The 576,716-nt window shown below is 38.4% G+C and overlaps 7 protein-coding genes, 1 non-coding gene and 1 pseudogene across 23 annotated transcripts; 3 read left to right on the forward strand and 6 right to left on the reverse strand.

Moving 5' to 3' along the window:
• The first annotated feature begins 1,568 nt into the window (after window positions 1–1,568).
• Window positions 1,569–10,403, forward strand: MRPL19 (mitochondrial ribosomal protein L19). Its single transcript, XM_061155371.1, has 6 exons — window positions 1,569–1,695; window positions 1,886–2,003; window positions 5,215–5,333; window positions 5,545–5,679; window positions 9,582–9,763; window positions 9,855–10,403. The coding sequence occupies exons 1-6, from the start codon at window positions 1,593–1,595 to the stop codon at window positions 10,074–10,076; spliced, it is 879 nt and encodes a 292-aa protein (XP_061011354.1). The 5' UTR covers window positions 1,569–1,592; the 3' UTR covers window positions 10,077–10,403.
• A 180-nt stretch (window positions 10,404–10,583) lies between these two features.
• LOC133064867 (anaphase-promoting complex subunit 13-like) lies at window positions 10,584–12,337 on the forward strand (annotated as a pseudogene).
• A 12,098-nt stretch (window positions 12,338–24,435) lies between these two features.
• On the reverse strand, window positions 24,436–105,516 carry GCFC2 (GC-rich sequence DNA-binding factor 2). Of its 7 annotated transcripts, XR_009694754.1 has the most exons (20): window positions 105,198–105,304; window positions 104,151–104,692; window positions 101,363–101,488; window positions 100,073–100,129; window positions 85,035–85,256; window positions 83,808–83,905; window positions 71,908–72,023; window positions 62,858–63,044; window positions 58,222–58,345; window positions 57,157–57,238; window positions 56,556–56,668; window positions 55,330–55,529; window positions 53,483–53,633; window positions 47,739–47,860; window positions 40,545–40,621; window positions 38,596–38,662; window positions 36,700–36,846; window positions 32,426–32,550; window positions 31,084–31,532; window positions 24,436–24,713 (listed from the first exon to the last, which is right to left on the reverse strand). XR_009694754.1 is itself a non-coding variant. In XM_061155372.1 (18 exons), exons 1-18 carry the CDS (start codon window positions 105,466–105,468, stop codon window positions 31,412–31,414), a joined length of 2,406 nt encoding a protein of 801 aa, XP_061011355.1. In that variant the 5' UTR covers window positions 105,469–105,516; the 3' UTR covers window positions 30,158–31,411. The 7 variants fall into 7 exon arrangements, 2 of the variants coding, with proteins under 2 accessions (XP_061011355.1, XP_061011356.1); XR_009694750.1 differs by lacking the exon at window positions 104,151–104,692 and having other exon boundaries at window positions 105,198–105,516; XR_009694752.1 differs by lacking the exons at window positions 100,073–100,129; window positions 104,151–104,692 and having other exon boundaries at window positions 85,035–85,253; window positions 105,198–105,515.
• A 19,853-nt stretch (window positions 105,517–125,369) lies between these two features.
• Window positions 125,370–125,471, reverse strand: LOC133065689 (U6 spliceosomal RNA). Its single transcript, XR_009694954.1, has one exon. It is a non-coding gene; the product is annotated as a U6 spliceosomal RNA (small nuclear RNA).
• A 21,948-nt stretch (window positions 125,472–147,419) lies between these two features.
• On the reverse strand, window positions 147,420–224,722 carry SANBR (SANT and BTB domain regulator of CSR). 3 transcript variants are annotated; one of them, XM_061155374.1, is made up of 21 exons: window positions 224,627–224,722; window positions 193,964–194,122; window positions 190,844–191,030; window positions 189,936–190,029; window positions 187,641–187,879; window positions 184,765–184,823; window positions 183,237–183,397; window positions 180,393–180,479; window positions 179,298–179,408; window positions 176,357–176,480; window positions 173,763–173,915; window positions 167,676–167,821; window positions 166,724–166,820; window positions 165,734–165,766; window positions 164,157–164,256; window positions 156,795–156,886; window positions 155,406–155,434; window positions 155,254–155,327; window positions 154,688–154,776; window positions 150,813–150,904; window positions 147,420–149,781 (listed from the first exon to the last, which is right to left on the reverse strand). In XM_061155374.1, exons 2-21 carry the CDS (start codon window positions 194,111–194,113, stop codon window positions 149,745–149,747), a joined length of 2,154 nt encoding a protein of 717 aa, XP_061011357.1. In that variant the 5' UTR covers window positions 194,114–194,122; window positions 224,627–224,722; the 3' UTR covers window positions 147,420–149,744. The 3 variants fall into 3 exon arrangements, with proteins under 3 accessions (XP_061011357.1, XP_061011358.1, XP_061011359.1); XM_061155375.1 differs by lacking the exon at window positions 224,627–224,722 and adding an exon at window positions 204,506–204,617; XM_061155376.1 differs by lacking the exons at window positions 189,936–190,029; window positions 193,964–194,122; window positions 224,627–224,722 and having other exon boundaries at window positions 190,844–190,974.
• On the reverse strand, window positions 224,507–257,549 carry PEX13 (peroxisomal biogenesis factor 13). Its single transcript, XM_061155382.1, has 4 exons — window positions 257,392–257,549; window positions 234,612–235,306; window positions 229,651–229,776; window positions 224,507–227,241 (listed from the first exon to the last, which is right to left on the reverse strand). The coding sequence occupies exons 1-4, from the start codon at window positions 257,481–257,483 to the stop codon at window positions 226,943–226,945; spliced, it is 1,212 nt and encodes a 403-aa protein (XP_061011365.1). The 5' UTR covers window positions 257,484–257,549; the 3' UTR covers window positions 224,507–226,942.
• Window positions 257,550–257,657: 108 nt separating this feature from the next.
• Window positions 257,658–332,638, forward strand: PUS10 (pseudouridine synthase 10). Of its 5 annotated transcripts, none has more exons than XM_061155380.1 (18): window positions 257,658–257,861; window positions 261,074–261,214; window positions 263,773–264,036; window positions 264,653–264,739; window positions 303,648–303,682; window positions 306,941–307,052; window positions 309,212–309,273; window positions 309,566–309,611; window positions 311,701–311,765; window positions 313,302–313,387; window positions 314,442–314,567; window positions 318,297–318,353; window positions 319,203–319,279; window positions 319,373–319,428; window positions 320,457–320,574; window positions 325,099–325,241; window positions 328,107–328,206; window positions 330,293–332,638. In XM_061155380.1, the coding sequence occupies exons 2-18, from the start codon at window positions 261,089–261,091 to the stop codon at window positions 330,329–330,331; spliced, it is 1,599 nt and encodes a 532-aa protein (XP_061011363.1). In that variant the 5' UTR covers window positions 257,658–257,861; window positions 261,074–261,088; the 3' UTR covers window positions 330,332–332,638. The 5 variants fall into 5 exon arrangements, with proteins under 5 accessions (XP_061011363.1, XP_061011360.1, XP_061011361.1 ...); XM_061155377.1 differs by lacking the exon at window positions 257,658–257,861 and adding an exon at window positions 257,888–258,008; XM_061155378.1 differs by lacking the exon at window positions 257,658–257,861 and adding an exon at window positions 258,010–258,087.
• Window positions 332,639–337,784: 5,146 nt separating this feature from the next.
• Window positions 337,785–380,501, reverse strand: REL (REL proto-oncogene, NF-kB subunit). The gene is made up of 10 exons (XM_061155383.1): window positions 380,188–380,501; window positions 369,624–369,766; window positions 367,380–367,528; window positions 362,755–362,846; window positions 352,197–352,337; window positions 347,685–347,789; window positions 347,367–347,579; window positions 346,724–346,792; window positions 346,507–346,578; window positions 337,785–345,452 (listed from the first exon to the last, which is right to left on the reverse strand). Exons 1-10 carry the CDS (start codon window positions 380,195–380,197, stop codon window positions 344,671–344,673), a joined length of 1,776 nt encoding a protein of 591 aa, XP_061011366.1. The 5' UTR covers window positions 380,198–380,501; the 3' UTR covers window positions 337,785–344,670.
• Window positions 380,502–452,615: 72,114 nt separating this feature from the next.
• On the reverse strand, window positions 452,616–484,795 carry PAPOLG (poly(A) polymerase gamma). Of its 4 annotated transcripts, none has more exons than XM_061155387.1 (23): window positions 484,588–484,795; window positions 482,423–482,584; window positions 480,895–480,961; window positions 474,940–475,021; window positions 474,598–474,707; window positions 472,735–472,788; window positions 470,799–470,910; window positions 468,540–468,629; window positions 467,763–467,901; window positions 467,154–467,226; window positions 466,280–466,400; window positions 465,857–465,941; window positions 465,407–465,460; window positions 463,521–463,640; window positions 462,880–462,989; window positions 460,649–460,770; window positions 460,237–460,412; window positions 459,739–459,827; window positions 459,441–459,658; window positions 458,808–458,873; window positions 458,578–458,634; window positions 456,834–456,928; window positions 452,616–454,456 (listed from the first exon to the last, which is right to left on the reverse strand). In XM_061155387.1, exons 2-23 carry the CDS (start codon window positions 482,467–482,469, stop codon window positions 454,426–454,428), a joined length of 2,118 nt encoding a protein of 705 aa, XP_061011370.1. In that variant the 5' UTR covers window positions 482,470–482,584; window positions 484,588–484,795; the 3' UTR covers window positions 452,616–454,425. The 4 variants fall into 4 exon arrangements, with proteins under 4 accessions (XP_061011370.1, XP_061011368.1, XP_061011367.1 ...); XM_061155385.1 differs by having other exon boundaries at window positions 480,910–480,961; window positions 484,550–484,795; XM_061155384.1 differs by having other exon boundaries at window positions 484,550–484,795.
• Between the last annotated feature and the right edge of the window lie 91,921 nt (window positions 484,796–576,716).

Genomic DNA, 576,716 nt, shown 5'->3' on the forward strand with positions numbered 1-576,716 from the left:
ACCATTTTGATTTGCCTGGTTCGCAGTTCATATTTGGTATGTCTCAGGATCCTCCCATGAGTATGCACGCATCTCTTAGCAAAGATGGATTTTACCAAAAATGCGTCTCTGTAGGGAACATCCCTTGACATAACACCCTCGTGGCCTCCAAGGAGGCTTTTCTGTGAGTGTGTGGTTGGAAGAGAGAATTCTCTACTGGCTGAGAATGAGAAATATGTGGTCCAGGCAGGGCCCAGCCTTCTCCCTTGCTGTTGCTGCTAAATCGCTTCAGTCGTGTCCGACTCTGTGCGACCCCATACATGGCAGCCCACCAGGATCCTCTGTCCCTGGGATTCTCCAGACAAGAATAATGGAGTGGGTTGCCCTTTCCTTCTCCAATGCATACACGCATGCTAAGTAGCTTCAGTCATGTCCGACTCTGTGAAACCCTATGGACAGCAGACCACCAGGCTCCTCTGTCCACGGGATTCTTTAGGCAAGAACACTGGACTGGGTTGCCATTTCCTTCTCCCCTTCTCCCTTGATTGTCCTGTTATTCTTAGAGTTTCAGGCTAAGGGGAATGAATCTCTAATTGCTTTACCCTGGGGGGAACCACCTACCTCCTGACTCAAGGTGCACCCAGTTTTCAGGGTAATATTATGACTACCTACAGTTGTCCAGTGCAAACTCAAGTTTAGCTCCTTAGAGAAGTAATGCTCTCTGTAGTCTCAGACTCGAGTCACTCCTTCTGTCAAGAACTATTTTCTTTTCCTTGCATTCAACAAAGAGTGAGGACCAGCTAGATGCTGAGAGAAAATGGTGAGCAAAAGACAAACTCCACACCCTCAGGAGCCTGTAGTATAAGGTTGGAGTTAGAATCTAATCCAATAAATATACAAGTAATTAAAAATTAAATTAATAATTAAAATTGCAAATGACATCAGAGCTGCTAATGGAAGGATGAGAGTCTATAATGAGAATTTTAACAAGCTGAAGTCTTGCCTGAGAAATTGAAGATAAATAGTGAGGATTCAAAGAGGAAGGAATGCTCAGGCTGAGAGAACACCCCAGTGGACCGACATAACCTGGCACATTATGGGAACTAGAGAAATACAGTTCAGTTCAGTTTAGTCGCTCAGTCGTGTCCGACTCTTTGCGGCCCCATGGACTTCAGCACGCCAGGCCTCCCTGTTCATCACCAACTCCCGGAGTTTATTTCAACTCATGTCCATTGAGTCGGTGATGCCATCCAACCATCTCATCCTCTGTCTCCCCCTTCTCCTTCTGCCTTCAATCTTTCCCAGCATCAGGATCTTTTCAAATGAGTCAGCTCTTCGCATCAGGTGGCCAAAGTATTGGAGTTTCAGCTTCAACATCAGTCCTTCCAATGAATATTCAGGACTGATTTCCTTTAGCAAGGACCGGTTAGATCTCCTTGCAGGGAAATACAGTGCACTTTCCCTAAGACAGTCAGGCCTTTGTGGGGAGCGGGGCTCGGGGGTAGAGAAAAACTTGACTATTTTGTCCCATGGAAGCTGCCATCTGGCCTTGGGCGGCCGCTTCCTTGTCGCACTGATCACTGGGAGTTGTAGTCTCAACAGAGAGCACAAGCATGGCGGCCTCTATCGCAAGGGGCTACCAGGCTGCAAAGGGTCTGGGCCCGAGCTTTCGATCCACCAGGGCTCTCCTCCCTGTGTCAACCTCTGTCGCCAGCCGTAAGTGCAGCGGAGCTTGCTAGCTGGGGGCAGAAGGAGCTTCGGGTCAGGCTAGGGGAGAAGCGAGTCTGGAAGTCACGGGCGACCTGGGAGGAGCCTCTGGTGGGACCGGGAGCTGGGGGAGAGTGCGAGGTTTCAGGGGCTCTGGGCTGTGAGAAGCAGTCTTGACCTCTGTGGTGTGCCCCTGCAGGGGTCCTGGCGGGGCCGGGCCGGCGGCAGATCACTGGACCTTCTGAGCCTGGCGTGTTCCAGCCACCGCCGAAACCAGTTATAGTGGACAAGCGCAGTCCTCAACGCCGGGAAAGCAGGTGAGGCCCCGCCACCTGGAAGCGATTCTTGCGTTTTTGGGTCTGTGCGTTCTCGAACCTATAGTTGCTTCCGAAGTCTGAAGCGGGTCTTATCCTAGGATCTGGAACTCACAGGATAAGAGCTTGTGTGCAGAATTCATGAAGCTGGGAAGCACACCGAGCTCAGGTTTGTCTTCCTGGCTCTCCCAAACCAGCATTTTCTGCAGTCATACTAGATCAGAACTTCAAGTAGAGATTGCCCAGATTGGAAGCTCTTTGGCCTGTACCAAGAATTTTTCTGTGAAGTACCTCGTATTTTACCTGTTGATGTTAAGATCTTACTTCCCTACGTGGAAATGGATTGGACCAAACAGCCTGTTGTAGTTTCCCAACTCATCGTATTTTAGTGTCCCTGCAAAAGCGATACAGTGGTAGAAATTTCCACTAATTTGTGCCTGAAATTTGCTCTTCAAAACAGTGTGCTTAAAATCCTGGTTAAGGGACTTCCCTGGTGGTCCAGTGGCTAAGACTGGGTGCTCCCAATGTAGAGGGCCTGGTTTGGATCCCTGGTGGGGGAACCAGATCCCACATGTGGAAACTAAAGATCCACATGCTGCAAGATGGAAGATCCCGCCTGCAGTGATTAAGACCCAGCAAAGCCAAACAATTAACTAAAAATAAATATTTTCTAAAAACCTGGTTCATTTAAGTGTACAGTGGTAACTTTGAAGTACATGTAAATTTAGATGATCTAAGATTTGCAGAAAGTGTTTCTGTAAACTTGTACAACAACTTTATTAAAAAGCAAATATTAGGGGGGAAAATTGGTGTGATTTAGGCTATATAAAGGGCCCCCCTAGTAGCTCAGATGGTAAAGCGTCTGCCTGCAATGCAGGAGATCTGGGTTCAGTCCCTGGGTTGGGAAGATCCCCTGGAGAAGGAAATGGCAACCCACTCCAGTATTCTTGCCTGGAGAATGCCATGGACAGAGGAGCATGGTGGGTTACAGTCCATGGGGTCACAAAGACAGGACTGAGCGACCAACACACACAGGCTATATGAGAGTTCTATATTGTCGATTGGATTATCTCTGTATGTGTATTTGTGTTTAATATTTAAAGTATCCTGTGATTCTAAGTTGAAATAAACTTGAATTTATGGAACCAAGAGACTTAGAAAATATTTCTCTGTACTTTTTTTAAGCTGGAAAAGGAATATTTCTCTTAAATGGCAACACTTAATATAATTCAGTTAAATGGGAATAACTACTTTGATAAATAATTTGACAAAATTTAGTAAGTTTGAGGTTGTACCTTTCCATCCAGAGAGTATGCAAGTTAAGGAAAGTAATATGAACTGAGAGACATGTAATATGTACAAGGAGATATGTACAAAAATGAACACAAAAGTAAAGTTTGTATTAAAAATTTAGAAGTAGCCTAGATATCCTTCAGGAGGTGAATGGGCAAGTACATTCACATAATACACTATTGTACAGCAGTGAAACAGAAATGAACTAGAGTTAACATGGATGAACTTCACAAATATGATGTGTGAAAAAGCAACCTGCAGAAGAATTGACAAGTATTGTAGCATTTTCATATTGCCCATACATTCATACATATGTAAAGTTTAAAGAATGTAGAGGGGAAATTCTCTGCTTTTACAGAGCAATCAAATCTGGTTTTCCAAATAATGGTACAAGCTGACATTTTGTGTCTCCCGACGTGACAGAATAAGAAGATCACATCATCACCTCAGTAATATTTTTACCAAAATGTTTAACCTCAGTCTAGGCATGTGGAAACAATAAATCCAGAATCCAGCAGTGGTCTATAGTGTGATAGGCTTTGACTCTTCGAAGAAAAAAATCATTACAAATTGCAGATAAGGGAAGAGTACTAGTTTAAGACAATAAAAACCAGATATAATGTGTGAAGCTTGATTATAGTTTGAAATGGGCAACAGAATCTATAAAAGACCTTTTTCAGAAAAAAAAAAAAAAAAGACCTTTTTCAGGACCAATTAGGCACATTTAAATATGAACTATGTTAGATTATTGAATTAATGCTGAAGTTATTAGGTGTCATAAAGGTATTGTGATAAATGTAAGAAAATTCTTATCTTAGTGGAAGCCTTCTAAAGTATTGAAGGATGAAATGCCTTGCTATTTGACATTTTCAAATGGTTCAGGAAAAAATTATATATAAAGCAAATCTGGCAAAATGTTGGTAGTTGGTGAAATTACATGAAGTATATATGAGTGTTCATTGTATTTCTATTTCATCTGTTTGGTAAGTTTGAAGCATTTTAAAGTAGGACATTGAGGAAAAGGAAGAAATTCTTAGGAATAATCATCACCAAATTAATTATCCCATAGTAATTAGCTGTGGAGCTTCCCTGGTGGCTCAGTGGTAAAGAATCCACCTGCCAATGCAGGAGACACAGTTTTGATCCCTGGGTCAGGAAGGTCCCCTGGAGAAGGAAATGGCAACCTGCTCCAGTATTCTTGCCTGGGAAATCCCATGGACAGAGGAGCCTGGTGGGCTACAGTCCATGGGGTCACTGAAGAGTCAGACACAGCTTAGCAACTAACACACAACAACAACAAAATTAACTGTGGTGGTAGGGAGGGGTACACTGGAGCTTCAACTATATTGATATTTTATTTCTTGAGATGGGTGACAGGGACAGGTATGCTCATTGTCATTTATACTCTTCTATAGATTTAAATATTTTGTAATAAGTTTAAAATCAGCTTGAGAATAGGGAGATTATTTTTAAAGTTAGTTTGCAGTTGATTTATATGTTTATATCTTTTCCAATATAATTTACTATAACATGTACAACTCAACATGAAGCCTATGGGTTAGACTTTGGAATCTGACAGACATGCCTATATTTAATGATATGTTTATAGATAATGTAATAATAAATCTGTTATTTACTGTCTCCAAGCTTCATTTTCTTCATCTGTGAAAAGGAGATGATGACACCAAACTTATGTTTAATAAAACTTTAAACACAATGCTTAGTGAGTACTCAGGAATTATTAGCTGTTTTTATGAGAATTGACAACAATTATAGAAATAAGGTGGACTTTTCTTATTTAGAGAAGAAAGAATAAAACATGTCAGCATCCTAATCTTTCACTTTTTTTTGGTAAAACAGTGGTTTGTTTTAATGGTCTTTAAGTTTGCTTTTAATTTATTTTACTTTATATTTTTCATAGGTTCTTGAGTCCTGAATTCATTCCTCCAAGGGGAAGAACAAATCCTCTGAAATTTCAAATAGAAAGAAAAGATATGTTAGAAAGGAGAAAGATACTGCACATTCCAGAGTTCTACGTTGGTCAGTAAGAGCTGGATGCTTTTATCACTAGTGGTAGGAGGGTTAGTTTTCATGATACAGAGAAAATTGTTTCTCAAACAGGTTTTTCCCATATGAGGTACTTATTTCTAACATTATATTAATATGTTTTGGAAGTTTTGGAGTTATGTGGAAATACTGTTGTTTGACTCTGCATTTCATGTAAAAGTTCACTTCTCCTTTGAATTTGTAGGAAGCATTCTTCGTGTTACTACTGCTGACCCATATGCCAATGGAAAAACCAGCCAGTTTCTGGGGATTTGCATCCAGAGATCGGGAACAGGACTTGGAGCTACTTTTATCCTTAGGAATACTATTGAAGGACAAGGTAGGTTTCATTTCATTGTTTTCATTTTCTGGAAAATGTTATCTCAGGAGTCTTTTCTGTTTTCTTCATTCTGGAATAAGACATCTGGAACCTGAAAGTGAAAGAGAACTCTGAGGGATGATATGGAGCCTGTGGCCTAGAAACGTATGAGAACTGAGGTTGTTTCCAAAGGCTTCTTTTGTTACAGAAACAACAACCGTTAGAAGTGGACTTTCCAAATCATAGCAACATCAAAAGATGAGACAAGTGACTATAAAACAGTGCAGGGACATTTATTTTTGAACCAAATAACCCTTGAAAACATTAAGATAAACATAATGATATCCTTATAAGTTGCTTTCTCCTGAAATGAATGGCCCCCATTTTGCTTTATATTACAACAGTCACCACAATTAATAAGAACTGGAGGAATTTTTTAAAAGGCAAAATTATTTTTTCTATGCCAATAAGATAGGGGAATATGTGGTAAAATTGTAGAAAAATTATGGATTATGGATCAAAATGGCAGGAACATGGATGGACTTGGAGAGTATTGAAAGTGTGAAAGTGTTGATCCCTCAGTCTTGTCTGACTCTTTGCAACTCTATGAACTGTAGCCCATTAGGCTCCTCTGTCCATGGGATTCTCCAGGCAAGAATACTAGAGTGGGTTCCTGTGCCCCCATCCAAGGGATCTTCCCGACCCAGAGATCAAACCTGGATCTCTTGCATTGCAGGCAGATTATTTACCACTGAGCCATGTAGGAAGCCCTCCTGGACCACCAGGGAAGTCGCAAGTGCTGAGTTTGAAGTCAGCTATTTCACTCTCCTCTTTCATTCTCAAGAGGCTCTTTAGTTCCTCTTCGCTTTCTGCCATGAGGATGGTGTCATCTGCATATCCGAAGTTGTTGCTATTTCTTCCAGCAGTCTTGATTCCAGCTTGTGTTTCATCCAGCCTGGCATTTCACATGATGTACTCTGCATATAAGTTAAATAAGCAGGATAACAGTATATAGCCTTGACATACTCCTTTCCCAATTTGGAACCAGTTCATTGTTCCATGTCTGGTTCTGTTGCTTCTTAACCTGCATACAGGTTTCTTATGAAGCAGGTAAGGTGGTCTGGTATTCCCATCTCTTTAAGAATTTTCCACAGTTTATTGTGATCCACACAATCAAAAGCTTTAGCATAGTCAGTGAAGCAGATGTTTTTCTGGAATTCTCTTGCTTTTTTCTGTGAACCAGTGGATGTTGGCAATTTGATCTCCGTTTCTTCTGCCTTTTCTAAATCCAGCTTGTACATCTGGAGGTTCTCGCTTCAGGTACTGTTGAAGCCTAGCTTGAAGGATTTTGAGCATTACCTTGCTAGCATGTGAAATGAGCACAGTTGTACAGTAGTTTGAACATCCTTTGGCACTGCCTTTCTTTGGAAATGGAATGAAAATTGACCTTTTCCAGTCCTATGTCCATTGCTGAGTTTTCCAAATTTGCTGGCATAGAGTGCAGCACTTTAACAGCATCATCTCATAAGATTTGCAATAGCTTAGCTGGGATTCCATCACCTCCACTAGCTTTGTTCATCATATTGCTTCCTAAGGCCCACTTGGCTTCACACTCCAGGATGTCAGGCTCGAGGTGAGTGACCACACCATCATGGTTATCTGGGTCATGAAGATCTTTTTGTACAGTTATTCTGTGTATTCTTGCCACCTCTTCTTAATCTCTTCTGCTTCTGTTATGGTCCTTGCCATTTCCGTCCTTTATTGTGCCCATTTTTGTATGAAATGTTTCCCCAGTACCTCCAATTTTCTTGAAAAAATTTCTAGTTGTTCCCATCTATTGTTTTCGTCTATTTCTTTGCATTGTTCACTTAAGAAGGCTTTCTTATCTCTCCTTGCTATTCTGTGGAACTCTGGATTGAGTTCCCTTTCTGTTTTGCCTTTTGCTTCTCTTCTTTTCTCAGCTATTTGAAAGGCTTGCTCAGACAACCATTTTGTCTTTTTTATTTATTTTTCTTTGGGATAGTTTTGGTCTCTACCTCCATCCATGTTCTTCAGGCACTCTGTCCATCAGATCTACCTTCCTGGGTTGTGGTCAGTTAATTCTCATGTTGTATGTGAAGTACTTGACACAGAATTCTCACAAGTATTAGCCCTGTCTTGCCATTAACATTTTCTACCATTAACATTTTGACTGTGACCTGCCTGTACCTTCCACACTGATACTTCCTACTTTGATTCTTTCTAGTCCCTTGGCTTTAAATGGTATTTATTCCCAGATTTATGTTGATGACTGACCCCTTCCTTATTCCAGATACTCTAATACAGTTACCGGTTTGACATCTCCATTTGGGTATCTTGTTAAAGCAAGTTCAAAACAGAACTCCATTTCCTTCATAATGTGTTCTTTTCACAGGTTTGTTTTTTGTTTTTTCTTTTCTATTTCCATAAGTTGTATTACTCCATACCCATTTACTTAAACCCAAAACTTAGGAAATATTTTCAGTTATTCATTTTCACACATCCAGGCAGCAAGTTTTCATGGCTTAATCTCCAGAAATTTTATCCCAGCTTTGTCTGTGTCTCCACCTCCATTGCTACCACTCTTGTCCTTGCCTCCATCATCTCCTGCCTGCAGCTGTGCGGTATCCTTGGCTTACCTTCCTGATCCACCAAGTTACTATACTTTAGCCAAATGGACCTTTTTCTGGTTTTTCCAACATGGTAGGTTTGTTAAGACCCCAGAGGCTTTGTGTTTGCTGTTCTTTCTGCCTGGAGCTTTCTTGGCCCTTTGTAGTATCAGTTGAAATGCTGTCTTTTCAAAGAAGCTTGTCCTGATGATACTGTTTAAAGTTGCCCCTGGGAATTCCCTGGTGGTCCAGTGGTTAGTACTTGATGTTTTGCTGTCAATCCCTGGTTGGGGAACTAAGATCCCACAAGCTGCACGGTTCAGGATAAATAAAGTTGCCCCTTTCTCAGTCACAATGTAATCATCCTGTATTGTCTTCACTATTTAAAATTACCTTGCTGGCTTTTTTATTTATTGTTTGCCATCTCTTTATTGTTGTCATCTGCCAACTCAATGGACATGGGTTTGGGTAGACTCCGGCAGTTGGTGATGGATAGGGAGGCCTGGCTTGCTACGGTTCATGGGGTCGTAAAGAGTCGGACATGACTGAGTGACTGAACTAAACTAGAACATAAGCTTTATGAGAAAAGAAGGGTTTTACCTATTTTGATTTTGCTGTAGGCACAGCTCCTAAATCAGTGCCTATAACAGAATATAGAGTGAAACTTGATTAAATCCAGGTATTAATACAAGATGTTAATGTTGATCTGTTTTACTATCTATATTTCTCTTCGGTCAGAATACACTTCCCTTTAAATGTTCATGATACAGATTATATATATTAACCTTTTATATCAGCATCTTGGAAATACTCAAAGCTGTTCCTCCTATAGAGGGCACAGAATATTTACAAAGCTAGGCCATCTTAGGAGCACTTCTAAATCAAAATTAGAACTTATAAACTGCTTACTCTTTTAATCATTAATTCTATTGCTTTAAATGTAGAAGATCCAGTTTTATTAAAGTAATTGGGAAATAAACAAGAATATTAGTGAAGAATTTATTCAAACTTCCAACTAATACTGTCAAAATCAAAGAGATAAATGGTTCATTGTATTTATAGAAGACATTTTTCTTTAGACTTTATCATTCTAACTCAGGTTTTCTCATTTTTTTAATTGAGTGGATTTATTTCTATTTCTTTCAATAATCTTCATTATAAAGGTTACAAATTTATATCACATTTCCTACATGCAAAAACCCTGAGCTAATTCCTTCATGAAATAGTCTTTATTGTAGTATGAGGTTTATGCAGGAATCTGAATTTAGATTGTAAGAATGTGTTTTCTCTTTTTAGGTGTTGAGATTTGCTTTGAACTTTATAATCCTCGAATCCAGGAGATCCAAGTTGTCAAATTAGAGAAACGGCTCGATGATAGTTTGCTATACTTGCGAGATGCCCTTCCTGAATACAGCACTTTTGATATGAACATGAAGCCAGTAGCACAAGAACCTAGCCAAGAAGTTCCTATTAATCAGGTATAAGTTGTACATTTGGAACTGGAAGTTCAAGAATAATTTTTTTGGCAATTATCAGCCTAATTTGTTCCTTTTTTTATATCTTCCTTAGCTAAAAGTAAAAATGAAGCCAAAACCCTGGTCCAAACGCTGGGAACGTCCAAAATTTAATGTTAAAGGGATCAGATTCGACCTTTGTTTAACCGAAGAGCAAATGAAAGAAGCCCAGAAGTGGAGTCAGCCATGGCTTGAGTTTGATATGATGAGGGAATATGACACATCGAAGATTGAAGCTGCAATATGGAATGAAATTGAAGCATCGAAAAATTCCTGATCTGAGAATGGGTTTGGTTACTGGCAGAGGATATACTGACTCTCAGAGGATTTATTTAGAAACCAATTTAATCTCATATATTAGGACATAGTCATTAAATCAGTTAAGTGTTATTTTATGAATTTTATTTAAAAAATCATCACACCCGTTTATTATTTTAAAAAATGTTCATGCCAAGTGGTCTGATGTCCATTCTTTTAATGGAGGCAAAGCTATAATAGCATCAAACTGTTACTGGAATGCTCTTCATTGAGCTTGGGATAGGAACAAGGAAGTCGGTAGGATGATTTTTTGAATTTGTGAAATAAATTATAAATACAAAAAGGTGTATGATTGAAAGGGTAATAATAAAATGAGCATTCATATACCCACCACCAGATTAAGAAGTAAAACATTTGTAATATCGAAGGAGGTTAGGAAATAGAGCATTTAGTAGAATCTAAGAAGACTCTTGTGTGTCTGTAATTGCATCTGTCCCCTCTCCCACATACATGTGGATACTACTTACAGGCAGTATCCCAACTTTGTGTTAATCATTCCCTTGCATTTCTTTTAGTTTATTACATAACATACATTCTTTTTTTTTTTTTCAATTATTTTTATTAGTTGGAGGCTAATTACTTCACAACATTGCAAAATACCTTTTTTTTAGCTAGTGTTTTGATAGGTTTTCTTAAAGTCAGGAGCTAAAACAAACACACCTCTTCCTGTTTTTGCAGGTTGTCACTTTTCTAATATAGTCCCTCAACAATAAACCAGGCTTGCATTAAGCCTAACAATTAGCCTGAGTTGAAAACTTAGGGTCTTTGGAGTCTTTTTAAAGCATGCTTCTTATTCTGGATGTGTGTGCCTTTGTAAATTTCCCTATATATACTTCTGATTATCCTAAGTGCCCAAAGTAACTCCCCACCCTCAGCTTTTTCTCCCAGTCCTTAGATGGTCTATTGTATCATAGATCTTAGATGTATCTCAGTTGTAATCTTTTGACCCAAACACTTGTGGATTGTTGGCTTGCCTTATGCTGTTTTAGGGCAATGCTTTCTGCTTTTCTGGCCTGAGTTTCAAGTTAGGCAAAACAGAAATGAGTGCTTTGCTTCAGTTTTCAAGAAACCCCCTGAGAGGCTAGAGTATAGACATAAATAGTAATTTGTGAATGAGGTCTGCTCTGCACCATCCAGTCCATCCTAAATAAAATCAGTCTTGAATATTCATTGGAAGGACTGATGCTGAAGCTGAAACTCCAATACTTTGGCCACCTGATGCGAAGAACTGACTCATTTGAAAAGACCCTGATGCTGAGAAAGATTGAAGACAGGAGCAGAAGGGGACGGCAGAGGATGAAATGGTTGGATGGCATCACTGACTCAATGGACATGAGTTTGAGTAAACTCTCGGAGTTGGTGATGGACAGGGAGGCCTGGCGTGCTGCAGTCCATGGGTCGCGGGGAGTCGGACAGGACTTAGTGACTGAACTGAGCTGAACTGAACTAACGGCACCATCCAGAGACAGGGAGTGAAGTTTCACACTGAGAACAAAGCTGTATTTTTTTTTTCCAAGACAGCTGCCACATCAAGGAGGGATGAGGACTGGGCAAATAAAAATGCCACAAAAGGTCCAGCAGAGGCCAGCGCCGCGCTGGGCCAGTGCTGGTAAAAATTTTCCCGCGCCCTGGCTTAGGTAGTGTAGAAGAGGAGAGCGTTCAGGTTTCTGCCGATCCTATTGACTGAGGTCGTTCTCCTCACCTCATCCTCATAACTACCTCCCTTACCACACATCGGGAGGGTGGAAAGGGACTTATGTGGCGGTCCTGGACTTCCCCCGCTTCCGCATTTGATATAGGGAAGCCGAGGCTGTGGGGCGGGCTCCCACACCTGTACGGACGGTGGTGGCCCGAGAGGGTCAGTTTTAGCGAGGGAAAAGGTATTCCAGGTTTGCTCTTGTAACTACAAGTTTACGGAGCTCTATACAGAGGTCCGACAAGATCAAAGCTGCAGGAGAATGAACAGTGAAGTACAGAGAGTTGGGAGGATCTTGGATTTGACTGATGATGCTTGGCGAGAAGACAAGCTGCCTCATGAGGATGTTGCAATACCACTGAATGAGCTTCCTGAACCTGAACGGGACAAAGGAGGCACCACGGAAGTGGACTGCCTTGGCCTTCCAGTACCTCCATGAGAATGTTCCCCCCATAGGAAACTGACACCTGGCTCCTTGTTCATCTACAGATTTCTTTTTTTTTAATACAGATATAAAACATTTTCTTTCTGTCTCCCAACTTAAATCTTTTAGTGATAGATCAACACTCAAAAAGGTACAACTAATTTTGTGGCAGCAAAATGCAATGTGAAAATGCTCAACCAGGTTGAGAAGCTGATTGTGGTTTCTTAGGGATGCAGAACATCTGGCCCTTTGAACCTAAAGTTCTTTATAACTAGCTTGTGTTTGAACATGATTCATTAAACATTTGCCTTAAAAAAAAAAAAAGCCACAAAGCTTTACAACCAATTGTTTTTGTTAAAATTTTTTCTAGGATTTTTTGAGATATAATTGAGTACTATGTAAGTTATAGCTTAATAGTTTTACTTTCATATGTTGAAATGATTATCAGCATTTTTAGGTAATATCAATAATCTCATATTTTTACAAAAAAATAATTCTTTCCTTGTGATAAGAAATTAGAAACTATTCTCTTAACAACTTTAAAGTATACTATACAGCAGTGTTAACTATAGTCATCAAATTGTATATTACCTCTCCAATACTTATTTATCTTATAACTGGAAGGCTGTACCTTTTGAACAACTTCATCCAATTCCTCCACCTCCTGCTCCCTGCCTGAACCACCAAGAATCTGATGTTTTTGGGTGTTTGTTTCAGTTTTACATATAAGTAAGTTCATACAGTATTTGTCTTTCTCTGACTCATATCACTTAGCAAAATGCCCCACAAAGTCCATCCATGTTGTAAATGCCAGGATTTCCTTATTTCTTTATGGCAGAATAATATTCTATTGTATGTATATTACAAACCACAACTTCTTAATTTATTTATCTGGTGAGAGATACTTAGGTTGTTACCATGCTTTGGCTATTATAAATAATGCTACTATAAACTTGAGGGTGTAGATAATTCTTTGGCATAGTGTTTTTATTTCTTTGGATATACCCAGGAGTAGAAGTGCTAGATCATATGGCAGTTATATTTTTAATTTTTTGAGAAATCACCATACTATTTTCATAGTTGCTATATTAATTTACATTTCCATGAATACTGCACAAGTGTTCCCTTTTCTCCACATCCTCAAGGTTTGTTCCCACATGTATTTTTGGTGGTAGTCATTATAATAAGTGTGAAGTATTATCTCATTCAGGTTTTGATACACAAAACTATACAAAAAAGGTGATGGAATTCCAGCTGCACTATTAAAATCCTAAAAGATGATGCTGTTAAAGTGCTGCATTAAATATGCTAGCAGATTTGGAAAACTCAGTAGTGGTGATAGGACTCGAAAAGGTCAGTTTTGATTTCAGTCCCAAAGAACGGCAATGCCAAAGAATGTTCAACTGTGTATATGCTCGGTTATTCAGTCATGTCTGAATCTTTGTGACCCCATGGACTGTAGCCAGCCAGGCTCCTTTGTCTGTAGGATTTTCCAGGCAAGAATACTGGACTCGGTTGCCATTTTCTACTCCAGGGGATCTTTCTCACTCAGGAATTAAACCCACATCTCTTGCGTCCCCAGCTTGGCAAGCAGATGCTTTACAACTGGCACAACCTAGGAAGCCTGAGAAAGCTCAAAGATCAAACTACCATACAGTTGCACTCATTTCACTTGCTAGCATGGTGATGCTCAAAAACATCTATATGGCTTTGACTATACGGACTTTGTCAGCAAAGTGATATCTCTGCTTTTAAAAACTCTAGGTTTGTCATAGCTTTTCTTCCAAGGAGCAAGCATCTTAATTTCAAGATTGCAGTAACTGTCGAGAGTGATTCTGGAGCCCAAGAAAATAAAATCTGCCACAGTTTCCACGTTTTCCCCACCTATTTGCCATGATCTTAGTTTTTTGAATGTTGAGTTTAAGCCAACATTTTCACTCTCCTCTTTCACCCTCATCAAGGGGCTCTTTAGTTCCTCTTTACTTTGTGCCATTAGAGTGGTATCATCTGCATCTGAGATTGTTAATGTTTCCTCCAGTAGTCTTGACTCCAGCTTTTGATTCATCCAGCCCAGCATTTCGCATGATGTATTCTGCATATAAGTTAAATAAGCAGGGTGACAGTATACAACCTTGATGTACTCCTTTCCCAATTTTGAACCAGTTCATTGTCCCATGTCTGGTTCTAACTTGCTATTTGACCTCCATACAGATTTCTCAGGAGGCACCTACAGTCGTCTGGTGTTTCCATCTCTTTAAGAATTTCCCACCATTTGTTGTGATCCATACACAGTCAAAGGCTTTAGCATAGTCAATGAAAAAGTAGATGTTTTTCTGGAATTCTCTTACTTTTTCTATGATCCAACTGATGTTGATAATTTGATCTCTGGTTCTTCTGTCTTTTCTAAATCCAGCTTGAATATCTGGAAGTTCTTGGCTCACATACTGTTGAAGCCTCGCTTGGAGGATTTTGAGCATTACTTTGCTAGCATGTGCAATGAGGGTAATTGTGTAGTAGTTTGAACACTCTTTGCTACTGGCTTTCTTTGGGATTGGAATGAGAGCTGACCTTTTCCAGTCCTGTGGCCACTGCCGAGTTTTTTAAATTTGCTGGCATATTCAGTGCAGCACTTTCACAGCATCATCTTTTAGGATTGAAATAGCTCAACTGGAATTCCATCACCTCCACTAGCTTTGTTCATAGTGATGCTCCCTAAGGCCCACTTGACTTCTCTCTCCAAGATGTCTAGCTCTAGGTGAGTGATCATACCAATGTGGTTATCTGGGTCGTTAAGATCTCTTTTGTATAGTTCTTCTGTGTATTCTTGCCACCTCTTAATATCTTCTGTTTCTGTTAGGTACATACCATTTCTGTCCTTTATTGTGTTCATCTTTGCATGAAATGTTCCCTTGGTATCTCTAATTTTCTTGAAGAGATCTCTAGTCTTTCCCATTCTATTTTTTTCCCCTGTATTTCTTAGCATTGTTCACTTAGGAAGGGTTTCTTGTCTCTCCTTACTATTCTTTCGAACTCTGTATTGAGATGGGTATATCTTTCCTTTTCTCCTTTGCCTTTTGCTTCTCTTCTTTTCTCAGCTATTTGTAAGGCCTCCTCAGACAACCATTTTGCCTTTTTGCATTTCTTTTTCTTGGGGATGGTTTTGATCACTGCCTCTTGTACAACGTTACAAACTTCTGTCCATAGTTCTTCAGGCACTCTGTCTATCATATCTAATCCTTTGAATCCATTTGTCCCTTCTACTGTATAATTGTAAGGGATTTGATTTAGGTCATACCTGAATGGCCTAGTGACTTTCCCTACTTTCTTCCTTTTAAGTCAATTTGGCAATAAGGAGTTCATGATCTGACCCACAGTCAGCTCCCAGTCTTGTTTTTGTTGAGTGTATAGAGCTTCTCCATCTTTGGTTGTAAAGAATAGAATCAGTCTGATTTCAATATTGACGATCTGGTGATATCCATGTGTAGAGTCATCTCTTGTGTTGTTGGAAGAAGGTGTTTGCTATGACCAGTGCGTTCACTTAGCAAAATTCTGTTAGCCTTTACCCTGCTTCATTTTGTACTCCAAGGCCAAACTTGCCAGGTATCTCTTTTTTAAAATTTATTTATTTTAATTGGAGGCTAATCACTTTACAATAGTGTAGTGGTTTTTGCCATACATTGACATGAATCAGCCATGGGTGTACCTGTGTTCCCCATCCTGAACCCCTGCCAGGTATCTCTTGACTTCCTACTTATTCCAGGTATCTCTTGAATTCCTACTTTTGCATTCCAGTCCCCTATAATGAAAAGGACATCTTTTTTTGGTGTTAGTTCTAGAAGGTCTTGTAGGTCTTCATAGAACCACTCAACTTCAGCTTCTTCAGCATTAGTGGTTGGGCATAGACTTGGATCACTGTGATATTGAATGGTTTGCCTTGGGAATCAATAGAGATCATCCTGTCATTTTTGAGATTGCACCCAAGAACTGCATTTCAGACTCTATTATTGACTGTGATAGCTACTCCATTTCTTCCAAGGGATTCTTGTCCACAGTAGTAGATATAATAATCATCTGAATTAAATCCACCCATTCCGGTCCTTAGTTCACTGATTCCTAAAATGTCAATGTTCATTCTTACTGTCTCTTATTTGACCACTTCCAATTTACTTTGATTCATGGACCTAACATTCCAGGTTCCTATGCAATATTGTTCTCACAGTGTCAGACTTGACTTCCACCACCAGACACATCCACAACTGGCCTTTGTTTTTGCTTTGATTCAGCCTCTTTATTCCTTCTGGGCTATTTCTCCACTCTTTCCTAGTAGCATGTTTGTACATCTACTGACCCAGGGTGTTCATCATAAGCATAGCACTGCATAGCACTGCATTAATATATATATAATATATATATTAATATATAACATTAACCTGTTATCAGACACGTGGTTTGCTGATATTTTTCCCATTGTGTAGGCTGTTTTTTCATTTTGTTGATTGTTTCTTTTGTTCTGTATACATTTTTAAGTTTGATGCTGTCTCAGTTGTTTATTTTGCATTTTCTTGCTTGAGTTTTAGAAGTCATGTTCAAAAAATCATTTCCAAAACACATGTAAAGAAGCATTTTTCCTATATTTTCCTTTAGGAGTTTTAAGGTTTTCAGTCTTACATTTAAGTCTTCATTCCACTCTAAATTAATTTTTGTGAGTGGTGAAATACAGGGGTCTAGTTTTATTCTTTTATATGTTCAGTTCAGTTCAGTTGCTCAGTTGTGTCTGACTCTTTGTGACTCCATGAACCACAGCACACCAGGCCTCCCTGTCCATCACCAACTCCCAGAGTCCACCCAAACCCATGCCCATTGAGTTAGTGATACCATCCAACCATCTCATCTTCTGTCATCCCCTTCTCCTCCTGCCCTCAATCTTTCCCAGCATCAGGGTCTTTTCAAACGAGTCAGCTCTTTGCATCAGGTGGCCAAAGTATTGGAATTTCAGCTTCAACGTGTAAATATCCAATTTTCCAAGCACCATTTATTGATGATACTATGCTTTCTGCATTGATTATTTTTGGTTGCCTTGTCAAATATTAGTTGCTGTATAAACATGGGTTTATTTATGGGTTTTCAATTCTGTTCCATTGTCTGTGCGTCCATTTCTATGCAAGGACTATACTGTTTTGATTACAATAGCATTTTAATATAACCTTAAATCAGGAAGTGTGATGCCTCTCACTTCTCCTTTTTCAGGATTGCTTTGTCTATTCAATGTCTTTCATAGTTCCCTATATGTTTTAGGATTTTGTTTTCCTCTGGTAAAAAAATGCCATTGGAAGCTTAATAGGGATTGCATGAATTCATAGATGGCTTTGGGTATTATGGACCTTTTAACAGTACTCATTCTTCCATTCCATGAACATGGGATACCTTTCCATTTATTCATGTCTTCTCCAGTTTCTTTCATCAGCACCTTAAGTGAGAGATCTTATACCTACTTAAGTTTATTCTTAACTTTTTCTAATTCTTTTTGATACTATAGTAAATGAAATTGTTTATTTCATTTTCAGATAATAGTTGTTAGTGTATAGAAACTCCACAGATTTTCATATGTTGATTTTGTATCCTACAACTTCACTAAATTTATTGATTAGATCTAATAAGGTTTTTTTTGGGGGGGGAGTTATAGGATTAGAAAATCATGTCATCTGCAAGTAGTCAATTTTACTTCTTTTGTTCCAATTCTGATGCCTTTTATTTCTTTTTCTTGTCTGATTTCTCTGGCTAGGACTTCCAATACTTTATTGAGTAGGAATGATGAGAGTTGGCAACCTTGCCTTGTTCCTAGCCTTAGAGGAAAAACTTTCAATTTTTCACCATTGAGTATGATGTAAACTGTGATCTTGTCCTATGTGGCCTACATTATGTTGAGATTTGGTTCTTCTGTACTTAATTTTTGAAGTGGTTTTTATTAAAAAATATTTATTTGGCTGTGTAGGGTCTTTTTAAAACATTTTATTTATTTATTTGGGTGCATCAGGTCTTAACTGTGGCATGCAAGATGGTTGCAGTGCACAGCCTCTCTAGTTGTGGCACATGGACTCAATCGTTATGGCATACAAGCTTAGTTGCTCTGCAGCATGTAGGATCTTAGTTCCCTGATCGGGCTTGAACATGCAGCCTCTGAATTGAAAGGCAGATTCTTAACTCCTGGACCACCAGGGAAGTCCCTATGTAGGGTCTTGGTTGCAGCATGCAAGATCTTTGCATCATGTGATTTCTTTCATTGCAGCACATGGACTCTCTATTTGTGCTGCATGGACTTGGTAGTTCTGGCCCATGGGCTGCAGATTGTGGAGGCTCAGTAGCTGCAGCATGCAGGCTTAGTTGCTCCTTAGTATGTGGGATGTTAGTTCCCTGACCAGAGATCAAACTCATGCCTCCCTGCATTGCAAGGTGGATTCTTAACCACTGAACCACCAGGGAAATCCCTCTAAGAGTTTTTATCATCAACAAATGTTGACTTTTGTCAAATGCTTTTTCTGTATCTCTTTCTATGATTAGTTTTCTATAGTTGTATTAGTGTGATATATCATGTGTATTCTTCTGTGGATGTTGACCCATCTTTGCAGGGTAAATTCCACTTAGTCATGGTCAATGATCCTTATAATGTGCTACTGAATTCAGTTTGCTAGTATTTTATTAAGAATTTTTGCATCCATATTCATCAGGGATATTGGCCTGTAGATTACTTGCAGTGTCCTTTCCTAAGCTTTCGTATCAGGGTTATGCTGGCCTCATAAAGTTAGTTGGAGAATATTGCCTCCTCTTCAATTTTTGGGAAGAATTTGAGATGTATTAGTATTAATTCTTCCTGGTGTGGCTCAGCAGTAAAGAATCCTGCAATGCAGGAAATGCAGGTTTGATCCCTGGGTTGGGAGGATCCCCTGGAGAAGGAAATGGCAACCCACTCCAGCATTCTTGTCTGGAAAATTTCATGGACAGAGATGTCTGGCAGGCTACAGTCCATGGGTTCCCAAAGAGTTGGACACGACTGAGCAACTGAACACACACTTCTTTAAATCCCTGGGAAAATTCATGAGAGAAGCCATCTGGTCTTGGATTTTTCTTCTTTGGGAGATTTTTGATTATTAATTCAATCTATTAGTGATTGGTCTGTTCAGATTTTCTATTCCAGATTCAGTCTTATATTTCATCTTTCTAAGACTTTTTCCATATCAAGGTTTTCCAATTTGTAGGCATATAATTGTTCATAGTAGTTTATAATCTTTTATATTTCAGTTGTGCCAGTTTTGAATGTCTCCTCTTTCATTTATAATTTTGTTGTCTGAGTCTTCTCTTTTATCATTGGTTGGATAATTAAAGTTTTGACAATTTTGTTTATATTTTCAAAGAACCAATTCTTTTGTTAATACTTTCTATTGTTTTTCTCTTCTCTATTTCATTTATTTCTGCTCTTATCTTCATTATTTTCTTCCTTCCCAGGTAACTTCATGGCCTATTGTTTGGGGACCTGAATCAAATACGACTGTACACTGAATTCCCTGGCCAGGTAGGGCCACTCCTTTTGTTCTACAGACAGGGAAGCCACAGGCTAGCTCTGTGTTCAAGTGCCACTTTAAGCAGAGCTGTTGGATAAAATATGCAACTTCCTATCAAAGTTCCCTGGTAAGTTTCCTGGTAGGGTGGGCAAGACTATAAATTAATTTTCCTGTCAAGCTGAGTAGAATAATCAGATCCAAGGTTGGCGAGGGTCTTTGCAAACTTGACTCAGGCCAACCCATGCACCAAGTTTCCTGGCTAAATGGGGCCACTGGACTTGCAGATGATCACCTGTGTTTGCCAGGCTATTGGTGTTGCTGGGTTAATTTTCTACGTGTTCCAGCCAGGATTTCTGGTTTGGAAGGGCTGAAGTGAGAGAGACTATGAATTAGCTCCTTTGTGTGGGCAGCGAGAGGGAACCAGTTCAGTCTGGAAAAGCTCTGTTTGAGGTCTTGACTCAAGCTAACCCTCACCCCAAATTCCCTGGCTGAGTGGTGTGCTCTGTGGAGGATCAGCTCTGCCTACTGTACTCTCTTGTTCAGTGTCATTGGGTTACACAGCTTATCAGGTTTTCCAACCATGCTTTCCCTGTGAGGTGAGGCCAGAGTAGAATCCCAAGATGCAGCCAATAATCCTGGGGGAGCTGGATGTTTACCCTGGGCTCTTTTTTTCCCACTGGAGGAAATGGAGGGGCAGTGGAACCCTCTTGGTGTATTGCTGCCCTTGCCTGGGGCATAGGCAACATGCTAAGCACGTAGCTGCTCCTCTTACTCTGCTTATGCAGTGTCTCAGTCTCTGTGGCGCAGGGGAGTGCTTCAGCCTCACCTCTGTGTTCTAGGATTTTCTCAACAGTGTCTTGCTTATGAATAGTTGTTGGTTCAACTTGTGAAGGGGAATGAAGCCAGGAACAACGCCTGACCTGATCTATGTTGCTGTCTTGGTGACTTCCTACCATTTAAAATTTGTTTTGCCTCAGTGTTTGGTTGGCTGCTATTAACTTTTTGACCTTTCCAGAGTTCTGGAAAAGTTGGTTGTGAATGTTGGGGTTTTTTCAGTGTTTCTCTGGAACATCAAGATCTTGGAGGTATCTAGTAATCATTTTTCTCAAGTGTGTTGTTTTTAAACCTCCCTTTAGCATTGTGGTGGGACAGTTATTAGCTGAGAAGAAACAACTCCTTGAGTCTTTTGTATAACTCAGAGTTTAAAAAGTAGTGTTTTCCTTTGTTTTCAAGAACAGGCTAGTCTATGTCCTATTAGAAGTCCTCCTGTTATATGACCCAGCAATCCCACTTCTGGGCATACACACTGAGGAAACCAGATCTGAAAGAGACACGTGCACCCCAGTGTTCATCGCAGCACTGTTTATAATAGCCAGGACATGGAAGCAACCTAGATGCCCATCAGCAGATGAATGGATAAGGAAGCTGTGGTACATATACACCATGGAATATTACTCAGCCATTAAAAAGAATTCATTTGAACCAGTCCTAATGAGATGGATGAAGCTGGAGCCCCTTATACAGAGTGAAGTAAGCCAGAAAGATAAAGAACATTACAGCATACTAACACATATATATGGAATTTAGAAAGATGGTAACGATAACCCTATAGGCAAAACAGAAAAAGAGACACAGAAATACAGAACAGACTTTTGAACTCTGTGGGAGAATGTGAGGGTGGGATATTTCAAAAGAACAGCATGTATACTATCTATGGTGAAACAGATCACCAGCCCTGGTGGGATGCATGAGACAAGTGCTCGGGCCTGGTGCACTGGGAAGACCCAGAGGAATCGGGTGGAGAGGGAGGTGGGAGGGGGGATCGGGATGGGGAATACGTGTAAATCCATGGCTGATTCATATCAATGTATGACAAAACCCACTGAAATGTTGTGAAGTAATTAGCCTCCAACTAATAAAAAAAAAAAAGAAGTCGTCCTCCTGTTTCAGACACTGCAAGGCACTTCATGTCTCTTAATATTCACAAAAACCTGGTGAGATCAGTGTCTTTATTTTTACAAATGAAGTAGCTACGGAGAGGAAAGTAGCTTATCTAAAGTGGAGATAGGTGATCAGGCTAATGTTAAAACACAGAAATGTCTGAATTTTCAGAACTGTTTAAAAAAAAAAATACCTCCAAACTATCTCAGATTATGATAGGGAAGGTGAGGGATGGAGATTTGCTGTTTAAAAAGTTCTCATTGTGAGAAAAAAAAAAAAGTTCTCATTGTGACTGTAATGTATAGTTTAGGAACCACTGCACTTAACATCTTGGTCTTACAGGAACAGCAGAATGGAGGTGAAATTCAAGGCAGGTCACTTTGTTCCAAATTAGGCCACTAACCAAAATGTCTACATACTGTGAAGGGAGTAAGTAGAGTGACTAACTTGTCTTGGTTTGCTAGGGATTCCCCAATTTTAGTATTGAAAGTCCTGCATGTTGGGAAATGTTAGTCCCAGAGAACCAAGATGGCTAGTCATCCCTACCAGTCATATATTTACAAAATTTAATTATCTGCAATAGCCCTTATTTTTTTTTTTTTTTTTTTGGTTGTGTTGTACAGCCTAAGGATCTTAGTTCCCCAAAGAGGGATCGAACTCATGCATGTCTTGAGTTCATGGCATTTTTTTTTTTTTTTTTTAATTTTGGCCACACCATCTTCATTACTGAATGGGCTTTTCTCTAGTTGCGGCAAGCAGTGGCTACTCACTAGTTGTGTGGCGCTCAGGCTTCTCATTGTGATGGCGTCTCTGCTGTAGAGCGTGGGATCTAGGGCATGTGGGCTCAGAAATTGCAGCTTGCAGGCTCTAGAGCACAGACTCAATAGTTGTGGCGCATGAGCTTAGTGGCTCTATGGCATACGGGATCTTCCCAGATCATGGATCGAACTTGTGTCTTCTGCACTGGCAGGCAGATTCTTTACCACCGAGCCACCAGGGAAGCCTGGGAGTGTGGAGTCTTAACCAGTGGACCACCAGGAAGTCCCTGCAATAGCCTTTTTATAATTTAAAAGTCCTAGTGCTCCTGAAAACTAAAGCACAATAGGGAGGTGGTATTTCTATGTATTCCAGTATAGCTTTGCTATAAGAAGTCCAAATATATCCAGAAACATGCTTTGCTTTTCAATGAATAAGCTATCAGTAGTTCTCACATTCTTACTTCACAGAGCCTTTAGTTTTGGATAAATTTTACAAGGGTGCCCTATCCTTTATTTATCTCCATACCTGCTGTTAAATGATGGGTGCCACTTTTTAACCATTGAGGTCCTAATAACAAAATTTAAAAAAAACATGTAAATTACTTTTATTGCATCCTTAAATAATTACTAATTGAGGTTGTATTCATCTGCTGGCCTCTATGTAACTTACCAGATCTTGGAATCAGATTGAACACTATCAACTCATATCCATACAGAATTTCATATGGTATTTGCTTTTTATCACAGCAACCTTTGAAAACCCAGCTTCAAAAATACATATCTTCTAAAGTTATGTCACATAATCTAATGTTGAAACTGAACAACCCTGGGGTATTAGTGCCAGTGGTTCTGACAAGGTGTCAAGTACTGCTATTTTCCTTGAAAACTTAAAGTGTCCCACAATGCACCTGCGTTCACAGTGCTGCCACAGGGCATCTATGATCAGTTTGGGAACTGTGGTTCCACAGACATTTAATTCTGTCATGCAACCACTGCATGAAAATATTCAAATGAACAGACAACCTTAATGTTCTTTTGACATTTTGTAAGAAGCCTGTAAAATCTCTCTGGAATAATTCCGTGAAACTTATTCAAGTTTAAAGGTATCATCAACATAAATGTTTTGTTCATGACTGTCTTAAAGAATCTGCCTGTGACATTTCTGGTTAGCAGGTCATACTGAAATATCCAGGGCAGTGATCCTAAAGCACTCTTTAAAAAATAATTAATATAAATTGGAGGATAATTACTTTACCATATTGTGGTGGTTTTTTCCCATACATCAACATGAATCAGCCATAAGTGCACGTGTGCCCTATCCTGAAACCCCTTCCCCACCCCATCCCTCTGGGTTGTCCCAGAGCACTGGCAGTGAGTGCCCTGCTTCATGCATAGAGCTTGCCCTGGTCATCTATTTTACAGATGGTAATATACATGTTTCAATTAAAGCACTAGTCTTGCTGGAAACTTGTTAGGGTCAGGTTTGGGCAGAAAAGAGTAAGAAACCACTGGTCTGGTGGACTGTGTTGTTAAAAATATCTCTGAATATCACCATCAGTTTTCTTCCATTAACATCCACTGATGACTTCTGAAAACTGTCATAGGAAGGGCAATTAATATGGTCTTCAGTGGTGCTCAGTCCATTCATAACACTACCAGAGATAGTTCATTATTCTAGATAGTTGTCTGACTTACAAGGTATTTTTTTAAAAATTGATGCATAATTAATGTACAATAAAATACACAGACCTTTGGCTTTCTCTTTGAATGTATTCCTACCTAACTTCTTTCATTTAATGACGTTTTCAGGTATACTTATTGTTTACAATAGTTTATTTCTAATGTTGAGTAGTTTTCCATTGTATGAATCTAAAACTGTATCCATTTTGGTTACAGTTTGGGGCTATAATCAATAAGGCTCCTATTAACACTCTTACATAAGCTTTTCTTATGAACATATTTTTATTTTCTTAGGTAAATACACCTAAGAGTGACACTGTTGAGTTGTATGGTTAGTAAATGTTTAATAAATTGATGAACAGTTTTCCAACACAGTTTTTCCATTTTACACTTCCATCTGCGACGTAGGAGTGTTCCAATGGCTTCACATTCTTGGCAGCATTTGTTGATATTAGTCTTTTTCAGTCATTCTAGTGAATGTGAACTGGTGTATCATTGTAGTTTTAATTTGTATTTCCCAGCAGACCTAAGATGTAGAATACTTAAAAAAAAAAAATTTATTTATTTTTAAATGAAACAAAGATGAATATTTTTAATGATAAAAGGTACAATTCACAAAGATGATATACATCATAAATCATGAGACACCTAACAAGAAAGAAACAAAGATGCATAAAGCAAAAATCAGAATAAATTTAAGGGAAAAGAAAAAATATATATAATCTAATCATAGTGAGACATATTAACATTTCTCTGAGACTATTTTAGCAGGTGTAGAAAAAATAAGAATGGGAGCATCTTGAATGATGTCATTAATAATTTAAATGTATTTCTATTTATATTAATTTATATTAACCTTATATCCTACACAAATATATTTAAAATTTTGTATCTCATATGTTATCAGATGTCCATAGGACATTTAGAAAAACTGGCAAAAAGATAAATATTACTAATTTCAAAAAGTAGCTGTTTTTTTGTGATTCAGTTATACATATACATATATGTTACTTTTGAAATTATTTTCCATTATAGATTATTATAAGATATTGACTATAGTTCCCTGTGCTATACAGTAAACCTTTGTTGCTTATCTATTTTTTTTAATTAGAAATGTAGCACTCTATTCATATTAAGTCAAACAAATGGAATCAAAATGTCATAAATTTTTTAGTTAGGCAAAAATTAGTAAGTTTTTCTAAAATATATACACTATACATATTATATATATGTATACAAAAGTTTCTCTACTACAATTAATAAAGGCTTGATAAAGAACATCAAAAAAAAAAAGAATAACTGGAAAACTAAATGAAATGGGAGCACTAAATATGAAATAGAAAAAGTGAAACAAACTAGATAAAAGATCCTCATACAGTCCAGCTGTTTTTAAACATGGCTGCTCATCAGAAACATATCTGGAGCTCTGGTGAAAAAATAATAACTGAGTATTTGTATTTTTCAAAAAATTCCAAAATAATTCTGATATGCATATGGATTTTAAAAAGTGATTACAGATTTTCTATTAAACACTTGCTTTGGTGATATAGAATTCTATTCTTCAGTTGACCAATCATGATACAATGGTATTAAGTAACAGTTACATAATCACTACAGTCAAAGATGTTTATCAGTTTTCACAGTCAGTAGCCAGACAAAAAATAAAAAGATAATTACAACTGCAAGTCATAATAGGAATATGATTAACCTAACAATATAAAATAATTAATAAAAATTGGGGGGTCAAGCAGAGTGATGTGGTAAATGGAAGTGCATACATGCACATATTTTCATCTACCTAGTCAGTCTATGTCTTTTGGTTGGTGCATTTAATCCATTTACATTTAAGGTAATTGTCAATATGTATGATCCTACTACCATTTTCTTAATTGTTTTAGGTTTATTTTCTGTAGGTAGGTCTTTTCCTTCTCTTGTTTCCTGCCTAGAGAATTTCCTTTAGCATTTGTTGTTGGTGTTCCTTTAGCCTTTGTTGGTTTGGTGGTTGAATTTGCTTAACTATTGCCTGTCTGGAAAGCTTTTGATTTCTCCATCAAATCTGAAGGAGAGTCTTGCTAGAGTATTCTTTGCTATAGGGTCTTTCCTTTCATCACTTTAAATGTATCATGTTATTCCCTGCTGGCTTGTAGTTTCTGTTGAGAAATCAGCTAATAGCTTGATGGGAGTTCCCTTGTATGTTGTCATTTTCCCCTTGCTGCTTTTAATATTTCATCTCTGCCTTTGTTTTTTGTCAGCTTGATTATTATGTGTCTTGGTGTGTTCTTGGGTTTATCCTTATGGGACTCTCGGTGTTTCCTGGAGTTGGCTATTTCCTTTCCCATGTTATGGAAGTTTTCAGCCATTACCTCTTCAAATATTTTCTCAGGTCCTTTCTCTCCTCTCCTTCTGGGACCCCTATAATGTGAATGCTGGTGCATTTAATGTTGTCCCAGAGGTCTCTTAGGTTGTCTTTTTTTGCCCCCTATATTCTGTTCTGCGGCAGTGATTTCCACCAATCTGTCCTCCAGGTCATTTATCCATTCTTCAGCCTCAGTTATTCTGCTATTGATTCCTTCCAGTCTATCATTCACCTCTGTTTGTTTGTTCTTTAGTTCTTCTAGGTCTTTGGTAAACATTTCTTTGCATTTTCTCAAGCTTTGCCTCCATTCTTTTTCTGAGATCCTAAAACATCTTCACTATCATTATTCTGAATTCTCTTTCTGGAAGGTTACTTATGTCCACTTCATTTAGTTGTTTTTCTGGTGTTTTATCTTATCTCTTCATCCAGGACATAACTTTCTGCTTTTTCGTGCTGATTAACTTTCTGTAATGTGGTTTGTTAGTCACTAGGGGACTGTGATTCTTCTTGCTGCTTCTGTCTGCCCTCTAATGGAGGAGGTTAAGAGGCGTATGTAATCTTTCTGATGGGAGGGACTGATAGTGGGAAAAACTAGGTCTTTCTCTGGTAGGCAGGGTCTTGCTCAGTAAAGCTTTAATAGTTGTCTGCTGACTGGTGGGGCTGCAGTCCCTCTCTGGTAGTTTTTTGGTCTGAGGTGACCCAGCTCCATGGTCGGGTTAATGGTGACCTTGAAGAGGGTTTACACCAGGGAGGGACCTTCCCAGACTGCTGCTGCCAGTGCCCCCATCCTGCGGTGAGCCCCTGCCAACCAACACCCCCACAAGAGACCCCCCAATACCAGCAAGTTGTTTTGGTCCAGTCTCCTGTGAGGTCACTGCTTCTTTCCTCTGAGTCTTGGTGAGTGCAAGGTTTTGTTTGTGCCCGCCAAGACTGGAGGTTCTCTTTTCCCCAGTCCTGTGGAAGTCTTGTAATCAAATCCCTCTGGCCCTCAAAGTCAGATTCCCTGGGGATTCCCAGTCCATTTGTCAGGCCCCCAGGGTGGGAAGCCTGACATGTGGTTCAGAACCTTCAAAACAGTGGGAGAATTTCTTTGATATTACTGGTCTCCAGTTTATGGGTCACCCACCCGGCGAGCATGGGATTTGACTTTTATCATGATTGTGCCCCTCTTTCCGTCTTGCTGTGGCTCTAAGGTGTAGAATACTTTTGAATACATTTTAAATTTTGAAAAAGTCCAACTTATCCTTTTGTTTTTTCCCCAACTTATCCTTTTTTTCTTTTTTGGTTAGTGTCTTCTGTGCCCTACCCCCTGAAATCTTTCATCTATTCCAGTGTCAAAGACAGTCTATGTTTCTCCTTGCAAGCTTTTGTCTCTAGGCTTTACATTTAGATTTGATTCACCTGTGTGGGTGTGTAGAAAATAAGGATTGAGGCTCATTCTGTTTCTTATTCAATTGTTCTACCAATATTGTTATACTCTCCTTTTCTGATGTATTAACATGATACTGTGGTCAAAAATTGATTATTTATATTTAGGTCTGTTCCTGGACTCTTGATTTTGTTCCACTGATGTATTAGTTTATTCTTATCCTAATACCAAAGACTTGATCATTGTAGCTTTATAGTAAGTCCTGAATTCAGAAAGAACAAGTTTTCCAATTTGTTATTCTGTTTCAAGCTTGTTTTGGGTATTTTAAGGTCTCTGTACATCTAGATAAACTTTAATTTTTATGTATTTTAATCAATCACTTTGTTCTTTTTCTTTAAAGTCTGATAGAATTTTGATAGGGACTGCATAACAATCGATATTAATCAATATAAGAAGATACCTGAAACAATACCTGAGTTTTCCAATTCATAAACATGATGTCTATCTTTTTATTTAGGTTTACACATTTTTTTCCCTCAGCAATTTGTGTACTACTCAGTGCACAGTCTTTCTATAGATTTATTCCTAGATATGTGATGTTTTTCAAGGCTACTGAAGTATTACTCCTTTAAAACTTGTTTCCACTTAGATCACGAGTATGTCCTTAGGCTTTGAGTTTTGTAAGATCTTGCTAAATTCAAATTTTTTTTTTTTTTGGTAGAGTGCATAAGGTTTTCTATGTAAACAATCTTGTCACTTGAGAATAATGATTCAACTCTTGTGTTTTAACCCTTATGTCTTTTTGTTGACTGACTGCATGGTTAGGACCTACAGAACAATGCTGAACAGAAAAGGTGAAAGCAGACATCCTTGCATTAATACTTTACCATTAAGTATGATGCTAAATATGGATGTTCTTTTAAAGATGCTCTTTATTAAATAATTTATATTCCTGTTTTTGTACTGGGAGAGGGTGTTGAATTTTGTCCAGTGCTTTTCTGTAATCATTGGATGATCGTATGGTTTTCCTCTTTTATTCTGTTCATAGGTGAATTATACTGATTAAATTTCTAATGTTAAGCTGACCTTCTCTTCCTGGAATAAAACCTATTTGGTCATGATGTATTATTATTTTCCTTTTTATACATTGCTGGGTTCGGTTTGCTAGTATTTGAAGGACTTTTATTTCTATATTCATGAGTAATATTGGTCTATTTTCTTGCAATATCTTTTTCAGATTTCATATCACATATGGTATTTCTTATAAGTTATCTACATAAAATAACCCAACTGTTCTGAGGTATATTTTCATGGCCATTGGAAAGTTCCTGAAAGCCATATCAAAAAGTAAAAACAAAAAGGTAATTTATCTGATTCTGTAAAAATTTTATATTCTTTAAGTGAACAAAAACCTGAAAAAATCCAGAGAAAGAACTGAGATGTCAGTTAAGTTGTTAACTCAAAGGTTTGTTTTTGTTAGCTGGCATTTCTCTTCTTCATTCCATTCCATTTCTTCATCCATTTCACAGTAACAAGAAAAAAAAAAAGAACTCTGCACTGAGGATTAGGCAATCTCCACAAATGTTTTTGAATATCCTTAGTTACTGTATATGATGGATAAAAATCCTGAGATTCAAAACCCAAGCATAATAAAATTTCAAAACTACTGGGAGTTTAAATCAATTTGCAGTTTTAAAAGTAGTTTTAATATTTTCAATTCTACAAAAAGCAAGAGAAATTCTCTACCCAAGTTAAAAATGTAAGGAATCATCTAACACACCTTTAATTACAAAGGCAAAAATCATAGGGAAATTTCAGGTGGTGTACACTTTTAACAATAAAGAAGTACAAATTTAATACACAATAAAATATTTGCCACTTATATAAAAAAAAGCTGTGTATAGACATATGTGTACATACTTTTTAAGTAGAGAAAAGTTCTGAAAGGATAACAAAGTGAAAACAGCAGTTGCCTCTGGGAATAATAATTGTGTAAGAAAACTTGACTTTTTTTAGCAATGGCTTGAATTTTCTAGATGAGATTCTGTTCTGTATAATTTGTGTAACTAAAATAAACTTTAAGAAACTGTTCATACCAGTGAATCATGAATCTTCACTATAGTAGAAATCACATACCACTCTGCGAAAATTTATTACATGCAGCTTCAAAACTAGTGTTGATGATGTTAGAAGCCACACGCTCAAACCCTACATATAGAGTTCAAAGGCTGGTTCTTTATTCATACTATTAAACCGGACATATAACCAACTTTTTCCTGATTTATCTTTTGGGCAACAATTTGCAGGATACATTTAAGACTTCCTGAAAGTTATTTAAACAAATAGATTTAAGAAAAATTATCAGTAAACTCACTGTGAAAAATGTTCTCAATTTCTTTTTGATTCAATGACCTTGCCTCACATTCTTAATCACACACATTTTTAAAAAATGAATCATATGTTCCGAATATTTAAAATACTTGTTTCTTCTCTAAGCCTACTACCAATGACACACACAAAAAAAGCATAACAAAAAATAGTAGTAACTACCGAACAAGCAATAACTTAGTACACCAAAACTCATACACAAATTTAAAGAAAATGGCAAGTGAGAAAAACTGTAACACAGCATGGGCACAACATCAGTTATCTTTTTGTTTTGTTCTCATTTTTGACCATACCACGTGGCTTGTGGGATCTTAATTCCCTGACCAGGGGTCAAACCCATGCCCTCTGCAGTGAAAGTGCAGAGTCCTAACCACTGGACTGCCAAACCATCAGTATCTTTAAAATATAAAGCTCTTACAAATCCATAAGGAAAAAATAGATACTTCAAAAGAATTACAAATGACCAAGAAAACAAGTAGGCACTCTCTAATAGTCAATATAAATAATTAAAATAAGATTTTTTTTTCACCTATTAAGTACAAATGAGTTAAAAAAAATACTGCTGGCAGAGATTCATTGGCTGTTCTCAGACTTGTGTTAGAACAATATACTGGTATAGATTCTGAAGCACAATCTGACAAGCATTAGTAGCTTTAAAATGCCTTAATCAGAATTCTTAATAATTTATTCATTCCAATTAAGATTTTCATTTTAACTCATACAAATGGGTTAAAAACAGAGATTGCTAAAATGAAGAGAACTAAAAGATGTTTTTATGGTTCAGGACAGAAGACTCACCAAAGCCAAAGCAGCTACAATAAGCTTCAAGTCCTTTCTTAAACTGGAAAAGTCATCAGAAGAATCAAATGGAAATACATTAAACTCCTACTGTTCCTGTGTGTTTAATTCCTGCAAACACTCAAAAAGGGGAGGGTCAGTCTTTCATGATACCAGAAGGCAGAATATGGAGGGAATGGAGGGACAGAGTGCTATTCTTTTGGTTTAGGAAATTCTCTCCTCCATTACTGGGAGTAAAGAAAAGGCAACACCTTTTTTTCTTTTTCTACAAGCAAAATAGCTAAGTGTGACTATATTAAAATCTCATTTTAGTACTTTTCTATAAAGTTTACTCAAATTCTTTAATTACTGATCTAAGATGGTCTAGGTGATATTCTTCTATGAACGATTCTGCTTGATTCAAAGCTTTTATTTTCACCAGGATAAGAATTATTTCTTTGACTTCATCCCTGAAAAAAACAACAAAGGGCATTTTCCCTCTTAGAAATGCAATGTATAAGGGCACAGTGAAACATCAGTAGTTGATCTGAAACAAACTTTACCTGATGCCAATATCTAAAATATATAGCATAAAGTATTTAGATGCTACCTTCTTCACATAATCATGAAATTCCACCAGAGACTGTTAGTGGATATATTCCGGAAAATTTTAATGTGAATGACTATAAAAACATAGAAAAAGCACAGAAGAAATCTATCATTAGCAATCTGAGCAGTGGTGTGTTGCTACCAGGAATGACTATAAAAACATAGAAAAAGCACAGAAGAAATCTATCATTAGCAATCTGAGCAGTGGTGTGTTGCTACCAGCAGTTTATATGGACTATCATGGTGGGAGTATTTATCCCACAGATATAATCAAATGCTGCAATTTGAGAGTCATTTTGTTTGTGTTTTGAGGTGGTTTGCCAACACCATTGTATTCAAGTCCTTAAACATCTAGCACTGTGAATGAGATCCAGCTGCTGCTGGGTAAATGCCAGGTTGCAGATCTATACTTAACAAATGTTGAGCTTTTGAAATGGCTAGGAAAATTAGAAAGACATTAAAAACATGCTTAAATAAAAGGCTTTTGACTTACAGTTTTAATTCTAAATTCCCCTGTGATATAGTTTTCTGGAAGTGCTTATTTTGGAAGAGATTTACATTTAAAAATATTAACTAATATGCCTGAGGTGTAAAAGTAAAATACTGAGTGATTCTAAAGTTGCATATGAAAATATCTCCTAATTCTACAGTGACAGTCTCAGATTTTTGAATGTAAAGTACAAATCTTTCTAAAAATTGCCAAGAACAGAAGCCTAAACAATGCTTATGGAGGTACAAATAAAATATGCATTACCTGATTTCATTTCTAGATAATTTACGTGCAGACTGCAGTAAAAACTGGATGAAATTTTCTAGCTGGGGAATGGACGTTCTCATGGCAGAGTTTTGGAACCACTTTTCTGGTAAATATGCTGCTATCTGATAATCAAAACACATGGTTGATTTTTAATGACAGTTATTAACTAAGTACTTTAACATAATCTCATTTAATCCTTATACTACTCATGTTAAGATTCCTTGGAAGATCCCCTGGAGAAGGGAAAGGCTACCCACTTCAGTATTCTGGCCTGGAGAATTCCATGAACTATATAGTCCATGGGGTCACAAAGAGTCAGACATGACTGAGCGACTTTGACATACACACTACTCACATTGGTTGTATTATTCTTCCATTTTATAGTTCATGGTTAAATAACTTTTGAGAATTTCCCCTTTCTTTGTTAAGGTTTTATACTTAAAAAAAAATCATATTTGTATACCAAAAGCTTAAAGGAGACTACTCTTTATAAATACTTACTAGTACTTGTAATACTTTCACTACTCTGTATTCCTGAGTGATTAAATTGCACAAAACATAATCTATAACTAAACACCAGAAATGTGTAGACAGAAATCACTTAGTTAACAAACCTACATTTGGCCCTTTAACAATGCAGGGAGTTAGGGACAGTGACCTATGTGCAGATGAAAATCAGTGTATTAACTTCACAGTCGGTCCTCCATATCTGTGGCTCAGCATCCACAAGTTTAACCAACTGTGGATTGTGAAATACTCTAATACGTACTGATATTTATTGAAAAAAAATCCACATATAAGTGGACCCATGCAGCTTAAATCTGTGCTATTTAAGGGTCAACCGTATAAAATAGGTACGTTTAATGTGATTTCACAATATGAAATTAGATGACTTTGTGTATAACCTATATGAATAGAGTTAAGAAATAAAGGTCATTCTAAGATACACTGTATAAAAAATTTATCATAGCTTTCTTCTAATTTAACACATTGCTTTAAATGTCAATGGCAGCATAAGGAGTCAATGTATGTGCATTCATTTGTTTCTTTTGGGGGGGAAAACCTCTCAAACAACACTTACTGTCATCATGCTAAAGGTAATACATGACTTGGGGAAAAAGTTTTGGGAAAAACCAAAAAATGTAAACAAAAAGGAAAACTTCCTTGTTGGAGAAGAATTTTTTTTTAAAAAGGAGAGAGAATGGGAGCAAGGAAAAATCTGAGATCATACTCTTTAACGAAATTCTTGGTTATGTTAGTTGCTAAGGTCAGGATCAGTATGTACCTCTAGAAAGTAGAAAGTTGTACTGTATATATATAAAATAAAATACATTAAAAGAAAGTTCTGGAATGCATGTTTTCTAAAATAAATCTAGTTGGTCAACACGGAAAACACAGTTGAAAATGATTTATCCTATTTCTTAATCACTTTTTTCAATTATCTAGAAAAAACAGACCCACTAGTTGCCTAAGGCAGAAAGTCCTATAAGTCTTGTTATGCAAACTATATCTTTTTAGTTTTAAAACCAGCCGTAAACTGATCTGGAATTTAATGTCATTTACACTTGATTTCCCCTTGTTTTGTATCACAAAGCTCAATAAAATTCTGAAGGAACTGTCTAGCTTTCCCATAAATGATCCTGGGACTTAAAGCCACACTGTTTTGGTCTGGTTTTCTAGCCACAAACTGTGAAAGAGAATGTCATATATCCTCTATTGCATAGTAGAGCTTTCTGGTCAAGGAGAACGAAACTGAAATCTGAAACACAACAGGATGGATGAAGATTGAAATTTCTGATAAATAATGTAGTTAAAAACTACACGATACAAAACTACATGATACAAAAACCATAGCTGGGAAAATAATGGTTGTCTAGGAACTGCTAGACAGTTCCTAGGAATTGTCTAGGAATCCGCCTGCAATGCAGGAGACCCTGGTTTGAGTCCTGGGTCAGGAAGATCCCCTGGAGAAGGGATAGCCTACCCACTCCAGAATTCCTGGGCTTCTCTTGTGGCTCAGCTGGTAAAGAATCTGCCTTCAATGCGGGAGACCTGGTTTCAATCCCTGGGTTGGGAAGAAGTCTTAGGGCTTCCCTTGTGGCTCAGCTAGTAAAGAATCCGCCTGCAACGCGGGAGACCTGGTACGATCCCTGGGTTAGGGAGATCTCCTAGAAAAGGGAAAGGCTACCCACTCCAGTATTCTGGCCTGGAGAATTCCATGAACTGCACAGTCTATCGGGTTGCAAAGAGTTGGACACGACTGACTTTCACACTTTCAGGAATATATAAGAATATAAATATTTTCCCACATTCTTAGAAGATTATGTCCATTGATTTTTTAACTTAGGATAATTTCCTAGAAGTAAAATTGCTATGTAAAAGTATGTGGACTTTATTTATTTATTTTTTTGGCTGATGGTTCTTTGTTGTGGTGGGACCCTTCTCTCATTGTGGCATGCAGGCCCTCTAGTTGTGGCGCATGGGCTTAGCTGCCCTGTGGCATGTGGGATCTCAGTTCCCTGACAAGGGATTGAACCCATGTCCCCTGCATTGGAAGGTAGATTCTCAATCACTGAACCACTAGGGAAGTTCTCTAAAAGGGTATGAACTTTAAAGGTTTTATATCGATTGTGCCAAAAGAGTCTCCAGAGTTGTATTCCTCTTCCCACAGTGCAGAAACTATTTCTCAGAATTGCCTCTCCACACTTTCTAGATGAATGATGTTCCTGGACAGATGTGGGGCTGTTGTTTCCATGTGCTTATGACAATACTGGGAATTACAATGAAAATAACAGCACACACACACAGAAAAAATCCTTACTGAATTATTTAGAATTCTCTGATTATTAGTACTATTAATATTTTCCACATGTTTAGAGGTTATTTTGGCACCTTCTTTTTCGTGGGGGGGATTGCTTTGCCTTTTGGTCATTTTCAATAAGCACATTCAAATTGTTTAGATTTGTAGAGAGCTTTTAAAAAAATGTGGGTGTTTATCTTCATTATGCACATTATAACTTATTTCTCTGTTTTTCAACTTTCTTTCTATTTAACTTTTTATTATAGAAAATTCCAAATATAAACAACAGGAGAAAGAATAAGTATGTGCTGGGCTTAGTTGCTCAGTTGTGTCCGACTCTTTTGTGATCCCATGGACTATAGGCCACCAGGCTCCTCCTCCATGGGGATTCTCCAGTCAAAAATCTGGAGTGGGTTGCCATGCCCTCCTCCAGGGGATCTTCCCAACCCAGGGACCAAACCCAAGTCTCCCACACTGTAGGCAGCTTCTTTACTGCCTGAGCCACGAGGGAAGCCACGAGGGAAGAACAGGTATAGTGAGCCCAATAAGCCCATCTTCGAGTTTTAACAATAATCAAATAATCCTGATATCTTTATTTATTTAACTGGAGGATAATTACTTTATAATATTGTGATGGTTTTTGCCATACATCAATATGAATTGGCCACGGGTATACACGTGTCCCCTCCATCCTGAACTCCCTACCCACTCCCGCCCAAACCCATCCCATCCCTCCAGGTTGTCACAGGGTACCCTGTGTCATACATTAAATCCGCATTGTTTATCTATTTTACATATGGTAATGTACATTTTTCAATGCTATTTTCTCAAATCATCCCACCCTCTCCTTCTCTCACTAAGTCTAGAAGTCTTTTTATGTTTGTGTCTCCTTTGCTGTCCTACCCATAGGATTATCAGTACCATCTTTCTAGATTCCATATATATGTGTTAATATACAATATTTGTCTTTCTCTTTCTGACTTACTTCACTCTGTATAATAGGCTCTAGGCTGATCCACCTCATTAGAACGGACTCAAACGCAATCCTTTTTATAGTCCTGATACCTTTCTGTTTGATGCTTTTTGGTTGACTGAAGTTTTTTATTTTTGTCAAATCTATTATCTTTTCTCATCATTTTTTTTTTTTTTTGGCATTAAAGTTCAGAAAGGACTCCCTTAACATCAAGTATAGTCATTTATCTTCCTAGTACAATATTTTATAGTTTTATTTTTTCACATTTAATTTTTTACTTTAGCTATAATTTACACTGGTATTTAAGTGAGAGGTGAGCATCTAACAGTCATTTTGTAAATAATTAACCAGTATACTAATTTTTAAATACTGGATTCTCCTGGATTTCTAGTCTGTTAAATTGTTACTAGGTACCACAATTTAAATTATTTTGCTATAAAATTAATTTTAATAACTTTTAAAAATGATAAAATGAGGATCAATTTCTATACAACTTACCTGGCTGCACTTTTTAACAACATCTGGGTCAGGTATGGCATTGAGAAGAGCTATAATAAGGTAACGATTCAGCAGCTTCTCTAGTCCTAGCTCTTGCAAGATGTCTTCTGGGAGGAGTTCATTCCAAAGAAGAATATTGCCAAAGAGCTAAAATACAACACAATTTCAAGTGACTCTGTACCTTTTCTCCAAAGGAAAACTGTAATAGTCTCCAACAAACAAAAAGCTGGTCAGACTGTAAAACTCTCACCACAATTAGCACTGTTGGAACCATCAGTTTTAGAATGGAAAACATTTCTGGATAAACACTCAATTCTTCTCAACCTGCATGTATTTCTTCATCGTATCTTCTTTTTTTTTTTTTTTAGGATAACCACTCAAAATCTATTTCAAATTACCTTGTTGGAACTTTTCCAGATCAACAATCTTCGTTCTCAATCCGTTCTCTCTTGGAGGCTGGGGCCATTGGATATAAGACTGCAGAATCCCAGGATTCATAAAAGCACTGATGTTAAAGCCAGTGGTACTGTTACCAATATGTGACCTTGAGAAATCAATCAAACCTGAGAACCTCACTGCTCTAATATAGAAAATAAGATTAATAATAACCTGTGGGTTTGGAGATGTTTTGGGTAAAATCCTTTTAAGAAATTCTAATAATATTCTAATCAAAATAATACGGGTTGCATTTCTCTCCTCTAAATGCAGACCTTTATGTGAATTTTATGGTAGCTTCCATTTTCTTTCCATTACTAAATTTATTATGTAAGTGCTAAACTACATCCAGTTGTACTAACATGCAATGGTTTTTCACAATGTCATTGTTGATGTTGCTCCCTCTTCCTGAAAAGCCTTTTTCCTGACCCAACCACATGACAAGTATTGACTCACCCTATCAAAGCTATTCCTGCTGAAGTCATTCATGACCTTATAACTATGAAACCCAGTAAACATTTTCAGTCTTCCTTCTAATTCTCTTCAGTGGCATTAATACTTTGCTCTCAAAAGTCCTTCACTTAGTTTCCCTGATGCCACTCTCTTGTGACCATTCTTAGTTTAACAGCTTATTCTTAAGGCCTGTCTGAAGACTTCACTTTGTCTGCCCACTGCTTCTTCTCTTCAGAGGTTGTCATTCATCACCATGCCTCCAAACACTGCCTAAATGTGATTGACTCCCAAATCTCCAGCTCAGATCTGTCTCCTGTAATTCAGACTCACAGATTCAAGTGCCTCCCTTTATCCCATAGATATCTTACACCCACTATGTCCACTTATCTTTCCTCCCAAACCTTTTCTTCCTTCTCTAATGCCCTCAAAGAATGCCACCATTCTTTGTTAATAGGGTGCCAAAGTCAGAAACTTGGCTAGCACCCTACATTCTTCAGGGTAGAATTAATTCTGTAATCAGTCATTGGGTTCTTTCGATGCTTCATCCTAAAGATCTTTTGAACCAATCTTTTCTTTACTGTCCCCATTGCCATTGATTCTGCGCCAATTTCATCCTTTACTGTTTAGACCGGAGGTTAGACAACTATGGCCTGTGAGTTAAATCCAGCTTATGGTCTGTTTTTGTAGAGTTGGTGCACTGAGAATGGTTTTTATAATTTTAAATGATTAAAAAAAAGTATTTTAAGACATGAAAATTATATGACAGTCAAATTTCAGTGTCCATAAAGTAAAGTTTTACTGAAACACAGACATGCTCATTTATTTACATATTGTCTATGACTGCTTGCACTACAGTGACAGAGCTGAACAGTTCAACAGACATTATACGACCTACAAAACCTAAAATACTACTGTCTGGTCCTTTATAGAAGAATTTTTCTGATCTTCACTATACAGTAAACTTTTTTCAAAGAAAATATTTTTTTCTTTTTGCAGTTTTCTGCTTACCTTTAGACCTGACCAGAACTGTCTTTCTTGAAACTTTGAATGTGGTGATGTTCTGTTTTCTACAGCACTAATTTAAAACAAAAGAAAGAAAATGCAAATGACTGTTCATCTTTCAGAAACAGAGTTTAAAGAACTGAATGGTTACTTTTTTTTTTTTTAATCAACCCAACTATATCTTAACAATATAACTGAAGGTGCTCTGGTGATACCTAATAAAATTACTAATATATGTACACTCTTACTCAACAAATCCATGTTTGAAAATGCCTTCTATAGATATATTTGCACATGTACAGGATAATATGTTCATAAAATTATTCACAACATTGTTAGTAATGGTTTACTGCTTACATGTTCATCAATTACAATACAGCCATAAAATGGCATATTGTGCAGCTAAAAAAGCATGAGGAAACAATCTGTGGATGACACAAAAAGATCTCAAAGATGTACTAAGTTAAAGTAAGGTACAAAACAATGGTTATGACAACAATATACTTACTTTGCTATAAAAAAGAAGGGGAAATAAGATTAATTCTAATTGCACTGTAAGTATTAAAATTCTATCTAAAGTATTTAATTCTAACTGCAGAAAGAAATTCCAAAAAAGTAAAAAAAAAAAAAATTACCAACAGTAAGTATTCTTGCATGTCTACGGAAAAGAAGGCAAAAACTGGGTAGATGGAGGTCAGGAGCAGGAGAGAATAAGACTTTTCATTTTAAACATAAGTAAAAATTTTAAATACACATACTTTTTAACTGTGCAGATATATTACTCACCTAAAACACTGAAAGTGAAAGTGAAAGTCGCTCAGTCATGTCTGACTCTTTGCAACCCCATGGACTATACAGTCCATTGAATTATCTAGGCCAGAATACTGGAGTGGGTAGCCTTTCCCTTCTCCAGGGGATCTTCCCAACCGAGGGAATCAAACCCAGGTCTCCCACATTGCAGACGGATTCTTTACCAACTGAGCCATCAGGGAAGCCCTGATGGCTCTAAAACATTACAAATCTTAATTGTTGTTGTTGTTTAGTTGATAAATCATGTCTGACTCTTTTGTGACTCCATGGAAGTTAGTCTGCCAGGTTCCTCTGTCCATGGGATTTCCCAGGCAAGAATACTGGAGTGGGTTGCCATTTCCTCCTCCAGGGACTCTTCCCGACCTAGGGATCAAACCTGCATCTCCTGCATTAGCAGGTGGTTTCTTGACCACTGAGCAATCTGGGAAGCCAACAAACTTTAATTGGGGTGAAATTTTACATGCAGGCATCTCTTCAGGATTCCAATTAACCAGCAAGCTTAGAAGTTCTTTTTTTCTTTCCATAGAACTCTTTGATCATGTGAGTACTCACTGTAGAGTGAGCTTCAGTCCATAATCCATTACTACAACTGATGCTTTCTTAGCAAACCTACCAATATGCATCAAATACTACTTGTCTGATCATTTAAAAGTAAATATATATTGCAAAGATGTAGGTTCTGGCCCCTCAGTGATGTTCCAGGCCTTATTTTGAGCTCTCTGTGTCAGGTATTATTCTGAGCACTCTCTTCATCTTCACAGTGTCCTATGAGATAGGTGTTAATTTAATGCCCATTTTATATACAAAGACACTGAGGCATGGAAAGGCCCAAGGTCAAGTGTCTAGTAATGGTGAATCTGCACTCCAGAAGCTGTGTTTCTAACCACCTGGCTATGCTACTTGTCATGTTCTCAGGAATATCATCACATCATACATGGCATATAAAAGGTGATTAAGAAATATTTGTTGAAATATCAATTTGCATGCTCGCTTCGGCAGCACATATACTGAAATATCAATTTGCATCTTAATAGGTATATGTGTTTTGAAAACAATATATTTAGTTTCTTCTCTATTACACTCTTAAATGAATCTGTATTGCAGGAGTAACTATTTCATAAAATCTAGAAATTAGCAACTCTTACCTCTTTGGATACAGAGGAATAAAAACATCATCTTCTATTGCCTTCTTCATTCTTGAAACAATGGATTTAAGTAAATCCTATTTTTAAAAAATGTAAAAACATCACTGATAGTCATAGATAAAAATGTATGAACCAAAAAAAAGAAAAAGAAATGTATGAATCAAAAGTAGCAATTTTAATAGAATAGTGCAAACTTGTACACACTCAAAGACCTAGGTGTTAAAGTAATTGTAAATTAGGTACAAGAGAACTTCATTTATCCAAGTGGTTGCATACTGTAGTAGCTGGTGCCTTTTCATTGCAGCGTAGTATTCTGCTGCATGATAGACCATTCATTTAGATGGTCTTTGGTTTAGGGGTTATTATGAAGCATGTTACTATATAAATTCCTGTAGAGCATGTCTTTTAGTATGCATGGGCATATATTTCTAATGGGTATATATGTAGAGATGGAATTGCTAGAATCCAGTTCATGTCAACTTTGGACAGAATGCCAAGTTGTTTTCTGAAACAGGGGTATCCCATTTATAGTCCCACTAGTCAGTATGAGAAATCCTGTTCCCCTACACCTTTACTAAGTCATATTTTTAGGGTTTTTAAAAGCTTGCAATTCTGGTGAGTATGTCAGTTAGTCAGTTCAGTCGCTCAGTTGTGTCTGACTCTTTGCAACCCCATGGACTGCAGCAGGCCAGGACCCTGTGTCCATCACCAATCCCCAGAGTTTACTCAAACTCATGTCTATTGAGTTGGTGATCCCATCCAACCATCTCATCCTCTGTCATCCCCTTCTTTCCCACCTTCAATCTTTCCCAGCATCAGGGTCTTTTCCTATGAGTCTGTTCTTCACATCAGGTGGCTAAAGTATTGGGACTTTCAGCTTCAGCATCAGTCCTTCCAATGAATATTCAGGACTGATTTCTTTTAGGATGGACTGGCTGGATCTCCTTGTAGTCCAAGGGATTCTCAAGAGTCTTCTCCAACACCACAGTTCAAAAGCATCAGTTTTTCAGTGCTCAGCTTTCTGTATAGTCCAACTCTCACATCCATACATAACTACTGGAAAAACTATAGCTATGACTAAATGGACCTTTGCTGGCAACATAATGTCTCTGATTTTTAATATGCTGTCTAGGTTGGTCATAACTTTTCTTCCAACGAGCAAGCATCTTTTAATTTAATGGCTGCAGTCACCATCTGTAGTGATTTTGGAGCCCCCCAAAATAAAGTCTGGCAATGCTTCCACTGTTTCCCCATCTATTTGCCATGAAGTGATGGGACCGGATGCCATGAGCTTAGTTTTCTGAATGCTGAGCTTTAACCAAACTATTTCACTCTCCTTTTTCACTTTCATGAAGAGGCTCTTTAGTACTTCGCTTTCTGCCATAGGGTGGTGTCATCTGCATATCTGAGGTTATTGATATTTCTCCTGGCGATCTTGATTCCAGCTTGTGCTTCACCCAGCCTAGCATTTCTCATGATGTACTCTGCATATAAGTTAAATGAGCAGGGTGACAATATATATCCTTGACATACTCCATCCCAATTTGGAACCAGTCTGTTGTTCCATGTCCAATTCTAACTGTTGCTTCCTGACCTGCATACAGGTTTCTCAAGAGGCAGGTCAGGTGATCTGGTATTCCGATCTTTTCTACAGTTTGTGGTGATTCACACAGTCAAAGGCTTTGGCATAGTCAATAAAGCAGAAATAGATGTTTTTCTGGAACTTTCTTGCTTTTTCAATGATCCAGCGGATGTTGGCAATTTGATCTCTGCTTCCTCTGCCTTTTCTAAAGCCAACTTGAACATCTGGAAGTTCTCAGTTCACATACTGTTGAAGCCTGGCTTGGAGAATTTTGAGCATTACTTTGCTAGCATGTGAGATGAGTGCAATTGTGCGGTAGTTTGAGCATTCTTTGGCATTGCCTTTCTTTGGGATTGAAATGAAAACGGACCTTTTCCAGTCCTGTGGCCACTGCTGAGTTTTCCAAATTTGCTGGCATATTCAGTGCAGCACTTTCACAGCATCAACATTTAGGATTTGACATAGCTCAAATGGAATTCCATCACCTCCACTAGCTTTGTTCACAGTGATGCTTCCTAAGGCCCACTTGACTTCACATTCCAGGGTGTCTGGCTCTAGGTGAGTGATCATAGATAGCATTGTGATTATCTGGGTTATGAAGATCTTTTTTGTACAGTTCTTCTGTGTATTCTTGCTACATCTTCTTAATATCTTCTGCTTCTATTAGGTCCATACCATTTCTGTCCTTTATTGAGCCCATCTCTGCATGAAATGTTCCTTTGGTATCTCTAATTTTCTTGAAGAGCTCTCTAGTCTTTCCCATTCTGTTGTTTTCCTCTATTTCTTTGCACTGATAACTGAGGAAGGCTTTCTTATCTCTCCTTGCTATTCTTTGGAACTCTGCATTCAAATAGGTATATCTTTCCTTTTCTCCTTTGCTTTTTGCTTCTCTTCTTTTCACAGCTATTTGTAAGGCCTCCTCAGAGAGCCATTTGCCTTTTTGCATTTCTTTTTCTTGGGGATGGTCTTGATTCCTGTCTCCTGTACAATGTCATGAACCTCTGTCCATAGTTCTTTAGGCATCGGTCTCTTAGATATAGCCCCTTGAATCTATTTCTCACTTCCACTATACAATCGTAAGGGATTTGATTTAGGTCATACTTGAATGGTCTGGTGGTTTTCCCTACTTTCTTCAATTTAAGTCTGAATTTGGCAATAAGGAGTTCATGATCTGAGCCACAGTCAGCTCCCAGTCTTGTTTCTGCTGACTGTATAGGGCTTTCTCTATCTTTGGATGCAAAAATATAATCAATCTGATTTCGGTATTGACCATCTGGTCATGTCCATGTGTAGAGTCTTCTCTTGTGTTGTTGGAAGAGGGTGTTTGCTATGACCAGTGTGTTCTCTTGGCAGAACTCTATTAGCCTTTGCCCTGCTTCATTCTGTACTCCAAGGTCAAATTTGCCTGTTACTCCAGGGGTTTCTTGACTTCCTACTTTTGCATTCCAGTCTCCTATAATGAAAAGGACATCTTTTTTGGGTGTTAGTTCTAGAAGGTCTTGTAGGTCTTCATAGAACTGTTCTACTTTAGCTTCTTCAGCATTACTGGTTGGGGCATAGACTTGGATTACCATGATATTGAATGGTTTGCCTTGGAAATGAACAGAGATCATTCTGTCATTTTTGAGACTGCATCCAAGTAGTGTATTTCAGACTCTTTTGTTGACTATGATGGCTACTCCATTTCTTCTAAGGGATTCTTGTCCACAGTAGTAGATATAATAGTCATCTGAGTTAAATTCACCCATTCCAGTCCATTTTAGTTCGCTGATTCCTAAAATGTTGACATTCACTCTTGCCATCTTCTGTTTGACCACTTCCAATTTGCCTTGATTCATGGATTCATTAGATTTCAGTTAACAATGAGAAACAAACTTCTCTCCTACACCTTCCACAGACTGTTCATAGTATACCTCTCAAGATCATGCAGAACAAATCTAATCATCCTTCCATATGAAAACTCTTCAGATTTTAAGATTGATATCTCACTTTTCTATATTTTCTCTTTCCCATACCATCTTAGACACTCTCCATTTAATATACTTTAACCTAAAATTAAATGCAAATAGCCCAGGGAAATGAGGAAAGCAGCACATATAACAGTTTTACTCAAAAGAGCAGACATCTAGAAGGATGAACTTCCCTTAGTCTTTCTGCCACTCAAGTGACGCTGTCGCCTCATGCTGAGTTTACGGACGATTACAATCCCTCTCCATTTCACCTGTGTTGCTTTAAAGTTGTGCCTCTCCCACCTTTTATTTATGCATAAAATACATATTCTTTTCACATTTTATATTTTGAGAGTCAGTCCTTTTCTCAGTATTTTGAAATTCTTTTGGATTCTAATTCTATTATCCATAGATTTATGATAGAATTCCTAGCTTTCTGCCATTGAGAAATTTCATTAGCATGTATTTTACATACTCATCCAATTTAATAAAAATACTGAACAGGACAAAGCTGAGAGGATTCCAGCCTTATGAATCAGTATTCTTTAGGTATACTTTTACTGGTTTTCTTTGTATCTAACTATACCCTATTTCCCCCCCATTTGATCTGTAAGAAAATTATAACATATTTAAATAATTATTTACTGTACCTGTACAGTACCTTACTTAGTGGAAGTAACTGAGATATTAGTAATATGAAAGAATATGCTTTGACATATATTTGGTTTTAGGAACCCCATCAATGAGAGATTACAGTAACTACTGCTTTCTTATTTTAACTGTTCATAATCCATCTCTGTAATAATCTATTTTAGAACCTTAGAATTAAAAGTATTCTCACCAGGCATTAGCTTACAGAATCATTTACTTTTCACTGAAAATCAGCCACTGTGCTGATTTGTGCCTCTGGGGCCTTTCTCATTCTCTTCAATTCTTTAAACATCACTAAGAAAAACAGAGTGAGCTCACCAGCAAACTGTGTTACTAACCTGGAATCTTACCTAGTACACTGATTCTCAAGTAGGAGTAATTTTGCCATGCCTCAGAATATTCTCTAAGTCTAGAGATATTTTTGGTTGTCAAGACTGGGAGCTTACTGCACAGAACAGCCTCACACAAAGAATTATTGGTTCCAAATGCCAAGAACGCCAAAGCTGAAAAGTCCTGATGTAGTTCTGGTCTCCTACTAAAGCCAAAAACCCATTTCCAACATTCACAGTAGGAGGGTTTCCAGAATTAAGATTACCAGTACAAAAACTTCATGAGTGAATCCATAAACGGTTGAAAGACTTTAGTGGTTACAAAATGCCAGGCCTGCCACTGTTAAAAGTGATCTTTTAAAGTAACTTGGCTCTCTAGGCCCCAGCTTCCTCACCTGTAAAAATGTAATTAAAATCAACATGTTTTACAAGGTTTTGAGGATAAAATGAAAAAGTGTTTAAAAAACTGTAACTGTAAATGCACTATTTACATTTAGGCTATAATTACATAATCCCATGTAGAGAGCAAATACAGAATTATATAGCTGTATGCTTGTCTGCTTGCTCTAACATACTCGTCTTGGTTCTATGCTTTCTAACAACACAAAATAAATTTACTCCTTCATCAAACATAATCTCCAAGCACATCATCTTTAAAGTTGAATCTAATTCTTGCATGATTTTCACATGTTTTTATCCTGTTGGAGGTGAGTGGAAAATGCCCTTTCTCCTTCAGTTGCTACAATGCTCAAATCCTATTCTTTCCTTTAGGTCCTTGCTCAAATGCCACATGTAATAAAAATTCTTTCACTGCTGAAATTTCTCTCTCCTGCCTCTCTTCTTAAGTTTGATAGCACTTTATCTGAGCCACTCATGGAGAGGCAATGTGGTCAGTGAAATGAGCTTGGGTTTTAAAGTAAGACTGAGTGCATTCAGCTGCTTCAGTCATGTCTGCCTCTTTGCAACCCTGTGGACGGTAGCCCGCCAGTCTCCTCTGCCCATGGGATTCTCCGGGCAAGAATACTGGAGTGGGTTGCCACACCCTCCTCCAGGGGATCTTCCCGATCCTGGGATCCAATTTATGTCTCCTGTGTGTTCTGTATCACAGGCAGATTCTTTACCGCTGAGCCTCTGAGGATGCCCAAAGTAAGACTGACCAAGGTACAAATCTTAGTTCTAACTCATGGTATTACTGTGAACAGGTTTCTGCGATTCAGATTCTTCATCTGTAAGATGAAGCTATCATCTTTTTAAAAAAAATTGTTTGTTTATTTTTGGCTATTCTGGGTTTTCGCTTCTGCTCAGGCTTTTCTCCAGTTGCAATGAGCACGGGCTCCTCTCCAGTTGTGGCGCACGGGCGTCCCTCGCTGCAGAGCACAGGTGCACAGGCTTCAGTAATTGCAGCTTCCGGGCTTGAGAGCACAGGCTCAACAGCTGTGGTACACGGGCTCAGTTGCTCCTCTGCCTGTCGGATCTTCCTGGACCAGGGATCGAACCCACGTCTCCTGCACTGGCAGGCGGATTCTATACCACTGAGCTACCAGGGAAGCCCCATCACCCATTTTTAACAGGACTGCTGAGACTAAGTGGGCTGACACAGGAATAAGGCCTAACAAAGTACTGAGTACATAGCAGGAGTTAGACAAGTAAGTCTTGTCATTCCCACTTACTTCCTACTTCAAATAACAGTTTATATGTATCTTGTTTCCTCTAAGATTACATGATTCTTGATGGCAGAATCATGCTGGTATCCTCTTCTCTCTTTTTCTTCTTACAGCTTCCCTCCTTCATTACTTAAAACTTATTGGTGCACAGAATATGAATATGACATGTCTCCTTGCTTTTCAACTACTTCGATTATTCCACTCTGGGTATGCTCCAGTCTGTGAATCTCCCTCTTAATTCTCTTAAAACTCAACATAAAATTATGTTACTCTTTTAACTGCATCAATCTACAATATTATTATCAACAAACAAAATGATTTAAAAAAAGAGTAGTGTAATAAAAGATTCAAGAAACTCTCACCACAGCCTCTGAAAAGTTCCTTCCTCTTTATGTCTTATGTTCAGTAAAACTCAATTCTACATTATGCTGAGAATCTATCCTTTTTTAAACTTTCAATCCTCAAAGAGCTACCTGTTCTTGACTATGCAGATTACAGAATACCAGTTAAAATACTGAATGTTAGTCTAGTTTTAAAATTATTGTTAAAGTAAAGTCATAATATTACTAGATTTTTGCCAAAAGAACAAATGTAATTAGTTTTCTTTTCTTTTAGAAGGAATCAATTTGCACTAATGTATTAATGCCTGTTCATCTCTGCAGGGCCAATGTACATTCACAAACCTGAAAAACAGGTAGTTGGGTCATGAGATCTGTTGAACAAATCAGACCATTGAACAGAGAGAAATACGCTAATAAGAATGAAAGTAATAATCTGGGTCTTACTGCATGTTTGTGTATTCTATTATAATGATTACCATTCCTGTAAGAATGTTTGGAAATATCAAGGTGTATCCTTTAATCTTATTAATTATAAAGAGCAAAAAATGGTCGGTCCTAAATATTTTTCATCAATAGTGTTCTGATAATTACTTCTGCATCGTCTGTAAACAAAGGTTTATAATAAATTATATTGATTTAAAAGTAAATCAAGAAATTCATAATTATAGACATTATTACCTGTTTGCCTTTATTAACTTCATTTTCACAAGTGGAATGTTCTTCAAGAATCATTCTGCACTGCATTATTAAACTTGTTGTCTGTGTGGTTGACAAGGGATCCCAAATGAATTCTACAAAGCCTGAAACAAAAATTTTCAGTGGTGCAGTTTAGTTACTAGACTACTTTGCTTGTCACATATAAACAACTGAGGCCTTTTGCAAATGCTACTTCCCTCCTTAAGTGGTTTAAAAAAATCAATGCCAATCAGTACATTATGTATTTGCATACATACTCAATTTTCTTATCTTTTTTGGGTTTTGCTGAACTTGTATGGCTCAGCTGCAACTCTAGTTAAATCACCTTGTCAGTGTTGGTGGCCACAACCATGCAGTTAAAACATGACTGGAAAAAAGTACACTTTAAATTGATCACCATGGCACTCCAGTGAGACCAAAATGCTGCCCAGCAATCACATTTCGTTTTTCTGGCCCATTCTCTTTCCCTTCTCGTGAGACAGTTATTTCCTGCCTTCTCCTTCCTCCTTGCTCTCAGTTAATGGACTTCACTCTTCCAGATGACGATTTCTTATGATTTCTTTTTTCCACCCTTGCTCTCACTGTCAGTTGATTACTTCCCAACTTGATGAGAAAAACAGAATTAATCAGAAAAGCTCCACAAGCTCCTACCATGGCATCTACCAATCTAGCAGCATCTGCACCCATAAATTCTAACTTGTCTCCCATTTCTATGGATGAAGCACTAGCCTCCTTGCTAATGCCAACCTTTAATTTGTACAAAAGAGTCCAACCCCTTTGCTTACTTGAAAATTCTGCTCCTGGAATTCTAACCCTCTCACTTCAGTATCACCATCACTTCTAATGGATCTTTTCCATCACTGTACAATTTTTTTTCTTGTATTAAAAATAATCCCTCTGTTGACTCTAATTTCCTCTCCAGAGCTGCCCTATTTCTTTCCTTCATTTTACAACAAAATTACTCAACAACTGTTGAAACTTTCTATCTCCAATTCCTCAAACTCCTGAGTTCACTTCAGTTAGGCCTTACTTCAGCAGTTCTCCTAAACTACTCCTATCAAGTAACAGATAACTTTCACATTGCAAAATCTAAAGGCTGATTCTAGTCTCCATCTGATTTAACAGCAACAACTACAACATTTTTTTTTCTTTTTTTTTTTTTTTATTAGTTGGAGGCTAATTACTTCACAACATTTCAGTGGGTTTTGTCATACATTGATATGAATCAGCCATAGAGTTACACGTATTCCCCATCCCGATCCCCCCTCCCACCTCCCTCTCCACCCGATTCCTCTGGGTCTTCCCAGTGCACCAGGCCCGAGCACTTGTCTCATGCATCCCACCTGGGCTGGTGATCTGTTTCACCATAGATAATATACTTGGCTTCCAGGATACTGCTGGTTTCCCACTGACCTCTCTTGTCTCCTTTACTGTCTGCTTGTCATCCTGTTGACTTTCTAAATGCGGGACCTCAGGACTCAGGTCACTTACCTTCTCTTTCCTATTTATATTTATACCCTTAGTATGTCAAGTCAGTTTTGTGGCTTTAAATGCTATCTATGTGCTGATACACTCCAAATTTATATCTCCTCTGTGGATCTGTCCTTTAGACTCATATATTTAACAGCCTAGTTGACAGCTCTATTTGGATGACAGGCATCTCAAACCCAACAGGTGTCAAACTGAGCTCTCGCTATACCTCCTCCCCAAAACTTGCTCCTCTCAGTCTTTTCCATTTGAGAAAATGGCAACTCTGTCCTTCCAGCTGCTCAGGCCAAAAACCACTTAGTCATTCTTGATTCCTCTCTTTCTTGTTCTACAATCCATATCAAATTCTGTTAGTGTTAGTACTTTGGAAATATATACAGAATTTGACCGCTTTCTAGCCACCTCCAATTTTTAACACTCAAGTCAAACCACCATTGCTTGGATTACTGAAAAAGCTTCATAACTGATCTGCATATAGTTCATTCTTAACACAGGAAACAGAATAAGTCTGTTAAAATGATAAGGCAGATCTTGTCACTTCTCTGCTCAAAACTCTCCAACTGCTTCTCACTCACTTACAGTAAAAGTCCTTACAAATGATTATAAGGCCCCATATGACACAGCCACGGTCATCCTGCTAACCTCTTTTTACTGTCCCTATTGCTCACTCTACTAAAGTTACTCTGGCCTATCTGCTGTTTTTCAAGTAAATCAGGCTAGCCCCTGCCTCAGGGCCTTTGCATGTGCTGTTTCTGCTGCCTAAGATGCTGTCACCTCAGACATTCATTTGGCCCACTTCTTTACTTCCTTTTGGAAATCTGCTCATTTGTGACGTTTCCAGGAAGCCTTTCCCTGGACAAAGTATTTTAAATTGCACTCCTCTTTCATAATTTGTATCTCTCCCCCTTACTTTATTTTTCTCCTCGGCCCTTGTAACTAACACACTATAGATTTTACTTGTTTATCATTTGTCTCCTTCACAGAATGAAAGCTCCATAACATCAGGGATTATTATTTTGTTTACTGATGTATACACTGAAGTTAAAAATTGTGCTTGACTCTTGTAAAATACAAGTGAAATAATTTTTTAAAAATTTAAATAGGTTAAAAAAAACACCCCAAATCAAATATAAAACTGATTTCTCAGACATCTAGAAGGTTAGGCTTGTAATAATCTTAGAAATATTTGGCCAACTAATACTGAGAATCTACTATGTGCCTAGCATTAACTATTAGAAATACAGCAATAAGTAAGATTAGGTTTGCCTCAGAACCATTTTGTTTAATGTCAAATACAAATACATTTTATATATATATGTATAGTTGCTTAGGTAAACTATTATAACATGTAGGTACCATCCTAAAGATTAGTTTAGAGTACTTCAGGAACCCTGAAAAGGTATGCCTAACCCAGTTCCTAGAAATGATGTCTATAGAGTGTTCTGAAAGATGAAGAGGAGTTAGTTAGCTAGATGAAAGAGGTATAGGGTTAAGGGATTTGTCAGGTGGATGGAGTGTAGAAGATGTAAAGGCCAAGGAGAAGATAGCTTCAGACCGGTAGAGGTGGAGATGAGGGGAAGAAGGAACTGAGCTTGGCAAAAGATGAGGCTAGAGAACTACTAAACAGAGACAAAATCCTGAAAGGCCTAGAACGCATGTTAAAGAGGTTAGACTTCAACCTAAAGGCAGTTTAGAATAAAGTGTTTTAAGTGAGGTATGACAGAATCAGACTTACATTTTAGACAGATCACCACGGCTGAAGTATAGAAAATGGGTTAGAAAAAGGAAAAAAGTAACGGATGTGGCATTTGCTTATATAAAAGAGGTAAGAAAAAAGCAGGAGTAGATGACTTGGAGGTTCTGGTTTGAACATGTGGGTAGGTGGAGGTACCATTTTCTAGACAAGGAATATAAGAGGAACAAGTCTGCAGCAAAGATGACAAGTGTGATTCTGCATTTGGAATTTGAGTTGCCAAGTAGATATATTCAGAAATTACTCTGATAAGAGATCTGGTGCTCTAAGAAGAGATCTGGACTTGTTCTTTCAGTTCTTTTTGATTGAAAATCAAGCAGAAAAGCACTGTCCAAAAGAACTTTCTGTGATGAAAGGAAAAGACATCTGACACCTGCACTATTTAATGTGATAGTCATGAGTGATATATGGCTATTGAAGAACACAGATATAGATGGCACTAGAGGAGAGTATGCAATTACCCAGGGAGCTCAAAAAGAGCTATTGTAAAGTGAAGTATTTGGAATTTTCAGATGAATACTTAAGTGAGGCATATATATTCTATGCTATCATTAGTAGTGCTTAATAGCTAAAACTAAATGGTTAAAAGCACTATTTTTCCAAGATACTCCATGATTGCACTGTAAATTATTCTGAGGAAAATCTTTAAAGTTTAGTCAAGTTGGCTGAGAAGCAATATAAAGCAGGTTGCTTTAGTTTTTACGAGTTTTCAGACTTTGCAGTCAGAATCCATTTTCAGTGACATGATGGAACAGATCCTTATCAAGTATAATTTCAGATAAAACAAGTTCAGACTGAGGCACAAGCATTAATGCCCAACGGCTCTGAGCGCTAGTAGGAGAAGTAAGGGGAATGCAGTAATGTTTATCTAAAGAAAGAAGAAACTCACCATACACAAAAATAAACTCAAAAGGGATTATAGACCTAAATGTAAGGCCGGACACTAAAAAAACTTATAGAAGAAAACACAGACATGACACTCTTTGATATAAATTGCAGCAAGATCTTTTTTGATCCAACTCCTAGAGCAATGAAAATAAAAACAAAAATTAACAAATGGGATTTAATTTAACTTAAAAGATTTTGCACAGCAAAGGACCATAAGCAAAACAAGAAGATAACCCTCAGAATGAGAAAATATTTGCAAACAAAGCAACTAACAAGGGGGTCAATCTCCAGAATATAGGAATAGCTCACGCAGCTCAATATCAAACAATAAGTAACCCAGAAGGCAGAGGATCTAAACAGACATTTCTCCAAAGAAGACATATAGATGGCTATATGGCATATGAAAAGATGACCAACATCAGAAATGCAAATCAAACTACAATGAAGCATCATCTCACAGAGGTCAGAATGGCCACCATCAAAAAATTTACAAACAATAAATGCTGGAGAGGGTGTGGAGAAAAGGGAACCCTCCTACACTGTTGGTGGAAATGTGAATTGCAACAGCCACTATGGAGAACAGTATGGAGCTTCCTTAAAAAGCTGAAAACAGAACTACCAAATAACCCAGCAATCTCACTCCTGGGCATATAACCCAGAGAAAACTGTAACTGGAAAAGATACACTCACCCCAATGTCCACTGCAGCATTATTTACAATAGCCAGGACATGGAAACAAGCTAAATGTCCATCAACAGAGGCATGGATAAAGAAGATATGGTAATATTCCATTATATACCATGGAATATTATCACCCAGCCATAAAAAAGACCAAAAATACCATCTGCAGCAACATGGATGAACCTAGACTGTCATATTGAGCGAAGTAAGTCAGACAGAGAAAGACAAATATGTGACATGGTTTCTATGTGGAATCCAAAAATCAGGCTACAAACAAACGTATTTACAAAACAGAAGGAGAGTCAAGGCTGTAGAAAACAAACTAATGGTTACCAGGGAATAAAATGTGGGGAGGAATAAATTGGGAGATTCGTATTGACCAGACACACTACTATATATAAAACAGAAAACTAGTAAGAACCTGCAATACAGCACAGGAAAATTTACTCAAGACTCTGTAATGGCCTGTATGGGAAAGGGATCCTTAAAAAAAGGTGGGTATATGTATAACGGATTCACTTTGCTGTACACTTGAAACTAACACAACACTGTAAATCAACCATACGCCAATAAAAATTTTAAAAAAAAGGAGAAGAAATGTAAGGGGAGAAGTTAAGGGAAAGACATACACATAGTAGAGATCAAAATGTGCCACTAATAAATGACTTATAAAAGTAACTAATGAAAGTAATGCGAATGTCACAAATACTAAAGGTCCAAGAGTATCAGGAGTCTGATAGCCAGTCACCTGCACAAACAAGCTGTTTTTAATCAGCTTAAATTATAAATCTGTTGATTTTTACTGCATATTAGAGCTGTGTTCAAAAACAAAAAAAATTTGTGACTGTAACAGGAATTATTTTTCTTATACTTAGCTAAAGAACAATTTAATTTTATCAAGATTACAAAATAGTACCTGTAAGTCGAGGAATAACTGTTTTGTTGATGACAGTAGACAAGATTTTCTTATCAGAACTATCTTCCTTCTTTGAATCTTCCATACTGCAATCTATAAATTCTTTTATAGATTTGAACCATGGCATCTGTTTTAAACCTATGGAATCAAACTTATAAATAAAATTATCCAAGTTATAAATAAATTATTAAACTTTATCTTTAAATAGTTAACTTTTTCAGTAATTACCAGAGCTTTTCTAAGGATCAAGGGAGAATAATTCCATATTTTAACCCAGTGTATACAGTGGGTTACAGTTTACAGGGTCACAAAGAGTTGGACATGCACATACAGTACTAGACCACCAAGGCTAGACAGGATGACAAGACTAACACATGATGTCTAGACGGTGAGACAGGATATTACATTTCATGCATTTATTCATGTCCAGAAATGCCCCCTGTGTATTCAGGATGTACTAAGTGGCAGGTACTGTTAGGAACAAAATATACATTTATAACAATAGTAGTTAAAATACCCATGAAATTTGCTTTTAAAGATATACTTACAAAATTCACTTCTGGCTCTCCCAAGTCTCCCTAGCACAAATGTGTATTTTGCATGTGGCTTATCTTATTATTAAGCAAACAGCAGATGGCCAATTACTATTTGTTGAATGACTGAATGAACAGATCTTTGCTATATGTGACAGAATACTCAATTCAGCTTGAGTGGTTAACAAATAGGCTGCCTTCCAACCAGCTACCTTAGCGATAAGCTTGGTTCCTAAACTAAGAACACTGCATGGCCCTGAACCTAACAGAAAGTCTAAAGGCATGCATGACTAGGGCAGAGGAAGACTTGCCTTAGTCGAACAAAAGGGATTCACCCTTTGTTAAATCTTTATTTTCAGCTCTCCTCTCTTCCTAGAATTTCATTTTCTCAGTTCTGTTTGCTTAGCCACATGGATGCCCCATCATCATTTCACTGTCTATAGTGTAAAACTTCCTTGAAAACCTTTTCCCTCTTTGAAAAGACACCATTTCTATGAACGGAACTACCATTGTCCTAATAACTTAGAATCCAAACCTTGGGGTCACCATTTTGATGTGTTGTGTTAGGGTTATTTGCAGTAGTTTATTGATTCTTCATAAAATCACTTGTAATCAACCCTTTCTTTCCTCTTTGCTTTGTCACTATCACCCTATGTGAGGAATTCATCTCCTTGGACTTGGGCTACAGCAACTGCCTTTCAGTATATCTTCATCTCTTTCTCTCTACCCTCCAAGTTAGCCTATTGCTCAGAGCTTCCTAAATCATTACCTTCATCATGTAGCTCCTCCCATTACCTACCAAAACAAGTTCCTATCTTTTGATTTAGAATCTATGCAGTCTCTACAAAACTACTATTTCTCCCCATGTACCTTTACAAAACACCTTTCCTTCCTCTCTCTCTTCCTGTTTAAATTCTATATATCCTTTAAATCCTCATTTAAATTCCCCATCTTCATTGTAGCTTTCCTAGTCAAGTATACCCATTATGTCATCTCCAACTTCAGAACTCTTGGTACCTATTTTGAATTTCACTCAGATTGCAAAATTCTTATGGTCTAATACTATCTTTATTGTTTTGAGTGATCTTCAACTTACCACAGAAGATTTTTTTTAAAGTGTTTCCTTTACTGATGTGTTAGCCTTAAAACAGAGTGAGAACCAAGAAATGGTAAATGTAGACTACTACTCCAAAGCATGATTATTAATTCCATCTCTAAAGGTGAGATATTTTATATTACAGTTAACCTGATAACAAGAGGATTTAAGTAACTAAATGTGATTAGGATTATTTTTTTCACATTAAGCTCATATACCTTAAGAGGGTTCCAGTCAATCAACTGAAATCGTATTAGGGGATTTAAAAGCTTCGGAATGCATAAACTAATGAAAGCTTCATAGTAGGAATCAGGAAACTTTTCTCGCCATTGTTGAAATTTCAATAAAATATTCTGGATATTACAAAAATCACTGTGTACATCTTCAAAAATCTTCTTATGATCCTGTAAAAGGTCACCTGTGAAGAAAATGAGTCTCTGTATATTATGCATTTTACATTTGTGATCTTTAAGTTTGATTCCTATAAACATAGTTATGTATAACTTATGTAATCAACTGAGTTGAAAGTTATTCCTTGACATTAACATATAAATTAGTTTTTATTAAAAAAAACACACCTTAGTAACAGCTGATACTAATAAAATCTACCATTTACTAAGCCCTTGCTATATGCGAAAACATTATAAACACATTATCTCATGTCATCATCATAACTATCTTCCCTAAAAGGTAAGTGTTTCTAGCCTATCTGTTTACAGACAAAAAAGCAAACAACAATATCAGATACAGTGAAGTCAAGTAATTCGCTTAATGTCACATAGAATAGATTCCCTCTTTGAAATCATCTATTTGACTGTAAAGTCCACATTCTTTCTGTATGTATTTTACCTTCTTACAATGCTAAAAATGGACTTTACTATAAGTTCAATTCAAATTCAAACTCCGGGAGATTGTGAAGGACAGGAAAGCCTGCCATGCTGCAGTCCATGGGATTGTGAAGAGTTGGACATGACTGAGCGAATGAACAACAAATAGGGACTTCTGTGGTGGTGCAGTGGCTAAGACTCCAAGCTCCCAATGCAGCAGGCCTAGGTTCAATCCCTGGTCAGGGAACTAGATCTCACAAGCCACAACTAAGACCTGGCACAGCCAAATAAATAAATATTTTAAAAAATTGAAAAAAATGATAATATAGAAAGCATGTAGCAGAGAAATGAAGCCAAAAATGTTCATAGCTCATTTATAACAGGAGATGAAAAAGGCTGAAGGGAAAAAAACTATAAAGATGCAGGAATACTCCTCCCACTTCTCCACTTTATCCATTCTTTCAGAGGTACAGACAAGTCTAATAAGGAAAAAAAAGTATTATTTTTTCTGAATTTTCCTAACTATTTTGGATAGCTCAATTAAGGGCAATCATGGCAAAGATTTTCCATCATTTCAGTATTTCAAATTAAGCCACATCAGAAACTTGATAACTGACCGTGGCTTTTTTGGAAGTCAATCATGTCTGCTGAAGACAGTTCATCATCACTAGATGTTCCTTCTTCATGAGTACAATTCCCAGAAAGAACCCTTGCTTGTCTTCTTCGTGCCCTGTATTTTGCAAAAAACCAAAAATAAAATGTGAAAATAATTGCTTTAAAACAAAAAGTAAAAGTCATCATTACTTAACATGCCCAGAAATAAACAATCATACTTTCACACAATTTTATGTTAATATTTTTGACATTTTAGCTTCATTAATCTGAACTGATTCTCCCTCTTACTCTTTTTTTTTTTTCCCCTCTTATTCTTGTTAGATACTCCCATGATTTGGAAAAAGGAGTAGCAATGTATTTAGGACTAGCTTCCAGGTACGAGACAGTCCCAACCTGATAAATACCACTTTACACATTCCTTCTAACTGATCCAAATACACAAGTGTGTCTTTAAACCATGGGGTAGAGGACTGTTTAACTAAATTTTGGTTTTACACCATTCTCACAAGTTAATATGCTGGGTTATAGTTATTTATACTGTATGATTAACTATATTAAAGTATGAAAAATACTTGCTCAGTGATGCTTTAAGTCTTTAGTTACCTTCGAGATTCAACCTCTTCTAAAATCCATTGAGTTTTTTCATCTATAGCCAAGCTATTATTTACTGATGTCTCAGGTGTGCCTGTTAATGAATAAAACTGATTTTATACTGTAAATTCTAAAAAGAAATACAGTGAAACATTTTGAAAACAAAAGTTATATTTTAGGTATGTATACATATTTGTATATATAAACATCCATACATAGACTATGCTTAAATTACATATTTCATTATGCAATGAAATTGCAATGTTAACTCTACCACAATATTAATAGGTATTGAGTTTGCTAATCTAAGAAAATGTACCTTGTCTGGTGAATATAGTTCAGCACTTGAGAACAGTAACAAAAATAAAGTTTCTTTCCCTTGTATTCTTTTTCAGCAGTTTTCACCATTTTTTTTTTTCTGTCCCTATGGTCAAATTCTAGAAACACATTACCAATATGTCAATCATATTATCTCCTATTTTAGCATATACTGTAATTTATGACCAACTAAATGTCATATATTTGAGTCATTTTGATTTCACTTTTATCATCTACTTGATGCTGTGGTCTCATTTCTTTCACTATACCCTGACAGCACCTTAATCAAAGGAAGACATCTCTGCAAATACAAAATCAGTGTGAGAATTAAAGGGCTGCATCCAATTCTTTTATTAATATAATGAGATCTTATAGATGATTCTATACTGAAACCCACCAGAATTTCTTTAACTTCCACAATCAATCTATGGAAAATTTATAAAGTTGGACTTCTGACACAGTCTATATGTTTATGTCAACTCATCTCAAAATAATCATTAAATGGTCATATAAATATTTTCTTTCAAACACTAAGTGATTAGAAGTCATAATTTTTATTTTTTTAGATTTGGACTTAATTTAAGACATTTTAAAGCCAAGATTTTAAAATGGTTTGGGAATTTTAGAAGAGGGTAGGTGAAAGGTCAGTGGGAAAATACACAATAAACATTTTTTATACAGAAATAAAAATATTTTTAACTTTTAGCTACAATTTAGCTTAATGAACAAAAAATCACATTGAACATGAAAAACACTAACATGATAACTGTTGTAAATACGCTGATTCATGTTTTAATTCATCTTGCCTGCGTTTCATAAAGATCATGGCTTGTTTTAAAAGGAGTGCATGCATGGCTGATTCTATTTCTTGGATGTTGATAATCTGAAATACATACATAAGTAACATTTTGTGGGTGGTCATTAAATGATTATAAAAAATAATTATATATAAGCACATTATATGCTCAAATTTCATATAACAGAAACATTTTTAACACTATCACATCTCAATTAAATGAACATTGTGAGGAACAGACACAGCTTCCAATACTTATAATACTAATAAAACTAGAAAATAAACTTATTGTACCAAAACAGCTATAAATATCATAAATAATAAACCTAACTTGGCTGGAGTCAGGAACATGGATAAAAGTGAATAGATAAGAAAGGTTCTTTTTTGAGATAGAAGAGAAGAAGGAAATTATGACTGCAGCTATTTTTCACAGGCCGAGCATGTCAGAATGTAGGGGAACATCTGAAGAAACTGGTAAAATTTGAAAAAAATAGAGGACAGAAGACACCTAAACAGACAAGAAAGCAAGCTGTGAAGCAGAATTTAGTGATTAGTTAAAACTGGCATTCATATTATATATTTCTTGGGCAACAATTTCCCCCACTTCAATCATGTTCCTTAGCTAATGCTATGGATTCAAGCCTTTGACAGTGTAATTCTTCAAGGATGAATGAAGAAGGTCACACTGTAATAAATATTTCAGAAAAGTAGCTACCAAATAGTATTAAGGGTAGCTGACTTAAAACCATAGGGGAGAAACTAATTTGGTAATCTTTTAAAAGTAATAAAGAAAGTAGAGTGTATTTTTAAAGTGATTAGTCTACTTTAAGAAAAGGACAACTCAAGGTCCCAATTTAAGGACTTAGTATGTATAAAACAAAAACAGGAATTATAATGGAAAAGAAAGATTCATAAATCTGATTAACATAAAAATTTAAAAACATCTGATGTCATTGCTAATAGAGAAATGTGTATCAAAACCACAGTGAGGTATCATATCACACTGGTTACAAAGGTCAACAACATAAAGTCTACATATAACAAATATTGGAGAGGCTGTGGAGAAAAGCGAGCCCTCCTACACTGTTGCTGGAAATACAAACTGGTGCAGCTACTATGAAAAACAGTATGGCGGTTCCTTAAAAAACGAGAGTTGCCATATGATCCTGAAATTACACTCTTGGGCACATATCTGGAGAAAACTCTAACTCAAATAGATAGATGCATCCCAATGTTCACAGTAACATTATTTACAAGAGCCAAGACATGGAAGCAACCTAAATGTCCCTGAAAGATGCCTGGATAAGGATGATGTGGTGTATATATGCACACACACACACACACACACACATACAACCCAGCCATAAAAAAGAATAATGCCATTTGCAGCAGCAGGGATACACCTAGAGACAATAATACTAAGTGAAGTAAGTCAGAAAGAGAAAGACAAATATATTATGATATTACTTATCTGTGGAATATAAAATATGATAAAAATGAATCTATCGGGAGGAATAAACCAGGAGTCTGGGATTAGCAGATACAAACTACTATATACAAAATAAGCAACCAGATCCTACTGTACACCACAGGGAACTATATTCAATATCCTGAAATAAACCATAATGGAATAGAATATGAAAAGAACATACATATATATAACTGAATCACTTTGCTATACACCAGGAACTAACACAACATTGTAAATCAACTATACTTCAATTAAAAATTGAAAAGAAAAAATCAAAAAGCACACCTAATATCGAAAAAAGGACTTCCTGGGTAGCACAGCAGTAAGAATCTGCCAGCCAAGTAGGAGATGTGGGTTTGATCCCTGAGTCAAGAAGATCCCCTGGAAAATGAAACGGCAGGCCACTCCAGTATTCTTGCCTGGGAAATCCCATGGACAAAGAAGCCTGGCAGGCTACAGTTCATGGGGTCAAAAAAGAGTCGGACACAACTCAGTGACTAAACAACAACAAATATCAAAAAACCACCTCAACAAAATTAAAAGACAAAACAAATTGGAATTTTTACCTACATCAAATAGGATAAAGCACTAAAATTTTTAAGCAATAGAAAGCTGTTCATCATATACGGGGAAAAAGGGAAAAAACCCACAAAAACAAACCCATTGTATGAACAAGAAGACAGCAGGGCAAAGGACACAAATAATTCACTAGAAGAAAACTATATGTGTTAAGAAAACAAATGACTTGTGAGATCAAAATAAATATGTAAAAACTAAATACACTAGAAACTGATAGAATTTTTCTGAAGGATAATTTAGCAATGTTTCATAAGCCTTAATATATTTAGACACTTTGACTTAGTAATTCAACTTCTAGGACTTTTCTTAAACAGACAGAATTTTTAAAATTTATATTGTTATTTTAGTCAGTTCAGTTCAGTTGCTGAGTCGTGTCTGACTCTTTGACCCCATGGACTGCAGCCTGCCAGGCTTCCCTGTACATCACCACCTCCCGGAGCTTGCTCAAACTCTTGTCCATCGAGTTGGTGAGGCCATACAACCATCTCATCCTCTGTCATCCCCGTCTCCTCCTACCTTCAGTCTTATCCAACATCAGGGTCTTTTCTAATGAGTAAGCTCTTTGCATCAGGTGGTCAAAGCATTGGAGCTTCAGCTTCATCATCAGTCCTTCCAGTGAATATTCAGGACTGATTTCCTCTAGGACTGACTGGTTTGATCTCCTTGCAGTCCAAGGGACTCTCAAGAGTCTTCTCCAATGCAATTAAAAAGCATCAATTCTTTGCCACTCAGTTTTCTTTATGGTCCAACTCTCACATCCATACATGACTACTGGAAAAACCACAGCTTTGACTAGACGGTCCTTTGTCAGCAAAGTAATGTCTCTGCTTTTTGATATGCTGTCTAGTTTGTCATAGCTTTTCTTCCAAGGAGCAAGTGTCTTTTAAATTCATGGCTCTGGTCACCATCTGCAGTGATTTCTAAACCCAGGAAAATAAAGTCTATCACTGTTTCCATTGTTTCCCCATCTATTTGCCATGAAGTGATAGGACCAGATACCATGATCTTCATATTTTGAATGTTGAGTTTTAAGCCAGATTTTTCACTCTCCTTTCACTTTCATCAAGAGGCTATTTAGTTCCTCTTTCTGCCATAAGGGTAATATCATCTGCGTATCTGAGGTTATTGATATTTCTCCCAGCAATCTTGATTCCAGCTTGTACTTCTTCCAGCCTGGCATTTTGCATGATATACTCTACATATAAGTTAAATAAACAGGGTGATAATACACAACCTTGATGTACTCCTTTCCCAATTTGGAACCAGTCTGTTGTTCCATGTTCAGTTCTAATTGTTGCTCCTTGACCTGCATACAGATTTCTCAGGAGGCAGGTATGGTGGTCTGGTATTCCCATCTCTTGAAGAATTTTCCACAGTATGCTGTGATCCACATGGTCAAAGGCTTTAGTGTAGACAATGAAGCACAGGTAGATGTTTTTCTGGAACTCTCTTGCTTTTTCTATGACCCAGTGGATGTTGGCAATTTGATCTCTGGTTCCTCTGCCTTTTCTAAATCCAGCTTGAACATCTGGAAGTTCACGGTTCATGTATTGCTGAAGCCTGGTTTGGAGAATTTTGAGCATTACTTTGCTAATGTGTGAGATGAGTGCAATTGTGCGGTAGTTTGAGCATTCTTTGGCACTGCCTTTCTTTGGGATTGGCATGAAAACTGACCTTTTCCAGTCCTGTGCCCATACTGAGTTTTCCAGATTTGCTGGCATATTGAGTGCAACAGTTTCACAGCATCATCTTTCAGGATTTGAAATAGCTTAGCTGGAATTCCATCACCTCCACTAGCTTTGTTCATAGTGATGCTTCCTAAGGCCCACTTGACTTCTCATTCCAGGATGTCTGGCTCTGGGTGAGTGATCACACCACTGTGGTTATCTGGATCATTAAGATCTTTTTCTGTATAGTTCTTCTGTGTATTCTTGCCACCTCTTCTTAATATCTTCTGCTTCTGTTAGGTCCATATCGTTTCTGCCCTTTATTGAGCCCATCTTTGCATGAAATGTTCCTTTGGTATCTCTAATTTTCTTGAATCGATTTCTAGTCTTTCTCATTCTATTGTTTTCCTCTATTTCTTTGCACTGATCACTGAAGAAGGCTTTCTTATCTCTCCTTGCTATTCTTTGAAACTCTGCATTCAGATGGGTATATCTTTCCTTTTCTCCTTTGCCTTTAGTTTCTCTTCTTTTCTCAGCTATTTGTAAGGCCTCTTCAGACAACCATTTTGCCTTTTCGCATTTCTTTTTCCTGGGGATGGTCTTGATCACTGCCTCCTGTACAATGTCACAAACCTCTGTCCATACTTCTTCTATTTGCATGTAAATATTGCTATTTACATGCTGCAAAACGATTACAAAAAACACCTAACTGTCCAATATTAAGGGAATACTTAATATTCCAGTATGTCAAAAATAGGTAGGAAGAATCCTAGATGAAGTACCTAGTTACGGGATTTAAACTAAAAAAAAAAAAAAAAAAAATCACATGGTAAGCGAATTTCTCTATAAAAAGGAAATGATTCAATATTTATAGACACATACCTTTTCATTAAGACAGTCAATTAAATTTTCCACATAAACTTTCATGCTTTTATAGAATTTAAAACTTAGAGCTTGATTTGATGAATTCTCTAGGTTCTGGATGGTACTCTTTGAGCTCTTGATATCTTGTATGTATTTTTCATATTCTCTTAGATGTGAGCGGTGAGTATCCTGTAGTAATGTTAATCTAAATAAATAGAAAATAAACATAAAAATTGCTTTATATTACAAATTTATTTCTATTATAGTAAGTAGCAGTCTAATGAAAATTTTTTCAGAGCTACCTTATAAAGACCACCAAGGAAACTGACAATCATACAAACCTGGGTTTATAAGATGTGTGGAGCAAAGGAAAATTCCACAATAAGAAAGGCTTCAAAGGGAAAGGCAGCATAGGACACGAAGAGATTTTTAGGTGCTACAGCTAATCTCAGGGTAGTCTTAGAGGAGAAATTAGTGTGGATTGATCAGAATATGTAAACTAGGTGACCTTCTAGAAAAATCGTGCAAAGTCTCTTCAGTCATATCCAACTCTGTGACCCTATGGACTGTAGCCCGCCAGGCTCCTCTGTCCATGAGATTCTCCAGGCAACAGTACTGGAGTGGGATGCCATGCCCTCCTCCATATGTGTACTTACTTTATATAGGCAGTAACTGTCTTTCTTTTGCAATGTTTCAAAGGGTGGGGTATGTGCAGGGTCTGAGGTGGTCCAGTCTTCCAATCTTGATGAGCATCTCTTGACCTTTAAGGTTTCACTGCCTTCCATTTTTCTTCAAGCTGTTGTTCGGGACATTGCTCTTTTTTCACACTTTGGGTCTCCTGCTTTGAAGAGATATAAGGGAGCTACACACAACCTAGTCTTGATTAGACAAGGCTATGTGAGTGCAGGATCTTAGTTGGTCCAGTCTTCTAATCTTGATAAGCTTCTCTGGACCTTTAATCTTGCCTTGGGTGGTTTCACTGCTGTTCCTCCTTTGTTTAGCAACTGTTCTGCCATTTGGAACTGAGAGAAGGTCATGGAAGCTAGAGTCTAGCCTATAATAAATGAGGGACAAAAAAAAAAAAAGGCCTCAATACCTAGGAACTCCACAGGGCCCTACTAGGCTCAACACCTCCTTTTCTTTGATACTCCTCCATCTTGAGGACCACTGAATTCTTTCCATTTCTCTTCAAGCTGCTGCTCAGGACACTGCTCTTTTTCACACTTTCAGGAGCATCGGGTCTCCTGCTTTGAAGAGATGTAAGGGAGCTTCCAGGCAAGGTGGAGACCTTGTCCCATTTCAGGTGAGTTTTCCAGCACAGCTTCATAAGTGATGTCTTAATAATGTCCTTGTTGTTATTGTTGTTCAGTCGCTCAGTCGTGTCCAACTCTTTGCGACTCCATGGACTGCAGCACTCCAGACTTCCCTGGCCTTCACCATCTCCTGGAGCTTGTTCAAACTCACGTCTATTGAACTGGTGATGCCATCCAACCATCTTATCCTCTGTCGTCCCCTTCTCCTGCCTTCAATCTTGCCCAGCATCAGGGTCTTTTCCAATGATTTGGATCTTTGCCTCAGGTAGCCAAAGTATTGCAGCTTCAGCTTCAACATCAGACCTTCCAATGAATATTCAGGATTGATTTCCTTTAGGATTGATTGGTTTGATCTCCGTGCAGTCAAAAGAACTCTCAAGAGTCTTCTCCAACATCACAGTTCAAAAGCAATCAATTCTTCAGTGCTCAGCCTTCTCTATGGTCCAACTCCCACATCCACACATGACTACTGGAGAAACCATAGCTTTGACTAGATGGACCTTGGTTGGCAAAGTAATGTCTCTGCTTTTTAATATGCTGTCTAGATTGGTCATAGCTTTTCTTCCAAGGTGCAAATGTCTTTTATTTTCATGGCTGCAGTCACCATCTGCAGTGATTTTGGAGCCCAAGAAAATAAAGTCTCTCACTGTTTCCACTGTTTCCCCATCTATTTGCCATGAAGAGATGGGACCGGATGCCATGATCTTCATTTTTTGAATGTTGAGATTTTTCACTTTCCTCTTTCACTTTCATCAAGAGGCTCTTTAGTTCCTCTTCACTTTCTGCCATAAGGGTGGTGTCATTTGCCTATCAGAAGTTACTGATATTTCTCCCGGCAATTCTGATTCCAGCTTGTGTTTCATCCAGTACAGCATTTTGCATGATGTGCTCTGCATATAAGTTAAATAAACAGGGTGACAGTATACAGCCTTGATGTACTCCTTTCCCAATTCAGAACCAGTCTGTTGTTCCATGTCCAGTTCTAACTGTTGCTTCTTCACTTGCATACAGATTTCTCAGGAAGCAGGTCAGGTGGTCTGGTAATCCCATCTCTTAAAGAATTTTCAAGTTTGTTGTGATCCATACAGTCAAAGGCTTTATTGTAGTCAATGAAGCAGAAGTAGATGTTTTTCTGGAACTCTCTTGCTTTTTCTATGACCCAGTGGATGTTGGCAATTTGATCTCTGGTTCCTCTGCCTTTTCTAAATTCAGCTTGAACATTTGGGAGTTCTCAGTTCATGTACTGTTGAAGCCTCAATTGGAGATATTGACCATTACTTTGATAGCATGTGAGATGAGTGCAATTTGGTGGTAGTTTGAACATTCAACCTTAATCATATCCTTAAGAAGGGTTTTTGTCATTTCTGATGCTTCAGTGGTCTTATATTTGAAACATAAGAGTTCATGTGGAATTACTGTTAGATCAGTCTGTGGTCTTCCTTAGAATATAGGTATCTGTTACTTAGTGTCAGTCACTCAGTTGTGTCCAACTCTTTGGGACCCATGGACTGTGGCCTCTGTCCATGGAATTCTCTAGGCAAGAATACTGGAGTGGGTAGCCACTGCCTTCTCCAGGGGATCTTCCCAACCCAGGAGCTGGTATTAAAGCCATTTGAGCATGCTATGATTTGGTATGAATTTTTTGTTTTGTGACCTATTTTGAAACTGTGAGTACATTAGAATTAGAGAATTAACTACCAATGAAATAAATTCATAGTATTTGGACCTGAATCAAACAATTAAAAAAATTAAACTTTTGCTAATCTCCTTATGGGCTTCCCTGGTGGCTCAGTGGTACAGAACCCGCCTGCCAATACAGGAGATGCAGGTTTGATCTCCAGGCAAGATCCCCTGGAGATGGAAATGGCAGTGCATTCCAGTATTCTTGCCTTGCAAATCCCATGGACAGAGAAGCCTGGCACATCAGGCTTAGCTGCCCTATGACATGTGTAATCTTCCCAGACCAGGGATTGAATCTGTGTCCCTTACATTGGCAAGGTGTACTCTTAACCACTGGACCACCTGGGAACTCCAAGAGATAACTATTAATAGCAATAGATAATGGTTAGCTATGCTTTAGAAATGTATTTGTACCAAGAACCTTAAAAACCACTGGACCACCTGAGAACTCCAAGAGATAACTATTAATAGCAATAGATAATGGTTAGCTATGCTGTAGAAATGTATTTGTACCGAGAACCTTAAAAATATAACCTTTTAACTTTATATTTTTTATAAAAATATAACTTTTGTTGCAGTTAACTTTCCCTGGAAATTTATGTTAAGAAATAATATTACAGTTTAAATAACTTATAGGAACAAAATGTTCATTATCTGTAGCATTATTTATAATAGACACATTTAGAAACCAAAACGTCTAACATAGAAATGCAATATACCAACTATATGGATAAACAAAACATCACTATATGCTTATAATTTTTTACTGTAGTAAAAAGCACGTAACTTACAATCTTAACCATTTTAAAGTACATTACAGTAGTATTAACTATAGGCACACTGCTGTATAACAGATCTTTAGAACTTTTTCATCTTGCAGAACTGAAACTCTATACTCATTGATCAACAACTTTCCATTCGACTCCCCTCCACATGGGGCAACCACCATTCTACTTTTAGTTTCTAAGAGTCTGACTACTTTGCTTGTGTGCTTAGTTGCTGAGTCCTGTCTGACTCTTTGTGAACCCACTGACTATAGCCCGCCAGGCTCCCATGTCCATGGAATTTTCTAGGCAAGAATACTTGAGTGGGTTTCCTACTCTAGGAGATCTTCCTGACCCAGGGATTGAACTGGGGTCTCTTGCACCTCCTGAACTGGCAAGTGGATTCTTCACCACTGCAACACATCATACAGAGCTTCCCAAGTGGCTCAAGTAGTAACAAATCCACCTGCCAATGAAGGAACTGTGGGTTCAGTCCTTGGGTTGAGAAGATCCCCTAGAGTGAGGTTATGTTCTGTAATTCTCTAATGATTAGTGATGTTGAGCATCTCTTCATGTTCCTTCACCACTTGTATGTCTTCGAGAAGGTTTATTCCAATCCTTTGACCATCTTTCTGCTGGGTAGTTTGTTGTTGAATTATATGAGCTACTTATATATTTTGGGTATTAACCACTTATCATATATACGGTTTGCAAATATCTTCTGTTATTCTGTTGGCTGCCTTTTCACTCTGTTTATTATTTCCATGCTGTGCAGAAACTAGTTTCATATAGTTCCAACTGTCTATTTTTGCTTTTATTGCTTGTGATTTTTCTTTCTTGGGTCCTTTGAGATTCCATATATATTGGCATTGGAGAAGACTCTTGAGAGTCCCTAGGACTGCAAGGAGATCCAACCAGTCCATCCTAAAGAAAATCAGTCCTGAATACTCACTGGAAGGACTGATGCTGAAGCTGAAACTCCAATACTCTGGCCACCTCATGCAAAGAACCAACTCACAGGAAAAGACCCTGATGCTGGGAAAGACTGAAGGCAGGAGGAGAAGGGGACAACAGAGGATGAGATGGTTGGATGGCATCACAGACTCAATGGACATGAATTTGAGTAGGCTCTGGGAGTTGGTAATGGACAGGGAAGCCTGGAGTGCTGCAGACCATGGGGTCGCAAAAAGTCAGACACGACTGAGCAGCTGAACTGAACTGAATGTATTTTTAGGATTTTTTTCCCTATTTCTGCAAAAAATGCCATTGGGATTTTGATAGAGAATGCATAACATTTATAGATTGCTTTGGGTAATATGGACATTTTAACTATATTAAATTTTCTAAACCATGATCACGGATACCTTTCCATTAATTTATGTCTTCAATTTCTTTCAGCAATATTTTGTAATTTCTGGTGTATAAAACTTTCACCCCTTGACTAATTCCTAAGTTATATTCTTTTTGATGCTATTGTAAATGTTTTCTAAATATATATTTTTGGACTTTTCATTGTTAGTGCACATAAACAATTGATTTTCATCCTGCAATTTTGCTAGATTTATTAGCTCTAACAAGGTTTGTGTTTGTTTGTTTGCGTTAAAAGCAGTCTTCAGGTTTTCCCATGTGTAAGATCATGTCAACTGTGAACAGAGATTATTTTACTTCTTGCTTTCCTATTTTGATGTCTTTTTATTTTTTTCATTTTTATTCTCACCTGAATTCTCTGGCTAGGGCTTTCAATACTTTGTTGAATACAACAGACAAGAATAGGCATCCTTGCCTTGCTCCTGACTCTACAGGGAAAGCCTTCAGTTTTCCACAACTAAATGTGATATTAGCTGTCCATTACTCCTATATGGTCTTTATTATGTTGAAGTAACAATTTCTCACAAAAGCATGCTTAACATCATCAAAGGCTTTTCCTGTACCAGCTGAAATGATCGTGTGGTTTTCACCATTCATTCTGTTTATATAGTGTATCACACTGATTTTCTTACGAAACACCCTAATAATTCCAGGAATAAATCTCACTTGGTCATGGCGTATAATCCTTTTAACTTACATTTGCAAGTATTTTATTGCGGATTTTTACATCAAAACTCATCAAGGATACTGGTTTACTAATTTCCTTTTCTTACGCTATCTTTGGGATTTTTGGGATCAGGGTAATGCTGACCCCAGAGAATGAGCTTGGGAATGTTAACTCCTCTTCAGTTTTTTGGAAGAGTTTGAGAAGGAATGGTGTTAATTCATTATTAAATGTTTGGTAGAATTAGGCAGTGAGGCCATCTCACACATATATATGTATATAACTGCTATACTGTCCCAATGAATTGATCTTTTTATATTATACAATGGCTTTCATAGTCTCTTGCAGTTTTTAACTTAAAATCCTTTTCTCTAAGTAATGCCACACCTGCTCTCTTTTGTTTACTGTTTGCATGGAATCTTTTTGCAAGACTTTCACTTTCATTCCATATACATCCTTAAGTCTAAGTGAGACTCTTGCAGATGGTATACAGTTGTATCTTGCTTTTTTTTTTTTTTGGCTTGGGTGGCTTTTGGGATATTAATTTCCTGACCAAGGACTGAACCTGGGCCCTAACCACTAGACTGCCAGGGAATTATTGGATCTTGCTTTTCTTTTCAACCCATTCAGCCACTGTACATCTTTTGATTCTAGAATTTAATCCATTTATATTTAAAGTAATTACTGATATGGAAGGACTTATGATTACCATTTTAAAATTGCTTTTTGTCTTATAGTTATTTTGTCCCTCTTCCTCTCTTGTTGCCTTGGGCTTTGTTATTTTATTTTTTTAGGGATATGTTCTGGGTCATTTTCATTTTCCACTGCATATCTTCTACAGGTATTTCTTTTATGTTTACCATGGGGTTTACAAAAAATATTGCAATTCCAGTAATCTCTTTTAAACTGGAAACATCTTAACTTCAATCTCATATGAAAACTCTATTCCTTTACATCTCCCCTGCCACCTCTTGTTATTGATACCACAAATTACATCAAAATTCTTGTATGTATTAACATAATATCATAATTATTTTTGTATTTTTACCTTTTAAATTCAATTTCTGAATTAAAAGTGATTGTCATACCACTCTTACAGTATTACAGGATTCTGCACTTACACATACATTTACCTTTACCAGAGAACTCTGTATTTTTATATGCCTCATGCTACTGTAAAGTGTCCTTTCATTCAACTTGAAGGATATCTTTCATCAGTTTTTGTAAGGCAGGTCTAGTGGTGATGAACTCCCTCAGCTTTGTTTATCTGAGGTCTTTATTTCTCCTTCATGAAGGATAGTTTTGCTAGATACAGTAATCTCTGTTGGCAGTTTCCTTCTTTCAGTGCTTTGAATATATCTTCCTACTCTCTTCTGGCCTGTTAACAGAGAAGACCTTTGTTGAGACGCCTCCTGGTAATGTTATGGGACTCTCTTGGACATGACAAGGTCCTTTTGTTTTGTCACTTAATTCTTTCTTTGTATCTAGAAAGTCTGTCTCAGTGTAAGCCTCCTTGGGTTAATCCTTGTTGGATTCCTATCTTTAGCTTTTGAAATTGAATGCCCATTTCCTTCTTCAGGCTGGTAAGTCTTTGGGCATTATATCTTCAGATAAACTCTCTGTCCCATTCTGCTACTCTTCTCCTTCTTGGATTCCCATAAAGTATATGATATTCTGCTTGATAGCATCATGTAAATCCCTTATTTTTTTTTTTCACTTTTCTTCATTCTTTTTTCCTTTTTGTTACTCTAACTTGGTAATTTCAAATGACTATTCTTTGAGGTCATCACTTGTTTCTTCTGCTTGATAAGAGTCTGCTTTGGATCCCCTTTAGTAAATTTTTCAGTTCAGTTATTGTATTTTCAACTCCAGAACCTCTGGTTCTTTTACAGTTTCCATCTCTGTTGTTATTCCAACCTTGTTCATGTGTCATCTCCCTGATTTCTTTAGTTGTCTGTGTTCTCTTATGGCACATTAAGCTTCTTTAAGAGGATCATTCTGAATTCTCTGTCAGGTAATTCATAGGCCTGTTTCTTTTGGTTGTGGAAATTAATTTTGGTCCTCTTACTGGGCCAGGTTTCCTTGCTTCTTCACATGTCTGGTTATCTTTATGTTGTACTTTTTGTATTTGAAAAATGCATGTAAGGGCAGTTTCTCCCCTTTTTGAAGCTGTATCCCTTAAGTGCATTTCAATTAGCCTGGATAAAGATTCCCAGTGGTAGTAGGGGAAGACTGTCTTCTCAAACCTTTCAGGGAGGATGATTCTCCTCAGGGTTTCTAGAGCTTTCCCAATTAGAGACATTTGTGGGTTTTCCAGGATTTTATGGTCTCTTGGTCCCCCTGGTGTTTGTAGTACTGAAAGCTTTCTGGCTCTGCAACAGGCTGCTTAGTTCATTCTTGTCCTTTGTGGCCCTCAGGCATCTAATGTATGATGGTTCTCCAACAGTGCTCTGAGACAGACAAGAGAGAGACAGAGACAAGTCCTTTGGGCAGTACCTCTAGAATATAGAATATATGTTCCGCTCTTTCCCTTCCAAAGGAAAAGCTAGGAGTCAGGTTTTTTTCTCTTCATTGAAAGCAGTGCTGGCTTGCTAGAGTGGCTAGATGCAGTTGGAATGAAATGGCTTTTCTTACCCATTACAATGTGGCTAATCTGGGCTTTGAGCTTCCCTGGGATACTACAACTTCCTGATTTCTGGGGTACTCATAAATGCTTTTTGGATGGTATGCTGTTGTTCAGTTGATATCTCTGTGGGGCAACGAGGTCTGGGGCTTCTAATTCTGCCATCTTGCTGCCATAAATTCCAGCATACTATTTTTAAAAATTAAGGGCTTTTTAACAATGTAGATAAATGCAGATTAAAAATAGTAAGTTAAAAAAAGCAGGATTTGATATTACTTATTGATTTTAACTACATGATATATCTATTATAAACACTGAAAGACATATACAAAAAAGGATCAGTTATGTTAGTGTAGTAACACAGGTGATGCTAATTTTTCCTATAACTTTAATATTATCATTTAATAATTAATAAAATATATATTTATATTTATGGCTGTGTCAGGTCTTAGCTGTGGCTTGCAGGCTCAGTAGTTGCCCTGCATGTGGGATCTTAGTTCCCTGACCAGGGACTGAACCCAAGTCCCCTGTACTGCAAGGCAGATTTTTAACCACTGGACCACCAAGGGACGTCTCAATTAAAAATATTATAGTGCTAATTTTTTCACTACTAAATGTCTATAACAACTGTAAATTTTAAAATTAATATTACTTACCTAGTATTTAGTTGCTTCTTTATAATTTCTAAACTTACTGGTGGAAATGAAATGGAAGCATCAAACTTCTTCACTGTTTGAGATTCACGGCCATAAGAAAGATCTATGTCTTGTCCCTAAAAATAATATGAAAATTTGTGTTGTTTTCAACATTCATTAGTCCTCCAAATATTAATACCATTAAAGCAGACTGGATACACTAAGGTCTCACCAGCTTAAAATTCCATGCCTCTGACATTTTTTATGGTTGTAATAAAATGTTTTTAAAATTATTACACAGTTTTAAATTTTAGAACTTTAAACTTACATCAAGAGGCAAATTACAAAATCTCATTTTCCATAAAAGCTTGGTTTTCAGTGTTTTTAAAGTTAGTTCTATTTGTGATCTAATATACTCTCAAAAAAACAAATACCAGAGGCTTCAATCAAGATGGTAGAATAGAAATATAGGTAAAATGAAGACACAGAAGAATGACTCTAAATTAAAAGATCAAGAGAATTGCCTTAAAAGAACAATCACTGAAACAGACCTCTCCAGTCTAATGAACACTGATTTCAAAAAGGAGATAATGAAAATACTGAAGGAATTAAGAAAGGAATTAGGAAAGTCTGTATTTCAATTGAAATACAGACTACTCCAAAAAGAAACTAGAAAGAGGAACCGAGAAAAATTAGAAAACTCACTTGCCGAGATGAAAGGTGAGCTAAAGGCAATATAAATAGAAAATGAATAATGCAGAACATATAAGTGTTCTGGAAGATGGAATAATGGAAATCACCCAATCAGAGCAACAGACAGAAAACCAAATGAAGAAAATGAAAGCAATGTGAGAATTATGGGATAATATAAAGAATGCCAATCTATGTATAACTGGAAAAGGGAAGAAATGGAAGAGGGGATAGAAAATGCATTTCAAGAAATTATGGCTGAAAACTTACCAAACTTAAACAAGGAAACAGATATCTAGGTATAGGAAGCACAGCAGTCACTTCAGTCATGTCCGACTCTTTGGAACCCCACAAAATGTAGCCTGCCAGGCTCCTCTGTCCATGGAATTCTCCAGGCAAGAACACTGGAGTGGGTCACCATGTCTTCCTCCAGGGAATCTTCCTAACCCAGGGATCAAACCTGCATCTCCTGCACTGCAGACAGATTCTTTACCCACTGAGCCACCTGGGAAGCCCATAAGAAGCACATGGTCTCAAACAAGATGAACTCAAGCAGACATACACCAAGACATATTATCATTAAAGTGGCAAGAGTTAAAGATAAAGATAGGATTCTAAAGGCTGCATGAGAAAAACAAAGAGCTAATTACAAGGGAACCCTCATAAGGCTATTAACTGATTTCTCTATAGAAAACGTTGCAGGCTAGAAGGGAGTGGCAAAATATATTCAAAATCCAGAAAGGAAAAAAATACGCAACCTAGCATACTCTACACATCAAGATTATCATTGAGAATAGGAGAAAGAGAGAGAATTTCTCAGAAGAGAAAAAGCTAAAAGAATAACAGCAATATTAATATATCCTAGCAAAGAAGCAATAATCTATAGAGAAGAGAAAAACAAGAAAATCCAAAATGGAAAGGAAATCACTTAAATGAGCCAGTATACATATTAAATTAAATTTCACAAAAACATTTTTTTATGAAAGCAATGATAAACAAAATGAACAGCAAAAACATAAACATGAAGATGTAAAAGAGGACATCAAAATCATAAAATGCTAAGTTGGAAAGTAAAAATATGTAGATTTTTAAATTTTAGAATGTGTTTGAGGACATATGACTATCAGCCTAAAGGAAGTAGATATAGCAATGGGTTAATATACTTGAAAACAGTGTGGGTAACCACAAGTTGGGCTTCCCTTGTAGCTCAGCTGGTAAAGAATCCGCCTACAATGCGGGAGACCTTGGTTCAATCCCTGGGTTGGGAAGATCCCTTGGAAAAGGGAAAGGCTATCCACTCCAGTATTCTGGCCTGGAGAATCCCATGGACTGTATAGTCCATGGGGTCACAAAGAGTCGGACATGACTGAGTGTGAAACCACAAATTTAAAACATACAGTCAGTTCAGTCAGCTTAGTTGCTCAGTCGTGTCCGACTCTGCGACCCCATGAATCGCAGCACGCCAGGCCTCCTTGTCCATCACCAACTCCCAGAGTTTACTCAAACCCATGTCCATCGAGTTGGTGATGCCATCCAACCATCTCATCCTCTGTCGTCCTCTTCTCCTCCTGCCCCCAATCCCTCCCAGCATCAGGGTCTTTTCTAATGAGTCAACTCTTCGCATGAGGTGGCCAAAGTACTGGAGTTTCAGCTTCAGCATCAGTCCTTCCAATGAACACCCAGGACTGATCTGCTTTAGGATGGACTGGTTGGATCTCCTTGCTGTCCAAGGGACTCTCAAGAGTCTTCTCCAACACCATAGTTCAAAAGCATCAATTCTTTGGCACTCAGCTTTCTTCACAGTCCAACTCTCACATCCATACATGATCACTGGAAAAACCATAGCCTAGACCAGATGGACCTTTGTTGACAAAGTAATGTCTCTGCTTTTTAATATGCTATCTAGGTTGGCCATAGCTTTCCTTCCAAGGAGTAAGTGTATTTTAATTTCATGGCTGCAGTCACCATCTGCAGTGATTTTGGAGCCCCCAAAATTAAAATCTGACACTGTTTCCACTGTCTCCCCATCTATTTCCCATGAAGTGATGGGACCAGATGCCATGATCTTAGTTTTCTGAACGCTAAGCTTTAAGCCAACTTTTTCACTCTCCTCTTTCACTTTCTTTTTTTCCTCTTTCACTTTCATCAAGAGGCTTTTTAGTTCCTCTTCACTTTCTGCCATAAGGGTGGTGTCATCTGCATATCTGAGGTTATTGATATTTCTCCCGGCAATCTTGATTCCAGCTTGTGCTTCTTCCAGCCCAGCGTTTCTCATGATGTACTCTGCATAGAAGTTAAATAAGCAGGGTGACAATATGCAGCCTTGACATACTCCTTTTCCTATTTGGAACCAGTCTGTTGTTCCATGTCCAGTTCTAACTGTTGCTTCCATACAACAGAGTCACAAAAATCAGTAAGAAGAGAACACAAGCATAATACAAAAGAAATCATTAAACCACAAAAGGAAAAAAATAATAATAAAGAAGAAATAAAAAATCAACTGGAAAATAAGGATAAAAATGGCAATAAATATGTATCTATTAATAATCACCTTAACTGCCAATGGACTAAATGCTGCAATCAAAAGACAATGAGTGGCAGACTGGATTAAAAAACAAGAGTCCACAATATGCTACCTACAAGAGGCCCACTTTAGGGTGAACAACACACAGACTGAAAGTGAGCAGATGGATATAGATATTTCATGCAAACAGAAATGATAATAAGAAAGCATGGGTAGCAGTAATGGACTTGAAAACAAAGGTCATAAGGAAAGATAAAGAAGGACACTATATAATGATGAAAGAATCAACACAAGAAGAGTATATTACATTCAACATATATGCACCCAATATAGGAGCACCCGATTACACAGAACAAATACAGACTAAAGGGAGAAATGGACAGGAATACAATAGTAAGAGATTTTAATAACCTACTCATATCAATGGACAGGTCTTCTAGACAGAAAATCAATAAGGCAACAGAAATCCTAAATGATACACTAGAACATTTAGACTCAATTGATATTTTCAGGACATTATATATATTAAAAAAACCCAATATACATTCAAGTGCACATGGAACATTTTCTGTGGTTGACCACATACTGGGCACAAAAGAAGGCTCAACAAATTTAAGAGTACAGAAATTTCTGAAGCAGCTTTTCTGACCACAACAGCATGAAACTGAAATTAACCACAGAAATAGAAATGACAAAATAAACAAAAAACTCGATTACCTGGAGCCTAAAGAACTTGCCTCAAAAACAAAAAACAAAAAAAACCCAATGGGTCAATGATGAAAGCAAAGAAGAAATTAAAAAATACCTTGAAAAAAATTACAATGAAAAGATAACCATATAAAAATCTATAGGATGCAGTAAAAGCAGTTCTTAGAGGGCAGTTCACAGTGATATAGGCCTTCCTCAAGAAACAAGAAAAATCTCAAATAAAAAATCTAACACCTAAAAGAATTAGAAAAAGGAGAAAAAACAAAACACAGTCAGAAGGAAGAAAATAATAATAATCAGAGAGGAAATAAAGTAGGGATTAAAAATAATAGAAAGAAATCAATAAAAACAAGGGCTGTTTCTTTGAAAGAATAAATAAGATTGACAATCCTCTAGCCAGTCTCACCAAGAAGAGAGAGGAATCACATAAATAAAATGAGATATGAAAGAGGAAAAATCACAACTGATATTGCAGAAATACAAAAAAACTGTAAGAAAACACTATGAACAATTATATACTGACAAACTGAACAACCTGGAAGAAATGGACAAATTTCTACAAACATAACAGGTCACCAGAATTGAATCAAGAAGAAACAACATACTTTGAAAAGACCAATCACTTGAAGTGAAACAGAATGTGCAATTAAAAAAAACACAAAACCTCCCTACAAACAAAAGCCCAGGACCTAATAGCGCCCCAGGCAAATTCTATCAAACATACAAAAAAGAACTCATACTGATCCCTCTCAAAATCTTCCAAAAGACTGTAAAGGAGGGAGCACTCCCAAGAATATTCTATGAAGCCACTATTACCCTGATACCAAAACCAGATAAAGATACTATAAAAAAAGAAAATCACAGGCCACTATCTTTGATGAATATAGATGCAAAAAGTCCTAATAAAATACTAGCAGCCTGAATCTAACAACACATAGAAAAGATCATAAACTATGACCAAGTTGGATTCATCCCAGGATCACAGGGATGGCTCAACATGCATAAATCAATGAATGAATGTGATTAACCACATTTGACACAGAAAAGACAAAACTACATGATCTTCTCAATAGATGTAGGAAAAGCATTTAACAAAATTCAACATTCATGATACAAACTCTTAAGAAACTGGGTACAGAGGGAACATACTACAATGTAATAAAAGCTACAAACCTACAGCCAACATAATACTCAACGGTGAAAAATGGAAAGCCTTCTTGGTAAAATGTAAATCAAGACAAGGATGCCCACTCTCACCTCTTCTATTCAACACAGTACTGGAAGTACTAGCCACGGCAAACAGACAAAAAAAAGAAATAGAAGGTATCCAGACTGGAACTGAAGAGGAAAAATTGCCATTTGAAAATGTAACATGATACATAGAAAACCATAACAACCCACAGAAAAACTATTACAACTGTTAAATTCATGAACTAGCCAGGATACAAGATTAACACACAGAAATTGGTTGCATTTTTTTTACACTAACAAGGAACTCTCAGAAAGTGAAAGAATAAAAATAATCCCTTTTAAAATCACATAAAAAATACTTAGAAATAAACCTCACCAAGGAGGTAAAAGACTTATGTGCTGAGAACTATAAAACATTAGTAAAGGAAACTGAAGATGATTTAAAGAAATGGAAGACATCCCACACTCTTGAGTTGGACGAATTAACATTGTTAAAATGTCCATACTACTCAAAGCAATCTACAGATTTAATGTGATCCCTATCAAATTACCTATAACATTTTTCACAAAACTAGAACAAATAATCCATATGAAATCACAAAATTGCCAAAGCAATCCTGAGGAAAACAAGCAAAGCTATAGGCATGACCCTCCCAAACTTCAGACAATCCTATAAAACTATAGTAATTAAAACAGTGTGATACTGGCACAAAAACAGACATGTGGATCAATGTAAAAAACTAAGAAATAAATCCACACAACTATGGCCAATTGGTCTTTGACAAAGGAGGCAAGAATGCAACAATGGAGGAAAGAATTTCTTCAGCAAGTGGTGTTGGAAAAGTTGGACAGCCACATGTAATTTAACAAAGTAAGAACATACCCTTACTCCATACACAAAAAATAAATTCAAAGTGGGTTAGAGACTTAAATGTAAAGCATGACATCAGAAAACTCTTGGAAGAGAACATAGGCAAAACATTCTCTGACATAAATTATACAGTTTTTTTTTTTAAGATATTTTCTTATGTCAGAGCAAATTAGAAACAGAAGCAAAAATAAATACGGAGCACCCAATCAAGCTTATAAGCTTTTGTACAACAAGGGAAACCATAAACAAAATGAAGACAACCTATGGTGTGGAAGAAAATATTGGGTTGGCTAAATATGAAAAAACCAGAACAAAGTTTTCGAACAACCCAATATTTGCAAATGATCCAACTGACAGGGAGATTCCAAAATCTACAAACAGCTCATACAACTCAACAACAACAAAAACAACCCAATCAAAAAACGGGCAGAAGATCTACATAGACATTTTTCTAAAAAGACACACAGATAGCCAACAGGCACATGAAAAAATGCTCAACACTGCTAACCATTATAAGAATACAAATCAAAACTACAAGGAGGTACTGCCTCACATCAGTCAGCATGTTGCTGTTTTTCAGTCACTAGCAGTGTCCATCTCTTTGTAACCCCATGGACTGCAGCATGCCAGGCTCCTCTGCCAGAACTTGCTCAAATTCATGTCCATTGAGTGGGTGATAGTATCTAACCATCTTACCCTCTGCCGACCCCTTCTCCTTTTGCCTTCAGTCTTTCCCAACATCACGGTCTTTTCCAATGAGTCAGCTCTTCACATCAGGGAGCCAAAGAAATGGAGCTTCAGATTCAGCATCAGTCCTTCCAATGAATATTCAGGATTGATTTCTTTCAGGATTGACTGGTTTGAGCTCTTTGTAGTCCAAGGGACTCTCACAAGTCTTCTCCAGCACGAGAATTCAAAAACATCAATTCTTTGGTGCTCAACCTTCTTTATAGTCCAACTCTCAAATCTGTACATGACTACATGTACATGACTACCAGTCAGAACAGCCATCATTAAAAAGTATACACATAACAAATGCTGGAGAGGGTGTGGAGAAAAGGGAATCCTCCTACACTGTTGTTGGGAATGTAAACTGGTGCAGCTACTGTGGTCAACAGTATATGGAGGTTCCTCAAAAAACAAAAAATAAAGCTGCTATATGAGCTTGCAATCCTACTCCTGGGCATATATCCAAAGATAAATATAATTCAAAAAGATACATGCACCCCAACATTGACCACAACACTATTTACAATAGCCAAGACATGGAAACAATCTAATGTCCATTGACAGATGAATGGATAAAGAGGAAGTGGCACATATGTATTAATACAATAGACTGCTACACAGCCATAAAAAAGAATGAAATAATGCCATTTGCAGCAACATGAATGGACCTAGAGATCATCATACAAAGTGAAGGAAGTCAGAAAGAGAAAGACAAATACCATATGATATCACTTAAACGTTGGGTCTAAAAATGACACAAATGGACTTTTACCTAATGAAACAGAAACAGACTCACAGATATAAAGAACATACTTGTGCTTGCCAAGGCAGGGGAAGTGGGGAAGAGACAGATTGGGACTTTTGAAGTATCAGATGCAGATGAAACTTATGTATAAAGTAGATAATCAAGAAGGTCCTAATCTATAGCCCAGGGAACTATATTCAATATCCTGTGATAAAACATAATGGAGAAGAATATGAAAAAAGAATGTATATATGTAAATATAAAACTGAGTCACTGTGCTGTACAGTAGAAATTACAATATTATAAATAAGCTATACTTCAATAAAGTAAATTAAGAACAGCAACAAACCAAATATTTGTTTTTTCATGATAGAAGTTGCCATCTAACTCCAGTTGAGTGAAAGGATAGCAAATAGAAGTCTGCTGGTGGGTTTGTAGGTAAAGCTTTTAATTTTGTTTAAGCCACCATTATTTGGGTTTTCTGTTACTTGCAAAGGAATGCATTCCTAGGTAATACATGTTGTAACAAGTATATTTCACATTACAAAGAAAGAGAAACAACCAAAAACATCTCTGATCAAAAGAAAGAAAAAAAAAAGGAAGGAAAAAAAACCAAGCAAATATTTCTTTTCTTATTAATAGTAGTGAAAGAAAATAATTCAGATTGCAAATAACTGGAAAATAGAATGGCTCAGAGACTTCTACAACTGAAGGCTTACTTATACTTAGCTTTTTAGTTTTAATAACATGAAGAGTGTAAAAAATTTTCTTGCTTAAAAGAGCAAAACGAATTTCAAAACACTCCTACTAAAAAGATTAAAAATAAAGTTAATAATTTTAAAATTAAAAGAATATAATTTTGAGCCTTATAGCCACCTGCTCAGGTAGGTAACACTATCATTCAAACTTTATAATTTCCATTTTATTGTTGAGAAAATAGATTTAGAAAAATGAAATTATTTTATCAGAGTATACAAGTATTTATTGAGCTCTCACCATATTAGGCACTATGGGATATAACACTGAAAAAAATAGTTAATAATTCTTGACTTCATGGAGAGTGTATTTTAGTGGTAAAGTCAGAACCCAAATCCAGGACATTTGACCCCAAGTGTAACGCTTTCTGTTGTTAGTTTTGTTTTAACCCTATTTATTTGTTTGAATGTCACATTTAGGCATCTACCATACTTTTAACTGTAAAAATAAAAAAGATATAGTTGCCTCAAGGGGCTTACAATATATGGAAAGCATTTATAATCTAGTGGGAAAAGAACATGATGTATATGGTATAATGGGCTGAATGATGGCCTCCCAAAGTTAGGTCTATGTCCTAACCTGTGGAACCTCTGAATATAACCCTGTTTGGAAATAGAGTCTTTGGGGTTGTAATTAAGTGAAGAATATCAAGATGAGATCATCCTGGATTATCCAAGCAGGCCCTAAATCTGATGACACGTATCCTTATAAGAGAGACATTAAGCAGAGGCACAGAGAAAACCGTGTAAAGAAGGAGGTGGAGACAGAAATTATGCGGTCACAAAGCAAGGAATACCTGGAGCTACCAGAACTTAGACAAAGCAAGAACGAATTCTCCACTGAGAGATTCAAGGCAATCCCTACCAAAATGCCAGGCTTCCCAGTGGGTAAAGAATCCACCTTCAATACAGGAGACACAGGACATGGGTTCGATCCCTGGAGGAGGGCATGGCAACCCACTCCAGTACTCATGCCTGGAGACTGCCATGGACATAGGAACCTGGTGGGCTATAGTCCATACAGTTGCAAAGAGTCAGACATGACTAAAGCGACTGAGCACACACACCAAAATACCAAGGAAATTTTTCATGGAATAAGAACAAATAATCCTAACATTTATGTGAAACCACAAAAGACCTTGAAATAGCCAAAGAGATCTTAAGGAAGAGCAAAGCTAGAGATATTAAGGTCCCAGATTTCAAATTATAGTAATCAAAACAACATATTACTGGAACAAAAAGAGACACATAAATCAATGGAACAGAACAGACAGCCCAGAAGTAAACGCATGCTTATATGGTCAGTTAATCCATAACAAAGAAGGCAAGAATATACAACGAGGAAAAGACAGTGGTGGTGCTTTAGTCGCTAAGCTGTTTCCAATTCTGTGACTCCACGAAGTGTAGCCCACCAGGCTCATCTCTCCATGGGATTTCCCAGGCAAGAATACTGGAGTGGGTGGCCATTTCCTTCTCCAGGAAAAGAGATAGCCTCTTCAACAAAATGGTGCTAGGAAAACTGGGCAGCTACATTTTTGCAAAAGAATGAAATTGGACCACCTTCTTATACTATTTACAAAAATCATTTCTGAAACCATAAAACTCCTAGAAGAAAACATAAATGATATGTCTTTGACATCAATCTCAGCAATATTTTTTTTGGATATGCCTTCTCAGGCAAGGGCAATAAAAGCAAAGATAAACAAATGAAACTACAAACTAAAAACATTTTGCACAGTAAAGGAAATCATCAATAAAACAAAAAGGCACCCTATTGAATGGGAGGAGATATCTGCAAATGATATATTTCATAAATAGTTAATATCCAAACTATACTAAGACCTCATACACCTCAATATTAAAAAAAAAAAAACCTGATCAAAAAATCCACAGAAGATTGGAAAAGATATTTCTTCAATGAAGAGTTAAAATGGCCAACAGACACATGAAAAGATGCTGAACATCACTACTCATCAGGGAAATGCGAATCAATACCACAATAAGACACTTCACACCTATTAAAACAGTTATTATCAAAAAGACAACAAATGGGACTTCCCTGGTGGTCCAATGGTTAAGAGTCTGCCTTTCAATACAAGGGAAGTGGGTATGATCCCTGGTTGGGGAACTAAGATCCCACACACTGCAGGGAAACTAGGCCTGTGTGCCACAACTAATGACTCCGCGTGCTCTGGAGCCTGCACACCACGACTAGAGAAAAGTCTGGGCATGCCACAACTAAGACCTGACATAGCCACATAGATAACAAATAAGTTGTGGCAAGGATGTAGAAAAAGGGGATCCCTTGTGCACTGTTCATGGGAATGTACACTGGTACAGCAACCAGGGAAAACAGCATGGAGATTCCTCAACATGTGGAAAAAAAAGAACCACCATATCATCCAGCAATTTCATTCTAGGTAATTACCTGAAGAAAATAAAAACATTAATGTGAAAAGTTCTGTGCAACCCTATGCTCACTGCAGAATTATTCACAGTTTCCAAGATAAGGAAGCAATGTAAGTGTCCACTGATACGCAAACAGATAAAGAATATGTGGTCTGTGTGTACATGCGTGTGTGTGTGCATGAGCGTACTTCGTAGCTCAGTTGTGTCTGACTCTTTGCGACCCTCTGGACTGTAGCCCACCAGCCTATTCTGTCCAGGGGATTTCTTTTCATGCAAGAAATACTGGAGTGGGTTGCCATTTCCTTCTCCAGGGGATCTTCCTGACCCACGGATCAAACCCACATCTACTGTATCTCCTGCACTGCAGGTAGATTCTTTACCCAATGAGCCATTGGATAAGTCTTGTGTGTGTGTGTGTGTGTGTGTGTGTGTGTGTGTGTGTACACAATGGAATATTATTCAGCCATAGAAAAGAATGACATCATGCCATTTGTTACAACATGGATGGACATACAGGGTATTATGCTAAGTGTAACAAGACAAAGACAATCTCTTTGATCTCACTTATATGTGGAATATAATAAACAAAACAAAACAAAACAGACAACTTATGAATAGAAAGAACACACTGGTGGTTGCCCAAGGGTAGGGGGAAATAAGTGAAGCAAATGAAGAGGTTCAAACTTCCAGTTATAAAATAAATAAGTCACAGGGATGTAATACAGTGGTCCCCAATCTTTTTGGCACCATGGACGGCTTTTGTGGAAAACAATTTTTCCACAGATCAGGAGTGTGGGGGATAGTTTCAGGATGATTCAAGCATATTACATTTATTGTGCACTTTATTCCTAATTTAATGCTGCCACTGATCTGATAGAAGGTATTAGTTCATGGCCCAGAGGCTGGGATCCCTGATGTAATATACAGCTTAAGGAACATATTCAATTACGCTGTAATAATTTTGCATGGTGAAAGATGGCTACTAGACTTATCATGGTGATTTATTTCATCATGTATTTAAAAGTCAATCACTGTTTTCTACACCTGAAACTAACAAAATACTATATGTCAATTCTACTTCAATTTAAAAAAGAATAAAAAGAAAAGGGGGGAAAAAAGATTCCTCCCCAGGGGCTTCAAAAGGAGCACATTCCTACCAATACCTTTAATTGAGACATCTAGCCTCAACAACTGTGAGAGAATACATGTCTGTTGTTTTAAGCCATCAAGTTTGTGGTAATTTGTTACCACAAATACATATGGAATGAAACTAATACATATGATATAAAAAATTACTACCTTTGTGATTTTAACAGCTTTCCTCATCTGCTGCTGCTCCCAAATATCTTGATTTTTCTCATCTTGACTATCATCACTTGTTTCTTCATTTCTAGTTTCTAAGAAAAAAAAGTTGATGTATAAATATTCCATATTTTTCCATTCTAATTAAAGTGAAAAGTTGCACAGTTGTGTCCGACTCTTTGCGACCCCGTGGACTGTAACCTGCCAGGCTCCTTTGTCCATGGAATTCTCCAAGCCAGAATACTGGAGTGGGTTCCTTTCTCCAGGGGATCTTCCAACCCAGGGATCGAACCCAAGTCCACTGCATTGCAGGCGGATTCCTTACTGTTTGAGCCATTCTAATAACAGCAGCAATCAGCAATTCAGGAGCTTATAAATGGCTTAGCAGCACTTTTTGTGTGTTAACTTTTTCTTCCCAATACCTAATTCTGGGAGGAAGGCACTATTAGTATCCTCTCTTTACAAACAAAGAAATTTAGATAGCGAGGTTATATAACATAACCCTGTATCAAAGGACTGTGTTGAAACCAGGCCTTGATTTGAGCAATTTGACTTCAAAATCAGTACTTATCACCACACTGTCTCACTGAAAACATGGCAGTCTCACTTATGAAAAAGCTTGGGAAAAAATGAAACATTTGGTTTCATCAGAGATTCTCAATTATGCCTGAGAATCTATATATGTATCAAAAATAATTTCTGGGTTAATAGGAACCAAAATACCATTCAGAAATGGTATTATCTGAAGTGACAAAAATTTGGTAAAATATTCCTCTTAATAAATGAGAAATGTGAAAATATTCTTTGAGACATGATTATTGGTTGAGGAAAACTTTTTACTAGAGCAGGGAAGATTTTAATATATGACACCTGAAATCCCTATAGATGCTTCCATGTTAAAAAATCTTATAAAGGTAACAATGGAAGTCTTCAATATCAAAAATATTTTATCAAAAACTCTAAAAATTTTTTTAACCTGTCAAGAACAATCAAGTGGAGATCAGATAACAGTAAACATTATTGCACCCTTGATAACAGTTTGATACAGACATGTAAGATATTTTAGAAGTCAGGATGTCAGTGATATTGGTATAAAAAAAACAAAACTTAAAACATTTTAGAATAGCAGATACTACATTATGTTTTTATGGATATACTTACCATAATATATTCTACTGAAAAATGCCTTAATATTCATATACCACAAATAAATTAAATACGTACTTGTTTCTTCAGCCATTCTTTGTCTAAGTGTTTGAGGCTTCGGGGTAAATGGCATTATATCTTTAAAATCATCAGGCTCACTTTCAGAATCTTCACTGTTTTTCTTCATACCAGAGTTGGTGAAGGCATGTTTTACATCCAAAGAAATATAGTCCTCTTGGGCCCTGGCTAATTTGCATTTTCCATAGGTTGCTTGAATAAAAGCTGCATCAGGGATATCTACTGAAAGAAACAAAGAGGAGGACATTGAAAACAAAATACCAAAAAAAAGAAATATTCCTCATAATTAAAGGAAAAAAGCACCACTTTTCCAATTTTTTCATTATTTTGATATAACTGATTCAAAATCTGCATCAATAATGGAAGATATTTTGATAGAGGTTAAATATAAAGAAATGAAGCAAACCTAGAAGCATCAGAAAATAAACTGAAACAACTCCAATTAATCTTTTATCTTTCTTATTCATCAGATGTTGTTGCTGACTTTTTGTTGAGGGCTAGCTACTTCTCCTTTCCAAAAGCTCTGTGATTACCCGGGTATGGTTATGGAGAGGACTGAGTATGGAGTTACTCGTGGAGCGTGGAGAGCAGAATGACAATGGGAGAGCAGTCTGACATAAAGTACGAGGGACAGCCTACTGTGACCTGCCCCTAGACACTGGGCATTCAGGCACACAGGGAGTGAGAAACAGACTAAAAGCCAGCACACATTCAGATCAGGCTCAAGGGCCTGCGGTAATTCTCACATAAACAAATATAAGTATAAAAGAAATAATCAGGTTATTTACCAAGATTAAAATATTTAAAGGACAACATCTTTTCATAGAGCCTTGTTTTTATTTTATTCAGTACAAACTTCATTGATATCTACTCTTTCAACTCAAAATAAGTTTCTTCATGCACGATCTAAGTTGAAATTTATCTTTACACTCAGGAAACAAACGGTTTCTTAGGTAAACAAAATGGAAAGGGAAATAATCATTTCTAGCACTTCAAAAATATTAACAGGAATACCAAGTCACTGAGTAAAATTTTCTAACTTCTCTCATAAATTACTCCAAATTCTTTGAGAAATAAAAGGATGTCATATAACTGGAGATATAGAAATACTCTATTTTTTAATAAATTATTTTAATTGGAGGATAATTACTTTACAATATTGTGGTGGTTTTTGCCATGTATCAACATGAATCAACCATGGGTATACATGTGTCCCCCTATCCGGAACCCCCCTCCCACATCTCTCCCTACCCTATCCCTCTGGGTTGTCCCAGATACTGGCTTTGGGTACTCTGTTTCATGTACTGAACTTGCACTGGTCATCTATTTCACATGGGATAATATACATGTTTCAATACCATTCTCTCAAATCATCCCACCCTCACCTTCTCCCACATAGTCCAAAAGTCTGTTCTTTACATCTGTGTCTTTTTTGCTGCCTTGAATGTAGGATTGTTAATACTGTCACTCCAAATCCCATATATATGTATTAATATACAGGATTTGTGTTTCTCCTTCTGAATTACTTCATTTTGTATAACAGGCTCTGGTTTCATCCACCTCATTAGAACTGACTCAAATGTGTTCATTTTTATAGCTGAGAAATATTTCATTGTGTATATGTACCACAACTTCCTTATCCATTCATCTGCCAATGGACATCTAGGTTGCTTCCATGTCCTAGTTATTGTAAACAGTGCTGCAATGAACACTGGGGTACAATGGGTCTCTTTCAATTCTGGTTTCCTCAGTGTGTATGCCCAGCAATGGGACTCCTAGGTTGTATGGGAGTTCTATTCCCAGGTTTTTAAGGAATCTTCACACTGTTCTCCATAGTGGCTCTATGAGTTTGCATTCCCACCAACAGTGTAAGAGAGTTTCCTTTTCTCTACACCCTCTCCAGCATTTACTGTTTGTAGACTTTTTGATGACAGCCATCCTGACTGGCGTGAGATGACACCTCATTGTGGTTTTGATTTGCATTTCTCTAATAATGAGTGATGTTGAACATCTTTTCATATGTTCACCAGCCATCTGTAGAGTCCTTGAACTACAAGGAGATCAAACGAGTCAATCCTAAAGGAAATTAGTGAATATACACTGGAAGGACTGATGCTGAAGCTCCAATACTTTGGCCACCTGATGCAAAGAATTGACTCATTGAAAAAGACCCTGAGGCTGGGAAAGATTGAAGGCAGGAGGAGAAGGGGATGACAGAAGATGAGGTGGTTGGATGGCATCACCAACTCGATGGACATGAGTCTGAGCAAGTTCCAGGAGTTGGTGATGGACAGGAAATCTTGGCGTGCTACAGTCCTTGGGGTCGCAAAGAGTTGGACATGACTGAGCAACTGAACTGAACTGATATCTTCTTTAGAGAAATGTCTGTTTAGTTCTTTTGCTCACTTTTTTGATTGGGTTGCTCGTTTTTCTGGTACTGAGCTTCATGAGCTGCTTGTGTATTTTGAAGATTAATTCTTTGTCAGTTGTTTCATTTGCTATTATTTTCTCCCATTCTGAAGGTTGTCTTTTCACCTTGCTTATAGTTTCCTTCATTGTGCAAAAGCTTTTAAGTTTAATTAGGTCTCATTTATTTTTGTTTTTATTTCCATTACTCTGGGAGGTGGGTCATAGAGTATCTTGCTGTGATTTATGTCAGAAAGTGTTCTGCTTATGTTTTCCTCTAAGAGTTTTATAGTTTCTGGTCTTACATTTAGACCTTTAATCCATTTTAAGTTTATTTTTGTGTATGGTGTTAGAAGGTGTTCTAGTTTCATTCTTTTACAGGCAATTGACCAGTTTTCCCAGCACCACTTGTTAATAAAGAGCTTGTCTTTTCTTCATTGTATATTTTTGTCTCCTTTGTCAAAGATAAGGTGTCCATAAGTGCATGGATTTATCTCTGAGCTTTCTATTTTGTTCCATTGATCTGTATTTTTGTCTTTGTGCCAATACCATACTGTCTTGATGACTGTAGCTTTGTGGTATGTAAGCTTCAAACTTTCCCAATCTTTATAGCTCCCTAGGGGAATTTAACAGAGAATGCAATGGCACCCCACTCCAGTTCCATTCTTCTTTCTCAAGATTGCTTTGGTTATTTGAGGTTTTTTGTGTTTTCATACAAATTGTGAAATTATTTGTTCTGGTTCTGTGAAAAATACCCTTGCTAGTTTGATGGGGATTGCATTGAATCTATAGATTGCTTTGGGTAGTATACTCATTTTCACTATATTGATTCCTCCAATCCATGAACATGGTATGTTTTTCCACCTGTTTGCGTAACCTTTGATTTCTTTCATCAGTGTTTTATAGTTTTCTATATATAGGTCTTTTGTTTCTGTAGGTAAATTTATTCCTAAGTATTTTAGTCTTTACAATGAAATGGTGAATGGGATTGTTTCTTCAATTTCTCTTCCTGATTTCTCATTGTTGGTGTATCGGAATGCAAGGGATTTCTGCATATTAATTTTATATCCTGCAACTTTACTATATTCATTGATTAGTTCTAGTAATTTTCTGGTGGCATCTTTAGGGTTTTCTATGTAGAGGATCATGTGATCTGCAAACAGTGAGAGTTTCACTTCTTTTCCAATCTGGATTCCTTTTATTTCTTTTTCTTCTCTGATTGCTGTGACTAGGCCTTCCAAAACTATGTCAAATAGTAGTGGTGAGAGTGGGCACCATTGTCTTCTTCCTGATTTTAGAGGAAATGCTTTCAATTTTTCACCATTGAGGATAATGTTTGCTGTGGGTTTGTTGTACATGGCTTTTATTACATTGAAGTATGTTCCTTCTATACCTTCCTTCTGCAGAGTTTTCATCATAAATGGATACTGCATTTTGTCAAAGGCTTTTTCTCCATCTATTGACATAATCATATGGTTTTTACCTTTCAATTTGTTAATATGGTGTAACACATTGATTGATTTGTGAATACTGAAGAATCCTTGCATCCCTGGAATAAAACCCACTTGGTCATGATGAAAAACACTCTAATTTTTTAAACAGAATAGAAGAAACAGTTCTTAGAAATTACAGAATATACTTGACACCACAACTAAGAAAATCATGAAGTGGTTGTTTAATTATGAAGCAGTAAGTGGTGAACACTAGAAACCAACATGCTTATTAAAAACAAGGAGAAGCAAATCAAGTGATTTACTTGACTAGAATTTTTTGTAAAATAGTACCAGGAAAATGACACAGGTGTCTCTTCAACTTCTCAAAACACTCAGGATAATGTTAGCATTTCCCGACCTTGGCTACACATTAGAACTACCTGGGAAGGTTGATAATCTGATAACTAGGCTCCTATCCAAAACATGGGATCTAAATTCAGTTGATCTGAGGCAAAGGTGAACAGCGGTATGTTTTATAGCTCCCTCAGTTCAGTCGCTCAGTTGTGTCAATTGTGTTCAGTCAGTCAGTTGTGTCTGACTCTTTGCGATCAGACTCTTTGCAACATGAACTACAGCACGCCAGGCTTCCCTGTCCATCACCAACTTCTGGAGCTTACTCAAACTCATGTTCATCAAGTTGGTGATGCCATCCAAACATCTCATCCTCTGTTATCGCTTCTTCTTCTGCCTTCAAACTTTCCCAATCTTTATAGCTCCCTAGGGGAATTTAACAGAGAAGGCAATTGCACCCCACTCCAGTACTCTTGCCTGGAAAATCCCATGGACGGAGGAGCCTGGTAGGCTGCAGTCCACGGGGTCACAAAGAGTTGGACATGACTGAGCGACTTCACTTTCACTTTTCACTTTTATGCATTGGAGAAGGAAATGGCAACCCACTCTAGTGTTCTTGCCTGGAGAATCCCAGGGACAGGGGAGCCTGGTGGGCTGCAGTCTATGGGTTTGCACAGAGTTGGACACGACTGAAGTGACTTAGCAGTAGCAGCAGTAGCAAGGGAATTTAATGTGCTACCAGGCTTCAGCAATAACTGAACCGTGAACTTCCAGATGTTCAAGCTGGTTTTAGAAAAGGCAGAGGAACCAGAGATCAAATTGCCAACATCCACTGGATCATCAAAAAAGCAAGAGAGTTCCAGAAAAACATCTATTTTCTGCTTTATTGACTATGCCAAAGACTTTGACTGTGTGGATCACAATAAACTGTGGAAAATTCTGAAAGAGATGAGAATACCAGACCACCTGACCGGCCTCCTGAGAAAACTGCATGGAGGTCAGGAAGCAACAGTTAGAACTGGACATGGAACAACAGATTGGTTCCCAATAGGAAAAGGAGTACGTCAAGGCTGTATACTGTCACCCTGTTTATTTAACTTATATGCAGAGTACATCATGAGAAACGCTGGGATGGAAGAAGCACAAGCTGGAATCAAGACTGCCAGGAGAAATTCCAATAACCTCAGATATGCAGATGACACCACCCTTATGGCAGAAAGTGAAGAAGAACTAAAGAGCCTCTTGATGAAAGTGAAAGGAGAGTGAAAAAGTTGGCTTAAAGCTCAACATTCAGAAAACAAAGATCATGGCATCTGGTCCCATCACCTCATGGCAAATAGATGGGGAAACAGTGGAAATAGTGGCTGACTTTATTTTGGGGGGCTCCAAAATCACTGCAGATGGTGATTGCAGCCATGAAATTAAAAGACGCTTACTCCTTGGAAGGAAAGTTATGACCAACCTAGATAACATATTAAAAAGCAAAGACATTACTTTGTCAATAAAGGTCCATCTAGTCAAGGCTATGGTTCTTCCAGTAGTCATGTATGGATGTGAGAGTTGGACTATAAAGAAAGCTGAGCACCGAAGAATTGATGCTTTTGAACTATGGTGTTGGAGAAGACTCTTGAGAGTCCCTTGGACTGCAAGGAGATCCAACCAATCCATCCTAAAGGAAATCAGTCCTGGGTATTCATTGGAAGGACTGATGCTGAAGCTGAAACTCCAATATTTTGGCCACCTGATGCGAAGAGCTGACTCATTTGAAAAGACCCTGATGTTGGGAAAGACTGAAGACAGGAAGAGAAAGGGACGACAGAGGATGAGATGGCTGTATGGCATCACTGACTCAAAGGACACGAATTTGGGTAAACTCCAGGAGTTGGTGATGGACAGGGAGGCCTGGCATGCTATGGTGCAGAGGGTTGCAAAGAGCTGGACACGACTGAGCAACTGAACTGAACTGAACCAGGGTTATGATGATACACTTATGTTCAAACACTCAAGTGCATGAATACAGAAACAAAAATACTTGAACTGGAAGTGATTCACCTATCAGTCTCTCCCCCAGTGGCTCAGATGGTCAAGAATCTGCATGTAATGCAAGAGACCAGGGTTTGATCCCTGGGTTGGGAAGATTCCCCTGGAGAAGGAAATCGCAACCTACTCCAGTATTCTTGCCTGGAGAACTCCATGGACAGAGAAGCCTGGCAGGTTATAGTCCATGGAATTGCAAAGAGGTAAACATGTTTGAGTGACTAACACTTTCACTTTCACCTATCAGTGACTTAATGGGGTTTAATCAGTAAATCACAAGCAGTGGACTAAACAGTCAGTAAACTAGTGTTACATAAAGCTAATCCTCTCTCAAGCTACAATAAAGAAATAAAAGCTCAAGGAAGACTATTCCATCTTGTCCTGTCTATATCTAACACCTAGTTCAAGGGTTCCCACATAGCATATGCTGTTCAGACATAAGAGGAATTAATAATGTTAGCATACTGCTTTATAATAATAAAAACAGCATATTCTTACAGATTTATAACTCATAAATAATTTTCACATATATCATCTGACCTAAAAAGTAGTGGTTAGGAGGGTGATCTAGATGGCAGAGTAGGAGCTCATTTCTCCTCACAAACACATCAAATACACATCTACAAGTGGAACAATTCTCACAGAAAACCAACTGGAAACTAGTAAATCTATACAACCAAAGCTGCAAGAAGGATCCCCATGTAACTGGGTAAGACAGGGAAAAAAGGGGGCATTATGACAAGACCCATGTCCTTGGGAGAGACATGTAAGAGAGAAGGTCCACACTGGCAGACTTGTCGGGGGAGTACCCCTGCCAGCTGAGAAATCTGTTGGGACAGAGAGAGGGGCTGGAGAAGCCTAGACTTTATTTGCGTGCAGGCATGCTGACTTGCTAACAGTAAGGGTGAAAAGAACTAGTGCTGATGGCTGCTCCCCCACTGTTCTTCCCAAGCCTCAACTTACTTCCCAATCAGAAGCATGCTCCAAGTAGGGCCACAAATACAAATACGCTAAGTGCAAAAACCTGGGAGAGAACATCATTTACTTCTGTAGAGACAGTCTTGAGGGTCTGGGCTGTGGTCCTGGCTGAATCACGTAGCCCATTGTCAATGTACACATGGAAGGGGGTGAGTCTGGGGGTGGCACACCAGGTGGTACCACAGAAACGTGTGGTGGCTGGATGCTGAGGCTCAGTGGGAAGGCCCTGGGCAGGAGCATGCAATGGTTCATTTCCCAGCAGGAGTGTTCCAGCCCTGCCCACTCCACACCTCAGCATGGAGCTCAAATTAGAGTAGATAGGTCCTAGGAGAGGTCTGCCACAGAGGCAGCCCAGCCCAACAGCACAACCACCTTGATCCTACAGCCACAGTGCCCCAGCCTCTAGACCCACTCCACAACAGAGCCTACCACTAGGTCTGGAATGAACACAATGGAGAAAGAGATGTGCATTAAACTGTATCTAGCAGATGCCTGCATGGGCAGCACGTGGCTTCACTGTGACCACACAGGCCCCACTTGCATCAACAGTCACCTCTTTTGGGGCAGGGCATGCACTTAAGTCTGATCAAACACAACCTTCAGGGCTTCTACTTCAATACTGTGGGCAGAGCCTGCCCCTAACAGAGCTGTGACAGCCTCAGAGAAAAAAGGAGGCCCTGCCCACCACAGAGCCCAGGTTCTGGACACTATGACACCAATCACACTGCATGTTAAGGGGATAATGGCCAGTAAATGCTGAGGAAAGATGTGCCTGGCACCCACACCAAAAGCAGCCCACACACCAAAAATATCTGACTCACATGGTCTACACAAGGATAGTCCCACATAAAAATACCCCTTGAAGACCACAGTAGATAAATGTTTCTCCTAAATTCAGAGACAGATAAAGTAAAATGAAAAAGCAGAGGAACTACCCTTAATTAAAAGAACAAGAAGAAACCCATGAAAGAACAAATAATGAAACAGACCTCTCAGTCTACAGGCATTGAGTTAAAAAAGAAGGTAAAAAAAATTCTAAAAGAATTAAGAAATATTATCCATAGAAATGCAGATCACTGTAACAATAAACTAGAAACTATGAAGATGAACCAATCAAAATTAGACAACTCAATTACTGATATTAAAATGAATAGCAGGCTAAATAACACAGACCACATAGTGATTTGGAAGACAGAATAATGGAAATCACTCAATCAGAATAGCAGACAGAAAGACAAATGAAAAAAATATGAAAGCAACATATGTGACCTACGGGATAATATAAAGCATGCTCATCTATGAATAATGGGGTTCCACAAGGAGAAGACAGAGAAAAGGGGACTGAAAATATATTTGAAGAAATTATGGGTGAAAACTTCCCAAACCTTGAAGAAGGAACAGATAATCAGGCATAGGAAGCACAGAGGGTCCCAATAAGATGAAAAGAGACCCACACCAAGATACACATCATAATTAAAATGGCAAAAGTTAAAGTGAATTTCTAAAGGCAGCAAGAGAAAAACAAAGAGTTAATTACAAGGGAACCACCATAAGGCTATCAGTTGATTTCTCTGTAGAAACTCTGCATGCCAGAAGGAGTGGCATGATATATTCCAAGTCCTGAAAGGGAAAACCCTGCTACCTTGGATACTCTATGCTGTGCTTTAGTTGCTCAGTCGTGTCCGACTCTTTGTGACCCCATGGGCTATAGCCCTCCAGGCTCCTCTGTCCATGGGGATTCTTCAAGCAAGAATATTAAAGTAGGTTGCCATTTCTTCAACCAAGGGATCTTCCCAAACCAAGGATCAAACCCAGGTCTCCTGCATTGCAGGTGGCTTCTGTACCATCTGAGCCATCAGGAAAGCCCCTGAATACTCTACTCAGCAAGATTACCACTTAGAATAGAAGGAGAGATAAAGAATTTCTCAGACAAATAAAAACTATAAGAATTCAGTATTACTAAACCTACCCTAAAAGAAATGCTGAAAGGTCTCTAAATAAGAGAGAAACAACAATCTATAGGAAAGGGAAAATCACAATGGGATGCCAAATATATAAGAGGATTGAAGATCACTTAAATAATCTATGTACTTCATAGATTAAAAAAAAATTTTTGTAAAAGCAATTATAACTACAATGAAAAGCAAAAGAATAAGCATGAAGATGTAAAATATGAGATCAAAATTTTAAATGTGGAGGAAGGAGCTATAAAAATGTAAATTTTTTTACAACATGTTTGACTTGTATGCCTATCACTTTAAAGCAAGTTGATATAGTTATGGGTCAACATATCAATATTTGAACCCCACAGCAATCACAAATTAAAAACATAGAAGAGATTCATAGAAACCAAAAAAGAAAGGAATTCAAGCAAAATACGAAAGAAAACCATCACACCACAAAACAAAAAACAAAAAGAAGAAACAGAAAACAAGTACAAAAACAACTGGAAAACAAGGTTTAAGATGGCAACAAATACATACTATCAGTAATTTTACTTTCAAAGTCAGTGGACTAAATGCTCCAAATAAAGAGTGGCAGGCTGCATAAAAAAACAAGAACCTACAATACACTATCTATCAGAGACTCACTTCAGTGTGAAAAACACACACAGATAGAAAATGAGGAGATGGAAAAAGATATGCAAATGGAAATGATGAGAAAGTGGTACTAGCACTACGTATATCAAACAAAACAAACTTTAAAACAAAGGCTACAAAGAAAGACAAATGGCACTGTATAATAATAAAGAAATCAATACTAGAAGAGGATTTACACTCATTAACATATATACACCCAATCTAGGATCACCTAAATATATAAAGCAAATACTAAAAGTTAACTGAGCAGTTGCGGATCATGAATTTTAAATCATTATAACTAGGCTCAAACATATCTTTATTAAACAAAATAGGAACCTGTCTTGGTCAACATATTTTTGCCAATAAGAAATAAGTTTATTTATTCCTGTAGCATAGAAATCCATGCATCAGGATTCAGTAAGGCTTTGGAAAGCATTTTCTCCCTCCTGCTGGTTGTGGAAGCATTTTTCCTGCAAAAAAGTTGTCACGATGCTTGAAGAAGTGGTAGTCTTCTTGAAGAAGTGGTGAGAGGTCGGGTGAATATGGCAGATGAGGCAAAATTTCGTAGTCCAATTCATTCAACTTTTGAAGTGTCAGTTATGTGTTGTAGTCAGGTGTTTTCATGGAGAAGAACTGGGTCCATTCTGTTGACCAATGTCAGCTGCAGGCACTGCAGTTTTCAGTACAGCTTACAATTTGCTGAGCACACTTCTCAGATATAATGGTTTCGCTGGGACGCAGAAAGCCATAGTGGTCAAACAGAGAGCAGACCACTAAACAGTGACCATGACCTTTTTCTGATGCAAGTTTGACTTTGGGAAGTGCTTTGGAGCTTCTGAGTCCAACCATTGAGCTAGTCACCACCAGTTTTTGTATAAAATCCACTTTATATTACACATCACTGTCTGAGAAATGGTTTGCTGTTGTTATGAAGAATAAGAGAAGATGACATTTCAAAATGAAGACTTCTTTGATTTTCAGTCAGCTCATGAGGTACCCACTTATTGAGCTTTTTCACCTTTCCAATTTGCTTCAAATGCCAAATGACTATAGAATGATCAACACTGAGTTCTTCTGCAACTTCCTGTGTAGCTGTTAAAAGGATCAGCTTCGATGATTGGTCATTGTCAACTTCTAATGGCTGGGCACTATGCTCCTGATCTTAAAGACTCTTGTCTCTTTTGCAAAACTTCTTGAACCACCACTGCACTGTATGTTTGTTAGCAGTTCCTCAGCCAAATGCACTAGCTGATTTTGCAAGTTGCTTTATGACCCATTTTGAACTCATTTAAAAAAATCACTCAAATTTGTTTTTTGTCTATAAGCATCACTTCTATAGTCTAAAATAAATATAAAATAAACAGCAAGCACTAAATCATTAGCAAAAAAAAAACAGAAAGCAAGAAATGTGCAATAAAATGATATGTAACATAACCACATTTATTTCAGAATGTATTCCAATATCAAATGGCCAAGTTCAACAATGTAAAACCACTATTAATTTTCTGCCAACCTAATAATAGATGTAAAGTTATAACTGACAGGAATACATAACAGTAAGAGACTTTAATACTCCACTAACATCAATGGACAATCCAGTAAGGTGACAGATGAACTAAAAGAAAAGAATTCACATCAAAAAAAATCTCTAGGGAAAAAAAGTAGAAATCAACCACAGAAAGAAAAATGGGAAAAGATCAAACACATGGAGACTAAACTACATGCTACTAAAAATCCAATGGGTCAACAATGAACTAAAAGCAAAAAATACCTTAAAACAAATGACAATGAAAACACAACCATATGCAATTTATGGGATACAGCAAAAGTAGTTTGGGGTGGGGGCGGGCAGGGAAGTTCATAGTGATGTGGTCTTCCCTCAAGAAACAAGAAAAATCTCAAATAAACAACCTAACCTAACACCTAAAAAAATTAGAAAAAGAAAAAACAGAACCCAAAGTCAGCAGATGGAGAAGGAAATGGCAACCCACTCCAGTGTTCTTGCCTGGAGAATCCCATGGACAGAGGAGCCTGATGGGCTACACTCCACAGAGTCACAAAGAGTCAGACATGACAGCAACTAAACAACAAAGTCAGCAGAAAAAAGGAAATAATAAAGATTAGAGAGGATATAGATAAAACAGAAATCAAAAGAACAATAAAAAGATCAATAAAAACCAAGAGTTGGCTTTTTGAAAAGATAAACAAAATTGACAAACCTCTAGCCAGGTTCACCAAGAAGAGAGAGGAACCAAATCAACAAAATAAGAAAGAGAAGAGGAGAAATAACACTGATATCACAGAAATACAAAAAATCATAACAGAATACTAGGAACAATTATATGCCAACAAATTCGACAACCAAGAAGGAATGAACAAGTTTCTAAAACATTACAGCCTGCCAAAACTGAATAAAAAAGATACAGATATTTTGAAAAGACCAATCACTAGAAGTGAAACAGAATCAGTAATTTTAAAAAAACTCCATATAAACGAAAATCCAGGACCTGACAGCTTTACTAGGAAATTCTACCAAACATACAATGAGGAACTTAAACTTATCCTTCTCAAACTCTCCCTAAAGACTGAAGAGAAGGGAACACTCCCAAATTCATTCTATGAAGGCCACCATCACCCTGATACCAAAACCAGACAAAGACACTACCAAAAAAAAGAAAATTCAGTGCAACATCTTTGATAAATATAGATACAAAAGTCCTCAGCAAAATATTAGCAAATCAAACCCAACAATACATAAAAAAGATTATACACCATGATCAGGTTGGATTTATCCTAGAGTGACAAGGATAGTTCAATATACGCAAATAAATTAGTGTCATACACAACACTGACAAAAGGAAAGTAAAAACTCACATGATTATCTCAAAAGATGCATAAAAAGCACTCGACAAACTTCAGTATCCTTCCATGATAAAAAACTCTCACCAAAGTGTGTATGGAGGGAATGTATCTCAATATAATAAAATCTATTTATGACAAACCCATAGTCTACAACATACTCAACGATGAAAAGAACATCTTTCCACTAAGTTCTGAATAAGAAAAGGATGTCCATTCTTACCATCTTTTTTTTCTTAGTCAGTACACATCCAGAATTTATTCTAATACATTGTGAAGAACTTGGGTCAAAGAAGGAAAACATATTATCATTTTATAATCACAGAAGATTTAATCCTGCTTATATTTAAGGAAATGTAATAACTCTACACAGCAGTGTTCTGTGTATTTGCCCGACTCCAAAGACCAAGCTTTTACATTCTATCATCTTGTCTCTAGTAAACAACGTAAAACCACTGCTAAAGGTGGTGACTACGACTATATGTTCTATAGTTCTTGCTCAAATGCTCAGTCATGTCTGACTCCTTGTGACCTATGGACTATAGCTTGACAGGCTCCTCTGTCTGTGAGAGTCTCCCAGCAAGAAAACTGGAGTGGAGTGCCATTTCCTTCTCCAGGGGATCTCCTCAACCCAGGAATCAAACCTGTGTCTCTTACATCTCTGGCACTGGCAGGTGGATTCTTTACCACTAGCACCACCTGGGAAGCCCCCAAAGGAGAAAAACATATTACCATCTCATAAAATAATCATAAGATTTAATCCTGTTTATATTTAAAGAAATGTAATAATTCTACCCAACAGTGCTATGTGTACTTGGTTTTTCTTCAAGGAATGAAACCTAAGAATTGTGCTTCTTATATACTTATTTATTATTTTATATACGAGTATGGGCTTCCCTGGTGGCTCAGATGGTGTAGAATCTGCCTGCAAGGTGGGAGACGTGGGTTCCATCCCTGGGTCAGGAAGATCCCTTGGAGAAGGGAATGGCAATGCACTCCAGTGTTTTTGCCTGGAGAATCCCATGGACAGATGAACCTGGTGGGCTACAGTCCATGGAGTCACAGAGTCAGACATGACAGAGCTACTAACACTTTCACATAGGAGTATAGTTCATTAACAATGTTGTTAGTTTCAGATATACAGTGAAGTGATTCGGTTATACAGATACATGTAGCTATTCTTTTTCAAATTCTTTTCCCATTTAGGTTATTACAGATAGTTGAGCAGAGTTCCCTGTGCTATTCAGTAGGTCCTTGTTGATTATCTATTTTAAATATAGCAGTGTATACACATCAGTCCCAAACTTCCAATCTACCCCCATCACCCTTCCTCCCTGATATCCATAAGTTCATTCTCTGAGTTTGAGAGTCTGTTTCTGTTTTACAAGTGGTTCATTTGAATCATTTTTTCAGTTCTGCATATAAGCAATATCATATGATATTTGTGATATGTATTAAAACAAAGAAATAATACCATTTACAGCAAGCAGCATGGATGGACCTGGAGATTATCATACTAAATGAAGTAAGTTATGCAGAGAAAGACAAATAGCTCACCATTTCTATTCAACATAGTTTTGACAGTCCTAGTTACAGTAATCAGACAAGAAAAAGAAATGAAACATATCCAAATTGGAATTGAAGAGATGAAGTTATCATTTTGCATAGATGACACGATACTCTATAGTAAAACCCCAAACATTCTACATAAAAACCATCAGAATAAATAAATTCAGTAAGATAGCCAGACTACAAGATTAATATACATAAATCTGTTGTATTTTTTCACTCTAACAATGAAATATCAGAAGGGGAAAGTAAACAAATTCATTTAAAATCATATAAAAAAAATCCTAGGAAGAAACCTAACTAAGGAGGTAAAAGACCTAAATGCTAAGAACTATAAAACATTGATAAAGGAAATTGAAGATGATTCAAAGAAAGGGAAAGATATCACATGCTCTTCAGTTGGAAGAATTAATATTATTAAAATGGTGATATTATCCAAGGCAATCTTCAAATTTGATGCCATCTCTATCAAATTACTGATGACATTTTTTCATAGAACTAGAACAAATAATCCTAAAATTTATAAGGAACCACAAAAGAACTGCCAAAGCAATCCTGAGGAGAAAGAAGAAAACTGGAAGCATAACTCTCCCAGACTTCAGATAATACTATAGAGCTACAGTAGAGCCCAGAAATAAAACCATACACCTACTGCCAATTAATCTTGACAAAGGAGACAAGAACAGAACAAAAAAAAGACTCACAGATGTAGGAAAAAAACTTATGTTTACCAGAGGGGAAAGGGTGTCGGGGAGAAATAAATTAGAAGTATGAGACTGATACAAACTACTATATATAAAATAGATAAACAATAAAGACTTACTGTACAGCACAGGGAACTTATGCAATATCTTGCAATAACCTATAATATGAAAATAATCTGAAAAAAATATATATAACTCAATCAGTTTGCTATACACCTGAAACTAATACTGTAAGTCAACTATACTTCAATTAAAAAAATAGAGGCTAATACTATGTCCCACTGGTAAGCAGTCTCTGCAAGAATGAATATCTCAAGGCAGACATTCCAGTACTGGATCATACAGTAGACATATCATCTGAACAGCAACAACAACAAAAATAAATGCACTATATCTTCTATATACTTCCTTAAACTTATCTCATTTCTTCTTTTTCCTCTCCAGAATAAAAGAAAAAATAAAATGTTCCTTGCAGGACAAGTTTTCATCTTTCAATAACACCTTAAGGACTACGATAATCAAAAACTATTCAATACATTTCCAAACTCTGCCTTCTCTCCTTAGGTTCCCAGTGCTACCAACACTTTACAAGTACTGCCTTACCTGTCTAATCTGCCATTTTCTACAGCAGCATGTTAAATACAGTAACCGCCAGCCACATGTGACTATTTAAGCAAACTAAAAATCCAGTTCCTTAGTCACACTAGCCACATTTCAAGAATTTTACAGCCACGTGTAGCTAGTGGGTAATATACTGGATGGTGAAGATACAGACACTGAAAGATGGCATGAATCACTCAGTAGAGCACAATGGTTAAGAATGCAGACTCTGAGGCAGCCAGGGCCCAGAGTAGTTCAATATCCTTTTAGACTAACTCAGCTATTTAGAAGCAGAGCGAGGAGTGGAACTCAGCTCTCTATCATTAATTTTTTCAGCATTTATAGATCATTAACTATGCTCAGGTAAACATTATGCTGAACCTGAGATGTATAAGGCAAGATCCCTTCCCTAGCCCAGTCAAACTGCTCAGCTAATGCCACATGGAACACAGTTAATCTCTGTTAAGCTCTGCCCAAATTCTTGACCCACAATTTTGTGGGTCAGAATAAAACAACTATTATAAAATAAAATAAGTAAATAAATCCGAAACAAAACAACAAAAAAAGGATATAGGCTCTGCGGCAGATTCCCTAGGTTGGAATTCTAGTGCTGCCTCTTATAAGCCCGTCTGACCTTGGGCATGTTATGTAATGGAAATGACAGCAAATTTTGGTCCCTTGACAATCATTAGTAATAACTTACTTGCCCCATACTTCACTACAGTTTTATCAAAAACAAGAATCACTGGTATAGAAAAATACTAATACTAGAAGTAAAATTCTTAACCAAAATTACAAAAATTACTGACCTAATGATGAAAACTCGTCCTCCAGAGTCCTAGAGCTGTTGGGAGATGAACTCTGATCATCTTTACTTTCTGAAGAATGGTGTGCTCCATCCTCTTTGTCGGCTGAAAGATCAACCATTCTGGATTCTAACAGGACATTTTTTGAATATAACAAGAAAGATTCAGGATGTTGGAATCAATAACTGAAATTCTACACAACACATAGCATATGTAAAATACAGTGTTTTAATTTTACTTCACATATTTAAAGTAGATATGCAGACCTTTCTTTAACTTCCTTTCTTTCTGAAATCAACAGTCTATAAATATGCAACAACTAGTGAAATACTTAACTAGAGAAATAACATGAAATACATACTATTTAAAAATGCAACAAAAAGAGGGAAGGGAAAAACAAAAAGAGAAAAAAGTAAATGACAAAAAAATGAAAGAATATTTAAAAGAGAAAAGACTAACAGTGGTAGTAAATAAGAATATAAAGAAAAGAACACTTAATGTATACTTGCTATGTGCTAGGCATACTGAAGTCTGTTTTACAAAATATATTTCATTTAATTCTCACAATTCAATAAAGTAAATGCTATTACTGATGAGGACACTAGGGACTGGAAAGGCTAAATAACATGTCCAGTATCACAAAGTTACTAAACGGAGATATCAAACTCTTGGATTTAGGCTGGTGGTAAGAGGTACTATAATGGGCACTGCAGGCTCAAACTAAATCATGGATCTATTTCCACTGTGTGATTCTGGAAAGGACACAGTCAATTAATCAATAAATAAAGATAGTATTAAGAGAGAACACCCCACAGAAGTGTTATCAGGACTGAATGAGCAAAACGTAAAGGAATTCATGGTATTATTGACAAAAAAGGACTTGTTGGTTCACAGTTATTTTGTAATATTTGTGAACAACCTTAAGATTTAAGATTGCATAAATAACTACTCTATCTTAAAAATGTTCCTTAGGGATTTCCCTGGCAGCCCAGTGGCTAAGACTGAACCTTCCAATGAAGGGAGTGCAGGTTTGAACCCTGCTTAGGGAACGAAGATGCTGCCAATCATGCATGGGTAAAAGATCCACTCAGAGTGCAAAACACACGGGTGGATTTTAACCTAATCGAGCATAACAAAATGATACGGTTTCAGCTTCCACATGTCACGTAGAAATTGGCACTTGCCTTCTGCCTGTACAAGGATTAAATCACAAACTGCTATAGTTACTGATCTTCAACACATCCTGAAAGGAGTTCAGGGTAGAGATCAGGAATGAGGCACTCTGTGCTTTGGGAAAACTGGCAGAACAGGCTTTCAGACAGGTATTTTCAGGAGATTTTATGAGCCCAGTTCTTGCAGCCCCTCACATCTAGAAAAGCACTAAAATCATTAACGGTGACATTTGTTCCTCAAGACTAGCAGCAAGCTTCTGCTAAAATGTGTTTTTGACTGCACAACTCCTCTTCACTAAAATCATATATAATATTGACCTCTTCCCTACATCTCTGGAGCAGTTTCTCAGAGCTATATGAAATGCTGCTCCTGGGCTACAGTTTTCATTTTGCCCCAAACAAAACTTAACTCACAACTCTTACATTGTGTGTTTTTTTCAGTTGACATCCGTTGCAAACTAACCTTTGAAAACCTATTACCTTTTGAGCTTCCTTGTAACACTCAAGTAGAATACTCTCAAAGAACTAAAGAGGAGGCTATTAAATACTCTTAATCACCTATCAGTGGTTTTCTTCACATGTTCAAACAAAACAATATATTTCAACAGATTGACTGCAGAGACAGCTTTCAGAATTCAGCTGTCTTCTGATAAGCCAGACATTAAAGACATTTGCAAACTGAAATCAATGTCATTCTATTTCTTGGAAAACAGTTATTTTTCTTAAAAATGTTTATTACCCTTACATGTAATGAGTTAACTTTAAAAAAGAATAAAAATGTATCTTAATTTCTAATATGGTAAACTTTATAGGGGCTTCCTCTCTGGTGGCTCAGTGATAAAGAATCCTCAGCCAAAGCAGGAGACTCGGGCTCCATCCCTGGGTCGGGAAGATGCCCTGGAGGAAATGGCAACCCACTCCAGCATTCTTGCCTGGAGAGTCCCATGGACAGAGAAGCCTGAAAGGCTATATAGTCCTTGGGATCACAAAAGAGTCAGACATGACTTAGCAACTGAACAACAATAAACATTATAGATACAATCCACAGAAACAAAGGTTCTTTGGGATCTTTAATTATTCTTAAAGAGTATAAAGGGTAAACTTTAAGACCAAAAGGGTAAGAACAAAATGTTTGAGAACCAAAGTTTAACCAGATGACTTACACAAAGCACAAAAATATTTTAAAAAATCATGAAAACTTCAGACAAACAGGTGATTATTAACAATGACTAAGAAATCAACAAAATCACTTGGACTAAAAATACTGGGGTGAAAATAGTCCTACCTCAAGACTATATAACCAAAAACTATATATGTATATATATAGGTTTTTTTTTTACAGATACTTTATTGAAATTATACCATCTTGAAAATAATAAAAAAAAAAAAACCATGTAACATATTAGCAACGTAGGTTTGTTTTCTACATGGTATTTCATCCTGTGACAAATCAGAAAGGTTCAATTATCATTCTACTGGTGACATTATCCACAGGTGACAAACTGGATTTTCTATTCATATTAACAGGGCAGGGATTAACCTCAATTCATTAAACCTGGGTGTTATGTATTCTGGAGTGCCATGGATTGCAGACAAAGTAGGTAAAAATTGCCATTTACCTGGAGAAGTTGATTGCTTCCAGAGACTTTACTACTAAGTTCACGATGGAATATTTTTAGAAGTTCCTTTTAGACTGAAATATAATCTCAAATATTTTTATGTGTGTCTGAGTCTGAAGTTAATGTATTTATACTTCAAGACACCACATAACAAGTTCCTTCCAAGTCTGTTTCTGTGTTTTTATTTCTTTCTCTAACTATATAGCTTTATTTCTAACTATATTCGTATTTAACTCCAATTCAAACTAGAACATATCTCATGTAAACAACTTTATGCTGCCTGAATCCTATTTTCAAGAAGGCAAAGAAGGTACTTCAAAATTGCTGCATTGCATTTAACTTTATTGGTAGGTAGTCTACAGCGTCACCAGTCAGTGAAAGTCGCACAGTCGTGTCCCCTCTTTGCGACCCCATGACTATACAGTCCATGGAATTCTCCAGGCCAGAACAGTGGAGTGGGTAGCCTTTCCCTTCTCCAGGAGACCTTCCCAACCCAGGGCTCTAACTCAGGTCTTCCGCATTGCACACGGATTCCGTACCAGCTGAAACACAAGGGAAGCCCAATCTACTGTTAGTGACACATACTGCTACGCTTATCTTTTCTTTAAATAACCGATTAAAAAAAAAAAAAAAAGTCCCAAAGTCTGTCACCTAAGTTTTCCCAGCGTACCAGTTTGGTTAAGTGTTTTCGAGAAAAAGAAATGGGGACAGAAAGCACTTCCGCCTACCTAAGAGTATTAGGAATTTTTTAACTCTTGGGTGACAATTTAGGTTCTCCGTAAGCAACAAGCACTTAAAGCAGTCACCGGTGAGGGTTCAGTTGACGATGCAAACACAAGCCCAAACCGCGCAGAGTTCTTTCTACGCCCCCAAGCGGCCCAATGTGGACATGCAGGCAGCAGGCCAGTGTTCACAGGCACGCATCTCCGCGATTCAATGCTGCTGCGGTAGGCACCGCGTTACAGAAAGCTTTAGACAGCCCCGCGGACTTCTACCTCACCCTCCCCACTCCGCGCTGCGGGCGCCCACTCTGCTGCCCAGCGTCACCTGGGACGTCCGAGGATCCGTCCAAGCGCGGAGCCGCTGTCGCGGCGCGCCGGGAACTAGCCCAGGCCCGGCCGCGGCGGCGGCCCCGGCCCCGGCGGAGCAGTTCAGCCACCTCCGCATGGCCTCTTCCAGACGGCGGCCCTTTCACCGCAGGGCCCCGGGCCTCCTGCTCCCCAGTCTCCCCGGGTTCAGCAAATGTCTCCTGGGCGCCGTCGCTGTCACTAGAGTCTGCTCGGTGCGGCCGGAACGTTCTTTTCGGCCTGTGAGCCATGGCCGAGGACCCAGCGCCCCGCGCAGCTTCCGTTTCCCGCCGGCTAACCCCGCCCCTCTAGGGCAAGTACCCCGGCAGACGCTCTTGCTTTTCCACTGCTTGCTTGCATGGGACCCGCCCAGCTTAGACGTCAGCTTCGCCCTTCGCATGCGTGCTTTGCTTCTTTCGATCTGCTCAAGAGTTGGGGTTCTAGGGATGAGGTATGGGGGTGTAGAGCGTTCTCTTTGCTTTGCAAGGTGAGCTTGAGAAATTCTCGCAGACTCTGCTGTGGAGAGCAGCGCTCACAGGCTCCCTTGTACACACGCTTTCGAGGAATCAGGCATTATGCCACATCCTGGACTGAGACTGGATCTGCTCTTCTACTTTCTAGGGAGAGTGAAGTTCTCTCTCCAAACAAGAATTAAAACAAAGGAGAAATGAAGCATTTCTTGTCGTATCAATAAACAAGTATGTCACAGTAATCAGTCTCCAGGGCAATTGGGAAGAAAATAATACCTGTGGTCCAACTTTAGCTGCTCATTAGTGAGTCCTCAATATTCAGAAAACTAAGATCATGGCATCTGGCCCCATCACTTCATAGCAAATAGATGGGGAAACAGTGGCATACTTTATTTTGGGGGGCTTCAAAATCACTGCAGATGGTAAGTGCAGCCATGAAATTAAAACACGCTTGCTCCTTGGAAGAAACCCTATGACTAACCTAGACAGCATATTAAAAAGCAGAGATATTACTTTATCAACAAAGGTCCTTCTAGTCAAAGCTGTGGTTTTTCCAGTAGTCATATATGGATGTGAGAGTTGAACTATAAAGAAAGCTGAGAGCCGAAGAATTGATGCTTCTGAACTGTGGTGTTGGAGAAGACTCTTGAGAGACCCTTGAACTGCAACGAGAGCCAACCAGTCCATCCTAAAGGAAATCAGTCCTGAATATTCATTGAAAGGACTAATGCTGAAGCTGAAACTCCAATACTTTGGCCACCTGATGTGAAGAACTGACTCACTGGAAAAGACCCTGATGCTGGGAAAGATTGAAGGCAAGAGGAGAAGGGGACAACAGAGGATGGGATGGTTGGATGGCATGACCAATTTGATGGACATGAGTTTGAGCAAACTCTGGGAGCTGGTGATGGTCAGGGAAGCCTGGTGTGCTGCAGTCCATGGTGTCACAAAGAGTCGGACATGACTGAGAGATTGAACTGAAACTGAAACAGTGAGTACTGAGGAAAGCAGGATACTCACCAGAGATAGCTGAGATGCATATGAAAGGAATTATTTCAGTGAGCCCAAACTCTTGCATTTTCCCACACATAGAAAAATGCTAAATTCCTTAACTTGAGATAACTGGTTTTCTTTAATTCACAAAAATACTTGTGAGGTTAAGACTACCTGCCCTTTGTTGCATTCAGTTCAGTTCAGTTGCTCAGCCGTGTCCAACTCGTTGTGACCCCATGGACCGCAGCATGCCAGGCTTCTCTGTCCATCATCAACTCCCGGAGTGCACTCAAACTCATGTCCATCGAGTCGGTGATGCCATCCAACCATCTCATCCTCTGACGTCACTTTCTCCTCCAGCCTTCAGTCTTTCCCAGCATTAGGGTATTTTCTAATAGGTCAGCTCTTCACATCAGGTGGCCAAGACATTGGAAACTCAAGCATCAGACCTTTCAATGAATATTCAGGACTGATTTCCTTGAGGATTGACTGGTTTGGTCTCCTTGCAGTCCAAGGGACTCTCAAGAGTCTTCTCCAACACCACAGTTGAAAAGCATCAATTTTTCAGCACTCAGCTTTCTTTATGGTCCAACTCTCACATCCATACATGACTACTGGAAAAACCACAGCTTTGACCAGATGGACCTTTGTTGACAAAGTAATGTCTGTTTTTTAATATGCTGTCTAGGTTTGTCATAGCCTTTCTTCTGACAAGCGTCTTGTAATTTCATGGCTGCGGTCACCATCTGCAGTGATTTTTGGAGCCCCCAAAAATAAAGTTCTTGGTTCACATACTGCTGATGCCTAAGCTAGGAGAATTTTGAGCATTACTTTGCTAGCATGTGAGATGAGTGCAATTGTGTGGTAGTTTGAACATTCTTTGGCATTGCTTTTCTTTGGGATTGGAATGAAAATGAAAACTGATCTTTCCCAGTCCTGTGGTCACTGCTGCATTTTCCAAATTTTCTGGCATATTGATTGAAGCACTTTCACAGCATCGTCTTTTAGGATTTGAAATAGCTCAGCTGGAGTTCCATCATCTGTCTATCCCTTCTCCAGTGGATCTTCCTGACCCGGGAGTTGAACCAGGGTCTCCTGCATTGCAGGTGGATTCTTTACCAGCTGAGCTACCAGGGAAGACCCATTTACAATACTAGCTTATTGTTTTTTCTCACGAATTTTATTTGTAACAGCTTTATTGAGGTAGAATTGACACATAAATTTCACATTTTAAAGTGTCCACTTTGATGTTTTGCTATGAAATTGTCACCAAATCAAGAGACTGAACATCTTCAGTACCCTCTGTTCTCTCGCTCTCTCTCTCGTTCTTCCCCACTTCCTCTCCATCCCCAGGCAGCCTCTGATCTGCTGTCACTATAGATTAGTTTGCATTTTCTAGATATTTATGTAAATGCAGTTTTACCATATGAACTCTTTCGTCTTTTTTTCACTCAACATAATTATTTTGAGATTCATCTATGCTTTCGTGCATCAGTTATTCATTCTTTTTCATTGCAAAGTATTTTTCCATTGTGTGTATGTATTGTAGTTGCTAAGTTGTGTTCAACTCTTTGCAACCCCACGGACTGCAGCACACCGAACTTCCCTGTCCTTGACTGTCTCCCAGAGTTTGCTCAGACTCATGTCCATTGAGTCAGTGATGCCATTCAACCATCTCATCCTCTGTCTTCCCCTTATCCTCCTGCCCTCAATCTTTCCCAGCAACAGGGTCTTTTCCAGTAAGTCAGCTCACCTCATCAGGTGGCCAAAGTATTGAAGCTCCAGCTTCAGCATCCATCCTTCTAATGAAGATTCAGGGTTGATTTCCTTTAGGAGTGACTGAGTCCAAGGAACTCTCAAGAGTCTTCTCCAAAAAAAAAAAAAAAAGTCTTCTCCAGCACAACTCAAAACATCAATTCCTCAGTGCTCAGCATTCTTTATGGTCCAACTCTCACATCCTGCCTGACTACTGGAAAAGCCAGTATGTGTGTGTAAAGTGTGTTTATTCATTTATGTGTTGATGAATATCTGGGGGATTCTGTTTGTTTACTGTTACACACGAAACTGCCATGAACACCTGTGCACTAGTCTATGTGCTCAGTTGCTTCAGTCCTGTCTCGCTTCATGTGACCCCACTCCAGTATTCTTGGGCTTCCCTTGTGGCCCAGCTGGTAAAAAATCTGCCTGCAATGTGGGAGACCTGGGTTGAATTCCTGGGTCAGGAAGATACCCTGGAGAAGGGACTAGCTTCTGGTTTAAAGAGCAATAATAAGACAGAGATTCGCTTAGTCATGTCTGACTCTTTGTAACCCCACACACTCTAGCCTGCCAGGCTCCTCTGTTCATGGGATTCTCCACCCAAGAATACTGGAGTGGGTTGCCATTTCCTTCTCCAGGACATTACTAATTTGTTAAATTAATTAAAGGTTATTAGGAAACTTTGCATTATTCATCTCATATAATTTAAAATTGCAGAGATTAATAGTTGAAAGAAAGTTGGCATATGAAATATTCCCAGGTTTTAGAAATTGATGTCATATTTACTCAAACAAATCGTTTATCCCACAGTGAAGTGACATTTTAGTTAGCTTCTCTAGCCATTGACCAGTGGATCCTGAGCTCCCTCTAGTGAGAAACGTGCTACTTACAGAAGGGTGGTGTCAATCTTTTGGAAATTGCCTCCTTTCTCATAATAGTGCTTTTCATTCTCTATTGTTCTAAGTAATAGATATATTTTCAGTTTTAAGCCAAAACTATGTCAGATTTTCTCAGAGAACAATTTTTTTGAGAAATTATATAAATAAATAAGATATCACTCTCTCCTTTGAGAATTAAAAACACTTATTAGTGGTGCTAAAGAACCCACCTGCCAATGCAGGAGCCACAGGAGATCTGGGTTCTATCCCTGGGTCAGGAAGATCCCCTGGAGGAGGGCATGGCAATCCACTCCAGTATTTTTGCCTAGAGAATCCCATGGACAGAGGAACCTGACAGGCTACAATCCATACAGTCACAAAGAGTTGGACACAACTGAAGTGACTTTGCCTATTGTGGAAATGCATCCATAAAATTTGTTTTCATTTGTGCAGTATCTGTCTTTGAGTACCTAGTATGATGGTCCCTTGTCCTGAGATTGAAGGGTCACAATACCCTTGGGGATCATGCTCCTGATGGTAAGCTGCTATTAGCCAAATTAGCTCTACAGATTGACCTGTTAGAAGATACTTTTAAGAAAATGATGCTCAAAATATTTAACATAAGATCTACCCTCTTAATAAATTTTTAAGTGTACGGTACAGTATTGTTAAATATAAACACGATGTTATACAGCAGATCTCTGGAGTTTTTACTTTTTAACTGAAACTTTTTACATGTTGTACTTTAATGCCCAATTTCTCCTCCTCCAAGCCCCTGGCAGTCACCGTTCTTTTTGCTTCTAAGCCTTTGGCTCTTTTACGTACCTCATATAAGTGGAATCATGCAGTATTTATCCTCCTGTGGCTTAGCATAATGTCCTCAGAGTTAATCCATTTTGTCACATATAGCAGAATTTCCTTCTTTTTTTTTAATGCTGAATAATATTCCACTGTCCCTATATACCACATTTTTTTTATCCATTCATTAGACAATAGACATTTAGGTGGTTTCCATACCTTGGCTATTGTGAAAAGTGCTTTAATAAGTGTGAGAATGAAAATATGTCTTCAAGATCCTGATGTGAATTCTTTTGGATAAATATCCAGAAATGGGATTGCTGGATCATATAGTAGTCTCAGGCTCCCCTGGTGGCTCAGTGATAAAGAATCTGCCTGCCAGTGCAGGAGACTTGGGTCAGGGAGATCCCCTGGGGAAGGTAATGGCAACCCACTCCAATATTCCTGCCTGGGAAATCCCATGGACAGAGGAACCTGGTAGGCTACAGTCCATGGATTGGACACAACTTAGTGACTAAATCAAGAACAAAAATGGTAGTCTTATTTTTAACTTTTTAGGAACTTCCATACTATTTTTTTCAACTGCACATTTCACATTCCTGCCCAACAGTGTGCAAATATTGCAGTTTCTCAACAACCTTGCCAACTCTTGTTGACTGTTGAGTGATTGCTTGATACTGACCATCCTAACATGTGTGAGGTGATGTTTCATTGTGGTTTTGATTGGCCTTTCCCTGATTAGTGATGTTGAGCTAATATGGTTTTGTTGTTGGTAGTGGTTTTGTTTTGTCATTGAGTTGCAATAGTACCTTATATTTTTTGGATATTAATCTCTTATCAGATACATGGTTAGTAAATACTTTTCTCCCTTTCTGTATGTTGCCTTTCACTCTGATGATTGTTGCTCTTGCTGGGCAGAAGCTTTTTAGTTTGGTGTAGTCCTACTTGTCTATTTTTTATTTCATTGCCTGTGCTTTTGGCATCATATTCAATAAATCATTGCCAAGACTAGTGTCATGAAGATTTTCCCTTAAGAATTTTAATTTTTAATTTTAACAGCTTAAGATTTTTCCTTTAAGTGTTTAATATATTTTGAAATTCTTTTTGTGTATGGTGTAGGATAAGTGTCCAATTTCATTCTTTTGCATGTGAATATCCTGTTTCCCCAACACCATCTGTTTAAGAGATTATTCTCTTAAAGAGTCCCAAGTGTGTTGTTTTAAGCTGATAAATATTGGAATAAATTGTCACACAACAGAAAATAACTAATGCAGCTCCTAAGTGAAACTGATGCTCCTGGTCTGAGGACCACACTCTGAGTAGCTAGGAAGTAAAGGAAAAGAATAAGATCACTGAAGAAGGCTGAAGTAGTCAACAGAAGGTACTGGATCTGTGGTTTGAGAGTGTCTCAGCCACTGCACATGTTGCTGTTTGTCCCCCTGGTGCAATTACAACCAGCATAAAGAAACCAAATATTTGTGTGCACGTATTTCTTCACCTGATACAGAAATTGCTAATGATTTGCAAGTGCCTTGAAGAAAGAAAATCACTGGGATAGGGAATCAATAAACTTTTCAAGTTCCCTTGAAAATTTTCTTAGGATTGGAAAATTATAATTTTCTGTAAACTGATGATTTCAGTTATCTTCACAGATTTGTAACCCCTCATTTTAGGTATTGGTTTTAAAAAAAAACTGTTACTGAATTTAATAACTTGAAAAAGTCAAGGTCATTTTTTCTCTCTTAGAATGTTTTATTATGTAAGCCATCCAATCAGATCTTCCAAGAGTGTGGTGGGATGTACATCTTTAAATGTACATCTTTAAAAAAAAAAAGATGTACAAAATTGTTCATAACATACCAGCTCTATTCATAATAGTAAAATATAACTGGGGAAAATCAACATCTAACAACTGGAAAATGAATAAAACTGTGGAATATTCATATAATGGAATACTATGTAATAGAAAGAATGTACTACTGATACACAGAGCAACACAGATACATGTTTAAAACATTTTGTTGCGTGAAAGGAGCCAGACACAAAAAGATAGACACTGTATGATTCCATTTATATGAAGTTCAAGAACAGGCAAAACTTTAGTCATAACAGAGATCTTTGAGAAGGGGGTATTGAATGGAAAGGCCACAACGGAACCTTCTGGCATGTAGAAATGCCTCGTGTAGATCTAGGTGGTGGCTACATGGATGTAAAATTCATTGAGCTGTATGCTTAAGATTTGTGCACTTCACTGTGTGCAAGTTATACCTCAAATTTTTAATGGAAAAAAGGAGATAACGGGATAGAAGATATGGTAAGGTATCTGGTGATGTAAATTTGAGATTTTTCTGCCAAGAAAATATTTAACCTCATAGATCTGCATGAGATTAATTGGGAAGAGAATTTAGATAGAGAAGAGACCTCTAGATTAAGCACTAGGGAACCAGAGGTTGGGAAAAGGAAAATAAGTCAGCAAAATAGAAATTAAGAGTGAGAGAGAAAAAGAGCAGAACTAGGTCTCAGAGAAAATGAAGAATAGAGTGGTCACCTGCATGAAACACTACTGAGAGCTAGAGATGACGACAGAGAAGTGTTAGTACAAAAGAGACATGCTGCTATCATAATCAACTTGAAGGTACTCCAACTACTCTCCATTTCCAACTCTTAACTCCACTACCCATGACCCCAACACACAGCACTTAAGTCCTGAGAGCTTCTGGTTTAAAGAGCATTAATAGCTTTTAAAAAATCTGTCTGAAAATCAGCTGTAAAATATTTCAAATTATTTTTTTAATTACCATATCAATAAAGCTCCAAGACCCAGTCTTACTCTCAAAACACAAAAAAGAACATAAAACTAAAGAACTTTTTTCCCTTTAAAGAAGTCTTGAAGCACTTTTTTAAGTTATAAAAAAAAAAAAAGTTCTGCAGAATAGGCAATTTGGACCAATTTTCCTAGAGGACAACTAGAAATGACTATTTTAAAATATATGTTTGAAATCATATGAGAGCAAATAAGGCCATGAAGAATTATGTGTCAAGATTCAGGAGAAAACAGAAAGATGGAAGTCTAGGTAGCTGAGTCCAGTATTTGGGGCTCTGCCAATCTTCCAGTTTCAGAAGATGCAAAACAGATGAGAAGCTAAACAGAGCTTTGTACAGACTCATGGGGTTTGGGAATATGATCTAAAGCAAATCCTCAGGCTTTGGGTTGAGATGCAAAGGGTCACACTCTAGGAATAGGTTGAACAGGCCCTCATAAGCACTAAAGCCCAATTCTGAATTATCTCAGTTTTGGAGTGGATTAAGTAGCTCTGAGATTGGTAGTGTCTGTAGCCACCTGTCAGGAGAAAACATGAATTCTCTATTGAGGAAAAGGGCACTACTTTGAGGCTTCAAATTATCTCTATAACCACATTTCAAAAAAAAAAAAAAAATAGCCAGGCATACAAGGAGACAAATTGATGTATTCAAAAATCAAGGGAAAAAAAAGACCCAAAGGGGAACCAGCGAGTGGAGTTATCAGACATAGATTTTAAAGTAGCAATGCTTAATATGTTCAAAGAGAAAAGACAAATTTGGCAACTAACCCAGAAATTAAGAACTCAATAAATAGGTTTAAAGGCAGATTAAACAGTACCAAAGAAAAAGCACCACTCATTTTTAAAAATTGATAATTGGACCATATTAAATTAATACTTTCTGTTCATTTGTAAAATTAGATAGCCAGTGGAATTTTGCTGTATGACACAGGGAGCTCAGATCTGGTGTTCTGTGACAACCTAGAGGGGTGGGATGGAGTGGGAGGTGAGAGGAGTTCAAGAGGGAGGAGACACACGTGTACCTATGAATGATTCATGTTGCTATATGGCAGAAACCAACACAATATTGTAAAGCAACTATCCTCCAATTAAAAATAAATAAATTTTTATAAAGACCTATTGTTCATCAAAATATATTAAAGTGAAAAAAGAAGCCAAAAGTTTTTATGTACAAAGGAAATATGTTCAGAAAGTATAAAGAACTTTCAGAAAGTATAAAGAATAAGAAAAAGACAACCCAACAGAAAATGGGCAAAAGACTTGAATGGACACTTCACTCAAGAGGATATTCAAATGACTAGCAAATATAAATGGTGGATAAATTTAAAAATATAAAAGACCAAGAGCTTTCAGTTTTAAAATACCCTTTCCTGGGACTTCCCTAGTGGTCCAGAAATCAGGAATCCACGTGCCAATGCAGGGGACACAGGTTTGATCTCTGGTCCAGGAAGATCCCACATGACATGGAGCAACTAAGCCCCTGCACCACAACTACTGGAAGGCATGCTCTAGGGCCCACGCTCTGCAACAAGAGAAGCCATTGCAGTGAGAAGCCCCAGCACCAAAATGAAGAGTAGTCCCCACACTCCAGAACTAGAGAAAGCCTGCGCGCAGCAATGGAGACCCAACACAGCCAAAAAATTTAAAAAACTTCTCCTTAAATAAAAATTTAAAAAGCCCTTTCCTCCATATTTCTGAAGCATGTAAATAACATGCATGATAATTAAAATTTTAAAATACATTTAAGATTAAATCAAGTAAGATAGTGGAAGAAGATAGTTGTGGTACAGGGGCTTAGTTGCTCTGTGGCATGTGGGATCTTCCTGGACCAGAGATCAAACCTGTATCCCCTGCATTGGCAGGTGGATTCCTAACTACTAGACCACCAGGGAAGTCCTGGAAAAGGGTTTTTTAAAACCAAAGCTCTTGGTCTTGTTAATAGTAGTTATCTTTAGAAGGAAGGGGACAGTTTTCATCTTTTATAGTACATATTTCTGAATATTTTAAAAGTGATAATTTTTTACTTCTAATGGATAACATTCACCTGGTTCAAAAGCCAGTAAATTATAACACATGCATCGAGATGTCCCTCACCCCGTCTTTCCCTCCACCCCAAAAGAAATTATGATTGTTTCCTGAGTATCTTCCCAGAATTTATTTATGCGGAAACAAGAAAGGATCATAAAATCTTATTCTCCTCTCCTACACAAAAGGCATATCTTACTTGGTAAGTTAAAAAGCCCAAGTACAAGAGTGTTTTAACTTAGCAAGACATCCTGGAGATCTTTCCATATCAGTACACAGGGAACTTCCTCCTTGTTTCTCACAGCTGCATAATGCTCCACTGTCCATATGTAATTATAGTTTTTAAAATCAGCCCTCTGATGGTTATTTGGGTAATTTTCAACCTAATTACAACCAACAGCCTCATACATCATTTCATATGTAAGCGAGTGTGTCTATAGTAAGAATTCCTCAAAGATGGATTTAGTTGAATCAAAGTGTAAATACACCTACAGTTTGGTAAACACTAAGGGCTGTGACATTCTCCTCCTCCATCTGCACTGAGACAGTGCCTGTTTCCCCATGTCCTCTTACAGAGTATGTCTCCAGACACTCCCTTGTTTGCCAAGCCAGTAAGCAGGTAACAGTGACTCAGTGCAGCTTCCCTGGTATCTACATTGGTAAAGAATCCACCTGCAATGCAGGAAACCTGGGTTCGATCCCTGGGGCTAAAAGATCACCTCGAAAAAGGGAATGGCAACCCACTCCAGTATTCTTGCCTGGAGAATTCCATGGACAGAGGAGCCTGGCTAGCTACCGTCCATGGGGCCGCAAAGAGGACACTGTCATCTTTTCATTACAACTGATGCTAAACATCTTTTTGTATGTTTGAGGCCTATTTATAACCATTTTTTCTGTGAAGTCTTTGTTCCCCGGTTCTTTGCCTATTTTTCTAGTGGGTTTTGAATGTAAATTGTTAGATATTTTACAATGAGTATTCAATATATATTTGTATTTGGGGGGGAAAATTATTCAAGAAGGAAAAACAGATGTTAAAACCCCAGTCATAAAAACAAATATACCAGCTTTTCTTCCAGGAGTCTGGAATCCGGTCAAGAGGGGCCCTGAGCTACACACGATTCTCCTGCCGTGGTTGACAGGCGCTAGGACCCGACAGCGCATGCCCGGAAGAGTCTCCCCAGTCCGGATGTCTGTGCGCATGCTCAGAGGTTTCTTTCTTTCTTTTTTTTTTTCTTTTTCTCAACTTTATTGGGGGTATATTAAGAGTTAACAAATTAAAATTGTAATAGATTTAAAGGGCACAATGTGATGATTTGTTATACATTGTGAAAGGATTACTATCATCAAGCTAATTAACACATCGCTCACATATTTACCTTTTTTTTTGTTTGTTTTTTTGGTGAGAACACTTAAGTTCTATTCTCTTGGCAAATGTCCATTAACCAATACAATATTTTCAAGTGTGTGTGTGTGTGTGTGTGTGTATGAAAGTTGCTCAGTCGTGTCCATCTCTTTGCGACCCCATTTACTATATAATCCATGAAATTCTCTACGCCAGAATACTGGAGTGGGTAGCCTTTCCCTTCTCCAGGGGATCTACTATAGTCACCATGTTATACATTAGATCCTCAGATCTTATTCATCTTATAACTGAAGGTTTATACCCTATTACTCTATTTCCCTACACCCCAGTACTGGCCAATACCATTCTGTACTCTATTTCTGTGAGTTTGACTCTTTTTAAAGTTCCACATATAAGTGATACAATGCTGTATTTGTTTTCCTCTGTTGGTTTACTTTCTTTAGTATAATACGCTCCAAGTTCATACATGTTGCTCCAAATAGCAGTATTTCCTTCCTTTTAAAGGCTAAATAGTATTCCTTTGTGTGTATATAACACATTATTCTTATCCATTCATCTGTCAACGGATACTTGGGTTGTTTTCATACCTTGGCTGTTGTTAATAATGCCACAATGAATATATAAGCAGTATAGCTATCTCCGCTGCTGCTGCTAAGTCGCTTCAGTCGTGTCCGACTCTGTGCAACCCCACAGACAGCAGCCCACCAGGCTCCCCCATCCCTGGGATTCTCCAGGCAAGAACACTGGAGTGGGTTGCCATTTCCTTCTCCAGCTCAGAGGTTTCTTAATGGAACATCTGTTGCGCATGCTCCTAAGCCCGCCCTACTGGGACATTTCCCACAAAAAATTGAAGGCGTTTGTACCTTTGGGTTGCGGATGCTGTGAGCGTCACCTGGTCACCTGCTGTTGGGAAACGTCCCCGACTTGAAGAAAGAAGGAATTCCACTACAAAACCAGACTTCTTCCCATGGCTCTTAAACAAACAAAAAACCCCACTGCATCACATCAGCGGGTAGTCATCACAGCCTCTCTCAACAGGGGCTAAAGCGAGTGTTTCAAGTTGATGCTTTATATTGAGGACGAAATAGATGATAAATGACTTTCAAGCGTGTCAGGAGTTTAATAGTAAACTATATACTTACTAGACAGAGAAAGAGACGCGCAGAAAGAATAGGCTGGGGAGCGGGGTGGCCGGAATCTATTATTCACAGAGAAAAAGATGCTTTTCCAGTTTGGTTGATGCGATGGAGAGTTAACCTTACTGAAAGGCATCATTGACTCCAAAAAGGATGCTGCACCGGTCATGTTTCTGCATTTTGTGAGACTTTTTGAAAGCTCTGGAGACAGTGCCCAAGGTTTTTAAACTAAATCCTTAGTGAGGTGGTTCTGGATACTCAAAGACTGTTTTCCCCGATAAGCTATAACGTTAGCTCCATTCTCCTCACCCTGCAAAGCATCTTGTGTTCAATAGCTGGTTATATATGGCCCGAAGAAGTTTCTTTAGGGACCAGAGAATTTTTTAAATAAGTCCTGCCAAGCATTACCTTAGTATTTTAAATTTCTCTTTCTAAGTAAGTTTGGAATGTCAGATAGTACCTGCTACGAAGCGGGGGAGGTGGTGATGGCTGAGCCAAAGGTTTCTTTGAAGTGCACAGCTTTTCCTACCATTTCAGAAGCTGTTCATTACTAGCCAGATGCTTTATCAAAGCTCTAATAGGACAGCTTATTTCAGAAAATGGACTGAAGCCATGGCTGTGTAAATGCAGCTTTGCACCACCATGGCACTCCTGGTTGGAGCCAGTTGGACCAGGAGACCTGTCCATAAACTAGCGTATCCTGTGTCCTGGTCTTTTTTAATGTTTAGTTATAAAATGCACTTACTGTGTTTGACCACTGTGAGGGTAAATTCTTTAATAGCTACTTTGGGTCAGACTTCTACATTAGAATTTCTTTTTATCTTTTTCCTGAAGCTTTAAGTATTTCTTAGACGATGTTTATTGGAATTTAGCAACGTGGATATTGTTGATGGCCATAAAGCATGTTCAGTGGCATTGTGGGGACAGAGGTGCATTTAGGGTGGATTTTAAGAGAATAGGAGTCAGTAGAAAAAGCATGTGTATACCAGTGGCCTTCAAACTAGGGCACACAAAGACTTTCCAAGGGACCAATTTTCAGGTCCTCTGTTTCATATGAACTCTTTCCTGAAATTGTGTTTTTCTAAAAACACTCTTTCCAAGAGCAGGCCTGTGTTGTGGGTACAGCGTCCCCTTTCCCATGTCAGCTTTCGCAGTCACTCCTTTTCCCTTTCGTACAAAAGAAGGTGTGCATCTCTTTGTATAACAACAGCATGTTGCCCAGGATGTAAAATGTCCAGGGATGACAAGCAGAGGGGACTGCTTGTCACAGTCTGTTTGTCTGTCACTGTTTGACCCTCACAGTGGTCAAACACAGTAAGTGCATTTTATAACTAAACATTAAAAAAGACCAGGACACAGGATATGCTAGTTTATGGACAGGTCTCCTGGTCCAACTGGCTCCAACCAGGAGTGCCATGGTGGTGCAAAGCTGCATTTACACAGCCATGGCTTCAGTCCATTTTCTGAAATAAGCTGTCCTATTAGAGCTTTGATAAAGCATCTGGCTAGTAATGAACAGCTTCTGAAATGGTAGGAAAAGCTGTGCACTTCAAACACTGAACAATGAATTGAAAAAGCAGAAACTGTTGACTGCAGCCAGGACCCAACAGTGCCTGCTTGGAAGAGTCTCCCCAATCCGGACATTCAAAGTTATTTTGAACACTGGGTGTTTTCTTAGTCTTTCCTTTCAACCAAATTGAAGATGACAGATAACAATGTGATGACAGTACACGAGTCATTTGGGGCATTAATTTAAGAGTCCAAAGAAATGACTGATATTGCTGTATCAATTTCTTATACTTCTACTTAGTAATGTGAACAAGTTTCTTATCACATAAAAATGAAAAATTGGAATGTAAACTGATGCTGAGCCCAGCATTCTGAGCAGTAAGCTATGCTTAAAAACATAAGCCAATCAGGAAAATTCCTGGTGATCCAGTGGTTAGGACTCCAAGCTTTCACTGCCGAGGGACCAGGTTTCTTCCCTGGTTATGGAACTAAGATCCCACAAACCATGCAGCCAAAAAAAGACAAAAAATAAAAGAGAGAAAATATGTAAGCCAATACAAAAAAAAATCTACTCGCTTCATTAAGATAGGATTTCCAGGATTTGTCTGGTGGTCTAGTGGCTAAGATTCCCAAAGCAGGGGTTCTGGGTTTGATCCCTGGTCAGGGAACTATATCCAACATGGCCCAACTAAGAGTTTGCATGCCACAACTAAGACCTGGTGCAGCCAAATAAATACTTTTTTAAAAAGATAGCATTTCTAATAAAATTTTACTTCAGTGTGATTTTGCTCTGTTATATTTTAATAATTACAATGAACCCACGAGACACTGTTTAACTTTTAGAGGCTTCTGGTCACAGGAAAACTGTACACATTTTAATTTCATATACTGTTTTTCAAAGAAGTATGATAGGTAATCAATAAAAAACTTTGAAGTAAAAGATATATTACATTAGGGTAAATTTCTATGAGGGAAGCAAATTAGAACTAGGAGTTAAAAAGAATAATGAATAATTATTTTTAAAATTAATAATTTTATTGATTTTAAATAATAAAATTTGTGTGCTAAAGGTGAGCTTTTTAAATTGTTTTTGGTTTTTTTGTGAATGATGAGTATATTTGGATGTACTGAATATATTTTAAAGAATGATGTGGCAGTGTTAAAACACCAATACATACAATATTCTGGAAATTACAGCCTTTCCAACTATATAAAGAGCATGAAAAAATTTAAATGTTAAACTAAAAATGTTTGCCAAGGGGAAACTAAAAACTGAAAAGCTATGTGCCAAACGGGTACATAGCTTTACCCAACCTCCCAGGGCAGGCAAAAAACAAACAAATAAAAACTTTGAAGACCACTGCTAAGGAAAAATTCAAGTTTTGCTGTGAGGGAGAATGGCAAAATGGAATAGTGGCTGAAGGGTAAATGTTGAGTCAAGAGGAATGATTTAAAGTATGAGTTGAGACATGTTTTGAAGCTGATGGGTGTGGACAGAGGGGAAATTCTCTAACCTCTGGGTTCAACCTCAGAATTAAACTGACATTTAGATGAGCAGGAGAAAAGCATACAAGTTTTGTTAAATTTTTACATGCACATGGGCCCTTTACAAGAGACTGAAGATATGAAGAAGTGACCAGATTAGAAAGCTTTTATACCTTTTAGACAAAGACACAATAAACTTGTGAAGAAATGACAAAGAGGTTTGAGCTGGTATAGTAAATTATAGGAAAGTGGCTATGACATGTACGGGGGTAGGTTGAAATAGATGAGTTATTTTATTTGTAGAGATCCATTTCAGCATTGATTCCCAGTCTATGGTGATAAGGGTTTTCTTCTCTTCCTGGTACACGGAGAACACCTTTCTCTTGGGAAATTTTATGGCCTGGTTTTAGGTAGAAAAAAAGGAGGTCAAAGAGCTCTTCCTGCATCTGCTGTTTCTTAAGTGCCTTCGGCTCAAAATAATATACCAAAAAGGTGTATTTGGGGGTGGCATATCCTGATAGAGCTGATGTAGGAGAGGGGAGTGGCATTCTTGCTAAGGTGACAGCCCAAAGGATTCAGGCAGAAACAAAGTCAATTTCGATGCAGGAGGCAAGGAAAAGGTGGCTGCAAGTGTAGGTAAATCATATAAAATAAAAGGATTTTTAAATATAAAATGAAAGGATATATGAAAGGATTTTTTTTTTCAGTAAACAATGGAGTGGGATGGGGGCATTAGTTGAGAGGGGTGGATGTTGTGAGAGTTTAGGAGATGTTGAGAAGTAGGTGATAAATAGGTGATAGAAGTAGGTGATAGATAGATAGATAGATAGATAGGTGATAGAAGTAGGTGATAGATACACTACATGTAAGTATAAGCTTATCTGAAATCTACATAGCCTAGATAAAGGTCCAAACATGTCTGGTGGTCTATGGGAAAACTTATGTTTTTGCTTTATGGAAGGGAACTCTAGTGATCTATCACTCAAGGAATTCTTGCTGAGAGAGAAAACATTAAAATTAAAAATTTTCTTATTATCCAATCCCATATAAATATTATTGCAGTTTTCAGTCATATTTCAACAGTTTGAAACCTCACAAATCTCAAAAAGTCCTTGACATTTGATATATATTGTCACCTCTGACTCTGAAAAACTATGTTGGAATACCAGAGAATCATCACTGATATTTTTTAGATATTTTCACACACATTTTAAGTCAAATTTGGGGGAAAAAATATGATAGTCATATAAATCAAATATTGACAAAGGTCCTTGTTATACCAGAAGTGAATATGGAATTTTTATTATAAAACTCTGCTAAAAGTGTTTTAGTACTAGAATCAAATTGGTTTTGTTTTCTTTATTGAAATCTTACAATGGGTACTGAGTATTTTAAAAATTGTATTGCTTTTTGTAAAGATAATAGATTTTTGTCAAATTGGTCACTTGACAGAAAATATATTTCCTTAGTTCTTAACATGCCAATTATGTGAAACTAAAATACTAAAAAGTAGAGCTACTCATATTTAAAAGTTTAAATTTGTCATAAAAATACATTTAATATACCATACGTCTTGGGAGCTCTCTCCTAAATACCAACTGATTAAAATATAAACTTCGTATCTCATTATATAGAATGTTTTAATCTAAAATATTGAACCTACATGGCAAGGAACAGAATAAAACAAAACTTTCTTTAAAAAGCAGAACCAGGGGATTCCCACAGTGAATAGGAACCAGTGGTACAGTGGATAGGAATCAACTTGCCAATGCAGGGGACATGGGTTTGATCCCTGGTCTGGGAAGATTCTACCTACTGTGGAGCAGCTAAGCCCATGTGCCACAGCTACTGAGCCCGAGCTCTAGAGCCCAGGAGTTACAACTACTGAGCTCACGTGCTGCAATTGCTGAAGCCCATGCACCCTGGAGTCTGTGCTCCACAACAAGAGTGGCCACCAAAATGAGAAGCACATGCACTGCAACAAAGAGTAACCCCCAATCACCAAAACTAGAGAAGGCTGGTGCGCAACAACAAAGACCCAGCACAACTAAATTCAAACAAACGAAAAAACAGAACCCAGGAACACTGCCTTGGCTCGCTAGTAGTTGGGTCTCTGCACTTCCACTACAAGGGGCGTAGGTTTGATCCCTGGCTAGGGAACTAAGATCCCATATGCTGCATGGTACAAGCAGGACAATATTAAAAATAAATAAACAAATATACTTCAAATGCGCTACTATCTATCTGAATTTCCGTTCCTAGATTTAGGTAGGAAATCCAAAGAAATCGCGTTATTCAAATCTATTTGTTCTTGAGTGTCAACTAATAGCAGGAGTTTAGATAGAGGATGAGATGGTTGGATGGCATCACCACCAACTCAATGGACATGAGTTTGAGCAAGCGCCGGGAGTTGGTGATGGACAGGGAAGCCTGGCATGCTGCAGTCCATAGGGTCGCAAAGAGTTGGACATGACTGAGCGACTGAACTGAACTGAGACAAAAGAAATTATCCAACAATTTTCTTGAATATCAAGTTTCTGAGTTTGGATAGCAAGGGTTGCCTTGAGTGTTATTCTCCACATATATGCATAAAAATGTTTTAATTATTATGATGTATCATCTGTCAGAAACTGTGCATCATATAGTACTTCCTTCTCTTCCCTCATCCCTAAAACCCAATCAAGTCCTGAAAAGTTGTATCTCCTAAAGTGAAAGTCACTCAGTTGTGTCCGACTCTTTGCGACCCCTTGGACTATACAGTCCATAGAATTCTCCAGGCCAGAATACTGGAGTGGGTAGTCTTTCCCTTCTGCAGATGATCTTCCCAACCCAGGGATCGAACCAGGGTCTCCCACATTGTGGGTGGATTCTTTACCAGCTGAGCCACAAGGGAAGCCCAAGGATACTGGAGTGGGTAGCCTATCCCTTCTTCAGCAGAGCTTCCTGACCCAGGAATTGAACTGGGGTCTCCTGCATTGCAGGTGGATTCTTTACCAACTGACCTATCAGGGAAGTCCTGTATCTCCTAACTGAAAATCTATTTCCCTCCATCATTCTCACTCAATCCAACAAGTGTCTTAATGGTCACCATGTATAACAAGTCTCTTTGGTCCATTCTTTCCAGAAAAAAAAAAAGAAAAAATATTCTAGACATTGTATTCATGCCACTGTCCCATTTAACACCCTTCAGTGGTTCATCATTGTCCTTAGGATCAAAGCCTATGTCTCCAGGGCTTCATCTCTCATCTTTTCCTGCTACTCTGACTCTATTCCAGGTGCATCAAAGTATTACACTTGCCTTTCCATGAGAGATTCAAATCCTATCTCCAGGCTTTCTTTTTTTTTTTTAATTTATTTTTATTAGTTGGAGGCCTCCACCTTCCTACAACAATGTCATACCTTTCCTATGAATAGCCTCTACTTCACTTCTATACCTCAAATGTTACTTTCTTTGGAGAGGCATCTCCTGATCTCCCCTCCCCTCACCTGAAGGATAGATTTGGGGTCTATTCTCTGAATTTCCATTGGAATTCATGCTCCCCACTGCACAGCAGTCTATTTTGTGAAGTATCTTACCTCTACCCCCTAAACTCTAGGAGTGTAGCCACTATCCCTAATTCTTAGCACAGGACTGACACACAGTAAGTATATGCTCATAAATACTGCTGCATGGATGAATTAACATTTCCAGTAAAATTACTATAACCTGCTTCACAAACTCAAGTACCTATGTATTTGCAATGCTTTTGTTTTTTCCAAACAACTGCTTAATCACCCAAAGCCCTTTTCGCAGGATGCCCTGGCTCCCCCATAGATTGCCCAGATATGACAAGCAATGACTTATGCAGGTTATAGTGGGATCTATTCTCTTCTTAATTATAGCCTGATCAATTGGCTAATGCCATAGTTTCTCATCTCACACTGTCACTTTTGGAAAGCTGCCCCCCTTGATCCAAAAGGCAGTGCCTGTCCACTGCTTGTAGATGAGGCCCTTGTAGGTCTATATTCCTGCTATGAGGCTGAACAAGGAAGACAAGCTTAGTTTGTTTGCAAGGATGTTCCACATTTGGCCTCCCAAGGGCCCACTCTTCACAATCAACCTGAGCAGGTCACACACAGTCACAGGAGGGCAGGGTCAGGATGATTCAACGCGCAGCAGGTCCAGAACCACCATTTCTCCCTTTCTCTACAGCAAGCACCACTTCCCAAAAAATGAGGCAGTTAAAAAAAATTTTTTTATAGTAAAACAGAAAGTCCTGCTATGCCTTTCTCCCAGGACATTCAGAGCTCCTTACTGCTTGCCTATCCTAAGTAAAGCTTCCCTCTGTCATTCTCTACCCTAACCTGTACTGTGAAAGGAAAAAACACAAATTTGATCTTTTGCAGAGTACTTTTCTGGTCAGGCATACTGTTGTGTCAAGAAAGAAGACACAGGCACAGAAAGATACTGAACAAGTTGAAATTTTAAAATTTAAGTCTATCCTCCAACTAGTTGGTCTAATGATTTAGCCTCTTTAGACCTCAATTTTTATCATCTGAAAAAGCAGGAGACACTTAGATCCTTTCCAGCTCTTCAGAATTCTATAATTTCAATATTTTAAAAATCAATTTAGTTGAAATATAATTTACATATAATAAAAAGCATTTAAAGTATGCATTTCAAGTGTTTGAAACATAAATGTTTCAAATTTATACTATAATCAAGTCATTTCTATCACCCCAAAATGGAATTTCCATTTCCATCATAGTCCCCCCTCATGCCCCTCTGCAGCAAATCCCCCTGAATGAGGCAACCACTGATCTGCTATGTGTTACTATAGATTCAATTTTTCCTATTTCCAGATTTCATCTAGATGGAATGTTACAATATATACTCTTTCTAGTTTATTATTTTTTAACATGGTAAGATACGTATAACAAAATAGAGGAATTCTTCATAAATTTGTGTCATCTTTGCACAGAGGTCATGTTAATCTTTCCTGTATAGTTCTAGTATATATAGTGCCAAAGTGGGCACAGTATGTAAAACACAGTATGTAAAGACTTCTTTCATACCTGGGGTTTGTTTTTTGTTTTTGCATGGTATAATATTTTTGTGATTTACCCCTGTTATTGCCTGTTCAAGATATTTTAAATGTATTTTTAAAAGTCAACAGTGTTTTTAGACAGGATACTTTTTTGAATACCACTATTCAAATGTTAAAAAGTTAAACGAGTGATTTCTTGATTTCACAGAGGATCTGTTTATTAGCAAAGAAAAGGTTCCCGTGCTATTTATTTTCAGAATCAATTGCTTTCACAAGTGAAAATGTAATGGTGGCCCATATAAGGATAGGATAAGAGCAGGGCAACAGGGATAACACTATGGCACTAGGTCATCACAACCCATTGTGAGGATAGCATTGGAGAGAGTGGTGGGGGCAGCATGGGGGTGGTTAGGAGATTGGCTCATATGGGCGACTCAATACATGAGAAAATATATTTCAGATAATGGTAGCCAGATTGATCACCAACTGAGAAGGAAGAAACAAAGACAAAAAGGGAAAATGTTAGATGAATCCTGCAGTACTGAAATGGGTTTGGCATTACCAGTGTGAATTAATAGTTTGTAATATAGGTGAATAGTTACAGAAATAAATATGGAAGTAAGGTATATATTTATATTTCCTAGATCTGACCACAGAGTGGGCACAGAAGCAGAAATATCCCAGTAGAAATGAACACATCTAGGACCCAGACGTTGGTTTCTAAATACCACTCGTCACTAAAAGGAACCAGTCTTCCTTGACTCTGGCTCCAGAGTGGAACAGAGAAAACACAAGCTGAGCTTGGAACATCTTATTGTGCTGAGAAGATGGAAGTCCTAAAAATAAATGATGGGGAGATGTCAAGAGGAAACAGGATCCAGCTTGAAGGGGCTCCCGCTGGTCAAGTCTGGGATAATTTGAGCATCAAACTGATATTTATATAACTCATTGAGTTAAATAGGATGCATGCTATAAACAAATGAATCAAATATGTGGATAAGAGACAGTTTTTTCTTATAGTAAGAGAGAAATAGAAAAATACCGTTTGGCAATTATCATAGTAGTAGTTGACTGAAGGAAGAATAATCAGTGGGTTCCAATACTAATTGATAAAAATGTGATGAATAACTAGATATCAGTATAGTTTCAAAGTATTTCCACATAAAATACTTTTAATTACAAAGAAGAAAAATAACTTCATAATGGAGATTAGAAGATATGATCTTACTCAAATGATCAAATTTAATAGCACCAAAAAAGTACAAATTGTCATTGAGCCACTCAATAGGATATGAGGGTTTACAAGACAAATCCAAATCAAGGACAGTCTATAAAATTCCTTTGTCTTATAATCTTCAAAAATGTCAAGGGCATGAAACTCAAAGACTCAGGAACTGTCCCAGATTGAGAGAGTGTGATGAGACATGACAACTAAGTACAAGGCATGAATCTAGACTGGATCCTTTATAGGTAATATAAAAAATATAATTGGGACGATTTACAAAACTTGAATGTGGTCTCTGGGTGTATATGGGAATCCTCTGTGCTAATTTTTTTTTAACTTTTCTATAAGTTCTGAATTATTACAAAATAAACTTTTAAAAAGATTAAATCAATTGGTTTCAGAAATCATTTTTTACATTTACTATCTTCGTCAGAATTCATTAGAACTATTTTTTTCGTTTTTGTGTGTGTGAGTGTGTGTGTGTGTGTGTGTGTGTGTGTGTGTGTGAAGAATGATTTTGGATCTGTTAGGATGTATTTGCTTGCAAGTAACAGGAAATCCAACTCAACTATCTGAAACAAAACAACAACAACAAAAAGCATGTTCTCACAAAATGTCCTGAAGTAGTTTAACCAAAAACTTTCATTAAATTGAAGTCCCTTTTTCAGTGTAGCAACTTTGTCCTCTTTTGGCTTTCTTCATGATTGCAATAAGGTTTCAGCAATTCCAGGCTTCATGTTATGACATTACAAAATCCTGAGGTCTGATAGGGAAGAAGAGTGCATCCCTTACTCACACCTATTTTTAAATAGCAGAGAAAATGTCCCAGAAATGCTACAACAGACTTTCCCTCACCTCTCATTATCCACAATCACATCCTCATTCTTAAATGAATCACTGGCAAGCGAAGTTGAATCACCATTACTAGCCTGGACAAATCAAAATTCATCTTTTGGGGCTAGTGAAGGGTTGGCTTCCCTTATAATCATCTTACCACTTACCACTTGAGAAAATCTGGAATTCTATTAGCAAAGAAGGAAGGGAATGGCTGCTGGGTAAGCAACCCAACATTATCTGCCACACAATGCTTCTTAATTTGATTGAATAACCTTTAAAGATTTCTTTAGTGATCTCTCTTTTCCAGTTTTCTCACCTTCTGAGATGGCCCACAGTCTGTCTGTGGGGTATATATCTCTCTAAATAAACTTTTCACTTTACAATGGCCTGCTCTTGAATTCTTTTCTGCACAAAGTCAAGAACCCTCACTTGGTGGCTGATCCCAGGGACTCACTCAAGACCCCAGGACACAACCATCCTCTCATGTCCCATTTTTTCCTTCAACATAATGATTTACAAATAAAGTGTTTTTTTTTTTTAATCAAAACTGTGTGAAGAGTTATGCTCAGAGAAGCCTAGCTTTTCCTAACCTCTCCACCTTATTCCTGCTCCCCATGGATAATTAGTTTTGTCACTTTTTTGGTTGATGTCTTCTGTTTCTTTTTGCAAAAATAAACGTATTTATTGTTGAACTAATATGGATACATTGTTAAGTAAAACTGAATATATTGTTTACAAATAGTCTATGGATTTCTTATTTCTATTTCCTAAACAAAAGACTCTTACTCTATACATTTCTTGCTTCTCTGCTCAATACACCCACATCAATTCACAGAAATAGGGCTTCCCTGGTAGCTCAGTGGTGAGTAGTCCACCTGACAATGCAGGGGACATGAGTTTGATATCTGATCTGGGAGGATCCTAGATGCCTCAGAGCAACTAAGCCCATGAACCACAACTATTGAGCCTGTGCTCTGGAGCCCAGGAGCTCTACTGAGGCCATGTGCCACAACTGCTGAAGCACTCACAACCTGGAGCTCATGCTCCACAGAGAAGCCATTGCTATGAGATGCCTGTGCATTGCAACTAGAGGGTAGTCCCTGCTCACTGCACTAGAGAAAAAATAAGAAAAAATAAAAGCCTGTATAGCAGTGAAAATCAAGCACAGCCAAAAATAAATAAAAACATTAAAAAATTCATAGAAATAATCTTTGTCCTTGTTCTTGGTAATGGCTAGTCAGTACTCTAATGTGTTGAAAGTGAAAGTCACTCCATGTCCGACTTTTTGTGACCCCAAGGACTATACAGTCCATGGACTTCTCCAGGCCAGAATATTGGCGAGGATAGCTCTAACGTGCTGGTGCCCTATTATTCAACCAGTTTCCTGCTGATGGACATTTGAGTTGTTTTCACATTATGCTATAGTGTATGAATAATGCTATAATGACTAATCTTACTTTTGTATCATTTTACATTTGTCAGGATGTAATTTCATACTAATTTCCTAGAAGTGGCATGGTTGGTTTAGTCACCAAGTCATGTACAACTCTTGAGACCCCATGGACTGTAGCCTGCCAGGCTCCTCTGTCGATGGGATTCTCCAGGCAAAAATACTGGAGTGGGTTGCCATTTCCTTCTCCAGGGGATCTTCCCGACCCAGGAATTGAACCTAGGTCCCTCCCGTTGCGGGCAGATTCTTCACCGACTGAGCTATGAAGGAAGCCCAGACGTGGCATTGCTGGGTAAAAGGACAAATGCCCATGTATATTTGCTAGACATTGCCAAATTCCCCTCCTTAAGGTAGCACCATTTTATTCTTTTCAATTTTGGGGGGGTCATTTTGAAAGTTGAGAATTGGTACTTCAGTGTAGTTTTAATCTGCATTTCTCCTATAATATACTCAGCACCTTTTGTTTGTTTGAAAGCCATTCATATATCATTTTCTGTGAACTGTCTATCCAATATTTTGTTCTTTTTTCATGAGTTCTTGTCTTTTATCTTTTTCATCTTGATTTTTAAATAAGTATTATATATTAGTGTGATTAGCCCTATGTAATAAAATGTTTAATATTTTCTCCAAGTTGCAATCTTTCCTGATTTATTTATTCATTTTCTTTATGCCATGAAGTTATTTTAAAAATAGTTACCAGCCTTTTCTTTATTGCTTTCCCCACTCCCAGATTATAGAGGAATTCATACACATTTTTTCTATTTCTTTTTTTATTTAATTATTTATAGATAGCTCTCTGATATTTTGAGATTCTATTCTAGTATATGATCAGGTACAGTACAAATCTGTCATTTTCAAAATATTCAATTGTCCCAATGCTTAATTTATTAAAAGTCTATCTCTCCCAGTAGGTTTGAGATGCCACCTTTGTTATATACTCAAATTCTTTATTTTCTTGAGTCTATTTCTGGATTCTAATAGATCCACACCCAGTTTTAGTTGTAGAGACTTCATAGAGTGCTTTCACATCTGATAGGGCCAGTCTATTCTGCACACTACATTCCATTTCTTTTTCAAGATTTTCCTAGCGCTTCCTGCATATTTTTTCCATATAAACTTTATTATCAATTCATCTAATTCCATGAAAAACATGGTATTTTTATTGTAATTACACTAAATTTGTATATTATTGGGGGAAAATGAACAACTTTATAATATTGTAAACCTATCCATGAACAAAGGCTGCTTTTGTATTTGTTCAAATAAAACACAAACATTAATGAAATAGAAAACAAAAATACAATAGAACTGTAGTTTAACAGGAAATGACCAGTCCATACTGATGATTATTCTTCAACAGAGCTTTTATAGGTATAGTATTATCACAGGATATAATCAGGTTACATTTACCTCTGTCCAGGCCCTCTCTGTCTCTATAATGCACAGTATAATACAGAAAATATGGGTTTCACTATGTCACATATTATACAAGTTTACGGAATGTTAGTGGTGCAGTGGTAATGAATCCGCCTGCCAATGCAGGAGACACAAGAGACGAGGGTTCCATTCCTGGGTTGGGAAGATCCCCTGGAGGAGAAAATGGCAACCCACTCCAATATCCCTGCCAAGAAAATTCCATGGACAGAGGAACCTGGCAGTTTACAGTCCATTGGGTTGCAAAGAGTCAGACATGACTGAATGACTAAGCACACACCCACAAAGGATTTTGCAGTATCCATCATTTCTCTAAACTAAAAAAAAGTCGGGGGGGGGGGGGGCGCGAAATAGTTTGTCAGCTTGCTAGCTAGCTGAGTTTTGACAAGAATCTTTTATAAACTGCTTTGCAAATTTGGGAAAATTTATATATTTACAAAGTAACTGTATAGTCTTGCCAGCTGGGCTCTTGAAAAATGCTCTCTGTACTAAATTTTTTAAAATTTCCTCATCTAGGAATGAGAAAACTTATTTTCACATTCGTGGTCTATAACTAACCTCATGTATTTCATAAGGGTCAGTATTGATCTTCAAACATTTTGGTTTGTGGGGGTGGGATTGAGGTTGAGAGAGAATGGGTCATAATCTTAAATTTCTCCATCGAATGGCTTTTTTTTTTTTTTTTTTTCTCTAAAAGCTGGTTCTTTGAAAACCTGATAGAATATATTAGCCTCTGACAAGATTAAGGAAGAGAATGACTTCCCTGACAGTCCAGTGGTTAAGACTTCATCTTCCAATTCAGGTGGTGAATTGGAAGATTCTTGGTTGGGGAGCTAAGATCTCACATGCCTCGGGGCCAAAAAACCAAAACTTAAAACAGAATATTGTAACAAATTCAATAAAGACTTTAAAAAATGGTCTTACATCAAAAAAATCTTAAAAAAAAAAAGAGGGTAACAGGAAGTGCTAATTAGAAATGAAATTTATGGGACTTCCCTGGTGGTTCAGAGGTCAAGAATCCACCTTGGAATGCAGAGGACACGGGTTCAATCCCTGGTTCAGGAAGATCCCACAAGCTGTGGGGTAGCTAAGCCCAAGCACCACTGAGCCCACAGTCCTTAGAGCCTGTGCTCTGCAACAAGAGAAGCCACCGCAATGAGGGCCCATGCCTCTCAACTAGAGAATAGCCCCCACTCACTGTCAACTAGAGAAAGCCTGTGAGCACCAATGAAGATCCAGTGTAGCCAAAAACAAATAAATATTTTTAAAAATTAAAAAAAAAGAAATGTATGGAAAAACAGGTGAAGCCATGTGATTGTGCTCAAAGCAACAGAATTTGAGGCAAAGTGATGTATGGATGTGAGAGTTGGACTGTGAAGAAAGCTGAGCACCGAAAAATTGATGCTTTTGAACTGTGGTGTTGGAGAAGACTCTTGAGAGTCCCTTGGACTGCAAGGAGATCCAACCAGTCCATCCTAAAGGAAATCGGTCCTGGGTGTTCATTGGAAGGACTGATGCTGAAGCTGAAACTCCGGTACTTTGGCCACCTCATGCGAAGAGTTGACTCACTGGAAAAGACCCTGATGCCGGGAGGGATTGAGGGCAGGAGGAGAAGGGGACAACAGAGGATGAGATGGCTGGATGGCATCACGGACTTGATGGGCATGAGTTTGAGTAAACTCCGGGAGTTGGTGATGGACAGGGAGGCCTGGCGTGCTGCGATTCATGGGGTCGCAAAGAGTTGGACACGACTGAGTGATTGAACTGAACTGATGTGAGCCACTACCAGGCCTGCCCACATGTAATCATTTCCTCTGTCCCTGTCCTCTGATAAGCATGGCTACTTGGAAGCCTGTTTCGAAAAGTGTGGAGTCAGAAGATAGTAAGAGCCTGGGTCCTCAAATTACCAATTCAGGAAGCTGTCTGCTAATGAAGAATACGTATTTGAAATATACTCAAATGACACGTAAACTTCTATTGTACTTGAGCCCTTTGTGGGGGGTTGCAGTTAGAATTACCTTAAACCAGGATTCAGTGTGTAAAGAATTCAGCATCTCAAATTAGTGGGGGGAAGAATTCTAATATGTGTATTTATCGTCAGCACGGAAACTGGGTGACCATCTGAAAGAAACACAAAGTTGCATCCATACTTCACATATTATACCATGAAAACTTGCAAATGAATCACATACTTAAATGGGAAAAATAAAATCATACATATTCTACAAGGAAACATGGAGAATTTCTTTATAGCCTTTAAATGTGAAAGACCTTTCTACACATGACTCAGAATCTAAAGTCATGAAAGATTAGATGTTAAACTTGAGAAGCTTAATGTAAAAACTCTCTAAAAGACCAAAATACATCATTCACCAAGTAAAAGGAAACACGATAAATAGAAACTTCTTCACTTTGTTTTCTCAGCCCTAAGGGTGGTGGTTGTACCTGCAAATAGTCTCGTACCTCAATGTCCTCTTTTCATTTTTTAAATTCTCCATTGTCTGCTTTCAAGTATTGACACCCATCTATTAAAACACCTGGGCTTCCCTGGAAGCTCTTCTGGTAAAGAATCTGCCTGCAAAGTGGGAGACCCTGGTTCAATTCCTGGACCGGGAAGATCCCTTGGAAAAGGGATAGGCTACCCACTCCAGTATTCTTGGGCTTCCCTGGTGGTTCAGCTGGTAAAGAATCTGCTTAAAATGCAGGAGACCTGGGTTTGATCCCTAGCTTGGGAAGATTATGCTGAAGGAAGGCATGGCAACCCACTCCTGTATTCTTGCCTGAAGAATCCCCATGGACAGAGGAGCCTGGTGGGCTACAGTTTGTGAACTTGCAAAGAGTTGAACATGACTGAGCAACACAGAACAGCACAGCACAGCACAACATTAAAACACCTAATATGGTTTCTATTTGCTGACATACAATTGTTTTATAGCCTTTAATTTTTAAACCATGTAAACTACTTTTAAAAATAAGAAAGAAATAGAACAAGGTGGCTGGACTTAATCAGATACAAAGGTCTTTACAAAGCCATAGTAAATTAAGACAGTGTAGTTCTAGCACAGGATTAGACAAAGACCAATGGAAAAAAGTAGGATCCTGGAAAAGCTTATACATATTCAGAAACATGACACTATATGACAGGCAGCATTATAAATTAAAAATGAGGCTGAAATCATTTTATATTTAAATTTAAGAAACAGATCCTCACTTTATAGCACAGCCAAAGTCAATATAAGGTAGATTAAAGAGCTAACTGTGAAAACACAATACTTTAAAACTTCTGTTAGTAACTATTGCTATAAATTTTGAACAAGAAAGGATTCCTTTTAAAAAAGCAATATTTATTTATTTGGCTGCTTTGGATCTTAGTTGGAGCACTCAGGATCTACAGCTGCAGCATTTAAACCCTTAGTTGTGGCATGTGGGATCTAGTTCCCTGACCAGGGATGCAACCCAGGCCCCTGCACTAGGAGCTTGGAGTCTTAAGCCACTGGACCACCAGGGAAGTCCTAAAGAAAGGATGTCTTAAATAAGATGCAGAAACTACTAACCATAAAGAAAAAAAAATTGGCAAAAATGACTACATTAAAATTAAATTCCATTAACAAAGGATCCTTAAACAAAGTGGAAAGCAATGCCACAGTCTGGAAGATAGAATCAATAAAGGATTAGTAGCCAGACTATAAAGATATGCTATAAAATCACATTTTAAAAACCAATAGAAAAGTGGGCAAGGGATAAAAACAGGCAATTTTCAAAAAAGTAAACACATATGGACAAAAAACATCTGAATATATGCCCAACCTCAATAATAATTAGGGACACAAATAAAAATAACAAGTCACTGTTTCATACTCACTGAACTGATAAAAATTAAAGTCTATCAGTATCTGGTAACCATGCACAAACATTCAGACTCTCAAGTGAGAAACTGGAACTCTGTGGTGATCACATGATTTGTTTTGGCCAATTAAATGTGAGCAGAAATGATGTGTGTCACTTCTGTGCAGAAACTTTCACAGAGTGGAAGCCCTTTAGTTCTCTGTCTCTGCCTCTCAGAAGCATGTGTCAGGATGGATCCTCTCAGCCCAGGTCCCTGAGTGACTGCAATGAATAGCCTTTCACTGCTGACCTGCACTGCAGTTGCAGCACGAAATAAACTTTGGAATTAAGCCACTGGTGGTTCTCGGTTGTGTGCTTGTGTGCTAAGTCACTTCAGTTGTGTCCAAATCTAATGGAGTGGATTGCCATGCCCTCCTCAAGGGGCTCTTCCCCACCCAGGGATCGAACCCAAGTCTCTTGTCTCCTGCATTGGCAGATGGGTTCTTTATCACTAGTTCCATCTGGGAAGCCCAGTTCTTGGTTATTGAGGCTTAATTTAGCCATCTCAATTGATATAACCTTCATTGTTGGTGACAAAGCAGAAATGATGGGGACCTTCACATATATGCTAGCAGGCCAGGCTGGTGGGGCAACTCTGGAAAATAGTTGACTTGTGCAACTCACAGATGCACAAAGACAATGATCAAATGTTTCTACTTCAGTATTATTTTACAAAAAAAAAAAAAAATTAAAATAAACTCAATGCCCATTGATAGGAAATAAACATATTTTTGTAGATTCACAGAATAGATGACTATGGAGTAGCTAAAATAAATAAAGAGAAGTTATCTGTCTCAAAAATGTATAAATCTCAAAAATGCAGAGTATAAAAAATCAAATGAGATACACAGAGTGAGTTCATTATACTAAATTTAATACTAAATTTAAATAGTATTTTATGTTGTGGATACATAGTATATGTAGTAAAATTACAACATGCATGGGCATAATAGACCTATAGAATAAACATACAAAAGCACTGTTATGGGAATAGGCAATTCTGTTGAAAGGATGCGAAATTTAAACTCGATATTTTAAGTGGTGCTCCTTGTTGTTGTTTTTTTTTTACCCTTTTCTTCCTTTTTCTCATTTGCCTTCCAGGATTCCTCCTTATGTATTTTAGCTAAAATTCCTTTTAACAGTTCTTTCCTCAATATTCTATTTCCCTCTACAACCAATATGCATATGTGCACTTGGCAAGGAAGACTAAGCGAGCATCAAGCTTAATGTGACTTAAACTATGGTTTTCTTATACTTTGGCACCACCTTATGGCAGCACTCTGGTGAATGCACTGTACTGTAGCACATATATAGTGCAATATATATGCTTTCATATATTCTGAAAACATCAGAATATATGCTTTCTTTATTTTTTTATGCTCCTGAACACAATGTTGGCTGAGGTTTACAGTGTCAGTCACTTAAAGATGGCATGTCACATAATAAAGTTCTCAACCTCTCTCACAACAGTTACCTGGTGACCTTTAAAAAAATACTAACTTAGCACCTCAATACATAAGGCAAATGCTAACAAGTATAAAAGGGGAAATTAACAGTAACACAATAATAGTGGGTGACTTTAATGCCTTAGTCACACCTATGGATAGATCAACCAAACAGAAAATTAGCAAGGAAACACAAGATTTAAATGATACAATGGACCAGATAGACCCAATTGATATCTATAGGGCATTTCATGCAAAAACAATGGATTTCACCTTTTTCCTCAAAGGAACATGGAACATTCTCCAGGATAGATCACATCCTGGGCCATAAATTTAGCCTTGGTTACATTTTAAAAAATTGAAATCATTTCAGGCGTCTTTTCTGACCACAATGTATCTGTATATCAATGTATCTAATCACAAGTTGATGTACGATTAGACATCAACTACAGGAAAAAAAAAAAAACTATTAAAAATACAAACACATGGAGGCTAAACAACATGCTTCTGAATAACCAACAGATAATGGAAGATATCAAAAAGGAAATCAAAATATACATAGAAACAAATGAAAACACAATAACTCAAAACCTATGGGATTCAGTAAAAGCAATGCTAAGAGGTAGTTTCATAGCAATACAAGCCTACCTCAAGAAACAAGAGAAACATCAAATAAACAACCTAACTTTACACCCAAAGCAACTAGAGAAAGAAGAAAAGAATAACCCCAAAGTTAGTAGAAGGAAATAAATCATAAAAATCAGAGCAGAAATAAATGAGAAAGAAATGAAGGAGACTATAGCAAAAATCAACAAACTAAAAGCTGGTTCTTTGAGAAGATAAATAAAATAGACAAATTGTTAACCAGACTCATCAAGAAAAAAAGAGAGAAGAATCAAATCAATAAAATTAGAAATGAAAATGGAGAAATCACAATAGACAACACAGAAATACAAAAGATCATAGACTACTATGAGCAATTATATGTCAATAAAATGGACCACTTGAAAGAAATGGATAAATTCTTAGAAAAGGATAACCTTCCAAAACTGAACCAGGAAGAAATAGAAAATCTTAACAGACCCATCACAGGCACGGAAATTGAAACTGTAATAAAAAATCTTCCAACAAACAAAAGCCCTGGACCAGATGGCTTCACAGGGGAATTCTACCAAAAATGTAGAGAAGAGCTAACACCTATACTACTCAAACTCTTCCAGAAAACTGAAGAGGAAGGTAAACTCCCAAACTCATTCTGAGGCCACCATTACCCTGATACCAAAACCAAAGATGCCACAAAGAAAGAAAACTACAGGCCAATATCACTGATGAACACAGATGCAAAAATCCTCAACAAAATTCTAGGAAAGAGAATCCAACAACATATTAAAAAGATCATACATCATGACCAAGTGGGCTTTATCCCAGGGATGCAAGGATTCTTCGATATTTGCAAATCAGTCAATGTGATACACCATATTAACAAATTGAAAGATAAAAACCAGATGATTATCTCAAGAGATGCAGAGAAAGCCTTTGACAAAATTCAATACCTATTTATGATCAAAACTCTCCAGAAAGCAGGGACAGAAGGAACATACCTCAATATAATAAAAGCCATATACAACAAACCCACAGCAAACATTATCCTCAATGGTGAAAAATTGAAAGCATTTCCCCTGAAATCAGGAACAAGACAAGGGTGCCCACTCTCACCACTACTATTCAACATAGTTTTGGGAGTCCTAGCCACAGAAATCAGAGAAGAAAAAGAAATAAAAGGAATCCAAACTGGAAAAGAAGAAGTAAAACTCTGTTTGCAGATGACATGATCCTCTACATAGAAAATCCTAAAGACACCACCAGAAACTTACTAGAGCTAATCAAGGAATATAGTAAAGTTGCAGGATATAAAATTAATATGCAGAAATCCCTTGCATTCCTATACACTAACAATGAGAAAACAGAGAAACTAAGGAAACAATCCCATTCACCACTGCAACAAAAAGAATAAAATACATAGGAATAAATTTACCTAAAGAAACAAAAGACTTGTATATAGAAAATGATTATAAAACACTGATGAAAGAAATCAAAGATGACACAAAGAGATGGAGAAATATGCCATGCTCATGGATTGGAAGAATCAATACAGTGAAAATGAGTATACTATCCAAAGCAATCTACAGATTCAATGCAATCCCCATCAAACTAGCAATGGTATTTTTCACAGAACTAGAACAAGTAATTTCACAATTTGTATGAAAACACAAAAAGCCTTGACTAGCCAAAGCAATCTTGAGAAAGAAGAATGGAACTGGAGCAAGCACCCTCCCTGACTTCAGACTATACCACAAAGCTACAGTCATCAAGACAGTATGGTACTGGCACAAAGACAGAAATACAGATCAATGGAACAAAACAGAAAGCCCAGAGATAAATCCATGCACCTATGGACACCTTATGTTTGACAAAGGAGACAAAAATATACAATGGGGAAAAGACAAGCTCTTTATTAACAAGTGGTGCTGGGAAAACTGGTCAATTGCCAGTTTTTAAAAGAATGAAACTAGAACACCATCTAACACCATACATAAAAATAAACTTAAAATGGATTAAAGATCTAAATGTAAGACCAGAAACTATAAAACTCTTAGAGGAAAACATAGGCAGAACACTCTCTGACATAAATCACAGCAAGACCTACTCCATTATCCACCTCCAAGAGTGATGGAAATAAAAGCAAAAATAAACAAATGTGACCTAATTAAACTTAAAAGCTTTTGCACAATGAAGGAAACCATAGGCAAGGTGAAAAGGCAGCCTTCAGAATGGGAGAAAATAATAGCAAATGAAACAACTGACAAAGAATTAATCTCCAAAATATATAAGCAGCTCATGCAGCTCAATACCAGAAAAATGAGCAACCCAATCAAAAAGTGGGTCAAAGAATTAAACAGACATTTCTCCAAAGAAGACATACAGATGGCTAGCAAACACATGAAAAGATGTTCAACATTACTCATCATCAGAGAAATGCAAATCAAAACCACAATGAGGTATCATCTCACGCTGGTCAGAATGGCTGTCATCAAAAAGTCCATAAGCAATAAATGCTGGAGGGGGTGTGGAGAAAAGGGAACCCTCTTACACTGTTAGTAGGAAAGCAAACTGTTACAGCCCCGATGGAGAACAGTGTGGAGATTCCTTAAAAAACTAGAAACAGAACTGCCATACAACCCAGCAATCCCACTGCTGGACAATCACACTGAGGAAACCAGAATTGAAAGAGACACAAGTACCCCAATGTTCATTGCAGCACTGTTACCTAGATATCCATTGGCAGATGAATGGATAAGAAATTGTAGTACATACATACAAGGGAATATTACTCAGTTATAAAAAAGAAAGCATTTGAGTCAGTTCTAATGGGGTGGATGAAACTGGAGCCTATTATACAGAATAAAGTAAGGTAGAAAGAGAAACACCAATACAGTATATTAACCCATACATATGGAATTTAGAAAGATGGTAATGATGACCGTATATGTAAGACAGCAAAAGAGACACAGATGTAAAGAACAGACTTTTGGACTCTGTGGGAGAAGGCAAGGGTGGGATGATTTGAGAGAACATCATTGAAATATGTACATTACCATATGTAAAATAGATGACCAGTGCAAGTTTGATTCATGAAGCAGGGCACCCAAATCTGGTGCTCTGGGACAACTCAGAGGGATGGGGTGGGTAGGGAGGAGGGAGGGGGGGTTCAGTGTGGGGGGACACACACACACACACCTGCGGCTGATTCATGTTGATGTAGGGCAAAAACCACAATATTGTAATTAGCCTCCAATTAAAATAAATAAATTTAAAAAAATACTAACTTAGGACTTCCCTGGTGGTCCAATGGTTAAGAAGCCACCTGCCAATGCAGGGGACGCAGGTTCGATTCCTTGTCTGAGAAGATTCCACATGCCTCAAAGCAACTAAGCCCCTGTGTCACAGCTACTGAGCCCACGTGCCCTTAGAGCCTGTGCTCTGCAATGAGAAGCAACCACAATGAGAAGACTGCACACCACATCTAGAGAGTAGTCCCTGCTCACCAAAACTAGAGACAGCCTGTACACAGCAACAAAGACCCAGCACAGCCAACAAATTAAAAAAACAACGACTGATAAACTCATTAAAAAAAAAATACTAACCTAGACCTACCTACTCCAAAACCACTGTCAGAGAGACTGAAACTGATTTGTTGGACAAAGATAGATGTCACTTAACAAAAATTCAGCTACGCTACTTACTGGGTAAAAGTCATGTTTCTTCCCTGAGTATATGACTCCATACACTTAAACACTATCATATTATCATATCACTACTTACTGTTAGAAATTAATACACTTTAGAGACCCTTCCCCTCAAGTGCTTGTTCCTGATGTAAAATAATTTTGACAGTTGCCTACATTTCTTGCTGAAGCTTCATTTATTCTTAATTTTTTTGAAATTCTCATAATTTCAATGAGCAACAGCTTCTGGTTGCCTCATTTTTTTTTTAATTTGGGAAATATATTATCTATAGATGAGCATAGTCTGAAACAACAACCCACCATTCAAAAAGAACAAACATGAACCCTGTATTGCTTGTTTCATATATAATTTTACCAACAACATCAGAGTTATAGGGAGTCAAGATTAATAACATCAACAAGAGCAGTGAGAACATCTGACTGCTAAACTGTGGCCATGTTGTGAGTTTAACACAATTCAGAGAAGAGAGAGGTCAGCAGGTTCATGGAAGAGGTTATAGAGTTGAGTAGGGACTTGTAGCTAGAGGAAAACTTCGACAGGTAGCAAAAAGCACACGAGCAATCAAGATGGGGGGAATAGCATGCAGTAAGGCAAAAAAATGGCAATGAGCATAATATAGTTATTTCAAAATAATAATGATCTAATAATTAATAATGTTTCACATTTTTTTGAACACTTACATATGCCAGGCACGTTTTAAGTGCTTCACACACATATTACCTGGTTTAACACAGTATTACTGTCACCCAGAGCACACTACTCAGGTCATTCTTTTCTGTTCCTGTTAGACAAATTGCCATGTCTGGGACTCAGTTTCTCTACCTGTTTAAAACAAGGCAGATAATACTGTACTATGCATATATGAGTGTACAGGTAAACACAAGGGACTGCATAGAAAATGATATACTTGTTAGGGTAAATTGGTAGATAAATGGTGGTGATTCTGTTTATTTTTTTTGAGGAACTTCCAGACTTTTGCAAAGTACAAAACAGCTGCGCCATTTTGCATTCTGACCAGGAGTGTGTGAGGATTCCAATTTTGCACATTCTTGGAAACGTTATTAGGTGGCTTTTTGCTCATAAACCATTCTACAGGGTATAAAGTGGTAATTCATTGTGGCTTTCATTTGCCTTTCCTTGATGGCTAATGAGGTTGAGCATCTTTTCAAGCAGTTTTGGCCAGTCATTTTCTTTGGAGAAATGTCTATTCAGATCCTTTACTATTTAAAAAAGTGGGTTGTCTTTTTAATGCTGAGCTTTAAGAGTTCTTTACATATTCTGGATATAAGTTCCTTATCAGATATATGCTTTGTAAATACATTCTGCCATCCTATGGGCAGTCTTTTCACTTTCTCGACTGCATCCAAATCTTTTCAACCTGGTCAAGTCCAATTTATCTACTTTTGTTGCTGTTGCTTGTGCTTTTAGTGTCATGTCTAAGTATCCATGGCCAAATCCAAAGTTGTTAAGATTTACCCCTGAGGCTTCCTCTAAGAGTTTTACATTCCTTTTGTTAAGTTCATTCTTCAGTACTTTATTATTTTTGATGTTATTATAAAAGGATGTTTAAAATGTCATTTTCATATTTTTCTAGTGTATAAAAATGGATTTTTACATATTGATCTTGTGTCCTGATATCTTGAACTTAACTATATGTTCTAATAGTTGGTTTTGGTGGATTTCTTGGGATTTTCTATAAACAAGATAACGTCATCTGTGATTAGATATGGGCTTCCCTCATACTCAGTTGGTAAAGAATCCATCTGCAATGCGGGAGACCCTGGTTTAATTTCTGGGTTGGGAAGATCTGCTGGAGAAGGGATAGGCTACCCTCTCCAGTATTCTTGATTAGGTATATTTACTTTTGCATTTGGATGCATTTCATTTTCTGACATTGGAGACAAATTGCAAACCAACAAATATAGAAAAATAATGAAACAACAATGTCAGATTTGTGATTTGTACGGGAATAAACTGTGATGATGTAATGAGTGACTTGGGTAGCTACCTCAGATTGGGTACATAGAAATGCCTCCTGGGAGGAAATCTAAAATCGGAAGTATAATAAAGAAACTTCTCTTGGCAGTGGGACAGCTAATGCAAAGGAACTAAAAGGTGGGAATGGGTTTACTTACTGGAGGAACAGGTAGACCATGTGACTGGAATGTAATAGCAAGAAGGGAAAGGAAACCTAAGAGGCAGCCAAGGGCTAGGCTGAATGTGACTGTATAAACCTGGGCAATGGAAATTGGGTTTTATTCTCAGTATGAAGAAGTGTTACTATAGTGTTAAGCAGGGAAGTGATGTGATCTGAATCACACGTCAAAATTACTGTAATTGTTTTGTGTATAATAGAGGTTGAAGTGGGAGTTGGAAGCATGTAGGACCCTTGGAGATGTTACTAACCTGGAGTGGTAGGCCACGGCGATGGAGAGAAGCGAATGGATACAGCATACGGATGGGACTTGCTGATGAAATTGGATGTGGGGAGCAAAGGCAAAAGAGGAATGATGAATAATTTCTAGAGACTCAGCTTACGCACTTGAGTGGGCAGTGGTGCCATTTACTGAGCAAGCAGGGAGTTGGTGGTGGGTTGGGGAGCTACATCACAAGTCACGCTTCTATCATGTCAAGTTGGTGACACTTACTGATATTCCAAATACAAACGTCAAGTGGGCAGTTGGATTAAACAAGACTAGAACGACAGAGAGGGAGCTGGGGTCACTTGTTTTCAGTGTGAAGGAGCTGCCAGTGAGCCAGAAGGCACTCCAGGAGAGAATGGTTTAGGCAATCCACAGTGAAACTGTTTCAAATGCTACAGGCCTAGTATGTGAGTTACTTTAGCTGCCTGAAAGTTTTTCTCCACCTGGAAAATGGGGGTAATACCCAGTCTGGGGGTTGCCTGTAAGACTAAAGGCAAGAGGCACTCAGAAAGCCAGTAACATCTCAGCACATACATTTAGCAACTACACTTCTACAACCACCTCTAGTTCATAAGAACTGGTCTTGGCATAGACAAGCATAAAGAGCAAAACTAGCTACATTTTCTGAAGTAAAGATAACCTTGGAGTAAGAGCTACTCTAAAACAACGGCTGCAGCCTCACTCTCCTTCAGTAAACCTCACCAAAAACTGCACAGGTCACTACCACCTATCAGGAAATAGTTTTCCTACCTAACTCTTCCTATAAATCCTGTTTACACTGCTTAAGTAAAGCAAGACTTTCAGTATAACAAAATAACAAATGATGCCACAGCAACTACTTAAGAATTAGGCACCTCTCACCTTTCTTGCATTAAACACACATCAGTCTTAACAACTCAAGTTAGAGGAAGAGGGGTATCCATCTTTCATTTTAAAGACTTTAAGGCCAATTCCCAAATATTAAAATAACAATGCAGCAATAATACTAGCTAACATTTCTATTAGCCAGAAAACATTGTATTTATTTTGGAAATAATATCATTCCCATATCATCCTTCTCAATAGATCAGCCTTATCATTATTATTATTATTGGCTGTGAGTGAGGCATGCAGGATCTTATTCCCTGACCTTAGTTTCCAGGCCAGGGACTGAACCTGTCCCCCCTGCCTTGGAAACTGGAGTCTTAACCACTGGACTGCCGGGGAAGTTTATCTGTGCTCAGTCATGTCCAACTCTGCCACCCCTTGGCTCCTCTGTCCATGGAATTTTCCAGCCAAGAATACTGGAGTGAATTGCCATTTCCTTCCCCAGGGGATCTTCCTGACCCAAGGAAGATCTGTATCTCCTGCACTGCAGGCAGATTCTTTACCACTGTGCCACAGGGGAAGCCCTCAGGGAAGTCTCTAGATCAGTTTTAAATGACAGCATTAGGCCTATTAGTTCGCTGATTCGGAAAATGTCAACATTCACTCTTGCCATCTCCTGTTTGACTACTTCCAATTTGCCTTGATTCGTGGACCTAACATTCCAGGTTCCTATGCAACATTGCTCTTTACAGCACTGGACCTTGGCTCCATCACCAGTCACATCTACAACTGGGTGTTGTTTTTTGTTTTGGCTCTGTCTCTTCATTCTTTCTGGAATTATTCCTCCACTGATCTCCAGTAGCATAGTGGGCACCTACTGACCTGGGGAGTTCATTTTTCAGTGTCATAGCTTTTTGCCTTTTCATACTGTTCATGAGGTTCTCAAGGCAAGAATACTGAAGTGGTTTGCCGTTCCCTCCTCCAGTGGACCACATTTTGTCAGAACTCTCCACCATGACCCATCTGTCTTGGATGGCCCTACATGGCGTGGCTCATAGTTTCATTGAGTTAGACAAGGCTGTGGCCCATGTGATTAGATTGGTTAGTTTTCCGTGATTGTGGTTTTCGGAATATGGAGTACAGAATGAAGCAGGGCAAAGGGTAATAAGAGTTTTGGCAAGAGAATGCACTGGTTATAGCAAACACCTTCTTCCAACAACACAAAAGAAGACTCTACACATGGATATCACCAGATGATCAACACCAAAATCAGATTGATTATATTTTCGCAGCCAAAGATGGAGAAGCTCTATACAGTCAGCAAAAACAAGACCGGGAGCTGACTGTGGCTCAGATCATGAACTCCTTATTGCCAAATTCAGACTTAAATTGAAGAAAGTAGGGAAAACCACTAGACCATTCAGGTACAACCTAAATCAAATCCATAATGATTATACAGTGGAAGTGAGAAATAGATTTAAGGGACTAGATCTGACAGAGTGCCTGAAGAACTATGGATGGAGGTTCATGACATGGTACAGGAGACAGGGAGCAAGATCATCCCCAAGAAAAAGAAATGCAAAAAAGCAAAATGGCTGTCTGAGGAGGCCTTACAAATAGCTGTGAATAGAACAGAAGCCAAAAGCAAAGGAGAAAAGGAAAAATATACCCATCTGAATGCAGAGTTCCAAAGAATAGCAAGGAGAGTTAAGAAAGCCTTCCTCAGTGATCAGTGTCAAGAAATAAAGGAAAATAATAGAATGGGAGAGACTAGAGATCTCTTCAAGAAAATTAGGGATACCAAGGGAACATTTCATGCAAAGAAGGGCACAATAAAGGACAGAAATGGTATGGACCTAACAGAAGCAAAAGATATTAAAGAGGTGGCAAGAATACACAGAAGAACTATACAAAAAAGATCTTTACGACTCAGATAATCATGATGGTGTGATCACTCATCTAGAGCCAGACATCCTGGAATGTGAAGTCAAGTGGGCCTTAGAAAGCATCACAACGAACAAAGCTAGTGGAGGTGATGGAATTCCAGTTGAGCTATTTCAAATCCTAAAAGATGATGCTGTGAAAGTGCTGCACTCAATATGCCAGCAAATTTGGAAAACTCAGCAGTGGCCACAGGACTGGAAAAGGTCAGTTTTCATTCCAATCCCAAAGAAAAGCAATGCCAAAGAATGTACAAACTACTGCACAATTCCACTCATCTCACATACTAGTAAAGTAATCCTCAAAATTCTCCAAGCCAGGCTTCAACGATACATGAACTGTGAACTTCCAGATGTTCAAGCTGGTTTTAAAAAGGCAGAGGAACCAGAGATCAAACTGCCAACATCCGTTGGATTATTGAAAAAGCAAGAGTTCCAGAAAAACATCTATTTCTGCTTTATTGACCATGCCAAAGCCTTTGACTGTGTGGATCACAATAAACTGTGGAAAATTCTGAAAGAGATGGGAATACCAGACCACCTGACCTGCCTCCTGAGAAAACTGCATGGAGGCTCAGAAAGCAACAGTTAGAACTGGACATAGAACAATAGACTGGCTCCAAATAGGAAAAAGGAGTACGTCAAGGCTGTATATTGTCACCGTGTTTATTTAACTTATATGTACAGTACATCACGAGAAACACTGGACTGATGAAGCACAAGTTGGAATCAAGATTGCTGGGAGAAATAGCAATAACCTCACATATGCAGATGACACACCCTTATGGCAGAAAGTGAAGAAGAACTAAAGAGCCTCTTGATGAAAGTGAAAGAGAGTGAAAAAGTTGGCTTAAAGCTCAACATTCAGAAAACTAAGATCAGGGCATCTGGTCTCATCACTTCATGGCAAATAGATGGGGAAACAGTGGAGACAGTGGCTAACTTTATTTTTTGAGGGGCTCTAAAATCACTGCAGGTGACTTCAGCCACGAAATTAAGACGCTTACTCCTTGGAAGAAAAGTTATGACCAGCCTAGACAGCATATTAAAAAGCAGAGACATTACTTTGCCAACAAAGGTCCGTCTAATCAAGGCTATGGTTTTTCCAGTAGTCATGTATGGATGTGAGAGACTATAAAGAAAGCTGAGCACCAAAGAATTGATGTTTTTGAACTGTGATGTTGGAGAAGACTCTTGAGTCCCTTGGACTGCAAGGAGATAAAACCAGTCCACCCTAAAGGAAATCAGTCCTGAATATTCATTGGAAGAACTGATGTTGAACCTGAAACTCCAATACTTTGGCCACCTGCTGCGAAGCTGACTCATTTGAAAAATCCCTGATGTTGGGAAAGATTGAAGGCAGGAGGGGAAGGGGACAACAAAGGATGAGATGGTTGGATGGCATCACTGACTCAATGGGCATGAGTTTGAGAGCTAGTGACGGACAGGGAGGCCTGGCATGCTGCTGTCCATGGGGCCGCAAAGAGTCGAACATGACTGAGTGACTGAACTGAACTGAAGCCTTTTAGAATTGGACTGGCTAGATAGCGCCCATGCCTTTTAACTGGGAGGTGTGAAAATGTGAGGTTTATAATAGAATAGTTGAGGATTGAAGAATTACTTTGAGATGTTGAAGATAAAAGGGTTTTTGTTTGTTTTTATACATTTGCCTTTGGCAGATTAGTGTGGTGGGCTTCCCAGGTGGCTCAGTGGTAAAGAATCTGTCTGCCAAGCAGGAGATGTGGGTTTGATCCCTGGGTCAGTAAGATCTCCTGGAGAAGGAAATGGTAACACACTCCAGTATTCTTGCCTGGGGAATTCCATGGATGGAGGAGCCCGGTGGGTTACAACACAACTGAGTGGGCGTGCGAGCGTGCACGCACACACACACACAATTAGCATGACAGGGCTTCAGCTTCAGCTCTCAAAGCACTCAGCACAGCTCACAATATCTGGCTAAGTGTTCTGAAGAAGGACAATAACAAAACGATGCAACAGTTATCAGTCATCTTTTCTGCAATATTTTATCCCTTAAATGTTTGCTGAAATTTTACCAGGATAATCTAATTTAAACAATCTTAAAGTGTACAAAATTCATTTCTTCCATGAAAACCTATGATCTGGAGCCCATATGATCTGAACTTTTTGAAAAGATGGAATGATTCAGTTCAAGGGACTCTGCAATTAACTTTTGTCATTAATGTTTATTTCAATTAAATAAATGTGAATTCAGAATTAATGTAAGATAAAACCTCAAAGTATTTGGCAAAACAAACGCTATTATGAGTATGGTTAAAATGTTTGTGTTACCTGTGTTATGAACTACAGACATTCACAAATTTAAAGCACATCCTGAAGAAAATAAAATTTTGATAAATTCTGTTTGTAAAAATCAATTCAGTGGTACAGTCCCCCTGGGGGAGAAGCAGTCTGCCTTGTTACCATCAATTAAAAATCAAATGAGATATTTCAATTGTGATCGTCACAGCACTCTATAAAACATACAAACCTAAATCCTTTTGATCAGAGACTACAGTAAACAAGACTGGTATTTAATAGGTCTTATAGATCATGTAGTATAAAACATTTTCTTCTGCAAATAAAAATTTCATAAACTATTTCAAAAATGTCAAACAACTGAATGTTGACTGCAACAAAACTTCCAAACAGAAGTTCAAAAATCTTGGCAAAGCTATGCATGTAACATCAAATAAAATCTAGCTTTATTTACCAACTAAAATATTCATTAAAAACACATAACACTTCAACATTTCAATAGAAATTGCTATTCTATTATCCATTATCAAGTCTGTTTTCTAAATAATTTGAAGAAGATTTCAATTATAAGATAAATGAAGACTAAAAATAAAAACAATGCAAATTGAAGTGTTTTAGAGACCTATATATAAGTAATTTCCAAACACATAATTGTTATATGATTACAGTTTGGAACAAAATTTCCCTGAGCACTCTTTCTGCGTGGTTAGAAAAACTGATTTCTCCTGAATAATTCAATTTTTCATCCATCAAGGGTATCTGGGAATCTTTCCTTCCAGACATCTCTAAAGTAATAACTGATTATAACCATTTTAAGGGGCTATTTGACTGGCTATAGATTAATGGTTGAGTTTTAGTGCCCTGAGAACTGTACAGTGGGTATCTTATACAACTGAAATGATTTACTATCCTAAAACTATCAACAGTTGTTTTAACAAATTCAGAATCCAAATTTGTTTTAACAAATCCAGCTGTTTTAACTAGCCTCACAGAAGAAAGAAGTAATAATCAGTAATTCAGACCAATAAATACATATTAAAAACTGAAAAAAAGAGTTGGATTAACATTGTGATTTCTCTGGAATAACACTGAAAAAAATTAAGCATTCTGCCAACACAGGAAATACTTCACCTTAAAACTTTACTTAATTCAGTTTTGAGATCTGTCACTCCTTAAAAGTCATGCAAACATAAAATTAGCATCACTGGAAATTTCATCACATAAATGGCAGTTCTCAAAGCTATCACAAAATTTACAGCCCAAAGACATACTATAATCAGTGCACATGTACAGTACCACTACTAGATGTGTTCCCCTAATTTTTTAAGATCTTAAAAAACTCTTAGCTATTTGAGAGTTTAGGCCTCTTCTCTTTCAAATAAATAAAGTATAACAAATACCTGGGAGTCTTAACTATGTAAATTTCTAAATACTAATTTTTTATATAGGCTAGCATCACACTGATAGCTAATGGTGAATGATGTTGGATTCGTGATCTCTGAGGACGATTTCAGCTTCAGGACTAGGGACCAAGCTTGATCAACAAGAGCTTTTGTGAAGCAGAGTTCTATTAAAAGTATAAAAAGGGACAGAGAAAGCTTCTGACATAGACATCAGAAAGGGGATAGAGAGTGCCCCCCATCCATAGTCTTATCAAGGCCTTATATACTTTTATCAGGCCCACTCCCACAGCAAACATCTTATCATAACAAGATTAGTCAGAAGGTTCTTGTTAAGAACATAAACATGTCCTAGAGCAAGATACATTGCTGTTACATAATCATTAGTACAGAGCTTAAGGAAAAACATACCCTTGGGTCATTAGCTCTGGGCTTAAAGAAAAACTGTTTTATGTGACTAATGTAGAAAAAGAATGTATGTCCTTTTCTCCTTGAGAGCCCCAGACCCCTTTCTCCTTCTCAAGGGCCCAGACCCCTTCCTCCTCCATGAGAGTCCTGGACCCCTTCCTCCTTGAGGGCCCCAGACTCCTTATCAACCTACCTAAGAATGAATTCTCTCAAAACCAAAGGAAAATCATATTTAAGAAGTTGCATATTTATAATTTCATGAGACTTAACTATGTATTTCCCTTACCACTATGATTTACGTGGCTTGCAAGAATATTTAATAAATAACTTAAAACATTTAGAAGTAATCATTCCGAAGATCTTCAAGTAAGCAATTTCAAGTGTCCAGAGGTATGTCTTCTGTCTTCTTATATTTTAAGGTGCTTTACGCAGGCCGACCTTGACCAAAACGACTTTTAGACCTAGATTTTTTTAAACAGAAAAGAAGGTAAGAGGTGGTTCTAAAACAATAAGAAGTTGCCACTGCTTTACGTTAAGTCTGACTGACACTGTCAAAATTTAATGAAAATTCATGTATCTCCATAATCCACTTTAAAAATCCTTGGAGTGAAATGTATTTTGGAATTCAGGTATTTTTTTAAATTGGTGGAGATAATATGTACATACATTGTATATTATGAACCTGGAGTAGTGCCCCATAACCAAACACATGAATATTTCTTCACTGATACAAAGGAGCCCTTATATTAAATGGGATAAATAAAAACTACAAATAGCACCACAGTAGCTCAGATCAGGTTTGAGTTGCCACAAATGTATGAAAAAAACTTTTTGGCTTTCTGAGTTTTCTGGATTTCGGAATTGCAGATAAGGCATTTGGATCTGTAGTATTAATGATCACATTTCAGTAACTGCTAATCTTTCAAAGAAAGTTTGTGCTGTAAAATGATACAGAACATACAAGTTAGATATTCTTTTTCTTTGGCCCCATTGCACAGTATGAAGGATCTTAGTTCCCGGACCAGGAATTGAACCCTAGCCCCCTGCAGTGGAAGCATGGAGTCTTAACCACTGAACCTCCAGGGAAGTCCCACAGGTAAGATTTTATAAAGAGAGAACAAGAAATTAGAAAATTTCAATGATTTATATAAAGTAGTAATATGTTATCAATAAACAGCATAAAAATTCTGCTAGTTTGCAGTGGCACCACAGCTTACATTTGTCAGCTGTTGGCTCAGAACCGAGCTGACTCAATAAACAGAAAACTGATTTAAAAAAACTATACTTCCATTAAATTTTGCCATCATGACCTTTTAAAGTCTTAACTCTTAAGTTAAAATCTGGTTCTGACTAATGTCTTGATGATCTAATCTCCAAACAAAACAGAAATCAAATTATGTGCTTTAGTGTTCATATGATTTTTCCCTTAAGAAAAAAAAAAAAAAATCATCACTTCAAAGCTGGCATTCTGAATTCACTTCTGCTGATTTACCTTGTGTTTTTTTCCGAGCTGCTCTGCCGAGCACTGACTGGCACTGAGGCCTTGATTTGTGCTTCAAGCCTGGAATAAATCCCTCCTGCAAACTGTAAAGGAGCACAATTAAGTTACTATCTATATGGAACCAACAGAAGCTCAGCTTTATTGAAACAGCATTACTTTTTAATTTAGAAGTAATTTTATTTTGATTTTTTAAATTAAAAAGTTTAGCTCTTTGGAGTTATAATTTATACATACTATTTTACTTTAAAATTCACCCTATTTAGTGTACTGTTTTGAGTTTTGACAAATGCATACAGTTATGTGAACACTTGTAATGGAGACATAACCTAGTTCCACCACCCCAAGAAAATCCCCTAGTGCCCCCTTTTAAGGCCAATGATTTGATGACTTTACAGTACAAATTCTGGCAACCATCAACTTTTGGGTTTTTTTTCTTGGCTGGTCTGTGTAGTTTACAGGATCTTAGTTCCTTGACCAAGGATAGAACTTGTGCCCTTGGCAGTGAAAGAACAGAGTCCTAACCACTGGACAACCAGGGAATTCCCCTACTTATCTGTTTTATGTCCCTATACCTTTGCATTTTCCAGAACCTTATATATATATATACAAAATCATATAGCTTACAGCCTTTTGAATAAGGCTTCTTGCACTTACCATGATGTGTAGGAGATTCATCTATGTTGCAGCATGTATCAGTAGCTCATTCTTTTTTATATATACCACAGTCTTATTCAGTTATCAAGTAAAGGACATTTGGGTTGTTTCTAGTTTTTAACAATTCTAAATAAAGCCCCTGTAAAGATGTGTGAAATGATCTGCATGGTGAGTAAACATTAATATAAGAAAGAACCAAACTGTTTTCCAAAGTAGCCAATCCCTTTTGCGTCCTTACTAGTTATATATGACAGTTCCAGTTGCTCTATATCCTTGTTAGCATATTAAAAAAACTTTTTTAGACATTTTAGTGGGTGTATAGTGGTATCTTGTTGAGGGATTAATTTACATTTCCCTAATGACTAAGAAGGCAAAGAGGCTGTCTCAGGAGGCTTTACTAACAGCTGAGGAAAGAAGTGAAGTGAAAGGCAAAGGAAAAAAGGAAAGATATACCCAACTGAATGTAGAGTTCCAGAGAAAAGAAGGAGAGATAAGAAGGCCTTCTATAAGGAACAATGCAAAGAAACAGAGGAAAACAACAGAATGGGAAAGACTAGACATTTCTTTAAGAAAACTGGAGATGTCAAGGGAATATTGTATGCAAGGATGGGCGTGATAAAGGAAAGAAACGGTATGGACCTAACAGAAGCAGAAGGGATGAAGAAGAGGTGGCAAGAATATACAGAAGAACTATACAAGAAAGGTCTTAATGACTCAGATAACCACCATGGTGGTGTCACTCCCCTAGAGCCAGACATCCTGGAGTATGAAGTCAAGTGGGCCTTAAGAAGCATCACTACAAACAAAGCTAGTGGAGGTGATGGAATTCCAGTTGAGCTATTTCAAATTCTAAAAGATGATGCTGTTAAAGTGCTACACTCAATAGGTCAGCAAATTTGGAAAACTCAGCAGTGGCCACACGACTGGAAAAGGTCAGTTTTCATTCCATTTCAAAGAAGGGCAATGTCAAAGAATGTTCAAACTACCGCACAACTGTACTCATTTCACATGCTAGCATGGTAATGCTCAAAATCCTTCAAGCTAGGCTTCAACCGTATGCGAACTGATAACTTCCAGATGTACACCTGGGTTTACAAAAGGCAGAGGAAACAGAGATCAAACTGTCAACATTTGTTGGATCACGGAAGAAACAACGAAATTCCAGAAAAATGTCTACTTCTGCTTCATTGACTACACTAAAGCCTTTGACTGTGTGGATCATAACAGCTGGAAAATTCTTAAAGAAGTGGGAATACCAGACCACCTTCCCTGTCTCCTGTTTGTGGGTCAAGAAGCAACAGCTAGAACCAGACATGGAACAATGGACTGGTTCAAAACTGGGAAAGGAATACATCAAGGCTAAATACTGTCAACTTGCTTATTTAACTTTTACACAGAGTATATCATGTGAAATGCTGGGCTGGATGAATCACAAGCTGGAATCAAGACTGCTAGGGGAAATATCAACAACCTCAGATATGCAGATGACACCATTCTAATGGCACGAAGTGAAGAGGAACTGAAGAGCCTCTCAATGGGGGGTAGTGAAAAGCTGGCTTGAAACTCAACATCAAAAAACTCAGATCATGGCATCTGGTCCCATCATTTCACGGCAAATAGAAGCAGAAAAAGTAGAAGCAGTGACAGATTTTACCTTCTTGGACTTCAAAATCACTGTGGACACTCCAAAATTTCATGGTGAAATTTTCACTGCAGCCATGAAATTAAAAGATGCTTGCTCCTTAGAAGGAAAACTAAGCCAAACCTAGACAGCATATTCAAAAGTAGAGCTACCACTTTGCTGACAAAGGTTCGTATAGTCAAGGCTATGGTTTTCCCAGTAGTCATGTATGGATATGAGAGCTGGATCATAAAGAAGACTGAGCACTGAAGAACAGATGCTTTCAAATTGTGGTGCTGGAGAAAACTCTTGAGAGTCCACTGGACTGCAAGGAGATCAAACCAGTCAATCCTAAAGGAAATCAACCCTGAATATCCCCTGAAAGGACTGATGCTGAAGCTTCAATACTGTAGCCACCTGATGTGAAGAGGTGACTCACTGGTGACGACTCTGACACTGAAAAAGACTTACGGCAAGAGGAGAAGTGGGCAGCAGAGGATAAGATAGTTAGCATGGCTGATCCAATGGACAAGAGTCTGAGCAAACTCCAGGAGATAGTGGAGGACAGAGGAGCCTTGGTATGCTACATTCCATGGGGTCACAAAGAGTAGGACAAGACTTAGTGACTGAACAACAATAATAATGACTAATGGCATTTTTGGTGGTAGCTCAGCAGTAAAGAATCTGCCTGCACTGCAGGAGACAGGAATTCAATCCCTTGGTCAGGAAGATCCTCTGGAGAAGGAAATGGCAACCTGTTCTAGTATTCTTGCCTGGGAAATACCATGCACAGAGGTCACAAAAGAGTTGGACAAGACTTGGCAAAAATAAACAAAAAAAGATGACTAGTGATGCTGCCATCTTTTCCTGTGCTTCTTTGCTACCTTCTCTCATGAAGTCTATGGTTAATTTTTTGCCTATTTCTTTTTATTGGGCTGTTTATTTTATCAGTTTATGGCTTGTTTTTTCATTCTCTTAATAATGCCTTTCAAAAAGAAGTTTTAAATTTTGATGAAATCCAATTTTTTTCTTTTATGGATCATGCTTTTGGTGTTGTAGCTAAGAAATATTTGTCTCACCCATGGTGATGAAGACTTTTTTTTTCCTGTTTCTTGTAGGGAAGTAAATTTTTCAAGAAAAGCATTAGGGGCAAAAGTTACTGTAAATATATAATACTGATACTAATGATGATATATAATGTTATAACTAATATGTAATTCAGCAAGAGTACAGGTATTTGTTATCATTTTTATCGTAAGACAACATCTTATTTTAAAGATAACATCTAAGCACCGATACAGAGCTGATGAAATTAGCAACTCCAGGAGGTCACCTTCCACGATGAAGTTAATCTGTTCTTGGATACTATACTTTCAGTGACAGTGTACTTTACTATGTGTGTGACACAGGTCTATGGGCCATAAGAGGTGGTGAAAAACTTTTATGTGAATGAATTGGCTAACTGGTACAGAATATAAAAATATATTAAAAATTTACTCTTTTAAAATCATAAAGCATCTTTATACTTATGATGAAAATAAAGTAGGAAAGAGTACTAATCAAGCACCATACGTGAGTACGTAATTCTTACTTCTTTTGCTTCCTTTGACCTGACTCGATCCAGATCACCCAATCTCATCTTTATTAGGTGCCCAGTAATTTCAGACATCCGCCGCTGATCTGAAAGGTCAAAATTAATAAATCTTACTTTTTATGAGGATGTTTAATAATTTTTATTTCTTAAAGAAGACTGCAATTATTAAAAGTCCATGAAAACACCACTGTATATTATTTGCAGACACATACACCTATTTATCTTTGAAGGACTTTAGGCTTCAAGTGGCAAAATGGCTCATATGTATATAACTGGGCTGCTTTTAAGATGACTGTAAGTCAGCTGAAGACATATTCAGCCTTCTTGAAAGTGGAAGCAGTGGATGACAGTCAGGCTGAGAGACCTCAGAATGAGGATGCATGAAACCACACATTATCTATTGGGGTTGTCTAGTAATGAAACTCTGGTTGATGCCTAAGGGAATGTGCTAATTTTGGGCCTTATTCTAGTTGGAACCTTTAAAGCTATTCAGCATACTTCATAAGACTCCTATCATTGCTCTTTATATCCAATTTGTACATTACCCAAGTAATACTACTTACCATCTTCTCTTTGGGCATCTTGGTTGAATCTCAAGGATCTTGTGGCATCCCACTTATTCTTCTGCATACTCACACTATTGAAAAAATTACACAGAAATCAGCATTGATGTTTTTAGAGTGAACATCTGACTGGATTAAGGAGTAATACTCACATGAAAGGAGACACATCTCTAGAAGTTGACTAAAAAAAAGTAGACAACATTAAGGCCCAATTAGAACATATTTACTGATTAGCATTATAGGTAATAACAAAAAAGAGTTTACATTTATTGGGTACAAGATACTGTACCCAGAGCATTACAAGCATTGTTTCACTGAAGCCCTGCAACAACCATGTGAGATGGATGCTATCATTATCTCTATATTAAAATAGTTTCAGAGGAGTTAAGAAACTTATCCAAAGGGAAAGAGACCTAGAATTAGAACCCATTTCATTTATCTGAACTGGAAGCCCCCCACCTCTAATGCAGTCTTTTAGAATTCACTCATTCTGTGCCTGTGGTCCTTAACATGGAGATGAAAGTGCAATCCATCCAACATATTCTGTGTGGAATGTGTCTCTGCCCCAGCTTTTCACACATTTTCAGAATCCACAGTTCCTCTTTTAGCCAACAGTAGTTATACTGTTCTCTTATTCCTACCTGGCTTTTTACTCCTTCCTTTGAAGGCATGAGGAAATAAGAATAATTTCAAATGGTCATAAAATATAATCAATTTTGAAAATTGTTTTATTTTTTGAATAAGTAATACTGGTCCAAAATTCAAGAAGTATAAATAGGACACATAGTAAAAAAGTTTCTGTCCCTCCCCCTAGAGATCCAGTTCCCTTCCTTAGAGGCAGCCAGTTTTATCAATGGCTGGCACAGCTTTCTACAGCTACTTTATGGGTATATAAGAAAATTCATATATATTCCTTTATCCATTCTATATAAATGGTAGCATAATATACCACTATACATACTGCTCTGTACTTTTCCTTTTTTCTTCTTCTCTTATAGTTACTTTGCAATAGTGTATTAGTTTCTGGTATAAAGTGATTCAGCTTTATATATATATGTATATATACTGGAGTGGATAGCCATTCCCTTCTCTAGGGGATCTTCCCAACCTAGGAATCAAACCTGGGTCTCCCACATTGCAGGCAGATTCTTTACTGTCTGAGCTACCAGGGAAGCCCATTATATATATATTTGTATATATTCTTTTTCACACTTTTCCACTGTAGTTTATTGTAAGACTTTGAATATAGTCCCCTGTGCTATAGGATCTTGTTGTCTATTTCATATATAGTAGTAGTTTGTATATGCTAATCCAAAACTTCTAATTTATCTTTCTTATACTTCACTTTCCTTTCTTCATGTGTCAATATACCTTAGAGATCTTTAATCTCAGTCTTTACAGATTCTTCACTCATTTTTACACTGCTAGCATTCCACTATGGTACCGTAGCTCTTCTTTTTCAGATTTTTCCTGGACGTACTTGCTTATTTCTTAATACAACCTAACAATAGTAATAATTAGAATAGACAATTTATAGTTACCTTCTCCAGGGCCTTTTCTTTCTTCTGACCACAGGGTGAAGACATCTGCTTCTTTGGTTGTTTAGTGAACTTCTTTGGCTTCTCCTTTTTCCCTGACAATAGAACGTCAGTGTTATCAGCCCATGCACTTGTCATATCCAAACAATAAAATCACTGAAAAAATAAAACACTGTTTTTAAAAACTAAAAAATTACCTTTGGATAAAAAGTAAATATATGGAGAAATAAAACTAAAAGTGCTTTATAGAGGTTCATTTTACTTTTCTTCTCTCTACTTGGTGAAAATCTTAGGGAAAAAAATGAGGGCAATGAATTCCAAGACCCAATGAAATTAAACGTAGAAAAATGCTGGAGAAATTACACATAGTTATTTCCCTGAATCTAACATGACAGTGGAGTCATCTCCTAATTTCAAATTTTTCAATATAAAAAATAACTGTAACCTAAAAAATCACAAATTGAGAAGGGGAGAAAAGAAGAGTTCACACACACAATCTTTAAAATGCCTTTGTTCACACAGGAGGTTGGGCTATGAGGGTAAAAATGGAGGTAGAATATAAATGATCCTGGGAAGATGCAGATCTGGAATAAACTGTATTCGAAATGAGGGCATTCCTGCAGTGAACATTCGGACCTTACTCTTGGCTGACAGTTTAGTGGAGAAAGGAGACAGGCAAAAAAAGAGGGAGGGGAAAGAAGCATTTATCTAAGAACAAGGTTGGAAGGTTGATAATAATACATTAGATTGCTGTTTCCCAATTATCAATTATTTGTACAACACCTTTACAGTTTTTGCTCTATCCTAAAAAAGAAACTTCATCACTACCATAAATGAAAAACCTGTAAAATGTGCTACATAGAAGACAACTTTGAAGATAACAGAATAAAGACAAAACAACATCTAGAATCTAGATAGATTTATTTCTGTGCTGGCTCTGGGCCCCTGACATGTGTCTCTCTGTTAATGTGGGAGATTAACAAGTGTTATATTGCTAAAAATCCATGATAGGGTGGGCTACATGATAACAGCAGTGTGAAAGGGTGGACAATTCCTGCCCCCCAAATAATGATAAAAACAGAACAAAAATAGTATAAACAATCATCTGCAGGTACTGGAGAATAATCAAAGGAAGAGAGAAAGTTCACTGTTTACATGTGAAAAAAGCTTCCTTATCTGAGGGCACCTTTCCCCCTCCTCCCCAGCTCAGGGAGGAAAATCATAACCTTGAGTTGCAGGGAGAAAATGACAGAGTTCAAAGCAACAGAGAAGCTAGGAATTCAAAGGGGAAAATTTGGAAACAAGAAAGAGATCTGAGGCCTAAAATGTGAACATGAACTATGCCTAAATTCTGAGCTGAATGTTAAACTATGCAAGTACACGGGAAACCCTAGGAAGCTCAGCTAAAAAGGCAAGCAGAAACTAGGGTGGGGTGTTGAGCACTGCAAGACGGAACTGCTCTCTGTGAGAGGAGGCACGTTTCCTGTGCCTTTGAATGACTTTCCCAAACTGTTTTTAGCTTGAGCTTCTGAGAGTCTTGCTGGCTTGAATTATTGCGGGTCAGACCTGGGACTGGAAAAACAAGTAGGAATCTAGGGGGAACCCCAAAGCAGGGAAACCACCAAGCAGGTGCACCCCCCAATAAACTCTTTCCTTGGCTGACCACTAAACTCCCCAAACTGTCATCCTGCAGATGCTGCCACCCTCCATGGTGATTGCTGAGAAGTCGGGGGAATGCAAGAAGCAAGGTGAACAAGGAAACAGGATTGGCCCCAGAGAGCTGAGATACATATGAAAGAAATAAATTCAGTGAGCCCAAAGACTTACATCTTCCTATACACAGAATGTTAAATGCCTTCACTTCATAACTGATCTTGATGTTCAGACTGCCTGCTCTATTTGTTGCAAACTTGACCTGCCTCTTGAGAAACCTGTATGCAGGTCAGGAAGCAACAGTTAGAACTGGACATGGAACAATAGACTGGTTCCAAATAGGAAAAGGAGTACGTCAAGGCTGTATATTGTCACCCTGCTTATTTAACTTATATGCAGAGTACATCATGAGAAACGCTGGGATGGAAGAAGCACAAGCTGGAATCAAGATTGCTGGGAGAAATATCAATAACCTCAGATATGTAGATGACACCACCCTTATGGCAGAAAGTGAAGAGGAACTAAAAAGCCTCTTGATGAAAGTGAAAGAGGAGAGTGAAAAAGTTGGCTTAAAGCTCAACATTCAGAAAACTAAGATCATGGCATCTGGTCCCATCACCTCATGGGAAATAGATGGGGAGACAGTGGAAACAGTGTCAGACTTTATTTTTTGGGGCTCTAAAATCACTGCAGATGGTGACTGCAGCCATGAAATTAAAAGATGCTTACTCCTTGGAAGGAAAGTTATGACCAACCTAGATAGCATATTAAAACGCAGAGACATTACCTTGCCAACAAAGGTCCGTCTGGTCAAGGCTATGGTTTTTCCAGTGGTCATGTATGGATGTGAGAGTTGGACTGTGAAGAAAGCTGAGTGTCGAAAAATTGATGCTTTTGAACTGTGGTGTTGGAGAAGACTCTTGAGAGTCCCTTGGACTGCAAGGAGATCCAACCAGTCCATCCTGAAGGAGCTAAGTCCTGGGTGTTCATTGGAAGGATTGATGCTGAAGCTGCAACTCCAATACTTTGGCTACCTCATGCGAAGAGTTGACTCATTGGAAAAGACCCTGATACTGGGAGGGATTGGGGGCAGGAGGAGAAGGGGACAACAGAGGATGAGATGGCTGGATGGCATCACTGACTTGATGGGCATGAGTTTGAGTAAACTCCGGGAGTTTGTGATGGACAGGGAGGCCTGGCGTGCTGTGATTCATGGGGTTGCAAAGAGTCAGACACGACTGAGCGACTGAACTGAACTGAACTGAACTGTATACAGCCTAATGTCCCCCTGCCTCCACGGAGCAGTTTTCTCAGAGCTACTGAGATGCTGTCTCCTGGGCTCAGTGTCCTAAACATTCTCACCAGATAAAACAGCTCTCTACTTTCAGAATGTGAATATATTTTTTCAGTCAACAGTTTTGGCGACCATGAAGGAAACCAGAGCAGATTTCTTTCCTCCACCTGAACTTTATGAGAAACCAGAGACATAGTACCATAAGAAGCTCACTAAACTACACAGGCTGGTGTGGCCTTTGAGGTGGGGGGCAGGCAAAAGCAGCAGCAGCTAGCAGGCGAAAAAACCTGTGCAGAGACACCAGCAGGGAGACAGATTTTGCATTGTGGCTTAGGCAGGTTAATTGCTTATAAGAACAAAAATCCCAACAATTCTTAGGAGAATAAAAGGTTTCAGAGTTGCACAAAGATAACCTACAGTATTTAGTTTTCACCCAAAAGTCATGAGATAAAGAAAATGAGAAGTATGATCCACTCAGAAGAAACAGTTAATAGAAACTGATGGAGAAGTCCAGCATGTTGGACTTGGGAGACAATAATTTCAAAGCAACTGTTACAGATATGTTCAAAGGAAAAATGGTAGAATCTCAACACATAAAGTATAAAAGAAGAACCAGGGGGGAAATTTTAGAGCTGAAAGGTATAACTGAAATGAAAAAGTGAAAAAATGTACCAGATAGGCTCAAAAGAAAATCTGAATATGAAGTCAAGGATTAGAAACTATCCAATCGGGGGGAGAGATGACTGAAGAAAACACCCAGAGCCTTCGAGACAATATCAAAAGGCCACAGGTATATTGGAGACCCAGACAACAAATGTGAGAAAGGGGCACAAAAAATACTTAAAGAAATAATGATTGTAAGATAACAATTTATAGATTCAAGAAGTTCAACAAATCCTAAATAAAATAAACACAAAGAAAATCACATCTAGGCATGTCTTAGTCAAGCTTCTAAGCCAAAAATAAAAAGATAAATCTCAAAAGCAGCGAGATTAAAAGTGTACATTACATATGTAACGGGAAAATTTTTATCGTAAGGACTAACTTCTCAGAAACAATGGAGGCCAGAAGACATTGAAATCACATATTTAAAGTGCTGAAAGAAGGCGATATATAGATATATAGTTACACAGTTACGGCTGATTAGTGCTGTTGTATGACAGAAACCAACACAACATTATAAAGCAATTATCCTCCAAATTTAAAAAGAAGTGCTAAAAGAAAAAAGTTGTTAATCACGAATTATAAATTGAGAAAACTGTACTTCAAAAACAAAAGCAAAATAAAGACATTTTCAGGTGAATAAAAACAATTTACTAGTGCACTTGCAGTATACTTGCACTACAGGAAATAAGAAGTCCTTCATGCTCAGTTGCTAAAGAATCCATGGGGTCGCAGAGAGTCGGACACACTGAGAGACCTTCACTCATTCATGAATGAATGAATGAAAGAAAATAACATCAGATGGTAACAAAGATATAGAAACAAATGATAAACATGTTGGTAAATACAAAGGACTAAAGGTATATATTTTTCTTTGTTCCCTTCTCTAAAGGTTCTTATGTTAATATTCTACCTGGAGTAATTCATATTACCTTTAAGTAGACTGTGATATATTAAAAAGGCATGTTGAAATCTTTAGAACAATCAAATGCAAAGAAATATAACTAAAAAGCTAATAATTTAAATAATATACTAAAATTATTTTCTTAGCACAAAAAAAGCGGGAAAGGAGAAACAAAGAAACAAAATATTTGAGCCAACTAGAAAATGAATAGCAAAATGGCAAACCTAACACAACCATATCAATAAACACATTAAATATAAATACAATAAATGGTCCAATCAAAATGCAGAGATTGTCAAATTGGACAAGAAAGCAGTTTCCAACAATATGCTATCTACAAGATATATTCTTCAAGTTAAGAACTCCAACATTCAAAATAAAAGGATAGAAGAAAGATATGTCATTCAAATGGTAAACAAAACAAATCTAGAGTGATTATCTTAAAATTAAACAAAACAGACTTTAAGATAAGCAGTTCTACTATAAATAAAGAGGGCTCCAACATGATAAAATAGTCAGCACACTATAAATGCATACATGCCTAGTTACAAAGCTCAAACACATACTATGCCATGCCATGCCTGCTGCTCAGTCATGTCTTTGACTCTTTGAGACCCCATGGACTGTAGTTCATCAGGCTCTTCTCTCTATGGAATTTTCCAGTCAAGAATACTGGAGTCAGTTGCCATTTCCTACTCCAGTGGATCGTCTCAAACCAGGGATTGAACCCATGTCTCTTGAGTCTCCTGCATTGGCAGGCAGATTCTTTACCACTGTGCCACCTGGGAAACTATATCATGATAAAAGAGTCAATACACTGTAATTGTATATGTGCCCAGTTACAAAGCTCTAACCCATACATAAAGCAAAAGCTGACAGACTTGAAAGGAAAAATACATAAATTAACATGATAGCTTGAGATTTCAATACTAATCTCTTACTAATTGATAGAATAAGCAGTCAGAAAATGAGCACTAGAAAATCAAACTGACTTCACTCTACATTTATTTACAGACTACTCCACCAATAACAGAATTCACATTGTTTTCATGCACATCTGGAACATGTGTCAATAAAACTTAGAAGGTGAAAGCACAGACAGTACATTTTTTTATCACAATGGAATTATATGAGAAATCCACAACTGAAAAGTATTCAGAAAATTGGAAAATATTTGGAAATTAAACACATTACTGAGCAATACATGGGTCAAAGACAAAATCATGAGGGAAATTAAAAAATATTTTGTATTAAATATAAATGAAAACAAGATATACCAAAATCTGTGTTAAAAGCAGTGTTTAGAGTGAGTCTTATAGTTTTAAATGCTTATACTAGAAAAGAAAGTAAAAAATCAGTGATTTAAGTTTCCACATTAAGAAGCTAGAAAAAGAGGAAATTAAGTCCAAAGTAATTTCAAGGAAGCAAACAGTAAATTTAAGACTGAAAATCAATGAAATATAAAATAGACAAACTACAGAGAAAGTCTATGAAATCAAAAGCTGGTTCCTGGAAAAGATCAATGAAACTAATAAACCTGTAGCTAAACTGATCAAGAAAAAAGGAATATAAAACACAAGTTAACAATACCAGGAAGGAAAGAGGGACATCACCAGAGATCCTTCAGATAGAAAAGGATAAGAAAATACCAGGAGCAACCTCATGCTAATAAATCTGACACTGACAATTTAGATAAAAAGGACATATTCCTTGAAAGAAGTCGTCAAAACAGATTCAAGAAGAAATAGAAAACTTGAATAGCACTATATTAATAAAAGACACTGAATTCATAGTTAAAAGTCTTCCGATAAAGAAAACTCCAGGCCCAAATGACTTCACTGCTAAATTTTATCATACATTTTAGGGCCAAAGAATACAAATACTACACAGATTCTTTCAGAAAAGGGTAGTGAACATTTTCCAACTCATTTTATGAGGTCAGTTATTAACCTGATAACAAAATTTGAAGACATCATAAAAAAACTACAAATGTCCCTCATGAACACTAATAAAAAATCTTTAACAAAGTACATACAAGCAAGTGAAGTATAGTAATAAAGAGAAAAATGTCTATTGATGAAGGCCTAGATGCTGTGAAGTTTCAAGTTACCATGCAAATTTTTATGTCTAACAGAAAAGCAAATTACTTCTAATTGGAAAGATAACCCCAAAGATTATGGATTTACTGCCCTGTAGAACATTAATCAGTTTTGTATCTAATTTGCAATCTTTTTTTTAACATTCTTTTTTGAAATGCCTATAAATACCTGAGTAGTCAAATGCCTAACCCTAACCCTAACTTTTCTCTGCTATTTCTCTCACTAATGAGTTAAAAATTTTTGATACAAGTTCATTTTGCAGTTGTATAAAATAATGCTTTTAATTGTTTAAAAAAATCATACTCTGATGACTATTATTTAATTATTATTCAAACATTTTTATTAATTTATTATTTATTAATTACTATAATATATTATAAAATTATCATTAATTTTATTAAATTGAATAATTATTTAATTATAATTAATAATTATTAAATGAATTTGAGTGTCATTTCAAATCATCTCAGGTATAGTGATGTAGTTACACATTTTGAGAAACCCATTAAGTTATACCTGAAACAAAAACTCGGAGGATTATTTCTTAGTAATACCTCACTTTTTAAAAATAACTTTATGAGTGTTCTGTGTTAGTGTCAGCGTTAGAGAATCTTGAGGAAGCCTCTATTATTTTTTCCACATTGTAACCTACCATGCAGACTTATAAAGCCCCTTCCTCATCCCTGCATTAAATCCTTCAGGATACAGCCTGCTTATAAAAGTGAGATGAGTTTCAACTTAGAAATCCATACTTTGTTTCTTGGATACTTCTTCTTCATCTCCAACTTCATCTTCAGTGACCTCAGACCCAGTGGTATATTCTTCTTCTTCTGAAAATAATGACTGTTGTTTCTAAAATAAAAAACAAAACATACCATATTAAAATTTTATCTTATCACATCACCAATGAATTCTTCCAAACACATTTATATACTTATTTTGGATGAATGAGCCAAACAAGAACTGATGAAATGACCACTGCCTAGCACAACATTTGGGAAATGGATCTAAGAATGTCTACATTTAAGACAGGATAACATTACATGAAATATTTAGAAAATTTACTATTTTCATAGATTCTAGCAGAGTGATGGGCACATTATAGGTACTTAGTATTTGCTGAACTGCAACTCTATTTCTCAACTGAAAATATTTTCCTTGATTATTAAAATTAAGTTAAAATACGATAATTGTCAATATTAATGTAGTCTCATAAACAAGCAATGGGGAAAGAAATGGCAACCCACTCCAGTATGCTTGCCTGGGAAATCCCATGGACAGAGGAGCCTGGTGGGCTACAGTCCATGGGGTTGAAAAGGAGTCAGACATGACTTAGCAACTAAACAACAAATAGGCACATGTGCAAATTCTCTGGGTGAATGTGGTCCTGGATTAAACATATCCACATCAATTTCCTGCATCTAGCCAGCCTCCTGTCTGTTATCACTGATTCAAATTTCTATTCCATTCTTGTGAATACTGGTGGCAGTTGGCATAGTAATGGCAAACAGGCAGGAATAAACAATAAGTCAATCAACCAACCAAATAAATGGAACTTAACTGATTTGTTGTTTTGTTCAATATTTTAAATGTGACTTCCAAGTGACTTTCTAAAAAGGTCCTTTAAGAAAACTTAAGGGGTGGGGGAAGAAAGCTTATGGGTTATGCAGCCAGATAAAGGAGTATATGTCTGTTTTACAGTCCATGGAATTCTCCAGGCCAAAATACTGGAGTGGGTAGCCTTTCCCTTCTCTAGGGGATCTTCCAAACCCAGGGATCGAACCCAGGTCTCCCACATTGCAGGCGGATTCTTTACCAGCTAAGCCACAAGGGAAGCCCAAGAATACTGGAGTGGGTAGCCTATCCCTTCTCCAACGTACCTTCCCAACTCAGGAATCAAACTGGGGTCTCCTGCATTGCAGGTGGATTCTTTACCAACTGAGCTATGAGGGAAGACAACGATATTTTTAGTAAATATGAAATTACAGATGCTGAAAAGGATGCTACACATTTAACTAACACCTATAAAATAAGGGTTTTCTCCAATAGCTCAGTTGATAAAGAATCTGCCTGCAATGTGGGAGACATAGATTTGATCCCTGGGTTGGGAAGATCCCGTGGAGAAAGGAAAGGCTATCCACTCCAGTATTCTGGCCTAGGGAATTCCATGGACTGTATAGTAGTCCATGGGGTCACAGAGTCAGACACGACTGAGCAACTTTCACTTCACTCACTTCACTATAAAATAAGATATTTATAAGATTCTATTAAACTAAACTTTGATGTAGGGAGAAAGATTTATGAAAGTGAAATATAGTCACTCACTTACCAGCTGCAGAGTCCAGTTTTTCAGTGATAAGAACTATAAAAAAAGCCAAATAAGAGATTAATACATACGCATCTACTTAGATTGCAGCTCCTTATTTTCATGTGTATGGTGTAGAAGAGTTAGAGAAAGTTACAAGTATGGCTCCCTTCTAGGGTGAAATATCTCATCTAAAAATGATATAATACGATCTTTTATATTCCCTGCCTAGAGAAAAATGTGTATGTTTACAAAAAAAAAAGAAAAAAAAAAACAACATTTCCTAGTGTCATTTCTAAAGGACAAATAAATCACATACAGAGATAATATAATTTGTTATTTTGTTAATTATTTCACTTTTTAATGTTTATATTTTATTATAAATTAAAGAACCATATATGTATGGATATTCAAGAAATTTGCTATTTTATATACAATTTATAAATAAATGTCAATAATTAAACACTAATAGCAATCTGAAGCTTATAGCACATTTTACATGGGATATTTCACTTTCTTAGGTAAATGCTACTTCAACTAACACAAAGACAGGATGTTCACAGGCAAATAGAGACTTCCTGGCTGTTAGTCACAGGAATCAAACGCATCAAAGCTTTCCAGTCACCTTAAAAACATCTCAGTTTTGAAACCTTGGAAAAACTAAATGCATTACTGAATACAATTTAAAAAAAGAGAATTTTACACCAAAAAAGTTTATAGGGCTAAGGGGATAAAATATCCCATTCATATTATCTTTATTCTGCAAATCACAATTTTCCATAATAAACCCTGAAGACTATATTTTCCCCCCAAATTTGATTATTAATTCTTTGAGGGCAAGGAAAATATCAGCCTTATAGTCCTGTTAATTCAGCATAACACTTTGTTATGATAGTCAGTAAATGCCTATTAATGAAAATTGCAGTATTAATTTAAACTGATCATATTTCTGTCAAAGATTAGATATCATCAGTTGTTTTTATAAATAAAAAATAAATGAAACAAGCTACTTACAGCATTAAGCTCCCCACTCTTGGGGCCCCATGGTGTATTTGGCTCCAGTAAAATATCACAGTCTAGACCCTTTTCATCACAGGGACCACCAGAATCACTTGAAAGAAAAAGACATTTTAGGAAGAAGTGTCCAATTTCTTAAGCTCTTTCTTTTTTTTGCCTGCATTGTACCCAGGTCCCGGTAATAAAAACGCAGAGTCCTAACCATTGGACCACCAGGGAATGCCACAATTTCTTAAGAATTTAAATGCAAACAATACTGCTTTAACTGCAAATGTTCTATAAATCACTCTTCAGAAATATAGTTCTTAAGTATAAGGTATGCCATTCAACGTTTACATTTCTTAATGCATCTCATGATTCCCCCAGCAGAAGTCACCCCGTATGGGGGGAGCACCACTTACACTCAAGCATCATACCTGCCAGGTGGTAAAATAGGCTACAATGGTGGATACTGCTTTGAGAACAGCTTTTGTTAGAGGGTCCTCCTACCCCCAACCTGATAGCCCATTGTAACTGCAGAATGATGGAAGTGACTGCATTAATTACTGAATCCAAGGAGTTCAAATCTAGGCAAAGATAACTTGTTGCAACCATCAATTTTTTTTTAGTTCAGTCAAGCTAAGATGGTCTCAAATAACTTGGGAACATTTTCTGAAACCCTCAAAAACTGGATTGTGGGCCTCACCCTTTCAGTCATCAGGAACTCCTATTACTAGTTTCTCTTCCTCTTGGACTTCTAATGTTTTGAGTTTGTTCCCCCCGCCCCCATCAAATAAACACATGCTTGCTCTTATTGTAAGCTAACACAATTTCAATTAGGCTTTCTGAAATAACATAAACTACTTAAGGACCACCATTACTGATTTGGGGAAGCACTGGGGGTAGAAGATTCTAGGATGGGAACTAATTGAATAAAGCTACAGTACAGGGCTTCTATCCCTCACCTCACCTAATTGTATCTTTAGCAAAAGGCACAAGGATGACATCTTTGTGTTTGTGCAGATCATCTAGTATTTTGGCAGTTGGACAGGACAGCAAATCTTCACCTTCACCTTGATCACGAAGAGTAACCATATGGTCCTTTACTTTACAACCCTGTTATGTAAAAGACTAAATCTGAGAGGCTGGTTCTTTATAGAAACATTCCTTTAAAGATGATGGTTTCTGTTCCTTTTTGCTCTGTCACACCATCCCATGAACGAATTTACAACTTTTTCTTAAGAAAAAATATTACTCATACAGAAAAGAGCATGAAACATACATGCATACCTTAACTAATATCCATGTAACACAATCCACACTAAAAACAGAATACTGCCAATACTCCAGGATTCCCACAGGGCCATTCCCAACCAAAACCACCTCTTCTTTCTCAAAGAATAACCTCTATCTTGACTTTTTTGGTACTTCCTTCCTTGCTTTTATCCTTTTACCACTTAAGGATACATCTCTAAACACTGCAGTTTAGTTTTGTCTCATTTGTTTTAATGCTATGTTTTTGTGATTCAACCATGTTATTGCATGTAACTATTAATATATGCACAGTATTTCTCTATATGAATAATTATCATTTGCTTATCTATTCCATAGTTGGTGGGTGGGTTGTTTCCAGTTTGGAACTATTCTAGGTAGTAGTATTATGAACATTTTTTAACATGTTTACTGATACACAAGTGCTCATGTGTACCAAATTAAATGACTAACAAGTGTATGAGAGTGCTCTTTACGGTCTTGATAACACTTGGTAATTGTAGTCATTCTGGTGAGCATGTAGTGCTATCTGACTGTGGTTTTAATCTGCATTTCCCCAATTAAAAATGAGGTTGAAATCCTTTCCATGTTTAGTGGACAATGAGGAATGTCCTTGTGTGAAGTTCCTATTGTCTTTTTCTATTAATTTGTACAAGTTTAAAAAAATCTTAATATCAGCCTTTTATGGCTATGTGTTGCTAATATCCGGTCCCACCTGTGAGTTTGCCTCCTCAGTTTCAGTTATTTAATGTAGCTAATGTACTTGAATTTAAAATTTCTTCCTTTATGGTATTATCTTTTAATAGCTTTATCAGCTTTGCCTCATATATAGGCTTTTAAAAAATATTTATTTATTTAAGGCTGTATTGGGTCTTCGTGGCTGTGAGTAGGCTTTCTCTAGCTGCAGCAAGCAGGAACTACTCTCTAGCTGCGGTGCGTGAGCTTCTCATTAGGGTGGCTTCTCTAGTTGCAGAACACAGACTCTAGGGCGCAGGCTCAGTAGTTGTGGCACATGGGCTTAGCTGCCTGGTGGCATGTGGCATCGTCCCAGACCAGGGATCAACCAGGGACTGAACCTGTGTCACCGGCTTTGGCAGGCAGATTCTCAACCTCTGGACTATCAGGTAAGTTCCACATACAGACTTTTGGGGGACTAGTCTGGACCATTTTTTCCCCATTTTGATGTCCCAATGTGCCCGTACCTCTTCCTGCAGAGTCCATCCTGTGCCCACTGCTCTGTAATGTCACCTCTGTCACAGTCAAGTATCCAGGTAGCTTCGAGTACAGAATTCCTCAGTATCTCTGGGGAAATGGTTCCAGGAGTCCCATATATACAAAAATCCATGGACTCAACCAACTGCATATTATATATACAGTACCGTACGTATTTATGTTTAAAAATCCAGGTATAAGTGGACCCACATAGTTCAAATCAGTGTTGTTCAAAGTTCAAATGTATTTCATTCTCTTTTATTGGTCCATCTGTTTAATCTTCATCAATATCACCCTGTCATAATCACCAAGACTTACAATAAATTTTGATATTAAGCAGAGAAAGTATTGGGTTGGCCAAAAAGTTCTTTCAGATCCCTAAGCTGTCATGGAAAAACCTGATAAGTCATTTTGGCCAACCCAGTACTTCTACCTTTACGTTCTTTGAGAGTCTCTTACCTATTCTTGGCCTTTTGTATTCCCACAAATATTTTAGAATCAGCTTAGCAACATTCCTGATTAACGAAAACCTGTTAGGATGTTTATTGAGATCACATGAATCTACACAGGTCAGGCTGGGGAACATTTATTCACTTATTTTGTCTGTGCTGGGTTTTCACTGCAGTGTGTGGCATTTCTCCAGATGCAGTATCGGGGTTTCTCCAGTTGTAGAGCACAGGCTCTAGAGTGTGAGAGTTCCCTAGCTGAGACACACAGGCTCACATGACCTGTGGCATAAGGGATCTTAGTTCCTTGACCAGGGATCAAAACTCTGTCGCTTGCATTGAAAGGCAGATTCTTAACCACCCGATGTCCAGCAAAGTCCCACATCAGTGGATTTTGAGATAGCAGAACAGGAAAAGTTCCTTGATTTTTATTCCCATTGTAACTAACCTTTAAGAAAGACTTCCCACAAGTTCAATGTGGAAACACATCTGAGAATCTAGCTGTTTTCTCTTAATTCAGACATTGAAGAGAGTTATAAAAAATGTCAAACAGTGTTAGTTTCACTTATTCTTTTGCTTTGGAAAATATATTTTTCATAAAAATATGCTAACATGTAATGAGCTTATTATTCTCTTTCAATGAATTAAAATTAACTTTTTCTGTTTTAATTTCCAATGGTAAATAGTGATAGATATAACCCACATAAATAAAAGCTCACTAGGAATCTCAGCTTTTAGGATTTTGTTAGAGATCTTGAGTGCAAAAGTTTGAGAACCAATGTTCTAAGTGATGGAAAGAATAATTACTAAGTAATCTTTTGGGGCACTGACATGTATAGGAAATCACACTGGTGGTTTAATAAAGTCTTTCTGTGCCTTAGAATTGCAATAAATAGTAAATAAATCGATAATTATAGTATAAAAGTCTTCTGAGGAAGTTCATAATTTATTTTTGTGATCAAATTAATAGAAAAAGTTTCTGATGGTTCTTAAAATTACAGAATTGTTAAGTCAGAATTTTCAACCAGTCAGAGCCCAGATATGCCAGACCATGGAGATATATGTGTGAAATAAAAATCAAAATATGTAGAAAGGAAAAAAACACTTGATTCAGCATGTTTATGAATACAGTAAAGGTAAAAAAAAAAAAAAAAAAAGCAAAACTAGTCACTCTGTAATCTTGGACCTTAAATCAGTGGCTACAAATGTAACCTTTATGAAAGCAATCTTTATTCTAACCAAGAAAACTACCAAAATGTTTAATTAAACTGCTAATAATCCAGGGTCTCCACTGCAGTGAGTCATATTATAGCTTCCTGAGGAAATTATTCACCAGCTCCTTCCTCCCTTTGCCATTTCTCTTTGAGAATATTTAATCTAGGATTGTTATTTAAGGAAAGATTGCAAGTACTTATTTTAATAATTGTGTACATAGTCCTTTATTTAGGGGGATTGTCTTAGAAAATGGTAAAAGCCACAGTTTTCTTTTCTTTAAATATAACTCATGGGAGATGACTGTTCAGTTCAGTTCATTTCAGTTGCTCAGTCACGTCTGACTCTTTGTGATCCCATGGCATCCCTGTCAATCACCGACTCCTGGAGCTTGCTCAGACTCATCATGTACATCGAGTTGGTGATGCCATCCAACCATCTCATCCTCTGTCATCGCCTTCTTCTCCTGCCTTCAATCTTTCCCAGCATCAGGGTCTTCTCCAATGAGTCAGTTCTTCACATCAAATGGCCAAAGTACTGGAGTTTGAGCTTCAGCATCAGTCCTTTCAGTGAACATTCGGTCAGGACTGATTTCCTTCAGAATTGACTGGCTCGATCTCCCTATAGTCCAAGAGACTCTCAATGAGTCTTCTTCAACACCACAGTAAAAAAGCATCAATTCTTTGGCATTCAGCTTTCTTTATAGTCCAAATCTCACATCCATACATGACTACTGGAAAAACCGTAGCCTTGACTAGACAGATCTTTGTTGGCAAAGTTATGTCTTTGCTTTTTAATATGCAGTCTAGGTTGGTCATAGCTTTCCTTCCAAGGAGCACGTGTCTTTTAATTTCATGGCTGCAGTCACCATCTGCAGTGATTTTGGAGCCCAGGAAAATAAATCTGCCACTGTTTCCACTGTTTCCCCATCTATTTGCCAAGAAGTGACAGGACCGGATGCCATGATCTTGGTTTTCTGAATGTTGAGTTTTACACCAGCTTCTTCACTCTCCTCTTTCACTTTCATCAAGAGGATCTTTAGTTCCTCTTCACTTTCTGCCATAAGGGTGGTGTCATCTGCATATCTAAGGTTATTCGAATTTCTCCTGGCAATCTTGATTCCAGCCTGTGCATCATCCAGCCTGGCATTTCGCATGATGTATTCTGCATATAAATTAAATAAGCAGGGTGACAATATACAGCCTTGACGTACTCCTTTCCCAATTTGGAACTAGTCTGTTGTTCCAAGTCCGCTCCTAACTGTTGCTTCTTGACCTGCATACAGATTTCTCAGGGGGCAGGTCAGATGGTCTGGTATTCCCATCTTTTTAAGAATTTTCCACAGTTTATTGTGATCCACACAAAGGCTTTAGCATAGTCAATAAAGCAGAAGTAGATGTTTTTCTGGAATTCTCTTGCTTTTTTGATGATCCAACAGATGTTGGCAATTTGATCTCTGGTTCCTCTGCTTTTTCTAAATCCAGCTTGAACAACTGGGAGTTCATGGTTCATGTACTGTTGAAGCCTGGCTTAGAAAATTTTGAGCAGTTCTTTGCTAGTATGTGAGATAAGTGCAATTGTGCAGTAGTTTGAACATTCTTTGGCATTGCCTTTCTTTGGGATTGGCATGAAAACAGACCTTTTCCAGTCCTATGGCCACTGCTGAGTTTTCCAAATTTGCTGGCATATTGAGTGCAGAACTTTCACAGCATCATCCTTTAGGATTCTGAAATAGCTCAGCTGGAATTCCATCACCTCCACTAGCTTTGTTCATAGTGATGCTTCCTAAGGCCCACTTGACTTCGCATTCCAGGACGTCTGGCTCTAGGTGAGTGATCACACCACCACTGTGGTTATCTGGGTCGTGAAGATCTTTTTGGTACAGTTCTTCTGTGTATTCTTGTCACCTCTTCTTAATATCTTCTACTTCTCTTAGTTTCCCAGTCAGTCTCTCCCATCAGGAAGCTTCCATAAGCCTCTTATCTTTATCTGTCAGAGGGCAGACAGAATGAAAACCATAATCACAGAAAACTAATCAAACTGATCAAATGGACCACAGCCTTGTTTAACGCAATGAAACTATGAGCCATGCCATATAGGGCCACCCAAGACAGACGGGTCATGGTGGAGAGTTCTGACAAAACGTGGTCCACTGGAGAAGGGAATGGCAAGCCACTTCAGTATTCTTGCCCCGAGAACCCCATGAACTGTATGAAAAGGCAAAAAGCTATGACACTGAAAGAGGTACTCCCCAGGTTGGTAGGTGCCCAATATGCTACTGGAGAAAAGTGGAAAAATAACTCCAGAAAGAATGAAGAGATGGAGCCAAAGCGAAAACAACACCCAGGTGTGTATGTGACTGGTGATGGAAATAAAGTCCGAAAAACAATATTGCATAGGGAGATGACTGAGGTTTATGAAAATGATAGCATAAGCCAGTTCCCCTTCCCCCATCCCCGTTTTTATGCTCACCTCTATCAGTTGGTTTCAATGATCACTCATTTACAAGAAGACTTACAAATTATTATCTGTAGCCTAACCTCTACACAGTCTACAAAGCAGTTAATATTATACAGAATGATCACCTAGGTACACTGTTAAGTGAAAAAGGCAAATTACAGAATAAGATGAACAGTCTGATTCTATTTCCAATGTGAAAAACAACATTTAGTCTGTGCCTAAAATGTATAAAACAAGGTCTTAAGGGAAGTTGTGAACAGTGGTTATCTTTGAGAAGTAGAATGAGGGAGTGGTATGAAATGAGATTTCTACTTTTTACTATACTTCCCTATGTAGTTAAATCTTTTCTACATGAATGTATATTTACATTTTAAAAATAAAAGAGGAAAATATTTAAATACAAAGTGTTAATTAACAAGTGCTGTAATTACAAAAGGGCAACCTTCAAAATCTACCTTTGTAAGCTGAGTGGGGTCAAATCGAAGAACCTTTTGGTTACAGCAGGGATAAATTCCAGTGCCAACAGTACTCAGCGAACTTCCTGCAGTAGGATAAATCACTGTCTCTGAGTGATACTGACAGTGTGAAAACTCTATGCACAGAAAAGTCTGAATAAAAGAAATACATAAAAACAAGTATTATTCCCACAGTGAAATTATACATCTCAAAAATACTCAAGACCACATACTGTATGTCCCATCACGTAAAATATACAGAAAAGGCACATCTCTAGAGCTAAAACGCAGATTTGTGGATGCCTGGGATTAAAAGTGAGACTAGGTTGGGGAGTGGCTGCAAATGGATGCAAGGGATCTTTTTGGGGTGATGGAAATGTACTAAAGTTGGATGGTGGTGATGGTTGAACAATTCCAAATTTATTAAAGATCAGTAAATTGTACACTTAAAATGAATGTATTTTATGGCGTGTAGTAATACCTCAACAAAGCTGTTAAAAAGCAAAATCAAAAACGCTATTTGAATTTCAGAGGAGTTAAATTGATCTTGATATACACCTAATTTTATAACTGGCCTATCACAAAAGAGGTTTTCCAATGGAAAAAATTAAATAAAATTTTGCCTCCCTTATTCTTGGACATATTTTTTAAGGTAAATACTTAACATCACTCTATCTGTGACAACTACGGAATAACTGAATCACTGGTGAAAAATTTACTAACGTTTAATTATAAGATTAATAGTCATGTCCAGATACGTTTGTAAGTTGGTAAAATAAAGAAAATAAAATGAACAATTTTAAGCACTGATCCTGAAGACAAAAGATAGTCTGTAATTCAGAATTCTTAGCAGTTAGTTCCAATTATGATTTTCAAATAATAGCTTTCAATTAAAATTTTTTGAGTCTGATAAAAGCTATAAGGTGCATACTCATACAAAGTATTTTGCATACAAACTATTTTATGAGTTTATAAACTCTCCATAATAAATATTAAATATTATAAATCAATATTCAATTCGCTTTGAAGAAGGGGAAAAAAATCCTTCAAATTTTCTGCATTCTGACATGCTAAACAAATCAGGATTTAGGAGCCTGATATCTTTGATTATACGTGACACTCCATTGTTGGGAGGACAACTATATACCTATTAAGTAGGAAAAAAAAAAAACCATCCAAACCAACCTGACAATATCAACTGTTAGAAAAGATATGGGGCAACTGGAACTCCTATACATAGCTGGAAAGGATAAAAAGTGGTTCAGGGACTTTGAAAAACTGTTAGGCATGTATAAATGTTAAGTTTACATTTACCATACAACCCAGCAATCCTATTTCTAGGTAAATACTCAAGAGAAACGTTCACGCGAAAGCCTGTATGGGCATGCTTACAGATGCTTTCTTCATAATGGCCTGAAACTAGAAGCACCTGCAGTCCTTCATTGGTAAGGGGATAAACATACTGTAGTATATTCCTATGATGAGCTACTACCTAAGGCTAAAAAGGAACACATGGACAGATACAACAATGTGAATAAATTTCAAATCCATCTTGCTACATAAAATAAACTAGACTCAAAAAGCTAAATACTGTATGATTCTATTTATATGACATTCTGGAAAAGTCAGAATTACAGAGACAGTAAACAGATCAGTGATTGTCAGAGGCTGAGATGGGACAAGGAACTGACTAAAAACAGCCTCAAGGGGATTTTTAAGGATGACAGGAGGAGTCTATGCTTTGATTGTGGTGGTAGCTATACGACTGTATGAGTTTGTCAAACCTCACAAAAAGGATACATTTTACTGTATGGAAATTATACTTCAATAAATCAAGCTTTTAAAAACTGTGAGGACATAGGGAGTCACTGAGAAGAAACTTACACAGTTTGAAAAAATTGTCCCTCTGATGGCTGTAATAAGCTGCTCTCTGTGCTGCCTTACTCTATTGAAAATCAGGGAGCGGGGAGACCTACGGGAGTCATAAAATATTTTATGCAGAACACTCTGAATTTATACATAGGACTAATAGGAATGATTGTGACCAATAAAGATCTAATTATTTTATAAAAGGATTTATTATAAATACCTTCAAATCGTAAGTTTCCTTGTGCTTTTAAGCCTTCCTTTAGAAGAAGTGGACAAAACATTTTTGGTAACATAATTATTTTATTAATAACAAGAAGGGCACATCTCAATAGCATCCTGTCTGCAAAGGTGTTTCTGAATTTCTAAAGAAATTTATGGGCTAACAGAGAAACAGTTTGGCTGGAAATAAATGAAAGGCAACAAGAATTCTGTATCTTTTTTCCATTGAAAAAAATGAATTTGATCACTTAACAACCTGTTGGTTTTATAAAAATTCATCAAATCACTGATTGTTTCAGCAATGGAAATAAAAAAGGAAGAATCATAGTAAGAGAAATGAGGTCAGATGCAAGCAATGTTTAACAGCACCACTATTTCTGCCACTAGTTCCTTAAAAAGATGTCAGATATTGTACAAACACATCCTAACTAATTAAATAGCATATGTCAAAAGAGCCTGCTCTCAGTGGTTACACAACAGGATATTAAAAAAAAAAAACAACTCACCTGATAACATCTTGAACAAGTTAGCCAGTTGACTGTTCCCCATAAGCGCCAATATACATCTCTCCAAGATTTTAATTCTTCAAAAAGACTATTCAAATACTCATGAACATCCCAAGTTTTATCTCTAGGGAAAAGAGCCTCAGTTATTATTTCACAAGTAAGCAATATAAACAGTTTGCTTTAAACAAATAATTTTAAATTTGTGGCTTATTTTCAAGACCATTCCCTAAATGATGGCTATGGAAGGGACTACACTGAATGCTAGATAAAATTTCATTTGGGAATCTTATTCTGTTTTTTTCCTGTGGACAACAGAAAAAAGTGTCACAGACTGAATGCCAAATTATTTTACTACTCAAGATAAAGGGTTATAAATTAAAGATAATTTAAGGACTTCCCCCATAGTCCAGTGGTTAAGAATCTATCTGCCAATGCAGGCGACACTGTTTGATCCATCGTCCAGGAAGATCCCACATGCCACAGAGCAACTAAGCCCATGCACCATGATGATTACTGAGCCCATGGTCTAAGGCCTGCGAGCTGCAGCTACTAAGCCTGTGTGCCATAATAACTGAAGCCTGCCGGTCCTAGACACCACACAGTGCTACTACCGAGCCCACGTGCTGCAATTACTGAAGCCTGTGTGCCTAGAGCCTGTGCTCTGCAACAAGAGAAGTCGCTGCAGTGAGAAGCTAACACACCACAGCAAAGAGTACCCCTGCTCTCCACAACTAGAAAAAGCCTGCGCAAAGCAACAAAGACCTGGCACAGCTGAAGGAAAAAAGAAGTATGGAGTCTCTTAAAAATAAATACAGTTTAAGCAGGCTAACAGTTAGGACTTAAGCATATATCACTAAATGGAACATATTTAATTGTACCTATCATAAATTATTGGTAATTTTAAACACTCCATTAATATATTAGTTCTGTACATTATTTTCAAAATTATTTTCTAGTAATGGAGTAATAAAGTAATATACAATCAGGTCTCAGTAATATATACTTTTAAGTTCAATGATATAAATTTAAATAAACAGACAAGACTTAAAACTCCATTTGCTATCGTTACATGCAACAAGTTCCTATTCTTCTCTAAGTCCTTAATCTTTTTGAATTTTGCTATTTTTGTCTTTAGTTCAAGATACAACAAAATGCCATCATGTTATTACAAATTACATCTGTTTTAAGTTATTTAAAGACATTAAAAAAATGTCATCAATAGCTAACTTGCAGGAAAAATACTTTGAATAAAACAACAAAACAGATGTCAAATTTAGTTTCATACAGTTTTTTCATACAGTAATATTAAGTTATTGCTGTCAAAATAGAAGTAATTTTCAAAAGGTGAGTCAAGTCTCAAGATAAAAAAGTATAAAATCCCAAGTGCTTATATTCCCCTTATTATATGAAGAGAAAAATGAAACATTTTAATGTTGACTGTGCTATTAATACTAGAGTCAAATGTCATGTTTTTCTCTAGATTTCTGTTTTAATGTTTACAATATGAAATTAACATTTGTACATTTTTTTCTTTAATAAAAGTACATCACATTTCTAATATAGGAACAAAAGCAAAAAGCAAATGAAAATCATCCATAATACTGTCATTCTAAGGTAACACCACAGTTAATATTTAATGAACATGTTTCTGGTTTTTTTTTTAAAAAAAGTTTATTTATTTATTTGGCTGTGCTGGGTCTTCCTAGGTGCACAGGCTTTTTCTCTAGTTGTGACGAGCAGGAGGGGTTACTCTCTAGTTGTGGTGCATGGGCTTCTCACTGTGGTGGGCCCTCTTCTTGCAGAGCATAGACTCTAGAGTGTTTGGGCTTCAGTAGTTGTGGCCGGTGGGCTCAGAAGTTGTGGCTCACAGGTTTAGTTGCTCCACAGCAGGTAGGATCTTCCCAGACCAGGTATTGAATCTGTGTCTCCTGCATGGCAGGCGGATTCTGTACCACTGAGCCACCAGGGAAGACCCTTGAGTTTTGTTTTATAACCTTTTTTTTTTTTCCTTATTTAATTTACTATCAATTTTGTATGTAACTATTCATTCTTTTGGGCTTCCCTGGTGGCTCAGATGATAAAGAAACTGCCTGTCATGCAGGAGACCTGGGTTTGATCCCGGGGTCGAGAGGATCCCCTGGAGACGGAAATGGCTACCCACTCCAGTATTCTTGCCTGGAGAATTCCATGGACAGAGAAGCCTGGTGGGCTACAGTCCATGGGGTTGCAAAGAGTTGGACACGACTGAGCAACTAACACACACTACATATTCTTTTACATTCTCAAAGACTGAACATTCAGAATCAATTAGATGTGTTTTATACATATACACTATTATATGGACATATTTTAGTTCATTTAATCATTTGAGTGCTTATTTTTTTATTTATATACAGCAATCAATATCCTTACTAAGTGCTTTCATAAATCAACATTACCTCTCTGAATAAATCACTAGCAGTAGGATACTGTCAGAGTTATTTTAAAGTTTTTGTTTTCCTGAGACATTATTCCTATTTATAACCCTCTTCACCTACTCCCCAACTCAGGATGAGAACTAGTTTTGAACTTAAGGGGAATGCAAAAGAACTATGCATTAATATAATACTGAAGAAGTATGAAGACTAAATACAGAAAATCCAATTTTAAAGACAATTTGCCTCACTGTAAAATTCATCTGAAACTAAATCTGGTTCTCTTGTCAAATTCAATATAACACTTAAAATCTATCAGTGAAAAATCATTTTAATGGCACTGATCAGAACATCTTTCAAGATAAAATATACTTTTACAACAACTTTGCTTTGAAAGTACCATCTTTCTAAATCAAAGTTGAATCACATGAAGAAAAAATGTTGTCCCATTCCTTTTAAAAGTAGTTTTGCTTTATAAATACACCACTAATTCACATTTAAGAAGCTGTATTTTATTTTCACTACACCTTATATGAATGTATATAATATTTCCATGCTGATCCACATTGATTTTTCCAGGAATGCAAGGAATTCTTCTTTCTGTTTCTTTTGTTAAAAGTTTCTTACACAAACAGCATCTATAATAACACAAAGATACAATTTAAAAAAAAACCTTGATTAAAAAATGGCTAGAGGAACCGAACAGACATTTTTCCACAGAGGAAATATAGATGGCCAACACACATGAAAAGATCTTCAACATCTAATCATCAAGGAAATGCAAATGAAGACCACAATGGGATATCACCCCACACCTGTCAGAATGGACATCATCAAAAAGAACACAAATAACAAATGCTGGTGAGGATATGGAGAAAGGGAACACCTGTACACTGTTAATGAGAATGTAAATTGTGGAAAACTGTATGAGGGCTCGCAAAAAACTAAAAATAGAACTACCATATGATCTAGCAATGTCACTCCTGGGTACACATTTAAAAAAAAAACACCTAATTTGAAAAGATACATACACCCCAATATTAACAGATGCATTATTTACAACAGCCAAGATATGTAACAACCCAAGTGTCCATTAACAGAGGAAAGGATAAAGAAGATGTGGTGAGTAAACACACACACACACAATGGAATACTACTTGAACATAAAACCGAAATTTTGTCATCTGCACCAACAAACATGGAGGGCATTATGCTAAGTGAAATAAGTCAGACAAAGAAAGACAAGTGCTGTATGTTATCACTTATATGTGGAATCTAAAAAATACAACAAACTAGTGAATTTAACAAAAAAGCAGCAGACTAATAGCGAACAAACTAGTGGTCATCAGTGGGGAAAGTGTAGGGAAGGGCAAAATAGGAGTAGGGGAGTGGGAAATACAAACTGCTGGGTATAAGATAAGCTCAAGGATGTATTGTACAACGTAAGAAATATAGCCAATATTTTGTAATAACTGTAAATGGAAACTAACCTTTAAAATTGTGTAAAAATTAAAAAACAACACAAAGAAAGATGATACAAAAAACATTCAAGAAGAAAATTTCAAATGTACTAAAATTAAAGAATTTAGCAGCGATATATAGCATACTAAAGAAAAATATACCTGTATAATGTTGCTGCATTATTCCGAGAATCTGGATTCAAGTACTCAGGATCAAACAGTCTCTCAATCTTCTTACAAAAAAGTTTACTAGTAACAACAAATGACCAATAAATTAATTTTCTCTATCCACTTTACCAAAATTACTTGATAGTGATGAAAATAAATGCTGACCTATTTGCACACGTAGAAAATAAGACTAGTCCTTATTTAGAGAGTCCTTCCTTGGGAATTTATAATACATTTTTTGCTGCTCTAAGTAAGTAAACCTACTAATGAGAACTGCTTGATCAAGAACCAATTTTCCCAAGAAAAATGAGACACATGGATATCCACCTCTCTTTCAGTTCTTTGTTAAGGAAAATTCCAGGTTGAGGATTTGGGAAATTTAGCAATCCTGGGTCTACCAATAATTTCATACATGACCTTTGGCAACTTAAAATCTCTAAAACTTATTTCTACTAATTTCAAATGCATAAGATTTTAAGAGGGTTAAATGAGACAGTGTTTTTAAAGAGTGTCAGGCATAGTATTAAACATTCAATAAATATTAATACTTTACTATTATGCATAATATAATAATCTGGATCTCCCAAGTGATGCTACTGGTAAAGAACTCATCTGCCAATGCAAGAGATTTAAGAGATGCAGGCTCAATCCCTGGGTTGGGAAGATCCTCTGGAGGAGGGTATGGCAACCCACTTCAGTATTTTTGCCTAGAAAATCCTATGGACAGAGGAGCCTGGTGGGCTACAATCAATGGTGTTGCAAAACGTCAGACATGACTAAAGTGACTTAGCATGCTCATGATACAATAATGTTAGACATGAACTTAATTTTTCTGTAATCATTCAGAGCAAACATCTGGGAAAAAGTTGTTCAAATCCAACCAACCACATTTCTGTCCTCATCTTACTCTACATGGTAGCAGCATTCCACATATTTGACCACTTAATTGCTTCCTCTTTTTTGAAACCCTCTTTCCTTTTGCCTTCCCTTTGACCCTCTGTCTCTTCCTTCTCAGGCTCCTTAACTCTTCTTTGTTGAATCTTCCAAATGTTGGGCAGTCTTTATCACTATGTTCTTGTTAACAATTAGGAAATAAACAAAAATAGCATTTATAATAGGGCCAAAAAATTCAAATGCCAAGGAATAAATTTAACTTAAAAAAAGGAAAAATGTCTCTATACTAAAAACTATAAAACCCTGTTAAAATAAATAGAGAGTTATACTATGTTCATGAATGGAAAGACTCAATATTATTAAGATGTCTTTTCCCAAATCTACAGGTTCAATACTAACCTTCAAATTTGCAGGTGTGTATGTGTGTGTATATATATATGAGAGAAAAAGAAAGAGAAAATGGGCAGGCTGATTATAAAATTCACATGGAAATGCAAAGGACATAAAATGACTAAGATAGCAATCTTGGAGAACGGCAAAGCTGGAGAATTTTAGACTGGTGGTGGTGGTGGTGGTTTAGTCATTAAGTTGAGTCCGACTCTTGCAACCCCATGGACTGTAGCCTGCCAGGCTCCTCTATCCGTGGGATACTCCAGGCAAGAATACTGGAGTGGGTTGCCATTTCCTTCTCCAGAATTTTAGATTACTAGATACCAAAAACATATTAGAAAGCTACTGTAATTAAGACAGTGTCCTACTGATAAAAGTATAGACAAATCAACAGAACAAAATGGAGAATTCAGAAAGAGACCTCACATATATAGTCTCCTGATTTATGGTAAAGATGTCATTGCAATTCAGCAGAGAACATTGGGTCTATGGCTTTAAACATCATCTACTCATATTTTTATTTTAAGCCCTGAACTCTGACCTAAACTTCAGACTTACATCTACCTGCCATCCTACCTGAATGTCCAAGAAGTATATTAAATATTTTAAATAAACTTAACAAGATCCAAACACATCTTCTGATTCCCCTAACCCCAGTCACTGCTCTATTAATGATACTATCATTCACTTAGTTACTTAACCTTAAAACCTAGTAATTATCCTAAAATATTCTCTTTTCCCATATTATTACATTTGAAAACCTGTCAAATCTCTGTAATAACATACTCTGAATCCACCTACTTCCTTCCAGAGCCCCAGCCTCTACTCTAGTCCAAAGCTTTCTATCTCTCACTAGGCCACTGCACTAGACTTCAAATAGGTCTTGCTTCTTATAGCCTTATAGTCTTTTCTCCACACAGAATAGGCTGATTTCTTAAAAACAAATCAGATCATGCCACTCCTCTGCTTCCATTCCACCTAGAATAAAGTATACACTCTTTGTATGACCTAAACAGCTCCTAATGTTGTTGACCTCATCTCACACAACTCTTCCCCTTTATACTAAGGCCCTGTCTTGATAATTTTTAACATAATTCACCATCATGATCTGCTTATATACGCCTTATACAAAGTAACTAATTTAGTTACTATTTTTCACCTCGAGCCATCCGCTCAGAATATATTTTACTTCAGGCAAGCATGCTCAGTTGCTCGGTCGTGTCGGACTCTTTATGACTCTGTGGACTGTAGCCCACCAGGTTTCTCTGTCTATGGAATTCTTCAGGCAAGAAGACTGGAGTGGGTTGTCAGTTCCTTCTCCAGGGGATCTTCCCAACTCAGGGACTGAACCCACGTCTCCTGCATCTCCTGCATTGGCAGGTGCATTCTTTACCATGAGCCACCTGAGAAGCCCCATATTTTAATTTATTTAAAATAAAATGGAAACAGATTTCTAAATATATTCTAAATATAGAATTTTTACTGAAATAAAAGAAAAATAACACATTCTTTCTAATAGGAGCATTACCTTTAAAATTAAATTTTAAAAATTACCTCCTAAACTTATCTTTCTTGTCCTTTAAATCATCAACTTCATTGTGTGTAAACAGATCAGCTATACGTGTAAGAAGATTTGCATTAATACAGTTCATGTTGCATGGAGTAGCTACAATGGCATTCATATTTTTGTGGCAATACTGTATACACTGTTCAACCTAAACAAAAAACACAGAAAATAAGTGTTGAAGGTGGAAACAGAAAGGATAATGTCATATCAATACTTTTCAAAGATAAAGATTCATTAAAGGCTTAATCCATGTATTGCTAAGCAATAACTTAGCTCTGCCTGTTTGCGTTAAACTATACTGTTTCAAAGTGGTCTAGTACGTCAAATTTATACAAACATAGCTGGAAAAAATTTCAAACTTCTTAGAATATTTTGAACAACAATGTAATGAACATCTTTCAGGATTGTGGCAGATATAAATTTTAAGTCCACAAACTCAAGGGTACAGATATATGACTTTCTATTATAAACTTAGTGACAATTTTACATCTCCATAACAGAAACAATTTCAGTCACTTTAGGGTTTTCTCAGTTCTGTTGTGCTTGCTTTCTGCCTTTCTTCAATGTCAGGTATATTTATTTACTTTTCAGGGTAGATTGTGTTTTGGGGAAAAACAGCACTGGTTAATTATGTATTCTTCTAAATATTTTGCTATGACATAAAAATCATTCTTTAGGTCTTAGATTACAAAAATCAAAACTCATAGACTCTTTTAGTCTCTCTTTTTTTCCTATAACTCTCTCCTGAAGCAATTAATACCAACAACAGAAGAGGGAGGGACTAAGAAGTACAAAAATACAATAAAACCTCATACAAATAAATGAACTTCATATCTGTTAACACAATAAAGGAATATTTTGCTCTGTGTAGTTTTACAAGAGGTTAAAAGCAAATATTCATTTAAAACTACAAAAAACAAAAAAAACATTTGAATGATAAAGAAATTTATTAAATAAAAGGAAAAAGAAGAAAAATATATTCAGTGTTAAGAGTCTGATATGTATATATTGTGCTTTTATGTTTCATCAACTACTTTTAACAACAGACATAAGCATGTGGTTTACACACACAAAATCACATCTTTTAGCAGTTGGGCATTCACTTCTTAGTTTGCTTAACTATAAATGAAAGACACAAATAAACAGTATAAGCTTAAACCAATTATTTAAATAGTAAAACAAATACGTTCCAATTAATTTTCTTTTAATTTGGTTTTATGGCCAAATCCCTTTTGGGGCAAAATTAATTCTGTTTAGTTTCATCTGATGCAACTGCTACCTCCTCCCTTGAGGATGAATTGCTAGCTCTATAGGCATCCTATGCAAATGACACACAGTAGCCTTTAGCCTTTCCCAATAGAACAAAGTACCTCCAAACACCAGCAGCTTATTCTAATGAATCAGTCTTCAATCAACAACGACTTTAGGAAGATGTCTCCAAATTTTCTAGACACTTGAAGAAAACATCACCAAGCATAGGTGAATAGAAGAGTTGGATCTTTTGTTAACACTTACCAGCGAATCCATTTTCAAAAACTCTGAAGAAATAAGAATTGAAATGACATTTCCTGGCTCTAAAAAAGAGAGAGAGAAAAAATTAAATTCTCCTTTTGATTTTCATCTCAGTCTCCTTAGAACAGGCTCCTTCTCACCTTAAAAGACGAGGTTACTTTAATAAGAACAATTTAATAAAATCTTACTATGGCTTATATGCAAGGAAGAAAGAAAATGCAAAGTTAAAATTTAGGGTATAGAGAAAACATATAGCAAATTTGCCCTGGAATTAGATTTACATCAAGTAAAAAGACTCTATTTAAAGATATGACATATACTAATTCCTCCTTAACTAAACCAGGGAAAAGGATAATTAAAATTGAGAATATAACTCATCACACAAAAATCATAGTGAGGTTATTTCAAATGTGGTTCAAATGCTTGTTATGAACAAATGCTTAATTTAAAAGATTCTTAAAGATAATATAAAATTTACTATTGCAGAAATGAAAAATTACTTTCTACAGGCAGACTTCAAAGGCACAACCAGGGAAAGGGGATGCTGGCTGATGCTATCATTTCAGTAAACCTCAGTCATTTTCCATGAGTTATATTTAAGGAAAAAGAAACATTTTGATATTTACTGTTACAGTACCAAGACAGTCCTCCTAAATAAAGGACTATGTACACACTAATTATAATAAGTAATCCCAATCTTTCCTTAAATAACAATTCTAGATGGAAGGTTCTCAAAGAGAAATGGTAAAGAGAGGAAGGACTTGGTGAAAAATTTCAACTATAATATGACCCATTCCAGTTAAGACCCAAGGTCTAGATTATTAGCAATGTAATTAAGCATTTTGCTAGTTTTCCTAGTTAAAGATTGCTTTTATAGAAGCTTAACATTTGTAGCCACTGATTTAAGGTTCAAGATTACAGAAAGACCAAGTTTGCTCCATTTTTTTTACCTTTTGACTAGTTGAAAATTTTGATTTAGCAATTTTGCAATTTTAAGAACCATTAGAAACCTTTTCCCTTAATTTGGTCACAAAAAAGTATTAAATTATGAACTTCCTCAGAAGACTTTTATACTGTCTGTATAAATTTATTTACTAGTAAGAAATTAGAAATATTTTGATATTACTGTAAATTGTAATTCTAGTGCACAGAAATACTTATATTAAATCCCATTAGAGTGATTTCCTATACTAGTCAATGCCCAAAACATATTACTTAGTAATTACTCTTCTTATCATCTAGAACACTGGTTCTCAAACTTCTGCTCTCAAAAACCTATTTTCAAAAAAAAATCTTAAAAGCTGAGATTCCTAGACAGCTTTTCTTTAAGTGGGTTATATCTACTGTATTTACTATACTGGAAAATAAAACAGAAAAAAATTAAAATATTTATTATTCTTTTTCAATGAATTAATAAACTCATTACATATTAACATAATTTTATGAAAATGTATTTTTCAAAACAAAATGAAAATAACAGTTTGACATTTTCTATAAATCCTTTCAGTGTCTGACTTAAAGGCAGATAGTTTGATTCTCACATCTGTTTCCACACTGAATTTGTGGGTAGTCTTTCTTAAAAGTTAGTTGCAATGGGAATCAAAATCATACTAAGAGCATTTCCTATTCTGCTATCTCAAAATTCTCTGATTTGCCTTGCACTTAGAATGGATCTTTAATCTATGCAAGATTTTTTGTTAACATCATGCATCGATCATTTAAAAGACACTGGTTTGTTTACTGAGTTATGCAGATCTTCCAAATGTTGAAACATTTCATTATACATTATATTAAAAAGTCTTATTTGTTAATATTTAAAGAAAAGTCTTTAAATATACAGCAACTATCAAGCACGTGGAAGCAGACACAAGTTTTCCAAAACTCTTAATTCTTACTTGAAAGCATGAATTTTATCACGGGCAACAAATATTGTTAGTTATTTCCCTTTCATTGACTGGCTAACTTAATTCATTTTCAAAAAACTATCTGTCTGGGACATTCCTTGGTCCTAGTGGTCAAGATGCTGAGCTTTCACTGCCGTGACCTGGGTTCAACCTCTGCTTGGGGAACTGAGATCCTGCAAGTTGTGCAGTGCAGCCAAAGGAAAAATTAAAAAATAAAAAAGGAGGAAAGTATCTGCCAGATGCTTAAGTGAGGGTCTGTCAGCCATTCTTCCAAGTAAAAATGGTTTTGTAAGAAAGCAGCTAATTTAGCTTGCAACTCAGGCAACTTGTACAAGTGCTTCTCCTTAGGACAGCCGTCATGCTCCGGTGTACAGCAAGAGTGCACTTCCTGAGTCATCAAGTAGAATGTCAAAAGGATGTACAGTCAAGAGGCAAAAGTTAATAAAATTAGTCATTTTTACTGCCTCATCAAGGGTATTCCTAAGAGAAACTATTTTTTCCTTTTCTTTTTTCCCCGTTTTTACAATGAGCACATGGATTGAAGAACACAGTGACCACTCATACTATGTGATGCTCCTTCCTTGATGTGTGCTAAAGCTCCAACAGTTCTATCCTCTATTACTTCTGCACTTTCTGAACAAATGTCAACATAGAGGGAAAAATGATAAATAACATCCTGGCATTATTAAGCAGATTCCCTTGACCTTGTGGGTCCTCTGAAAGGATCTTTAGGACGCCAGTGGTAGGCCATCGTAACATACAGTGAAAATGGCTAATCTAGAGACCTGTCCATTTGCCATAAATTCACTAAAATTTGCTAAAAAGGAATGCGGTATCAGTTTTCTAAACAGTGATTACTAATCTGAACATAAACACTAAGGTGTGAACAATTTTCCACATTTCCTATTTGGCCTGAAGCAACTATCAACTGACACAAAAATTTCACTACAAAGTAAGTAATAGATTGTCTTTTACCTAAAGAGGGCATCTCACAATCTTTATTCTCCTTAGTGTTCCTTTTAACATATTTTATCAACCAGTTGAAAATGTGAACGTCACAATGAACTGAAATGTCCACCTCTTCCCAGCGCTGGGCATCCACAGATAAATATTCAGCAAAGTACTTCATTTCTGATATCAAAAGATCTCGTGGGCAAATAAAATCTTCTTTCAAGTTTTTTGCTTCATCACATACATGGATCACCATGTTTGGCCTTCATGAAAAATGTTACACAGAAATGAAATTATTAGAGTTTTAGAAGAGGAGCCAATAATATTGACATTTATTGGAAGTATGAGAACCAGATGTTTTTCAAGGTTTTAACCACATATCAGTTTTACAAAACTTGACATTCAGAAGTTTACATTAGCACCTTTCTACCCTGATCAGTATCTGAAAACTATGACTAATTTTAGTTAAGCTACTGACTTAGTAAAACAAAATTTTTTTTACTATAGAACTAATAAAAGGTTTGAAACTTATTATTTTCAAATTATAAGTTAATTATAGTGTTTTTAAAAAATACCAATTCACAAAGAAAAATTAAATTACAATTTCTAGTTCTTATGAGCAACATAAAACGGCACTTTTACATGGTAATGGATACAGAAAGGAGATAAAGATGAAACACGAGAATTTTCTTACTATTAATGAATGGGAAAAAGTTAAAATTATTCATAGAATAGTGAATAATTAGCATAGCTATTTTGTTATTTTTAACAGCTAGAAAGCTTGTTTTTAGGCATTCAATAAATATAAATCAGTAAATGTGGTTTAAAAATTCAACACTACCATGTGCTTATTTACACATTTAAAAAACAATTTAAGAATAGGTTTACATGATATATCAGAAAGACTACTTCAAAAATTGTATACTCTTTGAATGTATATGCCCTTGAAAATTATATTACCTCAAAAAGAAATACTAGTGTGATCCACAACTGCCTTCATGTCATTACAAAAGGAAGAGATTAAATAGGAAGAGATACACTAATCTACAATATGAATTTAATATGTATTTAAATGAACTTCAAAAATTTTTAACACAAAGAAATTACATCTGAAGTAAAACTGGCAACAGAAAAAGGATTAATAATCAGTGCTTTGTCAAAATAAAGGAATTTAAGCAACTTAGCAAACTGTTTTTCCAAAGACATTACGGTCAAAATATAAACAGGTAATGGCTGGTATAATGAAACATGAAAATTCGGTGAATTCTTGGGCCAGAACATGAAATACTAAATAATAATAGTTAAAAAATTAACTTGATAAATTTTTATGCTACACAAACAAACCTATCAGTTAAAAAAATCTATCTGAGGGGACTTCCCTGGTGGTCCAGTTGTTAAGAATCTGCCTTGCAATGCAGGGGACATGGGTTTGATCTCTGATTGAGGAACCAAGATCCCACATGCCATGCAACCAAGAAAAAGTATTTGTTGAAACATTAAGAATATATTGCTTGAATATCTGTCATGGTAAAAATAAAATTTTTAAAAATTTATGTGAGTAAAGTAAATTTCACTAAGCTACAAAAGGGTGAATTTTTTTATTGTGGTAAAATATACATAAAGTAAATGCACTCATATTATTATGCAATTATCTCTAGAATCCATCCCCAGAACTTTTCAAAAGGGTAAATTTTATGATATGTGTTATTAAAAAACTATCAAAACTGAAAATGCCCAAAGGAACCTTTAGAGATAATGAAAATGTTCTTTGTCTTCATTGGTTATATGGCTAACATTCATCAAAAGTGAATACTTAAAATATGTGCAGTTTATTGTATGTAAAATACACAAAACAATACAAAATTATTAAAACTTGCATTACATTGAAATATATACTTTAATTTTTAAATGTTTCTATAATGAGTAATTATATCCAAATAGTTCTAAAATACACATCCAGTTTCTTTAATAAAGTTGCAGAACTAATGGCAGAGATTTTTCTTTGGGTTTTAAAGGTTGCTTTCCAAAATGTTACATTAATGGATGTTATTTCTAATATTTATAAGATGAAAATGAATTTTTAAAGTGGAAAACTGTTGTCTAATTTATAAGTAGTATGAATAAGTCATATGTTCACCTACTAAGCAGTTGTTGATAGTTCAACACATCAACTACCCTGATATCAACTGTTTCAGCAACTGTGTAATGTGAAATTCCTAAATTATGGTAACTGATATATATAATCATCATTCATATATTTTATAATTTGAAGTTGATATTCATATTAAAAGCTTATCTAGCAAAGAGCCAGCCTCCTACCCTTCAGATTCTTCAGTCTTTTCTCCACCATTATGAGTAGTACAATTTTCACTTTCTGAAGAACAATTCCTTGTGGAAGCTATACTATGTCTTCCTTAAATACAGAAACAAACACATACAAAAACAAAGCGGGGAGGTTAGCATTTCTAGCTGAAAGTGGGTTGTTACTTATTGAATGGTTATACTATAAATGCATGGTTTCCAAGAGTAGTTAATGATGGTACTTTGTTAGGTGCCTTAATATTTCTAAAGGTATATGAAAGAAACAGTATGAAAAACAGTCACAAACTGCTAACATTACACTGAAGATTAAAAAAAAATACTAACCTGGTACGTAGGGACAGGGGTCAAATGTTCAAAAACCTACAACAGAATTTCTCTTCCTGAAGCAAATTTTTCTATCAATATTCTGCTACTGCTGAGATTAAAACAATTCACTACACTGAAGATTTCTAAAACCAGCTGTTCTTTTCAATGTAATGTGGAGAACATCTCCCACACCCTGCTTTTGTGTCATCTAAAGCTACTGTTGACTTTCATAGAGGGGAGCTGTAAAAAAGGTATCGTGAGAGACAAGCGAGATTCTCTCAGTTAAAAAAAATTAAGCAAAAGGTACAGGTCAAATTCCTCTAAATTTTATGACACAAATAGGCTACCATAATGGAGTAGTAGATTTTAATATACTGAAAACCTTTTTTTTTTGGTAATACTGTTGGCCCTGTGTGTTAACATCTAAATTTTTTAAAAATATAGCAAAGACAAATTTCTAAAGCTCAGGAAGATACAAATACTAACAGATTTTTCCCATTAAGGTTTCTATTACCCTTTAAATAAAGTTGACTGGAATGCATAATATTTTTCAGAATTATCATAAGGACAAATACTGCCTTTTGCTTTTAAAACCTTACCTGTTTTAGAAACTGTATCCTGACCAACTGGAGTCTCCTGAAATTCTCCTTGTGTGTCAAGAAGCGAGGATTTGATGTATGTGGCTAAAGTTTCAACAGGACTCTCTCCAGCAGCCATGAGGGGACTATACTGGTTGTCCACAGGTGAACTTCCACTGCTCTTCAGCTCATCAAACCTCTTTGCACACTGTAAAGGCATGAAGGAAGGAAATGCAGGTCTGGGGGTTTTAGTCATTTTTTATAAGTGAAAAATTAATCTCTTGGGTAACATCTAGAAAACCAGTGCATATTTCAATACATGAAAACCTCTGACTTACTTTATTTTTTTTTAAATTCAGGGTAGGTCTTTAAAAATATACTTTAACTCAAAGCCATAATATATTTATATACTTGTAGGAAAATGAAGAATGCCTTCACTAACCATATTTCCCAGTGATCTATGTCTATTATCAGTTGACAATTTAAAAACTTTAGTTAAAAACTTGGCTGTTATTTTCACACTGAGTTTTCACCAGGAATAAGACCAAATTCTAACCTTCAACAGAAAACAAATCAAAAAGTATCTGATTTGTGATCCTAAATTTTCTTCATTAAAATAATGAGTCTTTGTTCTTACCAACAGTGAGGTTCACCTTGCACAAAATACTGTAGTAACACTTATTTATGTAGTAACAGTGAGGTTCATCTTGCACAAAACACTGCAGTAACACTTGAAAACACTTATAAATATATGGCCACGTATTTGGGCAGTTTGTTCTAGCACAATGTTCTCCCTTAACTCATTGTCAGTCATACAATTAATTTAGAAAGAACAGATTAGCAGTGAAAAAAAATACAATAGACTGGAAAATATCAAGAATGCATTAAGCATAGTAAGGCTAAGTTGTCCATGAAAATGTCATTTCTGAGTGTACTAGGTCACAACACAAAATGCCTTCCTTAATGTGGGTCTTTGTCAGATAGCACTTCTATAGTATTCATGTTTAAACCTTCGTCAACAGCAATGTGGATGGCAAGTTACACAGCAGACCAAGTAATATGGGAGGTGCAAAAGGAGAAAAATATATACTACATACACACATATATGGTAAGTGAATAATGCATTGGGTATGGCATCATTCATTTACTACGCAGATATTTACCAGGTGCCCAGTAGATATTGAGAACCATTTTAATAAAGATTGTTTACTAATGGTATTATAGTACTATTACTACAAACAAATGCCTACTCAAGGTTTAGTCCTTTGAAAACACATTTAAAAGATATATAAGTAAAGGACTTCCCTGGCAGTCCAGTGGTTAAGACTTTGTGCTTCCACTGCAGGGGGTACAAATTTGACCCCTGCTCCTGCAACTAAGATCCTATAAGCCATGCAGTGTGGCCAAAAAAAAAAAAGAAAAGAAATTTTTTTTCAATTGGGTGAATCTGAATACACAGTGGATATTAGATGATACGATGGAGTTACTATTAATTTTCCTAGGTTTGACCATGATACTGTAGCTAGGTAGTTATATAATAATATTCTCATTTTAAGAGGTATGCTGCAGTCTATGGAGTGATGTCTGAAACTTACTTTTATTTATTTTTTTAGAATATTTATTTATTTGGCTGCATCAGGTCTTATTTGCAGCACATGAGATCTAGTTCTTTGACCAGGAACTGAACCCAGGCCCCCTGCACTGAGAGCTCAGAGTCTCAAGCCACTGGACCACCAGGGAAGTTCCTGAAACTCACTTTTAAATGTCAAAAAAAAAAAGAAAAAAGCTACATAAAGAAATCAAGCAAACATCTAGAATTGCTAACACCAAATAAAGGATATAGGGATGCTATGCTCTTCTTTTAACCTTTCTATATGTTTGAAAATATTCACAATAAAAAGTTGGAAAAATGGTCAAATTCACACTTTTGCCTTGTTTTAAAAGCTAACATGTAAAAATCCAAAAGATGAAAAAGTATAGATTAAGGAATGATAATATACACTAAGTAAGTTCCTTCATCATTTCACAAAGACTTATAATCAAGAGCAAGTAATCTCTGTGGGTATGTTTTCTCAGCTGTAAAAGAAGAGGGTAGAACTTGGTTCATTCACTGATTCTGTAAGTACTGAGAGTGTATCATGGGAAAGGCACTAGTGATAATGCTTAAAATCTACTGGATAAAATCGCTAATGTCCTTTCTACTTCTAGAAACCTGAGATGATTCACTCACTTTAGTGTTCCTTTCAATAGCAAAAATCCTGAGGTCCGTGTGCTTAAACTAGAGTTCAGAGATGAATTACCAGAAAGAGTACCCTATAGGAGTTTTTAGGTTGCAAGTTTTGATTCTGAGGATTACATTAATAAAAACCATTTGAGTCATTAGGATGACAGAATATTTTAAGACAAAGGTAGAAAACAGACTTAGTAGAGAAGAGATGTGTTAATGCCAAGGGAAGGCAAGTAATGTCTTGATGCAACACAAGGCTTCACCACAAGTTAAAGAGAGGAAAGTGGAGAAAGAACACAGGCTTTGAGGGGCTTTCAGCAGTATAGGCTAAACACAAAAAATTTTGTGCCACAAAAGACTATACCATATTTGCATTATAATTGCAATTTAATTTCAGCAAAACACTATTACTGATCACATTAAGTTTATTAGTTTGAATTATGTTGGTTTGAGTTTCCACTTGTGTCTATAAAATGTAAAATTTGGTTTTTGATTATATAGGTGTGTTTATAGCTGGTATTGTTAGTGCACATTTAAATTCCACTGTGATAGTAATTTGGGTCATCATTGCAAGTTTTCAAGTTTTTTCTTTTAAAAAGGTCTGTATATTACTCAATTCTGGGAAGCACAGCATTAGCAATTTAATAATAAAATTGGATTTACAAAAGTCTTACCTACCTATTCAGTTGTAAGTATGTAAAATAAGGCTGAATTTAATCATAGCAGGTGGGTTAATAAATCATAGCTCTACATAGATTTTATATATAGTCAAATCATATTTTATGCATATTTAGTTTTTACATGCATATGAATATGTGAAACTCAAATACTTCTTCTTTCTTAGTAGTTACTCTTTTAAATTGATCACTTTTTCTGATTTCTTTTCACGAGCTATCTGGAAGACTGTTATTTACCTCTTTGGGTGTTAATCCAGGCACAAGCCTTGCCACAGTTTCCCAATTGATGGTCTGGTGGATTCCAATTAATGGGTAAAGGATCATGTCCAATACCATTTGGTTGTTATTGTTTAGGAAATTGTTGTTTTCTGAATATCCACGACTCATCTTTTGGAACTAGAAATAGAGAAGACAAATTTATTTGCATCTGAAATCCAAATGTTTTCAGAACACTATAAGTCAGTTATAATTCATTCCTGAGAATTAACTGCTACTAAAAAATAGAAAAAGAAAACTGAACTAAAAATCAACACAGAATATATAGCTCAAGTCTCTTCAAATATAACAGCACTTGAATATTATGGATTGGCAGATACACGGATAGAAGGATGTGCGCGCTTAGTTGCTCAGTCATGTCCAACTCTTTGCAACTCCATGGACTGCAGCCCACAAGGCTTCTCTGTCCATGGGATTCTCCAGGCAAGAACACTGGAGTGGGCTGCCCTACCCTCCTCCAGGGGATCTTCCCGACCCAGGGGTCAAACCCACATCTCCTATGACTATTGCACTGCAGGTTGATTCCTTACTCACTGAGCCATTGGGGAAGCCTAGAAGGATATACAGCTGGGTAAATATGTGATTTTAAAAATATGATAAAATGTTAAGGATAGAATATAAATGATGGGTATACAAGTGTTCACTATAAAATTCTTTTGATTTTGCTGTATGTTAAAAGCTTTTCATAACAAAACAGAGAAAAAGTTGAATACAATATATCTTCCTTAAAAAACCCCTTATGTGTGGCTGATTTATATTTTGATTAGCAGTTCATGGATGGTAGAGCTAAACGGTGGAAAAAAAAAAAAAGATAGTTACATGATAATTTCATTGCAGTCCCAAGCCATACTTTCTCGCTCTGTGATTGAATGTCCATGCTACAATGAAGGCTGAGTATACTTAATTTGATAGATGTAAAGAGTTGGACACGACTGAGTGACTGAACTGAACTAGATCAAATGAAACTTAGAACCAAGTTAATCTGACATTTTAGGATAAGCATAATAGTTATTGTGCATGTGATTATGAATTACATATGGTGAGGAGATTATATTAACAAATGTAATTAGCACTGTTTTTATATGTTTGAAACATTTTTTGTAAAGTTCTCTTATTCCTTGTCTTCAGAAGCAATGTGGCGACTGGCCTGACAATGTTTAACCCTTACACACACCCCAACACACACTCTCTCATGTATAAAAAGCCACAGGACCTCCACACACATACACACTCACACTCACTCCTGCAGAATGGTAGCTTCCCCTGCTTCTTTACTAGGTTCCCCACCCTGGTCCTACTATCACATTTCCTCTGGTTCAATCCAGGAGACCTTGAATCAAGTGACTAAGGGTGTGTCCAAAATCTTCAGGCAACATGATGACCAAGAAAAAAAGTCTCTAGAAGGCTTTCCAAAGGGGTGTACCTCAATAAACATTCAGTGAGTACCAACTATAAGCCAGGCCAAGCACTGGGGATACCATAAAAAATACGGCATGGTCCCTGTCCTCAAGGAGTTTACTATCAGAGAGCTGAGGATACAGGTAGACAAACAGATGATTTTAATATCATCTGCTGAGAGCCAAGCAGAGGCGAACCATGCAAGGGCAGAGAAGGGACAAATAATAACTGTTGTATTGTGAAGGAGGGGAAGACCGGTATTAAAGAGAAAAAGAATCTATCTCCTTCAACCTTAAGAGAATTTTAAGAACTTATTTATCGGGTGTTTACTAGGAGCCTGGAGCTGTACTAAGGTTTTTATATAACTTATTTCAATTCTCATCACAACTCTATAAGATAGAGTCTTTCCCCAATTTTACAAGATGAAGAAACACATTCAGAAAACTTAAATAATTTGGACAAGGCCACAGAGCTAATAAGAGGCAGAAGAAAGACCCAGGTAAAACTGACTCTCAGATCCATGCTCTTTCCATTATATTCGAGAAGTAGAGTATAGAGGAGATAGCAAATGGGAATGATGGCTTAGGGTAGAGAGAGACACAGTCTAAACATTATGAAGTTAGTAATGATTCAATCAAGCAATTTCCAAAGCTGTTTGTGAGCCAAGGGAGAGAAAAGGCTGTGGTACTGAAGGAAAAAAAGACGCTACTCCCTTCAAGTTTAAAAAATTTTGAGAATTTATGTCAATTATACTTCAATAAAGCTGAAATCGTTAAAAAAAATTAACATTTACTGAGCCTCCACCATGGACCAGGCATTGTATCTGAAGTCAGAATGGAAATTTACAGAAATGGCAACCCACTCCAGTACTCTTGCCTGGAAAATCCCATGGACGGAGGAGTGTGGTAGGCTACAGTCCACGGGGTTGCAAAGAGTTGGACACGACTGAGCGACTTCACTTTCTATGACTTTATTGGGCTCTAAAATCACCGTGGATGGTGACTGCAATCATGAAATCAGAAGACGTTTGCTTCTTGGCAGGAAAGCTATTACAAACCTAGATAGTGTGTTAAAAAGCAGACACACTACTCTGCCAACAAAGGTTCATATAGTCAAGGCTATGGTATTCTCAGTGATCACGTACGGTTGTAAGAGCTCGACCATAAAGAAGGTAGAGCCCCAAAGAATCGATGCCTTTGAACTGTGTTGCTGGAGAAGACTCCTGAGAGTCCCTTGGACAGCAAGGAGATCAAATCAGTCAATCCTATGGGAAATCAACCCTGAACACTCACTGGAAGGACTGATGTTGAAACTGAAACTCCAGTATTTGGTCATCAGATGCGAACAGCTGACTCACTGGAAAAGTCCCTGATGCTGAGGGCAGATTGAGGGCAGAAGAAGAGGGCACCTGAGGATGAGAAGGCTGGATGGCATCTCCAATGCAATGGACATGAACTTAGGGCAAACTTCGGGAGATGGTGAGGGACAGGCATGACTGGCATGATGCAATTCATGGGGTTGCAAAGAATGAGACACGACTGGGTAACTGAACAACAACAACGATGGCTTTATTGATGCTGAATCTGTGCTGGAAATATAATCCCCCAAAACAAAACTGTTCTTATGGAAAAATGTTACCTATTTTAGGAAAAGAAGTATAAAGCAGAGATACACTGACACACTACTACAGTGGAAGAAGCAATGCACAGAGAAATCTGAAACTTAGGTTTGAGGTTTAACTCCACACAAATTAGAGCAGGTCATCTGAACTTCTGCAATGAAAATTAAGTGATAGTAATACCTATGAAAAGTGAAAGTGAAAGTCACTCAGTCATGACAGACTCTTTGTGACCCCATGGACTAAACAGTCCATGGAATTCTCCAGGCCAGAATACTGGAGTGGGTAGCCTTTCGCTTCTCCAAGGGATCTTCCAAACCCAGGGACTGAACCCAGGTCTGCCACATTGCAGGTGGATTCTTTATCAGCTGAGCCACAAGGGAAGCCCAAGAATACTGGAATGGGTTGCCTATCCCTTCTCCAGCATATCTTCCTGACCCAGGAATTGAACCAGGTCTCCTGCATTGCAGGCGGATTCTTAACCAACTGAGCTATCAGGTATACCTCTAACTGACTTTATATAAATAACCAAAGAGATTTTGTGAAAGCACTGTGAAAAAAGCACCTCACAAATGTGATGCAGCATAAAATAACAGTACCTATGGTAAGGACCTAACAGAAGCAGAAGCTATTAAGAAAAGGTGCTAAGAATACACAGAAAGTGAAGTTGCTCAGTCGTGTCCAACTCTTAGTGACCCCATGGACTGCAGCCTACCAGGCTCCTCCGTCCATGGGATTCTCCAGGCAAGAACACTGAAGTGGGTTGCCATTTCCTTCTCCAATAAGAATACACAGAAGAACTGTACAAAAAAGATCTTCATGACCCAGATAATCATGATGGTGTGATCACTCACCTAGAGCCAGACATCCTGGAAAGTGAAGTCAAGTGGGCCTTAGGAAGCATCACTATGAACAAAGCTAGTGGAGGTGATAGAATTCCAGTTGAGCTATTTAAAATCCTAAAGGATGATGCTGTGAAAGTCCTGCACTCAATATGCCAGCAAATTTGGAAAACTCAGCAGTGGCCACAGGACTGGAAATGGTCAGTTTTCATTTCAATTCAAAAGAAAGGCAATATCAAAGAATGCTCAAACTACTGCACAATTGCACTCATCTCACATGCTAGTAAAGTAATGCTCAAAATTCTCCAAGCCACACTTTAACAATATGTGAACCATGAACTTCCAGATGTTCAAGCTGGATTTAGAAAAGGCAGAGGAAGCAGAGATCCAATTGTCAACATCTATTGGATCATTGAAAAAGCAAGAGAGTTCCATAAAAACATCTACATCTGGTTTATTGACTATGTCAAAGCCTTTGACTGTGTGGATCACAATAAACTGTGGAAAATTCTGAAAGAGATGGGAACACCAGACCATCTGACCTGCCTCTTGATAAGTCTGTATGCAGGTCAGGAAGCTACGGTTAGAAGTGGACATGGAACAACAGACTGGTTCCAAATAGGAAAGGTTCCAAATAGGAAAAGGAGTACATCAAGGCTGTATATTGTCACCCTGCTTATTTAATTTATATGCAGAATGCATCATGAGAAACGTTGGGCTGGATGAAACACAAGCTGGAATCAAGCTGATATTTGCCGGGACAAATATCAATAACCTCAGATATGCAGATGACACCGCCCTTGTGGCAGAAAGTGAAGTAGAACTAAAGAGCCTCTTGATGAAAGTCAAAGAGGAGAGTGAAAAAGTTCATTTAATGCTCAACATTGAGAAAACTAAGATCATGGCATCGGGTCCTATCACTTCATGGCAATAGATGGGGAAACAGTGGAAACAGTGGCTGACTTTATTTTTTGGGGCTCCAGAATCACTGCAGATGGTGATTGCAGCCATGAAATTAAAAGACACTTACTCCTTGGAAGGAAAGTTATGACCAAGCTAGTCAGCATATTAAAAAACAGAGACATTACTTTGCCAACAAAGATCCATCTAGTCAAAGTTATGGTTTTTCCAGTAGTTATATATGGATGTGAGAGCTGGACTACAAAGAAAGCTGAACACTGAAGAATTGATGCTTTTGAAGAAGACTCTTGATAGTCCCTTGGACTACAAGGAGATCCATCCAGTCCGTCCTAAAGGAAATCAGTCCTGAACATTGATTGGAAGGACTGATGTTGAAGCTGAAACTCCAATACTCTGGCCACCTGATGGGAAGATCTGACTCATTTGAAAAGACCCTGATGCTGGGAAAGATTGAAGGTGGGGAGGAGAAGGGGATGACAGAGGATGAGATGGTTGGATGGCATCACCAACTCAATGGACATGAGTTTGAGTAAACTCCGGAAGTTGGTGATAGACAGGGAGGCCTCGCGTGCTGCAGTCCATGGGGTTGCAAAGAGTCAGACACGACTGAACGACTGAACTGAACTGATCACGTAGGATTAAGCTAAGGATGAGAGATGTTTAAATGTTGGAATGGGGAACTGGAAAGCAGAAACTCTCAGTGAAGTGTTAACAATGATTAGTACTACATCACTGTATATGTAAAACACTGATGTAGGACATCGGGTGGTAGACATAATAGATTTATCCTACGTGTTTCAGCATGAACATTAGAAAGAAACAAGAAAATTACAGCTTCTTAGCAACCACACAGGTACCTTGCAGAAGGCCCAGAATTGTGTTGCGTACGGAACCTGGAGCTAGACTGCCCAAATTTCTGTCCTGATTCTACCACTTAAGCTATTATCTGGTTCAGATTACGTATCTCTATGCCTCAGTTTTCTCATCTGTAAAACAAATAATAATAGTAGCTAGCCCATATAGTTTTGAAGATACATGGACAGTGTTACCTGGCACTTAGTACTATGTAATGTTTATAATAGTAACACTATCATTCCAAAGAGCCTAGGATTAAACAGATTCACAAAGATAAATGTAACAGATGAAAGGAGAGACAGTGACTTTCCAATGAAGTAAGCTCTCAACAAAATGAGTGGAAAATCATATCTAGATTCTTATCTAGTTACCATTTCCAGCAGTACAACCTATGATTTCAATGGTATCGGCTTTAGCATAGGAAAATGATACCCACCTCTGACATTATTGTAAGGATTAGATAATACATATAACACACTACCTGGCATACAGAAGGTGATCAAATTATTTCTTATTTTGGCCACTTTACTGGCATAAAATTTTTCAAAAACTACTTTAAGAACTGTAAAACACTGCCTTGAGTTCAGCTGAAAATAGATTTTACAGAACTTCATTGTTTTCTACTTGTGTACCTAGGACATCATCACTTTATACCACACAAGTTGAGAACTATGTTGGGGCATGGAGTATTTTATTACAATTCTGTTTGGGCCTCAATAGAAAACAGTCTGAAAACAGAATACAGGGCAAGGATTTGGGTGATGTTTTTTTACTTTATTTCCAAAAAGATTACTTAAAAATTTCTAAAATATTTATTGTGACCTACAATGTGCAGGTACCTGTTAGCTAATCAAAAATACAGTTCATATAAAATATTTTCAAACTTGTATGTGTATTCCATACTTGTATAAATACTCATTTATAATACTTATGTTTAAGAATAATTTACATCATCTAACACTGACATTTTAGGAATCAGCAAACTAAAATGGACTGGAATGGGTGAATTTAACTCAGATGACCATTATATCTACTAGTGTGGGCAGGAATCCCTTAGAAGAAATGGAGTAGCCATCACAGTTAACAAAAGAATCCGAAATGCAGTACTTCGGTGCAATCTCAAAAACGATAGGATGATCTCTGTCCGTTTCCACTGTAAACCATTCAATAACACAGTAATCTAAGTCTATGCCCCGACCAGTAATGCTGAAGAAGCTGAAGTTGAATGGTTCTATGAAGACCTACAAGACCTTCTAGAACTAACACCCAAAAAAGATGTCCTTTTCTTTATAGGAGACTGGAATGCAAAAGTAGGAAATCAAGAAATACCTGGAGTAACAGGCAAATTTGGTCTTGGAGTACAGAATGAAGCAGGGCAAAGGCTAATAGAGTTTTGCCAAGAGAACGCACTGGTCATAGCAAACACCCTCTTCCAACAACACAAGAGACAACGCTACACATGGACATCACCAGATGGTCAATACCGAAATCAGATTGATTATATTCTTTGCAGCCAAAGATGAAGAAGTTCTATACAGTCAGCAAAAACAAGACCATGAGCTGACTGTGGCACAGATCATGAACTCCTTATTGCAAAATCAGACTTAAATTGAAAAAAGTAGGGAAAACCACTAGACCACTCAGGTATGACCTAAATCAAATCCCTTATGACTATACAGTGGAAGTGAGAAATAGATTTAAGGGACTAGATCTGATAGATAGAGTGCCTGATGAACTACGGATGGAGGTTCGTGACATTGCACAGGAGGCAGGGCTCAAGACCATCCCCAAGGAAAGAAATACAAAAAGGCAAAATGGTTATCTGAGGAGGTCTTAAAAATAGCTGCAAATAGAAGAGAAACAAAAGGTAAAGGAGAAAAGGAAAGATATACCCATTTGAATGTAGAGTTCCAAAGAATAGCCAGGAGAGACAAGAAAGCCTTCCTCAGTGATCAATGCAAAGAAATAGAGGAAAACAAGAGAATGGGAAAGACTAGAGAGCTCTTCAAGAAAATTAGAGACACCAAGGGAACATTTCATGCAAAGATGGGCACGATAAAGGACAGAAATGGCATGGACCAGAAGATATTAAGCAGAAGATATTAAGAAGAGGTGGCAAAAAAAAAAAAAAAAAGAAGAGGTGGCAAGAATACACAGAAGAACTATACAAAAAAGATCTTCACGACCCAGATAACCACGATGGTGTGATCACCAACTTAGAGCCAGACATTCTGGAATGGGAAGTCAAGTGGGCCTTAGAAAGCATCACTACAAACAATGCTAGTAGAGGGATGAATTCCAGTTGAGCTATTTCAAATCCTAAAAGATGATGCTGTGAAAGTGCTGCACTCAATATGCCAGCAAATTTGGAAAACTCAGTAGTGGCCACAGGACTGGAAAAGGTCAGTTTTCATTCCAATCCCAAAGAAAGGCAATGCCAAAGAATGCTCAAACTACTGCACAATTGCACTCATCTCACAGGCTAGTAAAGTAATGCTCAAAATTCTCCAAGCCAGGCTTCAGCAATATGTAAACCGTGAACTTCCAGATGTTCAAGCTGGATTTAGAAAAGGCAGAGGAAGCAGAGATCAAACTGCCAACATTCACTGGATCATCGAAAAGCAAGAGAGTTCCAGAAAAACATCTATTTCTGCTTTACTGACTATGCCAAAGCCTTTGACTGTGTGGACCACAACAAACTCTGGAAAATTCTAAAAAAGATGGGAATACCAGACCACCTGACCAGCCTCTTGAGAAACCTGTATGCAGGTCAGGAAGCTACGGTTATAAGTGGACATGGAAAAACAGACTGGTTCCAAATAGGAAAAGGAGTACGTCAAGGCTGTATATTGTCACCCTGCTTATTTAACTTATATGAGGTGTACATCATGAGAAACGCTGGGCTGGGTGAAGCAAAAGCTGGAATCAAGGTTGCTGGGAGAAACATCAATAACCTCAGATATGCACATGACACCACCCTTGTGGCAAAAAGTGCAGAAGAATTAAAGAGCCTCTTGATGAAAGTGAAAGAGGAGAGTGAAAAAGCTGGCTTGAGGCTCAACATTGAGAAAACTAAGACCATGGCATCCAGTCCCATCATTTCATGGCAAATAGATGGGGAGACAATGGAAACAGTGATAGATTTTATTTTTTGGGGGGCTCCAAAATCACTGCAGATGGTGACTGCAGCCATGAAATTAAGACACTTGCCTTTGGTAGAGAAGTTATTACCAACATAGTCAGCATATTAAAAAGCAGAAACATTACTTTGCCAACAAAGATCCATCTAGTCAAAGTTATGGTTTTTCCAGTAGTCATGTATCGATGTGAAAGCTGGACTATAAAGAAAGGTGAGCACCGAAGAATTGATGCTTTTAAACTGTGGTGTTGGAGAAGACTCTTGAGGGTCGCTTGGACTGCAAGGAGATCAAACCAGTCCATGTCAAAGGAAATCAGTCCTGAATATTCATTGGAAGGACTGATGTTAAAACTGAAACTCCAATACTTTGGCCACCTGATGCAAAGAACTGACTCCTTGGAAAAGACCCTGATTCTGGGAAAGATTGAAGGCAGGAGAAGGGGACGACAGAGGATGAGACAGTTGGATGGCATCACTGACTCAATAGACATGAGTTTGAGTAAACTCTGGGAGTTGGCAATGGACAGGGAGGCCTGGTGTGCTGTATTCCATGGGGTCACAAAGAGTCGGACATGACTGAGCGACTGAACTAACTGAATTTCATCTAAATGTGAAAAGCAATTTTTTTCTGTTGATATTTTCCTTACACAACTGAATCACACCAAGCAAGGGAAACTACCCAGTATTAATTCCAGTTAAACAAATGTTCAAGAAAGCATCCCTATAGTCAGAATTCTCTCAGAGTAGCTGCAACTGTGCATCCCCTTCTGGAAAAGAAGTACAGACTTATCAAAAACTGCCAATAAGAAAAAGTTTGAAGCTCAAATTACACTATTACTAGATTTACTTCCATTCATGATAAAATATGAAAAAGGTGCTAATGTTTAGTATGAAACATGTTATTTACCAAAATTAAAAATTGTTTACTACTCTAAATACTCTACACTTTTTACCACATCTCATGCCCTCTCCATTTCCACGATGGGAGTTTAAATGTACTAACAAAACCAAACAGAGGGCCAAGACTGGCATCTGTTTTTTCTATTTTCAAATAGAAAAAGATATGGTAGACACAGACTTTTCCCTTAGGCTGAGAAGGATAAGTGCTAGAGACGCCAGCAGGGCAGGTCAAGGGCCTCTGGCATAACAGAGGATGGGAGACAATACTGAGTCATCACCAGGGTAGAAGCCTTGTGCCCAGGCTTTCTGACCACGACAACGGGCATCTGGCTTTCATAGTGAAGGAGAAAATAAAACCACAACTGAAACCTAGAAAGAACACATCAAAGCCCCGCAACCTTCGGCGCAGAGGCTCGCTGCACTGCACGTCCTCTGGGGCAGCCCGGACCTTGGAGGTCTCCCGCCTCCCCTCGGGGGCAGACACTCCGGGCGCTGAGCGGGTGAGGGGTGGACAAAGGCGCGGGGAAAGCAATGGGCCGAGGCAGGGGAAGATGCAGGGCAGGGACTAGGGGTGCGGCCAGGACGGCAGACGCTGTGCTCCCTCAGCTGCTTCACTGGAGGGACCGGCTTTGGGCATCTAGAGAAGGCTGAGCCGGCGGGCCGCTCGATTCACGTGGGGGCGGTTCGGGGGCACTTTCCACTAGCGAGGCTCTGGCCCGGCCCTAAAGCGGAGGAGGCCGCAGAGGGGGCCGCCAGCCGCCAGCGGCAACGCCTCTCGTCGCACTTTCCGCCCCCGACCAGCCCCCGAGCTCCCTCGGCTCGTCACTCACCTCTAGGCCGCAATGGCCCTCGCTTCGCCCCTGTCACCTGCAGAGCCCGGCACCACCCACGCCATGAAGCGGCCGCGACCAGACCCGCAAACCCAACCGCTGGGGTTCCAGCGCCCCGGGGCGGGGAACGCGGAGATCGACGCCGCCTGGCCAATCGCAGGCCAGCGGCGCAGCGGCGCAGCCAATGAACGACGAGCTCCTTTCGGGCTGCAGGGAGCGGGTGCTGCGAAGAGCGGCTACTCGGCCTCGCCTTTGCCGGTTTCTTCCCCGCCCCCCTCGAATTCTTTCTCAGGCCTGTCGCAGTGCAGCGTTCCCACCCTCCCAGCGTCCTGTCTCTTAGCAACCAGATGCCCTCCAGAGCCAGAGCTCCACTCAGAATGATCGCCTCTGAGTCCAGAAGAAAGGGGAAAATGGGGGAGAAAGAACTCATAAAGAATGAAGTTGTTGGTGGCTTTGATATACCCGCTTAGGTCAGGCAGAATGGGCAAACTGCATGATCTGAGAATGCAAGAAATATCTTGGATGAAGCGTGGTCTTCATCAGGAGGGGTCTCTTGAAAATTGTAAATAGCTTTGGGTTACTCCTTGAGGTTTTGTACATTAATAGGTTCAGGAAGGACGTTACTTAGGTGACTACTACTGGGAACCTAGTCAGATGTATAAGGCCCAATCTTGTAGGGTAAATGCTACACGTCAGTATCTTTTCTCTTTTAAACTTTTTTTTAGTTGATTTACAATGTTGTTAGCTTCTGCTGTACAGCGAAACGATTTAGTTACTTTTTTCCGTGTTATTTTCCATTATAGTTTATTACAAGATGTTGAACATAGTTTCCTATGCTATGCAGTAGGACTTTGTTGTTTATCCATTCTATATACAATAGTTTGCATCTGCTAATCCCAAACTCAGTCTAGCTCTCCTCCACCCTCTTCTACACTTGGCAACCACAAATCTGCTGTGAGACTGTTTCGTTGATAAGTTCATTTACAGTATTTTTTTTTTCAGATTCCACATATAAGTGATAGCATGTAGTGTTTGTCTTTCTCTCTCTGACTTACTTCATTTAGGTTGATAATCTCTAGGTCCATCCATGATGCTCCAAATGGCTTATGGCTAAGTAGTATTTCATCTCTCTCTCTCTCTCTCTCTCTCTCTCTCACACACACACACACACACACACACACACACAAACCACATCTTTATTCATTCATATGTTGATGGACAGGTTATTTCCATGTCTTGTCTATTGTAAATAGCGCTGCTATGAACATAAAAGAAGCCATTTTGGGCCTAAGCCATTTCATAATCCAAGTCTGGCTGCAACGCTTGCCCTTAAACAAGTCTCAGTAATTAATGATCTTAAGGGAACAAAGGGAAAGCAGAAATAGAGAAAAGGTAGTCAAGCAATAGCGCAGTGGTAAAGAAATTTTAGTTCCTCCTCAAGGGATATATATAATAAAATTATATTTTTGAGTTCTGCAGGAATTAAGGCCCCCATCCAGATGAAGGATGGAATGATGATGTTGACCCTCCTGACTTCAATCAAATAAGACTCGAATTCTGTTGACTTTTGCCCCAATTTTATGCTGAATTCTCTCTGCTCAAACCCCCTTCATGAATATGCATATATCCTTAGCTTAATATTTACCTATTTGCTGTTCAGGGAGACATCACCTTGATAAAGATCCCATGTTCTCCTTATGGCAACCCAGTTTTCGAGTAACACTTTCACACAAGCTAAAACTCAGTTATAATGGTGATGAGCCAGCTTAAACTATGAAGACAAGAACCCACACAGGACAGATTGCAGAGCAGTAACAGAAAGAACCTGGGTTTTGAAGTTTACCTTGTGAAGCAAGGCTGCCTAACAGACCCTAGACTGCCTGCCTACCTCTGGACTGTTACATGAGGGAAAGGTTTGTCTTGCTTTAGCTACTGTAGTTTGTTTTTTGGTGTGTTACAGAAGCTTAGTGTATTCCCTAGAAGATGAGGTTCCTGGAAGTAGTGCACTGCAATAACAAAGATTAAGATACATAGGACACTGGTGGGTAGAAACAGATTGCAGGCTGGTGACTTTTCCCAAAGGTATTTTCACCCGCACTAACTTTAGAGACTGATTATGAAGCCCATGGCTCTGAGGGAAGTGGTTTAGAAAAGATTAGAATGTGAGTTTGTTGTCTGCCACTCCTTGGTTTTAGCAACTTTTGACCAAAAGAAATGAAGTCAGTTAAGAATTAACCAATTGCAAGCAGAGATATAAGAGAATAGAGCTCTACCACTGGGCTCCATCCATAACTGCTCCTGCTGCTGATCCACATGCTATTGTGCTTCTCTGAGGGATCAACTTACATACTTATTAATAACGTCTGAAGTTTTTCCTCACGACTCTCCAGTCTTTTCTAAAACAATATACATTTACAGAATGACAGAGCTAGAGAGGATCCTTGAGAGAACTTCTTCAATCTTTTCATTTTAAGATCAAACAGAGAAAGTTTAAGAGACTTGTCCAAAGTCCAGTAGCCACCTCATTAGGTTCAACAATCTTTGCCCAAGGAAGAATCATTGGCACTGTGCAGACGTTTCATCCTGAGCCCTTTTATATGGAACAGGCAGTCTCACTTAAGACTTCGATCCACTTCCTATCCTTCTCCTGTCTAAACCTTTTGTGTTCATAAGATAGCTATCCCTCTATTAGTTTTAGTACAGAGTAAATTGATCTAGGGGCTTCCTAGGTAGCAGAGTAGTAAAGAATCCATCTGCCAATGAAGGAGATTTAGGAGACACGGGTTCTATCTCTGGGTTGAGAAGATCCCCTGGAGTAGGGAATAGCAACCCACTCCAGTATTCTCACCTGGCAAATTCCAAGGACAGAGGAGCCTGATGGGCTACAGTCCATGGGGTTCACAAACAGTCTGATATGATTGAGCATATACACACAAGTTGCTTTAACAAAGAGACCCAAAATACAAAGAGACCCAAAATACAATCACTGAAACAGGCCTCTGAAATGGCTGTTCTTACTTGACTCATTCTTACTTAAACATCCTACAGAAGGAATGAGAGACAGGGTAAAGAATGCATGCCCAGTACTGTTAAAGGCAGGATCTGGAAGTCACATGCATAACTTCCACTTCTATCCCAGTGGCTACAATGTAACCACAAAGGGGGAGACTAGAAAAGGTAGAAACCATTTGATCAGCTACATGACCAACTAAAAGGTGGGAGTTCTATTTTTGAATTACAGGAGAGTAAACACTGGTGGCCAGTGACCAGTCTCCCCAGCAGCCTGGTTTCTAGGATTATATGATACTCAGACTTCTATTACTCACGTCACTAGAATAATTTTTTTTAATTTTTATTTTTTTGCTGTGCTACGCAATTTTCAGGAATCTTAATTCCCTGACCAGGGATCAAACCTGTGCCCTCTGCAGTGGAAGCACTGAGTTCTCACCACTGGATCACCAGGGAATTTTCCCTGAAATATTTTTAACTACAGTGAAATATGAACTGAAAAGGGACTTCATTAGCACTGCAAAAAACATACACATGGAAAAATGTTTATGGATAAAAGGCAATAAAAAATGCAAATACCTTTCAGACTTCAGCTACCATCAAATATTACTGGAGAACAAAATTTAAAATTAAACAGGGACATACCTGGGGGGTCCAGTGGTTAAGAATCCGCCCTGCAATGCAGGCGATGTGGGCTTGATCCCTGGTCGAGGAACTAGGAACCCACACGCTGTAGGGCAACCAAGCCCAAAGGCCACAACGAAGATCCCACATTTTACAACTAAGACCCGATGCAGCCAAATTATGTATTTTTTTTTAAAGAACTACTCTTTTTTTTTTTTTATTAGTTGGAGGCAAATTACTTCACATTTCAGTGGGTTTTGTCATACATTGATATGAATCAGCCATAGAGTTACACGTATTCCCCATCCTGATCCCCCCTCCCACCTCCCTCTCCACCCGATTCCTCTGGGTCTTCCCAGTGCACCAGGCCCGAGCACTTGTCTCATGCATCCCACCTGGGCTGGTGATCTGTTTCACCATAGATAGTATACATGCTGTTAAAGAACTACTCTTAAAAAAAATTAAACATAACTCTCTTTATGACAAGGCAAAGGGTTGTACAAAACAATAAAAACAAAATTAATGTGGTAAAGTGAAAGTTGTCCATAAAAGTACGTTTTCTTCATCTGCTTTAAGGTCTGAAAGAAAAAGGGTGCATTGGGGGCCATATTTACTTCCCCAAAATGTCCCATATCCTAGCGTAGAGCTTTTTTTTTTTTTTTCCCAAAACTACCATGAAGTAGAGGTCCCTGTTCACAATAACCACTTAAATTCATATGCCACATGCTCAGCCTGCAAGCCCTCCATCTGTGTACATATACACACATAGTCCACACATATGTGCTATGTGGGCAGCTCAGTGCTCAACATCGCAGAAATCTTGACTGCTTATTCCTGAACAGTAACTTTTCCGCTTGTCCCTCAGTATCTGTGCTAGTAACAGGTAGAGATAATTTCCCCCTCTTCTAATGGGTAAAGAATCCACCTGCCAATGCAGGAGACCTGGGTCAGGAAGATCCCCTGGAGAAGGGAATGGCTACCCACTCCAGTATTCTTGCCTGGAGAATTCCATGGACAGAGGAGCCTGATCCGCTACAGCCCATGGGGTCGCAAAGAGTTGGACATGACTGAGAAACTACCACTTCCACTTTTTTTCAGAGAACATCTCTGTTCCTATAGGGCACCATTTTACCTGTTCTCCTAACAGATCCTTAGCCCTTAAAGACAGCTCCTGATTCAAAACTGCATTTTGATAACATTGTTATTAATAAGTACTTATCACTTTGGGCTTCCCTTGTAGCTCAGTTGGTAAAGAATCTGCCTGCAATGCAGGAGACCCAGGTTCGATCCCTGGGTTGGGAAGATCACCTGGAGAAGGAAATGGCAACCCACTCCAGTATCCTTGCCTAGAAAATCTCATGGACAGAGGAGCCTGGTGATTGGGCTGCAGTCCATTGGGTCACAAAGAGTCAGGCACGACTGAGAGACTAACACTATCACCTTAGCAAGAGACCTTATTATATGCCAGGTACTTTGCTTAATGCAGAATATCCTTTGGACCTCTCAGCAACTAAGTAGATATTATTTTGAACTTACTATTACTGAGCTTCAGATTGAAAAGTGCATTAACCATTCATACTAAGAAATTAATTTTTGCTGGCTTTAAAAAAATTGTTCTTTCACATACAAATGGAAAATGAGTAAAGGATTAAATGTTTAATCCTTAATACAATGGTTAAGAAGTGGGTTTTTCCAATCAATTTGCCTTATATAGGGATGAACAATTTTCAAAGAATTTCAAAGAATATTGCCATAGACTACAAAAAATACATTTAACTTCACTATTAAAGAGGTATCTGATTTTTCCTTTAATTAGTCAGAAGGCCTTTAAGAATCTTCCTAAATCTTAAACTCTCCAGATGTTTGCTTTTAAAAATTCTTTTTATTTCTGACTGCACTGGGTCTTCATTGCTGCTCAGGCTTTTCTCTAGTTGAAGTGTTCAGGGGCTACTCTCTAGTTGCAGTGCATTGCTTCTTATTGCATTGCCTTCTCATGTGGGGGACCACGGGCTATAGGGAACACCGGCTTCAGTAGTTGTGGCAGGCAGGCTCAGTAGTTGTGTCTTCTCGGCTCTAGAGCACAGGTTCAATAGTTGTAGCACACTATTGAGCTTAGTTGCTCTGCAGCATGTGAGATCTTCCTGGATCAGGGATCAAACCGGTCTCCTATATTGGCAGGCAGATTCTTTACCACTGAGCCACCAGGAATGCCCCTGAATGTTTATCTTAATTTAAGGACCTGTGATGATCTGCAGCACATGAGAAAAATAAGATGAAATATACATGCTTGCTGGTTTATTAAGTTTACAACAGAAATTATGCTTTGTTTACTTTCCAGTATTAATATTTTTTCTTCATTCTGGTCTCTCGTGTTCCACTGGAGATATTGAGTTTCCCAGTTAACTTCAATGTAAGTTTTTATAAAGTAAAATATTAGTTTTATGAAAAAGTCTCAAAGAAAACAAAAACATAGATATATCTGATATTTCACAACGTAACATTTGAAATAACTGTCTACAAGAGTCTGGAAATTGTAGGGGGCTTCTACTTTTGGCACTGTGGTGGACTACACATGAGGTTTTCTTGTTTAACAAGAAAGATTCTGGCTCGGATATGCACATGAAAGCAGTACTGATCTTACATGAAGTAGGGGGAGAGGCAAAATCAATCAAAATGGGCGGGAAACTCCAGGCAGAAGCGAGGGGTATGAGTGCCCCTGCCCAGAGAAACTTAGCTGTGAGGATTCTGAGCTTTGGGCTCAGAAGTAGAGTGAGGGTGAGGGGAAGTGAACTACTCTCACTCAAGACCTTCAAGAAAGGGCTGAAATGGCCCCCAAACAATGATGCCTCTATACCAGCAGAAGCAGAAGTGAATTCTTTACAATTAAGCCTTGACCAGATTTGGCCTGCGGAATTTACAGATTAACAAGGAATGAATTCATAAAGGTTACCATAAATGTGAAGAGGCCAGATACTATGTGTGAGAGTCAGCACAAACAACAAGCATTTTAACTTCGAAGGACTGCCGGATCTGGAGTTCTTGTTAACACTAACAGAGCATACTTGAACATGCAACTACTACATACATGAAAAATTAACCAGATTGCAGCACAAAGACAAAGAGGTGAAAAATATGAAAGACAAAGACATGAAGGGTAGGATGAGGACTAAACATATGTCTAATATGAATTCTACAGAGGACAGAAGATAATTGTTGTAAAATTTCCAGAATTGATTGAAGATGCATCCAAAGATCCACAGATCCTAAAATCAAATGTATGTTGTACAATAAATAAAATGAAGTTGCTGGGGGCAATTACAGTATCAATTCTAATTATGCCATCTAAAAAGCATATGTTATCTAAATGATTTGGAGTCTTTTCTCAGTGGTGTAGTTTCCAGCTGAAGCTTAATAAAGCTGGCTTTAAACTAAGATTTCCTTAAGTATGCTAGGTTATGAATGTATTATTGGTGTTTAAAAATCAACCAAATTTAAACTACACAAAATTTAAATAATAAAGAGCATATAGTTTGATGTTTCTATGTATTTAAATCTTTATTACTGTCTATTAGTAGTGTAAAGAACAAAACACTGATGAACTATAAATATCTAGGGATTGCTAGTAGTTATGAATTTAAGCCATTAATTTATCTTGAACTGATTTTGTTTACTATTAACATTACTGTTAATTTCATAACAGTTATTTATGCTCTTTTTAGAGTGAAACTTTTTGCCATTAATGAGAGTATTAGGAACAGGCAATTACTACTACAATTTATCCACTCACTCTTTCAATATAATTGAGTGCCTAAATTTTCCAGGTACTGTTTTCAAGTATGGGGATGCAGAAGGATACATATCTGCTGCAAAGAAAAAAAAAAAAAAAAAGCAGGAGGATAAGGGAATGCAGAGGGGAACAAAGGGTTGCAGGTTAAAATAGGTGACAAGGATGGGCTCACTGAGAAGACGACTTCTGGGCAATAACCAGAAAGGTGCAGAGGGCCATGAGGATATCCAAGAGAAAAGTGCTCCAGACACAAGAAAAACAATGTTCAAAGCTCCTATGGGAAACATGCCTGAAGTATTCAAATAACTACAAGTGTGGCCAATGTGACTCTTGGGAGGGAAGCAGAAGGCAAAGACTAGAGGGTCAGATAGCACAACACCATGTGAACCAATATAAGAAGTTTTGAGTTTTTACTGAGTCGAATATAAAGCCACTGAAGGGTTTTCAGCAGAGAAGTGTAATGATTAAGATTTTTTTTAAAAAAAGGATCACTCTGTTCCACTCTTGACAACAGACTATAGGTCTGGTGAGGTAAAGGCAGGAGCAGAGCCAAAAGGCAATAATCTAGGCAAGCAATGATGCGGCTTAGACCAGACAGCAGGCAGTGGAGGATGGAGTACCTGAATGCAAAATCTATTTTAAAGTTAATACGAGTGGGATTTCCTGATAAATATGGGGTATTAATGAAAAAGAGAAACATAGGATTCCAAAATTTTTGGCCTAAACAAAAAGAAAGATGGAGTTGTCATTTACGGACACAGAATGGAAGAGAAATAGGTTTTGAAAGAAAAATCAGGATTTTTAAGCATGCTAAACCTAAGATGCCTAGAAAATACCAAGTGGAGATAGTGAAGTGGCAGGTAGATATATGATTTTGGAGTTCAGATAAAAGAAGAGATACAAACTCTAGAATCAAAACATATGGTATCATAAGTCAGTAGACTGGTTAAGCTCATTAGGGAAGTGAGTAAGTTTAGAGTAGTGGTCCAAGATCTAGACCCTGAGGCCATTCAATATTTAGAGGTAGGGGATATGAAGAGACATCAGCAATGAAGACTGAAAAAGAAGAGATTAGTGATATTGCAGGGAAAGCAGAAGAATATGGTGTCCTGGAAGGCAAGGGGGTAAAAAAAAAGGATTTTCAAGCAGGAGGAAATAATCATCTGTGCCCCTGCAAGTCAGGTAGAACAAAGACACAGAACTGGTCACTGGAAAGCAGTGTAATGGTCACTAGTGACTGCAACAAGAGTTTCTTTGATGGGGGTGGTGGTGGTGGGAAAAACCTCTTAATGAATTGAGTTCAACACAGAACAGGGGGAGGTCGGTGGGGTGGGCAGCACTATGGATAAGTCTGTCAAGGGTACATAAAAGATGATTAGAGAAAACTAGTTTGTTTTCTAGTTAAATACAAGAGATTAATTATTTACCTTATTCTCGTCTCCCTTCAAAATCTCCCCCAAAATGACAATAAAAGAATGAGAGGTATTAAATCAAGTCAAAGCATAAAAGAGAAGACAACAATGAAACTTTTAGAAGGAGTAAAAAAGCAAATGAATATGAGGTAACTGACTTAGCAGAGGTGATTATACCAAAGACTGGGATTCTGACAGCCGTTTACACTGCAGAACTCTTGAAAGGCCCAGCATGAAAGCATTAGGCACCACAACTTGTAGCCAGGTACAGTACACAGAAATGAGGCAAATAAAAAAGCAAGGCAATGGCAATACTGGGAAAACCAGAAAGTTATATGTGAAATGAACAACAGGGAAGAAAGAAACAATATTTACACGGTCACAATAATGCAAACATTTTCAGTGACTTGACTAAAAATTAGACCACAAGGAGATCAAAAGGAGATCAAACCAGTCAATCCTAAAGTAAACCAGTCCTGAATATTCATTGGAAGGACTGACACTGAAGCTGAAGCTTCAATACTTTGGTCACCTGATGAGAATAACTGACTCCCTGGAAAAGAACCTGATGCTGGGAAAGATTGAAGGCAAGAGGAGAAGGGGACAAGAGAGAATGTGATGGTTGGATGGCATCACCGACTTGATGGACATGAGTTTGAGCAAGCTCCAGGAGCTGGTGATGGACAGGGAAGTCTAGCGTGCTACATTCCATAGGGTCGCAAAGAGTCGGATATGACTGAGCAACTGAACAGAACTGACTAAAAATTAAAATAATATTAGGAAGAGGGGTGAGAGGAAGTATGGGATAGTAGTATAAGGTAGTTAAATCCTCCATGCAGGGTGGGAAGGAGAGGGTAATAGATAACCTCTTACACTGGTAAGTCCAAATAGCAAGGTGAGCACATTACTTACAAGTAAGAAGGTAAAAACAATAGCATGGAGTTAAACACAATTGATTCTGGGATCTGGACTTTGGAGTGAGGCAAGGAACTGCTCTTATTTCCTTATATGTGTTTTTAAAACCAGGTGATTATACTAGTTTGATGATTAAACACATAAATGAATAGATAAAATGTATACAGGAAATAAAGAGTAACCTCAGACAAGTTATTTGCTCAATTAGCAAATATTCAAAATGAAAAATTAACTGGGATAAACACTCTAAGTGCTATCAACATGGATGAAGAAGAGGAGCAGAGAGACAACAGGTAAAGTGTCTGGGGGAAGGAGGGAGAATGACAATGTGTCAATACTTCTGTGTTACTATAAGACTCCAATGTTGATAACTTTAAATACTGGTAGAGAAAGGTAATCATAAATATGGGTTAGATGTAACCACAATGAGAATAAAAATAGAATGTATAGCTTCCAAACCTTCAGAAGAAAATCTGATCTATTCACTGTTCAATTTACCATAATTCCCTACTCTCTGTTTTCACATAGCAGTATTTCCCTGTAACAACACTGGTGCCTTTCTCCTTCCCTCTCTCTTACCAGCAGCTTCTTAGGTGAGGACTGATTTAGCTGAATGGTGAGTTTGGAAGGAGAAACCATACATGCACAGTTTTCCACTCTCTCATTGGAGCTGCCTACCTACCTAAAGTTGAAGAGCTTTCTGGTCTGTTTCCCTGACCATTCTCTAAGTTTGGTGGGTCACTCTGCCTGAGACTGGATAGAATGCTTAAATCAGGGAAATATTAGCGAATCCTATGTCATGCCCCGTGAACTGGCTTTATCACAAAGTTCACTGACAACATGCCCTGCCTGTTTGCTCAAAGCCTTCAATCAGCTGTTCAGCCTCTTATTCTTAAACATAAGCAGACAACCAAAGTTCAGCAGAAACCTGAGAGAAAATCTTTATTGTGATAGAGATAAAACATAAATACACACACAGTAATACGGGGGGAAAAGACTACGTAGGAAAATAGAAACCTGAAAACAAAGTAACCTACAATTATTAATATCCTCAGATAGATCCTACAAGCTTCTAGAGAGGAAAACAAACAAGAACAAAACAGGGCACATATAAAGGAACAAGAATCAGAACAGCTTCAAGCCTTCTCAGTGATCACAATGGAAGCTGGAGACAACAGAGAAATCCCTTCAAGTTTTTAACGGAAAACAACAGCCAGCTTGGAATTTTATATCATACTATTATTTAAACCAAGAGCAGAATTAAAGACAATTTTCAGACATTCAAGGACCCATACTTCATCTCCCATAGAGCCTTTCTGAGGAAGTTGCTAAATGTGCTTTACGTCAAAGAGAGTAAACCAAGAAAGACATAAGAGTAGGGTATAGAAATAGAAAGATCATAGGACTCTTCAGGAAAATAAAAACAAAATCCAGGGCAATTGTATCAGGCAAATAGAGTAGCCAGTTCAGATTTGTGCAGAATGACTTGAGACTTCAACCTTCTTATATTTTTATATTCTTCAACTTTCTTATATGGTACCGTATTTTTTAAAAAATCTGCGTTCCATATTTTTCTGCTAATTTATGGAATGATACCATTGATTCCAGGTTCTTTAATAAAACTTTGTATCTTTTAAGAAAAAAAAAAAAAATCTGACAATGCCTGGATGAGCCTGACCTAAGTTACTAGCTGTACTTGGCTTGCTGATGGTCTAGCTCTTCCCTTTTGGTCCCTGGATCTTTTAAGAACACACAGATGTTCTGCTTTGACCTACTCCTGAGCGCTGAAGAATAGCCACCAGAAGCTTAAAAATGGAAAAGCCTAAGCAGCCCAATCCCACTGACTGTGTTACAGGCAGGTATCTAGTTCTAGGTGCTGGCACATCTTTCAAAATATTGGGTTGGCCAGGAAGTTGGTTCAGGTTTTTCTGTACTATTGTATGGAAAAATCAAACAATCTTTCCCACCAACCCAGTACATAAAATGTGGATAACCCTAGGTTTCCCAGTATAAACTCAATGACTTTCTCCAGAAAAGGCTTTTGTAAAATATCAGAGAAAATAAAGCCAGACCATGACTCAGAGTTCGTTTTCAGCTTATCTTCTTCCAGGACACGTCATCAAATAGTGGCAATTCTGCTTTCTGAACACACAGTTACATTTCTGTATAATACCCCACTTTTAGTCATCTTCTATACTCATTTATGGGCTTCCCTTGTAGCTCAGTTGGTAAAGAATCTCCTTGCAATGCAGGAGACCGGGTTTGATTCCTGGGTTGGGAAGATCCCCTGGAGAAGGAAATGGCAACCCACTCTAGTATTCTTGCCTGGAGAATCCCATGGACAGAGGAGCCTGGTGGGTTCCCAGGCCATGGAGTTGCAAGAGTCGGACACAACTTAGCAACTAAACCATCATACTCATTTATATTTGTATTTTTGAGAAATCATTTCATTAAAAAATAACATCAAGTAGGAATGCAAGAATAGCTCAATATCAGACAATCAATGTTATTCTCTATGTTACTGTTACTAAAGGTGAAAAATTAAAAAAAAAAAACCTGAACAAAGGCATATATAAATTATCAGTAAACAGGAACTTCCTTTGAAAAAGACTAACTAGAATAAAACTCACAGCAGACATAGCATTTAATAGAGCAAGTTTAGAGTCTGAAGTAGAAATTTGATAAAAATGCCTGTTACCACAGCTCTGTCAAATATAGACTGGCAACCTGGCCAAAACAGTCAAAATGAAAGAAAAGTAAAAGGCCTTTCAGGAAGAAATAAAATTCATTATTTGCATTTCACAGACAACCAAAGAGAATCAATAACTTTAGAACTAAAAAGCATTCATCAAAGCTACAAATACAAGATTAACATACTTTAATTCTAAAGTAATCTGCACGAATAGCCAAAGTAATCTTGAGAAAGAAGAATGGAACTGGAGGACTCAACCTGCCTGACTTCAGGCTCTACTACAAAGCCACAGTCATCAAGACAGTATGGTACTGGCACAAAGACAGAAAAATAGATCAATGGAACAGAATAGAAAGCCCAGAGATAAATCCACGAACCTATGGACACCTTATCTTCGACAAAGGAGGCAAGGATATACAATGGAAAAAAGTCAACCTCTTTAACAAGTGGTGCTGGGAAAACTGGTCAACCACTTGTAAAAGAATGAAACTAAAACACTTTCTAACACCATACACAAAAATAAACTCAAAATGGATTAAAGATCTAAATGTAAGACCAGAAACTATAAAACTCCTAGAGGAGAACATAGGCAAAACACTCTCCGACATAAATCACAGCAAGATCCTCTATGACCCACCTCCCAGAATATTGGAAATAAAAGCAAAAATAAACAAATGGGACCTAATGAAACTTAAAAGCTTTTGCACAACAAAGGAAACTGTAAGCAAGGTGAAAAGACAGCCCTCAGACTGGGAGAAAATAATAGCAAAAGAAGAAGCAGACAAAGAATTAATCTCAAAAATATACAAGCAACTCCTGCAGCTCAATTCCAGAAAAATAAAAGACCCAATCAAAAAATGGGCCAAAGATCTAAACAGATACTTCTCCAAAGAAGACATACAGATGGCTAACAAACACATGAAAAAATGCTCAACATCACTCATTATCAGAGAAATGCAAATCAAAACCACAATGAGGTACCATTACACGCCAGTCAGGATGGCTGCTATCCAAAAGTCTACAAGCAATAAATGCTGGAGAGGGTGTGGAGAAAAGGGAACCATCTTACACTGTTGGTGGGAATGCAAACTAGTACAGCCGCTATGGAGAACAGTGTGGAGGTTTCTTAAAAAACTGGAAATAGAACTGCCATATGACCCAGCAATCCCACTTCTGGGCATACACACCGAGGAAACCAGATCTGAAAGAGACACGTGCACCCCAATGTTCATTGTAGCACTGTTTATAATAGCCAGGACATGGAAGCAACCTAGATGCCCATCAGCAGACGAGTGGATAAGGAAGCTGTGGTACATATACACCATGGAATATTACTCAGCCGTTAAAAAGAATTCATTTGAATCAGTTCTAATGAGATGGATGAAACTGGAGCCCATTATACAGAGTGAAGTAAGCCAGAAAGATAAAGACCATTACAGTATACTAACGCATATATATGGAATTTAGAAAGATGGTAACGATAACCCTATACGCAAAACAGAAAAAGAGACACAGATGTACAGAACAGACTTTTGGACTCTGTGGGAGAAGGCGAGGGTGGGATGTTTTGAGAGAACAGCATAGAAACATGTATATTATCTAGGGTGAAACAGATCACCAGCCCAGGTTGGATGCATGAGATAAGTGCTCAGGGCTGGTGCACTGGGAAGACCCAGAGGGATGGGGTGGGGAGGGAGGTGGGAGGGGGGATCGGGATGGGGAATACATGTAAATCCATGGCTCATTCATGTCAATGTATGGCAAAAACCACTACAATATTGTAAACTAATTAGCCTCCAACTAATAAAAATAAATGGAAAAAAAAAACTCAAAAAAAAAATAAAGTAATCTGCAAATTCAATCAAATTTCAATAAAAATTTTAGCAGCTTGTTTTGGGGAACTTGACTAAAAGGATACTATAAAAATAAAAATTGACAAAAGTTAATTCTATCAAAGTAGAACAAAAAGATTCAGCTATTTAGACATATTACAAAGTTATATTAAGACAATGTTACACTGGGAAAGGAACTGACATCAAAAACAGAACAGAGAGCCCCAAGTTTCACGTTTATGACAAATTGGTATGCAGTGAAACGGGTGAAAAATGGATTTAACAGATGGTATCAGAAAAACTTACAATTCTACTCTGCATGCCCAGCAGATATTCATACTCACAAGACTCAAAAGGATATAATTTGGTACTAAGGTCACTTAGCTTGCTGGAAAGGGCATAGTACAATAAACCTGGCATTACCTTAGGCGAGCCTCACATGCCACAGGAACCACTATGGTATAAAAATTCCTGAGGGTGGGTTCCTCATCTCCCGGAGGAGGAACAAGCTTGGTTATCAGATGTATCTTACTCAGAGAAATTTCAAAGCCTGTGCTTTTTACAACCAAATGTATGCTGCTGGATAAACAGCTGGCATTCCTTATGTATCTTAACCCACAATTTCAAGGAAACAGTGCTAATAAAGTAAATCCAAGATAATTTTCCTCTAGAGAGAGAAAGTGGTTTTGTTAATAACCCTTTTAGTGATTAGCTGGAGAATAAGTTGAATTCATATCTCATACTATATCCAATAGTTTTGGATCCTGGAACGATAAGCCAGGCTGACATCCGCTCCTGAGATATATTATATTACATTCCTTGATTATATTCTTCGCAGCTGAAGATGGAGAAGCTCTATACAGTGAGCAAAAACAAGACCATGAGCTGACTGTGTCTCAAATCATGAACTCCTTATTGCAAAATTCATACTTAAATTGAAGAAAGTAGGGAAAACCACTAGACCATTCAGGTATGACCTAAATCAAATCCCTTATGATTATACAATGGAAGTGACAAATAGATTCAAGGGATTAGATCTGATAGACAAAGTGCCTGAAGAACTATGGACAGAGGTTCATGACACCATACAGGAGGCAGTGATCAAGACCATCCCGAGAGAAAGAAATGCAAAAAGGCAACATGGTTGTCTGAGGAGGCCTTACAAATCGCTGAGAAAAGAAGAGAATTAAAAGGCAAAGGAGAAAAGGAAAGGTATAACTATCTGAATGCAGAGTTCCAAAGAATAGCAAGGAGCGATAAGAAAGTCTTCCTCAGTGATCAATGCAAAGAAATAGAGGAAAACAATAGAAAGGGAAAGAATAGAGATCTCTTCAAGAAAATTAGAAACACCAAGGGAAAACTTCATGCAAAGATGAACACAATAAAGGACTGAAGTGGTATGAACTTAACAGAAGCAGAAGATAATAAGAAGAGGTGGCAAGAATACACAGAAGAACTATACAAAAAAGACCTTCATAACCCAGATAACCACGATGGTCTGATCACTCACCTACAGCCAGACATCCTAGAATGAGAAGTCAAACGGGCCTTAGGAAGCATCACTATGAACAAAGCTAGTGGAGGTGATGGTATTCCAGTTGAGCCATTTCAAATCCTCTAAGATGATGCTGTGAAAGTCCTGCACTCAATATGCCAGCAAATTTGGAAAACTCAGCAGTGGCCACAGGACTGGAAAAGGTCAGTTTTCATTCCAACCCCAAAGAAAGGCAATGCCAAAGAATGCTCAAACTACGACACAACTGCACTCATCTCACATGCTAGCAAAATAATGCTCAAAATTCTCCAAGTCAGGCTTCAACAGTACATGAACCGTGAACTCCCAGATGTTCAAGCTGGATTTAGAAAAGGCAGGGGAAGCAGAGATCAAATTGCCAACATCTGCTGGATCAACAAAAAAGCGAGAGTTCCAGAAGAACATCTACTTCTGCTTTACTGACTATGCCAAAGCCTTTGAGTATGTGGATCACAACAAACTGTGGAAAACTCTGAGAAATGGGAATACCAGACCACCTTACCTGCCTCCTGAGAAATCTCTATGCAGGTCAAGAAGCAACAGTTAGAACCGGACATGGAACAACACACTGGTTCAAAGTTGGGAAACGAGTACGTCAAGGCTGTATATTGTCACCCTGCTTATTTAATTTAAATAGAGTACATCATGCAAAATGCTGGGCTGGATGAAGCACAAGTTGGAATCAAGATTGCTGGGAGAAATATCAATACCCTCAGATACACAGATGACACCACCCTTATGGCAGAAAGCAAAGAACTAAAGAGCCTCTTGATGAAAGTGAAAGAGGAAAGCGGAGAGCTGGCTTAAAACTCAACATTGAGAAAACTTAAGATCATGGCATCCGGCCCCATAACTTCATGGCAAATAGATGAGGAAACAATGAAAATAGTGACACTTTAATTTTTTCGGCTCCAAAATCACTGCAGATGGTGACTGCAGCCATGAAATTAAAAGACGCTTGCTCCTTGGAAGGAAAGTCATGACCAACCTAGACAGCATATTAAAAAGCAGAGACATTACTTTGCCAACAAAAGTCCATCTAGTAAAAGCTGTGGTTTTTCAAGCAGTCAAGTACGGATGCGAGAGTTGGACCGTAAAGAAAGCTGAGCGCCAAAGAATTGATGCTTTTGAACTGTGGTGTTGGAGAAGACTCTTGAAAGTCCCTTGGACTGCAAGGAGATCAAACTAATCAATCCTGAAGGAAATCAGTCCTGAATATTCATTGGAAGGACTGATGCTGAAGCTCCAGTACTTTGGCCACCTGATGTAAGGAGCCAACTCATTGAAAAAGACCCTGATGCTGGGAAAGATTGAAGGCAAGAGGAGATGGGGATGACAGAGGATGTGATGATTGGCTGGCATCACCGACTTGATGGACATGAGTTTTGAGCAAGCTCTGGGAGTTGGTGATGGACAACCCTGGCATGCTGCAGTCCATGGGCTCACAAAGAGTTGGCAACAACTGAGTGACTGAATGGACTGACTGAATGGACAATGGACTGACTGACACTGATTATAACCAAAACTAAACCCCAGTTAAATTAAATGTAAATATAAAACTATAACACTGATAGAACAAGATCTAAAGAATATAACAACTGGAAGCAAAATTTCTATTCCGTCAATGACACCAAAGACAAGAATTAATAAATGATAAGCCCAAGTTATTTCTAACATCTGCAACTAACAAGGAAACATTACCTAGAATATATAAAGAATCTCTTGCACTATAATCAACAAGAAAGAGAAAAATCAATAGAAAAATGGGCATATTATAAGTACAAGCCATCCACTCTCTATAAGTATAGGCAATCCATAGAATAGAAAACCAGAATGACTAAAAAGTATATGCTCAGGGCTTCCCTCATGGCTTAGTGGTAAAGAATCCACTTGTCAACACAGGAGACACATGTTTGATCCCTGGTCCAGGAAGATCCCACATGCCATGGTACAGCTGGGCCCACGCACCACAACTACTGAGCCTGTGCTCTAGAGCCTGTGAGCCACAACTACCGAGTCCACATGCCACAACTACTGAAGCTTGCTTGCCTAGACCCCATGCTTCACAACATGAGAAACCAGCACAATGAGAAGCCAGTGCATCACAACTAGAGAGTAGCCCCCAATTGCCACAACCAGAGAAAGTCTGCACACAGCAATGAAGACCCAGTGCAGTCATTAAAAAAAAAGTGTATGTGTGGGCTTATTAGTAATCAGATAATGCAGATTAAGACAATATACAATTTCATACACAGCAGATTATAAGAAATCAGAAAATATCAAATGCTGCTGAAGATGTAGAGGAAATGATATTCTCGTGTCTTGCTGGTGTAAGTGCAAACTGTACAACTATTCATGAGAACAATCCATCATTACTAACTGAAATTAAATATGTATATACTCAAAACACCAGCCATTCTACTCTAGGACATATATACCAAAGAAATTACAGGTAGAGTCATAAGAAGAAATGTACAAGTTTGTAGAAGTGTGAACAGCTGGAAACAACCTGAGTATCTATGACTAGAGGAAAAGATAAGCTATAGTATGTGACTATAACAGAATAATGTGTGTCAGAAGCATGTTATACACAGTAAGATGAATAGTTCCTAAAATCCTAATGTTTATGAAAGTTAGAAATGAGTTTTATACCATATCACTTATATAAAATTGAAAAGCTATACAAAAGAAATGTTAAAAAAAAAAAAAAAAAAAGAAATGTTATCATACAGTTTTTTAAAGAAATATGTGAAAAATTTAGAAGATGGCTTGGAAGGATAAACATTAAATACAGAAGAGAGTGGAGAATATGGAATTGCAGGCAGCAGATGAAGAAAACTATTAGGGTAAAATGAAGCAGAACAAAACTACAGATTTTCTAGACCAATGATACTGGTGTCATTAATAAAGAGTATAATCAATAACTGAGTCAATTCTGAGCACATGAAATTCTTAAAAAACAAGACAATTTATATGAGGACAGAAACACCGTTAGGTTAGAATACTTAAAACATTACTTCTCTATTCATAGGGCATAATATAGTAAGTACCCCAGAAGATTCAAGACTTAGCTGTCTTAACCTAAAAGAAACAGTTCCTTCTCCCAAATGAGATAACCTACATAAAAACAACATATAATATCAAAGGACACTTCAAGGCAATGCTTAAAAAACAAAATTTCTTTGTGTTGAATAAATATTCCACTTTGTGTTGAATAAATATTTTTCTAGGCTGTTCAGGTATTCAGCAAAATAATTTAAAATTACATTTTGGGCAAAGTTATAAGTACTAGTGAACTAATTTCAATTTTTAATTATGTGTGAATATGAAATTGAGATTGATATAAATACCTTGTGCCATTTTAACAGGATGTGGGAAGTTTAAATAAGCATGGAAGAAATTACAAAATATATAGCTGCCATAATCTCTTTTGATTTATAGTTTTAAAAAAAGCACTCTTATGTGAGGTAGATTATAGCAGCTATCGCCAATGTTATCAATGAGGAAACTGAAAAATAATCTTACAATAAGTATATCTCACAGTAAGTAGTTGTCCAGACTAGAATCTAGGTCTCCCAAAACCTAGATCTGAGGTCTTATTTTAAAACATTATTGACTGGAGATGTATCAATACATTTTTTAGAGAGTGATATAATCAGCTCAGCATCACTGTGCAAAGTTGTTAGAGCTTAAAATTGACCAAGGGCTCATTATACAACTTATGATTGTCATTATCATTCCCATTTTGCCCTGTTGGGTTTTTGTTCCAACCTTGTGTATATTTTAAATGCAAGTTTATTTAATAAAATTTTCAAAAATGATGCATCATGAAATTTTGAGGAAGAAGCATTTTTCAGTGAATTTTACGCAGGTACTTTCTCTGATTGTGTAAGGGACATATAGTGTCTCAGAAGATGATAGTTCTTCAGAATACAGTTCTGCTTCAGATGAAAAAAAAACAACAACAAAAAATAAAAGACGAAAAAACCTTAGTGATGGATTCTGATACGGAAAGTGAAAATGACACTCACTGGGCTGGAGACTTACAGGTGTGTCAGGTATAACTACTGAGCGTAATAACCCAAAGAGTGGTAGTGAAATAACAGAATTAACTTTTGGGTGGCCGAAATAAAAACTGCTAGCCATGGGCGTTAGTTCCTTCAAAAATTCCCCAGTCAATAATGAGTTGACTCATCTTCAAGGTAATTTTTACATAAGTGTAAATTCAATATTTTCTTTAATCACAAGTAAATAGAAAAGACACATGGATCTGCAGTAGCCAATATATACAATGATGTGAAGAAAAACAGACTTACATTAATTGCAATCCTGTAAAAACCGTTAACAGTTTGTCTTCAAAAAATGTCAATCAAGTTTAATATATTTTTATTTGTCCAATAAAATAACTTCACAATCTATTAAAAATAAAATGTTAACAGCATTTAATATTTGTTCTTTTATCTATTAAAGAAAGCACAGATAAAGGACATCAGTATTCAAGTAAATATATGACACACTGATAGACTAAATCAAATACCTAAATAAAATGTTAACACATGAAAATTTATAAAGCTTACCTTTTTCCTTTCTATACTGATAAATTACAATCAGAAAAAAATTTAAATGAAACCTGTTTTATTTTTGTAACTTGTGATTACTGTATTTAAAATGTTTTTTTCAGTTTGTAATTTCTACAAAGCAGCAGTCCTTAAATAAATTTCTAAAAATAACAATATTGAAACCTAAAACTGTCATGATAAGAAAGGTTATAAAATTTTTCTGCTTATTCCTAAATTTCTTTTCTAGATTCTTATTAGAAAAAGAATTTTTAGACACAAATAATATACATAAAATGCATGCTGCAATTTAGCATTCTTAACAAAAAAAAAAAAACCAAAACAAAAATACCATAAGAAAAGTCAAATTGTTTTTGTCATTTATTTTGTGCTATACTCTTCTCCCTATACATCTTTAATAGCAATCATAAAGACCCCTTTTCTAATCTAAATAGCACCAACTCAAAATTTCACCTCTACTTGCATTCAATTTAGATGTCTCAACATCAAATTTAATAATTTGTTTTATAAAAAATTTGTTTCAAGAACAAAATTTCCATAAATGACTTTCTAATTAACAAAGCAAAGCAGAACCTCTAAATGTTGAATACAAATGGAAAATAGTATATAAGTAACTTGAAGATTTGAAGAACTAGGTGTTAGAAAAATATGTCTAGATAACAATTTTACTATTTTGTTACTTTTTTCTGCATGGGGTCAACATTGTATTTTAAATGATACATTACTTACTGTATTATCACAAAAGAGAGGTTCCCAAGAAGTCTTTAGTAAAATTCTATGTTGATTATACATATACTTGGTTCCTAATGTTTTAGTTTGAACTATTTCAGAATTACTTAGTTGTTGAACATAAACTCTATAAGAAGAAAAAGATCAAAGTATTCATCAAATAATTTTAAGTTTTCAACAATATCTGTAATGTATTTCCATACTCTGTATAACTGATATTGTTTTTGTAGTATGATAATAGCAAGTATATGAATTTTCCAATTTTGTGGGGAAATATTCAGTGTACTGAAATTTAACTGTACCTAAAATCATTCCTAAACAAGTCAAATAATATTATCATACTCTAAATGGCAATTCAGCATTTTATTTATAGTCTCAGTAGTAAAAACTGAACCTAAAAGAAATATGTACCCAATGTAATACACTCTCAATGTTTACAGAACAGTCTGAATATGGAATTAAAAAAATAATTTTAATAGGTAGAAGCAGAGAATCTTTGAAAAGATTTAAAATCATTACTGCTAGAATTGAGTTGCAAACTTAAAGAACTTGAGTCTAGGCTGGAGAAAAACAAAGTAAATCTTACAGATTAAGAGTTCTGATTCACCCAGGATGAAAACTAGTCATACATATAAAAAGTCATATGACCCTCTGAAGAAAAGGAAGCAATCTGTAAGAAAGATAAATTATAGCCTTTTTACTAGCAAGGAAAACTATTCGGGCTAACTATCACCCCAGAACCATTTCCTTTACAATGCTTTTAGCAACCTTTCTAAGATAAAATTTTCAAAAATACAATAAAACATAATAGCATTAATTGTTGGGTGAAAATATTTTACTACTGCCTAAAGCAAACCCAATACTGGATGTAATACACATCAGAAAATTTTTACTATTCAGTTTAATTAAAGTTGTAGAAAAATTAGCCTGTTCTCATACACTGTCACTCAATTTCTGAGGATTCCAAGTCAATTAAACTAGAATTTTAAAATGTATTAGTGATCCCTACTGTAGCAAAGTGTGTATTCTACAGTTCATCAATTTTACTCTTTCAAGAGAAACACAGGGTTCCAAATAAGATGAAAATGATAGTCTCCATAATCTTATAACCTAAGCTAAACAAATATCCTCATGGTCCAATAACTCATAAAACGTAACCAGGTCACTAGACCAACATACTAGTGTACAACTTTAATAATTTCTAGCAGCAAAACACCTTAAATAGTCATTAACAAATGTTTTCATTGGATTGTAGATTAATTTCTTTGTAAGAAGAAATTTTTAAGAAGTACTCTATAGTTCAACTTCAGGCAAATATGAAAGTTATCAAAGATCTTGTTTATCTCCATTTTTCCCAGTGGAATCAGATGCAACTGGAACCTTATTAGTTTCAACAAAAACAGATTCAAAGGCAGCTTCCTGTTCATCCAAAGAATCAGCAGCTGTGGCTCCTTTAATTAGTGTTGTATTGGTAAAAGACTGTTGCTGCTTGGAAATTTTACTGGATTCCACTGTTTTTCTACCTCTTCTTTTACCAAGAATTTTGACATAATTAGCAGGTATAAGTCCTGTTGTTTGACCATCAAGACTGGCCAGAAGCCAACCACGCACTCTGGGTTGTTGCTCTGATGGAAGAAAAGACAGCCTTGTAATTATAATACACTTTGAGGGTCCAACAGAATATTGATAGTAAAATGTTAAAATCTTTGTTATACTTACATATTATAGTATACTCATAAATAAATAGTGCACATGAATATTTAAAATCAAGATGAGTAGGCTCAATTCTAGGATCCCTTCTTATAACATTTTTAATTTTGTATTTATGAACATTTTTTTCAGCCTTGAAAAACATAAAGTTTATGTCAGTTGGTGCATTCATAGAGAAAAAAAAAATTCAGTTCTCTCAAAAGCTGAAAATTAACATCAATGTCTTTCATATTTTAAATTGAAATTTAAGGAATGAGTATCTCACTACTTCTTGATAAGTTAGAATGAGTACAGAAAATAGATAGGTTCATTTATGTAAGCCAGCTGTCTTTATATATTTTTGGCTGAAATTAAAAAAAATCCATTCTATGTGATTGCGATTCACAATCCTGAAGGACAATGAATGTTAATTTTAATCCAAGGTGGGCAAAAATTGAAGACCTCAGTTACCTACAGCCATGTAACAAAAAGTTAATACTCTAAGCTTAACGTAGAAAAAATTATTTAAATAATCCCACCTATATAAAAAAAAATTTATTGAAGTATAGTTGCTTTACAGTGTTGTGCTATTTTTATTTACATCTTTAAAAAGCTGTTTAATTGTTAAGTTTTAGTTCAAAACTGTAATTCCGGCACAATATGACATTTTCATGTTTCTCTATAATAAAAAGGAAAAAAAGTTAAATTAACCATGTCTGTGACTGATTTTGTTCTAAATGCCCTAACATGTTAGCAATGAAGAAAGTAAAGAAGCAAAGTCAAAGTGTTAAAAGGCACTATTAGTTGAAGAATAATCTGAGATATAAAATTTTTCTGGAATATTATAATTTAAATGAAAAGAATCCACATTTGATCTTCTTTACTTTTTATTTAATTTATTAAAACTAATTATCTGTACTTCCCTATAACAATAAATCTTAAAAAGAAAGAATTCTTTTGAAATCTAAGTAAATCACTATTTTGACTGGACGAAAAACATGAATATAATACCTAACAGCCAGAATTTTTCTTACATTATTTTTCTTACATAATTTTTCTTTACATTATTTAAAATTTTTTTCTCAGAAGCCTAGGTTTTGTGTGTGAAGAGATGAGACAGAGATTTAGCTAATTTGATCCAAGATTTTCAACTAGTTACCCAATTAAACTAAGGATTGAACACTGAAGATATTTCTCCCTTGTGTAAAGAGTGACTAACACCAATAAAATGGCAGTTTCCATTAATAAAGCACATGGAAAGCAGCCAAAGTGATTAAAATACAGGTTCTGAAGTCAGATAAACCTAGGTTCATAGTCCCATCTCTATTACATCTTAGGTAACACTGGACAACTCACTCATTCTGAGTTTCAGTTTTCTCATATGTAAGCCAGGAACAGAATAATAACAGTACTTATATCCCAGCATTATTATAAGGTTTAAATGAAATATGTACAGTGTCTAGCACATTATATTTTTTTCTTTTTTTGACCGTTCTGCAGTTAGCAGAATCTTAGTTCCTCAACCAGGTGTTGGACCTAGGCTCTAGGCAGTTGAAAGTACTGAGTCCTAACCACTGGACAGCCAGGGAATTTTCCCTAGTACCTACGAAGCAGTCTATAAGTGACCATTCTTATTATTGTTACTAGTATCTTTACCAACAAAATGTGACTTTTCATAGCAAAACTGAATCCCTATAAATACACACAAACAAAAAAATCTTTTTTTTTTTTTTGGTAAATCTACAAAAATTCTGATCGTCGTTACTGGGGAAAAGTGGAGGAAAAGGCCATTTTGTTTGGAGCCATTAAAAACTATTAGCAACATGGTCTGAAAATTAACCTGAATGTCTATAAATTTCTTGCTGAGGTTCTTTAATACTTCATGACAGTAATTCCTAAATATTCATGTTGAAGTCTCTACGGTAAACATGATTCAAGTAAAAAAGTAATACTAGTCTCAGGAACAAAAGACTAACAGGGATGTTTTAGATGATGCCAGGCAATTACTTTGGCTTATTAGACTCATTACATTTAGTGCTCACCTCATGTTTTTGGGTTGGTAATTAACTTGGATTTCAAATGTTTTAAGTTTAGAAGAGATCATATAAACAAAATCTTCCCTTATCTCAGTGAAATATTGGAACAACTTTGCTGGAACATTTCTCTCCCACTCCCCCAGGTTTGAAAGGTTTACACGGACAAAAAGAAATTCTAGTAACTACCTCTGACTTAACTAACAGTGACCGAGATCCTTTTTGTCCCCCACTATCCTTTAATGCAGTTTTCAATACATTTACAAATTCTAAAAGTGCACAGATAATTCCCATTTATTCATGTTTTCTTACCTTTGAGAGCTAAGTTCAGCATATCACCAGCACGGAAAGAAATTTCTTCTTCAGATACAGCAACAAAATCATATTCTGCTCTAGCAACTACATGGTCGTCCTCACCACTTGCCCAGTTGGTATTGTCTATAAACCAAATTAAGATTAGGTTAATAGAACTTAAAAAAAAAAAGATATTCCAGTGGCAATGTTTTGCAAACTATATAAACTTATTTGCCAAAAGAAAAGCTATCCCGCAAAGTAATTTCCATAATTAACACTATGTAAGATCAACAACATGTTTATTATAATAGCTTTTATAAACTTTTTCCTTTTCTTTAAGCTCCAAATTCCAGCTTCCTTATTTTGAGCCAGGGGTCGGCAGTTTTTTTTTATAGAGTAAAATAATTTTGACAGGAAATATTTTAAGCTTTGCAGGCCATGAGGCAAAACTGAATGTGTCGTGTAGTTTCTTATATAATGACAGAAAAAATTTTTCCATAAATTTTATGAAAAATTTAAAATATAGTAACAATTGAGTTTTTTTTTTGTAATATAGGTCTATTGTAAAGAATGGAATCTTTTTGGGGTAGGATAATATTTCACTTAATTTGGGGTTCAAAGAATATTTTCTATCATCTGTTATCAACTGCAAATATACATCCGTTGACACTAAATTGTAATGAGATTTAAGGTATCTCATTTGGAAAATGTTTTTTCGCAAAGACATGTATTGCCAAATTCTAATACCAACCCACTGAACATGTGATTTTACTGAGCATATTCATCCTAAGAGGGTGAATAGCATAGAATTGTTAAATTCTCTTGATATTAACCTTTGAACATGTCATTTCATTAGAAACTAATCACTTTCAAATGAAGATTAAATGGAAGCTCTTCAATGGCAGTTAAATGGGTTCTGAAATATGGACATTTCCTCCACACTTGCATGGAGGTCCAAAAACACTTCTGAATTGTAGAATGACCTAGAAAAGTATAACTGCTGCAAATTTATGTGGGAATGGAAATCTTGTTTCACTAGCTTTTGACAACCTATGAGCTATAAAAGCAGTGTGACATTACTTGTGATTCAAACAATATTAGTTGTTGTCAAAGTAACTTTCAGTTCAGTTCAGTAGCTCAGTCGTGTCTGACTCCTTGCGACTCCATGAAATGCAGCACACCAGGCCTCCCTGTCCATCACCAACTCCCGGAGTTTACTCAAATTCATGCCCATCAAGTCAGTGATGCCATCCAGCCATCTCATCCTCTGTCATCCCCTTCTTCTCCTGCCCCCAATCCCTCCCAGGATCAGGGTCTTTTCCAGTGAGTCAACTCTTTGCGTGAGGTGGCCAAAGTACTGGAGTCAGCATCAGTCCTTCCAATGAACACCCAGGACTGATCTCCTTCAGGATGGACTGGTTGGATCTCCTTGCAGTCCAAGGGACTCTCAAGAGTCTTCTCCAACACCACAGTTCAAAAGCATCAATTTTTCGGTGCTCAGCTTTCTTCACAGTCCAACTCTCACGTCCATACATTACCACTGGAAAAACCATAGCCTTGACCAGACGGACCTTTGTTGGCAAGGTAATGTCTCTGCTTTTTAATATGCTATCTAGGTTGGTCATAACTTTCCTTCTAAGGAGTAAGCATCTTTTAATTTCATGGCTGCAGTCACCATCTGCAGTGATTTTGGAGCCCCCCAAAATAAAGTCTGACACTGTTTCCACTGTCTCCCCATCTATTTCCCACGAGGTGATGAGACCAGATGCCATGATCTTAGTTTTCTGAATGTTAAGCTTTAAGCCAACTTTTTCACTCTCCTCTTTCACTTTCATCAAGAGGCTTTTTAGTTCCTCTTCACTTTCCGCCCGTAAGGGTGGTGTCATCTGCATATCTGAGGTTATTGATATTTCTCCCAGCAATCTTGATTCCAGCTTGTGCTTCTTCCATCCCAGCGTTTCTCATGATGTACTCTGCATATAAGTTAAATAAGCAGAGTGACAATACACAGTCTTGACGTACTCCTTTTCCTATTTGGAACCAGTCTGTTGTTCCATGTCCAGTTCTAACTGTTGCTTCCTGACCTGCATACAGGTTTCTCAAGAGGTGGGTCAGGTGGTCTGGTATTCCCATCTCTTTCAGAATTTTCCACAGTTTATTGTGATCCACACAGTCGAAGGCTTTGGCATAGTCAATAAAGCAGAAATAGATGTTTTTCTGGAACTCTCTTGCTTTTTCGATGATCCAGCGGATATTGGCAATTTGATCTGTGGTTCCTCCTTTACTCCAATGCTATTTTGCCTTACAGTTTTAGGTTGAACTCATTAAGATTACCAAGTCTGCAGCAAAGACTGATTTCCAAAGCCACTTAGTGTTTTCTAACAGTGGCTCATGGTGATTCTTGTTTTTCAGAAAAATTTCAATCTTGGCCTTGATCCTCCCAAAACAGTAATAAAACTTAACCACTGACTGCTCAGTCATCTCACTGCTGTATGGTAGGGCAAGTCAGGATCTTCAGCTTCTTCTCCTGATAAAAATTCACAGAACTGACAACAGTTATGTCCACGAGTGACTGAAGTTCATCTTTGACATTACTAGTTCAATAACATATGATAAATTCAAATATTTTATGCAATGTACCTGCTGATAAAGAATATTATGCATAACTATAGGCTTTAAAAACTATATTTTCAAAATTCTGTAAATTTTGTCCTGCCCAGTCTTCTGTTACACACAAATTTTTACCATTAGTTATAACACATCTCTGTAGATGTAACTTCAAGTTGGGCTGGATTAGCGTGTTTTCCAACTGCTTTGAAAATACTCATCTGTAGTTGTTCCCAGCAGTCTGTTCACAGAGGCAACATCTTCAATCACTTCAAATTCAACAGGACTCTTCCAATAAACTACTGAACAGTATCAACATCTACTGGGTCCTCATGAGCCAAGTAAATCCATTCAAGCCAAGTAAATCCATTTGCCTAGTTTTAAAATGACTATTGCTGTTGTTTTAAACACTCTTTCAGAAACTGTTCTCCCTGAAATGTTAATAGTCTCAAACAAGTTTACTTCTTCTGAACATATTTCCTTGGCTATTGCAATAACCAATAGTAAACAGATTTCCTTGCTGATCTGACAAAGAAGTCTCTCAGAATCTTACTTTGGTTGCAGGCTTATTTTTTTCTTTGTTTGCTCCTTCTCCCCCACCCTGTTTTCAGGTGAGGGAATTCTGCTCTGATGGAATATTTCATTTTCAATTTTCTAATTTTTCTGACTGTTGACTTTCAGTTGGGAATAGCCTGGGAATGGTGATGTATATTGTATCACTTTAACATAGCTATGTTGTCACTGCATAACAAATGCAACGCTTTGCCACCTAATTCAATACTAGAATAATCCAGACAATAGTGCGCCTTCAAAGTGTGACATTCAAAGTATACTTCACTGTTCTTTTCTCATGAGGCATGTCTGCACTCATAATAAAAAATATGTACTGCAGTATAACAACACATGCTGCACTCAATACATTGTCAAGTTATAATACTGAGATATGCAGTGTGTAGAACAAGTGCAAGGCAACACGAGTGCCAACAAAGACAGGGTCTCTGTCATAAACTACTCCACTCTGGTCTTTCAGTACATAAGCAGCCATAATAAAATGCACATGAATGAATGTGGCTGTGTTCTAATAAAACTTTACTAATGAACACATGCTCCCTCTCTGGCCTCAGATTAAAAAATCACCTCTCCCTTCCACCTGTCTTGGATCGTATCCTCTCCTACTCTCTTAGAGGAGGCTTCATCTTTTGACTCCTCTCCATGGAAATTAAGATCTTCCGTTACTAGGTTCCAATATAACTTCTCAGCCTTACTTCACAGTATCCTTTATCCAATATTACAGGACAGTTGATGAACAACTCTTATAGTTCCTGCCTATATACTTTTGTTCAAGCTATTCCATCTGCTTCAGTCTTGTGTTTTTTCTACACAACTGATGGAACATTACTTGTCTTTCCAAAATCTAACTTAGATACTACTACTTTCTAGATTCGAATAATCAAAAAATGTCAGCTTCAATTCTAAACTGAGATAATATTCTGTACCAGTTGACAGAGTAGGAGCTTAACAGTCAAAGATGCCTCATTTTGTTTTTGGTTCTGGCTTATTAAAGATGTGACCCTGAGGAAGTGACTTCTTTGAACTTCAGTTTTATCACTTGTAAAATGAAGATAATTCCTCTTAGGATTGTTGTAAGAATTATTATTATTTTTTAAGAATAGCAAACTTTATTGTTTAAAGAGAAAAGGCAATGCTGTGCATGATGTTGTAAGCATTAAATGAGTAAAATACACAAAATACTTAGCACAGTGTCTTGCATATAAAAAGGCTCAATAAGTCTTATGTTTCTCCCCAACTGTCATACTCCTTACACTCTTTACCCCTCACTACAATTACCTATATGTGTCTCACCTACCTCTCTCTCAGTAAGTTTTAAAAAGGATAAGGGATTTATTCCCTATGTTATCTCTGTATCATCTACAGCATCAAGTTTAGTACTTTGTTTACAGTAGTTAAGTAATGTGTGTGTTAAACTGAACTAACAAAGAATAAATCAACAAGTCTGTTTTTGCTATATGTTCCTCTTCTAGTTTTAAAGTTCTTAACTGAAAAAAATAACTCAATCAAAAGATTAAATACAAATGAATATAAAAAAGCTAATTTAACTAATCTATTATTGAAATTTAAGACTTATATATAGTATTTTTTGTTTGATGTATACCATTTTTTAAAAGTCTTTATTGAATTTAGCATTGCTTCTGTTTGGATGTTTTAGTTTTCTGGCTGTGAGGTATGTGGGATCATAGTTCTCTGACCAGGGATTGAACCCACACCTCCACATTGGAAGGTGAAGTCTTAACTGCTGGACCACCAGGGAAGTCCTTGTTACATGGTTGTTAAACTCATTCTATTACTCTTACCTGTTACATCATCACTGTGAGTAGATAGCAGTTTCCAGATGAGGTAAGGTCCACCAAGGATAACAGCAAAGAATAAGAATATTGGCCAAGATTTTGCTGAGTTAGCAGCTCTGTCCTCAGCACTAAGGCAAGCCACAGTTCCTTCACTTTCTGCCCATAGGTCCTCATTCTCCAAGCCTCTTCTTAAACCTATCATCCACTGTAACCGTCTGTAAAGGTACCTTATAGTCCTAACTAATGCAAAAGCTGAAAAAACCTTTGTAAAGTGTATTTTTAATCGGGAAAAGTGGTTTGCTACATCCAATACAGCCCTGAAACTGTTATAGACAGCTGAAAAAGTGGCATCCATCATCATGCTGACAGAGGCAAATGCATGCACAATACTTTCAATGGACTGAAATGCACCTCTGCTGCTCTCTTCAGCTTGCTGAACAAATCTACTAGGTGGAAGATCATCTAAACGAAGGCGGTTATAGCCCAGCCCATTATATCCATAACTATAAGGGCTATAGCTTCCATAAAATGAATTTCCATAGGCACCATATCCAGAAGAAAATGAACTGTAAGCAGGTCTGAAAGTATTCAAATTACTGCTTCCTGTCTGCTGTGATGGCCTTGGAAGAATGGGTGGTGGCACTCTGGTAAGTGTTGGTTGTCCAGGTCTTGTCAACAAAGTAGGACCCAAATCAGCAGATCTAAAACCGAAAAAGATTCAAAATTGTAATTTAAGCACACAATAAATTAATTCAAACTAACTACTAAACTTTCTATATAAACAACATTATGATTCTATTAAATCTAGTAAATAGGTTCTACTAAAGATTTTTAAGAGTAAGGAATAACCTCTAATATCCAAATGCTTAGAATCTGTGTTAAGAAAAAAATGGGTAAGATAAAGTGGCTGACTAAACTCTTTTTCTTGTTTACTTGCGCTTGCGTTAGTAGTAGTATCTTCAACCTGGGGTTTCTTTTAAAGACATACGTTCATTTTCTCAGAGTTAGTTACAACTTGGTATCTATCCATCCTTACACCTAAAATTAGTTACTGTAGTTTTATAATAGTTCTTAATATCCAATAAAACAAGTCTTCCCACAATATTCTTCATCTTCAGCAGTGTCTTGGCTATCTGACCCATTGAATATACAGATATATTTTAGAATCAGAGCTTGAAGTACTATACTGCTCTCCCTGCAAAAGCCCTATTGAGATTCTGATTTGGGATTACACTAAATTCATAGATTAATTTGAGGTAGTCAACATCTCCAAAATACTGAGTTTCAACTTAAGATTATAACATATGCTCCATTTACTTATCTCTTAAAGATTTTTCTCAACAATTTTTTAAAAAATAACTACCAAGTCTCAGTGTTTTATAGTTTACTATGTGGAGGTCTTTCTTTAAATTTACTTCAATATATTTGGGGGGTTTTGATGTTATTGTAAATGGTGTCTTTCTAAAATTTCACTTTGTTGCTGTTATATAGAAATAATTGATTAAAAAATATAGTCCTTATATCTAGCAACCTTATTTTGGATTCTTTTGTATTTTCTAGAATCTTAAGTATCTGTGGTCATATTGTATGTGAATAACAATAGGTTATTTCTTTCTTTTTTCAATTCTTACAGCTTTGATTGCTAAGATATTGCATCTAGGACTTGCAGCACAATCTTGAATAAACGGAATGACAGAAGGCATCCTAGTCGCATTCTCAGTCTCAAAGGGAAAATTTTCAAGATGGTACTGCCAATGATCATGTTTGCTGTAGGTTATAGATCTAGTAGTTCCTTTTCTAGTTTTAAGGAATGTACAGTGCAGTGGTGGTTCCAAGTGGTGGATAGTCCTGACCCGGCAATCGAACCCACATCTCTTGCATCTCCCTAACTAGCAAGTGGATTCTCTACCACTGGCACCACTTGGGAAGCCTGGTGGTTCCAATATCAAATGGCAAATTTCAACAATGCAAAAACCACAATTACTTTCGCACCAACCTAATATATACAAAATAGGTAACTAATGAGAACCTACTGTATAGCACAGGGAACTCTACTCAGTACCCTGTAATGGCCTATATGGGAAAAGAATCTAAAACAGTAGATACTTGCATATATGTATAATTGATTCACTTGGCTGTACATTTGAAACATGCCATTGTAAATCAATTATACTCCAATAAAATTTTTAAAAAATGCCAGCTGAACTAAATGATGTGTTTAGGGTCAATGTTGTTCTACATACTGGTACAAATTTCCTATCTTGTTGTGTACTGCTACTACATAGTTTGAAAAATAGCATCCAGCCCATAGATTCTCAGTAGCTACAGAACACACCTGTGGTGTCTAATCAGTTTCTAAACCCAACAAGTTCTCAATCTTGATTATTATTTTTATTCTAGAAATTCCTTTCCTTTTTTAATAGTTTCCAATTCTCTGTCAAAATTCTTCTTTTATTGCCCTCAACATATTAAACATAATTTAAAGTCTCTTTGATAACGCCAATATCTAAAGTCCCTATGAATCTTTTTTCCCTAGCTGTTTACTTAGCTAACATTTATGTTATATGATATCCTCCTGGGTCTGGCTGTTTTATTTTTCTGTGCATCAGCAATCATTATTGTAGCAATAATTCGAGATTCTGGATGATGTTCTCTTTCTCCAGATGTGTTTCATTCTAGATATTGTTTTTCTTTTTTAAAATTGAAATGTAGTTGATTTATAGTGTTTTGTTAGTTGCAGGTATACAGCAAAGTGATTCAGATATATATATATATATATATATATGTACAGTCAAAGCTATGGTTTTTCCAGTAGTCATGCATAGATGTGAGAGTTGGGCCATAAAGAAGGCTGAGCACTGAAGAATCGATGCTTTCGAACTGTGGTGCTGGAGAAGACTCTTGAAAGTCCCTTGGATAGCAAGGAGATCAAATCAGCCAATCCTAAAGGAAATCAACTCTGAATATTCATTGGAAGGACTGATGCTGAAAATGAAGCTCCAATACTGTGGCCACCTGATGGGAAGAGCTGACTCATTGGAAAACACCCTGATGCTGGGAAAGATTGAAGGCAAGAGGAGAAGGGGACAACCGAGGATGAGATGATTGGATGGCATCACCAACTCAATGCACATGAGTTTGAGCAAACTCTGGGAGATAATAAGGACAGGGAAGTCTGGCGTGCTGCAGTTCATGGAGTCACAAGAGTCAGACATGACTGAGTGACTGAACAACAACAAAATAAGTGCATATACATACACGTAACTGAACATATATATCACTGTTTCCAGGTTCTTTTCTATTATAGGTTATTACAAGATATTGAATGCAGTTCCCTGTACTATTCATTAGTTCCCTGTGCTATACAGTAGGTACTTGTTGTTGCTTATCTATGTTATATACAGTAGTGTATACCTGGATATCGTTTTCTGAACTATCCTTTAGTTTGGTTCAGACATGCTTCTAAGGCTACTATCAATGCATAATGTCCTTAATTTAATTTCAGGAATTGATGATTTGAAGCTGGGCTTCTGTTCCTATAAGGGCCTGTCTACTTGTTTTATATCCTTATATCTAGATGTATCTTTTCAGGCTGTAACATAAATGCATGGGTAATTTATCAGTATCTCCTCTTGCAGGGCATCTGAACGCCAACCATGCTTCAAAAAAGAGCTATTCAACTAGCTACATTATCTAAGCTGCTTTTTCTGAAATCAGCAGAAGCTTATATGGAAAAACTGCATCCAAAGGTCATGTTCACCTTTATGAATTTTCAGCTTTCCTGAATTTGAGCTCCATAAATATTTTCTTTTTTGCTCTAAAATGTCTTCTAGCAGATGTTTTTATATTCTGCATACCTTTCAACTTGTCAATTACTTTTCCCCCCTAAATTATTCTGCCATCACTAAAAGTTCTTCCTATAATTCTTTATCCATATTTTGTACAGTTGTTCTTGTTTAGTCACTAAGTTGTGTATGACTCTTTTGCGACCCCATGGCCTGTAGCCCACCAGGCTCCTCTGTCCGTGGGATTTCCCAGGCAAGAATATTAGAGTGGATTGCGATTTCCTTTTCCAGGGGATCTTCCCAACCCAGGGATCAAACCTGCATCTTCTGCATTGGCAGGTGGATTCTACAGTATCTTACATTTATTTATGTATCTGACTCTTCCTGTAAACAGCGAGCTCCTCAAAGGCACAGGAGTTCTCCTTGTTTCTCCATTACCTACTATGTGAAAGTGAAGTGGCTCAGTAGTGTCCGACTCTTTGCAACTCCATGGACTGTAGCCTACCAGGCTCCTTTGTCCATAGAATTTTCCAGGCAAGAGTACTGGAGTGGGTTGCCGTTTCCTTTCTCCAGGGGATCTTCCCAATCCAGGGATCAAACCTGGGTCTCTCGCATTGCTTTACTGTCTGAGCCGCCAGGGAAGCATCACCTACTATAGAGCTTAGCATATAAATAGGTACGATACAAACACTATAGGGTTTACCAGGTGGCTCAGTGGTAAAGAATCTGCCTGCATTAAAACCAAACTGAGCACATGTACACACACACACAAACACTATGTGGAGTCTTTCATTAATAAGTATTTAATACACATGTATCACACAGACTATTAATATAGATTTTCTTTATATATCCTTGTATTGTTTCATAAACTGTGATGAATATGGAACTTTAAAAATTATAGGGAATTAAATTTAAACATTTGGTAATAAAAAGATTACATATACTACATATGAAATGTAGTATATTCCTCTTACTCTTCTTTGTCGTTTCTGGCTGCCCTATTTGGTTTGTGGGATTTTAGTTCCCCAATCAGGGACTGAAACTAGGCCCTCGGCAGTGAGCATTTGGAGTCCTGACTGCTGGACCATCAGGGAATTCCCTCTTCTTTGGTTTTTATGGTCTCTGTTTCTGGCATACACAAATACATTCAGTAGGTATATATATAGTTTTGCTCTATGTTACAACAAGCATAACAACTAAAGAAGCCTATGGTTAGAAGAACAAAAGATTTTTCCTTAGTGCTGAAAGTGCAAAAAGTCTCCCCCACCCAGTTTTTTATCTTGAAAAGTTTCAAACAGGAAAGAAAAAAAAAAAAGAGCATGAAAGAAAAGTACAATGAATATCCACATACCTTCCATCTAGATTCAACAACTGCTATCATTTTGCCACACTTGCTTTCCCTTTCTCACTCTACAGTCTTTTAAAAATTCTTGAGCTATTTGAAATTAACTTGCAGACTGAATAAACTACTCCTAAATATTTCTGTGGGCATCTCCTGACAACAAAGATATTTCAGACAAAACAGTGATACTGTTTCCCATCTCTGAAAATTAACAAATCCATATTCTCCATTACTCAACTGATAATTCAAAACATATCCATTACTCTCAGTTATCTTTGTCTAAATAGCTTTATTGAGCTACAATTCATATACCATAAAATTCACCCATTTAAAGTGTAAAAAGATTTTTCATATATTCACAGAAGTGTACAAAAATCCCATATTCATTAGCAGTCACTCCCTGTTTCTTACTCTCCTCTAATCCTGTGTAATCACTAATCTACTAAGCTACTAGCTACTAAGCTACTAATCTACTAAACTACTGTCTGTAGCTATAGGTTTGCTTTCTTTGGACAAATGTCCAATACTTTGGCCACCTGATGGGAAGAGCTGACTCATTGGAAAAGACCCTGATGCTGGGAAAGATTGAGGGCAGGATGAGAAGGGGACGACAGAGGATGAGATGGTTGGATGGCATCATCGACTCAATCGACATGGGTTTGGGTGGACTCCAGAAGCTGGTGATGGACAGGGAGGCCTGGTGTGCTGCGATTCACTGGGTCATAAAGAGTTGGACACGACTGAGTAACTGAACTGAACTGTAAATGAAACATACAATATGTAGCATTTTGTGACTGGCTTCTTTCACTTTAATGTTTTGAAGGTTCATCCATGCTGTAGAATATATTAGTACCTTCAGTTCAGTTCAGTCGCTCAGTTGAGTCCGACTCTTTGCAACCCCATGGACTGCAGCACACCAGGCCTCCCTGTCCATCAGTAACTCCCAGAGTTTACCCAAACTCATGTCCATTGAGTCGGTGATGCCATCCAACCATCTCATCCTGTCGTCCTCTTCTCCTCCTGCCCTCAATCTTTCCCAGAAGCAAGGTCTTTTCAAATGAGTCAGCTCTTAACATCAGGTGGCCAAACTACTGGACTTTCAGCTTCAACATCAGTGCTTCCAGTGAACACCCAGGACTGATCTCCTTTAGGATGGACTGGTTGGATCTCCTTGTAGTCCAAGGGATGCTCAAGAGTCTTCTCCAACACCACAGTTCAAAAGCATTAATTCTTCAGTGCTCAGCTTTCTTTATAGTCCAACTCTCATATCCATACAAGACCACTAGAAAAACCATAGCCTTGACTAGACGGACCTTTGCTGGCAAAGTAATGTCTCTGCTTTTTAATATGTTGTCTAGGTTGGTCATAAGTTTCCTTGCAAGGAGTTAGCGTCTTTTAATTTCATGACTCCTTTTTATCACTGAATAGATAGATACTGAATCCATAGAGCGGTTGTTTCCACCTTGGGGCTATTATGACTAGAATGATATTCCTGAGTCATATGGTAACTTCTGTGTTTAACCTTTCTGAGAACTGCCAAATTGTTTCCCAAGGCAACTGTACCATTTTACATGCTCACCAGCGGTGCATGAGGGTTTCAATTTCTCTACATTCTGTCAATACCTGTCATTATCTGCCATTATTTTTACTAAAGGCATCCTAGTGAGTGTGAAAAGGTATGCCACTGTGTATTTGATTTGCATTTCCCTAATCAGGAGATGGCAAGAGTAAATGTCGACATTCTAGGAATCAGCGAACTAAAATGGACGGGAATGGGTGAATTTAACTCAGATGACCATTATATCTACTACTGTGGGCAGGAATCCCTTAGAAGAAATGAGGTAGCCATCATAGTCAACAAGAGTCCGAAATGCAGTACGTGGATGCAATCTCAAAAACGACAAATGATCTCTGTTCGTTTCCAGGGCAAACCATTCAATATCACGGTAATCCAAGTCTATGCCCCAACCAGTAATGCTGAAGAAGCCAAAGTTGAATGGTTCTATGAAGACCTACAAGACCTTTTAGAACTAACACCCCAAAAAGATGTCCTTTTCATTATAGGTACTGGAATGCAAAAGTAGGAAGTCAAGAAACACCTGGACGAACAGGCAAATTTGGCCTTGGAGTACAGAATGAAGCAGGGCAAAGGCTAATAGAGTTTTGCCAAGAGAACGCACTGGTCATAGCAAACACCCTCTTCCAACAACCCAAGAGACAACGCTACACATGGACATCACCAGATGGTCAACACCGAAATCAGATTGGTTATATTCTTTGCAGCCAAAAATGGAGAAGCTCTATATAGTCAGCAAAAACAAGACCTGGAGCTGACTGTGGCTCAGATCATGAACTTCTTATTGCTAAATTCAGACTTCAACTGAAGAGAGTAGCGATAACCACTAGAGCATTCAGGTATGTCCTAAATCAAATCCCTTATGACTATACAGTGGAAGTGAGAAATAGATTTAAGGGACTAGATCTGATTGACAGACAGCCTGATGAACTATGGATGGAGGTTCGTGACATTGTACAGGAAACAGGGATCAAGACCATCCCCATGGAAAAGAAATGCAAAAAGGCAAAAATGGTTGTCTGAGGAGGCCTTACAAATAGCTGTGAAACGAAGAGAAGCAAAAAGCAAAGGAGAAAAGGGAAGATATTCCCATATGAATGCAGAGTTCCAAAGAATAGCCAGGAGAGATAAGAAAGCCTTCCTCAGCAATCAATGCAAAGAAATAGAGGAAAACAACAGAATGGGAAAGACTAGAGATCTCTTCAAGAAAATTGGAGATACCAAGGGAACATTTCATGCAAAAATGGGCTCAATAAAGGACAGAAATGGTATGGACCTAACAGAAGCACAAGATATTAAGAAGAGGTGGCAAGAATACACAGAAAAACTGTATAAAAAAGATGATCAAGACCCAGATAATCACAATGGTGTGATCACTCACCTAGAGCCAGACATCCTGGAATGTGAAGTCAGGTGGGCCTTAGGAATCATTACCACGAACAAAGCTAGTGGATGTGATGGAATTCCAGTTGAGCTATTTCAAATCCTGAAAGATGATGCTGTGAAAGTGCTTCACTCTAAATATGCCAGCAAATTTGGAAAACTCAGCAGTGGCCACAGGACTGGAAAAGGTCAGTTTTCATTCCAATCCCAAAGAAAGGCAATGCCAAAGAATGCTCAAACTACCGCACAATTGCACTCATCTCACACGCTAGTAAAGTAATGCTCAAAATTCTCCAAGCCAGGCTTCAGCAATACATGAACCGAGAACTTCCAGATGTTCAAGCTGGTTTTAGAAAAGGCAGAGGAACCAGAGATCAAATTGCCAATATCCGCTGGATCATCGAAAAAGCAAGAGAGTTCCAGAAAAACATCTATTTCTGCTTTATTGACTATGCCAAAGCCTTCGACTGTGTGGATCACAATAAACTGTGGAAAGTTCTGAAAGAGATGGGAATACCAGACCACCTGACCCACATCTTCAGAAACCTGTATGCAGGTCAGGAAGCAACAGTTAGAACTGGACATGGAACAAAGATTGCTGGGAGAAATATCAATAACCTCAGATATGCAGATGACACCACCCTTACGGCGGAAAGTGAAGAGGAACTAAAAAGCCTCTTGATGAAAGTGAAAGAGGAGAGTGAAAAAGTTGGCTTAAAGCTTAACATTCAGAAAACTAAGATCATGGCATCTGGTCTCATCACCTCGTGGGAATAGATGGGGAGACAGTGGAAACAGTGTCAGACTTTATTTTGGGGGGCTCCAAAATCACTGCAGATGGTGACTGCAGCCATGAAATTAAAAGATGCTTACTCCTTGGAAGGAAAGTTATGACCAACCTAGATAGTATATTAAAAAGCAGAGACATTACCTTGCCAACAAAGGTCCGTCTGGTCAAGGCTATGGTTTTTCCAGTGGTCATGTATGGATGTGAGAGTTGGACTGTGAAGAAAGCTGAGCGCTGAAAAATTGATGCTTTTGAACTGTGGTGTTGGTCTTGAGAGTCCCTTGGACTGCAAGGAGATCCAGCCAGTCCATCCTGAAGGAGATCAGTCCTGGGTGTTCATTGGAAGGACTGATGCTGAAGCTGAAACTCCAATACTTTGGCCACCTCATGCGAAGAGCTGACTCATTGGAAAAGACCCTGATGCTGGGAGGGATTGGGGGCAGGAGGAGAAGGGGACAACAGATGATGAGATGGCTGGATGGTATCACCGACTCGATGGACATGAGTTTGAGTAAACTCAGGGAGTTGGTGATGGACAGGGAGGCCTAGTGTGCTGCGATTCATGGGGTCGCAAAGAGTCGGACACGACTGAACGACTGAACTGAACTGAATGGTTAATGATAGAGTTTCTTTTCATATGCTTATTGACCAGTTTTATATCTTCCTTGGAGAAATGTCTATTCACATACTGTGCCCATTAAAAAAAAAATAGGTTGTTAGTCTTTATCACTGTGTTGTAAAAGTCAAAATGTCTTATTTATTTTTGGAGGGGGGAGACAAAAATTCAATTATGTCTCACACATTGCATTTGGTTCACTGTGTCTTCATTCTCATCTAAAGAAAACAATAATGTCTTGGACTTTCAGAAGAGCCCAGCCAGTCTCCTTAATGAATGTCTCCCATTCTGGACTCGTGTTTCCCCTAAATGTTGTTTAACTTATACCCCATCCTCTGTATTTCCAGTCAAACTAAAGGATGCATCTAAAGGTCTGATCTAAAGGTTTTGGCAAGCATAAATCATAAGGGAAGTTGTTTACCTCAGACTGACTCACATCATAAAAAAAGAAACAAAACTTTACAAAGGGTCAGTGGACTACCAAATAGTGTAGTACATCCAGGTCTGGATGAAGCAGCTCAGTGTGTAAGTGTTCCACTCAAATGAAACTACTTCATTGAGGCTAGGCACTAGGAAGAAATAAATTGGTTCATAAAAATTTGCTTACAGTGGTGAAAAGGATTATGAAATTTGCTAACAACAGATTATGATTTTTAGAAAGTTATGGAACTAGGAAGGGGGAAACAAAGTGAAAGTCGCTCAGTTGGGTCCGACTCTTTATGACCTATGGAATTCTCTAGGCTAGAACACTGGAGTGGGTGAGCCTTTCCTTTCTCCAGGGGATTTTCCCAACTCAGGGACTGAATCCAGGTCTCCCACATTGCAGGCGGATTCTTTACCAGGTAAGCCACAAGGGAAGCCCAAGAATACTGGAGTGGGTAGCCTATTCCTTCTCCAGCGGAACTTCCCGATCCAGGAACTGAACCAGGGTTTCCTGCATTGCGGATGGAGAGACTCTGATAAAGCATTGCAGGGGGAGACTCTAATAAAGCCTCAAACCCAGGAAATGAAACAAGTTAAGAACTGACTCAGTGATTTAATCTGTGATATCCTTAATCTAAGCTACCATTTTTATACCAGATTCTTACATGGGGAGTGGGTGTTGAGAGGGAGGTAGAAGCAACAAAAAAACCTACCAGGCACAGAGTACTGAATGTAGCAGGGAAAGGTGAGACAACAGAACTCACAAATTCCTACTCAAAATAGACACATTAAAAATATTCAAAACTATACACAAGAACAAATAAAAACACTAGGATGCCAAAGTAACAAAAATCAACAATAAGAATTAAAGGTCATTCAAGGAAAAACTAAGCTTATATAACAAAGATTTTAAATATGTTTATAATGGTCAAAGAGATGAGAATAAGAATTAGAGATTGAATGAGTTGATTAAAAAAGTCAAAAGACATAAATGAAGTCATAACATCTGTAAAATAAAAAGTGAAAAATGCCTATAAGTATGAAAAAATTTTATTAGAACTCTTATACACAATGCCCACAGACACAAGGAATCTTGTAACTATGAGGCAAAAAGAAAATTAGTTGTACAATAAGATACAGAGGAGAAATACAGAACTTGGGGAATTCTACTTCAAGTAATGGTATTCTAAGTAACCAGATCAACCCTTCCACAGAAAACAATTAGAAAAGCTAGAGAGCCCATTTTAGATGTTTCTCAAGGGATGGGGGCTGGTTCCAGAGATGGCTGACGGTATGAGAAACTGAGCAGAGTTTTTTAAAGCTTCTCTGAGCTAAGAAGACAAAAACTAGAGTTCAGAAGCCCAAAGAGGAGGGACAAGGTAATGCCCACACTTCAGACTGGGACCTTAAATGGTCATATGCTAAGAGTAAGGGGGAAATGGTTAACAAGAAATAGACTAGCCCAGGCAGAAACTGAAAACCACAATTTCAAATTAGTTCAAATTTGAAATTATTAAAATGACCCTGGACTGCTAGTGGCCCAAGGTGCCTGTCAAAAGTAAAACCTCTGTGGGAAGAGACCATCCTAGGCCTCCAGTTGCCTTACATTGTCTATATATAATGTCCAGCTCTCACTGAAAAATAATTGAGCCTCTATGATGACAAAACTACATGTACAAAAAAAAAAAGAGCGATGTTAGACAATAAAAATGATATATATTCAGATAATGGAATTATGAGGTAGAGACTTTAAACAGCTATGCCACAAATACTCAAGAAAAAAAAAAGGCAAGATTGGGAATTTCAGCAGGGAACAGAAACTCTAAAGCTGGATCAAATGAAAATTCTAAAACTAAAAAAAAATAAAGTACCTAAAACTATGAACTCAAAGACTGACTCGTTTAACATCAGATTAGACAATTGAAAGAAAAATAGCAGTGAACTAGAAGAGTGCTCAGAAGAAAATACCCAGAATGAAGCATGAGTAACAAAAGGACACATACAGAAAAGAGTGTAAGACATGGAGAGTATAGTGAAAAATAGAGCATGTATATATAATTAGAGCCAGAGAAGTGAAAAGATGATGAGCAGAAGTGATATTTAAAGAGATAATGCTTAAGCCTTTCCTAAAATCAGTGAAAGACATCAAGTCAGATTCAAGTTATCTATGAATCTCACGAAAAATAATGTAATGAAAAATACATTAAATCCCAGCAAAGTATAACTGCTGGAAAAAGAAAAAAAGGAAAGGGGGGTTATCTTTAAAGCAGCCAGAGAAAAAAAAGAGATTCATTTTGAGGGAGCAAGAGTAAGACAGGGATGACTGAGACTGTCAGAAAACTGACAAAAAGGAGGCCAAAAAAAATATATAGGTCCCCTGATAACAATGTTGAGTTAGCATAACTCTAGACTTCCTGTCAACCAAAGAATAACTGTGTCTATAGTCCAAAGCACAGAAAGTCAGATACTGTTACTTGCAGCAGAACTACCCCTGATATGTTTAATAGGAATTCTAGAAGAGATGGGAAAGAACAGTGCTCAAACAGTATTTAAAAACAGGACTGGTGAGAGTTTTCCTGAAATAAAGACATGAATTGTCAGATTGGGCACTACGGGCACCAAGCACAAACGCTGTAGTTGCTGAGCAGGAGAATACATACACAGACGTTGATCTGAACCCAGATCCAGTCCCCAAAAAGGGCAATGACAAGGAATGCTCAAATGACTGCACAAATGCACTCATTTCACATGCTAGTAAGATTACGCTCAAAATCTTTCAAGCCAGGCTTCAGTAGTATGTGAACCGAGAACTTTCAGATGTTCAAGGTGGGTTTAGAAAATTCAGAGGAACCAGAGATCAAATTGCCAACATTTGCCAGATCATGGAGAAAGCAAAGGAATTCCAGAAAAACATCTACTTCTGCTTCAATGACTACACTAAAGCCTTTGGCTGTGTGGATCACAACAAACTCTGGAAAATTTTTAAAGACACTGGAATATCAGACCACATCACCCGTCTCCTGAGAAACCGGTATGCAGGTCAAGAAGTTAGAACTGGACATGGAACAATGGACTGGTTCCAAATTGGGAAAGAAGTATGTCAAGGCTATATATTGTCACCCTGCTTATTTAACTTCTATGCAGAGTACATCATGCAAAATGCCGGGCTGACTGAAGCACAAGCTGGAATCAAGATTGCTGGGAGAAATATCAATAACCTCAGATATGCAGATGACACCACCCTTACGGCGGAAAGTGAAGAGGAACTAAAGAGCTTCTTGATGATAGTGAAAGAGGAGAGTGAAAAAGTTGGCTTAAAACTCAACATTCAGAAAACTAAGATCATGGCATCTGGTCCCATCACTTCATGGCAAATAGATGGGGAAAAAGTGGAAACAGGAATAGATTTTCTCTTTTTGGGCTCCAAAATCACTGTGGATGGTGACTGCACCCATGAAATTAAAAGACGCTCCTTGGAAAGAAAGCTATGAGCAACCTAAACAACATATTAAAAAGCAGAGCCATGACTTTGCTGACAAAGGTCCATACAGTTAAACCTATAGTTTTCCCAGTAGTCATGTACGTAGGTAAGAGCTGGATCGTAAAGAAGGCTGAGCACTGAAGAATACATGCTTTTGCATTGTGGTACTGGAAAAGAACTTTTGAGAGAATCCTGGACTGCAAGGAGATCAAACCAGTCAATCCTAAAGGAAATCAGTCCTGAATATTCATTGGAAGGACTGATGCTGAAGCTGAAGCTCCAATACTTTGGCCAACTGATGCAAAGAGCCAACTCATTGAAAAAGACCCTGATGTCAGGAAAGATTGGAGGCAAGAGGAGAAGAGGGCAGCAGAGGATGAGATGGTCAGATAGCATCACTGACTCAATGAACATGAATCTGAGCAAACTCCAGGAGATAGTGAAGGATAGGGGAGACTGGCGTGCTGTACTTCATAGGGTCGCAAAGAGTCAGACATGACTTAGTGACTGAACAACAAAGAGCCTAATGAAGCTGCAGAGGATGAAGGTGTCAGGTAAAATTTTGAAAAAATGCTAAGGAAAAGACAGTCTAAAGAAATAAAAACTAGACTCCATAGAAAAATTCCTGTAGCTTTAAAACTCTGATACCAAACCAGAAAGATACAAAGAAAGTAAATTAGAAGCCAAATTCACCTAGGAACATATATGCAAATATCTTAAAATATTATACTTCAACATTGTATTTTTTTAAAAAAAAACAAAATTAAGCAGAATTCATCCAGAAATGCAAGGATGATTCAACACTGGACCATTAAGTGATGCAAGAAAACAAACAGTCATAATAAAATAAAAAAACAAAATATCCCAACAGATAAAGAAAAGCAATTTACAAAATTTACCCTTCATAATAAAAATCCAAGTAACATAGTGAGATAGAAGTTTGCTGGCTATCTATCAAAAACAAAAAGCAAACATCATAACTGATAGCAAGACTTGAGAAGAATTCCAGTGAAAGCCTGGACCAATAGAAGTTCAGTTCAGTCGCTCTTTCATGTCCAACTCTTTGCAGCCCCATGGACTGCAGCACGCCAGGCTTCCCTGTCCATCATCAAATCCCAGAGCTTGCTCAAACTCATGTCCACTGAGTTGGTAATGCCATCCAACCATCTTAACCTGTCATCCCCTTCGCCTCCTGCTTTCAATCTTTCCCAGCATCAAAGGTCTTTTCCAATGAGTCAGTTCTTCCCATCAGGTGGCCAAAATACTGGGAGCTTCAGTATTGGTCCTTCCAATGAATATTCAGGACTGATTTCATTTAGGATGAACTGGTTTGATCTCCTTGCAGTCCAAGGGACTCTCAAGAGTCTTCTCCAACACCATAGTTCAAAAGCAGCAATTCTTCGTCGCTCAGCTTTCTGTATGAGCCATCTCACACATCCATACATGACTACTGGAAAAACCAGAGCTTTGACTATACAGACCTTTCTTGGCAAAGTAATGTCTCTGTTTTGTAATATGCTGTGAAGGTTGATCATAGCTTTTCTTTCAAGGGGCAAATGTCTTTTAATTTCATGCAGTCACTATCTGCAGTGATTTTGGAGTCCTAGTAAATAAAGTGTCTCACTGTTTCCATTGTTTCCCCATCTATTTGCCACAAAGTGATGGGACCAGACGCCATGATCTTAATTTTCTGAATGCTGAGTTTTAAGCCAACTTTTTCATTCTCCTCTTTCACTTTCATCAAGAGGCTCTTTGGTTCTTCTTCACGTTCTGCCATAATGGTGGTGTCATCTGCGTATCTGAGGTTATTGGTATTTCTCCTGGCAATCTTGATTCCAGCTTGTGCTTCAGTCAGCCCGGCATGTCACATGATGTATTCTGTATAGAAGTTAAATTAAGCAGCATGACAACATACAGCCTTGACATACTCCTTCCCCAATTTGGAATCAGTTCATTGTTCCATGTCTGGTTCTAGCTGTTGCCTCTTGACCTTCATATGGGTTTCTCAGGAGGCAAGCAAGGTGGTTGTTATTTCCATCTCTTGAGGAATTTTCCAGTTTGTTGTGATCCACACAGTCAACGGCTTTAGCATAGTCAACAAAGCAGAAATATATGTTCTTCTGGAATTCTCTTGCTTTTTCGATGATCCAACGGATGTTGGCAATTTGATCTCTGGTTCCTCTGCCTTTTCTAAATCCAGCTTGAACATACGGAAGTTCTTGGTTCATGTACTGTTGAAAACTAGCTTGGAGAATTTTCAGCATTACTTTGCTAGAGTGTGAGATAAGTGCAATTGTGCGGTAGTTTGACCATTTTTAGGCATTGCCTTTGTTTGGGACTGGGATGAAAACTGACCTTTTCCAGTCTTGTGCCCACTGCTGAGTTTTCCAAATTTGCTGGAATATTGAGTGCAACACTTTCACAGCATCTCCTTTTAGGATTTAAAATAGATTAAGCTGGAATTCCACCACCTCACTAGCTTTGTTCGTAGTGATGTTTTCTAATGCCCACTTGAGATACACTCCAGGATGTCTGACTGTAGGTGAGTGATCACACCATCATGGTTATTTGGGTCATGAAGATCTTTTTTGTATAGTTCTTCTGTGTATTCTTGCCACCTCTTAATATCTTCTGCTTCTGTTAGGTCCATACCGTTTCTGTCCTTTACTGTGCCCATCTTTGCATGAAATGTTCCCTTGCTGTCTCTAATTTTCTTGAAGAGATCTCTAATCTTTCCCATTCTGTTGTTTTCTTCTATTTCTTTGCATTGATCACTGAGGAAGGCTTTCTTATCTCTCCTTGCTATTCTTTTGAACTCTGCATTCAGATGGATATATCCTTTTCTCCTTTGCCTTTCACTTCTCTTCTTTTCTCAGCTATCTGTAAGGCCTCCTCAGACAACCATTTTACCTTTTTGCATTTCTTCTTCCTGGGGATGGTTTTGATCACTGCCTCCTGTACAATTTTACGAACTTCCACCCAGAGTTCTTCAGGCTCTCTGTCTATCAGATAGAATGAAAACCACAATCACAGAAAACTAAACTGGTCACTTGGAGCACAGCCTTGTCTAACTCAATGAAACTATGAGCCATGCCATGCAGGGCCACCCAAAAGAGGTCATGGCAGAGAGTTCTGACAAAACATGGTCCACTGGAGAAGGGAATGGCAAGCCACCTTAGTATTCTTGCCTTGAGAACCCCATGAACAGTATGAAAAGGCAAAAAGATTTAACACTGAAAGAGGAACTCTCCAGATTGACAGTTGCCCAATATGCTACTGGAGAAGAGTGGAGAAATAGCTCAGGAAAGAATGAAGAGGCTGAGCCAAAGCAAAAACAATACCCACTCCTAAATATGACTGGTTGGAAGTTAAGTCCAATGCTGTAAAGAACAACATTGCGTAGGAACCTGGAATGTTAGGTCTATGGACCAATACAAGGATGCTGGCTATTTATGCTGGCTTATTTATAAATGACATTATTGTCAACATGGGATTTAAAACACTTCAACCAAATCATCAGGGCAAATTAAGAGTCTGACATTAAGCTGGATATAGTATCTGTATCTTATAAAGGATAGGGAAGAACTTCATGGAAACTACAATAAAACATTACATAAGGTAAAAAGGATAAAATTTTCACCAATTTCACCTTACACAATACTCATGGATGCAAAGACTTACTTTATATATAAATGAAATTTCCAATAAAATATAAAGTTCCAATAAAAAAAATCCCAATTAGTCTTTTTATAAAGGCTAAATGTAACAAAAGTAATTGTGAAGTACAGCAATGCATGTACTTCAAGGTACATGCAAGCAATGCAAGGATCCTGACAAACCAAATATAAAAACTTACTATAAAGACAGTGTGGTGTTAGCATAAGAATAGATAAACAGCACACATATCACGTGCTGTGTGCTAAGTCCCTTCAGTCGTGTCTGACTGCTTATGACCCCACGGACTATAGTCCAGAAGCCTGCCAGGCTTCTCTGCTCATGGAATTCTCCAGGCAAGAGTACTGGAGTGGGTTGCCCTTTCCTTCTCCAGGGATCTTCCTGACCCAGGGATCGAACTGGGGTCTCCTGCATTGCAGACAGATTCTTTACTGTCTGATCCACTAGAAAAGCCAGAAATATAAAACAGATCCTACATTTTATTATTCATCAGAGAAATGCAAATTAAATATCATTTCACATGCATTAGATTCATAAATATAGTACTATAAAATAACATCAAGTGTTGAAAAAAATATAGAGAAACAGAATACCTTGCTAGTGAAAATGTAAAAATTGGTATACAACAACTTTGAGGAGCACCATGATAATAGTCAATATTTGAAGATAAGCATACCCTTCCAACTAAGTAACTCACCTCTCAGAAAACCTCATGGAAATGTGAACAAGCAGAAAGACACAAGAATGTTTACTGAAAGTAGCAGTAGCTTTAAACTACAAATTCTCTAGTATCTGCGACAGAACAAATATACAGTTTGCTTCTATGTAACAGAATACATGTGTTCAGTCGTGCCTGACTCTCTTGTCACTCCATGGACTGTAGCCCACCAGGTTCCTCTGTCTGTGGAATTTTCTAGGCAAGAATATTGGAGCAGGTTGCCATTTCTTCCTCCAGGGGATCTTCCCAACCCAGGGATCAAACTTGTATCTCCTGCACTAGCAGACCGATTCTTTACCACCGAGTCACCTGGGAAGCCCCTCTATAACAGAATATTCTATGGCAATTAAAACGAACTACAGGTATATCTCATTTTATAACGCCTTGCTTTATCATGCTTTGCATATAGTGTGTTTTACAAATTGAAGATTTGTTGTAATCCTGCGTCAAGACAATCTATCTGCACCATTTCCCCCCCCAAACTTTTAAAAATTTTGTATTGAGGTATAGCCAATTAACAATGTTGTGGTAGTTTCAGGTGAAGAGCAAAGGGACTCAGCCATACATATACATGTATCCATTTTCCCCTAAAAGCCCCTTCTACCCAGGTTGTCTGCGCCAATTTTTTTTTTAAGACAGCATTTGCTCACTTTGTGTCTCTGAGTAACAGCTGGGTAACTCTCACAAAATTTCAAACTTTTTTGTTATTATTATATTTGTTATGGAGATGAGTGATCTTTAATGTTACTACTCTACTTGTTTTAGGACACCAAGAACTGCACTCATAAGACTGCAAACTGCCAAAATATATGCTGTGTGTGTTCTGACTGCTCCACTGACCAGCCTTTCCTCCAAAGTCTCTCTTCGCAGGAGCCTCTTATTCTCTGAGACATAAAAATGTTGAAATCAGGCTAATCAACAATCCTACAATGGCCTCTAAGTGTTCAAGTGAAAAGAAGAGGCACAAATCTCTAACTTTAAATCAAAAGTTAGCAATGAGGACTTCCCTGGTGGTACAGTGGATAAAAATTGGCCTGGCAAGGCAGGGGACATGGGTTCAATCCCTGGCTGGGGAACTAAGATCTCACATGCTGAGAGGCAACTAAGCCCACACATCCATGTGTTACAATGAAGACTCTGTGTGCTGCCACACAACTAAGACCTGATAAGGCTAACATAAATATTTTTCTAGAAAAGAAAAAAGTTAGAAATGAATAAGCTTAGTGAGGAAGGCATGCCAAAAGCAAGACAGGCCAAAGGCTAGGCCTCTTATACCAGTTAGCCAAGTTGTGAATGCAAAGGAAAAGTTCTTGGAGGATATTAAAAGTTCTACTCCAGTGAACATGTGAATAAGAAAGTGAAACAACCTTACTGCTGATATGACAAAAGTTTTAGTAGTCTGGCTACCTCAAATCAGCCATTAATATTCCCTTAAGCCAAAACCTAATTCAAAGCAAGGCCCTAATTCTTCAATGCTGTGAAGGCTGAGAGAGGTGAGGAAGCTGCTGAAGAAACTTCTGAAGCTAGCAGAGGTTGGTTCACAAAGTTTAAGGAAAGAAGCTGTCTCTGTAACAAGGGAGTGCAAGATAAAGCTCCAAGTGCTAATGCAGACACTCCAGCAAGTTATCCAAAGATCTAGCTAAGATAATTAACGAACGTGGCGATGCTAAATAATAGATTTTCAATGCAGACAAAAAACAGCCTTTTATGGGAAGAGGATGCCATTTAGGACTTTCACATCCAGAGGGAAGTCAATGTCAGGCTTCAAAGCCTCAAAGGACAATCTCTTGTTAGGGGCTAATACAGCTGGTGACTTGAAGGTGAAACCAATGCTCATTTATCATTCTGAAAATCCTAAGACCTTTAAGAATTATGCTAAATCTACTCTGCCTATGCTCTATTAGTGGAACATCAAAGTCTGCACAACAGCATAACTGTTAACAATATGGTTTACTAAAAATTTTTAACACCACTGTAGAGACCTCGTGCTCAGAAAAAAAGATTCCTTTCATATTACTGCTCACTGACAATGCAAGTGGTTACCCAAGAGCTGACAGAGGTGTACAACGAGATTAATGTTGTTTTCATGCCTGCTAACAAATATCCATTCTGCAGCCCATGGATCAAAGAGGCATTTCAACTTTTAAGTCTGATTATCTAAGAAATAAATTTCATAAGGCTATAGCTGCCATAGATAGTGATTTCCATGATGGACTTGGGCAAAGTAAATTGAAAAGCTTTCTGAAAGGGTTTCTTAATGGCACCTTTTAGATGCCATTAAAATCATCTGTGAAACCTGGGACAAGTTCAAAGTATAAATTTTAACAGGAGTTTGGAAGCAGATGATTCCAATCGTCACTGATGTCTTTGAGCAGCTTCAAAACTTCAGCGAAAAAAGGAACTGTAGATGTGTTGGAAACAGCAAGAGAACTGAAGTGGAGCCTGAAGATGTAACTTTATTGCTATAACCTCATGATAAGACTTCAATGGGTGAGGAGCTGCTTCTTATGGATAAGCAAACAAAGTGGCTTCTTCAGATGGCATCCACTCCTGGTGAGGACATGAAGATTTTTTAAAAGACAACAAAGGATATAGTCTATTATGTAAATTTAGTTGATAAAGTAGCATCAGAGTTTGAGAGGATTTACTCCAATTTTGAAAGAAGTTCTACTGTGGGTAAGATGCTATCAAATAGGACTGCATGCTACATAGAAATATTTTGAGAAAGGAAGAGTCAACCAATGTGTCAAACTTCGTCATTGTCTTATTTTAAAAAACTGCCACAACCACTCCAGCCTTCAGCAATGGGGACAAGACTCTCCACCAAAAAAAAGATTACAACTGGTTGAAGGCTCAGATGATAGTTTTAAATTTTTTTTTTTTAGTAATAAAGTATCTTTAAGGTATGTACATTATTTCTTTAGACAAATGCTACTGCATAGACTTCAATAGTGTAAACATAACTTTCATAAGCATTGGGAAACCAAAAAACTCATGTGACTTGCTTTATTGCAATATTCCATTTATTGCAGTGGTCTGAGCCCAATCTGCAATATCTCCCAGGTATGCCTGTACAGCTTATATGAATGAAAAAGAAATTTAAAATAATACTTAGTGGAAAAACACTTTGCAAATGATAACATACAGTTTGATAATATTTATTTATAGCTTAAAAATATACTAAATAATAATACATATATACATATGTAATGTACACACAAACCCAAATACTAAAGTATAAAAACACTGGTGGTGGTGGTTTAGTTCCTAAGTTGTGTCTGACTCTCACGACCCCCATGGACTGCAGCCCACCAGGCTTCTCTGTCCATGGGATTTCCTAGGCAAGAATACTGGAGTGGGTTGCCATTTCCTCCTCCAACAAAAACATTATGCAAACTAAACACCAAATAGTGACAGTAGTTACTGTAGGAAGGAAGAATGGGAGGGTTTAACTGTTGCTCTAATTTTTATTTTTTAAATGACCTGTAGCAAATCTGGCAAAATGTTACTAACTGCTTAAAGCTGGGAGTTAATACATGAGTATTTATCATCTTAGTCTCTACCAGTCTTTAGGTGTTTAACATATTACAATTCACATTTTCTTAAAAAGTGGGAAAATGGTTAATTTTACATAAACAGAACTTAACCAGAAGCAAGAATAAAAGTTTGCTCTTCCCAAGAGCACTCCAGATTTTTAAAGAAAGTCAACCACTCATAAAAAGAGGTAGCAGAAAGTGTCACCCAGCTTAACAGCATAATTAAACCTTATTACTTATGTGCCTATCATTATTAAATAAAGTAGCAACTGTGCTCAAACATCTTAATAAAAGATAACAAGATTTCAGAACATAGCAGAAATTCATTCCAGTATGTTCAGGATTTCTACGTAAGGAAATGTACCATAGACATTCCAGTCTCACCATCTGAAGTTAGATGTCCAGATCCACAGACTTAAGAGAATGAACTTATGGTTACCAGGGGTGAAGAGTGTGGGGGAAAAATAGATTGGGAGTTTGGGACTGATATGTACACATATCTGTATTTAGATAATCAACAAGGATTTACTGTATAGCATAGAGAAAGCTGCTTAATATTCTGAAATAACCTAAATGGGAAAAGAATGTGAAAAAGGATACATGTATAATTGAATCACTTTGCTGGACACCTGAAACACAACACTGTTGTTATGTTCCAGTAAAAAATAAAACTATACTCCAATATAAAATTTTTAAATATTAAAAAGAAGTCCAGATCCACCCAACACAAATCACACAGGCTGTGAATGCTCCCCTTTTATTCTATTTTAGCCTTTTTTGAGTTGTAGATTCATTTAACACTGATTAAAATCAAACAAAAAACCACAGGCCTTAGAAGAAAAAAAAAAAATCAGTCGCTCTCTAGCACACAAAGGCCACCCTTAGGCATCAGTTTTGAACTCCCGCTTCCAAGTTGCTTTCACAAATCTCTATCCCAAACAATGCTGGGTTATGCTGGCAAAGAACGCAGGGTACAGGCTTGAGTTGTAGTTGCGTAAAAGTGACCTTTTGGGCTTTCACCAACTTGGAGAGAGATGGGTTAAAGGCTTTAGAGACTTTGCTCCCTAACGAGAGGGGCTGGGCAGATGTCTTTCTCACCTACAACGGACCGAAAGTCTCTTTAAGATGGGGATGGCGGGGGTAAAGAATCAAGCAGTTCAGTGTCCCTCAAGGAAAAGGGACAGATACCGGCCCTTTTCTTCCGAGCACCCGCACCCACACAGGCGCACAGGAACCCCCTGGAGAACGTCGCTTTCGAGAGCTGCCGAATCAGAACAGCTATCTGATACCGAAACTACCCCTGCAGACGCGCCGGCTGCACCTCGACCCCCGAAAGAGTGCGGGTGGGAACTGGTGAAGAGGGGGAGGGGATACCTGACCACCAACAACGGCCTCAACCGCCTCCTGCCAAGTCCGCGCTGCGGCCCACAAAACTCGCGGCCTGAAGAATCGCACACTCACTGGAAAGTGGGGCCGGGTCCTGGTCCCGGCCCGGCCCCCGGAATCCGGCGGGTCTCCCAGGGTTTCGGGGGAGGCGGCGGCTGGGACGCCATCTCCGCCTCCTCTCAGCTCCCGCTCTGAACTGGGACTCTCCAGGCCGACACGGGCCGCTAGAACGCCAGGCACAACTTGCAGAGCGCCGAGCCCTCCACCCGGCCCGCCCCTGACGTCAGGATGTGGCTCGTGGTGCTTTGCTGCTTGGGGTTACATACAGTCTAGGTCTATACCACTAATCCATGGGAAGAAATGCTCTCTTTTTATTTGTCCTAGAAAGAATTTCCATTCTAAACCGAGGATGAGAGTTCATCGATATTTCCGGCAGCGGCTACAGATTCCCCAGACGTCGGAATCCCACGGAGGCTTCCCTGGGACAAGTCCCGCACCCTCCGGAGTAATACCCCACGCACTTCTCTCCCCGCGGAGGAGGCAGGGTGTGTTGCGACTGGCCAGGCATCTTGACTGATTTCCTTGCCAACATGCAGAGGAGAGAGAGTTCTCTCAGTCCTCGCGTGAGGCACCTGGTACTTTCGTTCTAAAGCTCTTGTTTCCTCGGGGAACAGAATTGCTAGACGCAATAGGTGCGTTGTCTTTAGTCTTCCCCGTTCTCTCGGAGGGCTGGAAGGGGTTAAATTCCAGGCTCCGGCGTCTTGGGAGAAGGTGAGGCTAGGAGGTCTGAGGTGAGGGGTTGCGGACTGGGTGCCGGAGAGGTGTGGATGGAGGGGATCGTTGCGTTCCTTCGGGAGAGGCTTTGTTAGCAAGGAGGGGTGCGTGGGAAGTTTTTTTGGATCCGAGTGGAGGGGAGAAGAGCTTGCTTGGTTGGCCAAAGACTCGAGGTTAGACCTGGGGATGAACTTTCCAGAAATTAGATTCCACTGCAGAGTGTATCGGTAGCGCGATGAAGTTACGAGCACCTCCTTATTTAAAAAATCCACACCCCACCCCACGAAATGAATGACCCCCTTCTGTATGAAAATGAGTTTTAAAAGATCCCAGGATGTGAGACTCAACCTGGGTATTTTGCCTGCTCCTTTGCCATAAATAGTTTCTGTAATCGTCGGAGGTGTGAAGAGAAAATTCATCCCCTCCTCTAGTAAACCAGGGACGGGGCGAGTTACCGCTGGTTTGTGGAGAGGAGACTGTAGGGATCCTGACACCTGGGAAGAGGTTCTGTTGCAATACGTTCCAGTTCTTTGTGTACACAAGTAAACTAAAAGCAAATACCTTGAAGGCAACCAACAATGAAATCCTTACAGCACGGGATGTATTTCTCAAGGCTTGCTTTCAAAGATAATAAATCTAATATGCAATAACTGATTTCTCATGTCTTATGAAATCCTAACATTTCAGCGCTGTGCATTTGAAACCAAATTTAAGGCACAGCGTTATTTTCTCCCAATAGTGTTAACGTGCTTGGGAAGTCGCTAGATGGTTGCCAGATGAAAATGATCTTGAAAAGTTTCTAAATTCACTAACATAATTACAGAAGAGGGTTTTGTTCTGCTTCTTAAGACCTCTTCAAATTACTCAAGTCGGGAGGTTTCCTAATTCTGAACAGGTTTGATAATTTTTTAGAGCTATGAGATTATGATCTGTCATTTACTGACTTGCGTGATACTTTGATTCCAGTCAACCCACTGGAGGATCAAACATTGTCTTTAAGCCAAAGGAAAGGTAAAACATACATTTTAACAAAGAGAAAAGTCTCCAGCGAAACCTTCAGTACAAAGTGTCCTTTTTAAAGGTCACTCACGGATTTATTTATTGGTCAGGAGGGTTTATTTGTTTCTCTTTCTAATTAAAGCTTAATTCTCAATTAAATGAAATCCTTAACCTTAGCTAATGGAAAGGAGGAGAAAAGATAAAGGGGCAAGATAGAAACAGTTTCTCTGTGAGGCCAGTGCATCAGGGATACACTTTAAATGCTGACAATCAGCTTCTTAAAGAATGCCAACCCTTCTCAGCACCAAACTACTAGATTAAATGGGCTAGGGGAAGAGATTCAGATCTTTTGTAAATAATGGTCACACAGAGCTTCATTTTGTCAAGAGTGTTCCCCACATATTCTTTACTTCCCAAGCTCCAATTTACTTAGGCAACCCTAAATCAGTGTTACCCAATCTGGGTGTCTGAAAGTTCTCACTGGTGTGTCCAGACAGACCTGATTTCCTTCCCTGCCTCTCCCTCCCAACTGCACATATATAACTGAATTAGAACCTAGCCACAGGCAATCTGTTGTTTGTAGTCTTGCCTGCTCAACTGATTTTTATGGTGAAGAATTCCAAAGAACTACCTACCTGTCTTCATTATTTTCTGTCAAGGATCTGCTCTTGATAAGTGGCCACAAACATTTAGACACTTGAATTTAGTAGTGGGTTTAAAAGGTTAGAAAACATAAACTGATTCTAAGAGTCACATCTTCATAGAAAGCAGTTGGTAAGAACTTCACTCTCCCGCTAATATTAAGCAAGTTCGTTTGAATTATGACTTTGCACAAATTAAAGGTGCCAGTCTTTTGTCAGTACCTCAGTACCATTACCATGCAATTATAGTTTTATAAAACATCACTAGTTCCTCATTTTAAACTAATGTGAGCTGATTCATTAATCAGAAGACCCAGCCCCCCAAAAGAATGATTCCATAATTTAATTTTTATTACCCCCTCCTTCCAGGCAATAAGAGCCCATTCTCTATGCAGTATTTACTTCTAAGTGAGTTTTTTCAAATTGAAAAGTAACAAGTTGTTTTAGACAACAATTACTCTGAAATATTTTGCATTTAATTTGTTTTTGTTGGAGTTTTTACTTGTGTAGGAAAGAATAGATTGTTCTCACTTTGTTAATAGTTGGTTGTTTTTTAGTTATTATTTCATCAAAGTAAAATTGACTTTTTTGAATCTACTGATCATTTTATTTTGAATACTTGTCTACTTAACTGTCATTAAGGTCAGTCGAGTATTATGTAACATAGAATGATCTGATTATTTTTTCTAGCAAAAATATAAAATATTTATTTTCGGCTGTATGGGTCTTCATTGCTGCACCTGCTTTTCTCTGGTTGTGGCAAGTGGGGACTACTCTCTTGTGGCACATGGGCTTAGTTGCTTTGCAGCATGGCGAATCTTCCTGGATCAGGAATCGAAACTGTCTCCTGCATTGGCAGGCAGATTATTTACCACTGAACCACCAGGGAAACCGCTAGTAAACTCATTTTTTATTTCTAACAGGAAAGTTGATCGAATTTACTGCTCTGTGCTCTCAAACAATACTGAATGGTACAAAATAAAAAGCAAAATTGCAGTCTCTATTCTTGTTTTCATTGTCCTCCCCAGAGACAACCATATTTTATTTGCTTTATTTTTATTTCTTTTGATTGATTTAGTTATGTTGATACACTTATCATAATCTAGAATGTTGAGTCCTCGACAACTAGAAACTTTTACCTGATCCATCTAATAAAGTGCCTTCAAGTTTATGTTTCAATATGGATGTAATGAAAGCAACGTTATTGGAGAGTACCAAATAGTGATTTCCAAATATGAACTTTTTGTCCTTAAAGAGGCTTATCCTTAAAGGTGACCATATATTTGTCCATGAAAGTAAAGCACAAAAGATGCTCGTTAGTTTTACTTGCTCTTTTTTTCTAGTTGCAGTTACTGAATATGTTTCCTCTGACTGCGGAAAACAAGCGTGTGGCCCAGCTGTTGCTCAGTACTGGTACCTGTCCAAGATGTATCTTCAGATTCTGTGGTGTGGATTTTCACGCACCATACAAACTTCCCTACAAGGTATTTTCTTTCTTTCTAAAGTTAAGAAAGGGTCTCTCTTTTTAAAGTTAGTACCTGTGTATTTGAGAGCAAGTATCTGTTCATAACTCTTCATTAAAAAACTAATAAAATAATTAATGATAATTTTAGAATTTCCATTACCATATAAATGTAAGTTCCTTCTTAAGTGATTATATGTTGCATTTAATGTAGTAGGATCTTTGTGGAGCAATTCCCTGGGACATTTAATGTTTGCATAGACCTTTCCTAAAGACTGTCTAGACAGGATATCACAAAATAGTGTTTCTCACCAGATTTTAGTAAAATATAACAGACGGGGTTGGAAGCATTATGAGTTTGGTTGCCTTTTCTTCTTTTTCTGTTTTTTATTTTGCCACTTGTATGTACAGATAGGGGGTACTTATAACTTTCTAGAAGTAAATGCTTATCATCTATCATCACTTGTGCTATTCATAACAAAAAAGTAATGTACTGAGGTCTTTGACATTTATGGTAATATACAGAGAGCTTTGACATTTTATAGAATATTTCATATAAGATACATAACATTTTGTGAAATATATTTTACTCTAATAGTGATGTTCATTTCAGAGGCAGATAGTAATTATATATGTATATAAATGTGTACTTATATAAGCAGTACAAATTCACACACATGCATGCCTGCACGCTCAATTTCCTATAATTAAAAAAAAATTTCCCAGGGACTTCCCTGGCTGTCTAGTGGTTAAGAATCTGTGCTTCCATTTCAGGGGGCATGGGTTCAATCCCTGGTTGGGGAACTAAGATCCCACATGCTGCACATGGCACAGACAGAAAAAAAATTTCCCAGGAGTTAGCAACAGCAGTCATTCCTTCTATGTATTAATCGTTTCTATTATCTTGGAAATTAGTAATTATGTCCAGTATTCATATACATTTTTATATGTCAAGTGCTCATAAAACCCTCATAATAACCTATTAGGTAAGTACATACTATGATTGTCTCTATTTTCAGATGACGAAACTGAGGCACAGAGAGGTTAAGCAACCTGCCCAAAGTTACACAGCTATTAAGTGAGCAAGCTAGGATATGAACTGTCTGTCTGAATCCAAAGCCTAGAATTTGGAGCTAGAAGACATGGATTTGAACCCCAGTTCCACCACTTTCCAGCTTCAGTTTTCTCCTCTGTAAATGGAATTGATGATAACATCCACCTCACAGGATTTTAAGGGACAATATCTAATAACGTATGTGAAAACACTTTGAAAACTGAAAATGGTACATATGCTATGAAAACTAATAAATATATCTATATCATTTATATGCATAATAACTACAAAGTAATAAGATTGAGTTTATGTAACTCTCCTCAATTATTTTCAGATACATTGTTTTATACATATGTTGTAAGTTTCGTATAGAGACTTAGTGTTACCAACTAATATATCATTTTATGTAAATAAACATGAAAATATCTGAGGACTTTATTGGGTAAATATACTTATATTTTGGTATTTTCTAATCATGTCATATATGTGCACATACATATTAATATATCTGTACAATGTTTATTGACATTATAGATCTTAGGTAATAATAAACATATTTGTGTGGGCCATAATATACCTGTATGTGTATATATGTATGAGTACATATTTCTCTATTAAAGATTTAATAGGAAAACTAGTGTCTTAATAAAATCAATTAAATTTGTTTGAGTGAAAGATTTTTCCCTTTGGAGTCAGTAAATTGTAATGTGAGTGAATTTCAAAGAGGTATTTATTCAGCAACTGAATAATATCTGCCTAATTTAGACAAAACAGAAGAAAAGTCCTCTGAATATTTAGATGAGTGGTATGTCTGACATATGAGAATGTTTGAAAGCAGTGCCACAATTTACATTCCAATACTAAGAGTGACAGAAATTAGGGAAACCAGAATGTAGTAAAGAGCTTTTTTCAATAATTGCCTATTAGTGGTATGTAATTATGATGCCAAATTTCAGCATTGCCAGCATCTGTTTACCTTTGTGTAGTTAATTGCCTTGAAATTATTTTTACTTAGTAGACTTTAAATTTAATTTTTTAGATTTTATATTAAACATTGAACATATGAGATTTTTGTGGTTGTGAGATTATTAAATAACCTAATATGAATGGAAATTCAGTTTGCATTTCTACTTGTTAATAATTAGAATTGAAGTTTTTTATTTTGTTTATTTGTGTTACTGAAATTAGCAAGTGAATGATCATCAAAACAGAACTACAAATCAAATTAGAAAATTTGTTAATGGAGCTTTTCCATCTCAGATTAAAGAATTTAGCTCCACTGATGTATGAAACCCTTTTGAAAAAGTATTCACACACATATTATAGGAGCTAGGTAAATCTCTTCTAAATTCTCCCGAAAGCCAGTGCTGGTTAATAAAACAAATTCGTTGCTCCAGAATTGATGTAAATCAGCATTGTATAAGTCTATGATACATCATAATTTTCATTCCTGTTTTCATGCTTCATCTTATCTTTAAGGATATTGTCAAAGAGTCATTACTTTTTCTTTTTAATTAACTTTTCAGGAGTTGCTCAGTGAACTACAAAAATTTCTGGAAGCTGAAGAAGATGAATTAGTTTCTGAAGTTCCAAACCCACCTCCCAAGAAAATTCGACTCCAAGAACCAGAAGATCGGATTGATGGAATGGATAGTCTGAGTCAAAATGGAGAGGGAAAGCTCTCAGTGACTGAAGATGGAAGCAGTTCTTCAAAGAATTCGAATTTAAATGTATGCAATGTATGCCTAGGAATTCTTCAAGATTTCTGTGAAAAAGAGTTCATTAAAAAGGTACACTGATTTTTTTTTATTAATGTGTAATATATAAAGATTTTCAGTTCTAAGGCCTATAGTTCCTGTATCCAAAGGAAGAATGCCATTCATTTTAATTTGTTTCACACAAATGGATTATTGGAATATTTTCTTAATTTTTTAAAAACGAAGTCTACTATTCTCAAATTACCTTTTTATCAACATGTCTGAAAAAATCAATGAAGTATGCATCCATGTATTTCTGTTCTGAGTGCTGTTCAATTGAACAAAATATGGCAGTTTCCCCTTTGCTGTTTAACATAGCTAAGGAGTTAGAGAAACAGTTCTTTTTGAGACCTCTCAGTGTCTAGAACTTTGTGAAAGGTACATGATTGAAGGTGAGATTGCTTTTTGTCGCCAGGTGTTAAGAGTGCCTATTTGGCTCTATTTTGTTTAAAATCGTTTCTGAATTATCAGGTGACTTAATAGAAAAGTATTTTGACATTCGATAGATTGTTCTGCAGGTGAGTCCTGGCTCTTTTGGCACCTTGTGACATCAAATATTTGATTTCAGGATTGTTTTGGCAATTCTTAGAAATTTGTGTAACACTTTTTTTATGGAATAAAAAATACTTTCTATGTAATACTTTTTTAGGTGTCCCAAAAGGTTGAGGCCTCTGGGTTTGAATTCACCAACTTGGTATTGTCAATCTCCTTCCCACCACAGCTATCTGTAAGAGAGGTAAGGTCATTTACATTCATAAAACTATATGTGAAGTATGCAATAGAATTCCTAAAAAAATAGGGAAGTATAAATATTCCTTACCATATTATGTTTTCACACTTCGTGTATTTATTGAATGACTGAAAGCATTATATTATAAATGTTTAATAATGTTGAATGAATGAATGAAAAAAGGAATTATTGGTTCAAGTTAATCTATCCCTCATAGGACTGCCATCTTTTTTAAAGGTCCTTATTCAGCAGCAACATTCATTGAGCATTAGCTCTGTGTGAGACATGCTGGTCAGAGAAAGAGATTTAACCAGGACTTCAGAGATCTTTGGGGCTTCCCTGATAGCTCAGTTGGTAAAGAATCTGCCTGTAATGCAGGACACCCCAGTTCAATTCCTGGGTTGGGAAGATCCGCTGGATAAGGGATAGGCTTTTCAAAACTTATTTGTTACTCAACCCAGTTTAAACGAACTATACATCTTCAGAATATTCTTGTATTTTGAACATAAATTTTGTGCATCTTTACTGCCTTATTTCTTCTATGTTGTCAGCTTAGATCTTATAAAACTTAGAACTTGTCTGTATGTAAAATTAACTACTGACCTATGTGCCATTCACTGATGCTGGTTATCTCATAATTCATGTTGGAATATACAATTGAGTCAGTTGAAATCATTCACCTTTTTTCCTACTTCTAAAGAAGAAAATTAAGATCACAGATAAATTTATTTAAAAGCAAATAATTTTTCATTTGCCTGGTAGTATTTATTATATTCCTGTTTACAGAAGAACCTAGGAAAGGGATGAGCTCAAATAAAGAATTTTTTAAAAAATCAAACTGTTAAATTTGTATTCACTCTTCCATATTTCTGGCCCTACCAGTTCCTTTCTGGCTAAGCTATAATTTTAGCTTATCATCATTATAGAAGCACTAACTTAAAAGTGTAGGAAGAAAAACTTGCATTTAGTATAATCACCATCATGTTCACTGAGTTTGGGAGAATATGGAAGGAGGGGTGGAGTACAGTTCCTGTACACGTTTTCCTAGGAACTAGTTGGACTAGTTGGTCTGGTCAGGACAGTTACAGACTAATATTGCTAAAGAGCGGAAAAACAAGTGATGAACTGACAAACACCTGTTAGATAGCAAGTAAAACATGATAAGCAGAATAAATGGAGACCATATCCAGGGATTCACAGAAGATAACAATATGGAAGCTAGTTGGATCTAATACTTAGAGGCTCCAAAGCCTTCATAACAGCATACAAAATTTGGATGATAAAGTTGGTTATAAATATCTCTTAGCTATCATGGTGACTTTCTGAAATTGGCCTTATCACTTGAATGTAACTATGGAAGGATTTTTTTGTTGTTGTTGTTGCAAGATTCAGATTTGTTTAAAGGAGAGATGTAATATTGTGATGTGGCAAGAAATTATGTGTACATGCATTGAGATCTGAGATCCTGCAAGTGGAAGGATGCTGAACACCCAGAGAAGCATAAAAAGAGAAACGGCATCAATGACAGGAGTGGAACTGTGTTGTATGTCCCTTGGTCAAGGGCAGAAGTGATGAGTTGCAGACATAAGAGAGTCATGAAAGTATGCAGTAGTATGAGGGACTTTTGGTGTTAAGGCACTTGATGGAAATCACAGTTTAAAGCACATTGTCTTGACAGCTTTTGAATTGGAACAGTTTACTTTCTTAAAGTAGTTGTTCTCAAACTTTAATGTGCATAGGAATCAATTGGAGAGTCCCCTAGGCCCCATCCCCAGGGATTCTGATACAGTAGGTGAGTGGGACGCATGAATTTGCATTTCTAACAAGCTTCTGGGTGATGTTGGTGCCGCTATAAGGACCACACATTGAGAACCACTGCCCTAAAGGATAATGGGGGAACTAATCTACTCCTAAGTGAACAAATCTTTTAAAATTTGTATTCCTGATAGGATGGGAGAAGTAGGCATAATTAGAATATATACTAGACTTTTGATGTGTAGACTTCAAGCAGTTCAGAGGAAAAGGCAGTCAAAGAAAAAATGGCATAGGAATCTGGCCTGGAAAATAAAAGGATTGGGAAATTCAGAGAAAGTGCAATTCAGACCTTAGTTAAAGCCAGATTATCCATGTGAGTTCCCTGGCAGTCCAGGGATTAGTACTTGTGCTTTCACTACCATGGCCTGGGTTCAGTTCCCGGTTGGGGAACTAAGATTCTGCAAGCCATGCGGCATGACCAAAAAAAAAAGCAAATTACCCCAACCAATAAAATAAAGTTTAGGGAGAAAATTACATCCTGATGAAGAAGAAATGGAGGCTATCTTCTCTCACTTTCTCTGTGTGTGTGTGTAAACATTTGTATTTATATATTTGTTTGACTTTTTCTTTGATAAGTTTCAAAAGTAGTAAGACTAGCCTAATGAACCCTATGTGTATCATCCAACTCCAACAATTAAATTTTTTTTTATTTTACCAACCGGATATCAATTTTTAAAAAATATAGAAAAGGTGAAGTCAAATTAAGGCAAATGTAGAAGGAGGCTTAGATCTATAATAACAGCAAAGGGAAAAATGAGTACAGACTTGCAAGAATTGCAAAGGAAGACTTGGGGTACTTAAAGTTATATTTAGATCAACAAAGAGATGAAAAGGGGATAGATCTGCTTTCTGATACTAAAGGTATACTGCTGATGCATGATATAAAGAAAGCAGAACCCTGAAGACCCTATTTTGTTTGTCAAAGAAAGTGAAAGTGAAGTCGCTCAGTCATGTCTGACTCTTTGCAACCCAGTGGACTGTAGCCTGCCAGGCTCCTCCATCCATGGAAATTTCCAGGCAGGGATACTGGAGTGGGTTGCCATTTCCTTCTCCACGGAAAATGACCTGCAAATGAAAAGGTTCAAATGGTCACTGCTAAGGGAATGAAAGCTCCACATGGTCAGTTCAGTTCAGTTGCTCAGTTGTATCCGACTTTCTGGAACCCCATGGACTGCAGCATGCCAGGCTTCCCTGTCCATCACCAACTTCCAGAGCTTGCGTTTGAGCTTGTCCATCAAGTTGGTGATGCCATCCAACCATCTCATCCTTTGTCATGCATTCTCCTGCCTTCAGTCTTTACCAGCATCAGGGTCTTTTCCAGTGAGTCAGTTCTTTGCATTAGGAGGCCAAAGTATTGGAGTTTTAGCTGCAGTATCAGTTCTCCCAGTGAATATTCAGGACTGATTTCCTTTAGGATTGACTGGTTTGATCTCCTTGCAATCCAAGGGACTCTCAAGACTCTTCTTCAACACCTCAGTTCAAAGCATCAATTCTTCGGTGCTCAACTTTCTTTATGGGCCAACTCTCACTCCATACATGACTACTGGGAAACCCATATCTTTGACCAGATGGACCTTTGTTGGCAAAGTAATATCTCTGCTTTTTAATATGCTGTCTAGGTTGGTCATAGCTTTTCTTCCAAGGGTAAGTGTCTCTTAATTTTTGGCTACAGTCACCATATGCAGTGATTTTGGAGCCCAGGAAAATAGTCTCTCACTGTTTCCATTGATTCGCCATCTATTTGCCATGAAGTGATGGGACTGGATGCCATGATCTTAGTTTTTTGAATGTTGAGTTTTAAGCCAGCTTTTTCACTCTTCTAAAGAGGAGAGCCACTTTCATCAAGAGGCTCTTTAGTTCTTCTTCACTTTCTGCCATAAGGGTGGTGTCATCTGCCTATCTGAGGTTACTGATATTTCTCCCAACAATCTTGGTTCCGACCTGTGCTTCATCAAGCCTGGCATTTCACATGACTCAACCTGCATGTAAGTTAAATAAGCAGGGTGACAATATACAACTTTGATGTACTTCTTTCCCAATTTGGAACCAGTCCGTTGTTCCAAGTCCAGTTCTAACTGTTGCTTCTTGACCTGCATACAGATTTCTCAGGAGGCAGATAAGGTGGTCTGGTATTCCCATCTCTTGAGGAATTTTCCACAGTTTGTGTGATCCACACAGTCAAAGGCTTTGACATCATAGTCGATAAAGCAGAAATAGATGTTTTTCTGGAACTCTCTTGCTTTTTCAATGATCCAGCAGATGTTGGCAGTTTGATCTCTGGTTCCTCTGCTTTTTCTAAATCCACCTTGAACAACTGGAAGTTTGGTTCATGGATGGTTGAAGCCTAAGTTGGAGAATTTTGAGCCATGCTGTGCTAGTGTGTGAGATGAGTGCAGTTGTGTGGTGGTTTGAACATTCTTTGGCATTGCCTTTCCTAGGGATTGGAATGAAAACTGAACTTTTCCAGTCTTGTGGCCACTGCTGAGTTTTCCAAATTTGCTGGCATATTCAGTGCAGCACTTACACAGCAGCATCTTTTAGGATTTGAAATAGCTCCACTAGTTTTGTTCATAGTGATGCTTTCTAAGGCCCATTTGACTTCTTACTCCAGGATGTCTGGCTGTAGGTGAGTGATCACACCATCATGGTTATTTGGGTCATGAAGATCTTTTTTATATAGTTCTTCTGTGTATTCTTGCCATCTCATCTTAATATCTTCTGCTTCTGTTAGGTTCATACCATTTCTGTCCTTTATTGTGCCCATCTTTGCATGAAGTGTTCCCTTGGTATCTCTAATTTTGTTGAAGAGATCTCTAGTCTTTCCCATTCTGTTGTTTTCTTCTATTTCTTTGCACTGATTACTGAGGAAGTCTTTCTTATCTCTCCTTGCTATTCTCTGGAACTCTGCATTCAAATGGGAATACATTTCCTTTTCTCCTTTGCCTTCACTTCTTGTCTTTTCTCAGCTATTTGTAAGGCCTCCTCAGACAACCATTTTGGCCTTTTTGCATTTCTTTTTCTTGGGGATGGTCTTGATCCCTGCCTCCTGTACAATGTCATGAACCTCTGTCCATAGTTCTTCAGGTACTCTGTCTATCAGATCTAGTCCCTTGAGTCTCTTTGTAACTTCCACTGTATAATCATAAGGGATTTGATTTAGGTCATACCTGAATGGTCTCATGGTTTTTCCCTACTTTCTTCAATTTAAGTATGAATTTTGCAATAATGAGTATATGATCTGAGCCACAGTCAGCTCCTGGTCTTGTTTTTGCTGACTGTATAGAGCTTCTCCATCTTTGGCTGCAAATAATATAATCAGTCTGATTTTGGTATTGACCATCTGGTGATGTCCATATATAGAGTCGTTTCTTGTGTTGTTGGAGGAGGATGTTTGCTATGACCAGTGTAGTATGTTTTCTTGGAAAAACTCTGTTAGACTTTGCCCTACTTCATTTTGGTACTCCAAGGCCAAACTTGCCTGTTACTCCAGGTGTTTCTTGATTTCCCACTTTTGCATTCCAGTCCCCCGTGATGAAAAGGACATCTTTTTTGGGTGTTAGTTCTAGAAGGTCTTGTAGGTCATCATAGAACTATTCAACTTGAGCTTCTTTGGCATTATTGGTTGAGACATAGACTTGATTACTGTGATATTGAATGGTTTGCCTTGGAAACGAACAGAGGTCATTCTGTCATTTTTGAGATTGCACCAAAGTACTGCATTTCAGACTCTTTTGTTGACTATGATGGCTACTTCATTTCTTCTAAGGGATTCTTGCCCACAGTAGTAGATATAATGGTCATCTGAATTAAATTCACCCATTCCAGTCCATTTTAGTTCAGTGATTTCTAAAATGTCAACATTCACTCTTGCCATCTCCTGTTTGACTACTTCCAATTTGCCTTGATTCATGGACCTAACATTCCAGGTTCCTATGCAATATTGTTTTTTATAGTATTGGATTTTATTTCCATCACCAGTCACATCTACAACTGGGCATTGTTTTCACTTTGGCTCTGCCTCTTCATTACTTCTGCAGTTATTTCTCCACTCTTCTACAGTAGCATATTGGACACCTAGAGTTTATCTTTCAGTGTCTTATCTTTTTGCCTTTTCATACTGTTTTGGGGGTTCTCATGGCAAGAATACTGAAATGGTTTGCCATTCCCTTCTCCAGTGGACCACGTTTTGTCAGACCTCTCTACCATGACCCATCCGTCTTAGTTGGCCCTACAGGGCATGTCTCATAGTTTCATTGAGTTGGACAAGGCTGTGGTCCATGTGATCAGTTTCTCTCTTCCCTCTGATAGATAAGGATAAGAGATTTACGGAAGCTTCCTGATGAGAGAGACTGACTGTGGGGGAAACTGGGCAGGGCCATGCTCAGTAAATCTTAATCCAGTTTTCTGTTGATGCGTGGGGCTGTGTTCCCTTCCTGTTGATTTGGCCCAGGCCAAACTATGGTAGGGCTTCCCTGGTGGCTCAGAGGTTAAAGTGTCTGCCTGCAATGCGGGAGACTTGGGTTCGATCCCTGGGTCAGGAAGATCCCCTGGAGAAGGAAACGGTAACCCACTCCAGTATTCTTGGCTGGAGAATCCCATGGACGGAGGAGCCGCGTGGGCGACAGTCCATGCGGTCACAAAGAGTCGGACATGACTGAGTGACTTAAACTATGGTAGCTGTGAGGATTACAATGGTGGCCTCCTTCAAAAGGACTTGTGCATGCACTGTTGTTTTCAGTGCCCCTGACCCCGTAGCAGGCCACTGTCGACCCACACCTCTGCCAGAGACTCCTGGACACTCACAGGCAAGTCTCCTGTGGGGACTCTGCTCATTTCTCCTGGCTTCTGGTATACACAAAGTTTTGTCTGTGCCCTCCAAGAGTCTGTTTCCGCAGTCCCCAGTCCAGATTGTTAAGCATTTCCAAATGGGTTCAGGTGTTCAGATCTGGATGAATTACATTCCAGAATAGATTGAAAAGAAACTTGCAGCCTCCATGATCATTGAGAGGTTTTAAAAGCAGATTTTCCAAACGTCTAGAGACAGATGAGAGCAGTTGTAACTTTCCAAAGCAGAGGAAAGTTGGTTTTGTTACCTACCAACTAGTGACCTTGAATCTAAAAGCCTGGCAAGATTCTAGATCAGAAACTAAAGAGTCAATTGTGGACAGTGAGGATAAGGAAAACTTAGTTGAACAAATTCATTAGAGTCGAATTACGTCTGTATTATTTCTTGCATTTACAGTCTAGTAGGACTGGTTCGTCTGAGCGTGCTCAGTCGTGTCCGACTCCTTGCAACCCCCTGGACTGTAGCCTGCCAGGCTTCTCTGTCCATGGGATTTCCCAGACAGGAGTATTGGAGTGGGTTGCCATTCCCTTCTCCAGGGGATCTTCCTGACCCAGGACTGGTAGAACAGGGAAATGCAGTAGCACCTGTATGACTGGGACTCAGCTAGTCGTTTGATCAGGTTTCTTTCCCATGGTAACTTCCTAAAAAGTGGCAGGAAATGTGACCAGGAAGTGAAAACAGTTGGGTGGATTTTGGTCATGCCCAGAAGGAGCTGATTAACGACTGGTATCAGACTGGATGATGTTTTTCCAAAGGTGCTCTGTAGATCAACCACTTGAAACTCACTTTAGGAAAGATGTCGAAAACATTGTAGGCCTTGTCTCAGACCTCCTAAATCGTAATCTCTAGAGAGAGGTCAGAGAAGCCTCTCCACAAGTTAGGTACATATTAGAATTCAAGAATCACCAAACTTCAGGGAGATTTCTGGTGTGCTGCAAGACTCTTTTCATACCTTGTCCTGTTTATGATTTCTATCAGTGATGATGGAACATGTGATCGTGAGGAACACTTACTATAGTTGTGCATGATAGAGACTTGAGAGTATAACAGACAGGTTAACTATTAGAATTGAGGTCCAAAAAGATCTCAAGAATAGGGAAAATCTAACAAGATAAAATTTAATAGAATTAAACATATGTTTTTATACTTGTGTTTAGAAAAACAACTGCCAAGTAAAGGATGAGGCAGGAGTAGCTTCAGAGCTCTGTTTATAGCAAAGCTTAAGGGTTTTAGTTAGTAGCCCAATGTGAATTATGGATGTGATTAGATAAGCTCTTTGGATTTCAGTCCAGATATTAGAAGTATAGCAAGGAGAAATAAGAAGGACTTCTTAAATGAAAAATGGAAAGAAATAGACGGAAACAACAGAATGGGAAAGATTAGAAATTTCTTTAAGAAAATTAGAGTTATCAAGGGAAGATTTCATACAAGGATGGGCATGATAAAGGACAGAAAATGGTAAGGACCTAACAGAAACAGAAGGGATTAAGAAAAGGTGGCAGGAATATACAAAAGACCTCTACAAAAAAAGGTGTTAATGACCCAGATAATTGTGATGGTGTGGTCACTTACGTAGAGCCAGACATCCTGGAGTGTGAAGTCAAGTGGGCCTTAAGAAGCATTACTACTAACAAATCTACAGAATTCCAGTTGAGCTATTTCAAAACCTAAAAGGTGATGCTGTTAAAGTGCTGTACACAATATGTCAGCAAATTTGGAAAACTCAGCAGTGGCCACAGAACTAGAAAAGGTCAGTTTTCATTTTAATTGTAAAGAAGGGCAGTGCCAAAGAATGTTCAAACTACTGCACAATTGCACTCATTTCACATGCTATCAATGTTATGCTCAAATTCCTTCAAGCCAGACTTCAATAGTATGTGACCTGAGAACTTCCAGAGATGTACAGCTGATTTAGAAAAGGTAGAGGAACCAAAATCAAATTGCCAACATTCACTGGATCATGGAGTAAGGGAGTTCCAGAAAAACATCTACTTCTTCATTGACTATGCTAAAGCCTTTGACTGTGTGGACCACAACAAACTGTGGAAAACTCTTAAAGAGAAGGGAATACCAGACCACCTTACCTGTCTCCTGAGCAATCTATATGTGGGTCAAGAAGCAACAGAACTGGATATGTAACAACTGACTTATTCCAAATTGGGAAAGGAGTATGGCACGGTTGTATATTGTCATATTAACTTATATGCAGAGTACATCATGAGAGATGCTGGACTGTTTGAATCATAAGAAGAATCAAGATTGCCAGGAGAAATAGCAACAACCTCAGATATGCAGATGATACCACTCTAATGGTAGAAAGTGAAGAGGAAACTAAAGAGCCTCTTGATGAAAGTGAAAGAGGAGAGTGAAAAAGCTGGGTTGAAACTCAGCATTCAAAAAACTAAGATCATGGCATCTGGTCCCATCACTTCATGGCAAATAGAAGGGGAAAAAGTGGAAATAGTGACAGACTTTATTTTTTGGGGCTCGAAAATCATTGCAAATGGTGACTTCAGCCATAAAATTAAAAGATGCTTGCTCCTTGGAAGGAAAGCTATGACACACCTCGACAGTATATTAAAAAGCAGAGTTATTACTTTGCCAAAGAAGGAGAGTATGGTCAAAGCTGTGGTTTTTTTCCAGTAATGGATGTGAGAGTTGAACCATAAAGAAGACTGAGTGCTGAAGAACCGGTGCTTTTTAATGGTAGTGTTGGAGAAGACTCTTGAGAGTCCCTTGGACTGCAAGGCGAACAAATCAGTCAATCCTAAAGGAAATCAGTCCTGAATATTCATTGGAAAGATTTGCTAAAGCTGAAGCTCTAATACTTTGGTCACCTGTTGAGAAGAGCTGACTCACTGGAAAAGACCTTGATGCTGGGGAAGACTGAGGGAAAAAGGAGAAGGGGGCGGCAGAGGATGACATGGTTAGATAGCATCATTGACTCAATGTGTGTGAATTTGAGCAAACTCTGGGAGATAGTGGAGAACAGAGGAGCCTGGCAGTCTATAGTCCATGGGGTCGAAAAGAGTTGGGCATGACTTAGTGACTGAACAACAACAATCTGAAAAGGTTAAAACAACAGTCCTTTTTCCACTCAGTGCTGGTCATTCCTGGAGTCCTGCATTCAGATGGAATGTTCTACTTAATGAGGAACAAATACAGATGGGAATGCATTTTGTAGTAGTCCATGAACTAATCCCCCAAACTTGTGAATATGTATCCATACCTTAAAAGAAGGGACTTGGCAGATGTCATTAAGATTAAGGATGCAGAGATAACAGAGATTATCCTTAATTATCTAGTTGTATATGTGTGCTCATTCAGTTGTGTCCAACTCCTTGCCACCCTTTGGACTATAGCCCGCCAGGCTCCTCTGCCCATGGTATTATCCAGGCAAGAATGCTGGAATGAGTTGCCGTTTCCTCCTCCGGAGGATATTCGCAACCCAGGGATCAAACCACAGTCTCCTGTATTGGCAGACAGGTTCTTTACTGCTGAGCCATGCAGGAGTTGTCTAACTGGGCTCAAACTAATCATGTGAGTCCTTAAAAGTATCCTTCCTGGCTGAGATGGTGGTAAGAGGAAAAGGTGATTGTGGGAGAATGGTCAGAGAGATGCAATGTTGCTCCCTTTAAAGATAGTGAGAGGGAGTCATGAGCCAAAGAAAATGAGTGGTATCTACAAGTTAGAAAAGGAAAGAAAACAGATCCTCCTAGCTTAGAGCCTCCAGAAAAGCATGTGGCCCTGTTGACACAGTGAGACCAGTGTCAGGCTTCTGACCTAAAGAATATTAAGATACTGAATGTATGTTTTAAATCATGAAATTTGCAGAAATTTGTTATAATAGCAGCAGTGGAAACAAACACACATTTAGATGAGTGTATTTGAAATGGTGGAGACATCTGACCCCTGGTCACAGGAGCTGCTGCCAAAGGAACTTTCGTTACTTAGTTTGGAGAATAGACGATTTAGGGGGATGAATTTGCTCTGTTTAAGTATTTGAGGGGTTTTCTCCTGGAGAGATAGAGTAATTTTCAGCCCTAAGTGGGATTATCCTGTTTTCAGGTACGGTGAGTTTTCTGTCATCAGAATGTGTAAACCAACGCTGGGCAGCTACTTGGCAGAGATGTGCACCATATAGTTGGTTAGACTAGAGACTTTGTTTAGCCTTTTTAAACTATAAGGTCCTATATAGTTTTTAGAATAATATAGTAATTTTTAAGTGTTAGCTTATGTTAGTGATTGATTCCTCTAAACGTCTCCACCACGTTTAATTACTGCCACAATAAAATTACTATAGAATGAATAACCTAGACTTATGCTAATATTAGATTAAACTTGAATTGTAGGAAAAGAGCATTCCAATTAAGTCCTTTTAAAAGTAAACACTTTAAAAAAAAGTAACTAATGTAAAAGTCCTGGTTAGGTTTGTCTTTCTCAGTCTAGTCCAGTAGGGGGCAATATGGTACTATCATTTTGGCATACTGGCCCCACCAGAGGAGCGGCATGTGGGAAACAGTTGTTTGCTATTGACTTTGCTTTGTTTTTCATTTTTATTGGTGTAGAGTTGATTTACAATATTGTGTTAGTTGCTGCTGCGCAGCCAAGTGAGTCAGTTATACATAATGCACTCTTTTTTAGATGCTTTTCTCACATAGGTCATTACAGAGTATTGAGTAGAGTTCCCTGTGCTATGCTATACAGTACGTCCTTATTACTGTTGACTTTGAATGGATTTAGTGTCCCTTAAATGTTACTTTGGTTGTACGAAACAGTTACTTCTCTATATGCAACTTGATATAGTTTGGATTTTTATTTGTCAAATCAAAACCTTTTCCCTTCCCTTTCATTGGTTATACTTTGTAATAGCCCAGGCTTTGCACTAAGTACTATAAATTATACATAGCCCTGGAAAATAGCCAAAATTAAAAGCAGTACAAAATTTTTTTTTCCTTAAATTCTGACAAATGGGTATGCAAAAGACTTTGAATTTTAAATTTGTGGGTTCTTAACCGGTTTGGGATGTTATCTCATTAAGAATCTAAAGAAATCTATGACTTACTTGTCCTAAAAATACACATATTAAAAAATTTGGGTGTATTTATAGGGACTTCTTAAACTCCCAATCATTAACCTAGGATCTTTCTTAACTGGACACTCCAGTAATTTTACCCTCTATAATTGACTCATGTGCTTACTTTGTCTAAAGGACAGTGCTTTTTCTAATTATGTTTAGCTCATAGAACAGAATTTGATGATATCTCTTTGACTCCAGGTACAGAGAGATACACTTTCAAGTTCATGTTGTATGTACAGGCCTAAGCTGGCTCTCTCCACTCATCAACCCAACTCTCTAATTTAACATGCATATTTTCTACTTTTTGTTCATTTTCCATGACTTCTCAATTTTTATTTGTATGACAAACACCCTGCCTAAGTCACTTTTTGTTCTTTCTTACCCACCATTTAGTATAACACCAATTTAAGGTTCACTTCAATTGACAAATTTTCTAGGTTTACTAAGGAGTTTCCAGAATTTGTAGCTTTATTTTATGGTTAGAATAGTTAGGTAGGATGTGCTGCAATCTCTATATGGTCCATTTATCCATGCAATGCATTTTTACAAGGTTGCTGGTTAAGGCACTGAAAAACATGCAAAATTATAGCAATCACTGTCTCTGCCTCTTAAAGATTTTTCAGTACTCTTTATGGATGGTTTGGGGGGAAGTAACCTTGCTACTGTTTTGCATACATAGGCTGCAGCATTTTAAGCCATTCAGAGGACAGGCAGCAACTGAAACCCATCTTCCTTATAAAAGGTAACCCCAATAGCATGCCTCTGTGAGTACATCAGTATATGAAAGTCTGGTCATGCCACCACCCCAGGTGTAAATGCATTAAAATCTCTAGTGGAGAATCGCTAACAGAGAGCCAGCAGTTCCCAACTTTTCAATCTGAAAATTTAACAGATCCCCAGTGTCTGTGAATTGGAAAGAGAGTATGTTTGGGTGATTGGGATTACCTCACTAATCATCTCATCTCATGTGAAGAGGGAAAAACCAAAGCTTGCCCAATGTGTCACATTTATTGGAATTTGGGTGTTTCTCCCTGATTCATGCTCTTTTTTTGTTTTTAATCTATGCTGTCTCTCCATCTTTTATATTTAGGTGTGTTTTATTTACTTAACTACCTTGGCTCTATGGGCATAGCCTTTTCCTAACTACTATCCTTGTTAAATCATGCACTCGAAAAAGGTCAGGGGACACAAGAATGATATAATCCAGGCAGAGGTGTTACACTGGGGGCCATGGGACTGGACGTGGGAGCAGCTTTAGGATTCTGTTACTTGATCTACAAGTGGGACATGTGTTCCCAGGGAGAAAGGATGAGTGACATGTGGTTAGTCAAGATTTGTACAGAACCCAAGTTCTGGTTACGGTGAGCAGTCAGGAGTCTAGCTGTCAGGGAGTAAGAGTAGGTATTGAATGGTTTAATAACTCCCAGTTGGAGGGTAAGGTGCAGGGAGGCCAACAAATAAAGCAAAAACCCTTTCCTAAGGTCACTGAGGCTTGTAGCAAGGAAGAACAAATCACATTCCCTGGAATAAGATGGCACGGTGAAATAGAACTAGGAGTAAGGCTAATTCTAAAAACCACCACAAAGATAGAATGCATGTTGGATTCAGGAATGCCATTGGCAGAGTATTCAGATGTATGTTTAAATACTTGAAGATGCATATGGTTACTTCCAAGCTTTGCTTTTTTTCTTGGCCTGACCCAGCTAAGCACTGGTAGAGGAGGCAATGGGAAAGAAAAGGTTGCTGTGGCCAATCCACCAGTGTGGGTGGTCTAGAGGGAGCGGAGGGTGTTAAGAGCATGAGGCAGCCTTGAAATTTTGAAATTTATTGTTCTAATTTGTATGGTCTTATTCTCATGAATTGTCACATTTTGTATCTTTAAATTTTATAGTGAGAAATGGTTATATAAAAGAATTAATAGGAATACAAGATATAAAACACATCCTTTTCCTATTTCCCCATCAAATGCTGTTGCTACTTAGCACATTGCTACTTACCAACTATTTCCTTGTCAAACGTTTTCTTTTCATTCAGTTTTAGGACTGTGTGGCTGAGTGGACTAAGTTTCAGAAAAAGGGGAACTTCTAAATAGACTCTGCCTTTTTCAGATTGGGGTTTCTCTTGTTACATAGAGAAGTTATCTCAATTACCCTTTTTGCTGAGATCAGCTCTGTGTTTTAGACTTAATACTTCTCAGCTATTAAATTATTATTCCTGAAAAATCATTCATAATAGCTTATATGTATAATATATATGTATATAAAGTGGTAGTTTATTTGTGAAGAGTCACACCACAACGTGTGCTGATGTTTTAGGAGCAGCAAGATACAACCCCTTTCCTGGGAATACAGGGGGCAGTAGCTGCCACCATTTAGTATTGGTAGGATGGTGTGCTGCCTGTGCTGTCTCATTTAATTGTAATAGCCCCTTGAAGTAGGTGGGGTTATTATCTCTATTTTATAGATGATTAAATTGAAACTTAAGGTTACATTGCTAATAAATAACAGAGCTAGGATTTAATACTCATGTATCCAACTCCAAAGTTTATGCTTTTGATTATTGCTATTCCTGGTGGTGCAAGTGGTAAAGAATCCACCTGCTGATGCAGGAGACTCGAGAGACTCTGGTTTGATCCCTGGGTCAGGAAGATCTGCTGGAGAAGGAAATGGAAACCCATTTCATTATTTCTTGCCTGGAAAATTCCATGGACAGAGGAGCCTGGTGAGCTACAGTCCATGAGATTGCAAAGAGTTGGACACTACTGAGCATGCACACTCCATGCTCTGCTTACTGTCTATAATGTGATTCGGTCAGCTAGATATCAGAAGTGGGTTATTGTATATCTATGTTTACAGGAGAGACCTAGTCTAGGTTTTGATCTTCACACTCAAAAGGTCCATTATCTTCAAAGTTAGGGAAAGGATTCTTGATTTAAAAACATATATATATATATATATATATATAATTTAACAAGCATGATGATAAACCAACAGTTTATTTGGTGATTCTCTAAGACTACAACTTTGAAAGTAAAACTAACATTATATTTTTTTAGCATTTCCTCACTATGCTTGTGTTCAAGTTTTGTTATCAGATGACTGTACAGGAGAGGTTTTGAATAAAATACTTTATCACAGCAGATATCTTAAAAATAGAGGAATCTCCAGTCATTTTTGTGAGGAGCTACTTCTGATTTTCCTTTGATCTTAAGATAGTTGTTCGGCCTATGTGATAATGAATTATGATGGTATTCCCTTAATAATCAGTTATTAATTGGACATGTCAGTTAGGCTTTTCAATGATGCTCTTTTGTCATGTGTATATCCAAATGTCCAAGAAGATGGACCTGGTGGCACCCTGAAGTCCAACAAATCCGGCTTCACTATTGACCATGTTCATTCTGTATTATTTACAATAAGCAAGATATGGAAACAACCTAGATGTTCACTGAAGGGTGAATGGATAAAGAAGATGTGGTGTAAATACACAATGGAATATTACTCAGCCATAAAAGGAATGAAATATTGCCACTTACAACAACATGAACAAACCTTGAGGATATTATGATAAATGAAATAAGAGAAAGACAAAACTGAGGCGAGGGTGGGATGATCTGAGAGAATAGCATCAAAACATGTGTATTAAGTGTGAAACAGATCGCCAGTCCAGGTTGGATGCATGAGACAAGTGCTTGGGGCTGGCGCACTGGGATGACCCAGAGGGATGGGATGGGGAGGGAGGCGGGAGGGGGCATCAGGATGGGGAACACATGTAAATCCATGACTGATTCATGTCAATGTATGGCAAAAACCACTACAATATTGTAAAGTAATTAGCCTCCAACTAATAAAAATAAATGAAAAAAAAAAAGAGAAAGACAAAACTGTATGATATCACTCTTGTGGAACTTAAGAAAAACAAATGAACAAATAAAGCAAAACAAAAACACATTCACAGATACAGAGAACAGATAGGTGGTTATCAGAGGCAAAGAGGGTTGCAGGTTGGGTGAAATGAGTGAAGGGGCCAAACTGTGGTGATGGATGGTAACTAGACTTTTGGTAGCGATCACTCTGTGGTGTATACAGATGTCAAGTTATAATGCTGTGCACCTGAAACTTATATAATGTTATATACCAATTTATTGCAATTAAAAAAAGAATCATAAAATAGTTTCCATTTAGATTTCAGTTCCCATCTAGGATTTAAATTTTCTGTGAAGCTGGTGTTATGTGTTTTAATAATATAATATTCATTTGGTATTATCACTATAAATTTATATTAGAAACCATGGGAGAGTGATTTTAGTGAGAATTTGGATCATATTTCTAAAAGCATTACCTATGAAGGTAAAATTCTTTCCTGATGAAGAAAGTAGGCATGTATACTCAAGTCCTAGTGAGTAAATCGGTAACTAAGAATAAATGCTAAATTGGTATTTCAAAAGACTTTTTTAAATGCAGACATATAATCAGGGCACTTCTGTTGGATCACATTTTTATTCATTATGCACCCTGAGTTATTTTGCAAATAAGATTAAGATGCACCACATGTGTCTTCTGAAGAGCTTTTAATCACACTCACTACAGGTATACTGTAATGTGTCAGAGTGAGTGTTCAGATAAACAATATCAATTAGCATAGAGATTTCTTTCCCTGAGCTTGTGATATAGTAGGTATATTGGATAGCTTGTTGGATATCTTAGTCTTTTTCTAGTTTGTTTTATTTTTCATATTTCTCACATTTTAAGTAATTGCCTCATAGAAAACACAGAGGTTAAATATTTTCGTTTTCTTTTTAGTAATTTATTGTTTTTATATTTATCAGCATTTAACCCCTTCCTTCTTCTCACAGGTAACCATTGTCTTTACACCTCAAGCTAGAACTGAAATGGGTGTGATCTTGAACTTTATATAAAATGGAACCATACCATGATAAACCTTTTGTCTGGCTTCTTTCATTTGATGCTATTTTTGAAGAGATTCATTGATACTGCTATGTGGAACTGTACTATGTTTTCATGGCTGTACAGTATTCAGTTACGTGTATATACTACAGTTTATTCATACTACTATTAATGGATATTGAGGGCATTTCTAGTTTCTGGCTACTTTCAACAGTGAAACCATCAGCATTCTCATAGCTTATCTTATATACATGCAGGAGTTCATCTATGATATATGCCTATGACTAAAGTTGCTGAGTCATAAGGAATACATTTCTTTGAGCTTACCAGATGATGCCAAATAATTTTTAAAGAGGTTCTACTTGTTTCCATTCCCATCAATGGTGTATGAGAGTTGCAGTTATGTTGTATCATCATTGACTCTTAGTATTGCGTCTTTTACAAAAATATTTATTTATTTGGCTGCACAATGTCTCAGTTGTCGTACTTGAAATCTTTCATCTTTGTTGTGGCATGTGGGATCTATTTCCCTGAGCCCCAGGATCAATGCCAGGCCTTCTGCATTGACAGCACAGAGTGTTAGCCACTGGACCACCAGGAAAGTCCCAGTATTGAATTTTTTAAATTTTGGTATTTCAGTGAGTGTTATTGGTATCTCCTTGCATGTATATGTTTCAACTTATGAGTTATAACTATGAACAGTAAACCGTACCTAGTTAAAAAGTAATTTACTGCATTTTGACCAATGCATAATGTCCAAGTAACCATCACCAAAATCAAGATATAAAACATTTCCAACACATGCAAAGTTTTCTTGTGCCTGTTGCAGTGCTTCCACTCCCAACTCTAGCCAACTACTGATCTGCTTTCAGATATTATAGATTTAGTTTGCTTTGTGTTTTTTTAGAATTTCATATAAATGGAATAATACATTATTCTTTTCCATCTGGCTTCTTTGGTATAGCATAATGATTTTGAGACCCATCCATGTTGTTTATATATCAGTAATTAATTCCTTTTCTCTGCTTAGCAGGGTTCCAGGTATGAATATAATACCATTTGTTTATCTATTCACCATTTGACAGATATATCAGTTGTCGCAGTATTTGGTTATTTTGTTGTTTTTTTTTTTTAACTTTCAATTCTTTTTTTTTTTTTATTAGTTGGAGGCTAATTACTTCACAACATTTCAGTGGGTTTTGTCATACATTGATATGAATCAGCCATAGAGTTACACGTATTCCCCATCCTGATCCCCCCTCCCACCTCCCTCTCCACTCGATTCCTCTGGGTCTTCCCAGTGCACCAGGCCCAAGCACTTGTCTCATGCATCCCACCTGGGCTGGTGATCTGTTTCACTATAGATAATATACATGCTGTTCTTTCGAAACATCCCACCCTCACCTTCTCCCACAGAGTTCAAAAGTCTGTTCTGTACTTCTGTGTCTCTTTTTCTGTTTTGCATATAGGGTTATCGTTATCATCTTTCTAAATTCCATATATATGTGTTAGTATGCTGTAATGTTCTTTATCTTTCTGGCTTACTTCACTCTGTATAATGGGCTCCAGTTTCATCCATCTCATTAGAACTGATTCAAATGAATTCTTTTTAACGGCTGAGTAATATTCCATGGTGTATATGTACCACAGCTTCCTTATCCATTCATCTGCTGATGGGCATCTAGGTTGCTTCCATGTCCTGGCTATTATAAACAGTGCTGCGATGAACATTGGGGTGCAGGTGTCTCTTTCAGATCTGGTTTCCTCAGTGTGTATGCCCAGAAGTGGGATTGCTGGGTCATATGGCAGTTCTATTTCCAGTTTTTTAAGGAATCTCCACACTGTTTTCCATAGTGGCTGTACTAGTTTGCATTCCCACCAACAGTGTAAGAGGGTTCCCTTTTCTCCAAACCCTCTCCAGCATTTATTGCTTGTAGACTTTTGGATAGCAGCCATCCTGACTGGCGTGTAATGGTACCTCATTGTGGTTTTGATTTGCATTTCTCTGATAATGAGTGATGTGGAGCATCTTTTCATGTGTTTGTTAGCCATCTGTATGTCTTCTTTGGAGAAATGTCTGTTTAGTTCTTTGGCCCATTTTTTGATTGGGTCATTTATTTTTCTGGAATTGAGCTGCAGGAGTTGCTTATATATTTTTGAGATTAATCCTTTGTCTGTTGCTTCGTTTGCTATTATTTTCTCCCAATCTGAGGGCTGTCTTTTCACCTTGCTTATAGTTTCCTTTGTAGTGCAAAAGCTTTTAAGTTTCATTAGGTCCCATTTGTTTAGTTTTGCTTTTATTTCCAATATTCTGGGAGGTGGGCCATAGAGGATCCTGCTGTGATTTCTGTCGGAGAGTGTTTTGCCTATGTTCTCCTCTAGGAGTTTTATAGTTTCTGGTCTTACATTTAGATCTTTAATCCATTTTGAGTCTATTTTTGTGTATGGTGTTAGAAAGTGTTCTAGTTTCATTCTTTTACAAGTGGTTGACCAGTTTTCCCAGTATTTGGTTATTTTGAATAATGCTGTTATGACTTTTGTGGACAATTCTTTGTGTGACTATATGTATTCATTTTTCTACTTTGAAGTGAAATATCTGGATCATAGGGTGGCTTTGTGCTTAACCTTGTGAGAAACTGCCGAATGATTTTCCTAAATGGATTTATCAGTTTAAGTTTATATCCCACCATCAGTGTATAAGCATTCTGCTTGCTTCACATCCTTGTCCATACTTGTTGCCGTCCTTCCCTTTCATTTGAGCCATTCTAGTGATTGTGTAGAGGTTGTGTATTTGTTTTCCTAATGACTAATGATATTGGGCATCTTTTCATGTGCTTACTTGCCAATCATATATCTTTGTAAAGACTCTTCACATTTGGCTTTCTTGACAGATATTTTGTGCCTCTAAAAAAGATGGGTTGTCTTCTTTTTATTGAATTGTAAGAGTTCTTAATATGTTTCATGTACAAATTTGTTTTATAAATATGTTGCCAATATTTTCTCCCACATTGTGGCCTTGCTCTTTAGGTTTCTAAATGGTATCTGTCAAAGAGGAGAAGTTTTTACTTTTGATTAAGTCCAGTTCACCAGCTTTTCGTTCTTCTGGTTCGTGTTATTTGTGTCTTGGCTAACAAATCTTTGTATACTGTAAGGTTGCAATGATTTTTCTCCTGTGTTTTATTCTAAAAGTTTCTTACATTTAGCTTTTATATTTAGATGTATGATCCATTCCAATTTAAATTTTATTATATTGTGAGGTAAATTTTTTTTGATGAGTTTTTTTCCCCCAGTACCATCTGATGTTTCTTTTCGCATTGATTTTCTTCCTACCTTTGTCAAAAATAAACTGACAGTGTGCTTGAATGTGTATATAAATGTATTTGTTCCCTATTCCCTTACATTGACATTGGCCCATTCTTATGTCAGTTCTACACTGTCTTGATTACTATGGCATTATAGTATGTCTTAAAAACATATAGCATAAGTCTTTGAACTTTGTCCATTTAAAATTTGCTTTGCTTTGACTATTTTAGGTACTTTCCATTTCCATACTAATTTTGGAATCAGCTTGTTGATTTCTTTAAAAATAAAAACTTGCTTAAATTTTCACTGGAATTGCTTGGATTTATAGATAAATTTGACAAGAACTGACTTCTTAACAATATTGAATTTTTTAAATCCATAAATGTAGTATATTTTTTCATGTATTTTAATCTTTAATTTCTTTCAACAATGGTATATAGTCTTTAGTTGTGCAGATTTCACACATATTTAAAATAACTTGTCCCTAAGAATTTCATTGTTTTGGGTGCTCCTGTAAGTGGAATTAGAGTTTTATTGCATTTTCCAATTTTTCATTGCTGATCTGTAGAAATATAATTGGCTTTTGCAGACTTGTAACTTGGAATCTTGCTAAACTTGGAAAAATAGCTCTAATAGTTGTGTTGTAGATTCCTTAGGATATTTGACCCATTTTTTAAATTACAAATTCAGTTTCTTTAGTTGATATTGGGTTATTCAAGTTTCCTATTGCATCTTGTGTCAATTTTGTTAATTTGTATCTTTTGAGGAATTTGTTTCATCTAAATTATCAGATTTACTCTCATAAAGTTTTTCATAGTATTCCCTTCTTATCGCTTAATGTTTTATTCCATGACAGTGTAATTTGTGTCTTCCCTTTTTTTCCTCTGTGATCTGTTCAGCTGGAGATTTACCAATGAATGTGATTGATTTGTTCAAAGAACCAGCATTTGATTTCATTGATTTACTCTATATATGTTTATATTTCATTGATTTCTGTTCTCTATTGTTTTCTTCCTTCTACTTATTTTGGCTTTAATTGTTCTTCATTTTTTGTGTCCTAAAATTGGGAGCTTAGATAGTTTATTTTAGACTTTTTTTCTTTTGCGCTATAATAGCAGAGTTGATTGTGGGCTTCACTGGTGGCTTACTGGTAAAGAATCTACCTGCAAATACAGGAGATGCAGGTTCGATCCCTGGGTGGGGAAGATCCCCTAGAGAAAGAAATGGCAACCCACTCTAGTATTCTTGCCTGGGAAATCCCATGGACAGAGGAGTCTGGCGGGCTATAGTCCAGGGGGTTGCAAAGAGTCAGACATGACTGAGCAACTAAACAACAGCCGAGTTGATTAGGTGCTAGATGCTTATGTTCTGCAAAGCCCAAGATAACATGCTTTCTGCTCTTTTATGTAAAAATTTTCCAGCCTTTGCTCTAGGGACTGTAATAAGCATCTTTATCCTAATTCTATCAGGTAAATATTGTAATCTTACATTATATTTCTATTTACTGTTCTTAATGCTATTATTGTATGTTTGTTATGTCCATATACGTTTTAACCCGACGATACTGTGTTATAATTTTTGCCCTGAAAATGTATCTTTCAAAGAAGAGATGAAAACAATGTGCTCAGTTGCTCAGTCATGTCTGACTCTTTGTGACCCCGTGGACTGTAGCCTGCCAGGCTCCTCTGTCCATGGAATTTCTCAGGCAAGAATACTGGAGTGGGTTGCCATTTCCTCCTCCATTCCCAACCCAGGGATCCAGCCTGCATCTCCTGCATTAGCAGGTAGATTCTTTACCACTGAGCCACCTGGGAAGCCTGGCACCTACCTATTATATTTACCACAAATTTACTGTTTTTAGTGCTCCTCATTCTCTGGAGATCCAAGTTGCCATCTGGTGTCATTTCCCTTCATTTGACTCAAACCCCACATTGAAAAGACCCTCATTTTACCTTCTACAGGAAAAATAACTAGCCTTTTACAGGAGTTAGGGAGGGGCATTCACCTGGCTGAATGGAGTGGAATGGGAGATTTGAGGGTCTACGTCTTTTTCAAACAGATTTTTGGTCAATCTTCCTTTTTCCTCCTTCTATCCCAACTTTGAGAATTCCATGGTGGTGTTTACTCCTCAAACTTTGTTAGTCACAGAGTATCAGCTTCTCATTCTGCCAGTTTAGGATTCAGCTTTTTTTGTGTGTATACGTGTCTTTGTCCCTGACCACTCCTCTGCTTTCCAACTTCCAGATTTCCTACTACACTCCCACTGTCCCCATTCTGGATACAAATCTCATTACGTGTTGTTTTACAGAATTAGCAAAAGTATATACCTGAATTTGCTCTTCTTTAATGAGAAATCCAAATATATTTGCTTACTTTTAAAATGTAATTTTTGCATTTGTTTCCTTTTAATTATTATTATGTTACTTTATTTTTATTTATTACATTAAACAAATTACTAAGATCAGAGCGTACTGTCCTGTTTGTTTCATCTGTGAGGTTAGAAATACTTTTTTTTTTTTTCAATAACAACCCTAATGAAAATCTATCAATTAAGTTTAGAGAAAATACACACAAAAAATTATTGGTAAAGTTTGTATTCTTTTTTGAGAGCTAAGGATCATACCCAATAGTGATCCTTACAATGTTTGCATATTTTAAGTTTATATAATGGAGGAGTGGTTGATGGAAGTAAAGGGTAGAAAAAAATTAATTACCAATTAGACTCATGAGTGTATTTAATAATCATTTTTGACAGCTCATGAACTAAAGCCTTTTTAATTTTTTAGTTATTGTAGCTTCTATTTTTATATCATATTGTATAAATTAGTGGTTGTATATGAATAGCTCATCACTGTGCCATATTCTAGAAATGGCACTTGAAATTTCCCAGCCAAATGCCAAAGTGTTGACATAAGATCTTGCCATTAGATAGGCTTCCCCAAATTATTCTTAGGAATCTGTGGTTCCTTTTCCCTCCTTTTTCTCTCATTGTCTCCATCTTTCTCCCTCTTTCCATCTTTCTTACCTTCCTCCCCTCCCTCACTGCCTCCCTCCCTCTTCTTCCAAATACTACACAAGGTCACCTAATAAAGATTTTGACAGGGTTTAAACTGGACAGGATTTAAGGTCCCAGGGCCCCTGCCTTTCTCCTTTCCCCAGGGACTTACTGCATTTTGTTGTTGGGTGTATATTTGATCTGCCTTGGTCATTTGCCTTGATGTTTTGCATACCTGTTAACCAGCATTCATAGCTAGAAACTGGCCCAGTGTGGAAGCTGTTCCATACTCAAATTCGCAACAAACGACCTTCCTTAAACTTTTAGACTAACACTAGAACGAAAGTTTGGAAGGGGCAAGGCTTGAGGAAATCCCCTTTTTTGTTTAATGTGCACTACTAAACTGAGTTAGGAGACCTGCATTATAAAAACAACAATTAACATTTTGGTAGAATATCTCACTTAAATTTTCATTTATACGAGAAACAGCATTCTGACTGTTTTACAGATGAGGAAACAAGCAACTAAAGGGCATATAATTGCCCCAAATGACTTGCTGCTAAGTAGGAAGAGAACTTGAACTCAGTTCTATTTCAGAATCCCATGCTTTTTCTAGGATACTTAAAAAAAATTTTTTTTATTGGAGTATAGTTGCTTTACAGTGTTTTACAGTTAGTTTCTGCTGTACAACAGAGTGAATCAGTTATACGTGTGCGTCTATCTGTTCTTTTACATTTCCTTCCCTTTTAGGTCACTGCAGATCACTGAGTAGAGTTCTCTGTGCTGAACAGTGGGCTCCCATTAATTATGTTTTATGCACAGTAGTGTATCTACGTCAGTCCTATCCTCTAGGATACTTTTTGACCTCTTTCCTATCCTGCTTCTGATACTACTTAGGCAAGTCCCTGGGGAGAAAAAGTGGTAGGCACACTAAACCTTACCAGATCAGAGGAGCTTATCATGTATTTGACAAGATTTTGTTTGGAAGTTTTGGGTACATTGCTTTAACACATTTAGAAAGCCTTCAATATTAATACCTTGACAGATAATCTATTTTTCAAATTATAATAAAATTCATTAACAAAAACAGGATCATGGCATATGGGGTGGGAGGGGGTACATGTGTCATGTGCACATTTTACAATTTACAAAACATTCATTCTGTCATCACAGCACCTCTAAGATGAGCTATTATGTGTATGGGAAATGAGGTTTACATTCAAAATGGGCAGCTCTTGTCTTTGAATTAATTGAAATTTTGATAAGTATTTCTAAGATGCCCTCCCACAAGATGTTACCAGTTTACAACAGTGTCTTACACCCTTGTACCCTCACCCAAACTGGGTATATCATACTCTTTCACATTCTAAACTACATGCAAAAGTTATCTTGTTTTAATTTACACTTATTTGATTTTCAAATGAGGTTTCACATTTCTTTTGCATGTATGTTTAATCATTGGGGTTCCTTTTATCTGGTTATTTGGCTCTTTAAAGCTGACTTGTGAGAGTTCTTTGGACATATGGTTATTGATCCTTTATACAGTTTTTCTTCCAGTCTGTCATTTATTATTTACCTTTGTTTATAGTCATTCAGCAAACTTATGTTTCTAATTTTTATGGAACTTTTCAACAAGGAGCAAATGTCTCTACAGTGTTTCAGTTCTTCATTTGGGCTTACAATTATTTTATCATTTTCATCTCACATTTCATAAATTTATTCCTATATGTTTTGGTTTTTTTAAACATGTTTTCATTTTTTATTTAAAGGCAACCTGAGTAGGGTTTCTTTTTTTCATAACATTTTCTGTTTGGTTACTAGGAAAGCAATATGTGTATGTTTGTATGTCTTGATATTTATCTTGTAATTGCCCAATTTTCTAGTCTCTGTTAAAAATTCTAGTGTTTTTTTTTTTTTTTGGTTGATTATCTAAATATATTGTTACTTTATTTGCAAATAATGATCACTTTTCTACTCTTTTTCACCATTTATGTATATATGATACATATGTCTATGTGTGTTTGTGCGTGTACATAGACTTGATTAGGACCTCCAAACCATGTTACATAATGGTAACACTAGTAGTGACTCTTGTCTTGCTCTTCAATAATAGGAATGTTTATGAAGTTTTAGTAGTAATTACATTGTTAACTCTTTTCTTATACACATTCTTACTCTATTTAAGGAAATTTGCTTCTATTTCAAGTTTAGTAAGTGTTTTAATAAAAAATGAGTATTTACAGTCATTATATTTTTCTTTTTAACTATTATTGTAGTCAAGAAAATGAATTGGTTTTCTTATGTTGAACTTCTGTTTTCCTAAATAACATTTTTTAGCCCGATTTTATTTAAATAAAAATTTGACTTATTAATATTTTATTTAGGATTTTTATATATATGCGCACATGCATGCTCAAGTCACATCAGTCGTGTCTGACTCTTTGTGATGCTATGGAGTATAGCCCAACAGACTCCTCAGTCCGTGGGATTCTCCAGGCAAGAATATTAGAGTAGGATCCTTCCTCCAGAGAATCTTCCCAACCTAGGGATCAAACCCAAGTCTCCTGCATTGTCAGGTGGGTTCTTTACCCCTAGCGCCACCTGGGAAGTCTGTATGTATATATATGTGTATAAAGTAGCCTCTTATCTACTATTTTAATGCTATTGGTTTGGGTATTAAATTATGCAAATATATTACATATTAGATTATGGTTTGGATATTAGATTGTGTAATCCTTGTGGATTTAATTATCAGGCTTTCTTTTGTGCTTGCAAAATTTTAGCAAAAAAGAAGTTTTGTTTCTGTTTCTTGAAGTTCTGATAGACTACATTTAACAAACTGTTTTAGGGAGTACTAAAGGGATAGCTTTATTACTTTTTCAATTTATTCTGTTAAAGGTTATTGGTCTATATGATTTCGTTCATTCATCTTGAGTCAGATTTTAATTATTTGTATGTTCCTTCAAAACTGTCCATTTCAGTCACATCAGTAGTTCTCAGAGTGTGGTGTAGGGACTATTCAGGGTCCTTGTAAGAGTTTCATGAAGTCAAAAGTATTTTCATAGTAACATATAATTATTTGCCATTTTCATTCTCATCCTCTCAAGAGTATACAGTGGAGTCATGCAGAGGCTACATGATGTATACTGTTGCAGCAAACTGAACATAAAAGCAGATATGAAAATCCAGATGTCTTTTATTAAGATGTATACTAAAGAAATTGCAAACATGTATTGCATTGCCACTATTCTCACTGAATTATTTTGTTTAAACAATATAGTATTTTTAAAGTGTTATTTATGTTAGCACATAGTAGATTTATTACTTTCTTATCAATTTTAGATCAGTTCAGTTCAGTCGCTCAGTTGTGTCCAACTCTTTGTGGGATTAATATTTTAAAAATTTATAGTTTTAATTGCTAATATGATAAATATTTGTAGATATAACCAGCATAAACAAAAGCTATCTTGGGTTCTCAAAAAATTTTAATACTGTAAAGAGCTCTGAAACCAAACTATTTGAGAGTCACTGATCTAGATTTAACAATTTTTTTTTAAATGCACGTACTCATCAACTCTTTCTTGAAGTCTTCTTTGAATAGAATATTCTGCTGTATAGGTGTGTGTGTGTTTGTATATATGTTTCCATCTGTATGTACACATACATATGTGCATGCATCTGTTTTTTTATGTATTCGTTGTGTATTTCTTCGTGTGTGCTTGTGAGCAGAACCCCAATGTAGATGGAAGAACTGGCCCCCTTGATATTTTGGGTCTTCTTTGTGGCTGATTTGGTCCATGGGCCAAGTTTACAGAATTGATTTAGGTACGTGAAGTGGCCAACTTCTGAATAGGCCTGGATGAAAGGCATAGAGTTCCAAGCCGTAGCAGGGAGAATGGGAGGCTCCCCCAGGGAAGTTGCTATCATAGGTCAGCCCCATCCTCTGACAGTTGCATTGGACTTCTTGAAACCCGTCTTGTGTCCAAGGTAGGGATTCAGAAAAGCCCCTAGATTGAGGCTGCTATGTACAGTGTCTTGGCCACTATGAATCCCATGATCAGTAGTTTTCTGGGGTCTGCAGTTTATGCTTGTCAACTGTCTGTCCTCACTGTACACTCTCCCCCACTTCCACCAAGCTGGACTATTTCATCATCTTATCCATGATGACCAGAAGCCTCTGGCTCTGAAGGCTGGTGCCTGTGGAGACGTACTGCAGAGCGCAGGTGAGATGCCTGGCTGTGGTACCTCCTGCTTGCCCACTATGCACTGGGAGCTCCTTCTTGGAAGAGAATAATCCAGCACAGTGTGAAGCAGAGGATTACAGGCCAAAACCTAGGACAGGGTTTTAGCTGGTAAAGCCCCAACTTACTCTTCCAGCAAATAGGCCACAGACTGTTGACCTAGTAACAGACTGGTTAATTTGAAGGCATTGAGATCCTAGAAACAACCCTAGTCTTTCTCCTTGTTGTACCTGTCAAGATAATTTCCCTTATCCAGAGGCAGGTTAAGCAATTGCTTGGATTTTTATAGTGGCCTCCTAAAAACTGTCCCTGCTTCCATGCTTGTCCCTTACCATTTTAAAAAGTAAATCAGTTCCTATCCTTCCTTAGTTTACCCTCCATGGCTCCCCATCTGGCTCAGAGTGAAATGAGAGTCCTCTAATTGCCTGCAAGGGCCTATACTGGCCCTGCCCTACCATTGCACCTTAGTTCTTTGACTTCATCACTAGGTACTTGCTCTCTTCCCAGACTGGTCTAGCCACATTGAACACAACAGGCACACTTCTGCCTCCTTCTGCATTGCTGTTCTCTCTGCCGAAAATACTTCTTCTTTAGGTATATGTATGGCTTATTCCCTCACCTTCTTTTTTTTTTTTTTTTTTTTGCTTCTCAGTGAGGCTTTCCCTTACTACCCTATTTAAACTTGCAAATTACTCTTCTTCCATTCCTCTTTCCTGTTTTAGTTTTCTCCACAGTAACTGATAAATATCAACCTCAGATACGCAGATGATACCACCCTTAGGGAAGAAAGTGAAGAGGAACTATAGAGCCTCTTGATGAAAGTGAAAGAGTAGAAAAGCTGGCTTAGAACTCAACATTCAAAAAACTAAGATCATGGAATCCAGTCCCATCACTTCATGGCAAATAGATGGGGAAACAGTGGAAGCTCTGACAGGCTTTATTTTCTTGCACTCCAAAATCACTGCAGATGGTGACCGCACCCATGAAATGAAAAAACACTTGCTCCTTGGAAGAAAAGCTATGACCAACCTAGACAGCATATTAAAAAGCAGAGACATTATTTTGCTGACAAAGGTCCATCTAGTCGAAGCTATGGTTTTTCCAGTAGTCGTGTGTGGATGTGAGAGTTGGACCATAAAGAAAGCTGAGCACTGAAGAATTGATGCTTTTGAACTGTGGTGTTGGAGAAGACTCTTGAGAGTCTCTTGGACTGCAAGGAGATCCAACCAGTCAATCCTAAAAGAAACCAGTCAGTCCTAAAGGAAATCAGTCCTGAATATTCATTGGAAGGACTGATGCTGAAGCTGAAGCTCCAATACTTTGGCCACCTGATGCAAAGAACTGACTAATTGGAAAAGACCCAGATGCTGGGTAAGATTGAAGGCAGAAGGAGAAGGGGATGACAGAGGATGAGAGGATTGGATGGCATCACCGACTCGATAGACATAAGTTTGAGCAAGCTCTGAGAGTTGGTGATGGATGGGGAGGCCTGGCGTGATGCAGTCCATGGGGTTGCAAAAAGTCAGACATGACTGAGCAGCTGAACTGAACTGACCAATAAATGGCTCGTTTCTCATTGCACTTACCACATGAAATATCATGTGATTTACTTATTTATTTTGCTTGTTATCTGTTTCTTGACTATAAATTTTACAAGGGCAGGAATTTGTGTCTATTTTGTCTACAAATATATGCCTACCACACTTGGACACAAGACATTTGTCATTGACTATGGCCACTCTGGACCGTATCCAGCATGTCTTACCTAGGTTCCCAGCAGAACCCATGGGAGTTCATGTCTATTCAGTGATCAGAGTAAGAGGAAGAAATGTGGAAAGGGAGAAAGGAGGTCTTTCTTTCTCCTCCACTAACCAAGGGCCCTCATACTTCTTTGCTGAAAATACAAAAAACCTTTGAGGTTGAGATAATATACACAGAGAAGGTGAGAGAGAAAATTATGTTCCACAATAAATAACAGTATATTTCAGGGACTTCCCTGGTGGTCCAGTGGTTAAGAATCTACCTTCCAATGCAGGGGACATGGGTTTGATCCCTGGTTCTGGAACTTAGCTCTGACATGCCACAGGGCAGCTAAGACCCAACACAGTCAAATAAATAAATAAATATTTTTTTAAACCAGTATATTCTGTACTTTTTACATGTTATCTGAGAGGAAAAACAGAAAATGAGAAAAAAAAAAACCCTTCTCCACATATGTGATTTTAGTCCCTTTTTCATTTCTAATGATGTTTGTCTATGCTAAGGTTCAGTAAATGCTTTCCAAACTTTTTTACTTATGTACCCTTCTCCAGCCCCAAAAGAAGTTTGAGAAACCATGAGCTCCCTTAAGTATGTTTAAATTGACATCTGAAATGTTTCAATATAAGTTTAAATAACAAAGAATATTGCTTTTAAAAATGTTTCCATTGGGAGTTGTTCACAGGTAAAATTATTTGAGATTTTCTTATGGTAACTCCAGCCCACATCCCTCTTAAATGAAAAAGGTAATCAAGATAGGTAAAATATGTTTAGCCAAATGTTGATAACTTGAGGCTGACTTGAAGGGCACATGGAAATTTGTGCACTGTTCTTTCCACTTGTGTTTGTGTTTTGGTTTCTTCCTTTCATGTTAGAGATTTTCTTCGAATGACTTATGGTCTCTGTGCATTCATTTAAGTACAGAACATTAAAAGGTGATTGAAAGTTATGTGTGGGATGGTGGTGCCTGTTGCCTGAGTTTTATTAGACAAGAACAGGTAGTAAGTTGACTTTTTATATGAAAGGACCATATCACATTATCTGAAAAATTTCCCTCAAAAAGCATCCAGTTTGTCCAGAGAAGAATCCTCTAGTCTCCTGTCAAGAAAGGTACAAGCTCAGCAGCCTGAGTGCCAGAGCAGGGTAGGAAAGGGGGCTGCCGTTCTCTCTGCTCAGACTGTAAGCTCTTATGGACCCCTCCTGTTTTCCTTGCAGGGCTTCACTCCAGCTGTCCTCTTGCCAGGGGCTCCTTAGTGTAGACACCTCTAGTTTGGTTTCCCAGAGTATAAGTCTCCTATTGCTTGGTGTCAGGGAGGGACAGGGGGGTCCATCTGTTCTTTATACAGGCCTTCAACTATTCCCCTTCTTTTTAGTCCACATTTCACCCTCTATTGTCTTAGGTTTCCAGTCCTCAGCTTTGCTGGGCTTGGAGGAGCTAGTATCTCTCTTTGCCAAGATTGAGGGATCAGCTTCCTGGGCTCTGCTATTTTCCACTCCTGCATTCCTTTTCTGTTGTACATCAAGAGTTGGGGTGATGAGTATTCTTGTCTCATTGTAGATGGAGTGTCTTTTTCTGTTTCTCATTCTCCTTATTTTGCAGTGATTTTCCAGAGAAGTGAGCACAAAGGGCCTTTTTCCACTATCTGGAAGCCAGAAGTCTGATTATTTTGATAATATTCTTTTAGTATATTTAAAAAGTAGTATCTAAAAGTTAATTTTAAAAATGCAATAAAGAAATCTTTATCCCTAAAAATATTAATACATTTAATGCAAATCAAGTTCAATATATGGAATGATTCCAGTCTTATAATTTTCCTAATTTGAATTTTTTGTTTTTTAACTGTACTGCTCAATTTGTAAGATCTTAGTTCTCTGACCAGGGATTGAACCTAGGCCCTTGGAAGTGAAAGCCTGGTGTCCCAACCACTGAACCACCAGGGAAGACCTTGGAATAATTTTAAAATAATTCTCTTTATAGAGTTCTTGAGTTATTTATTGAAGACCTTTTTCAACAATTAATAGGTGATCAGCAAGTTAATTTATCTCCTTAATATTCCAAAACTTAAAACTTACTTTTAAAAAGCTGTTTTTCTTGGTAGTTGTTTTGAAGTAAAGTTGTATTTATGACGGTTGAAATAGAGCCAGTTGATGAACTGAAGCCTCTTGAATCGGCAGGTCACTTTGCATTAACCAGCATAAGTAGAGCTGGAGAGAAGGAACAGGAAAGACAGAGCAGCTGCAGTGAATGAAGGCTTGGGGACAGATATGAATAAAGACAAGTAAGGTTCGCCTTGTCCCTCAGTGTCATATGCTAACTGGGTGTCAGTCAGTCAGTTCAGTCGCCCAGTCGTGTCCGACTCTTTGCGACCCCATGAATCGCAGCACGCCAGGCCCCCCTGTCCATCACCAGCTCCCGGAATTTACTCAAACGCATGTCCATTGAGTCGATGATGCCATCCAGCCATCTCATCTTCTGTCGTCCCCTTCTCCTCCTGCCCCCAATCCCTCCCAGCATCAGGGTCTTTTCCAGTGAGTCAACTCTTCACATGAGGTGGCCAAAAGTACTGGAGTTTCAACTTCAGCATCAGTCCTTCCAATGAACACCTAAGACTGATCTCCTTCAGGATGGACTGGTTGGATCTCCTTGCAGTCCACGGGACTCTCAAGAGTCTTCTCCAACACCACAGTTCAAAAGCATCAATTTTTCAGCGCTCAGCTTTCTTTATAGTCCAACTCTCACATCCATACATGACCACTGGAAAAACCATAGCCTTGACCAGATGGACCGTGTCAGTGAATGCTAATTCTCTAAAATCAAATTCTAAGAGGAAATACCTTTGCACCCTCAGCCACACCCAGTTACTAACAGATATTTGTTGTTATCTCCATTTGACTGATGTCTTTAACTCTGGAGGTACCTGAAATTCAGTCTCCAGATTGTCTCCTCATTAGCACATGACACCGACGGACAAGACTGAATGCTGTCTGTCTTTGTGTCTGTCCCAGAGCCGTCATTCATTGCAGCTGCTCTGGTTTCCGGGTCCTTCTCCTCCTCTACCTCTATTCCACCTTCCCACCCCCATAGAATTTGTTCTTGTAATTATTTCCAGTCAAATCCTTCAGAGGTAGGCAAAAATTATCTAGAGTATTGGAAAATGCAATGGAAATTCTCCTTTTTCTTCCCCAGTTCCCCTCAGATTCTCCTTAAAACTCACAAAACAGAAGTAGTAATGCTCTTGGGAACTGTATCAGTAGAGCTGTACCGTGGTGGCTCAGATGGTAAAGAATCTGCCTGCAATGCAGGAGACCTGGACTTAGTCCCTGGGTTGGGAAGATCCCCTGGAGGAGGGCATGGCAGCCCTCTCTAGTATTCTGCCTGGAGAATCCCCATGGACAGAGGAGCCTGGAGGGCTACAGTCCATGGGGTCGTAGAGTCAGACACGACTGAGCGACTAAGCACAGCACACAGCACAGAGCTGTATCTAATTTGACTCTGCAGATTCATTCCATCTGCTGATTTGTCCTTGCTTTGTTCCTCTTGCTTTGTCACAAATAAAATGTTCAACGTTTTTAATGCTAGCTAAAGGTTTTTTTGTTTTTTTTGCCAACAGTAGTAGGAAAAGTTGGAATGAGAAGATCATATGTCTGGCTTCATTTTCTTTTTTCTCAACCCTGTAGAGAAAGATAATGTAGAGGATTGGGGTGGGTTTTTAAACATGGCTAAAAACAGATCTTTTATTTATCAAAAGAGACACCCAGGCTTGTGTTAGTCATTACATCACAGGTCTGATATCAGAGATTCTGGGGAACAAAAAAGTGGCAGGGAGGTGATAGTGGTGAGGAGACTTGGAGGTAGGTAAGTGGGGGAGAGAGAGAGAGAGAAAAAGAGAGAGAGAGAGTGTGTGTGTGTGTCTGCGTGCTGGGTGGAGAAGAACAGAGGGTCATGCCTCTAGCTGCCCACACTGCTATTGTTGTTTCCCTGTAGGTACAAGTCTATATTTGTATTATCCTTGCTGTCATAAATGAGCCCAAGAGATGTGTAGGATTCAAAAGACTTTAGAGTTTTAAGGGCATTGATGGTAATTTAGAAACCCCAACATCAGTGTTGATCACCAAGTCCTGCCGGTCTATGTCTTCATTATCTCTTAAAGCTGCCTGCTCCTCTCCAGTCCTACCACCACTGCCATGTATATGATTTCTTATTTGAATTACTGCTTTAGTTTACCAAATGTCTTCATTTCCCTTAGTTACCATCTTCTTTCTCTAACTCACATTGCAACCTGAATGAGAATTTCTGAAGACAAATACGATCATGCTACTCCCTTGCTTAAAATCCTTCTGTGGCTCCATTTTGCCTTAAGTGTAAAATCTAAACCCCTTACCATGGGTTCACTAGTTCTATCATTTTAATCCTGTTTCCTCCTTTGTACTTTGCAGCCACACATCCTCAGCTCTTAGGGACCAATAACCTATAGTTCCCAGGAGTTTCCTGATGCTCTGTGGCCTTTGCACAAGAGTTTTTCCCTGTTCGGATTATATTTTCTCCACTCTTCACCCAGGTAATTCTCAATACCTGATTCTTCAGAACTCAAATTAGATGTTACTTCTTGATAATTTTAACAACAAGACTGAACTGAGGATGCCTTAAGTGTCCCCTCAAAATATTTCCCTGTCACAGCCCCTACCACTCTGTATTTTTATTTTTATTAATCTTATTAATCATTATTATTGTTGTATTACCATTCTGGGGCTTCCCTGATAGCGTATTTGGTAAAGAATGTGAAAGTTGCTCAGTCATGTCCAACTCTTTGCCAACCCCAAAGAGTTGGCTATTGTGAATAGTGATGCTATGAACATAGGGATGCATGTACCCTTTTGAATGATAGTTTTGTCCAGGTATATGCCTGGAAGTGGGATTGCTGGATCATATGGTAATTCTATTCTTAGTCTTCTGAGGAACCTCTATTCTATTCTCCATAGTGACTATACTAATTTATGTTCCCACCAACAGTGTAGGAGAGTTCCCTTTTCTCCACATCCTCTCCAGTGTTTGTTACTTGTAAACAAACAAGTGTGAGTTTGTCTCAAAAAAAGAGTTTCCTTTTTAATGATGGTCATTCTGACCAGTGTGAGGTGGTACCTCATCGTAGTTTTGACTTGCATTTCTTTAATAATTAGTGATGTTGATCATCTTTTCATGTGCCTACTGGCCATCTGTATGTTTTCTTTGGAGAAATGTCTGTTAAGGCCTATTGCCCATTTTTCAATTGAGTTGTTTGGGTTTTTTGTTGTTGTTGTTGAGTTGTATGAGGTGTTTGTATATTTTGGAGATTAAGCTCTCATTGGTTGCATTATTTGCAAATATTTTCTACCAGTCTTTTCATTTTGTTTATGGTTTCCTTTTCTGTGCAAAAGCTTGTAGGTTTGATTGGGTTCCATTTGTTTATTTTTGTTTTTATTTCTGTTGCTTTGGGAGACTGACCTAAGAAAACATTGAATAATTTATGTCAGAGCACATTTTGCCTATTCTTTCTTCTTGGAATTTTATATTGTGATGTCTTATGTTGAAGTCTTTAAGCCATTTTGAGTTTATCTTTATGCATGACGTGAGGGTGTGTTCTAACTTCGTTGATTTACATGCAGCAGTTCAACTTTCTCAGCAACACTTGTTGAAGAAACTATTTCCCATTTTATATTCTTGCCTCCTTTGTTGAAGATTAATTGACTGTAGGTGTGTGGTTTTATTCTAGGCTCTCCATTGATCTGTATGTGACAAGTGCCATTTTTAATGCCTCCCCCGTCTCTCCTTCCTTCCTTCCTGCCTCCTCTGCTTGAACAGCCTCAATACCTGGCCTTACTATAACCCAGTTTCATTGTTTGCTGGTGAATGAACCCCCAGCTCGGAACTCTAGGCTTAAAAACCGTCCCCAGGCATAGAGTTTCCATGACATGTGTATGGGTATATGCTTGTGTATGTATGTGTCTGTCTGTGTGTCTGTGTGTTGCCAGAGCGCACAAGCACTTTAGTTAGCACGTTATTCAACTCCCCCATTTAGCAAAACTGAGTCCAGGATTAAATTCTGTGGGTCCTGAGTTTTCAGGAGGTGACATGCTACCTTTGGTATCAAATTTGATTAAACTTGATAACTTTAAGTGGTTCTGTTGGGGAGGAAGAATAAAATTTCTTACTCCAGAGAATGAATTTTTTCCACTGACTAAGGAATAGAACATTTATTAAAAGTATCTTGGTTACCTGAAGGGGAGCAACCTTTTACCTCAGCAGAAGCAGGTCCATGGCATTATTAGCATGTGGTAAAATTGAATAATTGAGCAACACTGACTACTTTGGGATTCAGCCTTCCAGCCCCTGCTGTGTGATTAGTTCAGTCCATCCTGCTGGCATACTTGAGCAGGGAGCCTGCAGGGGATTAAGAAGGAAAAACCCTTTAACAAATCTCAGGTACTAAAGACATTTGATTTAATTTAACATGTTACACATGGTAATCTGGTTTCCCTTGGCTACCTCCACCATACACTGCTTTATAATCAGAGGATGGCAGGGTAGATTACAGACTAGATGGCATCATCTGGAAGGGACCATAGAGAACAGAGGTCAAAAGAGGAAATGAAAAGTTCACTAAAAAAGGACAGAAGAGTCTGAGTCCTCTGAAAAAAAGGACGGATAGTTCTCTACAGTGCAGATACCCAGGAGGGTTTCATTGACGAGGGAGGTTCCAGGACTGCCTTCAGCAGAGCAGTCTGGAATGTGAAGGAAAAGCATCAAGTCTTGTAAATCTTTAAAGGGATAATAATTTTATTATTTGTGAATTACAGATAAGGTTTTAATTAAAAAATGACAATAATAGGTACCATTTATTAAGTACATGCCAGAAATCTTACTTGGTTCTTTGCATACATAATTTCATTAAATCCTTACAATATCTCTACAAGGGGAATATTAATATCCCTTTAGAGATGAGGAAACAAGTATTTATTGATCTCTTAAAGTATGGAGACTGAAGAAAGGTGGGATAACATTGACTCCAAGGTTTCAACTTTAGGAGACCATTATTTTTTCTATGATCTCAGAGTCCTAGAAGTCTTAATAGCCCCTGTTATAGAGCAGTTTACCCACTAATGTCCATTAATGGTGACCTTTAGCCATCCAGAAAAGTTTAAATTACAGTCATCTTTAGTCTTGTCATTGTTCAGTTGCTTAGTCATGTCTGACTCTTTGCAACCCCATGGACTGCAGCACGCCAGGCTTCCCTATCCTTCACCATGTCCCGGAGCTTGCTCAAACTCATGTCTGTTGAGTGTGCCATCCAACCATTTCATCCTGTGGCATCCCCTTCTCCTGCCTTCTATCTTTCCCAGCATCAGGGTCTTTTCCAGTGAGTCAGTTCTTCACATCAGGTGGCCAAAGTATTGGAGCTTCAGCTTCAGTCCTTCCAATGAATATTCAGGATTTATTTCCTTTAGGATTGACTGGTATTATCTCCTTGCAGTCCAAGGGACCCTCAAGAGTTTTCTCCAACATCACAAGTTCAAATGCATCTTCGGTGCTCAGTCTTCTTTATGGTCCAGCTCTCACATCCACACATGACTACTGGAAAAACCATAGCTTTGACTTGCTGACTTTGTCAGCAAAGTAATGTCTCTGCTTTTTAATATGTTGTCTAGGTTTGTCATAGCTTTTCTTCCAAGGAGCAAGTGTCTTTTAATTTCATGGCTGCAGTCACTGTCTGCAGAGATTTTGGAGCCCAAGAAAATAAGGTCTCTCACTGTTTCCATTGTTTCCCCATCTATATGCCATGAAGTGATGGGACTGGATTCCATGATCTTAGTTTTTTGAATGTTGAGTTCTAAGCCAGCTTTTCACTCTCCTCTTTCACCTTCATCAAAAAGCTCTTTAGTTCCTCTTCACTTTCTGCCACAAGGGTGATGTCATCTGCATATCTGAGGTTGTTGATATTTCTCCTGGCAATCTTGATTCCTTGATTCCAGCTTGTGATTCATCCAGCCCAGCATTTTGCATGATGTACTCTGCATAGAAGTTAAATAAACAGGGTGACAATATACAGCCTTGATGCCCTCCTTTCCCAACTTTGAACCAGTCTGTTGTTCCATGTTCGGTTCTAATTGTTGCTTCTTGACCTGCATACAGGTTTCGTGGGAGGCAGGTAAGGTGGTCTGGTATTTCCATCTCTTGAAGAATTTTCCATAGTTTGTTGTGATCCACACAGTCAAAAGCTTTAGTGTAGTCAATGAAGCAGAAGTAGATGTTTTTCTGGAATTCTCTTGCTTTGTCTATGACCCAGCAGACGTTGGTGATTTGATCTCTGGTTCCTCTGCCTTTTCTAAATCCATCTTGTACATCTGTAAGTTCTCAGTTCATGTATTATTGAAGCCTTGCTTGGAGGATTTTGAGCATGACCTTGCTGGCATGTGAAATGAGTGCAATTGTGCGGTAATTTGAGCATTCTTTGGAATTGCAGTGAAAACTTACCTTTTCAGTCCTGTGGCCACCGCTGAGTTTTCCAAATTTGCTGGCATCTTTGTCTAACTCTCTTATTTTACACACTAGGAAATTGAGTGCCAGACATCTGGTAAAGCCTAAAGCCAGGTCTTCCAACTCCTTAATTTGTGTATTCCACCATGACCATACACTTTCAAGGAAGGCTTGAGTAAATGGAAGGCAGGAGGGAAGGGGTCTTGCAGCACTGTAAATGATACTAGTTTGAGGTAGCAAAGTAAACAAACTAATAGATTGGAAGGTGCTGATGAGACATTTAGGTACTGGGAACAGTTGTAGTTCTTACCTAACTAGTGATTAATTTATTCTGCTTAGCTAATATCTGATCAAATTAATGCACCTAATGTTTCTAAATGATCCTAAGTCTTTAGAAGTCTCTGGTGCCCTACCAGCCATTTGAAGTTTAAAAGGACATATGAACAACAAAAGCTGTCTCTCCAGGTCTTAAAATGAGTATGACTGGCCATTTTTGTGACATGTAGAAGCAGAGACTACATGTGGTATTTTATTGACTTACACATTTATGCTTCTCTCATATTCACAAAATGCCATATATGTGGGGCAGGCCATATGTTACCTTTCTTTAAGTTGAAAGCTGTGGAAGTCTAATGGCACACTGAGACATCTTGGTGTCACACACTTCGTATACAAAGCATTTTACATGAATTTCACTAAGTCCTCATAACAATTGTGATTGTAAATGTTATTGTTTTCATTTTCAGTTTTTTAAATTAATCATTCCCAGAGCATTTCCCATAGCATTTTATTATGAAAAATTTCAAACCTATATTAAAATTGAAAGAATTGTACAGTGAACACTCATATACCCACTTAGATTCTACACTTATTTTTCTATATTTGCTTTTTTTTTAATACACCTATCCATTTATCCACCCACACATCTTAGTTTTTGTTATATTTCAAAGTGAGTTATAGACATTAGTACATTATTCTCCTAAACACTTTTATGTGGATATCATTAATTTGAATTAAAAGTGTTAGCTGTATTAAAAAACAAAAACAGAAAACTGAGTCCTTCAAATCTGTGTTTTGGGGACACAGTATGTACTCATTCAGTTTGGGCTTTCCCCCATGAAACAATAAGATATTTTAAGAGAAAAATGTGAGCCACCCATATTAAAAAACACTTGTAACTTATTAATGAGAAATAGAAATCTGTGGGGAGGAGGGGGATACCCCTGTTGAATTCCTAGGCCACAGCAAGTCAGCACTGCAAATGAGGCATCTTACCTCATTTCTGATTTTAAATGAGATTGAGGTCATTGCCACATTTCTGAACAGTAACTCCTCATCTACGGGGGAGAGTTTGATTAGCAAATTACTTAAGCACTTTAGTAATGATATTGGAACCAAATTTCAATGAACATTTTTCCCTTTTCTCTTCTTTCTGGGTGTGACTAAATTGCCTACAGCATGCTGCTTGGTTGCTGGTAAAACAGGAAATGGGGTAAGTAATTTACATAGGGAATTTTTACTACCATTTAAATATAAGCTACTTGATTCTTAAAGTACTTTTACTACTACTCTTTTTTTAGAGTGAGTTCACTAGCTACTAGAGAAATTGGCACAAAGAAAAATTTTTATTTTATATATTTAGGTGTTAACCTTGTTTAACTGGTTTATTGCACAGCATGTTAGTAGTCTCATTTTTTTGGTAGATTTATCATGAACATAAATGTATATTTTATAATCATTATGCACTTATATAATGTAATTTGGCAGCTTATTTTAAAGGAACACATTTTATGCTGGTCTTAGAAACTAAATTATAAAACTAATTCTGCTGTAAAAGATACGTAGTAAAGTCCTAGTTAAGGCAGACCAACAATAAGTTTATACATAGGTAAGACATGGAAAACATACGTCCACAGTCCTTTATCTGAAACCCTTGGTGGCAAATGTGTCTTGGAAATTAGAGTTTTTTAGACTTTGGAAATGTAATACAGTGTAAATACCATATATGATATACCTCTCTCCTCTGGGGTAGTATTGTATTATCAAGCATTAATATTTCTGCAGTGGAGCATACCAGTATTCACACCAAATTTGATAAAGCTTTACATGTTTAAGTCAGAGTTTGGTTGCCAACTGAGTTAAGGAAAAAGCTCTTTAATTTCCCAGAGCTTTCTGGATTTTGAAACTAAAAATTTTCTACCAGTATGAAAAGGGCCAGGTAACTACTGGAGATTCCTGTGTACTCCTGAAAGAAAACCAGAGAGAATTACGAATTTCTGTATCAGAATCTCATACTTGGTATTTTACAGAAAATTAGTTCATCTGGCATTTTTGTGTGTGTTGTATTTCACATCTGCATTTTTAAAAGGGTAGTAACCACATGTTTATCAAAGGTTTTTGGGTTCTGTTAGGTTATGTTAAATTAGTCTCAAATGCTTGTGATTCTGGCATAATGAAATTTGATCCTGTGTTTGAGAAGTTTTTATTAATAGCATAGTCAGAGCATGCTATTTTTTAAATGTTTCCAGTTTCCATCCTCCTTTCTTATTGTGGTTATTTCTTATTGAACGATTTTAAACCAAGGTTAGCTCTTCCAAAGATCCTGATCAGTATAGGGATACTAAAACAGAAAAAAATGCAGAATACTACTCTTTTCTATTAATATCCCTAGTTCATTCTATAATAATCATGTCAAAAGGCTGTGGAGGGATTACCATTAAAGAATTGATTCAAGGAACTTAGAAAAATAGTGTATTGGGTATTTTGGTTCATCTTTGCTTAAGAATGGTTATCCTGTTGTTCTCTATAGAAAAAGTGATTGTAATTGATATCCTCATCATTAGTTATCTAACAGAGGCGAGGGAAATGCAGTTTCTAAGTATTAAATTGGCACTGAATTTACCTTAATGACTACTGATTCCTCTAAAGGACCATCAATCATAAGCTAAGGACCTCTGTGAAAACATTCACCCTTAATTATATTAGAAAAGCTATTAGCTACATTCAACTTGCAGGATTGAAAATCTGTCATTTTAAGTACTGTATTTTTACCTTAAAGGTGAGGCTAAGGTTTCCAAAATGTCTGTTAACCCTTTCCTATAGTTCATTAAACTGGAAGGAAAAAAATACCTGTAGTTGAAGTTTTTAAACTGGAGTAAGGTGCTTTAAATTTAAATGTATTTCAAAAACTATGAAGGACCTAAAATATTAATTTTCTTAAACACATAATGAGTAATGTTTTAATCTGTTTTTAGGATTGGCTTTGACTACAATCCTTTGTACTTTAGATTCTCTAAACAGTTTTAAAGGGTTTTCCATTCTTGTGTTTTCTGTTTTCACCTTTTTATTCTTTAAAATGTGTGCTCATACCTTAATTATTTACTTTCAACTGTGATGCTGTTTTATGCAAATAATCATTAGTTAAACTGTTGATGCAATATCAAGATAGTCTTTGAAAATTCCTAAAATGTTTCTGATATTCAGAGAACTAGGAACAGCTTATGAAGCTCAAACACTTAGTGTTTGAATAAGTTCATAAGTGTAGAGAAGTAATTTATTTTTTTTGTCAGATGTAAGGCTTATCAGAGTCCTTTATTGTTAAACCACAATCCCAAAGCATATGAAAGCATTCAGTTTAAACAGTTATCTCAGCTGGATTAAAATGGGTAGATCAGCTATTTCTTAATTTACATTTTTAGAGTAACAGTGGTCTTTATATTGTGTGTATATAATTATATTTTTAGATCAATTAAATTTAGCAATCAACAAAATTATTTTTTATTTTCTTCTCATAGTTCATAGTGTCTTTTGGTGTTGAAGAATTAAATATAGTATATTGTTGACTATATATGGTATAGTATAGTATAGTATAGTATATATTGACTATATTGTCTTTTTTATTAGTGAAAATTGGATGTTAAAAGAAATGATTCACAAGTTGGCCTAAACATCTCTTTTGTTAAAAAGAAGTCCTATAAATAGCTATAACTGATTTAAAAATTTAATTATTTGAATGACAGGGGCCTGTTTATTAGTGATATTTCAGAGTAGAGCTGTTTAAATATTACCATATTATGTTTTTCTTTTCTTTCACTTCAGTTCCTTTCTATCTCAATTTTAGGTTACAAACTAAAAGCTAGAGATCATAATTGGGACTTCCCCAAACCTGTTTATTGGCTATGAGTAGATTTGGGGAGAATGTAAAATGTTTATTAAGACACGTATATGTTGTTAAATTAGTGAACATTTTAGAGCACTGATGCTTTAGGATTTAATCTTCTTTACCAGTAAAGAGAAGTACAGCTTTTACATTGATTTCTCAAAAGTAAGTCCCCATTATCAGGAAGAAAGTAGATGTAAACATTTTGGTCTGGGTGAAATTATTGTAATACACAGTTTGTAATTTCTGAGCAATAAACAATCTTCTCTATTCCATCTTTCCATCTTTTGACATATAAATCCTGGAATCTGGCAATTCTATCTCAGAAAAACTCATTTATATGCCTTTGTCTTTGAACCTTCAAAATTTGTCCTATATGCCATTAAAAAAAAAAGGAGTTTCTTGATTCTACTAGAATATAGGTCCACAAACTGAGGAAACTTTGTCTGCTTTGGTCTCTGCTTTCTATCTAATGTGTAAAATAGTGCCTTCACATAGTAGGCACTCAATACATTTTAATGATCGCATAAATTCTTGCCTTCATAAAAATGATGTTTTTCATATCAGTGAATTAATTTTTATGTTATTCAGAAAGCAGAGTCTGTCGCTGGGAAGAAATGATATAGTTCAGCTAAAAGAAGCCTACAAATGGATAACTCACCCCCTGTTTTCAGAGGAACTGGGTGTTCCCATTGATGGAAAGGTATTGGGTCATCAGCATTGTTAATTTTATTCTCTGGTTTTACTAGTTTTACTTCATTATATGGCAGAGTTTTGGTTACCCAAAGGAATCTTCTCTTTCAATAATCCAATAAAAGTTTCTTAAGCTTTTACAGTTCTTAAATTGAGGTTAAAATTGAGATTAAAGTTTTTCTTTTTTAAATTTCTTTGTAATCAAGACACTTATGAGTGTAACAGGTGCTGTGTACCCTAATTGACCTTAAAAGGTTAGAAATGAATTTGTGCCTTTAAGTATATTTATAGTTTAATTAGATAGATTTACTGATATAAAGCTATACATAAATAACAATGAACAAGTGTGGAGTCAACTCTAGACTATTTAATTTTGGTTGTCTGTGGCTAGTCTTGTTTTCAAATATGTAGACAGAACCTGTTCAACTATAGGGAGCATGGGCTCAACCTATCCCGCCTTGTTGGTATCTCAAATCCCTCGTCTTTAATTTTAAGCAGAGTGCCTTTGAAACCAGAACACTTCCCATCCCCTCTATTCCAGGGTAGACCTTGCTTCAGCCTTTGAAATGGACTGAATTTTAGGGAAGAGCTCAGTAGATTTCCAGACGTGGAAACAGGACATATTCCCAGCTCATCTTAAATTAGATTTTAATAGTATGGCCTCATTGCTTCATCATTTTGCTTGAAGGAAATTCCCTGGGTATCAGACACACCCCTATTCAAATAAAATCACAAAACCATCTTTCAAAGCTAAACAATTAAAAAATTTTCCTCATTCTGAATTATATAGCTCTGTTTCCCTCTGTTAGTAAGAATAAACTCTGTCCTTTAAACTGAATACCGAGAGAATAGAGAATAAAACCACTTCACAGATAGTATGAAGAGGAAATGAGGTGATGAAAGTACTTTGGAAATTAGAGAAGTCATTGATGCAAAATATTTTTAACTCAAATTTCAGTTTGAAGTACAGATAATTTTACATGTTGAATCAGTGAGAACAGAAAATAGAAAACAAAAGATGCAGTAATGTTCTAATAGATTCAGGATGAATGAAGTTTTCTTAAGTAAAAGGAATATGTCATAATTTTAATTTTATTTTGTTGATTTGAGTAGAACAAAAAAAATTAGTCTTTCACTATTGTGATTAAGAGTTGCTAATAGGCCTGCTGACGATCCAATGCAATCGATAAATATAAAATTCAATAAAAAGGAAGAATTATTATATGACATTTATATCTTTTTTTCAGTGTGAAATTTTGTATAATCTCCATGGAGGTAAATGTATATAGAGTATGAAATTGTGCTTCTTTGTGTGTACAAGGATATTCATTGTAGCATTTTAAAAAATATTTTTTAAAATTTATTTTTAATTAAAGGATAATTGCTTTACAATGTTGTATTAGTTTGCCATATAGCAACACTGTACCATTTTTTAAAAATGGTAAAACTTAACTACAACTTAAATGTTCAGCAGTCTTACAGGTGAAAAGATGTTCATGACATAATATTAACTGTATTAAGCAGTTTTCTAAATGTCTATTTAATATACCAAGAAGTACATATATTTATGTTTATATTCATAAAAATGGCTAGAAGGGAACATGTCAAACTGTTACTAGTTCTACCTCAGTGGAGTGGGATTGAAAACCCATTATTTTATAATATTATTATGTATTACATTTTTAATGAGACAAAAAATTAAGATCTTTCTTTTAAAAATCACATCTATTAAAAACTTTGAGAACTTAATAAAGAAACCTCAGACAGAGTTTTTAGGCATGTGCATAAATATTAGTTGCTAATTCTAATCATAGTACTGACAGGAGTATATCTTCGTTTGTTTCAGTTACCCCTTTCCAATTCCCTGAGTTCTCATTCATTTTCATACCTAATTTATATACTTTACAAAAAATCATACCAATTTAATTTGTTTTAAGCTTGTTTTCTGTAGGATCACTAGTGATTGAGTTCTGGGAGTTAAAAAAAAAAAAAAAAGACTATTTCCTTTACAGCTGCCCTGTGACCAAGCTGATTTGAAAACAGTAGTATTTCCAGTTTTCCTTGTCACTTTTTCTGAGCCAGTCTTTGAGAGTTATTCTGTTTCCATTGATAAGTTGTTAGATGTTAGTTTCTTTTTGCTTATTTTTAAACTGTCTTTATAATTTTTAGAGCTTGTTTGAAGTGAGTGTGGTCTTTGCTCACCCAGAAACAGTTGAGGATTGCCACTTCCTGTAAGTTACAACTTAACATTGCCAATTGTGCAGCATTGTTAATACCTTTTGATTTTCATGAAAATAGTTTTGTTCTTCTTTCTAAGGGGCATATCAGAACTTGTTATGTCTCTGAAGGTTTAAAGTGTGCTCTCTGATATGAGTCTAGACAAACCAATGTGGCTCATATAGGGATTCATTTTGTCTGCTTCTGATATCCTGAATTTAGCAGTCATGTTGTATAAAATATTTGAATTTTATCCACCCTCAAATAAACTCATTAATCTTTTATATTAACTTGAATTTTGCTTAGACGTGCAATATGCCCAGATTGTTTCAAGCCAGCCAAAAACAAACAGGTAAGGATTCCTGCTTCTTATTCTTTAGTGAATTTTTTCTGAGCTGAATATTCAAATTAACAACAAAAAGGATATGCATTAGAAATATTGGCAAACTGTTATACTAAGAATCAATCTCAAACTATTTCTATTTGCTACATTCATTTTTTTTTTTTTTTAAACTCTCAACACCTTTGTGTGTGGCTCAGAAGTCATAACACACAAACATTCTCATGCTTGTGTCAGTGTCTGAATTGTTTCCCCAAAATTACATCATCTGGGAAAGTATGTTTTCAGTATCATCACCATTCCAAACTTCTAATATTTGTTTTCTAGAAATTGATATTTTGAAAATATAATCCAAAGTAAATTGTTTTATTTAGGACAGTCCTGAATTAATAGAACCTATTTCAGGCTACATTTGCAAAAGAGTATTTTATTTAAACTCTCCTAAAGGAGTCTGATGTGAGTTGACCTTCATGTTAATGAGAAAAAATAGTTAGCTTGTATTTTTAGTTTCTGTCATGCCAGGATGGAATGGCCTGGCATGTTACTGACAGGTTTTCACAGCCCAGTTACTTAGCTGGTTTTGTACAGGCTCAGACATTCTAGTTTTACTGGCTGATGTTATGGTTGTTAAATATAACTGATGGATGTTTTGCTGTTGTGGTTGCTAAAAAGAATGTAAGTTTATCGCCAAAGATACATCTTTTGGTCTTTCCTCTTACTTTGACTAATTGCTGGATCTTTTAGTACCTGGGGGAGATTGGAGGCTTGGTGAGATTGGAGGCTTGGGGAGTTTGTAACATTTGCCAAATGCCCTGTGCAGAAGTAATCAGAAATGCAGATCAAGTCTAAAACCCTGCTTCCCTCCTTTTCTCACATCATGGCACATCTAGAACATTACCATGTTTGGCCAGCACCCTGAGGTTAACAGGTGAAGTTGCTCTAAGTTGTGAGCAGTAGGCCTAGGGTTTCTCATTGTTCCAGGCCTTTTCCCTCAACCCTCATGACCTAGAAGGACCCGGGTACAGCTGTAGCTCACTGCTTTGCCATACCAACTGGGAGGTTCTGCCTAAATGACCTGTGAGCCATGTTTATATAAAGATCTAGTTTTATTTTTTGTTATCTTTGAGCAAGTATGTAAGTACCAGCGTCAAATAATAGAGTAAGGAAATTTTTGTCAAACCATCACAGACATCATGCCATTTGGCCAGTAGGTGTTGTTTAGTCTTAAGTGTAGTTTTCCGGCATGATGGCTGGGAATAAGTTGAATGACCTTTTAAGGTTCTTCCAGGGTTAAGATTTCATATCTTAACAAACAGGCACTTAATTTTTTATTCTAACCCTGTGACAGAGTATGGTTTAGGAAATCATTGCTGAGATGTTTAGAGATCCACATTGTTCCTATTTTCAGTCAAGTGTACTTTCTCACAGCAGAAGAAATAATTGTAACTTATCGCAGTGACCACAAGAATATGCACTAATTAGTTCTGGTATGTCTACCATGAAGTTTGGCTTTCTTGTTTTAAAAAATCCAAAGTGGGACATTTGTAGATGCTCTTCTATTCAGCATAGTGGATTTTGTTTACTTTGTCTGTGATTAGTGAGTGATACTGAATTGCTCGATGTCAAGACATGCTAGTTGGCTCTGTTTTACCCCTTATCCTGGCAGCCAACTCCTAAATTATGTACTGTGACCCCTGAAGGAATGTAGAGAAGAAAAGAGAGATGGGTCCATCTAAATTTCTTTTGAGGTCTTGGAAGAAATATTCAAAGCACATTTCCTGCCATGTCATCATTTTTTTGTATTTGAAAAATACCACATTTTGAGGGCAGTGGGATAGTGCAGTGAAGAAAACATTCTCTAGATCCACCTGATATTATAGACATAGGATAAATTGAAGAGAAGCATCCAGTCACAGAACTGACAGTATGGACACTTGTGCTGTATTTTCTTTATTTTCTTGAAGCTAGTAAGTATTTCTCCCTTTTAAGTATGGTTTAAAATGATTATAATTTCTCCAACCATGTTCTGTTTCAACTTGGATGTTTTCTTATATAGGTAATAAAATGTTTTTTTTTTTTCTTTTCATTTTACCCTATATAGTCAGTATTCACTAGAATGGCAGTTATGAAAGCTTTGAATAAGATAAAAGAAGAGGATTTCCGCAAGTAAGTAGAAGTATAGAAATAAGAAATAATCATGGAATTTAGAATAAAGGGAATGTTAGAAATTATCTGGATTATCTCTGAAACAAGACTGGATGTATTTTCGGGATCAGAATTGTGTCTTAACCCCCATTATATCCCCAGTTCCTGGCTCAGTATCTGGCATGTAGTGGTGTTCAATAAATGTTTCTCAAATTAATATTTGGATTTATGAATCATGTCCAACTTGTCTCTTTTAGAAGAGGATGACTTAGCGACTTTACAACAACAACATTGAGGTCCAAAGTGGACGTTGACTTGCCTAAGATTGAGTGTTGGATGTTGAGCCAGGTTTCCTGATTCTCCAGGCTAGTACTAGCCCCATTACATCCCTCATCCTGGCTTTCCTGTTATTGTACATCTCCAGAAGAGAGAGGAAAAGGCTCATGAGTTTCCTTTCTTGCTAAAGTATGCTGAACTACAATAAATCTTAGATTTTAATACTCAGTGTGTTCATGTCATTTAATAAGATATTACCATAGTTATCCTTCCAGAATAGCCTTGAATAAATTTCAAAAAAGGAAGTTATGAGGAAGATGTCATATATTTTGCTGACTAAACATGTCTCAGAATATAAATATTTTTATTAAGTTTTTTTTGTTGTTTTGACCATGCTGTGCAGGATCTTAGTTCCCTCACCGGGAATCAAACTTGTGCCCCTTGCAGTTGAAATGTGGAGTCCTTACCACTGCACCGACAAGGAAGTCCCTGTTAAATTTTAGAAACAAAAGACAGTTACTCTCTACAAGCAGTAGTGCCTGAGTTTCTAAGTGATTTCTTTGTTAAGACATCTTGGGAAACTGAAAATTTCAACACAAGCATTTTGGATTAAATACACATCTAGTCATTTATAGAGAGACTCCAGTTCTTGGAAGTTCCCAGATGGTGGACAGAGAATAAAGTCATACATTGCTTTCTCCTGTCTGTCCTCAACTGGATTGAAGTTTCTTAGCTAAAGGACAGAATCAGCCACATTTCACTTTTTCTGGGTCTGTGGTCTGATTTCCAAGATCCTAGTTGAAATGAAAAGAGAGAAAAATGGCGGACTACCCTCCCCACAGGTGTGCCATACTCACATGACCAGTCTCTGACTGCACACCAGCTTTACCCAAATGATTAAGGATTTTGTAAGCAGCAGCAAGTGTTCATGGATACTAAAATGAACCCGAAGAGGCTTCTACTATTACATATGTGGGGATTTTTCCCCCCCCAAATCTCAAGGCTGATGTTGAAAACTGTTATCTGGGAACATGAGGCCTCCTGAGTCTGAATGTTATTAGCAGAGCCCTCATTTACTTAGTGCAATTCTCATGTATTAAAAGTGGTCCTCCAGAGGCCCAGAAGACCCTTACAGTCCCAAAATTTAAAAAATGGGAGAGGCTTAGTCCTTGAGAGACTCATGCTCTGTGCATCTCAGGCAATGCTGATTCATCTTAGTTATGTTGTGGTTCAATATCATATCTGGAAAATAGTAGCTATAAAATTTATTTTGTTTTGCAGGCAGTTTCCTTGTCCTCCAGACTCACCAAAGGCTGTATGCACTGTTCTTGAAATTGAATGTGCTCATGGTGCTGTTTTTGTGGCTGGTAAAACACTTAGTCTAGAATATACTTACACTGCCAATTGTCTCTGCTTTCTGAAAAACTCAATTGACTCCTCCTCTGTTTCCTCCTTATTGTTGTTATTAGTTTCTGATTAGTTAACTCTTTTAAGCACTAGACCTGATAGTCAAGTTTATTTTAGATTTTATAAGTATTCTTATGGAACACTAAAGAGATTTGATATTTAAAATGCCATGCCAAAAGGAAATGATACATCCCAGATTTTAACAGTTTTCATCAGAGATGGCCAAGTAGAAATATGGGTAGATGTACAGACCAAAAACTAATCAAGAGAACAGAGAGGATGTTTTACAACATGAAGTCAATCCTGAAAAAAAAATTTATCTGCAAAGTGGCTAAACACTTGGCTTCTGCTTAGAAAAAGAAATAGTTGCATTGACGTTCCCAAGAGGTAAATCTGGTTAGACAGTTTTGTTTTGAAAGCTACAGCTGTTTCATAATAATAGCTGAAATGAAATCGCTCTTTAGTCTTGACTATAATACCCTGCCCTGGGGTAATAAAAGCTACCTACCTCGGCGTAGCTTTATTCATGAAACAGTGAGTCATATTCTGTTAGGGTGTTTTCTTTTTTTTTTTAACTTATAAAAACTTGAAAATTTCCTGTATTTTGAACTCTTTGGAATACATTATCACCAATGACTCTTACACTGAGAGTATTATCAATCAGGCGTAAAAGCAGTAGTTGCTCTTTTTTTAAAGGTCCTTGGTGTGTTCCATAATATTGTAACTTGTTCAGTCAGTCAGGTTAATAAGTATACTGAGCATTCCTTTAGAACTCATTGATGATTCATACTGTGTCTTTAGCCATCTCTTCTATTGCCACCTTAAATTTTTTCATTGAATTATGTGTATGTGCTAAGTCACTAAATTAGATTATAAGTTAGTCGAAGGCTAAGCCTTGTTTTGTATCATAGCACCTAGAATATTGGCACTTAGTGGATAGTTGTTACTTTCTTTTTTATTCTGCTGTGTTAATCACACCATCCCAGCTAGGTAACCTTTATATTTCTTTGTCAGGGAGATATAATAAATACTCCAGGAATCTACCACAGACTCCTTGGATAATTGATGGAGAAAGGAAGCTGGAATCTTCAGTGGAAGAATTAATTTCAGACCATCTTTTGAAAGTGTTCAAAGCAGAAAGTAAGTGTTATGATATTCATATTTTAAATGTTTGTTCACAAATAGACTTCTTGGAGATGGCAGGAAAGATTTCCGTATTTTGTAAACCACCACCAAGTCTGGGCCCCTTGCCTGGCAGCTTCCTGTGAATAGGGATTGCCATGTCCTGGGCTCCTCTGCCCAGGGCTGGATTTGAGCCAAGCTGCTCTAAGATTTCTCTGTTCTCTCCAGACTACTGCCTTTTTCTGGGCAAATTCAAAACAATTGAAACTACTTTCAGTGAATGTACTTAAGCTCTGACCTTGGGACACCTTAGCCTCAGCCTCTTACTGGGAATATGAGGAAATTAAAACACAGCTTCCATATCCATTGTTTATTCAAGAGTAACCACTGGCAAATGCCTGGCTTCTGTCTTAACAGCTAAAATGTCCTAGAATAGAGTTCAGACCTAGAGAAGATAGATCAACAGCAGCTATTTCACAAAGACTTAATAGTAGTGTTGTTGTAATTTCTTAGGTATTAACAAGCCCAGGTTTGTGGGCTGAGTCAGACCCTGTCAGGAATATGCTTTCTTTGTCTCAATAGGCTCTCAGGTCAAAGGAGCAAAAAACCTTCTGATTTCACCCAGGATTAGACTTAGAGGAAAGAGACTAAGATTTCAACCAGAGGAAATCATGTTGTATATCAGGAAAAAACATAGTCAGTGAGTAAGTATATCATACTCTTTGGAGTAGGTCTCCTGGCATAATTAAAACATCTTTTTTGAAAGACCAGCTAGACATCCATCTTTGTCTCTGGCAAACCTTAGACAAATATGCTTTAGTAAAGGCAGACAAGTTATCAAAATGAGATGCCCTATCCCATCCAGCTCTCTGCTTGTCAAAAGGAAAGAGAAGCACTTCAGAGCCATACCCCTTGTATAATTTGTTGCCTATCAGGTAGGTGGGCCCTTTTTAAAAGGCCTTTAAGAACTGTTTACTGAATGGAAAAGAAAGTAACCTAGCAACCTAACATTTTCCAAAATCTTAACAGTAAAGACTCAGGGCAATTGCCATGAACTTTTACCTACTTAATTTAATATTTATATACTGGTTATTTCATAAGACTTAGTCAAGTTACAAAGAAGTGAAAATAAAGCGTTAGCATGAAAAGTCTCTTTCAAACTCTTTTTTGGGGCCATCTTATTTCCCTTCTGTAAGAAGATATAAGATTTAGTTCTGATTTTTTGGGTTCCAAGGAATCCCCCATTAGCAAGAGGGCTATAGAGGGGTTCTGGAACACCTGTATGTTTCCCCCTTGCAGTCTCTCATGAGGTGATTCCTTGTTATAGTCCACTTGAGAAGGAAAAAAAATTGTCCCCAAACTGAGAAGAAAGCAAACTGTAATTGTATGTTTAGGAAATTTATAAAGAGGCACTTGAGAAAAAGCAGACCTCTGGGCCTCTGTGCTAATTGGCTCCTTGTCATGAAATGAAACCCTGTTGTCTGAAATCCCTGATTAGTAGCATCAGTTTGCTAAACTTGTGCTTCTCAGATATATTACTTGTCACTTCTGTGATTCACATCTGACAGCTCTGGGAAGATGGTTATGACTGTTGTACCTCTACACTTTACGCTCTATAAAAATAAACCAGTATTGCATGAAGCAGCCTAACTACTTCTATAAAGGGTCTTTCCCCTCAGTGGGAGATACAAACTTGTTTTTCAGTCACTTCAGACTGGCACGTCATATTCTCTACTTGCCAGTTCTCTAGTTAATAAGTGAAACTTTGATATACTCTCAAAACCAATGTGTCTAAGAAATGTTTTCCCAATATATTTATTACTTCACTTATTGAATAAATATTTGTCATGTCAGTTGCCTGCTGAAAACTGGTCAATGCTTCAGCTACAGGGTGAAGTCCAAACTATATAACTTGATATTCTGAGGCCATCATCATCTGACCTCGGCTCATCCTTCAGTCCCATTGTCTGTCTGTCCCCAAGTATGAGGGTCACTACAGACTTCTGAACCCCTTATCATTCTTGTCCTTGTTTTTCCTGATCACTGTCGTTCCTGATCATTCTTGTCCTTGGTTTTGTTGTTGTTTGAAATATCTGTTCCACTGAGAAGTTGGTAGAACTCACAGGATTTGGGGGATAAGGCAAGGCATAATATGAGTTTTTTTTTTTTTTTTAAACTGGAGGCTAATTATTTTACAATACTGTAGTGGTTTTTGCCATACATTGACATGAGTCAGCCATGGGTGCACATGTGTTCCCCATCCTGAACCCCTCTGCTGCTGCTGCTGCTAAGTCACTTCAGTCGTGTCCAACTCTGTGTGATCCCATAGATGGCAGCCCACCAGGCTCCTCCATTCCTGGGATTCTCCGGGCAAGAACACTGGAGTGGGTTGCCATTTCCTTCTCCAATGCATGAAAGTGAAAAGTGAAAGTGAAGTCGCTCAGTCGTCTCCGACTCTTAGTGACCCCATGGACTGCAGCCTACCAGGCTTCTCCGTCCATGGGATTTTCCAGGCAAGAGTACTGGAGTGGGGTGCCATTGCCTTCTCCGTGAACCCTCCTAAACTTCTGTTATTCATGATTGCATGCAAATAAAGTTCTAAAGTTTGACCCCCAAAGTATTTCTCAGTGTAGGGTCCAAATTTGCAACATTTTTTCTAAAAGATGTAATAAATACCCTTTCTCCCTTAGTCTGGATTTAATATTTCTTTGGGCTTCTCAAGAGCCTATTTTTCTATACTTCTTTCTTGTTGATGGGCTGGAATTTTGGGGAAGCTTTATGGGCTTATTTATGAATTTGAGGTTTCTGATCTGATTGAGGAGTCACGGGGAGATCTACCTCTTTGTGTCCTGTTCATTCCCTCCACCCCATCAGCCACAGGTTATGGCTCAGTCACTGTAGGGCCCTAGTTCCCTGAGGTTGGACTGGGGATGGAGGTGTGCAGGTATAAGACAAACTACAGCCTGCTCATGGTAATGTTTGCTCTGGTAAAATCATCAGCTGGTTCTGCATCTAAGAAAGTTGTCCTGGAACCACTCCCTCCACCCTCTGCTCCACTCCGTATTTCCACTTTCCCACCCCAGTATTTGTAGCTTTTAGTCTGTGATGATCCATCTATCTTAAAATATATACTAGTTTTATTGTGGCCCCAGCTTAAGTTTGCTTATATAATGAATTTGGTTTTAGAGTCAAACACTTTCTTTTCCCTTCCTTTCATGGAGTTTAATTCTCAAATACTGTTTTTATTTTGTTTTCTTTTGTTTTAAGAAAAAGAAGAAAGATAAATTTTTCACCATAAGTTTGTAGCCAGTTTGGTAGCAGGGCCTTTCTCCAAACAGTGCTCTGCCTTTGGCTTTCCCGTGGGATGGTGGCATGGGATGATAAGAAAGATGTGGCTTTGACCTCTGCCCTTTAACTGTGTTACCTTGGGGAAAGTACTTAACCTTTCAGAAGCTGGGTGTTCTTTCATTTAATACTTACCTCATAAGATTACAGTAAGGAATAAATGAAATAATGTATGCAGAATTTTAGCTCAGTGTCTAACATGTAACAAGTACTCAATAAATAGTATTTATTATTATCATTGTTATTTTCAGTAGAGATTAGGACTAGAGTTGTGATGATGACTATTCCTTGGGATTCTTCTGTAGATTAAGACAAATTGGGTTTCTACCAAGGGTGGGAATGAAAGTTTTAGGACTATTATGTCGCTGATTTAATTTTTTTTTCTTTATCTTCTTTCCAAAGGTTTTAATTTTTCTTCCTCTGGAAGAGAAGATGTAGATGTGAGAACATTAGGAAATGGTAAGATTGCGACATCACTTGACTAGAACTAACTTTCAGATTATCACCCTTTTCGGGCAGCAGGTTTTCTGTAGTCACTTAGTCAAAGTTGGCAGAGCCCAGAGCTTCTCCATGAGAGGAAGCCTTGTGGATTTTGGAGCTATCCTTGTAAATTATATGATTATGTTTTAACAGGGATCATTTCTTCAGAGGCCATCTTTATTGCATACCTATAGGTTATAAGGGACTTTTACAATTGTGCATTAACAAACAGGTACTTGATTTTTTCCAAAAGTCTGATTACTCATTGTTCCTTTTAATAACATTTCAGTACCAGTACAGTTTTCAGAGTGCACATCTTCATTGAAAAGGTGTTCTTGCTCTCTTAGCCTTCATTTTTCTCATTTTATATTATTGCATTACAAGAAAGATGATGAGAGGAATCCTGAACTATTCTAGATTTATAGTCCCTTCTTCTCATGGAATCTCAGCTTTTCATTTCACTAGTCTAGGAGAATGTATTTCAACTTGGTATACCTGGGCTTTGCTGCACATGACAATGTTACATTAGTGTAACCAAGTCAATTAGTGGCTGTTTGGACGTGATTTTGTAAATTAACACAGGCTCGTTCATGGACTTTTGGGAAAGCAGTCATTTTCACATATTGCCTGTACTGGGGTTTAGCAGCCCCCCAAAAACCCCTTGATTCTTTTCACACATTCTTCCCTCCCCCAGATGTAGTCATGTCACTGAACTTTCCGTCCCCTAGAGCTCAACTCGTTTTTTCACACCTCCTAACCCTCTTGCATTAGCCCAAATGTTAACTCCATCAACACGTTTCTGTTTCATGACGGGGTGTGTGCTGCCAGGAAGGCCCTTTGCAATTGAGCTGGTGAATCCTCATAGAGTACATTTCACTTCACAAGAAATTAAGGAACTTCAGCAGGTAAACCACTTCATGACATGGAAATTGTCATGTTTCTGCAACTCTGTAACTGAACTAGAGTTGCTAATTGTTTTTCTTTTTCTAATACTACAGAAAATTAATAACTCATCTAACAAAATCCAAGTCCGTGACTTACAGCTTGTCACAAGGTAAGGGTAGGCTCACTGGTGATGTCTCAAGAGGGGAGTTTTGGGTGCACATCATTTATCTGATAAGGGATTTGTATCCAGAATATATAAAGAACTCCTGCAACTCAATAATAAGAAAACAACTCGATTAAAAATGGAGAGAATGTTAAGTGCACATTTCTCCAAAGAGGATATACAAATAGCCAGTGAATACATGAAAAAGTGTTCAGCATCATTAGTCATTAGGGAAATGCAAATCAAAACCACAATGAGATCCCACTTAACAAAAAAGACAGAAAACAGCAAGTATTGGCAAGAATGTGGAGAAATTGGATCTGTTATACATCGCTGTGGGATTGTAACTAGTACCACTTGGGAAAACAGTTTGGCAGTTTCTCAAAAGGTTAAATATAGAGTAACCATATGACCCAGTAGTTCCACTTCTAGCTATATACCCATGAGAAGTGAAAATGTACATCCACACAGAGACTTCTGCATGAATGCTTATGGTCACATTACTCACAATAGCAAAAAAGTAGAAACCACCAAAATGTCTGTGGATAAACAAAATGGTATATCCATACAGTGGAAAATCAGTGGTAAAATATCAGTACTTCACTTTGAAGTACTGATACATGTGGCAACGTGGATGAACCTTAAAAACATTATGAAGAAGCCAGACATCAAATACTATATATTGTACATTTTACAGTATTCACATTTTATATAAAATGTTCAGAGTAGGGATGTCTATAGAGATATAAAGTCAACTAGTGGTTGCCAACGGCTGGGGGAAATGGGGAATAAGTGATTGCAGTTGGGTGTGGAGTTTCTCTTTTGGGGTGATTAAAGTATTCTAAAAATAGATTGTGGTAATTGCTGCACAGCTCTGTAAATATACTAAAAATCACTGAATCGTTCAGTTAAACAGGGGAATTGTATGTAAATTATATCTCACTAAAGCTATTTTTAAAGAAAGAGAAGTTTGGGGCAAGGCTTATCTGTATTTTATAAACTCAGACAAACTTTCTTTTATTGTTTTTGTTTAGAGAGGCAATAGGACATATGAAAGAAGGTGAAGAGGAGAAGACCAAGACCTACAGTGCCTTAATATGGACAAATAAAGCAATACAGAGGAAGGACATTGAATTCCTAGATGACATAAAGGTAGTTCAGTGCTCTAATTCTTTTATTTTTCTACTGACTATAAAAGTCTTTTGTCTTCTCATTTATTACCAAGTCATAGCACACTGGCTTTGGGGACTCTTGAGTTGTTGCTGTTGTTTAGTTGCTAAATCATGTCCAACTCTTTTACAACCCCTTGGCTGTAGCCTGCCAGGCTCCTCTGTCCATTGCGTTTCCCAGGCAAGAATCCTGGAGAGGGTTGCTGTTTCCTTCTCCAGGGGATCTTCCCGACTCAGGGATGGAACCCATGTGTCCTGCATTGGCAGGCGGGTTCTTTACCACTGAGCCACCAGGGGACTGTGAAACCTGGTTCTAAATTCTGACTTTGCCATTTACTCCTTAAATGACTGAGTAATTCATCTAACCTGTCTGAGATGCAGTGTTGCTATTGATTAGGAGTCTTGACCCCGAGAACAGATAACCTGGGTACAAATCTTGGTTCTGCATTTCTTGGTTGTATGACTTTGGATGAGTTGCTTAGCTTCTTTGTGTTTCAGTTTCTTCATCGATAAAATTAGTTAGAAGAATTAAACAGGTTTAGTCATATAAAGCCCTTACAATAGAATCTGGCATATAGAAAACACTCAACAATGCTATTATTATATTTGACCATCTGCAGAAAGGAAACAGAAAACAGAATTTATCTAATAGAATTGGTGCTCAGATTAACTGCACAGATAAAACATATTGTAAATAAATATGTCAGGGTGATATATGTAGGGCACAGATGTTTTGGCACATGCTGGATTTTCCTTCACATGAGGATGTTGCTCTTGAGGATCTACATGTTCAGTTGAGTATTTCTTCCCACCTGCCCCCACCTCTTCCTGTAAAGATAACTGACTTTCACATGCAAGGAATGAGCATAAATGGGCACAAATATGTAGTTATCACAACATTGTTTAGATGGGCAATATTTTGTAAAAATCTAGAGGGGACTGGTTTAATCTTACGACTTATCTGGTATGATGGACTATTACTAGCCAGATGTTAGAAATTTTATGGAAGATGAATATTCATTGACAAAGGGAAATGTTCCTGATGAATACTAAAGCAGAAAAAAAAAAAAAAAAGCTATAAGAATATAAAGGACTTCTGTGGTGGTCCAGTGGTTGGGAATCTGCCTGTCAATGCAGGGGCACGGGTTTTATCCCTGACTTGCGAAGTTTCCATATGCCATGGGCAACTATGCCTGTGTGCTACAACTACTGAGCCCACGCACTCTAGAGCCGTGGTCTAAAACAAGAGAAGCCACAGCAAATAGAAGCCTGCACACCTCAACTAGAGAGTAGCCCCTGCTCGCCACAACTAGAGAAAGCCCGTGTGTGGCAATGAAGACCCAGCACAGCCAAAAATAAATAAATTAAAAAAAATAATAATAATAAAAGAATATATAGAGGATGATACATTGTGATTTAGACACACACATAAGTGTGTGGTTATATATACACATATGTATGACTCTGTACAAAAAAATTGTATGGCAAAAGAAATACCATAAATAGGATTTATACTTAAGAAAAACACAAATACCCAATAGAGAAAACTGGACAAATTATTTGAACAGACAACTGAAAAAATGGCAACTCCAAATGGCCAAGAATCATTTGAAAAGATACTTCACCTCTAGACTGAAGTAACAATAAGACATCGCTTTATTCTTCTGAGGCTAAGAATGCCTGTTGGTTGGAGGGAGAAGGCTAGTTACCTATATTTTCAATAGAAATATAAGTGTTTTAGCCTTCTGGAAAAAAATGTGGCAGTGACTGTGAAAATAAAAAATTTAATGGTCTACCCAGTACCTTCCCTATTGGCAATCTGTCCTGAAGAAATAAAACTTCAGTGTATAAGGATATGTGCACAAGGATGTTTGTTGACTTTGTTCAGAGTGAGAAAATCAACAAAACTGTAAACAAAGTAAATTTCCTTTGATAAGGAAATGGTAGAACATGTTGGAATATTATACAACTGTTTAAAAAAAACTAAAACAACATGTGATCCCATTTAATTTGTGTTGTTGTATGTATATATGTCTAAAACTGTTGGGAAAAAAAAGATTGAGGTAGGTCTACATCTATGACTTGTAACATTTGGGGGAAAAGCAAGGTGCAGAATAGTGTTTATTTTAATAATGAGTGTTTTGGTGAAAACATGCATGTCATTCACCTACTGAGAGAAGTTCATCTATAAAATGACGGGTGGACTAGATGATCCTCAATGGGCCCTCCACTTCTTGGCTTCTGGTGATTTCATATCTAAGGCCCTTTGGCTTTTGGCTCTATTATTGAGAGTCTTTCGAATGATAGTTTTACTAAGACAAATTTCTTTAAGATTGTGAAACAAATTTCTAAGCCTCTACTCCATGACATGTGTACATATCATTTAGAATGCTGTGGGGAAAATAGAAACCCATTTTAACAACAGATTGACAGTTTGGGAGTAGCCATAGAGCTAATTCAGAAACAATGCTGAGAGATGATTGTTATAGGTACACACTAAGTAGTGAAAAGGTCTATTTTAATGGACCACAGCCCTGTGGACTGATGACAACTAACATCTAATCATTTTCTTAAAGTGCTAGGGTTAAAACGTTTTTCAGATATTCCTATTGGCATCAAAAATATAAAAACTGATTACTGCCCCATTCTGAAAAAAGGTCAGTTCAGATTTACTCTTTGTCTCCTCTGTTTTGAAGGGCAATCTAGTTTTGTGTGTGTGTGTGTTTTGGCTGCGCTGGACCTTCATGATGAAAACGGGCTCTCTAGTTGCGGTACACAGATTTCCCATTGTGGTGGCCTCTTCCATTGTGGAACACAGGCTCTTGAGCTTGGGTTCAGTAGTTCTGTCCCAGGCCCAGCTGCCCCGTGGCATGTGGAATCTTCCCAGACCAGGTATCAAACCCATGTCCCGTGCATTGGCAGGCAGATTCTCAACCACTGGACCACCAGGGAAGTCCAGGGCAATCTAGTTGTAAGGAAGAAATCACTTGTGTATATTTATGTGTGTTTCTGAAAAATTCAGCAGTATGGGGAAGCAGAGTACAGTGTTGGAGTAAATGAAGTGGTTTCATTTTGTTCACTAAAAAACCAAGAGTCCAAAAAGATGCACGAGTGTGTGTCAGTCTGAGTGCTGTGTTGGAAGCAGTGGTGCGTCTTCTGGCTCAGTGTTAACTCCATTGCCTGCTTCTGGGTCAGAGTCCCAGGAATGACTCTTTGTAAAGGAAACAGGGGAAGGGCACACCTCACCTAGTCACACCTTTAAAGCCCAGCTGATTCTATGCCCTAAAGTGGAGACCATATCTTTATAGATTCTATAATAATTCAGCCTGGTCCTTTTTTTTTTTTTTTTGGTCTTTTTGACCAGAGTAACATTAGACCTTATGGAGACAACTTATCTCATCTGAACAAAGTGCTTCTAAAATCAAAGAATTATAGAATCATAAAAACCAAAAGTTAGGAGGAGCCATTGACTCACTGCTCTGATAAAAGAAAGCAGTCATACCATTTCAAGTGTAGTCTTTGTCAGAACCTGCTCTTCTTTCTTGGTGGAGAACTTGATAGAGGAGAGGCCAGACAGAAGTCTTTTTTTTCTCAGCATGGCTTCAGGCACTTACTAATCACATAAATCAGGAAGGAGTTGTTCCAACAAGAAATTACAGAGGATTCAAAGTTCTTATGAACCTACATTGCTGGTTATGCCCAGTATTTATTTTTAAAACTGGGAATTAGTTGGCCTTTTACAATATTAACCTGTATTTCTTTATTTATATAATCTTGTGACATAAAAGGACATCTCTAATTGTGAGAAAACCAAGCCTTTGTCCCTAAAAAGCCGAACTATAAAAAAAAGCATGCAATGTAATTCTCAAGTAACTTGAACTGGGCTGACAAATATTGAGAGGTTCTGGTTTACTTGTCATTATTCTGAAACACCACCCTAGACAGTGATGCAGCTGTTAAGTTTCCAGATATTTCCTTTTGTAGAACAAAAAGAAATAACCCTGTGAATAGGTATATTGTTATTCCTACAACACGGGACACTGCCCAGGCACACAAGTGACGCTGATGTCCGTCTTCTATAAATACCATTTCTCACCTCAGTATGAAATTCTATTAGGTCACTCTGCTGGGTTAGGGGGAAAAAAAGTAAGAACATTATCTTCTAGAAGATCTCTGTTTAATGGGCAAGATAACACTCCAGGGTCCAATCAATTTGTCAATATTAGAGCAAAAGAGTGTCATTTACTTCAAATCAGTGATACTTTGTTTGTTTTTAAATAGTGTACTGGGGCCCAGAAGATAAGTAATTGTGGACTAGATTATAGGAAGTCCCACAAAGTTTGAACCTTAGAGAATACAATTTATTACAGTATTAGTTTCTATCCTGATAGTAATAGATGGGATCCTTAAGAAAACATCTATAGTGAGCCATGGATGACAAAGGAGATGCTAAGACAGGCTTCACTGGGCAGGAAAGCTGAAACATGGTTCTCATATCCTTCTCTAGGACTTAAAGATTGACCAGAAGACACCTTTACGGGTCCTTCACCGGAGGCCCCTGGCTGTGAGAACTCGCATCATTCACTCCATGGAGACATGCTATGTGGACGAGCACCATTTCCGCCTCTCCCTGAAGACTCAAGCTGGAACGTATCCTTCCACCCTTGTGTAGCACTAAGCCTGCCAGAATCCTATTGGGAGAATTCATGCCACCCTAGGAAAGGGGTTCAACCTTATCTTGAAACTGTTCAGGAAAGGTTTGGGTTGGAGAAGAATCTTCTTTTTTTCTATCTGAGGTATTTTGACCTATTAAATTTGTTTTTCAAAAAGACGTTGTAAATCACGAGGCAGCAGCCAATTCAATGTGAACCTTAAAATGTGTAGTGTCTTACACAATGCTGAGGTACTGAGGGCATAGTAAGTGCTCAGGGAACACTTTTGATTGATTCATGCCTTTACACATTTTGCAGGCCACATATTCATGACCACATTTAGGTCCTTTCAGCATTCTACCCCAAACTATTAAACAGGGGTGGTGGATGGGAGTGGCCCCACCTCACATGCAGACCTTCACTTATCTGGCCACTGGCCCAGAACAAGAGAATAGTCCCAGTTTAAATCATTTGTTTGTAGCCTACCCTGCTTTGTGTGGTTTTGTATCAGATCTTGAGTGAGTGAGTGGGTGAAGTCACTCAGTCGTGTCCGACTCTTTGCAACCCCATGGATTGTAGCCTGCCAGGCTCCTCCATCCATGGGATTTTCCAGGCAAGAGTACTGGAGTGTGTTGCCATTTCCTTCTCCAGGGGATCTTCCCAACCCAGGGATCAAACCCAGGTCTCCCACATAATAGGCAAACACTTTACCATCTGAGCCACCAGGGAAGTCCTTGTATCGGATCTTAGTTGCTGGGTTAAAGTATATCAGGGAACTGCCTTCATCTTAGTTTTAGTTTATTTTTCAGAAATGCTCCAAGTTTTTATTTGTTTCTTGGTTTGAGGCTGTTTTGTATTGAATATCATGAAATATGAAACCTTCTAATTGGTATAAAACTCATGACATAACTTACTGGATATAATAACAGGGGGGGAATATGTCAAGTTTTAATTACCAAATAGCATTCTTACTGTCTTTCTGTTATTAGTCTGCCTCTCCTTTCCATCAATCTTCTCTCCCCTTCTCCTTCCCTACTCCACCCCAGGACTGACCAAGCTGGGTACAGGTTATTGACCAAATAGGTACAGGTTATTTACTCCAAAAATCTCCTAAATTTTTGTAGTTTCAATCAAGTGATGACCTATTTAGACCAGGGGACATGAAGCACATTTGCTTATTGTAGATGGACTGTGGGTGGAATTTCAGAGAAATCACAGATATAAAAGACATACATTTTCATCTAATTTTAGCATTTGTTTTGATGTGCTAAGAAGAAATGCAGTGGTCTTAGGGAGAAGCCAATCTCTTTTCAATCTAACTAACATACTTTTAGAACCAGTCTAAGGCATTAGCCAAGGAAGACTATTACATGGTAAAACTTTAGATTCCCTAATTCACAGAATTACGTGAATTTTTCTCGTATATTGCTCAGCATACCAAACTAGTTCGTTTGACTTATACTTCATCCCTCTGGCTATGAATAAAAACCATTATGGACCTTTTAGTTGATTATTCTGGGGCTTTTTCTCATCCTCCCTCATCATTGCTACTCAGAAGTAGCACTCTCTAAAGAAGTGAGTGAAAGGGGACAGTTGAGCAATTATGAGTTTAGCAAAGACAGTTAACTAGATAACTATATACCTTATGTTTGAGTCAAAATATTTGGTGAAAGTACAGTGAACAAATTATCAGAAAGTGAGGAAGACTTAATATCATCATATTATGGTTTTAACTTTATATTTATCAGATGAGAATAAACTTTTATATTCAAATTATATTACATTTTTATACTGCTGCTACTACTAAGTCACTTCAGTCGTGTCCAACTCTGTGCAAGCTCATAGACGGCAGCCCACCAGGCTCCCCCGTCCCTGGGATTCTCCAGGCAAGAATACTGGAGTGGGTTGCCATTTCCTTCTCCAATGCATGAAAGTGAAAAATGAAAGTGAAGTCGCTCAGTCATGTCTGACTCTTAGCAACCCCATGGACTGCAGCCTACCAGGCATCTCCGTCCATGGGATTTTCCAGGCAAGAGTACTGGAGTGGGGTGCCATTGTGCTGGTTTATAGATAACATAGGCTAAATGAGTGTTTACTGAATGCTGGCAAAAACATATCTCTCAGGTAAAATACAGTTAAGATTATAGTCGAGTTCTGTGTAAGGAGTATTAAGGTAATCTGAATAATTCTAGGATTAGTCACTGACTTTGAGATTTGAAAATCTATAAGGAAAATACACACACAAAACAATTAGTTCTATTGCTAACCATGCAAGAATTGCAAACAAGTAGAATTTAGAATCCTTCTGAAGGACCTTCATTAAGTCTAAATATGTACATTGTCTCCCATCCTATTGCTATTGTGTCACTGGGTCATGTTACAAGAGAAGCCATCAATAATGTCACTATGAGTGACCCTGTGAAAACCTACCATTTGGCAGGTATCTGCTGTCATTACTAAAAAATGATGAGACCAAAAAGATGACAGAATTTGTGGCAAAAAAGAAAACAGCTGAAGTTCTTTTTTTTAAAGCACTGAACTACAGTTAATTTTAAAAAACCATATTCAAGCTTCAGCGCTTGGAGATGAGCCAAAAGAAAAGTCATGACTCTTGGTAAGTTTGGTGTAAACATAGGCCCTAGGCCCCAGTGTCGGCTCCCAGACTGGTAGGAATCAGTTTGCCATAGCTTATTTATTGCCATAGCTGTATTTTCTAAAATATACGTCCCAATCATGGCTCAGAAATAAACTCCCTTCTGTTGCATTTCTGCCTTTGTTTGTCATTTCCCCTCCAACCTGTCAAATCTCACCTAACAGTTGGTATTACATGACTATCTTCATTTTATCCTTAAACAAACCTCAGCTACATTAAAGAGTTTGTACATGGAGACTTTGGAAGAACCAAGCCAAACATTGGCTCTCTGATGGACGTGACTGCAGACATTCTTGAGCTGGATGTTGAGGTAAACCATTTTATTGTGGAAATGCCTGTTTACACACTGAATTCAGCCAACATTATGCTCTTGAAGCACTAAGCCAAATAGTACTGTTCACTTTAATAGATATTTGAAATTGGTCTCGTTTATGATTCTTACAAATATATAGCCAGTTGACTAACTGTGCTTTACATATGACATGAGACCCTTGAACCATGCAAGAAAAGAAAGTTTTCAGTGCCCTTCACATATCCTTTGGACTCTTTTGTAGAGAATTTAAGACAGCCTACTCAGAAACAAGTAGGGATAGAAAATGGGATGAGTCAATGGTTATAAATAAAAGCAGTCCCATAAGGCTTCTATGATACTGTATAAAAGAAATTTTCCGTTCATATCATCTGAATTGAAATCAGATTACATTCTTAATTAGAAGGATGGAATGAATGGATCTTTCAGGAAATTCTCCATAAATATTTTCCTCACTTGAGCACCAATAGGTATTGAGTCACAAGTTGTGCACTTTGGTAAATATCTGATTAAAAACAGCCCCCCAGCCCACAATAAAACGGAGGGGGGCAATTTTTGCACTTGGGAATCATCTCAGTATAAATGAAAAGAAGTGGGTATAATTACCTGGTGTGAAAATAGCCATGTAATCAAATGATCACTGGAGCATTTTTACCTTACCAGCACTTCCCTTGAGTTCTTTCAGGTTAGATTTTATACACCTCTTGTGGGACAACCAGTGATAGCACCTTGAGGGTTGCAGGGAATCTTCTTAGTAAGACTGTCATTTTCAGGAAGACAATCTTCTCCTAAAGAAAATTCCAAATGCATTCATCTTCTTTGACCTTAATTCTTAGGATAGCTTAGGAGTGTCAAAGAGCCAAAGGCCAGAGTTTCTCAGCCTTGACTGTCCACTGCAATCACATGTAGAACTTTAAAAACCCAATAAATATGCCTACTTTCCCCTGCCCTCAACACATACAAGATATTGTGATCAGTAATGTTTGGTTTTCAGGCTTGAAAAACCACCCATAAATTTATATATAGGTGTTTGGTCTATGGCTACTCTCTGAAATGAAACCAAAGTATTTCTTGGCATTTGTAAAAGATACAGATACACACAATACTTATTTGGGCTTTTCTAATAAAAATTCCCAAGTCTTGTATTGACTTATAGATTAACTTAAAAAAATAATTTTTAGTAAGTAAGTCATTTCAGGTTTTACACTTTAGGTCTTAAAAAACAATGTGGGCATGGTAGTTTTGTTGTTGTTTGCTTTTTGTAGTTTTTGTTTGTTTAACTTCTAAATTAGGCCCTCTAGGTAGTTAAGGCAAAAGGCAATTTCATACTTCTAATGCCTGGGACATGATGTTTTATGTTGAGACTAATAGTCTGCTACTGTAATTCCATTATAACTTAAAAGATCAAGGTTTTGTTCTAGAAGAGCCAAACCAGGATGAGTAGAGATAGATAAATTCAATATTAAAAGAAACAAAAATTCTATTAATGTGAATGCAAAAATTTCTAATCCTTTTCTAGTTTCAGGTGATCTTTCATAATGATTTATTTCACATTTAGTTGCTAAGTTACAAACAACATTGTAAGTATAAAGACTACTTTAAATGTACTACTTTATTAACATTTATTTAACATTATTTAACATTATAAGTATAAAGACTACTTTAAATGTAGTACTGTTAGATGCAGGATGGGAAAATGAAGACTAAAAGTTGCTGAGACTTTTGAGGGAAGGTTGGTATTGCCCCCTGCATTCATTCATTTTCCCATAAATAACATTTAAAAAATTTAAATATACTCTTGACTTGTTTATAAATATACTCTAAACTTGTTTTGATCAAAAAGTATGATTAATAACTGACTGAGTAACCAAATACTCAGTGAATTCAGGAAGAGACCTCAAGTCCAAGAACCCCAAGTCCTAGAGTGGATTTTAGAGTGTTAAATTTTTAGTGATGTTCTATGGCTGTTTTCTTCCAATGCAGTTTCCTCTGTTGCATTATATTAAAACTATTAAATATATACAGCATTACCAGTAAATGCTTACTAGAACAATAATGTGTTAATGACTTGTTTTCTTCCTTCTAGTCTGTAGATGTTGACTGGCCCCCTGCTCTGGATGACTAGCTTTCAGATTTGGAAACAAAGAGTAGGCTTTTCCAGCTCAGCATGGACGTCCATCCAGCATACACTGTAAAATGGCTGTTTTTACCCACCATAACGGTGTCTTGGAAATCATTTGGATCATGTTGATCTATATATTTTTAAATTTGTTGTAACATCTCAGGATCTATCTATGTGTATAATTTGTGTTGAATTATTCTAAGGATGTCTTACGATTTTTCTCCAACCCCCAACAAGCCAAATTATGAATAATGAAACCATTCATTTAGAGTTACAAAAACAGGATACATTCTGATAATCTGAGAAGTTCTAATTTCTTTCAGCAAAATTTCCCTCCACAGGATAGTTAAAATCATGTTTTAAATTTTTTAAATGATCTTGATAAAAGTTACCTCTAGACTTATACAGCACAGTATCCTTATAATATTCTAGGACATCAAATGAAAATCTGACATCATTCATATTTTTCCCAGTAAGCTTCAAGCAAGCTATTACCAATAGAAGTACTGTTTTGGTATGATTTGTCAAAATCTTAATGACTCCAAGTTACTATTCTGACAATCTAGAATTGTCACTATGTTTCCTGGGGGAGAGGAAGTAACACCTTAGGTATTGAGGCATACCATGGCAAGAGACTTTTAAATGAGGAGACACAAGTGCCTTCAATGACTTTAATCCCAGGGATAAGATTCTGAAAAACTGACTTGCTAAACAAAGGTAAGCTGATATTATTCCAGAGTGCTTCAATATATTATCTAATTGCGAACATCTTCATCAGGTAGATAAGAGTATTATCATCTCCACTTTATAAATATGAAAACCAAAGAACAGAAGTTAACTGATTTATCTAAAATTCATCTAAAGTTCCATATCTGGGACTAGGACTGAAGTTTCCTGGTCGCTAGGGTCCTTTCTAAAAAACCTTATTATTGAGCACCTCCTACATGAAGGAGGCACCTAGAATGTCATTTTAATGCACATAACCATGAGAACTGACTTTTGGAATTTAGATACCAAGTCAAGCTTACAAAAAAATAGCCCAAGTAAATTTCATGTGAGCTCATATGATTACCGTTTGTTAATTAGTTAATCATCGGTACTCTGAAAAGGAAAATCCTTAAATAAGCACAACCTAAAGAAAATGGATGGATCATTAAGAAAAAAGTTTCAGAAAGGAGTCTTATTAAAATTTCAGATATAAGTGCAATTTCCATCACCATGATTCAACTTTCTGAACTTATTTTGGAACACGTGTGACTTGGATAGTATGGATTACTCAGTTTCCCATCTCTACATTAAACATGCTTTAGAACTACCCTTGTGGTACAGTGGATGAGAATCCTCTTGCCAATGCAGGGGACATGGGCTCTACCTCTGGTCCAGGAAGATCCCACATGTCACGGAACAACTAGCCCATATACCACAACTGCTGAGCCTGTGAGCCACAACTACTGAAGCCCAGGAGCCTAGAACCTGTGTTCTGCAACAAGAGATGCCACCGCTATGAGAAGCCCATGCACTGCAATGAAGAGTAGCCCCTGCTCACTGCAACTAGAGAGACCATTCACAGCAACAAAGACAAATAAAAAAACAGAAAAACATGCTTCAGATATACTAAGTTGTATCATTAACTTTAGGAATCAGGAAAATGCTTTAACTGACATGAAAAAATTTCATATGTGAATGAAAGTGAAAATCACTGTCATGTCTGACTCTTTATGAACCCATGAACTGTCCGTGGAATTCTCCAGGCCAGAATACTGGAATGGGTAGCTGGCTCCTTCTCCAGGGGATCTTCACAGCCCAGGGAATGAACCCAGGTCCCCTGCGTGGCAGGCAAATTCTTTACCACTGAGCCACCTGGTAACAGCAAATAACTTTTTCATTGTTCTCAATGCCAGAAAATGAGAAAGGGATAATAGAAATAAACTTGTGGTAAAAACGTAAGAACTTTTGTGTGAATGTTTCTCAATTTCTAGGGAAATTTTGCTACGAGAGATTTAAATACTTTGAGAAATAGTCTCTTGTAGGTTTCTTCTTGACTCGGCTTTGAATTTAGTAGATCTGCAAATGGAGGAATTAAGAATCTCCTTAGCAATTATTAGAAGACTTCTTATACTTACTATACTGGGATTATATAAAATTTCAAGAGGAAACAGCTGTATATACTTATTCCAACTATTCATGAGACAGGTTGTTGAAAATTAATGTAGGTCTTTGTTTAATTAGAACTGAAAATATTAAGTAATAAGAGTGCAATATAGTTTTTTGCCTATATAAAAATATTTTAAAATTAGTTTTGTGATCTTATACTATAACTTGTTTAAATGTTTGTTTTTTGTTTTTTTTTTAGTAACACTGAAGAGAAAGGGCCCTTTGTACTTTAAGTATCTCTTTGTCCCAAATACAGTCTTGTTCCCTTTAAGAAAAACACTGAATAGCTGGAAAAGTGAAAAAAAAAATTGATAAAATGAAAAATTTCCTAAGTAAGATAAGTGATTTCATTTACACATCATGTGAAATTAATTTAGAAGTTAAATTTCTATTTCTGTAAAAAGCATCTTATTTAAATAGATCTTTTCTTATGGGGTTCTGTTCTTTGATTTTTAACTCCATATAAGAAAATGAACTTTAAGCTTTCCTGAGTTGATTTTTTTTTAAACGATAGCCTTTATTATTATAGAGAAAATATATTTTATAACATTTTTCAATTTTTTTCATTTTGAAATAATTTCAAACTTGTAAGAAAAGTACAAAGACTGTTTTTTCCTGAAATATATCACCTCAAATACACTAGGTGTGTAATTCCTACAAATAAGGACAAATTCTAACAAACAAGGATATTCTTCTACTTCATCACAATATAACTATCAAAATCAGGAAATTAACACTAATATTACTATTTTTTTTATTATTTATATATTTATTTATTTGCCTGCACTGGGTCTTAGTTGCAGCATGCAGTATCTTTTTAGTTGCCACACGTGAGATCTATAATTCCAAGATGTGGGATCTAGTTGTGGCATGCAAACTTTTAGTTGCGGTATATGGAATCTAGTTCCCTGACCAGGGATTGAAGCCAGGTCTCTGCTTTGGGAGTATGGGAGACTTAGCCCCTGGACCACCAGAGAAGTCCCCCTAATACTACTATAAATTAATCCACCCACCCGGCTCAAGTTTCACCAGTTGTTACAACTATGTCCTTCATAGTCAGGAATGACACTCTGCATTTAATTAAGTTTCTTTAATCTTCACCAACCTGATACAATTTGTCTTTCCTTTTCTTTTTTTTTTTTTCCTTTGTATCACATTTATCTTTTTATTTATTTTTTTTTTTTTTTAGAGTTTTACTCCCCCCCCCCCATTTATTTTTATTAGTTGGAGGCTAATTACTTTACAATATTGTAGTGGTTTTTGCCATACATTGACATGAATCAGCCATGGATTTACATGTGTTCCCCTTCCCGATCCCCCCTCCCGCCTTTCCTTGATTTTCATTACTTTAACGTTTTTGAGGATTTCAGGCTATTTTGTTGACTATTCCTCATTTGGGCTTGCCTGAAAGAAACTGAAAACTTACACTGAAAACTGAGTTTATACCAGTACTTCCAACTCCAACCTTCTTCTAGTTTCTCCCTCATAATTAGGTTTAGCTTGCACCTTTCTAGCAAGAATACCCACAAATGGGAGATTACCGTCTTATATCCTTTCAGATGTCACATGATTTGATACCTGCTGTTACTGGTGACTGGGCTTTGATCAGTTAATGAAGGTGATGTGTGCCAAGCTCTTCCAATTTTTTAGTTAACCCTTTTTTTCCCTTTAATAAGTATCTTGTAGGGAGACCATCAAACTTTTCATTCACTAGTTTTAGTATTTATTGAAGACTTTCACCTGAACCAATCACAATGATTGTCAAATGATTTTCTAATTCCATCATTCCTTTACATGTACTGGTTGGCATTACACTGAATCCACATCCTTCTTGGGGATTCATGGCTTCCTATTTTATTTGATCGTTTATAATTTGTTACTGGCATTTATTTTTAAGTGTTGACTTGGCCAGTGGATACCCCTTCAAGCTGGCTCCTTTGTCCTTCTGACATATCCCCATCATTCCTAAAGCATGTTCTTACTTTCTAATACAAAGACATTCCAGGCTTATCTTGTATTTCATCTGCAGCCCTGAAATGGCCATTTCTCTAAGAACAACTGGTTCCTTTTCATGGAAAATAATGGAAAAAAGATGTGCCCATTGCTACTGTGGCATTGCTGCTCCCAAGCCCTCTCATGGCGTGCATGTGTGCACATACACCTATATGTTTACCTACACATACTATGAGCTCATACCAGTACTTCCACTTCCAACCTTCTTCTAGTTTTCTCCCTTTCCTTATTTGCAGTTCCTTTCTGACAGAAATCTGGCTCCCATTAGCCTTAACATTTTACTTAATAGATCATTCCCCTTGATAAATAACCAATCTTCTATTGCCACACCCTTATACAAGATCGCTGAGATTCCCCTCCCTCCTCCCCTCAAATGTTCCTAGGCTCCACACTGTAATCCCACACTGGGCCGGCACTTTTCTTCCTGTGGCAGATGTAACTCTTACCTTGCGCAGAATAAGCAAATGATTTTTGTTCTGAATTGCTGAAGAAGGGAGAGACACAGGGAAGCAAATAAGGCAGAAAGGCAGAAAATGAAAATCTTTTAAGAAGGCATTTTGGTACTAAACAGAATTATCATTTTAAAGGACAGTTACATATGCAAATATATTCAGCTATAGCATTCCATAAAGATGTCTAATGTTTCTAAGCAACCAAAACTGCCTTCTTCTGTAAGGCGTATGCTATAAATATAAGAAAATCTCAAATGTTTTAAAAGTCAGATAGCAAATTTTTGTAACGGCTTTAGAATTTTTTCCATTTATTATCAAGAAAAAAATCACTGTATACAAGATATTACAAAGGTAATAAAATATTCTGTACAAAAGACATTTTGACATTTTAAAAATGATTTCAGCTTTTAAGTATCAGACTTAACATTAAATAATTAAACACTGAGAACTTTTAAAAATCATTTTTTCAGTGCTTCCAAATTCATTAGTCATTAAGAAGCATATACAAATATTTAGAACACCTAAAAAAATAGAAGTCATCTAGAAAAGGATTCATCCGGTTTGAGCCATGCATTTAAGAATGCCCATTACCCAAAAACTTGGTGGTTTCCTTTCTGTCTCATCTTAAAGCTGTCTGAAGTGTGCACCACGAGCTCAGCTGTGTCTGACTCTTTGCTACCCCATGGACTGTACCTGCCAGGCTACTCTGTCCATGGAATTCTCCAAACACGAATACTGGAGTGGGTTGCCATCTCCTTCTCCAGGGGATGGTCACAATCCAGGGATCAGTGATCAGTATTTTTATCTAATTACCAAATAAAATCAAGTGTGTCACCAACGAAGTCTCCTGAGACTAAATTTCAGAAATAGATCCTCAAACACTCCAACTTATTTTTCACTACATTTTATGCAAAGCTATAATACTTGATTAAAGTTTAAGAAAATAAGCAAGATGAATGTTTGCTACCTTTAACAGAAATTTGTATTTTATTGACCTGTCTGTGACCTGAGAACTTGATTGACTGAAGCACCAACATTTTGCACTACTTACAGTTTATTACTGTTTACACATAGGTGTTTAATGATTTTTTGGTTATTCTTTAAATTTCTGAAGTCCAATAGTAAACTGAAGTTGTAGAAATAAGACATGTAAGAATAAAGAGTATAAATGCTGCTCCCTTTAAATATATAATTACTAGCAGGTGTTTTATTTTTTCTTCTAAAACTATAGACATTTAGAATAGAAAAAATATTTAGAAGAAATAATTGTTTTGTACCTGTGTTTTATTAGTGAAGGTAGTGGGGACATGATTACTATTGAGATTTGACTTTACTCACTGACGTTAAGTTTGTACTTTAAACTCTGCTAAGATGTATTAGTTAAAATATTAATTTGACTGAATCTTAGACAAAGGCATAAAACTGGACAAGGCAACTCATATATTTATCTCTGATTCGCTGCCCACATCTGGGCTTATAATGTAAAAAGCATGAAATTTTCTGTTACATGCAATGCAAAAAGCATATACTCCATCTCCGGAAGCAAAACAGATCAGAAATCTTTCAGTGGCCACTTCACTAACTAAGATGAGACTCCTTTTTTAGGAATACAGTCATAATACTCACAACTTGTAGTCAATTTTGGCAAAGAAATTAAGAGTCCGAATTTGAGAACTGGAAGTCATTAATTGACCTTATCTTCAGTATACAATAGGAAATGTTCTGGAAAGGATATGGCCAAATGAAAGTCCTCCAGACCTGGCCTGGGCAATAGCTAGCCATTCTAAAGAGAAAGTCATCTCAGCGTTCTTACTAAAGAATCTAGCCCACAGTGATTTGTCACTCTGAACTGGAAGAAATGTCTGGATTGGAGATTATCAGGGCCACAGGGTATATGCATATGTTGGTTTACTAACGATACTTGATTTGTACTATACAGTTTACAGTGCTTCTTATGCATTATTTTACTTAATACAACACGCCTTGTGAGGTAAGTAGGCTGGGAACCATGTGAAGAGACAGGCCCATGGGAAGTGCCATCTGCAAAATATTATACAACTTTTAAGTGGCAGAGCTGAAGACTCAAACCCAGATGTCCTGACTGCAAATTACTCTTCCCATTTCTTTTATTTAACACCACACAGTAATTTTTTAAAATCCCTCCCTCAATAAATCAATTTATGATAGAAGAAATTATTTGGGGCTACTAGGCACCCTGGGTCACCAATTTTAAGTCTCTCTTAACACAGACAGCATAGTTCATTTTTCTGAAGCATTAGGTTAGAAATAACCCAGCTATTTGTTGTTCACTAAGGCTCTGAGTAGGGAAGCCCAGCTACCAGTGTTGAAGGCCAGTTAAGACAGTAGGTTCTGATGACAGAAATCAGACAGTGGTTTTGAGGTTCCTTCCTGGCAAGGGGCAGGAAGGAAACTTCTGGGGATGTAGAAATGATTATTTACATATGTAAAAATTTATCAAGCTGTAAATTTAAAGTTAGCCTACTTTATGCACTTGATGTTATCCCTCAAAAGAAAAAGACTGACATCTTTGAGAGCAAGTCGGTTGTCTCATTCACCTCTATGCCCTTTCTAGCCCCTAACATGGTGCTTTGCACATGAGACATTCAAAAATGTGATTGGTTACATGAATACTGGAGTTCTGTGCAAGGGGACGGTGCTGAGGGAATGCCCCAAAGGTGAGATTAAACCTGCCACACAGAGCAGAGAGGAGTTAAGTTCAGAGTTCTTAGGATATTTTACAGTATTCTAAGAACTGTAAAATTTCTACCTAATACTCTTGATACTATAGGAGGCAGAGGGTAAAGTATTTCACAAGCCTGGCAATCACTGCTTTCCCTACCAGATTAAATAATCATTTAAATCATTTATATGATTTAAAAATCATATACTTGTTCACATTTTTTATAATCACATCTATGTCAGTTTCATTCTTTCCCTCTGTTAATACTACCATTTATTTAGCACCAGCCAGGGATTATGCTAAGCAATGGAGTCCCAAAGGTGAATGAGATAAACTATGTAAGTGTATAATTCAGTGCGAGGAGGTCTGCAATGGGGACATGTGCAAAGCTGTGCCTCAGCTAGGGAGGCAGACCAAACATCACACAGCTCTCAAAGGCCATTTGCTGTGGTTGTGAAAAGCAGAGGCAGAGCGGACATGTTAAAGGCACGGAGGCCTAGGGACCTGAGAGAGGTTTTTGTTTGTTTGTTTCTCAAGGAATGCTAACTATGTAATATACTGGATTGGAAGTATGGGGAATTCTTTTTTAACTGGAGCAACATGGAAAAGATTCTTGTGAGGGAAGAAGAATGAAGGCCTAAACTAAGAATGCAGCAGAAGTGAAGCAGGGACAAATGCAAGAGAGTTTTTTAGAAGGCAGATCCAAAAAGACTTGATAACTCTTTCAGTGTGAGGAGAAAAAAGAATAAAATGATTCCGAGGCTTCTATTAAGTATCTTCAGTGGCAGGGTCCATGGTAATGCCATTAATGAAAGTCAAGAATGTGACAGGAGCAGCCAGTTTTTGAGGGAAAGCTGAAGGTTTCTTTTGGGCACTCATGAGTTTAACCAGGGGAAAAAATAGCACCAACCGAGCGCTGGGATCGAGACCCTGGAACAAAAGTCAACATCAGAGAGGAGTACCCTACGAGGGAGTGGTCAAGAGGACAGGTTATGAATCGGTTGAGCAGAGTGAAGGCTGGTAAGAACACACTAGATTTGACAAGGGAGGGTATCTGGTTACTTCCCAGGATATCCTAAGTAAATAGGAGGAGAAAAGAGAAAGCCTGACAGGCTAAAGAATGACTGGGAAGTGAGGAAACAGGCTAAACATACTTCATACAGCTGGACAGCGCTGGACATGAAGGGAGGGAGCATGACAGCAGTGGGATAAGTGTTTATTCTTGCTCTTTTAAGTGAGAGGAAACATTTACTGTGTTTATACAAGAAAAGCACTAAATGTTACATGAGGATACAGAAACAAGATGGGAGAGAAAAGGAGGGAACTGCTATATAAGAAGAGCTTACAAAGCAAGAGGTCCTTTTTTCTTCAGAACTTTAAGTGGGGTGACAGAAGAACAGATGAAAGTATAACCACATTTAGAGAAAAAGAAGAAGTAAGCTGCCAGTTTTTTAAAATTATAAAATAAAATTTATGATCAATAAATAGCACCTGAAAAGTTAAAAAACCTTGGGAAATACTCTGAATACAAATTTAGCAGGACCTTACTTCCACTTAGACAGGAAAAAACCTGCAGAACAAGTTGGTTGTTTAATTTAAAATATCCTAACAGTGTTTAAGCTGATAAGTGCAAGTTAATATATACAAAATTATACAATTCTGTATTTAAAAAGAAGTTCGTCATCTATAAGCCACTGTCTGGAGATATCTGGGGTTCATATTTTGAACAGGAAAGAAATTATGCCTTCAGGTTTTTTCTGGTAAGTTCTACTAAAGTATATTATATGCTTATGATTTTTATAGTTGTATAATAAAAATACGTCACTTTGAAATCATAACTCAGAAATATTAGTGAGTTAGGTATCTTATTGCTTCTCAAACTATCCTGACCCCCAGTCTTATCTTGTTCTCCCTCCTCATTTCCTAGAATCACTCAACTCAGAATTTTAATTTTTATGACAGTCACACACTCCTCATTTTGACAAAATTGACCAGTTTTTAATCATCCCAGTAAATTTATGGTTTGGTTGGATACTGTGCTATGCTTAGTCACTCAGTTGTGTCCCACTTTTTGTGACCCCATGGACTGTAGCCCACTAGGCTCCTCTGTCCATGGGGATTCTCCAGGCAAGAATACTGGAGTGGGTTGCCATGCACTTCTCCAGGGGATCTTCCTGACCAAGGAATCGAACCAGGGTCTCCTGCATTGCAGGCAGATTCTTTACGAGCTGAGCTACCAGGAAAGCCCCTATATAAGTGAAAAGACATTGTTTATAGCTAGGAATATGCTCAACAATTGTGGTAGGGTCTAGTTGTAAAATAAACTAGGTCTTTAATAAATTACTTAGCATCACAATTAAGATTACTGGCCAAATTCTACAGTCATTTTGTCACTGGAATTACTTTGCTTTCAAATAGTTTTGAAGGCAAATAGCTTTGAAAGCAAAGTAGTTAATCATCAACCTGAATGATTGATTCTGATATACATGATTCTGATATAATAAACTGAATGTCACATGAAACAGACTGAAATGTCACATGAACTATAAAAATCATAAACATTTAATAATTAAAGATATTCTTTCTTTCAAAAACCAAAGTTCTATTAGTAATACTCTGAATGTTCAATACTTACTAAGTGTTTAATATGAAGCAGACATGGTTCTACAAATGCAGGGTTCAACAAAAACAGAAAACTTTGCCCTCATGAAGCTTATATTCTAGTATAGGAAAACAAAGACAAACAAACAAGAGTCAGATCATGATAAGTGTTATGGACAAATTTAAAGGAGGGGAGACATGGAGTACCAATGTATATACAGTTAAGGAAGGCCTTGATCAAGTAACAGTTGAGTGAGAGTGAAGGGTGCAAGGTGTGAGCTACATATACAGCTGAGAAAAACATTAAAGGCAGAGGGAACACCAACACCAAAGGGTCTGCAGCAGGAGTCTACTTAGGTTTTTTGGTCAAAATTCATTTTTATTAATAGAAAATACACTTAATTCCAGTTGTTATACTTAAGTGAAAGTGAAAGGCACTCAGTCGTGGCCAACTCTTTGCAACCCCATGGACTATACAATCCATGGAATTCTCCAGGCCAGAATACTGGAGTGAGCAGCCGTTCCCTTCTCCAAGGGATCTTCCCAACCCAGGGATTGAACCCAGGTCTCCTGCATTGCAGGCAGATTCTTTATCAACTGAGCTACCAGGGAAGCCCATTGTTACAATTAAAGTTGCTAAAAAAAAAAAAAAAAAAAAAAACACCACTTAATCCTGTTTTAACTAAGAAAATGAAACTGTGGCTTAAAAAAAAAGTACTCAGCACCATTTACTCATTTATATTCATTAGCTGCTGATAACTGTACTTGGTGTTTTTGAAGAGGAGTGCTGAAGCCAGAGAGCCTGGAGTTGAATGAGAAGGGGAAAATGGTAGTGGGTGAGGTGAGGAGAGGAAGGGAGTGTGGGCCTGCTAATTTTAAGGACTTTGGTGTCTACTCTGAGTGAGACGGGGAGCCACTGGATAGTTTTGAGCAAGTGATTATGATTTCATTTCTTTTAAAAAGAATCGCTGTGGGTACTCAACAGAGAACAGACTTGCCTAGATAATTCAATCTAGGCAAGAGAATATATGGTCTGGAACAGGATATTAACAGCAAAGGTCAAAAGAGGTTGTCAGCTTTGGATATATTTCAAAGGTGGGGCCTATCATTTGCTGGTGGATTGGATATGGGAGATAAAAAGAAAGAAGCAAAGATGACTCCACTGTTTTGAATATGAGCAACTAGAAACATGACATTGCCTTTTATGAGGAAGGACAAGCAAGTTTGGGAGAGAAGATTAAGAACTCAGCTCCGGGTGTGTTGAGTTTGAGCTTTAATTAGAATTTCATGCAGACATGTTACACCAGCTGTTCTACATACACACACAAGCTCGCTCTCTCTCTCTTTCTCCAAGTCTGGAGTTCAGGGGTGGATCTAAGCTAGGGGTAAAATTTGGGAGTTGACAGCATGAAACTGGATGAGATCACAGTGAGTTTGGATGCAAAACAGAAGAGGAAAGGTTTAAGGAAACTTCTTCCTCTTAAAACATGGATGTAATTTTGGAAAACTCAGCAGTGGCCACAGGACTGGAAAAGGTCAGTTTTCATTCCAACCCCACAGAAAGGCAATGCCAAAGAATGTTCAAACTACTGCACAATTGCACTCATCTCACATGCTAGCAAAGTAGTGCTCAAAATTCTCCAAGCCAGGCTTCAATAGTACGGCATGAACCGTGAACTTCCAGATGTCCAAGCTGGATTTAGAAAAAGCAGAGAAACCAGAGATCAAATTGCCAACATCCACTGGATCATCAAAAAAGCAAGAGAGTTCCAGAAAAACATCTATGTCTGGTTTACTGACTAGGCCAAAGCCTTTGACTGTGTAGATCACCACAAACTATAGAAAATTATTCAAGAGATGGCAATACCAGACCACATGACCTACCTTTTGAGAAATCTGTGTGCAGGTCAAGAAGCAACAGTGAGAATTGGACATGGAACAACAGACTGGTTCCAAATAGGAAAAGGAGTACGTCAAGGCTGTATATTGTCACCCTGCTTATTTAACTTATATGCAGAGTACATCATGTGAAACGCCAGGCTGCATGAAATGTAAGCTGGAATCAAGATTGCTGGGAGAAGTATCAATAACCTCAGATATGCAGATGACACCACCCTTATGGCAGAAAGTGAAGAGGAACTAAAGAGCCTCTTGATGAAAGTGAAAGAGGAGAGTGAAAAAGATGGCTTAACACTCAACATTCAGAAAACTATGATCATGGCATCCCCATCACTTCAGGGCAAATAGATGGGGAAACAGTGGAAACAGTGGCAGACTATTTTCTTAGGCTTCAAAATCACTGCAGCCATGAAATTAAAAGACACTTGCTCCTTGGAAGGAAAGTTATGATCGACCTAGGCAGCATATTAAAAAGCAGAGACATTACTTTGCCAACAAAGGTCTGTCTAGTCAAAGCTATGGTTTTTCCAGTAGTCATGTATGGATGTGAGAGGTGGACTATGAAGAAAGCTGAGCACCAAAGAATTGATGCTTTTGAACTGTGGTGTTGGAGAAGACTCTTGAGAGTCCTTTGGACTGCAAGGAGATCCAACCCAGTCAATCCTAAAGGAAATCAGTCCTGAATGTTCATTGGAAGGACTGATGCTGAAGCTGAAACTCCAATATTTTGGCCACCTGATGCAAAGAACTCACTCATTAGAAAAGACCCTGATACTGGGGAAGATTGAAGGCAGGAGGAGAAAGGGCTGACAAGAAGATGAGATGGTTGGATGGCATCACTGACTCGATGGACGTGAGTCTGAGTAAGTTCCAGAGGTTGGTGTTGGACAGGGAAGCCTGGCATGCTGCAGTCCATGGGGTCACAAAGAGTTGGACACAACTGAGCGACTGAACTCAACTCTAAAGCTAAAGTCAAGCAATTTTAAAGGTATGGATCTAAACAGTACAAAATGTAGAGAACTCCCATACCTTGAAAGCTTACTGCCTTCTGCTCAACTTGGCATTTTAAAGGAAGTTTGAGTTACATGTAAATCTTAGCAACTCTAAAAATCCCAGAAAACCCCCTAGGGGTCACCTTGGGGTTTATTTTAGGGGTCCCCAAAAATAAAGGAATTAATTTTTCCAATGGCATAGCCATTACAGGTTTTACCTTTAATTTGCTTAAAAGCAAATATCCATTCATTCATTTAATTAAGACTACATTAATACATTATAAAAGAAATAGAAAAAACTGAAACTGAACTGAAAAAACTGAACTTTTGCTCTAATGTTCTCCTTCAGTCTCTCCTGGGGAAATGAGGCAGGACTCTCAGGACAAAATTCTCTTTTTTTTTTTTTTGGGTCAGAATTCTTACCACAAATATTTCAAAAGAAGAAACAGTAAAGCTCTTTTAAATTTCTATTCTGGAATTTTTCTTTTGTGACTGTTTCCAACTTTGTATTCTACATACCCAAAGTATGTATGGGTTGCTTCTACATACCCAAAACAACCCAAAGTTAGCGGTTTTTTAAAATGGAAAAATTGATTTTATTCAATATTTAATATGTCAGATTTATCATACATTGGTTTATGTAAACTTTTTTTGTATGTAGGACTCCACAATGCATCATAGCCCAGGAGTTCAGTCTGTCGGATTTATCTACTTTTGAAGCAAAAGTCTTCTGTAAATGAATACTAGACTTTTTGTAACTCTTCCTGAAGTTAGGAAATGAGTTCCTCCCTCTCTTTTGGCTACAGCTTCAAGCACTGAGCATTTGTTGTATTTCAAAAAGGTCTGTCTCAGCAAAACAAGAAGCTCCCAAGCCAAAATTGCCTGTTGGAGGAACCCCTTACATACCTAGTTATAAGTACAGCTGACCCTTGAACAACATGGGGGTTGGGGTGCTAACACTGTACTGACAGTACAGTGAAAAATTTGTGTTTAAAACTCTACAGTTGGACTAACACAACATTATAAAGCAATTATATTCCAATTAAAAAAAAAAACTGTATAGTTGGCCCTCTGTTTCTATGGTTCTATATCCATAAATTCAACCAATCTCCAACTGTGACATAGTAAAGAAAATCTGCACATAAGGGGACCTGCCCACACAGTTCAAACCTATGTTGTTCAAGGGTCCAAGGGTCTATGAATGTGGTATGGCATCAGTCAAGGAAACTTGACTGATATATAAAGGTAGCGTCAAAATAGCATATAAAGGTAGCATATATAAAGGTAGCATCAAAATAGTTACCTTCAAAAGGATTTAATTCTTGAATCACCATTTATATGCCTGCAATGCAGGAGACCCGGGTTCAATCCCTGGGTCAGGAAGATCTCCTGGAGAAGGAAATGGCAACCCACTCCAATACTCTTGCCTGGAAAATCCCATGGACGGAGGAGCCTGGTAGGCTACAGCCCGTGGGGTCGCAGAGTCGGACACGACTGAGCGACTTCTCTCTTTCTCTCAACATTTATATCTTACAAGTTAACTTGAAAAAATTCAAATGGAAATGAGTCATTCAATTGTTCATTCTGCATAGCTCCAATACCTGAATACTGACTATTTTGACCAAAGTTATGACTGTTTGCATTAGTACCGTTTGATGGTCCTGCCTCATTTATCATACTGTTATCTGCACAATTAAAGTCAGATCCATCAAATGCCTCTGACTGTGCAACAAAAGCAGCAGTACTAGAACTGGTGACTGTTGACATGCTGGAAGAAGACATCTGGTGGAGCTGTCTCAAGTCTCTTGGGTCTAACACTGAATTACAAGAAGGATTTTCAAGATTCATGCTCACGAGTCTCGGATTATCGGTCTCCCTCATGCTGTCATTACTGGGTGTTATCATGTTCACAGGGCAGTTAGGCAGCATGCTGGCATCAGAAATACCATATAAGTCAGCTGGTGATACGGATGATGCTTCCATTCTACCTATGTCATTAGTATTGTTATAAATACAAGCACTAGAAGCATTCAGATCACTCATTTCCAGGAATGGTGGGATAACTTGTGAATTAGAGGAAAGTGTCCCTGTTGAAAAACCACTCAGTGAATTCGTATTAACTGAGCGTGAGGTGGGGTGGGCGATTGATGACCAGCCTGAAGAAGACTGAGTACCCATTGGTAGTATGGCTGAAGCAGGATGTGACAATGTACTTGAGATGGACGCAGAGGAAGAATAGTAGGATTCTGCTTGACTTGAAACAGGCCTGGAAGTTTCTGGCAAAACTGCACCATGAGAAAACAAGTTTGGTTCTGTGGGGAAGGAAATGTATTTTTACAAAACTGAAATGAACAAAATTCTAAATTAAAATTATATAAACAACCATAAAAAATTTTCAAGGAAATAAATGTAACACTTCAAATAAAAATGTTAAATAGGATTATAATTATTACACAAGTCCAAAGCTGAATTCCATAATACTGTTTTACAAATGCCTATAAAATAATTTGGTAAGTTATTTTGGCATAGAAAATTTCATTTCAGTTAAATGTGGAAATCTAGCTTCTGAGGCCTTATAAAGGTACTTTTGAAATTTGAAAGATAAATGTCAGAATTTCACTTAATGGGCCTCTAAATATTCAAAATCATTTCATATTCTCTTCTTTCAGGAGAAAATCGAGGGATGGAGGAAACATTAAGGATGATTGAGAAATATACATAAATTTCTAAGCCATATTATGATATAATTCACGCTAAGGTACTATAAAATTTTCAGAAAAAAATGGAGAAGTCTACATTTAATTACATATTGTATGACTGCTGTACATATTAAACCAAAAGAAAGCATTGATTTAAGAACATAAAAAGAAAAAAAAAGACTTCTAAGTAACCCTGGATAATGATCTAAAGCAGAAATTGGCAACTTTTTTTCCCATAAAAAGCCAGACAGTAAATATTTAAGGCTTCATGGACCATGCAGCCTCTACTGGAACTTCTTAACTCTGCAGTTATAGTACAAGAGAAGAGCCATAAACAATATGCAATCAAATGAGCTATGTTCTAGTAAAACTTTATAAGTAAATATAGGCAATTGACATTTCTAAACCATTTCTTTCATTAGTACAATTACCACCATAGGAATGAAATGTAATTTCTCAAACAATAAATCCCAAAACATAATCATAGTTGCCAACAGGACTTTCAGAAGGTGAGATCAATTCATTCAATATTCATAGCATGAAAAAAATATGTAGGAATGGAATAAATCAAAGATGCAGTTTTCATTACTAAGAATGGAATTCCAGTATACTGTGCAAAACACTGGTCTCTCTGATCACAAGGAATACTCTATAGGGCATAAAATACCTTTTTTGATGAATCTTGCTTCTCCAGTTGGTCCTAGGGGGCTAGGTCTAGGTCTTTCAGGAAAATTAACTCCTGTGATAAATTTTTTCCATTATTAAATGTAATTTGAAAAACAACAGTACATCAGTTAAAATTTGAAAAACTGAATAAAGAAAAAAAAAAAAAAAACCCAAACCAAAAATTTACTTAAATACCAATCAAACCAAAATATTCTTACCACAATCCTGCCACAGTTTCTGGAAAAGCAGAGTTGTTTTTTGTTTCTTTGCTTTATTTCCATATGTGTCTGGTTAGAAAGAAATCGAGAAAATGTGTGAATCATCAATGAGTATGCTTCCTCTCCTTTAACACATATATAGATGTTTTATTCCTACATAGAAAATGCTTTAAATAAATGTACATAGCATGGATTTCTAAGTGTCACAAAGTATGTCCCAAGTCAGTAATAAAATGCATTTTTCTCTTAGTAAAAAATAGTTTATAATATTCATCTTATTTTATTATTACACCTACAGGTTAACCAGTGTCAATTAATGGGTTAAGGGAAGATAAGGACCAAGATGGAGACCACTTTCTGAGTGGCAAGTTTGCCATCTATCAAGAAGGCACAATAAGGACCAAAACAGAATCTCAAATAAAAAACAAATTCTGATAAACAATCTAGATAAGTTGAAATTATTCCAGATACCTTTCCTAAGAAAGAGATTCAAAGAGCACAAAGATCAGTCAAAAATCAACAAAAAACTTTAAGGAAAAGAAAATTGTGAATAAATAACATGACTGTATTCTAATATATCTTACAAGAAAATGTTCTTAGCAGGACTAAGAAACACATAAAACATTAACACAAAAGGTCATACCCTTTTCATCTGGCAGGTATCTAAAATCCATAGATTCACTAACTTCCTGATCAGAAGGTCGCCGCAACTGCATCTTTACTGTTACCGGTTCCGTTATAGCTTTGCAGTATGGTGGAGTCTTGAAAACAATGGCTACTTGACGGTGTACATCAGCTTGTGAAAAGACACCTTTTGCTTCCCACTCATTCAACACAAACCGAACTTCTATGTCATCTAGTGAATACGAAAACAAATAATTCGAACACAAAGTAAAATGTACCAATCAATTTAAAATATATTCTGAATTCAATGAAACAAACAAAAAAAAACAAAAAATACCTTTCTGAACTTTGTCACAGAGTAGAAATATTTCATCTCCTCCTTTGACACTTCCACAGTTCTTGTTTACACGACAAATCCTTAATTCTGCAGTATTAGGAGCACCTAAATACAAAGGATTTTTTTTTAATGGGTTGCTGCCTTAGTAATTGAGTTAGACAAGGCTGTGGTCCATGTGATCAGACTGGTTAGTTTTCTGTGATTGTGGTTTTCAGTCTGTCTGCCCTCTGATAGAGAAGGATAAGAGGCTTATGGAAGCTTCCTGATGGAAGAGACTGAGGGAGAAACTCGTCTGTTCTGATGGGCAGGGCCATGCTCAGTAAATCTTCAATCCAATTTTCCTTGATGGGTGGGGCTGTGTTCCCTCCCTGTTTTTCACTTGGGGCCAAACTATGGTGGAGGCAATGAAGATAATGGCGATCTCCTTTAAAAGGTCTGATGAACTCATTGCTACACTTAGTGCCCCCAACCCCACAGCACACCACTGCCAACCTGCACCTTCGCCAGAGACTTCTGGACACTCAGGGGCAAGTCTGGATCAGTCTCTTGTGGGGTCACTGCTCCTTTCTCCTGGGTCCTGGTGCACACAAGGTTCTGTTTCTGCCCTCCAAGATTCTGTTTCCCCAGTCCTGTGTAAGTTCTGGCGGCTCCATGGTGGGGTTAATGGCGAGCTCCTCCAAGAGGGTTTATATCATACCCAGGTCTGCTGCACCCACAGCCTTGTCTAACTCAATAAAACTAGGAGACACACTGTGTAGGGCCACCCAAGATGGATGGGTCATGGTGGAGAGTTCTGACAAAACGTGGTCCACTGGAGAAGGGAATGGCAAACCACCTCAGTATTCTTGCCTTGAGAACCCCATGAACAACATGAAAAGGCAAAAAGATAGGACACTGAAAGATGAACTCTCCAGATCGTCAGGTGCCCAATATGCTACTGGAGATCAGTGGAGAAATAACTCCAGAAAGAATGACAAGACGGAGTCACAGCAAAAACAACACCCAGTTGTGGATGTGACTGGTGATGGAAGTAAAGTCTGATACTGTAAAGAGCAATACTGCATAGGAACCTGGAATGTTAGGCCCATGAATCAAGGCAAATTGGAAGTTGTCAAACAAGAGATGGCAAGAGTGAACATCAACATTTTAGGAATCAGCAAACTAAAATGGACTAGAATGGGTGAATTTAACTCAGATGACCATTACATCTACTACTGTGGGCAAGAAGAAATGGAGGAGCCATCACAGTCAACAAGAGAGTCTGAAATGCAGTACTTGGATGCAATCTCAAAATGACAGAATGATCTGTTTGTTTCCAAGGCAATTAATTCAGTATCACAGTAATCCAAGTCTATGCCCCAACCAATAATGCTGGAGAAGCTGAAGTTGCATGGTTCTATGAAGACCTACAAGACCTTCTAGAACTAACACCCAAAAAAGATGTCCTTTTCATTATACGGGACTGAAATGCAAATGTAGGAAGTCAAGATATACCTGGAATAACAGGCAAATTTGGCCTTGGAGTACAGAATGAACAGGGCAAAGGCTAATAGAGTTTTGCCAAGAGAACATACTGGTCATAGCAAACACCCTCTTCCTACAACACAAGAGAAGACTCTACACATGGACATCACCAGATGATCAATACCAAAATCTGATTGATTATACTCTTTGCAGCCAAAGATGGAGAAGCTCTATACAGTCAGCAAAAACGAGACCAGGAGCTGACTGTGGCTCAGATCATGAACTCCTTATTGCCAAACTCAGACTTAAAATGAAGAAAGTAGGGAAGACTACTAGACCATTCAGGTATGACCTAAATCAAATCCTCACAATTATACAGTGGAAGTGAGATATAGATTCAAAGGATTAGATCTGATAGAGTGCCTGAAGAACTATGGATGGAGGTTCATGAATTGTATAGGAGGCAGGGATCAAGACCATCCCCAAGAAAAAGAAATGCAAAAAGGCAAAAATGGTTGTCTAAGGAGGCCTTACAAATAGCTGTGAAAAGAAGAGAAGTGAAAGGCAAAGGAGAAAAGGAAAGATATACCCATTTGAATGCAGAGTTCCAAAGAATAGCAAGGAGAGATAAAAAAGCCTTCCTCAGTGATCAATGCAAAGAAATAGAGGAAAACAACAGAATGGGAAAGGCTAGAGATCGCTTCAAGAAAATCAGAGATACCAAGGGAACATTTCATGCAAAGAGGGCTCAATAAAGGACAAGAATGGTAGGGACCTAACAGAAGCAGAAGATATAAAGAAGAGGTGGCAAGAATACACAAGAGAACTATACAAAAAAGATCTTCACGACCCAGATAATCACCATGGTGTGATCACTCACACTCAACTAGAGCCAGACATCCTGGAATGTGAAGTCAAGTGGTCCTTAGGAAGCATCACTACAAACAAAGCTAGTGGAGGTGATGGAATTCCAGTTGAACTATTTCAAATCCTGAAAGATGATGCTGTGAAAGTGCTGCACTCAATATGCCAGCAAATTTGGAAAACTCAGCAGTGGCCACAGGACTGGAAAAGGTTAGTTCTCATTCCAATCCCAAAGAAAGGCAATGCCAAAGAATGATCAAACTACCGCACAATTGCACTCATCTCACACGCTAGCAAAGTAATGCTCAAAATTACTATGGTTTTTCCAGTAGTCATGTATAGATGTGAGAATTGGACTATAAAGAAAGCTGAGAGCAGAAGAATTGATGCTTTCGAACTGTCGTGTTGGAGAAGACTCTTGAGAGTCCCTTGGACTGCAAGGAGATCCAACCAGTTCATCCTAAAGGAAATCAGTCCTGAATATTCATTGGAAGTACTGATGTTGAAGCTGAAACTCCAATACTTTGGCCACCTAATGTGAAGAACTGACTCCTTGAAAAAGACCCTGATACTCAGAAAGATTGAAAGTGGGAGGAAAAGGGGACAACAGAGGATGACATGTTTAGATGACATCACCAACTCAATGGACATGAGTTTGAGTAAACTCTGGGAGCTGCTGATGGACAGGGAGGCCTGGCATGCTGCCGTCCATGGGGTCGCAAAGAGTCAGACACAACTGAGCGACTGAACTGAACTGAAACTTAATAATACATTTTATTCCTCTTTGATGGAAAATTTTAGGAAAACAACTTACAGGATAGATAGCAATAAAAACTTTAGTGTATAAACAAATAAAGGACACTCAATACCTTAATCTTCCATATCTATCCCTTTCCTTTCTTAATGGCATTGCCCTGGTTTATTTAGAGCTTTGTGATTTCAATTCTAGACATTAACACATCTTTTAATTAAATCTCCCTGCTTGTAAACTGTGATTTTTCCTATCCATCCCATACACTCTCATCAGATTAAACTTTTAAAATCATGACCATAACCCTATGGCAATGCAGTTTTCATACTTCCTATTATCTGGTCAACATTATTCCAATAATTCCCTGGTATTCAAAGCTCTCCATGATGAGGACAGTCTGATTTACTTTACCTTTGTAACTCTACGTTCCACTACCTTTTTGCATGTAGAACTGGTATAGTCATACATCACTGGTGCACACATATGTTAAGAGTATACATACACAGAAATATTTGAGGGCAATTTCATAATCTTTAAAACTATAAATATCCAGATCCTTTAATCTACCATTTGCCAACATTTCTACTTCTACAAATTTATGCTAGGGACATCTGCACAAGATAGGCACATACAGGATATATTTATTGCAGTACAATTTGTTAAAGGGAAAAGAAAAAAATTGAGCAGGAAACAAACCAAATGCCTTGTAACAGGCTAATGATTTATGAAATTATGATACAGTTATATCATATGCAGCTAATGAAAAGGATAAGGTACCCGAAAGGGAAAGAGGTTCAAGATATGTTTCTAAGAGGAAAAAAAACAGTTAAAAAAAAATCAGTGATGATTTTTCAAAAAGTTGCCAAAAATAAATGGTGTGAATGATGATGATGATGAGATGAAGTATTTGTTGTATATATATTAAGAAGAAACTGATGAAATATCTTTCTAGAATGAGATTATAGGAGGTTTACTCTGCTTATTATCTACTTCAGATAGATAACATCTACTCCATAATATTTGAATTTTACCATAATGAGCATACTCATTTTTTTAAATTGCCAAAATACTTTAAAAAATTTTAAAAAGCTAACATTGGGACTTCCCTGGTGGTCCAATGGTTAGGAATCTGCCTGCCAATTCTGGGGACATGGGTCCGATCCTAGGCTGGGAAGATTCTACATGATGCAGGGCAACTACGCCTGCGCATCACAACTACTGAGGCCAAGTGCTGCAACTACTGAGCCAGTGCCCTAGAGCCTGTGCTCCACAACAAGAGAAGTCACCACATGAGAAGCCTGTGCACCTCAAAGAATTAGCCCCTGCTCTCTCCAACTAGAGAAAAGCCCGTACAGCAACAAAGACCCAGCGTGGTCAAATACATAATAAAATAAAAGTCAAGGCTACAAATACAAGAAAAACAAATTACTTACGGTTGTCATAAATTGGGTTGGAGACAACAGGAGGTAGAGCAGTTGCCAAATTACCATGTTCATCAGGGAGGAAAACTTGAAAACATAATCTCACCACGTTGAGGTCACAATCTTCAATATCAAGTAGCTGTTGTTCAGGGACTGAATAGTACATTTTTAAAAAAATAAGGATATAGAATAGTCACATAGAACTAAAGCCCGGTTAAGTCCTCCTCCCTGCCCAATACAGCCAATAACCTTTAGTAGCATCCAAATCTGTACTAACAAAAATACAATGGTACACAATCTCAAGCCAGCCTTTTATGCTTTTCATCATATATTTCACTATCCATAATTCATAAGTAATGACCATGGTCAGGAAGTAACTATCCCAGTCATTTGGTATTTAAAGCAAAACCCCAAAGTTGCATAAATCAAATTTTTACAAAAAATGGTTGTAGGTTTTACACAACAGAGACTAGGCATTTATTCATTAATTTAACAAATATGTATTTAGTTCAGTCATGCATTAAGGACTCTGCAAATTATCTCCAAAATCTGCATAAGAATTACTCCATTTTACAGATGAGGAACTGATTTTAAAGAAATGAAATTACATATCTAATGTTTCACAACTAAGAAATGGCAGAGAAGAATTCAAACTCAGGCCACTAATTCCAGAGCCTATGCTCTTAAAAAAACTGAACCCTATTACAAAATTTTACATATGCGTTGCATAAAAATGACATACACAGGAATATTTACTAAAACTTAGATCAATATTTTAGGGATCAAATACCAAGAGGATACTAAATGAGTTAAGTCTGCTAGTTTCCTTAAGAAATTTAATGTGCAAACTTAACTTTCCTCAAAAAAAAAAAGCACAAAAAATCCATAGCAGGAAAACTTTACAGTTCTGAAAAAAATTGTTTTAAACATGCTTTATGACAAAATATAATGACAGTCTGTTAAACTGCTATTTAAAATAAGTCTAGTTCCAAAGGAAAATATAACTGCCTTTTCAAAGAATACTATAAGGTGTAGCAATCAACGATAACTAACAGCTATGTTTATAAAAAGCATGAAATACATATATTAAATAATATGAAAATTTTATTTTTCAAAAAGCATTGAAACTTGAAATATGAAATCTGAAAACAGTTAAAACCCAAATTCTTTATTCTCTTTATTCTATTATGAGTTAGCAATAATAAAAATGACAATGTATTTTTGACTGTTTTCATTTAAACTATACTCAGTAGCTATCATGATATTAAAAATTATTCCACTGTCAGCATTCTTAAGCCTACAATTCCAAAGAGCCTACAAAAACATATGTTTACAACTAAAAGGTCAAATGTTATGATACAAACACCTGTGCCACAGCAATCTCTGCTGGCACAACTAGAGATCCACCTCATCAAAATAAATGTTTTAAACATTAAAAATTTACAGTTTAAGATAATGTTTCTCAATTCCTAAGATAAGTAATCAATACACACAAAAATAAATTAGAAAAGTGCTCTGACAAGTTTAAAAACAAACCTATGTGAATGGATAAACTAACTGTGACAGCTATGTAATAAAAAAAGAACTATGAATATATACATAAATATGTATGTATCTCGAAAATGTGACGTGAGCAAAAGGAACCAGATACAAAATATATACCACATGCTTTCATTTGTATGAAAATTCTAGAAAAGATTGATTAATGACAAAAGAAAGCAAATAGCTGACTCGAGCCAGAGAGGAGAAAGGGAATTGACTGGGAAGTAGACAAAGAAATTTTGTAGTAATCATGGAGGTAGTAGAAATATTTCTCATCTTGACTATGGTGGTGTTACATACATCTGGGTGGATCCCACATCATATAAATGAGACCTCAAGAAAACTTAAAAATCTTTTAAAATAGTACATGGAAGAAAAATAAACTGGTTAATAAACCAGGAATGGGAATAAAGATGTATTTATTATAAGTCAGGATCAAAGAAACCCAGAGAGGTAAGTTCAGGATAAGAGGCTTCTTGTTTTCCAGATATATCTTGCCAATTTAGAGGTAGCTTGAGGATGAGAAATTGAGATGAGCTTTCAAAAGACTATAGATGAAAAATAAAGGAGTGCAGGGTCTGCCAAAGATAGAGAATCTGATAAATGCCCAGTGCTTTGGCTGGGGCTCTTGAGAAGCTAAACCCAGAGTAAGAGTGAACGAATGGAAAGATACCAGACCTCACAGGGATAAAAGCCCAGCTTCAAATAACCTAAATCATTCACTAATTTTAGATGATCTCAGACTTCTAGTGTGACTAGCCACCTACCACAAGAAAGCCTTCTGAAGGGAGATTACATCCTAGACCTCAAAACTCTGCGTATAAGGTGACTGGTGAAAGTGAAAGTTGCTTAGTTGTGTCTGATTTTTTGTGACCCCATGGACTATACAGTCCATGGAATTCTCCAGGCCAGAATACTGTACTCTATTTTAAATAAGCAGGCATAAGAAAGAAGTGAAAGTGAAAGTGTTAGTTGCTCAGTCATGTCTGACTCTTTTTGATCCCATGCACTGTAGCCCGCCAGGCTCCTCTGTTCGTGGGATTCTCCAAGCAACAATACTGGAGTGGGTAGCCATTCCCTTCTCCAGGGGATCTCCCAAACTCAGGGACTGAACCCGGGTCTCCTGCACTGCAGGTGGATTCTTTACCTCTGAACTACCAGGGAAGTCCTGGCGTAAGAGACAAAGTAATTTTTTTTTAAGAAAAACAACATATAGAAACAAACCACAAACATTCCAAATAATTAAGTTTTCAAACACATGATTTAAAATAACTATATTTAATATATTTCAGGAGCTAAAGATAATACTGAGAGTTCAGCAGAGTACTTGAAACTATTCGAAAAGGAACCAAGCAAAATTCAATAGAACCGAAAAACACAATAAACTGAAATTTTAAATGTCATCAAATTTATCAACTGTTTTATAGAAAACACTTCATGTCTTATCTTTCTATAGAAACCAAGGACTAAAATCTATCTACCAACATTTTATACTAAGAGGTTTATATATATAAATGTATACATACATTTAGAGTTTTACTTTTATACTAAGAATCCTTAAAGTATTGATCTACACTGAAGTCTAAGGCATTTGAAAGCTGATGAATCTAACTTTCCCCAGCTTCATTTATCAGGCATCAATATTTCCTCCCTTTCTCTTGATCTGACATGCTACCACTGTCATTTGCTAAAGTTTCATATTTTCATAAGTCTGTTTCTGGGCTCTCAGTTTTACTAACTACTGGTCATTTAGTCTACTGTTACCACAATACTACTTAATTAGTACTTCTTCAAAATAAACCCCAATATCTCATAACTATTTCTTCATAATAAGTCCTAATAGCTGATAAGGTCAGTTTCTCATTGCTGTTTCTCTTCTATAAATTATCCTCCTTTCCCTGTTCAGAATCATATATCATATTTATTGAAAATTTTTGTTGGGAGTTTGGAATTTCACTGAACCTATATATCAGTTTGGGAAAAAATACTATCTTACAATATTGATAATAAAGAACATGATATACCTCTCCATCTATCTAAGTGTTCTCATAATGGGCTTCCCTAGTGACTCAGTGGTAAAGAATCCACCTGCCAATGCAGGAGATGTGGGCTTGGTCCCTGGGTTGGGAAGATCCTTCAGAGAAGGAAATGGCAACCCACTTCAGTATTTTTGCCTGGGAAATCCCATGGACAGAGGAACCTGGCAGGCTGTACAGTCCATGGGGTCACAAAAAGAATTGGACATGACTTAGTAGCTAAACAACAAAACAACAATTAGCTCATAATAAAACTTTGAAATTTTCTCTAAAGAAATCTTGATCATGATTTCTTAGATCTGTTGCTAGGTATTTTATATTTTCTGAGAATATTTCCTTTAATTATTTGCTTCTGTTCTACGGAAATGCAACTGACTTTTGTATGTTAATTTTATATGCATTCACCCTTTTATTAATAAACATATTACTAATTTCTATATCCTTTTGCATTCTCACTGTAAATAATAGCTTCCAATAACTGATTTTATTTCCTCAGTTTTGACTGGATCTCTGTGCACTGGTTACAACCTCCACTACAGTGCTGAACAGAAGCGGCAAGAGCGCACATCCTTTTCTCATTCCTAACTTCAGAGTGAATGCTTCCATTTCCTCTTTAGATAATGTTTACTGTAGACTTTTTAATACATACATAGCATAATACAAAAGGCCTTATTAAAAAATTCTGCAAGGTGAAAAATGATAGTTGGAAATCTAACAAAAGTAAGCATGAGACTAATCAAATTCTCTTAAATTTCTCTTAAACTAGTTTAAAATTTCTCTTTATACCTTATCAAAGGGATAAATACAAGGTAACAATTATTCTCCTTAAGCTATCTTTATAAATAAATGTCACTCCTTAGTCTTAGGAGCAGTGCATATGCAGTAAGAATTTTATTTTTATCAAAAAGATATGATCATGATTTCTTCTGAAAGTAGGGATTAAAATTTTTAAATCAATTATAACACCTACTAGCTCTAGAGATGTGACTTTTCTAAAATTCTAATTATTGCTAAATATTACTAAAATTTAAAAAGTGATTAATGGGGCAAAAATATACAGTACACAGATTAACAATTTTAAGAGCTATGTCTCATTTAAGGAAGAAAAACAAAGTTTAGTGATAATTCATTTAATTTCTGTTACTTAAAATGTATAGATATAATACAGTAAAAGCTAACTTTTAAGTGCTTGTGTGTCAACCAAAAGGTAAATGGTCACAGCAATCTACCATTCATTACTTATTCTTTCAACATATTTATTGGGTTTTTATTATGTGCTACACACTAAAACAAATGCCAAATAGAGATATGAAAAGACAGTGCCTGCCCTTAGTGAGATTAGTGTCTGGATGAGAAACAGATATAAGCTAAAATTATATAATGTAATAACATGAAAAGTGTTATAATGGGAGTATGTTCAAGGCATATGCCTTTATATCAAAGGCATAAAAGAAGTTTCCCAAGTTCTGCACAGGGCTTTCTAAAAGAGGGCTAGATTCTAAAATGATTGCAATGAAGAAACGATAACAAAGCACACAAAAGTTTTTTTCTTCCTTCTTGCTTTTTAAGCTTTACGTTGTGAGGAAAGGTTCTTATTTTCTTGTATTTAACCACACTGTAGAGAGGAGAATCTGTTAGAGACTATCTGTCTTTTTCAACTGCATTTCCTCTCAGACTACCAATATAAAATTATCCTCCCAAACTTAACTGTAAAATAGTCTTTGTGCTCCCCTAACAACACAGTGTCCTCTGTACATGAAAAACAGCATAAAGTAACTAATAAAACAGAATTGCGAATTCTTTATTGTAAAAATCTTATGGCTTTTAATCACTGAATATTAGAAGTCCTTATGTCATTAAATACATAGCCAGAAACTGATAGCTAAAATTTTTTCCCTGCTTTTGCAGTAGAAGTCCCCCATGAAGTCTGTCTTTTTTTTTTTTTTTTGATGCCAGCTAAATGAACACGGTTAAAATTTGCTATCGGAGCCCTTAATTAAATTCCTCCATCCAATTTAGACTTTAGCACATATTAGATAACTTGAACTTGTATTTTACATGAAGCCTCAAGTTTAATACTACTTGACTATTGTATGTCCCTTTCTGCACGAGAGAGCTACTAGTTTAAAGAACTAATGGCAAGAAAGAACTCACCTTAAACATCCTAGATACACACAAAGCAAAAACAATTTTTAATAGTCTTTGTATTTTCACATACTTGGTCTTTAGGAAATGGATTGTCATAATCAGATTGTCTATAGACCAGAATTGGTAGATCCCATCCAGCTGCTGCTGCTGCTAAGTCGCTTCAGTCGTGTCCGACTCTGTGCAACCCCATAGATGGCAGCCCACCAGGCTCCCCCGTCCCCGGGATTCTCCAGGCAAGAACACTGGAGTGGGTTGCCATTTCCTTCCACAATGCATGAAAGTGAAAAGTGAAAGTGAAGTCGCCCAGTCGTGTCTGACTCTTAGCAACCCCATGGACTGCAGCCTACCAGGCTCCTCCATCCATGGGGTTTTCCAGGCAAGAGTACTTGCCTTCTCCCCCCATTCAGCTAAACATTTCCAATTCCATTGTTTCTATATATCATAAATATATAACACAAAGTCAGATACTAATCTTGTAATTCTTTATCAGTAGAATTTTCCTGTGTTAAGTGATACATCTATTTTAAAAAGTGTCAGTTCAGCTCTGGCAAATTCCTATACAAGTGGTAGAATTTACTGGTATATTCTGAAAATAACACAGAATAAACAACCAAGAAAGAGTAATTCTACAATTGAGTTCAGATTACTTCCATTAGTTTTTAGTGTTTTGAGTTCTTTCTAAGGGATTAGATATTATATGTTTTGCTTAATATTAGAAATGCACATTTTAGGTTTTATTTCAACAGTCTAGGAAAAACAACAAAACATAGAATATTTATTTCTATTACAAAAGCCACATCAGAATAGAGAATGAGGTGACTCTAACCATTCTATTTAAATTTATAACCCATCCCCCTAACTACAGATTCCTGGCTCCTTACTCTGTTGTTTTTATCCATTACTACTTCTAGCTGTCCACTAATTATGTGTGTGGCTGCTCCGCCATCCAATCATGTCTGACTCCACAACCCTAAGGCCTGTAGCCCAGCAGGCTACTTTGTCCATGAAACTTTGCAGGCAAGAATATTGGAGTGGGTTGTCATTTCCTACTCCAGGGGATCTTACCTACACAGGGACTGAACCCATTATCTCTTGCACCTCCTGAACTGGTAGGCAGATTCTTTACCGCTGTACCCCCTGGGCTTCCCAATGAATTATATACTTGTTTAGTAAGTTTAATTGTTAACTCCAAGTCTCTCTCCCTAGAATATAAGTTATTCAAAGGCAGGAATTTCTATCTGTTCTATTCATTGACTTATCCTGAGCACCAAGAACAACCATTAGAGACTCTGTCCACAATAAGCATGAAATTCATCTCAGAAGACAACTGAATGACCTAATAGTTATCATAAAGTCTTTTGTGATCAATTGCTAAGTGAATAGTATAATTAAGGGATAGGACTTTGGGCTCAAGAGAACTGAAAAGGCATTTCAGATAAGGAAAGCAAAGGAAAGAAATTTGAGTATTTTTGGTAGACAAGTACAAACAAAGCATATTCACTCAGTTATTTATTTATTCTGTCAACATATTTTAATTATGCTTTTTCTGTGTATCTGACACTGGTCTAGGTACCAGAGATGCACAGAAGAATGGTTCCTACCTTTCAGTCTCACAATTTAGTGAGGGAGAAACATATAAATAAATTTGTAGCAAACAGTGTTAGAAATATATACAGCACTTTGGGGAAACAGGTACTTCGCTCCAAGAAGGTCACAGAAAGTGTGAGAGAAGTGTCCCTTAAATTTGAGGGATGAGCAGAAAGAATTTACCAGACAGATTAAAGCATTTCATGCAAGGAACTGCAAACAGAACACAGAGGCAGAAGATGATACCTAGAGATGATGCTGGAATGGACAACAAGGATCAGAATATGAAGGGCTTTAAATGCCATGCTTGAGAAACTCAATCTAGCCAGTGTATCAGAGTTCCTTAAAGTGTGGTCCATGGATCACCAGCACTAGAATCATCTACGGCAGAAATTTTCAAATTGTACTTTGAGACCCAGTGGTCCTAAAATTAATTTAGTGGGTTAACTAAGCATCTTCTTAAAAAAAAAAAAAAAAAAGAATTGGAATGGAACGGAACAGAACAGATGGAGGGCATATTGCATGTACTAAGAGTTTAGGGCCACTGGTCATAAAATTAATTTACTGGGTTGGACATGCTTTTTCTATAAAAAAAATAAAATGAAAAGGAACAGATTAGACAGTATATTACATGAAGTAACAATATTGCTTTATTATTTTTTTATCTATGTGGGTATCTATTGAGTAGAGAAATAAAATCTATTTCCTACTGTGAGTTGTAGTTAAGAAACATGGATCTAGATGTTTTTTTTAAAATGCAGAGCTCAAGGCCCCACACCAGACTATCAAATTAGGGAAAAAATGGCCTGGATTCTATATTTTTAGCAAGTACTAAGGGGGCGCTATGCACATTCAAATTGAGAGTCACTGGTGACGATGATGTGGAGCCAATGAAGGATAATAAGCACAATTCTGAAATGATTCATACTGGTTTCAGAAGAATCTTTCTGGATGTAGGGTGTATAAACTGCCAGAAGGGCGATCAAGACCAATGGTGGTGAGAACAGAGGAGGCTGACTGAGAACTGATCAGGGTAAGTGAACAAAGCAGTTTTTCTGGAATACAGTAACAGTGGAAGAGAAGGTAGGAACATATGTTGGAGCTACATGTGGATCTGAAATTGAGTTAACAGTGGAAGAGAAGGTAGGAACATATGTTGGAGCTACATGTGGATCTGGAATTGAGTTAACAGTGGAAGAGAAGGTAGGAAACATGTGGGAGCTACATGTGGAAAATTTCCAATTTAAGGCCATTTAATTTTTAGACTATTTAAGGAACCACTGGAACTTTTTAATCACAGTAATATGCTAAAGCATTGTTCTAAGTTTTAATGGGGGCAGGGAGTTAATAAAGCATAGTTGAGATAAAACCATGCACCTGAGAGCCAAGGTAACTGTTTTCAAATCCTAGCTCCACCAGGTATTATTTCCTTAGGATAATTTTCAAAAGTAGAAAATTTCTGGGTCAAGAGTATGCTCATTTAAAATTCTGATTCATTGCTAAAGTAAAAGGCCAACTTTTAAATTAAAAAGCCCATCTAGCCTAGGCGTAGTATGAAACAGGCATAATGTAGTACAATACAAGGAGATTATAAATAATGGCTACCAGTTATTAAGTATTATTTGTATGTCAAAGAGTAAATGTTAAGTAACTCGTGTATACTATTTTATCGTTACAGCACCGCTTTACAGCAGAGAAAACCAAAGCTTTGGTTACTTAACTTTCCCATGTCACGAAGTATATACCAGGGGCAGAGCTGGAATTCAAACCTAAATCTTCTGAACTCCAGTAGAAAGGGTATGAAAAAAGCAAAATGCAGAATGGCAGAAGGGCCACTGCTGAAGCATTTTTTTTCTTTTTTGTTTTTACTAATCCAGAACAAGGCTTGGTGTTAATAACATGTACTTAAATGGCACTTAGAACAGTTTCTAGTACATAATAAGTGCTTCACATATTTTATTTCATTTAATCCTTATGACAACCTATGAGGTAGGTACTATTATTATCTCCATTTTATAAATAAGGAAGTGGAACATAATCAATTTAAGGAAAAAGCATCACACAAGAGTTCAAAGTATATATTCAATTGAGCTTTTTAGTAAATTGAAAATAACTTAAATGTTTATTAATAGATAACAAGATCAACAAATTAAAGCCTAACTAAGCCACAGAATACTGTTAAAAAGCAAAACAGATTTATAAGTATGGATATGGAAAGTTATTTAAGATATATTCCTGAGTAAAGAAAGAAATAGTAGATTAGGAAGTGCAACATGATTCCATTTATATTAAAAAATGTATAAATACAGGACACATGTAAAAAGGAAATTCTAGAAAAATTTTCATCAAATTTAACTGTAGTCTCTTACAGTGAGTAATACTGAAGAGGAAGAAAGGGACTTTTGCTTTTCGCATTATACTAAATAGTACGAAAAAGAAAGATCTAGTATAAACTTCTGAGGAAAACACAAACCAACACTATAAGGATATTTTAAAATATCCTTATATTTAAGGATATTTATAAATATTTAATATAAAAAATTTAAATAAAAATTTTAAATAAGGATATTTAAATATTTTAAATAAAAAAGAAATCTATTCTTTGAAAATTGTATAGCTGTTCAATACCTGAATTACGCATATTTAAGTGACTGCAGATGACTTTACAAAGGAGACTACCACGGCGCAGGATGTCAGCAGCCCTCACCTGTCCTGTAGCAATTGTGGCACAGTTACCAGGTGCTACACCAGACAGCGCCATCCCCAATAAAATCCACTACACAGTAAATTTCTAGTAGATCCACTAAACAAATACACTAGGAAGATATTTTACATGGCCTCTACTATTTCTATACTACTATTTCTAAACTACTTCATCATTGAATATGCCTTGAGTTAAATGCATTCAAATACCTTATAACCACAGTGCCTATTCAATATTCAGCAAGGGGAGTATAAATTGCTGGTATGGCAAAAGGAAGGCCACATTCAAAGAGAATCAGAATATTTTTGAGAAGATTTTATTACAGAAAACAATGACACTCTTCACAAAGCCTTGTCTACATAAGCATTTTTTTTCAACACTGAAGCATTTTAAATATATTTCATTCCTCAGATACTGGTGTAAGACAAGTATGTAAGTGAACACAGAACTTAAGACAGCTTTTAAAACACAGGTTAAAGATACAAATAGAAATCACTTAACACAAATAACTAAATATCCAAATAATAGAAATAATTAAATCAAACATACTCACCATTGAAAGGATTGATTCCTGCCCTTATTCTTGAAATAATAGCTTCTTTTACTTCTTTTTTTTTCACACATCGAATACCCAAATTTTGAAAACTAGAAGGGAAACACAAAACTTTCAAACTTCTTTGGAGCTAACCCAGGGACACATAAATGAGATTTTATTAAAGAATACTGCAAAAATCAAGCATATATCCAACACTGAGGAGTCATCATAATGTCAGATGGAGATATTAAAAGCATGAAATACATTTCCAATTCCTATGATAAAAATGTGAGGATAAAAAATGGGGTTATATTTCTAAGAGAACTGTTAAGAGAAAAGTAATATACACTATAGTACTTTTATATACAGTGTTTTACAGTTATATTTTACTAACATTCCTGCATCAAACATATCAAAGTAGACAAAGATTAATAGGAAAGCAACACCAAAAAGGTAAAATTCACCTCCCTGAAAAATTCATAATCAAATCAATGAAATCTGTACATTTGATAATATAAAGCAAAAGTTATAAAAAGTTGCCCATAGGCTGACACCTACATGTATCGTTTTGCTGAGCTCATAAAAATGCTGACTACATGTTCTTTAAATGTGTGCAGACTACCAATATTTAAAAATCAGGTAACTGCATATAAACATTCCTGCTTTCTCTTGAATATCTTAAAGGTCTGACAACAGTAGACTGGCACAGAAACACCTGCCTGGAGCTAAGTACCGGCGGCCCCATTCACACAGGGTTCTCCAGGTGGCTGCAGTGCCTGCTAGTCCTCCTATACCTCAGCCTCTCCACTCCACAGACATCTGGTTTCTGACTACAAATGACTTCACTACTAGCAGCACTGGAATATGTTTTATGCCTTATCACATGAAGTTACAATAATCGTTTATCATAAGAAAGCATCAAACTATGTATTTTTTCATTAGACAGATATTTAAAACCAACAATAATATTTAACCAGAGTTTCAAAATGTCATTTATGGAAAATTTCTCAACAGCACAAATATTACTAATTTGCATACGTGTAGTACCGATGATGGTGGGGGGAACTCCCCTACCACCACTAGTCATACTTGTTCCCACATGGAAAAACCATGACATCATTAAAATTGGGTGGGTGTGAATAAGGAAGCAAAACTTGGTTATAATAACATTACTATTTGCTCAAACTTCACATGGCCCTTGGCAACAGGAGGTCACTTGCCGTGTTTGCCCCCTTTATGCTCTGTTGTCTTATTGTTCATGCTTTTCATATTTACCACCCTTGTGATTTTTAACACCTAAAATATCTTTAACACTTCCTTCTTCTGCCTCCAAAATTTAAAAAAGAAATCTTGAACTTGTAATCTTTTCTTGAACCCTAAAACCATATTTCTCTTCAAAAGTATTCCACTTTTTTGAAAGATTCTTAGGTTGGTTCTCACTTTTTCTTTGACAAAAGATTTTAAAGGACTCTGTTTGAAGATATTTACACACTACTTGATTGTTTCATCTGAATAATCCTATTTGAGTGCTATTCATACATAAATTCTGACATAAGGAAACCATGATCACAGAGATTACCTGAATCAATTATTCATTCATTCATAGTCATTCAACAAGTTCTGGAGTCCCTACTATGTATCAAGGACTGTGATGAGTAATGGGAATATACAATCCCTCCTCTCATAGACCTCACAGTCTAGAGCAGGTGTAAAGAGTTTGAAGGGGCTTTTGTGTGTGTGTGTGTGTTAGTCGCTCAGTCCTGTCTGACTTTTTGCAACCCCATGGACTATAGCCTGCCAGGTTTCTCTGTCCATGGAATTCTCTAGGCAAGAATACTGCAGTGGGATGCCATTTCCTTCTCCACTGAAGGGGCTTGCGTTGGTCAAATTTGTGTCAACATGAAAATCAGAATAATAATGCTAGTAACGGACTAGCATTCAATTATAAGGCATTGACTATAAGAATCCATGAGTCTGGACTTCCCTGGTGGTTCAAAATCTGCCTGTCAATGCAGGAGACACGGGCTGGATCTCTGATCTGGGAGGATCTCACAGGCCATGGAGCAACTAAGCCTGTGTGCCACAACTACTGAGCCTATGCCCCAGAGCCCAGGGAGCTGCAACTACTGAAGCCAGTGCTATAATCTGTGCCCCACAACAAGAGATGCCCACACATCGCAACTAGAGAGCAGCCCCTGCTCTCCACAAACAGGGAAAGCCTGTGTGCAATGAAGACCCAGCACAACCAAAAATAAATAAACAAAATTATTTGTCAAAAAAAGAATCCATGAGTCTATACTGGTATTTTTTCAACTGAGGCAGGGGAATACGGAGAAGTTTTTCTTTATAATAGAATGCCAATTAATATCATCAATGGGAAAAAACTAGTATCACCATCTCCTGAAGTGTTACTCTGAGAACAATACAGTATCACCTCTGTAGATTTCTCATCCAAAATATTTCATGTTAACATGAACACAATCATGAGCAACCACTCAGACTAACCCACATTGAATAACATTCTTCAAAACTAATATTCTTCAAAAATGTTAATGTCATGAAAGACCAACACAAGTTGAGAAAATGTTTTAAATTAAAGGAGACTAAATAAGCATGACACCTAAATACAATGTATGATCCTTAACAGGATTTTGGATTGAGGGGCAAGGTTCAGTTCACTTCAGTTCAGTCGCTCAGTCATGTCCAACTCTTTGCGACCCCATGAACTGCAGCAAGTGAGGCCTCCCTGTCCATCACCAACTCCCGGAGTTTACCCAAACTCCTGTCCATTGAGCCAATGATGCCATCTAACCATCTCATCCTCTGTCGTCCCCTTCTCCTGCCTTCAATCTTTCCCAACATCAGGGTCTTTTCAAATGAGTGAGCTCTTCACATCAGGTGGCCAAAATACTGGAGTTTCAGCTTCAGCATCAGTCGTTCCAATGAACACCCAGGATCAATTTCCCTCAGCAGGCACTGGTTGGATCTCCTTGCAGTCCAAGGGACTCTCAAGAGTCTTCTCCAACACCACAGTTCAAAAGCATCAATTCTTCTGCACTCAGCTTTCTTTATAGTCCAACTCTCACATCCATACATGACCACTGGAAAAACCATAGCCTTGACTAGACGGATCTTTGTTGACAAACTAATGTCTCTGCTTTTTAATATGCTGTCTAGGTTAGTCGTAACTTTCCTTCCAAAGAGTAAGCATCTTTTAATTTCATGGCTGCTCTAAAGGCATTATTGGGCATCACTGGACATAAATAAGGTAGTCCAAAAATCGAACTGCCTATACCTAAGGTTGACAAAGAACAGCCAGAGAAATAAGAAGTAAAACAGAAGAGTTTGTTCTCACTAAATCAGAAAACAAGGAGCAATTATGTTTCAGTAAGCAAGTAATCTACAATGTAAAACATTGGGAGGTGAAATAATATAAACAGGAAGTATTTCTTGCCAAGTTTGTATAACCAGATAGTTTATGCTTTGTGCTGTTACTATAGTTTATGCTTTGTGCTGTTACTAAAGTATATTTTCTAAATGGTTACTAATTGTATTTAAGGAGGCTACTAATCTTTTCCTGTTGCAATCAGTTTCATTTTTTTCTCAGAAGCAATACATGTTCATTACAAAAAAGAATTATAAAATAAACATCAGTTAAAAGAAGAACATAAAACCCCACAATTCTTCCTACCCAGAGACAACTGCTATCAACATCTTAGTGTTTAAACTACCATGTATATGTATACACTTACTTTTGAAAAACTAACACAACATTGTTGACCAACGATATTCCAATGTAAAATAAAAATTTTTTAAATTATTTATCACACTTCATTGTAAAGCCTTATTTTATTTATCTAAATATCGGGAATATCTTTTTATACAAAGACATTTATTATTATTTATTATGTTATTTTTAAGGCTACATAGGAGTACACTGCATGGAGGTGCCAGTTTAACTAATCTCCCTGTTTATAATCTGGATTGCTTCTAACTTTTTGCCATTACAAAGCTTCGATGAACATCATTACAGCTAAGCTTCTGAACATACTTAATTAGAAATTGTTTCCTCAAGATAAATTCCTAGAAGTAGAATTGCTAGTTCAAGAGACATTCATATAATTTCAGGCTTTGCTCCATGAAGTGCCTACCAGAAAGATTTCATTTATTTACGCTTTCACCAATAGGATGAAAATGAACCCAGCAGCCTCAAACACAAAGTACTATATATTTTTCTTAAATTTTAAAACTATTGTTGTATGTTAATTTTATACTGCCTTTTTCAAATAAAAATTCCAGTTTTCCAGGTGATTTTTTCTCATCTGACAATTTTTAAGTTAGAGAAAACATTTCATAAATTGTTCAAACTAAGAAAGAAAATTGCAGCATAAAATAAGTTTATGTTTACTTTTAGTTACAATAAAGAAGTACTCCTACTGTCATCATGGGCTGTGTCTACTAATAAAAAATGAAAGGGTAGTTCTAATGCAAATGGTAAGAGAATGCAAATATATACTACAGTAAATAGAAGTACAGTGAGGAATTGGTTTATTCTGCCAAAAAGTAACAGAGGTACATAGATAGGAAACAGGAGAATCCTATTCTTATACTATTCCTAAAAATGTCTGTGACTGTGTACTTACAACAAAGGCCTGCGTTCTTGCCCAAATTCTGCTTCATAGTAGCCATCTCTGCAGTCTTTTCCTACTAAATCATGAGGATGAGGTTTATAAGGGTCATTCTTTGTTACTAATGTAATTCTCACTTTTAATTTTCCATAATAGTTCGAAATCTGAAAAGGGAAAAAATTTAAATATGTAATCCATAAATATGTCTCACCAAGAACTGAATTATAAAATTTACATCAGTATCAGAATTTATATCAAATAGTTCAATTTACATCATATAGTTAGCACTGGATAAAGTACAACTGACTGGCAACTGTAGTATGCATGAAACTTTCCAGAGAATACCAGTAGGGAAGAATTTACCTCTCAGTTACTTGGTATATCATTTTGTACCCTAATTTCAACTGGTTATATCATCTGATTTTGCTTATTTTCCTTTGAAAACAAGTCAAAGTATTCCAAAATATTATCACAGTGGATGAGGAAATTCTAAGATGCTGAGTCACTGAATGCCATGCTGCTATATTCATTGCCATACCATAAACATCCCTTCAAAGTACATATTTAAGCGACAATGGAAACGATAGTACATAAATATGATCACTTAAGTAACTTAATACATGACATTTCATTTCACAAAAATATTTGTTAATCAGTAAGCATATCCCGAGTGTTCACTGTATAACAGGCAATAAATTAAGCTGAGTTTTGAAAAATTAAGTTTTCACACAGAACACTGAGAATGAAGAGAAGAGTTAAACATGGGAGAGGAAGGAGGATCTTATGGGAAGGAGTTAATATTTACTTTGGAAGCTAGCAAATTTGTAAGCACAAAGCAGGAAACATGAAAAACCAGTATACAACGGAGCAAGGCAGTTAAGGAAAAAGGGGTGGCTTCACAGGTAAAAGGGCATTAAAATCCATAACTCTGAATTTAAACTTAATTTGAACAGTAATCAGAAAGTATTTATTGCCTTTCTGAATAAAAGAGAAAGTAACAACTTAAGACTGTAAGGTTGGGAATTCCCTGGCAGCCTGGTGGTTAGGATTCTGAGATTCCACTGCAAGGGGCACAGATTTGATCCCTGGTTGGGGAACTAAGATCCTGCAAGCGGTGTAGTGCAGCCCAAAAAAAGCAAAAAAAAAAGTGAAAGGTAGGCTAATGTAGAACTCAAGCTGCAAAGTGGTTTAGAACACGTTGTAATGGCAAGGATACAGATCATAGAAATATTCAAGAGACTATATAGAATAAGTTGAATTATGGAGAAGAGTTAAAAATTGCTCTTAGAGGAAAGGATTACTGTTTTCTTATTTACTTTTTATTAACATCTCTCCCATTTTAATATTTAAAAAAAGACAGATAACTCAAATCCATATTGCTAACAAAAAAAGTGATAAAAAATGGAATTTGGAATTCAATATGTAATTTTGCTACTGGTTTGTCATATAACTTAGCATTTTCTTAAAGTCCAATAGAGTAAATTTTGTAAATAATGTAGTTATAAAACAGTGGATTAAAATCTACTGATGAAACATTGAATAATGCTTTTCAAAATGCACTTGGCCATTAAGGTTTTAAACTGGCATTTAAAGAATAAAAAAATCATTAAAAATGGAAGGAAATGTAATATACAAATATAAAATATAAATATAGTGTAGTTTATAAATACATTGTATTACCAAAGTCATTCTGGATTACAAAATTACTTTCAAATTTTATGCTAACATGAAAACACTGTATTTAAAAACTGACAATATTTCAAGTCAGTCAAGGCAACCCAGAGTATCAGAGACAGGCAATAAAGGTAAGGAGAAAAAAGACAAAAATGTTTTCTTCTTCCATAGCCCCTAGATTAGCCAAGTGACTGCAGGAAGAAGTCTAAGTCAGTTCCCAAATACATGTTTTCAATCTCCAGAACAATTCTGCCCACCTCTGGAAAGAGAGAAAGCTTTTTCCTCATTACCTTTTTGTCCCACGAAAGGGATAATCATCCAAAAGCTGCCAATGTACACTAACCACTGGGAATCACTTAGAGTAACACACAAGTATCTGCAGGAAGGAAGAGTCCATACTGTACTTAAGAAATGTCCCAAGAATTCTATGCACTAGGGATTAATTAAAAAGAAAAGAGAGGGGGGAAAAAGGAAAAGAAAAGCTGGTGGAAATCACTATGAAGAAGCTGGATCTTTAACATAACTGCTGTAGCTAAAATATGAAGCAACTAAGAGACATACACACACACAGGAGCATTCTGTTACCTGGATGGATGGGTATGTTCTGTTGTTGTCTGTGCTGTGCTCCCCTGGAATGCTGCCTGCTGATCGCCCTTCACATTTGTATCTAAAACGCATTCCCCTTTGCCTGGGTTGTTCAATTATCTCTATACATGGGTTAAACCCACCTGGAAATTTTAAAAGGGGGAAGAGTGAGATTACAATCAAAATAATAATGGATTTTAACGATTTCGTTTTTTAGAAAACAGTAGTCTAAAAAATGTTCCCTCTCTACTAAATAACAAGGTTGAAATGCAATTATCCAAGACTGGGTCGTGAAGACACTCCTCTCTCATTCAAATTGTACTCCCTTACTGTGTAAACACAAGTCACTCAAATCATATTTACTGGTTAGCACTTTATCATTTAATATCTGTAACTAATGCTACCATGAAGTTCTGTGATAACCACTTCAGAGATACCCACTTACATGAGACCAAGCAGAAGGGTTTTCCCCCAAAATTCTCCCAGAAGGGTCAAGAAGATAGTCTTCAGAAGTACAATATTATATTCCAAAAGTGACTTTGCTTGATTTTACATTAGACTTATCTTAACAGTGGACTAAAAGACTGTTCATTGAAAATAAAAATGTATTTAAATCCTTGCAGAAGGAAATGTTAAGTTTTTTTAATATCTCCATTGGACTCTTAAAGGACTTACAGATAGTACATCAAAACAACTTCCAGAAGGGATTTAGGTTCAAAAGAATTTTCAGTCAGTCCCTCTAAAGTATAAGACACAATAGAGGAAAATACTTACTTACTTTCTATAATGAATGTAATTCAAAATATACCTTTAGAATGAACTACTGACACACACAACAATGTGGATGAATACCTAAATATGCTGAGTGAAAGAAGTCAAATCAAAAGTGCACATAATTTTATGTGCTATGATTCCATTTACATGAAACTCTAGAATATGTAAACTAATCTATAATGAAAGAAAGCAGATCACTGGTTGCCTAAGCATAGGGGTATGGAGTGGATGAGGAACTTTAGAGGACAACAGACATGTTAATTACTTGACTGTGGTGATCTCAAAATTGTATAAATATGTCAAAAGTTACCAAATTGCATACCCTAAATATTGTACATTAGTTATATGCCAATAAATTTGTCTAAAACAAATGCATCTTTATCACCTCTTATTATCCAAATCATGGAAATGACAGTTAAATAAAGCACACCAGTGTGCTTACAAGTAGGATATTAGCAATGTATCTTTATTTCAGGGGTATAAAGATGTCTCCAATGAAAAAACCCCAAATCAAAAACCACATACCCCAAAAAAAACCCCCCCTCAATCAGTTTAGTGATTTCTAAACTCCCACAATTAGATATCCATTTATTTAACTAAAGGTTTATCCTCTGTTAGGATGCAAGCAAATCTTCAGAAAGGGTAACACTGGATCTTTTCAGTGCAGTATGGGGAAGAGGCCTTTTGAGTCCTACTCAGCCACTTCCTAACACTGAAGACACTGGAAATATTATATCTCTTTTCTCCTCTATAAAATGGACATAATAACAATAACACCTATCACGTAGGATGTTGTGAGGATCAGAGATAACAATGTTAGTTTCTTACCAAGTGTCAGGCATATAACAAATATTCAATAAATGGTCTATTATTATTCTAGATGTTTTATTGAAAGCAGTAATTTATAGCATATAATTAAAGCATAGAATTTATCCTGCTACTTTCAAGTATAACAACTACTTTCAAGGATCTTACAGAACAATGTAGCAAACAACACAAATTATTAGACTATAGAGGAAAGAACAAAACAAAATTTTTTTTATGCTAACAAAATTCTGCATAAAATGATAATAAGAGCAAAAGAGTCAGGAAAGCCTATCTATGTCAAGGAAAACAAAAGTTACTGAAATACTGGGTGGGGAGTTAGGAGAAGGAAGGAAGAAAGGCAGGCATTTTGAGGGAAAGGGAAGAGGGTGTCCAAAGGTGGTGGCAGAGAAAAAAGGAGCTAAAGAATCACAGGACAGCCCCAATGGAGCTAAGATACACTTCTACCCTTAGAAAGAAAACCAGACCAGAGTACATCTGGGGATTGGGATTTCACTCTGAGTGACAGAAAATCAATTAATGGTTTTATGCGGGGGAATCACACGATTGGATTGACATTTTAGAGTAAGAATTCTGGTGGCAGTGGACAGACTGAAAAAAGAGAAAGCAAGGTGATCAGTTTAGAGGCTGTTACAGCAATGTGAGCGATGATGAGGGTATATGTGAAATTTGGTAGTGATAACAGGAATGAAGGATTATTTACAAGACAAAATTGACAGTACTTGGTGACCGAGTGAACATTAGGGTAAAGAGAAAGTAAAGAATCAACGATGGCTCCATATTTTCTAAGTAAAATATTATTGGTATCTTTAATTCTACTGTTTGGTTTAGACTCTTTGTGCTTGAATTTACTATTTGTTTACTCCAAACACAAACAGCCAGAGAAAAGTGACTTTAAGCTAATTAAATTTATAACACTCATTTCAATTTTACTGAAAAATGTAAGGCATACAGATGAGTATTTCAATTTCACATCTTTGGGAGGGATAAATCAGGAGACTGCGATTGACATCTATACAGTACTACATATGAAACAGACCACTAATCAGAACCTATTGTAGAGCCCAGGGACACGCGCAATACTCGAATGACCCGGATGAGAAAAGAGCCTAATAAAAGTGGCTCTGTGTGTGTGTGTGTGTACACATATGTATATTTATACATGTGTATACATATATGATTCACTTTGCTGTACAGGAGAAACTAACACAACATTGTACATCAACTATGCTCCAATAAAAATTAATTTTAAAAAAGTCAAAACAATTTCACATCCTTATATATATATCCTCATATATTTCAAATAATCAAAAGCACATTTCAGTTTCAAATATTTCACATACTTACACATCCTTGTAGGAGTATTTAAAAGAAAGTACATTTTCCTCTCAAAATGAAGTTCAAAATACTCAACAGTATTTTTTAAGTAATATCTTAAATCATCTATGTGGTTGAACTAAAGGTCAAATAAATCCCTGCCCACTGCTTATTTAAAGGTATCTCAGTGGGAAGTTGATACAAAATGACATCATTAATGGTAAGTGGCTAACTTTTAAGGGAGGAGTGTGAATAGAAGTGCTAGGCTTAAAGTGAGCATTCAAATATTTTTCATTGGTTACACAACACTTCCTTAAACTAAAAACTGTGTTTAAGAAAAAAGTTTGTGGACAAGAGAACAGAAAAGCAGTTGTTGAAAGGTTAAATAAAACATTTTAAAAAGATGTTTGAATACTAAGAATGACATATATTAGTTATCATATAATATCAAGTACTTTTAAAACCCCTGAACTCTCTTGTTCCTATTGCAGAAGATCTTTAATGGTAAAAAGTCTGACAATCAGAGTCTATTGTAATATTCTCCATTCCCCTAGCTGGAAATAATCTCCTGCTCTAAACTACTGCAGCATTTTGTTTATGGCAATCATTGCAAATAACTGTGAGGGAAGACTTACTGTTTTATTTCTTCTTAAAAAAAAAAAAAGGCCATTTGTTTTATTGCTTCAAGCTACCTGGAGGCAGGAATTGTGTCTTACTCATCAGTGTCTTGCACAGATATTCAGGAATTATCTGTGGAATGAATGACTGAAAATCTGGAAATCTTTTTGTTTGTGTAAATCATGCAAACATTGAAGGACTATATTAACAATTATTTGGATTTTCCTTATTAGGTTCTACCACTAGGAAAAATATATGCAGAGTACATCATGAGAAACACTGGGCTGGATGAAGCACAAGCTGGAATCAAGATTGCCGGGAGAAATATCAATAACCTCAGATATGCAGATGACACCACCCTTATGGCAGAAAGTGAAGAACTAAAGAGGCTCTTGATGAAAGTGAAAGAGGAGAGTGAAAAAGTTGGCTTAAAGCTCAACATTCAGAAAACTAAGATCATGGCAGCCGGTCCCATCACTTCATGGCAAATAGATGGGGAAACAGTGGAATCAGTGGCAGACTTTATTTTCAGGGGCTCCATAATCACTGCAGATGGTGATTGAAGCCATGAAATTAAAAGACGCTTGCTCCTTGGAAGGAAAGTTATGACCAACCTAGACAGCATGTTAAAAAGCAGAGACATTACTTTGCCAGCAAAGGTCTGTCTAGTCAAGGCTATGGTTTTTCCAGTGGTCATGTATGGATATGAGAATTGGACTATAAAGAAAGCTGAGCAGAGAAGAATTGATGCTTTTGAACTGTGGTGTTGGAGGAGACTCTTGAGAGTCCCTTGGACTGCAAGGAGATCCAATCAGTCCATCCTAAAGGAGATCAGTCCTGGGTGTTCATTGGCAGGACTGATGTTGAAGCTGAAACTCCAATACTTTGGCCACCTGATACGAAGAGCTGACTCATTTGAAAAGACCCTGACGCTGGGAAAGATTGAAGGAGGGAGGAGAAGGGGATGACAGAGGATGAGACGGTTGATGGCATCATTGGCTCAATGGACATGAGTTTGGGTAAACTCTGGGAGTTGGTGATGGACAGGGAGGCCTGGCGTACTGCAGTCCATGTGGTCACAAAGAGTCAGACATGACTGAGCAACTGAACTGACTAGGGAAAAAGTTTTAAGTGCTAAAATTACTATACCTTCATACTCCTATCGATTCATATTCTAATTTCTTTATCTATGTTTATAACTTTAAAAAGCTTCCCACTTATAAATCATTTATAATATCATGCCTCTGTACAGTGTATCAGTGACTTTCTTCCTCAGTACCCTGTTTTAAAGTGCTGTCCTTCTTGAAGATAAAAAGTGGTGAAATGCAATCATTTATGGAGTGAAAGACAATAAAACATAAATTAGGGAATTGTAGAGAAAATGAGTACTCTTAACTAAGATTATCTCAATAGAAATGTCTTCAAAACTGGTTTTAAGCAAGTAGATCACTGTACTTTCCTTTAACCTATATTATGCAAAGCTGGGATTGACTCCTAAATTTTTAACAGTACTGTAAAATGCTAATGCAGACTAGAATAATATTTGAAATACAGCCAAAATGTTTGCAAGATATATTTGTTTTTATTTGCACTTAGGCAAGAAAGAGTGCTACTTGATTTTTTAAGATTAAAAAAAGAAAGTACATTTTAAAAAAGAAAAAGAAAGTATACTGAAATAAAAGTTAAAAATGGATTATCAGTTGTCAGACAGGCAGATTATTAACTAAAACCTTACAGGTAGCATGGGGAATCAGCATTAGTTGAACAGTGAAAAAAATGTTAATTACAGTAATTAAAACACTCTTTTAAGACACTTCTCATTTGATCCTCTTAACTTTAATCTCATAAAAACAGGACAGCAAATATTATCCCATTTCACAGTTGATAAAACTAAAGTTCAAAATTATATGAAGTTATAAGAAAAAGAAATTATGAATGATATTAGCAAATATGACAGCTGGGATCCTGGTGGGGAGGGGATATCAAATTTATCAGAACAAGCACAAAAATAGCTGGGGACAAAGTCACAATAGCTGATACAGCAAATGAGCTAAAATAAATGCAACTTAGTTTAAGAAAATAATGCATCTTATTGGATCCTATTTGGATCCAACAAAATTCTTAGAACAGAGTTCATATTGGGACTATATATCAGAATCATCTAGGTAGCTTTCTCAAAAAATACATACCCTGACCCCACCTGAGATCTGCTGAACAGAAATAGAAATCAATCTAAAGCCTGGACCTGTTTCTGAAGAAAACCTTCCAAGCAATTTGAACACACTCCTGATTAAGAACCACTGCCCTAAAACATAAAGAGGTGGAAACAACAAGTCACATATCTAGAGAAGCAATCCCAAAATTCATGTACAAGGATGAGCCAGGTGATGGATAAACTAGGTGCAGGAATTCTGACTACCTGTTAACTCTCTCCCTCTCTCAAAAGTTTGCCCAAAGGCAAGCAAGAGAAAAAAAAAGTGCTATTATAGAGACAGCCTTCAATTACACTGATTTATTTAAAATACACCTTATACAAAATTAGTTATTATAACTACCATCAGTAACATTTCTTACAAGACAGCATGCCAGTGTGACACACCAGAGCTTTTAGTAACTGACTAGAGCCTGCATCTCATTCACTGAAGTCCTGGATAACAGACTGCCTAAGACTCAGAGGAGCAAATGGAGCTAACAATAGATACTTTTTCAAATATCAGCTCTACTCACTCTGGAGAAAAAGAAAAGACCTATTATTCTTTCCTCAAACCTAGGAACCCAGCTGCTAGGAATTATGCTGCTCTTTCTTCACCTCAAGGCACAGATGAGTTTTTTCCATTTCTTCCCAATTATGATAAAAATTTAGAGATACCATTTCCTACACAGATGATATCGCATCCAATTAACAAAAGGGCAGAGAAAACTCAAGCCTCTTCCCATAAGGTCAGAAGAAGACTTAACACAGAAGGTGCAGAAGAAATCAGACAAAGGATAGGTAAGCTATATCAATCAAATTACCAAAAGGACATGTGGTTTAGTTACTAAACAATTTCTTATTTACTTTTTCCTTCAGAATGCTATCATTTAAGTGGACCAAGGAGGTGGACTCCAAAGATCACTGTCAACTTCTACTCCCCTAGTTTAAATGCATACAGAACCACTTCAACTTATTTACAAGTAAATGGGAATTCTTACACATTCTTAAAAGATATATTTTCTATCTAGCATCTGGTTTAGTCTGTTTTTATGAAAACTTAAGGTTTCGTAAAATTCTATAATTGTCAGGACACTTAAACAATATTAAGTGCCAAATGTGCCTAGTAGCACCTATTTCTTAGAGTTCTGAGTCCCAAAACAGCTCCACTATAGAAGAAAACTAACATTTATGGACACATATTACCTCATTTGCTCCTATTAATACTCTGCATAGTTAGACCCATTTTCAAATCACAGAGGGGCAGAACTAGAATAAAAACCAACCCAGGTCCATCATGGACTAAAGTCCAGGTTTACCCCAATATATCAGATTTACCCTCTCATCTGGGCTTTAAGAATCCAAATAAGGGATGTGCAGGAGAGTACTTGATTGATGTATGCACCATAAACTAAATAAGAGATGTAAAAGAATTTGGCAAAGAGATCCTACTGCTAGAGAATCCACTGCTGTTGGGGTATGGAGTGGAGGAATGAGTCTTGAAAAAAATATAACTTCCAGGATGAAAAAAAGTAGAGAAACTAAGTTAAAAATATATGGCAGGGCCAAATCATCTGGGCAATTAAGACTGCCATATTTAAAAATAAAAATTATAGGATGCCCATTTAAATATGAACCAAACAAATAATTTTTTACCATATGTATACTCCATGCAATTATTTGGGTCGTATGCCTACAAACACAATCATTTACAGAAAACACAGTTGAAAGAAAGATGGAATAAAAGGAAATTCTGAGTCCCTCAAATTACATTTGAGAAAGATACTACACACAGCCAAGGTGTTCCTAATTATGACTCATCCTTTGATTCCTCCCCAGTCATTTCACTAGTTCATTCCCTTCACTCTATGTCTATCATATATCACCCTAATTCCTTCATAATACTGTTATCTTGACATTTTCATGTACTGCACTTCTGAAGCAGGCTTCGTGTTTATGTGTTTAGTTTTTTATGCAAAAAAAAAAAGCATTTTCTTTACCTATCAATTTCAGCATCCAGTTTTATCATTAAAGATTGTGTCATACACTGATTTTTCCTCCTTACTCAAAAGAGTTCTCTTGAAATTTACACTACAAAGGTGATAAGCAGTGGGTCTGCAAATACAATTTCTTCGTGTACTTCCTATTACATGATGTAGCAGAATACTACTAAAGAAAACTGAATACACTATACATAAAATAGATAAGCAACAAGGATTTACTGTACAGCACAGGGAATTATATCCAGTATCTTGTAACAACATATAATGGAATATAATCTGCAAAAAAACCCAGTCACTATGATGTACACGTGAAACTAAAACAATACTATAAATCAACTATATTCCAATTAGAAAATAATAATTTTTAAAACTGTAAATAAAAATAAATTATCTAAATTTTAATACATATTTTACCAAAGACAGTACTATTTATTAGTAAACAAAGCACACAAAAATATTTGTACTTTCTACTGGAATAAGGAGAAGCTTTATATTCAGACCAAAAAATAGCTAATTTTATTTACCTTAAACAGATTAGATTCATAAATATACAAGAGTAAGGACTGCTTATGTATACCTTGGATGGGATTGAGAACATTTTTTTTAATGCCTGTCCTAATTAATTGTGTCAAAAGACTGAAATCAAGGTGTAATTTTTTTTTAAAAAGTAATCAAGACAGCTTAATAGAACTTAAGCTGTGAAATCCTAAATATGACAATTTAACTGAACAAAATTTAGAATCATACATATAGTCCCAGTTATTCATAGTACTTATATAATTTTATTTATGAGATTATGATGTTACTGTCACATTATACAGACCACATATTTAACTACAGACACCTATTTACATATAACATCCGGTGAGAAATGGAGAAACAGTCTTAAATGCTTGTTAATCAATAAAAATACTTTCTGAGGTTTTATACTCTTTACTACAAACTATAAACTAGACAATGGTAAACTAACTAAGCAAAAGGTTTTTTCAGTTACTATTTTGCTTAAATTGCTGTTTCAAAACAGGATGGGAGCTTATAATTTTGTTAATCTTTTTCTCTAAGGTTTTTACAAATGATTAAGGAAAGTACACCCAGATTTTTCCTTAGTTTTCAAACAACTGAATTACAATTTAAATAACTTGTTACATTTTAAATAATGTCATTTTAATATAATTCCTGAAAGGGGGAGGGTGATAATTACTCTTTAAAATTTTCCCCCCTCTATTTAGGAAATCAGTCCTCACAATAAGACAAAAACAAATGACATTAAACAAGTTTAAATTGTACCACATTTTTAAATGATGTGGGTCTTACAATAGTCTATATAAATGGCTAACTCTTTTTTTTCTCTTTCGAATGGATTACAAGTGTTACATTCATGCCATATATCAACAAAGTTTGGTTAAATTACCAGAAGGCTGATTTTTCTTTTTACTTTACTATGCTAACCATTCTTTAACTTTCATACAAAATCTTTCTGATAGTCAATAAATTAACCAAGTGTTTCAATCGTCTTTGCACTTTTCATTTCAACATGGTCTGAATTTATGAATTTACAAGATTATTTGAAAGTTTAGGGTCACTGAAGTGGCTAAAGAGAAAGTTGAAATATTTTAAACTATATTTGTATTCTCACATGAAAACCACAGACAAACTGAAATCAAATGTCATGTGAACCACCCCAATTTCCTTTTTGGCCTAAAGCAGTAGCTATGGCTTTGTTCTGCTCAACCCTTTTAAAAAAAAGAAGTCCTTTATGCTTTTTACTTCCTCTTTTCTGGTAGTCATCAGTCTTCTACTGAGGGTCACAGAACCAGGGTGTTGGGAGGATGCAGGTCAAACATAAACAAGCCTCCTTCTTCAGCCTCCTGTTGTCCTCAGCCTCTGGCACAGCGTTAATACACACTTTTAGGCCTACCTGCCTCTGCGCACGCTTGCTCCCTCTGCGGGGAAGGTGCCCCCAAGAACTGTGCCAGACTACTGTGAAGGTCCCACTCCAAAGCAGTCTACTTGATTTAGTAACCCTTAGGTTGCAGGCAAACCTAAACCACGGCTAGATGGGAGGCTCCCTCCCTCATCCTTTAAGCAGTTTCTAGGTAAAGCAAAAGATTCCCGCATTTACTGACTGCAAATAAGTATTCACGTAAGTGACAGAAAGTTTTCATTCTCACCCGTTACTTTAAAGCACAGGGATCCTAAAAATCCTCTTTTCCCCTTCCTTCGAACAAAAGAAAACAAAACCCGATTTCTGCTCCATAAATTAAAAGATACGCACTTTACAGTAAAAATGATCCACTTGTTGAAGCAACATTTCCACTTAAGACCTGTTAAAATATCACTGGTGATTTTTAAAGGCGCGTCGCATTTGTCCAACTGTCAGCACAACTGCGATCACCTCTTGCCAACTGATGAAACTGAACTTAAAGACAGAGCTCTCCTGAGGCCGAAAGGTTCCTCATTCCTATTCTAAAACGAAAAACCACCATTTCAACTTAAATCAATTTAAAAATGCAGGAACTCTTTCGTCCTCCTTTATTTAGATTCTTATTACTTCCTTAATCCAAAAACCAAGTCTTTTGGAAGGTCTAAGGTGCCGGCTATTACAATGGCATCAAATTACTGAGCGTGACTTTGATTTCGCTCGCAAACCCTGAACCAGGTTACTTTTAAAAGGCTGACAAACTTGCCAGAGGCGATTTTAAAAACAGAATGAGACAACCAAAACTGGGCCCCCGAAACCCTGAGCAGTTAGACCCTTGGACGCACTATTTCCCTCCCCGTCGTCCGGGACCCTGCCCACGCCCGGCCGCCGGTAGCCCGCGCCAGGAACACTCACCTGAGGCCATGGCTCCGTTCACCGCGCCGCTCCGCTCCGAGAGTCCGGACCGGAGGTCGCTACAGTCACTCAGCCCGTCAGTCAGTCGGGCTGCCCAGGGACCTCTGCTGACGGGATCCCCAGTCCCCCTGACCACCCCCGGGGCCTCCTCCTCCTCCTTCCCGCCCTCCTCTGGGTTTGCGGCTCACACCTTCCCACCCGCTTAATCCTCGCGCTCCGGTCACCCGGCGTCGCCCGTCCAGGTGGCAGAAGCCAGGAGGCGGAGCGCAGAGACAGCGGAGAGCAAGTCTGCCTGAGAGGCGGCCTGGCGGGAGGGGGACTTCCCGCGACTGACGTAGGATCCCTCACCTCCGCTACCCGGGGGCGGGGGCGGGGGCGGGGGCGGAGCGTCCCGCGACCTGCGCGCGTGCGTCCGCCCACCTCTGCCCGGCCCCGCCCCGCCCATGCCCCGCCCACCCACCCCCTCTGCTGAAGCCGGGGTGGCCTCGGGAACCGGTCGGGGAAGCTGGCTCTTCGGGAACGTAAGGAACGCTGGGAGCCGGGGAGTGACGGCCCCGAGCGTGCGAAAGCGGCCGGCTCCCGAGAAATCCCCCTCCTCCAGGATGTTCTTGGGCGCTAGGCTTAAAGTTCAGGAGGGGTGGGAGGGTGCGGTGACGTCGAGAAGGGCCGGCCGCCCGCCCGCGAGCACTTGGGGGCGGGCCGGGCGGCGAAGTGGGGCCGGCCCTCCAGGGCTAGGGGGAACGACGGCCGGGGTTTTCGTTGGGTGGTTCCCCCTCTTCCCTCTGTCGCACATGCAAATCTCCGCCCCCGGACGGGCGGGCTGCGCTGCGCGGGCGTCCCGGACCGCCCTCGAGGGGAAGTGCGGAAGCTGCCGCGGCCTTGGTGAGCCTGTAATTCAGGTATTTGCATACGGGGACCCCCGCAGTCTGATCTTCTCCCTTGCATCATCTCATCTGTGAGGGCTCTATTAACGTACTTGACAAACTAAAAAAGTTTTCAAACTCGTAAGGTCCGCAGTGTGAGTTCGTTTCCTCGTGACTCAGTGCTCCAAGTTAATGAAGTGGACACCCCGTTGGGATTTGACAGACCCACGAGGAAAAGAGGACGAACGTGTAACATCAGAATCTAGGGTAACTTTTGTTTCCTTTCTGTGTAAAGAATATTGTATGTGTTTAGCTACCACATTTATAATGTCTTATTATCCTCATTTTATAGATGAGGCAATCAGGGTTCAGAGAAGTAACTTGCCTGTACTTCAGAATGCTAGTAAAAAAGAACAGTTTAAACTCAAGGTTTCGGACTCCAAAACTCCATGCTCTTTCCACTTCCTTTACCGTTTAAAATAAGTATGGAGGGGCATTGGGAACTATCAGCCATACAAATGCCCAAACTGGAGGCCCCAGTTGGGAAATGATTAAAAATAACCTCTCCTGTCACCACCCCACCTCCGCCCCAAAGTACCCTTTCCACAAAATATAGAAAACAATGAAACAGTTTTATGATAGCATAAGCCTTAAGCCATATTGTGATGCACTTAAAAGACTGTGATGCACAAAGAGAAAAGGGAAATCTCACTCGTTTATATCATCAGGTAGATGCAATCAATTACAATACCTGTTGTCTTTCTCCCAAGGGAAAATAATAGGCATTACATCTTGGAGCTAAAACTCGAGGTTGAAGCTCCCAGAGAAAGGTAGCTGGGGCCCCACCTTCCTTGATGTTCAGATTTCAAAGGGATAGCTACAAGGCCCCCAAGAAAGATCTTCAGTTCAGTTCAGTCTCTCAGTCGTGTCCAACTCTTTGCGACCCCATAAATCGCAGCACACCAGGCCTCCCTATCCATCACCAACTCCCGGAGTTTACTCAAACTCATGTCCATCGAGTAGGTGATGCCATCCAGCCTTCTCATCCTCTGTCGTCCCCTTCTCCTCCTGCCCCCAGTACCTCCCAGCATCAGGGTCTTTTCCAGTGAGTCAACTCTTCGCATGAGGTGGCCAAAGTATTGGGAGTTTCAGCTTCAGCATCAGTCCTTCCAATGAACACCCAGGACTGATCTCCTTTAGGATGGACTGGTTGGATCTCCTTGCAGTCCAAGGGACTCTCAAGAGTCTCCTCCAACACCACAGTTCAAAAGCATCAATTTTTCGGTGCTCAGCTTTCTTCACAGTCCAACTCTCACACCCATACATGACCACTGGAAAAACCATAGCCTTGACTAGACGAACCTTTGTTGGCAAAGTAATGTCTCTGCTTTTTAATATGCTATCTAGGTTGGTCATAACTTTCCTTCTAAGGAGTAAGCGTCTTTTAATTTCCTGGCTGCAGTCACCAGCTGTAGTGATTTGGGAGTCCAAAAAAATAAAGTCTGCCACTGTTTCCACTGTTTCCGCATCCATTTGCCATGAAGTGATGGGACCAGATGCCATGATCTTAGTTTTTTGAATGTTGAGCTTTAAGCCAACTTTTTCACTCTCCTCTTTCACTTTCATCAAGAGGCTTTTTAGTTCCTCTTCACTTTCTGCCAAAAGGGTGGTGTCATCTGCATATCTGAGGTTATTGATATTTCTCCCAGCAATCTTGATTCCAGCTTGTGCTTCTTCCAGCCCAGTGTTTCTCATGATGTACTCTGCATATAAGTTAAATAAGCAGGGTGACAATGTACAGCCTTGATGTACTCCTTTTCCTATTTGGAACCAATCTGTTGTTCCATGTCCAGTTCTAACTGTTGCTTCCTGACCTGCATATAGGTTTCTCAAGAGGTGGGTCAGGTGGTCTGGTGTGCCCATCTCTTTCAGAATTTTCCAGTTTATTGTGATCCACACAGTCAAAGGCTTTGGTATAGTCAGTAAAGCAGAAATAGATGTTTTTCTGGAACTCTCTTGCTTTTTCGATGATCCAGCGGATATTGGCAATTTGATCTCTGGTTCCTCTGCCTTTTCTAAAACCAACTTGAACATCTGGAAGTTCACGGTTCACATATTGCTGAAGCCTGGCTTGGAGAATTTTGAGCATTACTTTACTGGCGTGTGAGATGAGTGCAATTGTGCGGTAGTTTGAGCATTCTTTTAGATTGCCTTTCTTTGGGATCTTAAGGGGGAGCAAAACCGGCAAGAAGCTTGTTTAGCTTTTTTAAAGGTGTACAATATTCATTTACAGTTTCCTTTTTTCTAAAAGCATTGCTAAATGAAAAAAGAGGGGGAAATGTTTTCTTTTTGGGGCTAGGCAGATTTTTCAGTGTAATCATTTTAGACTTGTATTTACCCTTACCACCCCAAACGTCAGGGCTATGTGAATGAACTAAACATAAACGTTTACAAATCCATTAGGAGGATGAGAGACAAAGAGTAATGGAAAATATTTTGCATGTATTTTCTTATATTTCACCTCCAGAAACTGATTGACTTTAGGTGCTTCTTAATAGAACACAATAATGTTTGTTTACAGAATAGTTTGGATTCAGACAGAAAAGCTCTCCCAGGTACAGGACCCCAGAGTTCTAAAACTACTCCTATCTGTGAAATCACAAGCTGGATCTTAGGAGATTTAGTAACACTACACAATTTTGAATTCGCTTTATTTTTATTTTCCAAAGACTTAACTTATTTAAACCTCCTCACTAATAGGAATGCATGTTTGTATTTATTTCCAGAGCTATTTGTATTTGTCAAACATGTAAACCATAGGTTTATATTATCTCACCCTTAAAAGGCTTTTTTGAAAACCCTTTCACTATTTTAGAAACTTGCTAGGATTATGACTCTGCCCTCCCTTTGCAGGGGGCCCAAGTTCCATCCCTGGTCAGGGAACTAGATCCCACATGTCACCATTTATGTGCTGCAACTAAGACCCCGTGCAACCAAATAAATAAATAAATATTTTTTAAAAATTTGCTGAACCCTTTTATCAAAGATCCAGCCCACATCTGAAAAGTGAAACTATTTCACTTGTGCAGGATAAATTTAATTAGAAAAAAAGGAAGATTACAAGACAAGGTAATGGATGGACTAAAAACAACAATAAATATGAATAGTAGTTTTATTTTTGTTAGGACTTATCCTGGGAAAAAATGGTGTATTAATATAAAGATGATTGGTAGCTAGTTGTGGATTATAATGAATTGTTGTTGTTGTTTAGTTCCTAAAGTGATGTCCAACTCTTTTGCACCTCATGGACTATATGTAGCCTGCCAGGCTCCTCTGTCCATGAGATTTCCCAGGCAAGAGTACTGGAATGGGCTGCCATTTCCTCCTTCAGGGGAACTTCCCAACCTAGGGATTGAGCCTGCATCTCCTGCAGTGGCAGGCAGGTTCTCTATCACTGAGCCACAAGGGAAGCCCATTATAATGACTAGCACGTGGTATTTTTCTTCAAGGGCTTGCAGTTGTTGATACTATTTATTCAGTCCAGCAAATATCTACTCTGTGCCAGGTGCTGTTTAGATTGTGGCACAAACATTAATAACAAGATAATCAACTATTCCTCAGTTAAAAAAAAATAAAGACAAAATCTCTGCCTTCATGCAGCTATATTTCACGTGAAAGACATCAAACATTTTAACACATAAGATCATCTCAAATACTATAATTAAACTATTTTATTTCTTTATTGCTGTAAAGAAGATAAGGTAATGGGATAGAAAGTGATTGAGAGGGAGAGGCATACTCTGAAGAGATGCCATTTGAGCCGAGTCCTGAGGAACGAGAGACGTCCACAGAAAGATTCAGGGAAAGAGCCTTCCAGTCGGTGGAACACCAACTATGAAGTCCTTGGGACAGGAAGGTGTTAATTTGAGGGACTTAGAGGCCAGTGGGACCAGACCAAACTGAATGAGGTTGAAGAGAAGCAGGGTCATGGTAAGAAGGATGAATTTTATTCCAGCTGCACAGAGGAACCTATGGAGAGTTTTAAGCACATGGTTGATTTATGATTATGTTTTGAGAGATTTACTCTGGAGGATGTGTTAAACTGTTAGGGGCACTGTAGGATAACCAGAGGCAAGAGTGAAGGTGGAGCAGCAGAGAGGCTGTTGCAGTGGTCTACGGGAGAAGTAAAGTGGTTTGGATTAGTGTTCTAGCAGAGGAGATGGTGAAAAGGGGTCATATTCAGTAAGATTTGGGTGAATATTCAGTAAGAGCCTGAAGGACTTGCTGATGGATTGGATGCAAATGAAAGGGGAGAAAAGGAATCAAAGATAACTCACATTTTTGGTCTGAGCAACCAGGTAAAAAGGAGGCTGGTGAGAAAAAGCTCTAAAAGGGAAAACCAGGAGTTGTGTTTTAGACATGTTAAGTTACAGATACCTATTATACATCTGGAGTAGGTAGTTGGATATATATAGAACTAGTCTAAGGGGAGAGGTGTGTGAGTCAGAAACACTTCACTAAAAAAAGAGAAAGAAAGAACATAGAGAAAAAAAAAAAAAAGAGCCCAAGAAGGTGGGTAGAAAAGAAGCCACTGCCTGTGAATTAGGAGGAAGACCAAGAGACTGCTTCAAAAAGAATGAAAGTGGTCAGCTGTGTTAAATAATGCTGAGACTGCAAAAGATGAAAACAAAGAAATGATTGCCTTTGGCAACATGAAGGTCATTAATGACCTTGATGACAGCCATGTCTGTGGAATGGTGGGAATGAAAGCTGAAATGGAGGAGGTTGAGAAGAGAAATGATGGAAACATGGGTATATAGAATGCTTTGAAGACTGTTAATGGAAACAGAAATGGCGCACTATTTGGAGGGGGATATGGGGTTGTATTAGGCTAAGGACTATAACTCCTACCTCCCTGTCAATAAGAACCGAAGTTTATTTATTGCTGAGTCACAGTCCATTGTAAATTGAGTGGCTTTCTTCTGTAAGTAATCCAGGAGCCTAAATTCCTTTTATCTTGTAGCACCAACATGTGGCCTTCAAAATCACCTTGGAAAAGGAAAGAGGGTAGAGAATCACAAATGGGAGATTTTTATGGACCAGACCTGAAAGTGGAATACATTACTTCTTGTCTACTTTCCATATGGCCTCCACAAAGGGGCTGAGAAATATAATTTGAGAAATGGAATTTAGTTATGTGCGCTGGAAGTAGGGAAGATATTGAACATGAGTAATCACTAGCAGTCTCTGGTACTGAACTCTTGTTTTTTTTTAGAGAGGGTGCAATTAAATCATGTTTGTAAAAGATGAGACTGACTCACTAGTGAAGGAGAAACTGGCAGTGATTGAGAGGAAGGGAATCATGAGTATGGGAGAAAGGGTGAAATCTAGAGCACAGGTTATAGGGTTGGCCACAGATTGGAATGCAAACACTTCCTCTTTGGTTACAGGAAGGAAGGCAGAACCTGGTAGACCTGATGGTATGGAGATGAAGTAGTCAGTCGCATTCCATTTTTTTTTTTTTTTTAGTGATGTGTAAGGTATGAGGTTATGTTCAGCTGAGAGTGGAGGGCGCAAGAAAGAAGAGAAGTTTAAAATGCAGTGTGAAAGTGGAACATTATATGTGTCTGGCTGTACTTTTTTGAATGACCAGTTGAAATTTGTGGTCATAAATATAATGCCAGAGTAGTACACAGTATTTCATATATGGTTGTTAACCCAGGGTATATCAATGGGTTTCTTTCTGAAAAAGAAGACAAAGAACTAGGAAAATTTAAATCTGAATGGAAATATGAAGGAGGGATGCCAAGTACCTCTAAGCTCAAACATACATACATACTCCCTGGGAGTGTCACCCATTCCCATGATGTTACCTGTTGTACCAGGACTATATATACAGCCTAGATCTTTTCATGGGTTTCAGACCTGTATATCTGATTGTTTATTAGGAGACTCATAGACATCCTGGATTCAATCAACACATCTTCTCTTCCAAGTTTACCCTTACTCCCATATTTTTTGAACCACCATCTACCCAGACACAAGTTAGAAAGTTAGGAGCCATCTTTGACTCTCTAACTGTCCTCCACCTAACCCACAATGTAGGATCTTCAAGTCCTGCTGATTTTACCAGTCCATTATGAATCCATTATTTTTCCATCTTAACTGACATTGTTCTGTGCAAATCTTCATCGTATCTCACCTAAACTACTGTAATGGACCTCTATTTGCCTGTCTATATCTTGGTCCCATTTGAAAGCCTTTCAGTCATATTCAAACCCATTGCTGCTTGAATCCTCTGGACGAATGCACATCAGACCAAACCACTCTTTTTTTTTTTTTTTTTTTTAATTTTTTTATTAGTTGGAGGCTAATTACTTCACAACATTTCAGTGGGCTTTGTCATACATTGATATGAATCAGCCATAGATTTACACGTATTCCCCATCCCGATCCCCCCTCCCACCTCCCTCTCCACCCGATTCCTCTGGGTCTTCCCAGTGCACCAGGCCCGAGCACTTGTCTCATGCATCCCACCTGGGCTGGCGATCTGTTTCACCATAGATAGTATACATGCTGTTCTTTTGAAACATCCCACCCTCACCTTCTCCCACAGAGTTCAAAAGTCCATTCTGTATTTCTCTGTCTCTTTTTCTGTTTTGCATATAGGGTTATCGTTACCATCTTTCTAAATTCCATATATATGTGTTAGTATGCTGTAATGTTCTTTATCTTTCTGGCTTACTTCACTCTGTATAATGGGCTCCAGCTTCATCCATCTCATTAGGACTGATTCAAATGAATTCTTTTTAATGGCTGAGTAATATTCCATGGTGTATATGTACCACAGCTTCCTTATCCATTCATCTGCTGATGGGCATCTAGGTTGTTTCCATGTCCTGGCTATTATAAACAGTGCTGCAATGAACATTGGGGTGCACGTGTCTCTTTCAGATCTGGTTTCCTCAGTGTGTATGCCCAGAAGTGGGATTGCTGGGTCATATGGCAGTTCTATTTCCAGTTTTTTAAGGAATCTCCACACTGTTTTCCATAGTGGCTGTACTAGTTTGCATTCCCACCAACAGTGTAAGAGGGTTCCCTTTTCTCCACACCCTTTCCAGCATTTATTGCTTGTAGACTTTTGGATAGCAGCCATCCTGACTGGCGTGTAATGGTACCTCATTGTGGTTTTGATTTGCATTTCTCTAATAATGAGTGATGTAGAGCATCTTTTCATGTGTTTGTTAGCCATCTATATGTCTTCTTTGGAGAAATGTCTGTTTAGTTCTTTGGCCCATTTTTTGATTGGGTCATTTATTTTTCTGGAATTGAGCTGCAGGAGTTGCTTGTATATTTTTGAGATTAATCCTTTGTCTGTTTCTTCATTTGCTATTATTTTCTCCCAATCTGAGGGCTGTCTTTTCACCTTACTTATAGTTTCCTTTGTAGTGCAAAAGCTTTTAAGTTTCATTAGGTCCCATTTGTTTAGTTTTGCTTTTATTTCCAATATTCTGGGAGGTGGGTCATAGAGGATCTTGCTGTGATTTCTGTCGTAGAGGGTTTTGCCTATGTTCTCCTCTAGGAGTTTTATAGTTTCTGCAGACCAAACCACTCTTGTGCTATAAGGCCATTCATTAACCTTAGAGCCATCATCATCAGAATGACTAAAATTAAAAGGACAATACCAAGTGTTGGTGGGGAGACAGAACAAATGGGATTCTCATAAAATTTTTGTTGAAATGGAAATTTGTACAACAACCTGGGAAAATTGGCAGTAGTTCAGTTCAGTCACTCAGTCGTGTCCAACTGTTTGTGACCCTATGGACTGCAGCATGCCAGGCTTACCTGTCCATCACCAACTCGCAGAGCTTGGTCAGACTCATCGTCCATCAAGTCAATGATGCCATCCAACCATCTAAAGCTCTGTTGTCCCGTTCTCCTCCTGCCTTCGATCTTTCCCAGCATCAGGGTCTTATTTAATGAGTCAGTTCCTCGCCAAGTGGCCAAAGTATTGGAGTTTGAGCTTCAGCATCAGTCCTTCCAATGAACATTCAGGACTGATTTCCTTTAGGATGGACTGGTGGCATCTCCTTGCAGTCCAAGTTACTCTCAAAAGTAACCACAGTTACTCTCTGTCACCACAGTTCAAAAGCATCAACTCTTCGGCACTCAGCTTTCTTGATAGTCCAACTCTCACATCTATACATGACTGCTGGAAAAATCATAGCTTTGGCTAAATGGACCTTTGTTAGCAAAGTAATGTTTCTGCTTTTTAATATCCTATCTAGGTTGGTCATAGCTTTTCTTTCAAGGAGCAAGTGTCTTTTATTTTCATGGCTGCAGTCACCATCTGCAGTGATTTTGGAGCCCCCAAAAATAAAGTCTGTCACTGTTTCACTGTTTGCCCATCTATTTGCCATGAAGTGATGGGACCAGATGCCATGATCTTAGCTTTCTGAATGTTGAGTTTTAAGCCAACTTTTTCAAATACCTAATGATCCAGCAATACTAATCTTGGATATATTCCAAACAGAAATAAGTGTCTGTCTCTACCAAAAGACAGATAAGAATATTTAAGTCACCTTTATTTGTATTATCCAATGATAGGAAAACAACTCAAATATTTATCAGCAACAGAATGGATAAATAAACTGTAATATATCCATAACATAGACTTATCCCCAATTATGAAAAAGAATATACTATTGCCACATATTATGGGTGAGTTATAAATTTAAAAGTCACATACAATAGAGTATATACTATATGAATCCACCTGTATCAAGTTCAAAAACAGATAAAAATAATTATTATAATAGAGGGCAAAATACTAGGTGTCTTTGAGGGTAGAAATTGATGAGAAGTGGCCCTGAAGGAGCCTTTTGAGTTGCTGGAAACATCCCATATCTTGATCTGGGGGATGAGTGACAAAGTCTGTCTCCTTGACCAAACTCTTGTCGGGCTCCTCTGAGCCCTCTTGTCAACTCGGCCTCATGCTTGACCTTTAACAACTGAAGGTTCTCAGCACAAGTAATGCTGTCAACCCTCTCTTGCTAAAAGACTTGAGTAAATTCTAGCAAAGTTTCTGTAGCTTCAGGCCGCAACCCTAAGATGACAACTTCAGCCCCCATAGGTTTTCAACTCGAGAAAACTGAAGGTTGCCAAAAGAATTTACTGTTTATTCCAGCCAACACTTAAAGTAAGGGCCGCGATCTCTCAGTTTCTGTGGGTAGGTGGGACCCTCACTTCTGGAAGTGCCAGTTAAGAGACTTGGATGGCCTAAATCCATTGGCCAGCTCCCCTTCCCACTTTTTATAAATTTCCACTTCCCTCATGCTGCCCATTTGCTTCCCTATTGCCTCATTCTCCCTTGAAAATGTCCAGTTACCTCTGCACAAGTAAAAATTGCAGTCAGTTTATACTGGGTTATCTTTCCTACTGAATAGAATCTTTCTTCTCTAACTAGTGTTTGGCTTTGTTTATCTTTGAAACAGGTTACATATATTTACAAGTTAATCGAGCTATACAGGTATATAGTTTGTCTACTTTATGTATACTTCTCTTTTTAAAAGTATTTGAAAAGATTTTTGAATACTTTTCCCCACCAGGGCCACACAACCTTGAGACCCTACCTTGAGACCCTGCTTACCACCTCCCTCTTCTTCGCATCCTCCCTCTCCTCTGCATCCTGTGCACATTTTTTTTCATTTTATTTCAATTTTTTTTAAATGATGTAATACATTTTAAAAATTTATACAATTGTGAAAGGTTATTTTCTCTTTATAGTTATTCCAAAATATTTAGCTATGTTCCCTGTGTGGTATAATACATCTTTGAGCCTATCTTATAATCTTGTTATTTTTTAAATGTTTTTATTTATAATATTTATTTACTTATTTGGCTGCACCAGGTCTTTATTGCAGCATGCAGGATCTTTTAGTTGCAGCATGTGGGATCTAGTTCCCTGACCAGGATCAAACCTGGCCCTCTGCATTGGGAGCACAGAGTCTTAGCCACTGGACCACCAGGGTCCCCATGAACCCATCTTATACCCAGTAATTTGTACATCTGCCCCCGCCCCCGCCTTACTTCCCCTGGTTCATTCCTCCTCATGCTTTAAGACCTCGCTTATAGGAAACCATTACAGGTTCCTCTGGTCAGATAGGCTGTTTCTACTCTGGGCAACATAGTAGCCAGCAAATCATCTACCACTCATTTTACCACACCAAAGTACAGGTCCTGTGCCTGGCTCCCAAGCATGTGTGCTAAGTCACTTCAGTCGTGTTTGACTCTGTGGCCATGTGGAGTGTAGCCCACCAGGCTCCTGTCCATGGGATTCTCCAAGCAAGAATACTGGAGTAGGTTGCCATGCCCCTTTTCAGGGGATCTTCCCCAACCCTGGCATCGAACCTGCATCTCTTATGTCTCTTGCATTGGCAGGGTGGTTCTTCACCAATAGCACCACCTGGCCTGGCTCCCTTACTAAACTATAAAATCCTTGAAAGCAGGGCCTCTTATTCCAGATGGCTGTCACATAGCAGAAGTTCAATATTTGTTGAATGAATTATCTTGTCTAGAGATCAGCACCTTTGTTTCTCCGCCCTGGTGTGCTCATTGAACATGCTACCATGTCTGGGCTCTAGTGTGTGGTATAGCATATACCTTACATTTGGATAGCTCTTCTGAGCCTACAATGAATCTTATGATAAAACTTTGTTATAACTATATCTATTCAGTTTAATGACAGGTGTCTTTTTTTTTCTTTCCACAAGAATTAAAATGTTTAAGCCATGTTCTTTAGTATCAAGAGTAATGCCTTTCTGCCCAACCAGATCAGTCAGTGTTCACTGTTTTATAGCAAATATTTGTAACATCCCCTTTACTACCCCAAAATGAAAGTCTTATGTATAATCTACCTTACAAGTATGTTTTCAAACAAAAATAATGCCATAATAGCAATATAAAGCAAAATAGGAAGCCATTTATGAAAAATAATATTGACTTTGATATGTAAATGTTTGGGCATGACTACATTAAAAGACCATAATGAAGATTTTAAATGTTTGTACTTATACATAGAATCACAGGCTACAAATGCAGCCTGATACTGATGTGTTGTATTAGTAGACTGTCACAGTTGCAATTTTTCAACTTTTAAAAAGTTTTTCTCATAAAGTAATCATCTCTTGATTTATACAGTACAATCAGCCCTCTGTATCCATGGGTTCCATATCTACAGTTTCAACCAATCATAATTTGAAAATAATTTGGGGAAAATATTTCAGAAAGCTCAAAAAAGCAAAACTTGAATATGCTGTGCACTAGCAACTATTTGCATGGCATTTCCATTGTATTTACAACTATTTACATAGCATTTCCATTATATTGAGTATTATTAGTAATTTAGAGATGATTTAAAGTATATAGGGAGGATTGCTCTAGGTTTTATGCAAATACTGTGCCATTTTATGTAAGAAACTTGGGCATAAGAGAATATTTGATATGGGGGGAAAGGTCCTAGAACCAATCACTTTTGGACACTGACGAACAACTATAATTGCATTACTGGGAAGTTCATATGTAAAATGGAATTGTGATCTAGGCTTGCATTATAAATAGACTTTTCATGTATATGAATGTACATTTTTGGTGAGACATAGGAAGGTCATGAAGATGGGAGACAATTCTTGGCCATACTAGACTGTTCTTTGCAGAGAATCTAGTGTCTAGCATTCCTGACTACCCCTGCAGTAAATGTCAGAGGTATTCCTATGTTATTGTGGACTATTTGGTCATAGAGTTCCAGAATATCTCCAATGGTTTGGAACACTGGTTCTTGAATTTTGGTAGTCAGAAGAATCACTTCTTGGGAATACATATGCTTTGGTTCCACTCCCAGAAATTCTGGTTTAGTGGGTAGGAGAAGGGCCCTGACATCTATATTTTGTATTGATTACCCTATAAGTGAGAGAATCCTAAATAATATTTAATGGAGGCTGTGAAAAAAGGCTGTTGAATTATTGTTGTTCCATATTTAACTAAGGGCCCTGGCTTTGCAAACAACACAGACCTTGGATTTGAATTGTAGACAGTAGTACACTTCTCTCTAAATACTTTAACGTGCATAAGCAGTTATTTTTACACTGCTGTAATAACCAGAATGATCCTGTTCATCAGATTCAATGCATCTCTTCCTTAGAAAATTTTATTTTCTGTTTTTTCAGTTTTTAATGATTTTTTTTATGTGGACCATTTTTAAAGTCTTTATTGAACTTATTGAAGAACAATGTTGCTTCTGTTTTATGTTTTGGGTTTTTTTTGGCTGAAAGGCATGTAGGATGTTAGCTCCCCAACCAGGACTCAAACCCATTCCCCCTGCATTGGAAGATGAAGTCTTAACCACTGGACTTCCAGGCAGGCCACAGATGAACATGACCACATGGCTTCTCTTTGATACCCCTTTTTATTCATAGTTTATGCAGATATTTTACATCAGTTTTGGCTACAGGGTTATTTTATAGGAAATTAAGCTTTATCAAGACTACAATAGTCCCAATTCAAGTACTACTAGTCAGGACATATAGTTGTAATAGCCGGACTCAGTTCTTAGGAGTGGATTTCACTGTATCTCTTCACTGCTCCTCCCCTGTTTACTTACTTTCTATGTGGGCACTGTTTGAGATCTCCTAAATCCACTTCCATAAATTAAGATGTTATAAAAGACAAAAGTAAGGGAAAAAACATAAAATGTATACATAAAAATTTTTTTAAAAAAACATAAAAAATGAGGACTACAAATCAGCTTTGAAGAGTCCTGGAATCATTTCCACTTTCTTCAACATACTGAAACATTCCTTGAAAATGGCTGCAATACTGCAAAGAGAAGGGTGGATGTCATTTGGCTAAGTGGAGAGAAAAGAAAGAAGGAAAACCTACATGTTGGAGCAACCAGGAAAACTGAAGCAGAGGGTGTGTGGTAGACAGTGCTGGCTGACTTTTCTTCTTTTTTGGTGTTAACTATAGCTTGGTGTGTATGATTGCCCAAGTACACTCTATCTCCCAGCTTCCCTTGAGTGGAAATATATGCCCACCCATTCCTAGGCAGAGCCTTTCAGATGGTGAGCCTGCTTCTTTTTTGTTTGCCTTCCCTTAAGCTAATGAGATGTCCTGTTATCCAGATTTAGTTCTAATATTAAGGATGCTGTCCTAGAGGTTAAAAATAAGATGGAAAGAATCTGTATGATTACATGGGTTCTGAGAACTGGAGCTCAAACATTAAATTGGGAAATTAATCTCTTTTTCTCACACATTGCATTTGAATCTCTTTGTTATAGCAGCTAGCATTACAATAACTAATATTATGAGTACATATTGGGAAACAGAAATAAGGTTAAAACCTGGTTATGGAGAGGTTACAATGCCAGGAGGAATAGTTTAGTTTTGTCTCCTTGTCATTGGAGAAATATTCCAAATTCTTAGACTAGAGAGTGCTGTGATGGGGGCCATATCTCAGGAAAATCAGACTGGTAGCGTTTAAAGCCTCCACTAAGTGGTTATTGAAGTGAAATAAATATGAGCCTGAAACAGACCAGAATATTGAGTGTGGAAATGAAGTAAAAAACGAGAGGAAGGAAAACAAGAGATATTACAAAGAGAAGTGATTAGCCTTGGTGACTAACTAGACATAGGGTATTAAGAAGAAGCAGGAGTCAGAGAAAAGGCCTAGATTGCTAATCTGGAAAACTGCTGATGCAGCAAGAATTTCCTGAATTTACCAGGAAAATAGAAATACATAGATTAACTTCAAAACTGCATAAATCATTTGGAGTATAGCAGCAAACCCAGATCGTCTGCCTGTTTTCCCTCGTATCCACCACCAGTCCCTAAAATAAGAACCTCTAGCCCTGATGAAACATGCCCCACTCACCTATTTTCATTTGAGGAACTGAAATGTAAGGCTTGTGAACACCCAGAGAATTGAAATCTTAGAGTCTGAAAACTCTAAAAAGCAGTCACAAACATTCATTTGTCAAATCTCTCTTTTTAATCTTTATATTGTGTATGCCTTATAGTTCTACATATGCTAGCTTTATGTATATAGCACTGCTTGGAAGCATGACGCAGTATGCTAGGTTTCTGTAACAGTAGTAATAACACTGTTTCTGTAACAGTAGTAATAATAGCTGTTGTTTCACAAGCATGTGATCCAATAATTACTTACACAGATTTAGAGTTAGCATTTTTCAGAACTGGTACTAAAGTCATTTGCACCTTAAAGTCATATGATGTTTCTGATATGTCTCAACAGAGGACAGTTAAATTTTAAGGTTGGAAGGAATCCTGTGGAACATTTAATTCACATCCTCATTTTACACATGAAAAAAACTGAGGCACAGAAAATTTTAGTGCTATGCCCACATCATACAGCTAATTTGCTGGGCTGGAGCTTGAAACTAGACCTCCAAACTCATAGTTTGGTTCTTCCATGTCACATTACATTTCCAAATATGATCTAAGATAGGAAGCAATATAAAAATATTTGATAGTTACCTCACAGCCATAATCTTATTGGTAAAAATGCTAACATATGGAGTATTTAGTATTCACAGGCTCTGTATCTTTTTTTTTTTCATTTATTTTTATTAGTTGGAGGTTAATTACTTTACAATATTGTAGTGGGTTTTGTCACACACTGACATGAATCAGCCATGGATTTACATGTATTCCCCATCCCGATCCCCCCTCCCACGGCTCTGTATCTTTTAAGACTCTCATTATGTAATATCGTACATCAACTGTCCCTCAATTAAAAAAAAAAGCCCCTCATGCTACTTTCCCAAAAGTTCTCAACTGAACACCATGGGAAAAGTTAAAATCAGTACTTTAACTTTTTTGTTAAAGGTGTTGACTGTCATAGTCATTGTTTATTCCTACAGTGGTCAGTACTGAGTGCCCTGAGTATTGAGATGGTCAGTAAATATCTAATGAAATATAAATTGTTATGCATTGCATCACTCCATTATTGATATGAGTGACAATTTATTACCGCTGCTGCTGCTGCTAAGTTGCTTCAGTTGTGTCTGACTCTGTTCGACCCCATAGACCACAGCCCACCAGGCTCCGCTGTCCCTGGGATTCTCCAGGCAAGAACACTGGAGTGGGTTGCCATTTCCTTCTCCAATGCATGAAAGTGAAAAGTGAAAGTGAAGTAGCTCAGTCGTGGCCGACTCTTTGCGACCCCAGGGACTGCAGCCCACCAGGCTCCTCCGTCCATGGGATTTTCCAGGCAAGAGTACTGGAGTGGGTTGCCATTGCCTTCTCCTTATTACCACTAGATACTATTAAAAAAGAGAGAGCAAGACAAAAACACACATACATAAGGCTACAATTCTCCCTCCCAGAAGAGGTAAGCAACCACGCCTGCAGAGAGGCACTTGTTTAGTGCTCAGTCATGTCCGACTCTTATGACCCCATGGACTGTAGCCCTCTAGGCTCTTCTGTTCATGGAATTTTCCAGGCAAGAATACTGGAGTGGGTTGCAATTTCGTTCTCCAAGATATCTTCCTGACCCGGGGATTGAACCTACATCTCCTTCATTGGCAGGTGGATTCTTACCACTGAGCCACCAGGGAAGCAGAGAGACATAGTAATAATGAAATTAAGACAGATACCAAAATCTCAGATTAATATCATAGAAGCAAATTGAGTCAACCGGTTAACAAATTCTTCAATAATATGCAAAGCTCTTAAATTTTTATTAAACTTTTAATTAATTTATTTTAATAGTCCATCAAAAATATACATATAAGGGACTCTCTAGTGGTCCAGTGGTTGAGACTGCACTTCCACTGCAGGGGGAACGTGTTTGATCCCTGGTTGGGAGCTAAGATCCCACATGGCATGCGGTGCAGCCAGAAATAGATACGTGTTTATACAATGAAAGTTGTAGATAAGATGGCCTATAAATCTACCTGATTAATACAAGTATCACCTGTGTGCTTGTGTGAGTGTATGTGTTTCCTTCCAGGACTTTTTCATATGCAGGCTTTGATTTCTTTCTTCTGCTGTTACTTGATTATGATAAAGAATTAAAGCAGAGAAAATGAGAATTAGTTAAGAATAACTTCACCTCCAACCCTGGGAAAAAAAGAGTAACAGTTTGGAGTATATCCTCAGTAAGTTTTATTACCTATTGTATACAGCTTCAACCATGAATATTATGCATACATAAAATTTGGTAGCCTTTTTTTTAATTTGGTAATTATACCATCCACATTAAATTGTGTTGCTACATAGTTTTCATACTAAGCTCTTTAAGGAAGGAAGCTGGCTTGAGAATGGATGTCCTAGCAAACTGGGAATAGTTGCAAGGTTTGTAGGTCTTATTGAAGATAAGAAACAGATTTTGTGTGACCAAGGAATTAGTTGGAAAATGGAAAAATAGGAAATTATAAGCAGAAGGTTGGGCTTTTTAAATTATTACATATGAAAAATTTCTATTTTGTTACCTAACAAATGAGATTGAAGAAAAAATAATTTTTACCTATTAATAATCTATGACTATTATTTTACTATTTCATCTAATATTTACAGATAACTATCAAAATCTCTAATGAGGCTCAAGCTATATTAAACCTAATTTTGAATATTCCAGATGAAACTTTTTCATTTTTATGGTAAACATACACACATTTTTATTTAGTACTTAACTAATGTTATAGATCAATATTAAATCAATATTAAAAATTTCTTTCAGATTACTGGATATATTTTTAATATGATTTTTGCCTTAGACTGCTTTTTTTTTCTCTCTTGGCTGCCCCACATGGCATGTGGAACTTTCCTGACCAGGGATTGAACCTGTCTCCCCTGCAGTAGAAGCACGGAATCTTAACCACTAGACTACTGGGGAAATCTTGTGTTAGACTTTTTTTTTAATTTAAGTGTAGTTGATTTACAGTGTTGTGTTCATTTCTGCTGTATAGCAGAGTAACTCAGTTATATGTGTATATACATTCTTTTCTATATTCTTTTCCATTATGGCTTATCCCAGGATATGGAATATAGTTCCCTGTGCTATACGTTAGGACCTTGTTGTCCATCTATTCTATATGTAATAGTTGGCATCTACAAACCCCAAACTCCCAGTCCTTCCCTCCACCATCCCTTCTCCCCCTTAGTAACCACAAATCTGTTCTCTATGTCTGTGAGTTTGTTTCTGTTTCACAGGTAGGCCATATTTTAGATTCAACATATAAGTGGTATTATATGGTATTTGTCTTCCTCTTTCTGACTACTTCACTTAGTTTGATCATCTCTAGGTCCATCCATGTTGCCTTAGACTTTTGATAATATCACAGAAATAGGAGGAACAGAGTACAATAAATTATGAGATATTCTCTCCCACTTTGCTGAGCCCAGATGACCTTCCCTTCTGTCCAACACTGTATCACACTTTGTCACATAGGCCTCAAAAAGGACTGCTTGTGCTGGAAGTCTCACATAATCTGCCATGACTACAGTATCTTTACCTTTTGGCTCTAACCCCTCCTATGGGACTTACCCAGTGGCTTAGTGGTAAAGAATCTACCTGCAATGCAGGAGATGCAGGAGATGAGGGCTCGATCCCTGGATTAGGAGGATCCCCTGGAGGAGAGCATGGAATCCCACTCCAGTACCCTTGCCTGGAGAATCCCATGGACAGAGGACACAGTCCACAGTGTCGCAAAGAGTCGGACACAACTGAAGCGACTGAGCACACAACCCCTACTATAGTAACTCCAAACCATCATTAGGCTGATGATAGCAACAAACACCATCCCATTTCCTCTATTGCTTCCCCACCTGTCTCTTGAACATGCTTGCACCAGAACTCTTTCATACACCTGCAGCCACAAAGGCATATTTCACCAACACTTGTAGAGGAAGTAGACAGTGAAAGTGGCATCTCACTCCATTTTTAGCATTTGAGTTTCAGTGAGAATACCCTGATAATCCATGAGAGAAAGCTCACTCCCTCAACAAAGTGGAAGATGGATTGGGGGAAGTAGAAGACTAGAGGCAGGTGACTAGTAAGGAAAATAATTGTAACAAATGCAGGGAAAGAAAACCAGTGCTTGAATTAAGGCAGTAGCTTTGGGGGAATAGACAACTGGAAAACACAGGTAAAAAAAACTACCAGGTTTCTGCTTTGAGCCACTGTATTAATTGTGGTGCTATTCAATGATCTAGGAACCCCACAGGAGGGGAAATTCTTACTTTGTATTACATTAAATCCAAATAGTAGAAGGTTCCCCATCTATTATTCTTTCTTTTCTTCCCTCTTTTTAGAAGAATCTTGATTTTGTTTGGGTAATTTGCCGTGCTACAAATGCCAAGTGCATCTTTAAGCCAATCATGGTAATACCATTCCTGAGCCAGAGACTCTTTAGGAATGGGCAAATGATACATGTCTGAGCAATGTAACAGGATGGGAAATTTGCTAGAGAGATTCTGGAATGATTTTTTGTTCATTCATAATAAAAAGAGACACCTAGGAATTCACTGGACTTTGCTGTGTCTGAGAGTGACAAGTGAACCAGAGAAGCCATTTTAAGAGCATAAGTTAAAAATAAAGCTGACATACTGAAGATGGCACACAGCCGAAAGGTTTAGTGGGAATCTGAGTTTTTGATCACATAGTTAGCTGCTGAGTTGGAACCATCAGATCCCTTGTTATAAAAATATTCTCTTATGGTTTAAGCCAGTTGAGTTGAGGTTCCTGTTGCCCACAGCCCAAAACAATTTAAGAGCTATAGAACTGTCCCTAAAAGAAAGAATTTCAATTAGGCATGTGACCAATGGCTCAGAACAGTTCACTTCAGAGAAGGTGAACTGACTCTTTAAGGTCTGAGCTCCTGCAAAATGGTCTCCACTACAATATGTATTTCCTTAAAGTGAGCATTTAATTCTATCAGTATTAAGTTAAGACATAGTATTTTAATTTTCACTTCCTGTATTATACTTGCAGTTACTGTATGCATACCGTTGCTCAAGACCACTGGCAGATTCAGAAATAGAACACAGTGCATAGGCCAAAATGGAAGTTGACAACTTCGACAAAGAGTACAGGAAATAAAAGTCAACCAAACAGGAAGTAGACAGAGTAGAACAGAACATCCGGAAATATTTGGGCCTGGCGCAAGAATTAATCTGTCTACAGAACGCAGAAGTACCAAGCAAAATATGTGGAGTTGAAATCTTTCATTTGTAAACATTTTAAGGGGATTGTGAAAGAAGGAAAAAAAAAAATGAAAGTCCCAAGGAAGTAAGAGGAAGAGAGAAATAATGTCTCTTACTGGAGTATCTATTGTATAAACAAAAAAATGTCTTCTGCATAGATAATGGCAGCTTGAAAGACATTTCTGCAAATTCTTTGACCTCCCATAAAGAGGTGAATTCTGTGGCCCCTCTCTTTGAATCTAGGCCAAACCTTAGTGACCAGTAAACTGTGGCAGAAGTGATATGTGACCTCCCAGGGTAGGTCATAGAAGGTGGTACAGAGTCTACCTGGTTTGCTGGGCCCTGCATTAGAACCATGAACTTGTAAGAAGTTTTGCCACCCTGAGACCACCATGCTGTGAGGAAGCACAAGCTAACTCATGCAGACAGACCACATGGAGAGGCCTTCTGACATGGAGAGAGATGCCTGGCCATCCCAACTCTGCGAATATTTGTTCTTCCAGCTCCTGCCCCTGAATGACTTCAACTGCATGAGAGATCCTAAAGGCAGAACCACCCAGTGGAGCTCTTCCTGAATTCTTGACTCACGGAAACCACAAGAGATAATAAAATGATTGTTGTCATTTTAAGCCAATGAGCTTTGGGGTGGTTCATCATGCAGCAATAGATATTCAGAACAATAGAGGAAGGGATTTAAATACTATGGCTCTTTAATAAGTAAGGGAAGAACCCTAGGACCATTAGAAGTCATTATAGCTAATTACTGCAACAAGCAAAGAGAACTGCCAGTTTCCAGTCAGAGGATCTGTTACCCATAATTAAGGCAAATAATTAATTGATGAGGCCAATTAATATAAAAAAAAAACTTGACTCTGAAAGAGCTTCACTTTAGTTAATACGAAATGTTTAAAGATTATGTTGTATTTCTCAAAGGCAATTTGTGTAATAATTTTTACCGCTGTTCCTTCCTATTGCAGAGATTCATATTACCAACAAACTATGACAGATATATGGGGTGATTCCTGACATGTCACAATTTAGCAACTCAAAAAGCTACAAGCTGAGAGGTTTAGGATCCCTGTGTACCAAGTTCCAACTTTCTGACCTCAGGACATTCAGTCATGTAATGTTTCTATAAGGGAAGTCCAGGATATTTTTAGTCTACATGGGACATGTAGCCAGTGGGACCATATGTGTGAGCTAAATACCAGGATGGGAAAGATGGATGTCAGAGAAATAAAAGCTTTTTATGGCTCACACATCTAGTCTTAATTCTTCTTGTTCTTAGTTTAAGGATTGAAAGAAAATGAATTAAAAAATTAATATAACCCAAGCAAATTTAGAAAAGTAACATGGACCATCTGTATGAAATGTCCAGAATAGACAGATCCATAGACATGGAAAAGTAGATTTTTTAAACTATATATATTTTAAAATTTATTTGTTTGGCTGTTCTGTGTCTTAGTTGCAGCATGTGGAATCTTTCATTGCAGCAGGTGAACTCTTAGTTGCAGCATGTGGGATCCAGTTCCCCAGCCAGGATCAAACCCTGGTCCTTTGCATTAGGAGCCCAGAGTCTTAACCAGTGGACCACCAGGGAAGCCCCTAGAAAGTAGGTGAATGTTTGTCTAGGGCTGGAGAGTCTGGGCTTGTGTGACATGAAGACTAACTGCTAACTGGTCCAATGAGTATGAAATTTCTTTATGGGGCACTGAAAACATTCTGAAATTGATTGTGGTGATGATTGCAAAATTGTGAATATACTAAAAACCACTGAACTATACACTTCAAGTGGGTGAATTATATGATATGTGAATTGTATCTCAATAAAGCTGTTATAAAGAAAGTAACAAGGGAAAAAAGTTTATTGTAAAATGAAAACAGATAAAAATCAATCCTATTTATCATAATTAAAACATTTTCACTTATGCTTAGAAATTCCCTTGGCTAAATGAGAACATAACACCTGAGATTCCTCTAGGACAGAGTTTAACAAAACTTTTTCTGTAAAAGGCCAGATGGAAAATATTTTAGGCTTTGAAGGCCAAGAGGGAAAATCATAAATATTAGGTAGGTATTCACATAATAAGCGAGAAAACAAACTTCTGCACATTTCAAAATGATGACATTAAAAATATAATAATTTATGCTGGAGAAGGGATAGGCTACCCACTCCAGTATTTGTGGGCTTTCCTTGTGGCTCAGCTGGTAGAGAATCTGCCTGCAATGCAGGAGACCTGGATTCAACCTCTGGGTTGGGAAGATCCCCTGGAGAAAGGAAAGACTACCCACTCCAGTATTCTGGCCTGGAGAATTCCAAGAACTGTATAGTTCATGGGGTCGCAAAGAGTTGGACACGACTGAGCGACTTTCACTTCACTTCACTTCAATTGAGTATATTTTTTGTAGTACAGATATACTAATGAGAAAAATGGAATTCTTTTTTAGGAGACAAGATTTCACTTAATTGACATTCAAAGTTAATGTTTCCTATCCTCAAATCAACTGCAAATGTTCTTCTGAAAATAAAAGTTCTCAGCTTGTGGGCCAAATAAAGATAGTCAGTGGGCTATATGCCAACCCTTGCTCTAGCGGACTAAGTTCTAAAGGCTGATTTATTGGTTTGCTAGGGCTTAACAAAAACCAGAAACTTAAGACAGTGGAATGTATTATCTCACAGTTCTAGAGGCCAGGGACTGGAAATCAACCTGTTGTAGAGTCATGTTCTCTCCAGAAGCTCTGGGGGAAGACACTTTGCTTCCTCTGGCTTCTGGTAGCCCCCCGTGTTCCTTGGTTTGTGGCAGCAAAATCCAAACTCTGCCTTTATCTTTCTTTAACTTTTAATTTTATATTGGCGTATGGCTGACTAACGATGTTGTGATAGTTTCAGGTGAACAGCGGACTCAGCCATATATACATGTATCTATTGGCAGAATGGGAAAGACTAGAGATCTCTTCAAGAAAATTAGAGATACCAAGGGAACATTTCATGCAAAGATGGATTCGATAAAGTACAGAAATGGTATGGAGCTAACAGAAGCAGAAGACATTAAGAAGAGGTGGCAAGAATACACAGAAGGATGGTACAAAAAAGATCTTCATGACCCAGATAATCATAATGGTGTGATCACTCACCTAGAGCCAGACATCCTGGAATGTGAAGTCAGGTGGGCCTTAGAAAGCATCACTATGAACAAAACTAGTGGAGGTGATGGAATTCCAGTTGAGCTATTTCAAATCCTGAAAGATGATGCTGTGAAAGTGCTGCACTCAATATGTCAGCAAATTTGGGAAATTCAGCAGTGGCCACAGGACTGGAAAAGGTCAGTTTTCATTCCAATCCCAAAGAAAGGCAATGCCAAAGAATACTCAAACTACTGCACAATTGCACTCATCTCACACGCTAGTAAAGTAATGCTCAAAATTCTCCCAGCCAGGCTTCAGCAATACGTGAACCGCGAACTTCCAGATGTTCAAGCTGGTTTTAGAAAAGGCAGAGGAACCAGAGATCAAATTGCCAACATCCACTGGATCATTGAAAAAACAAGAGAGTTCCAGAAAAACATCTATTTCTACTTTATTGACTATACCAAAGCCTTTAACTGTGTGGATCACAATAAACTGTGGAAAATTCCAAAAGAGATGGGAATACCAGACCACCTGACCTGCTTCTTGAGAAACCTATATGCAGGTCAGGAAGCAACAGTTAGAACTGGACATGGAACAACAGATTGGTCCCAAATAGGAAAAGGAGTACCTCAAGGCTGTATATTGTCACCCTGCTTATTTAACCTATATGCAGAGTACATCATGAGAAACGCTGGGCTGGAAGAAGCACAAGCTGGAATCAAAATTGCCGGGAGAAATATCAATAACCTCAGATATGCAGATGATACCACCCTTTTGGCAGAAAGTGAAGAGGAACTAAAAAGCCCCTTGATGAAAGTGAAAGAGGAGAGTGAAAAAGTTGGCTTAAAGCTCAACATTCAGAAAACTAAGATCATGGCAGCCGGTCCCATCACTTCATGGCAAATAGATGCGGAAACAGTGGAAGCAGTGTCAGACTTTACTTTTTTGGGCTCCAAAATCACTGCAGATGGTGATTGCAGCCATGAAATTAAAAGATGCTTACTCCTTGGAAGGAAAGTTATGACCAATCTAGACAGCATGTTAAAAAGCAGAGACATTATTTTGTCAACAAAGGTCCATCTAGTCAAAGCTATGGTTTTTCCAGTGGTCATGTATGGATGTGAGAGTTGGACTATAAAGAAAGCTGAGCACAGAAGAATTGATACTTTTGAACTGTGGTGTTGGAGGAGACTCTTGAGAGTCCCTTGGACTGCAAGGAGATCCAACCAGTCCATCCTAAAGGAAATCAGTCCTGGGTGTTCATTGGAAGGACTGATGCTGAAGCTGAAACTCCCAATATTTTGGCCACCTGATGCAAAGAGCTGACTCATTTGAAAAGACCTTGGGAAAGATTGAAGGCAGGAGGAGAAGGAGATGACAGAGGATTAGATGGTTAGATGGCATCACCGACTCAATGGACATGAGTTTGGGTAAACTCCGGGCGTTGGTGATGGACAGGGAGACCTGGTGTGCTGCGGTTCATGGGGTAGCAAAGAGCTGGACACGACTGAGTGATTGAACTGAACTGATGCACAGTATTTGAAAATTCAGTTATCTAAGGTTGAGAATAAGGTGTCAAAAATGACTTTCAGGTTTCCAGCACATGCGACTGGGTGGAGAGTGGTATGGTGAAATGAAATAGGGAACATTGGAAGAGATTTAGGGTAGAAAGAAGAAGAGCATGAATTTGGTGTAGATGTGGTTATTCTGAGCAACTTACAAAGCCATAGGACAGCTGTCTATATGGGTCTGAAACTGGAGCTATACCCTTAAGAATGTGTTGGGATTTAAGGGGACCAATGAATAATATCCCCTACCTCTTGAGTTCAGAATCAACTGAAAAATAGACCTTGGGGAACAAAATCTTAACTTTTTTTTTTTTTGGATAAGCTAAACTGTGTAGTTGTAATCTGTACACAAAACTGGACTTTTAAAAATCTTCCCCCAGAACTTAACCTGTTGGCCTCCACTGCTTATCTCCCTATTTCAGAAGCAGAGCCTGCCCTAGTCAGATGGTGTCTTTTAGGAGAGAGGACTTGGGTACTTGCTGCCGGGGGCATGGATCCAAAGAGAAGAGAGGAAAAAGTAGCACCCAAGCCACCAGTGAGTCACTCCCCCTTAGGGAAGGACCCAGTATTTCAACAGGAAGCAAATGGTGTACTTAAAGAGGGAATTGAAGGGATTATAAGCAAAGGGACTTTTTGCAGAGGTGTGGGCAAGGCTAAAGGTACCAACAATGGATGTAGAAGCATTCAGGATCTACATACAGGGAAGTTTTAATTCTGGGGACAAGAGGAGGGAGCTCCTACCAGAACTCAGGAGAGCTATCACTGAGGCAGAGGGAGAGGCCAGTGCCTAAAGTGTGCCTTGGACTGCCCAGCAGGAGGGATAGGCTGGGGTTGGGGTGGGGAGAAATATTCCTCCTACTCACTCTTCCCACCATCCACACTCCTGCCCATTGACCAAACCCACAGGAAACAAGCGGACTATAATGACCAAGGAATATAGTCTGTTAAGCAGGCAGTCTGCCCAGGTACAAGGTAGGGCAGAAAAGGCAGGAGTGGGCAATCAGAAAATAACCAGCATATGGGTAGTAAGGGCTGGAGAGAGGGCAAGAGGTGTCATTTTGCCTTCCTGGCAGGGAACTTCCCCGAGGTGAGGGTTGGAAACCTGTTTTCCTGTTCTCACCTTTATGAAGTTAATGTCTTCACCTTACCCTCAACCACCTACTGCTCCTTGGAGTCCCTCCTTCAACCACTGATTGGTAGTTTAGCTTTTGCTCCAAGAATGCTCTGAAATGGGAATAGAACAGTTATTTAATGACGTTTTCAATGCCCCCTGCACCCTAGAGTGAAAACTCATCACTGTCCTCTTTACTACCTCATCTTTGCTCAGCCATAGTGTCCAACTGATTTACCAGAAGATAGGCAATGGGATCAAAGGACAATATAAACATGATAATATGATGTTTGACAATGATGCAATGCCAATAAAGTTGAAATGTCTCAAATAACCTTCTTCCATTACAGTATCTCATTGATTCTAGGAAGTGAATTTTTTCCACCGTTTAACCTCTCTAAAATTGGGAGTCATATTACAATCTCCTCAGTCAGGCAGCTGTTATGATAGAGGTGTCATGGCCTGCCATGTGCATCAAAACTGGATAAGAATGGGTGTCAGAAGCTTGGAAGAAAACCCAGCAGACAGAGTGGCATGTTGTTATAAAATGCTCCTTCATCAGTGCTCTTGGTGACGCAGAGGATGACGCCATCTGGGATCGTTCAGGCCACTCTGAGTTAAAAAGTGTTTCTGCCATAGAGACAGAAGGTAGATTGGTATTTGCAGGTGCTGGGAGAGTGAGAGCAATGGACTTGGGAGTGATTGCCAGTGGATACAGGGTTTCTTTGAGGGATGCTGGAAATGTTCTGAAATAGGTACTGGCAATGGTTGCACAACTTTGTGAATATGCTAAAAACCATTGAGTTGTATACTTTTAAAGGGTGAAATTTATTCTATGTGAAAGATATCTCATTTTTAAAAAGTGATCCAGAACATTGAGAAAGCTGGGTAATGGAAGTATGGAAACATTTTATACTATTTTTGCAAGTTATTGTGAGTCCAAAATTATTTCAAAGTAAAAAGCTTAAAAAAGACCTTTTGGAATACCATCCAAAATGGAGGTCATATATTTTTAAAAGTCTGTGTTCAGTTAAATTTAAAAGCTTTTGCACAACAAAGGAAACCATAAGCAAAATGAAAAGACAACCTATAGACTGGGGGAAAAGATTCTGCAAACAGTGCAACCAACAGAGTTAATTTCCAAAATATATGAATGGGCCATACAGCTCATTATCAAAAGAACAAACAACCCAGTCAAAGAAAGAGCAGAAGAACTACACAGACATTTCTCCAAAGAAGATATAAAGATGGTCAATAGGCATATGAAGATGCTCAGTATCACTAATCATATATTAGAGAAATGCAAATCAAAACTACAATGAGGTATCACCTCACACCAATCAAAATGGCTATCATTCAGTCAGTTCAGTTCAGTTCAGTCGCTCAGTCATGTCTGACTCTTTGCGACCCCATGAATTGCAGCACGCCAGGCCTCCCTGTCCATCACCAACTCCTGGAGATTACTCAAACTCATGTCCATCGAGTCGGTGATGCCATCCAGCCATCTCATCCTCTGTCGTCCCCTTCTCCTGCCCCCAATCCCTCCCAGCTATCATTAAAAAGTCTACAAATAACAATGCTGGAGAGTGTGTGGAGAAAAGGGAATCCTCCTACACTATAGGTGGGAGCTTAAATTGGTGCCACTATGGACAACAGTATGGAGATTCCTTTAAAAACTAAAAATAGTTACCATATGATCCAGCAATCCCACTCATGGGCTTATAGCCAGAGAAAACTATACTTAGAAAAGCTATATGTACCCCAGTGTTAACAGAGCACTATTTACAGTTCCCAAAATGTGGAAACAACCTAAATGTCCATCAGTAGATGAATGGATAAAGAAGATGTGATATCTCTGTCTATACAGACACAATGGAATATTACTCAGGCATAAAAAAAGAATGAAATAAGGCCATCTATAGCAACATGGATAGACCTAGAGATTTTCATATTAAGTGAAGTAAGACAAATAGTTTATGATATCACTCATAGTGGAACAAAAAATGATACAAATGAATTTACTTACAAAACAGAAATAGACTCCCAGATATATTAAGAGACACAGTTACCAAAGGGGATAGTGATGGGTGGGGCTGGAAAAAGTGGGGTTACAGTAGGAGTTTGGGATTAACATATACACACTACTAATTACAAAATAGATCAACAACAAGGACCTACTGTATAGCACAAGGAACTATATTCAGTATCTTATAATAACCTATAATGGAAAAGAATATGAAAAAGAAAAAACATGTATTCAGAATCTGCTTATAGACTTATATGAACTATCTTTTAGTAGAAGTAAAAGGATATTCAACAAAAGCTCTTTTCCAACTCTGAAAACAAACATAATTCAGAATATTTGGATTCTGAATATAAAGAGCTTCTAAGAATACTTTAAGTTATTTTACTTATATTTTCCTTTTTAATATATACACGAGAACAATATATGATAAAGATCTATGTCTAAGTCCGAAAGAGCTTGTTAAGAAACTATAAGATAAACATTTTAAGAGACAAGTGTTGTGTCAAACTTTAGTTGGCAATTTCTCTCCCTTTCTTGGTAGTGTGTTAGATGTTATGAAATATAGTATTACATCTCCAAGGAGGAATAAAAGCTCCCAAATCAAATCTCCTTGTTCTTGTAAGGTAAAGACCACAGACATTCAGGTCCACAGTTATCTTCTACACAAACTTTCATTTGGTTAAACCTCAGCCCAGGGGCCTCACTCAGGGGCCTGGGAATAGTGAGATTCCCTCAGTGGTTGCAAGCAAAGTCTTTCATTCTCCGCTTTTAGAGTCCAAAGGGTTAATAGAACATGGATTTCCCAGCGCCAGTCCCACACCCAAGAAACTTAGAAAACAGGAGCAAATCTGCTGGCCTGCCTGGCACTGAGGCCAGTTGTTTCAGTCCTGATTCTAGGTTTTAAGCTGCGGAAACCAACTCTGCCTGATTTAAGCAGAGAAGGAATGTATTACCAGTTCTTTGGGCATCTGGGGGAATCGCAGGGAAAACTGGAAAACCTGGTGTGACCTGTGAACTGGTCCTGAGAAGACACTGTTGTCAGCTGCTGAGCTGTAGACATTCAGACTTGGGGAATTCTCTGCTGGGTTTGGGTCTGTGTATCACTGACTCCTGATCCAAAGTCCAGGGTGGGCCAGTCTCACAGAATAAACCTTGGCCATGTGACTGCATACTTGTCATATGGCTTCAAGGAAGCTAGGAAAGCGAGTAAGTAGCATTTTCTGCTTTTATGAAAGGAGATAGACTCTGCCACTCACCAAGACTCTTAAGGAGGAGGAAGAGTTTTAGATGATGGGCACATAAAAATCAAAATGAATGTCCACTTCAGTCAAAATAAAGTTCTTGGAATCTCAGCACACATGTAATACTGGCACCAGCTGAAGATTCTGGCAGGGGTTCAGCAGTATTTGGGGGAGGAGGGAAGAATGAGAAAACATGAAAGAGAAAATCATGTCCATCAGCCTTGTCTGAATGCCTCTCATTCTATATATCACTTTTCTATGGTTCTTGACCTGTGAACTTTACATGATGTTGGGAGAAGTCTTTCATTAAGAGGTTGATTATGGCCTAGATTTACTATATCATATCTGGAAATGGAAACCTTTCTGGCTGTTACAAAATTTATGAATTTTTAATGATGCTCCAGGATTTATTGGAAGCTTCTTTCTTCCCCATGTAAAACCCCTTAATTTCTATTTCCCCTATGTCCTCGGACCAAGGACATAGCCACAGCCACATTCCCTCTTGTGAGCAGTCACTGCAATGGTGTTCTGATAAACTGGTTCTCTTCTCTGTAAGAAACAAAAAACCCTGATGGATAGATAGCACTTGCCAATTTCCTGGGGTAAATACTCCCACTGTGGAAGGTTTCAAACTACCAAAGTTGGAGCTTGCAAAATCCCTGAATATTTTACTGTCAACTTCTATGAGCCCTTACAAGCCACAGGGATTTCTTGCCTGGAATTTCTCAGGCCTGTAACACAAGTGTCCTAAAGAAGCTTAATCTGGAGATTCACACATAGTGGATTCCTCAACTAAAGCTGCTATTGAATATGTGTTCTGGGAGGGCAGTGGTATTTGTTTGTTTGCTGCTGTATTCCTAGGGCCTGGGACAGTCCCTGGCACACAGAATGTTCTCAATACGCATTTGTTGGTGGTGGCGGTTCTGAGGCTCTCCCCTGGGGCAGGGGTGTGCAACCACCTCTGCTGCGTGCTATTCCACAAAACACTTTTTCTCTTGGGTCACAGGCAGCAGAGATTTTCCCTACGTCCTCTTTTTCTGCGAAGTGGCTCATGTCTCTGATCATGTTTGTCTCTGTTGTTCCACTTCTCTTTTCAGGAAGACTCAGCCACACTTTGAACATTTCAACTCACTTCTTGAGTTGATCATATCCTTCTTTATCACATCAGCCCATACTGTTTGCTATACGGATTTTCCTTTTTATTTCCCTATGCTTTTGAGTCAAGATGCGTGCTTTTTTATATACTCCTTGAATTTTATCTTGTGGGGTCCTCCCAGTGAGACCTCTGCAGTCAGGAGTCTTAAGTCTGCTAGAAATGTGGCTGTTGACACAGCTCTTGTCCTCCTTTAGCTGTCTTCCTGCATGGATGATCGTTCTTGGGTAGTGTTGTCCTACTGGACCAGTGTCTAAGGCCTGGACTGTATCTGCTGCTGTCCTGCCTGGTTCGTCAGCAGCTCATCTCACCTTCCTATGCCTTCCCTGAGAGTCCCCCTTCAAAAGTTTCCCAGGTACATGCTCTCAAGGCCCACACCATGCCTGTGTTCTCTGCTGCTATAATTGAGCCACCTTGAAACTCTGTTAACACCAGCAGCATTCTCTGCTTGTCTTCCCAGATCTCCCCGCTCATATCTGGCCACAGCTGTGTGACTACCTGGTGGAACTGTCGCATTCTTTGAAGGGTGATTCCCCAATTAAACTCACTGTTGACTCCTTATCTGACCTTTTAAGAGGGCACTTCTCAAGAACTTCCTAGAACTGTGCTCCTGCTTGGGGCTGGCAGGTACAGATTATTCCAGTCTATTCTCTGAAAGCTCAGCTCCCTCAGAGTTCTTTGGATCCCAGCCACCCCTTCTGGTCTAATAATAACCAAAACAAGCAAATAGAAGGGTTTCTAATACCTTCCTTGAGAGTAGTTAGGTCCAAGCTTATCTCCTTTCATCTTTTATGTTGGACTAGCCTGGCCTCCCCCATCAAAGCCTATCTCTTAAGGAAATCCTTCTCTCTACATGGCAGTGGGTGTAAGACCCAGTGCTGGTCAGGCAGAATGGACACTGGCTGCAAACATCCAACGCATGTGTCTGGCTGACACAGCCTGGCTCCTTTATATTTCTCTTTTCAGCCATTCTCATTCTGATCTCAAGGTCAAAGTTTTGTTAGAGAAGAAGCTCCTCATGACTCTTACTAAAGGACAGGCAGGCCGGCTTTATTTAGGACTGCTGTGGTAGGTGTGGGAAACAATGGGGCTTTGCAGTAGGGGAGAGATAGTGGGCTCAACTTTCAATACAACACAGAAAAGTGAGAATTTATAGCCCAGGAGCAGGGAGGGGGAAGTCAGTGGATGGAAAATGACTGAAATATCAGGGGTAGGGTTGGGGGTGGATTTTTGGCTAAACCATCCTAACAGAGTTCTTGCTAAAGACAGGCCAGGGTGATCAGACCTCACCTGGGGGATGGTGGAAGGGGATCAGAAATTGAGATGGGGTTAAACTGACCTAGCAGAGTTCTTGCTCATGTTGGACAAAGCAGATATGAACATGGAAACCTGAAAGTCAGGGCCTATTTGAGAAGAGAGTTCAAAAGAGCCAGACTGGAGTTTGGTCAAGCAGAGAATTTTGTTAGTTTCCAAACCAGTCCAACTTCTCCTTGATTCCTAGAGGCACCATGTTCTTGGCATTAGGCCTCTTACTACTCCTTCCTAGTCTTTCGTATGCTAATATTTTCAGTAATGTCCAAGCAGATGGCTTGTCATCTATAAAATAAGGACCCCCTTTCCCCTATTTGTTGATGGAAATCCACAACCCACTGTGGCTCAACCTCCAAATCTGAGTCTTTGGCCAAAGCCATGGCCAGGCTTAAGCAATGAAGCTAGAGAGAACTTTGACCCATGTGGTTGTGTTTGAGGGTGACACTAGGGGTCTGTAGTTATATTAATCATTAAGGAATCGGGAGGTTAATTCTACCAGTTTGTCCTTGGCTCTAAAACTGGATTCAGTTCAGCATAACATAAAGAGGAAGAGAATTTGAGGCAGATGACTTAATTCACCTAAAGCTAAAGCGGCATAACTAATATAGCCTAACCCAGACCTCAGACCAGCAGCATCACCTGGGAACTTGTTAGAAAATGCAAATTCACAAGCCTTACCCCCAGACCTACTGAATCAGGCGGTGGGAGTCCATGAAACTATTTTAACAAGTTCCCTAGGTGATTCTTATGAATGTTAGCATTTGAGAGCTACAGCTCTCGTCCAAGTGGAACTTAGCTCTGTTTATAGGAAGTTTCATGTGAAGCTTAGCTTCCTATGGGCTGTTCCTGTCTGAGAAATATGGCAGGAGCAGCAAGAAATTTTCCCAGCCACTAACACCTAAATACTTTGTTCACTGAAGCTCTGCATGTTTTAAGTGACAGAAAGACTCATTATCTAATCCCCACGTTGGGTGTAGCTGCTTAGATCTGTAAGTTGCAAAAGCCTGCAAAGCCTGTGCATGCCAAGGTGGCAAGGCCCTGGCTCTGCCAAGGTCATATGACACGAGTCTCTTTAAACTGCTGTGTCTTAAAGCAGTTGAGGAACTGTAAGCCCTGTACTTACTAAAAAGTATGGACACCTCCTACCCCTGCCATACCTGAAGCATCACTCTCTCTGGATAGATCTTAAATCTCCAAACCCGTACGCTTATGCCTTTTTCTTAAGCTTTCCTGGTTTGGGAGTGGGGGTGAAACAAATCAAATCCCCCTCTTCTGAGTTCAGAACCACCTGAGAAGTAGAATCAGGACCCTGCTAGGGATCAATAATAGATCGCCTTTACTGCTGAGCAAGTTGGATTGGAAAGTGCAGCTGGGGATCTGCAGCCTGGGGTTCTGCACCCTTCTGCCCACCGCCCTCCGCCGCCCTGGAACTGGACCCCTCCCTCCACTCTGCTACCCACCTCCTGGCTGCTGCTGGAGTAGTTGCCAGAACTAGCGGCAGGGTCTCCAGAGCTAGTGCTGCCTTTCCCTCACCTTCCCAATTGGCTCCTTTACTTGCTCTTCAAAGAAGCATGGTGAGTTGTGGGAAGACAGGCAGAAGAGGGGCTCTAGTCCCATTCCTTCTTGAGGAGGATGGAAGAGCAGCTTTGCCCTGCCCATGGGAATGGTATTTAAGGTCATTGGCACTAATGAGAGTCTAGAATGGGAAGAGGGGAAGGTCAGGACTGAGGCTCACATTTAAGCATGGTTTCAAGGAGGAAACCGCAGCTGAAGACTCAGAGAGGAGAGGCCAGAGAGAGGGGGAGAAAGACTAGAAGCATGTGGTGCCACAGAGGCTGGGGAAGAGCATTTTAAGGAGAAACTGATCAGCAGGGTCCACAGTCCTGAGGAGCCTGATAAAATGTAGAACAGAGCTGTCCATCAGGTTTAGGCACTTGGGACCTGCTGGTGACCTTATTGAATGGTGGCAAGGGGAATCAAGATTAGTGCTTCTCACTGGAGGGTGTCCAAGAAGAGAGTTTCTTAAGAGGTACAAAGCTTGCTTGAAAACTGATGGAGAAGGATGGCCATCTGTGCTTGTGAGGTTGTGGTGGAGATAAGTAGCCTATGGCCCACCCTCCAGGCCAGATGTCTTGGGCACAGGGCTCTGTCTCTCTGCAGCACCTTTTTCTAATTTGAACAAAGATGCAGTGTGAGCTAACAGCAGCCCTGGATGGGAGGATAATGGTACCCAAGATAGGGGAATAAAGGATAGTAGGTCACTTAGTCACCTGCAAAGCCAGGACTAGAAGCTGAAAGCTTCTGGCTCTATGTTCATAGACAGCTCCAAACACCCTTTAGGGGAGAAAACACAAAGGCTCTTCTTCCCTTTGAGAGCTTGCCTTATTTTCAGCAGCCCCAAATTATTTTAGCACCAGGATTCAATGGTCCTAAGCCCTTAGTGAGAACCCTTTAATTCACCGGGGACTCTCACTTCAGTGGAGGTCTACAAAGGTCATAGATCACCACCCTCTGATTCTTAGGATACCAGAGTGTCTTGCTGGACGGTTGGTGGTCCTTCCCTACCATCTATCACTAGTCTCAGAGACCATATTCTCGAAGAGCTAGTCTTTAGACAGTTTTTATAACCATTGACTTAACCCTTACTTACAATATCTTACTTTTTTCAATTAAATCATTTCCAATTCTGATGTCATAGAAATACTACCATGTGGAGTTGTTAATGATAAGCTCCCCACTGCTGGTTCCATACCCTTCCAATTTCCTAAACCATTTGTCATATGCCCATATATCAGCAAAACTGGAAGGAAAAAAAAAGTGGACTTGAAAGAGAGTGGTTGGCCATTATGCTAAGGATCTTATAGGTCTCTTGGTATTTGTTTTCCTGTAACATTAATCAAATTCCATAAGTAAAAACATGTTATTACTAAGGTACATTTAATTTATGTTAAGATTAAATTTAAATTTTTTTTCTTTCCACTGAAAGAAATAAATTAGGATTAATGATAAAACTTTATTTTAAATTGGCTCTAGATAATTTAGATATGTAAGCTACTTTTTAAATACACATAACACACACACTCCAGTTCTATTAAACAGCCAGATCTTAAAAGTCTAAACTTTGGATACTATAGTTAGAAGTCAATTAATCAACAATTTCAACTAAATGAAAATCTACCAAATTTTTGGTGTTAAAAGGTAAGTGAAATGATAACATAAAGATTTATTAGGAAATGATTAGATAGAGGAAATAACTAGCCTACACAAGAGAAGTATAGTGATCAAAAGTGCTGTGCGCGTGGTTGCCAAAAACAGACTGTTTCCTGAGAATAAATTCATACAAAGCAAGTACTCTACTTTATATCATTTATGCCAAACTCCCTTTTAGCAGATAAACTATTACGCTGGAATGAAATAGACTTTAAATAACATGAAACAAAACCCAGCAAGGACTTATGAAAATAACTTCTAATGAGATCTTGGCCTTTTCTTTGTATGGGGTCCAAGGTGGAGTGATCTTTGCAAGAGTCCATTCTAGGGTTAAGAGTCCGTCAGCTTGACTTACTAACTTTTAAATATTTAAACATGTATTTTGTAGGCCTCGCTTTGCACTTGAGCCCTGATGGTTGTAAGCAACTTGTCTTGGACTGGACTCTATTCCGTAGCACATGTGGGGCTTTGATAGACCAGCCCTAGAGCCAGTGCACCCTAATGGGGGCAGAGCCGCCCTAACCACAGCAGGGCAAATGCTGTGGCAGGTGAGTGGCACAACAGTCTTTGGTGGCCTCGAATTCTGCCCGGGGAGTGGCTGCCACATCAGCCTGTTGCAGGAGGCTCTGCTGAAGACTGCGGTTGGCCCTTGTTATCACTCAGCTGTTGACCATTGTTACCATTCAGCTGTGTGGTTAAGGAAAGCAGTCCATCCCCTCCTGTCAGGTACTGGGGCACTGAGCATCCCCTTTACCCTGTCCTCCCTCTAATAGGAGAAATGGTAGATGCTGGTTGTAAATAGCTTTTATTCTTTCTTGACACATGCCATTCTCTGATGGATAGAGGGGAAAGGTGGTGATACAACCTAAAAGAAACTTCATTAGTGATGCAACAAGCCAGAAGGATTCTTTGCTTTGGGAAGTGATGAACATGAGAGGGACCAGAGAGCCAAGACAACAGTCAGAAAACCTGCTTCAGGGCCCAGTGGAGGCAGAGAAGACTCAGGGCAGGTCCAGTTCCTGTGGGTGGTGCGTGGCTTGCAGCCCCCTCCCTTTCATTTGTCTCTCTCTCCTCCCTCCTCCTTTCCTCACCCCTCCTCCAGGCTCCCGGGCTCTTTTCTTGTCTGTGTTCTCATGAAGGCATATTAGAGGGATTACAGGGACAGGCATGGCTAGTCTTTGTTAAATAGCACTTTCAGAAATAAAGGGGGAAAACCAACACTATTTCCCCCTTCAAATAAGTTGTATTTCTCTTGGGCCAAAGAACTCCTGGGGATTTCCCCCAGGATCTCTTTTACCACCGCTGTTTGTTTTGTTTTTCATTGGTGAGTAGGGACTCTTTCATTCATTCAATCAGTATTTACTGAACTTGTATAATATTAAGCAAGCCTTGCTCCAGGGGCTGGAGAAATTGGAGTAAACTGAAATGAAGAAATCCTGCTCTCGTGCCCTATACATTCTACAGGGAGAATACACAAGACAACAACAACAGTGATAATGTGTTGGTGTTGTGTTGGATGGTGAGAAGTGCTAGGAAGAAGATGAAGAAGGGTACAGTATGATGTAGGGTGGTCAGGGAAGGCTTCCCTGAGAAAGTGATGTTTAAAGAGAGATGTGGAGGAGATGGGAAGAGGCATGAGGATTTCTGAGGCGAAAGCATTCTCGGGGTGGACAAGAGCAAGTGCAAAGGCCAGAGGAGGAGCACACCTAGTAAGTTTAGGGATTAACAGGCCAGCCAGGGTGACTGACTCAAAAACAGGATGAGCACAGAGAAGACTAGAAGATGAGGTCAGAAAGGTGTGGGTGTGTGGGTGGGGGATTGTGGAGGGCCTTTTTAAGCTCTCTGATGTACTCTGAAGAAGATGAGAAGCCACTGTTTGGTTTAAGCCCTAGGATTTGCATTTTAACAGGATCACTTGCCGTTGTGTTGAGAACAAGCTGTCCTGGACATGGGTGAAACCAATTCGGAGGTTATTGAAATCATCCCAGGAAGAGAAGAAAGTGTCTGAGACCATCCTTGTACGTGAAGTGAAGTGAAGTCGCTCAGTCGTGTCCGACTCTTTGCGACCCCATGGACTGTAGCCTACCAGGATCCTCAGTCCATGGGATTTTCCAGGCAAGAATACTGGAGTGGGTTGCCATTTCCTTCTATCCTTATATGTAGGATACTATCAAAAGTAATAGATATGGAGAAGAGTGGGGATATTCTGGATCTATTTTGAAAATATAGTAAAAATGTTTTGCTAATGGGTTGGTTGTGGGTGTGAGGAAGAGAAAGGGGTCATATGGAATGCCAAGGTTTTTGACTTAACCAACTAGAAGCAAATTGCTGTGAACTGAGACAAGGCTTCAGGGTTGCAGGCTGGAGAGAAGATCCAGAATTTGGTTGTGGGAATTTATACCCTAGATCCCTGTTAAAACAAGTGAAGGGCCAAAGAAGGCAGATATATGAGTTTGGAATTCTGCAACAGGATTGGGGCTGGAGATTAACTTTGGGGGGAGCTGGTCATCAATGAAGAGATGGTATTTAAAGCCAAAAGATGATTAAGTTTTTGAGGAAATGACAGTAGATGGAGAAGAGAAGTCCAAGATGTGGGTCCTGGAATGGTATAGTGCTTACACCTGGGAAGAAGAAAAACAAGCTGAAAGACAGAAGGGCCAACCAGTGAGCTAGGAGGAGAGTAGAAGTGTGTTGTCTGTGCTTGAAAACAAGTGAAGAACATCTGTTGAGAAGAGGGTCAACATCTGTTGACTATTGCTGACAGAATGAGTAAGATGAAGACTGGGAATCCTCTGAAGTCAGAGTCACTGGTGACCTCGAGAAGAGTCCCATCAGTTGAGTGGTGGGGGTGAAGTCTTGCTGGGAAGCTTCAAGAACAAATGAAGAGGAAGGACTGTGGCCAGGGAGTACAAACAATGCTTTGAAGGCCGTTAGTTGTAAATGGAAGAGAAACTGGAGCTCAAGCTAGACGAGGACATAGTGTTGAGAGAATTTCTTAAATATAGAGGAAATAACCACATTTGTACGTTGATGGAGAAGATCCAGTAGAGAGGGAAAAATAGAAGATTCAGGACAGGTGGGCTCTACCTGGTAATATTAAGAGCATCTGCATTGTATTGACTGCTAGTATGTGTTAGGTTTTCATATATGTTATTCACTCCTTAAAATATGATATATGTGTTATGGTTCCCTCATCTTATTAATGAGGAGATTGAGACTCAGAGAGATTCAGTTTCTGGTCCAAGGTCCCCAAGCGAGGACAGAGAAGGGCTGGGTCAGAGCCCAGTCTGTCTGAGGGAAGCTCAGGCCATCCTGCTCCTGGGCTCACAGGCTCCCTTCTGGTTGTGGAGTTTCCCGACACTGCGGGGGCACATTCACCATTTTACATCCCTGCCTGAGGAAGAATCTGTGTACTTCTCACAACCGTGACCGGAGACTTCAGTCACGGGGAAAATCTGAGTCATTCTGCTTTTTCTTCTTTCCTAAACCCTGGGACAAGAGACAACAAAGAAAGTGCCTTGGCATCTGGTTTGCCCCGAACCTCTATCCATTAGACATCTAATGAATAATATTATGCTGGGTGTTGGAACATGCAAAGGAATGGAAATCAAGAGTCCTGAGTTTTAGTCATGACCATCACTATATGGCTGTTTTACTTCTGTCACGTCAATGAACATTAAACCTTAGTTTAATTAAACTAACATTAAACCTCATTAGCCAAAGAGGAATAAGAATATCTGTCCTACCTGCTTTTTGGGTGATTGTGAAAACATCTTACTATATCCCCTCTACCCCTAGTTCTCCCACCATCTATGAGTTCATATTGCCATTTCCAAAGCATATCACATACAATGGCATTGGTAGCTCTCAACCCTGGACGTGCAGCAGAGCCTGGGGAGCTTATACAAATACTGCTCTCCTGCTAGGATATGGGGGCACCTAGACTTCACAGGCATTACTAACACAGTGTAAATTGGTATGACCACTTTGGAAAGCAGTTTGGCAGCATCTATTGAAATTGAACCAATACCTCCCAGTGACCTAGCATTTTCACACCTAGATTTATACCCAACAGAAATGTGTACACAGGTGCATCAAGAGACATGTATAAGGATGTTTGCAACAGTATTATTTGCAGCCACTCACACTGTAAACAACTCAAATGGCTGTTGTAGAATAGACAAACTGTGGTATATCATATATAAGGGAATAATGAACAGTCTTGAAAGTTTGCAAAATACAGCTGCAATTGCATGAATGAGTCTCACAAATATAATGTTCAGCAAAAGGAACCTGATAACCCTCAAAACTTGAGAGATCAGAGACTTTCTTAGTAGTCCAGTGGCTAAGACTTCGCCTTCCAATGCAGGAGGTGCAGGTCCCTTCTTGGGGATCTAAGATCCCACGGGCCTCTAGACAAAAAAACCCAAAACATAAAACAGAAGCAATGCTGTCACAAAGTATTCAATAAAGACTTTAAAAATGGTTCACATCAAAAAAATCTTCTAAAGAAAACATGAGAGATCATATAATCAAGAAAATCTTAAATCTCAGTGGTGTTAGAAGCCAGGGAAGCAGTTATCATTGGAGAAGAGGGAATGAGTAGATTCTACAGGGAGGGCATAGGAAGGGCTTCTGAATTGCTGGTGATGTCTGTGTGTATATGTGTGCATGTATGTGTGTGTGTTTTCCTCAGTGATAGTTACACAAATACAAATGTTTTGGGTGATTGGCCGAGCTGCACACTTATGATTTGTGCACTTTTTTGGTCAATGTATTTTATTCCAATTGAAAAACACAACTGCCACCTAGTTCCCATCCAGGACTGATTAAATAAAAATTCCTGGGGGTAAGGCCCTGAGTGGATCTTGGGTGGAGAACACTGCCCCCACCCCACCAGCCCCCACCTCTGTTGGTGTTGTTCCCTCTAGAAGGGAAGACCTCCAGTTCTGTGTCTGGGTGCAGGCTGCCTGTGCCTTGGAAGGAAGGGGAAGGGGTGGCCGGAGAATACAGGGTTGTCTGGTGGAAAGAAGGCGCTGGGTGTGCTGATGGCAGACGGTAAGAGTGGCCTTGGAAGACCTGCCTCTCAGGGGAGAGAGAACAGTCAAACTTCTGGAACCTGCAGAGTCAGAGTCACCTGGGAATATGTTAGAACTTCATCCTTAGACTTGCTGGATGAGAAACTCCGGCGGGGGGAAGGGTGGGGGGCTGTAGTCTGCTTTAACAGACCCTCCAGGTGATTCTCCTGAATTTGGAGAGCTACTGCTCTAAAGAGTAGCAAGAGCTTAAGGATCTCATTGTTGATATAGATATATTTTCTTTATATGAAGAGATAGTGCCAAATACTTGGATTTAAATATTAAAATGAATTTAAGTTAAAAAAAAAAAAGAGTAGCAAGAAACTGATTTGGCCAATTCAGAGATGGAGATGCATCTCAGGTGTTTTGTTGGATATGTTTGGTTTTTGCTCTCTGCCTCCCCCACGAATCTCGCCCCACATCAGACCTACAACAGCAGTTCTCAATCCTGGCTGAGGAGCTTTTAAAAGTGTCTCTCCCCCTGTTGGGCCTCAGGCATCCAGGTGCTTCTGATGTGTGCCAGGGCTGACACACGCTGCTCTATATTCAGGTACTTCTGTGGTTGAGACAGACAATTGTCACCACCTGCCCCCAAAGTCTTTGGGTTGTTTCCTGCCAGTCCCTTGAAGCAGAACTCGGGCCTCCACCGGCTGCTTGTCCACATCTAAAGGTGTTTCCTGAGGGCCGGTTTGGCCTTGCTTGCAGGTAGCTCCGAAGACCGCAAGAAAGCAGGGCCCAGACACTGCCTCCTGGCACGCACTCAGCCAGCACCAGCTACGGATCAAACACCAGTTCTGCTGCCCGTGCCAGATGCCCACTGAGATGATGTGAGTTAAACCGCTTAGTTCGGTGCACAGAGAAAATACTCTTATCTTTGTTATCTACAGTGTATGGATGCCTTTTCATTTAAGCTCACAAGATACCTGCTTAGAAAGGCCCATCTTGGTTGTTTCATCTTGTATTCTATATCTGTACCCCTGCCCCCCACCACTTTCCTGCAAAGCCCAGGAGGGACCATTCACATTCATGCCGGTTGTTTTAAGTCAGTGGTTTTTAAAATGTGGCAGTTTACAGGGGGCAGGGGAATGGGCAGTCAGTAGCATGAGTATCACCTGGGGAATTTGTTAGGCAAGCAAACTCTTGTCATGAGAAAAAAGTTAGTAATAATAAATAAAGGGGGCTTACATACAGCTTTTTGTATGTCAATCATTCTCCATAAAGTGGTTGTTATAAAAAAAAAAAAATGCAAAGTGTTTGGGCCCCACCCCAGAACTTCTAGATCAGAGGCTGAGGAGCTGTGGCCCAGTGACCTGTGTGGGGTTCTGATGTCAAGTTTGAAAACTGTTCTGAACCTGTCAAGACTTCTAGAAATGCAGAATCTCACCCCGCCCCCCCACCAAGCCTGTGGCTGACATACAAACCCCAGGTCATTGGGATGCACGTTAGAGTTTGAAAAGCACTGCTCTAAACCTTCTCCCTGTATCCGGTTAGAATTTCAACACCAGAAAGGTATGTTCTTGGATAGAAGCTTCTCAGTTCCTCACAGAAATGCAATAACAGGATGGTAATCCACGCATAAGCAGCAAAGGCCTGAAAGACCTTTCTGTATCTGTGAAATACAATTTCTTCTGCCTTTTGTCCCCATCAGATAAGAAATTGTCCTGTCGATTTTCTCGGAGGTTAGTGCAAGCACCTATGTCTGTTTTTGAGAAAGAAATTGAAGTAATGAAACCCCTTTATACCTAAGTTGCCAAGACATGTAGATTTTACCTCAGTTCTAAGCAGTAGTCCTAGTGTACATAGCTTCTTTCAGGCAGCTCTCGCTTCTCCTCATAATGTGATCTTTGTATTTTAATTCTTGTGTTAACCTTTCATTGTGACTGCCTTTTTAAAAATTGTAAGTAGGCTCAGATATTGTGTGAGATGATAATAGTGTCTCTCTGATACCCTAGAACATCTCTGCCTATATAAAATACAGCAATTTCAAGAATTCAGTTAGAATTCCTTCTGCTTCATGGAGCTTTCCTGGCTGTTCTCCACCACAGGTGTAATTCATATTCATATGGCCTCAGATAGTGTTATATATACCACATGTTGCCCACAATTTTGTGAGGTAATGTTTGTAAAGTGCTTGAACAGTATAGGAACATAGTGGTGGTGTTGGTTTAGTCGCTAAGTCATGTCCGACTCTTGCGACCCCATGGACTGTAGCCCGCCAGGCTCCTCTGTCCATTGGATTCTCCAGGCAAGAATACTGGAGTGGGTTGCCATTTCCTTCTCCAGGGGATCTTCCTGACCCAGGAATCAAACCCAGTCTCCAGTATTGCAGGCAGATTCTTTACCGACTGAGCTACGAGGGAAGCCCCAAGGAACATGGTAGATACTCAAAATTTGATGATTACCATTACCATTGTTATTATCATTGTTTATATATACTTATGTGGCCTTCCTACCAGACCATGAGCCCCTTTGGGATGAGGAGAGGGCCTTGTTTATTGTTGGATTCCCAAGTAGCCTGGTTCTTGTTGCACTCACAATAGGTTCTTACACATAACATTAATGAGAGCAAATATGAGAGTGCTTTCAAAAGGAAAGTTATTGCCCTTGTTGGAGCATTGGGTCTCAGTCAGTCCCTCCAAAGGGAGAAGCTATTATGCCAACAAGAATAGCACATCCCTTAGCCTCAGTCCCAGAGGGCATCAGAAAAAAAAAAAAAAAAGGGAAGTGAGGGATAAATGTCACCAAAGTTGTCAGTGAAACTCAGTTCAGAAGAAACTCTGACCAAAACCAAAATGGAACCAACTGAAAATGTTAATGGTCGTTTTTAGTAAGTCACAAGAATTTGAAGAAAGGCTATTTTAATGAACAGAATGATTTCATTTTCCACATAGCCTAGGAAATTAAAATCTTTGTCTCGGGTCTACTTTGCACCACTTTCGCAGAAAGCAGTATGGTTTCACCTTCAATAAACTGTCAAAACAAGAAGCAAAAAGGATAGTGTCTCAAGTATTTGTTCACAGGAGAAAAACACATTGGATGTCATATGTGGGGTTGTTTGACATAGTATTCTGGGGGGGAAAGAGTTCAGGCAAGAGAAGAAAATTAAGAATCAGGTTTGCATATGTAGAAGCGAGTTCATGGTGAAACTAATGAAGTTGGAGATTCAAGCCCCCTTGCTTAGCCCCAGCATCTTCCAAAGCCCCAAGTGGGACCCTCATGATTTTGCATTTATAATTTGGCTTTAGTGTTCATAAAATGGGCTTCCCAAGTTGTGTAGGTTTTAGGCTCTACAAAACCGGGACTGCTCCTGATGAAACACCTCTCTATGTCTGTAGCTCTTGCTTTTCAGATTTACTTTTAAACAGTCTTTTGACTCTGCATTGCTAGATAGGTGATGCAACAACTAGGGGGTTTGATAATGAGGAAGAAGGGCCTTGCAGACCCGCTGGGATGGGAGATGGATCCCCACAGCTGAGATCAAAGTGATGAAATGTAGATGCTAGAGTGTTTTCCTTCAAGGATTATCACCATCCTTTTAGGGTAGAGATTCGAAACCATGGCTTAGTTCCCACCCCCTGGGAACCAAGAGACATTTGGCTGTCATAATGGGTTGGGGTGGGGAGGGTTGCTAAATATTCTACAATACACTAGCCAGCCCCCCACAACAAAGAACCATCTGGTCCTAAGTATCAATAGTGCTGCTGTTGAGAAATCCTGTTCTAGTGTACTTGTTTCAATGGAGGTCACTGACAACCCAGGTTGTCCAAATGAAATGGTCAGCAGAGTAAGTTACCTTCTCAAAGGCATTTTGTAGTTTGGTTTCCCCCATAAACCATTGTTCGTACATACCTGGACCTTCCTTCTTTAGTACCTTCCACTCCATGGCCAACATACAGGCAAAGGCTTTTAGGACAGTGGCTCTAACTGAAGCAATGGTGAAAACCTGGTTCCAGCTCTGTTGTGTGAGAAGCAGGGAGTATCTCCATGGGGGTCCAGAAGTGGTACTTTGTTGTGCAAATCCTGATCCAAAGATCCACTTTCCTAAAACTAAAACAGCTATTTCCCTGACAACGTGAATGTCAAGGCAATGCCATGGAAATGTCCACACCCTGAAAATTTTTTAAAAATATTTCTTTGGCTGCAGTGATCTTATTAATAGTTGTAGCCTGTGGGATCTTTGATCTTTGTTGCAACATGCAGAGCCTTTGAGTTGCAGCATGCAGGATCTAGTTCCCTGACCAGGGATTGAACCCACCCCCACCCTGCAGCGTGGAGTCTTAGCCCCAGAACCACCAAGGAAGTCCCCCACACCCTGAAAATGTTGATCCTGCTCCCAGGCTGCAGAGCCCTACTAGTTTAAGTCCCAGCATGACCAATGAATTGCCTCAAATTCCTGTCCGTTGACCTCAGCTGGTCCTCACTGCTTTTTTTTTTTTTTTTAATAATTTTTCTTATTTTATTTTTGGATGTGCTGGCTTTTCGTTGCTACACGGGCTTTTCTCTAGTTATGGTGAGTGGGAGTTACTCTCTAGTTGCAGTGCATGGGATTCCTTGGTGGCTCAGTGGTAAAGAATCTGCCTGCCAATGCAGGAGACATGGGTTCCATCCCTGATCTGGGAAGATGCCTCAGAGCATCGAAGCCTGTGAGCCACAACTATTGAGCCTGTGCTCTAGAGCCTAGGAATCACAACTACTGAGCCCATGTGCTGCAGTTACTGAAGCCTGAGTGCCCTAGAGCATGTGCTCCATGGTAAAAGAAGTCTCCACAACGAGAAGCCTGTGCTGCCTTTTGGCCAACCTTCTAGTTACCTTCTAATTGTGTCTCTGTGTTATTCTCATAGCAACTTACCTCCCCCAAGGCCCCAAATCTTTCTCTCCTTGTTTCCCTTCTGCAGATGTCCTTGCCTCATGCTTTCTTGAGATGAGTAACAAAATAATCATAGCTGCTATCATTTATGCGGCAGCCACAGCCCTAGGCTGGTACAATATGTACCCTTCATCAGAAAGCTGTGTATCAGTAACCCCGTTTTGCAGATGATGAAACCAGAGCTTAAAGAGGCCTTGTTTCTTCCAAGTCACAGTGCAGGCATTTGACCCTAGGACTGCGCATCTCCAGGATGAACTCCTTGTCCTTCGGTCTTCTTCCCTAAAAATATGTCTCTGTCTTGATCCCTGGGTCTTGGAGGAAGAAAAATTCTTTCAACCCAAAGTTTCCTCCTCCATCTTGATCTTGATTTCCTCCTTTCTCTCTGCACCTTGCTTCTCTGGCTCTGCCCCTTCCCCTCTCACATGGCTCAGTACCTCCTCCCTACAAAGACACGCGGTGTGCCTGGCTTCTCCAACACACGCCTGCGTCATCTGCCTCCTTTGTCTCACTGTTAACTTGTCATTTTGGCCACCTTTTCTGCTCCTTCATGAGTTCCTTGGCCTGTCCTGTCGCCTGTTCCATGAACCAAGCCTCGCACCCTTCCTGGCTCTGCGTGTCCTTGGCTCCCTCCTACTTCCGCATGGATGGGCACCTGGACTGTCTCCTCCCCTTCTGTTTCTCTGCCTGGGGCAACGCCCTGAATAGCAAGAGTTATGGTGATGACTTCACCTTCAGAGCTAGGCAAAAATCAGACAAATCCTTCCCCGGGCTCAGGGAGATGGCTGAAGCAGGGCTCCCAGGGAAATTCCTTTGGGCTGGAGTTCTGTTCAGCAGAATGACGACACACTCTTGCCATTTTTAGAGCAGTGATTACCAAGTGGAAATACCCTATTTCACTAGAGACTGAGACCCGAAGTCACTAGCTTCATATCTAAATGTCATTCACCTCTTCACTGTAACCAAGGCTCTGAGAAATGGAGACACATGACTATATGCTAGAGGATTCAATTCCTGTTTTTCCTTCCTGTTTGTCCTCTGTTCAAATCAAAAAAGAAATACCTAAAAGAAATAACTTCTTGGTATTGTTATCCTGATAACATATTGTTACTACATCTGTGGAGATAAAGCTAAATGAAATAATAAATAGTTTTTGACTTGTTGGCATCAAATGCTGTCAGTTTTTATTGGCATAAAATGCCATCAATTGTTAAAGACAAGTAAGTAACATCTAGGTACTAAATCTGAATTTGATGGTAAAAATCCCTTCTCTGGGTAACTCCATTCTCATACCTTCTCCACTGAAATGTCGACAGGAATTTCCATGCATTGGTATTAGTAAGTTTTTGTCTAACATTCATCCATCCATCTATGGGTTCATTCCTTAATTCAACAAATATTTATCAAAACTGTGTGCTCAGTCCTTGGATGAGATAGACACAGAACCTGTCCTTAGGGAGTGTAGTCTAATCCAGCATTTTAAATTCTGTGTTATATTTTCAACAGACACTCTCCCCAGCCTTGGGGTAGCTGATCAGGGACAGTTTCCAGGAAACAGTAACATCTAAGGTAAAGCCTGAGTGTGTTAGGTGAAGGTGGAGGAGTGAAATTGTGGGGAGTGGTTGTCCCAAGGAGAATAGCATTTTACAAGGCTCATGTCAAGGGAGAGAAAGTTTTAGGGAACTGGAAAGAAGTCAGTCTCAGTAGAATAGAGACGAGAAGAAGAATGGAGAGAGATGATCACCATAGTTAATACTTTAGATCAGCAGTCCCCTAGCTTTTTGGCACCAGGGACAGGTTTCATGAAAGACAATTTTTCCATGGACTTGGAAGGGTGTAAGGGAGGATGGTTCAGGTATTGGGAGCCACTGGGAGTGTCAGATGAAGCTTTACTTGCTCACCTGCTGCTCACCTCCTGCTATGTGGCCCAGTTCCTAACAGGCCACAGCCCAGGAGTTGGGGACCCCTGCTTTAGATACATCAACTGGGTACCATTATTATTCCCATTTTGCAGATATTGAAACTGAGGAACCGAGAGGTTAAAGCAGTTTTCCCAGGGTCACCCAGCTCATATGTAGCGGCTGTCAACACAACCCAGGATCTGTGCCCTTAGCTGACACAATGCTGCCTCTCATCCTACCTTTGGGATATTTTCCAGACTTCCTCCCAGCAATGATTTGGGGACTCCAGGAGAAAAAAGTAGATTAAGGGAGTGGTTTTATATTTAATAGGATATCTGAGAGGAAATCTTAACCACAGAAAGCCTGCCCTCCTCCATCTGCTATCCTCTGTACATCAGATTAAGGTATGGACTTCCCTGACAGTCTAGTGGTTAGGACTCCTAGCTTTCACTGCTGAGGGTGCCAGTTCCATTCCTGGTTGGGGACCCTTCCAGCCAAAAAAAAGAAAAGACAAAAACAGATTAAGGTAAAGACACTGCTCTCCTTTAAGGGGATATTTTTATTTAAATGGGGAGAGGCCACAAGTTTTGAGCATCCCAACAAGTTCAGTGGATGGAAGATGGAGGAGACAGTTTAGGGTAGCAGCCCAAACTGTGCCCCACAGGAGATCAAGTAGGTTATGGATAAGGGACTACCTAGTCATGTAATTGGAGGCATCTTTTTGGCCTGGAAGAGTTGGTATGAATCACTGGACTCTTAATTTTCTAGGAGGGAATGAATGACTTAGGCTCTTAAAAGTTGCACATTAGAAACTCCCCCCCCCATTACTAATGACATAAGTGAAAATCATTCAAATTGACTCATTCAGGGGTAACTGAGTTTTCTTTAATTCTGTGACTGATCTAGAACAAATAACGGCTTCATATCCCTTAAGGGAGAAACCAAAAATGGTTTATTGCTATAAACTTTGCAAGTAAAACTTCAAAGTGATGAAGCATGTAGATAGCACACTCAAGCTTGGAGCATGGTGATACGACTTCTCAAGACTGGATAATCTCTTGTGGACAGTTACTCACTAGTTCTGTTAAACCTTGAACCTATGAGAAAAGTACTATTTGTTCACAACTGATTTTTCCTAGAATCAAAACATTTCAGTATGAAATTTACCATATATCACCTTTCCTGAGTAAAATGCTTACTTCTGTTTCATCCTGGTTGCCTCATTCCTTCTGAGGAAAGTAGATGAGGGAAGGTGGTATTTTAGGTGTTAAGACTGACTTGAATCAAAATGCCCATCTCCAGCTCCTCCAGTGGTGAAAAGGATGAGGTTTGTGCATTGTTTGCCTTGCTTATTTTCAAAACTGGTAAAGCTGATAGTTTGCATGTATGTAATTGGTTGGATTAGAAAAGGAGCTTAGGAGCTTTGGAGGTACTTACGGCCAGTGATGGTCCATAGTTAGTTGGTTTAGTTAGTTGCCTGAGTACAGAGGATGTGTGTGTTTCATATCCTTGTTTATACCAGTATCTAGGGAACTCAAAGTCACGTGGAAAAGGGATATGGTGTATCAGTTAGTCCTCTCTGCTGAAACCATTTCCCACCCCTCATCAAAAAATGGACAATAGTTTTTTTTTTGTTTTTTTTTTTTTTTAATATTTCTGTCCTTAGCTCTGTTGGGTCTTAGTTTCAGCACTGGGGATCTTTGTGTGGCAAGTGGGACCTTCAGCTGTAACAAGTGGGATTTTTTGTGTGTGTATGTCACTGTGCAGTCTCTTAGTTATGACCTGTGGGATCCAGTTTCCTGACCAGAGCCCCTGCACTGGGAGTGTGGAGTCTCAGTCACTGGAGCACCAGGGAGGTCCCAACAAGAGTTCTATTGGCCCTTTCTCTACTGCTTAAAACTCCTTCTTCCACTTGGCCAGATTTGATTTGGCTGTTTCTCTCAGGTACATGGATAGAGAGTTTGGTTACAAAATTCTGTTTATTGAGTTATTGTATAGATAATTTACTGTTTCATCATTTTGAAAATAAGCCTTTTTTTTTTTTTTTTCATTGGGACACAGGCTCACTGTCTTTTAGAAACAAATTGTGGTCAGAAACACAACCATCAGCAATAAACCTTTATCTTTGTTTCTCTTTTACCGTTGGGTCTACTTGTCACAGCAGCTAGAAAATGTATGATATGGTGCTTCTGCTTTGTGGTCATTGAGAGAGTGAGGAGGAAAAGAAGGAAAGTGAACAGCCTAACAAATCCATCTCTGACCAAGTGAATGACTAAATGAACCCAACTCTGGCCAAGCCAATGGCTCTGAAAATACTTGAACAATGAGTGTGCGTGGTGGTTCACATTCCACAAACATTCATTGATTTAAGCAGAAGGAGGGTTTATGAGCTGCATACTAGGAAGAAGCAAGGTCTGACCTTGAGAACTCAGATTTAGGACTCACCCCAAAGTGGGTGAGTGCAAATGTGCTGCAAAGGTACCGCAAAGACCTGAGGCTCATCTACAATTGGCAGCTGCTTTGACTTTTTATGTGGTACAGTAGATGGAGTTATTTTCCTGAGGCCTCAACTGGCCTCAGTGTATTAATAAACTATACAGACTCAAAATGACTTTGACAAGAGGGGATTTATTGGAAGGCTTGTGTAACAGACGATGGCTCAACAGCTCAGTGACAGAAAGGGCAGGGCATCAGATGTGAGGAAACCAGGGAAACCCTCCCTCATCCTGCCCCCTCCCCCCCACAACCATTCTCTTTGGTTAGCTCTCTGCAAGGATCCTTTCTTCTCTCTCCCTGCAGAAGGGGTCATCCCCACTATGGGGTGCCATAGCCTCACATCTCCCAGCTTCTTGTCCCTCTCTTTCTCTGTCTTCTCAAGAGGCTTAGCCTCCTACCAGGCCATCCAATGTTGAAATTCCTCGAGGCTGTATCCTATGTCCTCTTATTTCCTCTGACAGAGATCTTATTCATGCCCACAGAGATCTTATTCAATCACTATCTCTACTTAGAGGGTTCCCTTATTTACTTTCCAAAACAGACCTTCCTCCAAGCATTAAGACTTTGTATCCACTTACCTAACTGCTGTCTGCCTTTGGGCATCTCAAAGACATCTGAAACTTTCCCCTTCTTTCTTGGTAACAAAATTCTCCTCTTGTTGGAAGTGGCAATGTACCTGGCTGAAGAGACCACATTTTCCAGTTTCTTTTTGCTGTCAGGGATGGACAATGAGATGTAAGCAGAAGTAATCGAGTTTCTAGGGAAAGTCCTTTACAAAAGACTGACTCAGCTGGAAGTTTTGCCAGTTTTGCCCTGATGCCGTCCTCCTCCTTCTGCCTGAAATGTGGATGTGATAGCTAGCGCTAGGGCAGTCATCTTGAGAGTATGAGGAGAACTTGAAGATGGAAAAGAGCACTAAAGGTAGCAGAGAAAACAGTGGAAGGAGCCTGGGATAAAGATGCGTACTTTCTATCTACAGATGGCTTTTAGGTAAGAAATGATAAATGTCTGTCTTACTGAAGCCACTACTATTGTGGGTCTCTATAATTAGAACCAAACACAATTCCTAATTAGAGCCTAAGGTGTAGGCTCTTCCTATACCTCAACCCTCATCTGGCACCAGGATGTACTCCACCCTTCTCCCTCTTCTCAAGTGATGGCTGTCCTCTCTTCCTATGCTCACCACACTCTCTCCTGCCACTTAGAATGCTCACGTGCCATTTGCAACACCTAGGTCTCAGCTTGGTCATCAACTTTGCTAGGTCAATCCTCCTGTCATAGGTCTCAAAATACCACCAGCCTCTTCTTTGTAGTAACTGTCCACGTTGTAATTTCACAAGCTAGGGGAGGGACCAGACTAGTCCCCCCGCTCCCCGAAATTGTAACCTCCGTGGAGGCAAAATCATGTTTTTCCCTTTTATTACCATTGCATCTTTTATTCCTAAGCATACTTTAGTAATAAGTGCTCACCCCCTGACCCCCCAAAAAGGGAAAATGAATGCACCAGAAAGGAATTACTCAGGTCTCTCTGGTTCATATTTTAAAGAATTCCAGTGAAGAATTCTGATTTAGTTAGGGCCAAGTTTCCACCTCAGACCAAGAGCAGACTCTATAAGAACAGGGCTGCCCTCAATCAAATCACATCTTTGAATTAGGGAAAGAAACAGTGCTAAAAGAAGGGAAAGGGGATAGGTACATGTAACAGTAAATGTCCACCCCTTTAGGGACATTTTTTTTGCTTATGGTAACCTACTTTTACCTGGAGGGGAAGGTAGAGGAAGGAGAGTTCACAGTATAACCTGGCTTAGGTCTTGCATGCCCTGGGAGGGGACCTGGTCCCCAGACTATTGTGTATAATAAGGGGACCACCTCAGTATACTCCCTCAGGGTCTATTCCCATTCATGGTCCATAGATCATAAGAATGAAAATTCTTGTTTTATCCATTTTATGACTTCTGATCAATTCAACCAGCCCTGAAAATATAAGCTCTTCACTTAACTCGAAGCCCTTCCCCTTCTGGCCCCTGCTGCCCTCTCTGACTCCCTCCTGATTCTCGATGCCTGAGTTCAGCGCTGCCTCCAGCACTGCTGTTCCTCTGCCTGCAGCTCTCTGCTCTCAGATCCTGGTGAGGTTGGCTCCGGGGGAGGTGGAGCCAGCAGGGCTGCTGGGCAGACTTCTGCAGATTGTACGACGCACAAAGGTGTGGGGCTAAGGGTGGAAATTCAGTTCTAGTGCTGCCACCAAGCTGTGTGCTCCAAGAAAGAGGAGCATTTCTCTTTGCCAAAGAGATTCCTGTAGCAAGTCCAGGGCCCTTGGGCTGCATCTGGCCAGAGAGAGATCTGTGTTCACTTGTGCAAAAGTGGGACCGTAAAGAAAGGTGGGACCGTAAAGAAAGCTGAGAGCTGAAGAATTGATGCTTTTGAACTGTGGTGTTGGAAAAGACTCTTGAAAGTCCCTTCGACTGCGAGGAGGTCAAACCAGTCAATCTTAAAGGAAATCAGTCCTGAATATTCATTGGAAGGACTGATGCTGAAGCTGAAACTCCAATATTTTGGCCACCTGATGCAAAGAACCGACTCATTGGAAAAGACCCTGATACTGGGAAAGATTGAAGGCAGGAGGAGAAGGGGATGACAGAGGATGAGATGGTTGGATGGCATCACTGACTGGATGGACATGAGTTTGAGCAATCTCCAGGAGTTGGTGATAGACAGGGAAGCCTGGCATGCTGTAGCCCATGTGGTCGCAAAGAGCCAGACACGACTGAGTGACTGAACAAGCAAATAAAGCTGGTGGTAGCCCAGCACTTCCTCATCAGAGCTGGAAATTCTTCTCCTCTACTGGATAAAGGTGACTCCAGGGCTGAATTAACACTGAAGCTGAAAATCTTGCAAGTGACTGGAGGTGGAGAGAGCTCTGTGGCGTGATCCTGAAAGGGAGTTCTAGCTCTGCTCTGCCTTGTGTTGATGCTCTTGGTTTAGACTCTTCTTCACATCTTGTATGTTTTTTTTTTTTTTTTTACATCTTGTATGTTTTTGTCTCACAAGTATATTCTGAGCTCTCATCCTGTGGCAGGAGGAGGGATCCATGGTGACCAGGCTCTGCTCTTTGGGAATTTAAAGGGAAAGAGATACAAATCAGATAGTCACACTGACAACATTTTTTAAAGGATAATTTTTTAAAAATTTATTTGTTTATTTTTATTTTTGACTTCACTGGGTCTTCATTGCTGCATGCAGTCTTTCTCTACGTGTGGCAAGTGGGGTCTACCCTTCAGCGAAATGTGCAGGCCTGTTGTGGCTTCTCTTGTTGTGGAGCCCAGGCTCTAGGGTGTGTGGGCTCAGTAGTTGCAGCTCAAGGGCTCTAGAGCATGTGCTCAGTAGTTTTGGGGCTTAGTTGTCCCAAGGCATGTGGAATCTTCCCAGACCAGGGATTGAATCCATGTCGCCTACACTAGTAGGTGGGTTCTTAAAAACTTGACTGCCAGGCAAGCCCCATATCAACAACATTTACTATTAAAAGCCCAGGAAGGAGATAACGGTGGGACTTTGAGAGCTCATGGTAAGGGGAACTAGGTGGAGGCTGGGATATTGGGAAGACTTTCTTGAGGAAGTGACTCAAACTCCAAATGGAAGGATGGATGGGTAGGAGGTGACTGGGCAGACAAAGGATGAGACCTGATATGGAAGGTAACCTGGTCCAGAGGAGACAAGAACCATGGGCCCAGCTCTGAAAGCAGGTCACTCTAGTGCCCAAAGATATTTCAAACAATGCTTCTGGGATTTTAAGAATATGACATTATTCATCACTGAAGTTCCATTTACAGATCATTCTGGTAAGTCATCTCTCAGGGACCATCAAGAGTGTGACTCAGGTGGCGTGCTGGAGCAGCTCCCTTCCGCTCGCCAGAGCTGACTGTACACATCTCTTCCCAATTTCACATTCAGTGGCATAGCCTTAGTAGCTTAAAATTGTTCATGGTGGGAGTATTTACACCAGAGAAATTGGTGAACAAATTCAGGCTTTTTGTCTTTGCAGAGCCCATGTTAAACAGTTACTAGTAGGGTACTGAGCATGAAGCACTTCTCACAGTCCTGGAGAGGTTACCCAATTCACAGAGCAGCATAAGTTTTCTTGAAAAGGTTGAATTTATGACAATGTGACATGGTGGCCTTTGGATTCTGCCGGAGAGAGCTGGGGAGAGACACTGCCGACCCACCAGAGGTATGATTTCTGCCACTCATGAAGGTTTCCTGGCAATTGGCTTTCAAGAAACAGAACCTCAGAAGTTCTGTTACCTGAGGGTGATGGAGGTGGTCGGATTGGGACAGTCACATGCTTGCTGACTCCTTACAGGGTCAGAGACTGTTACCAGGTCCAATAGCCAAATAGTTAAAGCACCCCAGCCCTCTGTCCTCCCCTCTTTGGACTAGCAGGTTGTTCATGACATAGGTCAGACACAAATTATGTGTGTAATTCAACCCCCTGCTTTCTGTCCCTGCAGTGGTGTGGAGAGGGCTTGATTCAGATCACAAGTCTCCTGAGAGCAGGGACTGACTTAGTCAGCCTTGTGTTCTTCACACTTCTGACCCCGTGCCTGCTACTCATCAGTCTTTCCCTAGATGCTGGCTTTTGAATCAATGTCCCCGTGAAAGAGAACCCAGAAAGTCTACACAGCTAGATCCCCTGTTCACCCTAGGCCTTCATTGGTCCTTATGCTTGCCTTTCTGGCAACTCCCCATTAGCCTGCTGAACTCGGTTTGGGGGAACTCTGAGACACTGTCCCTCATCCTCCAACACTGGTGGGCTGCCTGCACCATGCAGCACTTTCCCCAGTTCCTGTCCTCCTAGGTTGTTCCATCACGCCCCCCTCTACTGTGAGTGTCTGCATCTCATGGCCCGGCATAGTGTTAGGCACAAGTGAAAGTGAAAGTCACTCAGTCGTGTCTGACTCTTATGACCCCATGGACTATTTACAGTTCATGGAATCCTCCAGGCCAGAATTCTGGAGTGGGTAGCCTTTCCCTTCTCCAGGAGATCTTCCCAACCCAGAGATCAAACACAGGTCTCCTGCATTGTGGGCAGATTCTTTACCAGCTGAGTCAAGCCCAAGAATACTAGAGTGGGTAGACTATCCCTTCTCCAGTGGATCTTCCAGACCCAGGAATTGAACTTGGCTCTCCTCCATTGAAGGCAGATTCTTTACCAACTGAGCTATCAGGAAAGCCCAAAGTTAGGCACAAAATCGGTGCCCAATAAATATGAGGGGCTGAAGCTATTGCAAACAACTTAAATTTCAGGAAAGATGGGAGAATGCTGCACTTTACAAGTTCCTTCTGCATGCCAAGTATATGAAGGGCAGCAGAATATGCTACCCCAAAATATGCCACTGTGGCATAAGGATTATTTTGAACTGCAGGCAGTTGAGAAGTGGATATAAGAAAAGCTCTTGTTTGCTCCATAATTACCTAAAAGTAGGACAGAAGTTCAGAAAGGTGTCCCTTTCCCCCTCTCTACCAGAAGGAACTGAAGTTTATCACTGGAAATACCTCTAGATCCTTACCAGCTCAGAGATGGCACCAGAGGAATCTACCCAACAAACTTTACTAACAAGACTTTGTCTTTCATTGGTTCCTGCTCTGTATTTGCCTTCCCACAATTTGCTGCCGTAGAAATTTAATTTTCTTGTCACTTCTAAAAGTGTTGTTCTTCTGTTAAGATGTCACAGAGCCCAGCTGTAATCATCCCTTTGAGTTACCCATCACTGGGGCTCCCTTGTATATGTGCACTGCACATATTAGTAAACTGTTTCTTTCTTTCTTATTAATCTGTCTTTTGTCAGCCTAATTTACAGGCTCCAGGTAGAGAACCTGAGTGTAGAGGGAAAAAGATTTTTTTCCTTCCCTAATATACACTTCCCTGGTTGCTCAGACAGTAAAGAATCTGCCTGTAATCCTGGAGATCTTCCCGACCCAGGTTCGATCCCTGCATCCGGAAGATCCCCTGAAGAAGGGAATAGCAACCCACTCCAGTATTCTTGCCTGTGGAATCCCATGGACAGAGAAGCCTGGTGGGCTACAGTCAATGGGGTCACAAAGAGTCGGACATGACTGAGTGACTAATACACACAATATCATATATTCCTTATATTCTTTCTCTCTTTAATCCTTACAACAACCCCATGAAGTAAATTCTGTTATTCCCATTTTACAGAGAAGGAACTGAAGATCAGAGGTGTTAAGTAATTTACCCAAAGTCTCACAACTCAACAGGAGCTAATACTCAGGTACAGATATGATTGATTCTCTGCCTTCCACACACAGTGATTTATGGTGGGATGGAACCAGAGTACTCAACTGCAGCAATGAAAAACTGTTTAGTCTAAAGTGTCCCTTCCTTTGCCTTTTTTCCTAGTCTCCAACATCAGGGCCTTCATTCCTAAGGGCCAGTTTGCCTACAGATTGACTTAATTTAAGCTTATGGGACAAAAGATCTATTCCTGTTGCATTTCTCACAGTTTTTTTCAGGGAACCTTTTGCTACATTTATTCCATTCACTCCAAGTCCTTTAGGTTTATGGAAAAGGAACATATAACAAGATGCTGTTGGAGCCAGTAAATTCCTTCTGCTAAAACTCATGACCAGCGTGTCTTAGAGTGTAATGCCAGAACAACCTGCAGCAGAAATACCTGGGGGTTGGATAAGGGTCAGTTTCTCAACTCTGCTTCATAGAGTAGGTCTCCGTGTGGGAAACCGACATGTTAACCAGGCACCTCTGGTTAATTTTTTTTAGGAGCTTTAATTGGCAGAGATAAGCCCACAAATCTCGAGTGTAGAGCTAGAATTATTATAAAGTAAGTACATTTTAACCAGAGTAAACCTTTGTAGCAATCAGTCAGATCAAGATAGAGGAGGAAGTTTCCCTCTACGTCATCCCAGAGGTAACTGCTGTTCTGAATATTACCATGGACTAGTTTTGCCTGTTTTTGAACCTCACAGATGTGGAATAATACTGTTATGCTGTTGTGTCTGTTTTCTTTCACTTACATTGTTTTTGCAATTTATCCATGTTGCTATATGTGCCAGTAGTTTGTTTCTTTTTATTGTTGGTAATATTCCATTGTATGAGTATGTCCTAATTTATTTATCTTTTCTCTTATTAAAGATCACTTAGATTGTTTCCAGTTTAGGGCTGTTATGATTAACGTTGCTAAGAACATTCTTTTTTTTTTTTTAGGTGTTTCATTTTTTTAACTTTTTATTTTATATCAGGGTATAGTCAATTAACAAACAGTGTTGTGATAGTTTCAGGTGAACAATGACGGGACTCAGCCATACATATACATGTATTCATTCCCCCCAAAACTCCCTTCCCACCCAGGCTGCCACATAACATTGAGCAGAGTTCCATGTGCTATGCAGTAGGTCCTTGTTGGTTATCCATTTTAAATATAGCAGTGTATAGGTGTCCATCCCAAACTCCCTAGTTATCCCTTCCCCTCATCCTTCACCTCAATCCCCCTGCCAAACATCAGTTCGTTCTCTAAGTCTATGAGTCTATTTCTGTTTTGTAAGTTCATTTGTATCATTTCTTTTTGGATTCCATATATAAGGGATATATGATATTTCTCCTTCTGTCTGACTTACTTCACTCAGGATGACAATCTCTAAGTCTATCCATGTTGCTACAAATAGCATTATTTCATTCTTTTTAATGGCTGAGTAATATTCCATTGTATATGTGTACCACATCTTCTTTATATCCATTCCTCTGCTGAGGACAATTAGGTTGCTTCCATGTCTTGGCTATTTTAAAAAGTTCTACAGTGAACATTGGGGTGCATGTATCATTTCAGATCATATTTTTCTTTGGATATATGCCCAGGAGTGGGATTGCAGGGTCATGTGGTAGCTCTATTTTAGTTTTTTAAGGAACCTCCATACTGTCCTCTGGAATGGTTGTACCAATTTGCACTCCTACCAACAGTGTAGAAGGATTAGGAGCATTCTTGTACTTAGTCTTTTGATGAATACAGTCACTATTTCTCTTTTTAGGTAATTGCATAGGAGTGAAATTACTTCAGGCTTAAGGTTTGACTGTGAGAGGCAGATGGGAGTTGATTTATAACTAGGAGCAATAAGTACAGCACTTGACAGGATGTTGGCAATCATCATCGAAAAGGAACAAAGTGCCAGGCTGGGATCTCGGTTGCTGATTCTAGCTCACATATTTTTTCCTTTTTTAAGATTTTTTTTTTATTGTGGACCACTTTTTAAAAAGTATTTATGGAATTTGTTACAATGTATTGCTTCTGTTTTATGTTTTGGTTTCTTGACCATGAGGCCTGTGGGATCTTAGCTCCCCAACCAGGGCTCGAACTTGTACCCCCTGCATTGGAAGGTGGATTCTTAACCACTGGGCTGCCAGGGAAGTCCCCTGCAGCTCATGTATTTTTAATAGGCAATACTGCTTCCAAAGTGTTTTCTTAGGTGGAGGTGGGTGAGGGGCAAAGGTATGTGAAAAAAAATCTTATATATTACAATGGTTCATGCCCTGAGATATGTTGATATACAGTTATATTATGGGAAGAAGGGCAATTAGGAAAAAAATTGCCTGACAGGGTTCTTTAAGGGGTGATAATGAAAACAGCTTGGGAAACACTAGTCTAGCTGAATGAATACATTCTCCTGGCTCCAACATCTGGACTCTAAGGGGATTATCACTCTTTTTGGTCCAGGAGGGGAACTTGGGAATAAGTAAGAGTACCCAGAGATGTTCACGGAATAACACAGCTAAATTCTTTTGTGTGTGTGTTGGGAGGGACTGGGACTTGTAGGTACAAGGAATATAACACTCTGAAAGGACAAGTGAAGAACCAGAGTCCATGAAGATCTTGCTGTAATCAACGCAGCAGCCAATTGGCCCGTGAGAGGAAAAGTTTATTTTATTAGCACCTCTGCTGAGGGAGGAAGTGATGAATGTCTCCACCAGCCTGCTGGGTGTCTTGTAAGATCAGATCTTGCCTGGAGGAAGCTCTGGAACCACAATACAGCCACCACAGTCGAGGCTTCCTCGGCCGCCAGCGCCCATTGTTCTCCTTTTGCTCAAGCGTGATGTTTCCGCCCCAGCAGGCCTTCCCTGGTGAGCAAATGGAAAGAAAATAAAAAATCTGGAAAGAATGAATGCATCAGAGAGAAAGACACCATGCATCAAGCTGCAATGTTCACAGCCCCTACAGTAGGCAGGAAGAAGGGGGGCTTGGAGGGAAGGAAGCCCCTGTACTTCTCCTTAACCCATGTTTTCTTTAACTCAGGTTTCTCGGGGCCAGGGGTGCTGCTCACCTCTACTTCTGAGGGGTGTGTGGGTAGTTGTGAGGAGTACCCCTGGGGCAGTGTAACTCCTACTTCAACCCCACTAAACCCCAACACCGACTTCAGCCCTGAATTACACACAATGGCAGTGTGGTTGGTACAGTGGCCAAACCCACTTGTCACCTGTGCGGCCTTAGCGAGTTTCCTTCCTTTTCTTCAGCTCTCTGGGCCTCAGTCTCCTCGTCTGCAAGATGAGGGTGGTAATGCTGGCCCCTCCCTCATCGTTGTGAGGGTGAGACTAGTGAACATGTGTCAGGAGCTCAGAAGAGACATGGCACAGTTTCCTCTCTGAGCAGTGGCCTGAGGCTAACTCGCAGTCCTACGAACGGCTGCACTCTTACTTATGATAACAGATGCTTGTCCTCAAGCTGCATCCACACTAGGGAGGAGACCACCTTCTAATTTCTTATTCAACTGCAAGACTGACAGGCAAGTGTTATTTTAATAATTTTGCCAGCTCCTCTCTAGACTTCAGGCAGGGGTACTGCTGCCCCCTTGGGGCTGTCATTTCTTGATCAGCTCTTTTTTCCCTCCCCTCTTTTCTCCCACTCAACAGCCAGGCTCCAGAAGAGGAGGTGGAGATAACCACTGTCCGTGGGGTGGGGGCGGGGTGCGTAGCTAAGAGGAAATTATGATGGAGCCAGATGACTCACGACTTGCTGTGGATTTGGCCCACCCGGGTGAGGTCACGGCACAGACAGGGACTCAAGCCAAGATCTGCTGGGCTAAGAAATAGAGCTGCTTTCACGTGAGGGCTGCTCCCAGCCAAGGTGGTGGTCGTGGGCCCTGTGCACCATGTCCTCTTCCTTTCCACGCTCATCACACGGAATGATCAGCCTGGCTGGTGTAAATGCAGGTTGGGTGGGTTTATCTGGTTGTTGGCATAGCTTTCAGAGGCCCAGCTTCTTTGTTCTGTGTCCAGTTTCCAAAGATCCTCTGACTTTTCTGGAAGGTTATTCAATGATTTATTCTGAGTATCACAGGCTGAGCTCCCCAGGAAGCAGGCTCTGCAACAGAGCTTTGCCTGCACAAGGTTTCCTGGGGAGTGAACCAGCACCTATAGGGAGAGGTGAAGGAGCAGGATGGATGGAAGGAAAAGTTGAACTTTGATGCTCTCCCAACAGAGGCTTCAGCTGATGTCATGAGGAGCTCTGGAGCTAGGATGGCCCTTTACAGTTGGAACCCAGGGCAGGCTTTATACCCCCACACTGACTGCTGGATACAGGCTTCTCTGGAAAGGCACAGAGAGGCCTTGGGGGAGGCGGCTCTCTATAGACCAGGGCCAGCTCTAAGGATCCTACCAACACTTCCCAAAGCTGGGTTAAAGAACCCCTCAGCCCGGGGGGGAGACCTGGGCAATGCACCTCAGTGTCCAGCACACTAACCATGGGTGGTAGACCTTTCTACCTCTTGTGTGTGTGTTAGTCGCTCAGCTGTGTCCAGCTCTTTGCGATCCCATAGACTATGCAGTCCATGAATTCTCCAGGCCAGAATACTGGAGTGGGTTGACATTTCTTTCTCCAGGTGATCTTCCTTACCCAGGGACTGAACCCGGGTCTCCTGCATTGCAGGCAGATTCTTCACCATCTGAACCACCAGAGAAGCCTACCTCTTGCTGCTGTCCAAATCCTTCCCATTTTCTAAGACCTACAGAGTACAATGACTGAAGGTATAGGCTTCTAGTGGACTCAGGTTCAAGCCCTGTTTCTACTGTTCATTTGGCAATATTTATAGTGTATATTTCAGGTGCTATTCAATGCACTATGGGTTCAAAAGTAGTAACCCCTTCTCTCTGGAGCTTATATTCCATGTGTGGCAGGGAGACACAGGCAATTTAAAAAAGGAATACACATACACACACATGTACACTTAATATCAAATATATATTTGATATATATTGTATAAATTCTATGCATTATATATAATGATCAGTGACATGGAGAATGTGAGAAGGGTGTGGGGATGAGGGAATGTGGGAGGCTTGGTTTGTGCAGAAGTCAGGAAGGTTTCCTTCCCTGAGGAGGTGACATTGGAGCTGAGACAGGAGGTGTGGCTGTGCAGAGAGGAACTCCAGGGAGCGAGGAGTTCAGGTGAAGGGAACAGCTGTGCAAAGGCCCTTTGAAGGGAGGATCAGGGAGCACCAAGAGGCCAAGGTGTTGGGTGGAGTAGGAGAGGAAAATGGAAGAGGTGGGGAGGTAGGGGTTTCAGGAGGAGAGAAACTCAGAATGGTTTCTAGGCAATATCCACAAAAGGGAAATGTATGGAGACAGAAAGCAGGTTGCCTGGGGCTGGAAGAGTTGGGGGGAAGACTGGGGAGTGATGCCTAGGGGCATGCAGTTTCTTTATGAAACGATGGAAATGGTTTGATATCCATTGAGATGGTAACTGCACAACTCTGGGAATGTGCTAAAAGCCACACCATTGAGCACTGTAAGTAGGCAAACTGCATGGTATGTGAATTATATCTGAAAAAGCTATTTTAAAAATAGAAGCAGTGGATCAGGTATGACCTGATGTGCCATCCGAGGGTCTGAGATGGGGCGCCCCTGGAAGGCTTTAAGTGGGAGGGCAGAATAATAGGATTTACATTTGGAGAGAACCTCTCTGCTCTGCTGCTGCGCTGAGAACAGGCTGAAGGGGGCAGGGAGGGAAACTGAGAGGTGGCTAGGAGAGGCAATAATCCAGGTGGCAGGTACCAGAAGTGGCGTGGCAGGGGAGTGGGTGGTCGAATTTAGACACCTACAGGTGGTGCCCATAGAACTACTGGGGGAAGGTTGTGAAAGAGCGGAGTCACTTTTTTTAGTCCTAACTGGTAGAATGGGGTGGCCATTTACTAGAATGAAGGCGGCTGTGGGAAAAACATTTTGGGTGGAATCACGAGTCTGTGACTATGTGAGTTTGAGAGACCTGTGAGAGATGCTAGAGGTGGTCCGAGTCGTGTCTAGAGTCCAGCACGGGCGCACTCTGGGCTGGAGAGGGATTCTGGGAGTTAGCAGCATGCTGACGGATGTGAGTCTTGAGACTGGTTGAGACCCTAGGGAGGAGTAAAAACACAAGTGATGGCCAAGACTGAACCTTTGAGCTTTAGTTTTCCAAACTTGGAAGATCTCCCTGGCACAGCTGTTGTGAGTGTCGGCAGGGGCACAATGAGTACAGTGCTCTCTCCTGCCACCTCTTCCATCTCGGAGCTCCTCAAGCACACCAACCATCTGCTCAGGGTCTTCAGCCTTATCTTATTACTTAGTCATGAGCCCTGACTCAGCCTCCCTGCTGGGAACACCAGCTATCTAAAGATCCTGGCTTGCACTGCCTACCCTCCAAGGATGTACCTTCCAGTGGAGAAAACAGAAAACCCCATCAACATGATAATGTATGGCAAACTCAAGGCCCTAAGAGATGTGCAGCCAGGCTGGAGCTTCAGTTCAGTCACTTAGTCGTGTCCGACTCTTTGCGACTCTGTGGACCGCAGCTTCCCTGCGGTGGATGGATGGCTTCCGTGTCCACCGCCAACTCCCGGAGCTTGCTCAAACACATGTCCATCGAGTCGGTGATGCCATTCAATCATCTCATCCTCTGTTATCCCCTTCTCCTCCTGCTTTCAATCTTTCCCAGCATCAGGGTCTTTTCCAATCAGTCAGTTCTTTGCATCAGGTGGCCAACGTATTGAGGTTTCAGCTTCATTATCAGTCTTTCCAATGAATATTCAGGACTGTTTTCCTTTAGGCTGGAGGTGGGAGGCATTAATTCAGATGGGACACATTTGTGAGGGTCTCACTAAGGACGCAGAACATGAGCTGGAGCTTAAAAGTTAAAAAGGAATCTACTGGGGAAAGATGGGGGTAGAAGGGAGGGCAACCCAGGTTGACGTGACAAGAACAGAACCACAGGAGTCTTTTTAAACAAAACAAAGCAGAACAATGTGTTTGGCTGCATCAGTCTTAATTGCAGCACACAGGATCTTTGTTGTGTCATGTAGATTCTTTCTACATGGACTCTCTAGTTGTGGCCTGTGGGTTCCAAAGTCTCAGGAGCTGCTGTGCATGGGCTTAGTTGTTCCATGGCATGTGGGATCTTAGTTCCCAGACCAGGGATGGAATCCACGTCCTCTGCATGGCAAGGCAGATTCTTAACCACTGGACCACCAGGGACGTCCCCACAGGAGTCTTTTGTGGCTGAAGCACTGCACTCATGGTGATGGGATGGAGGAAGCTCAGTCTGGCTTGAGTCAAACTGGAGGTGTTGGCAGAAGGCGTTCATTTAATAACCCTGCACCCAAGGGCATGCCTTGAGTCATCTGGTTACCCAGAACTGCTCCCCTCTGAGCATAGACCTAGAGCCTTTGACTCTTCTCACTCTTAAACCCATTAACCAGCTCATCAGCTTCATTGAGGCTACCTTCCATTTTCTCCCCAGCCAGTTGTGACCTTCTGACCACTACTTGTTTTCCTCCTCTGGTCCATCACTATAGCTCATCTCTTGCTGGCATCTTCAACTGGCGGCTTCTTTGGCTTTCTACTCCATCATCTTATAAACTCCCAATCCTGGTCATTTCAACAACCTCTTTCTCTTCTATTTCAGGGTGTCAGGGACATAGTAAATGTATGTCCTATTATAGGTCAAATGTAAATCCAATTATTCTGGACAATAATTCCTTAACTGCATTTTGCAGTAGCTTCAAATTTTTTTTTTTTTTAAATCACCCATCTCAGTTGGGCTCTTAAGAATATGGGTACACTCTTTCATGTGTGCTTAGGCAGCTATATTTCCCATCTTCCAGGGTACCCACACCAAAATTTTGTTCTTTTTTTCAACTTGCTCTCAGCACAGAAAATGTGAGGGTTTCGGGCATGTGCTCTCTCAAATGTTTGCCTTCCTTGTATGCAAACATACCTACTTCTTGATATTCACTACTGCATTCAAAACTTAGTGGCTTAAATAATAACAAACATTTATTATCATACAGTTTGTGCACTCTGGCTGTGGTTTAGTTGGGTGCCTCTCCTTCAGGGTCTCCCAGAAAAGGGCAATCACACTATTGGCTGGTGCTGAAGGACCCTCCTCTGGGGTCACTGACATGGGCCTTTACACAGGGCTGCCTACACATGGCAGCTGATACCCGCTAAGGGGGAGCAATCCAAAAGACAGCAGTTTAAGAGTGTCCAAGATAGAAGCCACATTCTTTTCATAACTGAACATCATAAGCAGCTTACCATCACTTCTACTGCCTTCTGTTAGAATTGAGCCAGTAAGTCTGGCCCCCTCTTAAAGGGAGGGGATTACACAAGGGCATGAGTACCAGGAGGCAGAGATCCCCAGGCACCATCTTAGAAGCCACGTACTCCCTTCTGCCCTCCTTTCCATATTCCTACTCCCTATCTGGACTAGTTCCTTAACACGTGCAGATGTTCCTGACCTCTGGATCCAGCTGTATCATGTTTCCATGGTTGTTCCATCGACTCCATCTCCTCTAACTTGAGGCACTTTCAGGAATCCCTCTTCTTTTAATTTATATTTATTTTTGGCTGCATGTGGGCTCTCTTTAGTTGCAGTGAGACACTGCAAACACTCTTTGTTGTGGGGCGAGGGCTTCTCATTACAGTGGCCTCTCCTATTGCAGAGCATAGACCCTAGGCTCACAGGTTCAGTAGTCATGGTGCATGTGCTGAGTTGTTCCAAGGCATGTGGGATCTTCTTGGACCAGGGATTGAACCCATGTCCCCTGAACTGACAGGTAGATTCTTCACCTCTGGAAGATTCTTCACCTCTGGACCATCAGGGAAGTTCCAGAAGTCTCTTAGATTAAAAATAAACCTTCCCTCCACATACATACATCTATGTATGACCCCTGATTTCTCCCTCCTTCCTCTGTTGCTATTCTTGAGAATGTGACATTTATTCCTTGCATTCAGGTCCACCTCCACAGCACTGCTCTACTAAGGTCATCCTAAATGCCAGATCATGTGGCTACATTTCAGTCCCTGTCTTGGTGGACTTGCGCAGGATTTAATGCTATTAGCTCTGCTCTCTTTAGCATATCTTGCCTTGCTGATTTCACTTTTTCAACTCCTCCTTTCTTTGTGGGTGCTCAGTCATGACTCTTTGCGACCCCATGGACTGTAGCCCTCCAGGCTCCTCTGTCCATGTGATTTTCCAGACAGGAATACTGGAACGGGTTGCCATTTCCTTCTCCAGGGGATCTTCCCGACCCAGGGATCAAATCCATATCTCTTGTGTCTCCTCCGTTGGCAGGCAGATTCTTTACCACCATGCCACCTGGGAAGCCCCTCTTTCTTCCCTTACTCCAAGCTCTGAGATTGTCCAGGCTCTTGCCCACACTCCTTGGTTTTACTCCCTCTGAAACCCGTATTCAGTACTCCCAGCACCTCTGTGTTCTGATAACTGTGGTCAGACCTGTGAATCATAGTCTTCTAACTCTGAGGTGAAGTAATTAACACACTTCTTGACTTTGTTTAAATCAACTTCAGTCTCACAGAGAGTCCCCATTCTACTGTGTTGGCAGGAAATTAAGTTTCTGTCAATGTCCCCCCCTTCCATCCAGGAGTATGCCAATGTTGGCTCCTCCTGGAAGGCCCCTCTAGGCAAAGCCATTCATTGGTCTTTGGTTCTGGCTGATAATTGTTGAGATGTTCCCTTGTCTGGGCCTGTGGTTCCTCAAAGCCAGTGACCTAGCTGCTTGGAGCAAAGGAGTCCTTGGTAAAGTTCATGAGTGCTGCTGGGCCTGGGGTCCAGCCTTTTCAACTACACTGATTAACTGCCTTCACTGAGGCCTTGTCACCTCTGGCAAGTTGACTCAGAGCAGCATCCAGACCCCAGTCCTCCGGACCTGCTGACATTTCCCTCTCTTCCCAGTCAGTCAGTTCAGTCGCTCAGTCATGTCTCTTTGCGACCCCATGGACTGCAGCACACCAGGCTTCCCTGTCCATCGCCAACTCCCACAGCTTGCTCAAACTCATGTCCATCGAGTCAATGATGTCAGTCCAGTGTCGAATCTCTTCTCTCTTCCCTTATAGCTCTTCAAGTCCAGGCCGCAGTCTGAGGGGTCCTTCTGTGCATTGGTATGCACAGGCTACCAATGATAGCTCTCTTACCCTGCAAAAGCATCTCAGGAAAGGAATCCCTAACAGGTCTGACCACCTGCTTGAAGTGAAGAGGAGAGAAAAGTACAACAAACAGAATATACACTAGTCGTGTTGAAAGTTTGGAAGTGGTTTCAGTAAATAAGACCCTTTCCCTCATGAGTTTGTAGGAGAGAGATGGAGATCAAAGACATTCACCTATTACTGACAACGCTGATGGAGACCATTGCTCTGGGTCTGCCCCAAGTGGCCTGCTCTACAAACCACCCCACTGCAGTCCCCAGAGAACCACTCAGCACACGTGGGAGAGATCTACAGTGTGGAGCCCCCAGGGCTGCACTGGCTTTGTTCCTTTCCCAACTGACCAATCAGAGAAGTTGTCCTCTCCCTGTGTCCCTACTAGAATCCCTGAGGCTAGTTCCCTACTAACAAAATGTCTGTAGAGTTAACCCTACCAGCTGTGCCGTCCGAACCTGCAGCCAAGGCCTCTCTCCTGGGCTCCAGACCAGGACAGGAACACCTGGGAGATTTGGGGGATTCTGTTCTAGACCACTGCAATAAAGTGAGTCCAAACAAGTTTTTTTTTAAATTTCCCCATGCATGTAAAAGGCAGGTTTATACTCTAGCCTGTTAAGTGTGCAATAGTATTATGTCTTAAAAAAAAGGACAGACTTTGATTAAAAAATATTTATTGCTAAAAACTGCTGACCATCATCTATGCCTTCAGTGAGTTGTAATCTTTGTGCTGGTGGAGGGTTTGAAATATTGTGAAAATGACCAAAATATAACAGAGACAGGATGTGAGCAAATGCTGCTGGAAAAATGGTGCTGATGAACTTGCTCAAAGCAGTGTTGCCACAAACCTTCAATTTGTTTTTTTCATCTTTTTTTTAAACAATATCTGCAAAGTATGATAAAATGAGCTATGTCTGTATTTCCCACTGTCTATTGCACATCTCCATGGGGACGGGCTTGAGGCAGTGCAGATTCAACACTGCCAGGTCTGAATTCATGACCCTCTCACCCCAACACCACCCCTGTGTTCTCAGAATTGATTAATGACAGAACAATATCTTCCAACCCAAGGGGAAGTGGAAACTATCCTCTGCTCTGTCCCTGATCTGGTTTGTCAGCAGAGCCCATCCATTCTACCCCAGAACCCTCTTGAAACCTGTCCCCTCTCTGTGGCTGTGGTTCCTGCTCTCCCCATCTCTTAGCTAGACCAACAGCAAGAACCTCGCCATCTGCCTGCCCACCCCGCCACCCAGCTCTCATCCACAGGTAGTGGACTGCCAACCTTTCTAACCTTTTCTCACACCTTTCCCCAAATGCCTGTAGCACTCCTTCCACATAGCCCTACTCCACCATTTAATTTCCAGAGCCTCCATCCTTCACACGTGTGGTTTCTTCCTCTGCCTTGCTTTCACCCTCCCAACTCCACCAGCTGTTTGCCTGGAAAGCTTCAACTTGTCCTACACTTTTAACCCTAAGGTTACTCTTCCCAGCACCATCCCTAACCAAGGCAGAAGAAGGAAGGGGTCCCTCTGTTGTGTTCCCACACTGCAGCAGAACCAAGATGTCAGACAACCTCCTGCCAGTCTGAGGGGTCCTTCTGTGCAGACACGTTTCACCTTTGTTTGTGACCCGGGTGCCTAAGTCAGTGCCGGGGCGGGGGTGGGGGGATGCTGGGGGCTCCAAAAACTTTCATGGAATGAATGTCTTCATGGCTCTTGTCTCCCACTGAGACCATCAACTTAGCTTGACAAGCTGACCTCATCCTTTCTTCCCTCCTTCCCCACCCCTTCACCTGGTGACCTTGGCGTTGCTAATGGGCTCCAGCACACAGGGAATTTAATGGTGCTTTCCCTCTGGGGTTCTCAGCTGGAGGCAGGAAAAGCCGGCGTGCCTGCAGGCGGTGAGTGGGCCCTGCTAGAGGAGTGGCTGCTTTGTACATCCTCAGGGCCTCCCGCGGATCAGGCTCATCGCCTTCACTTCCTGTGCTCAGGGAGATTAGATACTGCCTAATCGACGCCGATGTTTTCTTTTCTTAATATTTGAAACTACCGAACACCAGTTGCCATCCTAGTGGGTGGCTTTCAGAAATCCCCTCCTTTCTGGTGTTTGACTTCTTGTGAGTTTCAAGAAACCAATCTATTTGGAAAGAACCTGCACCAAGCAGTTCTTTGAATTGCTCTGAAGCCCAGGCAGGAAGTGATTTGGGATCTGGGTTAGACAGTCTTGTCTCAGTCCTGGGAGAGGCAGGTGTAAAGAGGTATGTCTGGGGGGTGGCTGTGGCCTTGGATCATTCCCGTTGCCCCCTCCCCATGCATGGCAGGTTTCCCAGGCATAGTCTCACCTGAAATCAGAGGATGCTTGTTTAAGCTGGAGCATGTCTACTGCACATTGGTGGTGTAGCTGCCCTGCTAGGTGCTCCGTGAGTCCTGGAGGGCAGAGACTGCCTCAATAGGCATTCTCCTCTTACCTAACCTTTGTAACCTTTAAGCAGACTGAAGAATGAGCCAGTGAAATGCTGTAAGAATTAGCCTCACACAAAAGTGTCAGTCGCTCAGTTGTGTCCAACTCTTCACAGCCCCATGAACTCTAGCCCGCCAGACTCCTCCCTCCATGGGGATTCTTCAGGCAAGAATCCTGGAGTGGGCTCCCATTCCCTTCTCCAGGGATCCAGGGATCCAATCTGGGTCTTTCATGTTGCAGGCAGATTCTTTATACCATCTGAGCCACCAGGGATGCCCCAAACAGTTACTTTCTCCAAATAACTCTCCCAGAAAGCATGTTTCGAGGGGCTTGGTGGCAGGGCAAGGACCGCTCATCTCTCCATCACTTCAGGGGAGGTAGCAACCTACTCCTTCGGTCTTGCTGGGGAGACAGAGGTGGCTTCTTCCCTGATTCTTCGCATGTGGTTTAGGAGAAGCAGATGCCCATTCAGGGGGAAGCACCATGCGTAGTGCATGATGTGCTGTTGTGTGTAACCTTCTCATGCCTCAGTTACTAACTGAACTTTGCTATGTCCCAGGAGCTTCTGAATCTCTCTTTTAATCCTCTGAGCAGCTCTTTGAGGTAGGTTCTGTTATTATAACCATCATTTTCAGAAGAGAAAACTGAGGCACAGGGAAATAATTTCCACAACTTCTATTAGTTAGGTGGAACTGCAGTCTGAGTCTCGGCAGTCCGACTGCAGAGTCCCTAAACCAGTGGCCCCAACCCCTAGGTCTGCTGCCTGTTAGGACCTGGGCCGCACAGCAAGAGGTGAGTGCTGGGTGAGTGAAGCTTCACCTGAGGCTCCCCATCGTTCCCTATCACTTGCATTACCACCTGGACCACCACCCCTCACCTGCGCTGTGGAAAAATGGTCTTCCATGAAACTGGTCCCTCATGCATAAAAGGTTGGGGATTGCTGCTGTAAGTTATTTTTTGATGCTGCTCTGGTGACATAGGTATTGACAGTCTCACTGCACACATTAGGACCTGGAACCCAAGGTCCCACAGGTAGTAGAGGTGGAGCCCACAGTTCTCTGTCCCAAAGTCTAGCACATTCTCTGACTGCATACTCTTCAGGTAGTGGATACACTAGTTTAAAAGGCAACACATTCTACAAGTCTTCTTAAAAAACAACAAAACATCACTTCCTTTCCTATGCCTCAGGCTTGATTTCTGCTCCCTAGAGCCATTTATTTTCACCTTTAAGACTTTTCTCCTATTATTTATTCCTAGTTACTATTTATGTTTCTATTTTTTCTAAATAACATGCTTACCCTATTCTGGACTTTTTGGTTTTAGATATTTTCTACTTACTACCACTGAAGATTTCACTCTCTTACACCCTTATCCTCCCTTCTCCCTCCTCCACCCCTTCTCAGTAGAGTTACAACTTGGGGCTTCTTCAATGTTCTCTACTTATTACGACTATGTGATTATTTATAGCTCATCCATGTGATAGATTGTAGGTACATTTCCTGTTTGATTGCCCTGAAATTATGTCATTAAAAAAATTATTTGTTCTCAAAACCTGAGAGAAGTGTTAATATCCTCTATGATAAAACATATCAAGCAAAACTTCATTTTCACTTTTCTTGGCTATATTCCTCCTGGATCCCTTTTCTTCCTGCTCTTAGACTGATGACTAAGGAATCCTACACAGCTCTTATTCTGCGAGATTAATGGTCTGTGTGTCCATCCTATTTGTAGAACCTGCCAATCTTTGGGAATAGTTTCATACCACAGTTTCCCCATGAGGTTTGAAGGGCAAGTGTTTCAAGTGGGAGAAAAGGAAGCACAGAGGGGCTGAGTGTCTGTGGAAGGTACACAGATATAAGTGGCTGAGCCTGGGCAGAGATGGGTTTTCCTGGGTCTTAGCTCCAGGCTCCCTGGAGGAAGCCACAGTGTCCCCTGCAGCCTGGCACAAATGACTGCTGCCGACCAGGTTTCCCTCAAAAGTTCCAGACTCCACAGGAGAATGCTGTGTGGCAGGAATTTGATCCACACCTTCATCTAAGTTCTCTCATAAATGGGAGATACAACTGAGTGCTAGTCTGCCAGTTAATAGCTACGCAATTCAGAGCTGATCACATAAACCCTCTAAGCCTCAATTTCCTCATTTGTAAAATAAGGACAACAGTGCTACCTCATTAGGATCACTGTAAAGATTAAGTGCATAATGTTTTAAAAGGCACATCCCAAGTGCTTAGGAAATGTTAAACATCTAAAATTATGCTCTAGAATTTCGCAGGAGATGGGAATGTTGATACTTTCACTATTGGATGCCAATTTTCTGGTATCCATGAATTCCTGGACTATGTTGGAATATTATATGAAAGCTGTGTACAATAGAATTTTCCAAATGAGTAATTGATACATCTCACTGGAGTGACTTTTGGTTAACAAGATATACCTGTCATTCTTTAGTCTATCCCCTAGTCCACCATCCAGGGTTCGATGACATCCCTTGGCCAGCTAATGTAAACTGACCAATACTAAAATAAAGATCATTCAAATGTTCCAATTTTTGCCCTTAAATGATTTTTTGGCTTTCACCTTTTTTCCCCCTCTTGCTATCCGTTGATGCAAAGATGTTTTGGGGTAACCTTTTTCCTTAGGAGAAAGGCATAGCTATATTTCACCTACTTCTCCTTTATGGTTTATACTATTGGGTCTTTTTGGTACTACTTGCTTAAAGTTTGCATTCTAGAACAGACTGTATAAAGAAAGATGATTCAAATTTGACATGAACTTTTGGGACGAAAACTTCCAATGTAGTGTATTTCAAATTGTATTAACAGGTCACAACTCAGGAGACGTAGTGAAATCACCTTAGTGAAATCATAGCTAGCACTTAAAATGGCAACCTGCATCTTGCCACAGTAAGGAAAGCATTTTGTGAAACTTGCTTCAATTATGTATGTGTGTATATACATATATAAATTACACATACATATTCATATATGTATACATGTGCTGGTTTACAATATAAAATGTTTTAAACCAAGCATTATAGTTGAAAGAGCTTGAAAAATGTATCTTAATGATTTTCACAGTAAAAAAAGTTGAGAAACATACTTTAATGATTTTCACTAAGTTTTGTTTCTTAGTTCCTTCATCAGGCCTCTCTATTCTAGATGAGCCTCTTAAATTAAAAAAAAAAAATTATCAAAAACCAACCAACTAAACAGGACTAACTCATTTTCTTCTTCAGGAATTTTCTGGGCACCCACTACACAAAGACTCTTGGATAGAGGCCCCTACTCTCAACTTGCAACCTCTCAGGGGAAAGCAAGTAGGTAAACAGAAAAATTATGCAAGTTAAATAACTGAAATGTTGAAAAGTAACACGATACAGAGGTAGGATGATAGATTGTGGTCAGGTTATCATGGAAAGTTTTATGTGGTCATTAGGCTCAAAATGTTAGTAATCAGAGGTTGGCAAGAAGGGTTTTTAAGGACTAGTAAGTAATAAAGTTTGGCTGGCTCATATGGTTTGAAAGATAGTTTTTAGGACATGTGCTTTTAAAAGTATCAGATTCTATCTTGCCCATAATAGCTTAATGCATGCAGTCAGATCCACAAAGAACCTGTTATGATGTTAATCTAACTCATGAAGCATAGTATGATAACTGTGTTAGTTAGATCCTAGGAGCAATGAGTTGCCCTCATCAGAAACTCCCGCTCTGGGTATGGTTAGCTGGCACTCCAATCAGTGTACTTTACAAGTGACTATTAGAAGTCCTTCTGTTATCCATGGCTCAATCCATACAAAAGGCTTTGCTAATTAGCTTAATAAATGTCAAGTGTGTTTCCACTGGGGCCGTGAGTGGCTTGCTAATATCTTGATGCAGACACAGGTTCTTATTTGTGAATTCAGTACTAGATTCAAGACAGGTGTGCTGACTACAAACAAGTCACAGTTCATTAACAAGAAGGTGACAAGATCTGTAGCTTGTACTTCTGTGGACAGTACTCAAGATCTGACTGCTAAATGCACTGCTATTCTGCCATTAGCAGAGAAGTCTGCTTGCCTGATGCTGACCAAAAGGGTGATAGAATTTGCCCCCAATGTTTGAGGCAGATGCTACTGCTTGCTAATATTTAATCAGATATTCCGTGTAAGGCAAACTGAGTATGAGCTTTGCTTTTGTATTAAGCAGATAGTGAATCCCATTATCTGTCAGAGTCTGAGGTAAATGATCAACTGGTTGTCAGTCCGAAAAATAAGTAAAGACATCTGGTACTTTTAAGTTACTCCCAAATAATATCAGTCAATCACCAATACCTATTTATCAAAGCAAGTTTATTATATTACTTATTCCAGACAATGAGGCTCATGTGTACAACTAAGAAATTAAGACAATCCAAATAAAAGGCAGGAAAAATTAATATGAATTACACAAACAGCTAACTAGAAAGGAGCAGCAGCTGCATTCATTTTACATTAACACTGTGAAGTGATGTAGCACCATTTACCTCAAATATATCCTAAGTACTTTTTAAGGTAATTACTTGGGTCCTTGCTAAAAATGCAGCAATACATTAAAAAATTAGAGCAAGCCTGATGATAATCTTATGTTCAACTAACTTCAAATATAAAATTCCAGAAAAAAATAGGAAATCTGGGAAGGCTCTGACCTTGTACAATTCTTTTAAAAAATCCTAAGGAAATAGTTACCATTTTTTAGACTGGCTTTCTTCTATCGCTTGCACTATATTCATCACTATTATCATGACTTAAATTCCAAGCTTTGGAAGGTTTAATAGGTAGTTATTTACGCACTCGTATAATTTTATTAAAAAAATTTTTTTACACTAAAGTTCTATTTATTGGTCTGTTCAGTCTGAACCACAAACATGGAGGAATAAGAAATTTAAGGCTACCAAATCAAAGGATTAGAATCTTTATTATTTTTTTAGGATCTTTAATTATTAATTCTGCTTTTTACCATTTCTAATGATTATTCTAAGCTATTCTACTCTGATCATTCCTACGTTGAAATTTGTTGGTTTGATCCTGCTAATGAATTGAAGTTAACATGAAGACATTTATAAATCCAATCATAAGCCTTTTTCTAAATACTGACAAAGTTTCATCTGAGATACATAAAGAAACTTGAAAAGAGAAACTCAGTATTCCAGAGTCTTTCATTAGCCCACTTTACTAGTTAAGAGCCACAGTACATTTTCAGAAATATACCACAGAAAAATCTTAAGAAAATTCCAAAGTTTGGGATTATTCAATCCTGTAAAGCTGTGGTCCCTAACTTTTTTTTTTCTTAGTGTCATGAACCATTTTGAGAACTGATGAAAGTATGAACTTCCCCTCAGAAATATGCATATGAACAAAAACTTCTTATATATATTTGCAAGGGATTCCCTACAGTCCATGATCTTGCAAGTTGGGAGTTCCTATTTTGAAGTGGTGGACACCATGGAAAATAAGTTTAGCCCATTTTGACACTGTTCGTCTTCACCTCTCTGTGCCTATATAGGACAGTAAACATTTTAATGTTACCAAATTGCTGTCTTAAGACAAAAACTCTTATTGTAAACATAGTCTTGTAAAATCCTCTTCGCCTAATTTTACAAGGTTTTAAGCCATGTATCCTGTCTCTCAAAGTAGTTAAATCCCTAAGGTTTAAACTAGCAGATAATCGTTTCTTTGATATATATTATTCTTTAGAGCCAGTCATTGAAAAGTTAAGATTAAAATTTAATACCGTCATGAAAATGAATGTGTTGTCTACATACAGGTTATTTGACTTTATAAAATATATTTCTAGTTATACTTGAAATAAAACACATCTTAGAATCAAACACATTCACCCAGTGCCTCTGAACATAGCACATAATCACAGACCATTCCTTCTCCCTCTTAACTTACTTGGAACCCCATCTCCTACCATAGTAACAAAATGTACAGCTGACCCTTGCACAATGCAGGAGGCAGAGTGCTGAACCCCTCATCCCAGCTGAAAACACTTGTACTGCTAACTCTGTCTCAAAAACTTACCAATTGATACATGACTCACCCAAGGGCAGGAAGCTGAAACAGTTTGGATAGAATCAGGACTCAAACCCTAGTTCTTTTGATTCTACATATTGTGATCTCCCCTACTTAAAGATCTGTAAGATAAAAATACAAGTACTATATTTACTGAAAAAATATGTATAGGTGACATATAGGACCTGTGTAGTTCAAATCTGTGTTGTTCAAGGGTCAACTGGACTGATTGTTCTACCTACTGTTTGGGATAGAAAACACTTCATTTCTGACCAAACCCACCATCTCAAAAGCATCTCATCAATTCCCCGAACCAGTCAGCAAACAGGTTGAAGAATGCTGTCTCTGAGGAGTTAAACACTTGGCTATGTCTTTAACCCCATGTCGAATGGACAATTAAAACAAGAGATATGACTATACTATAGTACAAAGGTTAGGCCTGTTGCTTTCTTATTAAAGAGAAACTTCACTAGTTACTCCAAAGAATTGGTTTACATAGTAGGTGAAACTTGGATGTATGTATAAAGAATTCTTAAAGCCCTTAAAGAAGTTTTTAATGTTTTGAGTCACATGACAATTATTCAGTCCTTTCATAATCATGCACTTCTGCTCAAATAGAATATTTATAAAACAAAGCTCAAAATACCTGAATAAAGGAAAAGGGTCAGCTAAAAAAACAGCTTTGCCAAGGAAGCTACCATTTGGTCATGGGACTTCATTCTTGTCTTTTCCTATGTAAAAAGTAAAAAAGGAACCACCATTGTTTTCTCCTTGCTATTCTTGAACTTTCACAAAGGAAAACTTCAGAGGTAAACACTAGAATTTCCATTTCAGAGATGTAGACAGGGGTCAGGAACAGGAGGGGAGAAGGATACTGCTCTCTGACAATTAGAATTCAAGTTATTTCAGCTCAATGGTAAAGGGCTTGCAAGAAAAAATGGACTATGACTCCAATGGCTAAATGGCATCCCGTGTGTCCCGTAAACTATACAACTAAGGGCTTCTCCCTGCACTATTCAAATATACCATTTTGTTTTTCCTACTAGACCTGCTAAATGGTGAGTGCAAGATGAAGAAGGTAATATATACCAGCATTCCTGGCTGTGTAATCTATACATTTTCATTTTAATTCAAGCATAATCCATATTTAAAAAATTAGACTAAAGAGAGACAGTAAAGGTTTTAAAGTTTTCTCTTTGAAAAGATGGTTATCTTACAGTACATACAAAAATACTCTGAAAATACATACGACTTCATTTACAAAACACTGAATCAACATATTACAAGAATTACATGGTTATGGATTTCAATAAATGGAGCATGCATTCATGAAACTTAAAAAATATTAAGAAAAGGACTGAAAAAAGCAGTGTAAAAAAAGACAACTCATATTTAAATAAAAATTACAAAGGTCCTGAGCCAATTAATGGTTGGTAACAATGTCTTCAAAGATGCCTTTAGGTCTCAATAAAATCCACTGCTTATTTCTGCATGCCTAGTCCATGAAGAAACTGAAGTTGTGGGGGTACGTAATGGTCAGGAATTATCATGCCAAGTTAAATTGTACACGTCAAAAATACAAGTTTGCCATACTTAAAGTATCTTTATTGGTGATGCCGGATTGAGTTGCTCCTCAGTAAAAAATACCAGTCAACTAACAAGAATGGCATGAGATAGGTTATGTAACAATTTCACCGTTCATATACTGACTTTCAGTATTCTGGTTATATTTTGATTCTTAATAAAGATGCATTTCAAAGGCCTCCACAGGAGGCAAAATATAGAGAATTTATGGTGCCCAACTCTTATGTAATCACTGGACTAATCCTCCCTGGTAACTATGCAACATTTGGACAGAAAGGCACAAAAAAATAAAATTTAAATATTTCATGTGCCAATCTGAGAAAAAAATAATTTAAATCAACAGAACAGACAAAAAGTACATCTACACAAATGAGGAAAGCAGAAAAGATACCTCACATTCATTTATCTCAGGTTTCACAAAGTGGCTTCAATGCTAAAGTAAATGTGTTAACATTTGGAAAATTACAAGGCTTTTTTTTGTTTTTTTTTCCAATTTTTTCAGTTCTATACAATGATTACAACATAAGACTTTAAAAAAAGGGTGGGTGGGGGGGTCGTGGATATTTCAGGACTTGTTTTACGAGTGTCCAAAGAGCCAAGAACTGGTTCCCATAACAGAGAAATAAGCATCGAAAGTTAAGGCAGTAAAACCTCCAACGCAAAGTCATAATATTGCAGATGACAAGTTGATAGCAGGTGATCCTCAGAGAAGTGTATGTAGCAATCAATGAGAGAATGCTACAGCATCTGCAGGTCAAAGTGTGAGAGTTCAAAAAACACTTCAAGGTCGTTAGGCGGATGACTGTAACTTTCACCTTATCTTATGTGTGACAGCTCACTCTATTTTTAAGAGTGGATGCATCTATGCCACTAAATGATTGCATATTCACTTTAGTAAGGAGGCACTGCTTTTACCGATTTAGGGTCAGCCGAATGGAATTTTTGATGACACGGATGTTATTTGCTGGAACTGGAGATGATGAATCTGGTAGTTCTTTGCTGGGCAGTCTCTGTTAGAAAGAAAGAGAAACAAAGAAGGAAAAACAAATACATATTATAAAGGTCCAGTGAGTAAAACAGTAACAAAAGTCTGAGTTTTTTGCCAAGAGCTCTAAGTTCCCGTACACTCAAGTATGCGCTGAATACTTTCTCCCAATGTTCATAGGTACTTCTTGTTTGGGGGACTTAAAAACAGGTGAAAAGCAAAGGGACAGGGAAAGGGCAGAAGTGGAAGGGCTGTATGAATAAAAAAGAGGGCTGTGTAAAATCAATTGACACTTCTACACTGAGAAATGCACAAAGAACAAAGTCCTCCTCAGAGTCAGGCAATGATAAAGAGAAACAGGAAGACTACGGTCACTAAACACGAAATTCTCTGGGTGCAAGGTGAGAAATGAGTGTGTGATACAGAGGGAAACTTGATATCGAGTTATTGCTCTCAATAAGTTTCTGTACAACATTCATGGAGAATAACCCAACTTGTAAGATAAGTTTTTAGGAAAACTGACTTTGCAGTTAGGGTAGGTAACTTTACTGATGGCATAATTCAGCAACATCTCTATGAAGGCTTTTGAAGACACTAAAGATTATTACATAATGAAGGCAAGTCTATGAAACTGAGAAACAAAGATAGAAACCTAAAATACAGATAGTTGTGTGATGGAAACAGTAATGTTAGCTTCAAGTCATTAAGAGAAGACTGCAAGAAGTAATTCCCCTTTCACGTTACCTCGGCTAAACAATTATATCATACAGGCATCCATTAAAAAAAACACGAAAAACTTCAGACATGCATAAAAGAATAGAAAGGACGATGAAGATGCCACAATGAAGACTCAGACATTATTAAAATTTTGCCATAGTTGTTTGTGTTATACCCCTTGCCCTTTATACTTGAAATCTTTTAAAGTAAAACTCAGACATTTCATTTCACACTTTAATATGCACCTCACACTTTTTCTTCCATTACCATACATTATATAATTATACACATCTGTTTTTTGTAACTCGCTCTTATGTTAAACTGTACAAATTCTACAACACAAAGTATGAGGATATTTTCTAATTTGCTTCAGAATTGCCAATACATGCTGGGGAATCTGACAGGGTGACAGTTGACTACAATGAGAAACACGAGCACCTACATTATAAACTAAAATGTTAACCCCTTGAAAATATTTAAATTAAGATTTAGGGGCTCTTTAGCTCATGTTTCAAAGATATTTACTCTATACACCAGTATATTTGGTTCCTCCAAAATATTAGTAAGTGTGGTCCCCAACTATCAAGCCTGATTTTCATCAGTAAGCAATGGGGTACAACAAAAGACTATCCGGTGTTGGTAGGAATTACTGTGCTGAGCACTAAACTGCTTTTTTAAAATAAAAACAAAAGTTGAACATACCTTGAATAAATCATGAAATCTTGAACAACCCCCTCCTTTCTAGACTTTTGAGATACATACATTTAGGCTCATATACTCTGCTATTTCCATCCCCAACTTGCAACTACACTGCTGATATGGAGGACACGGACAAAATCTTATTAGCCCTTTCCTTCCCCTAGTGCTATAGACTCTTCTTAATGAGCTTTTTGTACCTGTAGATTACCTATGAACTCGTACCTGTGTATTTTACTTACAAATTAGACTATCTGTTACCTTTTTGCGTGACGTATCAATAGTTGGAATAGGCATACATTCTCCTCCAATGGCATCCTAAAAACAGAATTACATACAAGTGAAAACTTTCCTATATGCAAATATTTATTTCTACATGATGTAAGTCATAACTAAAAGTTAAGAGATAAATCTGATCTACTTTTGAATATAGTACTTTTCCTGATACATGGCTCTTTAAGTATTTTTAAGCACACTGTTAATATACTTACCACTGATTTTCTTTTTCTGTCTTCAGCAGCATGTGATTCCTTAAATGTTGATTCAAGTCGAATAAACTAAAATATAAACATTAAAATGAGGTGCTATTATTACTTTAAATTAAACAGGTACTATTTATTTATAGGTGCTATTTATTACCTATAAAACCATATAAGTCTACATAAAATGAGAAACTAATGAGTGACCAGGCTAATGTCAAAACATTACAAACAGGTTTGGTCAGCAAAGAGAATTTAAATCAGATTGAATTTAACTGACACCCTTAATTTCTATAGTTTGATCTACTGAGATGATAATAGAATACTTATACCACCACCTACTGGAGGCAGAGGAGATCACCATTATAACTCAATAAATATTTAGTTACTAATAATGACTTTTACGTAAGCCAAGGAGAAACTCAGACTAATCATTCAAATTTTTAGACATATTATTGATTTGAATTCAGAATGAACAATTAGTATTATCCTATTAGGGTTTAGGGAAATATTCTTTTTAAATGGTCAAATTCTAATGGAATACTAAGGTAACTATGAAGAACTGTGAGCTTCTTTAGCACTACTTTAAGTTTACCTTGAAAAAAAAAATCGACTACAGAATAACCACTGACTCTGTAATCATACCTTTTCTATGTCTTTCAACCTCTTAGAGGACCCATCTACAGATGGGGAGTGGGGTCTTTTAGGCGTAACATTCTTAGTTACATTTGACATCCCATTTAGATGTGGCTGCCCCTGGACAGGGTTGTGAGGTGTGACCCTAGGAATGACATTTCGTCCTACTACCGTAGGAATGGTACACACAGCTGGGGGTGATACAGCTTTTAATGCAGAGTCGACTTCTGAAAAGGAAAAAAGAAAGGTTTTAGTAATTAAATACAGATGTAATAGACTCATAACTAAGCAAAGTACAGATACCTACTTGCACCAATGACAGGAATAGATAGCCCTTGAGCTGCCGGGACACTCAGTGGCTTTTCCACAATTACAGCAGCAGGCTCAGCGTTATTCCTATAGAAAGTGTTAAATTATCATTATTAAATTATTTAAATAGTATGTATTTAAAACCTTAACTAAATGTTTAAATTACTTCTTTCAAGTACTCCTACTTTAATATTTCACCAAAGGAAGAAAAAACAGTGGGGAAAGGAAGAGGACCCAGTAAGAATTAACAGGAAAAATTAAAGAGAAAACCTGGACATTTCTGTTTACTTACCTATTAATATTCCCATATATTCATAAACCTAGACCACATCCCACAGGATTACCACAAACTGTCAAGTAATTCTAAATAAGAAAGTGACTAGTAACTCACAAAATAATTTTTTTTTAACAGTTAAAAGATATTTAGCAAAAGTACAGAAGTTTACATTATCCTCAAATACACTGAAGACTGAAAGGAAAATTTTGAAATGCAGACCTCTCTGTCTCCCCTGAAGGAGGAATATCAGGCTTGGAAGGCTTGTTTGCAGACACTGGGGAATTAAAAGGTGTTTCATTATCAGTGTCTCTGGAGCTGTCCAAACAATTGCTATCCAGAGAGGATCTTTTGGATTGAGGTCCACTTGAACTTCGAGTGACATCAGATAGACTTTGCTGCAACAGGGGAAAAGCTTTTAGGATTTCAAAAAGTATATGCGAAAAATGGTTTCAATTCTGAAATACATATAAAACAAGATATTTTGTGATTAATGAAGGTTAAGATTTTAGTCCTAGATTGAATTGCCTGTACTTTCCCAAACCTTCTCAATAGGTTTGGGTGCTGTAAAAATGCAGATATGGGCCTAGGATCATGTGTCGGGTTCAGACTGGAGAGGTGAGTACAAACTCACCTTTTTCTTCTTCTGAAGAATTTCTGCGGGAAGGTAGTGATGAAGTTGTTTTTTTTTAACATGAGTTGCTTCAATTTTCATTCCTTCCTTTAGCATGTTTATATTGTTTGCCTGTCTGTACACTGTAACAAAAGTCAGTATGTTTAAATGGGAAACTTCTAAAGAAAGGATGCTATTTTCTTTTTCTAAAATATGTACCTTCAATATCTCCACATCACTACACAAAAACATATTCTTCTTACAGAACAAATACTTCCAAAACACTTTCACATCACAATCCTTTTCAAGTACTGACTAGTTTCCTCATGTCCAACTTCTAAGACTTTCCCATAATTAAATCTCACTAACAAAATTAATGTATGGAAAAAAGTTTTCTTAAATCTGTTTTTCTGCTGTTTTCCCTAAGGGCAATCTCTTCTCATAACTACCAGCCCAAGTCTGAGCTAATCCTAGTACCATATATACAAGATGCAATTCAAGCTCTCCTCCCCCATGAAGCTTCTTTTACTATAGGAGTCACAGACTGTTAGACACGAGAAACCACCGAGAACTGCACCCTCACCACGCAGGTAGGCAAACAAGACTCAGCAGCCTTGAGTGCCCTGCCAGAACTGACACACACGTAGCCCGATTCCCACTCCTCGTAAGAAAGCCAGTTTTATTAACTACTATATAAATTACTTAGTGTGTGTTAACTGCGAATACTCATATGATAAGCTAACTGGAGAGGGGTGGGAGGTTTCTTCTGCACAGTATCTACTGGGAAATGTAAATTATATAATCTCTTGGGGCCTCAATATCCCTACATGGAGAACATTTTATAAACCTGTAATAAACAGAGCTTCCCAAACCCTTCCTTTTGGAAAAAATGAGTCCAAATTAGAATTGAAAATTTTATATCTATGTTTTCATTCCACATTGCTTATAAAAGAACCCTCAGGAGTGCATGTTCAATGTGCAGACTTCTGGCTCCACTCCCAGAGCCTATGATTCAGTAGTTGTAAGGTGATGCAGAGAAACCTGCATTTTCATGATAAATATGAGTGCTAGTTCAAGAGAAAAACTCAGATGAGCTAACCAAGAATATTAATAGTATAAATGTAGTTTTCACATTAAGACAACCCCACATTTATAACAAATAATATTAAGATATTCCACAGAGATGGTCTTAGAAGATGTGAAAGATTCTTTTCACTGATTCTGAAACATATTCAGCAAGTCTGTATTGACTGATATTTATTTCATGTAAAATAAAAGTCAAAAAACAAGTAATCTTTATGATTTTGGTTATAAACACTGGCTGCACAAACTAAAAATCACCTACAGAGTTTCTTTAGTCTTCTTTTTGTTTTAAAAGTTAATATATTCACATGGTACAAAACTCAAAGGATTCATATGTATACAGTGAAGTGGCCTCTCTAAGACACACCCAGTTAGTTCCTTGACCTAAAAGCATTTCTGCCAGTTTCTTTTATTAAAAAACTAAGGCTATGCTTTTTCCAGTGGTCACATATGGATGTGAGAGTTGGACTGTGAAGAAAGCTGAGCGCCGAAAAATTGATGCTTTTGAACTGTGGTGTTGGAGAAGACTCTTGAGAGTCCCTTGGACTGCCAGGAGATCCAACCAGCCCATCCTAAAGGAGATCAGTCCTGGGTGTTCATTGGAAGGACTGATGCTGAAGCTGAAATTCCAGTACTTTGGCCACCTCATGTGAACAGCTGACTCGTTGGAAAAGACCCTGATGCTGGGAGTGGTTGGGGGCAGAAGGAGAAGGGGACGACAGAGGATGAGATGGCTGGATGGCATCACCGACTTGATGGGCATGAGTTTGAGTAAACTCCAGGAGTTGGTGATGGACAGGGAGGCCTGGCGTGCTGTGATTCATGGGGTCGCAAAGAGTCAGACACGACTAAGCGAATGAACTGAACTGATACATCCTTCCAGAGATAGTCTATGATTTTTAACCAAAAATGCATGCATTTCTTTACTGATTTATATAAATGATACTATACTATACCTACTGGTCTGCACCTCTCTCCTTCCTCAAGATCTTGTAAGTTATTTCATCATGCCTTTACTTTTTTAAGGGCAGCGTATAGTTTCATAATATAGATGTTTCATGTTCATTTAACCAATTGTGGAACTTTATAAAAATACAGCCAGCCTAGACAGAGGATACTGCACTACAGCCAAGGCTGAGTGCCACAGCTCGATGATGACAAAGTCTTACCTGTATCAGTAAACGACTGTATATCGTGTGTCAAGTCTATATTAACACTTTCTGCATTTTCTACTCTCCGAAAAATTATTCCAAGGAACCACATTGATACATAATTGTTGCTATAAAATAAAATGTAAGAATTTCCATTAATTTTTAACAATTGGAAGCACAAATACAAATTTCAATGGTTTGGCCCAAATTCTTAAAAAACACTGTTAAGTTATCCTGTGTTATTATGAAGCAGATTAAATGCTTTGAAAATGACTAACTAAATATGTATTTAAGGATGCTCCAAATATTGGCTGTGATGGACCTTTTTGCTGAGGTCTGCGGGCTAGCAACATAGCATGTACTTGGTTGGTTTTTTTTGGCCTCGTCATGTGGCTTGTGAGATTTCAGTTCCCCGACCAGGGATTGAACCTGGGCCCTGGGCAGTGAGAGTCAGAGTCCTAACCACTGAGCCACCACGGAATTCCCAACATGTACTTAGTTTTAATGCATGATCACTTATGCTCAAGTATATGATTTATCATTCTCCATCCTCCAGCAATAACTGCTATGTAACATGGCAATCTTATAACTGATCTTAAATATACATATGTCAGGTAACATTATTTAAGAAATAAAATATTAAAAAATAATTAACTTACTCTTTATGATGTTCCTTATTTCCTGGGAATGATTGGGGATTTACATGGGCAAGAGTAATAAATTCATTCCGTTCCAAATTTCCCACAAGTACACGTATTTTAGATTCTACTAACCCAACCCTAAAATAAAAACACAGACAAGAATTTTCAATGTTAAATGTGGAAGCTATATCCAAGTAAACCAAATAGCATATAAGCTATGATGATTTTGTTGTTCAGTCGCTAAGTCGTGTCTGACTCTGTGACTCCATGGACTGCAGCACACGAGGCTTCCCTGTCCTTCACTATCTACCAGAGTTTGAGCAAACTCATGTCCATTGAGTCAGTATGCCATCTAATCACCTTATCCTCTGCTGTCCCCTTTTCCTCCTGCCTTCAATCTTTCCCAGCATCTGGGTCTTTTCCAATGAGTCGGCTCTTTGCATCAGGTGGCCAAAGTATTGGAGTTTCAGCTTCAGTCCTTCCAGCAAATATTCAGGACTGATTTCCTTTAGGATTGACTGCTTGGATCTCCCTGCTATCCAAGGGATTCTCAAGAGTCATCTCCAGCACCACAGTTTTGAAAGCATCAATTCTTTGGTGCTCAGCCTTCTTTATGGTCCAACTCTTACATCCGTACACAGCCACTGGAAAAACCACAGCCTTGACTATGCAGACCTTTGTCAGCAAAGTGACGTTTCTACTTTTTAATATGCTAAGTTTGTCATAGTTTTTCTTCCAAGGAGCAAGAGTGTTTTAATCATGGCTGCAGTCACCATCTGCAGTGATTTTGGAGCCCAAGAAAATACAGTCTATCACTGTACTGTTTCCACTGTTTCCCCATCTATTTGCCATGAAGTGATAGGACCAGATGCCATGATCTTCATTTTCTGAATGGTGAGTTTTTGGCCAGCTTTTTCACTCTCCTCTTTCACTTTCATCAAGAGGCTCTTTAGTTTCTCTTCGCTTTCTGCCATTAGGGTGGTATCATCTGCATAGCTGAGGTTGTTGATATTTCTCACAGCAATCTTGATTCCGGCTTGTGATTCATCCAGGCAAGCACTTACGATGTATTCTGCATATAAATTAAATCAGCAGGATGACAATATACAGCCTTGATGTACTCTCTTTCCCAATTTTGAACCAGTCTGTTGTTCCATGTCCAGTACTAACTGTTGCTTCCTGACCTGCACACAGGTTTCTCAGGAGGCAGGTAAGGTGGTCTGGTATTCCCATCTCTTTCAGCATTTTCCAGTTTGTGTGATCCACACAACAGTCAAAGGCTTTATCGTGGTCAATGAAGCAGAAGTAGACGTTCTTGTGGATTTCCCTTGCTTTTTCTATGATCCAAATGATTTGGCAATTGGATCACTGGTTTCTCTGCATTTTCTAAATCTAGCTTTATGTGTTCATTAAAAAAATTCAGGCCAATGTATTAAGAGACCCTGTTAGGATACCATTCAAGTAAATGAAAAGTTACTTAGTGAATTGTTTCCTCTCTTTTCTTTTTAAAGAAGGACCCATCTGTTTGATGCACTCTTGATCTAAGATACTGCCTTTTAGGGCCATAAAACAGTCATAACTGGAGCATGTGTGTATATATATGTGTCTCTATACACATTATGGTTACATACTAGGTATCAGAATCATTCAAATGCCTCACAATTTTGCTTAAATCTGACTCTGAGAAGTGACAAAAAGCAAAAGTCTGTGCATATATCCTTATCTCATGTCAGTTTCAATTCTGAAACATTAATTTGATGGCATTTCTGAAACACTGATACTCCATGGTCAAGTACAACAGTCACTATAATATTTAATAATTGAAAGGTAAGAAAGTGTTTTAGAAATGATAAAGCATCATATAAATATGTTATCATTACATAGTAGGCAGAGAGTAGCCTTACCACTCTAGATGATTTTCTTCTGTTGATGCACTGGCAGTCAATACTATATAATGTCTGTGAAGAATTTTCAGCAACAGTCAGGGGGGAAAAAGCCAGAAATTATTGTTAGAGTCTGACTTTCCATCATTACTTTTTCTTTCTCCCTCCCAATGAACAAAAAAGCTAACACAGGCACACATTTATGAAAACTGAAACATGCTCTGATTTTCACAAAATTAATTCTAGACCCTCTAATTAAAAACAATTCACTAAAACCAAAACCCCACAAATACTGGGTTGATACTACTAGAGTACAGACTTTCTTATCACCTAGGGTTTCTGCTAACCTATTCTCTACCTCACTTGAACTATTCAAATGACAAATGTCACCTATTATGTATTAACTTTGTAAGTTTAATATTCCTCTTCCTTACACACACACACACACACACAATGCAAAATTTCAAATACCTATACTTTTGGAAAAAATTTGGTGGCTCAAGTAGTTTGGACCAGTCTGATTTCCCCTGAAGAATTTCATCTGTGACTGCAAGACCTAAAGAGAGAAAGAAACACAGATTCTGAAAACTCAGCATCATAGCTCCTGTTACCCTTCCCTCAAAGCTCTAACTCCACCAAATCCCTAAGTTAAAAAAAAAAAAAGTATAAATTTATTATGTTCTTTCTTAGAACACAAAAGTCAATTTCAACCAGACTGGAGTGGCTTCATTTTTGGCCTTTTAATATTATCACATACTTTGCAAAACCAATTACTGAAAAAATACATATTTTAAAGAATTTTTAGAAATAATAGGCGTAACTGCAATAGAATAAAATTGTTGTCAACCAAAACTTGTGGGAATATGTATAGGGCAACAGGGCTAACAGGTTTACCTTGTTTAAATTCTTCTACCATTACTGTTCGAGTTGATGTGGACACATTATACGTAGAATTCTGTTGTGGGTAGGCAGGGGTGATTATGGGCATGAGATGATACCTATCTGATGGATTTACCTGTGAAATTAGAAGCAGAATAATTGATCTATTCTCCTATTTCAGTTGTCCTCACTTCATTTCCCCAAAAGTCTGAAGAATATGAAATATATTTTAATACTACATTTCCTCAATTCTAAGAAGAACATTTCCCCTCCCCAACTACATTTATTTCTGAAGTCAGATGTGTATGGTAGTCAAACTTAAAAAAAAACTCTGCAAAATTTTATTTTTCCCTTGAAAAGCTTTTAAATTGATGGTACACTTTATAAACAATGGTCTTTTAGAACCAAGGAAATATAATAGTAACTGCAAAGAGGATTATCTGGTCCAAAGGTCCTCTATCCTCTTTCCACACCTTCCCCTTGGTTACTCAGGAATCAGTACTCTAAAAGCAAATTAAAATGCAAGGTGAGAGTTCTGCTATCATGGGACCACGAATCTGCTTTAAACTGCACAGAGAAGTACATGTTTTATATATGTCAATATTTTATTATTAATAACTAATTACTTGTAAGACAGCTTTAAACAATAGATTATGACATCCTGGTTGATACAACCACTCATCAAATCTTATACGGGTGATTTTTAATGCCCTAACATTTGGATCAGCACTGGAGAGACAAATCATCTGCACCCAAAAACACCGTAAAGGGAGGGAAAGGACTATAGTTACACAGAAGGAAGATGAACAGGAACAAGAGGAATTATCCTTAACTAGATTTCACTTTACAGAAGTGTCCTTTTCCTAGAAAGCTTTAATAAGTTACATACCCGAGGATCCCAAACTGGCAAATTCAAATTGCTTTCTTCTGGTTGCTTCAGCAGCACAGGATTTGGCCATTCCCTAACATGAAATAGGAAAAAAAACTCATGTAAGACGTCACTTCAGGAACTACATGAAATGTTAAAAGCTGCTTATTTTAAAGCAGTGATCTCTGAAAGGGCGAATACTGCTTTGCCCATTAACTTTAACTAATTTAAACCTGAATTTTTTCTTTCCTTCTGATTTGCTTTCATAGACTTAACTCTGATAATTTAGTAACATCAACAGCTAACATTTACTGAGAATACTCCTAATAAATACATGCAGCAGCTATAGTTATTATCTCTCTTTTACAGACGAGATCTTAACCTATATAGAGCTAGTAACTGGCAGAGCAAAGACCACTCTTACTAGCTAAAGGCCCACATTTACAGACCCCCTAGAAGAAAGCACCATCTGATGTCCCATCATTTCCTCAAATTTGATGTTTAAAATATAACTTTTAAAAAGGAATGTAAGACAACAGAAAAACTGTAAGCATAACTCTTAATTTCCAGATAAGTATACACATAGGCAGAAGTTAGTAAGCAGAGAAAAATATGTATATGACTACTTACCATTTGGAAAAAACTAAGAAGAACTTATGAACTAAAGTAGAAGCTGCTGCATTTGGATATAATTGGCAAGTTCTTGCAACCAGCATTGCCCAGGAGACACCACCAAGGAATCCCAGCATGTTGGAATAAATACCACGTCCTAGAAAATTAATATAGTTGTTAATTATTGTTAGGACCTACTATCCATGACATTCACGTATAAGGAACAGCTTAAAGTTTAACTGCTCTCCTAAGATTTGCTTGGAACTCTTTTCCATTATAGAAACATTAAAATCAACAAGCAGACCTTCATGACAGGCTCACTCTTGTTAGTAACCCTAAGTCACTCATCTTATCTCCTACTTTACCCTCCAATACAGAGTGCTGTAAGGTAAAAAGAAAATGTTAAAACTATCACTGTAGGTTCTTCCTTTAAAAAATTTACCGCACACCTATTATATACTAGACGGCTGACAATGGAGATAAAGATGATTAAGATGGTTCCGCCCAGGAGAACTCGAAGATGAGTAAGGATTTTACTCTTCAAGTTCTAACTCATTCTAACTCCCTGGCTGAAACCTAAGATGTAGAGTCAGGGGCTTTTAGTTTTTACCTATGGAAGAAAAAAAGAGTCACTCATCAGAGCACCAGAAGCATCACATCTGAAAAAGAAACAGCCCCTGCAAAACCTACTGTACCTCAATCCCCCCACAGTAGTTTCCTGTGTCTGTCTACCATGAGCAACTGAAAATTGTAATTTTATAACTCAAGGTAAAATTAAAGACCTTGGATACTTACGCTTTGCCCACAGTTTAACTGCTCTTAGGGTGAGTCTGAAAGTTTCTTTATTTGGCACTAAATGCAAAATTTCATCAGTAACTCTACATCCTGAAAAACATAAAGCATTCATTTTTCATTATGCAACAAATTCCAGTTAATTCAAACAGTCTTTTAACTTCAACTCTCAAATTCTAAAAATATCAAAGATAATAAAATATGAAGTTTAATTTCTTCATGTACTTTAAATTTAGCCCTTATATAACAGAAATCACTTTGCTTATAAAGAATTAAATAGCACATGGGTAATACAATCTAATATTAAAATAAGAGATGAATCTGAAATATATTTTTATTTTTTTCCACGTCTGTCTTTACTGTTAGTCAAACGCCTCTAAGTTAGAAAACTACTACTGCTTTAATGCAAACCTTATCCACAAATACTGCAATCTATTGCTGCTCTCTGGAAATATAGCAAAATACAATGATTAATTTAAAGAAGACACTCTAAACCAGTAGTTCTCAAGGTGTGGGCCCTGGGGACTCTTATTAGATCAAATCTATTTTTGTAACATTAATGCGTTCCTTGTTTCACCATGTTAAATTTGCACTCAAGGTGTGAAACCAGTGTTGGATAAAACTGCTGGGATCTAAGCACTGAATCAAAGCTGTGCCAACAAAGTGTACTAGCAGACGATATTATCTTCACCACAAGTTTGCAGTTAGAAAACAGGAGAGGAACTTGTGTGATGTCTGAACGTGTTCAAGGTAAGCTAACTATGTTCTTTTTTTCAGGGAACATCAGTTTTAGTAGGAAGAATGACTGACAGACAACAGTGGTTATTCATTTTTGGGTATTTAGCAGACATTTCATAAAAAATGAACAAAATGAGCCCCTCACTTTTAGAAAACCAAATGATGAAATTTATTGCAATAAAACTTGAGCGTTCAAGTAAAAATCAGAAGTTTGGACAACTAGAATTTGCTACTATGAGCTTGACAGCTTTCCAAGACCTAGGCTTCTCTGACGAGATTGGTGGTGACAGTGATGAATGTGATTTTTTAAAAATTATTTTATAGTAAAATGTGTGTTAATATTTAGAAGCTCCAAATAACTTTGTGAGCCAGTATTTTCCACATACCTAAGGCATGATAATACAGACTCATGCATGGGTAAAAGATCCATTCAAAGAATCAGACACACCAATAGATTTTAATGTAACAGTGTACAAAAGTTAACTGATAACAGTTTCAGGTTCTATATTCTAATCAATATGTAAAACAGATCACTTAAAAAAAAAAAAAAAAAGATCACTTTTAATTCATCAGAAAAGGGAACAAATTACTGACGTATGCTACAAACATGGATAAACCTCAAAAACATTACGGAAAGTGAAAGAAGCCAGACACAAAAGACCAAATATTATACGATCCCATTCATATGAAATATTCAGAAAAGGCAAATCTACAGAGAGAGAAATGGTTGCTGGTGACTGGAGGTTGAAAAGGGGAATAACTGCAAATGGGTATGAGGGATCATTCGAGAATGATAAAAAATGTTCTAAAATTCTACTGTAGTGTAAAACTGTGAATATACTAAGACTGCTAAATTATACACTTAAAAAAGATGGATTTTATAGTATGTAATTATACCTGAATAAAGCTGTTAAAACGAAAACAAACTGTCACTGGTCAAGTTTTGGTGCAGTATTAAATATTCACAATTATGTGAAAGGCTATTAAAATACTCCCTTTTCCAATTATGTATCTTTAAGAAGTCAGATTTTCTCCCTATGCTTCAATCAAAGTAAAATTTTATGATGCTGACAGTTAAAAGCAGGTATGAGAAAATATTAGTCACAAAAATGCCAAAAAACCTGCCATTCTCACACAAAAATATATCTATATTCACTTATAAATGGATTTATTATAGCTATTTTTAAATGGACTAAGTAAATATCTTAAAAATTTCTCACTTTTTATTTCTAATATGAAATATTGATAAATATAATTCACATAAATGGAAGATTTTGGGGGGGGTCCTCAAAAAATGTTTATAGAGTGTAAAGGGGTCCTGACACCAAAAAACCTGAGAACCACCTCTATAAACATTTCAAATTTGTGTTTTATGATGGTTAAATGTGATCAGATTACTTGTATGAAAAAGATTACATCATTTTAAACTAAGTTAGGCTAATTCTTATAAAAGTTTTGCAAAAAGATCTCTATTTGTCTAACTGTTTTCAAGCAGGTTTCTGAAATTTCTTTTTAGAAGCTTACCATTTAGGCTGCGAATACACCTGATATCAAGGCTTCTCAGTCGAGAGTCATCTCTTAGATCTAAATTTTCTGATATGGTCTGTATTGCCAATCTTGCAAAGACTAAGTCAATCTTTGGAAAAAAGAAAAGCAAGAGAGAAATATTACTTTTTCTCCTAGTCCATTCTCCCTGTCTTTCCCATCTCAAATGTAAAAAGTTCTAATTACTAGTTCGGTGGTTCTACCAAAATTTCCAAAGGCCTATGCAGGCAACACCACATTGGAAAATCACTGCAAAGTTTTGGGAGAACAGTTTTCAAATGAAGGGAAAGCATTTTAATTTTGCCAAGCATTAAAAAAAAAAAAAAAAAAAATCAAAACCATATGAGTGAAATTTCTAGATAAAGATGGCAGATTCAACACATTTGGATTCATTTCCTCTTGAAAGCTCACTAAAATACTGGCAAAATTTTGTTTTGTTGTGTTCTAGTGTTATTGTTTTTAAAGGCATAACCCACTACATCAAAGAACACAGTAGGAGAGAACAGCAAAAACTATGAAAGCTGGAAAACAGATGGACAAATGTAACAGACTGAGCAGATCTAAGAAAGCACAGATAAAATGTATCTAGGAAATAAGGACAAGAAGCTGTAAATAAACTCATAAATAAAAAAGAACATTTAGAGAATAAAGAAGTATTCTTAGAAAATAAAGTATGATGGCAGAAATGAAAAACAAGAGAAAAGTTTAAAGATGAGACAAGTCCAAAAAGCAGAACAAAATATGAAGACACAGTTATAAGTAGGAAGGAAAAAGTTAAAAAAAAAAAAAGGCAGTCCTGGGGGTTCAAAAATGTTAGAGGAGTTCCAGGAGGACAGAAAACAAAGGCAGGAAACACAACAGAATTCAATATAATTTCCAAGAGCTGAAGGACAGGTATTTCCAAATTGAAGGGACTGAGTGCCTTAGCACATCTGTTTGAAAAGATACATAGCAAAACAAAGTGTATTACCATGAATTTTACAATGATGAAGACCAGGGGGGAAAAAAAACCACACCGTGGCCAAAAAGACAAAACAGGTCACATACAAAGGATGAGGAATCAAATGGGTTTCACATTCCTCAAGAGAGTATGGGAACGAGATGACAATGAAGCAAACAAGGCCTTCAAAATCCTAAGAAAAAAATTATTTCCCACTATACTTAGCCAACATATCAATTTGGTGTGAGAACAGAATAAAGACATTTTTAAACATGCAAGATCTCAAAAATATGTGCTCTTTTTAGGGAAACTGGTAGATGAGTGCCTCTAAAAAGAGAGCAAGTCAAGAGAAAAGAAAACTAGAGAGGCAAAAGGAAATCCCAGGATCAGTGAAGAGAGAAGTCAGAAAAACAGCTGTGTATCACTCATGGAAGCCAATCAGAGTAGATTTGAATAGATGAGAAGAATCAGTGAGATATTTTTCCAAGATATTTGTGACAGAACACCTGAGAAATCCAAATTTATTTAATGGAGATTTAGACAATCAGGAGAGACTGGGTTTGAATTAGTAAAAGTATAAAAATCAAGGAAACAAGACACAAAACATTAACTTCGAGAAAACAAAAGTCACATAGCAAAGAATGGTAACCTAGTACATTTTGTGCTGAGTTTTGAACAGTATTTATAAGATCATAATAACAAAAACAATGAATACTGCTCTAACTAAAACTATAATAATATTATTTTAGGAGATTATAGGAATGAGACAGATGTGTATAAAAATAATGGAGGCAGGGATGGAGGTTGGTTCATCTTCCACAGTGAGGCAGGATTCACCATGACTAGACTATTTGATTCCTTAAAATACAGGCCTTTGTAAATCTGATTTTTAAAAAATACAGAGCAGTACCAAAAAAACACCCCATACAGGTTAAATAGTTCAACTGTAAAGTCAGAAAAATAGATAACACTTACTTCAATTCCGTCAAATTCAAATTTTATAACAGGCACAAAGGCATCTTCTACAGCCTGCAAAAGAAGAAAACAATTACAACAAATAAGGTGTAATCTTTTCTCTGTCCTTCTCAAATGCCAATAATGTGAATTCTTTTTCTCCCAATTTCTAACTCAGTAGAAAATATGAAAATTTTCTTGGTTTCTCATTCTAGGTAACCAAGTACTTCTACTCTGTGACTGTGTTATCTAAGATATGCAAAATATCCATCAGAGTAGTTATCTAAGTTATTATCCTCCTAAAAATACTCACCAGAAACTGGCAGGGAAAAATGCTATCATCTGGGTATTTACTATTTGTTGGAACTTAAATTGAAAACTGATTATTTACCAAGAGCACTGAAGTGTCAGATCTCATGACTAATTTAGCAAAAAAACCTATACAGTTTGGATTTAGTAGGAATGTTTCTCTCGAGCCCTCCTAATCCTTCCACCTAATGAATTCTTAACCTCCTCCTCCATTCCCAAAAACCCAAATAACAAGATCCTCTGAGCGTCACCTTATCCAAGCACTTGAAATTACATTAAAACCGTTTGTTGGACTTGCCTGGTGGTCCAGTGGTTAAGAATCTGCCTGTCAATGCAGGGGACACATATTCGACCCCTGGTTGGAGAAGATTCCACATGCTTTGGAGCAACAAAGCCTGTGCCCCACAACTACTGGTGCCTAGAGCCTGTGCTCTACAACAAGATAAGCCACTGCAGTGAGAAGCCAAGGGCTGCAATGAGGAGTAGCCCCCCAACTCGCCACAACTGAGAAAGCCCATGAGCAGCAATGAAAACCCAGCACAGCAAAAATAATAAACAGATAAATAAATAAACCGTTTGTTTAGTTCCCCCAATCCCTCCATCCCATAAACTATGTTTTGACTAAGGCCATATTGGATGAATCTCTGGTGCTGAAATTTAATTTGCTGAATGAATAGCTAGATATACACACATAAAGAGTTACTAATAGAACCTTACACATAATAGCAGCCACAATTTGATAGGCATCAACCATTTACCAGATATTACAGTAACTGATTTATGTAAATTATCTCATCAATCCTCCAAAAAACTTTATAAGAAAGTTATCACTAGATTGTCATTTTATAGCTAAGGAAACTGAGACTCAGAGAGAATAGGTAACTTGACCAAAATCCACTATTTAATATGTGGTAGATTTTAGACTCAATCAAGGTCTGTATAACTAAAAAGCTCATGTTTTTATACATAATGGAATATTACTCAATCTTAAAAAGGAACAAATCTGAGTCAGCTGAACTAAGGTGGAAGAACCTAGAGCCTGTTGATACAGAGTGAAGTCAGTCAGAAAAACAGAAACAAATATCCTATGTTAACTCAAATATGGAACTTAGAAAAATGGTACTGGTAAGCCTATCTGCAGGGCAGACACAGAGAACAGACTTGTGGTGGACACAGAGTGGGGAAGAGGTGGGGAACAAACTGAGACAGTCACATTGACATATACACTACCATGAGTAAAACAGACAGCTAGTGTGGCAAGCTGCTATATAACACAGGGAGTTCAGTCTGGTGCTGTGACAACCCAGAGGGATGGGATGGGGATGGGGAGGGAGGGAGGCTGAAGAGGGAGAGGACACATATCTATACTTACGGCTGATTCACGTAGTTGTACGACAGAAACCAATACAACATTTTAAGCAATTACCCTCCAATTTTTAAAAAAGCCCATGTTTTAAATCACCATCCATTAGTTTAAGATATAGCAACTTCTTAAATATATCAATCATCACAAGCCCTAGCTTTTGCTGTTATTCGTTAACAAATTCAAAATATTAAATAACAGAGGATACTTACTCTTAAGTTTCTAATGCCATCTTGATGTTTCAACTTTTCAAAAAAAGACTGAAAAAAATCAGATCTCTCCACATGTCTTGGGGCTACACAAAGTGCATCAATGTCAGCTCCTGCAAATCAAAGTATTATTAAGAACAGTATATTGAGTATGTATTACATTTTTGTAAACAAAAACATATGTAGAGAAGAAACTATGTAAAATGAGTATAGGAAAATGTTAACACTGATTAACTCTGAGTGATGAGATAATGGGAATTTTTTCCCCCTGTATTTTCTAATTATAAACAATCAATAAGTTTGTTATTCAAAGTTCTTACCAGTAAAACACAGAAAAGGAATTACCTTTGGTGTGTACTCCAAGTCTATAGGAGCCAAAAGTAAAAATTTTTCCACCAACAGTAGCCACAACAGAAGGTGGAAGATTCTAAAATAAAAAAATATAACAGGCATTTAATTATTCAAATTATCTCACATTAAAACTGCCTAAGTGCTCTAATAAACACTGGCGAGGATGTGAAGAAAAGGTAATCCTTACAGACTATTTATGGGAATCTATCAATATATTGGTGCAACAACTGTAGAAAACAATTGGAAGCCTCCTTAAAAAAACTAAAAATAGAACTGCCATATGATCCAGCAATTACTGGATCACACTCCTGGGAATATATCGGAAGAAAATAAAAACATTAATTCAAAAAGATATGTACCTTCATGTTGGGTACATATCTAAATTGTAACATATATAAATTGGGAAAGGAGTATGTCAAGGTTGTATATTGTCACCTGCTTATTTAGCTCCTATGCAGAATATATTATAAGTGCAGGGCTGGATGAATCACAAGTCGGAATCAAGACTGCTGTGAGAAATATCAACAACCTCAGATATGCAGATGATACCACCCTAATGGCCGAAAACGAAGAGGAACTAAAGAGCCTCTTGAAAGTGAAAGAGGAGTGTGAAAATGCTGGCTTAAAACTCAACATTCAAAAAATGAAGATTATGGCATCTGGTCCCGTCACTTCATGGCAAATAGATGGGGAAACAATGGAAACAGTGATAGACTGTATTTTCTTGGGCTCCAAAATCACTGCAGATGGTGACTGCAGCCATGAGATTAAAAGACTCTTGCTCCTTGGAAGAAAAGCTATGACAAACCTAGACAGCATATTAAAAAGTAGAGACGTCACTTTGTTGACAAAGGTCTGTATAGTCAAGGCTGTGGTTTTTCCAATGGTCATGTATGGATGTGAGAGTGGGACATAAAGAAAGCTGAGCACCAAAGAATTGATGCTTTTGAACTGTGGTGATGGAGAAGACTCTCGAGACTCCCTTGGACTGCAAGGAAATCCAAGCAGTCAATCCTAAAGGAAATCAGTCCTGATTATTCATTGGAAGGACTGATGCTGAAACTCTAATACTTTGGCCACCTGAAGCGAAGAACTGACTCACTGGAAAAGACCCTGATGCTGGTAAAGACTGAAGGCAGGAGGAGAAGGGGACAGCAGGGGATGAGATGGTTAGATAGCATCACTGACTCAATGGTCATGAGTTTGAGCAAGCTCCAGGAGCTGGCGATGGACAGGGAAGCCTGGCGTGCTGCAGCCCATGGGGTCACAGAGTCGAACAAGACCGAGAGACTGAACTACTACCCTCGTGATCTTAGCAGCATTATTTATAGTAGCCAAGACATGGAAGCAACCTAAATGTCCATCAACAGAAGAATGGATAAAGATGTAGTGTGTGTATGTGTGTGTATAATAGTACTCAGTCATAAAAAAATAAAATTTTGCCATTTGCAACAACATGGATGGATTTCAAGGGTATTATGCTTATGTAAGTCAGACAGAGAAACACAAATGTTGTGTGTTATTACTTACATGTGAATGTAAAAAACAAGTGAATATAACAGCAAGAAACAGACTTGTAGATACAGAGAACTAATAGTGGTTACCAGTGGGGAGAGGGGCACAACGGGGTAGAGGATTAAGAGGTACAAACTACTATGTATAAAAAAAAGTACAAGGACATACTGTACAGCACAGGGAACACAGCCATATTTTAAAATAATTTTAAGTGGCGCATACCTTTAAAAATTGCAAACCACTATGTTGTACACCTAACATTTATATATTGTAAATAAACTATACCTCAATTAAAAAAAAACTGCCTAAATGCTACTGATACATACTACATTTGTCAAATTTAGTGAGCTGAGATTTATAGAATTTATTTGATTGTAGCCTGAAGTAATGAAGGTATTCTCAGAGGACAGACAAAACAAATTTGTGTCCAGTATACATGCATACATGGGCTTCTTTGGTGGCACAGTGGTAAAGAATCTGCCTGCCAGTGCAGGAGACACAAGATCCCTGGGTCAAGAAGATCCCCTGGAGGAGGAAGTGGTAATCCATTGCAGTATTCTTGCTGGGTAAATCCCATGTACAGAGGAGTCTGACACACTAGTCCATACAGTCACAGTCAAACAGGACTGAGCAGACACACACAGATGCATACATCACTCACACACACACACAGACAGATGCATATATCCCTATCTTAAGAAAAATATTTTCTGTCATTTGACCTTACTTGTCCCCTTCAACTGCCTGTCTCTGACTCCTTGGTGACTCTCAACAGTAGAACCCTCAACTACTAAATTAATGCACTTTCAGCTCTGTAGTTGTCACAGTTGACTAATTCCATCTCCCCTTTAGTTCTTGTGATAGATATACTTAATTTCTTGATTCTAGCTCCATAATATTTCTGCAAGTGGGGTCATTCTTAAAATGATCTCCTCATGAGAGGTAATCTAACAACTTTACATATTTTGGGCTGTATCAGAATTACAATGCTACTTTTCACCTCTCTCTAGAGCCAATTCTAACTGCCCATCAGATATTTTCAATCACACTTTCTGATTCACTTCAGTAACCATGACTGAAACCTAACAAAAAAAAAATCCTATGATAAACCAGGTATCCCTCCTTCTGAGTTCTCTTTTTCTGTTCCTCATTTTCCTTACTGCCCATACCTATAAACCATTATTGTTCTTCCTGGATTACTAATTCTTAAATTATATCCCTTACACATCACTTCCTCCCCACCCACCTCCATTCTGTGCTATTTAATAGTATCATAAATTACTCTCTTGCCATTAGTCTTTATTCCTAAATCCCATTTTGTAAAAAATTCACTGGCTGATATTTTTAACTCTATCACATAACTCCTTTGCTCGAAACTTGCCAATGCATTCTTTTCTGGATACTGACCCTTGGATCCTAAGGACTTCCATGGTATGCTCTTAAGGATCTTTCTTGCCTTGTCTCTTGATATTCCCTTCTGAAGCTCCAACTACCAACATGTTACATAACCTAGTCTCCTTTTCATTGCATTTGCCATTTTCCTTGCCTCAAATGGGCCAACGGTTTGGTGGCTCAGCTGGTAAAGAATTTGCCTGTAATGCAGGAGACCTGGGTTTGATCCCTGGGTTGGGAAGATCCCCTGGAGAAGGGAATGGCAACCCACTCCAGTATTCTTGCCTGGAAAATTCCATGGACAGAGGAACCAGACGGGTTACATACAGTTCATGGGGTCACAAACAGTCAGACATGATTGAGTGACGAAAACATTTTCACTTTTGCCTCAAATGCTTGCTGTCCTTTCTGCTATCTCAATTCCATCTATTTTTCAAAGTTCACTTCAAGTCCCACCTTCCTCATGAAGCTTTCTTTGATTATGCACCTCCTTATAAGAAGCTCTTTTCCCCTCCATGTGCTCTTTCATACTACATTTATTTCTTTTCTTCCCTGTATGTTAATTCCATCACTTCAACTATATTTACATTCCTTGAAGGTGAGAACTATGTCTATTACTTCTAGGCATTTCCCCAAAATGCCTAGTCCAAGTTCCAAAGAGTTGTATCTGCTAATTAGTTGGATTAAAAATGTATGTATAACAGGATATTATGTTTGTCACTTTCTCTGTTTAATGGGTATGTTTCAAGAGGACCACAAATAATTTTATAGCTAGAAAGGAGTTAATAAAATTATTAATGATGAACATGAAGCAAAAGGATAGAGAAGCCCTGTTGAGTTTACCTTCCCACTTTAAAAAGCATGATTCTTTTGATTTATGAGAAAGTGATAAACAGTAAAAGATTTTCACCACAAACCACAGTATTTAACTAAAATGATTTGGAGTTCTAGATTGTTTAAATATTCCAACTATGCACAGAATATTAAAATGATATTTGACCTAACTCAAATCCTTTTGGTATTTTCCACATAAAATAGGTATAAGTGACAGAGGATTATGGTATTGAAAATGACCAATCACTGTGTCTATGCAAAGGAAGATGCTAAAACCAATTAAATTTAAAAAAATAACTATTTTGTTTAAAAAAAAAATCAAATAGTGGTAATGCCTCAAATTTTTAACAGTGGTTTTATGCCTAGAAATTAAATGGAAACCAGCTAGTGAAATTTGTAAATTAAAGTACTGATGTGAATAAAATGAGGGAAAAGCAATTTTTAAAAATTTAAAAAACCTTTGACCTTGGAACAGGTTGTACTAATTTTTCTTTTAGGTGCAAAAAAACCACCCAGTAAGAAAATTAGTTAGGTGCATCTCTCAATAAAGTATCTAGCCCTTTTTTGTGAATAGTTAACACTTGACTTCCCTTGATGTATCCTAGAATATGTATGAGAGCAAAGACCTCTGTATAACCACATTAGATGACATAAAGACAACACAAGAAGTAAAAAAGCTTGTTACTCTGATTTTAAATCAATTCTAGCAATTTGTGTATCTGGTTTGCATACCCACAGCAATTATGGGCTGATTATAGACAGAGACAACAGGTTCCCCAACATTCATTCAATGCCTGAGCTCTGTCCTGAGGTTGTGCAAGTAAATAAGATAAGTTTATTAATGAGTTGATCAGCTAGTAGCAAAGAAACAAGCATGATTTTTTTTTTTTAATTACTCATGACTAGCATTTCACCTGCTCAGAATTCAACCTAACAGAAAATTTCAACTATTGATAACCCTGCTGTGAGCTCAAAAATGAGCCAGATAGTCATTTGGCAGCAAAAGTCAATACTGTAAAGACCATTTATTTAAACTCAATAACTGCAGACTTAGCACAGTCCCTCATAACCTTATTCAGAGCCCAGTGCTTGAAAGAACCAATTTTATACAAATATCAAAGGTTACAAAAGGAAATAATAAAAGTTGTAAAAGAATTCTAACAGGTGTGTAATTTCTAAACTGATGCAAATTAATGGGCAGAAAGGGATTTTACAGAGACACTACTGCTGTGAGCCATTAACTTTCAGCTGATAGCTGTTAAGAGATGGGAAAACTATTAAAAAAAAAAAAAAACTAAAAATGTAAAACACAATAGTCTGAGCCATTTAGTAAAGGGACAAACAGTATTATCCAATTGAACATGCCCTATCTCATTTTACTACAGCCAACGAAGATTCCCAAACAAATGAATTCAATTATATTCAAGAGATTCTAAGAAAGCAAGAGATATGTAATTGATTTTAGAAGGAAAAAAGCTAAGCTACTGGAGGGGAAAAAAGCAGTGTAATCATAAATTAGGGTTTGCAAACTCCAAAGTCTCATAGGCCAGGCAGGTACGCAAAAGAGGCAAGTATACACATAAGAAACAGAAACTGATAACTGACAGTTGCTATGTCTGAGAGAGCAGGGAGTAATGGGGACCATGAGGCACCAGACGGGAGTAGCCCAATTCCATTCAAGCCTCTTCTGGCCTTGCCCAAAGAAAGGCCCAGTGCTGCCATACCTAGCATTTCACAAGAATTCTGAAATCTGGCTTTTAAAAATTTCAGTATTTAAAGTTTGGTTTACTACATGTGAGTCAAGGAAGACATTTATGTGGAAATGTAGTCAGACACTGGCTACTTCTGGGGTAAATCCTCATTTATTTAGGACTCAACTATCTAGAGGGCTTCCCTGGTGGCTCAGCCGGTAAAGAATCCACCTATAATGCAGGAGACCTGGGTTCGATCCCTGGGTTGGGAAGATCCCCTGGAGAAGGGAACGGCTACCCACTCCAGTATTCTGGCCTGGAGAATTCCATGGACTATATATAGTCCATGGGGTGGAAAGGGGCTGGACACGACTAAGTGACTTTCTCTTCACTTCAACTGTCTAGAACAATGCATTTCTAAGTGTACTAAAAACGTTTAATCTATTTTTGATTATTCTCAACTCTGCATTTTGTTACCAGGACACAATGAAACTATGAATTCAATTTAGAGTCTTACCTTACTCTCACTGACCTCAGAAATCCATTCTTTTACTAGATTGTTCAGTTTACCAAGAACAACCAGCCTATAATAAAAAATAACATGCTTCAGATGAAAACAAACAAAAAACCCCCACCAAAAACAAACAGTATTTTAAAAAGTAATTAAACATATAGGCAGTACCTTTATGTTGGTGCTAGAGTAAAAGCATATTATACACGTGCTAATGCTATCACATCTGTTGACACAAGGCACATCTCTTTGGCATTCTTAGGTTCCTAAGAGTTCCAAAGAGACGATAAATGTGATGATAGTATTTTGGTTTTTGAGCTATTTTTTCAAAATTCAAAAAGCCTAGTTAAAAAAAAAATCAAAATTACCTTCAATAAGGCTGCAGAGGCCAACTGAACTGTCAACTTTCTTGGCCTTACTATGGAATAAAATCAATTCAGTGTGGTAATAGTAGAAGTCAGCACTCTCATTGACAGTTACAAGTTTTTGGATAATAAAAACAGGCAAATTATTTACTGGCTAATTTTTTATAAAATTTAACTTAATAAAAGCAATTTGATATTAAAACAAACTTGCAACCGATGGCATATCCAAATCCAGATTAAAAAAAAGTTCAGGCATCTCAAAGATAACACATGAGAAACTGAATTCCTGATCTCTCCAAACTTGCTTCTCCCTCAGCCTTTCTCAGGTAATGGAATCCCATCCTTCCAGATGCTGAGACCAAAAATCTTGGCATCATCCTTGATGCCCCTCCCACCCCCCATTCCAGTTATTAAACAAGACATCCAGAAGATGTATCTTTAAAAGACATCCAGAATTCTACTATCTCTTATCACCTCCACTGCCATCCCCCTAGTTCCAGTCACCATTTCTTCCTTGCATTAGAACAGTCTCCTAGTTTCCTTGCTTCTGACTTTGACCCCTCTACAGACTACCTCAGTAAAGCAGCCAGAGTGACTGTGTTAAACATGAATCAATCATATCTGCTACTCAAAACCCTAACAGCTTCCCATCTCAGAGTAAAAGCCAAAACCTATTTTATAATGGCTTTCAAGGTGCTAAATGACCTTTCCCTCCAAGCGCCTTCCCACCTCATTTTTTTTAAGCCCACATTCCCCTTCTTGTTCACTCTGTGTCATATACCTAGGTTACCTGGCTATCTATTATTTTTTAAATATACCAGGTATGGTCCTATCTCAAGCCTCTGCCTAGACTGCTCTTCCATCAAATGCACATAGCTCTTTCCTCACTTTCAAAATTTCCCTCAAATGTCAATGACGACTTCCTTGACAACCTCACTCATGGCTTCATTTTCTTCAGCCGGCAATTGTCATATGTAACACTGTGTTTATTTTACTTACTTGGCTAATTGTTAGTTTCCTCCTCTAAGCTCTTGGACGGCCAAGTTTTCTCTTCATTTTGTCATTTTTATATCCCTACACATGGACATTACTGGTACATGAATATATGTTTATAGAAGTAATGATTAAAGAATGTACTGTAAAATACTTTGCATTTTTAAACGACATACCTATGGTTCAATTCTTCCTCATCTTCAAACACTCCAAATGGTTTCATGGCATCAATTAATTTCTGTGTGTAAATATGATCAATTTCTTTAGGACAAGCCAAGCTAATTGGAGAGGTGATTCCATAATGCTTTTGTTGACGCTGGCTGTCCAGCACGGTGTTTCTGTTCAAGAAAAATGAAACAGCAGAAAAAATTTAAAGTTTCATTTACTGATACATTAAATCTCTCAATCCACTCATTAATTTAGCTACCTTAAAAGTTTACACAGTACTACTGGGTTGGTCCCCCCCCCCCCCTTTTAAGGAAAAAAGGATATTTTGTGCTTATGGAGATGAAGGACTATTCATTCTGCTTCAAGCTTTCATGGTCAGGATGTCTTTTCAAGTCAAAAGCAGCTTGTGTTGGCATCAGCACAACTGTGCCAACACCACTCAGCTCAAATGCAAAGAGCCTGAATGGGAGCTGGGCCAGGGCCACCTTGACTATACCCTGCAGACTTAAGTCAAGTACCACCTTTGAAAAGCAGTCAGCCACTTCAAAGAAAGCTCTAAGTAAAAAACAATGACCCCCAACCCCAGGAAAAAAACAAAATTATTTCATTAGAAGGTCCTTATTAAATACTCTAGCTTTTAAAAAGAAATCACTAGATGTGTCCCTGAGAAACCTATTAACATCCGTTGCTTCCATCAGATTTTATAGTCCTAACATTCTGTGACTCTAGTTAATTGTTCTCTTCACTGTCTAAATGAAGTCTATGATACCAACTATGATCTTGAGTCCCACTTTCTTATCTCTGTGCTGAAAATGCTGGCTATCAAGGTCGCTACTAGCACTAAAATTCCAAATCCATGGTTCTGAACCTCTCTCATCTGGACAGGAAAACAAAAGCAAGTGACATAATCCCTGGAGAAGTAAACACACTGGAGAAATTCTAGGATAAGTGCACAAGGAGACATGTACAAAAATGTTCACTACCACACTGTGACATTTAAAAAAAAAAAAAAAACTTAGAAAAAAACCTAAAATAATCACTAACAGGAAATGGACTAAATCAGAATGTATCCCTACAAAGGAACACAATACAGTATTAGTGTGAATTAATTAGAGCTGAAAAATACTATCATGGACAAATCTCAAAGACATATGTTGCACTAAAGAAGCTGTTGAATGACAAGTGTGGTACTAGTCATATAAAGTTTAAAAACAAGTAAAACAATGCTGATTATGGACATATACGTATGCAGTAATAGCATTAAAAAAAATATGCCGCAGAAGCATCAAATTCAGAACTGTGGGGAACTCCAGGGAGGGAGGTGAATGGGCCTAGAGGAGGAGGCAATAGAATTCCTTCAGATGTATTCAGTATGTTCGGTTTCTTTTAACTAAAGATATGTGTGTACACACACACACACACACACACACACACACGGAACGTTATGCTTTGGGAGATGGATGATGGCTACGTAAATGATGCTGTTATGTTATTCTCGGCATTTTTCTGTATGTTTAACTTATTTCCTAATAAACCAAAACGTAAGAAGTTACAACAAAATCTTGCCAAGCACCGACACTGTTCCTGACTTATCAAAGTATGACCAGGAGGTATAGACTGGCAGATGTACTGTGGATAGGTGGGGAAATGAGGGAAGGGTGAAAAAAACCATAGCTTGACTAAAAAGAGAAACCCATGGGCTGGGATAGGAGTGAATGCACTCCAGAAGACCTGAAGACAGCCGGTCAGGAAGGGAGGAGGGGGAGGTAGGGGGATGGTATTTGCGCCAATGCAGACAGGAGCAGAGACCGGCTCAGACAGCGCTGGGGGCAGGAGAGTGACCGACAATTTTTCCCCACAGACACACGGGCCTTTCTCCCGCCGCAACCTAGTCTGGGGGCGTCCTCGGAGATAGGGCAGCCAGGGAACCGATGGGGACTCCTAGAGTCCCCGAGTCTGGCCAGGTGAGCCGCCGGGTGTAGGGGAGGTGCCCTTGCCGACCGGTCGGGAGGAAGGAGACTACACGAGAGCTCTGGACAGGACGCGAGAGGCAGGGAACGGAAACGGGGTCCGGGCTGGCTACCCCAGCCCACCCAGTTCTGCCTCACCCCTAACCGCCGCCCCCAACCACTTACGCAGACATCTCTTTCATCGCTTCCTGCGTCTCCCTCACCGGCGAGTTGTCTTTCGCTCTGGAGTCCTGGTTTTGCTCTTCCCTTCTCCTCCTGTCCACTTTCCTCCGCTTGCTTGTATCTCGCTTGCACGCTCACTCTCTCACTTACTACAGCCGAGGCATCCAACCGAGTAGTGAAAACACCACAAAACCGGCTCTATTTATGACAATACAGCGCGGCCGACGCCAATATGGCGCCGCTTCCCAGCCTGCCCCTCGGCCGCTGCGGCCCCGCCCCTGGGGGCCTGGGCCCGCCCTCGACCCCGCCCCCTCTCCCTTTAGGTCTCGGTAGGCTCAGTAGCCCCGCCCACAGAGGCGCAGGTTTGGGCTGCAAACGCCGGTCTGGAGGAGTGCTTCGTTCCCTCCATTGTCCGTGAGACTGTCTCTCCAGGCTAACTGCTTGGAAGGTAACTTGGAACATGTATTCCTTGTTTTCTTGTGAAAGCCTATGTCATATATTTAAAGAAACTACACAACCTTGCCTAGCAAATATTACTTTAACTCTTCCGTTATACAACACCGTTATTTTAATCAGTTATATGTAATTTAATCAATCTATTCCTTGAGGCGATTATGTCGTGAGGGCACACCTAGGAACGTGTGACTTTATAATTACCTGGGAGTGCAGCGAGCTTGTAAATTGGAGACTTAACTGTTCACCTCTAAGTACCTCCCCCTGATTTATGACCTTCTAGCAATCAGGTCGGAGAAGACAATGGCCACCCACTCCAGTACTCTTGCCTGGAAAATCCCATGGACGGAGGAGCCTGGTAGGCTGCAGTTTATGGGGTCGCGAAGAGTCGGACACGACTGAACAACTTCACTTTCACTTTTCACTTTCATGCCTTGGAGAAGGAAATGGCAACCCACTCCAGTGGTCTTGCCTGGGGAATCCCAGGGAAGGAGGAGCCTGGTGGGCTGCCGTCTATGAGCTCGCACAGAGTCGGACACGACTGAAGCGGCTTAGCAGCAGCAGCAACAACAATCAGGTAGGGCTTCCCTGGTGGCTCAGATGGTAAAGAATCCTTCTGCAAGGAGGGAGACCTGGGTTCAGTCTTTGGGTTGGGAAGATCCTGTGGAGGAGGACATGGCAACCTGCTCCAGTATTCTTGCCTGGAGAATCCCATGAACAGAGGAGTCTGGTAGGCTGCAGTCCGTGAGGTCACAAAGAGAGACGACTGAGCGGCTAAAACACTGAGGGATAAACACACGGCTGAATCAAAATCACATGAGTTCAGATAGTGGAGATCATGTTTCATGTGAATGAGGATGAAAATGGGAAAATGATGACAAATTTTAAAAATTTAAAACACTAAATAAGAATGTTAAGAAGCTGCTTTTTCTTGGAATGTAACAATAGATAGAGAAGATAGACTCATTTATTTAAAAATATTTATTGGAAACCTAATCTGTGCCACCCCAAGACAGATGGGTCATGGTGTAGAGTTCTGACAAAACGTGGTCCACTGGAGAAGGGAATAGCAAACCACTTCACTATTCTTGCCTTGAACAGTATGAAAAGGCAAAAAGCTATGACACTGAAAAATGAACTCCCCAGATTGGTAGGTGCCTAATATGCTACTGGAGATCAGTGGAGAAATAACTCTGCAAAGAGTGAAGAGACATGGCCAAAACAAAAACATCACTCAGTTGTGGATGTGACTGGTGATGGAAGCAAAGTCCAATGCTGTAAAGAGCAATATTGCATAGGAAGCTGGAATGTTAGGGCCATGAATCAAGGCAAATTGGAAGTGGTCAGACAGGGGATGGCGAGAGTAGACATCAACATTTTAGGAATCAGTGAACTAAAATGGACTGGAATGGGTGAACTTAACTCACATGACCATTATGTCTACTACTGTGGGCAAGAATCCTTTAGAAGAAATGGAGTAGCCCTCATAGTCGACAAAAGAGTCCAAAATGCACTAATTGGATGCAATCTCAAAAACAACAGAATGATCTCTGTTCATTTCCAAGGCAAACCATTCAATATCACAGTAATTCAAGTCTATCCCCCAACCAGTAATGCTGGAGACGCTGAAGTTGAACAGTTCTATGAAGACCCATAAGACTTTCTAAAACTAACACCCAAAAAAGATGTCCTTTTCATTATAGGGGACTGGAATGCAAAAGTGGGAGTCAAGAAATACCTGGAGTAACAGGCAAATTTGGCCTTGGAGTACGGAATGAAGCAGGGCAAAGGCTAATAGAGTTTTGCCAAGAGAACGCACTGGTCATAACAAACACCCTCTTCCAACAACACAAGAGAAGACTCTACACATGGATATCACCAGATGGTCAACACCAAAATCAGATTGATTATATTCTTTGCAGCCAAAGATGGGAAAACTCTATACAATCAGCAAGAACAAGTCCAGGAGCTGACTGTGCCTCAGATCATGAACTCCTTATTGCCAAATTCAGACTTAAATTGAAAAAAGTAGGGAAAACCACTAGACCATTCGGGTATGACCTAAATCAAATCCCTTACAATTATACAGTGAAAGTGACAAATAGATTCAAGGGATCTGATAGACAGAGTGCCTGAAGAACTATGGACAGAGGTTTGTGACGTTGTATAGGAGGCAGTGATCAAGACCATCCCCAAGAAAAAGAAATGCAAAAGGCAACACGGTTCTCTGAGGAGGCCTTACAAATAGCTGAGAAAAGAAGAGAAGCAAAAGTCAAAGGAGAAAATACCCATTTGAATGCAGAGTTCTGAAGAATAGCAAGGAAAGAGAAGAAAGCCTTCCTCAGTGATCGATGCAAAGAAATAAAGGAAAACAATAGAATGGGAAAGACTAGAGGTCTCTTCAAGAAAATTAGAGATACCAAGGGAACATTTCATGCAAAGATGGGCACAAAAAAGGCGAGAAATGGTATGGACCTAACAGAAGCAGAAGATATTAAGAAGAGATGACAAGAATACACAGAAGAACTATACAAAAAAGATCTTCATGACCCAGATAACCACGATGGTGTGATCACTCACCTAGAGCTAGACATCCTGGAATGCAAAGTCAAGTGGGCCTTAGGAAGCATCACTATGAACAAAGCTAGTGGAGGTGATGGAATTCCAGTTGAGCTATTTCAAATCCTAAAAGATGATGCTATGAAAGTGCTTCACTCAATATGCCAGCAAATTTGGAAAATTCAGCAGTGGCCACAGGACTGGAAAAGGTCAGTTCTCATTCCAATCTCAAAGAAAGGCAATGCCAAAGAATGTTCAAACTACTGTACAATTGCACTCATCTCACACACTAGTAAAGTAATGCTCAAAATTCTCCAAGCCAGGCTTCAGCTGTGAACCTCCAGATGTTCAAGCTGGATTTAGAAAAGGCAGAGAAACCAGAGATCAAATTGCCAACATTTGCTGGATCATCGAAAAAGCAAGAGAGTTCCAGAAAAACATCTACATTTGGTTTATTGACTATGCCAAAGCCTTTGACATGTGAAAGTGAAGTCGCTCAGTTGAGTCCGACTCTTTGCAACCGCATGGACTGTAGCCTACCAGCCTCCTCCGTCCATGGGATTTTCCAGGCAAGAATACTGGAGTGGGTTGCCAATCACCACAAACTGTGGAAAATTCTTCAAGAGATGGGAATAGCAGACCACCTGACCTGCCTCCTGAAAAAAATGTATGCAGGTCAAGATGCAACAGTTAGAACTGGATATGGAACAACAGACTGGTTCCATATCGGGAAAAGAGTACGTCAAGGCTGTATATTGTCACCCTGCTTATTTAACTTATATGCAGAGTACATCATGAGAAATGCTGGACTGACAGAGTGGTCATCGCCCCTTTTTCTTTAAGACTGGGTTCTCACATGTCTGAGAAGGTGAATAGGTAGATACTTAGACATGAGCAGGTATCAATAGGGGCCAAAGAATTGGCCCTAAAAATAAAGAGAGGACCCAAGGACAAAAGAGCAGATGAAACCAAGGAGGGTCTTGGAATGCAGGAACAGATAAACCAGACTCTTACTGTCCTTCTCTCCCCCATGTTGTAACTATTAACAGATTTCAGGTCTTCCTGAGCAGTATAACCTGTCTCCCCTCCTACCCCACAGGGAGGAGCTGTTTGCTTTACTCTTCCCTCCACCCAGTATATGTGCCTCATCCAACCAGCAAATGACCCATAAGACCCCTATCCCACTCCTTGTACCCTGAGTATAACAGTGAACTAAGGACCCCTATTTGAGGTTGGTTCTCCCTTGAGCTGGCCCACTTGTCTAACAGCATCTCCCACTCTAATCAACTTTATTTCCCTCTTAAAGAAAAAGGAAATGCCGGACTGAATGAAGCACAAGCTGGAATCAAGACTGCTGGGGGAAATATCAATAATCTCAGATATGCAGATGACACCACACTTATGGCAGAAAGTGAAGAAGAACTAAAGAGCCTCTTGATGAAAGTGAAAGAGGAGAGTGAAAATGCTGGCTTAAACCTCAACATTCAGAAAACTAAGATCATTGCATCTGGTCCCATCACTTCATGACAAATAGAGGGAAACAATGGAAACAGTGACAGACTTTATTTTTGGGGGCTCCAAAATCACTGCAGATGGTGACTGCCGCCATGAGATTAAAAGACATGAGATTAAAAGTAAGTACTCCTTGGAAGAAAAGTTATGGCCAACCCAGACAGCATATTAAAAAGCAGAGACATTACTTTGCCAACAAAGGTCTGTCTAGTCAAAGCTATTGTTTTTCCAGTAGTGACATGTGGATGTGAGTGTTGGACTATAAAGAAAGCTGAACACTGAAGAATCGATGCTTTTGAACTGTGGTATTGCAGAAGACTCTTGAAAGTCCCTTGGACAGCAAGGAGACCCAACCAGTCCATCCTAAAGGAAATCAGTCCTGAATGTTCATTGGAAAGACTGATGCTGAAACTCCAATACTTTGGCCACCTAATGCGAAGAACTGACTCATTTGAAAAGACCCTGATACTGGTAAAGATTGAAGAAGGGATGAGAAGGGGACAACAGAGGATGAGATGGTTGGATGGCATCACTGACTCAATGGACATGAGTTTGAGCAGGCTCTGGGAGTTGGTGATGAACAGGGAAGCCTGGAGTGCTGCAGTCCATGGGATCACAGAGTTGGACAGAGCTGATTGACTGAACTGAACTGACTCTGTGCCAAACTCTGTGTCAGACTCCAGTGATTTAATCATGCATAAAACCAGCTGTATTCTTTAGTTATATGAATTTCAGAGTTTAGTGAGGAAATAATCAAATATAAGTGATATTCTTGTGTTATAGAACTAAATAGTCAACTATGTGTCAGGCACAGGAACTATTTCATTCCTCTCTGGAGAGTTCACAGTCTCCTGAAGGAGAACACACTTACACAAGATCATTCAAATGTGGTATGGTCTGTGATAAGATGGGGTCAGGGGATTTAGGGAGGCCTACAGCAGGCTGCCTAAACTTGAGGGCAGGAATGCTCAAAAGTGACTTCTTGGAATAGAGTATGTGCTTAATTAAATGAGCAAGATTTGGGAGTAGGCATTGGGTGCAGGTGGGAGAGAGAAGGCAAAACCTATGTGAAGCAACATACAGTAATAACAAGCATTGGTTTCAGTGTGAGGGAAACCCAAATTTGAATTCTAGTTTTGCTACTTACTAGTTTTGTGACTGGAGAGAAATTAACCTTAAAAAGTCCTTTCCTCATCTGTAAAATGAAGTTAATAGGATTGTAAGAGAATTAAATGAGAAGAGCATCTATAGCCAGTATGAATCTCTGTCCAAAAGTTCAGATATGCAAGAAATGTCACTTTATCTTCTAAGACAGAATTTTTTACCTTGAGCCCCTCATTCCTCTGAGCTGGCAGGTAAAATCAATCTTGGGCATCCTGAGTCTCTCTCTTCCCATTTCTTGAGACTTAAGGATTCAGGGAGATCAGCTACGGCAGATTGTATACATCTAACCCTGGATTGTGGTAAATACACCTTCCTGTCCTTTTGGCACCTGTGCCTCAAGGGTTTCTCCTGCCTCCAGTTCTCATCTCAGGCCCGTCCAGCGGGCCAGTGGTCTCATCCCAGAAGCACCACAGAGCTCATTCTTCCTACCTCTTCCGACATCTTCCCAACAGTTTAGGGAATCCTGCCAGGCTGGGATACAGAAAATCTCCTTTCCTCAAGTTTTCTAACCAAGATGTTTGTTGCTGGCTGCATAGAGTTCTCTTCAAGGCTCAGCTTTGTTTCAAATACAACAGCCAGAAAAGAGTTGCAGGCAGATTCTGTCGTCTTCACAGGGGAGAGTCCTTAGCTCAGAGCCAGGCACACAGGAGTCAATAAATTTAACTCTTATTCACATCGATTACCAAAACTCTTATCTCTTAATTTTCCTCTTTGTTTATGTATTTTATTTTCAAGTACTTATTTTCCTTCTTTCCTTTTTTTTTTTTTTCTCTTATAGAATGTTTTGTTTGCTCTTATCTGCTGCAGTACTTTGGAAGAAAGGAAAACTCTGCTTTTAATTCTACTAGTTCAATGAAATCCTGCAGTGTTTCAAAGATAGCTTTATTTATTTATTTATTTTTAGCTGTTACAAGTACAGCTGCTGTGTATAATTGTGTGATAGCTTTTGTCTGGACACTTTTTCAAAGCTGTTTTCTAAGTGCTAGACGTGTAGTGTTCAGGTCACAGGTGAGCCTTGTTTAGCTGTGGAAAAATCCAGCTAAGTTTCTCTGGCATGTGGGATCTTCCTGGGTAAGGGATTGAACTTGAGTGTCTTGCATTGTCAGGCAGATTCTTTACCACTGAGCCACCAGAGAAGCCCCTCAAAGATAGCTTTAAACCTTTATGTAATTATCAAAGTCAATATCAGAACAATACTTCAGTTTTAGTTGTTTTTCTTCCCATTTTCCTGTCTTTGTCAATCTACATTGGATTGAATGCCAGTCCCCAACCCTCATTTCAATAAGGACACTTTCTTTCAAGAAAGGATATGTTTTCCTTTCATCAGGGGTCTACCCTATATCTCTATTTTTTAAACTAAAAATTTCCATTTACAAATGTAACCCATGTTTGTAAAAAAAAAAAGAGAGAGAAAGAGAGTGAAAATCTGTCCCTCTCTCCCATTCCTAACTCAAGTTTTATTCCCCAGGGGCCATTTTTAACAACTGGGTATCTGTCCTTCCAGAGTGTTTGCAATGTACCCCAAACTGCATATAAGCATATACCAGAGGTTTGTTTTTATTGTTTAAGTTTGAAAAAAGGGGGATTGTACTGCATGTGCTGTTCTGCTCAACAATTTTTTTAACCTAAAAAATCATGAATGTCTATGTTACTAATGTTATAGACTGAATTGTGTCCCCCAAATTTTATATGTTGAAGTTCTAGTTTCCAGCACCTAAGAATGTGACTATGTTGGGAGATAGGGTGTTTTTATTTATTTGTTTGTTTGTTTTTATTTTTGGTTGTGCAGAGTCTTTGTTGTTGTGCATGGCTTTTCTCTAGTTGCAGCGAGTGGGGGCTTCTCTTCCTTGTGGTGCATGGGCTTCTCATTGCGATGGCTTTTCTGGCTGTGGGGCACAGCCTCTAGTTGCATGGGCTTCAGAAGTTGCAGCATATGGACTCAGTAGTTGCAGTTCACAGGTCCTAAAGAGCAGGCTCAGTAGTTGTGGCACATGGATTTAGTCAGCCCGTAGCATGTGGAATCTTCCTAGATCAGGAATTGAACCCTTGTTTCCTGCATTGGCAGGCAAATTCTTATCCACCATACCACCAGGAAAGTCCAGGAAATAGAGTTTAAAGACAAAGTTAAGTTTAAATAAGGTTGTTAGTGTGGTCCCTACTCCAATATGACTGATGTCCTTATAAGAAGAGAAAATTTGGACACAGATCATACAGAGGAAAGACCGCATGAAGGCACAGGAAAAGACAGCCATTTACAAGCCAAGGAAAGAGGCCTTGTTGACAAGTTGTCTCAGGTTTCCAGCCTCCAGAACTGCAAGAAAATAAATCTCTATTCTTTAAGCCTCCCACCTAATCTGTTACTTTTTTAAGGAAGCCCTAGCAAACCAATATAGTAAATATGCACCTACTTTGTTCTTTTTAACAGTAATATGGCTTTCTTTGTCATAAATAATGTGTAATTTTTGTCAGAATATATTTAACCACTTCACTGTTGTTGCAAATTTGTTTATATTATAAATAATGCTTGTAATAAATATGCTTATACCTATACCCTCTATATTTGTATCACTAGTCATTAGTAAATTCTTAAAGATGGGATTACCATGTCAATAGGTATGTATATTTAAAAGTAAAATTCCTAACAAACACATGAAAAGATGCTCAACATCACTCATTATCAGAGAAATGCAAATCAAAACCACAATGAGGTACCATTACACACCAGTCAGGATGGCTGCTATCCAAACGTCTACAAGCAATAAATGCTGGAGAGGGTGTGGAGAAAAGGGAACCCTCTTACACTGTTGGTGGGAATGCAACCTAGTACAGCCACTATGGAGAACAGTGTGGAGGTTTCTTAAAAAACTGGAAATAGAACTGCCATATGACCTAGCAATCCCACTTCTGGGCATACACACTGAGGAAACCAGATCTGAAAGAGACACCTGCACCCCAATGTTCATCGCAGCACTGTTTATAATAGCCAGGACATGGAAGCAACCTAGATGCCCATCAGCAGACGAATGGATAAGGAAGCTGTGGTACATATACACCATGGAATATTACTCAGCCATTAAAAAGAATTCATTTGAATCAGTTCTAATGAGATGGATGAAACTGGAGCCCATTATACAGAGTGAAGTAAGCCAGAAAGATAAAGAACATTACAGCATACTAACACATATATATGGAATTTAGAAAGATGGTAATGATAACCCTATATGCAAAACAGAAAAAGAGACACAGGTGTACAGAACAGACTTTTGGACCCTGTGGGAGAAGGCAAGGGTGGGATGTTTCCAGAGAACAGCATGTATATTATCTAGGGTGAAACAGATCATCAGCCCAGGTGGGATGCATGAGACAAGTGCTCGGGCCTGGTGCACTGGGAAGACCCAGAGGAATCAGGTGGAGAGGGAGGTGGCGGGGGGATCAGGATGGGGAATACATGTAACTCCATGGCTGATTCATGTCAATGTATGACAAAACCCACTGCAATGTTGTGAAGTAATTAGCCTCCAACTAATAAAAATAAATGAAAAAAGAAAAAAGTAAAATTCATCAGGTAAAGACAAATATGATATCACTTATATGTGGAATCTAAAAAAAATTATACAAATGAACTTGTTTACAAAACAGAAATAGACTCACAGACATAGAAAACACACTATGGTTACCAAAGGGGAAAGGGGGAAGAGATAAATTAGGAGTTTGGGATTAGCAGATACAAATTACTATATATAAAATAGATAGCCAACAATGACCTATTGTATAGCACAGGAAACTATATTCAATATCTTGTAATAACCTATAATGGAAAAAAGTCTAGAAAAATAATCAAATCTATACATATATGTATAACTGAATCACTTTGTTGTACACATGAAATGTGTACAATGTACAACATTGTGAAACATCTATACTTCAGTAACAAATAAATAAAATTTATGTGTTCCAAATTGTCCCCTAAGAAAGTTATACCAATTTACACTTTAACCAATAATGTGTATGCTACAGCTGCTGCTAAGTCACTTCAGTCGTGTCCGACTCTGTGTGACCCCATAGACAGCAGCCCACCAGGCTCCTCCATCCCTGGGATTCTCCAGGCAAGAACCCTGGAGTGGGTTGCTATTTCCTTCTCCAATGCATGAAAGTGAAAAGTGAAAGTGAAGTTGTTCAGTTGTATCCGACTCTTCGTGACCCCATGGACTGCAGCCTACTAGGCTCCTCCATCCATGGGATTTTCCAGGCAAGAGTATTGGAGTGGGTTGCTGTTGCCTTCTCCAAATAATGTGTATGGGATGGTCTATTTTGTCAAACTCTCACAAATGCTAGATATTAAAAATACTTTTTATCCTTATTAAGAAAATTATAAATGTGCAAAAAAGTAGAGGAATAAGTAACAAATACCATAAACTTATCACTTAGATTTAATAATTATTTTAACATCTGTCATGTTTTACTTTTTTTAAATAGAAGTTTTTTAAAGTAAATATAGGCTCCTAAATATTTCACTCCTAATATTTTTTCTTCCAGTTTTGTTGAAATACAATTGATAAATAGCACTGTAAGTTTAAGGTGTGCAGCATGATTTGATTTACATATATTATGAAGTAATTATTAGAATAAGTTTATTGACCATCTATCATCTCATATATAAACAAATTTAAAAAATAGAAAAAAAATTTTCTTTTGGTGAGAACTCAGGATTTACTTTCTTAACAACTTTCACATATAACATGTAGCAGTGTTCATTATATTTATTATGTTGTACATTACTTCTCTAGTACTTAGTTATCTTGTAACTGGAAGTTTGTACCTTCGACTGCCTTCCTCCAATTCCCTCCCCACCCCCCACTCCTAACTGTTTTGATATGCATATCTAAATAAGAATTCTTCCCTACAGAACCACAGTTAATATCCACACACCTAAGTTTCCCCTACTTGGCCCCAAAATGTCTTTGCAGCAACTTTGTTCATATTAGAATCCAATCAGGAACTCTGATTGCATTTGGTTGTTGGGTTTCTGAAGTGTACTTTAATCTAGAACAGACACTCCTTTTCCTGTCCTTCTTTATCTTTCTCATATCCCCCAACCTAAAAAAAAAACACAACAAAACATTCATTTGACTGTGTCAGGCCTGTGGGATCTTAGTTCCCTGAGACATGTGGGATCTTAGTTCCCTATCCAGGGATTGAACCCACTTCCCCTGCATTAGCACATGAATTCTTAACCACTAGACCACTAGGAAGTCTTCTCTCCAGCTTTTTATTTTTCTATAACACCCACTTGGAAAGACCAGGTCAGTTGTTCCCTAGAATGTCCTAATTTCTGGATTTTTTTTATTATCATTTAACAATAACCATGATAATTTTCTGTTATTGCAAGTTGAATCTAAAGGCTTAGTTAAATTCAGGTTAAACACTGTATCACATAATGATGTAACTAGGAGTCACATAATGAAGTTCTGGAAGTTAATGGAAGTTATTCCATTGTAGTGATGTTGAGATTGATCACAGGGTGTTTTTAGTGACTATCACCTTGGAACCAACTAATGATCTATGAGGTGATAATTTTGCCACCAGGTGGCTATCCAACATTTTACCTGGTGATTTTAGCATCTGTTGATAATTCTTGGCTTAATTGTGTCCTTAGGGATTGTAAATTGTGATTTTCCAATTCTGTCTACTTTTATAACTGACATTTTTCTTGAAAGAAGTGCTTTTCTTCATCAACTAGGAATATTAGGTACACTGAGATGTAATTACTATTGCAAAGGAAAAATGTTCCTGTCCCTTTCAAAGAAAGAACTTGGTGTAACGGTTACTTGCAAAATTTATTTGCTTTGCTTGCTTGCTTGTTTTATTTCTCTTGCTTTATTTTTCCTGGGTATCACATGAACTCAAGGTTTCTTGACTAGTCAGTGTTTTTCAGTTAATTACAGTCATTGTTCTTTTGATACTAAAATTGTCCCAACTTTGGCCAGTAGTTTCCTCTGTCAAGCTGGTTTTTCTGTTAGTATTAAAAAAGTGTTCTTTTAAGTTAATATAATAGGTTGGATAGTGGTATTTCTTTTTATTAAATTAAAAAAATTGAAGTATAATTGATTTACAGTGTTGTGCCAATTTCTGCTGTAGAGCAAAGTGACTTGGTTATATACATATATACATTCTGTTTTTATATTTTTTTAATTATGGTTTATATATGGTTAATATAATTTTCTGTGCTATACACTAGGGCATTGTTATTTATCCATGGAAAGTGGCATTTCTTTATGGTTTTAACTTGCATCTCTCTGATCAGTGGTGAAGGTGATCATCTTTCATATTTTACCAGCCATTTGTATTTCTTTGGGGCTTGTTTATTCATATTTTTCATCTATATTTTTCTTGGTATACGTGTATTTACACCAGTTGCCAAGCCTCATCCCTACAAATGAAATGTTTTCAGTACTTATTGCCAGTCTCTTCCAACTGCAACTTCCTTATGTTTGAATTTTTTTCTTTTGATCATCTCTTGCTCTAGAATGTGTCTTGAAATAGCTTATTCACAGAGTGGCTACATTTCATTAATTCTGGCATATTTGAAAAATGCCCTTCTATTAAATAACAACATGTCCTTGGAAGCTTGGTGAATGTTGCTTTATTGTTAACCTGAAGAATCTTGGATACTTGTAAGATTCTTATTTTTAAATCTTAAAAATTCTCCCCAAATAGTCTTTTGTATGAAAATCTAAAACTCAACATTCAAAAAACTAGTAACATGGCATCCAGTCTCATCACTTCATGGCAAATAGATGGGAGAAAAGTGGCAGATTTTATTTTCTTGGACTCCACTGTAACTGCGGACAGTGACTGCAGCCATGAAATTAAAAAGATGCTTGCTCCTTGGAAGAAAAGCTATGACCAACCTAGACAGCATATTAAAAAGTAGAGACATCACTTTGCTGACAAAAGTCCATATAGTCAAAGCTATGGATTTTCCAGCAGTCATGTATGGGTGTGAGAATTGGACTATCAAGAAGGCTGAGACCCCCAAGAACAGATGCTTTTGAACTACGGTGCTAGAGAAGACCCTTCAGAGTCCCCTGGTCAAGGAGATCAAACCAGTCAATCCTAAAGGAAATCAACCCTGATTATTCATTGGAAGGACTGATGCTGAAGCTCAAACTCCAACAGTCTGGCCATCTGATGTGAAGAGCTGACTCACTGGAAAAGACCCTGATATTGGGAAAGATTTAAGGCAGGAGGAGATGATGGTGACAGAAGATAAGATGGTGGAATGGTATCACTGACTCAATGGACATGAGTTTGAGCAAATTCTGGGAGATAGTGAGGGAAAGCCTGGTGTGCTGCAGTCCATGGAGTTGCAAAGCATTGGACACAACTTAGTGACTGAACAACAACAAGACAGGCTTTTCCTTAAACAAGTTTAGCACAAAATAAACATTCAAAAATTTTCTGAATCATTTTTAAAGATTACATAAAATTTACTTTTACTTTGAAATTTATTATTGCTTCTGTTTATCTGTCAGGTTTTTTTTCAGTTCATTCAGGTAAATAGGATTTCACCTTGAGAGAGTTTTAAGTGTTAGTACAAGTATTTCAGGAAAAAAACTTTAAAAATTAATATTTTAGCTTTTTAAGATATAATGGGCTGTTTACTCATCTGTGGGATTCCCTGGTGGCTAAGACGGTAAAAGAGTCTGCCTGTAATGCAGGAGACTCGGGTTCGATCCCTGGGTCAGAAAGATCCTCTGGGGAAGGAAATGGCAGCCCACTCCAGTATTCTTGCCTGGAAAATCCCATGGATGGAGGAACTTGGCAGGCTATAGTCCATGGGGTCATAAAGAGTCAGACACGACTGAGCAACTTCACTTCACTTCACTTCACTTTACTTGTCTATAGGACAAGTCGGGACTATATCTGCCTTGTTCATCAGCTTATCCTCAGAACTTAGCACAGGTGTTCAATAAATATTTGTTGAATTAATTTACTTCAAAGTACTATTTAGCATATCTTCCTTTATCTTACTATGTCTTCATCTTTTTGCCCCAATTGATAGACTATCTCCATTTGCCTTCTTTTTTTTTCAAACTTAAAACTTTTTATTTTGTATTAGAGTATAGCTGGTTAGTGCTCCCCTGGTGGCTCAGATGGTCAAGAATCTGCTTGGGGTTGCAAAGAGTTATACATGACTGAGCAGAATGCCTGCAATGCAGGAGACCCAGTTTGATCCCTGGATTGGGAAGATCCCCTGGAGAAGGGAATGGCTATCCACTCCGTATTCTTGCCTGGAGAATTTCATAGGTAGAAGACCTGGCAGGCTACAGTCCATGCGGGCGCAAAGAGTCAGACACGACTGAAAGACTGACGTTTTCACTGTTCACTGAGCTACTGACCTTTTCCCTGTTCACTGAGTGACCGACACTAACTGACACTTAGCCGATTAACAATGTTGTGGTTGTTTCAGGTGAACATTGCAGAGGCTCAGCCATAAATACACATGTATCCACTCTCCCTCAAATCCCCTTCCCGTCCAGGCTGGCACATAACAATGAGTAGAGTTCCATGTGCTATACAATAGGTCTTTGTTGGTTATTCATTTTCAAAATCACCTTCTTTCTATAACTTAATATTCTGATGTGTCCGAATATAATACAGGTACGCCGCTGAAACCTGCTCTGAGAGTCTTTAGTAACTCTAAACATTTCCTTTACTTAGCAGATTGTTGTAGCTCAGTATTGTTCACATTGGCCATTAGCAGGTTATGACTAGCACTTCTTAAAAAATGCATAGATGAGTATGGTGCCTCAAGTAGGAGCATCCTAAAATGTCTGCGAAAGCTAGCCCTGATGCCTTGTGTGTCATGCCAGGAGGGATGAGTCTCCCCTTCTGCCAGCAGGATGGGCTGTGCCCAAACTTAGCTTCCCAGGGTAACTTTCTACCCCTAACAAAAGGGGTTGCAGCTTCCTAAGGACCCCTGAAATCCCCAGGTATTGGGCAGCTGGCACCTAAACACAGACACACTGGCTCCAGTCTCTGCTTCCACATTTGGACAAGGCTGATTTCTCACGATTTTACTCCAAGAAAGTATCATCTCAGGGTACATGTCCCTCTACTGGAATGCAACAGCACACAGCCACAGCATCTCTCTCTCTAGGATAATGGGAAGACCTGAGGCCATGCCATCTTCTCTTCCTGACCCTCAGATTGTATGTTTCCCCATTAAAGAGTGGTCCTTAACTCAAGGTGAATGACCATGTGGAATTCACCTCAAGGCCTGTAGCATGATAGGTGAATCATGCACAGACTCCCTCCCTACCTTGAACAACAAAAATAAAATATATGGTGAAATTTGTTATCCATGCATTCATGTCCAGTCTTGCTCAATTAATTTTGAAAAAATAGGTGTTGGATGCTGTTGGAAATTGATATGGGTTCTGATTGCATGTGCCTCTTACTTACATTGGGCTAAGAAATGACAACCCACTCCAGGATTCTTCCCTGGAAAATTCCATGAGCAGAAAAGCCTGGCAGGCTAGAGTCCATTGGTTGCAGAGTTGAACACACTCCTCAATTCGTATGTTAAAACTTTAATCCCCATTGTAATGCTATCTGAAAATGGAACCTTTAGGAGGCAACTAGATCTTGTGGGTAGAGCCCTCATGATGGGATTAGTACCCTTAGAAGAAACAGGAAAAAGCTTGCTTCTCTTTTTGCTCTCTGCTTTATGAGTATACAATGAGAAGATTGACATCTGCAAACTAGTAAGAGGGCTCTCACTGTTGTAGGAAAGGGGATCCCTTCTAGGGCTTGAGAGTGGGCTAACACTCAGAAATGAATTGTCAGAGGAGACACGTGTGCTGACAAAGAGACTTTACTGGGGAAAGGACACCCCCACCCCCACCCCTGGGGAAGGGTGGGGCAGAAAGCAGGAGGGTAAGGGAACCCAGGGGTCTCTGGGTCCTGGTGCACACAAGATTTTGTTTGAGCCCTCCTAGCATCTCTAGTGTCTCCTAGTGATGACTTCCCTGGTGGCTCAGACGGTAAAGTGCCTGCCTACAATGTGGGAGACCAGGGTTCAATCCCTGGGTCGGGAAGATCTCCTGGAGAAGGAAATGGCAACCCACTCCAGTATTCTTGCCTGGAAAATCCCATGGATGGAGAAGCCTGGTAGGCTACAGTCCATGGGGTCGCAAAGAGCTGGACATGATTGAGTGACTTCACTTAGCACTTAACTTAGCATCTCTGGCAGGTGTGGGGTTTAATTCTAAACATGATTCTGTCCCTTCTACTGTCTTGCTGGGGCTTCTCCTTTGCCCTTGGACAAACATTCTCCTGTCGATGGTTGTTTAGCAGTGAGTTGCAGTTTGGGAGTTCTTATAGGAGAAGATGAGCACATGTCCTTCTACTCCACCATCTTAGAGCTTTGCTATGTTATGTAAGGAGAGTCATGTATGGATATGAGAGTTGGACCATAAAGAAAGCTGAGCACTGAAGAATTGATGATTTTGAACTGTGGTGTTGGAGAAGACTCTTGAGAGTGCCTTGGACTGCAAGGAGATCCAAGCAGTCCATCCTAAAGGAAATCAGTCCTGAATATTCATTGGAAAGACTGATGCTGAAGCTGAAACTCCAATACTTTGGCCACCTGATGCAAAGAACTGACTCATTGGAAAAGACCTTGATGCTGGGAAAGATTGAAGGCAAGAGGAGAAGGGGATGACAGAGGATGAGATGGTTGGATGGCGTCACCGACTCAATGCACATGAGTTTGAGCAGGCTCAGGGAGATGGTGAAGGACAGGGAAGCCTGGCGTGCTACAGTCCATGGGGTCGCAAAGAGCTGGACATGACTGAGTGAACCGAACTGAACTGAAGGGAACCCAGGTGGGCTACTCTGCCAGGTGGCTTGCAGATTTTACAGTAATAGGATTAGTTTCTGAGTTGTCATTGACTAATCATTCTGATTCAGAGTCCTTCCTGGTGGCACACGCATCAATCAGCCAAGACGGATATCAGCAAGTAGGATTCTGGCATGTTGGTAGGACATATGGGCTAGTGTCTCCTTTTGACCTTTCTGGAATTCTGGTTGGTAATGGCGTGTTAGTTCCATGTTCCTTACCAGGACCTCCTGTCATAAAATAACTCTTGCAAATGGGACTGGTCAGGGTGGGCGGTTTCAGTGTTTCTCCTAACATCACCAGACACCAAATCTGCTGGCACCCTGATCTTGTACTTCTCAGCTTTCAGGACTATGATAAAAATTTCTCTGGTTTAAGACAGCAAGTCTATGGTATCTTGTTATAACAGCCTGAATCAATCAGATCCCCAAACAAAATTTTAATAGTAGGACATCAGATCCAGATGAAATAAAAAGGAAAAAAAAGCTGGCAACAATGACATTTCAGAACTGTAGTAATATTTTATTATTGAATTGTGCAGGAGGAGAGAGTGGAATGGGCGAGGCAGTCACAGTGAAGCTACGTTTCTATCCACATATGTAGTGTCTCTGGGAAAAGGACCCTACTTTTCAAGTTTTTATGCTTGCCGGACTAGTTTGTGTCTCAGTGGGACCTTAGCCTATTACCACAGAGGCCATGTTGAAGGAGGGGCACCCATGTATTACAGTTCCTAACAGGCCTCTCAACTGGCTTTTCTTCAGTTCTCTGTGACAGAGCAGTCTCTACTGCCCCATATTAGGGGTGTCAGAGGGCACCGTCCAGCATCTTTTGCTTACATCCTAATTTGTTGTCTCAAAGAAGAAGGATTGCATCTGCGCACTGGTTTTATTTTGCTACCCAGTTCATTTTGCACTGAATTTTAGTGCAAGCCCTGTGTTTTTACTGTGAAATTTCTATTGTTGATGCAGATATTTTGTTTGTACAATTTATTGCATTAAAAAGAAAGAATCTGGTGCAAAGAAGGGGCAAGGCAGGTGCCTATTCATTTTTCTTTATCTAGAATAATATATAAAGTCCTGGACAGGCTTTAGGCAATTCAAGAACCCATTGGTTTGATGTTTGCCCTGAGAGCAACTCTGTTTCCAAGTACCTGAATTTCCTGGTTTCTGTTTGTGGGGTGAGGCCCCCTGCATCTTCAAGTATTTTCTTGCATTAAAACCCTGCAAGCCTCATTGGAAGAGCCTTGGCTCTGTGTGCTTAGATGCATCAAACCAAGGATGGTAGCAATCAACAGCTTTCCTGGAAGGTGTCTTAACTGTCTGAAGTTAGGGATCTCAGCAACCCACCCCAACTGTTTCTTCTCTCTATACTCTCGGAAGGGCAGAAGAAGTCTTTACACCAATTTAAAAACTTTTTCCCAGAGCTGGAGGGATTAACATATAAACTCAGTGGACAGGGCAGGTAGGTTCCCCGCTTCCCTCCAAATTGAAGCCAAGATTAATTACGGTATTCACCTGTTCCTGAAACAGGCCCGGTAATGGATCCCAGCTGTGTGCTCCTCCAAGCAGCATTCATCCTGCAGTTCTCCGTGGATGCACTAGCTTTGATCAGCTAGTTCCCTCTCAGCAGGCCAACACGGTAGCCACAGGACGCAAGTGCTTAGTTTACAATCATGTTAATTTTGCTTTTTGTTTGTCTTTAGCAGTTGGAGATTAATGAGTAAAAGGGTGTTTCAATTTTCAATCAGCCTTCTTCTAATCACTTGGCTGCATTGTTGCTGGCAGTTTTATTACTTTGATTTCCTGAATCATTCAGATATACAGTTTCCTTGTCCAATATGGGTTATGGTGCAGGAAAAGACAGTCCTACCAGGAATTGCTGCTGCCACTCTGGATTCCACAAAAGGCGAGGGGGAAAAAGAACCTTTGTAATGAATTTTCATAGGATTTTCTTGCTGAATGAATCCCTGGCATTTTTAACAGACCCAAGAATTTTAAAAAGGATGTTGCTATGCCTATTTTTCATAGATAGTGAATCAAATTAGTCTTTATCTGTTGGGATGGTGAAAATTCTGAATTGGGAGTAAATTCTTTAGGAGATTGGGAGTTCCCTGATAATTTAGGGGTTAGGATTCCAGGCTTTCACTGCTGTGGCCACGGTTCAATCCTTGGTTGGGGAACTGAGAGCCTGAAAGTCACGTGACAAGACAAAGGGGAAAAAAAAAAAAAAAAAAAAAGGAAAAGTAGTTGCTATTATAATTCTAAATTCTGTCTTCTGAACTGAGGAAAACAAACTCCATTCCACTGCAGGTTTTCTTCAATGTGCTTCTGGGTGGGTGTAAAAACAAGCAAGGCCTGGAAGATGCTCTTTTAAAAGAGGCTTCATATCAAAGAAATCGTCCTCCAGCCTGATACATTGTAATGGAGATTTGTAAGCACAGTGCCACTGAGTATGCATTGTTCTTGACAGTAAGGAAAATGGATAGATTTACTTTAATATAGAGATAGTGCCCATCTTTGCATGAAAAGTTCCCTTGGTATCTCTGATTTTTTTGAAGAGATCTCTAGTCTTTCTCATTCTATTGTTTCCCTCTATTTCTTTGCACTGATGACCGAGGGAGGCCTTCTTATCTCTGCTTGTTATGCTGTGGAACTCTGCATTAAAGTGGGTATATCTTTCCTTTTCTCCTTTGACTTTTGCTTCTCTTCTTTTCATAGATATTTGTAAGGCCTCCTCAGACAACCATTTTGCCTTTTTGCATTTCTTTTTCTTGGGGATGGTCTTGATCACTGCCTCCTGTACAATGTCAGGAACCTCGGTCCATAGTTCTCCAGGCACTCAGTCTATCAGATCTAATCACTTAAACCTATTTGTCACTTCCACTGTATAATCATAAGGGATTTGATTTAGATTATACCTGAATGGTCTAGTAGTTTTCCCTACTTTCTTCAGTTTGAGTCTGAATTTGGCAATAAGGAGTTCATGATCTGAGCCACAGTCAGCTCCTGGTCTTGTTTTTGCTGATTGTATAGAGCTTCTCCATCTTTGGCTGCAAAGAATATAATCAATCTGATTTTGGTGTTGACCATCTGGTGATGTCCATGTGTAGAGTCTTCCCTTGTGTTGTTGGAAGAGGGTGTTTGCTATGACCAGTGCGCTCTCCTGGCAAAAATTTGTTACCCTTTGACCTGCTTCATTCTGTACTCTAAGGTCAAATTTGCCTGCTATTCCAGGTATTTCTTGACTTCCTACTTTTGCGTCCCAGGCCCCTATAAAAAAAGGACATCTTTTTTGGGTGTTAGTTCTAGAAGGTCATGTAGATCTTCACAGAACTGTTCAGCTTCAGCTTCTTCAGCATTATTGGTCAGGGCATAGACTTGGATTACTGTGATATTGAATGATTTGCCTTGGAAACGAACAGAGATCATTCTGTTGTTTTTGAGATTGCATCCAAGTACTGCATTTTGGACTCTTTTGGTGGCTATGATGGCTACTCCATTTCTTCTAAGGGATTCTTGCCCACAGTAGTAGATATAATGGTCATGTGAGTTAGATTCACCCATTCCAGTCCATTTTAGTTAGCTGATTCCTAAAATGTCAATGTTCACTCTTGCCATCTCCTGTTTGACCACTCCCAATAAAGGACAGAAATGGTATGGACCTAACGGAAGTAGAAGATATTAAGAGGAGGTGGCAAGAATACACAGAAGAACTGTACAAAAAAGATCTTCACGACCCAGATGATCACGATGGTGTGATCACTCACACTCAGCTAGAGCCAGACGTCCTGGAATGCAAAGTCAAGTGGACCTTAGGAAGCATCACTATGAACAGAGCTAGTGGAGGTGATGGAATTCCAGTTGAGCTATTTCAAATCCTGAAAGATGATGCTGTGAAAGTGCTTTTCTCAATATGCCAGCAAATTTGGAAAATTCAGCAGTGGCCACAGGACTGGAAAAGGTCAGTTCTCATTCCAATCTCAAAGAAAGGCAATGCCAAAGAATTCCCAAACTACCACACAATTTCACTCATCTCACACACTAGCAAAGTAATGTTCAAACTTCTCCAAGCCAGGCTTCAACAGTATGTGAACCATGAACTTCCAGATGTTCAAGCTGGATTTAGAAAAGGCAGAGCAACCAGAGATCAAATTGCCAACAACCATTGGCTCATCAGCAAAGCAAGAGAGTTCCAGAAAAACATCTACATCTGGTTTATTGACTATGCCAAAGCCTTTGATTGTGTGGATCACAATAAACTGTGGAAAATTCTTCAAGAGATGGGAATACCAGACCTCCTGACCTGCCTCATGGGAAATCTGTATGCAGGTCAAGAAGCAACAGTTAGAACTGGACATGAAGCACAGACTGGTTTCAAATCAGGAAAGGAGTACGTCAAGGCTGTATATTGTCACCCTGCTTATTTAACTTATATGCAGAATACATCATGAGAAATGCTCGACTGGATGAAGAACAAGTTGGAATCAAGATTGCCAGGGGAAATATAAATAACCTCAGATATGCAAATGACACCATGCTTATGGCAGAAAGCGAAGAAGAATTAAAGAGCCTCTTGATGAAAGTGAAAGAGGAGAGTGAAAAAGTTGGCTTAAAACTCAACATTAAGAAAACTAATATCATGGCATCAGGTCCCATCACTTCATGGCAAATAGATGTGGAAACAGTGGAAACATGACAGACTTTATTTTTTGGGGCTCCAAAATCAGTGCAGATGGTGATTGCAGCCATGAAATTAAAAGATGCTTGCTCCTTGGAAGAAAGGTTATGACCAATCTAGACAGCATGTTAAAAAGCAGAGACATTACTTTGTCAACAAAGGTCTGTCTAGTCAAGGCTATGGTTTTTCCAGTAGTCATGTATGGATGAGAGTTGGAGTACAAAAAAATTGATGCTTTTGAACTGTGGTGTTGAAAAAGACTCTTGAGAGTCCCTTGGACTGCAAGGAGATCCAACCAGTCCATCCTACAGGAAATCAGTCCTGAATATTCATTGGAAGAACTGATGTTGAAGCTGAAACTCCAATACTTTGACCACCTGATGTGAAGACCTGACTCATTGGAAAAGACCCTGATGCTGAGAAAGATTGAAGGTGGAAAGAGAAGGGGACAACCATGAGATGGTTGGTTGGCATCACCGACTCAATGGACATGAATTCGAGTATACTCCGGGAGTTGGTGATGGACAGGGAGGCCTGGCATGCTGCAGTCCATGGTGTCACAAAGAGTTGGACGTGACTAAGCTATTGAACTGAGTGATAGTGCAAAACTGATCATGATACTTCTTGGCCTACCATCCTTTAGAGTCCCCTTTGTACTCTGGATCATGTCTGACAAGTTTACAGACACATCTCTCTGTCATGCATTCCCTCTTCCTATAACATTGGCTACCAGCTCCTAACAGAGTCCTGGTTGGGAGGAGGCCCTCACTGAGGAAATGGATGCCTGGGGCAGCGAGGAAAAATTTCACCTTGGGACATTGAAACGAAGATGCATTCAGGGTCTGCCCTGTTGTTCCAAGGGCATAATAGCATTTCTTAAGACCTCTAGCCTAGGTGATGTGTGCTACCCATTTTGTCAGCCCACTGGGGCTCTTCCTCCCCCTCCAAAACTCTGGGGAGGGCATTTGAGAGATGGGCCTTAGGAGCCAGCCTGTGGGACTCCAATATGCTGCTGTGCATGGAGGACGGTGGAGTGAAGATGGTCACTGTGCTACTGGGGGCAGAGATAAGAAAGCAGGTGTGGTCCTGATGGAGACAGGCTGAAGTGGATGGAAAGGCAGGGATGCTAAGCTGGCTGTGGACTTGTGGGAAGCTGCTCTCTCAGGTTGTTTTCTAAAGACAGCCTCACTGATGTACATCGCCTGTTTTCCTTACAATGTGACTGGACACTCCTCCAATGAGAGATGGGGGCCTATGTTTCCCACCCTTGGCCCTGAGCAGGCCTCTGTAGCCAGTAGTTTAGGTGGAATGATGCTGCATGACTTCTTAGGCTGGGTCATAAAAGGCAGTGTGGCTTCCCTCTGCCTCTCTCTCGGGAAACATTCCTTGGGACCCATTCCTTGGGACCCCTGAGCTGCCGTATAAGAAGTCCTACCACACAGACGCTGCTGTGTCGGAGATACTACACAGGGTTAGAGGAGGGAGTTTGAGGAGCCCCAAGTGTTCCATGGGGCTTCCCTGGTGGTTCAGACGGTAAAGATTCTTCCTGCAGTGCGGGAGACTGGGTCCGATCCCTGGGTCAGAAAGAGTCCTTGGAGATGGGAATGGCAACCCACCCCAGTATTCTTGCCCAGATAATTCCATGGACCGAGGAGCCTGGTGAGCTACAGTTCATGGGTTCACAAAGAGTTGGACATGACTTAGCAACTAATACACACACGTGTTCCAGAATCCAGTTGTTGGACTCTCCCCAGCCTAGGCACCAGGGATTTTGAGTGAAGAAGCTTTTGAGGTAATTTCAATCCCAAACAATCAGACTTAAACCTTAGGAGAGACCTTGAGCAGACTCACCTGCCCAAGGTCCAGGTCTGAGTGGCTCAGAAATTCTCCACACAGACACTGTGAGAGACAGAATAGTTACTATCTTTCTAAGCCAATTAAGTTTTGGTGGTTTGTTGCATAGCATAGCATCTGGAAAAGTGAGCCTGAAACATTTACCAAGATTGAATATAACCTGGACATAAATTAACCCAAATACTATTGGGGATTTTTTAACTATTAGGGGTAACTGCAACTTAGTTTTAAAAATAAGAACCTGGCAAATATCATAACAATTGTGTATAACTAGTTGAATTTATTCCAGAAATGCAAGGTTCATTTAACATTAAAATGTTAATCAGTATAACTAAACTATGTTTTTCAGAATAAGAGCAAAATATTATTAACTTAATAGAGGAAAAAAAGGCATTTGGTAAAATTCTACATATATTCATGACTTAAGAAAAAGAGAAGTCTAGTGCCTATGGATGGAAAGAATCTTCCCCAATCTAATAAATGATTCTCCAAATATCTATAGCAAATACTGTACTGAAGAATAAAATATCAAAACCTTTCCCCCTGAAGTTGGGAACAAGAGAAGAGTGTTCACTAGCACCATTTCTATTTAATATTGTCCTAGCCAGTAAAAAAGGCAAAAAGCAAAATAAAAGGTATAAGGCTTTGTAACAGAAGGGCTTTCCAGGTGGTGCTAGAGGTAAAGAACCTGCCTACCAATGCAGAAGACTTAAGAGACATTGGTTCGATCCCTGGGTTGGGAAGATTCCCTGGAAAAGGAAATGGCAATGCACTCCAGTATTCTTGCCTGAGAATTCCACAGACAGAGGAGATTTGCAGGCTACTGTCCATGGGGTTGCAAAGAGTTGGACACTACTGAAGTGACTCACCATGAACAGAAGGAAAAAAGTGTCCTTATGTATGATTGGGGGCTTTCCACATAGTTCAAATGGTAAAGAATCTGCCCTTAATGTGGGAGACCTGGGTTTGATCCCTGGATTGGGAAGATCCCCTGGAGAAGCCATGGCAAAACACTCCAGTATTCTTGCCTGGAGAATTCCGCAGACAGGAGCGTGGCAGGCTACAGTCCACAGAATTGCAAAGGGTTGGATACAAATGAGAGACTAACACACACACACACACGATTGACATTCTTGTAAATGTGGAAAATTCATAATAATCTACTGATAAATTATGAGGATGGAAAGAATGAAAAAAAGTTAAAATATCACAAATTATAGAAAAGTTCTTCCCAGGTGGTGCTAGTAGTAAAGAATCCACCTGCCAATGCAGGAGATGCAAGAGATGTGGGTTTGATCCCTGGGTGGGGAAGATCTCCTGGAGGAGGAAATCCACTCCAGTATTCTTGCCTAGAAAATTCCATGGACAGAGTAGCCTGGTGGGCTACAGTCTGTGGGGTTGCAAAGAGTCAGACACATTTGACCACAGCACAGTTCAAAAGAGTCTACTGAGGTGGATGAATACAAGGTTAATCAACCATAACCAACTGAGTTTCTATATACTATCAACAATCAGAGAGTTTAAAAATGACATTAAAATAGCATCAAAAAACCCAAAGCACATGAAATAGGGAAAATAGGTAAACTTACAGTTGAGAAGACTGGCAGTTCATCCAAGTGGAGAAAATTACCAGCAAAGGGATAAGTTGACATGATGTATTAATACATGCTGACATGGTGCACAAAGAGAGACACAAAGTTAATTTCATGACTTTTCCTTTCCTAAATGCAAAAACCCATGTCTAACCATGAGGAAATACCAGATGAAACCAAATCAGGGATATTCTACCAAAAAAAACTGGCCTTAAATGTATTCGCAAACATTTCAAAACAAAGACAGACTCAGGAACTGTTCCAGATTAAGGAAAACTACAGAGACATAACGAATAAATGCACTATATGATTCAAAAAACAAAAATGCCACAGCACTTATTTTCTCTTTTGTTGTGGGGAACATTAGTAAAGGTATAAAGGAGATTTAAATAATGCACAGAGATTAGAAAATAGTATTACATCAATGTTTATTTCCTGATTTTGATACATGTATCATGATTATGTAAGAGAATATCATTGCTTTTACAAAATACAGATTGAAATATTTAGAGGTAAAATGAAATAATGTCTGCAATTTATTCTCAAATGTATAAATGAAGAAAAACACCATGTTCATGGACTAGAATATAATTCTCCTTAAATTGATCTAAATATTCATGCAGCCTCAATAAAAATCTTAGCAAGCTTTCTGTTTTCTTGTTTTGACAAGCTGATTTTGAAATTTATGTGGAAATGCAAGAACCAAAAATAGTTAAGACAACTTTTTAAAAAGAAGAACAAAGTAGAAGGACTTGCTACTGAGTAAAACTTATTATAAATCTACAATTATTAAGACAGCTTAGTATCATGTAGGGCTTCCCTGGTGGCTAAACTGGTAAAGAATCTGACTGCAATATGGGAGACTTGGGTTTGATCCCTGGGTTCGATCCCGTGGAGGGGGGAAAGGCTTCCTGCTCCAGTATTCTGGCCTGTAGAATTCCATAGACTGTATACATAGGTTGCAACGAGTCGGACACGACTGAACCACTTTCACTAGTACCATTCGAGGGCAGAGTGTAGAAAATTAGACAGAATACTGTGGCCAGCAATAGACAGACACAGACATTTAATTTATAGCAAAACTGACACTTCAGAGCGGTGAAGAAAGATGATTTTTTCAGTAAATAGCACTGGTACAACTGGATATCCATATGGAAAAAAAGAAGAAACCTGACCTCTGCATCGTATATATAGAAAACTAACCTCCAGGAAATTGCAAATTCAATTGTATGAAGCTTCTAAAAACAATATAGAAAACAATCTTCGTAATCACGATGGAAAGAATTTCTTAACCACCAGGACACAAAAAGTGCACTAACCATGAAAGAAAAGATTGATAATTGGACAAAACCAACATTAATAACATCTGTTCACCAAGACACCGTTAAGAAAGTGAAAAGGCTAGCCATTAAGATTTATATCCAGAATATATAAAGGATATTTTCTATTCAGTAGGACAAAATACAGACAAGATATTTTTAAAAATGGGCAAAATATCTGAACAGACTTCACAAAATGACTACTAATATATGAAAAATTATTCAAAAATTAATGAAATTAAAATGAAAACAACAGGGACTTCCCTGGTGGTCCAGTGGTTAAGACTCAGTTCTCCCAAAGCAGGTGGCCTGGGTTAGATCTCTGATTGGGGAACTAGATTCCACATGCTGCAGTTAAAACCCTGGTGCAGCCAAATAAATAATAAATATTAAAAAAAATGAAAACAACAATACAATGTAGTGGCCACTTCTATTAGAATGACTAAGATTACAAAAACTGACACACAGCAATTATTGATAAGGATGTAGAGCTAGTGGTAACTTTCATACATTGATGATAGGTAAATTGGAATGATCATGCGGTAAAAAATTGGCTGTATATCCAATTGAATACACACATACCCTAATCCCAACAGTTTCACTTCTAGATATTTGTCCTGTATCATGTATAGAAATAGTATTTGTATTAGGCTCAAATTGGATAAAGGTCAAAAGTAGAATGGATAGGGACTTCCCTGGCAGTCTAGTGATTAAGATTCTGCATTGCTTGATGCAGAGGGCACGGAATCAATCCCTGGTCAGGGGACTAAGATAAGATTCCACATGTGGCGTGGCCAAAAACAAAAACAAAAAGCAAAAAAAAAAAAAAACAAAAGCAAAATGGATAAATAAACTGTGGCATACTTATACCATTTAGCACTGTTGGCCATAAGAATGAATGAACTGGAACATTTTCAACCATGGGGATGAATTTCCCAGACATAATACTGAGTAAGATACAAAAGAACACCTGTGGTGCGGTTTTATTTACATTAAGTTCAAAGCTGGGCAGAACCAACCTTTTTTTTTTTTACTTTCTATTAAATTATAACTTGAGAAAATGCACAGATCTGAAATGTATAGGATGATTCTTACCTATGGAAACAGTTACGATAACCATCACCCAGATCAAAATACAGAACATTTTCAAACTCCAGTGTATTGCCTTCCAGATGACAGCTCCCAATATTAACCACTATTCAGACCTATTAGTTTTTTCATAGATTACCATTTCTTGACCAAATTGTTGATTACATAGATGTGATCACTTTTTATTATTTATCAATTTGTATATTTAGGATTTGTGTACTTTTCTGTATGTTTCTTATACTTCAGTAATAATTTTTTTTGAAGTTAATGATTCTATGATCTATGGCCCCTCAAATCTTGCACTGTAGAAATTTTATCCAGGTGTGATCTAAGCACTTGCTTCTTCCATTTCTGCTACTGTAGGCATATTTCATAAATTTATGAATTTTATGAGTCTATTCAAACTAAAAAGTCACATTAGAATAGGAAGGAGGAATAACATTTTAAAAATTACTGTACTATAAAAATCATTGTTTCTTTGTGAGGGAGATGATGAATACATGAACTATTTTTTCTCCCCCAGCTTTCCTGGTCTTCTAAAGAACAGCCTGAAAGACACTTCATCTGCAGAGGTAGGAGAGAGACTCAACGACTCAACGACATGCAAACAAAAACTCCTCGTTGGGCCCCAGTGTCTACCCGGACACTCTCTCTCTCTCCATCAGTCCCGTTTAGATTAAAGTATGGCTCCAAGTCTGGTCTTCAGCATCAAAGTCTGACACTAATACCCCAAGGTAAAGTCTCTCATTGTCTGCTGATACTCTTTGTATTGAGTTCATTAGTTTCATGCTGGGACTGTATATCTTTCTGTCTGCTGCTTTCTGAGGAAATTTGTAGGTGTGGATACCAATGATTATGGAAACTGTGGAGTTTTATGTAGAAATAGACTTTTTGTTGTTTTCAATCTCTCTCCCCACCTTCATTGTATTGTATAATCTTTCTATTGAGAGAATGTCAAGCTGTTGTTATGGCTAATGTTAAAGGATATTATTTTTATATGAGTTAGTTCCAATTTAATCTCCATTTCATAAAATTACCTCAAAATGAATTGATGGTTTAAAAAAATAATCACTTTTAGGAAACAGTTTGGGACATTGTGTTCCTACTATTAGGTGAGCATCAAGTAGAATTTGATGTTTGAAAAATTAGAAGCAGTTAATTGCACTCAAATTATGACTCTCTCCTGAGGAAAGTATTTTGCAGACGACAATTATTAGTTCCACTTTGTAAATGAAAAAGCAAGCATTGAAGAAATTAAGTGCTCTGTGTAAATTTAGAGCCAAGAATGAGACTCAGGATTTCTGGCAGCAAATCATCTGACCATAGGCAACTATTACAATTTAGCTAAAAATACAAGAATTTGTCAAAATAACTTTGATAAATTAATATGCAAAATTAAAAGGGAGTCTCTACCTTATATATATTCTCATTATTGTTCCTTATATTCTCGGTCTCTACTGGTAACCCTCATTACCTAAGCTAACGACCCTATTAGCTTAGGTACTTAACTCCTGCCTCTCTCATGTCCAGTTAGAACTTAAGCCCTGCCAGTTACTCTGTTTTTCTTTTAAGTTATTTCAAGCTTGCAAGAATAATGCAAAGAATGGTTTTTTTCTCAAACAATTTGAACATAAATTGCTGACATGGTACTGTAACACTCCACAAAAATCCCTGGAGATGCATGCAAGTTGTGTGTCAATAGTTCCTTCCTTCTTCTTCTTTTGTAAAAATTGGTTTATTTATTGGCTGCATTGGGTCCTAATTGTGGCCTGGGGAATCTTTAGTTACGGCATGTGGGATCTGGATCCCCGACCAGTGATCTAACCCAGGCCCTCTGCATTGGGAGCGTGCAGTCTCTGCCATTGGACCATCAGGGCAGTCCCATTTCATTCCTTCTTATCCCTGAAGAGGATTCTGTGTTACCACAGTTTGTTGATAACCTATTGAAAGACATCTGACTTGTTTCTAGGTTTTAGTTATCACATATAAAGGTGCTGTAACATTTATATTAGGGCTTCCCTGATAGCTCAGTTGGTAAAGAATCTCGCCTGCAACGCAGGAGACACTGGTTCGATTCCTGGGTCAGGAAGATCTGCTGGAGAAGGGATAGGCTACCCACTCCAGTATTCTTGGGCTTCCCCGGTGGCTCAGACAGTAAAGAATCCACCTGCAATGCAGGAGACCTGGGTTCAATCCATGGGTTGGGGAGATCCTCTGGAGAAGAGAAAGACTACCCACTCCAATATTCTGGCCTGGAGAATTCCATGGACTGAATAGTCCACAGGGTCATAGGGTTGGACATGACTGAGTAACTTTCACAACATTTGTATATAGGCTTTTGTGTGCATATTAGTTTCATTTTTGGGGAATGAAAGTGCAGGAAGGCAGTTGCTGGGTCAAATGGTAGCTGTATGTTTAATTTTATAAGAAAGTGCCACACTGTTTTCCAGAGTGGCTTTATCATTTTACATTCCCATCAGCAATGTATGAGTTTCTTCATATTCTCACCAGCATTTGGTGCTGTCACCATATTTTATTTGGCTGTTCTGGTAGGTATGTAGTGATATCTATTGTGGTTTCAATTTGCACTTCTTTAATGTCCAGTGATGTTGAACATCTTATCTGTGCAATTCTGTTTCACATTAAATTTGTGAAATCACACTTAATGCATACTTTAACTAAGATATGAAACCTTATATTCTCAGTTTTAGCTGTTCAACTTAAGCTAGAAACTTTAGAGTCCTTCTTGACTCCTGCCTTTTTCTTGTTTCACTCCTCTGTCTCCTGTTCTAATTGCATTGTTTATATTTTTACTGTTTTGAGTGTTGTCTATATATTCTATTTATTTATTATTTTTGGCTGTACTGGGTCTTTGTTGCTGTGCATGGGCTTTCTCTAGTTGCTGCAAGTGGGGGCTACTCTTCCTTGTGGTGCTCGGTATTCTCACTGCAGTGGCTTCCCTTGTTTTGGAGCACAGGTTCTAGGCTCAGGAGCTTTAGTAGTTGTGGCTTGCAGCCTCTAGAGCACAGGTTTAATGGTTGCGGTGCATGGGCTTTGTTGCTCTGAGGCATGTAGGATCTTCCTGGACCAGGGATTAAACTCATGTCCCCTGTATTGGCAGGTGAATTGTTAATCCCTGGACCACCAGGGAAGTCCTGTATATTGTAAATACTCGTCCTTTGTCAGATTGGGCTGTGCTGTCTTAGTTGCTCAGTTGTGTTGCTCAACTCTTTGCAACCCCATGGACTGTAGCCCACCAGGTTCTTCTGTCCATGGGATTCTCCAGACAAGAATACTGGAGTGGGTTGTTCTGCCCGCCTTCAGGGGATCTTCTCAATCCAGGGATTGAACCCAGGTCTCCCACATTGCAAGTGGATTCTTTACTGTCTGAGCCACCAGAAAAGCCCAAAGATACTGGAGTGGGTAACCTATCCCTTCTCCAGGGGATCTTCCTGACCCAGGAATCGAGCCAGGGTCTCCTGCATTGCAGGCAGATTCTTTACCAACTAAGCTACCAGGGAAGTCCTTTGTAGGATTAAAGCTTTGCAAATATTTCCTCAGAGGATAGTTTCCTCTTAACAGACTCTTCTGTGGAATTATATATATATATTTTTATATATTATATAAAATATATATATTTTATGTAGTCCAATTTATCAATTTTTCCTCCATGGTCTATCATGTTTTGATGTTTTGGTGTCAAGTCTAGCCTGAGATCCCAAAGATTTTCTCCCATTGTTTTTCTTAAACTTTTCTAGTTTTACATTTTACATTTCAGTCCAAAATCTGTTTTGTGTTAAATTTTGTAGATGTATAGTTTAGATTTTGGTTAATTTTTGTTTTTTCTTATCAAAGTATAGTTGTTCCAGCATTATTTATTGAAAAGGTTATCCTCTTCTGTTAATTTTTTTTCTACCTTCATCAGAAACCATTTGGTTGTATTTGTGTGGGTCTATTCTGGGTTATCTCTTCTATTCCATTGATTTATGTGTCTGTCTACCAATATCATACTCTCTTGGTCACTAGCTAAATAGAAAGCCTTGATATTGAGTAGAGTGATTCTTCCCAGTTCATTTTTATTTTTTAAAATTATTTGAACTGCTCTAAGGCCTGGGCCTTTCTATATATATTTTGGAATGAGCTTGTCTATGTCCACAAAAATATAAACTGTGTGAAACCTATGGGTAAATCTCAACATGTTTACTGTGTTGAGTTTTCCTATGCATGAACATGGTATATCTCTCTCTCCATTTATTTAGATCTTTGATTTCCTTCAATCAGCATTTTGTATGTTCAGCATACTGATCCTACACATTATTTGTAAGTTTATAGCTCAGTATTCAATTTTCTTTAGAGTGACTATAAGTAGTACTGTGTTATAAATCCCAATTTCCACATGTTCATCATTAGAATACGGAAATGCAATTGATCTTTGTGTATTGATGAGTGTTGGATGGTATTAAATGCCTTTTCTCGTATCAGTTGATATGATTATGTGAATTTCCTTCTTTAGCTTGTGGATATGGTAGACTACACTGATTATTTTAAACATGTTGAGCTAGACTTTTATACCTGAAATAAATTCCTCTTGGCTAAGTTGCATAGTTCTTTTTATACATTGTTGGGTTAGGTTTGTTAGTATTTGCTGGGGATTTCTGTGACTCAAGATATTGTGAAATATTGGTAGTTTTTTTTTTTTTTGTATTTTCTTTGTGGTATTAGGTAATACTAGCCTCATAAAATAAGGTGGGACATGTTCCTTTCTCTTCTGTTTTCTGGAAGAGATTATGTAAAATTGGCGTTAAATCACTTAAAGTTTGAACTCTTCAGTGAAACCTATCTAGAACTGAAAATTTCTTTTGGGGGAACTTTTTAATTATAAACTGAATTTTTAAAATGGCTGCAGTACTACAAATGTGGTTTTTGCAATAATGAAAAAATCTCTGAATTTCTGTCTGTGCCTCAGCTGTCATTGCACAGATGCCAATTCCAGCATCTTACCTGAAATAGAATTATACCTGGTGGCCCAATGGTAAAAAATCTGCCTGCCAATGCGGGAGACATGGGTTCAGTCTCTGAGTGGGGAAGATCTCCTGGAGGAAGAAATGGAAACCCACTCCAGTATTCTTGCTGGGAAAATCCCATTCACAAAGGAGCCTGACGGGCTACAGTCTGTGGGGTGGCAAAAGAGTTGGACACAACTTAACGACCAAGCACAAACGCACGGCCTACAACAGGTATCATTCAGGAAAGGCTGCACTTGAACTCACAAGGCACATCAGTTTGGTTATTTCTACATCAGGTTCCAGCAAATGAGGCACTTTCTCTGCAACCAACTATTGAACGGCTACTAAGCTCTGGTATGTTGCCACTGTTTTCTGTGGAGTGCATTATTAAGGCTCTCTTTTGTTCAAGTGCCTTTAAAACATGTCATCACCACTGTTGCATCTTATTTGAGTATCTTTTATAATAAGTAAAAAATAAGAGAGCTCCTAAATATCTTATATGTTCAATAGCTTACTTTTAGCTGAAGGATGATGAGAGGAGCCCTCCATATTTAAACCCATGGCCAGTAATAGTATTACATTATGCTGTCCATGGGTGTAAACTCAAAAGTGACAGAATTATCTCTGTTTGTTTCCAAGGCAAACCATTCAGTATCACAGTAATCCAAGTCTATGCCCTAACCACTAATGCCAAAGAAGCTCAAGTTGAATCTTCTATGATGACCTACAAAACCGTCTAGAACTAACACCAAAAAAAGATGTCCTTTTCATTATAGGGGACTAGAATGCAAAAGTAGGAAGTCAAGAGATAACTTGGAGTAACAGGCAAGTTTGGTCTTGGAGTACAAAATGAAGCAGGGCAAAGGCTAACAAGTTTTGCCAAGAGAACACACTGCTCATAGCAAACACCCTCTTCCAACAACACAAGAGAAAACTCTACACATGGACATCAGACTGATTACATTCTTTGCAGCCAATGATGGAGAAGCTCTATACAGTCAGCAAAAACAAGACCAGGAGCTGACTGTGGCTCAGATCATGAACTCCTTATTGCCAAATTCAGACTTAAATTGAAGAAAGTGGGGAAAACCACTAGACCATTCAGGTATGACCTAAATCAAATCCCTTATGACTATACAGTAGAAGTGAGAAATAGATTTAAGGGACTAGATCCGATTGACAGAGTGCCTGATAAACTATGGACAGCAGTTTGTGACATTGTACAGGAGACAGGGATCAAGACCATCCCCAAGAAAAAGAAATGCAAAAAAGCAAAATGGCTGTCTGAGGAGGCCTTACAAATAGCTGTAAAAAGAAGAGAAGTGAAAAGCAAAGGAGAAAAGGAAAGATACACCCATTTGAATGCAGAGTTCATAAGAATAGCAAGGAGAGATAAGAAAGTCTTCCTCAGAGATCAATCCAAAGAAATAGAGGAAAACAATAGAATGGGAAAGACTAGAGATCTCTTCAAGAAAATTAGAGATTCCAAGGGAACATTTCATGCAAAGATGGGCTCAATAAAGGACAGAAATGGTAGGGACCTAATAAAAGCAGAAGACATTAAGAGGTGGCAAGAATACACAGAAGAACTGTACAAAAAAGATCTTCACGACCCAGATGATCACGATGGTGTGATCACTCACACTCAGCTAGAGCCAGACATCCTGGAATGTGAAGTCAAGTGGACCTTAGGAAGCATCACTATGAACAGAGCTAGTGGAGGTGATGGAATTCCAGTTGAACTCTTTCAAATCCTGAAAGATGACGCTGTGAAAGTGCTGCACTCAATATGCCAGCAAATTTGGAAAACTCGGCAGTGGCCACAGGACTGGAAAAGGTCAGTTTTCATTCCAATCCCAAAGAAAGGCAATGCCAAAGAATTCCCAAACTACCACACAATTGCGCTCATCTCACACACTAGCAAAGTAATGCTCAAAATTCTCCCAGCCAGGCTTCAGTAATACGTGAACCGTGAACTTCCAGATGTTCAAGCTGGATTTAGAAAAGGCAGAGGAAGCAGAGATCAAATTGCCAACATCTGCTGGATCATCAAAAAAGCAAGAGAGTTCCAGAAGAACACCTACTGCTTTATTGACTATGTCTAAGCCTTTGACTGTGTGCATCACAACAAACTGTGGAAAATTCTTCAAGAGATGGGAACACCTGACCTGCCTCCTGAGAAATCTGTATGCAGGTCAAGAAGCAACAGTTAGAACTGGACATGGAACAACAGACTGTTTCCAAACTGGGAAAGGAGTACGTCAAGGCTGTATATTGTCACCCTGCTTATTTAACTTATATGCAGGGTACATCATGGGAAACGCTGGGCTGGAAGAAGCACAGCTGGAATCAAGATTGCGGGAGAAATATCAATAACCTCAGATGTGCAGATGATACCACTCTTATGATAGAAAGCAAAGAAGAACTAAAGAGCCTCTTGATGAAAGTGAAAGAGGAGAGTGAAAAAGTTGGCTTAAAGCTTAACATTCAGAAAACTAAGATCATGGCATCTGGTCCCATCACTTCATGGGAAATAGATGGGGAAACAGTGGAAACAGTGGCTGACTTTATTTTTTTGGCCTCCAAAATCACTGCAGATGGTGATTGCAGCCATGAAATTAAAAGACGCTTACTCCTTAGAAGGAAAGTTATGACCAACATAGACAGCATATTACAAATCAGAGACATTACTTTGTCAACAAAATTCCATCTAGTCAAGGCTATGGTTTTTCCAGTAGTCATGTATGGATGTGAGAGTTGGACTATAAAGAACGCTGAGAGCAGAAGAATTGATGCTTTTGAACTGTGGTGTTGGAAGACTCTTGAGAGTCCCTTGGACTGCAAGGAGATCCAACCAGTCCATCCTAAAGGAGATCAGTCCTGGGTGTTCATTGGAAGAACTGATGTTGAAGCTGAAACTCCAATACTTTGGCCACCTGATGTGAAGAGCTGACTCATTTGAAAAGACCCTGATGCTGGGAAAGATTGAAAGTGGGAGGAGAAGGGGACGACAGAGGATGAGATGGCTGGATGGCATCATGGACTCAACGGACTTGGGTTTGGGTGGATTCTGGGAGTTGGTGATGGACAAGGAGGCCTGGCATGCTGCAGTTCATGGGGTCGCAAAGAGTCGGACATGACTGAGCAACTGAACTGAATTAAACTGAACTGAATTGATTTCACATGTAAAGTTTCTAGCTTCACAGTCATCACTAATAATTGCAGCATTTTACTCTGGAAGCAATAAATATACATTCATATATATTTTATCCAACAGGTAGAATTTCTACTTATAAACACATAAGGAAAATTGACTCAAAGTTACATCTAGAAAGCTCAGTCACTTTGGAAAACAAATATTTTAATCCAGTGAAACCAAACCAATGTCTTGTTCCATTGTTACTGTTACACTGATTAGATAGGCTGTGTATCCTTCCACAGCAATCTTTCCAAAGAAAGATTGAAGGCAGGAGGAAAAGGGGATGACAGAGAATGAGATGGTTGGATGGCATCACTGACTGGATGGACATGAATTTGAGCAAGCACCGGGAGTTGGTGATGGACAGGGAAGTCTGACGTGCTGCAGTCCATGGGATCGCAAAAAGAGTCAGACATGACTGAGCGACTGAACTGAACTGTATACTTCCACAGGATCGCTGATTACACAGAGGCTCCAGCATGAAAGAAATGACATTCAAAGGGACACTTAGTCAAAACCAAAGTCAGTTCAGATTATAGTTGAATCTGAGGTTGAACCCAAACTTCAGTGTATGTCTAGTATTTATTTGTGAATTATACATTTCCCATGGCACTAATATATACATTATAAAACATACTGCTGCTGCTGCTGCTAAGTCGCTTTAGTCATGTCCGACTCTGTACAACCCCATAGACAGCAGCCCACCAGGCTCCCCCGTCCCTGGGATTCTCCAGGCAAGAACACTGGAGTGGGTTGCCATTCCTTCTCCAATGTGTGAAAGTGAAAAGTGAAAGTGAAGTCGCTCAGTCGTGTCCAACTCTTAGCGACCCCACGGACTGCAGCCTACCAGGCTCCTCCGTGCATGGGATTTTCCAGGCAAGAGTACTGGAGTGGGTTGCCATCATACACACACCCCAAAATTAAAGTGTGAGCTCTAGTACTTTCTACCTATATTCCAATAAAGCTTCCTGTATACACACACCCTTCCCCCTTGGGAATCACTGATCTAAGAGAGAAAAATCTAAGCTCTTTAACCTGATGTAACAGAACCCTTCAAGACCTGGTCTCTGCTTCATAGAGAACAGACGTTGTCAAGGGGGAAGGAATTGGGGGAGAGATGAATTTGGAATTTGGGGTTAGCTGATATAAGCTGTTTATATAGGGTAGATTAAAGAGCAAGGTTGTACTGTATAGCACAAAGAACTATATTCAATACAATATCTGATGATAAACCATAATGGAAAAGAATATTTTAATAGGCTATGTATATGTGTGTGTATATATATATATATATATATATCTCTGAATCACTTTGCTATATAGCAGAAATTAACACAACACGTAAATAAGTTATACTTCAGTTAAAAAAAAAAAGATCTGGTCACTGGTTTATCAGTCATCTCTCCCTGTCCACTCCAAAAGCACTGACTTGCTTGCAGTCTCCTCGGCGTCCTGCTGTCTTTTGCCTCCGTGCCTTTGCTCGGGTTGTACCCTGTGCTCATCGTGAAGTTTTCTTTATTTGCTTGGTTAACTCCGCTCGTACTTTTGTCTGCTCAGACACCACACTCTCCAGGAAGCTCCCTGGCACTCTTTTGTCTCTCTTTTGATGTTGTGATGTCATGTTAGGTATTCCTCCTCTTGGCTCCCAAATCTCTAATGGGTAGTTCTATTCTTAAACTTATTAATTGTATTTTAATTGTCAGGGGGGACCCTGAAACTGATATGTTTCTGCAACCCTGGAAGATTGGGGCTAAAATAGAAATTAAGTTGGGTTATAGAAAAGTATAAAAAGTTGTACTTTCTGTATTCTTGAGAGTTTTCAGTCTGAGGTTGAAATCTACCATCCTTGTTGACCCTGGCCCTTGGTCTAATCACACTTCACCCAGGGGTTAGGTTCAAAGATGAAGAAGGTGAAGAGAGATATATTTGTGCCATATACTCAGATATATTCAGATGTAGTGCTAGGAAATAGATGGCTCTGTCAAAGGAAGATACTTGAGAAGAGTTTCATTAAGAGGATGTCTAGGAAAAACTCACCATCTTTTCCCTTACTCTCCCCTACATTTCTGACCTCAGGTTGTAAGTTCTTCCCACAATGACTGTTTCTCTGACACCAGCTAGGTGTCCTGCTATCAAGTCAATCCTTATACTAACTGGAGCTAGTGGAGACTCATAAGTCAAGGGCTCAGTCCCACAAGAGTGCACTTCAATGCAGAAGCTACCCCCAAGTAGTAGGTCCCCAGGTTACCCACAGCTTCTGTCTGACTTGACTACAGACTGGAGGTTCCCACCACCCTCTCCTCAGGTTCAGTACTTTGTGAGTGGCTCTCAGGACCCAAGAAAATGTACTGTTGCTGATCTATTGCAAGGGATATTTTAATGGGTATAAATGTAGAGCCATATGAAGAGGTTCATAGGGCAGGTCTGGAAGGAAACTGAGTGTGAGTGTTTCTGTCCTTGTGGAGTTTGGGTCTGCCACCTTCCTGGCACATCGATGTGTTCATCAATCCAGAAGCACTCTGAATCCTGTATGTTGGGAATTTTTATGGAGGCTTCATCTTCTGGCTATGTTGTTTAGTCTCTCAGTCATGTCTGACTCTTTGCGACCCCATGGACTGCAGCATGCCAGGCTTCCCTGTCCTTCACCATCTCCTGGAATTTGCTCAAACTTATGTCCTTTGAGTCGGTGATGCCATCCAACCATCTCATCCTCTCTTGCCCCCTTCTCCTCCTGCCTTCAATCTTTCCCAGCATCAGCATCTTTTCCAATGAGTCAGTTCTTCGAATCAGATGGCCAAAGTACTGGAGCTTCAGCATCAGTCCTTCCAATGAATATTTAGGGTTGATTTCCTTTAGGGTTGACTGGTTTGATCTCTTTGTAGTCCAAGGGACTCTCAAGAATCTTCTCCAACACCACAGTTCCAAAGCATCAATTCTTGATTATTAGCTCCACTTCCAACACTTCTCCCCTCTCCAGAGACTTGGAGAAAGGGGGCAACTGAAATCTCTAAGCTTCTAATCAAACTTGGGCTTTTTGGTGACCATCCTCCTTCCAAGAGCTCACCAAGAGTTGCCTCATTAGAACAAAAGACATTCCTATCATCCGGAAAATTACAAAGGTCTTAGGAGCTCTGGATCAGGACTGACTATTAGAACACGAGACTTTTCCTAGTACTCCCATTTACAAGGATTTTAGGAGCTCTGTGTCAGGAACCAGAGGGCAGAGACCACTATGTACTTCTTATTACTTCACAGAGACTACTTAACCAAGGTGTCGGCTGTGTGTAGGTACCATGTGTGTGTAACAGCAGGCTCTGTTTCCATCTTAGACCTGCAGAGGCCATGGGAGGGAGTAGTTACAGGAATCCAGAGACAAAGCTGAATGGACATGGCCACCTGACAGGAGCAGGGACCTCTGAAGTGACCCTGCTGGGAAATAAAACACTCAACCTTACTCTCCTGCCCCTCCATCTCTCCCCCGCCCCCTGCCCCAAACTTTGGCTGAATTCATCCAGAAACCAGAGGGCAGAGCAGCCTGGGGATGTGGTCCTGGGCACAGAGCATGATGGGGAAGGCAGAGGGAGGATCAGGAGGGCAAACAGAAGGCATCCACACAGTTGGTAACCAAAGTACCCTTGAAAATCCCTAAAATCCACCCTCAACCCCTCCTCCACTTAGTCTTAAGGTTTCACACATGACACTTTAAACAAGTGACTTATTGTAAAGTGGTGGCAGATGCTAAAATCTTTCCTTTATTCCCTTACTTCTGAGAGGACTGCTCTCTCTCAGCCCTTCAACCATGGCTGTTTGGCTGAAGTGGTGGGGGAATTCTCTAATGTAGAAGATTAGTGAAACATCAGACATAGACGCAAATGCCTCAGGGGGCCAGGCAGGTAAAGAAAATCAGACCAAATAAGACATCAATGGATGCAGCTGCAGGCAAGCCAGTGGGTGATCTCAGGCTCCCTTTCCTAATGCTATCTCTTTTCATCAGCCTTCCGTTCATGGTGATGAGCAACTACAGTGTTGACTAATCACTTCTGGATGCAGAATGGGATTCACAGCAATGAAATTCACAGAGATTTCCCTGTGCTCTTCCAAAAGACCGACCCCTCAATAAATGTGGGCAGAAGGCCAGGGGCGCTTCTCTTCAGGAAGCTTGCCAGGTGCAAGAACTGCTCTGAGTGCTTCCCTGAAATGAGTTCCTTTCATCCCTTTCAAGTCTCTACAAGATAAGAATTATGATCACGACTTTACAGGTGAGGAAACTGAGGCACAGAGATATTAGGGAAGGGCCAGGTGACCTGCTTCATCTCTTCAGCTGTGCATTTTGGGCAGGACTGTCTAGCTGGCAAGAACCAAGGGGATTATGTATTCATGTTCGAGTCTTATTTGGATCTAATTTGGTTTAAAAAAGGATTTGAGGTGTCTAGAATATTTCACCTCTGAAATACATTACAAATTTTATCATTAAGAAAACAGTAAACCTGGAAAATAATGACGTTTCCTTTATAGAGGGATATTTGTGTGGCCATAGTCATGGCTGCGATAGCCTCCTGGGGCAGGAAGTCAGCGTAGCCTCTCTTCACTTGTTTGGACACCTGTCTGGGCCTCTTGGGACCTGTGGGTTTCCAGGTATTACCTGTACACTTTACATTCCAGACACATTCCTTTGGAATAAACAGATGGTAGGGAGAGAGGAGCTTCGTAGAAGATTCTTTCTCCTCGGATACCTTACCCCACCACCTGCAGCTCCTCTGTATTGGACAACTTATATGAGTGTTTGATCTCCACAATGGGTGTTTAATCACTTCCAAGATACATCAGCATAAGACAAACCATTATTTAAGAACATCTAGGATTACACTGAATAAGAGGGGTGGGAAGGGACACCTTACCTTGTTCTTGATTTTAGGAGGAAGGAATTTGTTCCTTTACCATGAGTAGTCATGTTAGCTATGGTTTTTTGGAGATGCTCTTAAAAAGTTGAGGCGATTCCTCTCTATTCCTGTGCTGTGTGCTGTGCTTAGTCACTCAGTCTTGTCCGACTCTTTTTGCGACCCCGTGGACTGTAGCCCACCAGGCTCCTCTGTCCATGGGGATTCTCCAGGCAAGAATACTGGAATGGGTTTCCATGCCCTCCTCCAGGGGATCTTCCCAACCTAGGGATCGAACCCAGATCTCCCACATTGCAGGTGAATTCTTTACCATCTGAGCTACCAGGAAAGCCCAAGAATACTGGAGTGGGTACTTTATTTGGTACCATAGTTCAATTTAGATATATTGCATAGAATGTACCAATAGTCATTAATAACCAAAAAGACCTCCATGTCTTTGCACGGGTGACCGTTTTAACAGTGAACTCTAGGTCACAGCAAAGTAACTGTCAAGAACTGATTTTTCATTTTGCATAACTGAAACTTTATACCCGTGGAACAACAACTCCCCATTCCCCCACCTCTATCTCACCCTGTTCCACCCTAGACTCTGGCAACCACCATTCTACTATCCACGTCTCTCAGTCTATTTTAGCTATTTCACAGAAGTAGGATCTTGTAGTATTTGTCCTTCTGTGACTGGCTCGTGTCACTGAAAGCAAAGTCCTCCAGGTTCATTCACGTTGTCACATATGTCAGGATTTCCTTCCTTTTTTTAAATGCTGAATTATATTCCCTTGTGTGTATAGACCACATTTTCTTCATCCACCTGTCAGTGGACATTTAGACTGTTTCCATATCTTTGCTATTGTGAATAATGCTGCAATGAACATTGAAGTGTATATATCTTTTCTAGCCAGTAATTTTTGTTTTCTTTCATAAATACCCAAAAGTGAAATTGCTAAATCAGATGGTAGTTCTATTTTTAATTTTTTGAGAAATCTCCACACTGTTTCCCGCAGTTGCTGCATCAGCTTACAAATAGTGGGTGAGAGTGCCCTTTCTGGAAGTTTGTATCTTTTCAAAGAATCAAATTTTGGGTTTGTTGATCCTCCTATCATTTCTTTCTTCCTTTTAAGTCTTTAATTTTTTCTCTTATCATCATCATCATCTTTCTTTGTTTTGGGGCCCACTCTGTTGCTGTTAATACTTGAAACTTAACAAATATTTAGGTGATTACTTCTCTTCTTTTCTAATATAAGCACTTAAGACTCAATTTTCCTTAAATATCACTTTTGCTCTATCTCACACGTTTTGTCATGTTATATTTTTGTCACCATTCAGTTCTAAGCATATTTTTAAAAAATTTCTGTTATGACTTCTCCTTTGACCAACAGATTGTTTAAAGAATGTTCTAAAATTTCTAAATATAAGGGGACATTTTCTGTGTGTGTGTGTAATTGAGCCTTATTAAATTGCATTGTGGGCAGAGATTTTGTTTTGTATAATTGGTACCTATTCATTTAAATTTGTTGAGACTTGCTTTACACCCTAGTTCAGTGATTTTCAATTGTGGCCTGCAGACCCCTGGGGATTCCCAAGACCCTTTTAGAAGAACTATGAAGTCAAAACTATTTTCATAACAATACTGGGACATTACTTGCTTTTCTTACTGTGTTGCTATTTGCATGTGATGGGCAAAACTGCTGGTGCCCTGGCATGAATCCTGGTGGTGGCCGGAAAGTGTGTATCATTGTATTCTTCACCACCATAAAGTTGCAGGAAAAAAAATCCAGTTTCACTTAAGAATATCTTTGATAAAGCAGTAAAGAAGTTATATTTTAAATAATTCTTATTTACCTGGCGAGCACATCTATTTATTACTCTGTTTAACAAAATGGAAAGTACACATAAAGCATTTTTGCTGCGTTTCAAAGTGTGATAATTTTCCCATGGAAAAGCACTTGTGTGGATAAGTTGAAAGCAGAATCAACTTTTAAAAAAAAATTAAATACTTTTGTTTTTTTTTTCAAACTGAAGAGAACAACTGACAGACAAACCTTGATTATTCAGACTTGAGTATCTGGTGGGTATTTTCTTGAAAATGGTTGTAGTAAGCCTGACACTTTGAGGAAAAACTATGAAATGATTATGGTCAGTGATAACATTTGAGCTTTGAGGGAATATTCAAATTTAGGGAACTTTGACAGCTTCCTAATACATAAGGACTTTTCTTATGAGATTGGTGGTGATATCAACAAATATAAGTTTTAAAAATACATGTTATATGATGAAATGTGTCAACTTTGGACAGATATATATACTTCACGAACAATTATTTTCCAAATGATCAATGCATGATGTCCAAAGTTATGCAGGAGCGAAGGATGGACTCAAGGTGCACAGTAGTCTGCTGGATTTTCATGTCACAGGGTGTATAAAGTTCACTGATGTGGTTTCAGAGTCCACTGTCAAGTAACCTTTAAGAAATGATCACTTGCTGAATTTGAGTGTAGTATCAGAGAAGAACATTCACAATGATCTGAAAAGGCTGTTAAAATACGCCTCCCTCTTGTAGCTACATATCTATGTGTCACTGCCTTCTGGGTAAACACCACCAAGAACAGAGCAGTAATTGAACAAGGTGGCTTTATTACTCATTGCAGGGAAGGAGAATATACAGCAGCAGGAGTTGTCTACAGCCTTGGTAAGATGATTTGGGAAAAGACCTAGGATCTGGTTTGGTTCGGTGATTATTCTGGATTGGATACTATCAGGATGTGGGGGTAATTCTATGGTTGGGCTTCTTAATAAATCTTATATATAGAAAGTATAGTGGGTTGACCCCTCAAAAAAATATCTCCACATCTTTACCCCAGAATCTATGTTAGCTTATTTGAAAAAAAAAAATAAATAAACCTCCTTGCAGACAGTTGCAATTGAGATCTCCAGATGAGATCTTCCTGGTTGGTCTGGGTAGGTCCTAACTCCATGACAATTCCCTTATGGAGAAAGGCAGAGGGACATTTGAGGAGGACACAAAGGAGAAGGCCATGGGATGACAGACACTAGATATCTAAATATCTAGTAAATATCAGACACTAGAGTGATGTGACCATAAGGCAGGGAACTCCTAGAACCTCCAGAAACTGGAAGAGATGAGGAAGGATCTTCCCCTCGAACCTTCAGATGGAGTGTGCCCTGCCAACACCTGGCCTTCTCCCTTTTGACTGCAGAACTGGGAGAGAATACATTTCTGTTGTTTCCAGTCACCAGTGCAAGGCAATTTCTGCAACAGCCAGAGAAAACTAACACAGAAGGGCAGACTGGAGCAATGCTGTAGCTGTGAAGAAGCAGAGGTCACTCAGCCAGAACAGGGAGATGTTTGGGCACTTGTGTGGCTTAGACAAGTTCATGGTCTTGTCTGTGTCTTGGTCCATTATGGTCACAGACTGGCTCTGTCTGATGGGGATGTTCTGTGACCCTGACCACCGAGGCCAGCTGTGAGTGCCAGGCCTGCTCCTCGAGACACCAGGTCCTGCTGGGCCTCGGGGGCTGGCTGTTTTTCCCATTCTCATGGGTGAAGCTGGGTTTTCTCCATAGACTTCCATCAAAACAACCTAGCTCAGTCAGTAATGTAGGAGACCTGGGTTTAATCCCTGGGTCAGGAAGATGCCCTGGAGAAGGAAATGGCAATCCACTCCAGTATTCCTGCCTGGGATATCCCATGGGCAGAGGAGCCTGGTGGACTATAGTCCACGGGGTCACAAGAGTTAGACATGACTCGGTGACTAAACCACCGTCACAAAACAACCTATCACAACAGATGGAAAGCAGAAGCTGCTGGAGAATCCAGCTGTTTTCTTTTTTTAAAAAATTATTTTTAATTGGAGGATAATTGCTTTATAATATTGTGTTGGTTTCTGCCATTTATCAACATGAATTTGCCATAGATATGTGTATGTCCCTCCCTCTTGAACCCCCCTCCCACCTCTCTCCCCATCCCGCCCTTCTAGGTTGTCACAGAGCTCCAGCTGTTTTCTATTAAGCCAAGCATCAACGAAACTTGCCAAAATGTGAAACAATGTCATTTTTCTCACTCATTAAAAAAAGCTATATTTCATAAAAATGTTACTTATGTTAACATACAATGGTATTGTTATTTTAAATACATATTTTTATTTATTGTTAATAAGCACAAAATCATCTTTCAGTTTTAGTTTCTAATATAGTAAATATCAGTAAATATAACCTCCACAAACAAAAGATTTTGGAGTCTTCAGTTATTTTTAATAGTATAAAGGGTTCCTGAGACCAAAAATGTGGAGAATCACCAGCCTAGTTCACGGGCAATTTTTGTAAATGTACCATATATACTGTCTAGTTGTTGGGGTCAGGGTTTCACATATGCCCACTAAATCAAACTTGCTAAGTGCTCTCAACATGTGTATCTTTACTAGGTTTTGGAATGTCTAACTTATCAATAATTTGGACAGATAAATTGAAATCTCCACCTTGGAGGATTAATTTGTTAATTTCTCCTTGTAGTTCTATCCATTTTTACTTTATATACTTTGAAGACATCTGATTAAGGCAGACTATCTGGCTTACTAGTTATGTGATCTTGGGCAACTTACTTATTTCCTCTGGGCTTTATTGTTCACATTTGTAATATGTGGATAATGATAGTACTAACCTATACATACATACAATATATATGCTACTGATATCCTCACTAGCAGTGATTGGTGTAGGAACAAAAAAGGAGAACAGCTGGATTTATTCAGTTGTGATTTTGGCTGGGAGAAAGGTTAGGGAAGAAATATAAGTAGGAAAGGGTAGTTAGGTGGAAAATAATAGTGGGAGTGTAAGCTGGATAGGAAAAGAAGTGACAAGACTGAGTCACTTGGTCAATTAGGAGAAAATACAGTGGACATCTTAATGAGAATGAAGGATGCATATGGTAGAGGGGTTACTGTGTGAACTGGAGAGACAATTACCAGGGTAAATTCGAGGTCCAGTGGAAGGTCCCAGGTGTGGGTGGAATGAAGGTGCTAGGGTGATGGACTTGTTATACATAGTTGCTGAAGTCACTTAAAATGGGTGGTGCTGGGTGGAAATGAGACCCCCCCACAGTCTTCTACACTGGCTGGACAAATGATGATGGACAGGTGACAGTGTAGAGTGAATGCCAACCCTGCCTGTGGTCCTGGGAACTTCAGAAAACCAGCATCTTCACTGGAGGCAGATGCAGGTGGTTACTTTTTAGTTGCTTAGTTGTGTCTGACTCTTTGCGACCCTATGGACTGTAGCCCACCAGGTCCCTCTATTCATGGGATTCTCCAGGCAAGAATATGGGAGTGGGTTGCCATTTCCTCCTCCAGGGGATCTTCCTGACCCAGAGATTGAACCTGCGTCTCCTGCTTGGCAGGCGGATTCTTTACCACCGAGCCTCCTGGGAAGCCCATCAGCACTTCATGAGAGCCAGCTTTCAAGGCAAGAGGATGGAGGTGCTTTCTGGGATAGCAGGGAGTTGACAACGTTGGGAAGTTCATTTACTGTGGAACAGGTATAGTGTAAAGATGGGGGAAGAAGTAGTTGGCCAGGGGTCACAGGAGAGAAAACCCCAACTTTTCATCTTGAGCCATGACCAAGGATGAGAAATGTGTGAGGCATGCTGGGATTGGCCAGCTACAGGTTCCAAAGATTATCCTAGACAATGAGGCTGAGGATAGGGCCCAAGAGAGTGTCTGTTTCTTAATAATCTGGAGGAGGGCAAGAAGGGATAAGAGCATTTTCTAAGTGAGTTGGTGCCTAGTGGAGTCAGTCTTAAAGGATAGAAAATTGCTCATCATAACTTTTTCGGTTTGTTTTAAAAGAAACTGGATGGCTGGACATCTTCCAGGGAAGCTGAGAAGAGCCTTGGGCTACAGGACTTCCAAAATTCCAAGGGAGAAAAAAAAAAAAAAACACCAAAACTTAGAACTTGAGTATACTATTTGACTATGTCTCCCTCTAGTGGCCATCATGCAGAATTAACAAATTGTATTCAAAAATCTCAAACCAAAAGCCTAGTGTCTGTGGCTTTCAGAATTCCCTAAATACCATTTTAGGTCAATGCTGCATGAAGCCCAGATAGTCATTTGTGCACGTATTGTTTGAATCACAATGGTTATTTTTCTAAATCAAGAAGATATCATGGCTGGTAGACTTCATGGCAGAAACATAAGGTCTAGGGATTGAGCATAAGAAAAATCAGATCCTCTGCCTTCATGGGGGCTTACATTCTAGTGTGGGGAAACAGACCTCCAGTAATCAGTAAATTAGAAGTTGTAGTCTCTAATCAGTGCTGTGCAGGAAGTCAGCGGAGTGCATGACAAGGGCTATGAAAGATGACTTGATTTGGATTAGGGTGGTCAGGGAAGATTTCATAGTTAAGAATAGGCAGAAGCGTACTCTGGACAGATAAAAATTTAAGAGCAAAAACCCAGTCATTGGAAATATCTTGGCATTTCTAGTTGCTAACAGAAGATTGGTGCAACTATTATTGTTGTTCAGTTACTTAGTTCTGTCATCTCTTTGCACGTTATAGACTGCAGCATACCAGGCTCCCCTGTCCTTCATTATCTCCCTGAGTTTGCTCAAATTCATGTCCACTGAGTCGATGATGCTATCTAACCATCTCATCCTCTGTTGTCCTCTTCTCCTTTTGCCTTCAATTTTTTCAAACACCAGGGTCTTTTCCAATGAGCCGGCTGTTTGTATCAGGTGGCCGAAGTAGTGGAGCTTCAGCAACAGTCCTTCTGATGAATATTCAAGGTTGATTACCTTTAGGATTGACAATTATTGATAGAACAAAATTGGCAAGCGGCATAAGGCATGGATTGTGGTTGGAGGTGATGGCAGGGACCATGTCATGCTAGCCCTTGTTGGCCTGGTAGGGGAAACCTCAAAAGCCATGGGAAGTTTGTTAATGAGAACACTCATCCTATCTTAGCAGGTTGCACTTATTTTAAAAATAAATTTTGTTGAAATTAACATTACCTATACTTAGCATCTCGGAGAAGGCAATGGCAACCCACTCCAGTACTCTTGCCTGGAAAATTCCATGGGCAGAGGAGCCTGGTGGGCTGCAGTCCATGGGGTCGAGAAGAGTCGGACACGACTGAGTGACTTCACTTTCACTTTTCACTTTCATTCGTTGGAAAAGGAAATGGCAGCCCACTCCAGTGTTCTTGCTTGGAGAATCCCAGGGACAGGGGAGCCTGGTGGGCTGCCGTCTATGGTGTCGCACAGAGTCAGACATGACTGAAGCGACTTAGCAGCAGCAGCAGCAGCATACTTAGCATCTAAACCAATGAAAGAACTATTTTAAAATGTGAATTTGCAAGGCTTCTGTGGTGGATCAGTGGTAAGGAATTTGCCTGCGAATGCAGGAGACATGGGTTCAATCCGTGATCTGGGAAAATTCCACATACCTCGGAGCAACTAAGTCCAAGGGCCACAACTATTGAGCCTGTGCTTCACAGCCTGGGAGCCTCAACTACACAGAGTCTACTTGCCACAATTACTGAAGCCTGCATGCCCTAGAGCCATCCTCTGTGACAAGACAAGCCACTGCAACTAGAGAAAAAGCCTGCACAGCAACAAAGACCCACCTCGGCCTAAATAAATAAAATTATTTTAAAAAATGTGAACTTGCTTTCATATTAACTGATTTGTTCTGTTGACTTATGAGACCCATAGATTTTCTTGGCACTAAACCTTACTTCTGTATGGGCATTTGGTAGTGAATTGAAACAGGATGTTGAATTGAAAACAGCATGTTCTTTGTTGAAACATTTCCACTTATATTGGCCATTGTTCTCTTGAAGGAAGTGAACATCACGTTCAAGGCACTTACCTCCTCCTGAGGATAAATTGGAGAGAGTGCTCTTTTCTTGAAGATGACTTCTGTATTTGAATGACCTCATCTAAAAAGAAGCCTTACTGGATTAGCCAAGCTCCATAGTGTGATTGTTTTTCTTCTGCAATGTGAAAGACTTAGTGTCATTTATACTTTGTCAAGGAATTTCAGGAGAGAGTTAAACATTTAAAGCTCAATGTAGTCAGCCTTTTTTATCTAAATATTTCTTACTTTAGAAGCACTGTGAGAAATGAGGAAGGTGATTGCCAGACAAAGGCAACACTGTTAAGTGCATAAAAGAAGACATTCAGTGTGACTCCATGGTCGGCTGATGGCAAGGACACAGCCAGTGGTTGTTCCAAGCAGATTGCCTTACCTGCCTGTATGTCAGCACCCCGCGTTACTGAAGTGACGGTCTAACAAGATGGTGGTGGTCAAGCTCACTGCAAGAGAAGTGAGTGTGTTCGTTTTCTAGTCAAAAGTACAATATTAGACTCCAGTTCAAAACAGGCAGCTGTAAGAATGGTGCTTGGCCAGAGTGAGGAAGGAAGAGGGAGAGCAGAGACATGACTGCATTATCAAAGAGCGTATGACATGAGCAAAAGAGTATCCGAGTTATCTACTTCCACCACCACTCAAAATACCACCCAGAATTTAGGGGGTGGGAGCAGTAGTTTTATAACCAGGGATATTCACATTCTAACCAGGATTACAGTTCTTTTTTGTTGTTGTTGCAAATTAAATCATATTCTAAAAAATGTTAGTATAAGCACAGTTTGGAATATTTGAATCATGTATTCAACATCTTAAAGTGAGTATTGCCACATGCTCTTAATGCCCAGTTTTCACTTTTGTGTATAATCAAGATGGTGCTAAGTGATGCCATTTAACTGTTTTGTTTATATTCACAGGATTATTTTATTGTTTTCCATAAAGCACATGATCAGCTTAAAATTCAGTTTGTTACTCACTCCAACAACAGCCGTGCAGTCTGTTGTCAGTAGGTGCTTGGCCATATTTATTTTTGGGATATAACATGGCTCAGTTGACCTACTGGAAGTAAAGCTTCTGAGCTTCTGTATGTCAGAGAGTGTACACTTACTCAATGAGGCAAGACCCAGTCAGCAACTCAGAGTTCTGTCCGTCATATTGTTTACACCCCAAATTTAGGTAATTCGCACATGGATATAGCACCAAAAACCTCTAGATTTATTCAACGAGTTGAGTTATCAGCTATGCTTATATGATAGGGCCAAGCTGAAAATAAATCCTGATTAAGAAGCACACAGAGGTTTCTTTTGCGGGGGGGGGGGGGGGGGGGGGCGGTGCGGGTTGGGCAAGATCAGGTCCCAGAGTTGCTTTTTTTGCCTAAAATGTTCTACATCTGCCACTTCATGGAGTTTCCAGTTTCTCAATGTAAATGCCACTCTTTAAAAAGGATAAACAAGGGATAATATCCATTAAGGAGACAAAACAAGCAGAAACAAAAATAGCTCTTGAAAGAAAAATCAATAGCTGGGACAAACTCTAGATCAGAATCAATTAGAGAATTAGTGAACTGAAGAAGTGTGGTGAGGAATTCACCCAGCATACTAATAAAGGAAAACATGACCCATCAGCTAAAGGTGTGAAGGATACATTTTGGGGGCTTTAGGCAGATCTAATAGGAGTTCCAGAAGAAAAGAATGGAGGGAATTATGGAGAAGCATTATTTGATGAGAAAATAATGTGAAATTTTCTAGAATTGAACAAAGATGTATATTCTCAAATGAAAGTGCCAAGCAGTATATATAGAAATATCAAGTAGTATACAAAGAAATAAATGTAAGGACTTCCTTAGCAGTCCAGTGGTTAGGACTCAGTGCTTTCACTGAAGTGGCCTGGGTTCAGGGTTCAATCCCTGATCTGGGAACTAAGATCCTACAAACAGGAAAAAGAAAGAAAGTTCACACAGAAGGCTCATTGTGATGACACTGCATTACAAATGAGAAAAATTTTAAAGCAGCCAGAGGAACAAAGAAATACACAAAGAAGTGATAATTAAATGGGCAGTTATTTTCTAATCAATAATGATAGATGGCAGAAGACAAACGAGCAACTCTATGAAAGTGTTGTGGAAAAAGTAACTGTCAACCTAAAATTACATACTCAGTTAAACTATCTCTCAAAAAAAAGATAAAATTTGCCGCATACTCTCACTGAAGAGACAATTAAGGACATTTTCCACCAAGAAGAAAACTGAACTCAAAGGAAAAACATGGCATTCAAAAACAACCAAACAACCAAAAATCAGTGAGCACAGGAACAGATAAAATATATCTGGAAATGTGTTTATATAACAAAAATCCTCCATAAAACAAATTTTTGCATGTTTTTATATAAAAGTGTAAGTGTTAGTCTCCTAGTTGTGTGTGGTTCTTTGTGACCTCATGGACTGTAGCCTGCCAGACTCCTCTCTCCATGGAATTCGCCAGACAAGAATACTGGAATGGGTAGTCATTCCATTCTCCAGGGATCTTCCCAACCCAGAAATCGAACCTGGATCTCCTGCATCGCAGTCAGACACTTCACCTGAGCTACCAGGGAAGCCTGGTTTTATATAAAAAAATCTTTTCTTAATAATAAGATTTTGTGTGTGTGTACTTTGTAGCAGAGTCCTTTACAAGAGTTTACCCACCACTTGGCTCTAGCAGTAATAAATATTTTACCAGTTTTGTTTCATATACTGCTAAAGCCTTTAATAGCACACAAATATGGAATGATACTAGAAATGTATTAAAATTTTATAGTTAAGAATATATGTTAAATATTTAAAACAACCTAAACAGATAGATGGGCTTCCCCAGTGGCTCAGTGGTAAAGAATCTAACTGCAATGCTGGAGACGTAGAAGACAAGGGTTCCATCCCTGGGTCAGGAATATCCCCTGAAGGAGGGCATGGCAACCCACTCCAGTATTCTTGCCTGGAGAATCCCATGAACAGAAGGGCCTGGTGGGCTACAGTCCATAGGGTCGCACAGAGTTGGACACTACTGAAGTGAATGAACATGCATGAAAAACAGATAGATATACAATTTGTAGATTCTAAAACTGCAGCGAGCCTGAAGATTTATCAGTTTACTAGAAAACAAAAAAGGGGACAAATTATGATAAAAAAGGTTGCAAGTAGTGAATAAAATGTAAGTTAGTAGGAATAAATCTAACTACATCACTGATAACAGCAAATATAAACAAATGCAGATATTGAAAGATATCAGATTTGATTATGCTTCTTATAAAAGATACACCTATACCAGAATGATATGGAAAGGTTTAAATTAAAAGTAAGTAATAAACTCAAGAAAAGTATAACCAAAAAGGGAAGGGTAAACAAAGTAAATTATATTAAAATTAGAGCATGTTCTCATCAAATGTCAGCATAAGGAGAACAAAAAGAGAAACCACAGCAAAGGGGATTAAGAGGTTCAAACTTCCAGTTATAAAGTAAGTAAGCCACAGGATATAATATACAGAATAAGGAATGTGATCAACAATATTGTGACAAACTTTGTCTGGGGACAGATGGTTACTAAACTTACTGTGATGATCATATAATGTACGCAACTATCAAGTCACTGTGTAGTACACCTGAGACTAACATAATATTGTAGGTCAAATATGTTTCAATTTTGTAATGAATTTGGCTGTGTTGGGTCTTAGTTGCAGTATGCAAGATCTTCATTGTGTCCTGTGGGATCTTTTGCTGTGGTGCACAGACTCTAGTTGTAGCATGTGGGCTTAGTAGTTGCAGCACACAGGGTTAGTTTCTCCAATGCATGTGGAATCTCAGTTCCCTGATCAGGGATTGGACCTGCGTTCCCTGCTTGCAAGGCAGATCCTTAACCACTGGACTGCCAGGGAAGTCCCTATTTCAATTTTTAAAAAAGAGAGAGAAGCCACAAACTGGGAGAAACGACTTGCCACATGTATTCAGAATATATAAAAAAAAAACCTAAGAAGCAATAGGAAAGAGAGAACCCAGGGTAAAGAGGGACAAAAGCCATGTACAGGCATTTGAGAAGAGGAATAAAAAATAGTGAATACACATCTGAAAAGATGTTCAACTAGTTACCAGGGAAATGCAAAATAAAAAACAAATAGGGGAAGACAAACTAAAAGGGGCTTCCCTGGGGGCTCAGTGGTAAAGAATCCACCTGTTAATGCAGGAGACATTGGTTTGATCCCTAATCCAGAAGGATCCCACATGCCTCGGAGCAACCAAGCCTGTGCACCACAGCTATTGAGCCGGTGCTCTAGAGCCCAGGAGCCACAACTACTGAGCCCACCTGCCACAAGTACTGAAATCCGTGCACCCTAGAGCCCATCCTCTGCAACAAGAGAAACCAACACCATGAGAAGCCTGTGCACCACAACTAGAGAAGTGTTAGGGTTAGGGTTAGCATCCACTCACTGCAAGTAGAGAAAAGCCCACACAGCAATGACAAAGACTCAGCACAGCCAAAAATAAATAAATAAAATCATAAAAAACAAAAAAGTACAATGCCAATGAAAAATAAAAATGATGTTGTGGTACTACATCAAACCTACTGCTGTGGGATTATAAACTGATTTAACTGCTTTAGAAGCAGCTTGTCAATATCTAGTGAAGTTGAAAATGTGCATACTTTGGGACTCAGTAACTCCTCACATAGTATATGCCCAGAGGAATGGTCTTCAAACTAGGGTGTGCATATCCGTGTGGTTATATGAAGATGTTGCTGGGGTACTGGGGTACTGACAGGTAAAAATATTCAACTTGCATATATACTACCTCCACCCCACAGACTGCCTGGCCACTCCTTGGCAACTCTCTCATCCTCTTTTTCATAACTGCCCTTCTTCCACTCTTCAAAATTGAAAAAGGCATATTCCTTCTTTACATTTCAATGGCCAGGATCAGTGTCATCAATCTAAATTGCTTTGGTTGTTCAAGGATGCTTTTTTTTTTCTACTAAATACACAGAGGTGCATTACAATATATAAAAATTATTTTGAATTTTATACAGAATTTTAAAAGTATTTTCCAAAAGCCAAGCACTGGGGTATATATAATACATGTGCATATTTACTGAAAGAAAATTGTGTCATTTACATGCTTCTTGCTTTCAAAATTCATTATTTTAGCTACGTCTTGGATTGTATTATTATAAATTAAGTATGAGAAACAGCATATAGATTTACTCTTGTTTTAAATAATTTAGCATAAAATAGATTAAATAGATATACATAATTTTGATCTTGATGACTTTCATTAGTTTATTGAAAAGATGTTTAATAATTTTTTTATACAAATTAATTTATTTTCTGATATTCCTTGAAATATGGATGAACACATTTACTTTATTATTTAAAAAAATTTTTAGTGCCGTATAGTTGATTTACAATGTTGTGTTAATTTCAGGTGTTCAGCATAGTGAATCAGTTACACGTATACATATATCCATTTTTGAAGAGTTCTTTTCCCATGTAGGCCATTCCAGAATGTTGAGTAGAGTTCCCTATGCTCTATAGCGGGTCCTTATTAGTGATCTGTTTTATATATAGTAAATCATGTGTATATATCAATCCCAATCTCTCAATTTATCCCTCTCCCCTAACACATTTACTTTATGTAAGACACTTAAATTCCTTTTAGCGCCTTCTCCTGACTTTTGTGCTGTTTTTATCACGTATTTTAATTCTCTATTTCAAACCACAATAAGATATTGCTTGGTGCAGATAATATTCATATGTGCTTACTTTTTCTAGTGTACTTTACTCTTTCCTGCATCATTGTGCATCCATCAGCGATTATTTTCCTTTTAAAAATGCAGGCATGCTGGTGAGAAATCTCTCCATTCTTGTTTTTCTGGAAAATGGTTTTATTTTGTTCTCACTTTTGAAGAATGTTTTTCCTGGATATGGGTTTCTACGTTGGCAGGTATTTTTTCCCCCAGCACTTATAAAGATATCTTTATATTGTCATCTGGTCTCTGTCATTTCTGATAAGAAGTCAGTATTGTTGCAGCTTTGAATATAATGTTTCTTTATGGTTGCTTTGAGTTAGAATTGATTATTTTTCAGCAATTTTACTCTGATTTGTGAATTGACACTTTAACTAGTTTTGGAAAATTTAGGGTGGCAGGCACCCAGGTGTTCAGTATGTTATTTTTTGTGCTTACTACTTGTTATGAATATTTCAAAAAATTTTAAAAGCAAAATGACAATTCTTGCCTCGGGGGCTCACTTTGGACCCTATTCCTGCTTGTTTCCTTAGAGGTTGCTCTTCACTTTTGAATTCCTGACTCACCATTTAGATTCGCTAGTTTACATGGTCTTTTATTTAATTAATTATTGTTTTTGGCTGTACTGGGTGTTTATTGCTATGCGTGGGCTTTCTGTAATTGTGGTGAGCGGGGTCTACCCTCTGTTGAATTGTGCAGGCTTCTCATTGTGGTGGATTCTCTTGTTGTGGAGCACAGGCCCTAGGCATGCAGGCTTCAGTAGTTGTGGCTCATGGACTCAGTAGCTGCGGCTCGACGGCTCTAAAGCACAGGTACAGTAGTTATGCCGCATGAACTTAGTTGCTCTGTGGCATGTGGGATCTTCCTGGACCAGGGATCAAAGCTGTGTCCTCTGCTTTGGCAGGCGAATTCTTATCCACTGTACCATCAGGGAAATCCTAGTTTACTTTTTTAAGAACAAGATTTTCAAGTGTTCTGCTCATGGATGTATATAATCAGGCCACTCACAATGGCTGTTCTCTTGCTTTCTGCAAATTCTCTGCTTGACCAGTTCCTGCCTCACCTACTACTCACCTGACCCAACTTCCCCCTTAATCATAGAGTCTGGTCAGTAATTGCCTATGTGCTTGTCTCTTGCCCCAGTTAGTGCTTGTTCTAATCCTTAAGCCAACATGGCTCCATCCACTAGTTTATCAAAGGGAAACATCTGCCCCATGAAAATCTAACCTGAGGTGCTCTGTGGGGGCGTGCCCCTCAGTTGGTTACCCTGGTAACTGATAAGCCAACATGACATCAGTTTTCCCTGTAACGGTAACTTCCTCCCCCACCTCCCAGGGAAGACTGCTGCTGTGTCCAGCCTGCTGTCTACTGTGTCACTCCAGGACCTTGCTTTGGACATGTAAGATCCCTTCATCCAATAAACCACTGATGTCACTGTCTCCAGTTCTTCCATCCTGAGGCTGAGCAAGGCTTGTAGGCCTGCATTGTGTAGCACAAACGAACAAGTCTGAGAATTACTGTCTAAAATTCAGAAGCTTGAACTCCATCTTAAGAGCTAACATGAATGCAGATGTAGCATGAAGAGGGACACTTGAAAGAAAGCAAGCCTTGACAAAGATGGTAAGGTCTAGATGCAGGGAGAAGGGGAGAAGGCACTGTTTTAAGGATTGATTCATTGAGTCTGTAGAAGCAGCTATAGGAGCAGGAAACTGTCCTAATAATCAGACTCAAGGAAACTGCAGAAGTCTGAGAAATTTCTTTGCTGAGCTTCCTGCCTATTGAGACGCCCAAGAAACAGACAACAGGTTCTAGGACCCCTCTCCCCTCAAAAAAACAGAAGGAAAGAAGTTATCCAGGATCATGACAGCCTCAGACTATGCCTCCAATTATTCACAGAAGAACTTACTAATTCTCTGTGAGGAATACATGGTCAAATAAGAACGCATTCCTATACACACATCACAATCAGCTGGGGTTAAGTAAATCAGAGTGTGACATTCAGAGTCAAACGTTCTTACTTTGATTTCTACTTTGTCCTATCTAGGTGGCCTTGGAAAATCACATGCCCTCTGGGTCCTTAGTTTTTGTGAAGAGGAAGATGTTAGAAAGAGCCAGAGACGAAGGGCACATGAGAACCAATATAGCAACTTTGCTCTCTTTTGCCTAGGGCTGATTCTAGAGTGAGAAACCATAGAAGTTCCCCTTTCCCTTCACTTTAAGTCCCCTGTGACATGCAAAACTTGATAAATATAGAAAGCAAATCTGAACCTATTTAAAGAGATAGAAAGGAAGGGTAAATATTTCTGTATTTCCACATGCAAACATGAGAAAGGTAATTTAAGGAATTTTTAAACATTTTAAACACTTATTTTTTAAAACAGGTCATAGATTCACATAGTACAACACTTCAAAGAACAAATAGTATGCCTTCCTTCCCCTCTTCTAGTCACACTACTTCTATTTTTCTCTAGAGATTGAACTGCTGCTAAGTCACTTCAGTCGTGTCCGACTCTGTGCGACCCCATCCCTGGGATTCTCCAGGCGAGAACACTGGAGTGGGTTGCCATTTCCTTCTCCAATGCATAAAAGTGAAAAGTGAAAGTGAAGTCGCTCAGTCGTGTCCGACTCTTCGAGACCCCATGGACTGCAGCCTACCAGGCTCCTCCATCCATGGGATTTTTCCAGGCAAGAGTACTGGAGTGGGGTGCCATTGCCTTCTCCGAGAGATTGAGCTACCATATCCAATTTCTTATATGCCCTGGATATTACATAGATAGATAGATAGATAGATAGAAACATATATACATAAGTTCCTAAAAGTTCAACTTCTGGGCCAAAGAATTTCTGTATTTAAAATTCTCGTATATTGCTTTATTGCTCTGTGTAGAGGTTGCATCAATTTGTTCTCCTAATAAGCAGAATATGATAATGCCTGTTTTCCCATACTCATAACAGCTTCTTTTCAAATCTGTTTATCTTTGAAAATATAGGTAAAAAACACATTCCATCATGGCAATGTGACTATAATGTGAACTTTTAATATTATGAATGGGTGTGATCCCTTGGGGATATTTTTGAAAAAGGAGAGGAAAGAAAAAGTTTAGAAATTTCATTTTGGGTTGAATTTAATGTCCATTTAAAAAGTTATCTTTAGAATACTGGCTCCTTTTCTAAAAGATATTAAAGAACTTCTCGTGGGTAACAAATGATAATACTATAAGTTTCCATCATTTTAGCAGAAAACAAGAGAGTAAAGTACAAACTCTCAGTCGTTAAACCTGCTTTTTTCTAAACTTACAGAGGAAACATACATAGGATTACTTGAGAATAATGTCTTCTAAATATATGATTTAATGTTATTATACATCTTTAGAACAATCTTGAATTGTATTAGCATGAAAGACAAAGCATAGATACTGGAAACAAATCTCTCTCTTAAACTATCCCCTGGGTTATCATTAATAGCCAAATATTAACATATGTATACATAAATATATATGCATATACATCCTAAGTGTTCTGTGGAGATCAAATTTATCTAACACAAGTCTAAGTCAGTATCATAAATCTGTTACTTTTGGAGATGGCTGGATTCTAACTTGTTTCTGTTTCCTTTAGTTTTTTGCATTCTTAGAAAAAGATTAACGCTTTACATAGAAAGTAATTGATTTTTCTTTTTTAAAGCTACAGGATGTTCCTAGGAGTGACTAGCATGGTATTAATGGTCCATTTTGTAACTCAGATATCTGTGGATGGCTTTTAGGTCTTTTATTGTTTTCCAGTTGAGGGTTATTTGATTTAGTAGGAATTGTTCAATATATCAGCTTTCATTTTCTGTAGTACCATCTTTTCCTGAAGGAACCCTGATCTGCTCCATGAGAATGGGACTAGCTCCTCTCTGGCAAAGCTACTTTCAAAAATAAATGTGGAGAGAATAAGATGGCGGAGTTATAGGTGGACATGGAGTACATTTCTCTGCATGGATACATCAGGAATACACCTTCAGACACAGAAGTGCATGGAGAACACCAGCTGAGAGCGGATAGGAGTACCTGACCAGCAGAAAAGAATATATAGACCCACGCAAAACTCTGTAGGACGAAGGAATTAGGGGGAAAAACAGGAGTGTTAGTAGGACTGGGCCTGCCCTCAGTGGGTGGGGGAACTGAAGCAGGGGTCTGATCCCCACATGGGGGCAATTGTCTGAGTCAAAGGAGAAACATTTAAGACTGAGAGGGAAACAGCTGATCTGTGGCGGCCTAAATGGGATGAGAATCAGACAGTCCTTGCCGCAGCCATACAAACCCCAGACAGCGCAGCGGCTGGGAGCTGGAGTTTAGGGACTGTGGAGCAATCCCAGGGCAAGGGCTGCTGTTTACCATGGAGAGATGAATCAAGGGGAAGGGAGGGAAGAGATTGTGGTGGGAAATGCCTGTGGAGGAAAGCTGGGCAGCCATGGAAGCAAGGTGATACTGCTGAGTCATATGTAGGGGGTGGAGCCATCACCATAGCCTCTCTCCCCCAACATGTCAGCATTGGCAGCTGAACAATAGAGAGGCTGGCCCGCCCATCAAATGCCTGAGACACTGAACTACAGAGTAGGCCCCCTCCCAGGGCGCTCCTTTAAGTGCCTGGTGCACCAGTCTGCAAAGTAGGACCCCAGCCAGGGGGCCCTCTGTGTGCCTGATGTGCTGAACGACAGAGAAGGACCCCAAGCAAGGGAGCCCTCTAAGTGCCTGAAATGCCTGGAGCTACAGAGATAGACTGGCCGAAGAGGCCTTCTGATTGCCAGACAAGAGTCTTGAAAAAAGACTCTGATAGGGCCATAACTCCTGTGGCGGAGGCAGTCCATGTCCCTGCATACTTGACGCCGCCAGAGTCCCCACAAGCCAAGCAGCTGCGCCACCTTCACACTCAACTCTCCCTGGGGCAGAGCTGCCACGGGCAAAAAAAGTCCTGCGTCTTTGTGCACAGGGTCACTTTGGTGGTGCCCGACTCTTTGTGACCCCGTAGACTGTGGCCAGCCAGGCTTCTCTGTCAGGGAGGGGGCTTCTCCAGGCAAGAATACTGGAGAGTATTGGCCAATACTCATTGCCATACCCTTCTAGAGCTCTATATTTCCTGCTGCCCCAGCCGCCAACTCCCCTGAGTACCTGGTGCTGCCAGAGCCCCTGCGACCCAAGCAGCTGCACCACCTCCACACCTGGCCCTCACAGGGGCAGACCCAAGTCCTCCAGGGCAGCCTCAGGAGCAAACCCCAGTGGATGATTCACATGCAGACGTGGAAATAAAATCACAATCGAAACTCAGGGGGCAGTGTGACTAAGAAAGAAGACCCAAAACCTTCCCACCAGCTGTGCAAGCTGCAGATTAAATCCACAAGATCAGCTAGGCAGACTGTGTCTATGGAATATATAAAAGGTCACTGAGAGCTCCCACAAAAGAAAACACACTAGTTTTGACGGCTGTGGACATAGGAGGCAAGAACACAGAGGGGTAGGACCAGATTAGAATCTGAGCTGCCCCCGCAGCAGGCCCAGAGACCAGCACAGTATCGGAGGACATCCTAGGGAGGTGAGGTGGACTGTGACTCCCAGCGAGGGAAAGGACTCTGACAGCAGTGACTCAAGAAAAACATTTATTGTTCTAATGTTTTGACTTATTCTCTAGATTCTTTTAGATTTTTTTCCCTTCCCCCCCCCCCTTTTCTCCCCCTCTGTTGTAGTTGTTGATTTTATTGGCACTATGAAATCTAATTAAGCTTTTGAGCTTTTTTTTTTTTTTTTCTTTTTCCCCTCAGTCACATTTTTTGTTGTTGTTTTAAACCTCTGCCTCTATGTTGGGCTTTTGCAGTTCTGGGGAGTTTTCCTTGTTTTTTTCTTTTCTCTTTTGAAAATTTTAATTTTTAAAAACTATTATTATTTTTCTACATTTATTCCTTTGTTTTCTTTTTCTACTGTTCTTTTCCCCTTGCAGTTAATCATTAATGGATATAAATCTTCTTCATCTACCTCTATTTAGCTTTGCATATCTATTCTTTCTTTCTTTTCTTTCTTTCCTTGCCTCTCAACATATTTGTTAGCTGTATTTTCATTGCTTTATTCCCCAGTTGGTACCTTGCTTTAGTTTTGTTTTCCACTTTGTGCTTTGGTTAGTTTTGTTCTGGTAGATATAATTTTTGGTTTCCTTTGTTCACCAGGTCAATCTATTGTACTTTATTTTTGTTTGACTGTTTTGATTTTGCTTATGGGTGTATATGTATATTGTATATTCAGACACACTTTTTATTGTTGTTATAAACCTCTGCATCTATGTTGGGCTTTTGCAGTTCTGTGGAGTTTTCAATTTTTTTCCCCTTTTTTCTTTCTTCTTCCATTTTTTTCTTTTCTTTCTTTTTTTTTTTTTTTTATAATTTTAACTTTTTAAAACCTATTATATTTTTCTACACTTATTCCTTTGTTTGTCTTTCCTACTGTTCTTTTCCCCTTGCAGTTAATCTTTAATGAATATAAATCTTCATCTACCTCTATTTAACTTTACATATCTATTCTTTCTTTCTTTCATTTCCTCTCAACATGTTTGTTAGTTTTGTTTTCATTGCTATATTCCCCACTTGGCACCTTGCTTTAGTTTTGTTTTCCACTTTATGCTTTAGTTACTTTTGTTCTTAAATGGTAAATATAATTATTGATTTCCTTTGTTTGCTGGGTCAATCTATTTTCTTTATTTTTGTTGGGGTGTTTTGACTTTGCTCATGGGAGTATATGTATATGTGTATATTTCATTATTTTAATTATTATTTGCCTGATTTTGTAACTGCCATTTGTCCAGGTTCATCTTTGGTTTCTTGTTTTTGGATACTTTTTTTAATCTCACTTAATGCCATAACAAACCACTTGTGGAATCTTTGTTCCTGACCAGAGATCAAACCCTGAGCCTTTGGAGTGGGAGCACTGACTCCAAGACCCTAGACTACCAGAGAACTAACCCTAGGGGGTATCAAATAGTGAGAACTCACACAAAGGAAACCACTTGAATACAAGACCCAGCATCACCCAACCACCAGTAGCACCTTGTGCATGACGCCTCATCTAAACAACAAACGAAACAAAAATACAAACCCAATCATCAGCAGGCAGGATTACCACCTCACTCAGCCTTGCCCACCAGGGGAAAAACAAACAAACAAACAAAAACTCAGCACAAATCTCACCCTATATGAAGCTTACACAAACCACTGGACCAACCTTAGGAGGGCAGAAACCAAAAGGAAGAAAGAATTCAACCTTGAGGCCTGGGAAAAGGAGACCTCAAACACAGTAAGTTAAAAAAAATAATGAAAAGGCAGAGAAATACTACAAAATGAAGGAACAAACTAGAAGCACAGAAGTCCAAATAAATGAACATGAAATAGGCAAACTCCCTGAAAAATAATTCAGAATAATGATAGTAAAGATGATAAAAAAAGCCTTGAAAACAAAATGGAGAAAATGCAAGAATCAATTAACAAAGACCTAGAAGAATTAAAGAATAAACATACAGAGACAACACAATTACTGAAATTAAAAATACTCTAGAAGGAATCAATAGCAGGATAGCTGAAGCAGAAGAATGAATCAGTGAGCTGAAAGATAAAATGGTGGAAATAACTTCTGAAGAGCAGAATAAAGTAAAAAAAAAAAAAAAAAAAAGAAAAGAACTGAGGATAGTCTCAGAGACCTCTGGGACAATATCAAATGCACCAATATTTAAATTATAGGGGTCCCAGAAGAGGAAGAGAAAAAGAAAGGATATGAGAAAATTTTTGAAGAGATTATAGTTGAAAATTTCCCCAACATGGAAAAGGGAACAGTCAATCAAGTCCAAGAGGCACAAAGAGTCCCATACAGGATAAACCCAAGGAGAAACATGCCAAGACACATACTAATCAAATTAACAAAGACTGAACACAAAGAAAGAATATTAAAAACAGCAAGGGAGAAGCAACAAGTAACATACAAGGGAAACCCCATATGCTTAACAGCTGATCTTTCAGCAGAAACTCTGCAGGCCAGAAGGGAATGGCAGAATATATTTAAAGTACTGAAAGGGAAAAATCTACACCCAAGGTTACTGTACCTGGCAAAGATCTCATTCAAAATTGGTGGAGAAATAAAGAGCTTTTCAGACAAGCAAAAGTTAAGAGAATTCAGTACCACCAAACCAGCTTTACATCAAGAAATACAACAGAAGAAAAAGGATCTATGAAATCAACCCCAACAGTTAAGAAAATGACAATAGGAACATATATATCAATAATTACTTTAAATGTAATGAATTAAATGCTCCAACCAAAAGACACAGATTGGCTGAATGGATACAAAAACAAGACCCATATATATGCTGTCTACAAGAAACCCACTTCAGACCTAAAGACACACATACATGGAAAGTGAGAGGATGGAAAAATATATCCCATGCAAATGGGAAGCAAATGAAAGCTGGAGTACCATCCTCATATCAGACAAGACAGACCTTAAAATAAAGAAGATTACAAGAGATAAGGAAGGACAATGCATAATGATCAAGGGATCAATCCAAGAGGAAGACATAACAATTGTAAATATCTATGCAGCCAACATAGGAGCACCTCAATACATAAGACAAACACTAACAGACATAAAAGGAGAAATTGACAGTAACACAATAATAGTAGCAGACTTTAATACCCCACTCACACCAATGGACAGATCATCAAAACAGAAAATTAATAAGGAAAACACAAGTTTTGAATGATACATTAGATGAGATGGATCTCATTGATGTCTTCAGGACATTTCATCCAAAGGCAGAAGAGTACACCTTCTTCTCAAGTGCACATGGAACATTCTCCAGGATAGACCACATCTTAGGTCACAAGTCAAACCTCAGTAAATTTAAGAAAATTGAAATCATATCAAGCATCTTCTCTGACCACAATACTATGAGACTAGATATCAATTACAAGAAAAAAAAATTATAAGAAATACAAACACATGGAGATTAAACAACATGTTTCTTAATAACCAACAGGTTACTCAAGAAATCAAAAGGGAAATAAAAATATTTCTAGAAACAAATGACAATGAAAACATGACATCTCAAAACCTATGGGGTGCAGCAAAAGCATCCCATAAGTTTCTAGCAATACAATCCTACCTCAAGAAAGAAGAAAAACATCGAATAGACTACCTAACTTTACACCTAAAACAACTGGAAAAAGAACCAAAAAATCACTCAAATTAGTAGAAGAAAAGAAATCATAAAGATCTGAGCAGAAATAAATGAAAAAGAAATGAAAGAAACAATAGTAAAGATTAATAAAACTAAAAGCTCATTCTTTGAGAAGATAAACAAAATTGACAAACATTTAGCCAGAATCATCAAAAAAAAAAAAAAAAAGAGAGAGAGAGAGAGAGAGAGAAAAGAATCAAATCAAAATTGGAAATGAAAAAGGAGAGATTACAACAGACAATGCAGAAATACAAAGGATTATAAGAGACTATTATGAACAACTATATGACAATATAATGGATAACCTGGAAAAAATGGACAGATTCTTAGTCAAATTCAATCTTCCAATACTGAACAGGGAAGAAATAGAAATTATGAATAACCCAAATACAAGCACTGAAATTGAAGCTGTGATTAAAAAAACCTCCCAGAAAACAAAAGCCCAGGACGAGATGGCTTCACAGGAGAATTCTATCAGACATTTAGAGGAGAGCTAATGCCTATACTTCTAAAATTTTTTCAAAAAATTGCAGAGGAAGGAACACTACCAAACTCATTCTATGAGGCCACCATCACCCTGATACCAAAAGCAGACAAAGACAATGCAAAAAAAGAAAACCGTAGGCCAATATCACTGATGACCATAGATGCAAAAACTCTTAACAAAATTTTTATCAAACAGAATTCAGCAACACATCAAAAAGCTCAGACACCATGATCAAATTGGGTTTATTCCAGGGATGCAAGGATTCTTTAATATACACAAATCAATCAATGTGATACACCATATTAACAAATTGAAAGATAAAAACCACATGATCATCTCAACAGATGCAGAAAAAGCCTTTGACAAAATTCAGCACCCATTTATGATTAAAACTCTGCAAAAAATGGGCATAGAAGGAACCTACCTCAACATGATAAAACCCATATATGATAAGCCTACAGCAAACATTATTCTCAATGGGGAAAAACTGAAAGCATTCCCCCTAAGATCAAGAACAAAACAAGGGGGTCCACTTTCTCCACTATGATTCAACATAGTTCTAGAAGTTATAGCTTCAGCAATCAGAGAAGAAAAAGAAATAAAAGGAATCCAGACTGGAAAAGAAGAAGTAAAGCCCTCACTGTTTACGGATGGCATGGTATTATACGTAGAAAAACCTAAAGATAGTATCAGAAAATTACTAGAGCTAATGAGTGAATTTAGCAAAGTTGCATGATACAAAATCAATACACAGAAATCACTTGCATTTCTGTGTACTCAGTTCAGATCAGATGCTCAGTCGTGTCCAATTCTTTGCCACCCCATGGGACGCCGCATGCCAGGCCTCCCTGTCCATCACCAACTCCCGGAGTTTACACAAACTCATGTCCCTTGAGTTGGTGATGCTATCCAACTATCTCATTCTCTGTTGTCCCCTTATCCTCCCGCCTTCAATCTTTCCCACCATCAGGGTCTTTTCAAATGAGTCAGCTCTTCGCATCAGGTGGCCAAAGTATTGGAGTTTCAGATTCAACATCAGTCCTTTCAATGAATAATTAGGACTGATTTTCTTTAAGATGGACTGGTTGGATCTCCTGCAGCCCAAGGGACTCTCAAGAGTCTTCTCCAATACCACAGTTCAGAAGCATCAATTCTTCAGCACTCAGATTTCTTTATAGTCCAACTCTCACATCCACATATGACTATTGGAAAAACAACAGCCTTGACCAGACAGATATTTGTTGGCAAAGTAATGTCTCTGCTTTCTAATTTGCTGCCTCGGTTGGTCATAACTTTCCTTCCAAGGAGTAAGCGTCTTTTAATTTCATGGCTGCAGTCGCCATCTACAGTGATTTGGGAGCCCCCCAAAATAAAGTCTGCCACTGTTTCCTCTGTTTCCCCATCTATTTCCCATGAAGTGATGGGACCAGATGCCATGATCTTAGTTTTCTGAATGTTGAGCTTTAAGCCAACTTTTTCACTAACCTCTTTCACTTTCATCAAGAGGCTCTTTAGTTCTTCTTTTCTTTCTGTCATAAGAGTGGTCTCATCTGCATATCTGAGGTTATTGATATTTCTCCCAGCAATTTTGATTCCAGCTTGTGCTTCACCCAGCCCAGCGTTTCTCATGGTGTACTCTGCATATAAGTTAAATAAGAAGGGTGACAATATACAGCCTTGATGTACTCCTTTCCTAGTTTGGAACCAGACTGTTGTTCCATGTCCAGCTCTAACTGTTGCTTCTTGACCTGCATATAGATTTCTCAGGAGGCAGGTCAGGTGTTCCCATCTCTTGAAGAATTTTCCACAGTTTGTTGTGATGCACACAGTCAAAGGCTTTAGTACAGTCAATAAAGTAGAAATAGATGTTTTTCTGGCACTCTCTTGCTTTTTTGATGATCCAGTGGATGTTGACAATTTGATCTCTGGTTCCTCTGCCTTTTCTAAAACCAGCTTGAACATCGGGAGGTTTATAGTTCACGTACTGTTGAAGCCTGGCTTGGAGAATTTTGAGCATTACTTTACTAGCATGTGAGGTGAGTGTAATTGTGCAGTAGTTTGAGCATTCTTTGGCATTGCCTTTCTTTGGGATTGGAATGAAAACTGACCTTTTCCAGTCCTGTGGCCACTGCTGAATTTTCCAAATTTGCTGGCACATTGAGTGCAGCACTTTGCACAGAATCATCTTTCAGGATTTGAAATCGCTCAACTGGAATTCCATCACCTCCACTAGCTTTGTTCATAATGATGCTTCCTAAGGCCCACTTGACTTTGCATTCCAGGATGTCTGGCTCTAGGTGAGAGATCACACCATCCTGGTTATCTGAGTCATGAAGATCTTTTTTGTATAGTTCTTCTGTGTATTCTTGCCACCTCTTCTTAGTATCTTTTACTTCTGTGAGGTCCATACCATTTCTGTCCTTTATTGTGCCCATCTTTGCATGAAATACTCCTTTGGTATCTCTAATATTCTTAAAGCAATCTCCAGCCTTTCCCATTCTATTGTTTCCCTCTATTTCTTTGCACTGATCACTGAGGAAGGCTTTTTTATCTCTCCTTGCTATTCTTCAGAACTCTGCATTCAAATGGGTATATCTTTTCCTTTCTCCTTTGTTTTTCACTTCACTTCTTTTCACAGTTATTTGTAAGGCCTCTCCAGACAGCCATTTTGCTTTTTTGCATTTCTTTTTCTTGGGGATGGTCTTGATCCCTGTCTCGTGTACAAAGTCATGAACCTCTGTCCATAGTTCATCAGGCACTCTGTTTGTCAGATCTAATCCCTGAATCTATTTCTCACTTCTATTGTATAATCATAGGCATTTGATTTAGGTCATACCTGAATGGTCTAGTGGTTTTCCCTACTTTCTTCAATTTAAGTCTGAATTTGGCAGTAAGGGGTTCATGATCTGAGCCACAGTCAGCTCCCAGTCTTGTTTTTGCTGACTATATAAAATTTCTCCATCTTTGGCTGCAAAGAATATAATCAATCTGATTTTGTTATTGACCTTCTGGTGATGTCCATGTGTAGAGTTTTCTCTTTTCTTATTGGAAGAGGTTGTTCTTTTATGACCAGTGCATTCTCTTGGCAGAACTCTATTAACTTTTGCCCTGTTTCATTCTGTACTCCAAGGCCAAATGTGCCTGTTACTCCATGTGTTTCTTGACTTCTTACTTTTGCATTCCATTCCCCTATAACGAAAAGGACATCTTTTTTGGGTGTTAGTTCTAGAAGGTCTTGTAGGTCTTCAGAGAGCTGTTAAGTTTTGGCTTCTTCAGCATTACTGGTCAGGGCATAGACGTGGATTACCGTGATATTGAATAGTTTGCCTTGGAAATGAACAGATATCATTCTGTTGTTTTTGAGAGTGCATCCAATTAGTGCATTTTGGACTCTTTTGTTGACTATGATGGCTACTCCACTTCTTCTAAGGGATTCTTGTCCATAGCAGTAGATATAATGGTCATGTGAGTTAAATTCACCCATTCCAGTCCATTTTAGTTAGCTGCTTCCTATAATGTTCACTCTTGCCATCTCCTGTTTGACCATGAGATCTCTTCAAGAAAATTAGAGATACCAAGGGAACATTTCATGCAAAGATGTGCTCAATAAAAGACAGAAATGGTATGAACCTAACAGAAGCAGAAGATATTAAGAGGTGGCAAGGATACACAAAAGAACTATACAAAAAAGATCTTCACGACTCAGATAATCAGGATGATGTGATCTCTCACCTGGAGCCAGACATCCTGGAATGCAAAGTCAAGTGGGCCTTAGGAAGCATCATTATGAACAAAGCTAGTGGAGGCGGTGGAATTCCAGTTGAGCTATTCCAAATCCTGAAAGATGATTCTGTGCAAAGTGCTGCACTCAATGTGCCAGCAAATTTGGAAAATTCAGCAGTGGCCACAGGACTGGAAAAGGTCAGTTTTCATTCCAATCCCAAAGAAAGGCAATGCCAAAGAATGCTCAAACTACTGCACAATTGCACTCACCTCAAATGCTAGTAAAGTAATGCTCAAAATTCTCTAAGCCAGGCTTCAACAGTATGTTAATTGTGAACTTGCAGATGTTTGAGCTGGTTTAGAAAAGGCAAAGGAACGAGAGATCAAATTGCCTACATCCACTGTATCATTGAAAAAGCAAGAGAGTGCCAGAAAAACATCTATTTTTGCTTTATTGACTATGCCAAAGCCTTTGACTATGTGAATCACAGTAAACTGCAGAAAATTCTTAAATAAATGGAAATGCCAGACCACCTGACCTGCCTCTTGAGAAATCTTTATGCAGGTAGGAGGCAACAGTTAGAGCTGGACATGGAACAACAGACAACTTTCCAAACTGGGAAGGGAGTATGTCAAGGCTGTATATTGTCGCCCTTCTTATTTAACTTATATGTAGAGTACATCATGAGAAACACTGGGCTGGGTGAAGCACAAGCTGGAATCAAGATTGCTGGGAGAAATATCAATAACCTCAGATATGCAGATGAGACCACTCTTATGACAGAAAGAAAAGAAGAACTAAAGAGCCTCTTGATGAAAGTGAAAGAGGTTAGTGAAAAAGTTGGCTTAAAGCTCAACATTCAGAAAACTAAGATCATGGCATCTGGTCCCATCACTTCATGGGAAATAGATGGGGAAACAGAGGAAACAGTGGCAGACTTTATTTTGGGGGGCTCCCAAATCACTGTAGATGGCGACTGCAGCCATGAAATTAAAAGACGCTTACTCCTTGGAAGGAAAGTTATGACCAACCGAGGCAGCAAATTAGAAAGCAGAGACATTACTTTGCCAACAAATATCTGTCTGGTCAAGGCTGTTGTTTTTCCAATAGTCATATGTGGATGTGAGAGTTGGACTATAAAGAAATCTGAGTGCTGAAGAATTGATGCTTCTGAACTGTGGTATTGGAGAAGACTCTTGAGAGTCCCTTGGGCTGCAGGAGATCCAACCAGTCCATCTTAAAGAAAATCAGTCCTAATTATTCATTGAAAGGACTGATGTTGAATCTGAAACTCCAATACTTTGGCCACCTGATGCGAAGAGCTGACTCATTTGAAAAGACCCTGATGGTGGGAAAGATTGAAGGCTGAGGAGAAGGGGACAGCAGGGGATGAGATGGTTGGATAGCATCACTGACTCGATGGACATGAGTTTGTGTAAACTCCGGGAGTTGGTGATGGACAGGGAGGCCTGGCATGCTGCATTCCATGGGGTGGCAAAGAGTCAGACAGAACTAAGTGACTGAACTGAGGTAAACCGAATTTGCCTTGAATCACAGACCTAACCTTCCAGGTTCCTATGGAATACTGCTCTTTACAATATTGCTCTTTACATCGGACTTTGTTTCTATCAGCAGTCACATCCACAACTGTGAGTTTCTATGTAATAGCAATGAAAAATCAGAAAGAGAAATTAAGGAATCAATCCCATCTACCATTTCAACAAAAATAATTAAATATCTAGAAATAAACTTACCTAAGGGGACAAAAGAACTGTACACGGAAAATTATAAGACACTGATGAAAGAAATCAAAGATGACATAAACAGATGGAGAGATATTCCATGTTCCTGGGTAGGAAGAATCAATATTGTGAAAATAAGTATACTACCAAATGCAATCTACAGATTCAATATGATCCCTATCAAATTACCAACGGCATTTTTCACAGGACTAGAACAAAAAAATTTAACAATTTAAAAGGAAACACAAAAGACTCTGAATAGACAAAACAATCTTATGAAAGAAGAAAGGGGCGAGGAATCAACCTTCCTGACTTCAGATTATACTACAAAGCTTCAGTCATCAAGACAGTATGGTACTGGCACAAAACCAGAAATATAGACCAATGGAACAAGATAGAAAACCCAGAAATAAACTCATGCACCTGTGGACACCTTATTTTTGACAAAGAAGGCAAGAATATACAATGGCACAAAGACAGCCTCTTCAATAAATGGTGCTGGGAAAACTGGACAGCTACATGTAAAAGAATGAAATTAGAACACTTCCTAAGACCATACACAAAGATAAACTCAAAATGGATTAAAGACCTAAATGTAAGACCAGAAACTATAAAACTCTTAGAGGAAAACATAGGCAGGACACTCGATGACATAAATCAAAGCAAGTTCTTCTATGACCCACCTTCTAGAGTAATGGAAATAAAAACAAAAGTAAACAAGTGGGACCTGATTAAAGTTAAAAGCTTTTGCACAGCAGAGGAAACTATAAGCAAGGTGAAAAGACAACCCTCAGAATGGGAGAAAATAATTGCAAATGAAGCAACTGACAAAGGATTAATTTCCAAAATATACAAGAGCTCATAGAATTCAATACCAGAAAAACAAGCAACCCAATCAAAAAGTGGAGAAAAGACCTAAACAGATATTTCTCCAAAGAAGACATATAGATGGCTAACAACCACATGAAAGGATGCTCAACATTGTTCATTATTAGAGAGCTGCAAATCAAAACCACAATGAGCTATCACCTACACTAGTCAGAATGTCCATCATCAAAAAGTCTACAAACAGTAAATGCTGGAGAGGGTGTGGAGAAAAGGGAATGCTCTTGCACTGTTGGTGCGAATGTAAATTGATACAGCTACTATGGAAGACGGTATGGAGATTTCTTAAAAAAACTAGGAATAAAACCACCATATGACCCAGCAACCCTACTCCTAGGCATATATCCTGAAGAAATCAAAATTGAAAAAGACACATGTATCCCATTGTTCATTGCAGCACTATTTACAATAGCTAGAAAATGGAAGCAACCTAGATGTCCAATGACAGATGAATGGATAAAGAAGTTGTGGTTCTTATACACAATGGGATATTACTCGGCCATAAAAGGAACACATCTGAGTCAGTTCTGATGAGGTGGATAAACCTAGAACCTATTATACAGAGTGAAGTGAGTTAGAAAGAGAGAGATAAATATCGTATTATAACACACATATATGGAATCTAGAAAAACGGTACTGAAGAATTTATTTACAGGGCAACAATGGAGAAACAGACATAGAGAATAGACTTATGGACATGGAGAGAGGGGAGGAGAGGGTGAGATATATGGAAAGAGTAACATGGAAACTTACATTACCATATGTAAAATAGATAGCCAATGGGAATTTGCCGTATGGCTCGGGAAACTCAAACAGGGGCTCTGTATCAACCTAGAGGAGTGGGATGGGGAGGAGATGGGAGGGAGGTTCAGAAAGGAGGGGATATATGTATACCTGTGACTGATTCATGTTGAGGTTTGACAGAAAATGACAAAATTCTGTAAAGCAATTATCCTTCAATAAAAAATTAAATTAAAAAGAAAAAAAATGTGTAGCCAGTTCCCATGGCTGGTGTTTATGGTGGCAGTAGATTTGCTAAAGATACTCAGGGAGCACTATTAATGAGTCTGGGTGAAGTTGATATTAATTATGTCTTCTGGTAAGTGTAGGGGATGTTTAATATGGCAAGTCATGAGAGACAAGTGCATGTGAGTGGAATGTGCACTTTAGTACTTAGCATACTTAGTCATATAGACCTATTTGTTTTGCCTATGAAATAAAAATTCTCCTTCTACTGTGGTTAAGGGGAACCCTCATCCTAACAGTGGGCTAACTCTTGTTAGAAGAGTCAAGCATTGTGAAGGGCTTATGATTTTAACCTACTTTCAAGCTAGGAGATTAGTCCTTCAGTTTCCTGGATTTGGAGAAAGACAGGAACTTCCTGGGTCCCAAACAAAGGACTTCATTACTCATGGCACAGTAGGTGGCATGACCTTCATCTTCTCATCCATTTCCTTTGCCCCCCATGTTCTACCTGGGCAGGGCAGAAGCAGGCCCAAAGGAATGCTGCATATACAGTGGGCTTGTGTCATAGCTGTCATGTGTGTGTCAGTCACTCAGTCATGTTCGACTCTTTGTGACCCCATAGACTGTACAGCTTGCCAGGCTCTTCTGTCCATGGGATTTTCCAGTCAAGGATACTGCATAGCTGAGGGACTGTTAATCTTAAGAACCAACCTTACAAGGATGTTGCTTGCAAATCTGCAAACTTTGCTCTGGACAGAAATACTTTTATCATCCTGCACAGCAAACAAATCTTCCCTCTGTCCTGCAGGGAGACAATCTCTCTCTTCTAAGATTGTTCATCTGAACGTATATTTCAGAATAAAAGCAGTTACAAGATGAACAGGAGCACAAAGATACCCATGAAGAATTGTCTGCCACAAGAAATAGAAACATTTCCCCGACCTGTTGTCAGGTCTGAATTCCTAGTTTTTCTTCTGCATTATGTTTTCTAGAACTAAGACATAGTTCTCTGTTCTAAGTATCATCTTCTGCTAATAGGTAACATTCTTATACATAAAGGATTGGTTGGAAAAAATGCTGAATTATGAACCCAGGATATGGAGAACTAGAACAATTCTCTGCCTGTGTCTCAGTTCAGATCATCAGAATAAAATAAGGATGAGAGCCTTCACTGAATAAAAGGAGGATGAGAACCCTCTGAAAAGCTTCCACTGCCCCTAAGTCTTCTCAGATAATAAGTTACCTCCAGTTAGGTGAGGCAAGGACTCTGTGGAACCAGATGCAGCCATAAAGACAGAAGTTTTAATGAACTTGAAGACATTGTGGATTTGGATACAAGTGACAATTTTTGATACTCAGTGATGAGCTTAAGAATCTCAAAGATGTTCAGGCAGTTGAAAAGACCTTGTAGAAAGAAAGTGATTTTCAGGGACAGAAGTGTGTATAAGAAAACACACCATATACCCCAAGCCCCTGAAGTGGCTAACCTTTGCCTAAAGATGCAAAGCAGACTTTCTAAGAGTTCTCAGTAAACCACTGAGGTGATAGGGAACACTGAATATTTTAAGAAAGGATCTCTTCAGAGCTTCAGCCAATAAAATATTCTCTAAGTCAAAGAGTACCTTCACCTCTGCTTCTTAATAATGAAATTGCTGGTCAGGGTAGCAGGCTTTGGGCATCCTCAGTGTTACAAAAAGACTGACCAGTGCATGTATATCCTCTAGGAAAGGGTTCTTTTCTTGCTTTTTAAAAAATTAATTTATCACGGAACAAAAATTTTTAAAAAAATCCTACACCTTAGAACTCTGCCAAACCAGGCAGAAATGGTAACTGTTTCTCATTGGAAAATTGGATGGCTTGTTACACAGTTGTATTATGGAAAGGAAAGAATTCATTTTCTTCATTTTTGGCAATAAATTATTCAAACATTATTGGTAATGGGGTGTAAAAATATAAGAGGAAATTATGAAAAGGGGAAATGTCACTCATAACTCACCCTATGTTCAGTCCCTGAGCATAGCGTTCTTTTCATTTTTGAATGTTGCCTGTTGGTCCTTATTTAAATACATGCATATTTTTGGCATAGTTGCAAGAGATGTTTATAGCAAGTACCAACTCAATTTACAGATATATCTTTCAGGTTCTTAAGGAATGAGATTTTTCTTTAAAAATCATGGGATGTTAATGTGTTTTAAAAGCCATGTCTTACCTTACAGGTGAACTATTATTTTACTAGAGGGAATAAATACATTTTCTTCTGATTATAGACACTGAGACCAGTTGCTTTTTCTTAAAAAAATTTTTTTTTTTTTTTGTAATTTAGTTGATTTACAATGTTTGTTGGTTTCAGGTGGACAGCAAAGAGAATTTTATGCATATACATGTATTCACTCTTTTTTAAGATTCTTTTCCAATATAGGCCATGACAGACTGTTGAGTAGAGTTCCCTCTGCTATACAATAGGTCCTTATTAGTTATCTATTTTATATATAATAGTGTATATATATCAATCCCAATCTCCCAATTTATCCTTCCCCCCCTACCCCCAGTAACTGCAAGTTTGTTTCCCATATCTATAACTCTATTTCTGTTTTATATCAATAGATGAGTTCATCTGTGCCTTTTATTTACTATTATCATTTTTTGAATTTTGATTTTTTTTTTTTTAACACACCATGTGGCATATGGAATCTTAGTTCCCTGACCAGAGATTGAACCTTCGCCCCCTGCAGTGGAAGCCCAGAGTCTTAACCACTGGACTGCCAGGAAAGTCCCTGTGTCCATTTTTCAGATTCCACATATAAACAATATCACCTGATATTTGTCAGAAAAATTGCTTTTTGGGGTCATTCCTGATTTTGTTAGAGAGACTTCATTACCTTTCCCTTTTAATCTGGTCGACATGTAAGTATGCATTCAGTTAACCTACAAGTTGTAGGTTAAATTAAATAAATTTATAATAGATTAATAGAATAATAGAATAAATAGAATAAATTAAATAGAAGAGGGGCTAAAATCCTAGCCACATTTCCTGCTGCTTGAGATTGTGATGTTTTCCCACAATAATATTAAAATAAAAGCTTCACAAAAGTTTTGATAGCTGGGTATCCATCTGCTGTTATGTTATCAGACCTTAGCTGGTACCTCTCTCTCGGAGCCATCAGTGAAAGCTTCAAACTGTCGTACGTTACTTGTGGTTTTTTTAACTTATGAGTTTAAGATAGCCATCATTAATAACAGATGTAATCCAGAGGATCATTGGGGAAAATCTTTATTTGGTGGTGGTTTATCCTATCTGTTTATGACACTTTGTGATTATTCAAATCTCTGGTTCAGGAGAGCTGTGAAAACATTGTGCAAGTGCATTCTTGGGTGGGAAGGCTATTATGGCAGAGACTGCCATGTACTTACCTAAAATTCATTTCCTGGGCACCCTTGTTGACTCCTTTGCAGTCAGGTGTGGCCATGAGACTGAACTGTGGCCAGTGGCATGTGAGTTCATGTACTGTGTGTCGTTTCCTACCCTGGCCTGTGAGTGAGTAAAAGTTGCTCAGTCATGTCCAATTCTTTGCAACGCCATGGACTGTAGCCTGTCAGTCTCCTCTGTCCATGGGATTCTCCAGGCAAGAATACTGGAGTGGGTTGCCATGCCCTCCTCCAAGGGATCTTCCTGACCCTGGGATTGGACCCTGGTCTTATACATTGCATGTGGATTCTTTACCATCTGAACCACCAAGGAAGCCCCTGGCTCATAAGAACTTCTAACAGGTAAGCTTCCCTGCTCTTTCTCTTTCCTGCTTTATCCAGAAGAGCATCCTTAAAAGCTATGAATTCCCAAGATAGTGGAACCATAATATGGAAGTCTGTTTATGATCCTCATCATCTAATGGGGAACAGCTATTTTGTACTTTACTTTAGTAAGAATCAGACTTAATTCTTTTTAAATTCAACTGGGTTAGGGAAATAAGACTTCATGGTTATATCCATGATAGTTGTTAGTGAAAGTGAAAGTCACTCAGTCGTGTCCCACTCTTTGCAACCCCATGGACTATACAGTCCATGGAATTCTCTAGGCCAGAATACTGGAGTGGGTAGTCATTCCCTTCTCCAGGGGATCTTCCCAACCCAGGGATTGAACCCAGGTGTCCCACATTGTAGGCGAATTCTTTACCAGTTGAGCCACAAAGGAAGCCCAAGAATACTGTAGTGGGTAGCCTATCCTTTCTCCAGCGGATCTTCTCGAACCAGGAATCGAAGTGGGGTCTCCTGCATTCAGGCGGATTCTTTACCAACTGAGCTATCAGGGAAGCCCCATAATAGCTGTTAATGTTACCCTAATTAATTATAAAATAGAAAGTTACTTGACTTGTATAATCATACATGCAGAGACACATTTTTATTCCTCTGTAAAACAAATAAAGCCATGATGATGGCAGAGAGGGTACTAGCTAAAAGTATTTCAAAGTTGAGCACAGTTGGAAACTGAGATACTACTCAGAGGAAACAATTTTCTACAGGATCTAAGAAGCAGCATAAAGTAGTGCTTAAAGTGGCTGGGTGCCAGTCCTGACTCTGTCACTTGTTCTCCATGTGACCTTAAACAGGTTATCTAAACTTCTTGCAATACAGTTGAAACGCCAATACTTTGGCCACCTGATGCGAAGAACAGACTCATTGATAAAGACCCTGGTGCTGGGAAAGATTGAAGGCAGGGGACACCAGAGGGTGAAATGGTTGGACGGTGTCACTGACTCGATGGACATGAGTTTGAGCAAGCTCTGGAAGTTGGTGATGGACAGGGAAGCCTGGCGTGCTGCAAACCATGGGGTTGCAAATAGTTGGACACAACTGAGCGACTGAACTGAACTGAAACTTCTTGCCCCAATTTCCTCAGTTGTAAAGTGGAAATAATAATACTAATGGTGTATATGTACTTCACAGGCAAATCTTGTCAAAGTTAAATGAAGTAAATACTTAAGGGGCTTCTCCAGTGGCTCAGTGGTAGAGTCCACCTGTAATGTAGGAGACACAGGAGATGTGGGTTCGATTCCTGGGTTGGGAAGATCCCCAGGGGAGGAAACAGCAACAATTCTTGCCTGAAAAAATCTCACAGACAGAGGAGCCTGTCAGGCTATGGTCCATGGGGGTGCAAAGAGCTGGATTTGCCTGAAGCGACTGAGCATGCACGCAATATACATAAGATGCTTCCAGCAGTGCCTGGCAAAGTAAGCCCAGGACAAATGTTAGCTTACTATTATTAGTAAGTAAGAATTGTGTCAGGCAAGACCCAGAATCCAGGGAAGAAGAGGAGAGAGGCTTAGTGTCTAGAGACTCAGGCCACAGTGGCTGTTCAATCTTCAGGCTAACACCATCATTTACTGACACACTTCTCATCTGGATAGATAAAATCCTGTGGTAAGACACACCAAAATGGAGGTGCACCTCTTTGCAAATTTCTGCAAAGAATGTCCCTCCTTCCTACTCATCTGCCACAGGCACATCTTGCCTCTTAGGACTCACTCCTTCGTCAGCACCAAGTAGCTGGTTATATATACATCTTTCTTCCCTTTTCCTCTCAAATCCCTTCTGTCCTCCACGTCTTCAAGGTGGAGAAGCAAAAGAGATATTTACCTGCAAACCTCTGCTATTGTTTATTATTGGTTCTGTCTCTGGCTAGCCTTGGGGTAAAAATGAACTACCTTCAGGGCAATTTGAGTGATGAAACAGAATTCTGTTTAAGGTCAGAAGCATGTGGAAACTTTAAGCAAAATATAGAATTGAGAGATCCAGACTTAATTTGTTAAGTAAAAAAATAGACATAGAGATTTTAGAAGATTTTTATTTTAATTTTTTTCAAACTTACTGATTTATTAATAAATCCATAGAAAAAAGATGTTGCCTTAGGCTGACTCATATTTCAAAAGTGTGGCTACTTCTCTCTTTTTTTTTTAAATTTATTTTAAACTGGAGGATAATTGCTTTACAATGTTGTATTGGTTTTTACTGTACAATGATGAGAATCAGTCATAAGTACATATATATATATATATATATATATCCCCTCCCTCTTGAGATTTCCTCCCACTGTCCATCCTACCCTGGCATAGAGATTTTTAAATCATCTTTTTAAATTGTGATAAAATATACATAATACAAATTTAGCATTTAAATATTTTTAAGTGCACAATTCAGTGTCATTAAGTACATTCATGATACTGTATAATTATTACCACTATCCATCTCTAGAATTTGTTCCTCATCCCCTATGTAAACTTTCCCATTGAACAACTCCCTTTTCTCCTTCCCATACCACCAGTAATTTCTCTTCTACTTTTTGTCTCAATAAATTTGCCTATTCTAGGTACCTTATATAAATGGAATCATACAATATTTATCCTTTTGTGTCTGGCTTATTTTGCTTAGCATAATGTTTCCAAGGTTCATCCCTGTTGAAGCATGTATCAGAATTTCCTTCCTTTTTATGGCTGGACAATATTCCATTGTATGTATATATACCACATTTTGTTGATCTACTCATCTGTTGATGGATGCTTGGACTTTTTCCACCTTTTGGCTCTTGTGAAGAATGCTGCTATAAACATGAGTGTACAAGTATCAGTTTGAGTCTCTGTTTTCAGATCTTTTGGATGTATACACAAGAATGGAAATAACGTGTAATTCAATATGTTTTTAAATAGATTCCTACATGTATTTCATTGACCAAAACTGTGTCCTGTGATGTCTCCTTGCTGCAAAAGGATAGGATAGAGCTGAGAACATGAAGTTTTCATTTTTTACCTAGCCTCTGTAGTAGAGGAAGGCAAGAAAATGTGGACTGGAAAAAAGTGATGAGTGAATGGACCTATAGTATCCACCACAATGTACATCCTAGAGGATCAATCTGAAACTGAGATTTTCTACTCCCATGGCAGTCAATATGGATAAGAATTTATCTCCTATGGTAACTATAATGTTGTTGGTATTCTAGAAATTCAAATTCAATGCTGTCCTATTCTCCTGGATCCAGTTTTGAATGATTTTATGACTTAAAGGAACTGCCTCATCTAGTTTCAATGGGACTTTAGATAAATCTGCTTTTGATAGGTAATTACCCATGGTTTGGTTTATATAAAATAGGCTTTCCAACAGAAGGGGGACACTCAGCTGTAGATAAAGATAATTAAATGATAATTAAAATTGGGTGGTTGAGTAAGAATGATATGAATGGGGAAGGGGCAACATGACATCTTGAAAGGGAAATCATCTCTATTAGAATACTCAGCTAGAAAATACAACTAGTTCTGTTTAAGGATTACTGTTCAATTACTCCGACATTTGCTATTTGATTTACTTAAGGACACTCATTTATCACCAGAAGTTTGGGAACAGGATTTAGATATTGCATTTGTAGACACTAGACATTCAGAAAGATGATTTATCCTTATCTTAGATATACATTTTACATTTCCATTATTAAGGAGGAACTCACCAAGGTGAAGATCTTATCCATGATGGATTCAAGAATGAAATGAAGGATAGGAAGATCAAAACATGAATTAGTTGTTTTGTACTTGTCTGACACATACATAGCTAAGGAAAAAAGAAGATGAGGGTGTTAGGATACAATTTCAGATGCATGTAATAGAGTCCCCAAATAACAGTGGGTTGAACAAGAGAGAAGTTTGTTTCTGTCTTGTGAAGATGGTCCAGGGCAGGTATGGTTCTTCTCCATAGGATCATCTAGGGTCGCTGGTTCCTTTTCTCCTGTTTCTATGCCATTTCAAGCAGCAGAATGGAAGTAGAGGAAAGGGTGAAGGGATGACACAGCCCTACCTTTCCAGAGTGTGACTGGAAGTCCATTCTCACTGTGCCCTGGATTTAGACATGTGGTCACACTTCAGTAGGAAGGATTCTGGGAAATACAGTTTTTATTCTGATGGTCATATGTCCAGCTAAAAGTTAGGGGTACTGTTATTTCAAAAGGTGAGAGTAGATTTTGATATACAATGAATAACCTTTCCTACCATAGAAGTGTTGCTATTATAGAAACTAGAACAATTACTTTAAAGCAAATTTGAAAAATTTGGAGTCAGAAGAGATCTTGGGTTTGTGCAGAAACGAATCCATCCCAACCTCTTGACAGATTAGAAATCTATAGAATCTTAGAATCTGTAATTCTTCCTTAGGAGTTTTGGGGCTTTAAAATGCATGGTCAGAAACAGCGATTGCCCTGTATTAGCCATTCTCCTGAGTAAGACAGGCTCCCAAATAATTATACTATCATTTGTTGTTGTTTAGTCGCTCAGTCGTGCCTAACTCTGTTGTGACCTCATGGATTGCAACCTACCAGGTTCCTCTGTCCATGGAATTTCCCAGACAAGAATACTGGAGTGGGTTGCCATTTCCTCCTCCAGGGGATCTTCCCGACCCAAGGATCGAACCCACATTTCCTGCATTGGCATGCAGATTCTTTACCGTCTGAGCCACCGGGGATAGGAGACAAGAAACTCTCCATCCAACGGCATGCGCCATTGCAGATTAGATTAGTTCTCCACTGCTGCCGGTTACTTTCTGTAAAGAGGGCGGCAGCCGCGTCCTTCCCTGGTAACTCTTCTCTGTACCTCCTCACCATTCTAACGTGATGCATGGGAAAGTAGCCAACAAAAAAGCTTGGACACAGCCATGGTGCAGGAGGTGCCGAAAGGAAAGGAATCAGTGGGTCGGTTGGAGAGAAAAGATTTCTACTGAGCCTTGGGGTGGCCATAGGAAGACAGGTGGCTGTAAGGGAGGAAGGTAACCGAGAGAGGGGAAGACGACTGATTGTGAAGGCAAGGAAATGTCTCCCTCTTCCCAGTGAAAGTGAACCATGGTGCTCACATATCAGAGGAATTGGACCAGGCATACCTCCAAGAGGGCAGACAGAGGTAAGCTAACGTCAGGGAGACTTAATAGAAAGGTAGGAAGTGGAGCAAAGCTAGACAGTTACAGCAAGAACAGGGGTAAGGAATGTGCCGACTTGCGTAGGAATTCTAATGAAAACCCTCACACAGTTGTTAGAAAAACGCCGCGGGAGGAAAAAAAAAATCACCTCTAAGGACCGGTGGTAAAGGCCTTTATTGAGCGGTCGCTCTCGGGCAGAACTCCCGGGGGCGGGTGAGTGAGGAGACAAAGGGAGTCTGCGAGGTATGAGGGGGTGGGGAGGGGTTTTATAGCCAGGGCCGGAGTCCAAGCCAGGTCTTTTCATATAAGGAAGAAAGCGCGGGCTACAGCGGTGGTCAGTGTCCAAGGGCTCTGTGTTGGTACCTGATTGGACCAGGCTGCAGGGGGTCGGTCTCCGGAAGTTTAGCCAGCCTCCAGAATTTGCCTTGCGGCACTTTTCCGGGGCATGCCCCGACCTTTCAACAGTCAGTCTTTGTAAGGTTCAGCATCATTTACCTCACTGAGACTTCTGATCCACCAACCTCAGCTCCCTGCCGCACTTCCCAAAGCCCTCCTTATGCCCTTACTTCCCACCTTGCTCAGTTTGGATTCCATGTTTCACCCCTAAAACCACATTCTTACATAATGTTCAGTCTATCTGCCCCCACTCTCCGTATTTCCCTGGCAAAACCTCAACTCTGATGAAACTTTACACACCCGCTTCCCCGCCCCCCCAACTCCCTGCCTGCACCCCTGAGCAGTGAGACGAGGCTGGGGAAAGACCGCAGTGCAGCCACTCTGCGGAAATTCCAGAGCCCACAGCCCACCCCATGGTCCTGCCCATTGCCAGCTCCAAGTTAGTCTCTTTCTTTTCTGAAAGAAACTAACTGAAACTAACCAGAAAGTTATGAGCTCTGCTCTGTATTTCAGTAAGTAATGGGAAAATGAAATTCAACTGGAAAATGATTGAAAACAATGATTAAAGAAAAGTAAAGCTGCAGTTTGTGTCTCACTGAGTCTAGACTTCTCCTCAATCAGTTGTGTCTGTACCTGTCTCTCCTTTTTCATATCTTGTTCTCTTTCTATTTTTTAAATTTAAATGTATTTTTTTCTATACTTGTCTCTCCTTTTTCATATCTTATTCTCTTTATTTTTTAAAGTTAAATGTATTTTTTTTTATCAGAGTGATACTTAAGTAGTTTTAAAAGTCATATAACTCTTTCTAAACATTTAAAAAGTGTTAAAGAATCAGTGTTACAAGTCTTATAATGAAGAAATTATCTAATTTCTTTCCATCCAAGGGAATATTTCTTATACATATATTAGTACAAACCTAAGAGATTTGGTTCTAGTCAGTGAGTTCACAGCCTAGATGCCTGCAGAAAAAAATTGGTCCTGCTGTCCTGTGTCCTCTAGAGCCTTTTGCCTAACACCAGCTAGAGGCTCCAACCAAGTCTGATATTGGCTACCTGAAGGCTTTGATGGAATCCAGTGTTCTCAGAGTGGGTAAGATTTCTGGTGAGATTTTTATATATGTGTGTTTTGGAAAAAATAAAGAAAGTATTAAAAAAAACAGTAAAAGAAAAAAGAGAGAGAGACTTCCCTGGTGGTGCAGTGGATAGGAATCTGTCTGGCAGTGCAGGACACATGGGTTTGATCCCTGGTCCGGGAAGATCCCACATAACACAGAGCAACTAAGCCCAGTGTGCCACCACTACTGTGCCTGAGCTCTAGAGCCTGTGAGTCGCAGCTACTGAAGCCCACACACCCTATAGCCTTTGATCTACAGCAAGAGAAGCCACAGCAATGGGAAGCCCATGCTCTGCAGCAAAGAGTAGCCCCTGCCTACCGCAACTAGAGAAAGCCCTTGAAAGAGCAACGAAAGACCCAGCACAAGCAAAAATGAAAATAAATGAAATTTTTAAAAAGAAAGCAGTTGCCTCTGGTGGGAAGAAATTGGGTAACATATTTGTTATAAGCCTTGTGAACTGTTTGACTTTTTAAAAATGAATATTTCTTGATTTTCCAGTTTTATATATGATCTGTTGACTTCCTATCATAAATATGAAGAATTAGTTTTTTAACCCTCTTTCTCTTCTTGTCATCCTCCTGATATTTATCTATTACAATTTTGGTTGGATCAATATTCATTGTTATTGGGACTAGTAATAGTCATAATCGAGCCTTTTCCTGTATTATGATTGTGTTTCCTTTCTTGTACACTCTGTTTCTTTGGAGTCATTTCCTCATTCCCTGCTGCCTCCCACCCCCCGGCTTTGCTTGGTTTTCTTTGTAGTTACTAACAATTTAGCCCCAGAGTCTCCGGTAGATGGACTTCCCTGGTAGATCAACTGGTAAAGAATCTGCCTGTAATGCCAGAGACCCTGGGTTGATTCCTGGGTTGGGAAGATCTCCTGGAGAAGGGATAGACTACTCACTCCAGTATTTTGGCCTGGAGAATTCCATGGACTGTATAGTCCATGGGGTAGCAAAGAGTTGGACACGACTGAGCGACTTTCATTTTTTCTCTGGTAGAAGTATAAAGCAGCTAATATATATTTCTTTTCATTTCTTTTTCTTGGGAACATCCTCTTGGTATTCTCCACCCCATATTCCAGGCTGAGTTTGTTGCTCTCTAGACTGCATGGCTGTCATTCTGGGATGTCCCTTTGTTCTTCTCCTGGGAATTCTCTTTAGGCTTCCTGTGTTGGGTTCCTTGACTCTTGGGTCCCTCTTTCTTGGTTAACTTCTTGTTTTGATGGAGTACATCCTCCAGTACCTTTCTAAGAAGGTATGCATAGGTGGTAAATTGAGACTTTGTTCATTGGAAATAGTCTTTATTTTACTTCCAAGTTTGATTTGGTTCTCCAAGTCCAGAGTTCCTATGGTTCATCCTCTCTCGGCTAAGATGGTGGTGGTGGGGGGGGGGGGCATGGTCAGTCACCCAGCTGTGTTGGAGCAGAGGAGGGGCTCTAGATTTTTTTTCTTATAGGAGACTTTCATTCATTCCTACTGTTAGCTCTTGCTAACATCCCCACCTTCATAAGTACCTGGTATCTTCAATTCCTGAGCCTTTCTGAGCCTTCCTCATTTGGTGTGAATGAAGCTATTTCTTGTTCCTCCAGACTATACGTACCCACCTTTCAATTTTCTTCAGGTTGCTAGGTAAGTTTCCACTCATCCATCTGTTTTCCAGATTCTGAAATTTTATTGACATCTCTCACATGCTCTCATCACCTCTCCTATTCTCTCTGTTCCATTGTTTTATGTAATTAAACTCTTTATCGTCATTTTAACAGGAATTCAAGAGGTAATGGAAGTGCAGCTATTCAGTCTTCCATTCAACCTAGAATTTTCCATCCTTTCAATGCCAATCTTTTAACCTTGTCATTTTGCTGAAACTCTTCTTATCAAGGGCAAAACCTTGCCTAACCTAGTGGTTAATTTTCAGGCTTTATCTTACTTGAATTCTTAGTAGAATTTGGTGCAATTAATTGCCTCTTCTTTTTGCATCACACCCTCCTGTTCTTCCTGCTATGTCTTGGTCTCCTTTTCTGCTTCTCCTCTGTCTCACCTCTAAACCCTGCAGTGCCATAGGCTCCATCCTCTACCCCTCCTGTCTTCTCTATTTACAGTCTCTTGGGTGACATGCAGACCTATTGGATTAATACCATCTACATGACATTATTTTCCAAATATATATCTTCAGTTCCAATCCCTGCAACACCCTGGAGCTCCATACTTACATAAGTCCATCTGTCTATTTCTAACTGGGAGCCAAACAGTCATCTCAAATTGGACCTCTTCTATATAGAACTTGAGTTTCTCCTTCAAACCTGCTCCTACCTCTATCTTCCCCATTTCAGTGTATCAATCCAGATTTTGCTCAGATTGAACACTCAGGAATCATTGTTTATTATTCTATTTCCCTTATACCCATATCAGTCTAACCACAAGTTATAGCAATTCCATCTTCAAAATAAATCCTGGTCAGACAACCTCTCATCACTTCCCCTTACTGATTCAAGTCACCCCAACTCTCATTTGGACCCTGAAAATAGCCTCCTGTCTTCTGGCCTTTCTGCCGTCAGTCTTGCTTTCCTCCTATACCTACAGTCTATTTTCTGCATAGCAGTGAGAATGCTCTGTATAAAGAGCAAGTCAGCAATGTCACCCCTACTCACAACTATCCAATGGCATCCATCCATCACACTTCAAACGAAGCCCCTCTCTTACCAAGGATGACATGAATTTTACATGAGCTGGCTTCTGCCTCCCTCTTCAGATCACTCTCTGCTCTGGCCATACTGGCCTTCTCTGGATATCCCAGCTAAGATAAACCTCATGTCTCCATCCCCTTAGAAAGCCACCTGCTTCCCCAGGTCCCTGTGGCCCTGGAGACAGCTGTTCTCAGTGGTGACCACTGTGGGGGTGCGGGGTACTCTGGGCGGGGGGAGTGGCCATAACATCCAGCCCTAAATATACCACCAAACAGAAGGGAGAATGGCTAGAAAATGTTGTAATATGCTAAATATTTGTAGATATAACCCACATAACTCACACAGACAGAAGCTATTTGGGGTTCTCCATAATTTTTTTAATTAATTATTTTTTGGCTGCACTGGGCTTTCGTTGCTGTGGTGGGATTTGTTTAGTTGCAATGATCAGGGGCTATTCTTCCTTGTGGTGCATGAATGAGCTTCACATTGCAGTGGCTTCTTTTGTAGCAGAGCATAGGTTCTAGGTGCACGGGTTTCAGGAGTTGCAGCTTCCAGGCTCTAGAGTGTAGGCTCAATAGTTGTGGCACATGGACTTAGTTGCTCTGTGGCACATGGGATCTTCCTGGACCAGGGACCGAAGCCATGTCCCTTGCATTGGCAGGTGGATTCTTACAAAGAAAGGTGGATTTCTTACAAAGTCTCAATCACTTTGCCACCAGAGAAGTCCCCTCAATAATGTATAAGAGTGTAAAGGAGTCCTGACATCACAGTTTGAGAATCACTGTGATAGACAGAGCCTGAGGTGGTGGGAAAATTTGTATACAATGGGATTTGTGCACAAATAATCGATGCTATTCAGTCGGGTGTGCTGGGGGCCCTGGGGTGCAAGCTGGCTGTCTGGGCAGGGTTGGGATGTAACTCCAGGGAGGCATAAGCCCTGAATCTGAGAATAACCTCAGGGACTTTGGGAATCTGTCCACCAGGTATCTCCCTTGTAATGGGGCCACAAGCTCATGTCTTGCTCTCAGGGGACAATATTGGCCACTGCCAATCGTTAATATGAAGCTTCTTTCTTTCATTTTTTTTGGGCAAGCTTTAAAACTTTAATACAGAAAAAAAGACACTTCCAAAAATAAATGCCATACAAATAAAAGTTTTTTTAAAAAATGAAAGATATTAAGAAACAAACCCCTTTATTATCAAAATATACTAAATACTTAAATTTAATGATGTTGAGTGTTCAAATTCAAGCTTATAATGACATTGTACTGTTTTTCATAATATGACTGTTTCAAGACATCATTTAATACAGTTACTTTTTAAACCTTATTTTCTTAAACATTCATTTCACAATTCATTTAATTATTTTACATTCATAGAATGTAGAATAACTCCAGGGAGTGAAGAACCCCAGAGAGACTCTTCTGGGGTTTCCACCTCTTACCTCTACTCTTGCAAATATAAGACTCCCATTAGGAGCCTGGGAAGTTAGAGTTGGGACTATTTGTAACAGCAGCTATGAGAAGCAGAAAAACCTAAGCCTCATTGTCCAGCCCAGTCTCCTCACGCCAGTGTCTAGGGCATTGAATGGTTATGACTTGGTTAATCCTGGTGGAATCTTGGGAGATGTGGGACCAGGAGCCCCGGAAGCTGGATCACTCCCCAGGTGAGCTGCTGAGGCTCCGTGTGACATGATGGCGCCTGCCGGACCTCTCAACAAATTGTTACCCGGGTGTAGCTGCCTCAGCTTGGCAGTCTGTCAGTGGCATTTATTGGGAACCTGCGAGTGATGTAAATCGGTAGGCAATCCAGGCATTGAAGTAGCAGTTCCCAGGAGGTGTGGGCCAAGTTACCTATCTATCAAACCCTGTCTGTCTGCTGACATCTGGAAGAACCAGGTGACATCCACACACCCGAGGCCTTGGCAGCGGCCCAATTAAAGGTTGCAGTTTTTTCTTTAGTTACTTTCTGACCTTGGAGTTGCAGACTATGAGTATTCGGCTTTGCTTCTGACCAAACCGCATGAATGTCCCAAGATCTAAGCACTTGGAAGTGAATGTTGGTGAGCCTACATATATGTGTATCACACGTTTTGTTGGGTCACTTTGAGTACGACCTGGGACTGATCCCTGGACGATGACTGATCACTGGGCACTCAGTTGCACAGGTAGAAGCAACCTGTCCAGAGAAAACCCTGAACATGCCACTGGATAAAGGTTTAAATGGGCTTTCTGCCAGTGAATTGCATTTGATAGTTGTGTGGGTGCAGCCCATGGCAGGAATCCACACTGCTCACAGGAGATCTGTGGGACCCTGGGGTGTTGCAATGTCACTCTGTCTGGGTTTAAGTGACAGCCAGGATGTGGGATTTGGTGATTATTTTTGGGTTGGTTTGTTTCTAGCTCAGAAGACTATATATAACATTGAGAGAGGCATAACTTCTAGATTGTCAAGGTTGGTGCTAATAGTGAATGATATACTAATATATGTTACATGGAACCACAAGCTTGCAAGAGCAATGCTCATGTACCAGATGAAAGGGTAAATCTTCTGTTGTATAATGGGAAAAGAAAGCTGGCAATGTAAATGCAGTCTTAATATTTTTTTTTCCAGCATTGCATGTGTAATTAGGCATTCAGTGACTTGCTCATCTAAGGAAATTTGACTTTAATGGGAGCTATGTGGCTAACTAAGGATGGAGTCTTTTGAAAATGCAGGGGTGAGGAAGGGAAAGTATTAACTGTTAAGATGGATTATTTCCTTGGCCTTGAAACAAACAAAGCAAAACAAATCCCCCCAACCCCGCCCCCACTACCCATCAGCCAGCATATAAGCTATGTGAATAGATGCTGGATTCATGTTCAGAGCCTTAGAAATTAAGCCAGAAAGGTCAGATAATTTTTGTCTCCTAATGTTTGGGTCATTTAAGGCTCCCCTCCAAAAGGGCTTCTGCCTAATAAATGCATTTTCATCGGTGTTTGGAAATTGCATTGGTGTATGGTGCAGTCTCATGAAGTCTTGGGAAATTAAGGCAAAACTTGGGTAAATCCAAAGTTCACCATTAGGAAGACAGAGTTTCAAGCACATAGTTTAAGTACAACTGATACAATAGGAGCATTCCTCACCCACCCTCCCCACCTCCAAACATCCAGAGAATCACAGGCAACAGCTGCCTGACCAGGGTGAACGCCTGAGGTGACAGCGCTCAAAATGTTTGCTGGTGCTATGAGGGAAAGGTTAAGAAACAGGCAGAAACCGAGTTTAAAGATTGTGTTAATAGACCATGGACAGTCCTCAAAGGCAACCCAGTCACTTCCAAGCCTCAGCTCCCCCTGCGTGGTTCATCCTGGGGACAATCTTTCAGAAGACACAGTCTTAGAAAGCCAGTCTGAGTCATCCCCATATCTTCAGCTTAAATGGCCAGGATCCCTACATGATTTCAATTCATGGGGCTTAAAAGCCTATCAGGGAAAGGAATTCTTTCTAACTGATAATTTTTTAAAAGTTCTGGAATAAAATATGCCTACCACTCATCTCCTAGCATTTTACAGAAAATATGTTGAGCTGTCAAAAGAGGGCATCCTTGCTTTTCCAGACGAAAGAATAATTTGAGTTTGCTTTTCAGAGAAGCCTGGGTCGGAGTGGTAGGCAGCAGCAGAGCTCGTAGTGATTCTTAATGCAACAGGTGTGCTGCTTAGGTCACCCCTGGAGGCATGGGTCCCAGTGTCTATTGTCCAACCCGGCTCCTCCGTGCGTAGCTGTGGGCCAGCAGCATCAGCATCACCCGGGAGCCCGTTACGAATGTGGGATCTCGGCACAGCCCAAACCCACTGGATCAGACTCTGCATGTAATGAGGTCCTGAGTGGTCAGTGAACACCTTCAAGTTTGAGAAGCTCTGTTCCACAGCCATATTTCTGACTTCCCAGAGACCAATAATTACCCAGTGGGATGGGGGTGAGGTCAGGGGAGTCTTTTTAAAACAGATTCTTGGTTTTCCAACTTGCAGCTACTAACCCAGAATTTTAAGCAGAGAGGTCTGGTAATCTGCGTGTTTAACAAATGTCCCAGGTGGTACTAGTCCTGAGTGATGTGTGAGGAACACTACAAGATATTTTATATTTTGAAGGAGATACATACTGATCTCAACAAGAAACTGCTTTCTCCAGAGCCTGTCTTTCTTTTGAAAAGGTGAGGTCTCCCTTTTCCTTCCCATGGCTACTCTTGAAGACAATGCTAAGGTTGGGGCGGTGGAAAGTGGAGGGGCAGCGTCAGAACCGAGTGTAGCAGGAGTGGTGGGCAGGAGAGGCTCTGGGCGCCCAAGAGAGGCTCTGAGGCTGTGGACACTGGAATTGCCAGCAGAGGGCAGCAAAGCACGCCCTGATGCGGGACCAGGAGGCCTGTGTGATGTGAATCGTCCAGAAAGACTTGCTTGTGGGACTTTCTGCAGCTGCTGGTGGACCTCGGGTCTGGCTGGACTGACACTATGTTGGTCACATCAGTGGGTTCTCAGTAGACTGGCTGGGTCTGAACAGGAGCCTGGTGAGGTCTGAGCCCGTGTTGTCCAATAGCAATAGAACGTGAACCACAATGATGATTTTAACTTTTCCAGAAATGTGTGTGTTAGTCACTCATTAGTGTCCAACTCTACAACTCTGTGGACTGTAGCCTGCCAGGCTCCTCTGTCCATGGGGTTCTCCAGGCAAGAATACTGGAGTGGGTTGCCATAACTTTTCTAGAAGCTGCATTAAAAACAAAACAAAAAACAGGTGACATTAATAACATATTGTATTTAACCCAATATATCTAAACTATGATCATTTGACATGTAATCAATATAAAATGATTAATGAGTTTTTTTGTGTGTATGTGAACTCTTTGAAATGCAGTGTATTTTATACTTTGAGCACAGGTCAGTTTGGACTAGCCACATTTCAAGTTCTCAGTAGCCACATGTGGCTAGTGGTTTCAGTACTGGTCAGCACAGGTCTGACTTGTTGAAGAGCCAAGGGAAAATTATAAGAGTGGGGGTGAAGGGGAGACTAGAACCACAAACAGGGCATCTGGCCTGGGGACAGAGTCTTGAGTTTTGTCCTTGATCAGTTATTCACTGAAGGCTACATTTCAATTCTTTATTGAGGAGCCTACTCTATGCAAGGAGTAGGGCTGGAAGCTGGAGACACATAAACCCTTGAACACAGTCTCTGATGCTGAGGACTCGGGTCCAGACTAGTGGGGTGGTGGCCTGTTTCCAGAATCTCTCAGATCCCAAAAAAAACATGCTGCAGCAAATTTCTGAGCAGGCACTGGGTGGACCCCAAGACAAATCATTTGACCTACCCGGGGGGAGAGGCTCCAAACGACAACTAAGTCAAATTGGCTTTGTTTTGTTTTTTCCTTATTATAATCATTTCCAGGTTTACTCAGAAGTTGTTTGTAACACACATTTGTTTGGTCTGGAGAGAGAAAAATCTGGCTGAGGTAAAAATCTGAGTTGGCTCTAAGATTCCGTGAAAGCGAAAACCAGTGTATCATCAGTTAACACCACACAGGAATCCCATCTGGGGCATCCCCTGACCTTTTACCAGGGGTTGCACCCACCGCATTCAAGGTCTCTTATTCCCCCAGCAGTGCTGTTCTAGGTTAATGCTATTTTGGGAATGCGGTTCTTCATTTCAGTGTGAATTTCCTCATCTTTCTGCACAAATTGAGTGAAATCCTTAGTGCATTTTTTTTTTCTTAGATGGATGGAAGCTAAAAGAGAATGGAAGGCCTCCAGCTGTTTGAGGCCCTGTCCTCAACGACAATCAAAATTCTCCATCTTTTCTTGTTCTTGGCACTTTCTGATTGAAATAAGATTCCAGCATTTATCTGCACCTGCAATTTTGACAAGAAAGGAAAATTTAAAAGACAAGTGAAAGAATTCTCTGAGGGAAGTCAATGAGTCGACAGTAGTCAGACGCCGGCAAATCTCTTTTTGCATTCCTCCGTCAATTAAGCTACAGTCACATATTGGAGAGAACTTAAGTCTGTGAGTGGAAATGCAAAAATGTGCGTCGATCAGTAGCAGGAACCTTCCTTTGGAGCGAATATTACTTGGAGAGCAGCTGATGATCCATTTGGCATTGAAATGAAGAGGATTTTGAGTCAAAGAGGCCACTTTAAATTATAGATTTGAGTTTAGTTGAAGGTCAAACTTACCTTGCATGAATAAAATCTTCAGAGATTTTGGAACATACTCAGAAAATGCAAGCTATCTTGAGCACATAAGCATTTCCTTCAGGGGATAAAAGTGGTTTAATTTTATTGCCCTCTGCATAATTATTGACCGTATTAGCATAGGAGATGCTGAAAAAGAAGGCAGAATAGCAATCTGATGACCGCTTTGATTCTCAGCAGCTACAGCCATGGGTTTTGGCAGAAAGTTGCGTGGAGACCAGAGACGATGGTAGGGGAATTTGGTGGTAGCCAGGCATTTCACTGTGACTCAACAGATGGGAAAAGTGACCCACTGAGAGGTCTCTTGTGACATACATAGTCTTCTGTCTCCAGGAATTTGGGGACCATTTATGGCATCATGTTGATGATTTGGCTATCTGGATTCATCCATTGTTGTCTAGTCGTGTTGGATTCTTTGCAACCCCATGGACTGCAGCATTCCAGTCTTCCGTGTCCTTCACTATCTCCCAGAGTTTGCTCAAACTCATGTCCATTGAGTCAGTGATGCTATCTAACCATCTCATCTTCTGCTGCCCTCTTCTCTTGCCCTCAATCTTTGCCAGCATCAGAGTCTTTTCCAATGAGTTAGCTCTGTAATCTGACTCAAAGCTTGCTGGCAGCCAAGATGAAGAGGGAAATGTAGTGGGTTACAAACTCATCATTTAGGAAGAAGAAATGTACTCAGTTCTCAAAGGAAACTTAAAAGGGACATTTATGAGGAAGTACTCTAAACATTAAATTACTTGATTCATGGCTGTAATATTCTTTTCAAAAGCTACTAGCTCACCTTGCAGGTTTATGATTAGGACTCAGGAAAGTGTAAATACATGTAAAAGGTTTGCAAACCTGTTAATATGAATTAACTTCTTTTCTCAACTCCTCCCCCAGTGCTAATCTAAAGCCTATGTTTAGATTAAAGCTCATGGCTTGCTGTGTTAATTGGATTACAGAGATAATCCCCCTCCCATAAAAAGTAATCTCTGCAGGTTTGGGGATCTACATTCTGCTGCATTTTCTAGGATTATCTCTCAAAAGCAACAGATTAGAAGTACTGGTTGGTGCAAATACGCTGGGGTTTGTGTTGCAATCCCTTCCAGTGAAGATGTGGCCTGGGGAGGCTCTGAGGTTATAAATGAATGGAGAATGCTAGATTAGCGATCCAAACACCTGAGTCCTAATCTCGGTATTGCCATTAATTACTATGGCAAGTCACTTTACTTATTTGAGATTCAATTGTCTCTGCAAAATGAGGAGATGGTACCAGATCAACAATTCTTAAAACTTGGTCCAAGGTAAACTGGTGCTTAAAAATGTTAATAGTTATTGCATGAATGAAGAATTGGAGATCAAGTAAATTTGGGGAAATCTGCATACCATCATCTCCCTTTAGAGCACCACAATGCCCACTAGTGTAAACATGATTCTTAGAATTGTGCACTAAATGTACATATTTATGTGTGTGTGTATGATATATTTTACATACATCATATACATATGTATTTTTTCTTTTTAAAAATTTATTTTTTTAATTGGAGGATAATTGCTTTACAATAGTGTGTTGGTTTCTGCCATACATCAACATGAACCAGCCATAGGTATGCATATGTTCCTTCCCTCTTGAAACTCTCTCCCACTTCCCACCTCTTTAATAGATCATCATTGATTGTCAGACTCACTTTGCTTTAATTCCAGCTTCAGGATATGGATAGAAAAGAAATATATTCATACACATGTTACAAAATTATTTCAATGCCAGAAATATTAAAGTAGAAAAAAAATCTTGCGTTCTGAAACTAAAGTAATACAGTGCAAGGGGGATGAGACTGAATGACTTCATATTTCAGTCAGTGCCATTAACATGTAAAACAAAGAATGTGTATCTG

This window comes from Dama dama, chromosome 11 (assembly GCF_033118175.1).
Source record: "Dama dama isolate Ldn47 chromosome 11, ASM3311817v1, whole genome shotgun sequence".
Lineage (NCBI taxonomy): Eukaryota > Metazoa > Chordata > Mammalia > Artiodactyla > Cervidae > Dama > Dama dama.

Coding starts and splice junctions, on each gene's coding strand:
- PUS10 (XM_061155380.1), top strand. CDS start 261,089: ATGTTTCCTCTGACTGCGGAAAACAAGCGTGTGGCCCAGCTGTTGCTC. Junction 264,740..303,647: donor CACAGCTATCTGTAAGAGAG/GTAAGGTCATTT, acceptor AATTGCCTACAG/CATGCTGCTTGGTTGCTGGT. Junction 318,354..319,202: donor TGTGAGAACATTAGGAAATG/GTAAGATTGCGA, acceptor GTGTGCTGCCAG/GAAGGCCCTTTGCAATTGAG.
- REL (XM_061155383.1), bottom strand. Junction 346,579..346,723: donor GAAACTGTGGCAGGATTGTG/GTAAGAATATTT, acceptor AATTTATCACAG/GAGTTAATTTTCCTGAAAGA. Junction 345,453..346,506: donor AGCAAGATTCATCAAAAAAG/GTATTTTATGCC, acceptor CCTTCCCCACAG/AACCAAACTTGTTTTCTCAT.
- SANBR (XM_061155374.1), bottom strand. CDS start 194,113: ATGAGTCGTGGATATTCAGAAAACAACAATTTCCTAAACAATAACAAC. Junction 180,480..183,236: donor AAGAAAGATAAGTTTAGGAG/GTAATTTTTAAA, acceptor TGTTGTTACTAG/TAAACTTTTTTGTAAGAAGA. Junction 154,777..155,253: donor AGATGCCCAAAGAGAAGATG/GTAAGTAGTATT, acceptor TTGACCTTTCAG/ATCAGCGGCGGATGTCTGAA.
- PAPOLG (XM_061155384.1), bottom strand. Junction 474,708..474,939: donor ACTTGGAGTACACACCAAAG/GTAATTCCTTTT, acceptor TTTGATTTGCAG/GAGCTGACATTGATGCACTT. Junction 456,929..458,577: donor TTGATACGTCACGCAAAAAG/GTAACAGATAGT, acceptor TCTTTCTAACAG/AGACTGCCCAGCAAAGAACT.
- GCFC2 (XM_061155372.1), bottom strand. CDS start 105,468: ATGGCTCACAGGCCGAAAAGAACGTTCCGGCCGCACCGAGCAGACTCT. Junction 85,257..100,072: donor TAAGTTCCCTGTGCTGTACA/GTAAGTCTTTAT, acceptor TGTTTCTTTCAG/TAGATATCCCTGATGCAGCT. Junction 56,669..57,156: donor GAAGAGGTTGAATCTCGAAG/GTAACTAAAGAC, acceptor TGCAAAATACAG/GGCACGAAGAAGACAAGCAA.
- PEX13 (XM_061155382.1), bottom strand. CDS start 257,483: ATGGCGTCCCAGCCGCCGCCTCCCCCGAAACCCTGGGAGACCCGCCGG. Junction 235,307..257,391: donor GGACCCGGCCCCACTTTCCA/GTGAGTGTGCGA, acceptor TTTCGGTTTTAG/ATCTGCTGATTTGGGTCCTA. Junction 229,777..234,611: donor TCACAGTGATGATGTAACAG/GTAAGAGTAATA, acceptor TTTGGTTTATAG/ACAATACCAACTGGGCAAGT.
- MRPL19 (XM_061155371.1), top strand. CDS start 1,593: ATGGCGGCCTCTATCGCAAGGGGCTACCAGGCTGCAAAGGGTCTGGGC. Junction 1,696..1,885: donor GTCAACCTCTGTCGCCAGCC/GTAAGTGCAGCG, acceptor GTGCCCCTGCAG/GGGTCCTGGCGGGGCCGGGC. Junction 5,680..9,581: donor GAATACTATTGAAGGACAAG/GTAGGTTTCATT, acceptor TTCTCTTTTTAG/GTGTTGAGATTTGCTTTGAA.